The sequence below is a fragment of the Martes martes genome (genome assembly GCF_963455335.1).
Source record: "Martes martes genome assembly, chromosome: 10".
In the NCBI taxonomy this organism is placed as follows: Eukaryota; Metazoa; Chordata; class Mammalia; order Carnivora; family Mustelidae; genus Martes; species Martes martes.
In genome coordinates this window covers 2,684,886-3,181,700 of record NC_137898.1, presented here as the reverse complement: position 1 = coordinate 3,181,700, position 496,815 = coordinate 2,684,886, and the positions used below count along the sequence as shown (strand labels likewise).

General features: G+C 59.0%; 1 protein-coding gene across 2 annotated transcripts; it reads right to left on the bottom strand.

The window, feature by feature from the left end:
* Positions 1–17,039: 17,039 nt before the first annotated feature.
* Positions 17,040–488,116, bottom strand: SHANK2 (SH3 and multiple ankyrin repeat domains 2). 2 transcript variants are annotated; one of them, XM_080817139.1, is made up of 23 exons: positions 488,058–488,116; positions 460,936–461,036; positions 422,728–422,947; positions 407,571–407,774; positions 404,000–404,071; positions 401,704–401,812; positions 389,626–389,777; positions 388,455–388,622; positions 380,039–380,155; positions 371,982–372,059; positions 340,305–340,371; positions 288,585–288,900; positions 276,425–276,594; positions 270,559–270,672; positions 197,139–197,214; positions 163,183–163,265; positions 161,414–161,538; positions 46,351–46,486; positions 45,705–45,785; positions 37,833–37,963; positions 36,504–36,615; positions 31,862–34,271; positions 17,040–22,439 (listed from the first exon to the last, which is right to left on the bottom strand). In XM_080817139.1, exons 3-23 carry the CDS (start codon positions 422,932–422,934, stop codon positions 21,869–21,871), a joined length of 5,499 nt encoding a protein of 1,832 aa, XP_080673265.1. In that variant the 5' UTR covers positions 422,935–422,947; positions 460,936–461,036; positions 488,058–488,116; the 3' UTR covers positions 17,040–21,868. The 2 variants fall into 2 exon arrangements, with proteins under 2 accessions (XP_080673265.1, XP_080673264.1); XM_080817138.1 differs by lacking the exon at positions 488,058–488,116 and adding an exon at positions 487,916–488,052.
* Positions 488,117–496,815: the final 8,699 nt, after the last annotated feature.

The following is a 496,815-nucleotide window of genomic DNA, read 5'->3' as shown; positions in this document are numbered from 1 at the left end:
CGGTTCTCGCGGTATATCCCGAGGTGGTGACAGTGGGGCCGAAGGGCCTGCTCTCCGGGCTGCAGGTCGCAAGGTTCACAGCAGCAGGTTTGCGGGCAGAGGCGCCGGCGGGCGTGGGGGTCAGGGACCGGCCGACTCTGTGGGCAGATGGGGGCCGCCCGGCGGGGTGCTCGTCTGCTCCTGCTCATGTGGGCTCTGCATCGGGGTCCCCCCAGCGTGGCGGTGGAGGGGCCGTGGGCACAGACCTGGCTCCCCAGACACCATGGCACTCGGCGGGCTTCTCCTTGTGGGCATGTGGTGTGGCAGGACAGGGCTTGGAGGCTTCCGGAAGTGCCGCCCTTGCCGCCCCGGGAGATGTGGGGGACAGTGCGGGTCAGGGACAGTCCAGAGTCGTGCCGTCCTCCATGTGCAGGAGCTGGGGGTCGCCCACCGCTGCCACAGCCCTGCGGGGACCTCACGTGGGCGGAGCCCTGCAGGAGCTTTCCTTTGGTGGCTGCCTTGTCACTCCATGTCACGTCCTGCTGGTCTGTCCCCGCTGTTGCAGGTTTCCGTGTGTCCTTGGGGTTTATGGCTGTGACGGTCCCGTTGTGTGGACAGACCCCTTACCCCTCTGTGGACGGTCGGCTTGCCTCCGCCTCCCGGCGGTCGGGTCACCCACTTCCCCTCACGCCTGCTGTGTGCAGCCGCCCACCCCCACCGCCCCACTGCCGCCCCCTCGGACCACGGTGGACTGGAGCTGTCCTCCTCGCGCCCCCACCCTTCCACCACACGCGTCCGGAGGGCGTCTCCGCGGCCGCCCCGGGGCCTTCGTGGTCTTCATGTTCTCTCCCGATCTCCAAACGTCAGGACGTCCCCGGGCTTTGTCCTCGAGCGTGCTTCTGTCCTGTCGGACCGACGCTTGGGGACGGCCCTGCAGACCAGGCCTCCCCCAGCACGTCGAACTGGCTTCTTGGCTTAGCTCGTGCCGGCTGGACTCTGATCTCGCCCCAAGGCGGCACTTCCTGCAGACCTTCGGCTCAGCCAAAAAGTGCCTGCATCCTTCCCTCGCGGATGCCCACGGCCTTAGAGTCGCCCGACTCCTTCCTTCTCTCCTCTGTCCCATGTGCTAGCAAGACCTGTTGGCTACATCGTGATGCATGGCCCACCTTCCTGCTGTCACCCTGAGGACCTTACCCCTCGCCTAGGTTATCCGATAGCTCCCACCTGGGTTTCCTACCTCCTCTGCCCTTTAAGGATGTTCCCTCCTGGGCTATGAACTCTGGAGCTGCTCCCATGTCCCTGGGAGTCAGACTGCGGTCTTCCTGCAGTCCATCTTGCGTGATGGGCAAGCACCTGCCCCTGCCTCAGGGCCTTTGCACTTGTGCTTCCTTCTGCCCAGAGCCCCACAGACTTACTCCCTCACTTCCAGCTGGTGCTTTCTCAGGGGCTACCCTGATCCCTCCTAATAAAACAGTGGGTCTCCCCTGCACCCAGCCCCCATGCCCTTTATCTTGTTCTCTTTCCTGTAACAGGTATCGCTTATGTTACATTGTATGATTTTTATTTGATTATTTTTTACTTTTTATTTTATTTTTTTAAAGATTTTATTTATTTATTTGACAGAGATCACAAGTAGGCAGAGAGGCAGGCAGAGAGAGGGGAAACAGGCTCCCCGCTGAGCAGAGAGCCCAATGCGGGGCTCGATCCCAGGACCCTGAGATCATGACCCGAGGCGAAGGCAGAGGCTTTAACCCACTGAGCCACCCAGGTGCCCCACATTGTATGATTTTTAAAACTGCTTTATTGAGATACAATTCAGAAATCACACAAGTGACCCTTTTGATTTAGCATGTAACCCAGTGGTATTCAGTGTGTTTGGAGTTGTGCACCGTGAGCACATCTTAGAATGCTCCCGTCTCCCTGGAGATGAAGCCCTGTGCCCAGTGGCGGTCAGTCCCTGTCCCCCTGCCGCCAGCCCCAGGCACCCCCTCACCCCCTCACCTGCTCTCCGATCTGTCTACTCAGGACGTCCCGCATACGTCCAGGACATACGGGCTGTGTTTTCTGGAAGGGCTCCGCGCGCTGTCTCCTCTTTGGACCGCCGGCCGTGAGGACGCAGGGTCTGTGTTGTAAGCAGATGTGTTTCCAGCTGCTGGAACAGCGGCTGCACCCACGGGGTCCTCGTTAGATCGCTGCGGGCGAGTTATTTGTGGAGCGGGTTCTGCATGGGGGCTGTTGATGGAGGACCGTTGGCTGCTGCCCGTGGAGCGGCGACCCTTACCTGGAAAGGGCAGCACGCGCTTCCCGAACCTCAGTGGGGCTCGGGTCACCGTCCCTCAGAAGCCACATCTGGAGAGGGGCTCGGTTTCCAGCCCGACTCACTGCGTCCTGTTCAGTTCACTGTTCAGGACAAACACCGTACACGCTTCATCCAAAATATTTGTAAAATGCCTCTTTCAACCATGCCCCGCCCTGGCAGGTCGGAAGTCACCTTTATCTTGGGTGCTGTTGCCTGAGAGGCGGGTTCCTGTAGACCAGGGGTGGGAGGACGGGGAGGTGGAGGGTCGAGGAGGCCCGCACACACATGCTGGCCCTTGTCTTTACTGCGTATTTGACCGCTAACTCGGTCTGGCTAACGTACTTCGTATCATCAAAGCATCATGAGCGCGTGTTGAAAATAGCGCAGCGTCACGAGGTCTGGTGTGAAAAGGGAAACCTCTTCCCCCACTGTTCTCTCCTTCACTCCCTGAAGGTGATTTTGTGAGTGATTTATGGGATTTTTAAGGAAAAATTTATATATACAAGCACATGCATTTATAACAACTTTTCTTTTTAATACACAGGTCCGTACTGTGCGTCGGTGTTTGTGGCTTGCTTTTTTAACAAAAGGTAGATTTTGTCCATCTTGATCACATCCCTTTTTGTATCCTCTGCGTAGAATTTCACTTAGGAATGTGACGATTAGTTGAGCCCCACGGGTAGACACTTTGCCGTCGCGGACGGCGCCTCTCGGTCTCACTGCACGTTTGGGCACAAGTGTGCAGAGGAGGAACATTCACAAGTGGCCTGGCTGAGAGGTTGCCTCTCCCCACCTCCCTGTTAGTCACCGACCTCCATTGTCTTCAGAGTTGCAGCCCATGATGTATTTTCCATCACTTGCAACTAGCTGCGGTCGTGTGACTGGCTTGGAAGTGGACTTCATTGGGGAGGATTTCTGGGAAGGTCCTTACGAAGAGGACTGACAGCGGGAGTATCTTTTGACCTCCTCCTTCCCTCCGTTTCTCCTTTCTATTGTCTGGAATATGGGTGTGATGGCTGGAGCTCTGCCAGCTCTTTTGGGCTCTGAGGCACTTTGAAGGTACTTTCTGAGGGTAGTGGAACAGAAAGAGCGAGCCTGGGTTTGTGACAACATCAAGGAACTGCCACGCTAGTCTTGCATGCTTCGGTACTTTCTTTTTTTCCTCCAATGAGGCAGAGACATAAATTCTTTTTTTTTTTTAAGATTTTATTTATTTATTTGACAGACAGAGATCATAAGTAGGCAGAGGCAGGCAGAGAGAGTGGGGGAAGCAGGCTCCCTGCTCAGCAGAGAGCCCGATGAAGGGCTCGATCCCAGGACCCTGGGATCATGACCTGAGCCGAAGGCAGAGGCTTTAATCCACTGAGCCACCCAGACGCCCATCGTTATTTCCAGTATCTGCTATAAGTGCACACAGTTTCCAACTAATTTGCTGGGTCAGTGAGGATGAAATTTCCCTTGTGAAAGGTTTGCACGTGACGGCACGTTTCTTCACTTTGACCAAATTCGAGTATTATAAAAATTGCAGGTCTCTGACCATCTAATACATGAAAACGCATATTCTTGTTGCTCGTGTTTCATTTTACTTCCAGGGATGGCCCCTTCCTTTCCTGCCCTCTCCTCTGTCGCCTTCTCGTGCTTGCTTACGCACACACAGGCACCTCACGACAGGCTCCCAGTGACCATTCAGACCAGGACTTTCAGTTCTGGAAATACTTGGAACTGGACATTACGACAACCCTCTTGCCATAAACGCCAAAAATGTGAGACAAATGCTAACCGACATCTTTTAAATGTAGAGCTGAGGCTGTAGGAAGGTTAAGGACACCCTCGGGGCAGAACAGCAGGGGAGGCGGGAGCCCGTGGGAAAGCTCAGCTCCCAGTGCTGACGAGCGCGCGGGCCCGGTGCACGGCAGGTCGAGGGGTTTGCCCGCACACAGGGCAGGAGGCACGGCTTGAGGCCCGGCGGGGGGGAGCCCTGCTGGAACAGAGGACCCCAACCAAGCCGGGGCCCTTCACGGGACACGGCCTCGAGGCAAGAGTGGCAGGGTAAGCGTCTGCCCGTTGGCAAGGCCAGTGACCCCCATGACGTGTCTGTCTCGCCCGCGGGTCTGGGGAGGGAAAAGGAAGTTGTGATGTTTGGTCAAGATTTTGCTTAAAGGAGATTAACTGAAACTGAGGAAGTGGGAAAGGTGAGCTTGGCAGAAGCCCCAAGCGGCCCAGAAAGAATGGAGGAGGACGTTAGGCCGGATGTTTTCCCGAACTAGCTCGAGGGGTGACCTGAACTCAGGACCGCCTGGTTGCCCGCTCACTGAGCAAATAGCGATTTCCTACTATTTCCCCACCTCTTTGCTTAGGAATTGGGGACCCCGAGGATGCCTGGGTGGCTCAGTCGGTTAAGCCCCTGCTGTTGGCTCAGATCATGACCCCGGAGCCCCGCATCAAGCTCCCTGCTCAGCGGGGAGTCTGTGTCTCCCCTGCCCCTTCCCCCCTACTCGTGCTTGCGCGCTCTCAAATAAATAAATAAATAAATAAACCTTAAGGGAAAAAAAAAAAAAAGAATTGGGGATGCAGAGATGAGGAGACTGTCTCTGTACATCTCTAGAAAGCAAAACAGTGGTTACCGGGGGCTGGATGTCGGGGGAAGCAGGGAGTGACTGCTCGTGGCTCTGAGGTTTCTTTGCGGGGCCATGATGTTCGGCATTAGAGACAGGTGCTGCCTGCACAACATTGTGAACGCATGAAATGTCACTGACTCGTATGCCGGAATGATAAATGGTTTAAAGGAAAGGAGAGAGATGGTCCCCATCCTGTACTTTGTGGGTGTGGGGACAGATGTCTGATACCAGACGAAAAGCAGGAGTGCCACAGGCATCAGAGGAGGGCAGCTGGGCGGAGTCAGGGACAGGTTCTGGGAGGAGGCTGGGCTTGAGCTGGGGCGTGGTGGGCACGTACAAGACGGCCGAGGGGGCGGGGAGCAGGGTGGTCTGAGCAGAAGGACAGACTGTGGCGGCAGGGCCTTGCTGTTGCTGGGCGCTCGGGCACAGGTGGGTGCAAGCCAGTGAAGGGGCTCGGGCTTCACTCCGAGTGCGCACAGCGGTTGCTGCAGACTTTCAAGCCCTGAAGTGATCCCGCCTGTTTTCTGGAAGGTTCAGTTTAGGCGTCTGAGCTGTCAGCGCCATGCTTCAGTTCTCAGCACCAAAGTCCTTAAAGACGGATGTCAGAAAGCAAACTAAAGTTTCAGAATTGAACCCTTTGTATTTCAAGGGTCATTATTCCCTTTTGCCCTTGTGTATCTCGAAGGAGGAGAAAAGCCTCATTTCATTTACTGAAAACAAAGAAAACACAGTATTACTTATGCTTGTTTAAAAAAATTTTTTTTCAGGGTACCAAGGGGGCTCAGTCGTTGGGTGTCTGCCATCGGCTCAGGTCATGATCCCAGGGTTCTGGGATCGACCCCCCACATCAGGCTCTCTGCTCAGCGGGAAGCCTGCTTCTCCCTCTCCCACTCCCCCTGCTTGTGTCCTCTCTTTCCTTGTCACTCTCTCTGTCAAGTAAATAGATAAAATCCTTAAAAATAAATAATTAATTTCAAAAACCTTTTTTTTAACTGGTAGGAATATGGGATTGGAGTTGATCCTGGGTTCTCTATTCTGTTCTGTTGATCTGTTTATCTTTCTGCCAATACCAGCAGTCTTGGTTACCCCGGCCATGCTGGGAGTCTTGAAACTGGGTAGACAATTCAGAATTGTCTTAGCTTTTACAGGTCTTTGCTTTTCCACATACGTTTAGAATAGTCTTGTTTATGTCTGCTACAGATCTTGCTGGGGTTTTGATGGGATTACACTACGCGCACATCACCTTCGCCATGTAGCGAGCCTTCAGTATAGAAACGTGGAATTTCCCTCCGTTGATTTGCATCTTGTTTTGTCCATTGCATCAGCGGTTTGTAGTTTTCAGCATCTGAGTCTTACGTGGATTTTATCAGATCTACATCTAAGCATTTAATTTACTTTGGGCAGTTACAAACTCTGTTTCTGTTTTCAGGGTACACACATCCACTGCTGGTCTGTAGAAGAAACACAATTGATTTTTGTCTGTTTATCTTATATCTTGTAACCCTGCTGCGCTCCTTTAAAAATTCTAGAAAGTTTTGTTGTTTTTGTAGATACGGGGGGATTTTCTGTGCACAATCATATCACCTGCAGAGTGAGACCGTCTTATCTCTTCCTTTCCAACCTATATGCCTTTTCTTGTCATATTGTCTTGGCTACAACATCCAGCAGTATGTCGACAGTGGTGACAGCAGACTTCCTGGTTCCCGGTCTTCAGAGGAAACCCTCGGTGTTTCCCCATTTACTGGAGTGTTACGTGTGGGTTTCTGATAGATGCTCCTTACCCCTTTATAACAGTACTAACTAGGCATGTCTTCTGGGCCTCCCTTCATCTGTAACCTGCAGCGATACTGTCCTAGCCGGCCTCCGAGGGGACCCCAGTGCTCCAGGATTGTGCCCCTGTGCAGCCCCTCGCCAAAGAACAGGGCAGCCCGGGTCGTGATCAGATGCCGGGAAAATGGGGGGGCGTCACCTCCAGTTGTGAGTCCTAGGAGACACCGCGGTTTCTGCCTTGCTCTCTTAGGTCGTGGGCTTTCAGAGAAGCTGGCTCTGTCACGAGGACGCTCAGACAGCCCCCTGGAGAGGTCAGGGTGGTGCGGAGCTGAGGCCTCCTGCCAACAGCCGTGCGAGTGCACCACCTTGGAAACGAAAGGTGTCTGTCCCCAGAAAGCCTCCATCAGCATCTCAGCCGAAGCCTCACGAGAGGGGCTGAGCCCCCTTCGCCTCGCTGAGCAGCTCCCGAGTTCCTGGCCTGAATAAACAGGATGAGAAAATCCGCGTTTCCTGCGGCGTTAGGCCGCTCAGTTTTGGGGTAACTTACAAGGTAGCAACGTGTCACGGGGGAGACGTTTGAGTTTCTTGTTTGAATCCGGCAAAGAGCGGGCACGGGCTCCCCCTCAGAAAACATTGCTGTACTGACGGGCATAGCCTGGTGCCCTCTGTGAGGGGACGACAGTCAGGCCCTGCAAGGACTTAAGAAAATGCAGAGAACGCCCTTTAATCCCCACAGTTCTACTGGTAAGGATTCATCCTGCTTGTACGTGCACCTGTGCATATTGGCGACACCCTCCGTGCCCGTCGCGGGGGCCTGTCGGAGAGTGTGGAACCTCCACGTGGAGGGGCTGCGGCCAGCCGAGGAAGAGCAGCCCCCCCGGCTCTGCCTGGGAACCATTACCAGGATGCGTGGGGCCTGACAGAGGCGAGCAGTCCCGGGGGCAGCGGTTGGGCGATTTCCAGGAGCTTGGAGAGGGCGGCAGTCCCGTCCCAAGGGAGTGCCCAAGAGACGCCTTCACACACGCACACGGGAATGTTCATGGTCGTGCTGCTGCTTTGGGTTTGTTTTCTCATTATGTTTAAAAATTATTTATTTAACTGGAGGGGAGGCAGGGAGGGAGAGGGAGTCTTCGAAGCAGACCCCCCCGCTGAACGTGGAGCCTCCTGTGGGGCTCGACCCCACGGCCCCGAGACCACGACCCGAGCTGAAACCAAGAGTTGGACGCTCAGCTGCCTGCACCACCCGGGCGCCCCTTGGTCGGTTGGTTGATGTCCAGGGTTTGTAACACGAGGGCCAGAGCTCTGTCCCCAACTGAAGTTTGTACATTTCCGACTGGCTCGTGAGGTCCCTGGGGACACTTCTTGTTCAGGTTGGTTTCCGGGAAGACTTCATTCTTGTCTTCACTTCATTCAAGTCAAGTCTTGGCTTCATTCATTCGGGTCCTCGGGTCATCCGAGCCCACGGACTTCTGTTCTTCATCTTCTCTGGCTGCCGTTCACGCTCCTCGGTCCTGGCCTTTGAGAGGGACGGAGACTCAGCACAGCGTTTCACATCGTTCTCTTCAGCACCCGCCCGAACGGCGTGTCTGTCCTCCGGCGCGGGAGCCTTCAGGCCGTTAAACTTCTCGAAGGCGTCTACCCCGCCGGCCTTGGCCGCACCGGCCTGGGGTAAGCCCGGCCGAAAGCAGGTGGTTTCCCGGGGAGAGTAGCCAGCCCGCAAGTAAGCATCTGCGTCCAGGATTTCGGGGGGGCTAGCAACGGCCTTCCTCCGGTTTTGGGCTGTGAGCTCCCCAGAAGCTCCCCAGTCAGCGGCTCTTAGAGCGCGCCTTCACCGGCCATCTTGAGATCCTTTGCCGACCCCGGCGGCCCACGTCCGCAGCAGCAAGGAACGGAACGGGGTCCCCCCCCCCCCAGGTTTGTTTCTTAAAGAAACTTTGAATTTTGGAATAATTTTAGATTTTTAGGGAAGTTGTAAATTTAATACAGGGAAATTCTTACATACTCCCTACCAGTTTCCCTTACGATGAACCTCTTGTTCAACCACGGTCCGTCCACTCACTCAAACTAGGAAATGAACGTTGGTATGACACCGTTAACTAAATGACAGACTTTATTTGGATTTAAATTTTGTCCACAAAGGCCCTTTTTCTCTTCCAAGATCCAGTGCGGGATCCCACGTTCCATTTAGAAAAGCATTTTTTTCCCTTAAAAAGGAGATTTATTGAGATGTAACTTGCTTCCTGTATAGTTCACCTAGCTCATGTACAGTTTAACGGGTTAAGCGTATTCACAGAGTTACAGATACACTGCCGCTGTCTAATTCTAGAACATTTTCAGCACCCAAAAAGCAACCCCGTGCTGGGCGGCGGTCACTCCGCATCCCCTCCCCCACCCCTGGCCCCCCACTCACCTGCTGGCTGTGTCTGCGAATCTCCGCGTTCCAGACGTTTCACGGAAACGGAATCACACGCTATGTCGTAATTTGTGGCAGCCTTCTTCCGCTTGGCATGATGTTGGAAAGCTTTGTTTTTATAGCCAAAAAAAAACCCCCAAGACTAAAAATTGACAGATGAATGGATGTATCAGTTTTGGTATATTCATACAGTGAAGTGTGTTCCACTGGGAACATGAATGATTTAGAGCCACATCTGTCCTCTTTGATGAGTCTCGAAAGTCATATTGAAATCAGCCAGCTGCAGGATTCACGACTGCCGATGATTATCACGCCGGTGACCGTGACGGCCGCCACCTGACTGAGCGGAGCTAAGTGCCGGGCGCTGTTCTCTTTGAGGATTGCTAATTGATCATGCGTGAAGTAGAGATCATTTTTATAAGGTTTTAAACTGTGCAATATAGGGGCGCCTGGGTGGCTCAGTCGGTTAAGCCTCTGCCTTTGGCTCAGGTCATGATCCCGGGGTCCCCGGATCGAGCCCCGCATCATGCTCCCTGCTCGGGGAACCTGCTTCTCCCTCTCCCTCTGCCCCTCTGTTCTCTCTCTCTCTCTCTGTCAAATAAATAAATAAAATCTTTAAAAATACACTCCATAGGGGCAGCTGGGTGGTGCAGTCAGTTGAGTGTCTGACTCTTGGTTTCAGCTCAGGTCGTGATCTCGGGGTCCCAGGATCGATCTCCAAGTCAGGCTCCTCCCACAGTGTGGAGTCTGCTTGGATTCTCTCTCCTCCCTCTGCCCCTCCTGCTCGTGCTCGCTTGCTCGCTCGCTCTCTCTCTCAAATAAATTAAGTAAATCTTAATAAAAATAAAATGTGCGTAACACTATGTATTGTTTATGGACACACACATGAGCGGTGCACATACCAGCATGTGTAGAGATGAGAAACACTGTGTCCGGGGCAGTGGTTTCCTCTGAGGTGGGGGGAGGGGGGTGGAATTAGGAGGGGACCCAAGGGGCTTCGAGTGTCCCTGTAATGTCTGATGTCTTCAAGCTGGGTGCTGGCTATGGGTGTCCATCATTCCCCGCCCTTTCAGGGTGCCCGGCATGCTTGATAATTTCAACAAGAGCAAGACTAGCACAGAGCAGTGTGTCGAGTGAGCTGTATTTGGGTTTTAAATGGGATTCACACACATATGCTTACAGATGTATGCACCAGGCCAGGAAAAGAATCGCGGGGAATCCTTAATAGGTACAAGCTCTGGGGAGGTGCCCTCGGGTCTGGGGAGCCAGGGGGGAAAGGACACACACTTTTTCCTGATCGTTCTGGATTTCATACCACGTGCATTTTTACCACTCCATTAAAAAGATGACCCAGCCTGTCTGTGCTTATTCCTTTCGGCATGGGCAAGCCGGCATGCACAAGCCATTTCCCCGTGAGACCTCATTTGCCCCCATGAGTTCCTGGGGCCACTGGGATTGTCCATATTTCAGATGAGGACGCTAAGGGGACCAGAGGTTGCACTCCTTGTGGACTAGTGGCTGGTGCCCAGGCGAGGTCCCACCTTGGACAGTGAAGCGTGATGGGTGGGTCGTTCAGGGCTAGTCTGCCGGCTCCGTGGCACTGGGAGGAAGCGCCTCGGGCCCACGGTGCCCTCCCTCTGGGCATTCGGCATGGCTAGATAGGCTGTTCTCCGAGGTGTCCCCACGGAGATCTCAGTGACCTGAGGGCCACGGCCCCTGGGAGGGTGGGGTGCGACACGCTCGTGGGGGAGTGTCAGCTGTCCCCTGATGCTGTGTCGCTGGAGGCTTGGGGCAGGTTTGTCTTGTAGGGGTTGCTTTGGAGAAGGCATGGGGGTCACCCGGAGGACCCTGCCCCAGAGCTGCTGATTCTACAGATGGGGGAAGAGGCAAGAATCTGCATTTCTAACCCGGTCCCTGGTGAGCCCACTGCTGCTGGTTCGGGGACCGGACGTTGACTGAGGACCCCGCCTTAGAGCTGCTTGTCTGTGTGCTGTAGACGGATGGAGCCACAGGGGTGAGCCCGGACAGCAGAGGTACAAACTACCCCCTACAAAGGTCGCCCGTGTGTCAAGCTGGACCCCCAAGAGTGGCAGCGTCAGCACCGCAGTCTGTCACCCATCCCTCACCCGCTCCCGTCGAATGGGGATGGTGGATGCACGGCGCGGTTTCTCTGACTTCCCTTAAGACCTGCCCAAGGAGGGCGTCGACCACACAGATTTGGGGTTTCCTCTGTTTTAAAATAAAATAAAAAAGATCCTGAGCAGACAGACCCAGTTCGTCTTATGTGGGCAAACCTTTATCGAACTCATCTCGTGAACAAGAAAGCAGGTTATTTATTGTGAGTGCCTCTGATCGTCATAAATGAAACCCAACTCGTGTCTCCCAAATGATGTTAAGATACGCCATTTGCCCAGTCAGTCCCCTGCCATCTGGAAACCCCCACCTAGTAACCATTCTTGCTTTATAAGCCCGTCCGTAACGCCACATGCCTGAGCTTCCTACCACTTTCAAATTGGAAATCACCCGGTTGTTTCTCCCTCCATAAAGCATTCATAGAGTAGAGCTCTCGGAACGTTGACGCGTCCTACCGAAACCGGATGCCGGGGAGGAGGCCGGGCAATGTGCTGGCAGACACTCCTGGGAGCCGCAGCGGGGTGACGTGAGCAGCCCAGACCCGTCTCCCCAGCAGTGCCCGGGGCTTGCTGGAAAGGCGGTGTCTTCGTGCCCAACCTGTTCCAGGGGCCTGGGCTGTACATGGAACCCGGAGATGGAGCTCCGTTCCCTGAAGGATTGCAGCCGACGGAAGCGGGACCTCAGAAGGCTCCAGGGAGTGTAAATGGTCCCGCCTTTGCAGGAAACAGTCTGGCAGTTCCTTGACAGTTTCAGCGTGGAGTGACCACACGACCCAGCGATTCCACTCCCAGGACACATGCCCCGAAGAACGGAAAACAGGGACTCAGGTGTACACGCATGTTCGCAGCAGCAGTACTCACAGCAGCCAGAAGGTGGAGACAGCCCCCATGTCCGTCAACCGACAAAGGGAAAACTCAAGTGTGGTTGGGTTTTCCGCCCAAAAGAATATTCTTCAGCCATGAGAGGTGTCACCCGCTACCCCATGGATGACCCCTGAAAACAATCATGCACGGTGGGAGAGACCAGACCCAAAAGTCCACATACTGTGTGATTCCATTCATGTGAAATGTCCAGAATGGGCAGCTCCACAGACAGATTCCCGGCGCCTGGGGCCCAGGACAGTGGTGGAGACGGGATCACGGACAGAGGGCTTCTCTTTGGCAGGATGGAATGGGACGGTGCTGATGGCCATACGGTGTTGCGAATGTGTTTAATGCCACTGGACTATGTACTTTCTTTCCTTTCCTATTTTTTTTAAGTGGGCTCCATGCCCAGTGTGGAGCCCAACACGGGGCTTGAACTCACCACCCTGAGATCAAGACCTGAGCTGACATCAAGAGTCGGATGCTCAATTGACTGGGCCACCCAGGTGCCCCTGGATTGTGTACTTTGAAATGCTCGGTGAGGAAAATCTAGCTGGACACTCTGGTGACCCCTCTGTCCCCTGTCCATACGTTCTCTTTCACCTTCTGCCTTTTAGCACAGCCGCAGCTTTGTTCCCGGCAGTGCTGTGCCAACCTGACTGCTCCGTTTCCCGGTCTGCCCTGCTTCTAGGGATGGCTTTAGAAAGCACCGTGGCTCATGACATGTTGGTAGACACTTCTGGAACGCGTTGGCTTTCCTGGTAAGGCGAAGCAGACACAGCGGACATGGTCTTCCCCTCTTCTTCCTGGCTTGGATCATAATGAGACGTGTAGGGTGGCAGCAGCCTTTCGTGGCTGTGAGGCTGAGAAGTTGGAGGGGGAGGCTGATCTCAGACTCGACCATGCTGAGCTTTTGGACCAAAGCCAGGGACGGCGGAGGAGCCTCCAGCACACCATTATCGGGAACTTGTGTTGTAGGCGCAGGACCACGAACAGGGGGGCTAAAATTCCTGACCTCCTGGAGCTTACATTTTGGGGTCCTATGGGAAGAATAAAGCCCTTCCGGCTTAAGCCACTTTCAACGCGAGATTCCTTTATTTGCAGCCAAACGCTGTCTTTTATTAACACTGATCCGCTTCCAGGGCTGGGGTGAACGTGCTCCCAGCTGCGTCAGGTTGCCCGGCCCACGTGGCTAGCAAGCCCGGAGCAGGTGTCTTACTGGCCCGGCAGCTGCCTGCACAGTCCCACCCCCACGGTGGGCGGGGCGCCTCGTCCACAGCCCACCTCCTGGTCCCAGGGATTGGCCAAACACCGCCCCTCCTCTAGTTGGGCCAATCACGATTCCCCCTCCTTTGCCAGTTGTGATTGGTCCTTGCAGGGCACGTGCTCAGCGGTTCCCTCTGCCCGTCCTGATTGGCCCATGCGTGGACCGAGACGGGGGGCACGTGGCCGACCGGACCAGCGTCCTTTGCGGCCCAAGAGGCGTGCCGTGGCGGTGGCGGTGGCGGGAGGCGCCGCCATGGCCGCCCTTGTCCCGGGAGCGAGGGGCGTGCAGACGGCGGCCCCTCGTGCCCTGCCTGTGCCCTCGCCCAGAGCTGTGGCGAAGGCCGCGTCCTCCAGAAGCCGGGCCTGAGGTAGGCGCCCCACACCCCTGTCCTCCCGAGCTGGGCGGCGCGGCTGAGCCCCTCTCCCCGCCCGGCCGCCCCTGCCCCGTCCGCCTGGGCGCCGGCCCGTTGCTGCTCCCGCAGCGGCCCCGGGAGCTCGGGAGCTCTAGAGGGAGCAGGGCCTGGGGTCGCAGGGCGGGCGGGCGTCCCAGGGAGCTTTCCGGGCAGGGCGGGGAGGGTCGCACGGCCGCGGCCCGGGGGCGTCGCGGGGGCGTCTTCCTCCGCAGGGGTGCGAGCGCGGGGGGCTGGACGGGAGCCGCCGCGGGACGCCGGGGCCGCGAGGGCAGGACTGGCCTCGCAGGAGCTCGCGCGGGACGGCGCCGTCCTCCCGGGGCGTCCCTGCCGGAGGGGCGCGAGCGTCCGGCGGGGGGGGGGGACGGCCGTGAGCGAGGGAATCGGCCGCGGGGCCCTGAGAGCCGACAGCGTGCGGGGGGGGGGACGCGCTGGGCTCCGAATGCTGTGGTCCAGGAAGCGGCGCAGACACGGGGAGGAACCTTCCAGAAGCCGGGGATGCCAGCCGCGGGGCGGTCCTGCCGTGGGAGTGTGGCCGAGCCAGGACCGGGGGGCCGGGCGGGCGGGGCGCAGGTGGCCCCGGCGAGGGGGGCCGGGGCTGGCGGCGGAGCTGGGTCCGCGTGGCTGTTTCGGTGCTGCGCCTGCGAAGACATCGCGGCCTGCACTTCACGGTCCCCTCGCGCCGGCCGGAGGAGCCATCAGGCTGTCCGCTTGCCCTCCCTGCTGCTGCCGGCAGCGGCCGCCAGGGCCTGTGTGGGAGGCGGGGGCTGGGCTTTCCTGGCCCACCGTCCCCGGCGCCGAAGGTTTCGGCCCGCGGTCCCCCCCAGAGCTTTGATGTCTGTATCAGGACCTTTGTAGTCACATTTATAAACTCTCGAGACCCAACGGAGCCCTTATTTTTAGCTTGGGCAGATGCAGGCTCCAGCCCAGGGAGGAGGCCCCGCTCTGTGTCGGGGGGCTTCACGTTGAGCTTCAAAGCCGGGTGGGCCTGCGAGGCGCGTGTTCAAACTCCTTGGTCACCGTGTTTGGACTTCTTACCTGTCGTTCCTTGGCCTTTGTCCTCCGCCCTCCAGGGCACTTATGAAGGGGCAGGAAGGGCTGCCCCAGTTCTGCCTGGCAGGAGGAGGCTGTGGGGCGTGGGAGGGAACGCACTGCTGGGGTTGGGAGTGGCACCTGCAAGCGGCTTGGGCTTGCGAACAGAAGCAGGCCTGGCGGACTTCGGCCACAAAGGATCCCGCTGGGAGGATGCTGGGTGGCTCAGGGCCATGGGAGGAAGAGTCGAGGGGGGGCGGGGCTGGGAAGGACAGACAGGGCCCAGGGCGGCTCTGCTCCCGGGGTGAGGACTGCCAGGCTTCGGGATGAACGGTCCCAGCTGCCAGTAGGCCGCGGCTGACAGCGTCCGTGTCCTCACCAGTGAAGGACATGGTCCTGTTTTCCACACTGGCCTCACAGAGTCCTGAGAGAATTTAAGCAGGTGCCACACATCTCTAAGCTGTGGGCCTCTTATAGATACCTAGTCTTTGGGAAGACCTGTGATCCCCAGGTCCTGGCTTCCCTGATCCTACTTGAGGGCGGTGGGATAAGCAGGTTACCTCTGAATTAAATCTCTCTCCACATCCCAGTGAATGAGCTGGGAGGAACCCCCACCTTGCCCAGCCTCCTGGGCCCCTGGCCCTGCACAGATGACTTCGGAGGGGCAGAGTGGTGTGTTGCTTGTCATGAGTCGTAGACCCTGACCCCACCAGCAGTTCTCAGGGCGCCTGATGGGGGTTCTCTTCCCTACCGATGGTCGTAGCCCTGGAGGTTCTACAGCAAACCCCGGTTCTGCCGTCATCGTGGACCTTGGCAAGACTTCACTTCCTGTAAAACAGGGCTGTCTGTGTCTACCGCAGGGCTGTTGGACACTCAGTGGGTGCGGTGCCAAGTGCCCCCCGGGAGATGTACTGTTATTTCTAGCCTGGGATACCTCTTGGGACCATGCACGGAAATAAACTGACTTCTGCCTTGTGCTGTGCTTTCCTCCTGCTCTCTGGGCTCTGGGGTTTGAAGAACACACGGAAGTCCACGTAAGCTCCTTGGCAAGACAGACTACGAGCAGGCAGTAGCAGGAAGGATTGATGGCTAGGAGCGCAGGACAGATGTGCTGCCACCAGGTGTAGCTGAGATCAGCTGTCTTTGCACTCAGACCTGCTCGCCTGGCTGCCCTGAAGGCCAGCCTGAGATTTCTCTGGTTCTCATCGCCTATGGGGCCCAGGACTTGCCTGCCCATCCACACTGTCTGGTGGCTACGGTTGGCACTGGGCACACCCCTGTGACTTGGGACACATACATGCTTCCAGCCAAGGCAGCAGCGCCATGTGGAATGGGGACCCCAAGAAACCCCACCATCTCTCCCAAACGACCTTGTTCAGATTCTCAGATTATCGGCTACATTTGTGGCCTGAAATGATTAAGTTTGGATCTCCAATTGACTTTAGCCTGGTACACAGCAGCACTGATGCTAGTCTTATGAGATAAACAGACACAACCTGTGGAGGTCTTTTCCCTGAGACACGTGTTTGGCAGAGAGCCCAGAGACATGGCAGTGGACACGGCCCAGGGTGCCTGTCTGCCTCTCGACGCTGAGCTGTCCCCCGCTCCCACTTGGGCTGTGATGGCTGTGGCCCCACAGGCGGGGTGGCGGCTCCTGACATGCTCTCTACACCCCAGACAGCTTCTAAAGATGACCAAGGCCCTCGCGTAACTTGTGGCACAGGGAGTGTAGCGGCGTTGGGCCAGAATTTGGATACTTCCTACGTCATTTTTCTTTTCAAAGAGAAACGGACTGTGTACTGGCATGTCTTTCATTTGTAAACGTTGCAGATAGTTCTGTGATGAGAGACCTCAGTCACTAGCAACAAGTATTTGGTTAATTTTTAACAAAATCTGAGAACGGTCAACACTGCTGACTCTGAGCAGCCGCCAACCAAGTGCCGCCGGGGCGACACGCCACCGGGGAGGCAGGCGGCTGCCCAGGACACCTGCCAGGATGCCTTTCTCCGACGTGGGGACTCACACACTCTGTGTGTTAAGTCAGCGAGAACACTGCAGGTGGTAGAGCAGAGAGCACTTCTGATGGAAAATCAACTGATAACACAGTCTTATTTCAATTTTCTTTTTATTGTTTAAGAGACTGTGTGCATTCCACAGTCTTAGGGTGGAGGCTTCAGAATCACGTGTACGTCTTCTCAACATTTCAGTTCTTGAATCGGTTTTTACGTTACGTTGTGCATTGATATGGGCTTCTCAGTTCAGAAAACAAGGCACTAGAACTATTTTATCAGCTACATTAATACAGTGAAGGTATATTTATCCTTTCATTAAATATACAGCATTTGAATACAATATGGTTTTATGCAGATTAGGTTCAAAACACCCAAGGCACACACTTTATTTTTTTTCCTTTTTTTTCATTTCTGTATTTATTTGAAGGCTCATATTAAAGTTTCAGAATTGCTATAAACAGAGAGTTCCAGAGTAGAAGCCATGGACAGTGATTGTTGTCATTTTAAACACAGAACAATAAAGACCGAAATGCAGAGACATGTTACAGGAACAGTAAAGAAAGAAAGTCATGGATACAGCGCGGATTGGAAACTGAAGCGGTCGGGCCTGCTGGCGTCGGAGGGCCAGATTGGGGAATGACCCGGGTCCCCGTGAAGCACGGCTGCCCCCGGTGCAGTCGCGGCTGTGCTCCTCCAGGTGCCGTGGGTTTTCCACCTACTCACTGGGTACACGGGCAGCGACAAGCACAGACAGACGCTCCAGTGCCCTGGCTGGTAACACGCCTCAGAGAAAGTACAAGTCAAAAAACAGTCTTCCATCTTTTTCCTTAGGACAAACTGGTACATTTACCCAGAAGCGGTCTAGAAGAAACCGCCGGAGGCGATGGAGGTGGTTAAGGTCTGGGAGAGACCACTGGACAGTGAGGCGGGAGGCCTAAGGGAGGGTGAACTAGGCCGGATAGGAGGATTCAGACTTTTCACGGACACAGAAACACAGTGGCTGCTGTTCGAATGGAGCGTGTGCCAACATAGAGGACACTGGCCAGGAACTAAGGACATCAGGTATTCACTGATGAGACCAGAGATGAGGTTCAGTGTTTGAAACATACTTCCCTACAGACAAAGGGATGGCCCACGTCTTCCTGGCTCAGTTCTCGGCCAAAAGACACAAATTCTCTTGCCCCAAGGCTCAGTGCCTGCTTGCTGACCAAAATGTGGCTGGCTGCACGTTACCCAGAGGGGCAGCCCGGCTCTGCAGCCCCACAGCCTGGCGGGAAGATGACGAGCAGGTGGGGGCGCAGGGGACCCCCTCGGTGCCACCCCCACTTCCATCCCAAACCAAAGGAAGGCCAGGCCTCAGCTGGGCTCTTCCAGGAGAGCTCGCAGACGCATGCGCTGACACGCACACGGCTCTGAAACTGTGCGTGTCTCCGTCCGTGCCCTGAGGGGAGGGAGCCCAGGCAGCCGAGCTCCGCGAAGGGAGGGCTCTTACTCTTTGAAGAAAGGAGGTACCGGTCAGCCTCACGGAGGTACGGACGTGATGACGTTCAAAGAGCCTGCGTCAGATCGCAAGTTGGCAGCTCCGGGCTCGCCCAGGCGGCTTTCACTGTGCGCAATCAGAGCCACACCCTTCGTGCAATCGCATGTTTATTTTTCTTACAGTAATTTTGGTTGCCGTACAAGAGGTCGAAGGATCGGGAGGAAGTGCACGTTACAGGAGCTTGGTTTTTGTTTCGTTTCGTTTCGTTTTTTAAAATAAAGTTTAAAAGGAATAAAAGCACAAAAGTAACAGCAACACAGGTAATGCGAACACAAGTTACACAAACCATAGTGTGAAACATATTAGTTTCCAAAAAAACAAAAAAAACTTGTTAATGGGAAAAAAAAAATCAGTATTTGTGGCCCACACACACAAAGTCATTGCCAGATCACCTGGGTAATGCTTGCTTGTTCAGTTAACTCAGAAAAAAAAAAAAATCCCCATTTTACTAACTGAAGTACCACAAGTAACCCACTTTGTGATATGTAGAGTTCAGCAGGTCAACAGTCACACTGCGTCAGTCTAGTACGTGAGCTGACCGAGAATGTGGCGGAGCCCCTGCAGCAGGTGTCTCCGCGGGGGGTACAGGGCGTACAGCTGGAGAGTTTGGTTTCGCATACACAATGTTACAGACACTAGGCATGTAAATGCAATTTATTTAAATTACAGTAGATAACAAAAGTTGATCTTAAAACCCGGAAGAGTATTAACATGATCTTTATATGAGCAGTTTGACTCGTGTCCCACCATTGAGGGGGTCATAGAATAGGGCCTGGTCCTAACGTGTCCGAGGGGGGTGGGGAGGGGGAGCCCCGGGCGGCGGTCTCGGGAGGAACTATTGCTTTCTGTAGCAACACCATCGAATAGGGCTAGAGATGGGTTCATCTTGGCAACATGTGTTACTCTGTTGGTCAGTGCAGGTTCTGCGGGGTCCTGTGACTTTTCTAGAATAAGACAAGGCAAAAATAAATGACTGCCCGGCTCTTTTTTTTTTTTTTTTGGTGCAGTCTGCTTGCTTCAGGTAAGTTGCCCGTGGCTGGACGGCTCTCTAAGAAAGGGCGCGGCAGCCAAAGTCCAGTGAACCTGAAGCCACCAGGTGGCGTCCTAGCAGCGCCTTCCCTTCCTGCGCTCGCTCTCGTTCTGGGTGTCGCCCGGCACTGAGCGCGGAGGTAATGCCGAACAGTAGACAGAGGAGGGAAGAGCCAGGGTGAGCGGTGCACTGACTGAATTTTGCTCTATCACCAAATGGAAGACAAATAATGGCCCAACCACCACCTTTTCGTTTTCTGAACACTCGCAGGCGGCCTCAGCAGGCCACCCGTAGCGTCCTCAGCGCACCCCACGACCGCGGGACCGCGGGTGCGTGGGACAGAAGCGCCTTGTGTTCAATTGATTTCACGTTGGATCGGGGCATTCTCAGATACGGATTGCCCTGAAGAAGGGTGTGGAACAGAGGAAGGTCCAAAACTCAGTTTCCAATTCAGGGGCGTGTGGCTGGAAAAAGTTTGCGCGCGCGTGTGTGTTGTGTGTGGGTGGTGCGTGTTTGTTTTTGGAGAAACTGCTGCATTGTGAATTGTAACCACTTTTGAAGAAGTAATTGTCCTTCGATGACGAAGTTCTAGCAAAGATAGAAAATATAACACAGCTCTGCTGGTTCAGACGCATCCAAATAAGGTTGATTTAAAAAGGTCATACTTTTATAATCCCACAGAAATAGTATTATTAAATCACAAAAGTTTTTTTTTTTCTTTAACTTTCTAGCACTGAAGTGGCACAAAGGCTGCCGAGTAGACCAGCCACTTTTTTTTTCTTAAAATATTGTGCTTATAAACTATCTGTACAACTATTTAAACTTGCAGTAAAGAAAGAGATTTTAAATTGCTAAATTTTATGTGTTCATTCTAGAGCTGTTCCAGACCTAATCAGACACTTGATTGTGAGCATAAAGAAAAGAAAGGAAAAAAAAATCATGTTTTTATAATTAGAGATGGGCTAGGCTAGTTCTGAAATCATAATAAAAGCCAAAACCTGCGGTTCGAGTTCCTTCCAAGTGTGGGAGAATGTGCTAGAAGCCTGGCTGGATGTCTGGTGGCCCCTGGGCAGGCGGCAACCTCCCTTGGAAGCTGGAGGTAATGTTACGGGGGAGGGGACTCCAGGGAGGAGAACGGGCACAGCCCAGAAAAGCCTCGCGAGAGGGGCCTGGCGCAGCCCGGGGAAGCCTCCCTGGCTGGCCTTTCTTCATTTGTCTGCCTGCCCCCTCGCCCTGCAGCCCACCATGTGTTCTAAACCCTGAGTCCGGTCTAGACGCCATACCCTCCGGGTGCTCAAGAAGCCTGATGTAGGACAAACTGGTGGGCTGTGCGGACAGTTGGAGACAAAGGGGGAGAGCCCCCAAGTACCATCTTCCCTGGCCTCAGAGAGCAGAGGGGCTGTCTCGGCAGAGATGCTCACCTGGGCCGGGCTAGGAACTGATGTCGCGGCGCCCCACCAGCTCCCGGGGAAGACGCGGTCTCCTCTGCCGTGGCACGCGCCCACCGTTCACCTCGTGTCCCGCCCTCGTGTTAAAGTGGACGCTCACCTGCTCTGATCTTTGCAGAATGCAGCACACTTGCAGTTAAAAAAAAAATGTCGTGAAAGGCAGAGAATCCCCTTCTGACCGTCCTGGAGACACTCCTGGCAGATGACTGACTGCTCTTCCCCTCGAGGAGACTTGGGCCCCGGGCAGCTGCACACTGGCTGCTTCCCATGGCCGGGTCTCCCCTCCTCCTTGGAATCGTGACTTTGTGCTTTGACTAACTCCGTGTGACATCTGTTTGGCCACTTTGGAATTATGCTAATAGATTTGCAGAAAGAAAGAAAGCTACGCAAAGCTGGGCACGATCCCATCAGACTCCCCACCACGGCCAAGAGCTTCATGGCCGAAGAACCACAGACGCACCTCGCAGGAGGAGATGGGGTCATGAATCCAGAGGAAAAAAAGATTCTCTACCTTTCGGGCCCAAGAAGGGGCACCAGACAGACTACTCTGGGGTGTTTTACCGCAAGCGAAGTAGAGGAAAGAAAGGAGCAAGTGAGCATTGAGAACCCTCCCGGAGGCCACAGACTGCGGCGGGCCTGGGGTGGTGACAGCTGCCCGGAAAGCAGAGGGAGGTCTCAGGAGGCATCTAGAGGACACTGGTGTCTGCAAGAGCGAGGGTCCCGTGCTAAGTCGACGGGGGCGTCCCCGGGGCCTGGCAACGTGAGGTCACCTGCATGCTGGGAGGCAAGCCGGGCCTCTCTCTCGCGGTGCAGAGCTCCCTCCCCGTGTCCCCTGCTGCACAGAAACAGCCCGTGAAGCCCACATGGAGATTGGGGGCATTTCAAGGCCTTCGCTCAGCCACACCTGGACACACTTGGCATTTCTTTGGGTACCAGGAGACACACCCGTTGAGTGGGGTTGGTGCTCACAGACCATGCTTGGCCGCCCAAATATTTCAGTAGAAGCCCATCTCTACTTATAACAAGGAGTCTGTGAAGGTACAGAGCAGCCACCCTTATCTGTCCAGCAGCTGTTTCAAAGCCCTTTCTATGTTCATCCTGTGCCCGACCCGAGTCACCCCGAGATCTATTAGGTCTTCCTTCTGAAGATTTGGTAGGTGACTGCCATCAATCTCATTGTCCATGAAGGTCTCTTTATGCTCACCCAAGTTTAGACTTTCCAGCCAATCCGCCACGTCTGGTTTAGTCCACAGGTGCACAGGCTTAGTCGTAAAAGGCTTATTTGAGATTGGCTGTTGCAGTATCGAGGGGGATGGCGACCTGCTGCGGCCCGCCGGGTTCAAGCCAAACAGGTCCCCAGATGGGGGCTGGCTTGGAAGGCTAAAGACCTCTGAGAGAGTGGGAGAAGGAGTGGCAGCAGCAGCGGAGAGGGGGGCAGGCAGGATCTCTTTGCTCAGCTCTGTTGGCGACACCACAGGGCTCGGGGCACGTCTTGTTCCTGAGGTCCTGCTCTCAAAGTCTGTGGGCCGGCTCTGCAGAGTGATGGGCTGCGAGGTCCCTGGGCGAACCGTGAAGGTCACCGTCGTGCTCCGCGTCCCTGAGACGGTGCTCATGACCTCTGGACTTCTGAAACAGCAAGAACAGAGACAACTATCACAAGCCGGGTCACGGTCCAGGTCAGCGGGATGCCGACCACCAGGGGCGCGGGGGCGGGGGGTGGGGGACACTCTAAAGGCAGCTGCGCTGGCAGTGAGCAGACGACTTGCCATGCCAGGACCAGGGCAGTGAGGAGGGGAGCAGGAGCCAGAGTTCTGAGAAGACACCACAGCACACCAAGGCCACCCACTCACCTGGCCCCACGCAAGGGCCTCCACCGGGCCGGGTGGGGGGGGGGGTGCCTGCGCCTGCGCCGTGTGAGCGGGGCGGGCCAGACCGACGAGGCCAGGGAGGCACTGTTGAGGGCTCCCTCGAAGACATGAGGACGGGGCCTGCATGAGGTTCTGCTCCCTGGGTGAGCCGTGGCCGGGGATGTCACAGTACATCACCCGTATGAGGAAAGGACAACTTTTGTCTCCATTTCGGCGCGGAGAAGGCAGAGCAGCCTTGGGGAGAGGCCCTCCTCCTTAACTGCCTGTCAGGCCTTGGGCTTTTCGGCTTGAAAGGCCGAATGCAGGGAAGGGCCCCTTGCAGCTGGCCCAGTTGCCGTGAGTGGGGAGGCCCATACCTACTTGGGGCCACTCAGGATTTGATGAAGCTTTCCATCCACGGACCCCGAGAACGAGGAGTGATTTGCCAGAGTGCAGTCTCTACTGACCCAAAGGGCTAACCCGGCACTGCGGTGGATTTGTCCGGTGTCGGCGGGGCCGTGTGGTTGCGGAATGGAATGGGCGCGCTAATGTGTTTTCTCTCCCCGCACGAAGGCAGTGTGGGAAGCTGTCGGTATGTACTGTCCTCACCAGAAGGCAGGAATCTGAAAGGAACGCCGTTCTCCCAAGCGGCCGGGGGAGATCTTGGAGGCCCCCATGTCCTTCCTGCTCCAGCCGGGCAGGTGAAGCCCGAGCGGTCGGAGTGGGGGTACACTCGTGCCTCTGAGGTTTGGCCTTTACTGGCCCCCGGGAGAAGGCTGAGTGACCTGAAGGGAGGAGACTGCGTCTTGGTGCCAGGGACGTCTCTGGTCTTTGTACTCCCTGCACAGGGGTCCCTCCCTGGTTCTGGCCAAGGCCCACGGCAGGCTTTCCCACCCAGACGGAACAGCCACACCTCTGGGCTCTGGTTCGTGCTCTTCTCTGCTGTCCCCCACGCTGAAAGCGCGTCCACGCCACAGCCCAAGAAGCCACAGCCAGTCGGGGGGTGGCAGGAGTAGGAGTTGTGTTTTCCTTTTGGGCTCATTCACGTGAATGTGGACAGACCACCTACCCCCTTCTGGAAGGATCTCTCCTACCATGGTTCCTCCCCGGTCTCTGGACTTGAGGAATGTGAAGTCTGGCTCTGGGCAGTACCAGCGTAGGCACTTTCTAGCCTGTGAGTCTCCTTGTCTTCACAGTTGGTATGGGCTTGTCTCCCTCCCAGGTGGTGAGGGTGGGGCAGGCTGTGCTCGGGAGCACGTGAAGAGCCACACGGGTGCTGCCCTGGTGGGCGCGACAGGGACTGGGGGTCTCTGTACGCGGAGGGCTGAGCTGGGCACGAGGCCCGGTTGGCCCGTCCTCTGCCCTAGCTTTTCTTTGGCGCCCTTTGTTTCCTCCGCCACTGACAGATAAGTGGGTACAACCCCCAGCCGGCTACCTGGCTGTCTCCAAGCTTGGACACTCCTGCACCCAACGGCACGCCTGGCCGCTTCAAGGATGGGACGCGCAAGCATGGATCAAGGGACTTGGGCGGACTCGCGCTTTGTCCTGACACAGGCACTTCCAGGGGCAGGTGGGTGTGACTGGACCAGGGACAGCCACCCCCAGGGTGTCCTCATGCAGCTTCCCGGAGGGCCGCATGCCCCAGGCGGGATCTGGTACAGACAGGAGACCTCCGTCAAGAACCTCCGGGGCTGTGGGTGCTGGTTGCTGGTGTACTGGTTATACCGGCCGGAAAAGGCAGCCCCTCGACCACTGCCAGGGTCCGCTACTTGGAATCTAGAAGTAGGAGCCCCAGTGGTGCCAGCTGTAGGGGCGGGGAGCCAGCACCTCTGGGACCTCGGTCAGGTTCTTGAGAGAGGGGTGGACGCAGCAAAGGTTTAAGGAGAAACCTGCGCATTCTGCTGCTCAAGTAGGATGGGAAGCCCCACTCCACTTCCAGCTTGGGCCAAAGTGCAGGCCGGCAGGGAGTGCTGCGGGACGCCCGGCAAGGTGGCCTGTGCCTGCTCTGTCCGCTCCACAGCACTCAGGCACCTCTGTTTTGGGAAGACTCATTGGTTCTGCTTTGATACAACAATTAAGCTAAGATGGTTGAAACGAAACCATGAGTAGGCACAAAGCTACTCCATCTGGAGGCGATCTGAGCTGTTAATTAGGGACCGGAAGCTCTGGGGAAGAGACGAGTTTTGTAAAGCGTGTAAATTACAAGAGCACCTTTGCTCAGGTCTTGCTTTGTTGTAAGAGTCCAGATGTGCTTTTTCCGGAGGTGATACTGCATGGTGCCAGTGCCCATGCCCTTGACTCTGGGTGGACCCACTGGGGCAGCACAGTTGGGGAGGGCCCCCAAGCCCGGGCCACACTGAACAGTGGGCACCTTTGAGCCAGAGCACGGCTGTCAGCACCGTCCTCCCCCTGCAAACATCCCAACCATCCCCAGGTAGCTGGGATGGTTTGTTTATTTATTTATTTAGAAAGGAAGGTCTTGCAGGTAGCTGTGTTTGTTGTTGGAAAAAAGAGAAGGCTCTCCAAACACACTGGTGGGCAGCAGGGGGGGACAGCAGCACACACCAGAGATCGAGGCGGCACTTACTTCTGTTCAGCATGACCCTCTTCTGTGAACGCCCATCACGAGAGCACATGAAAATGACAGAATGGAATGGCTTGAGACAACACTGCAAAATTAATTAAAATTTAAGAAGAAGCTTTTTTCGATGGATGAAATGAAATCGGGGATACAGACATCAGCCGAGAACCTACGAGGCTGGTCCCTTTGTGGCCGAGGAGGCAGGTAGAGGGCAGTCCGCCTCGCTGGCCAGACTGGAAGATGAATACGGGGGTCCTGCTCATGTTTAGAATGGGAAATTCCCGACACCGCCTTCCCTGGCTTGGGAGAATGTGAACGTAAAGAAGAAAATTACCCAGGGAAAGCCTGGTGCAAACGTGAGGACCGCAGTCCTCAGAGGACGAGCTCGAGCTCGTCGCTGAGACCCTGCTGAGGGTTCCCGAGTCGTCCTTTGTCTTCTGCAGCCTGGCAAGTCTAAGTCAGCATTCCTGGTGGGGGAAGGGGCCCCGCAGGTACCTGTGCTCTGCTTCAGGTCTACACCTGAACGCCTGGCAGCTAATCACGGGGCAGGGTGGGGAGGGGACACCCCGGATCTGGCCACGCCCTTGGGGCTGGTGGGGAGTCAGGGTGGAAAAGAGTCACCAGGGAGCCTGAGAAGCAGAGCAAAGGCGCTCTCTGGGCTGGCCCACCCTGCCCTCCCTCTCAGCAGTTTGGTCCTCTTGGTTCATCACACTGGCACTATTCACTGGATCCTCCTGGCTCCAGAGATCGGACGTTGCTAAGCAGCCACTGGGTCCCCGGGTGGAACGTGCGGGAACGTGTCGCTCTGATGTAGACACAGACACACGCACGCGCACACACGCTCTCTTGGCTCAGCACTCTCCGTGCTGCCTTTTCAATCTAATCCATATGGAAACAGAATTAAAGCAAGAATTGAGAGCTGACTGACTCTCAGAGACGCCTGTTATTTCATTAGCCAGAAGCAGTTAACTGGGGTGGGGGCAGGCAGATTCCAGTGGCTTTTTCACTGTGTTTACAGATCCCGTCTGGCTCTCGGATGGCCACTGAATGTGGGCCAGTGGCTGCTGGGTGATGCCGCCTGGATGTGTCTGTTGTCCTGCACCCGCACTGGGCAGCAGCTCTGAACCCGTCTGGCGTGAGACTGCCCCAGCGCGCCCAGTCCCGCTTCTGCGGTTTAGTTACCAGGGGCTTCTTGTGTGGACATGGCCCTTCCTGCTCAAGTGCTCTTATGAAGTGGCCCTGGGACGGGGGGGTGGGAGGGCAACCGAGTCATTCCCACACCGGCCTAAGGCCCGAGCACTGCCACCATCGTGTTCTCCCTGGCTCCTCGCCTGGGTGGTGTCGGTGCCTCTGCTGCCCAGTCCTCACGGCCGCCACGGGCCCTGAGCACCGCCGGGGGCCTCGGCCCACAGATGTGTGCGGCGTCAGTGTTGCGTCATTGGGGGGGTGGGTACGGTTTAGCTTGTGGCCCGATTGGCACCTTAAGGGACTGGGAGTGCGGTGGGTGTCTTGGGTCCATCGGGAGCCCGAAGCCTCCTGTCAGAACGTCCACATCCAAGCCGGTCAGGAAGGCACCCCGTTTTCAGGGAGCTGCACCCTGACGTGCTCCCGCTGACTGATCTTAAAATCCGGACAGGAAAGTGAGAACCTAAGAGCCACACTTGCGATCGGCCGCGGGGTGAGCACGGGGAAAGGCTGTGGCTGGACTGGAATGACCCTCGTCCAGCACCGTCTACAAGACAACACACCTAGAGCCCATTTCACGATGCCCTGCGTGCAGCACTCGCCCAGTTAGCCCAGTTATCTACACTTCTATTCACTGACGTTCCCTTCCCGTATCGGTTGGGGGCCGTGAAATGGTAAAAACCCCATGACGGCGTCGAGGTTAAGGGAATGCGCTTCGGCAGCTTCTATTACTGAGTTAGCTTTGAAGTCCGTGCTTTGGGACCAGCTGGGCGGAGATAATTTTTTAACAACCCAAATTGATTGATTTTAAAGCCAAGAGGCTCTCATGATAATTCTGCAGAGCTGGGGAGGCGCTGGGGGCACCAGCCAGGCGAGGGCGGATGCAGGGTCTGGCCGTGTGGGGCCGAGGAGGAGGGCTTTCCTCCCCCGAGCCCATCTGGGCCCCCAGGAGGGGGAGGCCAGGCCGAGAGGAGCTGGAGGGGCCTTGGAACCCGGCGGATGCTGTGCCCTCTGGACGGAAGCTGAAGGGGGACCCCCACAAGCTTACGTCCACTGCTCGCTCCCCCCCGCACACACAGGATGAAAACGAGACTGACTCTGTGTGGCCACGGAAGCGCTAGACACAGAGCAGCGCGTCTGTCTTGCTCTGGAAATGATGTCTGGGTTGTCTGGGCCTCCAGGCAAAACGCAGAAGTCAGGCAAATGGAGTTACCAATCTGGGTTCCTGAGGCCCTTGGCCTTTGAATCTGCCTCTTGGTCTACGGAGCGCAGGGCCCCCGGCCTTGCACATGGACCCCGCCCCAGCCGGCGAGGGGCACCTGTGCCACTGTGAGAGCTGCTGTGCTGGGTGGCTGCCGGTAACTGACACGGTCAGGTCACACAAAGCCTGGGACGGCCACCTTCTCGCAGAAAGCACACAATCCCGCTCTCCCTCCTCCGAGGCCTGCCAGGCCTCCCTCAGCAGGGCAGGCACTTTCTGGCCTCCAGGCTTTGTGCCCCTGTCCCTGTGCCTGGGATGCTCCACTCCTGGCTGTCCACACACCTGCCTCCTTTCTGTATTTCAGATCATTCCAAGGTCACTTCCTTAAGGACTGTCACCTTCTTCCTGCCCATGTTCCTCGGACTTGGGAGTCAGCCCCATTCCTTCGTCGCACTGGTGTGCTTGGGTTTCTCCTGTTTCTTACTTCCTGTCCGTCTTCCCCCTTAAAGAGTGCAGCTGCCCACGGAGGAGAGGCCTGGAATGTTTTCCGGAGCGGGGACGAGCCCCAAGGCTCAGCACGGCCCCCGGTGCAAGAGAGGTCCTTGCCAACTTCACGTCCGCTGCCCGGCTTCCGAGGGCCCAGGCCTCTGTGGGGGTGTATCCCTGCCGCTACTCTCCTCCCTCAGGACTGGCCCCGGGTCCCTACAAAACAGCAACTCGGGGACTCCTGGCCGGGGACTCAGGAGGCCCTGGGCTGGGCCAGGCTTCCAGGCTCAGGAACGGAGTGTCCTGTAGGCTTTCCAGCTCTGCCCCTGGGGCGCGGCCGGGGCTGCACGGGGCCCCATGACTTCAAGCAAAACACCAAGTGTTCCAGAACCGGGAGGAGGCCGGTGATGCAGAGCCCTCCACCATCACCACGAAATCCTCGGGGGACGGAGATCACCGAAGCGCTTTGAAGAGGAGCAAGCGTGTGCGGGAAGGACCTCCTTGCAGCCGTGGGTAGCACGTTCGCCAGCGCCTGTTCTAAGGGGAGCTCGGCCAGCCACCCTCCTGACTCAGAGCTTCCCGGGAAGGGCTAGGGCTCACACACTGCTTGCAGACGCCCTCAAACCACTGCTGTCTTTGCTTTGATCCAAGCTGGTCTTCTCTTCCAAGACGAGGCCACTTCCTGGAAAGGTCGGGCTGGGCGGCGGAAGGACCGCTTTCCCCCGAGCTGCCAGGCCGCTCCCCGCTCAGTGGGGCGTCTCCAGCCTCGGTGCTCAGGAAACTTCTCGATCACGCTCTCGCCAGCCCAGCGGTAGCCAGGGCGTCTCCAGATCCCGTGTCCTCTCTGGTCTTGGGGACAGACAGGAGCTGTGTGGCTCAGGTCGAGCCTCACGTCCTCAGGTAGGCAAGGGTCCGGTCCCACCCTGGGCTCTTCCGAGAAGTGAAGAGTTTCGCCTCAGTAGCTAGAGGCAGCCAAGCAGTGAGCCGCAAAACTCGAGCTCTCGGGCGAGGGAAAGTTTCTGTGGAGAGAAGGTTTGTGCGCGTGCTTGCTTCTCGCTCTCCCTGGAGAACCACCTTCTCAGGAGGCTGCCCCGCGCGTCGGTCTGCGCCCTTGCCACCGGGGCCACTCCCAGCCCGAGGTCCTAGACGTGACCGCAAGTAGCGGTGAGCCACCCTGGCAGGTGGCCTCCAAATGGGCAAACACCCAGGTCTGTCAATCAAGGCTTGCCCCCGGCCCAGCAGCTGTCACCCACCTCACTCTTGTCAGCAGCTTCACGGCCACACCTCACGGTTGCTTAGGGCTTTGCCCAGTGAGGCTGTGCGACAGTTAGGCCACGGTAGCAGGTGGAAGGCCCCGTGTAGCGCCTGAAGGTGACGACCTTCCTCTTTGTCCTTGGGGCTCAAGGCCATCAGATGCCCAGGCCAGCTCAGTGCCACCCTTGGCTGAGAGCCGAGAATAAGATGCCGCCCCTGGTGCTCAGCAGTGCTGGGGGCTGCCTGGTGACGGCCTGGTCTGCCGTCAGCCACCGGGTCACCAAAGAGAAGGGCTCTGGCAAGCAGGCAGTCTCAGGTGGCCCGCAAAGGCCTGGGGATGGCCTGCCCTCAGGGATCTCAGCCCTGCAGACAGCTCGGGCAGCCGCCCCTTCCTTCGAGGCTGATCCCTGGCTCCCACAACAGCTCACGAGTGGAACCCTGAGATGCTCCCTGGGTGGGAGGTCAGGTCTCTGCCCTGGCCATGCGCTCCGCTTCTCTGACCTTCAGTCTGCTCGTGTGCGCCCAGGAGATCACGGCAGGCCCCGCGTCAGCAGTGCCCATGCGGCGTGATGCCCAGCATTTGGGGAGGCCTGGATCGATGTCGGCTGATGTTCTCGTTGTAAGGGAACGGGGTTATAAATAACAGAGCAGACCGGAGGTGGCTGCTCTTGGCATCTGAGCATCGCTTGGAGGGGTCCTACAGCTGTTCTCGAGAAATCCAACAGGATTCTGCCAGGTGACGTCGGCTCTGAGGCCCCTCCCACCGAGGGAAACGCAGGTGGGGAAGCCCTCGGGACTCTGCCTCCTGCCCCTGGGGGCTCACACAGTTGGGAAGGTAGTGGAGGTGGTGAGCAATCCAGAGGCCCCTGGATCGGGATGGGAGGGCTCGGGGCAGGGGGGGCTAAAGGCCCTGAGCAGCCCTTGGGTCACCCCTTCAGACTCTTCCGAGCTCAGACACTGGCCACGAGGGGAAGCGCCAGGCCAGGCCCTCGGCCCGAGTCCTGGTTCAGTCTCCCGCCGTGCATGGGGCCTGGCTGCCCCGCGCCCCACTTTCCACTTCTGGAGAATGGGTACAATCAGTACCCGCTCCCCTGCACTCGCAGGCCAGCGTTCTGTAAGAATGGGAAGCACTCGAGAGAGAGCGTGCTCATCCTTGTGCCTCACGTGATGTAGCAGCCAAGCGCTGTATTCTCACGCACAGGGAAAGGGCAAAACCGGCCAGTACTAAGACTTTCCTTTCAAACTTCCAGGTATTTGGTATTTGTAGGTACGTGTGTGCAGATGTCCGCCAGAAACGGGGACTTTCTGCGGACTGCCTCTTCCGCTGGCGGGGTTACTCCGTGTCACAGTGAGCGGTAGAGTGTCCATTAAAAGACGGAGTGTCGCCCTGCTTCTCTCTACCAAGGCCGGCCCATCAGTATTTCTCCGAGCGTAATGGGAGCCATTTGAGTCATTTATTACATCATGCTAAAGGGTAACTGGGGAAACTATGGCCCTCGGCCCAACCGCAGGGGGTGTCGCTGGTTAATGGGTGAGACGTTTGAGGCAAACGCCTGTCCGGAGGGAGCATGAAGAAAGACTCGGTAGTCAAATCGAGGAGACCTGGGAACGGACAGAGGCGTGGGGCAGGGAACGGAGTGCGTCCCGGGAGGAACGCCCAGCATGGGGAGGGTCTGCGGGTCTGAGCGAGCGAACAGCTCTGGTGAGAATCACCCCCCGAGCTCTAGGCAGAGCGCGAGGGGCCTGCTGTAGGGCACGGCGTGCCTCCTCAGAGCCTTCTGGCTCCGTTTAGATGTGACCCCTCACCCCCAACCCCCAGCTGCGGTAGCAGCACCTTGAACGCTGCGTGAATCATGAATGGTGGCCCAGGGGAGACATGGACGCCCTCTTCCGTGATGCCTGCTTGAGGGCTGGTCTGGTGGGGGTGGAGGGGGGCATTCTCCTCTGAGCCCATTTGGGAAGCCACCACCTGGCACCTTCCCTAGCTCTCCAGCCCGTCTGATGGGAGGAAGCGAGAAGGATCCACGCACACTTAACCACACGCGCAGGCCGCCGCCCCACTCACTCTCCTTTGGCAAGGCTATTCCCTGCTGCCAGCTGGCGGAGCTCGGTTTTAGCATCTGCGAGGCTCCAGAATGACCTCGGGGGGGGGGGTCCTGGCAGAGTTCTGGAGGACATGGGACGACAGGGACCAGAGCTCCTCTTGGGAAGCCGTGGTGGGGCTGGCCCTGTGTGGCTGCGTTTGAATACAGGTCTTGACTCGGGGAGGGCCGTGTCCTGCCGGGATGGCCGAGGTGTGCGCTCTGCCGTGCTGGACTCCAGGAGGGTGGGGTGGACGGTGAGTAACAGGTGCGGCCTGCACAAGGCCTGATGGATTCCCCGCTTCACGTCCACTCTGGCTGCTCCCCGAGGGCCTTTCCTGGTCGGCCCTGACTGGACGAGATGGGAAAGCCGGCACGGGGCAGTCTGCGTCTAAGCCGATTGTGGGACTTACCTTGGAGCGAGGCTGGCAGGCTTGGTTCCTGTGGGCGAATCCAATCCTTCCCCCGGCTTTGCCGATTTCTCTCGGTTCATTTGCTGCAGGATTGAGTTCAATTCACTGATCACGTTTGCCTTTGGGCCTGAGCGAATCGGGCTTCTGACCTCAGACACGTCCCCCCACAACTTGGAGGTCCTTGGTGGCGTGACCTTCGTGGCCCCAGGCTGGGCGCTGCCCGGCGGCGGCGGGGGTGCCGGGGGAGGGATGACGAAGCTGTCCACGTCCTCCTCCACCAGCGCGTCCTGATAAAGTGCGTTGCTTTTGGGAATTACGGGCTTCACTTTTGGCTTCGGAGGTACTGGGGGCTTGTCCACCGTAAATGCTTGCCCATCTGCATAGACTGTGCAGGTGTCCACGTTCTCCCCGCCTTCGGAGGACAGGGTGGACATGCTGGACACCGTGGAGATGGTGCTGGTTGTCTCGAGATGGTGGTCACTGCTACTCCGGCTGTCCACCTCCTCGATCCCAGAGTCCGTGACCACGTCAAAGTTCTCGGGGGGCGGCAGGAAGGAGGCAGGCAGGCAGTTGGAAAGGCCAGCCGGCTTCTTACTGTCTGCACAGTTGGCTGGTTGGCTGGGGTTCAACGAAGGGGACGGGGAGGTGTCCTGTTTCTTCTGCTTGACCAGGTCCGTGAGAGCAGGGACAGAAGCGATGCGGTCATCGGGGATATCAAAACTATTTGCGAATTCCAGGGGGGGAGGCAATGGCTCTGTAAAAATAAAATCCTCATCCAGATCCACGGATGCCAGAGGGGGAGGAGGGATGCGGAATGGCAAGATCACCGCCTCTTCCACGGAGCCCGCTGCCACTATGGTCCTGCCAGGCACGGCGGCGGCGGGCTCGGGGCTGGCGGAGATCTGTAAAGCACCTTCGGTTTCGGGAGCGCCTTCTGGCCCCTCGGACAGCGAGTGGTCTGGCTTGGCCTCCACGTCGGCTTTCTCGTCCTCTTCCTGCAGCAGGTGGTCGGTGGTGGCCGCGTCCACAGTGTGGACCATCAGCAGGCCGGCCGACCTCTGCTGGGACGTGTCCACGATGTTGATGAGCATGTGCTTCTTGTCCTCGCCCTTGCGGTCCTTGCCCAGCTCTGCCTCGTACTTGTTCTCGGTCTCCTGCCGCCTCAGGGGTCCCCGTGTGTTCTGCCTGGTGACCGGAGGGAAGCCTGCTTCCACGCTGGGCCGCATTTTGGTATCGATGTAGAGAGGTTTGTGGAGGTCGGCCTTGGGGGCCTCCCCCTTGGGGCCCTGTTGGGACTCCTTCATGGCTCGGTCCCTTGCAGACAGCGCCAGGGCCAGCGGGGAGCTGGGGTCCAGCAGCCGGCCTGTGAGCGGGTGGACGTAATTCTCGGGGCTGGCCGCGCTGCTGCTCTTGGGGGGCACTGCGGGGCTGCCCTCGGGACCCTTGGCTTTGGATGTGGAATTCAGCGGCCTGCCGGCCTCCCCCTGAGCTGCGGCCTCGCCACCACCCACGAAGTGGTTCTCGGGCTCCCTGGGCGGTGCCACCGGCGTGGGCAACGACAGCGGCTCGGCGCCATCCTCCTCGCCGAAGCCGACATCTTCGGGGAAGTTGGAGGGGTGTGCCCGGGCAGCGGGCGGCCCCAGTCCGACGTCCTCATCCCCCAGGTCTGTGGAGAGGAAGGCCGGGGAGTTCCTCCTGGCTTCCAGCCGCTTCTCCCGGTCGCGGACGGCCCCAGCGATGGCGGCAGCGAAGGGGCTGCTGACGGTCAGGCTGTCGTCAGGCCGCAGCTGGCCCGGCGGCTCGGGGGCCTGCGGGTCGATCTCCGTGCTGCTGCCCTGGCTGCTCTTCCCGCTGCTGCTGGTGGAGGGCTCCTTCACGATGATGGTCGGGATGGGGATGGAGCACGTCTTCTCAGGGCTGTCCTCCACATTGGACTGCTTCACCAGCATGCCCTTCCGCCGAGCGGGCTTGGCGGGGACGTACACGGCTTTGCTCGCGATCCTCCCCACCTCCGAGTACGGGTTTTCTGGCATCTGGCCTCTCTTGGCGCGGAAGTTGGCCTGGGCAGCGGCGCTGCGGCTGTAGAGGTCGTCGGAGTCCAGGGAGTAGCGGTCCAGCTCCCGCCGGTAATACATCCCCTTGTCTCTCATCACCGTGGCCACCGTGTCCGAGCGAGCCGCGGGGGGCACCTTGGCAGCGGGGTTCTGATTGAACGCTGGCTTGATGGTCCCGTAGACTCTTGGGGTTGGGGACTTGGGGCAGTTGTAGGTGGTGGGGGATGGGGGTGGGGGGGATGGGGGCACAGACTGCGGTGGGGGCGGGATGTCCTCGGAGGTGTCCGGCATGGACAGGCTTCTGGTGAACTTCAGCATCGGAGGGGCCAGAAACTGCCGCTCTTCCTCCGTTATTCCTGCAAGGAGAAGGCAGGCTTAGTTTGCAACCATGACCGGGACTCCCCACCAAGCTCCTAGGTTTGTGCTACGCGTATGTCTGCACACCACAACGAACCACGGTGCACACGTGTTCACGGAGCACAGCACAAGCCACACGCCAAGAGCTTACGTGGCCCAGCCGAGCCCCCCAAGGAAAAGACAGGAAACCGGGAAAGAAAAGAAAACAAGAGAAAGGTGCTGGGAGGCACTGAGTGCGTGCTGTTGAGGTGTTCCGTGTGCGGCGCCCAGAGTAGCAGTGGGGAGGGATGCGTGGGGTGGGGCAGGTGCCCAGGGCCACAAGCCGCGTGCCAGCACGTGGGTGCGCGTGAACACCCTGGGGCTGGGCTGGGGCAGGACGCATCTGTCCCGTGGGGCTTGGCCAGGCCCGTGTGACGTGGATGGTGCTGCTGCTGGGGGGCCCAAAAGCTGGCCTTGCCCAAGTGACGGGAGCCCGGTTTGTCACCTGCGGCCTGGAGGGCATTGGGGGTCCCTCAGGAGGACAGCTGTGAGGCAGAGAAGGTCTTTCTGGCTCTTTGACACACCTGTGAGGGGAGGGGGTCCAGAGTCCTCTCTAACTCAAGACCCCAGCCCCAGCCAGGAGCCGCTTCGGGAGCAAACCCTGGGTCACTGGCCTCAGGAGCCCCCCTGGGTCATCCTAAGACCCTCTGCACTGGGCTGGGGGGCCAGGAACTTTCCACCGTCACTGCTAAGCTGGGTCAGCATTCAGCAGACGTGGCAGCAAGTCAGGGCGTGCCCCCAGGACCTGACATAGTGGAGCAGCCCCTGTTGCGTACGAATGTGCCGCGGGGCCTGGTGTGGTGACGGTGGGCATCTGGCCTCACTGGGTCTGGCTTCTCTGTGCGGGTCAACTGGGCAGGGCTTACAGTCTAGACTCTTTCCCACGGTCCGAGACAGTGAAACATCAACAGAACGCACTCCCGGAGACGGGAAGGGACACACACACACACACAGATGGGAGGGACTCAGGTCTCACGCTGGCGGCATGCAGGTGTTCAAAGAGGTAACGGAATGAATTACTTCAAATAAAAAAAAAAAAACCTTCTAGGACAAACTACAATAATTTATTCCAATGAAAATTTCCATTCGATAAGGGTATTCCCAATTTAACGTACTCCTGTGGGAGGGTGTTTTGGTATCGAACAGACGGATTGCTGAAAGGCCTTCTTGACCGTTCGCTACACATGGGTTGCCTGACAGTGATGTTCCCAAGGAGTAATAATTTAAGAATACGCCTTATAGAGTAAGTGTAGGGGTTGCATTCAGATCACAGATTCCAAACTGTAAGGTTCACTGACCTGATAGAAAGATTCTGCTGTCTGACAGGAGGAAATCAATTGTTATTAACCAGGTACAGAGCCGGGGACACAACACGGCGTCTATGCTACTCTGCGGTGGCCCTGTGCACCTGGGAGGGCGAGTTTTAGGAGCCAGATGCCACCATGGTCACTACTGGATCACTGCCTGTGAGCCACCGCACACTGGTGACAAAGGAACCAGGCCCCCACACAACAGCACAGGGGGTGCTCCCAGAAACCACCCCATGGCGTCCCCAAGGGCTGGCCTGGGATGGCTGCGTCCACTGGTGTCCAGCAGTGGCGGCTCCTTTGAGAATTTACGTGGTACAGACAGTGCTGGACTGTCTCACAAAGGGGCTGCCTGGCAGGGTCACAGTCACCTCGCCCGGAAGCATCAGTAGGTGTCATTGGGACATTAACAAGGAGGTAGGTGGCTTTCTATGACACAAGGACACTGGTTTATCCGAGTTCTAGAACCTGGCCCCCCACCCCCGGAAGTGTTCCACCGAGCTCGCCCTGAGAAACATGGCAGTTTCGTTCCAGGCAACGCAGGGAACGCGGGGATTGCACCGAGCAGGGGTCCCCCCTCCACCTGCCACTCTGATCCCGGTGGGATGAGGGAGGGGGCTTCCCAGACCACCCCGGTCTGCCCCCTGCCTCCCTCCTGACATGGGCCCCTTCACCCTGCTGGTGTTAGCACAGATAATGCGTTTGCAAGGCTGGACTTTGTTGCAGCAGGTAGAAGGGTTCCAGTCTGCTGGGGCGTTCGGAGGCCCCTGGTGAGTGGCCCCGGGGGTGGCTAGGGCAGGCCTGGGGGTCGGCTCTGCCCTGGGGCTCTGAGGGCTTCTCTGAGAGCCAGGGGGAACCTCTGTGGGTGTAGGCCATGCTTCTTACCTATTGATTTCTGCCTTCGCATCGTACCTCGGGGGAGGCCCAGAAACGGGCCTTTTGGGCTCCCGGGAACCGTGGGCGTCATTACAGCAATCCCCTGTCGTTCGTACACGGACTGCAAACCAGAGAACCCAGAGTGAGATGGGCCCCTACCAGCCCCGCCCATGGCAGCCAGGCCCAGAGGGTGTCACGGCAGCCCTGGGCGGTAGACGCCTGTCATCTGGCTTCATGTGCCGCCCCCAGCAGCAAGCTGCGTCCAGCTGCGGTTGATGAGATGCACCCGCTTCAAGGACCCCGGAGAGGCTCTCCCTGAACACTGCCCACCGGCTCCTGCTCTCTAAGCACTAGCATGCTAGGTGGAGCCGTGGTCTGGCCAACCAGCCCGAGAGAAGGGGCCCGGGCTGGTGCGTAGGAGAACAGAACGCACACAGTGGCGGCCGGTGCGGGAGCCTCGGTCTTCCTCCACTGCACGGGAGGGGCGGGCCGGGGGCTGGTGGGAGCGAGCCCGCTGCTGGGCTGCCCTGGCGCTCCGGGGCCGCACGGGCACAGAGGCTGCAGCAGGTGGGCTGGCGCAGCGGGAGGCTACGGCTTACCTCCTTCACATGGAAGCAGGTTCCTGAGCAGCCCCCAGCCGAGCTGCCCCTTACCCATCTGCACGGGGCTGCCGGCTGCCCCCTCCAGCCCACGGCGTCGGAGGGCGACTCTGAGCCTGGGGTGACGCTGTGGGCTCTTGCACATCTTGTGCTCAGGGCCCCACACGGTCTTCCTACCCACCGCGTCCCCCCCGGGCTCAGGGCATCTGCCTGGCTTTCTGGAGCCCAAGACCGGGCTGGAGAACATCGGGGCCGGGGGAGGGGGATGGGGGGGCGGCACTGGAGACAGCCAAGGCTGCAAACAAGGTAGGCAGCAAGGATGGGGGCACGTCCTGCGGGATGGCTGGCCCTGCATGGAGAGGTTGCCTGGAGCTCCTGGGAGTCCCCCCGTGGGGTTCTGGAGATGACGGGGGTCCCGGGGTGAGCACGTCCACTGTCATCACTAGCAGTTGCTGCTGTTTGTGCACCATGCAAGGCTGTCCTATTCGGTGAGTGATGTTTGCGGGTGACGGTCTAAGACGAGACTAGGGGAAAGCGAGTGACTCATTGTGAGGTGGGTTCTGAGAAGGCACTAAGGAACTGTGACTGGGACACTCAGACCTGCCACGAGGTATGGAGACCGAGTACAGGTGGCCGAGTCGGGGAGACAGCGAGGAGCACCCTGCCCACACAGCCCAGAGTGCATGAGCTCCCCCTGCCGGGACCCCCCCCCACCATCCCCCGGGGCATGGCCACTCACGTTCATGTCCGAGACGGACGGGAAGCACCGGCTGGTGGGCCGCTGCTTGATGGTGGCCACCCTGGACTCCATGGCCACGTTATCAGCAGCGCGGGATGGCTTCGAGGCCGGGACTATCTCCTCGGGTTTATCTGCAGTGGAACATGGTGGTGGGAACGGGAGTCAGTGGGGGAGCCCCTGAAACAACCAGGCCTGCCTCTGGCAAGGTGCCCTGCACATGTGCGCAGCCGTTTCCCTGCTCCGGCCTTGACCATGCAAGCAGGCGCACGGCGCCCCGGCATGGGGCACGCATGTGTCGGTCTGCCTCATGCACGCACACCGTCACCCCGGGGAGGCGCACGCAGACCAGACGCAGCCTCAGTCCCTGGGGCCCCACACTCCCCGAAAGTCACATCTTCACGGGAGCCGCTTGGATTCGTGCCGACGGGACTTACTCGTGACCGTGTGAACTAAACCAGTGTCAGGAATCTTGTTAAGAGCTCGGAGGCACGGCTGCTTTGTAACGAGATGCAGTTGCTGGGGTGTAAGCCCTACGGCCCAGGGCTGGAGGCAGTGGGTGCGGCCAGGCGGAGGCGGGCCACGCCGGTGGGCTTGGGGGGCCGGCTTTGGGGGCGGCTCTGGGGCCGCTTGGGGGGCCAGCTTGGGGGCTGCTCGGGGGCCCGGCTCCGGAGGCCGAGCCCTTGCTGCTTGGGCAAGACCTGATTTCCCAACAGTACCACATGCTCATTTCTTTGTGAAAAAGAAAGTAAAGCGTTAGTTATAACTGATTTTTACAAATTAAAAACTTAAGAAAATTATAAACTAAAAAAACTTATAGTTTTTTTGGTTAAACTTGTAAGCTTCACACTTGAAAACATTCCAGAATTGCCCTGACACCCAGTTTTATCTGGAGGATGCCCGAGATGCGCAGAGCAAGTGTCCTCAGTGGGGTGCGCCCCAGCCACCCTTCCAGGAAGATTGTGGCCACGTCAGCACGAAGCCAGTGTGAGGGGTGCCTGGTGGGAATAACCTGTGTTGAACCTGGTTAGGCACAGCACTCTCCTTGCTCCCCCAAGGCTATCTAGGCCACAGTCTGAGGCCTCCTAGCATCCTCAACCTTTTTGGGGGTCTCACGATGCCCCACAAAGTGCATGCCGTCGCAAAGACCCAGGCCCCTGGGGCCTTGCCCCCGCCTTGAGCTGTGAGGTCAGCACATGAGTATTGGAGCAGACAGGATCTCTGGGGGTCAAGTCATTCCCATTGGGTGGGACAGCCACTTGTAATGGGGACTTCCCAAGAGGAGCTAGCCCCCTGGAAACCCCCCCCCCCAGAGCCCCAGCATTTTCAGAGCCCCAGACCAGGGAGGGGGTATGTGGGGTAGGGGTACCTGGGGGCCTGGCAGGCAGCCAGCAGTGCCACCCCAGGCTCCCAGAGCACCCAGAGCACGCATGGGTAAGACTCAGACATCTGCGGGTAGCTGCTCACAAGGCTCCTGACTCCAGAGCTGTGTCCTGGGCCAGGGGTCAGCACTCTACTGCCCTGGGGTCAAACCCTGCCGGCCCTTCTTGATGCATGCAGGCTGTTTACATTTGTAAGAGGCTGTGAAAAGGAGGGGCAGGAGAACGTGCCAGAGAGTCTGGGGCCTGCAAAGCACGAAACTCTCACTGTCTGGAAGACGCCTGTGCCTGGCCGGGACCCTGCCCCAGGTCACCTGCCGCTGAGCCACAGGCCCAGGGTTCAGGCAGAGGGGCCTCAGGGAGGCCCTCCCCCACGACACACACAGACTCGCGCCTGCGTCTCCCACGTGAAGACCCGCTCCTTCCCTTTGTCCTGCCCTGTGTTCTGGGCGGGCCTGCCGAGGGCATTTCATGCTCCTCGTGGGTGCTGCGGGCGCTGGTAAGCCTTGGTCCTTTAGGGAGTTGGTCAGAGACACCCACATCTCTGGGTCACTCTGTCCCCAGCCCACCTTCCTCCTCATAGCTCCTGGAGCTGTCCTGTCTTCCTCACCAGTGCTCAGGGCCACAGAAACGCCACTCATCCCCTGCCCCCCTCAGCTGCTGCCCCTTCTTTCTCTCCTGCCCTCTTCCCTCCGCTGTGCTGTGTGCACCCCACGATCTTGGGAAGCTGTCTGCTCTCTGGTCTGGGGCAGGACTCCTTCTGCGGCTGGGCTCTAACTCGCTTCTGCGGCCTGCCAGCCGGGCCGCGTGCTCTTGACCATGGCTCGGGCCGCTCATGGTCGGTGGTCCGGTGGTGCTTGGTTAGCCTCCTTGATCCTCGTGGCCTGTGCCTGGAAGCCGGCCCCTCGTGACGGCTCTCGGTTTGCTTCCGTTCAGGTGCAGGGATTCGGGCGTCCTCGGAGCTGCGAGCCCGTCTGTGGGTCCGGCCTTCACCGCAGCCCACACAGCTCCCTGAGGCTCCCTCTTGGACCTCTGGAACCTGGAGCCCCACAGTCCTCCTTTGGGCGGCCCCTCAGGTGGGGCACTGGCGGTGCCTCTGGCCGCGTCGAGCAGGGAGCCCGGGGCAGGACGCTGTCCTGGGATGCCGAGCTAACCAGCAGAACCTTGGCGGGCCTCCTGTTTGCAGCACTCGCTTTGGTTTGCACCCCCTTCCCCCCACATGCTGCGGGTCCGCTGCGCGGTATCGGGGTGCCGCCTGGGATCTTCACGTGCCCCAAATATGCAGGTGGCAGACCGTGATCGTGAAGCTTCTGGGCACGTGGCAGTCACCCTAAAAAATAAGCCTTGGATGCTGGGTGTGTCGAGGTGAGGCCAGGCCCATGTTAAGAATCATCCCTGGTGGAAATTCTGAATGCCTCACTTCTAACCCTAATGAGAACCTGGAACAATCCAGATCTGCGGACCTGAAGGTCATGCAGGTAAAAGCCAGGGACCAGGTGGTGGGAGCTGGAGCTCCAGCTGGGTTCATCCAGCCTCTGTGCCCCCCACCTTCGGCCAGGGGTGCCGAGCCCTGGTGGGCAGTGGACATCTAGGATCGCTATCAGAATGGTCTGCCTGGTCGAGCTGCTGGCGGTCAGGGCCCTGTCCACACCACACTCACCCGCGATGAGGGTCACCTTGGGCAGATAGCCTTGTCTGTGTTGCATGCCCGGTCCTCTGGCCTCCACCCAGGTGTCCCTTGGAGCCAGAATAGCAGAGCACGTGGGCTTGTCGGGGGCAAGGGTGGGAGTCACTGCTGCTTCGGCGAGAGCCACTTAGTGTGGTTCGCACAGACATGCTTCCCCGGGGGGCCTGGCTCCCCTCCTGGCTCCGGCCTCAGAGGGAGCTGCCCGCCTGGCTCAGGACCCGACTTGGGACCACTTGGCCTGCGTCTCTGCAGGCTTGTCTACCAGGCCACGAGCCAGGGCTGTGAGGCTCTCAGGATTATGTTTCAGTGACAAAAGCTGGGGTTTGGGTCTCTATTCAGGGGCTCCGGATGAAAAGGATTAGTGAATCCAGCCCCCTGAAGTCCTAAAATGAGACACTCTGTGGCCGAAAACAGTCCTGCAGACACATCTGAAAACCAGAAGATCTTGGAAAACTGGCTGGGGGAGTGCCGATGAGGGAGCTGTATGTAATTTTCTAAGCACGTTTGTGGTCTGTTTGGAGGACGGGGTGATGCTCACCGTCCATCAAGGGCAAGCTTCCTGGCGAGGGGACTAGCGCTCTGGGGGGAGGGGGTGGGTTTGGCAGCACAGTGACAAGGGCGCCGTGGGAAACGGAGCAGGGAGGGCCAGAGCATCAGCAGTCCCTGCCACCCGGCCCGGGAGCACACCCTTGACCGCAGGCAGGCTTCAACACGAGTCACCCCGTGGGCCCTGAGCCCTCCCACTGCAGAAACCCATGCCCCACGAGCCAGACCTCGGGGGGAGACCCTGGGCAGGAGTTCCTCTGCAAGAGGAAAGCACAGACCCCACCAGCCCCAGAGGCTGACACCAGCCGCGGCCAGCCGGACCCCCTCTGGCTCAGTTTCCTCAGGAGGCGTAGAGGCGTGGGGAGGGCCGCTCTGACCCCAGCCAGGCTGTTCCTGGCCCGAGGGCCCCCAGGCATCTCCCGCCTACCATGGGATGGGTCTGTGGGTGCAGCCAGAGGTGCGGGTAGGTTGGGAGGCCACGGTGAGGCCGGTCCCACCATCCAGCCTGGCTCTCACCCTGAGCTGCCTGGGGCTGGGGACTCTCCTGGTGGCCCGTTCACCCTTGTTCCCACAAGCATGCTGTCTGGGGACTAGGGCAGGTGCTGGAAACACTGGAGGACAAAAGCAAGGGGTTCTTGAGACGAGGAGCTGGAAACTCACAGCCAGAGCAGGCGTCAGCCCGGAGGGGCTGGGGATGGGGGCTTCTCACAGCTGCGATAGTTTCTTAGAACTGCTGTGGCCAGTTGAGGACACAAGGAGTTTATTCTCCATCAGTCTGGAAGCCAGAATCCCCAAATCAAAGTGTCGGCAGGATGGTTCCTCCTGGAGGCTCCGGGGAGGATCCTTCTCTCCTCTTCCAGGTCCCGGGGCTCCGAGCGTTCATTCCTGGCCCCTCCGAGCTCTGCCTCTGCGGCCTCCTGTGTGCGTCTCTCTGCCTCTCCTGTGAGGTCACGGTCACAGTCCAGTATGGCCTCATCATGACTACATCTGCAAAGGGCCTGCTTCCAGATAGGGTCCCTTTCCTAGGTTCTAGCTGGATGTGGATTTGGGGGGACACTATTCAACCAGTGTGATGTAAAGGCCTGGCTTTCCCCTGATGCACGCGGCTCCTCTGGAGGCTGGAGAGTGCTTCTCAGGAGGTGAGCCCAATCCCCCAGAAGAGTGTTGTGGGGCAGGAGCTTCTCTACACGCCCACCGTTGCCTGATGCTCCCCGCTGCGTGAGGCTGGACTGTCAGCCGGCATGGGCCCCCAGAGCTCTGCACGGCACCCCACAGTGCCCTGGGAGCCGGGTGGGCCATGGCCGCTGGGCCCATTGGGGTCTTGTGCGCACACCTGCCTCCTGCTTTGGCCAGGGTCAGGAAATGGGGGCAGGGGCACTCAGTCTCGAATTGCATCCAGTCTTCTCTGCTCTGGAAAGCAAGGTGGGTCCCTTGGCTGTCCTCTGTGTTGATTCTCCTCTGGACCATGCTGGCCGTAGGACTGTGACTTGTCTTTTCGCACAGTGTGGAGTGTCTGGCTGCTGGAGGCGCCCTTAAGGGAGGAGAGCAAAGCGGACGGGGCCTGGAGGGTGCAGAGGACTTCCTCAGCCGGCTCTGCCACGCGGTGTGGCTCCTGGGAGCTGGGGGGCCTCCTTCAGGGTGGCACGGCAGACAGCAAGTGATGGCTGGACTGAAGAGGCGCGCGGGGACAGATGTGGTCCCGGGAAGTTTTGTGTGTCCTGGGCACCCACCGCACGGCTGACACGGTGACCCTGGGAGTTTCCAGGGCAGCCTCTGGGGGCGGGGGGTGGAGGCCAGAGAGGGGAGAAAGGAGGCGCTCTGTCTTGGCACTCCACAACCTGCGATCCTGCCCCCAGATGCTGCCCTGTTGGATTCTCAGACCTACCCCTCGATTCCAGCCTTCACAATACTGCCTTGTGCCTTTGCCTCAGGCCTAGGGCCACGGGACGGGGTCCACTCTGCGCCCTCCCCCACCCCCAAAAGCAGTTTTGAAATTACTCTGCTTTCAGCTGTTGGGGTGGTTGTCTCTAGCAGCCACGTTAGAAGCACCCCAGAATGTGGATGCTGGGGAAGGAGGGGCCCGCGGCCATCGGGGCCCTCGTGGGGCAGGTGTCTCTGCTGTTCACAGCACGGTGACCGTGCCCCACCCCACCCCACGCCTGTGGGCTCCCTCCTGGTGCCAGCTCAAGCACAGCACGGCGTGGGCCTCTGGGAGAGCCGGGGGCTCTGCTGGCCTGCTGCTGGCCGTTAGGGCAGGCCCCGCCATGACAGCCTGAGGGTCCCACGGCCTTCCCAGTCACGATGGTGAGGACACAGCTCTGGGGGGACGCACAACACGCGGAGGGGCGAGGAGCCACAATGGGAGAAGCAAAGCAGACGGGACAGACTGCAACGGGACGTGGTCCGGAGCTGGGCCCCTCCGCGGCCCCGGCACAAGGAGGACACAACGCGAGTTCACGGCAGTCTAAACGCCACGCCGACAGCCACAGAGGGGTTCTTGTCCACAGGGTGTGCGGGTGGGGGCTGGGGACAGACACCGGGCTCGCCCCTTACCCTTCTTCTTCCGGATGGAGGCTTGCAAACAGAAAGGGGAGCGTGAGTCTGGAGATGGCGGCGCTCCCCCCGGGCCTGGCTCGGGGGCGCCTGACCCTCACCCGCAGCTCACTGGGGTTAGGCTTGGCAGGCCGGGGTTTCTAGAGAGCTCGATTTATGGCTTCCCCAGGACCCCGGGATGGGGTAACCTTCCCCGCCTGACACGTCCAGCTGGTACACCTGCTTCCTAGCCACGGATGAGGCTCTGTCTCGGGGCGTCCTTCCCGCTGAGCTCGCTGCCCCCTGCCAGCACCGTGCCAGTGTGGCATGTGAGAGCGGAAGCCGACCTCAGGAGCCCCACGACCCCGCATGGGGGAGACATGGGCCACGAGACGCTGAGGCCCCTTGGAGGAGGCGGGGCGGCACGTGCTGTCTGGCTGTAACGGACAGGCAGCGGTTCTGTGGGCATCCCTGCCAGGGGCAGGCCGGGTGTGTGGGGATAGTCAGGCTTTCCTGGCCAGTCTGGCTTGGAAGGACAGGATGTGGTCAGGAAGGGGGCCAGGAGAAGAGGGGCTTGTGGGGGTGACCCGTTCTTGGCAGGGGGTGGGCAGCACCATGGCAGGGGTGCTCGTTTCTAGAAGGCTAGGCCTCAGTGACCGGTGAGGGGTGATGGCTGGGAGACAGCCAGGGCTGGGGAAGGACCGTCTGGCTGCAGCACTGCACCCACTATGGACGGAGGAGACCCCCCCACCCCGAGAATGCTGCAAAGAAGGGTTGCTCTGTCCTTCCTGGGAGGGAGGGTCCCGAATGTCCCCCGTGAAGGCTGGGATCAGGTGGGAGTGCTGTCCGGTTCAACACCAGTGAGGGGTGCTCAGATGTCACCCCGCTGGGTCAGCCGGGCCTGAGGGGCGGGTCCCGTGTGCAGATGCTCACTCTAGCACCTAGCGAGGCCCTCTCCGCATTCTCTGCAGAGTGAGCCTGTCAGCCCACTCGCCACTTCCGTGTGGTCAGAGCCAGCCTCCTTCCAAATGTGTCCCTGGGCTCCATGGTGACGCCCAAGCATGACATTTAGTCAGCATCCAGGCAGCCCACACCGGCTCCAGGGTCCTCCCTCCCCCAGCAGCCACCAGTGCCACTGGACCCAGGGCCTACGAGGTTCTGCATGCCCTTCCCTGTCTATCAGGTGGGGACAATGGCTACAGCCTTCCTGTTCTTTGCAGACCTTCTAGAAGACGCCAGGAACTCCCTACCCCTGGTGTGCAGCTCGCCAAGCCTGTCCACCCCACCGCTGTCTACGTCAAACCCCAGGGACAGAGCTTTCTGGTCGAGCCGTGCACAGAGCACCAGCGTGGCAGAGTTCGGTTGGGGCTGGGGCAGGGGGAAGCCTAGATAGCAGGGGAGCTGTTTAGGGAACACTGTGGGGCAGCTTACCTTTGTCCACTAGTGAGAGGCCCAAAAATTCAAAACAAAACAATGTTAGATGAGCCGAAAAGAGGAAAAGGCGGAACTAGTAACCACCCCCGAAGCCAGCAGAATTCCCACGGAGATGCCAACGTGGGAGCCGCCCGCACGCAGGAACCCGATGCCATTCCTGGGTTTCAGGGGCAGAGACCAGGGCAAGCAAGCGAGCAAAGGCCATGCATGGCCTGAGGCTGCGCGGAGGCCGGTCCCACTGCGTCCCAGGTGCTGGCGACAGCGCGGGGCGGGGCGGGCCAGACGGGCGACTCTTACCGAGCTCCTCCAGCTCCGAGGTCATGGACTTGGAGCGCAGGGTGAGGGCCGTGGTTGGAGCACGCTTGGGAGGCGGGGGAGCTTGAGGGGCAGACGGGAGAGACAGAGGTGTGAGAACCCGGCCGGGATGTCACCCGCCCCACCCCCACGCTTCCCGCACAGTCTGGGAGCCGGCGGCTCTGAGCCTGCAGGGAAGGCGGGCAGGCGGGCGTCCCCCCGAGGTTGGGGAGCAGCAGCGGTCACGCAGCGAGGCTCCACTTGGGCTGGGACCAGCCTGCCCTCCCTGAGCGAGAAATCCGCGGAGGGGAGGCCGGTTCGGCTCTGTCTGCGCTGTGCCTGCCAGTGACTAACGGGACTGACAGTTCCCGCAGCCTCGCAGCCCCTCCCTGGCTGCCACCCCCTCATCACGGCAGGGGCGTGGGCTTCGTACGTGTGCGGACGCCCCCCAGGCCCCGGCTGCCGAGCACGGCCGTGCGTGCTGCCACCTGTGTCCGGTGCGCAAGCCCACAGGCACCTCTCAGCCTCCCTTCGTGGCTTCTTTCCCTCCTCTGAGAGGGCCGGCCCCCCAGCGGGAGGAGGTGTGGGGGGCACCTGAGCGTGTCCAAGCACAGGAGGCTGGAGCGCAGGGGCGGGGCGGGGCGGGCACCTTTCTTCCTGGCGGTGTCGTCCGGGTCGAGATTCCTGGTCACCGTGACCACCTTGAGGACGAGGTGGTTCCCTCCCTGGCGGATCATGTTCACCACTTGCCGGTGGCCGACCTTGACAACGTTCTCGTTGTTCACCTGCGGGAAGACAGGGGCTGTGGGTGTGGGGCCGCGTGGGCTGAAGGGAACAGGGCCCACCCCTGGGCGGCATAGCCCTGCCTCCTGACGGTTGGACGGACGGTCAGCAGACTGACGGCGTGAGACCACTGTGGCTTTGGAACCAAAGCCGTGGGGGCTGCAGGCCCCCTGACCGTGGCTTGGGCGGGGGGGGCATCGCGCCGTGCGGGGCAGTTCCTAGCTGCCGGGCGGCTGCGACCGACTCTCGTCTCACCCGAGGGCACTGAGGTGCTCACTCTGGGCAGGGCTGGGGCGAAGTTCCTGGCCGCCAGACAGATTTCCAGGGTTCGGGGTGTGGCCCTGCAGCTGTCCATTTTCACACTTAAGGGGAAATCCTAATTGTTTCTCACATATTTGGGGCGCACACATAAAATGGCCCATTTCCTCCAGGCGCTCCCTCCTTCCTCCTCACCCACCAGGGAGGCTGGAAAAGGTGTAAAAGCTTGGCCGACGAGGCACTGAGGGCTCCAGGTCCCTGCCCTGCTTATCCAGGGGTCCGAGATGAGGCCCCCATCACGGCCACTCCGGTGTTTGCTGACCTCCTGCCCGCGGCCTGGCTCTTGACCTCCATCTGTCCCTGCGGCATCAGCAGGCAGAGCCGGGACTGGGCCTCCCAGAGCTCGGTCCTGTGGCAGACCTGCTTTGTCCGCGCCCACCCACTGCCCCCGGGGCGGGCACGAAGACAGGCCGGACCTCGGGGGTGAGAGTACAGAGGGAGGCAGATCTCAGGTGTTGGGGCTGCACACTCCTGGTCTGGGAAACTGGCCGTGTCCTGAGGGGGCTCTGGCACCTGCCGTCCCCACAGCCCCCGGGGGGCCTGCCAGGCATGGAGGGGCACCACAGGGAGTGAACCCACAGGTGGTGGAGCTCATGGCCACCCCATGCACTGTCCTCCAAGAAAGAAAAGCCCCCACTGCAAAGAACAAGTGAGAAGAACCCAGTGCCCGGCCCACCCCACAACCGACAGCCCCGTGTTGTACTTGCTCCCGCTGCAGATTCCCTAAAAAACCTTAAAAGTGCAAGGTCGCCTCAGGCAGAGACGTTACCAGGCTTGGTGACTTCTCACCGTCCTCACACCGGTGCAGCCAGGTCTGCACGCCAAGGATGGGCGTACTCTTCCTGGAGCACCTCGGAGCACTCATGGGGGGGGGCATGTCGCAGCTGTTCTTGGTGACAAATGACACCCCTCCCCACCTTTCCTGTACGTGCCCCAGGGAAGTGACGTTGCTCGTTCAGTCATCCACCACTCTTGCTCAGAGCACCCACTAAAAGCCAGGACATAAGGGGTGATCCTGGCAGGCGGTCTGTCCCTGCCCTCCCTGCAGCTCACGTTCTCAGGGGGTTTGGCCACACCTGAGTCCGTGAACAAGTGTGACCCCGGCTGCGCTGAGTGCCACCCGAGACAACGGGTCCAGGCAGGAGGGGCCGGGGAGTGGGAGCCGCGTGGGGGTGGGGGGGCCCAGGCAAGGGCTGAGGGAGCCCCTCTGCAGGAGGATGGCTGCCGGCAGCGCCCCAGACCCTGCCTCTTTCCATCTGTAGGGGAGCGTCTTTGCCTTCGGCAGTCCTGTCTGGCAAGTCCCAGGTGTTCCTCCTCAGGCCGGGCCCCCCAAAACAAAACTGCACTCCCAGCCGCCTCTGCTTCCTAGCGAGGACAAGAGTGGCACCTGCTACGGGACGGAAGGACTGGCTTCTCTAGCCTGCTCTGACTGTGGGGCTTTCGTGCTCTCCTTTCCCCGCGCCCCCTCCCCTCAACCAGCCCCATCTTCCTGCCCTGCTCTGGATGGAGTTGTCCCTCCGGAGTGAGAAACATACCAGGGTCAGAGCCACGGGCTTTGTGGCTCCGGGCTTTTGTGGACATCACAGGTGCACGGGTGAGCACTCTGACAGCGAGGGCAGGGGGGTGCCAGGTGCGTGTGCTGTGATGCCCACCAATACCCTCTTGCCAGAAGAGCAGGCAAAGGTGCGAGGCAGCGCCGTTCAACCTGGAGCCCACGAGACCAGGACCAAAGGCAGGACAGGACCCTCAGCTCCGGTCTCCTCCCCAGCACAGGGTGCACCCAGGAGCAAGAGCAGAGCCTGCTTTAGAATTTCCCAGCCTTTAAACAAACTCGAAATTCAGTTTATCCCATAACGGGACTTTGGAACCAGCCACCGGCCCTAACAGATGCTGTGAACCGTGTGTGTGGGGACAGGAGCCACAGAGACTGAGAGGGTGAAATGTTCCCTGCTCCCCCAGATGCCTGGGTTGGCACATTGCGCAGAGCACCTGGCCTGCAGTGCTGGTACGCTGCCACCTGGGGGACGAGTGTGCCACAACCTCCTGCCACATTTGGAGAAGGTGAACACAAATCTGGAGGCTCCTGGGATTGTAGTCTCAAGGAAACCGATTATAAACCACAGATCCGGTTAACGGCAGGGCAGAGTAGCAGGTCTCTCCATTCACATTCTTATATACAGACATGGGGCCATCTAGAAGGTAGCACACCGCGCCCACATCCTGGTGGAGGGTAAGAACCCAAGCCTGGCGTCCACCACAGTTCAGAGAACTTCCGTGAAGAACACAACGACAAGCCTTCCTCTGCACTTCTGCGCTTTTCTAAACCATCGTTGTCTTCCGCTCAAATGGTTGTTCCGGATGGGAGACTCACACATGCACACGGCTTAAAGAGACGGGGGGTCCACAAGGCTTGCTACAAAACCCAGAGGACGCGCCACCCAGGGGCCCTTCTCACTCCCAGAGCCTTCAGCACACGCTTCCTGCTCTAGCCCTGTGTCTCTCAACACGCTTATGTAGCTGCTCCTTGGCGTTTACATTTTAGATGTCGTCTGCTGACACACCACTATGGCAAACGATGACCTTGCTCGGGGTTTCTGAACGGTGGCACCCCTGCAGTCGTGGACCAGTTAGTTCTCTGTTGTGCAAGCACACGCGAGTGTGTTGATGAGCACCCCTGGATTCCACACGCTGGCTGCCGGCCACAACCCCTTTCTCCCAAACGTGACCACTGGATGTGTTTTCAGACGTCACCAAACGTCCACGGGGAGGTCAGAATCCCCCTTGGCTGAGAATCACTCATCAGGGTCTTTTCTCCCATTGCTCCCTCTCCTCCCCCAGGACTTCCACCCCCAGGTTACAGTTTTGTCAGAACTCCAACTGGATCAACGCTCAGGACATAGCTTACGACCAGGCGGTGTATCTATTCGTAGCTAAAGCCATGTAGTGTGTTATGATTACTTTGTTTTTTCCCATACAGCATGTTTTCCCCGGAGCGAAATCATTTTCTATTGTTTGTGTGTTGGTTTAATTTTCTATGTACTTAACAGTAATTCCAATCCAAATGCTTCCTAATTATGTAAATCTCTTTTCAAGATCTTCAGATATGTTGGGTATTTTGCTAAGTTTATCTTCTTGAAGAAATCGCTCCCAAAGACTTCTGCTCTTCTCAGCACAGTGTGGGTTCGGTGTACTTTAATCCTGTGCTCCAGGATTCCTTTCCATCTGTTCTTGTGTTGGGCTCACCTGAATCCCACAACCCCTGGACATATTGATTGTTACTTGGTAAAAAGCCTCATTTTTGGTAAAGGATATTCTCTAGTTGCTTCCCAATGAAGGGAATTTGGCAGATAGATTTATTTGAGAGAGAGACTCTTAAGCGGACTCCACACCCAGCTTGGAGCCCAGTGTGGGGCTCGATCTCATGACCCTGAGATTATGACCTGAGCTGAAACCAAGAGTTAGGTGCTTAACTGGCTGAGCCACCCAGGCACCCTGGAAATGTCTTTATGTGCACATTTAACTGGGAGTCTGGGTACAAAATTGGAGGTTGGGGGTTAAGGTAAAGAAAGCTCCTGAGATCATCTCCTCTGTAGGCAACACAGTCTAGGGGAAAAAAAAAACTCACCCCAAAACTCAAACAAACAAGAATGACTCCGTGAAAGCTCTGGGATGTGAACTGAGGTAGGCAGATTTTGGATGGGAGTGGAAAATTGGAAGCTTTCGGCCAGGGACTGAGGGTAATGAGGGTCACCTGAAGCTCTGATGGAAAATGGCAGCTTTTCTGGCTTAAGAAATTAGAGGACAGGAGCACCTGGGTGGCTCAGTGGGTTAAAGCCTCTGTCTTCGGCTCAGGTCGTGATCCCAGGGTCCTAGGATCGAGCCCTGCATTGGGCTCTCTGCTCTGCGGGGAGCCTGCTTCCCTTCCTCTCTCTCTGCCTACCTGTGATATCTGTCAAATAAATAAATAAAAATCTTAAAAAATTAGAGGACAGAATGTGGGGTGGCCATAGCTGTCAAAGTGAGGGGAGAATCCCAGAAAAGAGAGAGCCAGAGAACGGCAGCTCCATGTGCTATGCGTAAACTCCAGATCTCTGATGCATGTATGAACTGTACCTGCACAGGCCTGACCAACACAGCTTGCAGATGAGGCTAAAGTGCCTGAACCTAAATTTGAGCTGCTGTTACTGCGGGCTGGACACTTTCCGGTTTGAGACTAACCAAGGTAATTACCAGTTAAAGTGCAAACATCAACACTCATCCAAGGAATGTAACAGAATCCAGATTGTCACAGTATAACGTTTACAATATTCAGGATATGGTGAAAACCTACTTGATGAACCCAGGCATGCCCAAGATGTTGGAGTTATCAGATAAGGATTTAAAGCAGCATTATAACAATACTCATCTCAGTATAGGAAAATACACTCCTATTGCATAAAAGGTAGGAAATATCCAAGAAATAAAAATGTAAAAAGAAGTGAGAATGTTAAAACTGAAAAATACAATGTCGTCAGTTAAGAAATACACTGGATGGGCTTAATAGTGAGATGGATATGGTGGAGCAAAGAGTGAACTTGAAGAAACATCAACAGAATTTATCCAATACGACAAAAGAGAGAAAAGATTTCCAAAGTGAAGAGAATCTTAAGGACTTGTGGGACAGTGTCAAAATGTCTAATATTTCGAGTCCTAGAAGGTAAGAATTTGGAATCCCAGAAGCAACAGAAAATGGGTCAGAAAGAGAATTTTTAAAAATGATGTTTGAAAACTTTCTCAATCAGGTGAAGGACATAAATTTACAGATTTAGAAACTAAGTGAAGGTGTACCTGGTGGCTTGGTAGGTTAACTGTCTGCCTTGCAGGATCCCAGGGTCCTGGGATTGAGACCCACATCAGGCTCCCTGCTCAGTTGGGAGCCTGCATCTCCCTCTGCCCCCATACCTAGTCCTGCTCACTATCTCTCAAATAAATAAAATCTTTAAAAAAACAAACAAACAAAAAAACTCGGGGCGCCTGGGTGGCTCAGTGGGTGGAGCCTCTGCCTTTGGCTCAGGTCATGATCTTGGGGTCCTGGGATCGGGCCCTGCATCGGGCTCTCCGCTCAGTGGAGAGCCTGCTTCTCCCTCTCCCTCTGCCTGCTGCTCTGCCTCCTCATGCTTTCTCTCTGTCAAATAAAATCATTAAAAAAAATTTAAAAACAGGGGCGCCTGGGTGGCTCAGTGGGTTAAAGCCTCTGCCTTCGGCTCAGGTCATGATCCCAGGGTCCTGGGATCGAGTCCCGCATCGGGCTCTCTGCTCAGCAGGGAGCCTGCTTCCTCCTCTCTCTCTGCCTGCCTCTCTGCCTACTTGTGATCTCTGTCTGTCAAATAAATAAATAAAATCTTTAAAAAAAAATTTAAAAACAAACAAAAACAAACAACTCAATGAATCCTGAACAGGGTAAATATAAAGAAAATCTCACCCAGGCACATTACAACCAATCTGCTGAAACCAAAGGTAAAACGGGGAACTCTTAAAGCAGCCAGAGAAGCATGACACATTCCTTAAAGACAACAGTGATTTTGATGACCATGAACTTCACATCAGAAACCACAGAGGCGGGGCGCCTGGGTGGCTCAGTGTGTTAAAGCCTCTGCCTTTGGCTCGGGTCATGATCTCAGGGTCCTGGGATTGAGCCCCCCATCAGGCTCTCTGCTCAGCGGGGAGCCTGCTTCCCTCTCTCTCTGCCTGCCTCTCTGCCTACTTGTGATCTGTCTGTCAAATAAATAAATAAAATCTTTAAAAAAAAATAACTGCCAACCTAGAATTCTATATCCAGTGAATATATCTTTAAAGAATGAAGGTAAAATAAAACATTTATAAATAAGTGAAAACCATGAGAATTTGTTGCCAGCAGACCTGCTGTTAAAGGCATTTCTTCAAGCTGGATGGAAATGATATTAGATCTTAGAGGCCTGAGGATATCAGAAATGATAAATACATAGGTAAAGTATTAAAGATGGTTTTCCCTCTTATTTAAAAAATAGGTGTGACTGAGGCAAAAATAATGTCTTGTGGGGTTTACAGTGACAGTAGATGTGAAGTCTGTGACACTGTAGCATACGTGAAGGCAGGAGTGAGACACACACGCCTACATGGTTGCAAGGTTGTTACATTTCCTGTGAACTATGCAGTATGAATTCTAAGTGCACTGAAAAGTGAAGGATGTATATTGTAGTCCCAGAGCCTGCCACTAAAGAGAACGTAAAGTATGGCAAGAAGGCGGTATAATACAATGGAGTTCTAAAAGTAGTCAATAGGGGTGACTGGGGGGCTCAGTAGGTTAAGCGTCTGCCTTCAGCTCAGGTCATGATCTCAGGGTCCTGGAATGGAGCCTTGCATTGGGCTCCCTCTGCCCCACCCCCTGCATGTGCAAGCACGTGCTCTCTCTCTCTCTCTCAAATAAATAAATCTTAAAACAATAAAAATAGTTGGGGCACCTGGGTGGCTCAGTAGGTTAAAGCCTCTGCCTTCGGCTCAGGTCATGGTCTCAGGGTCCTGGGATCGAGCCCCGCATCAGGCTCCCTGCTCAGCAGGGAGCCTGCTTCCTCCTCTCTCCCTGCCCGCCTCTCTGACTACTTGTAATCTCTCTGTCAAATACATAAATAAAATCTTAAAAAAAAACAATAAAAATAGTCAATCCAAGGAGAGCAGAGGAAAAGAGAACAGATGAACAGAAATAAATTGGTGGGCCTACACTGAATGGCACTAATAATTACATTAAATGTGAACGGGATAAAACTAGGTAAAAAGCAGTGATTATACAAATGGGTTACAAGGAAAGATCTAATATGCTGTGTGTACACTTTAGGTACAAAGACACAGAGGTTGAAAATAAAAGAACACAAGGTTTCCCATGGGTGGAGCGCCGATATTAATATCACACAAGGGAGACTTCAACCACTTTGAATAATAGTTTGGCAATTCCTCAGAAAGTTCAACACAGAGATATGAGATGACCCAGAAAGTCCCCTCCCAGGCATATTCCCAAGAGAACTGAAGACAGGCTCAAACAAGTTCCTGCACACAAAATTTCCTGGTGTTACTCCTAGCAGCAAAGAGAAGGGGATGGGGGGGTGAGGAATGACTGTCAATGGGTGTGAGATCTCTTTCTGTAACAAAATGTTCTAAAATTAGACTGTGCACATGGTTGCAAAATTCTGTGGATATACTAAAATCCACATTGGGTGCCTTAAACGGTTGAATTTTATGGACATGAATTATATCTGGATAAAGCTGTTATTAAAAAAGATAGACTTGAGGAAAAGAGTATTACCAGAAATAAGAGGGATGCTTCATAATGCTACGAGGGAATTCATGACAAGGACAACAGTCAAACATTTATGCACCTGTTCACAGGGCTTCAGTATACTGAAGGAAAGTTTGATGGGCATCTCTGCAAATACAGCAGGACACTGACTACGCCTTTGTATTCAGCTGGACAAGAAAATCAGTAGAGACATAGATGACCTGAACAAACATCTTGAACTAACTGATATTTATGGGATAGTAACTCCAGAACACACATTCTCTGGGCCACATAGTTCTAGTTTGGAAAGAATTTTGCTTCAGGATTTTGAAGGGTATGCTTCACTTACTTCAGTTTCCAGGTTTGTTCTGGAGGGATCTATGACCTGGTCATGTTTGTGGAACCTCCGTCTGCTCCCTGCTGCCCCACCCAGAGGCTAGAGAGCCCTGTCAGACTGCTTCTCTCCTCCAGGCTGTCTGAGGTGTGCTGACATGCACTGTGTGTGGCTCTGTCCTCACCTCCCACCCTGGGTACCTGGGTGGAGGTTGGGGTGGGGGCTTTTCCATGGGGACCCTCATGCATTACATTCTGGAATGCCTTCTTCAACTATGTCTTGGCCATTCATTCCCTTGCTTTACTTTTCTCTTTGAGGCAACCTTATTCCTTCCTCCAATTTATTTATCTTTCCTCTTTAATTTCCCATATCTTCTCTTTCTGGGAGATTCCTGTCAGTTTTATCTTACAATTCACCTGTCAGAATTTTCATATCTGCTCTGGTATTTCTAAATTCAAGAGCTCTGATTTTGTTTTGTGAATGTGACTTTAAAAAGGAATGCTTTTTCGTTCTAACTTCAAGGATGCAATATCTCCTCTTATCTCACTGAGCACACTCGTGGTACCTTTTCATACTCCTATTCTCCCTGCATGATCTGTGTCCTTCATCTCCTCCATGGCCTGTTTGTTTGGGGGTCCATCTTCCATATTCTTTTTTTTTCCATAGGAAGCAGAAAAATACTTTAGGCCAAAAGGTGGCAGAAATAAAATCATCCTGAAAATAAACTTCAGTGTAATTCTGTTGGGACAGATATTCCCTGTGATCATTCCCTCCCACTGACCGTGCCCCTGGAGTCTCACGGACCACGGTTTTTAGACACTTCCCTAACTCCTGTGTTGCAGGCAGGCCGGAGTCATCTGTCAATCCCCAGGTTCCAAGGGGGAGAGCAACGTATTTCTTGGACGAATGGCACCCTCTATATCAGAAGAGTGCACAAACATTTTGCAGAGTCAGCATACTTCAGGTTAAGCAGGCAAAGAAATCATCAAAATGTAAAAAAGGTGACAGGAACGGGTACCATGTTGTAGAATAAGATATTCACAAGTGTCGTGGACATGTAAGGCAGCTGATGGCCAGAAGAGGTGAGTCAGAGAAGGTGTGGGTTTGGAGGTGATTTTGCATCTAGAAGAATTCTCTGTGGCCCCAATGAGTGAGCACCAGGGAGCAGGGCTTCCTCCTCAAGCCACTGTTACTTGAGGTACCAGATGGTTCAAAGAGGGGGTGGAGTCAGGCCAGAACTACAATCCACCAAAAGACAGCACAGCTGCTAAGATAAATAATAAAATAAAAATTAAAAAAAATGGGGCACCTGGGTGGCTCAGTCAGTTAGGCATCTGACTTGATTTTGGCTCAGGTCATGATCTCAGAGTCGTGGGATTGAGCCCTGCGTTGGGCTCTGTGCTCAGTGCGGAGTCAGCTTGAGATTCTATCTCTCCCTCTGCCCCTCCTTGCTCTGTCTCTCACACTCTCAAATAAATAATAAAATAAATCTTAAAAAAAAAAAAAAAAGCAAAAGAGAGCATTAAACCGAACAGGTCACCAGTGTGGTGATGATAACTCCCCGGTGGGACACTTAGGGATGAACCAGGGCACCAAGAAGCCAAAGAAGCCCCAGAACACACTCATCAGGACATGGGACACTGCGAGGCCCTTCACACCACGGGTGCCGCCAGAGCTGCCGGCTCTACCCTGCCACCTCACTTTCTGAAGTGATTTCTTCATCCACGCACGAAGCTCCCTGGCAGGCAGTGTGTACTTAGGAGTGGCCCCTAAGGAGTGGACTCCCGTCCGAGTACATTGTTTTGTGATTACTGACAAGCCAGTCCTCAAGTTTCTATGGAGGCAAAAGCCCCAGAAGAGCCAACTCGATACTGAAACCGGTACTCCCAAGGACTGGAACTACCTGACTTTAGGACTTACTATAAAACTATGGAAATTGGGTACTGGTGAGGGACTAGACAAATCGATCAGCAGAACAGAAGACAGAGCCCAGAAACAGACCCACACCAGTGCAGTCATTTGATCTTTGATAGATGAGCAAAGGCCATCCGGTGGACAGGAAACAGACTTTTCAACAAAGGCTGGAACAACAGGACATGCGCCTGCAAAACAATGATGACACAAGAATCTAGACCCAGACCTTACACCCTTTCACAAAGACTTAACCTAAAATGGGTCATTGACCTAAATGTGAGATACAAAACCAAGAAAATCCTAGAAGGTAATGCGAGAGAGTGTCTGTGTGACCCAAGTCTGGCAATGACTAGCTGTTAAAGAAAAAATTGGTGAGTAGGACTTCATTAAGACGAAAATGTCTGCTCTGCAAGAGACACTGTCAAGAGAACAAGACCAGCCACTGAGTGGGAGAAATTCTTTGCAAAACACATATCAGGCAAAGGACTGGCCTCCAAAGACACAAAGAACTCTTAGAAGTCAACAATAATGAATAAGCAACCCGATTAGGAAATGGGCAAAAGATCCGAACAGACACCTCGCCAAAGAAGACACATAGATGGCAAATAAGCACGTAAAAAGGTTCTCCATGTCATATATTATTAGGGAATCGCAAATCAAAACAACATAGCAGTGCACACCTATCAGAGTGGCCCAAATCTAGAACACTGATGCCAAATGCCGGTGAGAACGCAGAGTGCCAGGAGCTCTCGCTCACTGCCAGCGGGAAGGCAAGATGGCGCAACTGCTCTGGGAGACGGGCTGGCCGTTTCTTACAAAACGAAACGTGCTCTTGCATACAATCCAGCAACTGCACACCTTCATGTTTACCCCAAATAAGCCTGAAAGCCTATGTCCACACAAAACCCTGCACATAAAAGTTTAAAGTGGCTTTATCCACAATTGCCAGAACTTGGACACAACCAAGATGTCCTGCAGGTGGATGGATGGACAAGCTGTGGGACATCCAGACCAAGAAGTATGTTTCAGTGATCAAAAGAAACAGGCTTTCAAGCCACAAAAAGACACAAAGGAAATTTACATGCATCTTATTGAAAGAAGCCGATCTGAAAAGGTTCCATACCATGTGATGCCAACTGCAGAAGATGCTGGAAAAGTTAGGAGCATGGTGACAGTCAAGACCAGGGGCTGCCAGAGGATGCAGGAGGGAGGGAGGAACAGGTGGAGCACGGACGAATTTGTCATTCTGGCAGGGCTGTCATAGCATAGCGCTGGACCCACGTCATTTGTCCAAATCCATAGATTATACAAAGCAGAGGGAACCCTAAGGTCAGGGGTGAACTTGACCTAATAATAATATATCCATGCTGGTTCGTCAGTTGTCCAGCACGCACCACACCAGAACAAGATGTTACAAGTAGGGGAAATGGTGGCTGGGGAAGGGTGAGAGAGTATATGGGAATTCTCTGTTCTTTTCACTCTCTTCTTTTCTGTGTTAAAGCTGTTAACACACAGAGTCTCCTGGCTGGAAAAGATGCTAGTTTCTTCCATTTCTATTATGGAAAAATGTCCCACAAATAGCAAAGCAGAGAGGCAGTTACACCGGACTGACCGCCGCCGTCTTGTCCGCTTAGTGACAGCAAGGAGGAGCTCGTGGTGTTCCGGCTCCTCCCTCCCCCACGCACCACTGCTCTCCGTGATCCTCGTGGGGGGAATTCCAGCTTCCTATCACCTCGCCTGAAGGCAGTCCAGCATGCTTTTTATTTAAAGACCTAGCCTTGTGGTAAAAACATAACAGCCACAATACCATGATCACCCCAAAAGGCAACTAAGGTCATCACGTAAACGCCCTCCCATGGCTGAGCCGGAGCCGGCTTAGTGGAGTCACGAGAGCGACCCGTCGCATCTGGCCGGCACGTCACTTGTCTCGTTTAATCTATGGGCTCCTCGGTCCTCTCTTGGCCCCTTGGGACTCACGTGCTGGAGGAATGAAGACGTGGCACCATCTGTTCTGCGCATCACGCTCCTGTGTCCTCTGTCTTGCCGTCGGGTGGAGGTTGGAAGGGGACCACATTCGGGTTTGATCAGGGCAAGTGGTGCCCTCTGCCCCCACACGAGGCGCCCCTAAGAGTCGGCAGGAGTTCTGTGTGATGTTGAGATTTAGTTAGAGGGGTGTTCAGGAGCGGCTGACCGGATCCACCGCCTGTCTGGAGCAGCTCCCAGAGTCTCTGCCTCCGGGGTCCGTGAAATGGTGATGCTCTTCTGCCGACCTTCTCCAGTTGTTATTTGGAATAATTTTAAAAGAGCAACTTGCCTAACAGTTTGACTGCCTCCGGGTACTAAGAAGGGAGAGATAATGCCTGCTGCTGCTGCTGCTGCTGCTGCTTTTTTTGGGGCCAGTTTTCAGATTAATATTCCTTCCGAAGCGACCCATTCCTTAAGGAGTGTCATTGTGAATTTAGGGATGTTGGAAAACCATTTTTGATATACTTGAATCCACTGCAGGGACTATCCTTTGTTTTCAAACAAGCTTTGGATTTTAGGACAGTCTCAGATAATGCACAGAACTTGGGAGGGAGGTGGCACAGAGGGCTTCCCTGGACCCCACACCCGCTGTTCCTTAGGCGCACACCCTACGTTAGTGTGGTGCATCTGGAACCAGTACTGACACGTTATCATATTAGCTGAAGCCCACGTCTATTCAGACCTCCTTAATTGTTGCCCAGTGTGCCTCTTCTGTCCAGGACCCCATCTAGGACCCCACATTACTGTCAGCCGCGTCTCCTTAGACACCTCTCCTCTGTCACAGCCGCACATCCCTGGGATGCCAGTGCGGGGCCTGGGGTTGTGTGTAGGCTCTTCTTTGGTTTTGATGACCTTGACAGTGCTGGGTACCTGTCAAGAATTTTGTAGATGATCTCTTAATCACGATTTGCCCCTCACAGTCAGACTGGGTTGTGGGTTTGGGAGAAGGACCCAGGATGAAACACCCCCTTTCCACTCTGCCTTCCACACTCCCCTTGTGCTCTGCCCCTGACTCGTCCCCATGATGCTGGCCTTGCTCACTTGGCTGGGGTGCGCTCAGGTCCTGGCCGCACTGTCCCCTATGTCACCGTGCTCAGCTGCACCTTGGGGTGGGCAGTTAAGGCCCACGTCGCCAAGAGCAGGGTAGCCTCATGAAGTTTAGGGGTTCTCCTGCAGGGGAGAACTTGTCTCTTCCTCGCCCACGTGCGGCTGTCTATTCCCATCCGCAGCACTCACGGGTCCTTCTGGTGTTACGCGTCAGGTCATAACCCAGGACCACTGTGTTTACTCTGCTGCTCATAGTGTCCCAGCGCTGGTCCCTGGAGCGGCGCTGTCCCCGGTCCTGCCTGCACGCCCGTGCTTTACCACGTCCCTCCTGGCCCCCAGCTCTTGCCTCCATGCTCCAGTTCTCTGCGTTTGCTCGGGGCGGCGTCTTTATGGGACATCGTGCAGCTTGTTGGGGAGACGGGGTGTTTGGGCTCTCGGCGCGCATCTGCTGGACCTCAGTTGCACCGAGAATAGGACTTGTATGTCTCTGATTTTACACTCTTTTTTCTCTTCGCTAAAAATCTGGGCTCCCAGTGACTGACGTGAAGGTAATGGTTTGTTCGCTGGCGCGATCTGTCTGTCTGCGTGCGTGTCGTCTGCTACTCAGCCATCCGCCATTAGGTTCGTCGGTTCCAGGATAACAACACGGCGCCAGGACCAACGGTCCAATTGCCGAGCAGAGCTGAGGACTTCCTGCCTTCTGCTTGCCGCCGTACGCAAACTGCCGCTTGGAACGATTTCTCCGTGGATGCCACTAATTTAATTAGCAGTTATGGCCACTGACATTATTTTGTTTTTGACTTTTAAGATGTTGATTGGTGTTCTGCAATTATGTGCAGTTTTCACCCAGTTTCATAATCTGATCCACAAGACAATCAGTACTCAGAATCCTTTGTCTTCCTCCCCCGGCCCCAGAGGCAGCACTAAATTGAAAAAAATGGGGCGTGTGAAGGATCTTTCCATGAAGGAGACACGAGCGGATCGCTGTGTGCGTGTGCATGCTCGTGTGATCTGTTCCCACCCTGCGGAGAGGGGAGCGTGCTGCTCCCACTTTTCCGACCTTGCCTCTTCCACTTCATGGTTCATCCTGGAGACAGTGTAGGGCAGCACCCGGAGGTGTCTGTCTCTCCTGACAATACCCCCGTCTTCCACCGTAAGGCGCCTCCGCGGTGTGGGCAACCGTGTGCTGTAGCCGCGGTCCCCGGGACGCCTGTGCGGGGCCTGGGGTTGTGTACAGGCTCTCAGGGCTCCTTGGGCAGGTGTCCGGTCGGCCCGTGTGCTGGGCCCCGGCTTGCTGTGTGGGGTGCTCCCCCTCCCACAGCCAAGGGTCCAACTTGACCCCAGGCTTCCAGAAACCACGTTGCTGCTGTCTCCCGCTGTTTATGTGCGGTGGCTGTCCCCTGGCTTCAGTCAGCAGGCTCCGGGGGGAAAGCCGGCCCCCAGGCGTGGCTGCAGACCCGCCTTACTGGACATTTCTCCAGTCAGATATGCGGGCTCTTTCATATGGGAAATGGTGCCCATGGGATGTAATTCAAATGGTGCCGAATGGGGAGACTTCCACCCTCCCGGGGCAGTCTCTGTGAGTGCGATCTCGTGTGCTTTGGGACTTGCGCAAACAAGACGCAGGAGTTCACACTGTTGATTCTCAGCTGGTCTGCAAGCCTGGTTCATTCCAACCCCGATCTTGTCTCCTCTGCTCTCTGTCTGCCTGCCTGTGCCGGCTCACATCCTTCCCAGGGACCTGCGTCCCTCTGGACACACGGGTTTTCGACAGCCTAGGCCCCTCACCCAGCCTCAGACACCGGCTGGCCAGCCACCTGCTCCCATGAAGTCCTTCAAGGATGCCCTCGGCCTGCCCTGCCCCCCGCTGAGCACGTTATTCCCTCAGCTCCGACAGCACTGGAGGACAGAAAGTCACCACCCCCTTTTCCGAAGTAGCCCTCTGCCTGAGCCTCGCCGGGTGGCCTCCTCCTGCCTTGTGCGGGCAGAGGAAGCGAAGCCGCCCCAGGGTTGGCCAGGCGCTTTGGCCCCAAATGGCACCCTCCTCTCCGGGCAGCCGGTGTGCCGCAGTAGGAGGGCGGCCTTGCTCGGACTTCCTCCGGCCTGGAGCTCCACTCCACACACCCTCAAGGAAGCTTGCGTGCTCCAGCCAGCCGTGGGCACACCCCCTGGTGTGGGCTCAGAGCGTGGCCGCTTTCTTCCTGCGCCGCCTGACCTGAGGGGCCCGTGCAGGCACTGTGGGGCGTGTTTCTGCACTCACTTGTGTTGGCCGTGGAGCCGCGTGCACGCGTGGGTGGCGTGTCCTGTGCTGAGCACAGGGGCACTGGCCTCACGCGTCAGCGTGCATCACGATGCCCAGAGCAGATCCGGAACTGCAGCAGGTGCTCAGTAAATATCTGGGAATGTGCAGACACGCTGGGGGGTCCAGTGCCTGGGTTCCGGTCCCAGCTCCCCATTTCCTAAGGGAGTGAGTGACCGGGGAGTAAGGCTTCGAGCCCCAGCCCTGGGAGAGGGAGCCCCCGCCGGTCTCTGCCAGTGCCACAGGCAGGGGTGAAAATGGGTGTGTGACACCCAGGGACAAAGGCGAAGCTAGAGGCTCTGCTCTGCTGGGGAGGGGCCACTGCACCCCCAGCCCCGCTTTCCCCCAAGCTCTTCCCTTCGCCAAGTTCGGGCTTATAAATTGGCCTTTCTGACCTGATTTGAGCAGCCTTTGTCTCTGTCCTGCCGGCGGTGGGTCTTGTGAGGACAGACATCTGTCACTTCCCTGCTCCTGCTGGGGCTCATCTGGGCACGAACTGGGGGGCTCGGGGGCTCTCAGCCCATTACCTTGTCATTGCCCTGGTGAGTGGCTGTCATTTCAGTTCAAGACCAGCTGCTTAGGAGTATTGCGTGGAAGCCGCCTGGCCGGGCTGGGAAGCCAGGGTGACTTCATGACCGCGTCCCCCTCCCATCCCCAGCTGCATCTCACAGCGCTGCCCTCCCTCCCCATCACTCTGCCTCAGCATGGCCCCACGGGAGATCTTCGGGTCCAGGGTCCCAGGCTTACCACTGGAATAACGGGAGGGGGCCCAGCCGAGTCCGCAGCGTGATTAGCGAAGCAAGATCAAGAGGGAACGTCACGCGAGCGCCTCCAATGTGTCCCCATGCAGAGGACTCGATGTAGTTATGGCATCAGTGCTACGAACGGCGCACAGACTTCTGCACGGCCTGGCCTCGGTGCTGCGGCTGTCAAGCTCTGTCGGCACATGCAGCTGAGCCCCTGGCCAGCCCCATCTCCCACAGAAAGCCCCGTCGCTGCGCAACCTGGTGGCTGTCCGGTGCGTGTGCCCGATGGCCAGGAAGCACGTGTGTCCCGGCCCCTTCTATGGGAGGGAGGGAGCTAAACGCCAGTTCAGGGAGGCTTCTGGGGGCTCGGCGGTCTGGAACGTGGTAGAAGGTCCCCTCCAACCTGGAGACAAGCTGCCGCCCTCACCGCAGCCCACCGCACGGCACGCGTGGGCGTACACAGGCGTGCTCCGCCTGCTGGGAGTGTGGAGCTCTGGACACACGGAGGCCTGGACACGAGGCCAGAGAACCTGGCGTTTGGTGACATGAAGGAGCAAAAGCCAACAAGCTCCCAGGGCGAGGTGCGGCCGGGGAGGGAGTCAGGACAAGGCTCGGACTTCTCTGCTCCCCAGCACCCCTTCCCCGGCCCCAGGGCGGCCCCTTCGGTTGGCGGAGGTGCTGCCCGGGACGCCATTGTCCCAGCACCCCCCCCCCGCCCCCGCCCAAAGAGCTTCTTGTCCCTCTGACGGAGCCCCCGTCCCACCTCGTGGCCGGGGCAGTGGGCCGACTGGTCCCTCTCAGGGAGGGGCCTCAGCTGCCCTGGTTCTGGTGCCCAGTGGGTCCCTGTCTGTCCAACTTGAGGGCATCAGGAAATCCACATCCACGCCGGGAGCCTGGTGCCTGCAGGCCCTGGGGTGGGGCACTGCGGTGGGGTCGGGGGGACGGACGAGACCATCTCCTCCGCTGTGGGAGAGCGGACAGGCTGCTGCCCCACGTGCCGGCTGCGGTCCCCGGGGAGGCAGACCCTCCGAGAGCAGTGGGTGGGCTCCAGGGCTGGCTCCCCGCTCCAGGGAAACCAAGTAGGACCTGAAGGTGTGGAGGGCAGGGGGGTGGGGGAGCTGGTGGAGCCTGGGGTGGGCATGGGGGCAGGGCACCGGTGTGTGTGTGGCACAATGGCCCCCCAGGTCCTGGGGGGTCACGGTCCTCACAGAGCAGGGGCTGGGGCCAAGCTGGGGGAACTGCCTTCCCTTGGATGGCGGAGATGACTCAGTGGGGAGCCCGCAGTCAGGGCTGATACTTGTGGGGTGAGGGGCGCCATTCCGACCGAGACGTGGGGGAAGTCCGTGATGAAAGGAACCGCGTGTTTAGGACCGGGGCCCTGCGGTAAGCCCACAGCTGAGGTGGCCCTTCCTGTCTGGTGCGTGATTAGGGGCCCGGCGTCTGGACCGGGCTCGGCTGTGGGCTGGGCTCAGACGGGGGAAAGCAGATTACCCACGGGTGGGAGACCGGCCCCACTCGCCGTAGCCCCTCCTGAGGCTCACCGGGCGTCGGGCCCCCTCCCCAAGGAAGACTCACCCGGCAGTGCTTCCTAACACTCCCCTGCTCTAACAGCAGCAAGGCCCCTTCCGCCTTCCCTCCGGGCGGCCCTGCTCATGGGGCTTTGCCCCTTCCCTGAGGCACGGCGTCCGTGGGACCCCAGCTGGACCCAGCTCACCTTTGTGCTGGTTCTGCCCTCCACCCCGGGAGCACCCCGACCCCTTCCCAGGGACGTGCCGGCCACCCAGTCTCCTCACTGCAGACAAGATGCCCCCAGTGCTTCTCTGAGTGACGTTCTGGACCCTTCCCTTCCACCCATCTGCCCTGGCTCCTCCAACACGGCCTTGAACTCTGCAGCCTTGGTCTGGGCAGGCCCCCTGCAGGGTGAAGGGGCACTGAGGCCTGGTCCTCGACACAAGCATTGCCTTTCCTGGACCGCATTCTCCAGAAAGTTCTGCCACTGCTCCCAGGACCCCTTGACTTTGGCCCTCCCGAGAGGGTGGTGGTTGGCCTGAGGGCAGACGCAGGCTGCCCAGAGCCTGGACGTCATTCTGGAACAGCCCCCGTGGGCCTGGGGAACAGCGTGGGCTCAGGTGGGCCTGATTCCGGCCGGGGAATCCTAAAGTGGTTATTTCCTGGTGTGTTTAAAATAGTCGTTTTGCTCCTAACTCAGAAAGCCCGTCGCTAAAACAGGATTCCAGCAGCTTTGCCCAACAGCACTAATGTGTATAATTAAAGTCAGCTTGGGCTTGTGAGGGGGTGTCTCCTTGTTGGAGACCCTGCATGGCCCCCCTGGCCCAGGACTCCACGGCCTCCTGCGTCCCCGCTGCCACCCAGGCTGCCTCATCAGGGAGGGACAGCCCTGTCCCGGGCACTCGGTGACTCAGACCCAGACACCACAGGGAAGGGGAGCCCGGCACAGCATGGACGTGCACGGCCTCTCCTGCCGGAGCCACCCAGGGACTGTGGCTGCAGCTGGGGGGAGGGCAGGGAGGAGGCTGTGGGGGTCAGGCCGGGCGGCGGGTCCCGGGGTCCTGCCCCACTCCACCCCGAGCATGGAGCTTGCCAGAGCTTCCCCGAGCCGCAGGCTCCTCGTCGGCCGTGGACTGGGAAGAGGGAAAGCCACGGACTGCCGAGGGCCTGGAGGTTCCAGCCTGGGGCTGAACGTGGCGCAAAGAAACACTCCAGAAACGCACGTCGTGACTGTCCCTTCTCAGCAGACTAGCTGGACAGTGAGACATGGGTGGGGACGGACACACAGACACGGTCAGGACACTGTTGCTGCCAACCTGAGCAGCTGCCGCCTCCAGAACCGCCTCCCAGGGGGTCCCCAGGCCCCGGCACAGCGGGGAGGAGCACGGCGGGGTGGCCCGGGCGCTGCAGGAAGAGGGGTGCCCTGGCTGGGACCACTGCCTGGGACCCTCCGGCCACACGGAGCACCAAGCCATGCTTCCTGCTCTTCCAGAAAGTGGGGCTGGGGGTGGAAATCATTCACTCGGGGTTTCATTCCCTCCTTACTAGGAAGCAGCCGAGATCAGACCATCCCACCTCTGCCGTCCCTCCCCTCTGGGTGGTCATTGTGGGGGGGGGAGTCGCTGGCAGGGGCTCGGAGCCAGCCCAGGGCCAGTGTGTCATGTGCAGAATCTCCCATCTCCCATCTCCACATCCCCAGGGGAAGCAGCTGTCAGGGCTCGAGTGGGACCCGCTGGATCAGACCCCGACTCTGAGTTTAAGTCCTGAGCACCCGCCGAGTTCTCCCCGTTAGCCCCACCGGCCGCGCACGAGGCTCGCATTTCTCTGCGTCCGCCGCAGCCCTCCTCACTGTCTTCTGACCAGAGCCATCCTGTTGGGCGTGAGCGGGCGTCTCCTTGTGTCGGTTTCTGTTTCCCTAAGGACCACGGACGTGGGGCGGATACGAGCCTTCACGTTCCTAGTCGTATCAGGAGCGCTGGAGTTTGGGGGTTAAAGTTCACGATTTCCAGGTGCGGGGCCAGAGATGCATCTTTGGGGCCCATCACCCCGTCCACTGATGACGCGCCCCGCGCCCAGTCTCCCGTACACGTGGGACCTCGGCACCACACAGAAAAGTCTCGGTGGGAACACAGAATGGTGTGCCCAGAATGACCACGTGATGCGCTGGTCCCACTCCAGGGCGCCTCGCTCCCAGACCCGAAGGCGGACACTCGAATGGGCTCTTGCACTGCTGTGGTCCCAACAATGTGGAAACTGTCCGTGTTTGTGGACGAGATGTGGTCCACCCATGATGGGCTACTCTCCAGTCTCAAGAAGGAAAGACATCTGACACCTGCTGTGACACAGCATCACACTGAGAGAAGGACACTGGTCACAGGACAAATCCTACAGCATTCTACTTCTGGAAGGGCCCTGGAGTCATCAGATCCACGGTCATGGTTGCCGGGGGCTGGGGGAGAGAAAGGCGCCGAGTTTAGATCTGGGAAGGCGAAGCCGTTCTAGATACGGATGGTGGGCACGGCCTCAGAACACCGTGGGTGAGGTCAATGACCCAAACTGTGCGGTGACACATGGCTGAGACGGTAAATTTCATTTGGGTGTTTTCATCATAATTACAAATATTTTGAAAAAGGGGGCAGGTGTGGCTTGAGGCCCATGGACCCGCGCTGGCTCCGTGTGCGCCCGCTGGGTGGTGGTGAGGTCAGGCACGCGGTGTGGCTCCAGCCTGGGGTGGGGACACCGTCCGTGGGCGGCCCTGGGGCTGCCTCCTCCCCCTATGGAGCCCACCCCGGGAGGGGCAGCTGCCCCCCTGCCACGGCGGGAGGGCCCAGAGGGGGTGCGTGGTTGCCCAGCACCCCACTGAATTGTTCACTTTAAAATGGTTAATTTTACGCCACAAGGATGTCACCTCAACTTATGAAGCAAGTATCCTCGCAAACGGAGGGACACCCTGTCTTCGGAGAGGCCCCGTCGTGGCAGACGCGGCTTCCGGCCTAGTGAAGGCGCCCCCAGAAGCCGCCAGGAAGACGCAGGCCCGTTGGCGGGCGGTTGCCATAGCTACCTCCAAATCCCATATCAGTGTGACTTCACGCTTTGGGTGTGGATGGGGGGGGGCTCGGCTCTGGCGGGAGGGCCCAGGGATGCCCCCCAGTGGGTCCATCTGTGAAGCCCGGGGAAGCCAGAGCCTGGTGGCCTGGGGTGGTCAGGGGTCCCTGGGCCGGACACAGCAGCTCTGCTGGCCTCCTTTGTGGGACTAGCGTCAGAAGTTGGGGTTCAGGGTCTGTGTGTGAGTCAGTGCTTGTGGCCATGGCACAGTCCCACACATGGGGCTCACACACCAGACACTCACTGTCCCCTGGGTCCTGGAGGCCAGAGCCCTGGGTGTAGACGAGAGCAGGGCGGGTCCTCCCGAGGCCTCTCTCCTGGTGTGTGGACGGCTGTGCTCCCTGCGTCCCCACGGGGTCATCCCTCCATGCATGTCTGTGTCCTGATCCCCTCTTCTCGTAAGGACCCCAGTCACATGGGATCAGGACCGCCCGGGTGACCCCATGTTACCTTAATCACCCACTGAGAGACCCTAGCTCTCAATCAGCCACATTCTGGGGGTCGGGCCTTCAACAGCTTTTCTGGGGACACAGCTCAGCCTGGAAGCACCTGGTTCTGCCCCTTTCTCGCTCGGTCTCTGAAGATGCCGGCCGGGCGGGGGTCTGCGCGACGCCCTGCACCTGGCAGTACCATGACCCCTTCACATGGCGTCGGCCAAATGCTCTGCAGCTGAGAAGGCCCCGTGGGCGTGTGCAGCGGCGGTGCCCCTGCTGTGGCCCGGTCCCTCCTCAGACAGCACGTGGCGGGCCTCCGAGGGTCCCCGAGGGGTTTCCAGGGGAAGGACAACGAAGGAGAGCGCTGCATGGACGCGAGCAAGCTCTCTGGAGCTCTGCTTTCTTGGGCTTTAAAAAAAAAAATAAAACGTGTGCTTCCAACACCCCCAGATCTGGTCGCTTCCATCAGGTGGTAGGAGGGGGCGTCCTTGGCCCCCAGAGCGGCAGCGGCTGGCCACCTGCTCTCACCGGCTGGACCCCATGGGGCAGCCACCGCCAACCCAGACACCTTTCCCCACCGGCACGTGGCCCTGGGCGGCCCGTCGGGAGACGGCGCAGCTCGGAGAGCAGCCTGCTGGGGACGGGCCATGTGCGGACGTCACATATGGCACGGGCTGCCCGGGGGAGACCTGGAGAAAAGCCACATTCTCGCGTGGCCTGCCTTCTCCCCCGAAGCCGACGTGAGCTGGAGAGACAGCCCGCGGCAGACTGCCCCCCCCCACCCCCCGCCTGGGCCTGAGGCCCACAGGATCCGGTCCCATGTCCCCGCCACCCACCCTGTCTCCCGGCATTCTCTGCCTCAGCCGTGCCGGTGCCTCCCCGTTCCCCAACGACCTGCTCCCACGAGCTTTTTTTTTTTTTATTGTTGTTTATGTGTACTTTTTAAAAAATCGAGGTGAAATTCATATAATGAACAATGTATCCTCTCCAAGTGCACAACCAGTGGCATTTAATGCCTTGCCGTGCGGAGCAACAACCACCTCCATCTAGTTCCAGAACATTCTCAGTGGCCCGAAGGAACTCCTGTACCCACGGGCTACCATGGCCCGCCCCCTCCCCCTCCCCCCAGCCCTGGCAACTACTTTCTGTCTCCGTGGATCTGCCTGCTCTGGGCAAAGAAGTCATGCAACACGGGGGTCTCTGTGTCTGGCTCGTTTCCATTCGGTGTCGTGTTTTCGAGGCTCGTCCGCGTGGTGGCGAAGGTCAGCGCTTCGCTCCTCTCCGGGCCACTGCAGGTCCCTTGCACGGCTCCCCACGGGCTCTCTGCTCCGCCTCTCCAGGCTCACGCCAGGCTCTGTCTCTTTGGAAAGGGGAGCAGGAGCGGCATTTGCTGGGCGCCGCAGCAGGAGCGCAGGAGTTCACCGAATCCTTGCTGGACCGGGAGGCGGGTCCTGTCACTGTCCCCCCTCACCATACGGGAGCCGCAGGGAGGGGGGGTGGGGCAGGACGTGGCCTGGCCCTGGGATCTGTGCTCCTGCTTCTGTGCCAGCTGGATGAGGGAAGGACTGGACCGCATCCTGGGGCTGCTGGGGGCCCCGGATGCGTGACGGCCACTTTAGCGTGTCACCCCTGGCCCCGGGTTTTAGCAACGTGTGGCTCAGCGGTTGGCTGATGCTCTGACTGCTCCCCTGAGCCCAGGCCGTCGCATGCTCTGGGGGCTGGTGCTCCCCAGCCACTCTGAGCCGACCGGGCCGGGCTTCCAGCTTCACACCTGCCCAGGGGGTGCCGGGGATTAGGGCAGCAGGCAGATGTGTGCCTTGGCTGGGAGACACCGACTCCAGTGCCCTGAACAGCTCACCCGCCCCCGGTGAATGGGGGAAGGGCTGACCCTGGGGGCGATGCTCACTGCCAGAGGAAGTTCCTACAGATATGCTTCCTCTCTCCCTCCTTCCTTCTGTCCTCCCATCCATCTTCTATCAGTTGAGCTGTGCCTCTGTCCACTCGACCCATTGTCCATCCCCGTCCCTTTCTCCTAGCTCCCCCTGTTCATCAGTCTCAGCTCTCGTCCATCCACCCGTCCATCCACCTGTCTACCTGAAGTCTGCGAGACCATCTCGTTAAATCAGGCACTGTGTAACGTCAGCGCCCTGCCTTGGAGGGACACACGGTTCGGCATGAGGATGGCCAATGCGGGGAGGCTGGTCCAGCACGGCAGCGCAATGGCCCACCAGCAGGGAGCAGGGCTTGGCCCTTGGGAGCCTAAGGAGCACGGCAGGGACCTCAGGCCCTGGAGAGCAGGTGAGGGCGTGGATACTGGCGGGGAACCCGGGGCAGGGTGGGGGGGAAAGGGGTGTGGCCCTGCATGACTGGGATGGGCAGGGTGGGGCCCGGGCCACGGGGACACGCCTGGCACCCCCAGGTTCAGGCCATCCCACGTTGCCATACCTGCCCTCCCAGGGCTGGTCGCCTGGGCTGGATCCTGCCCACACCAGCTGCGGGACAGTGGCCTGGGAGACCCCAGTCATCACCCCCCTTCTGCCCTGTGCCTCTGCCCGGCTCCCTGCAGAGATGTCCCCACGTGGCCGGAAGCCGGGGGGCTGGGCCAGCTGTAAATGACAGGGTGCGGCTGGGCTTGTCATGCTTCTTCTTTTTTTGTTAAAGTTCAAGTCTGTTGGACTGTGCTGAGCATGAGGTTTGGTCTAAAATAAACCCGGAGGTGCGTCAGTGTGTGGGCTGGCTCTGCAGGCTGGAGGCCGGCTCCACAGCGGGTGGGGGTGGGGGCCGGGGGCCACCTGCTGCCGTGCGGTCCCAGGACTGTCCCCTCCTGGGAGCCCAAGGGCAGAGAAACCAGCGCTGGCTCGGAGGTGCCATGCTGGGGGGCTCGAGGACCCACCCTGCCTAGCGCTGGGTGGCCATGCTCCATTTCTGCCGTGAGCACTGGGGGTTCTCAGCTCGGCTGGGGAGGCGGGCACCCCCAATTTGGCTCTGACTTCTGCCAGGGAGCTGTGGGGGCAGAACAAAGCAGAGGCGCTTTCTCCCCCAAGGAGACGAGCGCAGCATTTCCTGAGCGCCTGTGAGTGGCTGGCAGGCTCGTACTGCACCCCAGCTAGAAGAGGCACTCCCCAGGATGGGGGGGGCTGGAGCATGTCCTGCTCCTTCTCTTCTCTCCTCCATCCCTGGGGGCTCCCAAGCACTGGGGTTCCAGGTTCTGACTTGACAATGTCTGGCCAGCAGGGGCCTGGTGGGGCAGGGACGGCCAGGACCCCCGCCGATAGCTAGCCTCCCATTCTTCTGTCCTGGTGTAAGCCTGATACTGTTTGGGGCAGCAACACCCCCAGGTTCTAAAATGAATAAATTCCTGGCTTCTCCTGAAATTGTGGGGAGATGCATCACATCATTCTAGCCAATGAGATGTAGGTGCAAATCTGCTGGGAATTTCCAGGAAAGTTGGGCTTTTCTAATATAGGTGCCAATCTGTCACTTCCTTTGGCCTTCTGGCCTGGAATGTGGACGTTACGGCTGGACCTTCAGCAGCCGTCTTGTGACAGTGAGGTAACGGCCCAGAGAACTTAAGCTACTGTATCCTTAACCTGTTGAATGAATACTTTTAGCTACTGACCTTCAGATTTAAAGACCGAATAGCCTCCAATTTGTTTTAAAGCATCTGTTTACTTTGGTCATCTTTACTCCATAATTGATAGACTTGGCAAAGTATTGTCCGACTCAGAGGTTCATGCCCCTATGCCCTTGGGTGCTATTTTCTTGCAGCATGATGCTCAGAGCCCTCATAAGAACCCAGAAAATCAATCATTAATAGACCTCAGCTCTTCGGGAAGGCTGGGCCCTCTCCCCTCCTCAGCCAAGGGAAGAAACCAGCCTCCGAGACAGGACCGGCCGCTCTCCACATGTCTTTCCTATTGGCTCTGTGTGGGCACACTTCCCGTTTCTGCAGCCCCTAGATGTGGCCGGCGCAGCTAGGCCTGAGGACGTCACCCTGAATGTGTTTGCTGCGTGGGTTGTAGCTGGCCCAGGGACCGGGGGGTCCCGCTTGCAGCGCGGTACAGGGGCATGCAGACAAGATGTGTGCCCAGGTAGTCCAGGGCCAGGGGAAGGTGAGGAAGACCCAGAGGGCCAGAGGGTGGCTGGGCATCAGGGAGTGGGCTCTGGAGGGGTGTGTGCTCGGGAAGGTGGGGAAGCAAGGCCAGGGGCGTGGACGGCCTGAGGGAGGCCAGAAATAGCAGGAGGGGCCGGGGAGGGCTGTGGGAGGCTGGTGGGCGGACTGGGAGGGCTCCAGGGCGGACAGTGCAGAAGAAGGGCCCTGGGAGGGAGAAGGAAGCTAGGACGGTTGCAGTAGTCCAGGGGAGGAAAGCGGTGCCAGCTTCTCTGTCTGAATCTCTCCCACGCCAGCAAGTGGTGGAGCCTGTCCCTCACGTTCCCCTCCCTGGAGCCCCTGTAGGGGTCTCCCCAGTGACACCAGAACCTAGGCCTGATGGACCGAGGAGGGCTTCATGTCCCCCCAGAATCCACGTCCTTGCCCTAACCCTAGAACATGTGACCTATGACCTGGGACCTAGAAAAACAGTCTTTGCAGATGTAACTCGGTAAGGATCTCAAGACGAGACGACCCCGGGTTCAGTGAGGGCGCGCTGTGACTCCAAAGGCAGGTGCCCTTAGGAGAAACAGAAGAGGAGAGGACGCACAGCGTGGGAGGCCACGCAAAGGCGGAGGCAGAGACTGGAGGGATGAGGGACGCGGCGGCCGGCCAGGGATGAACGCTCGGAGCCGGAAGCCGGAAGAGGCAGGTAGAGCCTCTGGGGGAAGCGCGGCCCTGCTCACACCCTGGTTTCAGCCCGCGATGCCGGGTTTGGACTTCCGGCTTCTGGAACCACGCAGGAATAAATTGGGCTTGTTCTAAGCTCCCTGGTCTGTGGTGTTTCGTCGTGGCCGCGCAGGAACTCACACACTCCTACTGCTCAAGGCAGTGAAGCATCAGGCACGTGGCTGGCCTGGCTTCCGTCCCCAGGGGCCCCTTGACGGCAGGGACTGGGTGGGTGCAGAGCTGGGACAGTCATCCTCAGCCCTGCCTCTAGGAGCCATTGCACGGGGCACCCAGGTCAGTCACCTGCCCGGCTGGACTGTGCATTTACAGGCATCTGGGGACCCCCAAGGGGGGCTCAAAGTGGCCAACTCACCTTGGATTGCGCTGAACCCAACCCCCACTCAGCCACCCGGTCCTGGTCCAGCACACCCGCGTCAGGGGAGCAGGGGCCCTGAATGTGGGCGAGTGGGGGGGAGGTCAGTGTGCCACCCCCCCCCCCCCAGCCAGCAGACCCCACAGGGCCCCTGGGGACATGCATCCTCTAGATGGCCTCTCACTCCTTCCCTGGGCAGCTTGGCTGCTCCCTGAGCCTTTGTCCCGGAGCAGAGCTGCCCACCCAGGCCCCTTCTGGATGGCTCGCAAGGCCTCTGTCCCACGCTCAGGATGGGGCAAGGTCAGAGCCGACAGCTCATGCAGCGTTCTGGGGGAGCTGTCCTAGCCTTGAGCTGACACTAGGGAAGTAGCCCCTTTACTGTTCCACGGAATGATCAGTCAGGGTCTTGGCCTCGCTTAGCACGGAGTCAGGACCGAAGGAGGAAGCTGGGGTGACATTTCTAAGGCAAGAAACAAATGGGGGAGCGGGAAGCCAGGTCACTTGTGCTCCGGTGATGGAGAGGCCCCTCGTGGACGAGACCCAACAGCCCCTCGTCGGAACATCTCCAGGGATGAGCCAGGCAGAGCCAGCCTCCAGGGAAAAGCCCAACTCTGGAGCAGAAGGGCGGAGCTCCCGATGGCAGTGACCGTCTGTCCAAGAGCGGGGGACCACCCTGGGCGCCGTCTGCGGCCCCTCCTCCTGCCACGAATCACCGGTCCCTCAGTGGAGAAGACCCGTCAGGGAGGAGGTTCCTGAGCCGTCGGCCGGCGACACAGCCGGCGACACAGCCCCGTCGCTCCCGCGGAGCCCACGCGCCCTTGCTCCACACGCGGTGCTACCCGTGGGCTCGCCGGGGCGCTGCTCCCGGGGCTGAGAGGCAGGAAGTCAAGCAGCAGGAACGGCGGCACGGGCCAGCACACGGGTGGCGGGCAGGAGGGCAGAGGACAGCGGAGCCGACCTGAGAACACGGAGCCCAGAAGGTGGGAGCCACAGAGGGCTCGGCCGCTACCGCGCCCACAGCCGGAACCGCCAGCCTGGGGCCAAGGCAGGCCCTGCTCCGGCTCCAGAAGTCGGAGCCCCGGCCCAGAAGGCCCGTTTCCAGGGACGGTACGCGTCCCCTGGGGCCACCGGAGCAAAACACACTGACCGGAGCGTGAAACGGGGCTGAGCGGTCTCAGTCTGGAGGCCAGACGTCCAGCATCAAGGTGTGGGCGCGGGACGGAGGGAGCTTCCGTTCCAGGCCCTCCCCTGGCCTCGGGTGCTTTGCTGGTGAACTGTGGGGTCCTCTGGTGTGTGGACGACTCCCCTACCGCTGCGTCCATGTTCACACGGCCTCACCCTGCCTGCACGCCTGTGTCCAGACTCCCCATTTCACGGGAACACCGACCCCCGCTCCAGTATGACCTCAGCAGGTCACGTCACATCCGCAGAGACCAAGTTCCAAATAAGGCGACATTCTGAGGCCCTGGGCGGGGGGGGGGGGTTGGGACTTGGATGGACGAATTGGGGGACAGAGTTGCAGCTCCCGATGGCTACTCTCCTCCCCCTCTGCCCTTGGGGAAGGGCTGTGCTGGGTCGCACCAGGGCACGACGGGGCTTGGGCTCCAGGGGAACCGACTCAGATCCCGCCCTGCTGCGTTCAGACCGTGTGCCCCCCTCTCGCTGGGGAAGTCGGGGTGAGGAGACCGCTGACCTTACGGGGCTGCACGCGCCCGCGTGAGGTTCCGTGTACCGCGCTCACCGTGGCGTCCGGCACGTGGCTGACGGCCGGGAGCCGTGGCTTTATGCTCGGTAACGGAGAAAAGCAAATGCCGCTGACACCTCCAGGTGTTCTCGGTCACCCCTCTGGAAACACCTGGGGGCCGGCCCTTCGACTTTTTATGTTTAATGATGGTAAAATGCAGGCAACGTGAAATGGACCACTTTAGCCATTTGTAAATGTATCGTTCCTTAAAGTTAAAGTACATTTGCGTCGTGGTGACGGGGGTCTCCAGAATGCTCCCTCCTCCCAAACCAACACAAGAAACACGAGCGCCCACCCCTCCCCCGGCCCTGGTGCCCTCTGTCTGGACCTCTGTCTAAGGTCCGGCCCCTCCTGGGACCTCAGGAAAGTGGAGTCATGCAGGATCGGTCCACGCGGCAGCAGGTGTCCACATGCTCTTCCTGTTCAAGGCTGAGTAATAGTCCACGGTGTGGAGGGACCGCATTTCGTTTAGTCCCCCCCACCCTCCTCCAGGGCTCCGTATCTGCGAGCATCTCCTTCCATCCTACCAGACCTCAGCCTCTGCGTCTCCTGGACTCCATCGGCCGAGGGTGAAAGACCAGATTCAGTATCCACTTGTCCCAGATGCCCTGTCCTCAGCTTCGTCAACAACAAAACCCCAAAACAGGGGTGGCCGCTGTGCTCAGCCTGGTGACTCCCCGGGGCGCCCCCCTGTCCCGGCTGCCTCTGCACTGGGGGTGGGGGACTGGGCAGGTGGGCCAGGCATGATGGACTTCCCCGGGGAGCAGGCATGAGCTCAGCAGGCTGGTCTTGGGAGGTGGCGGGTGCTGATGGCTGGCGCGGGTCTCTGGGTTTGCCATGCAAAGTGGCTCTGAGAGCCCAGTGCCCAGTCCAGGGGAGTGGTTTTCACCTGGGGTTTGATGGCGCCTCTGTCCCCCGAGCCGTCGAGTGACGAGCGACCTCTGGAGACAATTCAGTTGTCCCAGCTGGAGGGGAACTCCTGGACCCAGTGGGCAGTGACTAGGCTGCTAACAGCCCACCGCACACAGGAGGATCCATCCAGCCCGTCTGCGCAAGGCCACTGAGTCCGTGGCAGCGTCACGGCAGCCTGCTGGGCGATTCTGAGCACCTACTGTGTGCCTTGTCTGGGGTGAGCGGCGGAGGCCGGGAGGTTACGAATGGACCGGGCGGGCAGTGAGCTGAACAGTGGTCTCTGAAAAGATCCTACCCACTGTGATCTGCGGATGTGACCTTATGTGGAAACGGGGTCTTTGCAGATGTGATTCTGTTCAAAATCTCAAGAAGAGGTCATCCTGGCTGGTCTTCGGGGGTGGGGGGCGCCTATTCCAACGGCAGGTGTTGTTGGGGGGGACACGGCGAGGAGGCCATGTGAGAACAGGGGGGCCCTGGGGAGTCCAAGGGAGTGAGGCTCGGACGAGGGAGCGATGCCTTTGCCTCAGACTTCCGGCCCCAGGACTGGGAGAGAAGACATTCCTGTTGTCCGAAGCTGTCCAGCTGGTGGGCCCTGGTCGCAGAAGCCACAGGAGACTCCTGCAGACCACTCAGCCCTGCCTCCGGGTGAGGCCGTTGGCCTCCTGACTCTCCCTGCTCCGCCAGCGTCTGGACGGCTCTCTGATGCCGGGACGAGCTGGAGCTGCTCTTGGGGGCTTCTCCGGGATGGCCCCAGGAGAGCTGACCAATCCATTCTTGGGCACTGGAGCCATGCGGGGGGACGGGGCAGGCGGAAGGCAGGGCACCTGGTGCCGGGCAACCCAGGGAAAGCTCCCAGAGCCCACGACCGTCCCAGGAGGGGCTCCAGCCAGGCCGCGGTGAGTTCAGGGGTGGTCCTGTTTGGGAAACACACGGAGAGCTGCACGCCCAGCTTGGTGTCAGCGGGAGGGGACGAGCAGATGGGTCTCTGCTTGGCAGGACCGCTCCCTGGGAGGGGCCGAGAAGCCAGCCCGCCGGGAGGGCAGCCTTGTCACCCACACCCGCTCCGCATGTCTTCCAGGCGGGGCGCCCCGGCTGGGGACGACAGGACGGTTCAGACCCCTGCTCTCCACGTCCTGGGGCCACCGTACAGTTCCATGCCTCAGTGTCCTCATCTGTAAAGTGGGGTGCCCCGTGCCCAGCTCAGAGCTGTGCAAGGCTAAACAGGTCCCCAAAGGTGGCGTCCTCCTGTGTGGGGCCTCCCGGTGCCAGCCCGTAGCAACGGCCGTGTGTTATGCACGGAATGGCTGTGATCCCCCAAATTCCGATGCTGAAGCCTAACGCCCCAATGGGATGGTCTCCGGGGCGAGGCTGTGGGAAGTGGAGGAGGTTGGATGAAGTCATGGGGGCGGTGGCCGTCCTTGGAAGAAGAGACTTCCGGAGAGCGCGCCCTCACGCAGCCAGAGGCAGGCATCTGCAAGCCAGGAAGGGGCTCTCAGCCGCGCGAGGGCGGGAGGGGGCCGTGTGCTCAGGAGGGTCCTGGGGGCAGGAGCCAGGCCACTGGCCACAGCGACCTGGGGATCCACTCAAGGGGAAACAAAAGGTGGTAGGAAGGCCCCTCACCTGCCCCGGTGACCGGAAGCCCGTCTCACCGCCATGGGAGGGACAATCCCCACCTGCCCTCAGCGTGTCCAGCCACAAAGTAGTGAATGGGACAGGGGCCACCCCAACACCCTGCCCAGATTCTGAGTTGAGAAGGGACCCTACAAGGTGCACGGTGGGGGAGCTCGTGGTGGCCGCCAGGGGTGAGACACCAGCTTCGGCGCCTGCCCGTGTCCCAGCCTGGGAGCCTTTCGGGGACGGTGTCCTTCGCAGCCAGTGGACACCAAGGGGCAAAGTCACGGGGCTGCAGGGCTGTGGGGCCTTGGTGCGGAGCTGCCGTGTCTCCCTTCTGAGTGTGGCTGCGCCCCGGGGAAGGGGACCCCTGGCCTGGGGAGGCGTCTCCCGCGCACGCCCCCTGCAAGCAGAGCCTGCCCGCGACAGGTGTCACCGCGCCTGCAGCCCCGTGCTCGGTTCCGGCCCCTGCCTGGGCTGCCACGGAGCCCTCTGCCCCGAGACGTGGCTGCGAGCGGCTTCCGAAGCCCCTGAGCTCGCTGTCTGACCCCCGAGTCTGGCCGATCTGGGTCCGCCGGGGCGGCTGACCTGCCTCTGTGTGTGCGTCTCACCTTCACGCGCTCGTGCTCCCGCGGCCCGGCCCGCCTCACCTCTGCTCCTGCAGCCTCTGCGGGCCGCCCCTCTCCTGGGACGCCATCCACCTCGAAGCCCGGCGCAGGCACAAGAGTCCGACCCCCATGCCTCAGTTTCCTGACCTGAGCGCGGCCTCATGACTGGGCTGTCGGTGGGATTAGCTGCGGCCGTCCCCACCTCCGCTGGCATGGTGCCTGGCACGCTGGTTGTTTTACGTGGTTTCTTCCGGCACCAAATGGGTCATCCCAGCACTGGTGCTCCCGGTCAGTGTGGACCTGTGGCGCCGGGGCTCGGTCCCCGCTTCTGCCATCCGAGGTCCAGGCCAGCCGTAGTTCTGACCCACCCGGCCGGCTGTGAGTCCCGGGTCCCCATGATCCCTTTCTCCGGTAGGGTAAGTTGCTGCAAGGGTTCCCGAAACGCAGCAAGGTGCTTTCCTTATGCTTATCAGTTTATTATCAAGGGTACAACTCAGGAGCAGCCGACGGAACCGACGCGTGGGGCAAAGTATGGGGGCGCGGCCTCCCTGCCTCTGCAGCTTCACCCCTCCCCGCACCTGTGCGGGGTCACCGCCCCCATCTCCCCCTGCTCTGGTGTTTCAGATGTAGAGGGACTCCCGTAGGTGGGCTCGGCGAACGGGATCCCCGGACTCAGCCTCCAGTTCCGCTGCCCCCACCGCAGAGGGAGCTGGGGGCGGGGCCAGGGCGGGGCTGAAAGGTCCCTCACTCGGGTGACCGGCCCCATCCCGGAGCTGTCTCGGGCCCCCACAAGCCAGCTCGTCAGCAAACAAGAGACAGTACCTTCCAAGGGGTTTAGGGGCTCTGTGCCAGGAACTGAGCACAAAGGCCAAATACTTACTGATAACATATGTATTTATACTTATTTATTTTTAAAGGTTTTATTTGTTCATTTAAAATTTTTTTATTTTTCTAAAGATTTGGCTTATTTATTTGGCAGAGAGAGAGAGAGAGAGATCACAAGTAGGCAGAAGTAGGCAGAGAGAGGGGGGAGGAAGCAGGCTCCCTGCGGAGCAGAGAGCCCGATGTGGGGCTCGATCCCAGGACCCTGGGACCATGACCTGAGCCGAAGGCAGAGGCTTTAACCCACTGAGCCGCCCAGGCGCCCCATTTGTTCATTTATTTTAGAGTGAGAGAGCGAGCGAGCGCACGCAGGGCAGGGAGAGACCTGAAGCAGACTCAGCACGAAGCCCACAGCCGGATCCTGGGCTCGATCTCACGCCTGCGAGGTCAGGACCTGAGCCCAAACCAAGAGCTGGACGCTTAACCCACTGAGCCACCCAGGGGCCCTCTGTTTATACTGATCGCATCATGCCTGTCATCTGCCCAGATGCCCTGCCTCACTCGCCTTTCCCCTGAACCCCTCCCTTCACTCCCGTGGGCACCGGGTGGCCCCCTGTGGGATCCGGGCCTTGGGGCAGGGGGTGGGGGGCGTGCACCCTCCCGCCGGCCCTGGGATGCTCCCTGCGCTCCTCCAGCTCTCGCTCCTCCGTTCTCGCACGGCCCCTCCTGCGGCAGGTGCCCGAGTATGACCCTCATTCTCCGCCTTCAGGAGGGGACGGAGCCGCTGGGGAAGAAGTAACTGCCCGTGACCCCCGTCTGCGTAACTGACTTGAAGGACTGAGCGCTGGCTCCAGGCGGCTGGTTCCAGCCCAGTTGCCTCTGCTGACGGGACGGGTCCTTGCTCCCCTTGATGCTGTCGGGAGCTAAGCCAACGAAGACCGTGCAGAAGGGACAGCCCTACGACTGGCGTCCATATGAAACGAGGGGCCATGTGAAGACAAGCAGAGGCGCGAGGGCCTGGGGCCAGAAGCCGGAGGAGGCAGGAAGGACCCCCCACCCATGCAGCACCTTCAAGGGAGCACGGCCCTGCCCACGGCTTCATTTTGGACTTCGGGCCCCAGACGGTGGGAGGAAAACTTCCCCTGTTAGCGGTCCAGTGGGCGGGGCTTGGTCGTGGTGGCCCAGGAGGCACTGAGGGCTCTGCTGGGGCTGGCGCTGCTTCCCCAGGCCGGGGGGCGGGGAGCAGGCTGGACTCCCAGCATGGACGGGGGCCCCCCTAGAAAACCACGCCCTCAGAAGGCCACCCTTCTCTGCAGGTACGTTACACCAGCACGTCGGGGCCGAGGAAGGAGGGCTGCGCACCCTGCTTCGTCCTCGGGGCCTGCTGACATCCAGGCTTTCCAGCAGGGACAGGTTTGCAGACACGGGCCCCGGTCTGCCCCTCATCTGCTGGCGCCTGAAAGCACAGCCGGCCACCTCCCAGGGGCGCCTGCAGACCGGACCCACAGCCTGGCGGTCTGGCCATCAAGGCCCCGGGACACCAGATCGGGAAATCGTCCGCGATCCCGGCCAGGGAGGCAGCAGGATCGATGCCTGGCGGAGGTCATGCCGCCCCCCCACCGGCCGGATGCCCACACAGACGGGCGGTTACAGCAGCAGAAACACAGATGGTCCTTAGCAGAAAGCCCGCAGCGAGGCGTGGAGAAACGGGCATCGCTGATGGGAAGTGCATTTTGCCCAAGGCTGAGGCTCTCCTGGGCCACCTGCCCCAGCCCGCCCTCCCCGCGCCAGACGGTCTCAGGCCACGCCGCGTCTCTGGGCCTTCTTTAGTCTAAACGGCGCGGGCTGGGGCTTCTAGGAGGGGCCCACGTGTTCCCAGCGGCGCTGCTCCGAGAGGCCCCACGGCAGAGCAGCCTGGCTGCAGGGTGGTGGGGGCTGGGCCGGCTCCTACACTCCCACCCTGTCCCTCACCGAGAGGGACCCCAGACAGCAAGGAGGTCGCTGTGCAGCTGGTCCGGGGCCCAGGGGGCTGCAGGACAGAGCTGAGCCTTTAAGGAGACCTTGCTGGTGAGGCAGAGACTCCGGCGGCCCTGGGGAGTCCCAGGGAAACAGAGCCCGCAAAGGAGACCATGCCCTACCTCAGGGGCTCTGGGGAGGTCTCCGGGGAAGGCCGACAGGTGCGGTGGGCAGGACCTGGCCATCCGGCGGCGCCCAGGGAGCCTCTGTGTAGCGGACGGTGAATGAGAGACGGGTCAGTCACTTAGTCCGATGAGGACATGCAGGCGGACACAAGTCAGTGCACCGTGGGACCATGGGAGGGTGACATGGCCCAGGAGGGTCCCAGAGGGCTTGAGGCCCCAGGACGAGCTGACCGAGGTACCAAGCTCCCCCTCCTGCCACCAGCCTCCCAGACCTTGGCCTCCAAGGCCATCTCAGTGTCTCCAAGTGCCTGGTTTGCTGGAGCCTCAGGCTCGGACCGGGGAAGCAGCTAGTGGCACTTTGTAGTTGTACTGACTCTGGTGTTGGCGGCAGCAACGCTTCCCACGGGGGAACAGCAAACGAAACCTTCCCTCCTGAGGCCGCCGGCCTCTTCCTCGGCTGGTGTCTCAGGTGCACGAGCCACCCCCCCGCCCCGGCTCCCTAAGTCCAGCGTCTGGTTCACGCCCAACCCTGAGTCCATCTGCAATGTCCTCCTCAATCCCTCCCTGCCCCCTCGATGGCCAGTGTGACCCCCCACCAGGAGCACAGATGGGGTGAGGAGGCATGGCCCCTTATTTTAAAATTGTGGACAGAATGTTTTAAATTTGTGGACATCCAGACATTTGTATGTGAATTTTTGCCCCAAACACCACCAGGGTTTTGACGGTAATCGTGTCTCCACAGTGTAATTTCCGCAGCCTTTCTCATTTGGTACCTCGACCTCAGTTCTGACCCCATCACTTAGGTGCCCTAGATGGGGTTGTTTTTCTAGACTGACTCAGGGTTTCTGTACTCGATGCCCTCCCCCGAGCCCCGGCAGGAGGAGAGCCACACCCGTGCTGTACACCTTCCCAGCACAAGACCCGGTGGGGGCTGCAGGTGCGTGGCCTCCTTCCTCCCCAGGCTCTGCGGGCTTTCCTGGAGGGGCCTGCACAACCTGAGGAGCCCTGACCGTTCCCATGTCCCTTCTGAGGTCACAGTGAGCGGCTCGAAGCCCCAGGACAGCGAGATGGCAGGGGGTCCTCCGGAGGTGTGCATTGACTTTGGTTTTGAAGGATACCTTGACCCAGCTGTGTCGCCGTGGAGAGGGGAGGGGGCAGGGGGCGGGGGACAGAGGGCCTCTCCAGGATGCAGCCCTCGGGCTGGGAAAGACGCAGAGACGAGCGAGAAGCGGGTTGGCCTTTCTGGGAGGAGGGAATGTACTAGAAACCGCTGTGAGAGTCTCCGGCCCAGACCGGGCCTCAGGAGATCTGCCCCTGGTTCGGGCCCGGGGAGCCCTGAGAAGGCGTCCCGGAGGGGCCGGTCTCCCAGCCGAGCTCATGCGTGAGCCCCTCCTGGAGGGAGCGCGGACAGAGGCTCAGGCTTTGACACGAAGCTGGGGAGATTTATAGCTCAAAGCCAACAACTGACAAGTTAACCCCCAAAGCAAACGATTAACTCTCAGAGGGGATAAGATGCCTCTTTTCTGAGGCACCAGCCCCCGGGCTCTCCTCCTGGAAGGCAGTTTCAACCTTCCACCTGGGCCCCTGTGGGTGGACTCTGCCCTGGGGTGGACAGTGCGTCAGCTTGGATGGCTACCAGGGCACATCCTGGACGTCAGCCAAACCTGAGCCCGGAGAGCGGACACAGCCCACAGTGCCGTGGGAGCAGGGGCCAGCCACGTCCGGCGGGACCACGGAGTTCTCTCTTTCGGGAGGGGTCAGTGCAGACGGTGATCTGGGAATTACCCAACCTCTCCTTGGACCCAGGTCCCACGACGTCTGGAGGTCTGCTCCGGCTGTCCTAATGCAGTCCCTCATGTGGGGCTCACACGACAGACACTCGCTATCCCCTGGTCCCAGATGCTGACGCCCAGGATGCTGGCGTGGGCAGGGCGGGGTCCTCCTGAGGCCTCTCTCCTCGTGTGCGGATAGCCCTGCTCCCCCTGGGTCCTCACAGGGTCGTTCCAGCATGCATGTCTGTGTCCTGATCCCCTCTTCTTAAAAGGACCCAAGTCACACTGGATCAGGGCCACCCCGGAGACCTCCTCAAAGGCCCCATGTCCAGATACAGTGATGTCCTGAGGTGCTGGGGGGTCAGGACTCCAGTGTATGAATTCTGGGGGCCCAGCTCAGCCTGTAAGAGATTCCAGCACTTTCCCTTCCTGGCTGCGTGCCCAGATTCCCCTTCTGACTCTGCCGCTTGATGGGACGCGTGGGGAGGCCCAGTGAACCAGGCTCAGGACCCCCGATGCCTCAGTCCTTTAACAGATGGCTTTGTGATCTTTGGCAAAATACGTCCCCTCTCTGGGCTGACCCGGGCACTGTCCAAGGTCCCTTCGGCCTGTACACTCTTGGGTTTCATGCAATCGGGTGACTCACACGAGGTCCAAACTCAGCACCCGTGATGTGTCCTTGTATCCGTGAAACCGACTGCTGGAACCGATGCCCCTACAACTGCGAGCTTCCCCTGGGAGGCTATTTCTCACCCCGGCGAGATACTGAGAAGTGGCCACTCGCTTCCACGGGGCGATTCAGGGTCCCAGGCGCTGCCGTTTCCAACACGGAGCTTTCGGGTTTGGGCTCCTCTGCATCCGCGCACTGGATGGATGGCGGGTGCGGAGGTGGCTCGCGGAGGTTTGGAATGGGCCACGCTCCTATTCCGTGGCCAGAGCTCAGGCGCCCGGGCCACGGTGTCTCGCTGTGTGTTTGTGAAGAAGAGGCCGCAGGCTTGGTGGATGGCAAGACACGGTTTGTGTGGGGAAGTTGCAATTGGAGTAAAGGGCGGGACGACCTGAAACAGCCCGGGGCGGCCACGGAGAGGCTGAGGACCACGGGCTGGGGAAGTGTCCGGTGTGGGACTCCGGGTGCACCAGGAGGAGAAAAGGCCATGTCCACAACCATCTCCTGATCCCCGGGCTGAGCAGCACACCTCCCTAACCTGCCAGCGGCTTCTGGGAGCGCCCCGGTCCCCCCGGGCCCTCAGGACTGATGGCGTCCCGGGGGAGTCCTCCTCACGCAGCCTCGAAGGTCCGCAGCTCACCCTGATAACGGCTTCTGTGCAGACTGGCAGAAGGGTCTGGAACTGCCTCTCTTCTGATCCCCTGGGGGACGGGTTCCCTAAGACGGCCATGCTCGGCAGTCAGTGAGAACTTCGTTTTAATTAAGACTTCATGCTTCGGAACAACTTTAGGTTTTCAGGAAGAACGTCTGGGCACACAGTACAGCGATTGCCCACACAGCCCCTTCCCGACGATGGATGCTCGCACGGGGACGCTCCGCTGGCCAGCGTGGACGACCCCACGGATACGTGGTTACGAATGGAAGTCCACACTCTGCTCGCACTTTGGGCCGGACACTCAGGGTTTCATCAGATGCATGACGACACACACCCACCACTACAGTGACATGGAGTAATTTCCCTGCCCCTGGATTGCCTCCGGGCTCCCCCTGGCCTTCCCTCCCTCCCCTCCCTGCCTCTGGAGAGCCTCCGTGCTCCCCTGGTCATCCCTCCTTTTCCTCCCTGCCCTGGCAGCCCCTATCTCTTTACCGTCTCCATGGTTTTGCCTTTTCCAGAATGTCATCCAGTTGGAATCATACAGCTTTTCCAGATTGAGTTTTTTCACAAAGCAATACGCAGTTAGGGTTCCTTCATGTCTTTCTGGGGCTTGCTAGCTCATGTCCTTTTATAGCCAAATAATATTCTGTTGAATGGATGTACCACGGTTTGCTCGAGGGACAGCTTGGTTGTGTCCACATTTCGGCCGTGATGCAGAAAGCCGCTACACGCACGCATGGGCTACCTGGTTGTGTCTTCACAAAGCCACGATGAGAACCAGCCTGGCACCACCGTTAGGGCTCACCGGGACCTCACGGCTTCCGCAGCTCAAGGGCTCATTATGCACAGGCGGGGCCCCAGATGCTTGACTCATTCACTCTACATTTGCCGAGCACCTCCTGCATGCAGGTCTGTCCCGGGGCTGCAGACGGAGCCGGCCACCGGTCGCAGGCTTGCAGGCACTACGGCCGGAACGCGGACCGGCATGCTGCAGAGCGAGTCCCCGGGCCAGGGTTCAACGCAGGCCCGTCTGCCCGAAAGTCCCCGCTATTGACCCTGAAAGGAGAGACCGACGGTGGAGGGGTTCCACGTGGAAACTTCTGGAAGCATGTCCCATGGTGGAGCAGGGATGAGGCAACCCTGGCTTCGAGGCCTGACATGGCGCCGGAGGCTCCTAAGCTCTGTCCGGAGAGGGCAGGACACTAGCGCTGAGGGGGAGGGCAGGGTGGCAATGGGGGGGCCCTTGCTTTCACGGTCATGCGCCCGAGACCCCATGTGCTTGGCCACCCCACGCTCATCACCCCAGAAGACAAGAACATGCCACTCGGCCTGGCCGTCCTGGAGCGGGGCACCCCCACCCCGGTCCTGAGCCCCCCAGAGCCCCCAGGGGCTGAGCCTTGGGTCGGAGTCACTGCTGCCACCTGGACATCTTCCCTCTTCAAAGCGACAGTCTTGGCAAATGTATTAAAGGCCAATTGAGAATAAATGCCACCGGGAAGCCTGACCATCCTTCATCTCTCTAGCAAAGAAATGCCACAGGAAACTAGGAACAAGCTGAAAGCGGTGGGGGGAGGGGAGGAGCTGTGTCCACTCCTGCTGGCACCTGGGACCGTGGGGCACAGGTGGCCACCGAGGCGGCCTGCGTCTGTCCGGGGTTGTGGAGAGGCAGCGTCCATCCAGAGACCTGCTCACGAGGGCGGCTCCCTACTGCACACCTGCGCCTGCCGGCTCGGAGCCACGGGGTTGTGCCCACCTGCCCCACGGACAACGGCACGGGGGCTCCTGGCGGGCGCCCCCCGCGAACCCGCACCAGGCTCAGGCTTGAGCCGGACTGTCTGGGTTCAAATCCCAGCCCCGCCACCCTCCACTGGGCGACCTTCAACAAATGCCTCACCCTCTCTGGGCCTCCGGACCCTCATCTGTACCAGGTGGACGGGCTCTGTGTCCCCTGAGGGGACTCGAGGAGGGTCCCAGGAAGAACGTAGCCCAGGGCTGGGCACCGGGGGTGTCTCGGTCCGCGGCCTCCCTCCTGGGGTCCCTGCGGCCCTTCAGAGAGACGGGCTCTACGCTGGGCACGGACCAGACGCGGCCTGTCCACCCGTCCCGAGCATGAGACAAACGGCGAGACACGAGGTCAACAAGGAGGTGGCTGATGTCGCGTAGGACGTGACAGAAACAGTAACGGGCACACAGCCTCCCCCCGAAACGCGGCACCCGCCCGTCTCGGGACAGGGGAGCCGACGCGCACGAGCACGCCCCTTGCGTATTTTCCTTACGTTTCACGGGCTGCTTCTCAAATCGGTTTTTAAGTTCCCAGCAAAGTGGAGCATGATGCAGAGTTCCCGGCTCGGCCCGTCCCTTTCTTAATGCGATCGGCCTGCTGCTCTGCGCAGGGCTTCTTCCCCTCGGAGCCACTTCCGTGGCGGCCGTCCCCTAGCAGGACGCCAGGGCCACCTCGCCTGTGCGACGGCACCACCGCACACGCCGCTCAGATGCTCCGTGTTCGGTTTGACTAACGCCCTCCCGGGGGTGCATGCGGTGTTCCCACGAGCTCGACCCTGGGCAAGCAAAGCCGGGTGCGGTCCCCGCCGGGTGGAAGGTTCTGGCATTTATGGTGTTAGCAGGAAGTGAGGGGCTGTCCGCCACAGAAGACGCGCCAGCACAGCCTCTCCCCGACACGGATCGGAGCGCCCACTGCCCACCTCGTTTCTGCCCAAAGGACAGACTGTCGGGCGTGAGAAAGGAGAGCGCCTCCCGTCCTCGTGGGGAGTTACACACCAGGTAGTGGACTGAGCATACGGCATCCTCGTGGAGACCACTGGGCCACCTCCCCTGTCGTTCTGGGCAACAGCAACAGACGATCGCGTGCAGAAGATGTGAAACATGTCCGCGACCCCGTCAGAGAGGGAGAAACAGTTAGGGATGAATTTGGCCAAAGACCGGCAAGGCCTGTACACGAGAAACATGCGAACCCTGCTGAGTCGAGTGGCCGAGCCACCGCAACAGCGGTTCCCCTGGACTTTGAGGAGGACAGCTCCACCCTGGCTGGGGACGATGTCCACGCTCCGTGTCATCACGGACCCGGCGGGACCCCAGCAGGCTCCCTACAGAAAACGACAAGCTGGCTGTTAAGTTCAGACGGAAAGGTAAGCTATCCGGAATAGCCAAAACCTTTTTTTAGAAAAACAAGACTGAAGTTGGGGGACCAACTCGATCTTCCTCTAGACCTATCACGGAGACGCAGTCATCAAGTCAGTGGGTCAGGGACAGGAGAGCGAGCTCAGGACTACAGCCCCAAGCATCTGTGAAGAGCTGGTTTTCCACACGGTGCAAAGACACCTGGATGGAGAAGGGCTGGTAGTGACATCTGGGCTCTCATTTCCGGTGGGGCTGGTTGTCCCCCCCCGCCCCCCCCCCGCTTCTTACTCCTCGATAAGCCTGGCTAGAAGTTTACCAATTTTATTGGTGTTCTCAAAACACCAGCTTCAGATGTCATCATGTCCCTATTATTTTTCTACCTTCTATTTCATCGATCGCTGTGATCTTCATTATTTCTGTTCCTCTGCCTATGCTGGGTTTAATTGGCTCTTTTTCCTCCCACTTCTCAGAGTAGAAGCTGAGGCCACTGATTTGAGCACGTTGTCTTCTAGGCAAGGCACGGAGGGCTATAAATCTCCCTTAAGGACTACTTTTGTGGTGTCCCACACGTGTGGGTGGGTAGTGTTTTCATGTTCATTCAGCTCAAATACTACCTAGTTTCCCATTTGATTTTTAGTTGGACCCATGAAAAATTTAGAGCGGTATAATTTCGTTTCTAACTATTTGGGGGATTTCCCAGAGAGCTTTCTCTTATTGGTTCCTAATACGATTCTACATGTACATGTACGACTTGCATAATTTTGAGTTTACAGACACTTGTTTTATGACTCAGAATATGGTTTATCTTGATAACCGCCAAGTGCACTTGAAAAGAAAGCACAGAGTTCTATAAATGTCAGCTAGGTCAGACTGTTGGACGGTGCTGTTCGAGTCCCCCATATCCGGACTGATTTTCTGTGTACTTGCTCTATGGGTTCTTGAGAGAGGGATGCTGGAATCGCCGATTACAGTTGTGGATCTGTTTCTCCTTACAGCTCTACCAATTCTTGCTTCGTGTATTTTGAAGCTCTTTTATTAGTCGCATACATGTTTATGGTTCTCAGGCTTTTCTAACAACTCTTATCATTATGAAATTACCTTAACTCTGTTAACATTCTTTATTCTGAAACCCACTTTAATACTAATATGCCCATTGCAATTTTTTTTCGACTAGTGTTAATATGGTATAGCATTTCCACACTCTTGCTTCTAACATATCAATGTCTTTATAATTAAGGTGTGTTCCTTGGAGGCAAGCATCCTGCTTTTTCATCCAACCTGATAATTCTGCCTTTTAGTGCATGTGTGTTTATACCCCATACATTTAATGTGATTACTGATATGGTTAGGTTTCACTCTGTCTTCTATTTATTTTTTATTTGTCCTATATATATTTTGCCTCCCCTTCTTTCCTTTTTTTTCTGCCTTCTTTTGGGCTAAATATTTTTCATGATTCCATTTTATCTCCTCTGTCACCTTATTAGCTATAATTTTTTTTAAAAAGATTTATTTATTTACTTGAGAGAGAGAGAGAGAGAGAGAGAGAGAGAAAGAGCACACAAGTCTGTTGGGGAGCAGAAAGGGGAGAGAATCTCAAGCAGACTCCCTACTCAGTGTGGAGCCAGAAGCGGGATTTGATCCCCAGGACCCTGAGATCACAACCTGAGCCAAACCAAGAGTGGGATGCTCAACCGACTGAGCCACCAAGGTGCCCCACTAGCTATATTTTTTTTTTTGTTATTTTAGTAGTTGCTCTAGGATTTACAGTGTATGTCCTCAACTTACAATCAAGGGATGGTCTATTGCCTCACATGTAGTGTGAGGACCTTGCAGGAGGATATGTCCATCCCTCTCCTCCCCGCCTTTGTGCTGCGGTTAGCAGGCACATTAACTTCCCGTTATAATCCCCAAACTACACTGTTGTTCTTTCTCTTTAAAGTCAATGACTTTTAAAGAGATTTAAATAATAAGAAAATGTCTTTGCATCGTCTTGTAGTTACTGTCTCTGGTGCCTTCCTTCCTGGGTATTTCTGTCTGCTTTACTTTCCTTTTACCTGAAGGAAGTCTTTTTTTTTTTTTTTTAAAGATTTTATTTATTTATTTGACAGACAGATCACAAGTAGGCAGAGAGGTAGGCAGAGAGAGAAGAGGAAGCAGGCTCCCTGCTGAGCAGAGAGCCAGATGCGGGGCTCGATCCCAGGACCCTGGGATCATGACCTGAGCCGAAGGCAGAGGCTTTAACCCACCGAGCCACCCAGGCGCCCCTGAAAGAAGTCTTTCAACGTTCTTTATAGCGTGGCCTGCCAGGGATAAAGTCTTCCAGTTTTGCACTTCGAAGAAGTCTTTATTTTATCTTTGTTTTTGAAGTAGTTCTGTTTTCCTTCCCTGTTAGTAGTTTAAAGACACGTCTCTGTGCCTTCCCACTTGCACTGTTTCTAACACTGGATCTGCTGTCATCCTTGTCTTTGTTCTTCGTATGGAATGTGTCTTTTCTCCCTCTGGTGGCTTTTAAGATTTTTATCTTTATCATGAGTTCTGAGCAACTTGAAAACAGCGTGTCTTGGTGTACTTTCCCCCCTTAATGTGTCTTGAGCTTTTTGCATCTGTGAGTTCATAGTTCACTCACAGTTTGGAAACATTTTCATCATTATTTCTTTAAGTATTTTTTCTGTCTTTCTCCCCACACAATTACCTTTAGGGACGTATATGTTACGCTGCCTAAAGTTGTCCCACAGCTCGCTGATGTTCTTTTTTTATTTTCTTAAGAAAATGTGTCTCCCTTGGGATAGTTTCTTCCTCCCCTCCCCTCTTCTTCCTCCCTTCCTTCCTTCCTCTCTCTCTTTCAAGATTTATTTGAAAGAGAGTGTGCACGGGCAGGGTGAGGAGGTGTGGAGGAACAGAGGGGGAGCAAGAAAAAGAATCCTCAAGCAGATTCCCCACTAAGTGTGGAGCCCGACATGGGCTTGATCTCATGACCCTGAGATCACGACCTGAGCTGAAACCAGGAGTTGGACTCCAAGCGACTAAGCCACCTAGGCGCCCCTTCCTTGAGATAGTTTCTAATGTTACTTCTTCAAGTTCACTGGTCTTTTCTTTTGCAATGTCCGATCTGCCGTTAATCCCATAGTATGTATTTTTTCATTTCACTGCAGTTTTCATCTCTGAGAGTTTGAGTTTTAAAATTAAAAAATTTAAAATTGTGGTCAAATACCCAAAACATAACATAAAATTAGTCATCTTAACCATTTTTAAGTGTATAGTTTAGTGAGTTAAAATTTTTTTTCCCCATGTCTCTACTCACCTGTGGAATACAGGTACAATGATTCTTTGATATCCTTATCTGCTAACTCTAATGTCTGTGTCAATCCCTGGCCAATGCTGATTAATGATTAATGATTTTTCTCCTGCCTATGGATTGTGTTTTCTGCTTCTCTGCAGTCCTGGGAAGTTCTGAATGGACACCAGACATTGCAAATTCCACTTTGCTGGGTGCTGGATGACTTTGTATTCTCGTAATATTGCTCGGCTTTGTTTTGGGTGCAGCTAAGTTTCCTGGAAAGGATTTGAGGTTTCAGGTCTTGGTGTTAAGATCTGTAAGGTCAGATGAGAGCCACGGATTAGTCTAGAGCTGATGACTCTCCCATGGGAAGGCGAGACCCTCTGGAGTACCCTTCCCAATACTCTATGAATTACAAGGTTTTTTGGGTTTTATGAATTACAAGGTTTTTACTTAGTCTGGCTGGGTAGGAAGAGGCACGACCTCTCCATCTCATGTGAGTTCCACACACTGTTCTCTATCCCTTTGGGGGACACTTTCTCTAGCTTCTTGCTGTTGAACATACTGGTCTGGGCTATGCTGCCCCTTTCTGTGCAGCAACTTCCTGTCTGGCATGATGTCCTGCGAACTGTCTGGGGCTCGGGGCTCTGGGCTCCATTTCTTCCACCCGAGCATCCTCCCAGCCTCTGCTTGTGTTCTCTCTCCTGTGCTGCAGCCTGGACGCTCTGAGCATGGGAGGCTGGGGCAATCAGAGGGCTTGTCTCCTCTGTCCCGTCACTGTCATTTGTCACCCAATGCCTAGTCTTCGTACTTTTTTTCTTTTAAGATTTATTTATTTTAGAGGGAGAGAGAGAGAGAGTGAGCAAGCGAGCAGGGGTAGGAGAAGACGAGGGAGAGAGAGAATCCTGAAGCGGACTCCACGCCTAGCGCGGAGCCCAATGTGGGGCTCGATTTCACAACCTTGAGATCACGACCTGGGCCGAAATCAACAGCTGGATGCTTGACTGAGCTACCCAGGGACCACTAGTCTTCACATCTGGTTTCACACATTTTGTCTGAGTTTTGGTTGCTTCCTGTGGAAAGGCAAAGGCAGCCTCTGTTTTCCCATCATGGCCCCAAATTTGAGTAGGCATCCTTTTCATTTTTAAGTCTCTTTTTAATGGGAAATCTCAAAAATAAACAGAAGTAAAGAGAAGCACCGCAATAAGCCCCACGGCCCTTTCCTGAAATTTCCAGAATCGTCCATTTTGTGGCATTATTCCTTCTGAGACAAAAAAATCACACTTCCCTGCTTTTAATCCACACTACCTTGCTTCTCGTGGTGCTGACCCCAAGTGCAAGAGGAAAAGCAACACTATCCTGGGACAGTGACTACTCACTCCTGCATGCCCCCCGCCCTGCCCTCAGGCTCATGGGGGCGAGGTGGTCCCCACAGCCTGAATGTGAAGTCTGTTATCACAATTGACAAAGACACAGGTGATCACTGATCTTGAAAAAGGAAGAAACGACTGGTGTTTCCAAGAGACGGAGCCTCACCCCACCCTGTTCTCCGGCTCCCACGTTCACGGACAGTATGTCCCTGGCAAGACACCAGCTCACACGGACACTGGGAGATCCGATGCAGGCCACTAACAAGTAATTCATTTACTCTCCGTCACGCCCACTTAGCAATCTCTTCTCTATTTCCTGTTCACAGACCTCTGGACGCATCAGTCTGAATAATTGATTGGAGCAGAAAGCCTCACGCTTCCAGAGCGTCTGAAGCCCGTCATTAATGATCTGGGCAGAAAGAAGGGAGAATCTCTACCTGGCCACACAGCTGCTAAACACCATCAAAGAAATACAGTCAAGATGTGGCTTGGTTCCCCGGTCAGCCGGGTGCACCATTTTCCTTCCGTGATGGCAGGGTGTTTCTGGAACGTTCTCAGGAGCCACTGAGTACTGCTACCACTTTCAAGGGGGGTGCCGCCCTTCCACCCAACACCCAGCACACGTGGCTCCAACTGGTGGAAAGTGGTCGGCAGAGCGTCCTTGACCGGGACGCTGTTCCGGGCTGGGTGGTGCGCCTCCCCCTTGCCCCCTGGGAATCGCTGACACCCCACCCTCAGCCCCTCCGAACGTGACCGCGCTTGGACCAAAGCCGTTCAAGACGTGGCGAAGCTGCCCTGAGGCTGCGGCAGAGACGGCAGGGGCGCGCGGGTGCAGGGGGGCGGCCATCTGTGAGCCTGGGAGCGAGGACTCCGCGGAAAGCAGCCCTTCCAGCCTCCAGGACTGTGAGGAAGGACTTGAGGCCGTTGCTAGGGCAGCTGGAGCTGACAGGGCTGGGGTGGAGCCCATGCCCTTGTGGGGTGGCACAGAGGCTCCAGAGGCGGAGTAGTATTTTCCTGTCAAGCATTTTATTTTATTTCTTAAAAAGATCTTATTTATTTGAGAGAGCGAGTGTGAGAGAGCACGAGAGGGGAGAAGGTCAGAGGGAGAAGCAGACTCCCCGTGGTGCCGGGAGCCCCACGCGGGACTCCATCCCGGGACTCTGGGATCACGACCTGAGCCGAAGGCAGTCGCCCAACCAACTGACCCCCCAGGCGTCCCTCCTGCCCAGCATTTTAAAACGGACCCCACGGTTCGAACCGAAGCACCGTGAGGAGACAGGGCACCGAAGAGTGAGCCCTGAGTCCGGATCCACGAGGCGGGCTCCCGGGGCCCGAGGGCTGGGGCCACGGCGTGAGGGGCTGTGAGGCCAGGGACCGGTGGCGGAGGAGGAGACCCGTCCTGGCTGGGATGGCTGCGGCTCGGCGGTCCAAGGAGACCGCCCCACAGGAGGAGCCCCGAAGTCAGCCTCCCCCAGCCCCGCGGCCGCCTCTCCCCGCAGGCTGCACCGCGAGCGGCCGGGGCTGGCGATGCTCGGGGAGAAGCCGAGCCGTCCGGGGAAGGCCAGCTCACCCCCTCCCCGCTGCCTCCGGCCGGACGGCTCCGTGCGGGGAGCCCTCGGCGGGGAGACGCGGTGAAGGTGGCTCCGAACAAGGCATCCCGTGCGCGCCCGGGAACGGCCGGGCCCCTGACCCCGTGGGTCGGAGAACCTCCGGCTGCAGGGGAAGCGCGCGCGTTCCGCCCGGCCAGCTCGCTGCGGCCCGGCCACTGCTCCTCCAGGACGGGGACGCTCGCGGCGCCGCCTCCGGGCCTGCCCCGCCGCAGGTGGGACGGCCTCGCTTCCTCCGGGGCGCAGTGGGGAGGGCAGCGGGGGGCCGGCCGCTGCGGCCTCCACGGCTTGCTCCCGGGGCCCCCCCCGCCCGGGAGAAGCCCTCCCTCCCTCCCTCATTTTCTCCCCGGTGGGGACACGGCCGGGTGCCCACCCCAGCTGGTGGCCGGTGGCCCCGAGTCACGGCCGGCGCTGGCCCCGACGCCCCACGACGTGCTACGCCCCGGCGGGCCCTTCCTCCAGGCTCGGGGGCGGTGCTTGCGGGGTCCCTGCTCCTGGCCTTGGGGGGCCGGTGGGGATGACCCGCGGAGAGGCCCCCAGGAGGGACAGCGGGGCCCCGTGCCCAGCGGCGCAGCACCTCCCACGCTCCCTCCTTGCGGCAGCCTCGCCACGTGGTCCCTGACGCTGTCCACGGAGGACACGCCCTCCCTGGTCACATGATCTCCACAAGCCCCAGCCCGCACAGTCCCAACTTAACATTTCCCAGGCTACAAGGACACGCCTCCCCTGGTCACGGGAACACCCACGTGACACAGCCCGGGCCAGTCCGAGCTTCCCGTTTCCCGGGCCACAGTGATTGGTTTATGGTTGGTCATGTGACCCAAGCCAGGCCAATCCGGACGCTGCCTGGGTTTTCTCGCTAGCTCCGGGGCAGGAGGTCCGCCATCTTGGGGGAGCTGCGGTGTGGGAGTCGGCGCGGGCGGCAGGCGGGCTCCCGGCTCCCGACGGGCAGAGGGAGACCCGCACCGCGGGAGCCCTGCCTGCCGCCCGCGCCCGGGGCCCGGCCCTAACGGTGGCGCCCGGCACGCGCTGTCGGGGCGGCCCTGACGGCCGCTGCTGCCCGGCCGCGTCCCCGGAGGGTCACCGGCGCGGAGAGGCCTGACCGGAAACGGGGGCCGCGGTCGCTGCGCCGAGCCCCGCCCTTCGGAGCCTCCCGTCCTTAGAACTGGGGGGGCTCGCGCTGGCCCGGCTGGCTGCAGGCCCTGCGCCGCCCTGGGCCGTGACCGCGAGGCGGGCGCCGGGCCCTCCGGGGCGCTCAGGGGCAGCGGGCTCTGCCTCCGCGGCCGGGCCCCCGGGCGGGGTCCGCAGCGGCCTGAGCTCTGCGCAGAGCCGCGGCCGGCGGGTCTCCGTGCGGTCCCCGCAGCGCCGGCTTCTCAGGGGCGGCCCCGACAGGCCTCCCGCCGCGGCCGGAGACGGCCCGGACGGCGCTCGCTCGCCCGCGGTCTCGGCGCAGGCGCTTCTGGAGCTCCCCGTGCGGCTCCGGGGACACAGACCGTGTCGCGGCACGACCGAGGACAGGCCCGCGAGTGCAGCCCACGCCGGCGGCGGGCGACGGGACCGAGAGGGCAGAGACCACCCCAGCCGTGCCCCGCGCGGCTTTCCGGTTGTGCGCACGGGGACGCGCCCGGCGGACGCTCACGGCCAGGCCGGGAGAAGCCCAGGAGACGCGACTGCCCGCCCGTCAGCCCGTCTGTCCACCGTGCGGCCGGGAAGGCCGAGGGGAGCCGGAGCCACGGGCGCTGCTGTGGACGACACGTTCGCGTTTATCCGCAGGCGACCCCCGTTTCCCCAAGGGACGACAGCGCGTCCGCAGGAAGACCCGACCACGAGCGTTCACAGCCCCTTTCCGCAGCGCCCGGAGCCCACGCAGTCCAGTGCCCATCAGCCCGGGACTGATTGGCCAAACCGCGGCAGGTCCGGCGAGGGAACGTCCCTCCAACCCCAGGAAGGATCTGGACGCTCCAATCCCAAAATAACGACTCTGAGCGAAGAAACCACAAGAGCCCAGACCGTGTGACTCTGCTCCTGGGAAATTCTTGAACACGCGGACCACCGTCGCAGAAAGCTGAGGAGTGGTTGTGCGCTCCAGGAGCCATGCCCAAGTCCAGGCCCCCTGCCAGCCCCCTGCTGCTGCGGGGACAGGAACCAGAGCGTGGCCCCTCCTGCCTACACCCATCACCCGAGAAAGACCATCCCGGGTTCTGTCTTAGCGTCTGCGAAGTAGTTCTTACTCCGGGGATCTGGGGGCACACCCCCACCCTGGTGGCAGTGGGGACCCCCCCCCCGGCAGCACTTCCCACCCCTCTAGTGCCTGGGCTGACATCTAAGGGCACCCGGTTAGTGCCCTGCTCTCTGCATCCTCCCTGGGGCCGACCCTGCTCCTCCAGGCTCTCCCACACCACCGGCTTTGACGTGTCTCCCGGCTCCAAGCTCTGCCCTGTCTTGTACCTACCCCCCAGCCCAGATCTCCAAATCCACACAGGTCTGGTCTCCTCGGGCCCAAGCACAGTTGCAGCCACGGCCCGGCAGCTTAGCGCTGATGGAGACCTTGGGCCTTGCCTTTTTGTCCGTGACCCCACAGCCCACCGTGCTCACAGGTGCTCCCTGCTCAATCCTGCTAGATCCTGCCTCAGTTTACCCCAGCTGCCCCATCTCCACCGTAAGTTTCGTCTGGGGCCTTTCTGCCGGGGCCCTGTCACTGGGCTGCTCCGGCCCTTGGGAATGACCTGGTGTACGCGGTTGGGCGCTCCGTGCACATCATGATGAGGGGCGAGGGTCAGAGGCTGTGAATCTCTTTCTCCACGTTGGGAGGCAGGAGAACAGGCCCACTTGATGCCCACCTCCACCCCATTCCCAAAACTGCAACTTGCATTCTCGGCCCCTGGCCCCTCCCCCATTCACACGTTTGCACTCCGACGGGATTTCCAGCCATCGTCCCTCAGCTCACGAGGGGGGCCTGGCTTGAAGGGTCTCTGTGTCCTCTCCCAACTCAGTAGGCAGACCTGCCGCGCCAGGCGGGGCGTGTGGGTTTATAATGCCGTGTTTTATAGTGTGAGCACGTGTTACAGAATATACATAAGCGGACACACAGATGTTGGGAGGGGTGTGAGGCCAGAAGGGCCGAGATTCTGGGGGGCTGCACAGCATTTCCTGACCCGCGCTCTGGGGCACTGTGGCGGGTGGAGCGGTCTGGGGAGGTGGTCTGGGCGGCATGGGGGAAGGGCAGTTCCCGTGGGCTCCTCGGAGCTGGGCCTGAGGCTGCTGCTCAGCATCGACTGTGAGTCCCGGGGGCTCTGCCGCACGCAGCCAGGCGGTGTCTGTGCTCGGTCACTGCTGACCGAGTCAGCGGAGCACTGAGCCGAGAGCAGATGAGGGACACTGTGCTCCCCGGGCTCATGAAAGCAGCCGGGTGGCCGAGTGTCCTGTGGGCGGTTCTGGAAAAGATGCTGGAGTCGTGCACCTGAGAGAGCCTGTCTACTCCCGGCACCCCGGGGACCGTTCGTTATTCTAAGTGCTTTGACCACATGGGGCGGGCAGGATGACCCAGCCAAGGGACAAGGGTGGCGAGCGAGCCGGGAACCCGCACTCCCAGCCCCAAGTCCACCCCTAGACCTAGCAAGTGGGTGCCTGAGACACGTGGTGGGACACACTGGGTGCCCGTGGACGCTGGCCTTGCACCTGCCACACAGAGGCCTCGGACCTGAGCTCCACCTCCCTCCTTCCTGCAGGGGCTTGTGTGAGCGGTGAGTGTCCCCGACCTCCATCCACCCCGTCCCCATACCATGTCCCCAAGAACCCTCTTCCCTTGGTTTGGGAAGCCAAGACACTGACGTGACCCCACAGAGCCCAGAAGCCTCCAGGGGACTCACAGTCCCCACCGTGTTGGTCAGGAGAGTGACAGGAAACCATGCCTTTGGAGAATGCCGGCACCTTGAAGCAGAATGAGAGTGTTGTCACTGTCCCAGACCCCCGAGCTCCGGGCTGGAATGGTAAAGGTTCTAGCACACTGGGGGTTACGGGAAGGAGAAATCTGAATGCGCCCAGTGAGGGGACCTTGGTGGCCTGTGTTGCTGGCAGGACAGTCCACAGTGGCCTGCTGCAGGCAGGAGTCCCCAGGCTCCCAGGGCAGCAATGCTGGGGCCTGGTGCAGGGGAGGGGTGTCCCACACCTTTCCAGAGCCTCAGTTTCACCATAGATGGGGCTCATAAGCGCACAGGCTGATAAAGGCGTGGGGCACCCGGGGGTGGTGCTCAGTGAGCATAGACCAACAGACCCGGGTGGCCACTGCTCCCCCACAGGGCGGCACTGATCCCGCGCTCCTCACCCTGCCGTGATCCTCCTGCAGTCCAGCGGGTCCCCGGCCCTGGCCGCTTGCGGCCTCCAAGGGGTCTTGACCAATGTCCACAGTGTGTAGCCATAGCCCGTGAGGACAGTGACGTGGCTCCGGGGCCCAGCTCCCCTCGGCAGCCTGCCCGCGTCCACGAGCCGCTTACTCACCACCCCTCTGCTCTGGAACATTCCACTTCCCAGAATGCTCTCTTCACAACCCATACCCCAAAGCTCTGTAGGACCCGCTGCTTGGGCAGCCTCCCGAGACACAGCTGAGGCTGCCACATGGCCTGTGTCACCAGGGTCCTCTCCCCAAAGCCCCCAAAGATCCGGGCCAAAGGGAAGAGAACTGCAGGGCACCGCAGGCAGCGAAGCCCTCACGGTGGGGCCTGTTCTCTCCGCCACCGGGACTGAGCCTCGAGCGGATCCAGGCCCTCAGGGCACTGGGGGTGGACGGCACACGGACCAGGGACCCACAGTGGGGGCTGAAGGCACACGCTGCCAGTGGACTGGGATTCCGAGCTCCGGCTGGGGTCGTGACTGTTCCTGCGGCTCGTAAGGCCAGCAGGGGTAACCTCGCTGCAGGGTCCAGTCGGAGCGGGGAAGGCATGGGGGCGGGGCACGGGGCCGAGGTCGTCAGGATGGCGCATGTGCCCAGGAAGCTGTGGGAAAGGCCGGGGCAGGTGAGCTCAGGACCGGCCCCTGCAGGTGGGAGGACAGCAAACAGGTGCGAAGGTGTGGTCAGAGGGGGTCAGCTGTCCAGGGCCTTCGCTACGGCAACAGGGCCACCCTGCCAGGGCTGGGTGGGGGGGGGCGCGGAGGTTCAAGGCCAGGACGGGAAGGGCCTGAACGGTGCCCAGGACACAGCCGTGAGCTGCGTCGTGCTCCCTGAAGGTTGTACGTTGACCCCGGCCCCCCACACCTCAGAACCTGACGGTATCTGGAGCCTTTACAACAGAGGGGATCAAAGTGAAACGGGGTCACCGGGTGGCCCTGATCCAGTGCGAGCGTGGCCCTAGTAAGAAGAGAGGATCAGGACACAGACACCCACGGAAGGATGACCCCATGAGGACACGGACAGCACGGCCGTCCACACATGAGGAGAGGCCTCGGGGGGCCCCCGTCCTACCCGTGCCTGCATCCTAAGCGTCAGCCTCCAGGACTGGGAAAGGATAACTAATGGCAGCCTGAGCAAACAGACAGACAGACAGACAGACACACAGTGAGCACAGGGCTCTGCCTCCCTCTGCCCGCAGGGCGCCTCTCTGCTTCTCAGAACCGCGACAGGCTGAAGCAGCCAGGACCCCTCCCTCCGGAAGGAAGCAGGAATCGATCCTGCCTTCGACTGTCCTCGCAGCACACGGAAGGGGTTTCAGGAAGGACACGGCCCGCGCCCCTGAGGACGCTGCCGTCTCTGGTGGGACCCCCACCCCCTGCAGCGGGCAGGGCCGGTGCCCAGCCTGGACGCTCCCACGTGGAGTACAGAGACCGTTCACAGGGCTGGTGACGGCGGGGGCTGTGTGGTGGCCACAGCCAGGGACCCGGGATGGGTCGGGGAGGGACCTTCACTCCACGCACTGTCCCACAGCAGCCAGCCAAGGGGCGGCCTTGTGCTCCAAGGCAAGCGAGGCGGTCACAGACGTCCAGCTGCTCATTTACAGAACACGGAGCGATCACCTGAGCCGGCGGGACGGTTCCAGCTCAGGGATAACCTCGAGGATGCTTCTCACGTGTGACGGTTTAGAGTCCGGGACGCCGTGAGCTCGGATGACATTCCGCCCTTTTCTTGCCTCAGCATGGGGCGGGTGATGTCTGCCCTTGGGCACAACGGAGTGTGAACACGAGGCTCCGCTTCCCTCTTACTCGGATTTATTAAAGTTAGGTTCCTCTCACACTTCCGCACCCACCCCACTCCCGGTGCGTGAGGACCCCAAGGGCCTTCGGTCACCCCAGCTGCCCGACCCCGCCGTGTGCTGGCCGTGGGGACTCCTCACACTCTGAGCATCGTTTCCAGCAGGTGAGCTCATCGGCTGGGGCGGAGCGTCTCAACGAGGGGGGAGGTCCACCAGGAGACGCGAACGTGGGCTTCTTGCCAGGGTGGAGCGAGGGTCCCTGGGACGGGGCAGGGGCTGGGGCCTGGCCTTGGGGTGGCCCCCATCAGTGTCTACGGCTGTTGGGGTGGGCCTGGAGAGGACGGGGGTGGGACCCACTGCCTTGTGTGTCCAAGGCTGGGATCAGGGTGGCAGGAACTCTTAAAGGAAGCACCGAGACATCCAGGCCCATGCAGGACAGTAAACCACCCGGGAGCACAGTCCTGTGTGTACGGAGCACCTGCGGGGTGCGGCCTCGGCGCTGGGCACGCGGCTGTAAACTCAAACGTGACTGGTCCTGCTCACCGCCTGGAGGTCGGCCGCCTGTCGGTGCAGACCCATCACCGCTGCGGGTCGGCCTGGGCCAGCCCTTAGCCGGGGCTGTGACCGGACATCAGCTGCTTAGCCAACGGCCCTGTGTGGAGGGAAGGGTCTGGGGCACCCCTGGTATTCTAGAGGCAAAGGCTTGTATCTGGGAGCCCCAGACCATGCCAGGCAGAGGAGACCCCAAGGGTTGTCTGAAGTGCATCCTGGTCTCCCTAGTTTCCCCATCCTGTCCTGTGGCCCAGGACACGTGGACATCTCTGTGCACCCCACACATTTTCCAGGAGCCCCTCTGTGCCAGCCTCATGCCCAAGCTGGAGGAGACAGACCACCATGGCCACAGGCCCTTGGTGATAAGTGCTGGGCATGGGGGGAGGGACACAGATTACTGAGGACAGAGCACATCAGATCGGAGGAAAAGCACAGGCAAAGGCCCAGAGGTGGGTGGGAGCCAGAGCCAAGGGGAGGGCGGACATCCAAGTTTCTGTGTGCAGCTTCCGGAGATGGAAGAGCAGTCACTGGGGAAACTGGGTGCGGGCTGTGCTGCTGGTCCCCTCCACATGTTACCTGTCCCGAGACCAGCAATCCCAACATGAAGGCTTCCCAGGACCCTGAAGCCCAGAGAGGCAAAATGCCTCATGGAGGTCTGACTTGGCTGCTGGGAGTGTTCCAGCCCCAACAGCATCTCCAGGGCCTGCGCAGGATCCCAGGACCACAAGGACCCCCCGATCCTGCCGTCCACAGGTCAGAACAACCAAGGTCCCCCAAGAGGCCCAGATGCTAACCCCTGGGACCCGTGACTGTGTGACCTTACAGAGCAGGTGTGACTGAGTCAAGAGAGTGAGTGGCTGGCGATCCTGGACGATCCAGGGCTCACTATGACCGCAGAGTGCTTTGGAGGAGACGGGGTGGGTCAGGGTCAGAGAGGTAGACGCGACAGGGGATGTGGCCGTGGGGGCCACAAGCCAGGCAGTGTAGGAACCTCTAGAAGGTGAAGGGCAGGAATGACTCCTCCCTGGAGCCTCCAGAAGGAACGCAGCCCTACTGACGCCTTGACTGTGGTCCCTTGAGCGAGTCCATTCTGGACTCGTGGCCTCAGAACTCCAAGGTAACAGACAGGGGCTGTTTTAAGCCACGACGCATGTGGCCGTCTGTCACAGCAGAACTTACAAGAGCCACGAGGAGAGCCAGCATGGAGGATACGGACGAGGGCTGATAGACGGGGTCTCTGCAGACCAGCCGTCCCCTTGGTTGTTAAAATAGTGGGGGAATAAATAGGCTCCCCTTTTTGCTTGAATATGGCTCAAGGCACAAGGCAGCCCAGAGCCCTGCACTTGGGGGCCGGGGCCCCCGCAGCCACCAGCACCTCATCTCCAGCGCCCCCTAATTTTCACAGAGCCTGTGGACTCTGGAACATTCCACTGCATCCATTGTCCACCTGCAAAATAAAGTCGAGCCACTGGTGTGCCCCCGGGTCAGCAGGGTGGGTGCCGAGGGGCTCCTGAGTCCTGCCAGGACCGAGGACAGCTCCCTGGTGGCCGACCTGCTGGGCTTGACCGAGAGCACTTCCCCACCCTTCAGGCCTCTTTTTTTTGGAGGGCGTGAGAAGAAAAGCTTTTGTGGTCACTGAAACAAAACCACAAACACGGCGGTTACTCCACTAAATTAAGAAAGAGCATATTCTGCATTACATTAAGGTCGTTTGGGGAATTCGTTTTATGGTCATTTCTCACCTCTAACCAATACCATAACTTCAATGTGTTTTTTACACGAACTGAGGGCAAAGCTGGAAACTGGTGCCCAGGGCAGCAGGTGGGGTATTAAAGGAGGGTCCATGGAAGGAACCTGTCTCTATGCCCACTCACCCATCTCCAAGCTGTGTGACGCTGGGAGGCCACTCGACCTCTCTGGGCTTCTTTCTATTTAACCTCCCGTACAGAGAAGGCCTGAAAGCCATCTCTCAGGTGAAGGCAGGGAAAGCTGGAATTACCGCCCCAGAGCCCACAGACGTCAGCCCCGCCTCTCTCCCTGGGAGCCGCTGGTCGGGAGTGGGGACAGCTCCCTGGCCAGCCCCGGCCTCTCCTTCCAGCCACAGAGCCAGGACTGGGGGAGGGCTCAGCCCAAGTGAGAGAGGATAGAGACAAGACGTGGGGTCAAGGGCGGCCCGTGCCTGCTTTGTGAGATGTCTGGAGAGCTGGAGCAGAGCAGGAAGAAGGAAAACCCGCCAGAGGGTGTGGGAACGGGCCCCGCGGAGAGGTCAGTGGGGAGGAGCGTCTACATTCCCAAGTGGCATTGTCAACTTCCTGTCCCTCCAAGGCCCCTTAACTCCATTAGCGCTGACCGAGCGTGCTGGAGTCCGCCAAGTCCGGACCCAGATCCAATTAGCTTAGGAACACATGTCTGACCATGACCACGAGCGTTGGGTGGGACCGCGTCTGCTCAGAACGTTCCGCACAGGGGACGCGCTCAGCTTCTCATTGTCCTTGTCTTGGATCCCCATGTGCCCGGGAGGTTAGCCTCGGATGATGCAGAGACAACATATACAGGAACTCACTTGGGTCTGGGGTACAGGGTGGTTGGAGGCTGAGCAGTTGCCTTCCCGAGCTCCCGGTTAAGACACTGGTCCCAGTAGACACCCAGCCTGGCGCTGGATGCCGTGTGGGTCCCTCGAGGACTCTGCGTACACCTGCCACTGCGTTTGCCGGGCCTCTCCCCAGTTAAGCTGCCTGGGTAGGCATGGGCTGGGTGAGTGGGGTCTGCATGTTGAAGGAGCAGGAGATGTCCCAGGAACCACTTCTGGAGCTCGCCCACAGGACAGCTCTCTTCCCCGCCTCGGTGGCAGTCCCATGAGGCTCAAGGTGCTGCCACGTTGATGGAGGGACACTGAGTGCCGAGAAATGACCCGCTCGTGGGGTGAGTCCGAATGCTGCGTGGTCCTGGGGGAAGGGTGTGTGGGAGGTGAGGAGGCTCCAGGAGGAAGGGCTCCCCAGCTGGACTCCGGGCGGCCTGAGGGTCCGCAGAGATGTGGGGGTTGGAGGGCTGGAGGACGAGCCCCGAGCCCTGCTGCCAGGACCCCGAGGGGCAGCATCAGAGACTTGAGCTGGGGCTGGAAGAGCTGGTACCGGATTCTGTAGGGGAGGCACGGCGAATGCCGCCTCCCAGCCCCTCCACACTGGAACTGCCCGGGCCACGGCCAGCCCCCTCCCAGCATGCTTCGTGCTCTGGCAGCCCGACTGACCCATGAGCGGCCACGTGATCCAGGGGCAGGTCATCCATTGGCTGGTCAGTGGCTAATGCCAAGATCTGATGCAGAGGGCACTGCCCAATGGGCAGGGATGATTGGCAGAGCCAGACAGGCTGGCTGCTTCCAGAAGCAGAGAACCAGAGACCAGTGATAACAGAGCGATTAACAGAGAGGAGCCGGGACAGCATTAGGGAGGGACAGGGACAGCAGCCAGTCTGTAGAGCTGCTCTGATTCTCAGGCTGCACTGTCTCACAATAATCCCCAACTCCAACTGTCATTTTTAACAAATGGGCTAGAATTTGTCCTTGTTGTTTGTTTCTCGTAAGTGCAGGCTTGCTTTCACTCATCCGTCTCTCTATCCTTCCGCTTACCTACCCGTTCATCAACCCTCCATCTTGCCATCCATGGATACAGCCCTCCACCCCTCCACCCATCCACCCATCCAGCCATCCATCCATCCACCCACCCAACCATCCATCCATCATCCATCCATCCATCCATCTATCCATCCATCCCTCCATCCACCCATCCACCCATCCAACCATCCATCCACCCATCCACCCACCCATCCATCCACCATCCATCCACCCATCCATCAATCCCTGTCTCTCCACCCACCCCGCCATGCATCTTTCATTCATCCCTCCCTCCTTCCCTCCTCCATTCATCCATCTGTCCATCTATCCGCCCACCCAGCCACCGATCCTTCTCTCTATCCATGGATGCATCCATCCATTCTTCTATCCATCTAGTGGTGATCCCAACGATCGAGTGAGCACCTCCCCTGGGGAGACAGCAGGGAACAAGACAGACTGGCCCCTGGCTCCACAGAATTCCCAGCCTGTGGAAACAATGGCTACACCCGCCCCCGGTGCAGTGACGATCCCTGGAGGATTGCATGGGGGCCTTCCCTGCGGGTAAGGCAGTGGGGGCTATTCTGGTTAAGGGGGTTCAGGGAAGGCTTCTTTGAACACATGACTGTAAGGCTTGGCTAGTGCCTAAGTCACCCAGGAAGGGGCAGGACCCCAAAGGCAAGAGAGCGAAGAGGAGGTGGTATGGCTCGTCCTCAGGGTGAGTCTCCAGGTATATGTGAAAGCCAGGATCCTACAAACTTCGCATCTCAGAGAGATCCCTACAGGTGTGGGGACCCTGGAGGTCACTGTGTTCATCTAGGGGTTTTGCTTCTCTTAAGGTGGAGCTGAAACCGATGACACGGGTGGTCCTGGGGCTCAGCTGGTTACTCCAAGCCGGGCAGGGTGGGCACACAGATCTCCAAGGGGGATCTTGGTGGCAATAATTCTGGGGCAGCACCTGTGTGGCTGACCAGGCAGCAAGGGGGACATGCATCTCCCCAGAAACCCAGGGGCAAGAAATTTACTTCTCTGGACCCTTTTCCCACCGCTGGCAGCCAGCACCGAGTATGGGGAGGGATCCTGCTGCGGCTGCTCCCTGGGACAGGTGAGACCCTTGCCTTCCAGAGCGGGGGATGCTCACAGAGCATCGTCCCGGAACGCACTGCTGCGGAACCCATCAATAATGCAGGAAAGTCGGAGTCCCCTTTCCCTCCTCCAACGTCACCCTCCTTTGCAGGGGCGACTGCAAACATCAGTTTGAGTGGTATTATTCCAGACTTTTCTGTATGCATCTCCGGGCCGATGGGTGAACTCAGAAACACGTAGGTGTTCTTTCTAATGAAATGAGGCCACTTGAGTCTGTGACCCCTTCTGCCACTTGCCCGTGTCACTTAGGGCCCACCCTGGCTGTCTTGGCCAGGACACCTGGATTTCTAGCATCTTTTCCAACGGCTGCACAGTATTCCGTGGAGAGTCGTGCTAGGGTTTCCGAAGGCTGTTCTGCCCAGGGACACGCTGCCACACAAGTCACCGAGAAAGTGACCGGACAGGGTCCCCACTCCCTCCTCTCCACTCTCTCTCTGGAGGTACACTGGCCCCCAAGAGCCCCACGTAGGCAGGCCCAGCCAAGCCAGAGCCGCAGAGCGAGGAGGGGGCCCCAGGGCAGGAGCCATCACGGCGGGGTCCCTGCGGAATCATGGGTGAGGGTGAGCCAGGGAGAGACAAACTCCGTTCGGGGCATCCTGGGCGCCATCAGATCACGGACGACAGCACTTACTGATGTGGAAAATGGTCTCCACGTGCTGGTCTCCACGTGCTGCTTAAAAAAAGCAGGTTACAAAAAGCACATGGCAAGGGGTCCAGTTTCCAGGGAGAAGAGGCACTTGCGGGAAACATCTCCAGAAAACACGGTTTCCGGGGTGCCCAGGGGCTGCTGGGCCCCTCATCCCGAGGCAAGACCGGCGCCCTCTGCGGCCTCGTGTCCTTGGGAAGTTGGGCGCCTGCCCCTGACTTGTGCTGGTGTTTGAAAAGGGAAAGAGAAAGAGACGAGGGAGGGAGGACGTCTAGAGCTTGGCAGGGACGGAAGACAGAGAGCAGAGAGGACGAAGCCAGGACGGGCAAAGGGCCCCAAGCCCCCAGGGCAGCCTGGCGCGGGCGAGTCCGAGGGACGCGCTCCCGAGCACTGTCCCCGGTTCCGGAGGCGCATCTGCTTTTCTTTCCCCGAAACAGAGAATCTCAGAGCCCCGCCCTCGTCTTCTCGGAGGAAGGCCCCGTTTCCTGTGAAATCTCAGATATTCTCAAAGTATTATCTGTTGAGGGACAGTGTGCTGCCTCAGTTTCCCTTGTGGTCCCACCACGGGGCCCCACCCTGAGGACCTCAGCAGACCTCGGTTCCTTCCCAAAGGCCCACGGCCACTGGCCATCCCGCTGCGACAGCTTCCACACTGGAGTCTCCGGGACACAGTTCAGCTCACGGAGACCTCAGAGCTCATCTTAGGACACATCACACGCTCTGGTCCAAAGACACTGTCCTGTGCTCATCGGCGTGTCTCTGTCCCCTGCTGGGAGTGAGCTGCAGCCCGAACCCCAGCTCTGAGCCCTGGCCCAGCCACGGGGACACCAGTCAACACCTGTTAAGAAGTCAAGGGCCAACCTCCCCCGCTGTCCACCTACCACCCGCTCTGCAGCTGCCTCGGAAGAGCTGGGCTGTGGGGCCCTCAGGCTCTGCCAGGCCTCAAAACGGAGGCAAGGCCTGAGCTGGACGACGAAGCAAGGGGCCTGTGTTCGGTGGAGGGCGAACAGGTCCGTGGGCACAGCCCGGATCCTCCGAGGGCTGGACAGCCGCGGTGGCTGGGGATCGAGTCTCTGCAGTGCATGGGTCTCTCCTGTCTGGCTGAGCTCCTCACGCCGTTTCTCCGGCCCCGCAGCTCCCTCCACGACCCCCCAACATGAGCGCCCAGCGGCTGACGTGTGCGCGGTGCTCCCGCCCAGCAGGCATCATGCATGTGATTGCTCGGTCCTGCAGCCGCGCTCGTCTGCCACGAGGACCTTCTGGGGTCCCCGCGCCCCCCTGGGGAAAGCACTGGTGTCTTTTGCCTTGTGTGTGCTGACGAGCGAGGCTCCCGGCCGCTGTCCCACCCCAGGTCTGCCAACAGCAGGTGCTCGGTAAACCCTCACGGCCGCAGAGGAGAGACCTCAGGCCAGAAGCCGGGGTGTTCCTGGGCAGTGGACGTGCGTGGGGCTGGGGGCTCTCGCCCCCGTCGCAGACCGTGTGATGCCGAGGCCACCTGTGCTGACCCCTGAGGGCCCTCCCTGTGCCTCTTCCACACAGCGTGCGTGTCCCAGAAGACGTACTTTTTGGCGGCAGGATCCGGAAGACATCTGTACGCTCCTGCTTCCGCAACTGCTGGCCGGTGTGGCCCCTTTTCCGGGGATGGACTCTACCTTCCCGGGGCTCGGCGTGCAGCCAAGTGGGGAAACGTAACCTCTGAATGGTTTGTGTGTTTTTAAAGATTTTATTTATTTCTTTATTTTAGGGAGAGAGCGACCCAGAGCGGGCGGAGGGGCAGAAGGCAAGGGGGAGAGAATCCCAAGCAGATTCCCCGATGCGGGGCTCAATCCCAGGACCCCGAGATCATGACCTGAGCCGAAACCAAGAGACGGACGCTTGACCGACGGAGCCCCCCAGGCTCCCCAAACCAACCTGTCAATGGTTTTAAAATGAACGCTCGGTTGAGCAGCGGGTGAAACTGGCACTTGGTAATTAAACATTTACTAATGTAAATGGTCCCGTTACCTCTCCTTACTTTGGACCCTTGATAGGGGCGTTCTAGTCTCTCTGGCTCTTGGGAAGCTAACGAGCTCTTTGCCCAAAAGGGTCCTGGAAGGCGGGGGGGGGGGTGTCGTTTTGATGACCTGAGCCTGTTTCCCTGGGGGCGTAGTGGTGGGTGTCCCCTCTGCCTGCCCCACAGGACTTCCTCGGAGGGAAGTCGCCAAAGACCCACGTGCCCCAGGACCCTAGGAGGTACTCTGCAGTCTCACAGACCCGACGAAGTCAGGCGGGACCGGAGTCTGAGACTGATGCTGAGGGGGCTGTCGTGATTACCGTTCCTGTCGCTCATTCACTGATTCACGTACATGCCACACCCCCCTCTGATAGCATGACAAGCAGCACACGCACAAGGCCTGTGGCTCGTGTGAGGCTGGCGTGGACCCACGTGGTGGGCAGTGAGGGACTGCGGTCACCTGGCCCAGGGCCGCCGGGCAAGGAGAGGTCAGGCACCACGGGGGACACCCCCCAGAGCTCCCAGGTGGGGAGGACAGAGGCCACACCCTGGCCTTCCCGGGCCACCCTGGCCACATCCCCAGGCCCCTGCCACGAAGCCACACCCAGCCCCAGCTGTCCGCAGGTCAAGACCAGGGAGGGCCGTGAGGCGCTGCCCCACCCGAATCCACTTGTCCTCACAGTCCTGGTCCTGCCTCCCTTTCCACCAAGACAGGAGGAAGCCCTTAGGGCCATGGGAAATCAGTCCTTTTACCAAGTGAGTGTGAGGCCTACCCGATGGCCGGCGACGGACACGTGGATGCACGTGGACTCCGTCTGCACGTAGATTATCGCTGGGCCACGAACAGGAGCAAGGCAGGGACCCCGGCAGTGGCGAGGCTGGCCCCCGACCTGCTGCCCAGTGAAGGAAGCTGGACTGAACAGAGCGTATGTCATGTGACCCTGTCTACATCACGTGTCCAGGGGAGGTGACTCCATGGGAACAGAGAGCAGACAGGTGGTCGCCAGGCGGGGGGAGCGGGGAATGGGAGCCACTGCTGACTGGCACAGGGTTCCTTGAGGGGAGGCAAGAATGTTCTACAACCAGACAGAGGCCGTGGTGGGAACGTTCTACAACCAGACAGAGGCCGTGGTGGGAATGTTCTAGAACCAGACAGTGGCTGTAGTGAGAATGTTCTAGAACTAGACCACAGACACATGAAACACCACTGCATTGTCCTTAAAATGGTTACTTTTCGCCTCACTAGAATTTTACAAAGTCAATCGAACACATGATAAACTGGGAGGGTTTCAGGCCTGGGGGGGTGGGCTGTCATTCTGGAACCCACCCCTGGGGGGCATACACGTGGAGACACTCGTGTCACCCTTCTCATCTCCCGGGGACTGGGCAAGGGGCCGGTGGCCCCACAGCCCCTCCCTCCGTCCTCCCACGCCCCCCACAGGCCACACCGCCGGCCAAGCCTCCCTCCCTGGGCCCCGGGGGCAGGGTGGGCGCCCGTGGCCCGCCACCCTGAAGCCCTCCCTGCTGTCAGCTCCCCCTCCCCGCGCTCCCTTGCCGCCAGCTCAGCCTGCCCGTGTTTGTTAAAAATACACAGCACCATCTGCAGCAACATGTAATTTAATAAATTTATTTATAATGTGACTGAGCTTGTTTTAAAGGCGAGCTTTTCTCTCCAAGCTGGGGCATCGGGGGCCGCGGCTCACCTGGCACGGGGCGCTCTCCGCCCGGGACCACTCGCCCTGCAGACACGGCTGCCCCGGATGACCCCTCTGGGAAGGTGCAGGAGAACCACCCTGGCCCTGGGCGCAGCCTGCACCCCGTCCCAGGACAGATGGGGCCCACGGGCCCATCCAGGACAAAGACTTTGCTGTGCTGGGTCGTGCCCCCCAGAACCTCAGAATGTGACTTTTTGCAAGGAGGTCTCTGCAGAAGTGACAGTTAAGATGAGGTCACAGCGCCGTCTGGGGGGCCCCGATCCCATGACTGGCATCCCCATAAGGGGGGGCAGCCATGGGAGTGGAGGCTGGAGGGGCTCAGCCACAGCCCAGGGGTGCCCGGGGTCACCAGAACCTGGAAGTGGCAGGACAGACCCTCCCCCGACACCTGGAGTTTGGAATTCTGGCCTCCAGAGACACGAGAGCATAAATGTGTCTTGTTTTTGGCTGCCCAGTCCGCGGTCCTTAGGTCCGGCTGCCCCAGGCCCACCCGCTCCGTGAGCTCCCGTCCCGCTAGCTCTGAGAAGCGCCTGGCGTGTAGTACGTGCTCGCACAAGCGTGCGGGGGGCCCGGGCGGTGCCTGGCTGTGTCCGGACCCCTTGCTGTCACGTGTCTGGTCACCCATCGCAGCCCCCTCCGGCCCACCCGGGGTCTGGGAATCCATGGGAAGGGGCGTGTCTGGGTGGTGGTTCCGGAAGAAACCACGGGCCACAGAGGGGGACACTGCGGTGCTTTTGAGGGATGGGCTGGGGCCGGGCGGCCTGAGGGGCTCTAGGGTTCGGGGGCAGGAGCGACGCTGATCCAGGGACCTGGCCTCGTCCTGTCCAGGACCCTGGGCCCTGCTCTGCCCACACGACTGTGGGACTTCATGGAAATGAAAATGCCAGGAGCAGAATCTGAATGTGGGTCCGGGGGGGTCCAGCAGGTGCTGCCTGGGACAGACAGCGGGGGCCGGGTTGCCCGAGGGCTGGCCACCTGCGGCTTCTCCGCCGCTCCCTCACCCAGGGTTTGTTGAACACCTGCGGGGTGGGGGATGGGCTGTGAACCAGAGAGACGTGGCACCCTGCCCACACCCTAAGGTTGCTTCCCCCAGGGTGGTGGGCGCTCTGATGGGGCACGCATGGGGACTGGGGAGTCCGGAGCTGGGGCCTTACGGGAGTTCAGGGAATCAGGGAGGCTTCTTGGAGGAGGCATGCATGCTGCAACCTGAAGGGTGTAGGAAGGAGGTCGGAGGTGCCCAGGGCTGTGTGTCAGGTTGCACGTGCCACATGGACAAAGGCCCGAGGTGGAGGGCAGGGGGGCTGAGAGCAGACCGGGGGATAGACGTGAGGCCTCCGCAGGCACGGGCTCACCCGGGGCAGTGGACCGGGCATGTCTCCTCCCTCCAAGGTGGGCAGAGTGAGCGGCTTGTGCCTGTGTCCGGCTGTGTCCGTCCACAACTGACACCTGACCGCTGCCCTCTGCTGTTTGCTGAGCCTGCCATGGACGGACGGCGTGACTCATGCGCGAGTGATAAGAGGTCTGACAGGGACGAGGGGGATGAGAAGTCACCACCACCCTGCAGTGAGCAGTCCGGCTGCCCCAGCAACCGCCGCGGTCAGCCTGCCTCGGGTTCAAGTCCCCGACCTGCCACAGCCTTGCCACGACTCTGCTCACCTGAAAGTGCTCTGAGCCTCAGTCGCCCCACCCGTAAAATGGGAAAGCATGCCCTCATGGACAGGAACCCAAGTCACAGAATCCCAGCACCAGAGACCATCCCTGCACTTCAGGGTCCCGGGGCAGCCGTAACAAATTACCCTAGTCGGGTGGCTTACAGCAGGAAGTCCAAAGTCAAGCTGTCTGCAGAGCTGACAGTCGCTGAAGTCGCTGGGGGAGGGCCCTTCCTGCCTCTTCTCATTCCGGGGTTCCAGGCACCCCCTCCGGCCACCGCGGCCACACACTTTGCCCCTCCGTGTCTGCACGTCTGTCTCGGGTCTCATACAAGGACGCCGATGACTGAATGAGGACCGATCCCGGGGAAGCCAGGATGGTCTCAACCTGAGACCTCGACGTAATGGCAAAGACACTTGTTCCAAATAAGGTCCCGTTCACAGGTTCTGGGTGGGCGTTAATTTTTAGGGATGTGGCTTTTCAGCCACGACATGCAGCGAACGTTTTGGCTGACTTCTCTTCTGTCTGTCTGTGGCCACGTGTGGATACGAGCTCTTCCCCCCCATGACTGAGATCTGTCTGTACTTGTATTTTGTATCGGTTTGGGAAACTCTGGACACCCCACAGGCCCACTGAGGAAAGCTGATGACAAAGGCACCCAGGGTCCATGTCCAGGTGCAGGCGGACAGTGGCAGGGGTGGGACATGCCGAGCATGAGGTCACCGGCCCTGCCCCGTGTCCCGTCCCGTTAATACTATCTGACCTTGCTGCCCCCACAGCGCAGACACCCACCACGTCCCCAGGACTCCAAAGACTCCAGCCCAAGAAATGAGAGTTGCAGACCCTTAGTGGACACAGAAAGCAGGAGCCCAAGGACCAGTTTTTTCTCGACTACACAGTGCATTCAGAGCTTACCGGAAAAGGCCCGTGAGTGGTAGCCTGCAACATGTGGGACTAGTGATTTCCCTTGACCTGGCAAGGTCCCCCCTGAGATGCTGCCTTCTGAGAGAGGACCTCCTAGTACCCCATCCAGCAGCTCTCCCCGAAGCCCACCCTTTCTGTCTGCACAGCGCACAGCTCGGGGATGCCCCTCTGGACGCCCTGGGGTGGCCCTCCAGGACCCCGGCCATGTCCCGGACACAGGTGTGGAACCGGTTCCTATCCCCTGCTGGTGGAGATGTGCTGTGGACGGGGTCCCCGGGAGGGGCCGCAGAGCCCGTTTCCAGCTCCGGGTGACGGTACGCCTAGGGTGTGTCAGGCATCCGCGTGGCCGGGTAGGTTGAGTGAGGGGCCCGTGTGCACAACTCTGTGCAGTTCTGTGCGGCCGGGGCGTAGGGTGTGTGACAGAGGAGAAGACACAGGCAGAGTCCGGAAATGCCACAGGGCCTTAAACGCCCAGGGAAGGGGCCTAGGACGGATCCAAGGTTAGCACGAATGACTCAAGGAGAAGTAAAAACCTAAACAGGTCCCATAACCACGAGAGAAACTGCACCAGAAGGTACGAATCGTTGCAGAAGGCCACCATGAGGTCCGTGATGGCTTTCCGAGTGGGGTCGACCCATCACGGAAGGAATAGAAAATTCTAACCTGAACGACGTTCTCCAAAGGAAAGAGAACGAGGAACACTTCCCAGTTTTTGTGAGATTGGCATGAGCTCGATTCTCCAATCAAGAAAAGGAAAGTATCTGGGGCGCCTGGTGGCTCAGTTGTTAAGCGTCTGCCTTCGGCTTGAGTCATGATCCCAGCCTCCCGGGATCGAGCCCCGCATCAGGCTCCCTGACCAGAGGGAAGACTGCTTCTCCCTCTCCCACTCCCCCTGCTTGTGTTCCCTCTCTCGCTGTTTCTCTCTGTCAAATAAATAAAATCTTTAAAAAAAGGAAAAAGAAAAGGAAAGTATAGATGGGGAACTTGAAGCAAATCCTATTCAAGACCATGGACGCAAAACCCCTAACTGGAACAGTAGCAAATGGGAGTTAGCCTTAGTACTAATAAGGTTCCTACGTCGTGACACATGGGGTTGTCCTAGGAACCCGAGGCTCATCTACTAGACAATCAGTTGATGTAATTAATTAGCAAAGGAGAAAAGCCACACAGTTTTTTTAAAGTGACGTACAAAAGCCCTCGATAAAATTCAATATTCATTTGCAATTAAACCGAAATCTCTTGGCACACTAGGAAGGGAATGAAATGCTTTAACTTGATAAACTTCGTGCCAAAAAAATCTAGAGTCAACCGAAATTCTGAAAGCATTTCTCTTAAGATCAGGAACGAGACAAGTATCCTCACCTTTGTCACTTCCAGTGAACATTTTATTAGCGGGTCCCACCCAGTGCAGAGAGAAAGAAAGAAGAGATGCGACCAACAGATAAGAGACGGGAATTAATAAGAGAATTTCGCAAGCTGGCGGGATAAAAAAATCGATATGCCGAAGTCAGCTGCATTTCCAGCCATGATCAGCAGATGTAATGTTGAAAAATATACCCCAAAACGATGAAAATTCAACCACCTAGGAATGCATCTAAAAACGTCGCAGAAGCTCTTTATGGAGACAATTATAAAATCTGTTTGAAAGACATTAAAGATGACCCAAATAAGTGGAGAGATAGATCACGTTCTTGGGTGGGAAGATGATACGGTAAAGAAGTCAGATCGCTTCAGATGGGTCTATTCTGGGTCAAAGCAATTCTGATAAAAATCCCAACGTGTGTGTGTGTGTGTGTGTGTGTGTGTGTGTGTGTGTGTGTGTAACTTGGTAAACTGAATGAAAAATGTACACGGAATAGGAAAGAACCGAGAACAGCTAAAACAACCTTGAGGGGGCATGGGGGATGGGGTGGTGGGACTCATTCAGATGACAATGAGACCACGCAAGACAGCCCAGAAGCAGGCTGCACCCTGGGGACCCTTCGCTCATGACGGGGCCACCAGCCTTGTGGGTCTTGGAGAAATGCCTCTTATCTCACAAACCACGCTGGGAGAATGGGTTCTCCACATGTGGGCAGAACAAGACCGGATCCTGACCTCACACCATACACATACATAAAAATAAATTCCTGGATGAAGGACTAACACACGAGGAAGGTGAACCTATGATTAAGTCTCAGAAAGCAAGGTCGGAAAATAACTATGAACTCTCAGGAGAAAACAATTTCTTTTTTTCTTTTTAAAGATTTATTTATTTGAGAGAGCAAGAAAGCACAGAAGAAGGGGGAGGGGCAGAGGGAGAGAGACCCTGGAGCAGACTCCCCACTGAGCACAGAGCCTGATGCAGGGCTCGATCCCACAACCCTACGATCATGAGCTGAGCTGAAGCCAAGGGTTGGATGCTCAACCAACGGAGCCATCCAGGTGCCCCAATATAATTTCTTAAACAAGGTACAAAAGGATACGCTTGTCCCCTAGACAAGAAATCGACAGACTTACCTATGTCACATTAAAGACTTGTCACGAGCAGAGCGCAGAGGCGAGCGAGACACAGTCGAGAGAACATACAATGAGCACGAAACTCTGAGAACGATAATCGACCTCACCAAAAACCCAGCAAAACGTGACAGCGAGCCCGGCGAGGAAGACGAGCTCAGAATGATCCACCCACGTCTGCAACAACGCTCAGTCCACGAATCACCAGGCAACGCGAACCACAGCATCCATGGCTGACCACGTGGCACCCCGGACTGCCACCACTCGAAGCATCACGGCAGCTGGACGCACGGGCCCCTGTGGACCCACGCAGGAGCGCTTGGAGCTGCCCTAGTGTGTGGCCACAATGCCCAGGAGGCCACCAACCGTCCATCCACAGGGGACTGGACACTGGCAGTGGTAGCCAGCCATGGCACCATGCCCCAAACTCCCACATCAAAACACTCTGAAAATCGAACCCATTTTTGTTTAGTTGGGGTTTTTTTTGTTTTTCGACGGGTGGCAAAGCCTGGTGTGAACAGATCATCTGTGTTTGTCCCCAGGTGGCAGGAACATCCCCGTGGCTGACGTGGAAGACACAAGAGGCTGGGCTCCGTGGGACCCGCATGGCCGGGACTGCACACACACAGAGCCTCTTGCATTTCCTCCCTAGTGCGAAACGAACTTCCCTCCCTAGTGCGAAACGAACACGCGCACGGTGTGTCAGCTGTCCTGCAGTGTGCCGGCCCCCGGCTCTGGGGAAGGGCCGGAGGACCAGTCTTGCCCACCGCGCAGTCCACTCCGGCTGGGAAAATGAACACAGGGAGGCTACCCGCTCTCAGAGAGGAACCCTCGGAGGAACGCCGGGCAGCCCGGGAGCAAGGCACCTCGGACTCCAGACGGCCAAGCTGCACTTGTGGGACGTCGGGAGGCTCTGTTGGCTGCTGTGGACACAGGGAGCAAAGCCACAAGGAAGGTGTCGGGAAATGACTCGCAGGCAAGGGCCCTCCTCTTCCCCAGTGTGTCCCCTGGCTCCAGCCTGCGCCGCCCCAGTGCCTCTGGACATGGGACCTTGGGACGCAACCTGTCACCGAGGGGCTCTGGGCACTCCATTCGGCCAGGCCTGGTCAGCCAGTGAACCCCAACTTCCTGGTACGAGCAGGCAGGGGTCGCTGCTGAGCCCCCCCCACCAGACACGCCCCCCCCCACCCCGGCTGCCCCTTGCACACATCCAGACCCCCAGATCCACCCTGGTGCCTGGTTGGGCCCCCATCCACGGCTGCGGTGGCCTCCGGACCCAACGCCTTCCCTCTGTCGCCTCTCCCCGTGGCAGCTGCCTGATCTCTGAGGACCGAGGACAGCCCAGAGTGCAGGGGCCAGGCCCCTCCCTCGTCCCTGCCTGCTCCTCTCCTGGTGCTCCTGCCTTCTCAGGCCTTACCCAGGTTATGGAGGGAGTGTCACCTCCTCCAGAAAGCCCCCCCAGGCTCACCTACCCAATTGTCCCAGGGCCCCCATCACTGTCTCCACGCCCCGTCTGACAACGCGCTCCTTTCCTTCCTTGTTGGTGTTCTGCGTCTTTAGCGATGAGCTAACTGACTGAGAAATATTTCTCAACATATTTTGTCACTGCTGTGAACCCAGAGTCCACCAAAGCCGTCGCTTCGTAGGAATACAAATCACTCTTGAGCAGAAGAGCCACTGGTAATGATAATGACCCCCAAAGCACAGAGCGGTTGAGTAAGTTGCCTGAGGTCACACAGCTCGTCAGGTCCTAGAACCGGGATCCAGGGATGGAGCTTCCTGCGTCCTGTGCCGCGCGGACCGGGCCTGTCCTGCCCCACTTGCACCCCCAAGCCTTGTGTTTCACAAATCCAAGAGGTGCTAGGAAAACAGGGCTGACGGTGGGTCCCCGGAACGTCCACCCCCCCCCCCCACCTCCATCCTTCCTCGCAGCCTGCCTGCAGGTGAGGACACGTGCTCGGAGCCCTGTGCCCACAGTGAGCCTCACTCTATCCCCGGGGACACTCAGCACCCCTCCCCGCCGACCCTGGTGGCCATGGAAATGCTGAGCAGATGGTGGTCAGTGCCCCATGGAGAGGGTCAGAGAAGCAGATGAGCCCAGTAAATGACTTATGCAAATATTGAACCTGAGAATGCCGTAGAAACGCACAAGGAGCCTCGAGGGGCACGGTGGGGGTATGGGAGGGGGAGAAGGTGACCAGCGGGGAGGCTGCCCCAGCAGCTGCCAGCCCAGCTGGACAGACCTCCTGCCCTCTGCCCGCGTCCGGCCCGGCTCTTCCCTCAGCCCCGCTGCTGTGAACGCCATGGAGCACAGTCCCGCCCTCGTCGGTGGTGAGGGAATGCGGCCGCACCGCAGTGATGCCGGCGAGCATGTGCCCGTGGCCTTGGCTGACCTAGGGAAGGCGGGTGCTCTGAACGCTCACAACAGGGCTGTCCGGCCCGACCCCAGCAGCAGGCGCCTCCAAAAAAGGGACGGGGCTGAGAGACACACAGGGGGAGGGGATGGTGCTCCGGGACGGAGAGCGGGTGGCCTGACGTGGCCTGGTGAGCATGGTCCATAGGCTGGTGTCAGCCCCCCAGACCCCCCAGTGGCCCCCTCGGCTCCGGGGGTCTTCCCCCACCTCTGTCCTGTCTGCACAGAGAGACTGGGGATCCCTGACGTGCACCCAGGGGACCGTCTGCCCTCTGAATGGTTTGGACAGGTTGCCCAGGAGGGCCTTGGCCCCGGGATGGCCTGGGAGAGGGGTCGCTGGCATTCCGGGCTGGGTGGGCACCGAGCTCACACCTGCTTTGTGGACACGGACATTCAGCTCGAGACGGAGGGGATGGCTGGAGGGCCCGGGCACGGTGTAGGGTGACGACGATGGTGCCGGAAGCAGTAACAGAGCTTCTCCCATACTGCAGGTGACACGGTAACTATCACACGTGCGCATGTCCACATAGACGCTGAGTATCTTCACATCCATGTGCCTCTGTCAACGGACCCCCTGAGTTCTCACAACAGCCGCCAGCTGGGTCATCATCCCCATTTCACAGATGACAAACCGAGGTAGAGGGGCTAAGGGATGTGCCGGCAGAGGTCGAGGAGGGATTCAAAGCCAGTCGGTTTGGCTCTGGCCGGCCGAGGGAGGCACGTGTGTGTCCGTGTGCACACGTGTGTGGGAGGCACGAGACCGACGGGGCAGGCTCAGCAGTTTGGGCTCCGAGCTTTTGGCTGGAGTGCGGACAGGCCAGGTGGGAGGCCACAGCAGGTCCCCAAGGACGACGTGCTGGAGCGCCCCTGTATTCCCGCTCTGGAGGCTCCTTTCAACCAGCCACATCTTTGTCCGTAAAAATGCCCTCCTAGACACACCAGCTCTCCAAGTAAGAGCCATTCCTCGGGGAGATGTTCTCGCCCCGAGAGGCTGGGTCACACGACCGCGTGCCGTGGGGTGGGGACAGCCCAGAGGGTGAGTCTGTGCACCACGCTCGGACGAAGCCTGAACACACGCCTGCTTGGGGTACCCCCCCCACACCCCAAGGCTGCTCAGTTTTAGGTCAGACACTGGACACCTGAGTTTTCCTAACGCTGCCAGCCTGTCACCTAGTGACCAGCGAGCACGCTGGGACCAGAGTGGGGCCGGGCGGAGTGGGAAGCGGAGATCTTCGTGGCCGGCAGCCGCCGGTGACCTTATTTTTAGCAATTTTCACTCCAGTTACCACTCGGTGAAAACACAGACGTATTGAGAACTCTTCCATATCACGCTTTCTTCCACAGAGGCAGACGGAGGCACGGAATATGGAGTGAGTCCACGGTCCCCGGATTTGGGGTGCAAAGATGAGGTACAGACGCAGACTTCTAACCCGTTTTGTGACGTTTCTCCTCCTGGAGCCGGAGCAGAGGGAGCCCCGCAAAACCGGATGGCAGGCAGCCCCGGGACGGCAGGCAGGCTGGCTCTGGCCCGCGGTCTCCGGGGTGGCCAGCCGATGAGCCTGGCACACGGTGCTCCTGTCTGGAACCGCATTCTAGGGACACGGGGCACCTGCTCTGGTGACTTCAGCCCAGCCCCTTCCTCTGCCGGAAGCACAGAGCCCTGAGGAGGAAATGCAAGACGGAAACCCTCCCTCTGAAATGATCTACTGTTTTCTCCCGCCCTGGCAGAAAGGACGCTGTGAAATATCCTCATTTAGGAAGTCTGGGAAAAACCCGCCGGAGGCCTGGCTGGCCTGGGGAGCCTGGAAGACTGTCTGAGCCACCCCGCCCGCCCCATCAGACATCCAGTGCAAAATCGTCCCATCCCGAACTGGAAACCGCCTCCTTCTCCTCACTCAGCGCTGGATGGAGGGGCTCGTAGCACAGCCTCAGAAGACCAGTGACATGCTGCCACAGTGCCTTTGCAGGTGCTGTCCTAACTCCTCCGAACATCCTTCCCCTGCTGGTCCCGTGCACGACACTCTTACCCACTCTCTACAAATCCCAGCTTGCGTTTACAGCCTTCGAGGGCAAGCTGCCTCTCGGGATCCTATAAGAACCGGAGTCTGACTCAGGAGGCGGAGTCCCTCCTGCACTTCTAACAGGTGCCTGGGCCGTGCTGAGGCTGCGGGGCCTGGGCCACATCTGGATTCCAAGGCTCTAGAGCCCGGGCTACTCCATTCCTGCAGCCACCTGCTCGCAGACACCCGCACGCATTCCAGGCCACATCGCACCATCCTGACCCCTGGCCACGTGGGACCCTCCTCCAGGACTCCCGTGCCCTTGGGGGCCAGGCCTGAGTCCTGGTCATTGCCATGGCCCCCAGGACCCAGCCCAGGGCTGGGGGGGGTGCCTGGGGCAGAGCCAGGAGGAGCAGACCTCATCTGTTCCCAGCACCCAGAGTGGCTGCCTCTCCCTGCTCCCCCCGCCCTGGCCCTGTCCCCATTACTGGGTCAGGCAGCAGCAGGAAGATGCTGGGAGGGAGGAGGGATGGGTAGCATCTCGCAGCGGCTTTGTTCCTGGAATATTCTCGTCCCTGGACTGGGCCCTGGAAAGGGGGGGGGGCTCTGCCTCTGGCTCGCTGCATCTCATGCCAGGTGCTACCTGCCCTGCCGTGCACAGGTGAGGTATCCAGGTTGGGCCGGGGTCCACAGGGGCACGAGCTCCTGCTCCGGCCAGAGTCAGTGAGAACCTCTGACCCACACGAGGATCTGAGGTGTCTCCGAGGAAGGCCACCTGCCAGGAAGTACTCAGTCTTATCTCGCAGCACCACTGGGGACATGCGTCTGCTTGGAACCAGGAAAGGAGCAACCCCAGCCTCCGGGTGTTGATGACGCTGGGTCCTAAAGAAGTTTTATTGAATGAATTTGTTTCCAGGCTAAAGTCGGGCTGGGTCTCCCTGGAAGGTCTAAGAGAGCCGAGAGCCCGACCGCTGGGGGTGGTCCTCTGGGGCCCGGCCCCCCAGCACACCCTGGTTCTAGCCCCTGCTGGCGGTGCTGGCTCCCTGCACCCACTAGTCTAAGGACGTCTCAGAAGAAGCCTGCGGCCACCAGGGGACCCAGTAGATTGGCCTGGAGGCGGGGCTGGTGTCCTCGCACACTCCTGGCCTGTCCAAGGGGAACGTGGCAGCCAGGACCCCTGCCCCACGGGCCCACAGGGGTGTGCCACGACCCCCTGCAAGCAGGTGCTGGCCAGTCTGCTCTGCTTTGAAGCGGCAGCGTTGTCTGGCTCCAGGCCGGCCTGCCCCTGATGGACGTCGCGTTGTGGTCTTGGAGAGCGAGGGTCAGGATGAGGGGAGAGAGGCCCCGGCTGTGCTCGGTGGCCAGGAGAGCTCACGGAGTGTTCTTTGTGCCGGACAGCATTTTAAAGTCTTCCGTCCCAACCCCTCTTAGACAGAAGAGTGGGTTCCTAGTTCCGTCCTTGTGCGGTGGGGAGCGGGGAGGGGCAGCTGCTTGACTCTGAACCAGAGAGGCTGAGTGACCAGCTCCGGGTCCCACAGGAAAGGCGGGGCCGGTCTCCCGACCACTCCCCGCCGCGGGGTCTGCAGAAACGGAGGAGCGGCTCCTCGCCCGCCCGCGCTGGGAGCGACGCCCCCACGGGCAGGTCATCGTCTTGCTCCTCTTCGGGGAAGGGGCCAGTCTTCCAGCCTCTGGCGGGGCTACGCCGAGCGCTCCCCGGCTGGACAGCAGGGGCCTCTGGGGAAGCTGAGCTCCTGGGGAGGGGTCCCCGGGCCTGGGCTCCATCACAGTTCCGCGCTCTTAGCCCCGGAAGGTCAGACAAGCCGCCCAGCCTCTCTCAGAGCCCCGTTTCCTCATCTGCACAAGGGGGTAACATAGGGCCCCTCGTGATGGGCACCCAGCCCATGTCTGGCGGTGGCGAGCCCCTGTGGGCTGCCCTGTCCCTCCCTCTCGGCCGCATCTCCACGAGTCCGGATGGGGCATCTGCCCGGGCGTGCTCTGCAGGCCTCGGCTCCCGGCACCACGCACCTGGCCCCGGACCCCGGCTCGCAGACGCCCACTGACCACGGAAGGTCGAGCCCACTGCGACGCATCTATTAACAGATGATAAAACCCGATCTCAAATTACAAACCTCTCAGCCCAAAGCAGCCTATTACCCCAAACCTCACTCGGATGGCTACAAATGACCCTCACGGCGCAGTCCCCAGGAATTCTCTGGAAGGGCGCTGCATGGTTTTGAATAACAAGGTAATGGAAGTGCACGCAGATGCGGGTTAATCTCTCTGCCAGAGGCAGCACCGGCCTTGCTGGCCGGGTCGGGGGGCTCGGCTGTATGGGGGCAGGCCCGTCCGGAGTAACGGAGCCCGTTGGTGTGAGTGTGCTTGTACTGTCCACTCGGGAGAGGGGCCTGGCACTCCCGTCTCAGCCCTCCTGCCCAGACAGGCTCGGAGAGCCTGGACCAAACCCGAAAGCAATGCAGGGACACCTGGTCTACTTGTGAAGGCAGGTGTCTTCCCTTTTCCAAAGGAAAGAGGGATCTGGGGGCTCTGGGGCAGAGGGGCAAGGGGCCCCGAAGGCTGCTTCATCCCCTCGAGTCCCGCCCCACGTGGTGTGGATAGCTCCACTCTCGGCCATGGAATCAGCTTGTGGGGCCCTCGGTGAGGCAGTCAGAGTGACCCGGCGATCCCACTCCCAGAGGACAGGCCCCAAAGAACGGAAAATGGACATCCAAAACCTGGACTTTGGGGATGCACTGTTCACAACAGCCCAAAGCAGGAGACGACCCCAATGCCTGTCCGCAGAAGGGACAGCGTGGTCTACCGCAGAGCCGTCTACCGTCTACCGAGAGCGTCCGGCTCAGGGCAAGAAGCCAGATGCGAGGGGGCACACGCCGTGTGAGCCGGTGCATGGGGAACGTGCAGAACAGGGCCGCCCACAGAGACGAAGCAGATCGGTGATGCCTGTGGTTGGAGAAGGGGGCCGGTGTGAAAGCTCAGTGGGCACGGGGCTCCCTTCTGGGGGACGAACAGTTATGGGACCGACAGAGGCCTCAGAGGGGAACTGGGGGGTCCCCGCAGTCTGGAGCACAGCCTGTGCTCGGATCTGGACGCCGTGCTCGTGTGCCTCTTCCATAGACAGTCTCATACCTTCCGACCGCAAGGAACACATGCTCCTGCCCCATCTGAGAGCGCGATGTCCCTCTGCACGTGGCTGTGGCGGGGGGAGGGGGGCTGCCGGTGGCAGAAGCCGTGCCCCGTGCTCTCTGGCCATCCCCGGCCCGGTCTGGAGCCCTGGGCTTCTCACAAACATGAGCTGAGGCTTGGACGGGGTCCTCCTTCATGCACCTTCCATTTCTGAGGACGGTGGTTTTCCGAGCAGGCTGCGTTTCTGAAGGATAGTGAACGTTTCCCACTTTCTATTAATTGAAGACAGGTGTCCGCGCCAGCCGGCGCCGCCGACAGGCACCTGTGGAGGGAACCGGCCCAGGAGAGTCGAGTTGGCCCACGCGACTGTAGCTCAGCGCATGCGCAGGGAACCCAGGGGACCCCTCGGGCCCTGTTCTCCCCGGGGACAGTGAGGCCAGCCAGGGCAGAGTGACACGGGAAAGGGCCGGAGGGCCTGGGGCCCGAGAGCCATTCGGCATCAGCGCATCTTCTTGAGCTTCCCTTTGGGACCCCATCCAGCTACCGTTTTGGAAGGGGAAGGGACCTGTTGGCCAGGGGCAATCCAGGAGGGTATCCTGGGGTAGGTGTCATCTGAGAATCCTTCATTCCTTTAGCCATTTAGGGAGAATTTCTAGGTAGCCAGGCTCTTGCGGGGGGCCTTCCAGGACAGACAGGGGAGCTGAGAAAGTTGTCTTCGTTTCGACTGAAAATGGGAGGGAAAAAAAAAAAGGCAATTTTCAGTTCTTCCCCCTGGGGATTTAAGGAGCGTGAAACCGGGCTGTTGCTAACAGGTGATCAAAAGCTTTGCTCCAAAGTGACCTGCGTGCTGCCAACGACGGCAGCCCGCGGGAGCTCTGAGAGGGTGCTGGGGAAGGAGGGCACCCTGCTCGGGCTCCGAGGGGGAGGCCGCTGGGCGGGGCCTGGGCGTGGGTGGCCTACAGCATCACCTGTTGGAGGTGTGCGATTTCCCGGCGAGTCCGCAGATCAGGGCCATGGAGGTCCCGCTCCTGGCAGAGTGTGGGAATGAGCGAGTCTGGGCAGACGGGGAGACGACGACTTTCATGGCCGAGGATGACTGGGACGGTGTCTCCCCGAGGGCAGGGAGGCCTGGGAGATGCACCTTCTCGTTGACCAAGGACCGGGGCACCGCAGAGGCAGCCCAGGGCAGCGGGTCTCGGGGCATCCGAACGCAGAGCGCCAGGACGCCCTCCCTTCACGCCTCGCGCCTGAGCCCCACCTCCTGGGCCGTGAGGAGCCCAGACGGCAGGACGGGGGTCCCTGTGGATGGTACAAGGTAATCGTACCGAGTGGGCTCAGGGCCCCGGCTCCGGGGACCTGCCCGCTTCCCCGCTCCGGGGACACGGCCATCCACCCCGTTTCCCAGGCAGGGAGAGGCCAGCCTGGCCTTCATTCGGAGCCCGGAGACCCTGGATTTTCTTCAACGGCCAATGCACACAGGCGTCCGGGTCCCGGCAGACCTTCCCCCTCGAGGGACGGCGCGCGTCTTCAGACCAACGCATACTTTGCACGTGGCACTGCTCCCGGGGCCTACAGGACGCGCCCGAGCTTCCCTGGGTGTCTGCGGAAGGGACCTCATGGGGACCATGGGACCCCGGCCGCCCCTCCGCCCCTCTGCCCGGGATGCCGGGAGTCCGGATTCGTCCCTTTCCTGCTCTGGCTCTTCTTTCTGGCGTCAGCCCCTGTTCGCTTCCCGAAACCGTAACTGGGCTCGTCCGCCTTCTTTTCCGGGTGCGGGGGGTGCCCTCCTGCTCTCGGCCTTGCTCCACGGCTCGCGGTGCCCCCCGCCGACTCCGGAGATCTCCGCGCTGCCGCGGGCCGCGTCCGCTCATTCATCTTCCCGCGGCCGGTGCTCCTCGTGTGAACGCGCCGCGGTCTCCCCGTCATTTCTCTTGTTCACAGACACCCGCACGGCTTCCAATTTCCTGCTCACACGAGCAGGGTGGCCCGGAACCTTCCTGCGCGTGTCTCCTGGTGCACGTGGGTGACAGCCCGTCTGCGGGGCACGTGTGTCTGTTTTTGCAAACAGGGACTGCTGCGTTCCACAGAGGTGGCAATTTGGGGTCCTTTTTTTCTGTCTTGAAACACAGGGTACAACCCCAAGGAGGCTCTGGCGGGCCTGGCTCTGCGTGGGCGTGTTAGGGGTTGAAATGTGTCCCCCGGGAGGTTTGTGGAAGTCCTACGCCCAGGACCCGTGAACGTGACCTTGTTTGGAAACAGGGTCACTGCGGATGTATTTAAGGTGTGAGTTAAAAGGAAGTCATGCTGGTTTTGGGGGGGGCCCATCACCCAAAGTGCCCGTGTTCGTAGAAGAAGGAAATGTGGACAGGGACACAGAGGGGGAGAATGTCCCGTGACGAGGACAGAGACTGTAGGGACGCGGGTAAGCCAAGGACTGCCTACAACCGTCAGAACCTGGAGAGGCAAAGAGGGATCCCCTTTCCCTAGAGCCTCGGGGGTTGGACGGCCCTGAGACACCGTGATCTCGGGCCCCCCAGCCTCCACAACAAGGAGACCATTAATCTTTGCTGCTTCAAGGCCCCTGGCATGCGGTCCTTTGTCAGGGCTGCCTGAGCAATGAAGGCGGCAGCATCCTGGGCCCTCCCCCCGGCCTGCCCCCGCCCCCCGCACGTGCTTTGTCTTGGTGACCAAACAGGCCTTTGGTCAGTTGCCATGAGAGCAAGGATGGCCAAACCCTTCCACGGGCCCCCAAGGATCTGCACGTCCCCCCAGCACAGAAAGACAGGCTTCCTACGCTCCTCATTCAACGTGAGTGGGAGAGGCTGCGCTGCGCACCCCTGCGGCGTGGGCTGGGAGGGAGGAGGCAGAAGGGGCAGCTGTTCTGCCCCCAGCCGGGCCCTGGGCTCCGGAGGCAGAGGAGGGAAGGAAGAAGCGAGCTGCTTCCCTTCACCCGGGCATGGCGCCCGCTCTCGGACCTGCCACGGGCGATGCGTCACGGCAGAGGTCTTCAGCCGGCGGGGTGGACGGCGCACCACGAGCTGGCCGTGGAAGAATAAAGGCGGGGGCAGGGGGGCACCGGGTCCCTCTGCTCCCCTCCCTGGATGGCCAGCCCCCAGCCCTCCAGCTTCTCACTGGGGAAAGCTCTGTGTTTGCAGGTCTCGGTGGGTCAGGATTGGCAGACGGCTGAGGTTCAAACTAACAGACGACTTGATCGTTACTGCCGCTCCGGTCAGTGTTTCCTGGGGTCCTGGGAGCCCACACCCTGCCCACATTGGCAGGACGGCCCTCAGTGACCCCACATTTGGGCCAAGTGCGGCCAGGGGCTCGGGGACCAGCTTGGGGAGCCTGAGAGAGCTTTCCCGAGCCAGGGCGGTGGCTGCTGGTAATAGTGTGTCTAGCGCAGAGGCCAGGAGAGGCCTGGGAGGCCCAGAGCTGGCCACGAGAGGAACCCACAGGTGGGCGCCTCCTAACGGGGCCTCCCGAGTGCCCTTGTGCAAGGAAACTTGAGGCCACAGCCACGAAAGAGGGCTGGCAGGTGGCACCGGCCCGAGGGGAACCACGAGGCCCGCGGCTCACGAACGCAGCCTCCCAGCCCCATTAACGCGACCCGAGAGCAACACCAGACTGTCGGCTTCCGTGAGCCCGCGTCGCCGCGCTCTCGCCGCAAGGGACGCTCTTCCCTGCTCAGGTGGAAATAAACCCGGAAAAGCAGCGGGCGACCCTCGGAAAGGCTCAAGGCCCCGAGGCCGGCTTGCGGGGCTTCCAGGGAAAACGGACAAGAACCCAATCTCGAGAGTTACGCCAGGACCGGTGGGCTTCGTGGGGACCGGAGACCCCCCCGCGGACAGCCAGGAGATGGGCGGGGCGCAGCACTTCCGCCAGGAGATGGGCGGGGCACAGCACTTCCGCCAGGAGATGGGCGGGGCGCAGCACTTCCGGCCCCCTGTTGCTCCGCCTTCCTGCCCGGGGCCCGGATTCCCCCGATCTCCGCCGTGCACCCGGCCTGGCCCCCGGGGCTCTTGTGCTCCCCCACGTTGGCCGTTTACGTCTCGCAATCCCAACAGGAGGAAGACAGACCTCGATCATGGCTACAACACGTTATCGTGAACGCAGTGGCTTAGAACGACGCAGTTATTCCCTCGTGGTTCTCGCTGGGTTGAGATCGAGGCGGGTGGGCCTGCCTCCTTCCGCTCTTCCCACGTCCGGGGGCTCCAGTGACCCTGGGCTGGTGGCTACACCACCCCAACGGCTGCCTTCTCCTCGAACCCATTCGAGTCCCCCTCTCCTCCCGCCTACGGCGTCACCTGGGACGACACTGGGCACGCGGGTGGCCCTGGATAACGTCCCTGCTGTGAGGCCCTCAACTTTCTCCTACCTGCTAGGTACCTCCCACCACGCAGGCCACCTTGTCAGAGGTCTGGGGGGACCCAGGAGGGCATGGGAGATCGTGATTCAGCTGACCATGGGGAGGCATGGGGCTTGTGGGGGGCACAGCCCAGGGACCCACCCCACAGGCTGGCACAGCCAGGCCTCGGGGCCTCACCATGGCCTCACCCCCTTCATCTCTCGGACACTCTGCTTCTGTCCGGCACAGCCCCAAATGCCCTCACTGTACGTTTTGGGTCATTTCTGTGCTCCTTTGTTTTTATTTATTGTTTTTTAGGGGGGCAGAGAGACAGAGAACTCAAGTGCACCCCTGGCTCTGCATGGACCGAGCCCCGTGGGCCAGTCCATCTTCTGACCCTGAGACCGTGACCTGAGCTGAAATCGACAGTCTGGAGCCAAACCGACTGAGCCTCCCGGCGCCCTTGTGGCTCTTTTAAAATTTTCCCCTCTCATGCCCTCGGCCTCAGTTGGCAGAGCTAAACACCGGGCACAGCCCGAACAAGGGCTTGGCCCAGCACTGCAGCAGCCGGGACCAGCTCTGGGCCAGCATGCCTGGGCCGGCCGCCGTCACCACGGGGCCTGGCCTCGTTGCTCTCACAGGAAGTCTGCGCTCCCTGAGGATGTGGGGACTCATTCATACTCAAGTGTGAGTGACTGACGGCAGACGGGACAGACTGCAGTGCTTGCCTGGGTCTTGCTGACCGGGATGGGCCGTCTGTGTATCTGCTCTCAAGCCAGAGCGGTCACCTGGTTTGTCCCCTGGTAAAGCCCCTCTGGGTGCTGCTTGACCTCCGGGCCCCTGTAAGTCTCAGGGGTGATGGGACACCGTGGTGAACATGGAGATGGCTGGGGGCCGGGGGCAGCAGGAACCCCCTGGTCAGGGACCGGGGTCTGCAGGCTTGGCTGTGGGCTCCAGGACCCCGCGGCCCCACCTCTGTCATCACTCCCCTGTGTGGCAGGGGAGGGGGACGCTGAAACCCTCTGGACCACAAGGGGCTTTTGTGCTGACACCTCGATCAGCACAGCGGGGGGTCCGTGGGCACCGAGGCGCCCCACCACGAAGACCTGCCCCCCTGTGTTCCAAACACGTGTGGCCTCACTGCCTCATGCTCTGGTTTCCAGGTGGGGATGGGCCACAGCTCTGGCATTTATGAGCCACGGGGTCACGGGGGCACCCAGTCTGCAGGTGCCTTGCTGTGCCTCAGTTTCCCCATATGTAACATGGGGGTGTTCGTGGGGTTTCAGGATGAGAGGCAAGCTAATCTCTTCGCATGGAGCTCTTCACGGGTCCGATCCTACTGGTCAGTGTCCTTTTCAGAAGAGCCACCAGAGACCCTGATCTGTCTCCTCTCCGTGGGGACACAGTGAGAAAGAAGCAGTGTCTGCCAGCAGGAGGAGGGCCCTCGGCGGGGGCCAAGTCACCCAGCATCCGACCTCGGACCTCCAGCCCGCAGCCCCCGGAGGACAGACATCTGTGGCTTAAACCTCTGCGTGCGGCATTGTGTTAGGACAGCTATGCTGACTGAGACATTTGTGGGTGCCAACTTGATGCCCGCCAGGCCCCAGAGTCCCCACCTGTAACTGGGGGGTCACACCAGCACCTGCCCTGAAGGCCATGGGGGATTAGACATCTGATTTCCCCTCTGAGTGGTCCTAGCATTTACCGAGGTGGGTGGGGCGCTCGCCCCACAATCTGCCTGTGACCACCCAGGACGGCCCCCTTTCTGGTGAGGTGTCTATCCTCGCCACTGCCCTCTGTCCCAGTCCCCGCTTTACGGACGAGGAAACTGAGGCAGGAGCTTGCCCAGGGTGGCAACAGGAAGGAGGAGGAATGGGATTTGAACTCGGGTCCACTGGCTCCAGACTGCCCCCCACTGCGATCTGGGCCATCTCAGGGCTCGATGTCCCGGAATGACCCGGGCCGCGACCGGCGCAGGGGGAGAAGACTGTGCTAGAGCCCACGGGGGACGGGGATGTAAGAGGCACGATGGGGTTGCGTGGGGACCACTGCCATGAACCTTTCCAGGCGGCACCCGGAAAATACCGGGAGACACCTGATTTATGCCGGCATAGCGGAACTGGGGCGACGACAGGCATCACCCCTGGAGACTCACCCGTCCCCCCGCTGAGCCCTTCTGCCTGGCGAGAGGCTGCGGGTCCCCTGGGGAGGGAAGACAGAGTTCAAGGGGTGGGAGGCTCTACCCGAGGCCACCTGTTGTCCCTCCCTCAATGCCAGACAACAGTGACTTTGAGCTCTGGGCCGCGACGGATGTCCTGGTTCTGTCCACACGTGCTAGGAGCTTCCAGTGCCGAGCCTCGGGCCTTGGGCCACCCTGCTGGGCTGCCCCGAGGTGAGTGAGGGTCAAGGTGCATCACTGGGGCAGGGGGGAGCCCGACAAGCAGGGATGGCCCCTCCTGGCACCATCCAGACCCAGCGCCATGTCTAACGGGCACCGCAACCTGGAGGGCACAAGGGGCTCTCCCCACCGCCCGCTGCCGGCCCCAGCTCCCCTCGCTGGGTGTCGCTACAGGACTGTGTGGGAGGAAAACCAGCAACCCCCCTCCTGTGGGTTCTATACTCAGAATGGACCCCCAGTCAGATTTCTCTCCATCTCAGTGTGGGGGGTGGAAACAGCCTCCTAGTGGGCCTCCTGGCCGTGAGGGAGCCTCCGTCCCCTGCCTGTCCCCCAGCCGATGGCCGTGTCTCCTCCTGTCCCGTGCAGGGCTCCTCTTCTTATAAGGACCCCAGCCCCTGCATTTGGGCTCACCCTCCTCCAGGATGATTTCATCCCAAGATTCTTAACTGGACATCTGTAATACCCTATTTCCAAACAAGGTTCCTGGGGGACATGAATTCTGGGGGGATGCTCTCAAACCCACGCTCCAATCCATCTCCCCTGGGAAGCCAGCGCTGAGCCCTGCACACTCACCCCTGTCCGACCACCGACCCCACGGCCTCCTCACCCTGGAAGGAGAGCCAGCTTCCTCCACACAGCCCGGCCCGCGGGGTCTGGGCCCGCCTCTCCCTCCATGCCTGGACCTTCTGCCCCTTGCCCACCCCCCCTGCACTAGTCTCTGCCCTGAGCCCCTGCCCAGGGGTGCTGGCTGGAAGGGCTGCCGGCCCCTCCAGGCACCCCCCCCCCACGGGCCTCTGCCTCTCCTCCGGCCCTCCGAGAACTGACTCTACCACCTGCTGCCCAGAGGCCCTGCCATGGCCAGTCCAGGTGGGCTCCCGGGAGCCACAGGGGGCCGGCTGCCCGGAAGGAAGGAAAAGCGCCTGGAATTCTTCCCAGCACCTCTGTTCCCAGAGTGGAAGGGGACCTCCCCGAGCGGGACACCCAGGATGGCAGCCCGGGCCACCTGTGGCCACGGAAATTTAGATAACCCACAATTAAATAAAATGGAAGTTCAGGACCTAGGTCACACTGGTGACATTTTAAGGGCCAATAGCTACATGTGGCCAGGGATGCCAGAAGGGGCAAATGGGACATTTCCAGAAATTTCTACTGGACAGTGTTACTCTGGCCAACAAACCAGAGGGGACTAGAGGCTGTCAGTGTGGCCAGGGGCCCAGGCCTGACGTGAGGGAGACAGCCCTGGGTGTGCTGGGGCTGTCCCCTGCCTCAGCCCTAAGGGGGTTTGCAGCAGAACCCGCCAGCAAGACGGAGCAAGCCATCCCCATAAGTAGGGACCCCTGGGGCCTTTGCCCCCACTCGGGGAGGGGCAGTTTTGAGTGTGGTCACCTCAGAGCAGGAGGCCCAGTGTGCCCTTGCGGGGAGGCAGACAGGAGGGCCAGCCCTGTTTGCCCAGAGCCTCCTGGGACCATCCATCCCCAGGATCAGCAGGTGCCATGGGCAAGGCCCTTCCCGACCTCGGCCGGGGGTGTTTGCAGGGGGGCGGGGCGGGCGGTGGCGGAGGTGGGCACGCCGCCCCGTTCCCAGGAGTCTCAGGGAGGCAGGCACAGGTCCTATTGGCCTCCCAGTGGATGTCTCCAGATGGGGGCGGAGCCCCATGGCGGCCAGCCATGTCCCCAGCCCGAGGACACACCCCCACAGAGGGCGACAGTGGTCCCTCCCAGCTCTGCAAGGACTCACTCCCCGTGCTGCCTGCTCTGCCATCCATTCCTGTCTTTCATATAAACACTCCTACAGCCAGCAAAGAAAACAATACGGAGCCACCTCTCCTCTAACGCAGTGAGCCCCCACCGGGCGTGATCTCCCAGCCCCTGCCCCGGGGGGACATTTGGCACTATGTGGGGACCTGTAGGGCCAGCAGGACTGGGAGGGGCTCCTGGCCACAGGCGGGCGGTGGCCCCACATGGTGGGAGATGCCGCCTCGACGGTGCCCCTTCCCAGCAGCTGACCTTGTCTCCCGTTTTCCCCGCAGAGGAAAGCGAGAGCGGGCGGTCACCCCATATCCCCCCCGTCCACTGGCAGGCTGGGTTAGCTCCGTGAGCCGCCCTGCCTGCCCAGCAGCTCCAGGCCAAACCCCCGCAGCCCAGTCACCGGCAAATGCTGTGCTCTCCCTCCCAGCGCTTTCCCACCTGCCTCCCTGCCCACCAGCACCCCTGCTTGGTCCTTCCATTCGGGGTGACTCTCCACCCACAGCTAGCGTGACTTCCCAGGAAGTGGGGCCCCGGGCCGCTCCTTCACCCGGGCCACCGCCTCGCCCCGGCACGACACGCTGGCTTCCTGGAGTTCCCTCGGCTCCCACGTGTCCGGGGCCTCCGTGCCTCGGGGCCTCTGCGCTGGCTGCTCCTTGTGCCTGGACGCCTTTGCTGGGCTGGAGGGGCTGCCCCTTTCCGGCCGCAGAGGCTCCCTTCTGGAGAGACCCCTCCTGCCCCCAGGCCTGGCGCCCACACCTGCTGGGTCAGTTCTAGAAAATCCCACGACCCGGGGTGACCTCTGTTGTGGCCTCATGGTCTGCAGGTCGCTGTCTCTCGATGGGGAGACAGAATCAGTCCTGGCGGGACTTCAGCTACTCGCGGCTGCAATGGCACCTCACTTCGGACACCAGCAACACGTCCGAGGGCTCCCAGGACTCCCTGAACGTGGACACGCGTGGTTGCGTTATTCCAGGGGAAGGACACGGATTCCAACCACCAAGGGCACAGGCGGACGGGCAGGAGGGCCCACCCGCGGAGCGCCCATGGTCTCCGTGGCGTCGGGATGGGTGGCCCCGGCACTGGTGCGTGACAGTACACAAGAGTCCCCCAACTGGGAAGCCCCAAGCCCTGTGTTCGTGGTTTCTCCTGGGGCCCCATCACACCCTGCCTGGGGGCTGGCCTCTAGTCTCTAGCCCCGCCCGGAGTTTTGGGCGACTACGTCTACTCTCCAGGCTCTCCGGGAGGCCAAACCCGGCATGGCCAGTCCCTAACCCCAGGCAAACAGAGACACCACCTTGAGGCGGGACCTTCCGGGACCCACAGATCCGGAGGCAAAGCACGGGCCTCTCCTGGGGTCAGGTTAGCTCCTCCCTGCGCCGGCTGCCTCCGCTCTGCAGACGAGCAAACGAGCAAATGGGGGCCTTCCCCTCAGGGGACCTGCTGGGGGACCTGGGCTGGGGTGGGCTCAGCCCCTCTGCTCCTTTTCCCGGGGCCCCCCACCTTCCAGAGGTCAGTCCCGCCTGTGCTGGGAGAAAGAGCCCAGCCGCTTGCCAACAGATCCAGGAAGCGGAATAAAAGGTCTCTGTACAAAAAGGTAGAAGTAGGGCATGCTCGCGTATAAATGCACACGATGTGGGGGGTGAGGCATGGCGATAAGAGGCATCTGTACCCACTCTCCCCCATGGAGACCACTGGGGCAGGGGGGCCTGGGTCTTAGCGGACCCTGCCCGCTCACAGAGCTGAGGCCTTCTGGCCTCTGGCTCCCCATCGGCCTCCTTCCCAGCCTCCCATCCAGGACGAGCTTGGTACCCCGCACCCACGGTTGCTAGGAGACGGTTGCCGAGAGTCACAACGCAGCACAACGGGAAACACCCCCAGCAAGTTTGCCAGGGCCCAGTTAGAGAGACGGGCTCCGGTCCACTCGGTGCCTTGGCCCACTTGCAAACATGTCCAGCATTCTCTTCCCCGCGGTTTCTGGAGAGCACTAAGCAGCCCTCTGTGTCCAGCGGCGGTTACAAAGCAAACCCATCGGCCCCTCTATCCGCATGGGATGTGGCATGAAGCCTGGGACTGAGAGGCCGGGAGAGCCCCGGGCTGAACACCCCGCTTCCCAGCACGGGCAAGCTGAACGCTGAATCAGGGCCAAACCCCACGACCTCCGGGCAGCTGGCTGCACCCCGCCAAGCCCAATGCCCCCAAGATTCGCGCACATGCAGAAGAGGGTGGCAGCCCTCGCCTCGGAGCAGAGACCACACCCAGACCACGTCGTGGCTGCCACAGGCCCCGAGCGGCAGGCGACAGAGGGAGTGAGATGCTGGTCCCTAGCACGCCGGCCCCCCCACACCACGTGCCTTGGGGGCCCCAGGACCCATCGTCCTGCCTTCACCAGCCCTCCTCCTGCTCAGCACTTCTCGCACTAAAAGCTCTTGCTCTGGGGTTCTACAGTAAGTGTCAGGGCTGTTCAGTTGAACCCCAACTTTCCTGTCTGGACGTACACAGGGTCACTCTCCCCACCCTCCTGGGGCTGGCAGTGGCCCGTGACAGGGGATTGAGGTGATGTGTGGCACTCCGGGTAGAGTTAAGGGCACTACACATGTCCGCCACACCCCCCTTCAGCCTGCCTTGGCCGCTGGCGCCTGCTGAAGGGCAGGGAGGGGCCCCTCCGCCCAGCTTTGTGAGCGAGCACCACGTGAGACAGAGCACAGCAGAGCCGTGGGGTGGTGGCAGCCAGCGGCGACTCCACCACCGACACCGGGGGACTGCGTGTCCCTGCACCTGACACAGGCTGCTGACGGCCACAGGCCAGGCGGGTGGCTCGCTCCGAGGCAGCCCTTCCGGTGCAAGTGGGAGACCCCTCGAGGCTGAAGGTCTCATCAGGCCACGTTCATGGGGTGTGGGCTCCGCAGGCCGGGCTGGCCGAATGGAGCTCGGATCCCAATGCAGAGGGGGTCACCGGGTGCCCCTCAGAGGCAGGGGCTGTGCAGTGAACCCAGGCTCCAGGGCGCGAGGCTGCAGTCAGGGGTGCTTGTTCTGCGACGGGAGGAGGAAGGAGGGGGCGCGGCAGCAAACGCACACCCCCTCCTCCTCTTTCCTCGCTAGGCCCATCCCTGCCGGATTTGTCTGGGCCCGTTTCCCTGTCTGCCAAGCCATTCCTGCTCGGGGCACCGTGGCCACAGTGGCACGGAGCATTGCCGCGGACACGCAGAAGTCCGCGTGGTCCCTGGAGCAGCCCCCAGGGCGGGCGTCCATCTCCGGAACGAATCAGGAGACTCGCCCGGTACTGGCAGAGCTCCGTCCGCCCAGCCTCATGCTGGGGGCCCTGCGCTGCCTTCCCGAGCCGCGGGCTGCTGCACGGCCCCCGCGTGGGGAGAGGCCGCAGCCCCTCTTCAGTCCCTGCGCCCCCAGCACGGGCTCTGGGGGAGCCACTCAACCGGCCGAGTGAGCGGCTGTGGACGGTCCACTCGGGGCTCGGGCTAGGGGAAGAGTCCCAGTTCGGGGACTCTGGGCCGGGCCTAACAAGGAGCGTGTGTCCTGCACAATCACAGACAGGCTGTTCTCGAGAGAGGCTGCAGCCCCATTGTGGGCAAGTGGCAGAGAAATTAATTTCATTCCTGCCCTCGACTCCAGCCTGGGTGGGAAGTGCCAGTGCTCCGGGAGGGCTGGAGGCTGGCAGGCGCAGGTGCCCATGTGCCCTGTGCAGCAGCCCCACGGGCCTGCCTGGGGACACGCCCGCATCCGCATTCCAAGCTCACCTCTACCTTCTGGAACAGCCAGAACCCTGGCCCTGCTCCCGCCCCGGAGGTCTTGGATGGTTTTCCACGAGTCATTTTCCCTCCCTGGACCCCACCCCCTCACCACCCCAGGCTCTGTCCACACCTGCAGAGGGGCCCGGAGAGAGGCAGCAGCCACACAGAAACCCCCTCTTGCCAATGTGCAGACACTTTGATCTGTCGTTATACACTGAATGTGGGAACAGGCTGCAGCACTGGGCGACCACCTGGACGGAAGGCCCCGCCCTATCTCTGGGCCTCAGCTTCCCCAGACGGACCACAAGGGGCCTGGTGGTCAGCTCCATGTGCCGACACCCACTCTGTTCTCCTCCTGTGGGGCTCAGCCTTGCTGCGAGATGGTTCACGGCTAATCAGAGCAGAGAGAAGCTCCGCGGGGTCCCTGGAAAGCCGTCCACGAGGGCCCCAGCCTGCACCCCCCTTGCTCCTGGCCCTTCTGCTTCTTGCTGCCCGGCACTCCCATGACCTGTTGGGGTGGCACGGGCCTCTCAGAACCCCGAGGTGACCCCACCCTGACAGCTAGAAAGCCTGGTTCTTGATGGCTTCACAGGGCCATGGTATCGCCCCTTGATTTCTGGGTCCACAAAATTGCACGCCCCCTTCTAGATGAAGCCTCTGAGTTTGCTCCCAGTGCAGACTCGGAATGGGAACAACACAACTGTGTCCCCAGTCGTAGGCACACCTGTCCTTACCCACCACCTCACCAGGGGCCGGGCTAACTACTGTGTCCGTGTCATTAGCAGGCTCAGCGACAGCGAACGAGGCGCCCCGATTTGGTGAGGGGGCTTCGTGTGAGGGCAAAAGGCGACAGCTCTATGGGGAAGGAGCTAAACCCCAAAGACCACAGATTGTATGATTCCGTTTATACGAAATGGGCACAAAAAGGCAAGTCCACAAAGAGGGGAAAATGTCCAGGACAGTGGGGCAGGGGACCCGAGTGAATGCTAATGGGTAAGGAATTTTTTTCTGGAGTCATGGTTGCACTGTAAGGTGTTTTAAGAATAGGGCCTCCTGGTCCTTCCTCCGGGGGCGGGAAGGACATCTCGTCCTGGCTCTGTCGTCCCCGTCCTCAGGAGCATCGCAGACAGTAAGGGGACCCTGGCCACCTCTCCAGGGAACAGGGTGATTGGGGGTGTGGGGGAGGACGCAGCTGAGACCTCACGGTGGAGCCCTAGGACGAGGAAGAGGTACTCGTTAGCAGTAAAAGTCAATAAAAACTTCATCGGTGCCTCAGGGAAAAAAGGGGAAGTTGCGTGTCATTTCAAGCAAAGTGGGAGTAGGTGGCTGAATGGTGCCCCCCTAAAACTTGGGTACACCCTGAACTTCAGAATATCACCTTATTTGGAAATGGGGTCTTTGGAGAGGCACTTAATGAAGATGAGGTCACAGTGGAGGGGGCTGGGCCCTGCTCCAGGCACCGGTGTCCCCGTAAGAAGCAGGGAGACACAGGGGGGAAGGTTGTGTGACCATGAAGGCGGGGGGGGAGGGGGGTGCCGCCACAGCCCAGGGACACCTGGGGACCCAGCAGCTGCAGGAGCAGGAAGGACCCACCCCTAGCGCTGCTGGAGGGAGCAGGGCCCTACCCACACCTGGATTTGGGGCTCCCAGCCTCCGGGCTGTGAGCGAACAAGCCTCTGTCCTTGGAGCCCCCCCAGTGTGGCGTTTGGAAGCAGCAGTCCCTCAAGCTAACACCTGGGGACGCACCTTGGTGGGGCACCCCGAGGCTCCCCAGAACCGGCTGTGCGCGGGGGCTGGAGGAGGTGGGCGTGGCTGCAGATGGACACGGGAGGCCTCCACTCCCCAACCAGATGCCCCAGGACCCTGGTTGTCGTGGGAGGGGCAGCTGAGGACGCCCAGGGCTGGATTTCGGAGCTGCATTGGCCGCGAGGGACCCAACCTCAGGGGCGGGTGGGTCCACCTCCGTGGGGCCTTTGGAAAGGGGAGTTGATCTTTCTAGGCTAAATTAAGGTGCAGCTGCTCACAAGGGAAGCGACAGTCTAAAGCCTGATTCAGGGGAGACCCGAGAAGCGCTTGCTGGCGCTGTGCCCTGAACCATCCCCAGGGCACGTGCGCGCGCACCTTCCCCCCACCGACAAAACCCCATCCCGGTCCACCCCTCACTGCTGACTTCTTCGTCAGGCCTCAGCTCCTGACCCAACTCAGCAAGGTCGTCGCATGGACCCTGACTCATGCGGGCCGAGAGCCAGGCGCGCAGGCCGAGGTCTGTGCAAGGGTGGGGACACAGGGGCACGGGTGCCCCTTGCAGTGGGCGTGTCCTGGGGGGGGACAAGCTACCTGCAGTGGGCGTGTCCTGACCTGGGGGCGGGGCGCTTCCCGCAGTGGGCGTGTCCTTAACGGGTGGGGCAGGGCGCTTCTGGCGCGGGCAGGGGAGCAGGCGGGGCAGTGTCCGCTGACCTGACCTGGCGGCTGGGACGCCGTCCCAAATGCCGGGCCTCGCAGCTGCGGGGTAACTCGATCGCCCTCCGCCCGTTCTGTCCCCCTGTTGCCCGCGGCCCTGCTTGGCAAACACGTCCCGGGAAAGGAGAACATTTTCCAAAGGTTTCTCGGAACCACATGGGGAGATGAACTAATTACGTTTCACTTATTTTTGAAAATAAATTTATGACTTTGAAGGCTTAATGTTTTCCAAGTACGACGGCCGTGAGAAATGCTGCACAGAGATGCTGGGCGTCCTAATGCAGTGCGTCCTTCCAGCCGAGCGAGCGGCCGCACCGATCCCAGCAGCCGCACCGATCCCAGCAGCCGCACCGATCCCAGCGGCCGCACCCGATCCCAGCGGGCGGCACCCGATCCCAGTGGCCGCACCCGATCCCAGCGGGCGGCACCCGATCCCAGCGGCCGCACCCGATCCCAGTGGCCGTACCTGATCCCAGGGGCCGCACCCGATCCCAGTGGCCGGCGCCCGATCCCAGCGGGCGGCACGGCACCCAATGCCAGCAGCCGGACCCGATCCTAGTGGGCGGCACCTGATCCCAGTGGCCGTACCCGATCCCAGCGGCAGCACCCACGCTGAGTCCTGGGTCCCAACAGACACAGGTGCCTGAAGGCGGTGTAGACAGCACCTCTAAGCCAGACTCGGTCCTTCCTTGACTCGATAGAAATCTAAATTTTTACTATTTTATAGAATCTCTTTTTACAACAAAATACCCCCTCCCCCCACTTAGAGCTGACGCTGCCTGGAGACCCTGTGTCCCGAGGGGTGGTGAGTGCTGGCCAAGTGTCTGGGGTCATTCTAGTGCACGGCAGGTGCTCAATAAAGAGAGAAGGTGTGATGATCGTTTACAAAAAGGGAAAAAAAGAAAGTGAAAGGAAGCTATTCAAAGTCCTCCCCCCACCTCCGCCAGCCAAGCTTACAGATAAAACTCACAGGTGTCTGCACTTGGCCCTAACTCTTTGTTTTTCTAGGTCATGGTGCCCTACATTCTTAGAAAGTAGACCCCAATTACAAGAGATAATCTCTAGTTTGACCACAACCCACATCGCAGACAGAACCCCTTGAGAAACCTGCCACCTCCTGCTCTACCTGGCCAAATGGGCCCCTCCCCCACACACTCCATGGGCTCAGCTGCAGCTCTTGGCCACTCTAATAGAAGGGAAGGAAGAAAGGAAGGAGGAAAGGAGGGAGAGAGGGAAGGATAGGAGGGAGGAGGGAGGAAGGGAGGGAGGGAGGGAGGGAGAAAGGAAGAGGGAGGGGAAAAGGAGGGAGGAAGGCGGAAGGAAAGAGGGCAAGAGTACAGCAGAGCTTCAGAAAAAAAATGACTCATTTTTAAATTTCTTGAAATAAGGTACTGTTGATTTGGAAAGCAGCCGGGAGAGGCCAAGAGGACCAAAGAGAGGACAGAGGCAAAGGACACTGTTGAGCCACATGGGTCTCGGGAGGGAGTCACTGGTGTGTGCGGAGGACAGAGGTCCTGCAGTCCCCAGGCCCGGGCACCTGCACCGTGAAACAATCTGGACATCAAAGAGAGTAACGTCTACAGCTGATTTAGACACATTGAATATATAAAATCCCCTGAGCTCGCTGTGATGTTGAGAGAGACAGACAAATGGAGAGATGGAAACAGAGGAAGATATACCAGCTGCCACCCCACCCCCGCCCAAGAGCCATACCAAACCAATCCCCAGCACACGAATGGAGTTCATGGAGCACCAGTTCCTTGCAGAGAAATTTGATAATGAAGAGGAAAGCATTCAGCCTTTATTTTGCCTTCTTGTACAAATAGTGTTTCAGCCAAATAATTGTATTTGATAAGGGAACGTTCTTTGTGATCGCAGAACCCCTGCTAAGAGCTGTGGAGGGAGCATCAGGATGAGGAGAGCACGGTTTGCCAGCCCTGCTGAACTCATCAGTGCCTGCAGAGCCCACCCTGGAGAGAGCCCCCCACTCCCCTCCAGGTGGAAGACCGGAGAGGCTTCCCAGTGGAGGAGCCAGCCACTGCTGCCCGGTCTCTGGGCCCCCAATGGAGTGAGGCATGGAGCACCTGGTCCCCCTGCCCCCGTGCTGCTGGACCCAGCATAATGAGGCTGCTGGGCTCACCTCCTTTTCCCAGAAGTAGGAGGGACTGAAAAACAGGTGAGTGGCACACGAGGAGGCAGAGACCCATCCAGGGTGTGGGCAACCTTGTCCAGTCCCCTAATGAGCCAATGGCAGGAGACAGAGGGGTGATGAAAGAGGCTGAAGGAGAGCAGGAGGGACAGAGCTAGCAAGAGCCACACTGGGTCCAGAGTAGAGTCACCACTGTGACAGGACATTGCTGAGGGACCATGCTGGATGCTTAGGTGGCATGGGGTCTCATGAGAAAGAGGGAAGTGATGTGACATCTGGGATTTGCTGAGAAAAAGGAGAAAAGCAATAGCTAGATGGTCATGGTTTCTTGGCTATGACACCAAAGGCACAGGCAACAAAAGAAAAAGTAGATAAATTGTATTTCATCAAAATGAAAAATCAAAGGACAAGGTTACATCCAAAGACAAGGTCAACAGAGTCAAAGCAACCCAGGTGAAAATGCTTACAAATTATGTATCTGAGATGGGATTAATATCGAACATACATAAAGAACTCCTACAACTCAACAACAAAAATAAGACAATTCAATTAAAAAATAGAGGGCTTGGATAGATGTTTCTCCAAAGCTGACATACAAACATCCAATAAGCACGTGGAAAGCTGCCCAACATCGCTAGTCACTGTGCCAATCAACACCCTAATGAGATACCACCTCACGCCCATTAGGAGGGCCACTCTCAGAATAACAACACGGCAAGAGTTGGCAAGGATGTGGAAAAATTGGAACCTTGTGCACCGCTGGCGGGCATGTAAATGGTACAGCTGCTGCAGAAATCAGTATGGCAGCCCCTCAAAAAATGAAACAGAATTACCATTTGATCCAGCAGTCCCAATTCTGGGTCTGCCTCCAAAAGAACTGAAAGCGGGGACTCCGACAGATATCTGCCCACCCACATTCACAGCAGCCTTGCTCGCCATGGCCAACGGGAGGAAAGCCCAGGCGTCCACGGATGATAACTAGATCCAAGTGTCAATGGATAAAAAAAATGTGGCGCGTCCCCACAACGAGGTCTTACTCAGCCTCACAGAGGAGGAAAACCACGGCACCTGCCATGGCAGGGAAGAGCTCTGAGAACGTGATGCTCAGTGAAACAAGGCGACGCTCAAGGACGCGGGCTGGACGCGGGCTGGAAGAGCCCAGGGACACGGAGGACTTGGCCTGGTTGGACTCACAGAGACAGAAGGTAGATGGCGGGCACCAGGGCTGGGGGTCAGTGTCCTGTGGGGACAGAGTTTCATCATCATTTGGGACGATGGAAAGTTCTGGAGATGGGTGGTGGGGATAGCCGCACAACAGCGTGGATGTGCATAGTGCCCTGAGCCATGCACCTAAGAATGGTTAAAATGGTCAATTTTGTCCTATGTATCTTTTTAAAAGATTTTATTTATTTATTTGACAGACAGAGATCGCAAGTAGGCGGAGAGGCAGGCAGAGAGAGAGGGTGGGGGGAAGCAGGCTCCCCGCTGAGCAGAGAGCCCGATGCGGGGCTCGATCCCAGGACCCTGGGATCATGACCCGAGCTGAAGGCAGAGGCTCAACCCACTGAGCCACCCAGGCGCCCTGTCCTATGTATTTTATCCCAATTTAAAAAACAATTAAAACGATGTAATCGCAAAGAAAAGGGGATACATGGAAGGAACGCGGGCTGACTTCCGGAAGGCCAGCTCTCCACGTGGGTCTTCCTAAATCCTGAAACTTTGCCCAGCTTTGCTCAAAAACCCCCATGGCCCCCCATTGCCCTAGGTCTTCCTGCGGTTTCAAAGACCTGGCCCCACCCAGTCCCCCCAACCTCCTCTGTCTCCCCCTGCCCCAGGTATTCTAGAACACGTGGAATCCTTTCCTGGTCTGGGCAGGGCCTCGCACTCACTGCCCAGTCTGCTGGGCCCACTCTTCCCCACGCCCTCCCTGCATGCAGGTTTTAGCCCCGATCTCACCCCTCTCGGGCCTTCTCCCGAGCCCCGGGGACACAGGCTCTGTCCCGCTGTCACTCTCGTAGCACTGTGGCACACACGTGTGAAAGTGTCCTGGGGTGGCCCTAACAAATGACCACAGACTGGCCGGCTGAAAACAGCCATTTCTTCTTTCCCAGGGTTGGAGACCAGAAGTCAGAGATCAAGGTGTCAGCAGGTGCACAACCCAGAAGGCTCGAGGGGAGACCCTTTGGCCTCTTCCAGCCTCCGGTAGCTGCTAGCGTCCCTCCACACTTTGCCCCTGCCTTCCGTGGCCTCTCCACCCTGTCTGTGTGTGTCACGCCTCCCTCCCGCCCCGTCTCTGACGAGGACGCATGTGATGGCAGGTAGGATCTTCCTGGAGAGTCCCGGGTCGTCCCCCGCCACAACCTTTAAGTTCATCATGTCTGCACAGACCCTTTTTCCAAATAAGGTGACAGACAGAGGTCCCAGGGATTAGGATCTTTGGATGGCTGTCGTTGGACCTTGTACAGTCTGCGCACGCCCGTATGCATGTGTGTGTGCACATGTGCGTGCCTGTGTGCACCCGTTTCCCTCTGCAGGGTCCCACCACGGTTCTCTGCCGGCTGGCTTACAGCACACAGGTTCCAGGGGGCGCCTCCGTTCCTAACCAGGCCCCTCCACGGCTCAGAATTTGATGTTCAATATAGGTTTTCCAAATGAACACATTTCCCTTGAACCTGGTAGCAAGAACCCTGCCCTTTCAGATTAACAAGAACACCTCCAGTGAGTTAGACGGGGCGCCCATATGCCTGTCGGGGGACAGACCCCCTGCGCCCAGCACGTCAAGCCTCCCTCCTGGCCAGCAAACACCGCACAGAGGGCAGGGGCTCCTACGGATGCCGTCTGGCCCTCCCAGGGTCAGGACAGGGAGGAAACCACGGCTCTGGAACCCTAGGAAGGAGAATCTGCCACCCCAGGATGCTGGGAGCCCTGCAACCCCAGACCCTCTCAACCCCATGCCCCCAAACTCCAGGCAGCCCAGGGAAAGCCCAAGGAATGGCTGCCTTGGCACCCGGGACAGCACGGCGTGTGTGAGAGGCCCAGCCCTGGGCGGGGTCCGAGAGCCGCCAGTCTACTGCAGCCGCGGAGCCTGGCCTGCGGAGCCCGGGGCTCTCGGGGCTTCGCCCGGGAGGCCTGTGTGGGCAGGTTCATTGGCAGCAGCGCCTCCCAGCCCGCGAGAGGGAGCCGGAAGGCCACGCCCGGTGAGCGGCGAGGCACGCAGCAATTTGGGGGCGAATTTTCTCCCGTAAAGAGGTTGATCCAGTCGTCTGGTTTGTACACTGCCCAGCTGGGCCTGTGTGCCCCGAGGCCAAGGGGGGTGGACGCCACGGGGCGGGCTAGCGGGCGGGCTGCGGGAGGGAAGAGCGCACGGCTGGGAAGGGAAGCAGGTCCAGGCAGAGGCCGGAGGGGAGGCCGCCCGATCCCCGCGGACCCGCCGAGGCCTGGGCCCTGCCCTGGATGGGCGACTCACGTGGTCACCAGGTCCGCACCCGCACACGCGCCTGACCCCACTTGAGAGGAGGACACAGCGGTGGAGGGGCCGCGGCTGACCCTCCCCTCCCCTGTCCTGCCTCCGTTCTACCGAAGTGAAGAGGGGTGTCGGGTGGCTCTGGGCAGAGGACCACGTGCCGGGCTGGCGGAGGCTCCATGGGATCAGGGGGGCCAAGGCGGCCCATTTTGTTACGTCTGCTTAGAGTTTCTTGTACAAGAACAACAATAACAATAGAACTGGAATAATCACCAACATACACAATGGGAACATTTCCTGGAAAAATTCTGATCTCTGGCTACTGACTATAGGTGGTGCCCCCCCAAGTGATTGTATTGGGGGGTCCCCGGGAGGTGATTAGGTCCTGAGAGTGGAGCCCCATGAATGGGATTAGTGGCCTTGTTAGGACCCCTTCGGCCGCATGTGGACTGCACAGACAGGGGCCTGAGCCCTGACTTGGGGGCACAGCAGGACGCAGCTGGGCCCCTGCAGGCAATGGGGGGGCAGAGGGGTGCCCCTGGGTCATGCCCACTTGCACTCTCCTCAGACAACCTCTCAGCCCCGCCTCAACCCTCCAACCTCCCCGAGCTGCCCCTCCAGCTGGAGGCTGGGGACGAAGTCAGAGGGGTCCAGGCAGGAGACGCCCCGTCCTGCTCCTGCACAGCATCATCAAGCCTGGACCCCGTGATGCCTGCGCCAGCCCCGAGGGCCACAGCATCGTCACCTCGAACACAGGGATAAGAATGGTAGGCAGAGCATACAAGGGACCAGTGTCATTACCGTGGCCTCCTGGGGCACAGAGGGACGGACTGAACCTCTTTGCTCCCCTTAGCCTGCTAAAACCACACACCGGCTGCCGCCGGGCATCTCTCCCTAATGAACTGTAACTGCAGACAAGGTCCGGGAGTCACGGTACATTTTCTACGGTTTGTTTCTCCTAGAAGCCTCTAACGTTGTCGACCGGGATGAGGACAAGGCCTTTCTAGGTTGGCAGTGGGGATAAGCCATTTGCTCTCCTTCTGGACACCCGGTGAGCCAGCAGCCCGGGCACCCACTTCCCCATGGCGAGGAGCAGCTCTTGGAACGCGAATGCAGGTGATGTGCCCCCTTCCCTGTGCCCCTTTCTGCCAGTGAGATGCGGGGGAGCCTGGTGGCCTGGGCCTCCCCAAGTGCAGCGTGCAGGAGCCAGGGGAGGGGACAAGCCTGGTGCTCAGAACTGTGGCATGGAGGAGAGCTGGCTGCCCGCTGCGGACGCCCATTTGGGACTTGTAGCCGAGTGGGCAGGAGCCCCTGCCTTGGCTTGTGGCTTGGCTGGCCAGAGAAGGCAGGTGGTCCTGGGGGAGGGTCTGGCACCTGGGATTGTCATTGGTCTGCCTCTTCTGGGTGACCTTTTCTTGGGAGTTCCTGGGCTGGGGAGAAAGTCACAGGGGACTGGGCGCCAGGATGGGGAGGGCCAGAGGGCCAGAGGCGGGGGCGGCCTCATGTCATCAGTATTCCTTGGAGAGGCTTTTCCAGCTGGGCGAGTTCTCAATGCTTTGGCATCAGGGTCTCTTGAACAGGCATCCAGACCAAGCCATCCCAATGCCTTCCGCTTTGTTCTGGATCCGCAAACCACTCTGGGCAGCAGCGGGCAATTGGTCTGGCTTCCAGGGAGATTTTCAGGGCTGAAAATGCCACAGGCCTTAAAACGTTGATTTTTCCATTGGCTTCAAACTGAAATCCCTAACTGTAGGGCTGGGGGGAGTGTTCGGGACACACGCAGTCAATAAGGCATTGAGGGAGAGACAAAGGGGACTGGGCAGTCACTCAGTGAGCATGGTGGCACACGGGATCCTCGCCCAGCTGTGCGACTTATGGGGACAGAGCTCTAATGGCAACTGAGGTGAAGCCGAGCCGTGCCCCCTCGTACCCACGCCGGCTCTCGTCCTGTCCTCTGTGCCTCCCTGTGCTTTCTGGGAAATAGCAGGGGACACAAGCAGGACATGCATTTCCTGGAGATCTGTAGCGGGCTCGTGAGTCTCCCGCTGGCCGTGGAAGAGTGACACGGGTCCTTCCAGAGCCCAGGAATAATGCGGCTGCAGCTCCCGTCTGAGAGCCATAACCTTGCCGTTTATTCCCTTTTAATGAGGCAACAAACACCAAACGTTAAAAAAAAGTTACATTCCAAGAGAGCCGAGTCCCCTCTGACTCCCCGTCCTCCTGCTGGGTCACCCCACTCTCCTGGCGGTAGGCAGCCCTCCGGTGCTTCTGCACGCATCGGCGTTCCCGGAGAAAATTCAGAGTGTGGAGAGGAAAGAGCGTCTTGCCTGCTTCTAGAAAAGGCACATGTGTGATCGACGGCAGCGACGCTCTGCATCCCGTGTTCGTCACTTAGAAACACGCTCTGGGGACAGCTCTGGGTCTGCGCAGACGCGCTTTCCTCTTTCTAACGCCCGTGGAGTTTTGTTCCTGTGCAGGGACTTACTGGGCACCTGCCTGGACAGGTGCCTCCAGCTGCAGGGGAGCGTGGGGTCCCGTGGGGGAGGGGGGCGCCGACCCACAATGACTCAATGGGAATGGGACCCCTGCGTGCGAGAGAGCCCTGAGTAAACAGAAGACAGGCTAAGGGATGGGGGGTGGGGAGGGGAGGTGCACAGAGGGCCAGGGCGTTGTCCAGCCTGTTGTGTAGCTAAGGAAACCGGCGGGGACAAGCCCAAGCTCGGAGGGCAAAGCCTTACTGTTCAAAGAGTTTATTTTTTTTAAAGTCAAGAACATTGCTTTCCTTTAAAATTTTTTTTTCAATAATGGTAAAGGTACAAAGGACACAAATTTTGCATTTTTACCGTCTTTAAGCATACAGCTCCGTGTCATTAAGTATGTTCAAACTGTTGTGCAGTCGTCCCCTACCATGCACGTCCTGTCTCCTGAGACACCAGCCCCCATCCCTCCCCCAGTCCCGGTACCCACTGCCACCCTCTGTCCCCCGAGACACCGACTCCCATCCTTCTCCCGGCCCCAGTGCCCACCATCCACTCTCTGTCCCCCTGAGACACTGACCCCCATCCCTCCCCAGGCCTTGGCGCTCTCTGTCCCTGTGAGACACCGACCCCCATCCCTCCCCTGGCCCCGGCGCCCACTGCCACCCTCTGTCCCCCTGAGACACCGACCCCCATCCCTTCCCAGGCCCTGGCGCTCTCTGTCCCCGTGAGACACCGACCCCCACCCCTCCCCCAGCCCCAGTGCCCACTGTTCACTCTCTGTCCCCCTGAGACACCGGCCCTCATCCCTTCCCCGGCCCCGGTGCCCACCGTCCACTCTCTGTCCCCCTGAGACACCGGCCCCCATCCCTCCCCCTGGCTCCAGCCCCCCCCCCCCAGTCTCTGGGAGTCTGATGCCTCCAGGGACCTCATGTGGGTGGAATCACAGTGTCCTTTTTTCCCAGTGCTTCCCGGCCCGGACACCTTGGGGGCAGCAGTGAGAACTGAGAGGGGACCCCATCCCAGGGAAGCACCTGCCGTGGGCGGGGCAGCCGTGTTCCCATTCCTGCTGGAAGTAAAAGAGGAGAGAGGATCTTTGAGGGCGCCCTTCGTAAGGGGGTTCTCCGGACAGGCTTAACGTGGGCAAAGCTGGAGAGAGGAGGGCACCGGAGTCCAGGCCCAGACCCCCTGGCCAGAACTCCCCGAACCCCTCTGTCCAGGAACAACAGCCTGTTCTCAAACAAAAACAAAAACTGGACCAAACCGGAAAACAAAACAAAACAACAACAAAAAACAACCCGCCAAACCCAATCAGGCCATTCCGTCCAGAAGGCTCATTAAAAAGCACTCCCGGAAAATTAACTGACAGCAGCAAACACAATTTTTCCCTGGAACAGATGAGGCCGGGCCAGACCCACGGATAGCAAATGATCACCACAGTCCCCACGCGGGTGCCGCAGGGGCCGGACCGCTGCCACCAGGCCCCGGGCTGCGTCACCTCCTGCTCAGTGACCGCCACATCCCAGGAAGAGATGACAGAGCCCTGGGGCGGGGTGGGGGGGCGGTGCTGGAGCCCAGTGCCAGGCGGCCGCCTGTCCTGCCCCCACAGGACAGCACGCAGCGTTTAAGAGTTAGCTGCCCCGTGCTGGCCCCGGGTTTGAGTCCTGCCCTGTCTCTCCCTCCCGTGGCCATCATGCTGGCCACACCTCGATTGGCTGGTGTGCAAGAGGGCACGACTGCCACCTCCCTCAGGAGGCTGCTGGGTGTGGAAGGAGGTCCTGGTGCACACCAGGCACTCAGCGAAGTTCCCAGCGCTGTGTGGCCCCCCAGCATTACGGGTGGGGGTCCGACTGCTGAGATGGTGGTTTTCTGGTCCCCCGTGCTGCTTTGTCTCCCGAAACCAGACCATTTGGTGCAACCGACCGAGGCTCTCAGGCAGGACAGACTGTCCCCTCACCGGCTGCGGACACACCCTCGCCCCGCACCGCAGGTCAGAGGCCCGGGGGGCTCATTTTCCCAGCATGCCCCTCCATGGACACTAAATGCCGGAGCCCCCCCATTCCTACGTCAGAGCCCCAAATCCCGGTGTGATGGCATGTGGGAGGCACTTAGAGTCAGATGAGGTCAGGAGGGTGGGGGCTCCATGACGGGATTAGTGCCCTGGTAAGAGAGACACCAGAGAGATGATCTCTTGTCCTCTCCGCTATGTGGGGACGGCAAGGAGGTGGCCGTCCGCAACCCCGGAGGTCAGGACTCAGAGACCGTGCTCTGAGCTGCCATGCCATGCCACGGCTTCCGGGGGAAGAGGAGGAGAGTGCAAGGTCCTGGACCCTGGGACCCCGCTTAGCCAAGCCCGGCGGGGCGGGAGGGACCCGGAGGTCCTTACAAGGCACCAGATGGTCACGCAGCCTTTCCTGTGCTTGGGACCAGGTCTAGATATGCCGCAGAGCGGGAAATTCTGGGCCCCTTTGCCTCGGCTTGCCACGGGGTCCGTGTCCCCGGCCAGGGGTATCAGAGAGAACCCACGTGCCCACACAGAACACAGAGTCCCACCTGAGGGTCAGGGCTGGGCCTGACAGCTCAGCACGCAGGGTGAGCTCAGAGAGGCAGAAACCCATCCCCGGAGCCCCGTACACCGGGCACAGGGCGGCCGGCTGCTGGATTCCCCCGTCCAGACGTTCGTCTCCCTCCTTCTTATACCTGGGACTCAAGCTTCCTTTGGGAGCCGGCCCACCCCACTGGGGAGGGCACGTGACCCCGCCTGGCCACACAGCATTTCCCATTGGTCCAGCGGGTCACTGGCTCAGTGATGGTGACCTGAGGCAGGCCAACGAGGTGCTCTTTTCTACTGGGGCTCCTCCCCTGGTGGGACCGAGTCTGCCACCTTCCTGGGGAGAAGCTGCTTGGGCATGAAGCCGAGAGGAACCCAGAGCTGAGAGAGGGAGCAAGATCCTGGGGGACACTGCTGAGCACCTGGATCCAGCTGGGCCTGAAGCCAAATACCTCCGGAATCTCCAGCTCCTCAAACCAGTCAGTTCCCTCCACATGCTGAGCTAGTCTGAACTGAGTTCCGCCCATTGTACAGAAAGTTCTAGCATGACACACCTGGGGGGCATTGAGGAGATGGGGTGCTCTTGCTTTGTGTCCATCCTTAACCAATTCCCCTTGACGCTGAAAGACTCTGCTCCCCTCACCTCCTCCAGGAAGGCTCCCGGGGATTTTCCAGTCAGTTACGACCTCCCCCTTCAAGAACTTCCCATCTGCTTAGTTGGCATCTCCCTGAACTACTTTGCTGTCTCCAGGTGGGCCTCCAGCCTGGGCAACAAGACCCACCCGGGAAAGACGTGGCAGGGCCAGCAGCCCTCTAGCCCTGGGCCTGCCCCGAGAGCTGTGAGGGCCGGGGCAGGGCCCGTGGCCTTCCCGAGCCTCGGCTTCCTCGCTGGTGCATGGGAACGTCCCAGACCCGCCCTCTCGGGGACGCAGGGCTGTGATGGGAGGCATCCGCACAGAGCAAGGGCAGCAGCGGACGGGGCGGCTCCCATGATGACCGTGACATTGACTCTCACAGCACATACAACTCTGCCCAGCTGGCTGTGGGTCCCGGGGCCCGAGGGACTGTCCTTCCCTCGGAGCTGCCGCTCCCGGGTGCCGTGACTCACTTCAGCGGAGCTGTCCTTCCCAGGCTTCCCCATTCCTCCCACCTCTGGCCCTCTAGGCGGCCCCCCCCGCCAATGGTCTCCACGATGATCAGCCACCGAGATCCACGTGTCTGCCCGCCTGCACATCCCGTCCTATAGCTCTCCTCGCCACGCCCCCAGCAGTCACCTGGCTCTTCTGACCCTGCCCTCCTTGGCCCTCCTCCTGCCTCAGCCTCTGCAAACCCAGGGTCAACGGGCCCAAGTTCCTCCTTAGCAAAAACCACCCCCTTGCAAAAAAGCATTTCAAAGCGTGCCCTGCCTCCTCCAGGCCAGGGCAGGTGACACCACAGCCTGGGAGATGTCCCCACCCCACCGAGTCCCCACCGCACCTCTCAGCCCTGCCCCTCGGTCAGGTGCACACTGGACCCTAGGCCAGATGCTTTATGAGGATGTCTCATTTCATGCTCACCCCAGCACTGGCTCTGTTCCTGTGCCCCTCCCCAGGAAGACCTCCCCACCCTCTGGCCCACCACGCTCCTTCCCTGGCCAACCCTTCCCTCGGTTCCTGTTCCAGGCCCCACGGTGGAGAAGCTCACAGCAGGGCCTCCGGAGCGGTCACCCGTCTGGAGCGCAGCCTGGCTCTGCCACGCGCTTGCTGTGTGTCTATGGGCAAGTGACTTCCCCTCTCTGTGCCCCAGGCTCCTCTAGCAGAATAAAGACCTGGTGGGACTATTCAAATGAAACTGAGCACTAAGGGAGTTCCATGCGCGTGAAACCCCCAGCGGAGCCCGGCGCGCAGGGAGTGCTGGAGAATCAGGAGCATCTCCCACCGCCACCGTCGTCGCCGGGGTGACGTCACCTGCGGCCCCGGCACACGTGGTCCAGCAGTGAAGTCGCTGGTGGCATTGAGTTCTGTCTCTGTGGGCCACCTCCCCGCCTTCTGCTCTCCCGTGTCTCCTGCCAGGATGGGCCCGGAGATGGCCACTTACGAGGGCCTCGCTGGACACCTGCTGCTCCCACCCCAGGCCGGGTTGGTGGTTTCCATAAACACAGAATTACTGTGCGACCCAGCAGTTCCACTCGGAGGCACCCCAAAGCACGGAAAGCAGGGACTGCATCCGCGTCCCGTACATGCACGGTCATGGCTGTGTCGTGCACGAGAGCCGGAGGTGGAAACGACCGGAATGCCCATCAGTGGACAAATGGGTACATGAAATGTGGCTTTCTGCACACGACGGGGCGTCACTCGGCCGTAGAGGGAATGCAGCTCCGACACGTGCTCCCCTGTGGGCGAACCTTGAAAACATTCGCAGCGGCAGGAGCCAGGCACAAAAGGCCACGTGCTGCAGGATTCCACGCCTCGGGCGTGTCCAGACAAGCAAACCCACTGAGACAGAACGTGGACCAGCGGCTGCTCGAGGCAGAGGGTGGGGGAGGGGCTGGGAAGTCGCTGCTAATGGGGATGGGGTAGCTCTCCGGGGCATGAAAACACTCCGGAGCGGGAAAGAGATGACAGATACACGACACCGGATACACGAAACGCTGCTAGAACGCACGCGGTCAGCGGCTGGACTGGTGAATTTCATGGTAAGTGTATTTCATCATGATGACAAAGATATGCACGATGGGGAAGGCACGTGTGTATGTACACGTGACCGAATGTATCTGTAACAGGCACGTGGAAAGAAATAAAAACCCGAGAAGACAAACATTACAACGACCGTGTCTCCTGGCAGCATCACCTGACTTTTCTCTGGTTTGTCTGTATCCTCAGTTTTACCCGGGCGAGTGTGACTTACACCAACCCTAAAGAAAGAACACTCGTGGAAAAACCCATCACCAGGCTCACACGGGAGGAAGTTTACTCCCAGTCCCTAATATTTTCTGAAAGCAGAGGCACACATCCCCCTGGAAAGTCCGTGGGATTCAGGTGGGCACGGGGGGAGAGTTCTGGAACTTTAGGGGAGGGACAGGCTTAGTGCGGTTCTCTCTGATGTTGTCGGTCAGCCGGCCCCTGCGTCTCTGTCCACTTTTCAAGGTGCAGACTGTGGGGTCTGAGGGAGGTGGTCCAGGACAGACAAGCCGCCCCCCAACATGGACGTTTCCAGCATGTGCTCTCAGCGCGTCCTGCCGTCCTCAGGGAGCCAGCTAGCCTCTGGGCCCGACCCCGAGCTCACCAGGAGCTCACCCATTCCACCAACAAATTAGGCTCCTGCTTTGCAACTGACTCTGTTCTCCTGGGTGCTGGGATGAGCCCAGGCCCTCGAGGAGGGCTCTGCCCTCGGAGGGGACTCAGGCTCCGGAGGGGAGCTGTTCCGCCAACACATCCCGTGTCACGTAAACTCCATGTGTGGTGAAGCCAAGAAGAGAAACATCCCTCAATAGGGGCGAGCAGGCTGTGGAGGTTTGTGCCATTCAGAGGAGGTTGGTCAGGCAAGGTCTGAAAGAGGCGACATGGGCAAAGATGTGGCGTGAGGGAACAGAGCAAGCAGGCGGGGGCGGGGCGGGGGAGAGGAGGGCAAGGAGGAGGCGTTGTGGGGGGTTGCTGTAGGGCCTTGTAGCCATGGAAAGAACCGGATTTTACTGAACAGTGATGATGGGAGTCCCCCTAGAGCTGGGAATGGAGGGCAGAGGGGGCAGTGGGGGTGAGGTGGGGGGCTGCCCAGTGCGCAGGACAGGACCTGGGACAGCGGCCCAGGCAGGGACCGGACTCTCATGTGACTTCTCACCTGATCGTGTGAGCAGAAAGGCGCTGGGTGGCACTGGGCCATGAGGGGGCTTTGTGACTCTGAGCTGCTATTTTGACCTCTCTGGGCTTCACCTTTTCCACCTGAGAACCAAGGCCGGTGTCAGAAGCCGCCTCCCGGGGTTCTGGTGAGGCTCCGGGGAGGCAGCATGCTCAGAGCACATGGCGGTGTGGGTTTAGCAGTGGGAGGACGAAGCACAGCAGGAATGGCGTTGCTGGGGAGGGGCAGGCATGTCGGCCTGATGCCCTTGCCTAGGAGAAATCCAGAAACTCCAGTCCCATAGCAGGAGCCACAGGGTGCTGGCCTGTCCCAGCACCGCCCTGTTCGGGCCCAGGGGTAACTGTGAATGGCGCTGGTTCCTGAGGGTCATCACTCTCCTGCCTTCCCTCACTTACCAACCCCCTCTCTCCAAAGCCCATGCTGGGCCCCAGGGTCCTCCTGGGGCTCAAACCTGACTTCAGCATGGCAGGTCCCATGGAGGAGAGATTCCTGGGCGGTGGGACCCTGCCCTGGTCGGGAGGGAGGTCTGTCCCGGTCGGGAAGGCTTGTGTCCCTCCCAGGGCAAACAAGAGCAGAGTAACGGTAACGGCCCCTCTCGCATGTGCACCTTAGCTCCTGCCCTGCTCTTTCTATGCACCTCAGACTTACAAGCTCACTTAACCCTCAGGAGACTCTGTGAGATAGATGCCCTTGTTCCCACTTTGCAGGGAAGGAAATTGAGGCACAGAGGGGTTGTGTAACTTACTCAAGGCCACACAGTGCACAGGTGGGGCAGCTGGAGTTGGACCCAGGAGGGCTGTCTCCTAGGGCCACGCCTTGAATGCCTGCTCTGACCGGCTTCTCGAGGACCGTGGGCTCTAGTCTGCCTCCACCTTCCTTCTTCAGCCACAGAAGTCCCTGCTAAAGGGCTCGAGTGAGCTTGCCTCCACTGACACAGTGAGGTCCCCATGAGTCAGCTCTGCATTTAAGGCCCTCCCTGACATGGAGACCCTGTCCCCTTCATCCTTCCTGGGCCTCCAGACATTTCTCACACACTTATCGGTGCTCCTGCCTCTGAGCTTTCCTCCTGGCTGTGCCCTCCCCCCGGCACCTTCCATCATTTCACAGATCCTGACTGTGTACCTGCCCTGAGCTGGGCTCTGGCTGGCCCCTTAAGTCGGTTCAGGCAGGGACAGTGACATGCATTGTGAATGGGTGTCTCGGGGACTGTCAGGGAGGCTTCCCCGAGGAGGGGCCGCCATGCAGAGATCTGAGGGTAAGCCAGTCACGCAGGTGGAGGGGGTAGAGGTGGGAGACGGGTAACGGAGAGCATGAATGAGAAGTGTGAGCAAGTGCTGGGCGTGAAAGGAAGTGTGGCACCTTTGGGTGACCAGGGAGAGAGGGCCAGGGTCAAGGCCCATCTGTCTTTCCAGGCTGGATGTGTGTGCCACCTCCCCAACCCACCCCTTCTTCTCTGTCCTAGCCCTGAGGCCCAACAGAAATTTCTGGGCTTCTCTCCCCACTCCACTTTGCCTCTCAAGGGCAAAGATGGCCTCCACTCATCTCCGTGACTGGGGACCAAGCACAGAGGAGGTGCACTGAAAAGTCTGTTATATGAAACCCAAGGTCCCAGCCAAAGGGAATTGGAAGTTTCGCCTGAGGGTGATTGGTCTCATAGCACCAAAGAAAGGACACCACTCAAGACTTCACAGCATCAGAGGCTAACCATGGCTTCCCACTCCCTTCCCCTTCCCCAGCCCTTCTCTTTTTAACTCTTCTTATCATTGGCATGCACGCACCCTATTTCCAGCATTGACAAACTCCATCAATTAGAAGATCCGACAGGGCATTTAGCGTGAGGCCTTCCTTCAGTTCATTTGCCAACCTAACCGCTTGTATCATGAAATGCCCCACAAAAGGGCACTGCAGTCAGAGACAAATCAATGCTAACGAGAGCCTGCTGAGCATACTGGGAGGTGAGTGAGTGGGAGGGAGGGAGGGAAGGAGGGAGGGCAGGTAGAGAGGACCCAGGAGGGCTCCTTTCAGGGGAGCCGAGAGGCACATCAGAGAACCCCGCACCAGAAGCTCTCAGCTCACCATGCCTCCTGCAGACCTCACCGCATGTGGACTGGGGCTGGGTCTACAGCATCCTCCTCAGATTGAGGAAGACGGTTGTAAGATTATGTCTCCGGGACTTGAGACTTGCCCAGAGCATCAGAAAGATGCAAGGCTGGGAATCAGCTCTCCCTGTGGGGCCCTTAGCATCCATGTAATCTCCATCACCTGCATAATGGGCATAAATGCCTGCTTCCCAGGAATGTCCATCACTGAACACAGATTTTGGGGCCTCTGTCAAGCATCAGGCATACACTGGGTTCTGGACACACAGTAGGGACCAGATCGGCAAGCCCTCCAGTCTTCAGGGAGGAGGCGTCCTCTTGAGGGAGACAGTTGATCGCTCAACACAAATGACGATTCTTGTGGTGAAAGAAGCACAGAGTGGAGTGGCAGAGTCGGGGCAAGCACAGGGGGCCCAGGGAGGCCCTCTGGGAAGGTGACATTTAAACCCAGACCTCAGTGATGATGTGAAGCTGCCTTAGAGCACAGGATCCTGCAGCACTCAACCCATATTGGTCCCTTCACCCCTCTTTACAGGAGAGATTTCCCCACCAAGCAGACACAGACAGGCACACTCACTGAATAAGAAGCTGTGGTACCCAGAAAGGCCAAGGAAATAGGATACAGGGGTGTGAGGAGAAGGGAACAAGAGAGGAAGCACCAAGAACTCCCACCAGGCTGCTTCTCCTTGGGGGGAGGGCATCCTCCCAGCCCTCAAGTTCAGCACCCTGGAGAGGCCCCACAGAGCAAAGGGTTTCAGCACCACGGAGAGATCCCTGGAGAGGTTCAGCACCGCGGAGAGCTCCTGCCAACGCTGTCCTACCGCTCCCTGCCGCAGACCAGCCATACAGAGATGCCGGAACTTAAACTGACATTCCAGGCCCTCCCTGGACTGGACCCAGTCACCCCCAGCTCCATAACATTCAACCACTCCCAAATTCACCTTGAGCCTTCCTGACACCCTAAGCTCTCCCTGGGACCCTCCCGAGTTCTGCCTATAGAAACCCCACGTACCACAACTAAGCATGATGCCAACACCATCTCGTTCACAAAGTCCTCTTTCAGATTTATCTTGGGGCCTTCACCATACCCTGCCTTTGCCCCCTTCCAGACTGTGTGTTCCCAGAGGAACTGAGTCGGATTGATGCCTTTTTCCCCCACAGCACATACTAGCCCGGCGCCTGAATGAAGTTGCAGAAATGACTTGTACGATTGCTAACAATTGCTGAGATCTCACTCTGCCAGGAACCACGCTATGTGCTTCAAACACATTTTTATTTACAGTATAAGAAACTGAGGCCAAAGGATGAGAGATGGGCCCAAGTTCACATTCAAATAGTCCAGTGACAGAGGCTGGATTCAAACCCAGGTCACACGGCACAGCCAGTGCCCTTGACCGTGGCTCCTTTTTGTCTCTATCCAACCCAGTGCACTGCCATCTGCCAGGCCTACGGAGCCTTGAGCACAGCAGCCACGGTCCCCTGAAGTGATTCTGAATCTTTTTTTAGCCTGAAATTGAAATCACTGATGCTTCAAATTAGAACCCCAAAATGAATGAGCCAAGACTTCAGATTTGCAATAGCTAAGATGCCCGCATCTACCTTCTCAGCAGGATTCTGGGCTCCTCCTCAGCCGGGACCACCTGTTCCCAGTCAATATGGAGGACAAAGTGAACGATTCTCTAGGCACAGAAGGGGCTATGGCTGGCTATGTGCTGGAAAGGGGTCCAGGATCCTAAGCTCTGCCCAGAGTAGGGCCTCTTTAGAGCCCTGGAGAGCAAAGACCCCAGTGCTAAGAGACCCAGATAGCAAAGACCCCAAGGCTACGAGCCTTGGAAGGGCACAATCATTTGCCATCGGTCCTGGCATTGTCAGAAGGCAAGAAACAAACACAGCTGCGCTCCTCTGTGCTGACTTTTATTTGCTACTAAAGAATGTTTTCCAGTCATCACTGAGACGTGGACTGGAAGCTTAGAGCCCAGCAAGGCTGGGCAGGGGGATGGAGAGGCAGGTCAAGATGGCCACACTTACCCCCGCATTAACCCACCTGCCGGCAGCCCAGGAGCAGGGGTGCTAGAGTGGGAGGCTGGTTGGCAAGCCCCCGGCCTTTTTCAAAATGTGTACAGCAAGAAGCCACAGAGCTTCAGAACAGAAGTCCTCCACACTTGGAGAGACCCCAGACGGCCACTGGGCGTGGCTTGTCTTTCACATGAAACCAACAGACCTTCACGACTGAAGTATCAATGACTGACTCAAAGTCGGGAATTCATGGGCCGCCCTCGCTTCCTGCTAATATCAGCTGGCGTTGGGTCTTAACTTACTGCATTAAAAACTCATTTAAAAGTATGTAAACAAGATATTAAGAATTTGGGGGGTGGGGAGGCTAGAGTTCCCAGCTTGGCCATGCAGGCACCAGGTTACCCCGAAAGGCAAGGCAGAGAAGCGTGAGCTGGGTGTTGTGGCTGGACAGCTGGATGGAAGGGAAGCCGGCACCGCGGGAGCCACAGCAGGGCTCCGGCCTCAGCCCTGGAATTTGTGGCTGGAGGGCAGAATGGGAAGCGTGGGGAGAAATTCCAAGATTACCCAAAAGCCAGACTCATGCCAGAACAGAACTGAGCGAGGCCGTGAGGGAGTGCCCTGGGAGCAGAGGTTCAAGCCAAGTCTGGAGGTGTGCTTGCCAGGGGTACTTGGGGCTTGGGGGTGGGGCAGGGCAGGCCCCTGTACCAGCTGCTCTGTTGTCCGCAGAGGCACAGAGACGCTCTGGCCAAGGCCCTCTTGGCTGGAATGTACTTGGCACATGATGACTCTATGTGCCTGGCCCAAGGCAGACGTGCTCTGTAACGGCTCCATGCTTGAGACGGTCCTGGTAATGGTGCACCTGCCGTGATTGTAACTTATGACAACTTGCTCTTATTACTTTTTCAACTCCCAGTCACTGGTTCCCTCCGCTCAGTCAGGCATCGGGAACGGCGATCAAGGACGTGATGATCCTCAACAGTAAATGCTGATGAGAACGTCAACCCTGTGCCCAGCACGGCTGGCCCTCGGCCTTCTCTAAACCAACAAGACCAATACTCACGGCAGCCCACGTGCCCAGAACTCATCTTGGTGACTGAATCCTCACAACCACCCATCTTGTGGATGGGGACCCTGGGACGCAGTAAGCACGCGCTGACCAATAACGTGCAGAGCGAGTGACTGTTCGGCCGTAACCTGAACTTTGTCTCCCCTCCTTTGCACAAATTAATCTCAAAGCTGGGGGACATTACCACCAGGCTTTCACACCTGTTTGTAGCTCCAGCCTGGTTACAAGTAACGGTTCAGGCAAGCGTGTGCTAGAACCCATGTTGCGTTTCTCAAGCCCCGTTCTCAAGAGAATGTTTCCGGAGTAACATTTTATAAGATACTCAGACGGTCTCTCAGGAAAACACCGGGGCACCCCTCTTAGCGGCCTCACTTCAGTGCAAACTGAGATTATAAAACAGTTGTAGGCCATCACTAGTGCAAGCATTTAATACGAGGAAAAGTAATTAGCAAACTCAAGCATCGCTTTTCAAGGATGAAAGATATTGCCGCCTGCTTTAATTGCAAGGGAAAACCTATTTAGGGAATTAACACAAAAACGAGATTGGCCACTTCAGGGCTAAGAAAACAATCACAAAAACCATAGGGGCCTCCGGCACGGTATCAGGTTGGTGAGCAATGGCCCCAGGAAAATAATTAACACCCAGGAAAGTGTTCTCGTCCCGAAAGCAAACAGCAACACCTTGGCCACGGAGGCTGAGACACCACTCAGCTGCGTGCGACAGCTTCTCCGAGGGAATAACTTTCTATTTATGAAATTAATACCTGTCAGAAAAGAGAATGCTGTCACTCTGGAAAATCTGAGAAACAGACAAAGGTCTGAAAAAGGAGATGATGATCACACATGATCCCATCGCCCAGAGGTTAATGGTTCCTTTCCTATTCCCCCCACCCCGAGGCCTATTTTGGGGAGAGGTGGTATGAATTAGATGGTATTGTGCAGATAATTTTGGGTCTGCCCTTTTCACCTGATAGAAGGTGATCAGTTCTCATTAGTATCGAGAACTCCTTGCAAGCCTCATTGTGAAATGCTTTCTCAGGAATCCGTGACAGACACCCGAGGTCCCCTTCACCATTTCCCTGTGGCCCCATCCCGTGATTCTCTCTGTTACACTGTGGTCTCCGCTCTGCCTGTTTTTAGATCGTTCCCTCAGAATGGATTCCTAGAGGTAAAAATCCCTGATGTGGCTTTACAGCTCTCACTACATACTGTCACATCGATTTCTAAAAAGTTGATGGCGATTTATTCTTTCACGTAGCGACCTATGAGCACTGTCACCGGCGATGGGTATAGTAATAAAAAAAAAAAAAAGCATTTGCTAATTTGAAAATAAGAACTGGCAGCTCATCATCTGTTTTTCTCCTTCCCCTCTGCCCATTTAGACATCGACCACATCAAAGTGTCGCTCGTGAATCTCTGGGCTCTGGCATCGTGGAGTCAGGGGGGCCCGGTCAGAAACCCCGCATCTCCACTCGCCCCGTCCACAATGCCGGGCAAGTTGATTTCACGGCTCCGTGCCCTGTTTCCTCATCGGTAACACGGGGAGGGCAACAGATACCACTTTCCAGGCTTATGCAGTGGGTCAGATGGGACTGTGGGGTACCCGGGCAGAGAGACCCTCAGTCATTATCAACGAGGACATGGGCCTTGGTTGTGTTTGTCGCGGATGTCGTTTGCCCTTTTGAGGTTTACTGTTTAGTTCAATTAGGAGTCGTTCTGGAGATAAAGGACATTTTTAAGAAAGCGATGCAAGCAGTAAAACTAGGGTTTCCGGAGGGGAAGCTTGGGGAAGGAAGACAGCCCCGTGTCACGAAAAGGAAACAAGGGCAGGACCTGCTTCTGTCCTTCGGCCAGAATGCCAGTTAAGAGGTTCAGAAAGCCAACACGATCAGGCCAGCCGGTCGTCACCCTGCCTGATGCGAGAACCCTGGGCGGTGTCACCCAAGTGCCCTAAAGACATCACACCCAAGTTCCTGCCTCGAGACTCTGACTCCGAAGGTGTGGGCTGGCCACCGAGTCTCTCTATAAATAAGGACAGGTGGCTCTGATGCCCAGCCACGTGTCACTGGGTGAGCCCAACCTACAGGACACCAAAGAGACATCCCCAAACCTCCGTGTCTCCTTAATTACTGGATGCAAAACTGTCATCTCTGAGCCATCCAGCTCCTCCTTGTGACTGCTCACGAGTGGCCTCTCCTGCCCCATCTCATGGGGGTGGGGAGACCTAACCAAGAAGATCTCCAGGAAGAAGCAGAGGACGTCTTCAACAATCTGGCTGATTCTCCCCCTAAACTCTATGCTTTCAATTCTCTGACAAGCTTCTATCATTATTAAACTCAGTTCGAACTGGGTTTCCTGCTCTAACCAAAAGGGATGCGGGCCTTTAGCATTCCTGGCTGGTGGAGTCCCCGCGCTTACACGTGTTGTACAGGGAAAGGAAACCTTGCTCCGACTCCCCTGCTCACTTCTCCCCCTGGCCTGTCACTGCCACTAGGACCCACTTCTCTTTAAGTATCGCTCTCCCTGGAAGGACTCTGCCCCTACTTCCCTGCCCACTCCCCTGCCTCCTAACACTCTCTGGGAAAGCCCCAGTGGCCCCAACCATCCAGAGGATTCCAGCAAATCAGGCTGATCTGAAAGTGGTAAATATACATGGCCTACGGGGCCCCCAAGTTCAAGTGCCCACTCCTCCTTCTCCGCTTCTAAAATGAGTTTTAATGGCACGTCACTGGCGCACTAGGACCCATTGATCTCACTGTAATTCCTGGTTTCATGAGAACCTTTTACAAGGGACTCTACTTGAAACTTTTGCATTGCGGCAGAAGCAGGGTGTGGTCGGCAAAGAGACAGTCCCAATGGTCAGCATGGTCAGCAAAGAGACAGTCCCAACGACAAAGTCCTCCCCAGTGCTAAGGCAGGAGGGACATAAATTCCGGAGGGTAAGCACCCAAGAAAAGCACACACAACAGGAGACCCTTCACGACAGACGCCGGTGATGCCAGCAAGACGACCAAGTCCGAGAAGGGAGAGGAGAGTTCAGGACTCTGAAGAGGGAACGTCCCCATCAAAAGTTGCCCCTTGGTCTCCACATTCAAGCTGCAGCACGTGTTTTTATACTGACATGTTTTGAGTTTCCTTCCAAGAGCAGCGAGAGACGGAGGCCGGCCCAGAGGGATACGGGACGACGAGGACAATCTGCCCGCCCTGGTGACCTCTGCCCACGGGACCCCGTGCTTCACCAAGGCTCGGAAACCCCGTCGACTCCAGGGACGGCCAAAATGCAGATTCACCCGAGACCCATGCGTTCATGGAGAACCACCCCTCCCGAGGTTGAAGCTTTTCAACGGAAAATGTGGAAAACGTCTGCTGGGAAACGACGCATCTCTAAGGCTGTGAGTGATTTCGCTTCTCTGGGGGTGAAGTCCGGCAGCGAGGAGAAGGCATCCACAGAGTCTCATCAAGCACGCGAGGGAGACTTTCTGAGTCCCCTGAGTCGCCTTGGAAATGCACTGGGTGGGGCAGGCTTCCAAGGGTCCAACCTCCTGGCCCCCCGTTCACATATGGGCCCCAGTAAGCAGCCCGGGGTGGCTGTGGAGGGCTCCCCCCTCCTGCGGGTCTTTGGGACACAGTCACGCCCACACGGCATTACCACATCTCAGGGCCCGCCACTCCTAGAAGCCCGGAATTCGGAGGTTATCTCGAACGTAAACCTGACCCTAAATGGCAAATGCATTTGCACATCAGAAGTTAAAAGCAACGTCCAAGGAGGTGCTTTGGCAGCAGAAGCGCAGGTACCCTTCATGCCCCAACTGCCACGGGGGCGTCCATCGGAGCGGGTGGCCGGCCTCCTCCGCCCAGGTCAGGCGCGCGCCGCAGACACGTCCACGAACCCCGGGCAGCTCAGCTTCCCCGCGAAAGGGGTGGGCCCAGCGCACGCTCCGAAGCGCTCCCTCGTTTCCCTTACTGACTAGTTCATCGAGGAAGCACTCCACTGAGCCCAACAGTGGGTCGCACGCTTGCACGTGCAGCCTTCGTTTATTATTTAAAACCAAGAACCAGCCTTGCCTGTGTCAACCTATCAGAGCCTCTGTCCCTGGGTCTGTCTGTCACACACACACACACACACACACACACACACGCACACGCACGCGCACACGGTGAGGAGACTTACATCACAACTGCGTCCCACAGAAGATGATTCAACGAGTCTCTGCATTTTCGTGAGGTTACAAATCAAGTTAACCCACGAGAGCACTGCAGGTTCCGGTCTCCACCGTTCCGGGTAACGTACCCAAGGTGTCAGCCGAACCAGGCTCCGATGGGTCAGGAAGAATTTAAATGTAGCTTTCAGAAAATAAAAGAGAGACCAACACAAGACACCTGGAAGAAGGTAAAGCACCTTCTCCGTTTTCCTTGGCTCGCTCTCCCTCCAACGTATCTCTCCTGGATTTCCTTCAGTCCACCAGGCTGGAGAGGCCCTAAGGAGATCCTGAGCCAACCTGAGCTCAGCAGCGCCCCAGGAAGCTCAGGCAGAACGGGGAGACCGGCCCCCAGTGCCCGGCTCACCAGGGTCTGGGTCTGCTCTGCAGAATGAGCAAGTGTCCAGCTGGCCCAGTGGCGGGGCCTCCCCGTCCCCACCCCCTTCCACCCGTATGTGCATTTCCAGAGCAGATGAGACACAGCTCAGGGTTAGCGTCAAGGGATGCTTTCCCAAGAAACGTGAACTCCCCAGGAGGGCCCCGGAGCGAACCAAACCCTTTACGAATAATTTTTCCAGGGTACGACGTGCTCTTTCACGCTTAATGTTTCCAAAGAGTAACACGTTCCTTTGCACAACAAGATTGAAAGTAACACCTCAACCTGCAAAAGGCAGGGAGCTCAGACGTGCTGGGAGCTCGGACACCTGCACACACCATACTACTAACCCCAGCCGAGCTCAAGAAACACGGGCACTTGCGTCTCGCGGGGTTCCTTCAAGGAAGAGAACGCTCCCTCCCTTCACCTCAAGCGAAAGCCAGTTTTCAAAGCATCTGGGTTTCGTAACTTCCTTTGTGTGCCCTCTCGCACGTGGCTCCTTGGTCCTTGAAGGCCAGCATCTGCCGGGCCAGGCACTGCAACTTGCAAACCAACGGTCTCTCAGCCACCAAGGTTACAGACCTCAAGCAAACAAGAGACACAGCACAGCGCTCTCCGTCCGGCCCTTAAGGCATGAGAAGGGCAACGGCCCCAACCGGTGTCTATTCCTACAGCTACCAGTGAACCCCACGCAACATCGTGGCAATCCCGTGTCTCTTCCTTCTTCTACCTTCTACTTCAAGACCGACGGCCACTTCCATGAACATCTCCACCTCCCAAGAGTTACAGCCAAGGCCTTAAGACAGTCCAAACGCACAAGTCCACCGGAAATGGCATCCCCAATGGATGGACCAGGAAGTGACCCATGAACGTGGGTCCACGGCAGCCTCCGTGAGTCCCCCTAGATCTGGCTCCACAGCGGCGAGCCAAGACCACGGACCTTAACCCTAAGAGAGGCGGCGCTCTCCCCAAGCGGAAAGATACAAACACCCGTGTCCCTACCTCAATCAGGAAGTCCCCGGTCCTCAGTCCGGCTTGCCACGCCACCCCTCCGTCATCCACGGACTCCAGGTACTGCAGGGCTGGGAACGCCGGCGTCGGCGTGAATTCTTCAATGGGCGTATCGGCTGGGAAGACAAGGGATACCTCAGTTCAAGCCTGGGTGACATCTCCAGGTGGGGAGCCCCGGCCCCTCACGGGCCCCTGAGAGAAAGGGGGCGTGTGTGTCTCCCGTTGGAAGTGGGTGCTCCGGGCCTGCTCCCCCCTGGGAAGACCTTGCCACTCACAGTCATGGGCCGGCACCAACTCGAGCCACGAAGCCCGGTGGAGTTTGGTGCTACCATGTCTCTTGGCCTTTTCGAAACCACGAGTAATGTACTGTGCGTGTCTATACGTACACGCCTGTCATTTTCTTTAAAAGCATCAGTGACTAAACATTTTCAGTTCTAAAAATGGAAAAGTTCCCCCCCATAACCACACAGAGCTCCAGAAACACCACACTGAACCACTTGCCAAATTTATAGCTACGTAGACTCGCAACCAAGGGAATTCAACTTGGAGCACGGACAGATCACAACGCTGACCCAGTGGGTGGCTGCGGATTTGGAACCTGCTTGTGAATTCTGTCTACAGGGAGCCCGGCTCCCGGCGACCACTTTGCGGCCAGCACCCACAAGAAGGCTGGGCCCCCCGCTCCTCGGCCGAGAGAGCCGTGGCTTGTGGGCCCCACACAGCTGCTGAGCAAAAGTCCAGGGCAAGAGATGGGCTGGCCTGGGTAGTTCGGAGTGGCCGGGGCTGGGTGGGTGGGAAAAGGAGCATGACCCCAGCAGGGGGAGGGGATAGAACATCCCTCAGACAGTCACGGACATGGACACACACACACACACACACACACACACACACACACGGGGACAGATTCGTCTTTCCTTTCTCTCTCTGGACAGATGGCTCCTGGCCAGCCTGAGTTTCGGGCAGGTGGGGCTCCCACCCAGGGCAGGAGGCCCTTCCTAGCTCCAGGGCAGGACCCCCACACAGCACAGAGCATCTGACATGAAACTTACACATGGCGTACCCGCACACGCGATGGACAGATGTCTCCTCTCCCGGGGAGCTGATGCCATTTTGTTTTCTTTTGGAAGGGAAGCCCCCAAGTGAAGGGCCGGTGGGGGGGGGGGGTGCACGGCCACGGAATGCGTCCCCGGAGCCCCCCACCCCAGGCCACATGACGTGTACGCTGCCGGCTCAGTCCACGGCAGAGGGGACCATCTTGCCACATTTCCTTTGCAAAGTCACCTTAGAGGCGGGCACACAGAGACGCCTGCTGCACTTGAAGCCAAAGCCCACTCCCAGAATGGGGCAGTCTCCAGACAGCCAGAACTCAGCACCGGGTCATTGTGGGTATCCGAGACCAGGAGCTCCAAATCTGGCTACAGTTGCACTGAACTAAACCACAAAAGATACATTAAACCCACAATATATTTTTTTAAAGGGTGGGGGGAGGGAGAGAGAGCGAGAGCGAGAGCTCGCTTGGAGCAACACTGTGTACAGAAAATTGAAAATATTCCTCAAGGAAGCCCCGATGTTTTCTGAGTAAGGCAAAATATGTTAAAGAACATGGTTGTCTAGCAACCAAGTGCCCCCAGGAAGAAGGCTTCCTTCTGAGCCGGGGAGCGTTTCCATACGGCGTGCACACGCACACACACACTCACACTCACACACACTCACACGCGCACAACAGGGGGTGCTCCCGGGCTGACAGCAGCCGCTCTTACCTTTCGCCCCTCGGAGCACGAATCCGAAACCCTCATTGTCCTTCTTCTGCAGGACCACTGTCTTCTCCTCGATAATGCAGTCACTGTAGAGAGAATTCCGGGGATAGCGACCATTACTGTAGCCCGTCATCATCACCGTGGCCGGTGCTCCGCCGGGAACGTTCATCATCCTGGCCGTTAATCACCCGGCTCGCCGGATCCAGGCAGCATGGAGGAAACTAAGCAGCACAGGGAGCAGGAGGCGCGGAGGCAGCTGGGGGGGCCGGCGAACGGGATAGGCGGGCTCGGCACAATGGGGCTCGGGGGGGGGGCAGGCAGCGCCGGAGCCGAGCGAGCGAGCGAGCGAGCGGGAGGAAGGAGTCAGGCGTGGTGGGGAGGCCGCCGAGCCATGGCCGCACGGGCTGGCTCTGGGCACCCAAAGGCAAAGAAAGTAAGTGGCCCAGAGCCACGGGGGGGCAGGGCCGCCAGGGCGCCCGGGCCGACGCGTCTTCCAGGGGGGCCCACTGAAAGCAGCCAGAGGAGAAATGAGGCAGCAGGTTTTTCTTCTTCTTCTTCTTCCTGAAGGGGTTTTCAAAAATCAGATTCTATTTGCTCTCCGCACGAGCCGGAGCCAAGACGCAGCGACCCCTCCCTCTCGGTCCGAATGAATGTGGTGTCCCCACCATCACCACGGAGCCCACAATGCCACGGCTGTTGCTCGGCGTCATCCCGCACAGAGAAACCGCAGGCTGGCGGAGGGGGCGGCCGGGGCGCTGCCGGGGGGTGGGGGCTCCCAGCAGGAGGAGGCAGGTCACTCCGGCGACACCCAAGCCACCAACGGCACGGCCTCCTGTAGGGGACGACGAGCCGTGGGGACAGGGAGAAGGGGGCTCAGGGGTTACCCTCCTTGAGAGACCACCTAAAGCCACACCGCCTGCCTCTTGGCACAGCATTTTTTTTTTTAAAGGAAAGAAACGCGAAAGCTCCAACTTTGCTTCAGCTGCCAAAGCCTCCCATCACGCACAGTAAGGGCGCTTTGCCACATGACTGTCCATCCGCAGAGGCACCCGGGGGCGCGGGACGGAAGTGGACTTCCTGGCGGGCCACATGGCCGGGGCTGCACGGTGGCCCTCCCCACCTCCCAGGGGCGGCATCCCCTCCCCCCGCCCCCAGGACTCGCTGCTGCCCCGGAAGTAAGTCGGCAGCTGGAAGGCCAGGCCACTGCGCAGGGGAGGAGGAGGGGCGGGAGGAGGGGCGGGAGGGGGGGCGGGAGGGGACGTGGACAGGCTTCCTCCAGGGTCCTAAGGGGCTGGTCACACACGGGAGGGCTGCGCGCCAGAGGTCCTGAGGAATTCAGCAGCCCCAGTCTCAGAGGGGAAAGGCCGGGGGATGCAGCTGGCAAACAGTGGGAGCGACGGGCAGACAGGCTGGAAGTGACAGACAACTGAAGGTCAGCTTTGTCCAGCACTGGACTCACAGCCCGCAGGGAGCACGGGCCGCAGCGTGCAGCCCACCGGGAGCAGCTCAGCCAACCCAGATCGGGCCCCAGGAGGACAAGGGACAGGGGTGCTTGGACAGAGCGATGGGCTGCCAAGAGCTCTTCAGGGCCCAGATGGGGCAGGGGAGCCTCGGAGAGCTCGGGGGGCGCAGCCGGAGAATGCACCGTGTCCTGACCCGCTCCTGAGCGCCCGGCCTTGTGGCGGACACGCGTGCGACGGCGGACACGCGTGCGGCGGCGGACGAGCGTGCGACGGGACTTGTTGGGGTGACCCTGTCTTCCAGCAAAGGGCAGGCTGAGTGCAGACACTCACTTTCACAGTCAACAGCCCGTACGCTTTGGGATGACGGGTTTAGGGTGCTCTAGGACTCAAGGAGGGTTTCGTCCCTGTCTTGCTCAGCCTGCCAGCCCGGGCACAGGGAGCCCGGGCTCCGGGAGCTGGGCCGTGAGCATGAGCCCCCTGAACCCATCAGAAAGGGGGCTCAAGCAGGATCAGGAGTCAAGGGCTCTGGGAGCCTCTGGGCAGGCTCACACGGCTGGCCTGGCCTTTCACAGGTGACGGGGATCCCTAAACCTCGAAGCCTCGTCCTCACATTACAAGGCAGCAAGAAGCCACGGGCCTCCCTGGGGATCTGTGAGGTCCGATGGGGCAATTCCCAGGGCGGTGCGGTGGGCCGGGGGAGCCCCGGGGAGCCGTCGGCGGCCCTCAGAAATGGCAGCAGGCTGGTGCTTCGCCAGGATCTGGGGAACCACAAAGCAGGAGGAACTGGGGGCAGCTGGAGGCTCTGTGGTGAGCGGACCCTCTGCCCGGCTGACCACCTTCCTGTCTCCACAGCCTCGCCCAGCCAGGACGCAGACCTGGACTCCTGCCCACGTGCCTCGCTTCCGGCTGGACTCCTCAAGGGGGCCCTGGCCCTGGCCTGGTGGCTCCCTGGGGCCCCGGCCGCTGTGTCCCACTTTCACCCTGCACTGTCCTCTGCATGCGTAGCTGCTGGCAAGCGGCCCCTGAAGCTGATGCCTGCCCTGCGGGTCCTGGGCCCCATCTCCCCCTGGGCGCATAAGCAGCCCCCCGCCCCACCCCTTATCTTGTATTCCAGGTGGCGGCCCTACTATGGGCCAACTCTTGGGGGGACCAAATGGTGCCTCGGGCTATGTGTGGCTTGCAGGCGACCGTATGTTTTGTGCACGCTGTGCCCCCACAAAGGGGAGCCTGCCGGGGCCGTGCAGCGCCACTACCTCACTGACCGCACGGGGGTGGTCTGCTGGGCTGGGCGAGGCTCACACAGAACTCAGCTCAGATCCCAGCTCTGCTCGGACCCAAGGTCACTCTGACCTTCACAGCCTCAGCGTCCTGCTCTGCACAATGGGGTGAAGGGCAAACCACGCCTTGCGGGCTGAGAGGAGTTAGCGACAGAACCCCCCGCAGCCCAGGCACGCAGCATGGGTTAGTGACGGCGACCCTACTTGGAGAGGGTTTGCTCATGCCAACCCCTCTCTCTTCTCCTTCCCCGGACCTCCCGAGCCCACAGTGACCCCCACCAGTTAAGTGGAGACGGTGGTATTTGTCTGGGAGACACTTTGGGGAACAACTGGGACAAGACCCCGTAATGGGGAAACAGCCCTCTTGTGCCCCATCCCCCAGGAGATGTGGGTCCTGGACGGCACGACCCTGGACGCCCACAGCGCCCAGCACAGGGCGCACCCATCGCGACTGTGGGCTGCTGCAGGACAGGTGTGAATACAAGGTGGGCGTCAGGCTTGGGTGTGTCTGGGGAGGTGGCAGAGGAACACCACTGGCCCGTGAAGGGTCTCCACGCACACGCCTCCCACCGGGACAATCCCGGGATGCTGGGTCGCACCCAGAGGGCAGGAGCAGCTCAGCACGGTGGGGCGCCTCCCGCACGGGGCGGGCTGGGCCGGGGCAGCCTGAGGCACAAGCGGGAGGGAAGTCCCAGGCCGTCAGAAGCCTCCGGCCTTTGTTGCAAACCGTGGAAAGCAGCAGGAGCTCCGAACGCAAGCATCGCTCCCTTGAAACAGGAGCTCACGTCTAGTTTCACGGACACCAGCGCGCAGCATTCCCTCTACCCCCACGAATCAGACTGGGCATTCCCACCCCCGGGCCTCCGGGAGGAACCTGCCCGAGACGAGAAACTGCCAGGAGGCTCCTGAATCTGGTTTATGAATCTAAGAGCTGTCTCAGGCCGACAGCCACGGCCACAGCCCCAGAAACCAGGGGCCACGCGGCCTCCTCCCGGCCGTGCGCCGCCAGCCCTGCTCCCCAGATGCACCCCAAATGCCCTGGGAGCTGCCCGCATGGGGACACTGCCTCGGCGCCCACGCGGGTCCCACGCTGCTGACCTTGGGGCCACCCGGTCCCTGGGGACACAGCCTGGCGAAAGCAGAAGCCCAGCCCCAGTGATCACCCCACACCCCACTTTGCATCTGCCCCCACCCCAGACCCCAGTCACCGCCTTCCTGCAGCCCCCCCTCCCCCGCCCCAGCTCGTTTTCACTCCCTGAAACGCTCTGCTGCCGGCCTGGCCGTTTACCACGTGCTCCCACGTGGGCCCTTCATGCCTCGCTGCCTTGTGCTCCGTGTTCCCTTGGCCTGCCACGCCCTCCCCAACACTGGTCAACTCGCAGGCTCTCTGCCCTGGGCTGAAGCCATCCCAAACCCTCCCAACCACGGTCAAGGTCACACCTTCTCTCCCTGGGGGTGTCTTCGAGCCAGGCCCAAGCCTCTGAGGGGACCCTTCTTACCCACTAACCCATCAACCACGGGCTCCTTGGGAGCCAACACCAGTGCTTGTTCCTCTCTGAATCTCCCTAAGGGCACAGTGTTCCTTCTTGGTGAGATTCTACCTGGGTTGCTGACTACACACACACACACACACACACACACACACACACACACACACGCAATCCAGCTGTGCTGTCTTCAGACGTGTTTTCTGAGTGGGGTGGAAAGGCACGTTAATGAACACAAAATGTACCCTTTGCCGGTTTCCCGTAGCAGGAGCCATAGAAGGCAAAGCGTACAGGCATCGAGCCCCACCAAGTACAGTTGGGCAGGCTGTGCACAGTGCAACTATAAAGGCTACCATCTACATGATGACCATCAAAGATTCCCATATTTATTATGGTTATTTTGGCACAGACAGAAGGAAAGCACCTTGAGGAAGGGGCAGGCAACCTTTACTAGTTCATACAAAGATGGAAGGTAGGCCACTGGCTGCCTTGAACAATGTGAGAGGTAGCCACTGAGAACCACATCTACACTGGGAGACGGCTCCGTGTCGAAGTTCTCCGAGGAGCCACATGGTAGAGACCATGAAAGGTTTCCATGTTCTCACTCACCCAGCAGTCCCACTGCCCACCACAGTCAAGAGTTTACTGAATGCTCCTGGAACAAGACGAGAGGATGATGGCAATCAGGGCTGGCCACACAGTGGGCCCCAGCATCCCCAGCCCACCAGCGGGACTGAACACACTCCCAGCGTCTGCTTCTCGGGACCACAGGTGTGCAGGCACCCGTGGTTTTAACTACGGCCCGAGGTCTACTTTCTCCCGGCAGCCCCCCCACCGGCCTACAGGGAAGGCGGCTGTTCTCCTGGTCCGGGAGGCAGCAGGTACCAGGCAGGAATGCTGGCATTTAGGGTTTGTCAGCCCCGAACAAGCTCCCTTGGCAGTGGTGCCTGGTCCCGGAGGAACCAGGCAGGAGAGCCACAGGAAGCCAGGCCTGGGGTGGCCGAGATGTGTGAGCACACAGGGCCCCGGGCCGGCTCTGCCTGTCTTGCCTCTCATGGGAAGGGTCACGACGGGCGTCTGAACCTTGAGCACGGGGACTGTTGGGGGAGACCAGATGGCTTCCCACGGAGCTGTCCGGATCTGGACATCACGTCAGACAGCTACGTTTCTCCCCTGCTCCACGGGGACGGGGTTTTGGTGCAGGACCGAAGGTCGGAAGCAGTCGGGACCGGGGGCCGAGCTACGCTCATTAGTATGAGAACCCAGCCACAACTCACTGAGTACCCACTACGTGCCAGGGGGTGGACTGGATGCTTGGCACTTAGCAGAGCCCAAACCAGGCCCAGTCTGGGACTCATGGAGACGCACGGTGTGTTGAAGCCTGCAAAAGATGGGCTCAAGTCCCGACTCCCCGGACAAACAGGGTCTTTGCAAATGTGCTTTAGTTAAGGATCCGAAGATGAGGTCCCCCTTGGATCTGGCGAGGGTCCTAAAACCAACGACTGGTCCTTATAAGGGAAAAGAGAGGGAGATCCGGGGCACAGAGGCACCTCGGTCAGAGAAGCCAGGTGAGGACAGACAGCGGCAAGGACCGGGGGATGCGGCCGCAGACCAACAAACAGCAAGGATTTCTGGCAAACGCTGGGAGCCCGAAGAGCTGGGGAAGGACCCTCCCCCGGAGCCCTCGGAGGGTCACAGCCCTGCCGACAGCACGCGCTCAGACTGGCAGCCTCCAGAACGGGGAGAATGCATTTCTGTATCCTCAGCCCACAGCCATTTGTCACAGAGGCCTCGGGGAACTCTCACAGCGGGCAAGCAGGAAGGCAGTCCCAGGAGTGAGCGGGATACGGCGCTGTGAGAACCAGGCTGGGGACTTCCTGGAGGAGGAGGGCTGATGCAGGAGCAGGAGTGAATGGGTCAGGAGGCTGGAGAGGTAAGAGGGAGAGGAGAACATTCCAGAAGGAGGAGGAACCACAAGATAAAGGTTCTGAGGCACATCAGGAGAGGCCAGAGAAGACAGTCACATGGGGCCGTGGGTACCTGCCCACTCGAGGCCAGGTCTGAGGGACGCAGCTAGGCAGTGAGAGGCCAGGGTGCAGGCCCAGGGCAGCCCCTGCTGCTCCCCAGTGTCACCCAGGATGGCTAAAACGAGACAACACCACAGTCCCACTGTCTTCCACTAGCCCTTTGTGGCCAGGCCTGCGCCTCGTTGCAGCGACCCAGAGGTGCCCAGCAATGGCCAGCACACATGGCAGGAATGACCACGTCCCACGGAAACAATTCACAGCCAACGTCTGTGGCTGCTGCTGGTGACACCTGTCCTAAGCCACCAGCATGAACCGGATGTCAGACGAGGCACCAAGGTAGGAGGGTGCTGTGCCCAGAGTCAGCAGGAGCGGACGCACGCAGACACGGGGACGTGCCGGGAGCCGGGCGTGTTGACCTCTTTGGGGTCATGGGAGCGGGGGGAGGGGTGCAGAGCTGCCGGCTGGGAGGCAGCAGGGATGTTTCAGCAAGGAGGTCCTACAGCCCAGCCCCCGGCGGCCTCAACACTTCGTGGGGCCCCAGGGACATGCCTGTGACCTTGGAAGACAAAATCCACCAGCTGTGGGATCCGAGGAGCGGACGGCCATGTGCAAATCGGCCCGCGCTTAATTGTCTCGGAAACCTAACCTGGGGTCCGCCTCACGGCTCACCAAGTTTTGTATCCACAAACATATCGCCGCGTGCAAAAACCAGGGGCAAGTCCGATCTTCTCAGCTGGAACGACTTTTTGGGTAACCGGCTGCGGCAAAGAACCCGCAGGACCCTCGGGGGACTTACCGCAGGGAGCCACTCACAGTCTTTGTTCAAAGACAAAATTCCCCAGATCGTGGCAGAGCTTGTCCCTGGCGAGGTCCACCACACGCGGGCCGTGCAAACAGGTGGCGGGTCCGGGCTGGGGCCGCTGGAGCAGCGGTGGGGGTGGGGCGGCGGAGCCTGGGGCCCCCCCCCGGGGGGCACTCCTGTTAGGGAGGCTGGTGCACGTATCTTAAGAAGTGGCTGTGGAGGCGGGGGTCCCCGCCCTCTGCAGGGCAGCGCCACGGAAGCCAGAGAGAAGCCTCGTCTTGGTCACTCCCCCAGTGAACGCATTTCGGTGACAGCCTGATGCAGGCAGGAACTGGGACACTATTAGAAAGAGGGACCTCCAGGGATCAGGAATGACAGTGGCTGTCCTAGAAATTTCCGGGCTCTGCCAATCAGGAAGGATGAGGCGACACACAGAGCCTGTCAGCTCCTCTGAGGGGGGTGTCGGTGGCCTCAACAGGTGTCCCAGCTGGGCAGAGATGCCAGGCATGGGCAGGTGGCCCAGATCACTGCGGCGGCTCTGGCTGTAGGGCAGCACAGAGGGCCGCTCCACGGGCGGGCAGGGGCAGAGCCGGGGCTCATCCTTGGGAAGGCCTGGCAGTCGCGAGCGAGCGGCGGGGGCGGGGGGGGCAGTGTTCCCCGAGTCATCTGTCACTTGCTGCTGAGCGAGTGCCTCTCAGCCCTTGTCCACACGCGCTGACACTCCCTGCGGCCTGCTTCCTGCTTCCTAGCCGGGAAGTGCTTGGTGCTGCCGTCTTGCTGCCCCCCTCCCCCAGCCCACACCCCCACACGAGCAGGAGGCTGCCACGGTTCCCCGGCGAGATGAAGCCGTGCGTGCGATGCCATCTTGGTGTTCTGTGGCCCGAGCTGTGCACGGCGTCACATGCAGGAAGTTAGGAGTGGGGACAGGTCCCTCACAAATGACGCTGCCCCTGGCTCCCGGGAGCCCATCCTGCTCCCCGGCCGGGGAGGCGGCGTCCTTTCCTGGGGCACCGGTGAGGACACGGGCTCCGTCCCCACGGAGCTCACACACCCACTCAGCAGAGACGGGGGATCCGCGTCTCCAGATCGGCAATTATGAAAACGCCCTGCCTGGCGTGTCTCCTCGTCGCTAACGTGATAAGCAATACAAGTTTTTCCTAATAGAAGCAATAATGTGCAAAGAACTTGATTCAAATTAAATTGTCTCATTACTTTGTAATAAATCACCCCAAAGCATTTCCTGAGCACTGCCAGGCGTGTTACCTGCCAGCGGCGGCAGCTGGAGAAGACAAAGATGCGGCCGAAATGCGTTCGAAATCATGACGGGAGGCGATCGTCGCTGCCCGAGGAGGAAAGGAGACGGGGTCTAAAATGGGAGACGGCTGCCTTGGCTGGAAAGACTTGGCTGGAGGTGGGGACCCCAGACGGAAGTGGGACTTTGGACGGGACCCTCACCGACACCGGGCTTCGGTTTTCCCGTAAGATGCAAAATTGGAACATCCCAGTAGGTGCTGACCTGATGCTGGTGGGATCATTCACGGTGGAGGGTCCGTGAAGCTGGAGGGGGAAGATCCGGCCAGGGCCTCACGGCTCAGCCAGTCGCATGTCTGACTTGTAATCCTTTGCCTTTGGTCCTAAACTGAGTATTCTTTAAAAAAAAAAAAAACAAAACAAACCCAAGAATCAGGGAAACAGTACAACCGCCTGACATTTTGCGAGGCGTGCGGAAAGTGGCCGTTTGTGACTTTTCTTCCTGCGGGAAGACAGTGGGAGGCCAGGCCTGCCCCATCTGTTGGTCTTGAAACTTGCCCAGAAAGACCACGCCAAGTAGCTGTGGGGCAGGCCGTCCCCAAGTCCCTCAGGGAGCAGCGGACAGATATCGCCCACAGCTCTAACTGGAAGCCGTGTCTTTTCGTGGGAGCCAGACCGAACGTAGGTACCACTTGGTGCTCCTGGCTTTGGAGAGGGCGCTGATCTGGGGCTGGGTGAGGGGCTTGGGGGCCCAGCTGGCCAGCCAGATAGCACTGACCCCTAAGGTGAGGGAGTGAGACACCCAGGCCAGGCCCCGGCTAGAGAGTAGGGCCTGGCCGTTGCTACCATTCAGCCTCTTCCCATAGAACATCTCGTTTCTCTTCCCAGGGCTCGTGCTTATAGGAGAGGTTGCCTTCACCAAAGGGCTGGTTCCAAAAGTGGCTCAGAGTATGAAGTAAACACATTTTCACGTGGAGCACATGCATACGTCCTTCGAAAGGGGCTCTGCAAATATTCTAGAACAGGGGTTGGCCAACTCTTTCTGTAAAGGGCCAGAGAGTAAATATTTCCAGCTTTGCAGGCTCTGTGGTTCCCGGGGGGGCAGCGACCCACTCTGCTACTGGTGGCTCAAAGGCAGCCATGACACTATGTAAACAATCTGGTGGGCCTGTGTTCCAATAAAGCTTTATTGACACAAAGGGGCAGGGGCAGGATTGGGTCCTTGGGCCACAGGTTTTGAAATCATGGTCTAAATGTTCTAAAGACACCCGACACTAATGATGCGTGTATGTGAGTGACACGTAACTCCCCTGTGCCCACGCGTCATAAAAGCCGGGAGAAGTCTTCGTCCCACACAAGCCATATGTGCATCACTGTCCACAGGTACCGAGTTTGACACAACATCTGAGCTTCAGAAAAGACCCAAGGAAAATGCTTTTGAGAAATGAGGTCATCTATCAGATGCCCTAGAAAGATTCAGGAAGGTGGAGTGGAGAGTCCTTCCCGAAACACAGAGACACGCCGGTCCTGATAAGCAGAGCCAACGCTAAGGAGGCCCAGCTTCTAAACATTGGGGCTTGAACGCGTGTGTGAATATTCTACCGCTGAAACAGCGAGCTCAGCTAGGTAGGTGCTTTCCAGTTTGCATCTCCATTAACAGGCCATCTGCCCCAGGAGAGGGTCTTCTGGGGCGCGGCCGAGGTGCGCTGTTCTTGGAACACACCCCATGTGCTTGCCGTATGCCGAACTCCTATTCATTCCTCAAAGCCCACTTCAGTAGCCACCACCTCCAGAGAGCCCTGTCCCCCCCACCCCCCGCACGCCCGGCTCCTGGTGCTCCCCTCCGTCGCTTCCCACGACAGAGGCGGGAAGAGCCAGAGACTTGCTCTCAGCCTCCCCTGCCGTTATGAATGGTCACTGGACATGGTTTAGGGCTGTGAGACTCGAGGGCAAGTCTCCAGGGCCGTCGGGGAAAGATTTTACTCGTGGGAGAGATTTAGAGTGGGGGCTTCCTAGTGCCTTTTCTTCCCCTCAACCTTTGCTCGGGATCTGCTCTGAGGGCATGACCCTCGGAGCCGCGGCCGCCGTCTTGCAGCCATGAGGGAGAGGCTCATGGAGATGCGGCTGAGCCTCGCGGCGGACCCTAGACATGTCCTCCTTCAGGCCTGCCATGGACGCCCCAGCCACCGTGAGCGGGCTCCTGTCCTTTGCAGCCAGAAGCTTCCTGATGGGCATCTGGGGGCTGGAGCAGGGAGGGCGGGGAGGCTGTCTGTCAACGAGATTTGAGCAAATGACCAGAATCCGGATGCTGAGACTTTCCGGTAAATCAAGCCTCCTTCAAGCTCTGCTCTGGGCGGGAGAGACGCATCCAGACCCTTTCTTCTCCAAGGGCTGCTCATTAGTCGCAAGGGCTCAGGATGCCCTGGTGACATGGACCCGAGGCCTCGTGCCGCCTTCCACTTCCCTGGGGAAGATTTAATTACGGCCCCGCATCGCCGATGGACTCGGTCTGCAAAGTGGAGGCCACAGCTGGGTGGTCGTCTTGATCTCGGCCACGACTGGCGTGCCGTCGACCATGCAAGGAGTCCAGAAACACCCCAGCGGCTCCTCGGTCCCGAGGCTAAGCTCGTGCGCCGTATTCCGGGGACAGACAGACACAGCACATGTGGGAAATTTCTGAAGCTCCAGCCAAAGTCAAGGATGTTAGACGGAGGGGAACTTCGCCACGGTGTGGACTGGCCTCTGGCCCGACAGAAGGAAAACGGAGGTCTGAGGCCTGCACCCAACCAAGTCGAACGTGGTCGGCCAATGGAGTGTCGGTTCTGGAAAGCGACCAAAATGGGAAGTGCTCGCAGTACGGCTTATCTAGCCAAGCCCCGAGCGTCTTCCTCTTGAAACCAGCAAGTGCCACGGAGCCTTCCCCCTCCTTCGAGTCCCAGGACACATGGTGCATCCCCCTCGACCGCCGCACACGACCATGGGCGTCCCCCGGGCTGCAATCCAGCCCCACATGCCCTTGACCTCCAGGGCCGGCCGGGGGAGGGCTCAGACGTCAGGCTGCTCCCGGGCGGACAGACACTCCGTGCTCCGGTCCCTAGAGGCCGCTGGCACTCACTTCCGCCCGCGGGCGGCTCCCCGAGGAAGATGCCGTCGAGCAGAGCAGGCGCTTGTCCCCAGTTGTGTCCGTCTTCCGTGCAGGACGTCCCCCTCCATCTGCCCTCTGCCACGTCTGTGCCTGCGTTCTGGGGGCCATTTCCCACGGCACCCGGACAGCGCTGTCCGAGCCTCGCGCTGGCAGATCCTCCGGGGACGAAGTCAGTCGGCCGCCAGGCTGCAGATGGTCTGCGTTTCCGGGGGGCTTCCCGGGGTCTCCCCGGAACTCCCCCGGTCTTTGGGATTTCCTGATTGCCCCACCCCCTGCCATGTGCCTCATTATTCTTTATTAAAGCTGGAGTCCCAGCACATGGCCGGCCATTCCAGGCCATCCGTCTCGTCCTCCTCTGCGCTGCGGCTGCCGACCTGCTCCTCGCCCCTCCGGCGACGGTCTGGTGGTTCCCAGCCTGCCCCGAACAGAACCCTTCTCGACCACGACCTGGCGTCCAGGGGCTTCTCTCCAGGGCCGGGCTACATCTGCATCTGTCTTCCTCCCTCCCTCCCTGTTTTTAGATAGCCAGCCTGGCTTCTGCTCCCCATTTCCCCAAACGCCCCAACACTGACCCTCCTCAGCCAGAGGATCTCGGGATGTCTGAGTTTATCAAAGCAGATCCCAGCCGAACGACCCTCACGAGAACGTCCCTCCCTCCTCCCCTCCCCCGCCCCACTCCTGAGAAGACCACCACCGTCCAGGAGCAGGTGCCGGGACGTGGGGCTCATCGCGAGGTAGACAGTGCAAGAGTCCCGTCTTCACAACACGCCGAGCACCGTGTGAAGCCCCCACAGCCATTCCCTCACGTAGCAAACTTAGGAGGGAGGCACTGTGTCCTTCCCCACTTTACAGACAAGGAAGCTGTGGCTCAGAGAGGTTTGGGGATGAGCTGAAGGTCACACAGCTGGCATGGGGCAGAGCGGGGTCTCTTGAGTCCTGCTTTCGCCTGAAAGGAGCCAAGTCCTGCCTGAGCACAGGGGAGGCCTGTCCTTTGCCCTTGGAGGGAGGACATGGGGCTCCTCCCTGGGCCTCCTGGGACATCTACTGAAATGTGCACGGTCCGGGGCGACCCTTCCACGCCCAGCAGGACTTGGAGACTGAGGCCTACCTCCTGTCTCTCCCCTGTGCCTGGTGAGACGTGGGACCAGAGCCTTACTCCCGGAGCAGAGAGGGAGTCGGTCAGGATGGGACGTTGACTCCCCTGAAATGCCTCCCTGCCTGTTACAGCCCCCGCCACGCAGCCAGCAGTCTGATCCGTTCACCCCACAGCACGGATGAGCGGCTGAAATGATGTCCTCGTTTTCCCACATGTCCCTGGAGCCACCCGCTCCCCCCGCACTAGAACGGGAACGCCGGGAGGGCAGGGTGCTGTCTGTCCCGCTGGCCATGCACCCCCGGGGCCTGGAAAGGCGCTGGCACTGTGGGCACACTGTGGGCACACTGTGTCTTCCGTTGGTGACCTTGGGGAGGCCCCTGTCAGAGCCTCGGTCTGGCCCCAGAGCTTCCCTCCGCTGTGGACATAGGGGCCACCGCTGCCGGCCACCTACCCCAGAGCCTTGTGCAAGTCAGAGCAGGGGCCCCTCCCTCAGGCCCTGACTTCCGTGTGCGAACACGTGTGAGATCCATTTCCAAATCCACAGGGCCCAGGGCGTGAGTTTCACCCGTGGGGGCTGAACAACCCCCTCCACCCCCCGCCCCTCCCCTGGGAGCCTTTCTCTTCAGGCCTTCAGGCTCGAGGCCCGCAGGCGAAGGGGCTGGGAGTGCGAGCGGGAGCAGAGTGCAGGTCAGGTCTCGGTCCCGGTGCCGGTCTGGGTGCTCGTCTGGGGACCCGGGTGGCCGAGGGAGGATACGTGCGTGGGGTGCAGTGGCGGGACAGCAGGCCTGCCCCAAACGTGGGATGAGACTTCTTTGGAAATAGGACTTTCCAGATGTAATTAAGGCAAGGATGGAGGACGGGTCATCCTGGATTTGGGGGGGGGCCCTAAGCTCAGTGATCATATCCTTGTAAGAGACAGAAGGGGAGAGACAGGAGAAGAAAGCGTGATGTGAAGTCGGGGGCGGCCGCTGGAGGGACGGGGCCATAGCCCCGGACGCTGGAGCTCCGGAGGCTGAAAGACGCAGAAAGTGTCCTCCCCGGGGCCTCCAGAGGGAGCGCAGCCCACCAGCACCTTGAATGAGGACTTCCGGGGTCCGGAACCGGGCGAGGACAAGTTTGCATTGTCTAAGCTGCCCAGTGTGCGGGCGTCTGCAGGGCGGCCCGGGACCCTGCTCAGGGAGGAAGCGGCGGGAGGAAGGCTCTGCACCCGCGCAGGCCGCCCAGAGAGGACCCACGGGCGCTGGAGGCCGACGCCAGGCCCCCGAGCTCTGTCTGCACACACCTCTCCGCAGGTGCCGGGGCCCTGTCCACAGAGAACCATGGCCAAGGCCGTGAGGGTTCCCCCACGTCTTAAACGGTTCCCGGCATGGCCAGCTTCGTGGCCTGCTGTCTGCGGCCCGTCGTGGCGGCTCGGCAGCAGGACCGTGGTGAGGAGGGGCACCCTCCTGCGTGAGCAGCAGGCGGGGCATCACCCGGACCTTCCCGGGCGTCAGCACTGACCTGGCTCCTTGTGCCGTCTGGGTCCAGCCTCGGCGGGCCCAGCACCACCCCGTGTGTCCCAGATGCAGGGCGAGCTCTGGGCTGGGGCCTCCGTGGCAGCAAATCCTTGCCCTCCTCCCAGGTGGCCCCTGCAGAGCCTCCCAGCTGTGGGGTGTCACGGGCTTTCCGGGTGGGCACACAAGCGTAGGCCCCATCCCCTATCCCACCGGCCTCTGGAAATGACTTGGGGTCTCACGGAGGCCAATATGTGGGGCTGGGAGCGGAGCTGGAGGCCTCAGGCTGGGGCAAAGGAGACCGGAAGTCCCGAAGCCTCAGCTTCTCCGTCTGTGAAGTGGGCTGTCACTCCGGACTGGGGGGTGGTGTACTCGAGGCCGACACTGATGAAAACCACCTGTCCCAGTGTCCGTGCTCACGGCTCCAAGTCGCAGTGTGTGGAGTGCTCAGAACGCCCCGTATCAGCGTTTGCTACGGGAGCAAATGAGCACGAGCCAGGCGCCTCCAGAACGCTTGTGCTGCCGGGCGGGAGTGGGCAGCCTCTCCGGCTGAAGCAGGGCATGGCAGGGAGGCCCCGGGGCCAGGTGGGGCCCCTGCCTCTTGACCTTCCAGGTTTCTGGAGGCGGCCTGCGCTCCTCGGCTCGCGGCCCCTCCTCCACCGTCCCTCATCAGGTCTCCCCTCCCTCTGCCTCCAGCCCTCCTTCGTCCTAGCGAGGACCCCTGCGATCACACCGGGCCCACCCCATACGCCAGGATCATTTTCCAATCTTAAGGTCAGCTGACTCCCTACAAGGTCCTCCGGGCAACCCGAACCCCTCGGGCAGCCACATGTTCACATCCGGGATGAGGATGTGGGGGTGGGGAGTGGGGTCACTACTCGGCAGCCACGCCCCCTCCCCGCCCCTCCGCCCCGCCCCCGGGAGACAGAGAGAGACCAGGCGGGGAGTACAGGCTGGGGGTGTTTTCACCAAACCTCCCTGATGAAGGGATGACTCATCCCATCCCGGGCGCTGCCCCGGTGGTGACGCCGAGGGCGGAGGAGCCCGTTGGCATGGGGACCACGCAGGGAGCAGACAGGTAGGGCGGTGGCCCCCTCTGCGCGCTCCCCGCGGTGCAGGAGAGCAGAGGCTGGTGGGCAGTGACTGCGTGACAAGCACCGCCAGGTGGGGGGCTCTGAATCTCAGGTGCGCGGAGAAGCAGGAGTCAGGAAAGGCTGGAACCTGCGACGTGACACATCCAGCCGGGGCTGGCAAAGCCTCTGGCCTGCAAGGGCAGAGTCCGTCAGCCTCTCGGGGCAGGAACTAGGGAGATGCAGCAGGGCTGAGACGGGGGCCTCCCGCAGACCTCGTCCTGCAGACCTGCCTGTCGCGCGGCCTGGGACACGCGGGGCTACGAGGTGTCAGGTCCCCACTGCCCTCCCACCGTGTCTCTCTGGGAGATACAGTCCTCGACCTGGGAGCAGTGAAGGGGTTTTCCGGATCGTTCTACTCCCCCCCCCACCTGCCCCGCGTGGCCCTCTTTGGTTTAAGAAGTGGTCCCTAACACAGTGACCAGAGGTGGGGGGGAGGAGAGCAGGTGTGTGCCCCGCAGAGGAAACACACCCTTTCTTGGTCTGTGCCTCAGGGCTCTTGGTTTTCTTACAGAAACCCCCTCTCCGTGCTGCACACACAGGGCTTGGCTCACTGCAGGGTGTGGGTGCTGACGGCCACACGCCACCCGGATTTATAAGAACAGGTTCTGGGCATGCTTAGGCTGAAATGGACGGGGAGCACACCTGGGACATGGCAGGCACTGTCCCTCATCCCTCGTCCCTCATCCCACATGAGGGGTGGTTGCTTTTCTGTGCGGCAGACAGGAAACACAACCTTGGGACAGTGTGAGCCGAACCTCTCCAAGGGCGATGGGTGAGGGCACGGGGCCCGGCAGCTGCGGCTGGAGGACCCCATCTGATGGACGGACGCCCTCGGGAGCACTGCGAGGTCGGGGGGATGGCAGTGCAGCACCCAGCCGCCTCCTGGGAGGAGACCAGCCAGGGAAGAGGGAGGAGGAGGTCATCCTCATACACCGATGGGGGCTGGACACCACGCGGCAAGTGTGGGAGCAGGACCGCACGTGGGGTGCCCGCTGCGGCCTCATATTGGCAGGAAAGGCCACCTGGGCATTACAGGAAGGCTGGCAGGCACAGGCAGTCCCAAGAGTGGCCGCTCTGGGGCAGCGGGATGGGGGGACATATGTATTTCCCATGGTCCCACGTTCTCTCAAGGTCTCCAGACGGACAAGCGGGCATGGACAGTTTTCTAAAAAGCCACTGAAGGTGGAAGGAAGAGGGCCCAGGAGGGAGGAAGCCTGGAGTCCTCGTCCCGCAGGTGGGTGGTGGCGCAGGAGAGGCGGAGGACAGAGCAAGAAGGAAGGACGGAAGGAGAGCCCTCCTGTCTCGGGAGAGGTCACCGGGAGGATGTGAACCTGCCTAAGGGCGGGGCCAGTCTGGGGACTTTGCGTCCTCGCCCGGCTACGGGTCGGGGGTCGGGGGTCACAGCACAGGAAAAAACTGCAGAGGGGGCGAGGCCGGACCTCAGAGGCAGAGGCAACAGGGCAACCTCAGGCTTGGTCCTGCCCCTCCACCCCGGCACCCCTGCCTCCCTCCTGAGCTCCCCAGGTCTTTGGTGAACCTTCCCAGTGGGGTCCACTTGATACAGCATCCCGCCCTCCCCCCGTCCACCTACCCCTACGTTTCTGTATCTGCCACCGAATGTGTCACCCCCCTTCCCTGGTGTGTCTTGGCGTGTGCGTGGGGCCTTTCCTGCTCGTTTGCACCTGCGCCCACGTGCTGCAGGAGGGCCCCGGGGAGTCTCCAAACTGCAGAAATGATTGTCTCACGGTCCCGGAGGCCAGAAGTCCGATATCCACTGTCCCCGGACCCAAATCAAGGCGATGGCAGGGTGCTGCCTCCAGGGACCCTAGGGGAGGCTCCTTCCGGCCTCTTCTAGCTTCTGCGGCTCCAGGCGTCCCTCCCGTCTTCTCCGCCTCCACGATCACGTGGCCGCTCCCGTTCACATAATCTCCCTCCCTCTGTCTAAGGACAGCTGGGCTGGTGTGCAGGGCCCACCTGGATAAGCCAAGATAATCTCCCTATCTCAAGATCTCTAACTTAATCATGTCTGCACAGACTTCCCCACGGTTCCCCCCCCCCCATATAAGCTGATGCTCACGGGTTCCGGGGCATCGTGGGGGGCCATTATTCAGCCGACGGGACACGCCAATCACTTAGAACAGAATCTTCTAACACTTGACACATAGTTTCTCAATGAATGCTTCAGAAGAGAGGCACCAATTCCCTCCATGCTCCTCCCTCTGGGTACCGATGTCCCCCTCTCCCGGGGTCGTTACATTACCCCTGAAGTGTGGGAAGCAGCTCTCAGAACCCGATGTCACGTGTGGTCAATGACCCATGCCCCAGTTTTCTGAGATGGTCTGACTCATTATGTCACGCGTCCCCTACCAGGGAGGTGCAGGCCGTGCGGAGAAGGGGGGTGGCGGGAGACGGGCGCAGCCCAGCGCCCAGAACCTCAGGGTCCTTCTAGGAGGAGGCCCCGAGCCTCCCTGCTTCAGTGTCCCCGTCAAGAACCAGCAGCTCTAACTGCATGTAAGGGACGAGGGTGGGGAGACGTAAGGCATGTGTGATTTCACGAGTGGTGACACTGTGTGTGGGAAGTTGACATTAAGGACCCCAACCCTTTCTCAGTATACAACTCCCACCCCTGTCCTCAATCCTGGCCATGCCCCCACGGGGTGCTTCCAGACGACCCCTGCCTTCCCACGCATGAGACCCAGACATCCGGCAAAAAAAAGTGATTCATGCATGGAAAGAGGCCCCACTTACAAAACACGGAGCAAGAAAAGCTCCAGACCTCCCGCGGGACCCCAGCTGCGCAGGCCCTCCACCGACCTTCGGCGCTCACTTCCCCTGCCTCCCGGCCCCGTTCCGGAACAGAGCTCTGCCCACCCCAGCGGCTCCCCTTCGCATGTCCCCGAGCCCCTGCTCATCCTTCCTCCACAGCCCAACTGCAGGCCAGGAACCTGGGAACACGACGGCGCCATCTGCCATGCCAGGCTTCCGGCCGCCTTGCCAGCCTCCACTTTCACCTTGACTCGTGGAGTCGGGCTGGAATGAGCACATGCCCTGAGGAGCAGAGACCCCGCGTGCTGGCTGGCAGCCACCCAGGGGGGCATCCAGGGCTTCTGGAGCCGCTGGAACAACCCCCCGAGGCAGGAAGGGCAGGCAGCAGGTCCCTCTAAGCTGCCCCCCCCCGGAAGCCCCGACAGGCTGTGTGTGAAGCCCCCGACGGGTGCCTGGCCTTGCCTTCTGTCCCTGCCCTCCCTGCCCTGTGCCGCTGCACCCAGCTGCCCGTGGCCGGCTCCTCAGGCCAGACAGACCTTTAGCAAATGGTGTCTTATTTTCTTTTTCAAAAAATTGAGGTGTAGTTCACAAAACATAAAGTTAACCATTTTTCAGGTGAACACTTCAGGGGCGTGTACTGCTTTCTTAGCACTGTGCCACTACCATCCCTATGTAGTTCTGGAACATTCTTACCACCCTCGGAGGAGACCTCACCTCTGCCTCACCCCTGCCAAACAAGCATTCCCCAGTGGGATTATTCCTGAAGATGCAAAGGAAGATCGGGCCCTCACTGAACATAGTATGTAAAATGTGGTCATAACATGCGTCTACGTTAGGAAAGTCCCTTCAATCCCAGGGAGATGGACACTGCGAGCACTTGGCCTGGGCTCGAATATCAACCCTCCCCTCTCTGTGCAGCTTCCTCTGTGAAGTGGAGGGCATGAACGCGCCCCTACTTGTAGGGCTGGGATGAAAAACGGGGGCTGAGAAGAGCGAGCGGAATGAGTCGTGGTGCACGAGGAAGTGCCAGGCCTCAGTTTCCCTATCTGCGAACGGAGACAACAGTGCCCTCCTAGGAAGTGTGAGGTCCAGAAGCAAGAACCCCTAGGAAGTGTGCTGTGTGTAGTAGGTGCTCAATGTGCTGGCCCTGGGTTGGGGGAGGGGCTCAGACAGATGTTGCCCAGGTGCCCTAGGGACCACTCGGGGGAGGGAGGACTTGAAGGAGAGAGCCTCCCCTGTGGGCCTACTATGTGCGGGGCTCCATGGGTGCTTTGTGGGCAGTGATCACAGTATCCCCAGGCAGGTGTGGATGAGGAGACTGAGGTCAGAACGGGGAGGTTGCCTGCCCACATCTCCCGGCCCGGAGAGCCAGCGGCACCAGAGCCCGGACCCGGCAGCGCTCTGGGGCCACATGGCCGGCTCTCCACCGCGCTCTCGAGTCCACGCCTGGGACTGGCTCACAGTGCGACTCAGGGGAGGCTGGACAAGCCCCCGAGATGGGCCTCCTGACTTCCTGCCTGGGACTCCCCAGGCAGCCTGGCTCTTGCCATGGGACGCAGCTGGGGTGGGGAGCTAGGTTGTGTGTACAGGGGCTCCACTCAAGACACTTGGCTCCCGTGAACTGCTGTCTTTCTGTGCATTCCTGTGCTGGAGCTCTGGTAAGCCTGGTGGGGGCCGGGGGTCCCCATGGAGGATGGTGTAGGACAGGGGCTGGCGCAGGGGTGAATGTGGAAAGAGTGTGCCAGCAGGCGGGCCCCCTGTGGGCAAGGGCACAGGGCATGGTCACAGTGACAGGGAGGACAGAGGGGCCTGGGACCAGGAGGTGGGGGTGAGGGGAGGTTCGTGCACCGCACATCAAGGCCTGAACTGTTCTGTGTCCAGGGTAAGTTGCGAGCACGAGAAATTCATATTCAGAAATGTCACTCAGGTGGGTGGACTGGGAGGGGATGAAGCTGCTCCGCCGGGATGAGTCAGAGGGCCAAGCCCGCTTCAGGGGAGAAATACAGGGAGCATCTGAACACGGCTGCAACAACAGGGGACGTGTAACCAAGAGGAAGGGCCAGGGGAACTGATGGCACGTGGGGATGGCTGGCTGCTGGGAGAGGCTGGTGGCTGGCATTTAACAGCTGGCTGGGTCTGCTTTGGGAAAGCCTATGATCCACCTGAGGAGGTCAAAGTGCTGGCCTGCCTTCCTCCTCCCTTCTTCCCTCTTTTCCTCCCTCACTCCCTCCCTTCCTTTCCTTTTTCCTTCCATCATCCATCCATCTATCCACCCACTCACCCAGCAACCACCCATCCACCCATCCACCCACCCACCATCCATCATCCATCCATCCATCTACCAATCCATCCATCCATCCATCCATCCACCGTCCATCATCCATCCATCCATCCGTCCGTCCATCATCCATCTATCCATCCATCCATCTACCCATCCATCCACCATCCATCATCCATCCATCCATCTACCCATCCATCCACCATCCATCATCCATCCATCTATCCACCCACTCACCCAGCAACCACCCATCCACCCATCCACCCACCCACCATCCATCATCCATCCATCCATCCATCCATCCACCGTCCATCATCCATCCATCCATCCGTCCGTCCATCATCCATCTATCCATCCATCCATCTACCCATCCATCCACCATCCATCATCCATCCATCCATCTACCCATCCATCCACCATCCATCATCCATCCATCCATCCATCCACCATTCATCCATCCGTCCATCATCCATCCATCCATCCATCCATCCACCATCCATCATCCATCCATCCATCCATCCATCCATCTATCCATCCATCCATCTACCCATCCATCCACCATTCATCCATCCGTCCATCATCCATCTATCCATCCATCCACCATCCATCATCCATCCATCCATCCGTCCGTCCATCATCCATCTATCCATCCATCCATCTACCCATCCATCCACCATCCATCATCCATCCATCCATCCATCTACCCATCCATCCACCATCCATCATCCATCCATCCATCCATCCATCCATCCACCATTCATCCATCCGTCCATCATCCATCTATCCATCCATCCACCATCCATCATCCATCCATCCATCCATCCATCCACCATTCATCCATCCGTCCATCATCCATCTATCCATCCATCCACCATCCATCATCCATCCATCCATCCGTCCGTCCATCATCCATCTATCCATCCATCCATCTACCCATCCATCCACCATCCATCATCCATCCATCCATCCATCTACCCATCCATCCACCATCCATCATCCATCCATGCATCCATCCATCCATCCACCATTCATCCATCCGTCCATCATCCATCTATCCATCCATCCACCATCCATCATCCATCCATGCATCCATCCATCCATCCACCATTCATCCATCCGTCCATCATCCATCTATCCATCCATCCACCATCCATCATCCATCCATCCATCCATCCATCCACCATTCATCCATCCGTCCATCATCCATCTATCCATCCATCCACCATCCATCATCCATCCATCCATCCATCCGTCCATCATCCATCTATCCATCCATCCATCTACCCATCCATCCACCATCCATCTATCCATCCATCCATCCATCCATCCACCATCCATCATCCATCCATCCATCCATCCATCCGTCCATCATCCATCTATCCATCCATCCATCCATCCATCCATTCCCCTATCCATGACTCCCCCAACCCTGCATTCTCTGATGCTTAAGCACTTGCCAGGCCCCATGCCAGGTGCCAGGGAAGAGGAGATAAGTCAGAGTCAGCTCTGTTCTACCCTGGAGGAGACAGACATAGGAAGTAGGAGGTGGAGGGAGCAAAGACACAGCCACTTCCTGGCCACGCCCTCCTCGGGCCAGGTGACATTGAGTTGGGGGTTCCACTTGCTTCTTGCTTTGGCTTCTCCCAAGTTAGGCACCAAAGGCCCTCCTACCTCCTGGAGGAGGAGGGCTCAGAAGACCATGTCTTTGGCCAGAGGTGGGGAATCAACATGAAAATCTCCTGAAAGCCCACTGACTGCCAGGCACAGCCTTGGGAACACTTCCAGAACTGGCGTCCCCATATTCTCCTGGAATAGCACCCCCTTGGCATCCTGTGCCTGAACTCTGAATTTCAGGGTCTACAGTTTTGCTGAAAGTATGTTCATTCTCAGGTGACCACAGGCTGGTCCTTTGGGTGGTTGCAAGCAGAAGGTATAGAATTCTGTAACCAGAGTAAACCTTGGGGATGATATAGCCATTTTCCAGGTGGGGAAACTGAGGCTCATGCAGGCAGCTAGTGTCAGAACTGGGACTGGGACCCTGGCATCTGAAATTGGGTCTCATCAGGCTCAAAGCTAGTCCCTAGGACACCAGATTAGTCCACCTAATTACATATTTGAGGACCGGCCCAAGCAGACTCTGAACCAGGGTTATGGGGTTGGGGAGGGTAGGAGGAAGGAGACATGGATCTTGGCTCGGAGGGTGCTGGGGCTGGCTCGGGGTATCTCTTCCTGCCTCTGTGTTTCAAGGCTCATGCTGGCAGCCTGGACTCAGACGTGGTGGGAGTATTCACACTGTGGACACCAGCAACTGGTATACACACCAGGGTGGAGAGAAGCAGGGGATCGAGAGAGGCCAGACACAGCGTGGGGTGCATGGGGGCAGAGGTAGCTTTTGGCAGCTAGCATTGTGGAAAACTTCACAGAGCCCTGTAAGCCCTGTGCTTTGGCTGCTGAGTAGCTTGGGCATTTGGGGAGGCAGCAGACCCATGTGCAGGCTCCGGTGGGGAACGAGTCCTGGGGGCCGCGTGGGGGCTTGTCTGGCCCCGACCTGGAGGACTGCCTGGAATGCCAGCTTCCTCCTGCTGCTTTGCCACCATCCCCCCCCCCATCCGCCTGTGCTCCCCCCCACCCACACACCCACTCGCCACCTGGGAATGTACTAAATGTGGTCCGAGGGGGCTCTGAACCAGGAGGCTCCCTGTGGTAGGGGACTCTGCTTCTAGCCTCCACGTAGGGGCCGCTGGATCCAGAATAAAGGTGCCAGGGCCTCCTGCCTAGTCCTGCCAAAAAGGGTGAGATGAGAACGAGTGCCCTCCGTGACCCTCGGCTTCTGCTTAGAGCCACGCGTGTCCCTGGGACCAGCAAGGTCCAAAGCCTCCCATTCAATCGCTTTACACTACTTAAGTGTGGGGGACAATGGCTGTGGTGAAGCCAGGCTACAGTTAAGTCCTGGAGAAGGAGGCGCCCTCCCTTGGGCCAGCCAAGCCAGCAGCCCCTGTGTCAGAACCAGGGTATACCCACGACATATACAAAGTGCCAGGAGTCTGCAACATCATCTATTAAATCTGATTCTCAAAGCTCCGTGTTGGGGGCTGAATCACAGATTTCGATTTTCAGACGCCAGGAGTAGAGTGAATGGTCTTTTCTATAAACCTCCTCCCCCACCAGTCAGCATCTTCCACCCAGCCTGGCCCCGGCATTCCTCGGACCCGTTCCTCTCACCGCTGCTTCCTCACCTGGGCATCTGTGCACACGGACTACAAAATAAACAAATGAATAAAATACCCCAACCCCTCGAGTTTCAATTTGGATCCTACTGCATGCCCCATGATTTGAACAAGAGCTGCATCTGTCTGCTTTGGAGTTCCTGGGGTAAGAGGGGCAAGGGACAAGGGACAGGACTCCGGGCTTCTAACTTTTTGGCGTTTGACCTGAAGGAACACCCAGTCAGCTTGGACTCTGCTTTGAGAGCAGCTCTTGGCAGAGAACCGTCCATTCATAGCTGCCTGCTTGTTACCAAAGATATCCTGAAACCACTTCTCTCAGCTTTAGAAGCTCACCCATCGTTGAAAGGAAAGGCTCTTGGAACATAACAATGTGACTGTCAAAATAATAACTTACACGGACAGGTTGAAAGTGGAGGGAATCTCCCAGAATACAGAGCAAAAAGGTAAAGGGACAGGAAATATGAGAAAGAATGAGGGGCAGGTGGAATGGACTCAAATGGGCTGATGAGAAATCTAGAAAGATGAAACCGAGACAGGAAGTGAGGGCATTTTCAAGGAAATAATTTTCAAGCACATTCTTGAAGTTGAAACTGCTTCAGTTCGAAGGAGCCCCCAGGAAAGTGAACATGATGAATAAAGAAGAGGCTTATACCCAGACCCATCGTCATGACATTTCAGAATATTCAAGAAAAGTAGATACACTGAAGTTCTTACAAAGTTTTGGACACGAAAACAAATGATCACGTACGCCACAGTGAGGATCAGACAGCGCCATAACCTCTCGCCAGCAGTGAGCAGGAGCAAGATGACAGTGAGGTGGTGCCTCACCAGTTTAGATGGGAAACTATTTTGAATTTTGAATCGAGAATTCTACAATGCTGAGCACATTTGAAAACCAGAGATCTTTCAGACATGGAGGTCTCCTACTGAGGTTGTTACTTGAGTGTGTGTCGCAGGAGAACAAGGCTAAAGAAGAACCTCACTTGCTCAGTAGCTCAGTGAAGGGAAGTATCGGAACGATGACTGTGCCCTGGGAACTCGGGGAGGGGCCCAAATGGGAGGAGAGAGCCCCAGCAAGAATGAGAGGGGTGCTGGTGGTAGAGAAGAAGCAGGAAGATATTTTAGTGGCACACTGAAGAAATAATTTCACTTCCACAAAAAAAAAAAAAAAAAAAAAAAAAAAAAAAAAAAAAGGCAATCAGAAACTCAAGGAAAAAACAAGAGCTTCAAGTGAAAATCATGATCCTAATATTAAGCTAAACTTTGGCATTACTTTGAACAGCTGATGGAGGTGAATGAAGAATCCAATGGGTTCTCATATTAGAAAGCCCCTTCCCCTGGGTCTATAAAGAGGAACTACAGTCCTAGCCTTATACTTGGAAATGATGTAAACAGTTATGGTATCATGATAATATAATGCTTTCCGCTGTTTTTTTTTTTTTTTTAACTTTTGACTCCAGCTTATAGACAGAACCTCAAAGACTTTTACAGCAAAGAATTAATGATGCCTTATGTTGTTAAATTAAGAAATAAAGGGCTGGGCGCCTGGGTGGCTCAGTGGGTTAAAGCCTCTGCCTTCAGCTCAGGTCATGATCCCAGCGTCCTGGGACCGAGCCCCGCATTGGGCTCTCTGCTCAGCGGGGAGCCTGCTTCTCCCTCTCTCTCTGCCTGCCTCTCTGTCTACTTGTGATTTCTCTCTCTGCCAAATAAATAAATAAAATCTTTAAAAAAAGAAGAAATAAAGGGATAAGTCACAGAGTTAGGGAGGTAATCCTCAGAAGACCAAAGCAAAACAAGTGAAAAGATGTCAGCTCACACCTGAATGGGTGTGAATGGCTACTGTCAAAACACACAAGAGATGATCTAACTAATCTAACAATAGATAATCCAGCTAGAGGTAATTCTAACTATATAACTAGTCAGAAAGGCTACTGTCTAGAAGACAAGAGATAACTCGCGTTGATAAGGACATGAAGAAATTGGAACCCTGGCGCACGGTTGGTGGGAATGTAAACAGGTACAGCCGCTATGGAGAACAGTACGGAGAGGCACCAAGAAAATAAAAACAGAACTAGCAGAGGGTCCAACAACACTACTTCTGGGTATGTAACCAAAGATAAATGAAAACACTAACTCAAAAAGATTTCTGCTCCCCACGTTCAATGCAGCATTACTCACAACAGCCAGGATGCGGAAACCAGCTAGGTGTGCGCTGATAGAAGAATGGATAAAGAAGCGGTGTATGTACGCCTGGAATACTATTCAGCCATAAAAGGAAATGAAATCCCACCATTTCCAACAACAGAATAAACTCTGAAGGCATTATGTTAGGCGAGATAAGTCAGAGTACGACCAATACCGTATGATTTCACTTATACATAGAAGAAAGCAAAACAAACGAACGAGTGAAAAAAACTCATCGACATAGAGAACATACACAGAGGGTCTAGTGGTTGCCGGGGCGGGGGATGGGGGTGTGGATGAAACGGATGAAACTCTCAGCCATAAGGGAATAAAATCAATCCCAGGGATGTCATGGACAGCAGGGGAACCAGGGTTAATAATCCCATGTCATATACTTGAAATTTGCCGGGATACTACCTCTGAAAGTTCTCGTCGTAAGAGACAAAATTTGTAACTACGTGAGGTGACAGATGTTAACTAGACTCGTCACGGTGGTCGCTTTGCAATTTGAACAAATATCAAATCATTATGCTCAATACCTGAAAGTAATGGGCATGTTGACTGTATCTCAATAAAAAAAAAAGAAAAAAGAAATAAAAAAAAAAGAAAAAGAGAATAACGGGTAATCACAGAGGCAGGAAGGTAGTCCTCAGAAGAAGGAAGCAAAATGAGTACAAAGTGGTCCCTCCGCCAAGCAGACGGCAGGGGTGGGAGACGTGGTTTCTTTGCATTCCTAGCAGCGTCTGTGTGGTTGGTTAAATTAATAACTAATCTTCCTACGTAATGAATGTCCTATTTGTATCAAAATTTGTGGAAGGGGGAGAAGTGTTACCGTGACAATGATGAGGGTGGGTGTCCTGGTGCAGTCAGGGGGTGTGGACAAAATGCTGAGGGCCGACCTTGGAAAGCAGAGGACGGATGGGGAGAAGGGCAGGATTCCCCAGATCCGCGTGATGCACTGAACGCGGGAGGGGACAGGACCCGGGTCTCGCACTCTGGGCACAGGCGGGCTGTTCATCACGACGGTGACGGCAGAGGACAGCATTTTTTAGGGGAAACCAGTGGGACGCGTTCTCCAGGGCCATGGCTCACCTGGCTGGTGATCTGGCTCTCGCTGTCATATGCGTGCCCATGGTTCCCCTGGGACACCCTGACGGCGGGGCTGGCATGCACGGGTGTGCTGACTTCTTACATTGCCTGTGCCAGGGGATTCATCCCTCTCTTTCTGGTTCTCCAAAAATTTACAAATTGGTATATACTTGCAAAAAAAATAAAAATACAGAGATGTAGGGAAGAAACAGCAAAATCGCCTTGGTCCCTATCCCAAAGGAGATGTCCTGAGGGCTTCATTACTAATCACCAGGCCCAGCCATCGCTTAACAGGAGAGAGAGAGGGAAAAAAAACCCCAAAACCAAAAAAACAGAGTATGTTGTCTTACGAATCCAGCCAGTGAACATGCTCAGGGGACTGATGCCTTTTTTTCTCAAGTCTAAGGAATCATAAAGAACCACAGAAATATAAAATAATGATGGAGGAAGAGTGGGGGGAAATCAGTGTTTCTTGCCATTCAGTCCTTACTACCTACACGCTGAGGCAGTCTTGTGCAACACAAAGTTAGGGCTTCAAAGGAAAGCCAGCTACCCACACATGCCGTCCGCAATTCAGCTTCCCTCTGGGTTTACACGGCGCATGCCTCTAGGCTGCGAGCATGAGACGAACATCTCCCCCATTCATCCTGTCATGACCGCCACCGGGCACGTGGCCGGAGCTGCTCGTAGGGGCACCCCTTCGCAAACCGGGTTTGGGGTTTCAGGGACTGAGGCACGGAGAGGGATGGCGAGTTGCCTAAGGTCACGCATGGTGTTCGCCGGAAAGTCAGAGGAAAAACCCCAGGACGCTCTATTTTCAGGAGCCTTACAAGGCTTCAGAATATATGCACGTACTCTCCCATTTTTAGAGTCTGTCTCTGGAAAGAGCCTCAGGAGACGGGCAGGGGGGTTCTGTCTGGGGAGGAGTGGGGGCCGCGAGGTGAGGATGAGAGGAGGGACCTACTCTGGTGCTGAACCTGCACATTCTGCATTTCTTATGCATGCAAATATATTTCCAGCTGCCAATTTAAAAATGCACACAATTGGACGGTGATGTCAAAGCCACGAAAGCAAGCGGCTATGGCGCGCAGATGTCCGACTGGCCAACAGGCACGATTTGCCATGCTTCTAATCCCATGGGTCTCCCTAAGTTAGAGGAATGACAGCCCATCCCATTCTTAGATGCCTTCCCCGCGTGGTGCTTCTGAACGCAGTCCTCCTGGGCAGGGCCGAAGCGGCAGGTGCAGTGAGAGGTTCTGAGAGGAATTTGCTGACAACAGGGAACGGGTCCAGCGCCCACTCACCTCTGGTGTGCCTCCCTGGGAAACCCCAGAGATGGACAGCCCTCCTCACTCCCCACTCACCCCATAAGCAGTGCCTTGGTGGGTCTTGTCCCTTCTAACTACACTTTATACCTGGAAGCCATCCACCTGCCTACCCCTACCTCTCCCCCGGCCCAGACCGTTACCACCGCCTGGCCAGGAAGATGGCAATGGTGTCACAACCGGGCTCCATTCTTCCTTCTGTCTGTTTTCCTCCAGCAAGGTTACCCAAATCATGTCACCCTTCTGCGTCAAGCCTCTAGTATCCCCACTGCACGAATGGGAGTAAATCCACTTGCCTTCCACAGAACACAAAGTCCTTCTGTGGCATCATCCCTTCTACTCCCTTCCAAGCCACTGTTGCTTCTGTGTGGTAGTTTCTCTTTTGACCTCAGGGCCTTTGCATACGCTGGGCTTTCTGAAGATGGCTGATTCTCCCCAACTGTCAGGTTTCAAATCAAAAGTCACTTTGTCACAGAGACTTCCCTTGGCTCCCTATATAAAGCTGGCCTGCCCCCACCCTGCCCAAGAGACTATATGGCGGGACTGCTGATTTGGTCCGTAGCATTAATCACTAAGTGGGACTCTCTAGTTTATTTATTTATAAACTTTGCTATTTTCACGATTTAGGTTTTAACCTACATGAGGTCAGAGACTGTGCTGGTCTTGTTTACCTCCACATCCACAGCTTCCTGAATATTTAAGTTTTGACGAATATTGGTTAAATGGATGGACAGATAAGAGGAATAGATGGGTGGATGGCTGGGTGGATGGGTCGATGGCTGGCCGGCTGGCTGGCTGGATGGTTGGTTGGTAGAGTTGGTAGATGGCTGAATGGGTTGTTGATGGATGAGTTGGCAGATAATTGGATAGCTGGATGGATGGGTAGATGGTTGGTTGGTTGGATGAGGTGGTAGACGGCTGGATGGCTGGTTGATGGATGAGTGGGCAGGTAATTGGGTGGCTGGATGGATGGGTAGATGGTTGGTTGGCTGGATGAGTTGGTAGACGGCTGGATGGCTGGTGGATGGATGAGTGGGCAGGTAATTGGGTGGCTGGATGGATGGGTAGATGGTTGGTTGGCTGGATGAGTTGGTAGACGGCTGGATGGCTGGTGGATGGATGAGTGGGCAGGTAATTGGGTGGCTGGATGGATGGGTAGATGGTTGGTTGGCTGGATGAGTTGGTAGACGGCTGGATGGCTGGTGGATGGATGAGTGGGCAGGTAATTGGGTGGCTGGATGGATGGGTAGATGGTTGGTTGGCTGGATGAGTTGGTAGACGGCTGGATGGCTGGTGGATGGATGAGTGGGCAGGTAATTGGGTGGCTGGATGGATGGGTAGATGGTTGGTTGGCTGGATGAGTTGGTAGACGGCTGGATGGCTGGTGGATGGATGAGTGGGCAGGTAATTGGGTGGCTGGATGGATGGGTAGATGGTTGGTTGGCTGGATGAGTTGGTAGACGGCTGGATGGCTGGTGGATGGATGAGTGGGCAGGTAATTGGGTGGCTGGATGGATGGGTAGATGGTTGGTTGGCTGGATGAGTTGGTAGACGGCTGGATGGCTGGTGGATGGATGAGTGGGCAGGTAATTGGGTGGCTGGCTGGATGGGCAGATAGATGGATGGGGTGTATTCATCCTAGAGTGAGAGCCTGAGGTCTCCCCTTCCTCTCCCAGGTAGACCTTTTCTGGACGCCCTATGCTAATGAAGTTGGAGATCTGATTTAAAGCTAGTGGAAACTCGATTCTCCCAGACGCTGTGTTGAGGAATGTTTTTAAAAACAACACGGAGATATTTGTAAGCTCCTCTGTAGAAACGGCCCCAGGTCCTTTGCTTTCGGATCTTGGTCGTGTGCCCACGTTTCTAGACCCTTCCGTCGTGTGCGCACTGGGTGGGCGGAGGGGAATCCTGAGGGGAGACTCGGCCAGAGTATCCGGACACATTCAACAATCCATGGGTGTGTTTTGGTCAGACCACGGGCAGTGGTTCGGTCTCTGCCATTTCCCCCCAAACTCAGCCCTGTTCCATGGCTGGCCCTGGGCAGCCACACCTCCACTGTGGGACAGAGGGGCTGCGGGCACGGGTCCCGTACTCCAGGCGACCAGGCCTCACATGCTGGCACAGGCACCCTTGTGGCCGAGGAGTGGGTCCTTAGTGTCGCCTTCCTTCCTCCAATGAAGCGGGTAATGACATTGACTTCCAAGGTCACCGGAGGGTGGGCAGGCAGCCGTGATCAAAGCAAGGCGTGTTGGGCACACGGCGGGAGGCTCATAAATGGTGCTGTGATTCCTCCCATCTCCTTCTGGGCAGTGGGAGCCCGCAGCACGTCTGACTCCCCTGCCCTGGGAAAGTTGGGGGGGGCGGGAATCCTGAGCCACGGTCAAGGCCAGAGCTTTTCTCATTTACTTAGAAGCTGCCCCTTGACCTGGGTGTGGCTGGAGGTCCCTCTTCTCTATGGTCTCACGCCCTGGTACCAAGCCAGTGGTCAGGAACCTATGAAACCGAAGTCTTCATCTGGGCACCAAATCACAGGGAGGCAGAGCCGGCAGAGATCGCTCAGGTCACCCCAACTTTTTAAGACGTTCTGGCAAAAGAACGCCCAGAATGCTTGGCTCCCTGCACTGACAGGGAACTCATCCCCTCCCGAGAGAAGTCTGTTCTATCTCTGAAGAGCAACAATGGGCCCAAACAGCAGTGCATGGCCCTGGTGCGTCCTGGTCATGCTGTCGCCACATGACAGGCGACCTGGCCAGCTCGGCCCCGCGGTCTTCTCTTCCCCTGGCTCCTGGTCAGCTCAGGCCCTCCCACAGCTCCTGTGTGTGGAAGCCGCCTGTTTCCAATGCTGAGGGTTCGTGCAACACCCAGCTTCATGCACACGGATGGACCCTGGGCGGCCTGGGGCGGCTCGAGCGCTGCCTAAAGCCACAGCCTGCGGACGCGCCGCGCTGTCACGGGCTCTTCCCCAGAAGCCCCCCTCCCGGGCTGGATGGCCCTCCACGTAACCATGGCGACAGCTCTGGGCCTCCTCGGGGCCGCGGGCACACCCTCCTTCTTAGAACGGAAGCAAAGCACGACAGGCCCACTGGCGGTGACCACGTGGTGCGGGTCCACTCTGCCAGGCAGCCTCTTGCTGCTGCAGAAACCCCGCATCTGACCCTGACGGAGACGCGTCAGGAGAAGCCCGGGTCAGGCATGGCTCCCCGGAAGCCCCTGGGCGTTCTCTCTTGGCCCTCCTGGCGCCAGGCCAAGATCGCCGCTTGAGCGTTCAAAGTCAGAAAGCGGGCAACGTTCGTAAGATCTGGAAAGTCGGCCACGCCCCTTAGGAGGGGACAGCCCAGCCCCTCTGCTGGGCATGGGATTCCTGTCCTAACACCTCTTGTGGGTGACAGAGGGGTGGCAGGGAGGAGGCAGCACTAATAGCCATTCCACGGCTACACAAACACCCCAGAGAGCGGGAACCCAGCCCCCGTGGGAGAATGTCCACAGCAGCACCATTCGCAGGAGCCAAAAGGTAGAAGCCGCCCCGACGCCCACCCACAGAGGAATGGCGAGCAGAACATGGCTGACACAGACGACGGAATATTCTCCCTCCTTAAAAAGGCAGGACACTCTGACACCTGCTACCACATGTTTGGACCCAGACGCTATGCCGAGTGAGACACACTCATCACAGAAAACACCAGTGCTATGTAATTCCACTTTTCTGAGGGCCCCGGGATCACCAGATTCAGAGAGAGAGTGGACGGTGGGCACCGGGGTTGGGGGAGGGACGGGGGTCGGTGTCTCAGGGGAACAGAGAGTGCGCAGGGGGTGCTGGGGCCAGGGGAGGGCTGGGGGTTGGTGTCTCAGGGGGACAGAGAGTGGACGGTGGGCACCAAGCTGCGGGAGAGACGGGGGTTGGCGTCTCAGGGGGACAGAGTATGGACGGTGGGCACTGGGGCCGGGGGAGGGCTGGGGTCAGTGTCTCAGGGGGACAGAGAGTGGTTGGGGGGCTCTGGGGCTGGGGGAACGATGGGAATTAGTGTCTCGGGGGACAGAGGGTGGCAGTGGGTACCGGGGCTGGGGGAGGGATGAGGGTCGGTGTCTCAGGGGGACAGAGGGTGGCAGTGGGTACCGGGGCTGGGGGAGGGCTGGGAATCGGTGTCTCAGGGGGACAGAGGGTGGCAGTGGGTACCGGGGCTGGGGGAGGGCTGGGAATCGGTGTCTCAGGGGGACAGAGGGTGGCAGTGGGTACCGGGGCTGGGGGAGGGATGGGAATCGGTGTCTCGGGGGACAGAGGGTGGCAGTGGGTACCGGGGCTGGGGGAGGGATGGGGGTCGGTGTCTCAGGGGGACAGAGATTCAGTCTGAGAAGATAAAAAGTTCTGGAGACAGATGGTGGGGACAGCCACACGGCTATGTGAATGTACCTAATGGCACTGAGATGTGTACCTAATAATGGTCGAGATGGTAAATTGTATGTATATATTTTATTACAATAAAAAGTTGAGATACTTTTACCTGCTAAAAATGGATGAACCTTGCACCCATGATTCTAAGTAAAAAGGTACACATGAAGGGTCTCGTGTTGCGTGACTCTGTTTCCATGAAACACGCAGGGAGCCGGCTGGTGGTTTGGGGCTGGGGGCAGTGAGCATGGGGCAGGCCTGCCGAACAGCTGGGAGCTCTGGGAGCTCCCTTTCGGGCGGATGGAAACGATCTGGAACTAGACCGGGGCTGGTTCCCCAGTACGTGAATGCACCAGCATCACCACCGCGCAGTTGGAAATGGCAGTTAGGTGACGTGAATTTTAACTCAGGAGAAGCAGAGACGAAGGAGGGCAGGTTGGGTCCCTCACAGGCAGCCGAGAGTGAGGAGCACAGCGTGGGCTGCTCACCACGGACTGGGGGGGCCCGGGGCCGGGGGGCAGAGGGTCCAGACCCTTCCCCAGCCCCAGACTAACGGAGGAGATGGTTTGGTGGGCTTCTCAGAAGGGGCCCCAGGGACGGCCGCCAGCAGGGCCGGGAGCGGGACCTTCCCTTCCCGTTGGGTCACACAGCCGGCATCTCCTCCCTTTCCCTGTGTCGCAAACTAACTCTCACTGAGGCCACCATCCACTAAGGTTCCTTCTCCACCCCATTCTGGCCCCCGGAGGGGGACCTGTGTTTGTGACAGAAACGGGGGGTAGAGAAACTCGGCGCGCGAGGACATTAAGGGCCTGAAAAGCGGAAGTGGCAGCAGGGACACTGGCTGGAAAGGCAGCTCGTTTCTGAGCTGTCCGTCCCCTCGCCCTACGGGCCCCCGGCCTGCCTCGGGCTCTCCCGGAGTTACAAGGAGGAGGCGTGAGAGACCTGAGCACGACGTGTGCGTCTGTAGCTTCTGCGGGGAAGCCGGAGCCCGTGCCCCGTGTCGCATCACCGAAGGTACACGGCTCTCCGCGTGCACCGGACAAGCCCCCTTTGGAGCGGCAGCCCACAGGCAAGCCCGCCATGCTCAAAGGCGCCGCCGGCTTGGTGCCACGCCTTTGCCGGGCGAGGAGCCTTTCCGTCCGCGGACTTCAACTCGGAGGCAGAAGAAAGAGGGAAACGCGGATGACGGGGAGCCCCAGAGCCCCGCGTCCTCAAGATTCGCACGGCCAGAAGCTGTCATCAATGACGTCCGCGCTGCTCCCCGCCCCCACACGAGGCCCGGGCTTCCCGCTCCGGGGCACCCCACAGGGACGCTCCAGCCCGACCCCAAACCCCGGGCAGTGCAGAGACCGCACCTCGGGCAGGTTCTCTGGAAGACGGTGGCTTCGGTAATGTGGCCCACGTGCAGGGGGTCACAGTGGCCACAGCGAGCGAAACAGTCCGGGGGGTCCGAGGGCTCCACGCAAGGGGGCCCAGCGCTTTCGCGGTGCATCTGAGCCCCTCTGACCAGAGAAAGAGCCTTGTCTTACCTGGTGGCATCGAAGCTGTCGTAGGACCCGACCGTGTAGTGCCGGAAGAGCTTCTTGCTGCGGTCCGCGCGGGTTTCTGTCCAGAGAGGGAAGAGAAACACCGTTTAGAAAAGTCACAGTCCCCAGACGCAGAAACCAAGCGAGGCCGGCCGGGCCTCTCATTGCTCGACCTACGAAGCGCGAGACCCGGTCTCCGGGGGAAAGACCTCGGGGGAAGCGACGGCTCGTCTGGGAGCTCTGACTTTGCCAAATCGAAGGAACGCCCGTGAACCTCAGGACCAGCTTCCGAAGGGTCGGGAGCTCCACTCCGAAATGGAGGCAGAGTCCGGGGCCTGGGAGGGAGAGGGAGGGGGCTCTCTGCAAGGAAGACAGCCCCGTGCTGTAAGCCGGAAGGGCAGCGAGACTTTGACACAGGGACCTTTCCAGAAAGGTATTTTCAAGTGCTGCCGGGCCTCCCAGCAAACCCAAAGACGGCTGCTTTCGGGAGGAGAAGGCTGATTGCTCCTTTTCCGGTCAGACCTGCTCTTTTCCTAGAGAACAAACAAACAAACAAAGCCCAGAACGTGATTCACGTTCCTAATGAAGCCCCCGCCGGCTTCTCTCACTCCGCGGGGCTGGACGTGAACTTGACGGGACGAGACACGAGCGCTGCAATCGGACGGAGCGGACGGCTCGGGGCTGGAGGGAGAAACCCACCGCCACGCGAATACAAGGAATTCGGAGGCTCCTTGATTCACTGCCCAGGTGTGTCCAGGACAGCCTGCTTCCTAAACCCTAGAGAAAACTCGGAGGGACCATGCGACTGGCTTCAGGAATACAGCTCAAAACCTCACGGAACCTCTTTGACCCTTTCTGTGCTCAATCCACATACCCAGGTCACCATGCTTGTATCCAAACCCCCAAACACACAATTTTGGCTCAAAAGTGAGCACACATAAGCATACTGAGAAGGTCAGCACAGTCTTTCTAGGCTCCTTTTATGCCCGGAGGCAGCTAGTTCAGCAAAAAACGCAGGCTCGCTTTCTATGCTAGTATGGAGTTGCCTTTGGGGGATGGGAGGCGTGGATTCCAATCCAGGACTACATTTCCCAGCTCCCCTTGCACACTGGCAGGGTCACATGGCCGCTTCCCACCAATGGAATGTGAGCCATGGAATGGAAGATTCCATTGCGAGGATGGGGGGGGTCTCGGTGCGCTTCCCTACCCTCTCTGCAGCTTTGCCCAGCTCAGAGCGAGGATTCCCGGGCCTGACTGGTTGGCGGAACCCTCTAGGGTTCCCACAAGATGCCCTGGTCTCCGTATGTGGAACTGTTGAAGTGAGCAACAGTTCTATTCCTCAGGTGACACTTGAAGGACTCATTGGTACGGCAGCTAACACTGTCTGCACGGATGGGCAGGCCAGGTGCTCTGGGACCTGACTCCCCCCTGGCTCCCCACCCCTTTCCCATCCCTAACCCTGACGCTCCAACAATACAAAGTGTCTGATTCTGTGAACAGAAGCATCATCGTCACCATTGTCATTGCGAACACTAATTGAGCGCTTACTGTATACTAGGCCCTGTTCCAAGTGCCGTTCCTGTATTCCCTTCCTGGAACTTCAGGACCCCCACAGTGGGGTGTGCACGGCTTTGCAGGCTCAATCACATCCAGCCACCGCTCCAGTCCTGCTCAGGACCTTGGGGGTCCCCCCCCCCAACCCACCAATGGACTTGGCCTCCCTCTCTCTGCGCTCTATGTGTCTCTGTCATATCATCATAAACATTTACAGAGTCGTTCCCCTGTGCTACGGTCTGGTCATCTGGGCTCAGCCACTCACTGGTCACACCAGCCCAGCGAGTGAGGTGGCACTGTGCCTGTTTTAAGGATGGAGATGGTAACGCGGCCAAGGCAAAGTCACACATTCATTATGTGGCAGGGTCAGGATGAGTGCCCCGACTGGCGGAGGGGCTCCAGGCCCAAGCCCAGAGCACCAGACCCCACCAGCTGACCCCTGGAGGGGCTCCAAGTCCCCATGCTCTTCACAGTGCCCAGGAGCGGAGGCTGGCCTCTCCATACCACACCACACCCCCATGCCTAACCCCTGGTAGATGCTCAGTGCCAGCGCTTGTCCACTTAATCCAAGTGGCCTACTGTATAATTAGCAAAGAAAACACACTACACACCATCGGAGTAGCCCGAGTACATGGGACCCTTGCTGTGCTGGGCACTGGTCCAGCCAAGCTGCACACACCCCATCTGTGTTTGGCACCTGGACAAAACGGGCCAAGATGTTTTGTGCACTCCTGCCCTCCTCCCTGGCTTCTGTAGCGCGCCTACGTGCCATTCGAGTCGTTTCTTAAGCCCACGGGGAGACAGGTCCTGTTCCCCACAGGCAGGAACTAGGAGACTCATAGGGGGTGGGACCTCTGCTCTGCTCTCTGGAGCTCAGAATCCTGGGCATGGGGTGAAGATGGGGCCTGCAGATGGGGACCTTCTGTGGTCTGGGCTAAGGACGTCAGCAGTCAGGTGACCGTGGAGGAAGAACATGGGCCAGGCCATGCATCTGGCCAGCTCTGCCCTGTGACTTCTGCATGGGGGCCCCATATGTGCCAGGCCCTGAAGGGATATGTGGGATTTGAACCTCACTGCATTATGCAGAGTAGCTCATGAAGCCATTGAGCCACTGTGGGGACTGGCTGGAAGCTGCTCTTAGTACCCTTAATTACCTCACTTGCTTAAGCCCTATGTAGGCAGCTCTGTGCGGGTTGTCTGGGCAAGGGCTGGACACTGAGACCTGACTGGCGCAGGCCTCTGGCTAGAGTCAGAAGCTGTGGGTTCCAGCAGCAGAGAGAGCGTGCAGCGAATGTGTGTGCGTGTGTGTACATGTATGTGCGTGTTTCAGAAAGGGAATCATTTCTAGGCAAGGTCAGTTAGCCAGTGGTTCCCAGACTTTGAGATTTCATGGACCAATAAAATTTAAATAAAAGAGGGCAGAATGTAGACTGACATAAGATTTACCAAGTATTTCTTTTGGCCCAGTAAAAACACTGAAAACAGGAAGATTCCCTTCTGTCCCCTCAATGATCTTATTAGACAAAGGAGACCCATAGAAGGACCTGCTTTATGAAAACCTCCCACTGCACAGGTCTTTCCTATCCTCAGGCTACTGGACACAGTCACACCTCTGCTCTCAGATATAGCCCCAAAGATCAGGGAAGAGGGACTCAGGGACATATCATAGCCACCATCACCACGATCATCACCATCTCCTTCATCATCATCATCATCACTTTTATCACCACCATCACCTCATCATCACCAACACGATCACCATCATCATCACCATCATCACCTTCACCATCACAATCACCATCATCATCACCGCCATCACCATTGTCATCATCATCATCACTATCACTATCATCACCACCATCACCACCATCACCATCACCATCATCACCGCCATCGCCACCATCACCATCATCACCACCATCACCATCACCACCATCCTCACCATCACCATCATCACCGCCATCACCATCATCATTACCATCACCACCATCATCACCACCACCATCCTCACCATCATCACCATCACTACTGCATCACCATTGTCATCATCATCACCATCACCATCATCATCACCATCACCATCATCACCACCATCAGCATCATCACCATCCTCACCATTCTCACCATCACCATCATCACCGCCATCACCATCGTCAACATCATCATCACCATCACTATGATCACCACCATCACCATCATCATCATCACCATTGCCACCATGACCACCCTAATCATTATTATCATTACAGCAGCTCTGCTAAGTCATCTCTTCACTCTGTTAAAATGAAGTCGGCCACCTTATCTGGTCTTCACACAGAACCTAGTGGTAAGCGGAATCTTGCTCCCGATTTACAGAAGTACCAGAGTAAGTGATGAGGGACGTGGATTCAGTGTCTACTCTGAGGGTAGACACTGAATCCTGTGGCCCTGCCCTTGCCTGGCCTCAGTTTCTACCTGGAAAGAGAGAAGGTGGGCTAGACTGCTCTCAGGACGCTTCCCCACTGTCACAGTGTGCAACTCATGTCACTGCCAGGCCTGGTCTTTGCTGGCAAGCTGGGACCGGCTGTTACTGTGCAAGGAGATGGGGGCTGCCAGCTGCCTGGGCTAACCCCTTCTCGTGACTCACTGATGCAAACGTGAGTCATAGATATAAACTGTGGACTGGGCAAAGGGGAGGAGAAGCCGGAAGTTCGAGGCCAGCCCAGCATTGAGGGGGGCTGTGCCCCTTTCCCAGGCCTGTAGTGTGAACAAACCCCCACCCCCTCCACTGTGTGCCTCTGGGTCTGCCCTGCAGGGCCCCAGCACTGGGGGCAGGAAAGGAGGCGCCACATGCCACGCCGGGGGCCAAGGGGCCTGTGGTCAAGTGAGGTCTACAGGCCACTGTTCAGGGCAGGCCTTGGGGGGCTCCTGTGCCCATCTCAAATTGAATAAAGGAACAGGTGTCTCCCGTGGGACAGACCTGGGGCTTACAGCGGACCTGAGGAGGGAAGGGGCACAGACCCTGTCCATCGTTCTGATGTGGACATGGACACACATGTTCAAAGACTGTGGGCTGGGCGACCCTGTCACGTACACGCCCATCATGGCCCACTCCAGGCTCGCAAGGGCGGCCCGAAGTCCACGAGACCTCCAGAGGGCCACAACAAGAGCCCTCAGGGCCCCCACATCTGCCTCTACCCTCCCTCCTGCACCGTCACCCTCTGCCTTCCCCTTACACTGAAACGACTGGCCAGCCACACCCTTCCCAGTCCATGTGCAAAGACATTCCTCTTCTCTTGGGCTGTGCCTCCCTGTTCTTTGGGGTCAGCCCTTCCAAGTCCAGCCACGTGGCCAAGGGAGGCTGCCCAGGCCCCCCATACCACCACTGCCCGGCCCTGGACCCCGGCGTTTGGCAAGGGAGCCTGGACCGGCTGTTCCTTTGACCACAGCAGGCGCCTGGCCCAGGGGAGGCACAGGTGACCCGGGCTGGGACAGTGGAGTCCTACTCCTGCCGCTGCTATTTCTACTCTTGAGGCCACCATGGGGGACACGCCGCCTGAGAATGAGTCACACCGAGGACAGTAGAGCAGCTGGCAGGGAGGAAGTGACCGACTGCCCTGGTGACATGGTCCGGAGCCCGGCACGCAACCCGCAGCTCTTCCCAACTGTTCAGTTACAGGTGCCCGATGCATGTCCTTTTCGGTTTAAGGCAACGTCGCTTACCATCGCTAGAGCTGGGGACGCTCAGAAGGACGCGGTTACGTCCTTCACCATTTGCAACGCTGCACCCAGAAGCCAGGAACAGCCCCCCCGCAGGTGTGGTGTTTACTCCGAGTCCGTGTGCCTGGAGAGAGGGCTGCTCTCTTCTCCATGGGGGGGGGGGTCCTGGAGGCACTACCTCTCGGGGGGCCCGGCACCCTGTTCACCACAAGCACAGCTGTGCCCCAGGCTGGCCCAGGGATCGTGCTGGACTCTGCTGGACCCCATCATTAGGACTGAGGGAACCCACGGCCCACACAGGACCCACTGGCTTTTCTCAGAGATGTTCTGAGACCTGGATGCTGAGGAAGGGGATGTGGCGTGGTTGGATATCCTTGAAATTAGTTTGGGTCCGTGAGTTTCGAGAAGTGACCTGTGTCCCTTCTTGGATGGACAGAGCACTGAGTCTCCAACGAGAGACCACCCCCTGCCCCCGATGCTGACTTTTGCCCTGGGGCACGGCGACCAGAACATTTAGGATGGCGATCATTCCATCAGTCTGGGGTCCCCTGGTGAGCCCCTGGGACACATGACAGACATGTGGCACGAGAAATAAACCTCTGTGGTTTTTAGGTTATTAGGATCAGAGGCCCGTCACTGCAGCTCGCCCAGCAGACTGATGCAGACGGAGCACAGCCTCCCGCAGCAGCCTGTACATCCACGTTTTGCTCACCCCTGAAGCTTCCTAAAGCCAAGAACCAAGTCATCTGCAGCCAGGCGCACCCCCCCCCCCGCCCCACTCCAGGCAGCAAATAGTCAACATGTCTGCAGTCCCTCCGCTCTTGTCTGAGTGAACATCGGCCCTGGCCCGGACTGGTGCAGTAGCCTTTGTCTGCCTGTTTCCACGCTTACCCCTCCCCTCACCGATCTATTCCCCACAAAGCAGAGGGAGCTCTAAGAAATGTAAAACTTAGGGGGATCCCATGGTGCTATTGTTTTCCAACAACTCCCTGTGGAACAAGAGGCACATCCGAGTACCCTGGGATGACACAGGCCTGACACTGGGTGGCCTCCCCTCCCACGGCTCTCCCTCCTCCAGCACCTCCCTCCTGACACATTGGGTGCCTCACTGTTCCTTGCAAATGACGAGCGGGTCTGCACCTCAGGACCTCTGCACTTGCTGGACTCTCTCCAGGACATGCTGTCCCCAGCTCAAATCCCGCCGCCCCGCTGGAGTCCCGGCTCCCACCGCGGGGACCGCACACTCAGTGCATGACGGTCCCCAGGCCCTTGGGTCCTTTGCTCCTAGTCACTCTTGGCAGTTTCACATCCTCAGGTCGGACTGTGGAGGATCGAGGCTGGAGCACAGTGTGCTGGCCCCTTGCTCCTCCTGGGGATGGCTGGGGCAGAAGCAGCCCACCCTGCGCACAGGCACACAGGAGTTCTAGTCCCGACCTTGACGGTGACAACATGACCCTCCTCGCTCCGCCTCTCCGGCCGCAGCTTCTCAGCTACAAAGCCGACCACTGGACAGAGTGACCGCTGAGTCTCTGCCATCTCAACGAGACACCTCCCCTCCACCAACCATGTGGCTGGGGGCCAACCCTTTCCCAGGAGAGGGATGTGCCCCCAGGCGCCCCACAGAGGTGCGGTTTGGGGGGACACACCCCGGAAGCATCTTTCTGAGCGTGGCCTAGAAAAATCTACACCGAAAGAAAAAACTCTAGAAATCCCGATCCATATACCTCTCGCGACTCATGAAAGGGAGCGACAGATGGCATGACAAGCCTTGGAGTGTCTGCATTGAAAATGGCCCTTTACGCCGAGCTGCTGGGAAGAGGATCCCGTATAGCTTGGCAGGGAAGCCAGGAGGGGCATCTGGGGAGAATCTAGTGGCCTCGGCTCCTAGAGGGTGACGGGTGCTGGAAACAGGAACCAGGAAAGCGATGTTCTCAAAAACCCTGCGGAGATTCTGAAGGGCCAGCAGTAGTTCAGAGGCCAGTGTGGCAGGGACAAGGGCTCCCGGGTCAGGAGATGCCTTCGCGGGGAGGGCGAGCAGGCTGGGTGGGGCCCCTCCCGCCCAGCCAGGTCCGTGGGGACGGCACCCCCTGCTCACGGGCGCCCGTGTACGGGAGAGGCACGCAAGGAAGGGCACAGATGTCTGCATCTAACAGGGCAATTGTGAGCCTAGCCCCTTGCTGGCTGTGCAGCCGGGCTGGAAAGCGCTTCTCCAGGCCTCGGTTTCCTCATCTGTGAAAGGGGCCGGCAGCAGGGAGTGACAGCCCTGCAGGGACCCGTGCACTTGTCAACGGACCCAGTGCAGGCCGTCGGGGACTCTGGTTACGTTGCGCTACCAGAGTCCGGCCCCCAGGACGGAGGAAAACCCCAACTGTATCCGTGTGTGTGACCTCAGGAGCTGCCTGTCCCCTCCCCCCCCAGAACTGATGTGGGGCGGTCTCCACGTCCCGTTCGAAGTGAGCACCAAGGCCGTCACCATAGGGAATGGAGGGGGACGCAGCTGAGTCCACGCGACCCTGCAGAGAGCCAGCTGAGCTGGCCCGGCTCCTGGCCAGGGCTGTTCTACCTCCAGACCCTGCTTTCTGAACCAGGGGAGGCTGGGCCACGCCTTCTGCCCTCGGGTCCAGGAAAGGCCCCGCACGCTTACAATCCGGGATGTTTTTTCATGTGACCCTGTTCATATAGGCTTTAGGGTTCTTGCAACCAAAAGAGCATGGTCTTCTGGTTACCCTATCCCCCTGCAGAGAAACTGTGACCACGGGGACAGTGATAGTGTCCCAGGTTTCATCCCGAGGCCTGGCTTGGCGGCCCGTCCCCCACGGGGCTTGGAGCACCCTGGCCTCCCGTTTGGGACGCCGGCCTTTACAGTGACGATCCCCCCTCCGCGGCTCCAAAGACCCCTCTCAGCCCTCGCCGCACACCCCTGTCCCCGATCACCTGCGGTCACAGAGCAGTTAAAGTGACCGGACGAGGGACACCAGACCCACAAGGGGTTCCGTCTCCCCTGCCCGTGAGGAAGAAAGAGCCTGGGGTCAGCCGCAGGCCCGAGACGAAGCACAGGGTCAGGAAGCGCTTCTGGGCCCGCTGCCCCGGTCCACCCGTCACGCCGTGGGGGTCACGCAGGTAACGCTGCCCCGGTCCACCCGTCACGCCGTGGGGGTCACGCAGGTAACGCTGCCCCGGTCCACCCGTCACGCCGTGGGGGTCACGCAGGTAACACGCCGAGCTTCCCGTCCTGCTCTCCACGTGCCGTTTCCCGAATTTACTCGGTTTACAGACGACCGGCCCGGATGCTGCTGCGGGAGCGCGCACGTGTCTTCAGGACGAGGGGCAGAGGGAGCCCTGGCTCACGGCAGCTTTGCGGCAGGCCGGACGAGGTTCTCAAAACGAGGACGAAGAACTCCGGTTCGTGCGAGCCCTGGACAGGCCAGTCCCGAGGGGGACGTGAAGAACTCAGTTCCGTCAGGATTGCGGCTCACACCAGAAAAGGGCCCAGGATCCCGGGCAGGTTGGCGCCGGCTGACTTCCTAGACCAGGCTCGAGAGGCAGGGCTGAGCCACGGCCACTGGCCAAGGGGAACCAGGGAGGGTCACTCTAGAGGCGGCACACAGGTGTCCCCTCCGGGCCGCGGGACGGAGGCGGAGAGGAGGCCGTTCTCTCCAGACGCTGCAGAGAGCACTGCTTGGAGGGAGCTCCTGCTGGGACGCAGGCGGTGGCTGCGGTCCATGACCTTCGCCACGGCCTCCCTCCCTGGACACCAGGTTCCACGGCACAGGGACGCCATCCAGGGCTGGGATGAATCTAATTCCAGGATAAAACCGTTTCTCCGCTGTGGGTTTAGGGGCAGCAGGGGATTTGAGCCCTGGCTGGTGTGGGGTTGGAGGGACAACAGGAACCGGACTATGGGTGACCCCCTGGGGGGTGGTCCGCAAGGACACGGGGTCCCCTGTCCTGCGGCTCCCGGGGACAAAGTCCTACTGCCAACTCAGCACGTGGGGAGTGGATTCTCCCCAGAGCACCCAGCTAAAAGCCCGCCCATCTGACACCCGGCCATGGGCCCCAAGACTGAGCACAGACACCGGGTGAGCCTGCCTGCGCTGTGACCCTGAGCCCCATGACCCCATCAACAGGCAGTATCAGGAGCGCCAAGCCTGCAGCCACGCACGTCAGCACAGAAAACGGACAGGGCTGGGGCTTTACTTGTCCAGAGTCCTGTTTCCTATTTCTCTGAAGAGTGAGCTTCAATCCTACCAAAAGGAGAGACAGAGACAGAGACAACAAGGAGGGACCGGAGGCCTGTGCTGCTCCCCGTGTCCCTCTTCCCCTGGAATCCCGGTCCTTGCTGGCCCTCCTCCTTGGCCCCTCACCCAAAAAGGGCAAAAACTGCAGTGGGGGACACCTGAGTAGGGAGCAGCTCCGAGCCCAGCCCCCACCGTGGTTCTGGGCATTGGGTGTTTCCTCTGGGCCGGCACCGAGTCAGACGCGGCCCGGCAGCCTCCTGTCACGTCACAGGGCTCCGGACCGTACCAGTCCAGGCCCCCTGATGCTGTGCGTCCACAGGCCGCCCTCCCACAGGCTCCTCTGATCTCCAGTGGGTTGTAAATCACACACCACGCAGGCTACACCCCAGGCTGGTGAGCCAAATGCAGAATCGGAACCACAAGGAGGAAAGAGATTACCGATGGGGATGAAGACAGAAATAACTTTTCTTTTTTAAAACCAAAGATGCCGACGGGCTCATTGCAAAGCAGAGAAACAGGCAGACAGGAACGCAGGGAGATACCAGGAGTGGGCACGAAGGCGGGCGGGCTGGGCACTGGCATGTGGGGTCGGGTCGCCAGGGCCAGCGGGGGTCACCTCCCACCCTCAGCTGACCCCAGAGGGAGTGCGAGGGGCTGGCTGGGGCAGCGGGCGGGGCGGGGGAGGCGCAGCCCGCTCGTTCCCCGGGCCCAGCTCCACTGCATCCCCGGCCCATGGGGCTCTGCTGACGGGTCAGTCCCACCACCGCCGGAGCTGGAGGTCAGGCCGCGCCGGTGAGACACTCGCTGGGGCACAGAACCGCAACGTGGACGTTCGCTAGTCCTACCCAGATCAGTGGCTAGCACAGCGCAGGGCTTATCCATGACCCCAGCCGCAGAATATTTACGCAGCACCTTGTGGTCCGCGGCGTTGGCCCAGCAGGCGAGGCAGGAGAAGGCAAGGACACTGTTGTTACGGCGGACCACGTGCCACATGGACCCTTTCCTGTGGCTGTTGTAATGAACGGCCACAAACCTCGTGGCCTACCACGACAGATGCGTTTTCTCATAGAGGTTTGGTGGTTGGAAATCCAGCCCGGATCTGACCGGGCTAGGCTACAAGTGTGGGCAGGGCTGTGCTCCCTGCAGGGGTGGGGGCGGGGGCGCCGGGGAGAATCCGTCCCTTTGCCTCTTCCAGCTTCTGGAGGCGCCGGCACTCCTTGGCTCCGGGCCCCGTCCTCCATCTGCAAAGCTCTGGGCCAAGTCCTCAAATGCCATCGCTCTCATTTGAACCGAGTGCCTCCCTCCCCCACTTGGAGACGGCTGGGATTCCGCGGGCCCTCCTGGACGCTCCCAGATAATCTCCCCGTCTTAAAGTCAGCAACCAGCAACCTTCACTCCATCTGTGACCTCCCCTCCCCTCGGCCACGCATCCGAGCATAGTCCCAGGATCCAGGGCTCAGGACGTGGACGTCGTTGGGGGCCACGACTCTGCCCCCCACAACTGCAAAGAGACCACACCTAGAGGGAGCCCAGCTGGGCCAGTTGTGCTCAGATTCCGCGCTCGTGAGGGAACTCAGAATCCTGCGTCCAGGTCAGAGATTCTGAGTGAAAGAGAAGTGGTTTGCCAGCAAATGCCTTTCCCTGTTTGCAGGGGCGAGACAGCGTGCGTCCGAGTTCCAACCGAGTGACGGCGAGAGCCAAGGTGACCGCTCAGCTCCTCGGACACTCCACCCGCTCTGTGCGAGCTGGGGACGTGGGCCTTATCTCAGGGGCGCGGTGGTTCTCTGCGTGCTCGGCAGCCCCCTGCACGATGCCCCCTTCAGCAGACAGAGCTGGGCTCTGCACCGTGACTTGGTTTCCAGGAGCTGGAGCCGCTCACGTGTGGGGTCACGGTCAACAAGCACCTGAGTCACTGGGGTCTCTTTACCCCCAGTGCCCCGAGCACGGCTCCCCCTGTCTCCGGCCCGTGCACACGCGTGTGCTGGCTGTGTCCTCTCCAATCTCCCTTCCTGTCCGGGTCTGGGCACACCAGCCCAGCGCACACACAGCTGGGCAAGGACCTAGTGGCAAGGTTTTCTGCAATAACCACATGCCTTGGGTTCCCCTAAAGTTGGCACAAGTGTGCCCGCCCCTACCCACCCTCTAGGGCACACGTCATGGGTCCCAAACACTCAGCCACCATGTGCTCACTGAACCTGTGAACTCCAAGTGCTAGAGGCAAAGGCAGGCGGTGTGGCGCGGGGCTGATTGTCCTTCCCTGATAAACAGCAGTCACGTGTGAGAGCTGGACCCCCTCCCCGGACCGCTCTGTCTTCTCAGCCATCCCTGGGCGACTGCTGGTCACACTGTAAGCTCCCCGAAGACAGCTCAGGAACTACGTGGTGGCTGTGTTACTGGGTGAGTGGAAAACCACTGCAATTATACCTTCACGAAGCAGTCTTTTTGCCTCATGGGGCCCCTTGAGGCCACGGGGCATGTGCCCCCACACGCGAGGCCTGCCGGCCCCGGCTTCAGCCACCGGTCCACAGGAGAGGTGAGTCCCCGCGCCAGGAGGCCGAGGGCGCCCAGGTGCAAGGGCCGTGGCTCAGCTGGGAGGCTCAGCAAACAGAACGCGGGACCACCCGATGGAGGCAGGGGCCAGCCTCTGAGGCGGGGCTCAAGGGAGGGGACTCGAGGGAGGTGACCCCAGGCACGGGGCACATCCCGCTGCCATCACCGTCCCCCTGCATTGATAGTCATCACCTGTCATCCTGCTGTAGGGGACGTTTCCTTGGCCCTTCCCATGCACCCTGTGCTGTTCCAAACGCAAAATGCCTGAGCTCCTTCCGGCAGAGCCAGCTCGCCCGACCTCTACTGCACAGGTGAGGAAGTGACAAACATCAAGGTGGAGCGGGACGGGGGCTCCAGGCCCGGTGACCCAGCTCCAGAGCCGGGGGTCCTGCCCCGCCCTGCCCTGCACACCTGGGGGCGCAACACTCCCCCGCCCTGTGCTGAGCACCTTCCTCCCCGGAGCGTCGCCCGCGGACTCCCTCGCCAGCACCTCCAGGGAGACCAGAGGCCAACAGCACCAGCTTCCCAGCCTCCTTCCCAAACCGGCCCCTCCCTAGGGCACGTCCCCCTTTCCCTTCTGGACCGTGGAACGTCACAGCCACACTGCCACCTGGGGGTGGCAAAGATGTGGGGCAGCGTCGATGGGTCTGCGTGGTTAGGCAACGGAAGCCGACCCAGCACCATCCCAGCTGCAAAGCCTCGTCTTATGGTCACCCACTGCCCCTATCTGCCCCCCTCCCCGCCCCGAGGCAGAACACAGAGGAGGAAACCGAGGCCTGGGAGGGAGAATGGCTTCCCCTAGTGCACAGCTGCTGAGCGAGGAGCTGGTTTTAGGCGTTCCGTTAGTGACTCCACTACAACCACCCAGCAACACCACGGAGCGAGTCTGTTCTGCTCAAGACAGAGTCAGGTGCAACCAGATGCTCTCCAAGGTCACCCGGCTCTCGGGTAGCAGAGCTGGTCCAAGCCCCGGCTCCATGACTCAAGGTCAGCGCTGCGCACCTGGCCACACCACCCCTGCAGCCGTTTTTAAAGGACAAATCTCAGGGATGAAGAGTTCCCTGTGGGCGATGCCTTTTACAGCGCTAGAGCTGAGAATCGTTCGGGGTTGCAGGAAGCGCCTGGAATCACAGGCTTTTGGGCTAAGGACCTCCATGGGGGAAGGGGTGGGGGCTTGCCCGAGGTCACACCATAGGGAGCCACCTCCCTACCCTCTGCTCCCCTGCCCTGCTGCCCTGCGCTCGCGAGCTCGGGGGACGCCCCCTGCCCCCCGGCACCGGGCACTCACGCTGGGGGGTCTGCAGTCCGACCTCACCCACCTGTCTCGTTCTTGCAGTTTCTGGGCCCGACACTGCTGGACGAGAAGCTAAGCCCGGTTCCTGGCACTGTCGACCGATCCCCACCCCCCCAATTTGGCTGTCAATGAGCTGGTTTCTACTCTGTAGTAATTAGAATGTTTTTTTAAAAAAAAAAATCGGCCCAGGCGGCTGAGTGGAAGTGTTTATACTGCTACACAGAGCCGAGTGGGGCTTTTTTCAGTGGAAATTAAAGTCAATGAAGGACCGGGTGCCCGTGGGGTGTGCTGTCGCCAAGCTCAGCCGGTGTGTCCGTGCCAAGGACGCCCCGTCTCCCTCTCTTTCCACTCAGACAAGCCCTTGCTGGCCGGGGGGGCTGGGGGAGGTTGCCGTGCCTCTGGCCCCAGGGCTGTGAGGACCTTGGTGGGGGCAGGGTGTTTGAACGCGGGCAAGGATCTGAAAAGGACTTTTCTGGCCCTGGATCCAGCAGCCAGGCCCGGAGGGAGCAGACAGGCCTGGTCTCTCCATCGGGCCAGGATATCTGGACGGATGCTGGGCTCCCACGCCGCCTCCGCCCAGGACCTGACCCCGCAGAACGCCTGGTCCCGGGCCCTGACCCGGCACGGCAGCTGGCACCAAGCCCACGAGTCAGAGCCACCGCTTGTGGAAGGGGGACACAGAGCAGGTTAGGACACCCCTCCCCCCGAGGCAGGGCCGTCCCTTCCCCTGCCCCCCTCCCCCACAGGCCCAGGAAGCTGAAGTACAAGGGCCAAGGGCACCAGGAGCCCGAGCAGCAGAGCTGGATTTAAACCCAGGAACGGACTGGGGGCGGGAGGGTTCCTTTTAGTTCCTTACAATCTTTTTTAGGGATGTTGGCAGCTGAGGTTTAGGAACTAGGACACGGAGAAGAAAGACCTGTGGAGCTCAAGGAAGCCGCCCTGTCGTGCGGGAGGGCAGCCGGGGCCCTTCGAGCTTGGTGCCGGCCGACCCAGCGGGCAGACCACGGTCCAAGGTCCCAGGAATCAGTGGATTCACCCCTGCAAGGGTTGGGGTGCAGGGGGACGGCGACCCTGATGGTGCTGATAGATCACACGGAGGACCCCCCGCCAAGACCCACTCCCTGCAACCCACCGACCTGCTGAGAGGTCAGGCGCCCCCCAGAGAGGCTACAGGTCCCTGACCCACGCCAGGACTGGGAGGGGGTCCTGGCTCGACGGTCACGGCTCGGTTTCCCTCGGCGCAGGGGGGGGGCTCTGTCAAGGAGCGGCGGCTTCCTTGAGCAGGGGGCCGAGCCCCCCGGCCGGACTCTCGCCCACTAGCAGTCTCCCGTCCGCTCTGCTTCCCTGAGGAGGAGGGAGCGGCTGGCGACAGCCCTCTGCGGAAGTTGAAGGAAGGAGGAAGGAGTGCGGGACCTGAAAACGCATATGGTGTCTTGCCCCCAGTGTTACGGTGCCGAAGGAGCACACCGTCCATTTGATGTAAGAAAAAACAAACCAAACAAAACCCCTCCAAACTGAACCCCAAAGACCCATGCTTCCTAGAACGAGGCGCACTGCCCTGTAGCTGTATGCAGGGGCACTTCCCCAGACATTTGTCCGGTCGGAGACGACACAGGGATCCCAGACCACCTATGCCTTCAGACGGAACCGATCCCAGGGCAGATGCCCTCCCCTGGAGTTCACGCCCTGCCTCCCACGGAAGAGACACCCGAATTGGTCCGAAAAGCCCACCGACCTCTCCACGGGGCTCTTGAGAACACGGAAAAGCCACGGGGGCTCTAAGAGCGGCCGCGACCGAGCCCTCTGGCACGATCTGACAGCCCCTTTGATTTCCCCTTCTGCACCGGGAGCCGCGGAGAGCCGTTCCGGAAACAATAGCCTTCTGCAGGGAAGCACAGCCACAGAGACGCAGAAATTCTAACCACACGCCAAGTGCAGAGCGATCGCCTACACAGCCAGCCGCCCCGTCTGAGCCGGCGCCCGCGGGACTGCCGGGACCGCGATGCTGGCAGAGAACAAAGACAGCACACCACCCCGAAGCGGCTTCGGGGGGCCGCACCGTACCTCCGAAATGAACTTTCTTCTTGAACCGTGAATTCTCAGCCATCATCTGCAGCCTGGGTGTGACCATCTCAGGCGGGTCCCACAGCCGCGCTGGGTCCACGCGGGGACCGCGTCCCCGAGGCCGGCCTCATCTACTATTGTCTGTTAATCCAAGACGGGGTGGGGAGGGGGAGGGGGATAAAAAAAAAGTTGCAGCCCTCCGGGGTCGAAATTGCGGAAGAAAAAGGAAAAAGGGCTCAGAAGGAGAAGGAAGATGGCTCCGGAGTGCTCAATCCACAGGGAGGCTCACCAAATTGACTTTTTGAGACCGCACATTGGATCGGCGGAAAATTCAGTTCTTTGACACAAGTTGTAAGCTCCAGATTGGAGCCTGCATCCTTCCACTTCCCACTGTACCGGGGACGGTTCTCTCTCCTAGTGCCAGTTTCCATGGCGACGCATCAGTCACTAGTCTAAATGCGTTCGGGTGAAGGACGCCAGGAAAGCCAGCACAGTTGTGCATGCCATTAGCGGGAAGAGGAAAATGGTTCAACCCGGCTATTAGCACGGGGCCGAGGTAACACTTAGCGGCTTTGTCATCCTCGTTCCGGGTAATTGCTTTCTCATTTATAACACTCCGTGTGTCCTCTGTCTCGGCACTCCCAGAGCCCCGCGGGCCGTGGGGGGACAGCGGGCAGCCAAGTCGTCTTGGCCCCGCGACCCGCGTTGAGCCCAGCGGCAGAGGGAAGGGAGCGCATCATAGCCAAGTGGGTCCTGGGGACGCGTGCCCCCGACCCTGCATCCCCGGGGGAGGGGGTGGCTCGGAGTCTCAGGAGGCACGGAGGGATTTGGGGACAAGATCCAGGGACACACAGGAGGGGAGCCAAGGCCATGGTCTGGCGCTGGGGGCTGGACCCGCCTCCCTCCCAGCGAGGCCCTCCTCCTCCTTGCTTAGGAAGGAGGTATCCGTGGAGAGGACAGAGGCTCTCCCTCCTTGTGGCCATTTGTCCCATTTGTCCTTGCTTTCTTCTTTTCAGTGGCCACCATGGGCTCGGTGCTCGGCCTCAGACGAGATGAGACCCCTCGCCCTTCTGGGCTGTAGGCTTCCGGTCAGTTAGAAAATGGGTGGGAAGGGTGTTCATTCTTCATGAATGTTCTCTGGATCCCCGGGGACTGGCAGGAGCCAGATCCCCACTTTGCTACTCACGGGCCTCCTGACCCGGGACACGGTCTGGTTCTCCTTGTCAGATGGAGCGAAGGGCTTCTCTGTAAAATACGTGCTGTGCTCACCGCTCCGGGGAGGAGCACAAGCACCCTGTTACCCGTACACTTGGCCTGGCGTGGCCGGGAGGCTCGGCCAACGCCACTCACGGTCACCCCTGACTCGTGGTACGATTTTGTCTTCACATCCCGTTCACCCGACCTTGCCAGAGAAAATGCGCCGCAAAGAATCGGAGGAGAACTCTGGGCCGGGAGACGTCAAGACGTCACCCGGTGGGGGTGAACCTGGACCTCGACCCCAGGTCTCTCGACCCAACTCTGGACCAGCATCCCACATCTCCCGCCTCGGGGGCACTCCTGGGGGGTGAGGGGCATTCGGTGCCCTGCGCTCAGCTCTCAGCTGACGTGGGGAGGAGCACCCAGGGGGGCCGTGCCTGTGAACGGGTTTCACACCCAGGACGTCTGACGTGCGTCTCTACTTGCGCGCCCCAGCAAATCTCAACCCATCCCCTCGTCCTGGTGGCTGGCAGCTCAGTGGGAGGCCACGTGCCCTTGGACCGATGCGGGTTCCGGCCTCCCTGGAGTCCTTCCTTCCACCCTGGGTCTGACTGATCTCTGGGCAAATCAGGGGTCACGAAAATAGCCTGTGCCTGGCACGCGAGAGGCACGGGGGGCTGCCGCTGCCGCTCCCCGGGAGGGATTTCAGTGGGAGGCAGAAGCGCAGAGACAGAGACGGAGGGTAAAAATAGCGCGGGCGGGTTTTCCACAACAGCACTGGCCCCCTTTCCCCAGCGCTCGGCACCGCGGCACACGTCCCTCTGCACTTGGCATCTCAAAGGCTCGTGTCCTTGGAGGCACCCTGTCTCCCCGGGACGGTGAGCAGCTCACGGCTACACACGGAAGGGAGCCTCCGCCCTCCCCGTCGTGTTCTCAGCCGGCTGCGGGCGAGCCCGGAGCGCTGGGCGGAGGGCTTGCCCATCCTGACCCGTGACCTGCGCCCTGTGTCTCTCGCTATGTGAGATGTGGCTTCGCCATCAGGAGCACTGCGTGGGCAAATGCGTGTCCTCTCGTGAGGACTAACCCAAGCAACAGAACGCTGGGCGGTGGGTCCGCTGGCAGAGGTGCGAGGGACCCACGGACGCCCTCACGTGCCCGCTGGGTGCACCCAGGCGCCGTGTGAGCTGTGAAGGACCGTGCAAACGCCACTGCATGGGGGCTGCCGCCTGCCCGCCCGGCCCAGCGCAGAGGTGGATGTGAAGTCACATGCGTGCGTGGACATCCTCCTTCCTGGGCCGCCTGGAGAGACAGCAAGGCATCAGCTCTGTGTCGTGGGGTCACGGGGCCCTGCGTCTGCGCCCCTCCCCGATGCCCACGGGTGACGGGGCTTGAGGATGCGCAGAAACCCTGTGCTGTGTTAGGGACGGAACCGTGTCTGCTCCGTGCCCCAATCTGTACCCCAAAGCCCGCGCCCGTCACCGGACGGTGTTCAGAGGCAGGGACTTGGGGACGCGGTCAGGGTTAGATGAGGTCATGCGGGGGTAGGGGTCTGTGCCGGGATTACTGCCCCTGCAGGGAGCAGAGCACATCGGAGTTCACTCTCCGCAAACCAGGAGGCCTGCCCTCACCGGGCACTGACCCTGGACTCCCGGCCTCCAGAGCTGCGAGGACCCACGTCGTCTGAGCCCCTGGTCCGTGGTGCTCTGTTACCCGGCCCGTGAGGACGGCGGCAGGGGAGGGGATGGAGAAAGGACCGTCTCCTGGGGGTTGGGGAATGATGCAGGGGCGCGGGGCAGCACCCAGGGCACCTGAGCTGGGAACAGCCCTCCCGCCTACCACGCACGGACAGCCTGGGGGCCCATGGCGCTCCCTGGGCGGGAGCAGTGAAGGCCACGCAGCTGCGTCTAGTAACTAGGACACCGGCAGGACGGGCGAGGGTGCTCTCGAGGCCTGTAGGCACACCCGTGCACGCACGCTGTGGGGAGGGATGGAGGCCAGGCTGGGGTTTGGAATCGTTCTCTTTGGAGGAAAACATTTCAGACCCAAAGCTTTTTCCAACCAGAGCCCGCAGGAGCCTCATCCTCTCCACGACACCCCAGGCCCAGGCTTCTGCCGGGGGGCTGTGCTCGCACTCCGCGCTGAGTCTCGCCCGCGGTAGCTTCTCTCAGGCACCCCGTGCGCCAGGACCCCGGGTTCCTCTCCCCGGGTGCACGGAGACGGCTGCAGTGACAAAGGTCCCAGCGTGCGCTCCTCTTCCTCCTCGGGCCGGCCCGTCTCCAGCTCCGCTCCCCTCAATGGCTGTGGCCCCTCCCAGCCACGCTCCCTCTCCTGCCTTGGGTGCGAACACCCGGGGCCCAGCACGGGCGTCTGGAGGGCAGTTCTCAGGGCCCGTCCTCTGGATTTCATAGATGACCCAGAGTTCCACGCAGAAGTCACAGGCTGACAGGGCCCCGGAGGCTGTGAGCAAGGCAGCAGGCACACGGTGGGGGCAGGGGCGAGCTCAGGCCCAGGGGGTCTGACATGCCACGCGAACCCCACTCTGCAGGAGGCTTCGCTCCCTCCGAGCGCAGCCGCAGGCGGAGTTGGGCATCACTCTGGGAGCCGCAGGCCTCGGGCGGGGGCTCCTGGGGTTCCTGAAGGGCACGGGGCTCAGCGCGGTCGGCCCGGGCTGGGAAGGCAGCACCCACCCGCTGAGGGCAGTCACCCGGCACCACGCGCCTCCAGAGGCCCTCGCCCAGCTCCAGGGTGTGGACGGCCTTTCCATAGCGCTCCAAGCATGAGCCTACATCCTTGCCACTTAAGGCACCGAGCGCGTTTGGCGTGGACTGAATCCACGCCGGGTTCTTCGGGAAGGCCAGCGGCGCCCACATGGAGGGACAGTGCCCTGCTTGTCTGGAGTTTTGGCACAACTGTGCGCAGGTTCCTGAGACAGCACCTGTGGGGGTGGGGCTTCTCGAGGGGTCTGGGCATCTTCGTGGGCGCTGGGGCCACCACGGGGATTCTCGGTGCCAAATGTGGACACGCGGACACGAAATTCCTGCACCATCCCGGGCTGCTTCCTCCAGACCCGGGCAGCAGGGTCGTCGGCCATCCGGGGCACTGGCTGCCCTGTCCCCGGCCTTCCAGGCTGTCCGGGGCCAGTGTGAGCACCGCGTTCCCCGACTCCCTGCCAGGGGCAGCAGGCGAGGTCTGGCGCGGGGCACAGCCGTGTCTGAGCCGATCTGCATGTCTCTGGCGGGGACGCTGTATCTGACGGTATCCACGGAAAGTTCCCGCACACTGGGGAACGCCTCTTTGTTCTTAACGCACCTGTAACACGAGGCCGCCGTGCCCTCCTGCAGTGGCCGAGCTGTGGGTGACACCGCCTACCTTTCCGTTCCTCCAGCCCGTCCAGTGCGTGAGGCTGATTTCACGTATCCCGTCCCCTCTGTTGGAAGCGCCAACAGGGGTGTTTGTTTTCTTTGACTGGGCAGGATTGACAGGGCGTGACACTGAATTTTTAGATTTAAGTGTATGGTGCATTTTTTACCGTAAGGTTTTCACTTAAGATCATCAAAGGATCCTCACACATAACGCTTTCAAAAATGGGTGCGTCGTGTCTCTCAGAGCTGAGACAGGCAGGGCTGCTGCCCGGGGGCTGAGAATGACCGAGCCGTACGCACGGGTCAACGCCTCTGTCCCCACCCGCAGCACGTGGCGGCGCTCATGGCCCTGAAAGCTGGAGCGTCCCGGAAGCATCTCTCTGCTGAAACGCAGGACTTGGGATGTCCGCAAAGTGTCAGCAGGACCCGGTGGGCTCAGGGGGTCTAAGCCTGCAGACACAGGTTTGGGATCACGAAGGCTTTCTGAAGGAAGCTCGAGGAAGCTCGCCACGGCCGACCATGAGCAAGCTCCAGGCTTCACTGTTCTGCCTGGTCCCTACTTTCCTTCCCCTTTGGGGGACTTTTTCCGAAGGGCCATCAGACCCCATTCTGAGTTAAAACACATGCCAGTGGCCCCTGTGGAGGACAGACCTGGGAGCCCACCTCCCTGGGAGAGTCCCCCCACGTGAGCATGACTCGCTTTTACCAGCAGAACACGGCAGAGGGTGTCTGCGGGGACACGGTTGTGTCATACGCGAGGTCTTAGTGTCCTCTCTCGCCGGAGGCTCTCACTCGCTCGCAGGTAAGCGTCTCGGGGAATCCTGCCCGGGAGCCGCTGTGGGCCACTGTGGGGGGCCTGCAGCCTCCAGCAAGACACGCAAGCCCTCGGCCCTGCCAAGGCGGAGGACCGAGTTCTGCTGAAAACCCGACACGGCTTCGACGTGACCCCTGCCCGGGCAAGCTTCCAGATGAGCACGCAGCCCCGTGGCCACACCGGGGGGGGGGGGGGCCTTGCCGAGGACCCAGCCAAACCACGCCCCACTCCTAAGTGGAGAAACTGAGGTCATGAGCACACGCTCATGCGGCTGTTTGCGGTGATGCCGTTCTACAGCAGGAGGGGGCTGAGGGCCCATTTGGTTTCAGCCTAAGAGATACAGCAAGTGTCCCTGCTTGCTGTGACAGGCTTCACGTAGCCCGTGGTCAGATGCGCTCCCCCAGGCTCCGGTAGGTGCAGAGACAGAGTGTGGAGAGACGGCGTGAGGCGCAAATCGAGGGAGACACAGAGGACAGGCTCACCACCCTGAGATTTGCTGAGCCGGCATTCCCCTAGACACTCCCGTGAGCACCCCGGGGGTGGACGCAGGACACGGTGCCTCCTCACAGCTCTTCACAGCTTAGCCTCTAGCCCCGCCGGTGCGTGAAAGGGGAAAAAACAAGCCCACGAACCCAACCAAACCACGACTCCTTGTGAGAGCTGTATCTGGGAGCCCCCGAGTTCATGCTTACATTTGATCAGGAAAGAACCAATGGAGGAGCAGTTTTCGCTGTGCATGTGCGTGTGTGTGTGTGTGTGTGTGTGTCTGTGCATGCATGTGCATGCACTGGAAAATGTGTGCATGGGCTCACATGCGCATGTGTGTGCACTAGAAGATGTGTGTGCATGGGATCACGTGCACACATGTGTGTGCTAGAAGATGTGTGTGTGCACTGGCACATGTGCACATGTGTGCGCTAGAAGATGCATGTGTGCATGGGCTCACATGCACGTGTGTGTGCTAGAAGATGTGTGTGCGCATGGGCTCACGTGCATGTGCATGTGCTAGAAAGCATGTGCGTGGGCTCACATGCACATGTGTGTGCTAGAAGATGTGTGTGTGTGCGTGGGCTCACATGCATGTGCATGCACTAGAAAATGTGTGTACATGGGCTCATGTGAACATGCATGTGTGCTAGAAGATGTGTACACTGGCTCATGTGCACATACGTGTGCTACAAGATGCATGTGCATGGACTCACATGCACGTGTGTGCTAGAAGATGTGTGTGCATGTGCTCACATGCATGTGCGTATGATAGAAAATGCGTGTACATGGGCTCACGTGCACACGTATGCATGCTAGAAGATGCATGTACGTGGGCTCACATGCATGTGCGTGCACTTGAAAATACATGTACATGGGTTTATGTGCACACGTGTGTGCTAGAAAACATGCATGAGCACATGTGTGCAGACACCTGTGCGGGAATTACTGCTCAAGGGGACTGGCGTGGCCGAGCACCTTCTCAGACTCCTGTGGGGTGTGTGCGGGGCTTCTCCTTTGATCTCACGTCGTGTCATGCTTTCAAAATAGCAGTGAGGGAGCCAGGCAGAGGGTGCAGGAGGCCGTGAGCTCCCTGAGCGACCCTGGCAACCGCACCTGCACAGAGCTGTGTGGGCACACCTGGGCTCAGGGCGAGTCCAGGCACCTCAGGGCAGGAATCCGAGCCACCCCTGTGCCCAGAAAGCCCCACCACTCAGTGCTCGGGAACAGAGACGTCTCTCAAGACCTAAGGAGCCCATGGGGCAGCGAACACCTGTCGGGAGGTGGCCAGTGCGTTTTTGCCCACGGGGGACGGGCAGGCATCTGAAGATGAGTTAACAGAGACAAAGAAAAATCTTCAAGATCGTAAACACCCAACCAGACCCGGATTTCAGACCACAAGGAAGGAAACCGAGACTTGCCGAGCGCCTGCTGCGTGCCACGCGCTCGCCTGGGTTAGAAAACGTAGGAAAAAAGATCGGTATAGCTGGAAAACGGTGCTCCAAAGCTCGATTCTTCAGGGGAAAATCCCGACACGAAGATCGTTACAAGACTGTCATTAGCCTAAGTAACAGAGGCAAAAACAAGTGTACTGCGGCGCGTGCTAAAGGAGCTGGTGGGTTTTTCTTTTAACTGCGAGGAATTTTAGTGAGTAAATGTTTCCCTACAATATTCATAAATGCCACTAACGCCCTAAACCAGCACCGTTTAACTCATTTGCAGCTGGTTCTGTGTCATATTTAAAGTGAATCACTCTGCGGCGTTCAGGGGCTATTACAAGCGGAGTGTGCTGGGAAGCGCGTCCCAGGATGCTAGGGCGGGGACACAAGACAGACTGCCAGGGACCCAGATGGTCCCCTCCAGGCCGGCCGCCTCTTCTCCGCGCTGGCTGGCGCGCCGGGCCAGCGGGGTCCTCAGGGACCCATTGCTCAGCCCCGTGGGTCTCACTCGCACAACCTCGCCCTGAAGTGGTCCCTGCCCCCGAGGGCAGAGCGAGAGAAGCAGGGACATTGGCGGGGAAACGCCAGCAGCAGTAACACTGGTGCAGCCGACCACAGGCTCTCTTCGTGCCAGCGCACAGTGGTGCCCTCGTTCCCAGTCTTCACGGACCCCCACTGCCGTCCTCAGACAGCCGACAGCCGTGCAGGACGGATGGAAGCGAACCTCGGGAAGGGAAACCTTGGCAGCACCGCCTGTCCATCTTCACAAGCGCTGGAGGCAGCCGATCTTGTAATGGGTCCTGTCCCACCTGAGAGGCCGCCGCCAGGGGCCGCCTGTCCCGGCGTGCGAGCGTGTTGTCACTCAGCGGTGGCCCACGGGGCAGAGCCTTCCGCAGTCCGGCAGTGCTGGCCCAACCCAGCAGGACCGTCTCTGCTCCACGCCCAGCCAGCTCCTCGCACCTGGGCTTCTTTCGAGTCATATGGGGGGCAGGGAGTGGGGTGGGGGCTCTGGAATCCCTTTGCCACTTACAGGGATGGTCCGTCTGCTCCAGTGACATCTTGGGTCTTGTCCAGAGTCCAGTCCAAAAGGCAGGTGAGAGCGGGAGCCCCTCCCTCTCAGGCCCTCCTCCCAGCAGGTTGGAGGGGCGCTGGCTCCCAGGGGCTGGAGACACGGGTTCTTAGCCCCGAAGCGGCTCCCACCTGGGCAGCCGTGGTGGACAGTCCACAACAGCAACTTCGTCCACTGCCGTCCGGCATCCACGTCTGTACCCCCTCCCCTCCTCCCCACCCTGTCCCCCACTGTCCACCACGTGGCCTGAACTCTGCCCGCCCCGCCAGAGAGCCTGGACGGTCCTAGAGATGCTGACCCACAGGTACGGCATCAACCACCCTGAGCCAGCCCCCATCGGGATTTCAGGAGGCCTTGTTCTTGAACGGCGCACGGCTGCCCGGTCCCCAGTCTCCGGCTGGGCTGCTGGACACGTGCGGCCCGGGCATCAGCGCCAACCGCCACTGGAGGCCACAGATGGAGCCTGGCCGGGAAGAGCAGCGCCTCCCAGCGGAGCCCGGCCCCGCCCGCTCCTCCACGCAATCCTGTGACAGGGGGTTGTGGGGCCCGCGGCGGAGAGTTGGGGTTGATCGACACGCAGGGAACGTCCTGCGAGTTCCATCGGTTTCCTGACTCTGGGGAGGTCGGCTGACCCCGCAGCAGCGGTTTCACTGTCTGTGAGATGCCTGGGACGGTCCCTGCCCTTTCTCCCGCGGCTGCTGGAAGGGTCCCACCGGTAACCACTGTTCGTGCGCGGACCTCACAGCGCAAGGCAACGGCGTGGACGCATCAGCCTTGGAAGGAGGTCTGGGAAGTGGAGCATCTCTTCCCAGGGGAGCGCACAGCTTCCTGTGAGGTTTGCCGTGGGCAGGTGGGGTCTCCCCGTTTGCCGTGGGCAGGTGGGGTCTCCCCGTTTGCCGTGGGCAGGTGGGGTCTCCCCGTTTGCCGTGGGCAGGTGGGGTCTCCCCGTTTGCCGTGGGCAGGTGGGGTCTCCCCGTTTGCTGTGGGGAGGTGGGGTCTCCCCGACTGACCTCGGTGCACTTCCCGAGGTTTCTTACCGCTGAGGTGGGAGTCGCTCGCTTTCGGACACGAGAGGCACCGCCGTCCGGCAGCGAGCATCCTGGGAGCCGGCGCCCTAGAGAAGGGGCTGGAACCCTCACTCTACAGCCTGGCCCAGGCCGCGGCCACGACCCAGTTCGTGCCCTCAGGCAAGACTTCCATCCTTGTTTGTAAAGTGGGTGCTGTACCCCAGCTCTGCACCCCTTGAGGCAGGCGAGAAGGGGAGAGGAGACAGAGCCGGTTAAACTCGGGGAATGCCCTGAGTTACGGCTCCAGATAAAGCACCCCTTTCCTCCTGGGGGGGTCGGCTGTGCCCAGAAACGTTCAGCTGCCGGCTGGGCACAAAGACATCTTTCCACCATGACAGCCCATGGGGGCCGGGGTCCCTCCGTGCACCAACACCCATGATAAAAGGGAATTTACGAAGCAACCGACACGGGAACGGAGGCAGAGGCGTCTCCTGACCATTCTGTTAGCTAACATTCTTCAAGAGTCACTCCCAGGGCCTGACAAAGGCACTTCTGTGTCTACCGTGCTGTAAATGCTTTAAATGAGGAGAATAAAGGAACACGCAAGCATCCTGTGTCGGGCGGGGCACGAAGACACAGGTGCAGCCCGCCCCTCCCTCCCGCTCCGTTTACTATCACCATAGAGACTGAGTCACGGGGAAAACCAGCCGCCAGGGAGGGCAGAGCCTGGTTCCTAACACAGGGCGGTGGCACCACCCCTGCTTGCTGAGGACATGGTGGGGGGGGGCGCGTCCCACTCCTGCACGGATGCACTGGGGCTCTGCTGGGACCAGAAGCAGCACAAAGCCTTCTTCTGTGATGAGTGGGGAGGGGCGGCAATCGCTTCTCAGGCAGTGGGGGGCCCCAGGTGCTGTGGTCTGGGACCATCACACTCAGCTCATCGGGGGGACCGCAGCCCTCCAATGGCCACTTAGCTCACGACACCCTGGCAGCTGGCCCCTTGCCCATTTGCCAGGCACGCCTGGGACACGTTGTTAGAAGTAGGGCCAAATCCTAGGGCTCCAAGAAACCCAAAATGAAAACCACCGCCCCAGGGCGTCTGGGAGGAACGGGGCCAGGCTCGTTAGCTGGGCCATACAGGTAGAGAACATCTATTTCCACCCAATCAACACACCTGCCTAGAAAGAAACACGGTCCCAGCAACCGCATTCATGCGGCATAGACGACGCACGGTCTTTCCGTCCTTCGAGGGCCGTGCTGCAATGACCAGGTCACCCCAAACTCAACTTTCTTTAAAGAACAAAAAAAGCGAGTTCCCAACAACTTTTCGTTACACTCAGACCCCTGTGCGTACCCTCTGCCCAGATAAGGGGCAGCAGCCCACGTCCACCAGGGGCTCGGGGCATGGCTGGACCAGCAGGGCTGCCGAAACACTCTGCTCTGTGAAGAAGCCGGACACACGTCACCGCGTGACGTTACTTAGACACGATGTCCACAACAGGTCGCTCCACGGAGGCAGAAAGCGGCGGTTGCCGGGGCCGGGCAGGGGGCGGGGTCGCTCCCGGGGACGGGGTTTGCGTGATGAGCACGCCGCGGAACCAGACGGCGGTGGTGGTCGCACAACTCTGGAAGGAGCCAGATGCCGGGGACCGTGCGCTTTCAGCGTTAGGATAGTCAAATGACGTCTCAGTGCAGCGTCAGCAGAAGCAATGAGGCGCGTGGGTGGGCCCGTGCCCGATGTCCCCGTCCCGATCCCGCTGCACCATGCATGGCTTGAAGACTCGGGGCGAGCCACCAGCCTCTCTGTGCCCCGGTTTCCTCGCCTGCCACAGTCCCCACCCCGGGCACAGGTGCGGGGCCGCAGACGAGCAGGGAGAACCTCCCACCAGCTGCTACTGCCCCCGAGGCCCCGGACCCGAGGCGGAACAGACTCCCGTCCGAGGAGGCTCCTGAACACGTCGGAGCCTGCATGCCCGGCGTGCACCTGGTCAAATCCCCACGCTGTGCCTTTCTAGGCTCACAGTCGCCCCTTCCCCGCGCCTCCCTGTGCCCTCCCCACTCACATCTCCCATGTCACCAACTCTCCTTCCAAGAATGGCCTCTCCTCCAACCGCTGAGCCCGGGACCTCCCTTCTCGACCCTTCCTACTCCTGGTTGTTGTTCTACAGAGGTGGGGTTCACGTAATACATAAAGCGAGACATTTGGGAGTACAGGTCACAGAGTGCACCCAGAGTCATGCAGCCGCCATGTCCAGAATGTTCTCATCACCCCAAAAGGAGACCCCAGGGCCCACGAGCGGTGGCTGCCTGCTATGGACTGAATGGTGTCTCCCCCCCACAGTCATGTCAAGTCCCCACTCCCAGTGTGACTGCCCAGATGGGCCTTCACGGTGGTAATTAAGGTTCAGCGAGTCATGGGGGGTGGGGTTCTGGTCAGCTAGGTCCTTGTGGGGGAGGAAGGGACACAGAGCTCTCTCCACGCGCCCACAGAGGAAAGGCCACGTTAAGACCCAGTGCGGGCGGCTGGTCGACCACAGCAAGAGGACCGTCCCCAGGAGCTGAGTTTGCTGCTCCCTCGATCTTGAGTTCCAGTCTCCGGATGAGTGATTAACGTTCCCCAATGGCCCATCCCTGAAATGACCCCAATCTGCGGGATTTTGTTAGGCAGCGAGGGCTGACCGTGATGCTCCCGCCCCTCCCCCAGCCCCGGCCCCCCGCAGCCGCTCGGCTGTTTTCCATCTCTGTGGAGGGGTCTCCTCTGGGTGTTTCACATCCGTGGGGCCACATGGCACGTGGCCTCCTGCACCCGGCTCTTCGCCCCGTGGGATGATTTCGAGGGTCGCTCACACCACAGCAGGCGTCGGTGCTCCGTCCCCCCCCACAGCCGGCTGGTACCCCGAGGTCTGCGTGCATGGCTGCGTTTGTGTGTCCATCCCCTGGTGGCGGACACGCGGGTTGTTTCTGCCCGTGGGCTGCTGCTGGCCCAGCAGCCTGTGCGGGCACCTCTTTGCCAAACGAATGAACCCGAGTGAGTGTCTTCTGCATGCCGGATGCTGCCGACGGAGGCATGACTAAGCCCAGATGAGGGCACGGGCTGCTGGAGAGACAGACGTGGAACAGATCATCACAACAGAGTGGGCTCGGCTGTGACAGAGAGACGTGTCATGTGCTACGGGAGCAGCCGACGGGGCTGGCGGTGACGAGGGCTGTGCCGGAAGTGCAGACGGGAGGGGCAGTCCCCGCTGGGCCTTGTAGGATGAGTAGGAGTTTGGCAGCCGGGCAGGTAAAGGAAGGGCGTCCCAGGCAGGAGGAACAGCACGGAGACCCAGAGGTATGGAAGAAGGGGGCATTTTTCCCACAGCAGCAAGGAGCTGAAGGGCTGGTATTATTGACAGTAACGATTCTTATTAACAGTTAACCTTCACGTGGATCGTCTTGTCAAGAACTCACTCCGAGCCTGTGTGCTGTGGGTCTAACGATCATCTTCATTTTAAGGATGAGGACAGTGAGACCTTGGGAGGATCTCCCCTCTTTCCAGAAGCTTCACAACTATTCGAAGCAGAGCTAGGATTGGACTGGGGGCTCGGAAGGGCCACCACGGGCTCTTGGGGGTGGGCAGATGCGTGGGCCTGGGGTAGGAGTCAGCAAACCAGGCCTGCTTTTGTGCTACAATGCAGCAGGGGGAGCTGTGCAGACGGCGCGTGTCCCCAAGAGACCGGTATTTGCTCTCTGGCCCACCAAGGCACTGTCTGCGGAGCCCTGGCCCCGGGGAAGGGCACTGAGACTGGCCAGGTGGCCGGGAGCAGGAGGTGCCCTCTGGGGCTGGGGCTCAGGCAAGGGGACTGGTGTGGGGCCGGGGAAGAGGGAGATGCGGAAGGAGGGTCGGGCCCGGCCAGGCTGGGCTGCCCCGCAGGAAATGACGGGGAGGAGATACAGAGGTGGGGAGGGCGACCGCCCCACCCATCGCTACCCCAGGCACCTCTGCTGAGTCCAGCCTGCGCCAGGCCAAGGGGGCACCAGGAAACAGAGCGGGGCTGTGTCTCACTGTTGACACGCTCCTGGGAGAAGGCAGGAGTGCAGGGACGGGAGACGGAGGAAGACCGGCAGAACCGGGAGGTCATTCCGTGGGAGGAGGGCAGGGGAGGCCAGGCGCCATCCAAGCCATGTGGCAGGGAGGAACGCTAGGCGGGAGGCACGGCCCAGGCGAAGGTATGAAGGCCTGAGCCCTACCGGCCCCGGGAATGCAGCCTTTTCTAAGTTAGGAGGTAGCAGAGCCGGTCGGCTTGGGAATGTTGTGCCTGATGATTCTGAGCAGGTGTTGAAGAATCAGAAAAACAAAAATGTGAGAGATGCTGAAGGAGCGTGTGGAGGCCACACTTGGAAGACATGTCGAGAGGCCCATCTCGCGATGGGGACAGGGAGCAAGGAAGGTCAGCCCTTTTCCTCGCCCAGTGCGGCCGCACCTGCGCTGGGTTGGCCAGATCTGGTCGAGCTGACGTCCAAGCTCCCCAGGGACGGGGTGTCCTTTAGCCACGTCCTTGCTAAGGATCCAGGGGGCCAGCACGGGCGGGGCTGGGGAGTGAGTGGACACAGCCTGTGCCCCTGCCAGCCGGAGGGCCTGGGACTGGGGCCTGCGTCCCAGAGCCTGAAGGGGCTGCTGCCAGCCCCGCCTCCTGGAGGCCAGAGGGCAGCCCAGGGACCGCCGTGTCCGCCCCTGTGACCGCCCTGGAGAGGAGGACCCCGAGGGAAGGACTTCCTGCCACCACGCTCCTCAGGGCTCCCTCCCTCCCCAGGGGGCGGCCCTTCCGCGAACAGAGCGCATGCCCGCCGTGGCGCTGGGAATGGCAGGGTATTTTAAGCAGCGCATGGGGAGTTCTGCGTTACCCTGGAGATGGGGTGGCTGCAGGCTTTGGCGGCCGCAGCGCATCTGTGCTCAGCAGGAGGCCCGCGCAGGGTCTGGGCTGGAGGGGCCACCACTCCCTTCTATCATGGAGGCCGGCGTGGGAAGGCAGAGGTGGCTGGGGACCTCTGCTGGTTTTAGTCCATGCGGTCCTTACTCAAGCCTCAGGGAGGGAGGCGAGACCCAAGCCTTTGCCCAGGGCTGAGGCTCGGGGGAGGGTAAAGGACCCGCTGAACCCAGCAGCAGAGGAACGGCGGCGGCCCCTGGCCGGGATGGAGGAGCTCCCGGGCCCGGCACGACCCGCTGGTGGCTGCAGGCAGGCGGGGAGGCTCACCCACTCCTCCGGGAAATAGTGACCGGGGGCTTCTCCCTGAGTCACGAACGTGACCTTACTTGGAAAAGGGGTCTTTGCAGGGTTACCCAGTTGGGCCCTAAATCTAATGAAAGTGTCCTCGTAAGAGACAGAAGAGACATAAACTGGGAGAGGCCAAAGGGCCACGGAGACAGAGGTTGGAGGGACAGGGCCCCAAGCCCAGGGCCGCCTGGGGCCGCCCTGGGATGCTGACTGGGAGCAACGTTCATTAAGGACATCCTTGGGGCCAGGCACACCCTGAACACTGTACGGGAGGCCCACCGACTGCCACAAAGCCCTCTGGGCTCAGGGCAGCCTTTCTGCCATCCAGCCCATTGTTCAGACGAAGACCCGAGGCCTCGGGGCTCCAGGGACCAGGACACGCCCCTAGGAAGAAGGGGACCTGGGGCGTGAAGCCTGATTTCAAACTGTGTCCGCGGGAGAGGCGCATGCCTGACACCGGGAGGCCGTGACCCCCCGCACACAGGGCTCTGGGGAGAGGGGTGTGGCCCAGCGATGGAAGGTGTCACCGTGGCTGGTGTGGCAAGAGCCGGCACGGGGGGGCATCCCAGTGCGGGTCTCGCAGAGGAGCGGTATGGGCTGCTACACGGCCTCACCTTCTGGAAGGGCCCAGAACCCTCCGCTGGCTTTCGTCCATGCTGTCCTTACTCAAGCCTCAGTGACCGCAGCCACGGAAGCAGCCACTCGGCCCCCGGCCTCTGCCCTCCCTCCCTCCTCCGCATCTCCTCAGAGCTCTGGCTCTTCTGCTCTCACTGCAATTCCTGCTTCCGCGCTCAGCTCCGAGGCTCATCCTTGGTGACAGTGGCCCTGGGCAGAGACCCGTGACGCCCACGGTCCTCCCAACTCCTCCCAACCCATTTGGACACGGCCCCTGCCCCACTCTGACCCCAGTATTTTGTCACTGACTTCTAAGGCGGGGTCCCCCAAATTTCTATGTTGAATAGCCCTCGGGGGGCCCCCTGGGAGGTGGTCAGGGTCAGATGAGGTCATGGGAGGAGCATGATGGGATCAGTGCCCTTGGAAGAAGAGCTCTCACCCTCTGCCCCGTGGAGGCACCGCGAGACTCGGCCTCCCAGACAGCGGGGTGTCGGCCTGCTCTGTGTCCCCCGAGCACCTGCCTCACACTGGGGGCTGCACCGCGGGCTCCACAGGGAGCCCTTCTGAGCCTCCCAGCAGCCTCGTGAAGGAGGTGGCACACAGATGGGGGAACTGACTCGTGCGGGTGATTCTGACATGGGTGGTGACCCGCTGTCACTGACCCTCAGCACCGACGTCCTTGTGGCTACCACATGGTATGTGTGGGGCAGGACGAGCCCAAGGGAACCCCGGAAAGTGATCGGGAGGACTAGGGCCCCCAAACCATGGCACAGACACCTACCAGTCCTGGGGGCTTGGGGACAGAGCGAACTTCCCATGGCACCTTTCCCCCTAGGCCACACCCGCGGGGCATGGCTGCTCAGAGTGGCGGCCGCCGGTGCTGACTGGCCAGGGAGGCGGCCGGGCCCCAGATGGCGGGCCTGTGAGGGACAGCCAGCCCGGGCGGGGCTGCGGCCACTCCTCCCACAGACTCTCCCATCTCGAACGTTCAGAGGACGGATGCTTCTAGAATACAGGCTCTGTGGGGCCAGTTCTCCTGCACACAGATGGCGAGAAGGCCTATCATTTGCTCCTTGTCAGTAACAAAAGTTGGCACATGAACGAAAAAACAGAAAAACTCCATTTGCTAATCCAGCTCCAAAGCAGAAGTGTGCAACAGAGGCGGCACGGGACACAGAGTGAGGGCTCGGCTCTGGACCAAGCGAGGAAGGCCCCTCGGGGCCCCGCGCCACGGGCCAGAGGCACGGCTCGCCGTGATACCAACACCCACTCACGTCCCCATTACGAGGTCCTGGGAGGACGGCGTGGCCCACCTGGCAGGACAGGACCCCGGGGCCCAGCGAGGGGGACTGAGTTGTCCGAGGTCACACGAGGAGTGAGCTCCCACTCCCCCAGGACCAGAGCCACTGGTCTGGCTCCCTTCTGCACATTATGGCCAGATGGACAAGGAGGGACCATCTGGGGCCACCCCGAACCTGGGGCTGGGGCTGGAGAAGTGGCCCGGTCTCCCTAGGAAGCTCCCGTCTTGGGTTCCCCTCATGGTCTCACTCCTCCCACCCACACAGAGGAGCGCTTTCTTCTTGCAAAATGAAGCCATGTGCTCTGGAGGGTGCATGACAAAACAAAAGGTTCCTGGTCAGGACGGATAAAGGAATTTGGTCAAGAGCCACGAATGTCCTGTTGGAACTCAATTCTAGAAAGTGCTGGGGCCAGACCCCCAGTGCCCTGGTTCTTAGCGATCATGGCAAACCCTCCCCTGCGGTCCTGTGCCGTGACCAGTGGCATCCGAGAGCCCATGACGGGAACCTTCTGGAAGGGTCTCCGATTTGGGTCTAGAGAGAAATCCATGCAGAAGGGCTCGGGGCACCGTGGCCTGTGGTGTCCACGGCTGAGGGTACCTCACCCGGCCATAGGAGCCTCGATGGCAAGAGGCATCACACATCACGTGGCTGGACAAAAGCCTGCAAGCGTGTCGTCCAGACTTCAAAGCGGCCACGGCACAGTGTTCTAGGAGGGGCCTGGCAGAAGCGCCGTGGGTTTCAGAAGTGCCGGGAGGTGCGGCGGATCCCCGAGGCACAGAACCACCGGAGCTTCAGGGGTCATGGGAAACTCCTGAGCCTGCCCTAAGTACAAACACGTGACCCGCTTAGTCTACCAGGGAGGGCTGTTCTTTCGTGCAGGTTAAAGGGAGGGTGAGTACGCAGAGTGGCCCTGGGGCCCAGAGAGAGGCGGCCGCGTGCGGACCGGGATCGAGAGGAGCACAGGCCTTCCGGGGACTCTCCACGGGGACGCCAGGCTCCTCCTGGAAGCCCCTGCAGTCCACAGACGTGCCTCTTCCGGTCAGCTCGGTTTAGTCCCAAATGCATCCTACTACGCTAGGAGCCGGGGGCGCACGGAGGGGCACAGCCACCAGACGTGCCGCCCCATCTTCCCCCAGCGGGCTGCTCACGAGCCCCCCAGTCGCACACACAGACCACCTCAAGACTGCGTGCAGGGCGGAGGGAGCCGACGAACCAAATGCCTGCCTTGCCAGAAAACACAGGGCTCACAGGAGGTCGCGGTAAATTATGGCCAAAGGTGTGAAATCGGCACTCAGTGCCCTCTGGTGAAGTCCAAGGTCACGCAGCTGACGGAAGGCTCCCAGGTCCAAGCACTCTATGCCTAGCAGCCTCTCCCCGGTCCTCAAAAGGGCCCTGCTGCCGCTCCAGTGGTGAGGAGGACCAGGGAGAAATAGATGGGACTCTGCTTTCCAAGGAAGGGGTCTGTGGCCTGACAGAAGGGCTTCTGGAGCAAACCCGGAGACAGACCCGTGACTGAGCAGCCCTTAGGATTCCGCTGGGCAAGGTGGTTGGGCTGCTCCAGCCAAAGCAGTGGCTTCTCCACCATCTTGGTTCTGATGCCAGGTGGCGGGCCACGTCCTGCTTGGCTTGTTAGCCAATGACCTAGTGTCGCAGGTGGGTTCACGACCATCAAGGGACCCAGCCAACCAATGGCTAAGCCTCAGGGCATGCGCTGTTGGGGTGCACATGAACCCCAGATCCACACCCGGCATGTCCTTCTCCCACCCTCCTCTCGCCCCTTCCCAGAGGAAGGCACCTCTCCTCACTTGCTCGTCGCGAGGGCAGCAGCACAAACACAAGCTTAATCCCAGACCGCCCCCGGCACGCACTCCCGCAGCCCGTTAGCCTCTGTGCCCGCATGGAGAATGGTGTGTTCTGTTTTGGTTCCACGTTCTAAGCTTGTAAGGGTGACGTCAGCCAGGGCCAAGTGGGTCCCCTAGAGGCTGCGAGAGGATGAACTGTGTCTCCAAGAGTCCTACGCTGAAGCTCCAAGCTCCAGTGTCCCAGAACGTGACCGTATCTGCAGAGATAGCCTTTACAGAGGTGACAAAGGTAACATGAGGTCACCAGGGTGGGTCCTGATCCCATGTGACTGGGGTCCTTATAAGAAGAGGGGATTGACCCCATGAGGACACAGGGGGAGGATGGCCGTCCACACATGAAGAGAGGCGTCGGGGAACCCTGCCCTGCCTTCTCCCGCATGTCAGACTTCCAGCCTCCAGGATGGGGGGACAGTGAGCATCTGTCATCGAAGGCCACCCTTTGTGATGTTTCTTAAAGGAGTCCAAGCCAACAGACACAGAGCCCACTCGCATGCCCCCACTCCCAGTAAAGCTGCACTCTGCCTCAAAGTCCATTTACTCATTTCAATTTTTAATTGTTTAGCTGCGGTTCTAATGGTTTCTCTGCCCCTACCACGTAGCAAGCACGTTACCTCCATTCCTTCACGCCTTCTGATAATCTTTCAAAGGAGCTCGATCACCTGCATTTTACAGACAAAGAACACAGCCCTCAGAGACACGGAATGATGGAACCAGGGCAGGAGGCCAGGTGAGTCATGTCCTACGACGGCTGTGACCTCGAGGCTTTCCCCTAGTGGTTCCCCGGCGTCCAAGGAAAGTCCCCCTTTGATCTTGTGCGCGGTCGGGGGGAATGCAAACAGGTGCGGCCCCTCTGGAAAACAGTATGGAGGTTCCTCCAGAAGTTAAAAATAGAGCTGCCATATGATCCAGCAATCCCACTTCTGGGAATACATCCAAAGGAAACGGAATCGTTCTGTCGTGGAGAATATCCGCGCTGCCCTGTTCGCCGCAGCATTGTCCACAACAGCCGAGGTACAGAAACGACGGCAGCGTCGATGGACGGAGAAAGAAGACTTGGCATTGACACACACAGCGGATACTACCCAGCCTTTGCAACAACACTGATGGACCTGGGGTGCCGTGTGGAATCAGACAGACCGAGACCGAGAAAAACAAATACCAAATGGTATCATTTATATGTGGAATCTAGGAAAAAAAAAGAGGAGCTCATAGAAACAGTAGAGAAGTCGTTTAGAAGTGGTTGCTGGGGGCTTGGGGGTGGGTAGAGGAAAGAGGGAGAGGCGGGAGGAAGGAGGGAGAGGCGGGCTGAAGGATACAAACCTTCAGTTATAAGATGAATATGGCCTGAAGGTCTAACTGTGACAAGGTGACTACAGTTGATAACATTGTATTGAAATTCACTAAGTAGAGCTTAAATGTTCTCACCAAAAAAACCCCAACAACAACAACAAAAAAATCAGGACCCGGAAGTGCATATGTGAAGGGACGGGCTGCTCACTGATTCAGTGGGGGGACGCCCACAACGCGTTTGTATACCCAATCGTCACATCGTACACTTTAAACACCGGACAGCTTTATTTTTTAGTGGAAAAACAAGCCCTCTTTCACTCAGCACAAGACACAGGGTGTCTGGAATGCCGTCCGAGCCCCAAGTGGCCGCACCTTACGACGGACCGGCTACCTTGTGCACGAGAGAGGATGGTCTCTTCCCCGGTTAGGTCAGGAGGTCTGGAAATACTTTTAGAAGAAGTGCTCCCGAGGGAACGAGGGGTGTGTAGGTCAGAAAACAAAAAGTTGGGAAGGAAATATGCCAAAATGTCAACTGTGTGTTTCTGAAAGGGGAAGTAACAGGTGCTTTTTATTTTCTAAAGATGATCATATTATTTCTTTTTTTGACCCAAAGATTTAATTCATCTATTTGACAGAGAGAGAGAGGGAGGGAGGGAGACAGCACACAAGTAGGGGGAGCAGCAGTGAGAGGGAGAAGCGGGCTAAGGACGGAGGTCCTGCTGAGCAGGGAGCCTGACGTGGTCTCGATTCCAGGACCCCAAAGTCATGACCTGGGCCGAGGGCAGGTGCTTAACTGACTGAGCCACCCAGGTGCCCCAACATATTATTTGTAAAATAAGAAAAAAACACCTCATCTGAGTTAAAAAGAAAATCTCAGTATTCTAGCCCCAGCACCTTGGACAGTGCCCGACACATAGTAGGTGCTCAATGAATAGAAAGAAAGACTGGGCTTCCCTGAACCGCCCCCTGGCATTCACACAAACAAAAACTCTAAAAACCTACTGCATTGGGTTCTGTTGATGACGCACCAGGGGCAGGACCACACAGTAGGTGCTCAATAAATGCATCATCCTGATCTCTGCTATGTTGCCGTGGCCTGAGATTTCGCTGGTGCTAGGACCACTCACTCTTTATCTCCAGCCCCTGAAGTACTGGTGCTCTTTTCCGGGTCTCCTGTGTCCTGCAGTTGTAAACAGGGAGTAGTAGAAGCCCCCCCCTCCCCTAGGGTGATGGCGTCAGAGAGCCTGGTATTGAAGTCCTCCTTCTCCTCCCCCTCACCCCTGCCCTGTTTGATAGGCTTGGGCAACAGCATCAGCCAGCCCAAGTTATTTTTAATCACATGATTACCCAGGGTCTTTTGTCACTTAAACAGTTTAATTGGAGCTGCAGCACTCCTACAGCAGAGCTGCTAGAGGAAACGTCAGCTGGCGCAGCCTGGCAGCAGCCGATGGAGAGAGCTTGTGTCTGAAGCCAGCCCCTTCCCCTGGGGTGGTCCAGGGATCCAAAGCCAGTCCAGGCCCATTCGGCAGATGGGAGAGAGTGGAGACCCTCCACTGAGGGGAAGCTCCTGGAAGACCCATGGGTGAGGGCAAGGGAGTTGGCCATGGAGACAAGACACAGCCAGACTATTTGGATGGGCAGTAAAGTAGAAGGGAGGAAGTTTATCTGTTTGGCCAATCATCTATCCTGTCCGTCTGCCCATCCATCCACCCATCCATCCAATCATCCACCCATCATTCATCCATCCAATCAGCTATCTACTCAACCACCCATCCACTCATCCCATATACTCAACCGTTGTTCACTGTGCACCTACCAGGTACTTTCTTCCACCTTCAGACCCACTCGGTTCCCCAGAGGTGTTGCCTGCTGACCCATCCATTCCATCATTCCATCTATCTCATCCATCACCAACCCATCCAGCTACCATCTGTCTGTCTGTCCATCCATCCATCCGTCCATCCTTTCATCTATATGTTCATCCTTTGATCCATCTACCATCTACGCATCTGTCCATCTATCCGTCCATCCATGAATCCATCTACCTACCATCTATCCATCCAAACAACCACCCACCCATCCTCCCACCCACCCAGCCACCTAACCACCCATCCATCCATCCCATACATCCACCTGTTGTGGACTGTGCACCTTCCAGGCGCCTTTGTCCACCTTCAGACCCACCCAACTTCCCAGAGGTGTTGCCTACTCATCCGTCTACTTCATCATCCATCCATCCATCCATCCACTGTCTATCCATCAATCCACTCATTCATTCACCATTTACTCATCTAAACATCCATTTATCCATCCATATGTCCCTCTATCCACCACTGATCCATCTAAACACCTGCCCACCCATCCACCACCAGTCACGTGACAGCCACCTATCCCCATCCCATACATTCCTTTGTTGCTCACTAAGCAACCATCAACTACACTTACCTTTAAACCCGCTCACTTTATAAAAAATGGTGCTTACTCATTGATCTCAGCTGCTGGGAGTACTCTCTGCCCTCCCCACTCCCTTTTCTGGTCCCCTACCAGACCTCTGACCTCCTCTTCATCGCACTCCTTGCCATAACTTCAGTGTCTGACGCTCACCCCCTCGGAGAAGGAAGGAAACTGACAAGGACACCTACCACGTGCTGGGCACAGTCACAGCTGTTTTCTCACTCACTGGTTTTCAAAGCCCATGAGGTATCATTTCCCAGGAGATGACCATCAAGGAGAACGAGGCTCAAGTGCTTGTTGGACTCTGGACCCAGGATTCCTTCTCCTACCTCTAGAGGCCCCCTGGGAAGAGGCCCTCATGGTGGTGGACTCCGGAAGTCTCAAGGACAGACACAGTGCCCAAAGTTCCAGACCCGACCCTGTCCCAGCTGAGGGACGGACCTCACTAATGTAAGATGGGATAAGGACACTCATCTCTTAGGATCAAATGTTGCCTGCTGCTACTCCCGCTGTCCACTCAGGCAACTGTAAGTTCTGACCACTTCTAGCCAGCCACTGGGGGCAACTGCTCCACCCCTAAGCCGTACCCTCCGTGGCCTGTCCGGCTGGGCAAGTAGACAGTTTCAATTCTCTCTGCAACAGAGCTGACAGTCAGCCCCAAGAGAGGTCACAGATATCCAGGCTCTCTTCTCTCCTGGGGTCCACTGTCTGGCCTTGAGCCCACAAGGCTGGAGGAGAGGGCTGGGGGGGAGGCGTCCCTCCCCCTCAGGTCACTACCCAAAGTAGAAGCTTTGGATGCTTTTCAAAAGGAGGAATATGGGTTCTCTGCCCAAATCTGGGACTATTTTTGGCAGATTTCTTTCACTAGGAACAACCTAAGACCAAGTGTGAACAGAGCCTGGGGTCCCAATTTCAGAAACCTCGCTCCATTCCAGGCCACCCACGGGCTTTGTCATCCCATGTTGCAGAACTCCCAGCATGACACAGAGGCAGGCCTGGCCTGGGGAATGAATATTACCACTCATCTCTTTTGGCTCAAAAGGACACAAACTTGGAACGGTCCAACCACGGCCACCCCACTGGGCAGCACTGCTCTCTGGCCACTGGAGATACGGAGTGGAAGGGGGGCCGGCCTGGAGGAAGCTCGGCTCGTGGCCGTGCTCTGTCTCCCTGCACAGGGGGGACCAGCACTGATCTGAGCAAAGAAGTCTGCCTTGGGCCGGAAGGGGACAATTGCGCCTCTGTGACTCGCATGTATTTTCTGAGCCCCGTTCCCAGCCTGGATGGAGTCCCTGGCTTCTGGCATCTGTGATTCTCCAGACGCTTCAGGCACATTTCAATGTGGCTGCAGAGCCGGCCAGATCCGAGAGGGAATCAGACGCTGGGAGAGGGAGGAGGGACCCCGGGGAAGCTGTGTGGACCGGCCAGGCGCTGAAGCGTGTGGAGGTAAAGGGTGAGGGGGGCAGGGATGAGAGGGGCCCCGGGGCGACTGGTCACTGCACAAGACCAGGGACAAGAGCTGCGGGAGGGGACAGACTGCAGAATGTTCTTGGGACGTGCAAGTCTGTGCCCCTTGAATACTCATCCGTGGAGGCTGTAGTCCCCAGTGGGATGGTGTCAGGAGGTGATAAGGTCATGAGAGTAAGGCCCCTGTGATGGGATTGGTGCCCTCGTAAGAAAGACACGGAAGGGCTTTCTCTCTCTCTCTTTAACCTGTGATGACACAGAGAGAAGGCGGCTGTCGACAAGCCGGGAACGAACCGGGAAGCCGCATCTCCCCAGGAACCACCACAGCCAGAATTTTGATTTTGGACCTCGGGCCTCCAGGACCGTGAGAATGAATGTCTGTTGTTGGAGCCCCCAGTCTGGCGTCGGGGGCTGACTGATACAGAGGAGATGTGATCAGCGGCTCCGGTCCAGACCCGCCTAGCTCCCCATCCCCCGGGCACCAAGCCCAGTGGCTTCAGGCTCTGGAACGTCTCTACATCATGCCTCCTGCCCTCCTTTCCAACAGGGCCACAGAGTGTTCTCCGTGGTTCCCCGAGGCCCGACAAAAGCCCTTGTTCTCTTCCTAAAACGCCCATCAGACCGTGTGCCACCCCTTTCTGCTAGGAGAGTCTTTGCCGAGCCCCCCTGCCCCCTGGGGCGCACAGCGCCCGCAGTAGCCATACCGAACACCACCACAGAAGGGGGAAGAGACTGGGGGATGGAGAGGCAAGACCCGGCCAGCCTCATTCAGCAGCTGCCCATTGCCCATCCTCCCACGGGGCTTGGGACCCGGGCCCAGTGGGGATGGCCACCATGCCACAGGAAGGCCCTGCCCGCATGGGTACTGCCCACCCAGAGCTTTCCCGGACAACAGCGCAATCCTGCCCTCATCCAGGTGGTCTTCGTCTGTCCCCACACTAGCACTGGCTACCCGAACTCCTACGTCACCTGCCCCCTCCCGAGGCACCCGTTTTCTGCTGCCCGATGGAATCTTGGCTGATGGCTGGCCCAGACGCTGGCAAATAAGTCACCCCAACTGGGGGAGGAAGAGGGGTGGGCAGAGAGAGTGACCTACAGGATGGGCTGAGGACACTGGGCAGGTCAGGACAGGGGGCTCCCTACACAGGGCCAGGCCCTCATCCTTCTGGGCCTGTTTGTGTAGTGGGCTGAATGGTCGTCCCCAAGACTGGCAGTGATATGTGTGCCTTAGAGGGGAAAGCGACCTGCACATCATTTCACCCACCAGCCCATGGTGCAGTCAGGAAAATCAGAGGCTAAATGACTTGCCCCAGATGGCATGGCAGACAGAAGGGTCCTAGACACTGGGTACCCAGCTTGCTGCCCAGCTCAGCGCCCAGCCTGCCGTACCACACTGCCTGGGATGCCCTTCCTGCTCCCTCTGGGTGGCTCCCAGGATGCCCACAGCAGATGTAGCTACGCTCGGAGCTGCAAGGGCACAGCCCAAAAGCGGGGTCTCACTCCAGATAAAAGTCTCCATGGGACAACACGGTTCTCCGGTTGCTAGTGAAGCACGTCCCCTGTGGAGGGAACCCTTGGCGCAGGAGGTCTTTGTGCTGAGTGTGAGCAAATCAAGAGTAAGCATCTCTCCTCCAGCACACCTGGTTGCTCTGGTCCTGCCCTGTGGCCATGGGTAGACGCCTTGCCAATCTCAGATGTTGCCTAGATGGGGGCCCCTGGAAGGGGGTGGGAGGACACAATGCAGAATCAGGGGGACCCGTGCTTGGAGTGGGTCTTTTGGGCACCTGCTTCAATGGCCAGACCTGAGAGACAACCTTAAGGTGAGTGTTGGGTAACGCTACCCCACCCTCTCCTGAAATGAAACTCCCAGGTCATATACCCTTCCCGTACACATAATCCTAATATGACATCTTCCAACTATAAGATGCCTGCAGACTAGAAAGAAGTAGTTCACAGTAAAATCATCTGCATATCAACACGAGATGCTTATATCTACACACAGAGTCCCCATGAATGAGAAAGCCACAAATGCAGACTAAGCAGGTGACTCCCACCCAGCCAGCACTGGAAAGCTCTTGGGGAAGTTCCAAATCAAAGTCCCACACAGGAAAGTTCTGCCCTCAGCTCAACAGTGTCAAAAGTCACAAAGCTGTCATCACCCTGGTGACAATCACAGCCCTCTGCACAGTAAGGACAATATCCAGTTCCCTAGCAACCATCACCTTGGGATTACTCTGAAGACAAAATGGGAGCAGTCAGGTTGGCATGGGGGTTAAGTTTCCACCTTGTGGGGCTTTGCCTCAAGGGCACGGGGCAGGCAGAAAGCAGGGCAGCACAGCAGTCAGAACCCCACGGAAGCAGCCCCTCTTCTGGATGGAGAAATCTGGGACTGTAGCTCAGACTAGGCATGGCTGGTACTGGAAAGTGCAAGGAGAATATAGAGGGAAGACAGCCAGAGAGAGGAAGTCCCTAATTCTGGGTATAACTGTAGGAGTTTTGGGCTGACCCTGAACCACGCGTGTGTGCCACACTTGGGTAAGTGAATCAAGAGGTTATTAACCTTGGCATGGGTCCACTGAAGGTGAGATGCAGCTTACAGGTCAAATCCAACCAGAGTAACTGTCTGCTGAAACAACACGCGAAGATTCTTCGGAGGAATATAACAGAACCTAGACTCTACATAGCGGCAGCATATTCACAATGTCAAGCAAGTAATCCAAGGTGTCCGGGAAAGTTCTCAAGAGAAAAAAACCCATAGGCACCAAACTTGAGGTGATGCAGGTGTCAGAATTAGTAGGCAATGGCTTTGATGATGGTATTATTACTACTTCACGGAGGTAAGGGAGATGAAGTTGCCATGTTCATAAGAAAGAACCAAGTGGAAGTTTTAGAAATAAAAAAACACATATCTGAAAAAAATTCAATGGATAGTCTGAATAGTAAGATGCCGATGACACAGATGAGTCCGTGAACTTGCAGACAGATCAATGAATTTATCCAACCTGAAGAAGAGAGGTGGAAAAAGATTGAGGGGGAAAAAGCATCAGAGTTTCAAAGGACAATATAGAGAGATATATGAAAATTGGGTAATCGGAGTCCCAGGGAATGAGGCTAAATAAGTAAATAAATACGTTAAGGGACCAATGTCCTCATCACACATGGAATGTTTTTACCCACGTGAGGTGATGGATATGAGCTAGATTCATTTTGGTGATCATTTCATGATATACATAAAGACCAAATCATCCTGTTGTACCCTTGAAACCAACATAATGTTATAGGTCAATTAAACCTCAGTACAAGAAAATAAAAAAAAAAAAAAAAGGATGCAAACTTCCCAGATTTGATGAAAGAAATAAGCGCACAGCTTCAGGAAGGCCAGGGAGAGGTGCTGGTTCCTGGAAGCTATGCACGCTCCACCACGTCTCCTCCAGTGGCTGTGGTTCTACGGCTCGGACAGATGCCGGAGCAACTGTCTGGGACTAAAGGAAACAGCAGAAGGCAGACTGGGGAAGGAGAAGACTTCAAAGCGCCACTGAGCAAGTGTGAGCTTCCCACCTATTTCACTCTGGGGACAACTTGGCTGGACTCAAAGGTGGCTGGAAGACCAGGATCACATGCCAAGTACAGATAAAAAGAGCTTCAAGAAGAGCCTTTGTTTTTCAACCCAAGGAGTAGAACAAGGGAATTCACATGTTCAGAGTGTGTGGGGGAAGTCCTCCCTTTTATTCTTTATTGTCTTTCCTCCCCACTGTGGCCCCAGGACACCCTGCAGTGGTGTGGGGGCAATGGACGATGGGTGAGCATTGAAGTTCTGAGTGAGAGGAAACGTCTCTCTGGTCATAGGAGCTGTGGTCCCAAGGACACAGGATGAACCCCCACTGCTTCCTTCCCCTCAGTTAACTTGTCACTTGGGTGCAGGCGAAGACATGTGTGCTGTATGTCACGTAGGGCAGGGAAGTTAAGGCCCCAGCTCATTGTCTGGAGGACTGCAGCAGAGGTCCAGGGGACTGGACGGTGGCAGGAGACTGTGGTGAGGAGGACCAGGGAGTGTTCATATAAAGAGGCACATGTACTTCTGGGCTCATCTCTAAGTGGTATGTGTGATCAGAACATACACGGCACACCAAGGATCCTGAGAATGGCCACCCACCTCCAGGGCTGACCACGGTGGGGGCCTAAGTGGGGCATACCTGAGGAGCAAGTGAAGCCTTTGGAAACCAAACTGACCTTGGAACCACAATCCATGGAAGGCTGGTTGGAACTTGGGGCCTCGTCCTCAACAAGCCAACCTTTTCCCCAGGATTTAAACAAGACCCAGAGTACTGTAACGAACTATTCAAAATGCCCAGGATACCAGCTGGCTTTATGTGGCATATGAAGGACTACTGAGATGCACACTCTCGAAGGAAATGACAGAAATAAAAAGAACGACAGGGCTGACTCAAGAGAGGAGACCCAGGGAGGACCCAGGGAGCTTGAAATGACATCAACAGAAGGTTTTCAGTCTAACAGAGAATCACACAAACTTGCAGATTCAAGAAGCTCCGTGTGTCCCAACCGGAATGATAAGAAATCCATGCCAAGATATGCCGAGCTCAGACTGCCGAAAAGGAAAAACAAAGAAAACACCCTACAGACAGTGAGGGGAACAGGACTCGTTTCACAGAAAGAACAACTGTTTGAACGACTGCAGACTTCTCATGGAAAGCGTGGCACTGAGGAGGAAGTGGAACGATGTTTTAGAAGTGCTGCTAACCCAGCGTTCCGGATCCAGGGAATCCAAGCTCTTCCAGAACAAAGCTTCGATCCAGACAATCTCAGGTGAAGGAAAACCAAGAGGATCTGCCAGCAGCGACCAGCTCTGGGAGAAGTGCGAAGGAAATTCTCACAGTGGGACAGAGGTGACGCCGGACAGACACTCTGAAAATCAGAAACCAAAAAGGGGGAGCGGAAGGGGTAAACATGTGACACACCGTCCTTCACTTCCCAGGTTCTTTAGGCATTCATGACTGTTGAAAGTGGACATGATCACATTGTACGAAGGGGCGTTTAAGACATGCAGACTTACTGCACGGGACAACCGAGAGGAGAAAGAGAGGACCCAACCACGGCCAGGGTCTCACCTTCCACGTGCAGAGAAATGTTAACTGCCCGTGATCTGGGGAAGCTGATCATGTGTGCTGCCACCCAGACCAGCCGTACATGCACGAAACACTACACAAGGAGAGGGGCAACTCCAATAAGTAAATTAGAAATGGAGAAGCAAAAAATATTGAAATCATTAAAAAGAATCAGGAGAGAAAAAAAGAGAGTAAGAGAGAACAAATATCAAACAAGAAGTAAAACGGCGGCTACAAGTACGTACGCGTTCATAATCGTGTTAAGTCGTCCGGGCACCAACAGAGGGGGCGCCTGGGATGGGTGTATGGAACAGCACTGTGCCGGCTGCACGGCATCAGCTTCGAGGGTGGTGATGCAGGCAGGTGAGAAGCAAAGGGATAAAGACTTATTGAGCCAACACTAGTGACTGGGGGAAACCAGGAGCGTTAAATCCTCCAATAATGACAAGAAGACCAGTTCGCTGAGAAGACACGGTGTCTGGGGCGAGTGCCCACCCAACACCAAAGGTCCAAACCATGTCCTGCTCGACCGAATGGGACAGAAAGAGGAAAACAGACAGAAGAGTTACACGGGAAATGCCGGCACCCCCCCTCAGCAATCGGCAGGGACGGCTAGAACGCAAGTTAGCAAAGCTCTAAGTGCCCCAGGAACACCACCGGGAGGCCCAAACCGACACCCAACAGAGCGGACGCTGCTCTCGATGCAAAAGGAACAGCACCAAGGTGGACCGTAGCCTGAGCCACGGAAGTCGAAAAGAGCGAAGTAGATCCGAAGCGCGCAGACGGAGGCAAGAACGGAAACAAGAGGACTCAGAATCGGTAAAATTTTAGCAGGACTGACAAAGGGAAGAAGAGACAGGACCCAAATTACTGACCTCAGGAACGGAAGAAGTGCTTCTGCTGCAGAACAGGCCATAAAGAGATAACAGGGCCCGAAGGACGGCGCTCCCCAGGTACGGCTGACAGTGGAAAACGGACCGAATCTCTGAGTGTCACAAACTACCCAAACTCACCCACGAACAAATACATCATCCAACGTGTATCTCTTAATGATACTGAGTTTGTAGTTCTTTAAAAAAGAACCAAAAGAGCCATCTTCAGACCCAAACAGTTTTGCTGGTGAATGTCACCAACTATTCCAAGAAGAAACAATACGAATTCTGCATAATCTTCCGGAAACATGTTCTATGTTCATTTACGAGGGCGGCATCACCCTGAAGCCCAGACCAGGCAGAGACGGCGTGGGAACACGAGGCCAGCATCACTCACGACGTCCGCAGCAGAACGGCAGGAACTGGAGTCCAGAAATGCAGGAAGAGGAGAGCGCGCCATGACCCCGGAATGCAAGTCTGGCTCGACAGCCAGAAAGCAGCGGCGCCAGCGACCATATCAACAAGCCAGAGAGGAAACCCATAATCCAGATGCAGAAAAAGCACCTGACAAAACTCGGCGTGTGCCCAGGGAGAGGTGTGCCCCGCTTCAGGCTTCGTGGTGGGACGCAGGGGCAGGTGGAGCGGGCCCACATCTGGGTTCCTGCAGCGCGGGCAAGGAAGGGGCAGGATGCAGAAATGTGGCCTCCCTGGCTCCCCGTGGCCTACGCTTGTGGCTTGATCAGCGTGGACCGAGGAGGCTCCGTGGAGGCCTCACTGGCAAGACAGGAAGACAGAGAAAACGAGGTGCATCAGGCAACGTTGAACACCTCGGAGACACAGCACATTCCCTGTAAATGCGGACTGAACTGAGGGGCTGGCAAGGGAAGCCTCGAACACTAGCGTTTACGAGGGCCGGGGGCATCGAGAGACGCCAGTGAAGGCAGCCGGCCCCAAGAGGGTGTTAACAATGGCTACTACGAAATATTAATAGCGCTGAGCAGTACACCTGAGGCACTTGGAAATGTCCTACGCCACCCCCTGTAGTGAAACCCCAGAGTCCAACCCCTTCACGTACAAACAATAGAGTTGGGTGCCTGGGTGGCTCAGTGGGTTTTTAGCCTCTGCTTTCGGCTCAGGTCATGATCTCTGGGTCCTGGGATCGAGCCCCGCATCGGGCTCTCTGCTCCGTGGGGAGCCTGCTTCCCCCCCGCCCCCGCCTGCCTCTCTGCCTGCTTGTGATCTCGGTCTGTCAAGTAAATAAATAAAATCTTAAAAAAAATAAACAATAGAGTCAAGAGAGTTAATATAGGCAGTGGGGTTCAGAACAGCAGTAACAACATTCCCCTGCCTGCACGCACCACACGGACCTGCCAGCCGAACGGGGCAAGAGGCTGCGGAAGTCACAGGCCCCTACCAGGAAACTGAGGCCCAGAGGGGCTGCAGAACTGGCCTGCGTGACACTGTGCGGCCGGGAGGGCTGAGGCTGGCATTGGAGCGCTGGCCCTGGGCTCGCCCACCCACGACGCCCGTCTAGGATGAAAACCCGAGGCCGCCGTGCTCCTGCCTTTACTGGCCCCAGATCACCCCGTTGTCTAGAAGAAAGGGCACACCCACGTGCAGCCTTCCTCATGCGATGTCCACCCTCCTGCCGCTTCCCCGAGGAGGAGCGTGTGCACAGGGCTGTCCTGCTGTCCCTCCCCGTCGGGTCTCCGTGCTGCGGCACTGCACAGTGACTGTCCCTCTGCCTGTCGGCCTCCTGGACCCCACTGTGGGCCCCGAGGACATGCGGTGACTCCAGGCCTCCGATCATCTGACAGGGCCAGGCGGGCTCTGCTCAGAATGTCAGCGGTGAGAACACGTCCCCAGCTGGGGTTGCAAGCGGAGGGACAGCCGCCTGTCTAGAGGACCTTCCCCCCCAAGATCCAGGCTGGAGACAAAACTCTGATCTGACCCAGGCCCCTCGCCGCGGCTTCTGTGCCCAGTGACTGCCATCTAGCGGCCAAGACAGGGAACATGAGGCCGGAACCACCCCTGGAAAGGCCCAGCAAATTCAGGGACGAGGAGGCACCGTGCGGGGGGCCTCCTGACGGGGTTGGGGGAGTGGAGAGGGCATTACGGCCGCACAATTTCTGCACTGGGCTCCAATTCTTGGAAACTGGACGTTTGTGTCCACTACAAAACGCCTTTTGGTTATCCAGTTTTGAATAGCCCCCCAACCCATCACCGTGGGGCACATTCTCTGTCCCTAGCTGACCTCGTGGGGGCCAAGGGTCTGTGTGATCTTGGGGAAGTGGCCTAACCTCTCTGAGGTCATTGGTCATTGGTCACACCCGTGCTGCTCCTGGTTCGGGGAAGAGCTCACAGTCTTCCAGACCCCAGGCTGCAGGGCTCCCCTCCCTCCGCAGGCGGGCTAACTCCCTTCTGGGCAGCCCCAGTCTGGAGGTCCCCCCCACCCAAGGTGCTCAGAAAGGCTGCCTTCGGTTCTGAGCCGCTGAAGCCCCCTGGGTAAAATCAGGGACAATGAGGCTGCCGAAAGTGCCTGTGGGCCATTCTGCAAACACACCCTGAGCCCTCCCAGGGGCCAGGGGTCTTGCAAGGCCTAGGGAGAGAGAGGGTAAGGTGAAGTTCTTCCTGGCTCCCCTGTGCCGTAGGCCCGCAGTCCGGGGCCTCTTGACCTCTTTGTGAGCCTGTCCCAGCAGACGGCGGTCCCTCCCACACATGGGCCAGTGGCCATGGCTGCTTCTCAACTTGTCTGCCACCACTGTGGCCCTCTTTGGGGTCTGGAGAAAGCTCTTGGGGCAGCTGGGGCCCACTTCCTCCCCCCTAGGAGAGGAGGGGGTACAGCTCGGAGCTGACGCGGGCAGGGCCAGGCTGCACACTGTCACGTGGATCAGCGTGGCAGGCACGTGGGAGACACCGCAGACCCCGATCCAGGCTCCTGACCTCCGCACCGCGTGTCCTGGGTGACGCTCAGCCCCCAGCCTCCACGTCCTCATCTGCAGAATGGGACCCTCGCGCTAGCTGGCTTATGGGATGCCGGTGAGGCCTGAGAGTCTCTGTGTGCAACTGCTAAGGCTGGTAAAGATAGTTTACCATCCTCATCTTTACCCCCGTCCAGCAGTGAACGGGCCCCCACGCTGCATGGGACAGGCATGGGATGGGCGGGAACGGGCAGGGAGCGGGTGGGGACGGGCAGGGGACAGGCAGGGGCCACCGGGGTTAAGAGCAGAGTGCAGAACCCTCCTCCCCAGCTTCCAAGCTGCGTGATCTTGAGCAAGTCCCTTTCTCTCCCCAGCGTCAGTTTCCTTACCTGTGGGAAGGGAGTAACCACCCTGTCCCCCCATGCATGAACACCTCCCAAGGGCGGCAGCATTGTTGCTGGTGGGGGGCGAGCGTGATGTGTGTCTGCTGTGCATGGAGCTGCCCCCTGGCTGTGTCCCCGTGACACCCACAGATGGGAGGACAACTTTACCCTCCCGGAGGGTCGCCGGATGTGTGGCTGGTGCTGGGGACCCGCCACGCTGCCTCATGGGGCACGAGTGTCTTGTGGCCGTCATTGCAAACAGCCATCCAGGGAGGGGCTTACAGTGACAGGAACAGATTCCCTCCCAGTCCAGAGGCTGGAGCTCTGCCATGAGGTTGGTGGCACGGCCGTGTTCCCTCTGAAGGTGCTCAGGGAGGACCCTTCTGTGGCTATGCCCTTATGTGGCTTCAGCCGATGGGCCGGTGTACAACCCTGAGAGTGGAGCAGGGCTCTCAGGAAGGCCCCTGCCACCACGGTCCCGTGAACATCGTCACCTGTTGCAGGGAAGCTGGGATGACCTCTTGGGAGCACGGGGTCTGGGGGGAATGGGAGCACATGAGGGTTTCATCTGGATGGGTGGGAGTGGCGTCAGGGAGGAGCTGGCTGGGAGCAGCCACGGGAGGGTGGGCGGGGTCGGCCTTGAGAGGGAAGTCGACCAGGTGGCTGGTCTCCTGGGGCCATCCTGGGGCCCCTCTGTCTCCCTGCCATTCAGGAGAAGATGCTTGACCCCTCCCGAGTGCTCACAGTTCACCAGGACCCTGTCAGCGTGGAGATGCTCCCTCACTATGTCCCGGGCAGCCTGAGATTCTGCATTCCTATCAGGCAAGGTGCCCAGGTGGCCATGCGCGTGGGGCCGGTCCACAGATCACATCTAGAGCAACAAGACCTTCACAGATGGCCTTTGACTGCGGATGCCGAGAGCAAGTTTCTCCAACTCTGACCATACCCACCTCCCCGGATGTCTGGTGAGAATACAGACTTTCTGATTCCAGAGCCCGAGCATGTTCCCAGGTGACACTGACACAGCTCTGCCATCTCGGGGCACGCATCTGGAGAGCGAGGCTGACTGCGAGACGACCCGGGAGCTCCCAGCAGTTTGAACACTTCACCCAGGCCGACTCAGTCTGAATCCAGGAGTGCAGCCCCCAGGGGATATGGAACACCCAGACTCGCTCCTGCTTTCTCGTCCTCCGCCTGCCCATACCCGTTCCCGTGAACGCCTCATCTCCGAAGCAGAGAGAACAGAGCAAAACTCCAACAGAGTGAGATCCAAGCCGTCAAAGCCGTCACATCCCTTATCAGAATGCTGACTTTACAAACACAGCCTGACACTGGGTCCTTCTAAGAAGACGGAGGGAATGCCCATAGGAGTCCCTGTCTTCCCAAGTGCCCGGGATGAGGGGGCAGTTCTTCCCACGCTGTTACTGCTAGGGTCCCAGGTGAGCTGAGGGCCCACGAATGTGCAACATTAGATCTAGGGCACAGTGAGGGGCACATGCAGACCACCTCAGGGTGCCTCCACTCTGGTCCAAGAAGTCACTGTATGGTAAGGCTGGTGGTCTACCATGACCCCCGGCCCAGTCCACGGGCCCACAGAAGGCAGAGGGCATGACTTCTTCATGGCACATGCCATTCTGGATGGCCTGGGACTCTGTCCGTCTTGGGGGCAGGTGCCCCCATGTCCTCCAGGTAGGCCTCACTAGCTGGGAGAAGCAGGAGGTGAGGGCACTTGAGGTCACCCTGGCCCTCTGCATGGGTCACCTGAGTGTCATGCGCCCTCATTTTTGCCTGGAAGGAGGAAGAAAGGACAGACAGGTGGTGGCCTTGTTCAAGAAACGCAGAAGGAGGCGGGAAAAACGGTGTCTTTCCAAAGATGGGGCCATGGCCAGGCCATGTGACTGCCACCTGCATTCCACCAGGAGGCTCGGCCAGGCCACGTTTCCTCAGGTCACGGAAGCCTCCGCCCCCTGCCACTCAGGTCAGGCATGAGGCCCCAGGGCACATCCTGTCCCCGTGAGAATGAAGGCATACCAGACCGTGGCGAAACACCTCTGTCCCAGCCACCAAGGTTCCCCGCGTCCCCACTCTGCCAGGACACAAGGGGCTGGTGCGGTGACCTGGGAACTCGGCACTCATGCCCTGCCTGGGCCATGCCCTGGCTGTGTGACCCGGAGCACAGCACCTAACCTCTCTGAGCCTTGGTTTCTTTCTGCAGAAAATAGAAAACCGATGACCTCTGAGGGTGGGTCTAAGTTACCATCATTGCAACCAAAATAACAAATCTGACGTGGTTTCTCAAGCATCTCTACGTGCAGGGGCTGTTAGAGTTTTATAGTATGGGGGCATTTAATCATCCTTGAAACAAGGCTGTGTGATGGGACTGCTGCTGTCCACATGGTACAGAAGGAGACACTGAGGCAGAGGTGCTCAGGATGGAGGGGTGGGGCTGGCATAGAGCCCAGTGGGCTGGAGGGGCTGCAGCAAGGGCTGGGGGAGGGGACGTGGGCAAGCCCCCCACCCCAACCCCGGGAGAAGCCACACCTTCCCATGACTCCACCTGCCTCCCTGGGCCCTGGGGTTGTTCAGCACCGGGTTAGGTGGACAGCGGTCAGAGAACGGGCACCTGCCCCACCCGGGGCTCCTGGACTGTGTCCTGGTGGCCAGCCACATGGGTCGGGGGGGCAGATGCCTTCGGGTCAGTACATTCCGCATCCACGGCTTGCAGAGAGTGCCCTGTGACCCGGATGGTACGCTGTGACCCCCACAGGGCAGCACCCCTGGCTCTGAGCATCCCACCTGCTTGGTCACACATATGCATAACGGACGTAAGCTCCATGAATAAAGATCGCACAAACAGAGCGGCCCCACAGAAGACAGTGTGTTTCTCACCAGAATCACACCCCAGGAGGTGGGAGAGGCTCAGTCAAGGCTGGGGGGACCTGAGTCAGGCCAAAGGACCAGAAAAAGCACAGCCCCAGTACATGCTTACTCAGGACGGATGCTTGTCTGGCCTGGACTCCTGCCGCTCTCCCCGAATGGGTGTGGCTTAGTGTCACCCACACACACTACTAAACTGCTTTTGAAAAGGGTTGGATGTGTAAAAGTCCAACGTTGGCAGGAAATGGTATCACCACATTAAACTGCGCATAGTTAATCAGGGCTGTGTGACCCATAAGCACATTTTTCCATTACTCAGCTAGCCATCTGGTTATTAAGTCATGCATTAATCTATCCATCCATCCATCCATCCATCCATCCACTCAACCATCCATCCATCCAACCACCCACTCACCTACCTGCCCACCTACCCGCTCGTGCGTTTATCTACCCCAACACACACCCATCCACCCGCCCACCCTTCTTCCATCCATCACTCTGACCATCCATCCTTCCTTCCACCCAACTGGCCACCGGACATCTCTGTGTTAGCACTGTTGTCGGCCAGGTTTTGTGCAGGTAGGTACTGAGGACTCACCTCTCCTGCTTCGCAATAGATCCTCAAGTGCTGGGAGAAAGAGATTTAATCTAAACAAGGCTCCCAGGGAATGAGACCAGGGCGGCTCTGTCTGGGCGGTGGGGTGGGGGGTGGGGGAGGAGAGTCAGGGGAAGAATCTGGGGGCGTAGGAGCAGGGGTGGAAGGTAATTGTGTAGCCCACCAGTGTCCACTTCCTCCTTCTGGGGACCACCCTGGGCCACGCTGGTGTATGTTCTGTAACCCACTCCCTCTGAGGATGGGTGTGTGATCCAGGTCTGGTCAGTGGGTCCATCCTGCTATCCTTGGTCACTACAACTAGGTCAAGAATGGGCTTATGATGAAAATCAGCCTAGTGAAACTCAGTCCTGAGCCTTCTCTTATAAAGTTGTAAAAAGGCACTCTCGCCTTTTTACAACTGCTGAGCCTGGTGCTTAACCTGGTGCTGTTCTCAGCCTTCTTCCTGTGGGATGGGGGGAACCTGCCTGAGAACGGAGTTCTCACCGATGAAACCAGAGAAAAGAGACGGAAAGAGAATCTCCTAATGCTCTCAGAGCACCTGGATCCAGCCAGGCCCGAAGCTGTCATTCCTGAACTTTAAAGCCATTAAATTCCCTTTGGCTTCAGCCAAGCTGACCTTGAATCGTATCATTTGTAACCAAGAGGCTTGGCTGATATAAAAGTAATGTTCCTTGCTTCGGGACACAGTCTCTGACCCAGTGAGGGGTCCAGGAGCTCAGAAGAGGGTGCAGCTCTGATGGGACTCTGCAACTCCCTGCCTGGGAACCCCAGGATGACTGGTATAACCAAGCACAGGCACTGACTCTCCTCAGGCAAGCCCCTCCCCCTCTACAGGCCTCAGTCTCCCCAAGTGTGAAATAAATGGTGTATTCTTGCTCAAAGCGTCCCAGTCCTGCTGCTGAAGGACACCTTATACCGTACCTCCCGAGCTGTCCTGCATGAGGTGAGGGCTGGGGGGAAGGCTGTGCAGACGGGGTGGGCACTATGGAAATGGGAAGATGGTGCTGTGGCGGAGTGGCTAGCTGCCCACAGCTGCGTCTGCTCCCCACCCTCGCCTCAACAGCAGGTTGTCTGAAAAGAAGGTTATAGGCTTCCTTGAGATGACACGATAGCCAAGTGTCGGGAGTACACCAGACACTTTGCAGTCCCTAAAATGAGGGAGTGTGGTTTGTCTTCTTTCCCCCTTTTGCTACTGGGATGTGGATCTGATGGGTGGAATCTAAGCAGCTACCTTGAACCAGGAGGCACCTGTCGAGGATGCTGGAGCAGCAAGAAAGGCAAAACCCAGATCCCCCGTGTGCCCGGGGCCCCCATCCCAGCTCCGGCCCGCCCTCCTCTGCCTCCAACATGACACGGAAACAAACCCTGGTCTCATCTAAACCACAGCTCTTTTGTGTTTTTCGTGTCACGTGTGGCTGAGACGAGCCTGAGAAGGCACTGGTGTTTTGGAGAAACCCAGGAGCAGCATGACTGAGGTGCTCCAGCGGAGGTGAAGGGAGACGGCAAAGCAGGGGGACGGGTCTCTCCTCTCAAGACGGAACGCCTGGATTTTTACGCTAACGCAAAGGCATCTGATTTTCAGCATATTCCAATCAGGGTTTCCTTGCGCCCGGCAGGCCATGGCTTCGATCCCTACCCCAGTGAGCACCACTCAGCCCCCGTCAGAGGACGGGGCTGGTCCTGGGTTTAACCGACAGGTGGAGCGGCACGTGGCCGTGGATGCCCCGGACAAGGGCAGCACCGCCAGGCGCAGCTCCCACAGGTGGGGGCCGTCCTTGCTCGTTAACAGGCACCTGCCGGTTTCCCTTTGGTTCCGTAACAACTCCATTTTGTCACACTTATTTTAGTGGCAATGTTTTTGTTCCAATCAGCAATCATTTTGGAAAAGTAGGCTGCTGGAAGAGTTCTTGGCATACAAAATGACAAGCAATTTTTAAACGGCATAAGACTGATGATTTTTAACCACACTGAATTCTAAATCTGTTTCGGGCTGGTTAACGCTTGTTACAAAATAACGAGCTGTCTCAAAGCCACGGCCGTGCCCCTAGCTCCAACACAGCAAGCGTCCCTCCATGGCCGGGCCCACGGTGTTGCAGGCCGGGTCCTGGGGAGGGGGCAGGCTGGCAGGCTCTCTGCCCTGGGAAGCGCGTGGTCAGGGGAAGGGGACACAGATGCGGGGAAGCACAGGGGGTCGATGCCCACCCAGGAGCTGAGCTTTGTGCATGGAAGGCTGGTTGCAGGGAAGATGCAGAGAGCTGCCCCCTGCTCCTGCCCCTGCTCCCCAAGGCACCGGCCAGTGACCGCCCAGCGTAGCATCGGGATGCTCGAACGGGGAAAAGCTCGGCAGTTGCTCATGCGCTGAAACACAGAATTGCACGTGACCCAGCAATCCCTCTCCTGGTGTGTACCCTGGAGAACAGGATGCAGGTCAGCGGACCCTCACCCGGGACTACGGACCGCAGCACCCCCTGTAGCAGCCGACAGAACGGAAAACAACTGAAGTGCGTGGACGGACCAGCGGACTCACAAAATGTGGCCCAACCACTCGGCGGGGTAGGGGCCGCTGTAAAAGGGCACGAAGCGCGGACACTACATGGCGTCCTGCTCCGGGAAAGAAGCCACCTGTTACCTCATCCCATTTACGTGAAATAGGGAAGAGGGAGGGGAATCTACAGAGGCAGAGGGTAAAGGCTGAGTGTTGGGGGAAAGGGAGGAGGCCAGTGGGGACAGGGATGCTTTCTGGGGCAACGAAAATGGTCTCAAGTTCAGACCACGGGGACGGCCCCACGACCGAGTATTCTAAATTGTAGAGCGAATGATCAAATGATTAATTCAATGTTATACGAATTTTACCGCAATTAAAAAATTTTTCAAAAAAAAAAAAAGATTCCAGAACATTCTGCCGGGGGCTCCGATTGGCCACCACTGCCTTCCCGCCAGGCCTCCACTCCTGGGGTCATTGCTAGTCATCTGGGCCTCTCCTGCCCAACTCCGCAGGGCTGACACCCAGGGTGGGCCGCTGGCTAGCGGGGCTCCTGGGAAAGCCGCCGAGTGTGTGCCTCGGTATCGTCTGCAGTAAAATGCAGACATGTGCCCATGCGGTGGCCTGCTGTGTCTATAAGGCAGGGGACGCCTTATCAGGGGCATTCAGTAAGCCGGCCCTGCCCCGAAGTCTGTTTCCGTGGAGGGCCCAGGGAACAGCCGGTGCGAGGCCCCGAGTATCTCCCAAGTCTATGCTCCTGATTTAATCCACATGCAAAGGGAAGGAGTAGCCACAATTGGGGGCAGTTTCCCGGTCAGGCCTCTGGGGTCAGGAGAAACGAGGCAGAGGAGCTCGGAGGGCGAGGGAGAGGAGCCCGGGGCGGCTGCAGAGGCAGACCGCCGGCAAGGCGGTGGGCTGGTGCGCACACCTGCTTTCCCAGGTTCTCGTCTTCTATGGGGCAGTGCACGTTCCTGAGCCTCCCCCGGGGCATCTCTCGGCCCTGGAGGGGCTTCCCTTTGGCCTCCTTAGGCTTCTGTGACTCGCACAGCCTCTGTGCCTGTCCCCTGCACGTGGAGCTCCCGAACTGCAAACAGCAGGCAGCAGCCACACTGCGAGTGTTGCCACGACAGTCACACATCCAGGGGGTGCCAGGGAGGGGCAGGGAGAGCTTCTGGGAGGTGATGGCCCCCCAGCCGATGCTTGATGGAGGAGCAGAGTTTGCCCCGGGAAGGGCACGTGCAGAGGAGCGGAGTCCCGGACACCGGGCCCCCAGTGCTGGCGTGCAGTTCTGCAGGGAGAACCGTCGAGCTCCCGCGTTGCACGTGGTGCCAGCCTGGCTGCTGGGCCTTGGGCCTTCCTCTGCCTGTGGCTTCAGGTGCCCTGCCCCGTGTGTGCCCTGCGAGCCCCTGTCCTCACTGTGGGGAATGCAGCGGGCTACCCGCCACTCAGCAGGTCACTCTGGGCCCAGGAGGCCATGCTATGCAGTTGGGACTGGGACCGTTCTCACCGCAGGGCATACCGGGGCCACGGGCTGCACAAGGAGATGCTGGCTGCCTCTGTGGGTGTCCTCTGCCCAGCACAGTGGCCATGAGGGCTGCGGGCAGCTGAGAGGACCAAGTATGGAGAGGGCAGGAACTTCTCCTGGCCACCGTCCAAGCCTGGATCCCTGTCAGTGCAGAGGCACCAATGGCCGAGCGGCTCTGCCCCCGCGAGGAGCCCTGCAAGGGGGCCTTGGGGGAGGGGTGTCACGAGGGTGACCCTCAGGCACGGCCCTACCTGCTCAGCTGAGGGAGGCCCTGGGACCCGAGGTGCTGGGTCCGCTCGGCACCAAGGGCCTGGCCGGGCTCAGACCCCCACTGGCCTTCTCTGCGTATGCAGGTGGCATCTCTGGGGGGGTTTCAGTCCTGCTGCCAGCGTGGGAACTGAGCGCCCCGTGCTATGTGCCCGCAGAGTGTGCCAAGGCACTGCCAGGAGCAGCCGGAAACTCCTCTCACAGCCGGTCATCAGCCCCTGGGGCCCGCTGCCCTGGGGTTCCGTGTGCACCAAGAGAACCCCTTTCTCTGTCCTCACCCGTAACCTGGGGACTGGCTCACCTCCAGGGCACCCGGGGCCCGGCGCCACTCTTCTGCCAGGGCGTCGGGGGTAGGAAGGAGCGGGGGAATGGCTGGCCGAGACGCCCCTGCCCTGGCCTCCTGCCCAGGGAGCACATCCCCAGCCCGGCCGGCAGGACCACCAGGCCCCGGCTCCCGGCGGTAAGTGGGGCGGCTGAGGGGAGAGGCCGGCCGGCTGCCCTTGTTTGCTCTCAGGACTGTCCCCTTTTGCGTGACAGGTGAGCCGGTCACCCTGGCAATCAGACTCCTTCTAGGACTGTCCACGAGAAAAGCTGGGAGCTTCAGGACCTAGAAATAGGTCAGATCGTCACTGGGGTTTTGTATCTGCGCCAGGGCTGGAGAACAGCACAGCCCCAGAGCAACGCTGGGGCCGCACGTTCACCTGAGCGGGGGTTCGGCGGACACGCTGCACTCAGGGCACGCGGCAGGGGCCCCCAAGCCTTCCCAGCAGTACCTGGAATAGCGTGTGCACACGCATATGCAAGCATGCACGGGTGTGCGTGTGCAGGCATGTGAGCACTGCCCGTGCCTCTGTACATGCACACACACGTGTGTAGGTTTATGTCTATACATGCGAATGTGTGCATACCACAAGCACACAAGTGCACATGCATGTAAGTATGTGTGCACACGGAACCACACACATGTGTACACACGTACAGGCGCGTGCATGTCCACGTACATGTGCGCACACCGCAAGCACACACGTGTAAGCGTGTACATGCACACAGCGTAGGCGTGTGCGCATACATGTGCAAGTGCACATGTACTGCAAGCACACGTGTGCGTGTCCATGTGTATAAGGATGTGTGCGTGTGCAGCTTTCGCTTGACCCTCACTGGGGTCTGGGACCCCCTCACTGCTCTGACTCTGTGCCAGTGGGAGAGGCCAACACGCAGGGGGTTGTGCGGACACCGGAGCTCGCTTGACCTCCTCCCCCTCCGCCGTCCTGATCGGGCCCAGGACTGGCCAGCTGTGGAGAGGGCGTGGCCTCTGCTCCCCCTCCTTGGCGGTGCAGCTGCCAGAGGGCGGGCCCAGCCGTCGCCCCTTCCGGTGCTGGCTCCCAGGGAAGGCGCATTGCAGAGGAGGTGGGAACACCTCTCTGCCAGGTCAGACAAAGCTCTGGTCAAGGGGAGAGAGAAAGCGCTAGTCTCTGCCCCAGGGCGCTGGACGCAGACCCGGAGCCGGTGCTCTCTCCTTCTCTGCTCCTCGGGTGTCCCTCCAGGAGATGGAACCACCAGCCCAGCCCCATCCCTGATAACTTAAGTCTTATAGCACGTGCCAGGGGCTCAGGGAGGCTGTCGGGGCATCTGCTGACACCGCTAGGAACCCGTGTTCCATAGGAACTTCTGTAGCCCGTCAAGGTCACATTTAGGCATGCCTGAAGTGAGCCGTCCAGCTGTACGACCTCTGAGGCCCCTGCTGGCCCTAAAAGACCCACTGGGACAGACATCACTGTGCACGAGAGGCCACGAGCCTGGGCCCCAGTGTGACAGCCTCCAGAGTCCCGATCTGTGAAATGGGCCCACGAGGGTGGGGTGCTCGCCCTGTCTCCTGGGGAAGACGCTGGGAAGACAACCCGATGCTTGGAGATGTTGCAGTCACTTGCAAACCAGCAGCTCTGCAGTGATGACGAGGGGCCCCGATTTCAGTTTCCATAGAACCCACCAGAACGTGGGCTCCTCTCCTCAGACAAAGACTCGGCACTGTTCTCCCCATTGGGACTCAGCCCCTTCTCCCCACACAGCGAGCCATGGTTAGCAGGCTTGTTCCCTCCCGTCGTGTGACCCTCCACGGGTCTGGGAAGGACAGGAGAGGGGCGCCTGCTCAGAGATGCGGAGGCCGAGAGCACTCGGGGCACCCGATGAAGGAGGCGCCCGGCCCGGGAAACGCGGGCTCCGTGGAGAAGCCCAGCGGAGGCTCGTCGGCACACACGCGGCGTGCGGTCTCCATCATTGGGCGAAGGGCACTTCTGCATCTCGGCTGAATAGGCAGGGGCGGCTGGGGTGACCCCCGCAGCCCTTCGCGGCCGTGCCAGCAAGGACCATGCTCCTGGGCGCCTGGCTGCATCCGGCAATTACTTCTCAAACAAATCTGATCTAGACAAGCCGGAGGAAGGGAGGGGGCACAGGGGCTGCTGCCGAGGCCCTGACAGGGAGCGGGCGCTACAGGGAAGGGGCAGCGGGTGGCCTGGGGTGCCGGGCAGCGAGCCACTGCCGTGTAGACCCCATCCTTGGGGCGCAGAGGCTGCAGGAACAAGACATCCCCCGGCCCCCGGAGCCCGCCCTCCGCTCCCCGCGGAGCTGCAGCAGGACACCTGAATCCACCCGTCTGGGCCACAGGGGAGCCTGTGGAGCTGGGCCTGGGGGAGCCAGAGGAATTCGCAGAACGAACCAAGTGCCTCTGATTAAAGATGGTGTATCTAGAGGTGAAGGTCTCCAGGAAGGAGCACAGAACGCACGGCTTCCAGTGCAGGTCGGCGACCCGTGGGCGCATTCCCCAGTCCGCAAGGTGCGCCACGCGAGCTGCGGGATCCAGAGTGAAAAGAAAGCGGAGAATTCCAGGACGGCGGCTTCAGAGCGGAAGGAAGCGTGGGGCCCCGTGCAGTGGCGGGCTCGGCGGCCCACGAAGCGAATCCCTGCTGACTTGAGAAAGACCATAGTCCGCGTGCCCGAGGCCCGTCCCCAGGGACCGTGGCCGCCCTCTCTTCAGGAGGCCGTAGGCAGCCGGACGCTGAGGGGGTGGGGGGGCTGGACAACTCTTGGAAAAAGACAGAAAGGAGGCAGTCAAGCCGCTGGGCCGGACCTCTGTGCATTTCGGGGGCTGAGGACAGACAGGAGGCGGCCTCGTGCTGGGCAGAGTATCTGGGCGGCTGGATTCCAGGACAAGCTCCCGAAGGAGATGCACGTAGCACTTTCACAGCAAGGCTGCTCGCGGTAGCGCCTCCTGCAGTAGCACAACTTGGGGGCCATGTCACGAGTCTGAAGAGGGCTGAACTGACGGCCACTGTCATGGCCAGGACAGCAGGGTGGACAAGGACTCGTCAGTGCCTTTCCAATGAGAGCGCGGAGAGCCCCTGGGAACAGCATTTGGGAAGGGTGTTTTCAACCCATGACGTGATGCCCTTCGCCGCTCGGGGAAGAAGGAAAGCAGGACCCGCGGTCTAAAAGGATGAGCTCAACTTTGTTTCATGCACGTTTAGACTCACAGAAGGACCAGCACCTCGGTGGTGATTATCAACACGGTGTAGGGTGACGAGTGACTCATTCTCTCCCTTTGCATGTCTCTGTATTTTCCAGACTCGCTACAGAACCAGACGTGACACGGGTCACAGTGTGTTGCCCATCAAAGTGAAAGGCTCCCCGGAGAAGTTATGTAAATGGCTAGTAAGTGTGCAGAAGGGAGCCCTGTATCCCAGGTATCGGGGAAACACGGACGAAACCCGCAGGGAGACACCAGCTCACACCCACTCGGATGGCTGCCATCCAGAAATGAAAAGGAGGAGCCAGCGAGGGTGGGGGGAGTGACAGCTCTGTCACGGTGCTGGGGGGAATGGGACAGACAAAACCATCTGGGGGGTCCTCGAAAGGTAATCCGTGGCGTTACCATGTGACCCCACGACTCCTCCCCAGGTACGTGCCCAGGAGAAGCGAAAGCAGGTGCTCAAAGACTTGCACGGAAATGCTCACAGCAGCACTCTTGACGAAAGCCCGTGCATGGAAACCCAAATGGCCATGCGATGAGCCCGTAAACAAAGTGTGGTCTATACAAGGGAATATTATGCAGCCTTAGGAAGAAATGACATTCTGATACGTGCTACCCCTTGGATGAAGCCCCAGATCCCATTCTGCTAAAGCGAGTGGGGCACCAGAGAGCGCACGCCGTAAGGCTGCGTGCGCGTGAGCGTCCAGGACGGGCAGACCCCTGCAGATGGAGGGTGGGGCACGCTCGCCCAGGCTGGGGTGTGGGGTGGAGGTGACAGGCTTTTTCTGGGCTGAGTCAGCGGTGATGTCTGCACTGCCTTGGGAATAGACTAAAAACCACGGAACCACCCGCCCTCGCGGGGGAGATCTCATGGTATGGGAATTCTATTTCGGTTTAAGAAAACAGAAAGACGGGCGCCATGTCTAAAAGGCCTTCGGATTTCGGAGTGATGCAAAGCGAGGCAAGAGAGGGGTCGCCCTCGAGGACTGCTCTGAGGACCCGACGGGGTTGACCACGCCGAAGGTTCAGGAAGCTGAGACTGCCCAGCGTGAATGTGGATTCTTGATCCGCACCTGGGTGGCCCCAGGCAGCCACTTCCTGTCCCGTCGTCTAGGGGCCCAGGCTCCTCCCCACCACGGTCCTCCCCGACCCTGACTGGCTGGGGACGGCGGACATACACAGCGTCCTCCCAGATGCTCTTCTTGGCTACACGATTTGTTGGAGCGGGAGCCTGGGCCTTACTTATCTCCTTTGCATATGCATGTCTTAAATTTCATCTGCCAGTGTGAGATTTCATGCAGCCCCCATAAGCCAATGTTTATTCATTATCCCCGGATCTGTTTCCTATCGTCTATTTCAGAGGAGCCAAAAACAACATCTTAACTCAATACAGAGCCCCATATGACGGCTTTCATTTTCCAAAATGAGCCACGGTGCACTCTGGGGTGGGGGGGACGGCCCTTGGTTCCCGCTGAGCCCTGGCAGAGGGGGGCTCCCGGCTCTGGTGAGCCATCCTCAAACTGGGTGCCCAGGTGTCAAGGGAGAGGCCGCAGGGCTGTCCTCGTAGGTCTGACAGATGGACGGTCAGCAGCCACCTGCATGTACTGGGAGCAGCTCATTCACTCGACCATTTATAGGGCATGACGTCTGTCTTCCCGGGCCCCCAAGAGCCCATACTGCTCAGGGCATGGGCGAGGAGGACGCCCAGAGAGGCCCCCCTGCTGAACTCAGGGAACAGAGAGAGGCAGGCGGAGTCTGAGGTCACTACACGTCCCGTTGGCTGAAGGGAACTTTCTCTCTCAACTGGCCTGAGATGCCGACAATGCTGGCGTTTCCTGGGTCTCATAACAGCCCCTACCTTCCCTGGTGTTTACACTCCACTGTGTTGAAGAGACCTCCGTGTCGGGGAGGTTTAACGGTGGGAGGGCTACGCGACTGGACTGAGGGTGAGCTGCGAATGAGATAGAATGGGTGTCTGCAATCACCCCATGCAAAGTACAACCGCGCCCCCACCCACCCACCCTCTATCCATCCATCTACCCACCCGCCCACGCATCCGTCCATCGTCCGTCATCCGCCCTTCCCCCCCCCGGTCCACCCACCCACCATCCCTCATCTGTCCTTCCGTCCACCCACCCAGGAAGCAGCCTCTCGGCACCTCTTCCAATCCAGGTGCCACGCGAGGTGTGGGGACACCGGGGGGGAGCCGCTGTATCCTTTCTTTCCCTCGCAGAGGGCACCACACAGCGGTCGACTCGCCTCACGCACACGTGTGCACACACCAACTCACCAGCCTTCTCCTCCCGGCCCCTTGGCTCACACCGTTTGCACCAATTAAACCTGTTCTGTCTCAGGGCTCAGATCCCAGCTCATCTAACACCCCACGTGGAAAGCCTGGAAAGCCGCTGAAACACACAGGTCCCACCCACACATCCCGGCTTCAGGGGGCAGGGCTGGAGCCACGTTCCGCGGGCACCCGCGGACGTGTTATGCAGGATGACGGCAACCCAAGAGCCAGTGTCTAGTGAGCACGCCTGCGAGCCAGACTGTGCCCAGAGCTTTCCACCACAGGCTCACCGCCCCCTCCGGCCACGCTGCGGTAAAAACACTGTGGCCACCGCCGTCTCACAGAGCAGGAACTAGAGGTCAGAGAGGCCAAGCAAGCTGCCCAAGGCCACACAGCAGCAAGCTGATGGGGACGCTCTGGCTCTAGGCTCACGGCCTTAAGTCAGAGCCATGGACTCTGACATCGGTCTATCCCGTGGACCTGGCTCCGGGCCCTGTCTCCAGAACAGAGGACCCTAAGAGACCTCTGGGTGCTGGGGGATCCACGTGCAGCCTGGTCAGACGGGAGCCTCGGGACAGAGGAAACAGCCAATGTGCTTAACTCAGACAGTGCGGTGGTCCCCGCGGGGGCTGGGGCTGTGCGGTGGGAAGGGTACGCCAGGCAGCACCAGAAGGGACAGGCCTTTGGTTCACGGCTGTCACCCTTCATCATGCCGTGAACCGAATTCCGTCCCCCTCCTCCAAACCCCTGTGTTGGAGCCCTAACCCCAAGGTGACTGCACACGTGGGCCTTCCAGAACGCAGTTAAGGTTAAGTGGGGTTACACGAGGTCACAAGAGTGGGGCCCTAATGCCACAGGACCAGTGCCCTTCTGAGAAGGGAAAGGGGTAGGGAGAGGTTCACAGCGGGAAGCCACGTGCGCACACGTGGCACCTGCAAGCCAGGAAGAGTCCTCGCCGGAAACCCACCCCGGGGACACCTGGACCGAGGACGTCCAGGACCCAGAACCAGGAGAAAGAAATGTCTCGCTGTTCAAGCTCCCCCCTCACAGTTTGCCGCGGCCGACCTGGCGGAAACCTCCTTCCGGCCCGGCACCGTCCAGACAGGGATGGCCCCGCCCAGAGCAACGGCTGTGCCAGGCGACTTTTTGCAAGGAGCCGCAGACCCACATCCTGCAGCGGCAGGAGGCACGTGGGGAAGGAGGGCGGGGCTGGTGCGGCGTCACTGGGTTGCCACGGTAACCTAGGCAGGCAGCCACCACAGCCACTGCTGGGAGGGGAGGGGGCGCCCGGGATGCGGCGCGACGCCAGCGACCGAAGCCACAGACAGACCCGGCAGAACTCTATTTCGGGGGCGAGGCTGAACGTGGAAATTGGTATTTGAAACACAGGGCGGCTGCTCAGAGACCACAGCACGCCCCGAAAAGGCGAGGCTCCAAGTGTCTTTTAATAAAATGGCGTAAAAGCAAGACGAAGGGGGAAGCCTGCGTGGTTCGGCCATGGTTGTTTAGCAAACACATAATCATCAGCAGAGGACCACGAGTCCTTGTATTTGTTTCATGTTCCGTTAGGGAACAGCCCGTGACTCCTCTGGAGGCCGGCTCTTTCGTGGCTTATTAATATTTTAGATTACAACTATGTTAATAAGCCACTTGCCTGTATTTTTAAATGTTCTAAAGATAACCAGACACGTTCTATTTTGGAAGAACCAACCGTGCCTGCGGTGATGTCTTGCAGAGGCTTCCTAGGACTGTGACAAATGGGGCTTCTGTTTAATACCGGGACTCCACTAGCTCCTGTCCCGCTGGCCCTAACCGGGAGCCGCCAGAGCCCTGGGGGGCAGCCCCCGCCCCTTCTGTGTCTCCCGGGGAAGTGTTCCCGACGCGGGGAGAGCAGGTCATGGCAGTGGCCTCCTCTTCTGGTCCAAGAGCCCAGATGTTTGGGCCTCCCTGCTGGAGGGGTGTCCCTAGACGTCCAGAGGCTCCGCGGCCCCCTCCTTCTGCTGGTCACAGCACCCCACCTGTCCTTGGCAGATCGTCTGCCCATACTCGCCTGTCCCAGGGGCAGCCAGTCGTACTTCCCAAGCACACTCATCCCCCAGTTCTAGCAACGGGTTCTGAGGGGCACCTATCCATGACCCAGGTCACCCAATCGCGGCCAATCCCTGATGCCCGTCAAACAGGCAGGAAAGACATATTCTCTCTGTGCTGTACTTGGACTCAGAAGGACTAAATCCAGAGCTCTCAGGGACCACGCTGACAGGAGAGCTGCCCGAAGGATACAGCTGTCGGAGAGGAAGGAGTCAGTGCCTGAAGACCGAGAGAAAGCTCCTGGGGGACATCATTTGAACACCTGGATTTAGCCATGCCTGAAGCCAGAACCCTGGGCTTTTCAATTATGTTGAGATATTAATTCCCTTTTTGGGGGAAGACGGTATTGGAGGGAGCTCTGGGGTTTTGTCACCTCCGATTAAAATAGTGATAAAGAACAGAGCATCCCCTGAGCTGGGATGGGACAAGGAGAAGCCCTGGGAAAGTTCAAAATCGGGTTTCCACAACAGCTCTGCCTCAAGCCAGGTACGGGATTCTCAGCAACCAGGAGCCTAGACTTTCTTCTCCAACAGAAAGACGCCTGAACCCTAAATCTGGACTTTCTCAAACTGAGACTAGAGACCCCAAGTTTTCCTGGGGGGCACCTCAAGTCTTAGAGGAACTTTTTACTCTGTGCTTCCATTTTGGTGATGCCCTAAAAATGACACTTGCTTCTTTTTAAGAACAAAACTGTTCTGCCCTAATGGTCCGCGTTCTCATAGACAATTTCAGTTTTCATAATTGGGTGTTTTTTTAAAATGTGGGAATGTTCCCTCCTCCAAGTGACCCACAGGTGGCTAAAGCGGAGAGATCCTGCTCCGAAACCCGTGGCTACAACTCATAGGCTGGGTGACTCTGGACACATTGCTCAATGTCTCTGGGCCCATGTTCCCCTTTGTGCAAAATAGGAACGGGGACACTTGGCCTGGGGGACTACTTTGGAGATGAGAAATGTCCCATCCAGGGCCTGGTGCAGGACCGGTGTCACAGTGTTCAGTGATGGACCTTCGGCAGGGCCCAAGCCCAGACAGTCCATGATACCCAACCCCAGCATGCATGTGTGAAAACTGTCCAACCAGTCACCTGAAGTCCTTTGTGTGGCCTGGGCTTTTTAACTAGGTTAAGTTAGGTTAACGGAGTTAAGGGAATTGTATGGGCAAAGGGTCACAGCTAAGCTACCCCAAAGTAGCAGGGCTAGGTTTTCCAAAGATGGTCGTCCCTATACATTTATTTCTATAAGAAGCTCTTCTAGTCACCATTTTATTTTTTTATTTTATTTTTTAAAGAATTTATTCATTTATTTGACAGACAGAGGTCACAAGTAGGCAGAGAGGCAGGCACAGAGAGAGAGAGAGAGGAGGAAGCAGGCTCCCTGCCGAGCAGAGAGCCCAATGCGGGGCTCGATCCCAGGACCCTGAGATCATGACCCGAGCCGAGGGCAGAGGCTTAACCCACTGAGCCACCCCGGCGCCCCTCTAGTCACCATTTTAAATGGGAAGCCAGCACCCCTTCCCAGAGACAGAAGATGTGTTCCCATTAAATAAGGCGGGAAGGGGGTTATGGGTCACAGTCGAATTGGCGTGCTATCTGCAGGCTGCCCTGAGCCCATGCCTGCTTCTTCCATGGTAAGGAGAAGACTGGTGACCACAAGAGCCATGTGCAAGTGTCTCTGACCTCCCAGGGAAAAGCCTGGCCACAGTCTGGGAACAGATGTGGTGAATGTATATTGCTGAAAATGGCTTTCTTATGTAATACATAAAGAGTGACCACAAATCAATAAGAAACAAACGATGCTACAGAAAAATGGGCAAAAGACCTAAACTGACACTTGACCAAAAAATGAAAATAAACAGCCATTAAACACACAAAAAAGTTCTCACACTCGGGAGTAATGGAGGGAACACAAACTAAAGTCCTGTGTTGGTGTAGCATGGGCACGAGACTCACAGTGGAAATGGTCTGCCAGTAGCGTGTGCTGGCGAGATGTGGACATAGCACTGCCAGGGACTAACAGTCCGTGCTCCCCAATGCATTTGTCAAAGCCCTATCCCCAGTGGATGGTACCTGGAGGAGGGGCATTTGGGAGGTAGTTTGGGTCCATGGAGGTCACGAGGGTGGGGACCCCATGATGGGATTAATGCCCTTATGAGGAAAGACACCGGAGAACTTGACCACGTGTCAGTACGGTGAGCAGATGGCTTGTCTGCAAGCCAGGAGGCCAACAATGCTGGTACCTCGACCTCAGACTTCCAGCCTCCGGCACCGGGAGAAATAAACGTCTGCTGGTTGAGCTGCCCTCTCTGTGGTACTTGTCACAGCAGCACGCACAGACTGATACGCACACTTAGGACATAGCTGAAGGAACCAGGAGGACGGAGGATACACCCAGACCTGACCGCCACCCATCCTGGGGTATGAGGAAAAGCAGAGCAAGTATGTTTACACCAAGGGACAGGGACCGCAGCAACGCTGCCCATGACAGCCCTGGGCTGTAGGCAACCCAGGTGGCTCCCCATGGTAGGACAGATTGACAAAACCCAATGAACGACCTAAGAGTGAAATGGGTACCCCGAGCCATTTACACAATCCAGACATCTAAGACAGATGTTAGGAGAGAAGCCAAACGCAATACACCACACACACAGTCTGATTCCACTTATACGTGGTTCAAAATTGGCCCAAGCTACGTTACATTGTTTAGGGATGAGAAGCGAGCGAGCAGAGTGATCACAAAGGAAGTGAATGACGTGCAAGCACGGTGGGCTCAGTCGTGGGGAGAGACGGTTCTGTTGCCACAGGGTGCGTGGGGGCTCGGGGATGAGTCGCGCGGGGTGGGGCTGCTGTTTTATAGCCATTTGCTAAGCGACACATCATGGTTTGTGAGCTCCTCTCTGTGTTTACTGTATTTCATGCAAAAAAATTAGAAACACAAAGATCATGCAAGCACCAGACTGAGGACGGAGACAGACAGGGGCGAAGTGATTCTTCTCAGTGGCACCCAGTGTTGATGTGTCTGCACAAAGAGGAGAACTTGAGGAAAGAAGTGAGATTTTAGGAATTGGAAGAAGCAATCCAGGAGCTTCCCAGTAAGGAAGGTGAGGCTGGGCAGGCTGGGATAAGTAAGCACATTCCATGTGTGGCCAGAGCAGCAGAATTCATCAAGCTGGACCATCAGATCTGATGACCATCATCTGCCTCACCATTATCCTCATTGCTACCACCATCAGCAACATCGCCAACACCACCAACAGCCATATCCACCATCACCACCAACACCAACGCCAACACCACCGTCAGCAACATCACCAATACCACCAACACCACCGTCAGCAACATCACCAACACTACCAACACCCATATCCACCATCACCACCAACACCAACGCCAACACCACTGGCAGCAACATCACCAATACCACCAACACCACCATCAGCAACATCACCAACACTACCAACACCCATATCCACCATCACCACCAACACCAACACCACTGGCAGCAACATCACCAATACCACCAACACCAACGCCAACACCACCGTCAGCAACATCACCAACACTACCAACACCCGTATCCACCATCACCACCACTACCACCGTCGGCAACATTACCACCATCACTCATAACACCAACACCCATATCACCACCATCAATACCACCACCATAACCAACATCAGCCCAACTGGCATCACCACCATGACCATCACAACCACCAGCTTTACCACCACCCACAACCACTAGGTCTCAACATCTCAGAGATGGCAGATCCTCTGGGGACACCCCAGCCTGGTGGATGAAGGTCAGCTTGGACAGACCTACGCTGATGTCCTGGCGTGGCCACTTAGTCAATGTGCTGCTCTGAGCAGGTCACTTACAATCTCTGATCCTCACCCAGAAACGCGACCATGTCCCCACCTCCTGTGTACTGTGAAGGTCACACGCATCTTCTGCGAAAGCTAAGCGGAGAGGAAAGGTTGAGGGGATGCTCCAGGGGACAGGGGTCAGGACGTGTGCTCTGGAAAGGCTGGAGTAGTGCCGCCTGGCCCTGCAGTGTCTGGCTGTGACGGGCATCAGCACAGCCTCAAGAGATGCTGGGTGAGGGGAACGCAGCCACCCAGAGAGCGCACAGGGATCCCAGCAGCAGACCAGCTCGGGCCACAAGGACGCACTGGGAGTTAAGAGTGTGCTGTCTTGCACATGAGGTCTGGGCCACCCAGCTCTGTGGCCTTCAGGTGACCAGAGTCTGGCTGTCTCTGGATGCTGGGGACAGTGGTTGTTCACGCACCTTGTCATCTTATGCTAAGCAGACGGGGATCTTCAGGCCGTCCGGGCCTCTGTTTCGGCAGCTAAGAAACCATGTGTTTGGTAGTGACTTGGTTTGGTCATTTTCTCAAAGGGGGGACCCCCGAGGCACAGCTTCTGCTTACACATGAGTGGTCACCGAAAACTGCACGCACCTGCGTTCGCTCTCTGTGAACTGACTCATTGAAGGGCTCCGGGTGACGAGTCTGGATGTATTTTATCTGTTTCTTACCCGAGATCTGCCTTTGGGGACATGCCCTGTCATGGCTGGTGTGAGGAATCCTACAGAGAAAGGACCAAGCCACTGTCTAACCTGGCAGCCTGGATGGGGACACGGGAAGCCGAGGCGGCCACCGTCCCTCTCTCCATCCGTGGTGTGGGTCGGTCTTGATGACGGCCCATTTTAGGTGTCAACCTGACCAGACCAGGCACCCAGCTACCGTCGGGCACCCGTCCAGGCGTTGCCATGAAGGTGTTCAGCAGACACGGCCTGCGGCCCCGACAAACCAGCTGACTGAGCAGAGCTTCTCCTGGACGGTGTGGGTGGGCCTCCCCCAATCAGTTAACGCTTCTCGAAGAAGTTCTGCCTCACGACTGCAGCCTGAGCCTGTCCTGCGTGTCTCAGACTTGCCAGCCCCCCACAATCGCCTGAGCCATTTCCTTCACAAGGATCTCCCCAAACGCACATGGATCTGTGCCCAAGTCCACGTCCCTCTGCCCCTATTCTGCCGAGGGGTCAGTCGCCAGTGGTGGCTCCTAGCCAGGAACCACGAGGCCGAGGCCTGTGGTGTCCATGTCCCACGACAGGTCCTTGACACTGGGGACAGAGAGGCAGCGGGGTGTGTCCCTTCTGAGCCAGAGGCCCCGGAAGCCCTTGAGAACGGGGAGGACACAACAGGATGGAAGCCGCCGAAGTTACGGGCTCATGTGTTATAGCGGCTGACCTCACCCCACCCGATACATCCGCTGGAGAGCCCCAGCCAGAAGAAGCCTGCGTGCCAGGAGCGCAGGGGAGGGACACGCACATGATCCCAGGACCACCCTGCCTGCTCTCTGCCAGGGTGACGCAGTGCACGGCGCTAGGATTCCAAAGAACGGGTCACAGCCCAGCCTGGTGCGCTCCTGGGTGCCGAGACGCGGGTGTCTGTGTAGATCGGGGAGGATGGTCCCCGCCCTCCCTACGCCCCAGGAGGACGGGTGGCCAGGAAGGAAAGCCTGTTGGAAACTGTGAGGTCCCCAGAAACACACGGTCCTAAGAGATGAGACCAAGGGCAGCTCCCGGCCTTTCCGCGCCACTGAGCCCAACGTGTATCCGTGAACCGGCCGGCGACCGGGCCCCACACGTCATTCTGCAGGGGCTGCCCGTGGTCCCCGACGTTCGTCATCGAGTGACAGGAAATCGGTTGTGCTCAGACACAGGGTGCCCTGAGTTGCCCCCTGTGTGCTGGGGGTTCCTCGAATAGGCTACCTCTTTCAATGCACGAGACTGGCATGTGCCGGCTAAACACTCACTTTACAACCAGAGACGTGGGGCTCCCCAAAGAGGGAACGTGAGCAGCCCACACCGGGCCGACCTTGTGCAGACCGAGCGCGCTGGACGGAAACACATGGCATATCCGTACCATCTCCAGATTCTATGCATATTCCAGGTTTGCTTAAAAACGGAGGGGGGCTCTACCAAAAAAATGCTGGTCGTGAAAAAAAATAAGGGAGTGGGACTTGGTTTAAAATTTTAGAAAACTCCCTACTCCTTTAAGACGCCGTTGGAAAAAAAAGGTCAAGTCTCAGGCTCCGGGACGCACCTGTCACACGTATCCAGCGCGACAGCAGAGCACACGAGAAAACCCCAAATCCAGGAGTGGCAAGAGAAGCGGCCCAACTAAAGGTGGACGGAGACGTGCCCAGATTCTTTGAGAGACGCTGACCTCGGGGAGCAGCGCACGGAAGCCGTGTGCCACAACCCCCCTCCGGGTGGAGGACATCCTCAGTACGATGCCGACCACACCCACTGGGTGGCCGCCCCTTAAGGACGGGGGTGTCCTTAAGCAGACGTGGGCCAGGACGTGAGGCCACGGGAGCCCCAGGAGACCCAGCAGCTGGGACAGCTGTCTGGATGTTTCCTCTAAAGTGAGACGCACTCCTGTCCTGCGACCTCGCAACGTGCTCCTGGCCACTTCTCTGCGACAGATGAGACCATGTCCACGGACAGGCTTGTACAGAAACCTTCCTATGATCCCAAATCAAGGAGCGACCCCAACGCCGTCGGCGGGAGGAGTCGACAGTCTGTTGGGCATACACATGTGACAGAACACTCCTCGGGGACAAATACGGACAGATCGCTGGCACCTACGGCAGCGTGGCTGGTGATGGGCGCTTGCGGCCCAGGAGTGCGGGCTGCAGGGGTGCATGTCTGGGTGAGTCAGCCAGTCGCACCGGCCTCCCCAGCCAGAGCCCCGGGAAGGCGGCGTGGCCAGGAAGCACCCTGACAGAACTTGCGGGGTCAGGACACCCGCCCGAGTGTGCTTGGAGACACGGGGGTGTACGTCTGCCAAAATGCCCTGACCTGTGCTCTCGTGCAGGTATGTCACACGGCGACAAAAGCGATCTGTAAGCCCAGCCCCTCTAAGAAACTCCAGGGAAGCGAGCCTGGTGGGAGCCGCTCCAGAACCTTCCCTATCCTGAAATCCAGGTCCGAATCCGCTCCCCGCCACGCCACTGCCCTCCATCCCAGGATCGCGGGATGCCGCCTCCTCTCTCCTCTGACCCGTGCCTACCTCCTAGCAGGGCTCATAATTTACCCTCCCTGGCGGACAGAGGATCCCCCCCCCACCCAAGGATACGTCTTAATGCCCGGCACCTGGGAACAGTGACCTCACATGGAGAAAGGGAATGAGGCTGCAAATCAGCTTGCCTTCCGCTGGCCTATCCAGGTGGGCCCAGGCTGACCACACGTGTCCTAACCCGCAGGGAAGAAGCGAGAGGGGGTCAGAGATGTGCAATGTAAGGGACCTGGCCCCATTCTCAAGTTAGCGGGAGGGACCACGAGCCAAGCACGTCGCAGCGTCCAGAGCCCGGAGACAACAAGGACACGCGTTCTCCCCCAGAGCTTCCAGAAAGGACCACAGCCCGGCTGACACGGGGACCTATGAGACCCACACCAGACTTCTGACCTTAGAACCACAAGATAACGCGTTTGGGATGCCGAAGCCACTCTGTAGCCACTTGGGACAGCACGAGGAGCTCCAGCTCCTACGATCCTTATGGGCAGCACAAAGCTATGCTGCCCGGGCCCAGAGGCACTCGGGAAATGTGCGTGGGGTGGCGGCAGCGGGTGCCACATTCCAGAAGGGTCTGGCATGGTCGTTTGGGGTCACGGACCAGCCTACATGTTCTCAAGTCCCCCAGACACACAGCCAGCCCTCAGAATTGGCTGGAGTCCCACGATGTTGAACAGCAGCCTGGGTGGCGAGTGCCAGGTTATCAAAAGGACGACATTCTGCAGAGGGTTGCAAGGAGCATCCTTCTAGGAACGTCACACCCGACAGCTTTCCCAGGATGGACACACACACGCCACTGCCCCCCGGGAGCCCCTCCGGAGGGGACCGTCAGCCTGGACGAGCAGCACCGTGTCCACCCGCCCGGCGGACGTCGTGCCCGCGTCGGGGGTAGATGGGCGGAGAAGGCTCATGGCAGGAGAGGGTAGGAGGGGGCGCCGTGGGCCCTGGCCTTCTGCTGCCTCTCTACAGGAAGCTGTGATTTCCGGGAGGATGCCAGGAGCAGAAGGGCCCGGGTGACCCGCACATGTGGCCATCCTGGGCTGCCCCGGCCAGCAGTACCTGGCGCCCACGTACCTGAGTCTTTCCAAGGAAGGAATGTGTGCTGGGAGACCAGCGGTACTGAAGCTGTGGGGCAGGAGAAGACGGAAAGGGGTGCTCAGCGGCCTGGACGGGGCGTCGCGCTCACAGCTCTGGTCTTACCCTTCGCAGACCAGTGGGGCCGGGCATGCCGCCTGCCCAAGAGGACACGGGTGGGCCAGGGGCAGCAGGCCCTGGAGGGCCAGGAGATCTGGCTCGTCCTGGGGCTCAGGATGTGCACCACCACGCCCGGGAAAGCACGCTCCCATCCACCTGCTGCCCGCGGACCCGCCCAGCCGCCTTCCCCAGAGGAGCACATCCCAGCCTTTCCTTTCAACCTACGTTTAGGACGCCTCTTACCTCGACACCCCCCACCACGCAGGGAGCGTCACGGGTTCCCTTTCCTGAACAGTGGGGAGCCTGGCACACGTGGACACCCCCTCTGAGATCAAGTTCTCGGAGAGGGACCCAACTGAGCACCCCCGAGGGAGAGTCTGCCAAGCCAGCCACGTGCGGGGCGCCCACCGTGCTTTCCCGGGCATGTGTCCTCAGAACACCTGGTCTCCCAGCGGTGCGGGCCCACGAGGCAGGGACCACGAGCCGGCACAAGCAGCCACAGCAAAGCCACCAGTCACAGAGTGAGGATGGCCACCACCGACACGTGCTCTGGGGGTCTGGGACACAGAGTGCCCACACGGAGCCACTCTCCCTGCAAGACAGTCGGCGCTTAACGTCCCCGATTGCCCCGTTTCCTCCCCAGCCTGCTGTATATGAATGATCTTAACATTTTAGTCAACCCAATCTTTTGGCAATCAATTTCAAAGCGGTTTTCCGCAAAGGCTACATTTGGAGTTCCGGGAGACGCGGAATCGGTTTTCCTTCGCGAATGCCAACCGCTCTGGGGCGGCGTTCAGGGACGCGTCAGGGCGTGTGGTTTTAACGGAGGGCACGGCCGGGGGCCTTCCGGTGCCCACGAGCTGCCCACATGCGACCTCGGTATGAGAGACCGAGAACCGGCCTTCCAGGTTCCATCGACCCGCGAGAGCCCTTCCCCGATGGCTACGGCGAACGATCCAAGTTTTCTGGAACGGGTACTGAGCAGCCCCGTAACTAAAAGCTTCTGCACCGTCTTGCAACCTATTTCTGGTTTGGACAAAGCCCAGAGGAATCGAATCAACCCGTTTTGACGACAGAGAGAAGTCCTTGCTTTGAACCGCGGCCTCTCTCTGGCGGCAGGCCACGCGGGCCAGAGGGCCGTGGAGACGCGCCGCGCGCCGAGCCACCTTACCTGCCTGGCTGTCCCTGGGCCTGCACATCACCTCCTCCACGCACTCGGCCGGGAACCACCCGATGTGGCCACGGGCGCTGCCTTCCCAGAAGCCTCCTTCGCCGATGCTCAGAACTGGAAACAAGAAGGGGAAACTGTTAGCGGGCGGGCTCGAGGGGTCTGGGGGTGAGCGTGAAGAGGGGACGGAGAGAGGACAGGGCCAGTGCCGTCCCTCCAGCCTGCACAGCTGGTGGCTCTTGTCCACCTGCTGGCCGTCCACACCTCCCTCAGCTGTGGACAAGGGGACCCATACAGTGTCCCTCAGAGAGGACGGGGCCGAGGGCGTGGACGCTGGGGTCCCCAGGTGTCTCTTCCCCTAAGCTTGTGAGTGTTGGTCTCCCGGCATCATCATCTGACCCCACGAGTCCTGCAACTACTCGTCCCCCCCTCGGTGTCCCGGCTAAGACGGCGGAGGGGACTGCAAGTTGCCAGCGTCAATCCTGTCCTGTGTCAAAGCGGCGGGACAGGTCACGACCTCCAAGGATGGGAGGAACGATGAGGTCTCGCGTGTGCCCCTGCCCAGCTGGGGAAGGGGTCCAAGGTCTGCCTGATCTTTGAAACCAGTTTGGGAAAAGACAGTTCCCAGCAGGAGACGGAAGAGCAGAGAGAGGCTGCGTGCTGACCCCGTGTTCTGTCTGGCCTCGAGGCAGGAGCGCGGGAGAGAGGGGGGCATTCGGAGCCCTGCACCTGTGACGAGCTGACCCGCCACTGAGGGCCTCTGACGGTGCAGACGGGGAGCATCGGAGACCCCTCCCCTCGGAGACGGGGGTAGAGGGCCCGTCCACGGGGCCGCTCTGCACGGTGGAAACAGGAAGGCATCTCTCGCACTTCCTCCAAAAACCGATGCTGCCCCTTATGCCCCAAGCAGCCCAGGTCGGGGATGCACACAGGCTCCCCAGAGAATCCGGACCGGAGAGGGTCACCGCGGACGGAGCGCTGTCTGGCACCAATGGGAGGCCAGGCACCCGCCCATGTGCTGGACGCGCCAAAGCCACACGTCTGTGTCCGTGACACGCAGGGAAGCTTCTCGGACCCCCTGCCTCGGCTCCCTCGCGGGTCAGAGCGGGTCCTGTTCGCGGTGCTACCATGCGTGAGGCAGAGCCCTGTAACCCCGTGCAGCGCTCCGTCCCCGCTCACGGCTCCTCCCCGGACTGCCCGTCCGCCGGGGAGGCAGGTAAGACAGCGCGCGCCCGTGTCTGACGGGCACCGACGCACGCTTCTGAGTGTGTCCTCGGTATGCCGATGCCGGCGGGAGAGGGGGAGGCTGAGGGGCCCTGCCCGCCGGGCCGGTGTCAGCGCCGTTAGGAGAGGGGGACACAGCGGGCTGTGGGCTGCATGCGAGGAGAGGCCGGGGGAGGGCCCGGGGCATCCCGTGTGCCCGGGGGGCGAGCGCTCATTGGCGGCTCTCCTGGAGGAGGAGGGGGGAGCAGGTCACACATGAGAGGCCGCGGGCACGACTCGATCCTGCTGCAACATGGGACTATGTTTTAGGCCGTCGGCAGGATGGGCCTCCGCCCTTAGGGAGCTGCGACCCCCGGCCACACAGCGGGCTCGCACACCGGGGTTACTGTCTACCCACCGTGTCCAGGTGGGAGCGTGTTCCCTGTAAGCGCAGGGCAGGTGGGCTGGGCTCACCCATAAACTGGCTGAAGGCACTGAAACGCAGACATTTCGTTCCCCGAGTACAAACAGTCCACGGGCTCTGAGGCCACAGCTGAAGCCACGGGGTCGGAGGAGATGCCCGTCTCGCTGTCCACTAACTGGCCACTACGCAGGGCCCCTCCGCTCCAGAGACACAGGGCCCTGCCTCGGATATTGGCGATCTAGCCCCAGGCTTGGGAGGGGCCATCCCAGCACCAGCCCCGTCCCCTCTGCCAAGCCCCGCCCTGCCCCTGCCTGGGTCACTGAGGAGGGACCTCCCTGTGGGCCTGGACAGCCTTGGTTCCCCATTCTGTGCCAAGCCCCCCAAGGGCCATTTGAATTTGAAGCCATCCTGGGCTTTCCTCCACATGAGTGTCACAAGGGGGATCAGAACAGGCACACCCCTGTGCCCGGGAACCCGCCTGTGGGGAGAGGGGTGTCGAGATATGCTCTCCCGGGTCACGGGCTCAGTGGATCCCTGGGACTGTGAAGTCCTCCCCTCCACAGCTGAGCCACAACCACAGGAATACAGGGAGAGTCAGGGCCCGGCCAGGGGCTCGGGGTCCTCAGTAGGACTGCACTGCCCTGGAAGGGGGCAGCTGGTTTCTCCGGAAATCCTCCCAGATCTCCTGCCCCTGCCAGCCAGGCCTCCCGCCTCCGCTGGGCACCCTTTGAGGTCCGGGGAAACGACACCCTCGGCTCACCTCCAGCTACCTGTCTCCGAGAGCTGCCAGCCAGGACGCCAGGGGCCGCACAGCGGGGCCGGGAGGGAGGGAGATGCACCAGGCTACGTCTCAGTATCGACACGGAGACGACCCTTCCCACCTCCTGGATGCTTCCTTGTGCAAGTCACACCTGCAGGGCACCTAATGCTCCTTGGTCAGCAGCTCCCACAGGACAAGTCAGCTGAGGGGGGGCACTGAGCACAGCCTTGAAGGACCCCACTCTTGGGAGTCTGAGTGCCAGCAATGAGGAGCTGCGGGACTGGGCCCTCACTCATCTGTCCCTTTCCCATGGCCCCTGTGCTGTGGACACTGTTGGTGCCCTACTTGAGATGCCTTCCCCGGGAGAGGCACTGTCTCTCAGCTCCTGTGAAAAAGGCTGCCAAAGGCTCATCACGGACCCCCCTCTACTGAGTCTCCTTCGGATATGGGAGACTTCCAGCCCAGGAGATGGTGCCCCACTTCCCAGGGACCGGAGGCAGGACGTGGGGCACCCTCGCGTCACCCCTGGGGCCAAGCTCCTGCTCCCTAACGTGGCTCCAGCACCAACTTGGGGCACACCCAATACCCCGGAGAGGGAGCTGGGGGAACGCACGACCTCCTCCTCCCAGAACAGAGTGCGCGGCTGACCGTCACCAGCTGTCCAGGCAGGAACACACTGTGGGGACAGTAAGTCTGCCTCTTGTCCCTCTGAGACATGTTGAGACCACAAACACGGGCACCGCCGGCTAAGGCTGGCAGAGGGCGGCCTGCAGAGCGAGTGGCCGCGACAGACAAGGTGGGGGTGGGGGGACTTTGTGGGCTCGGGGTCCAGACGAGCTCGATCTGGAGCCTCAGCCCCCAAGTCACCTGCTGTGGGAGCCTGGGAGGTCACCCCCAGATTTACCTTGTCTGCAGAAGATGGGGTTTGGGCTGAACCATGCCCCAAATTCCTAGGGTGGCGCCCGGCCCTGAGGCCCTCAGAATAGGGCTCTATTTGCAGCTGGGGTCATTAAAGAGGTGAGGTCACATGAGGTCACCGGGGGGGCCCTGTCCCATAGGACCAGGGTCCTTACAGGAAGAGGGGATCGGGACACAGACCCACACGGAGGGATGACCCCGTGAAGACCCAGGGAGAGCACGTCCGTGAAGCCTGTACCTCGGGCCTCGGCCTCCAGGACCGGCGGACAGAGAATCCCATGGTTCAAGTCGCCCAGACTGAGGGGACTCCGTGACGACCCCCGAGCAAACCAGCAACTTTGGCCCGCAGGAGCCACGAGGTTCACGGAAAACTCTACGTGAGTATCAGCTGCATGCGTGGTAGACAGCAGGCGCTCACAGACGGGAGCCTCCACCTTCGTCCGCTCCTGTTACCATCTCCGACGAGTGGAGCCCCCGGGTGCGCACGGCCGCCGGTGTCCCTGGGCAGGCTCCACAGGCATCTACCAGCCCAGCCCGGAGCCCCGCGAGGGACCACGGAGCCGCCAGCCACCAGGCCCGCACACGCCGCGTCCTTGTGGATGGGACAACCGAAACTGCCCACACGCAAGGGAGAAAGTCTACCCTGCGATGCGTTCTGGGACTAAAATGTAAAATGGCAGGTGGTGTGACTCTCTGCGTGTACACCTTGAACGTTGATAACGCGACGGGTGATAAGAATATCGCAGAGACGTCCACAGGATGGTGCGGGCACTCGTACTTACAGGTGTGGTGCGGAAGGTGCCGGAAGGTGAGCAGAGGCAGCCCAGCCTGGTGGGACAGCTGGGGGCCAGCGGGAGGGGAGCCGGATCAGTAAGTCCCTCTCCGTGGCCGGGAGTCTGCACCCCGTCCACAAGGCAGGGCTGCAGGGGTAGCGAGGGGCCCGCGGGGAAAACCCTCAGTGTGAGCTGCCTGAAAACCAGAAATACGAAGCCAGGAAAGCACGTACCCCAGAGACTGGGGGGTGTCCCCACATGGGAAGGAGCCCGAGAGGGGCCGCAGACAGCCTTGCCCATCCCCGACTGACCATGCGCAGAGCAGACACGGAGCAGCTCGGCTGAGCTCCCGATCTGGGCTGGCCCGGAGCGGTCACCCAGGGAACCCGCCGAAACAGAAGAAATGCCCATGACTTGACCTGCCTAACGTCCACGACACCATAGAAGATCACCAGACACACGGAAACCTGGCCTGAGGGAGCCCGTTCTCAGGAGCGGGGAGGACACCAAGCAAACCCAGCCCAAGGTGACCCTGACCTTGGACTGTAGACGGGGACCTCGGCCGAGCCAGGGACCTAACACAGCACGTGCTTTCAGCGAGCGAGAAACCCCGACAGAGTAACTGGAAATCTACGTAAAACGAAATGAGTGGGAAAAAGATGCGTGGAAACTCTGGGGTTTGAACGTGTGACTTCTGGAATTAACACGTGCACGAGGTGGACTTAACGGGGAAGAGAACGTTTCAGAGAAAAGGGTCTGGAACTAGACCAGCGGAGGTCACCGGAGGCGAACGAGAATGCCGGGAGAACACGATCGGAGCCCCTGGGCCTCGACCCCGCTCCCAGCCGGCCAGCCTTGTGCGCAGCCGCACGGACAGCCAGGAGGAGCCGCGACAGAACAGGGCTCCCCGTCCTCGGAAACTTGCAAACCCCAGCCGAGCGCAGCCGCATTCGTGCAGGGCACAGAGGAGGATGCTGGGTTATGGGCCAGCTCGGGCCCGGGGTGACAAGGAGGGGCAGCCAGGATTTGGCCCTGGCCTGCCGACCTCTAAGGGGTGCACTGTGATCACCTGCCGTGCGTCTTCGGAAAGCCTGTTCTCCGACGGCAGGGCCCACGCACGGCTGGGCACGCGTGGTGTACCCCTCCTTGCTCTCCCCGGAGAGTTCAGCTGCACCCACGTGGTCTGCGGCCCGCACCTGCTGCCCTGGCCAACCTCCAGCCCACGCCCTAATTACACCCATCTTGCTGAACGGCCTCACCTACCTGATCGCCCTGCTTAGAAGCCATCGCTGGCTCCCCAGTGCCCTGGGAACAAAGCCCAACTCCTTGGCCTGGCACCCATGGAGACCTCAACCACTTTCCAGGATTCTGTTTTGGGAATCTTACCCCCGGCCTGGTGGATTCCCCTCCCAGGAACAGCAGAGGCCTCCAGGCTGTGGCGGACCATCCCCCCAGACAACCCTCCCCGACTCCTGAGAAGACATGTCCAAATCCAACCCGTAATAGGCCCTGGCCCCGTGCCATGTCTTCCCAGGGCCCTCAGGGGTTTCCTAGGTGGAAAGGAGCCCTCCCCGCCCCTGTACTCCCTGCAATGGAATCTCATTCCCGACACGTATGTGACACCAGAATGGCCGGTGAGCCCTGTCTGCTCCCCGTTCTGCCCTCCCAGGCTCCGGACGTCCCGTAGGGGCCCCGGGAAGTAAGGCCTCTGACGCCGACGCCCCAACAGGGGGTCAGCCGAGGCGGCGGGGACCTGGCCTCACCCTGCCCGGAAGCGGAGTGGACACTGACCTTTGACCCTGTCGCCGCGGTGGAGGGGGATCTCGCCGTCGACCTGAGGGTGGTATGGCTTGACGACGACGAAGAGCCTCCCCGGGACCGCACTGTACAGCTTCCGCTTGGGCTCCGGGTACTCGAAGGCAGACAGCGCATCCTTGCTGGCACCGGGCAGGAAAGCCGGCCTGAGAAGGGGGGCGGAGAGAGAGCGAGAGGGTCACGGCCTGAGACAGGGTACATCACGCTGCGGGCCCACAGCCCAGCGGTTCATGGCCAGAGCCGTGCTGCGAGCTATCCTGTGGGAGCGAAGACGTGAAAATGCCCGGGGGTCCGCGACTAAGAGACTCAGGCGGGTCCAGCAGCTGCACGTTGGGTCACACCCGTGCCCACCAGCCTGCCCACAGCGGCCCTGCTCGCAACAGCCCCGAGACGGACACGAGCCGAGCACCTGCCCAAGAACGAACGGATAAACACAGTGCGGTCCACCCACATCATGGACTACAATCCAGCCTGGAAAAGGAAGGACATTCTGACACCTGCTAAAGCTGGACGGACCCTGAGGACATGACACTCAGTGAAAGAAGCTGGAAAGGAAACGCAGGCGTTCCTGGTATGATTCGATTGACAGGAGGTGCCTGGAGTTGTCACGTTCCTGACAGTGGGCGCCGGAGCTGGGGGAGGGACGGGGGTCAGTGTCTCAGGGGGACAGAGAGTGGACGGTGGGTGCTGGAGCCGGGGAGGGATGGGGGTCGGTGTCTCAGGGGGAAAAGAGTGGACGGTGGGTGCTGGAGCCAGGGAGGGATGGGGGTCGGTGTCTCAGGGGGACAGAGAGTGGACAGTGGGTGCTGGGAATGGGGAAGGGACAGGGGTCAGTGTTTCACGGGACAGAGAGTGAACGGTAGGCGCCTGGGGATGGATGGGAGTTGACGTCTCACAGGGACAGAATTTCCATTCGGGAAGACGTTCTGGAGACAGTGGGGATGGCCACATAACAGTGTGAACGAGCCTAATGCCACAGAACACTAACGCCCCGAAGACAGTTAAGGTAGTAAACTGTATGTCTTGTGTCCTTTAACACAGTTCTTAGAAAAATAAAAACCAGGGGGCACCTGGGTGGCTCATTTGGTGAAGCGTGCGAGTCTTGATTTTGACTCAGGTCATGATCTTGGTGTCAGGAGACGAAGCCCGGCGTTGGGCTCTGCGCTCAGCGGGGAGTCTGACTCTCTCCCGCGGCCCCTCCCCCTGCCTGCACCCACGCGCACACACACCCGCGTGTACTCTCTCTCTCTCAGTAAATAAATCTTTAAAGAAAGGGAAATCAAAGACCCTTGCGATGCGGAAATCGGGGAGACCCCTGGTATCTGACATTTTTTCCGCTCCGCTGTGCAGGACAGCCACTCCGGGTGAGGGAACGCCCCTGTCCCCGGAGAGCTTTGATGATCACACGCGCCGCTGCCCCAGCCCTGCGGACTCCTCACCAGACGCGGGGCCGCCTTCCTGCTTTATGTTTTTTCACAACGAGCCACTGTTCCCAAGCCCACGTCCCGCCGGCGGGAGGGTGAGACATGCCCCTGCCGGCTCGGCAGGGGACTATGCAAGGCCAAGGGGCAGCTTCACAGAGAACAGGCCACACAGTTTCCGTCACAACATCCCTGCACTATAGCGATGGGTGGCCAGAGCCGGCCACGTCCACGAGGGGGGGCAGAGGGCACGCCCACCCCCGTTCTAACCATGGAGAGTCCCAGGAGTCATGCTGGCTCGTTGTCCCAGGATGGGGGCTTTCGAGAAGGCAGGTGGACGAACGCGGGCAGAGATTCCAACCTGGGAAACCACCCTGGGTCTCAGAAAGGGGCCCATTCGTGTCAGAAACTCGCGGCCACGATGGGCAGGGTCTAGAGCGTTCTGTGAGGAAGGTCTCCCCTCTGGGCAGGGGCTGCTGGGGGCAGGCTAGCAGGGAGAATTCCAGAAGCTGATGGGACCACTCCCTCATGGGAGCTGATGTGACCCCTCCGTGTTCCTTTGGTCCCGTGCTTTTCCCAGATCTGTACCCTTGATAAACGACCCACGTCGTTTATCACAGAGTATGGCCGTGCTGTGTTCTATATCCTGACTTTGTCACTCGCCATCACGACTCGGGGAGCTGGCCAGGGGAGCCCATGTCCACACGTGCAAAGCCGGAGGCTGGGACGTGCTCAGTGTCTACCCTCGTGATTAGCACACGGGGAAGGACTGACGGCTGGGTCTGTCTACCTGACCCCAGTAGCCAGAGCCCGCCTGAACCCACATGGGGCAGAGCTGTCCTGAGTGCCCACCAGGGCTCCGAGGTCCTCCGTCCTCACGTTCTCCTCTCCCGAGAGACATCATTCCCCTCCCAGAGCCTTCTTTAATCAAGTTCCAGCCACAGATGGAGGTCACAGAATCCCGGTGGCCCAGGTGGCCTTGCCCAGTGGCTCCATACCACCTCCTTCCTTAACCTCTCCTAGCCCAGCCAGCTAAAGCTTGGTGGACAGGAAAACCCAGACGTTCCCAGTGATGGTTAGCCCGTATCCTAGGCACGCCAGGGGCTCCTGGAGCAGGTGACTTTGGCAAGAGGCATGCTGTGTGACCCCCTCCGGTCCAAGGAAACAGCACGGCAGGCCAGCGGGAGGCAGGGAGGAAGGGCAGTCTGGGTCTCGTGCCTGTCACATGAGAGAAGGCGGGAAAGCCAGAACGGCTCTGCCAAGTTCCCACTTGCCAGGACGCTGCCAGTACCCTGCCTGGGGACATGAGTCATTCATTCGATCGGCCTCATCCCAGCCTGACTCAGGGTTCCCTTGGCCCAGGTCTGAGAGCTGAGAGGAGAGCAGGGACCCAGGTACGTGGGGGCTCCTCCTTGGCTTACAGATGGGGGAAGTGGGTCTTGGTGACCAAGGGGACCCAGCTTCTCTGCAACAGGCAACCTGGCCCCCGGGGCCACTCCACCTGGACCCAAACAGCTGGGAAGAGGCCTGGGGCAGGCAGGCTTCGGGAGAAAACCACACACCAGGGTCCCTGGGCCTCTGGACGTGTGCAGTGGCTGAATTATCCTTGCTGCGCTGGCCACGTCCGCACTCAGCGGGGGCAGGGCAAGCCCCAGCACTGGGGCTGCAGGAGGACACATGAGGGAACAGAGATGGGCAGCTCCGCTCCCGGCGGCTTTGACAGCAGTTGTGCTCTCGGTCCTGCCCTCCCCCCCACAGGGAGCCCCCCGCCACCCCGCCGGCATTTTCCACCTGTTCTGGATTCTTCCAGAAAGCAGGTCCCTGCGCTCTGCCCCTCCCCCTCCCAGGGTCCCTTCCTGTCCGGGCAGCACTGGGACACTGACTGGGGCCCGACGTCAGCCACCACGTCTCCTGCAGGGTCTGGGAGCGTCCAGGTGGGGAGCCCCTTCCCCGTGCCCGCACCTCCCATTGAGCACACGTGGTCAGGTTCTGGTCCCTCGGGGCCACACGCTCCCGATTCCCCTCGGGGGGTCCCAGAGGCCGTTACCATGTGGCCTCTGGCTTCCCTGAGAGCCAGGTCCCAGCGCCTGCATCTCTGGGAGGAGCCAGGGCGAGGGCACAAGAGGGCACCCCGGCGAGGCCGCCAACAGGCCCTCCTCCCCGACCTAGAGACACCCCCGGGCTGTCCTCCCGCAGAACCTCTTCCCCAGGGCAGGTGGGGCCTGTCGCCTGCATGGTCATCCCCCTGTGCAGCAGGAGGCCGCAGTCCCTCGGATCTCTGGGGACGTGCTATGGGGTCCTGGCCTGAATGGTGCCGGGCCCCACACCGGGGCTGGCATCAAAGCAGACTCCTGGCCTGCGTGACCAGCTCTGACCCGGCTCCCCCATCATCTCGTGCTCTCCCCCGATGCTCTGAGTCTCAGCTCTATCCCTGTCCCTTTGCTCCTGGACCACCGCATCCAAACTGGACTCGAACCCGGTCTTCGTGACCACGGCTGCCCGGGGAGCATACGGTTTCCCTCTGGGTCACATCGTTCATGTATCCACGGACTGATTTATCATCTGATTCTAAGGGCGGGGAGCACCTCGGGCTCGTTCCCCGCCCGGGACCCTGTGCCCAGCGCACAGCGGGCCCTCCGCTGAGTGGACCTCGTCGCCACTCGCACACCTATTGGCCTGGGGTCTTCACCCACCGGGTGACCACGGGGCATGGGCCCTGCCTTCTGGACCCCCGACGGCGGGAGGCGGGTCTGCACCTGGCGGCGGGCGGCCACGGCTTGAACCCGGCTCGGGGCGACGCGGCTCAGCGGACGGCGCAGAAGAGGCGCCTCGGGGCAGAGGCTCCCGGAACGGGCTCTCGCCGCGGCCGCTTCACCTCCCGTCGTCGGAAGGGCCTGCTCTCTGCCAACCAGCCGGCTGACGGGACCCGGGCTGGAACCCCCGTGTTGTGCTGCGAGTTCAGGCGCGGGTGGGGCTGGGGCGGTCGTCAGAAGGCACGGCCATCCCACCTCTCCTTCCGGAGCCCGTGTCAGCGCTGCAGGCGACGGAGGAGAAACGTCGCTTTCCGTCTCAGTACACCGTGGAGGCCTCGGGGTCCTGCCGGGTCTTGTTTTACGGTGTCTGTAAAGCACCTGTCCTTCGCGACCCATTTTGAAAGGACGGTTGGAGGCGTAAAACCGCTAGTAGGTCTGGGGCCTGTTCATTCTCACGTGGAAACAGAGGCACGCCCGCCGAGCTCGCGTCCGACGGGACACTCCTGCCGCGGGCCTGACACGTTACAGCGCGGAGCGGCGGGTTTATTAGCCCGGGCCCGACCAGAACGCGCGCAGCACTCAGCCCGTCAGCCCGTCAGCCTCGCGGGGCCCGTGGACGCCCCCACGCGCGGCGGGACCGAGGGGGCCGGCACGTCCCCCCGCGCAGCCAGCGGGCTGAGGGACCGTGACGGGTCATCGCCCCGGGTGCTGGGGAGAGAGCGTCGTCCGAGCCACACCTGGGGCTCCCGCAGGAAAGGGAGTTGGGAAGCAGGGAATTTAGGGTATGACGCGTAGATGCACAGACCCTTCTCCTTCCGCGGTCCTGCCTGCTCCCCCGCCTTGAACGCAAGCTCCCCGAAGGCTGGTTGCTCATGACTTCATCCCAGGTGCCTGACGGTGCTTGGCACGAACCAGGTGCTCGTTCACTGTGTGTTGGACCCAGGAAGGGAAGGATGGGTGGGCGGGTGTGGGATGGGCCGGTGGGTGGAGAGCAGCAGGGGCGGGTGAAGACGGGGTCGATGGATGGAGGGAGCGAGGGGGAGGAGGAGGGAGCGTGCCGGTGTTTGAACCGGTCGAGCTGGGTTAGAGCCCAGCTGCTTCTACCCAAAGTTACGACAACGAGAGGAAGGGGAGGAATGAGGTAGGAAGACAGAGCAGTTACAGCACCTGGCACGGCCCCTCCCCCACACGTGCTCGCACGCACACCACACACCACAGACCACACGTGCTTGTCATTGTCACGGAACAGGGTTGTGCACCCATGATCTCGTCTCTATGTTAGCAACCTCGTATGGCTCCCTAAAAATGTAACGTGGTTGCACGTCCATTTTCTATTTTTAGCTTGCCTGCACTGGGGGGTGTGGGTACCCATCCGTCTGCTTCTCCATCCGCCCCACCCTCCATTCCCTAACCCACCCACCCACCCACCCATCCACTCATCCATCCATCCATCCATCCATCCACTCATCCATCCGTCCATCTGTCCGTCCATCCACCCATCCACTCACCCATCCATCTGTCCATCCACTCAACCATCCACCTTCCCACTTACCCAAACATCATATCCATTCGTCCACCCAAATTTCACAAGGCCCTGCCCGATGCCCAGCTGACTGATTACTCCAGGTGTTAGACAAGTGAGCTAACCTCTCGAAGCCTAGTTTCCAGTCTTCTAAGAGGGGATGATCCCCCATGCCTGGAGAATGAGTCGACAGGAACTACTCTTTGCAGGTGGGACGTGAACATTAGAAGAATTCCCACTCCCTGCTTCTCCTGGAAAGGGGGTCACAATTGCCTGTGGGCGCCAGCTGCCTCCAGCAGGCACCAGAGTGTGGGTCACTGGGCAGAGAAGTCCAAGTGAACCCAGCTCCCGTCTGGGCAGCTCTGTGTCTTGAGCCACTCTGCAGACGGTCAGGTCCCTAACTATCAATCCATGCCGGGAAAGGCTTTGTCAAACAGGGAGGAATTAGTTCCTCTAGACCAGAGGGCAGCCACGGTTCTAGGCACCAGCACTGGTGTGTGATTCCCCATGGAAGCTAAAGCATCTTCTCATTCCAGGTTAATCTGAGCCTCACAAAGCCCCATTTTACAGATGGGAAAATGGAGGTTCCACATATAGTGACCTAGACACAGAGGTACAGAGCTGAGCGCACATCCTGCTCCTCGACGCCAGCCCAGGGCTCCCAGGAGGGTCCCTGCTCCACGAAGTCATGAGCCCAGGGGACCATGACCTCTTCTGCACGGGAAGGTGTCCGGTTTTAGGCACTGTGTCTGTGGCAGCAGGAGCCAGAGCCCCGCGGTGGCTCAGGGCTGGGAGTGCCATCCCCGCTCGGGAAAGGAGGCCCCGGGGGCCCGACGGAGGCCACTCCCTCCTGCCTGCACAGTGAGGATGGTCTGAAATTGCCTACCCCAAACTGTCAACATTTCCCTTGTCATCCATCCAAGAACAGCCAGACAGAATTGCGACCACGCTGTTTGGTATGAGGTAAGTCACTGAATTCTGAGTATCAGAAAATTGGTGGCTGGCTGTGGGTGACGTGGATGAGTGAACTGAGCCATTTCCCAGCTAGCCCGGGTGACCAGGGACCTGTTGGGGTTGGGGCCCACTAAAATTGGGGTGTCCCCAGGTTTCCGGCTCGCTCAGGGTGAGTGGAAGGCGAGTGTTGCCAGCTTGGTGGTTTGGTGCCACGTTCAGGGTGCCACGTCCAGCCCCAAAGGTCCCAAGATCTTATCTGGTGACTGTTGTCTCTTCGGGGGAAAGCGCAGACCCTCTGTCTCCCCTGTATCATCGGCACCAGCTCCGCTCTGCGTTGGAGCCAGGAAGACACAGAGGAATCCTCGGTGCCCACCACCCTGTGCCCTGTGGTCCCAGCATGGGCTCTGGGCTCTGGCCTGCCTCTGGGGCTCCGGTCACAGCACCCTCCACTCCACAGCCTCCCCATGAGGCCCTAAGAAGGGACCTGGGGAGGGATGGTCATCAAGGTGTCCCATCCCACTGGCCGCAGGGACACTGGCTGGGGCAGCAGCACGAGCCAGGACTTCTGTGGCCCTGAGAAGTGAGATCCACCAGGCACCAGCTTTGTGCGGCTCTGCCAACACTCTCTGTGGTGACCCAGGCCACTGGAGTGGGGTTTCTGCCCGTTTGCAAGCCCCAGGCCACCCCTGGCTCCAGCAAAAAGAGGGCGGGGGTGGGGGGAAGATGACATGTCAGGAGTCCCCGAGGGACAGGGAACAGTTCTGAATGTCCACCCTTCCTCATACATCCCACTCTCTGTCCCTGTCACAGCGGACCCCTCACCAACCCCCACCCTGACGCCCAGAGGGCCCACTGCTTTCCCCGCTTTGGGATCTCCCTTTCTCTAGGGAGCCCCCCACCTCTCCCAAGGAGCTCTGAGCCCTGAGGGGCTCTGCCAGGGGCTCCTGTGTCCCCAGGCCCTCAACTCCATAACCTCTGGTGGGGGGACACGGCAATTCATGAGTTCACGCAAGCGACCGAGAGAGCGATCTCTGAATGTCCCCGAACACGGAAGGAGAGCAAGAGGCTGAGGAGAGGCGGTCTGCCCGGTGCCCGGACACTGACTCCGCAGCAGCCGAGATGTGCCTGCTCCCCCGGGGGGCCGCTGGCCTGCCCTGCCTCACCTCTAGGTGACAGACGTAAGCCCAGGGAGCCCCACTCTCCATGGACCCCTCCTCCTGACCTCGTGGTGACGTGCCATTAGCGCCCCGGGACGGGCAGCCCCCGCCGCACCTGGCCCGTGGCCCGCCCTCTCCCTACCCTGCTGGTGGGCGTGCACCTCCGCTCCCTCTCTGGGTCAGGACGGGCACAGGAGAGGAGCAGCTGTCGCACTGAGTTCTCATGGAGGAAACTGGCTCTCTGCTCCCGTGGGAGAGCCAAGCTTTGGTCCCCGTGGCCCCAGGAAGCAGGGAGAGGGCTCGCAGGGATGAACGGTGACCCGAGCCAGAGGGGCACCACTGTGCCCTTTCACACCCAGAAGCCTGACAAGATGGGAGCTTCATCTCCTGGCAGGGGGGTGCAGGGATAGGTGCACTCCCCTGACCCCAGAACCTTCCAGGACCCCCCAGAAGGGGGTGCGGTCTCTGATTCCTGACCTGGGGCTCTACCCTGTGAGCAAAGCTGCTCTGGGATCCGAGGCCCCGTGTCGGGCTGGCCTGCCTTCCCGGGAGCTCGCGGATGCACAGGCACCACTCACGGAGCACAGACTGCTAATGACGACGTCACCCTCCCCCAGAGGGACCCTGGGCCCAGGCCTGCGGCTGGCCCGGCTGCCCCACACCGGGGCCCTCCTCGGACGGCCAGCTCCCCGCCCTCTGCAGGCTCCTGGCCCCTCTGCCGTCTTATCCACCCCAAACCCCACACACCTGCGTGTTCCCAGCGTCCCGCGGCCGGGCTAGGGAGACGAGGGGGACTTGCGCAAACGTGCTGAGCCCCTGCCCGTCCCGCCCAAAGGCTCCAGCTCGGAGGAAGGCCACCAGCCGGCCACGGGCCGCATGAAGCTCTCCTGCTCTCAAAAGCCCTCCCCTGTGCTGAACTATACCGACCCCGGAGATGTGCTCTCGGTAGGACGGTGCCCAGGATGCCTCCTCGTGCTGGTGAGGCCGGGGCAGCCTGCCGGGTCACTGGAGGGGTCCCGCTGGGACCCAGGTCCTCCCATCCATGAGGACTCAGCGGGAGGGCCCTGGGGCCATGGTTCTTAGGGACGCGGACGCGCCACGCTGTGAGCCACTAGAGGGCGCCATCGCAGGCACCCGACGCCGGCTTGGAAAGCGCGGCAGGTCCCTGGGTTCTGACCTCTGTGGGCCTCGGCCTCCCTCCCTCGCACTCAGGTCAGCGGGCGAGGGAAGGCCAGCTCCGTGGGGGACGCTCACCCGGACCCTAGCACGCAGGCCAGCCAGGGAGGAAGCTGGGCAGGGACTCGGGCAGCTGGGGAGACCCCGGGGTCCCTCCCCCGGGCATCGTCTGCACCTGAGCGGGGGCCGCACCGATGTGCCCATCATCTCCCGGCTGGGGCTCCCGGGGCCTCGCTCGGCATGCAGGCAGACGGGCTCTGCCCGACCGCGGGCGGAGTGCCTGGCGTGCCCACCAGCCGCGAGGCAGAAAGTGGGGGGCAAGGTGGGAGTGCGGACCAGAGGCCAGGAGGCTGAGTTTCCCTCTACGGGGCTGAGTGACCTTCTTCACCTGGACAGTGACCCCAGGGCCGGCCCGACGGGCCAGAGGGTCTTTCTAAGTGGTGCCAACAGCCCAGAGCAGCAAACGCATCTGGGGAGCCCCCCGTGAGGCTGATTGGCCTCAGAACGCGCGGTGGACGGTCACCAAACTCTACTTATTGGTCCCAGAGCACCCGCCCCCTCGCAGGGGGAAACCTGGAGCAGAACGGTCAGTGGTCCGTGCGGGCACACGGTGGTGCGGAGCACAGCTGGGACGGCGACCCGTGGAGACCCGCGGACGGAGGGGTGTGCCGGGCCGGGCCTGCCCCTCCACCGCCTGCGGCCTTAGCCCCACCCCGGCCTCCGCGAGAACCGGTGAGGGCTCTCAGGGCACCCAGGCCACCCCGAGTCTGGCAGCTGGTTTCTTCCTCGCAAGAGCCCCATGTGCTGTGCGCAGCCAGCACCCGTCTGCCCCGGGAAGGGGTCAGGCTCTCTGCTACGAAGACAAGGACAGAGTGGAGGGATTCAGCCCCTGCCCCAAGCCCCCACCAGGCCCAGGGGCGATGCTGTGGGGTCCCGTATCTGGCGTCCCCCATTACCCGGGCTGGTCTGTATGGCTGGTTCTGCACCTAGACATGGCTTGAAAGGCCAGATCGTGGTCTCCCAGTCGGGAGGCAGAGCGCCTGCCGTGTGGCTCAAACGCCCACCGTTCCCTCACATCCCAGCGGGAAGCAGGTGTACCCCACAGGCCCCTGGTAGGACAGGGGAGGGTTGCGGGAAGGACCCCAGCAGCGCACGGCTCCCGTCGCCAGCAGGGGAGCTGGATCCTGAGGGACATGGGACAGGAGGGCTTGTGTGCTGGGGCGTGGAGGAGGGGCAGAAGGCAGGGCTCCTGTCGGTGTCACGGCAGGACAGACAACAGCCCCGAAGTGGGGGGCAAGCCTGGACGGCCAGTCCCCCTGCCCACAGCTCTAGGTGACAAAGGCAACAAAACCCGCCAAGTGCCTTTTTTGGGGGCTGGATGCGGATCTGAGCTTCGCCTAAGGGCCAGCGTGGACTGAGCACGTCCTGTGTGCAAGGTGCGGGCACAAACTCACTCACAGCATCTTAAAAACAACCCCCAGGGGGCCGGTCTTCTCAGGATCCCACTTCGCAGGCGAGGCTCACGGTGTTAAGCAGCTGGCCCGGGGCAGGGTCTAGAACACGTGCCTAGAGATCCCGGTAGCAAGCGCTCAGGACAGACGCCGTGAGGACCTCCCACGCACCTGCACAGGACCCGGGGGACGGCCAGGCGGGGCCCCAGCAAGGCACCCCAGGGCGCTGCTCCCTCACACGCACTCATTTGCCGTGTTGTGGTTCCTGGCCCCGCCGCCTTCCGTGTCTTATTAGATTTCGTGCTGGAAGAAGGAGACGCGCTTCTCAAAACTATAGTCATAATTCCAGTGAACGGTGCAAAGTGGAATTTGCCACCCCGGGGGGAAGCCTTTAATTTAGTTTTAAACTGTTCTTAGCACCTGGGACGTCTCCCTTGGGGTGACTCCGAGTGAGAATCTAGACCAGAGCCAGAAACTGGATCTCACTGTTCAGAGCACGAGGCGGGTGGGCAGTGGCCGGGATGGGGGGCGGATGTGGGCCTGGGGTGGGCCGGCAGCCCGAGCCTCAGGCCCAAGACCCCTACCCGGGGGTGGGGGCGGGAGACGTGGTTCCCGCAGGCACGTTCTCCTGATCCGGACACCTGACCCACTGCTGCTCAGGGTCATGGCCGTCAGCCTCCTGCAGGGACCGCGTGAGGCGCTAACGCCCCCTCCCACCCGGGCTCCCAGCCTGCACCCTGCTCCGGAGACCCGGAACCTAGGGGACGGAGCCCCCAGGAAGCATCACAGACGTTAGCCGAGGCGTCAGCAACCCTCACTCGGCAGGTGCACCCGGTGCCTTCAGAGGCCTGGGTGGGGACGGGAACAAGCCGGATGGAAAGGAGAATCTGGGGACACGCTGGACTTACGGGGACACGTGGGTCTCACCAGAGCCCTGTGCCAGCCGGGAAAACACTGGTCTGTGAGCCTTCCCGGGCCACCATGGCTGAGGGCAGAGTCAAGCGCACCAACACCCGAGACCCTCACGGCGCAGGAACCGGGAGGGAAGGGCCCAGCGCTCGGCAGCACGAGCACCGGGGCCTGGGCCCGAAACGGAGCACAGTGGGCCTGGCGGGGCGGGAGGCCGGGGCTGCTCCCCCAGCAGCGGCCGGCCCCAAGCCTGGTCCCCGGGGGCCCCAGCCAAGAGCCCCCCCCGCCGCCAGAAGTCCCTTCCTCATGTGACCGATTCTGAAGGGGCTTGGCCAGGGGAGAGCATGCCGGGAGACTGCCGGGGGGAGGGCCCAGAGCCCAGTGTGAGCCTTCATTCTGGATCACGAGTTTGCGGTCAACGGGGTCCCTGGGAGAGCTCGGCAACGGGCAGGCTGCTGGCCTCGGCTCCCACTCGGCGCACGGTTCACTGTCAGAGCCAGAAGCCGATGCGCATGGAAGGAAAATGAGGCCTCCGACCCAGCCCCAGCCCCGAGCCGCCCCCGGAAGCTCAGCCTCGCCCCCTACACCTGCCCTGGGCGGTCACCATGGGCACGTGCTCACGCAGTGACCCAACGTCCAGGCTGGAACAAAGCAGGCATTCTGGCCAACCTTTAGGCGTGCCCCGCACCCTAGAAACAAGGAGCCATGGCGCGGAGAGAGCTTCCTCTCCCGGTCCCCTCGGGAGACCCCCGGCTCCTCGCCAGCACCCCTCCCATCCCCGGCCACTCCTTACCCGACGTGCCAGGACGGCTGGGGCCTCTTGCCATCCTCGCCGGCACCGCCCAGCCTGTTGAGCGACGGGGACCGGCTGCGGGGCCCGGGGGCGTAGCTCCCAAGGGTCCTGGCGGCCCCCTCGGGCTTGCCGGGCGTCTGCTGCAGCAGCTGGGGTGAGAGACTGCGGTGGGAGGTGGCGGAGCAGACGGCCCAGTCGGGCGTGCTGGCGTTGAGGTTGTTGTCACTGTTGGAGCGCAGCAGGACCCGGGGGGCGGCCAGCGTGTTGGGGGGCCGCCGCCGGCGGTTGGAGTACGCCGGGGCCTCTCGGAAGGGCACTGGGTCAGAGAGAACAAGAAGAGGTGGGTAAGTGCGTGTGTGGCGCGGTCGGTGCAGGGCAGGGGTGCAGAGAGACCCTGCTGGCCCCTGGGTGTGCAGAGCCTGCCGCGTGTGCAGAGCCCCGACTGTGTGTGCAGAGCCTGCCGCGTGTGCAGAGCCCACCCCGACACAGAAGCAGAGACGAGATGGACACTGAAAATGTCTCCATTCCATGGAGGCTCAAGCTAAGGCTTGAGATGGAAGGGGCTCGGGGTCCGCCTTCCATCCGGGCCAGCGCCTGCTCCTTCAGCGGCCAAGACATGTGTGAAGACCTCACGATGTGGCTGGGACACAGAGTTCCTCCTCGCCACCACCTGAACTTGGCTCCTGGGAGGGGATGAACCAGGTCCCCCTGAAACTCATGTGCCGGAGCGCGCACCCTCGATGCCTGAAACCGTATCTGGACGTGGGCCTTCACAGACACGATCAAGGTAACCCAGGGTCACTGGGCTCTGATCCCGTGTGACCGGGGTCCTTATATGAGGAGGGCACCAGAACACAGACACACACGGAGGGACGACCCCATGAGGACACAGAGAGAGGACAGCCATCCGCACACGAGGGGAGAGGCCGCAGGGGGACCCCGCCCTGCCCGTGCATCTCAGGCTTTGGTCTCCAGGACGGGGGGACAGTGAGTCCCACTGTGTGAACCCCTCCACCTCTGGGGCTTTGTCGCGGCCACCCCCGCACACGCACGTGGCCCTCTGCGTACTGTTCGGGGGGGTCTGCTTCGGGACCAAGCACACTGCTTTCTCCACCCACCAAGCCAGGGCCCAGCAGTGCACAACGGGAAGGCGCGAGCACGCCTCATCCGTCTTCTACAAAGTTCTGGACCACAGGCGAGGCCCTCCCTCTGCCGAGTGCAGCGTGCCCAGGGAGTCAGAATGAGGACACTGCCCGCAGGGACCATGAGGACAGACATCCACTCCAGCTACTCCGAGGGCTGGAGCCAGAAATAGAAAGCGTCCTTTCTTAGAAGCCTCATGTCAAGAAAAGTCGCCCTCCAGGCCCCTGGAGAAGACGCCGATGCCCCTGGAAGCAAGGGACGCGGGCTTCCTTCAAGCACCTGCCCCTGGCGGCATCCCGTGCACTGTGGGATCTCAATGCTCCACAACGAGGCCAGGCGAGCGAGCCCTCGAATCTGTGCCGCCCTCGGCCAGACCAGCGGTGCAGGGCCGCAGAAGGCACGCGCCCTCCTGGGGAACACCCCCGGTAGCCCACGGTCCCCACCGCCCCAGGTCAGAGGCTGCGGTGATGGACTCCATGAAAGTGAAGGACAGGTGCGCCCCTCCGAGCCTGGGCACCCCCATCAACCCCCTGCCACCGGCCCACGGCCACGCGGGGCAGCAGAGCACACAGGGTAGTGTGGGCAGAGATCCCCAGGGCAGAGGTGGGCCTACGGGAGCCCTGGGGAAGAGGCGGCGCCAGCACACGGCGCTGGGCTCCCCTGAGGCAGCTGCGACCCAGCGCACCCCTTCACCACCTCGCCGGCGGGGGGACAGGGCGGTCCCAGGAAGGCAGAGGAGCCAAGCCGGAGAAGCCGCGCGGAGGGGGCACTGGGAATCCACGTTCCGAGCAGCTGGTGAGATTCTGGAACGGACGTGCTGCGAGGTCCTAGTTCTCGACCTTGGCAGCCTGCGCCCGCTCCCACCTGCTCCCTCTGGGAAGCCTCTCTGGGCGCAGCTACGGCTCTTCAGCTGGGGCTGGCGTCCGGTTCTGAATTCCTCAAAGGACACGAACTCACCAGGGCCAGCCCAGCTGGGAGAGAAGCAGGTGACGGGAGAGGCTGGCGTCGTCCTCGATGGATCCCTGGCTCTAGAACCCAAGAGGCGGCCCCCTCAAGGGGCTCAGCGCCCCAGGGAACCGGCAAGGTCTGGCCGCACCTGCTAGAGAAACCTCATGTGGGGGAGCATCCCTGAGTCTGCTGCTGCCGGTCGCGAGGGACAACCGCATCGGTCCTTCCCTCCGAGCAGACGGAGGCCGGAATGACCCCCACAAGGACTGAGCGCTCATCCTTCAGGGTTGGAAAAATTCACCTGCTGGTGGGTGCTTTGGGGTGACCCGACACCTGCCCGACGACGGGGTGGGGGGATGGAGAGACCTCGCAGAGGGCGAACGGCCACACAGCCCGAGAGGGTGAAAAGCTCCCATGCACAGAGACAGTCGGCTAGAGGACTGGATCCCGGCGAGAAAGCCGACCCCTCCAGCAGACACATCAAGCAGAAAGGGTGAGGGGCCCTGGGGGGCCTCCCGGACCAACCTCCCTGCCCCCACATCCGAGAAGTCAAGGCTCATGCAACCCACTGGGGAGGGGACACCCCAGCTCCACAGGGACGCTCCCAGACCAGGAAACGCGTGCATTTGGGGACATGAACTGCTGAGCCTTGGGTCTCCGTGACCATCCAGCCGGGTCCTTTTCTGACCAACAGAACCGTGAAGGACTAATGCCCTTAACGGAAACTGGGGCGGGGGGTGGGGAGGCTGTCCTGCCGATGCCTGAGACAGACCCGTAAGAGGACAAAGGTCTCTGAAAAACCGTATGAACCCCAGCTAACGTTTCCCTGCGTGTGCACGGGTTCCAGAAACTGAAGTAGCAGGAGAGGAATCTGGGTTAATCACGCCTGCAGATGAGCACAGACAAAGGCTGCTCTTTATATAAATTCCCAAGACGCGGGCTGAAGCCGGCTTTTGGAGCGGGGGCTTGGGCGGCGGTGGGAATTCAGGACTGCTGCCCCGGGGAAGATCGAGGGACGGGGGAGCCAGGGGGTTTTCAAATACTTCCTGCCCTGAGGATCAGGTCGGGTGGGAACCAGGAACAGAGGTGTCATTAGGGCGAGCATTCAAATGACAATTAGCTCGCTTAATTACCAAGACGGGCATTAAATGAGCTCCCCGTGAAAGGTCATTGGACATTTTTTCTGTTTATTCTACGGCGTGGGCTCCCAAGCACCTTCCTGATTCCTCCAAAGTCACGTCTCCATAAACCCAAATTCATAAAACGAGAGTTCTCTGTCTGAGAAAGTCGCCGGAGCCCATCCGTGGAAATGTTGATTTTTTTTGGTGAAAAGGATAAAAATAACTCTTTTCCTGTCTGAAAATGATTAATATTCCACCCAACTGTTTCCTTCTTTCAGGCAATCTGCAAACTCTAAGTGGGCGGGTATTTTCTGAGCTGTCTTTCATGTATTTATTTATACATTTTTTTTTTCCCACAACAGAAATCACACAAGGTATGACAAAAATCCCATGCACTCTTGGAGTCAGCCACGCCGTGTCTGCATCCGCTCCAGGAAAATGCCACCCAGGGACGGCCAACGAGAGCCGAGGGGTGGTTCGGAGCGCGCCCGCCCTGAGCCCGCACGGCCGGCGGCGCGCCCTGACCTCCCCTGCGTCCGAGCAGGTGCTCCGGCGCGCTCCGGGGAGCGGGCAGACGCGTCCAAACTTCCTTTATTCTCCATATGACTTAGTTCCCGACGTGCCCTCCGGCACGGTCACCATGGAGGCACGTTCCGGAATGCAATTGTGCAAGGGGCTGGGGGCTTGGGGGCACGCACCTTCCCACGGGTCAGGATCCCAGACCGACTACAACAAAGCCCAATCGCACACCCGAAGAGATCATTCCCTTCCGCGATGAGAGGGGACAACCAGCAATTCTGGGAGAGACCGGAGTCCTCCCGCTCCCCTCGGAGAATCAGTCAGAAACTGCTCGTTCCCATGCACCGCGCTCCCGACAGCTCTCCCTTACCTTCCTTCTTGGTGAAGGCATTTAACAAAGACTTCATTTTCCCTCCGACCTTGGCAGCGGTCCGCTCATTATATAACCTTCTCGGATGGGAGGAAGGAGAGGAGGGCTGCCCGGCCCCTCGGCGCTGGAGCGGCTCGGACCCGGGGAGCGGTGGCGGGCGTCTGGGCACTGCGTGCTTCCGAGCATAGCTGGGCACGCCAGACCCAGCGTGCTGGCGACAAAGCCCACCCCATATTCTGTCTGTCAGCTGGGAGCCAACCGTGCGTAGACTGGGGCTGCTCTCAAACCTTGCTGCCTCTGCAGGCGTCCGTCATGTGAGCAGGGCTACTCAGCTTTTGTGATCAGTGCATCTGGGAGGAGGGCGAGCGCGAGTCAGGCATCCTCCAGCCCGCGGCCGGGGAACCCCGGAGGCAGCCACGAGCCCGCGCCCCGACCATCCGAGCCGACACGGGCTGCTGCTCCGGCCGCTTTGGCTCTCACGCGCCGGGTGCTAGAGAGAACGCCCCGTGCTTTCCGAATTTTATTTTTAAAGAAAAAGCCAAGTTTTTCTCTGGTGCCGTTTGTCTGTCCGCTGGCAGATGCGGCGAGCGAGTCAGGACGAAACACCCAGGTCCAGAGCCTCACACCAGACCCACATGGACCGGGCAGCCCTCGCCGGCATTCTGGAATTGCTGAGCGTGACCCAGATTTCCGTTGGAAGGAATCAGACACAAGTACCTATCCCTTCTCCGGCTCACCCCATCGTGGTAATTACCCTGGAGAAAACAGGATTTCCTCCCCCCCTTCTCTCTCTCTCTCTCTCTCTCTCTTTTTTTTTTTTAAAGAGAGAGAGCACAGAGTGCCACCGAGCCCTGGCTCGCCCTGATTCCAGGCGGCTGATCTGAGCGAGTGTCTTCAGAGCCCCCTTGCACGTGTCCTGAGCATTTCCACCCCGAGAGAGAGGTCTGGGAGACTCCGGGAGAGTCCTATGTGAGGAGCGCCCAGAGAAGGGGCCGCAGGCTCGCGTGCCCGGCAGCAGGTGCACGGGGCTGTCTCTGGACAAGGACAGAGGGCTTCCCGAAAATGAAATGGAGCATCCCGGGGAGCCGGTTCCGTCGCCCAACGCACCTGCTGCTTGGCTGTAATTAAGTGTGCGTTTTCTCCGTTGCCAAGAGAACTGCTTCCGAAATTAAAAAGAGAGAGAGCGAGCGAGCGAGCGCGCGAGATGAGACGGGATGAGGAGAAAGCAACGGGAGCACGTCCGTGGAATTCCATGTGGTCGACATACTTTGGGTCGACAGAGATGGCAGCGTTCGGAGATGCAGGCATCTGCCTCAGAAGGACGGCCCGAGGGGTCGGACACCTGACCCAGTGGCCTCTCCGTGTGGCAGGAAAGGATGGCCAGTGCCGGCCGTCAAGTAGCTGCTCATTTAGGCATTGTCTCCCACTTAACACCCACAGTGTCCCAAACCGCTCAGCTGCACCCAAACTCGGCCCTAGGTGACCCCTCGTCCCACCATGCTGGGTCGTAAAGCCACACGACAGAGCATGAGCCGTTTCCGAGCTGTGCCCTAAGAAACGCGTCTGCTCCTGGTACATTACAGCACCGACCTGCTCTCATGATTCATGTCCTTGGGGGGGCCGAGGCGGCACTGGCAGACCTCAGTGTCTGTGCACACGTGGGGCAAGGCTGAATAGTTAACAGTTTCCGGATGCTTCTCCCTTAGGTGCAGGGTGCCATCAACAAGGACACAGCTGCTCCCCCTCGGGGAGACCAGTGCCGTGCCCCGATTTCTGGGGCTGGGCTGGCCACAGGCCAGGTGCCCACCCCGGCCAGGACGGGAGGCCACAGAGACGGCCCACGAGGGAGCCCCTCTGCAGAGGCTGGGGCCCTGCCACGTGAGCCCCGAGAGCTCGCCAGAGCTCAGGGAACCCTCTGGGAGAGTGGGAGGCCCGGCGCTGCTCAACCTCCTCCATCTGTCTCTGGTCGATACCGTCCCCAAAGCACGGAGCCTCATCCCGAGCCAAGTTCCCTCGCCAGTCCTCACTGCCAGCCGCACCGTGGAGGGGGGCACGCGCCAGGGCTGGTGGGGGTGGCACTTTGCCAGAGGCCAGTGTTGCCTCTGGACATGTCTCTGTGCCCCTGCTGCTGACCTTGGATGAAGGGCATGGGGAAGAAGTGGCTTCCCGGGGCACGGACTGGGAAAAACCAGCCCCTTTTCTACCTTGAGAAGCAGGGAACGAGACGGAGCCCGGCCCCTGTGCTGGGGAGCAGGGGATCCCCAAACAGCAGGGCCACGTGGCCCAGACAGGGAAACCCCAGCTGCCCCTGTTGCTGACATGTGGAGCCGCGGCTCCTCGTAGCACCCTTGCCCGCAAGCCAGAGCCAAGTCAGGAACGGCGGGGCCCTGGGGCTGGTGCCGAGAAGGGAGCCCCACCGAGACAAGGCCCGGAGGCCTGGGACCGGGACACAGGTGGCCAGTTGGAGGCAGGGGCAGCCGGGGTCTCCATGCCAGGTTGCTGCCCGACCCCACCCGGGCCGGCGAATCGCAGGCCACGGGCAGGCCACGGGCAGACGCGGCAGTAAACGGCACAAAAAAGATTCCCAGTCCTCCTCTTGGGCAGTGCAGGTGGCTGGTTAGGGGAATAAGGGTTTGAGGACCTGCAGGAGACACCCCTTCGCCACAGGATTCCTTTCTACACCCTCCCATTCCTCCGATGCGCTGCTGGGATGCGGAGGAAAACATTCACACCAACTAGGAAGGGTCGCTCTGTCGGACTCACGTGCAGGCCGGCCGCACAGCCTGGGCTCTGCCCCATGGAAATCTCACCTCCTGATCCCACCCACCCGGACCATCTGAGGCCTCTTCCCCACCGGCAGGCATGTTCTCCTTGAATACTTCCAGTGACGGGGAGCTCACTATCTGCACACAGTGGTTCTCGCTCTCAGACACAGGCCGGGGCCTCCCCACCACGGAGGTGAATGCCGGCGCTGGGCTCACGTGTGCGAGTCTCCTGTCCCTTCGCATAGAAACAGGCTTGTGCCTGCCACGTACTAACTGGAGGGGAGAGGCGTGGCACTAAAAGCACAGATTCTGCCCCGACACACACACAGCCAAATGTCTCCTCGGTGGCATTTTCCACCCTGTGCTCTGGGCCACGCTTTTCCGTGCAAACTGTTACTGGAGCTCGATGGGCTAGGGCTGCCCGCGAGGTCCCTGTCGACGTGCCTGAGCCGTCTGTCATGAGCCCGCGCAGCTGAAGCCCGCCTGCCCGAGAGGCTGGGATGGGCGGCGTCCTGCGCAATCGCGCCCGGTGGTCGTGCTTTAGGTCTGGACCATCCCACGGTGACCCAGGGTTGCGTGAGGACAGAGAGCACGGCCCTGCATGTCACACACGCGGAGCAATCCTGCTGCCTGTGCATGCTTATCCACGTCAGCCTGTCCTCAGGAAAGACAGACAGACATCCTGCCCTTCACGCTCAAACCACGAGGGCCCAGGCCCCAGCGCCGACTCGGGCCTCTCTAGAAAGCTGGGGCAGCAGGGGCGGAGGGAGGTGCACATGCCCGGGGATCGGTGCGCACCGTCTCCACCTCCTGGACGCGCCGCTGGAGGACGCCGGGCTGCTGGGCCAGATAAACGCGCAGACGAAGCCACAGGACGAGATTTGAACACTCGTTTCTCCCTGAGGCTTCCAGAGACCCCGGGCTGGGTCCCAGACAGTGGGAACCCTCTTGTGGAGACCCCATCAGGCTCCCCTGCCCCATAGCTGTAGGCTTGCAGGTGTCACAGTCCAGATACCCCGAGACGGCTGGGGTGAAGCAGCTGACAGGCAGAGGGAGTCAGGACGCTCTGCGGTGACTCTGTCCACCTGCTCGTTCAGCTGCCCCGAAGGGCAAGTGAGCGTCTTTCGAGTGAGGCATGTTCGATGTCCACGGACAGATGGAAAAGCATGAGCAGATCAGACGGAGGTCCTCCCGTACCCCTCCAGGAGGACAAGGGTCACCCCAAAAGGAACCCCCAACTGTCAGCCTCCTGCCGGGCCCTACGGGCACCAGCTTGTCCCACCCTGCCCAGCTCCAGGGCTAGCCCCTCGGTAAGAAACACAAAATAATAAATATGCAAATTAACAATAAACAATAGAGCCCCCCAAAGCCAGTCCCCGGCCCCTCCAGCCCCCGGCCCCCCCCCCAGCCCCACGGCCCCATCGGCTGCAGCCTCGGCGCCCGAGCAGCCTGCCTCGAGCTCTGATCCGCCTTCCCAAACCCTCCCGCTCAAAGCCCTTTATTTGCCACGTCTTTTGACAACTGCCTGACAACAGGCTGAAAATAATTTCATTTCTCATATAAAAAAAGGCTCTTCGCACATCAGAACATTTCAAGGCGCTCTGAAGTCCTGGCAGGGAGGACGCACCAGGTGTGACAAACGCGCCTCACGAGGATTCTGGTGCGCGGTGGGTCTTGGGAACGGCGCCCGTCTGGGGCCCACAGCCAGCCCACCCCCTGGCTGTGGTCTGACGCCCGGTGCAGGGACAGAGCCGGACGTGGGACCCCAGCCGTCTGAGGTAGGGGCTAGCTCTGCACTTGCTCCCTCGGTGGCTGGGGGCTGGCTAGGCACCCCGGCCTCAGTTTCCCCATCTGTAGGTGGGAAGAACCGAGCTCGCTCCCGGCACCGGCCACGGTCCGCTGAGCTCACATCTGAAGTGCGAGGCTGACTTGGGGACGAGGCCCCGCCTGACCACTTCCCAGCTCTGCGACCCCGGGGAAGTCACCTCTCGCCCATCAAACGGGCTGCGAACCCTGCTGCCTCCCAGGACAGTCGTGAGGATCAAGCCACGTGATCTTTGTGACGGTGCCTGGATGTCACGACTGTCAGCGGTCACTAAATAAATGCATTTAACTTCAGCCCCGTGTCTGTCTGTCTGTAAGGGGCCGGGATGCAGCCACGGACAGACGCCTCCTCGAGACTTCAAGCCCCCCGGATACAGGCTCGATGCCCAGCTCCCCCATCACCCCACAAACTGGAGGTGAAGGGACAGACGCGTGAACGAACCAGCGCGAGAGGTGGCAACTCCCGGCGTCTACTCTGTTCTGAGCGTCCCGAGGTGGTTTCCCAGGCTCAGCAGGCCGGCCTCCTCGGCTGTGTTGGAGCCACCTGGGGCCTGAAGCCGCCTCACTTCCCTGTCCCGTCCTGCCACACGCAGGACGCCCTCACCCCTCGGAGGGCCCTGGGCCCCGGAGGAGGCCTGCCCTGCTGAGCTCCAGGACTGCGTTTGCCTGTGCCCCAAGGACAGGTGCACTGGACGTCAGTCAGACCAGTGTCCTCGACGTCCTTGCTGGGTCTGCCCGTCTCCACCCGGAGTCCTGCCTGCCTGGTGGGTTATGGGGAGCCCTGGCTCTTTCCTCCAGCTTCCCTGAAGCCAGGGCTGGAGGCCACCACGCGCACGGCCCAGAGCTCTGACTCAGGAGGATGGAACCGGCGATGTGGACGAGCATCCCTTCGGCGAGGTGCTCGCTCCCCAGGGCAGCCAGGGGCAGCCGGCGCCAGGCTGGCCTCCTGGGTGAGCTGTGACCTTCGTTTCCTGCATGAGTAAGTCAGATGGGTCCCTTGCTTGCCGCTGAGACCCCGGCCCGCAGAGCCGACGAGCCCGGGGCTTGGGCGTGAATCCTTCGAGACCCTGAAATTCCAGAGGGTGGCTGTTTCCCTTCTCTCGGTGGCCTGGCCTCACCGCCTATCTGTGCGGTAGGAAGCAGGGAGACCAGGCTGGCACGGAGACGGGGCGGGATAAACAGAGGGAGGAACTGAGTCTACTTCTCCTTAATACAAACGCACGGAGGAGACTGGAGCCTTTTCTCAGAGAGGGGGCCCGTGGGGGGCTACGAGGAGGAAACAGGACTCCAGAGGGTCTCGGTAGCCCGGCAGCCACGCCCGGCACTTTATCTCATAGAACCTGAAGACCAAATGCCGAGAGCGAGAGCGCGCGGCCGAGCCCAGAGCAGGGAGGAGGCAGGCCTGGGCAGGGGCGGGCCGGACCCCAGTCTTCCTGCCCACCCCCTTCTCAGCCCAGGCAGCAGACCCCGCGTCCTTCCCGCGTAGCTTTAGATAACCGCAACCTTTCTCCATCTCACAATAATTGTTAAATGAATCATACTTTTATAAATAACGCAAGATATAAAAGGCATCCCGGCAATAATGCGGGGTTATCTTTGAACAAAGACGTAGGTGTCGGCAGCATTTGTAGCGCTCCCGGCAGCCGGGGCCGCTGAGGGAAGCTGGGCTCCTGGAGGCTCCATGGAGCCCCGTGGATAATCGGGGTGAAAGGCGCCCACAAGGGGGTCCCCTGAAGCCCCGAACGGCCCGCGTCTCCTCCCGGGGACAGATCAGGCTCTGTGCCGGCGGTGGCTCGGGTCGGACACCCCGTAGGTGGTACTCACCGGTTTCCTGACACACTGACCCGGGCGAGGTACCGGGGGTGAGGAGAAGGGCTGGGGGTGTTGAACTGGGGGCTGACCACAGAGACGGGTGGACTCCAAGGAGCACTGTAGAAGGAGCAGCCGGCCACCCTTCCCTCTACACAGCTCGCCCTCACCTCCACGCTCGCCACCGAGGCCTACAGACACCACGTGCCCAGCAAGCTGCCCTTGACCAGGAGGCACAAGGGCCCGAGGAGCCCCTTAGGCGGCCTCTCTGATGGCCTCTTACAGGGGAAACAGAGCCCTGAGGCGAGCCACCTGTGCCCACTTGGGCCTGTCCGCTCCGCAGACTGGCCCTCGGTCCCCACCTGTTCCCGGAGGCAGCGCAGTGTCCCCTGTGCCCATGCCCACCGGGCGAGCTCTTGGGGCTGAGCCAGGCCCTGCTGCACTGCGGGGCCTCCCTCCTCCTCTGCGGGGCTTCCTGGGGGAGACCTCGAGTCTCCCCGAGGAGACTCGCACACCTCCGAGTCCGCGTGGCAGCTCGGGGAGGCTGCAGACGGACTGGATGGCGAGCTCTGTGCTGGAACCCGGTATTCCCGCCTCCGCCTGCGGAGACCCAGGCATCGTGGCTGCCCTGCCCCCATCCCTCACACCCAGCCCTGATCCCCAAGAATGACCCTAGGACCCCTCCCCATCCCCAGGAAGGGCTGGTGTCCGGAGGCTCTGGTGCACACCTCAAAGTCTGCAGGGACTATGCCGATCACCATCAGCACCAGTCAGAAACACCACTGTCACCCGTGTCACGGGGCGGGGCCACCCCCTCTCTGCAGGAGCTGACTCTGACTGGTGCCCTTTTCCTGGGGGGTTACCAAATGATGGAGTCTGAGCTGAGTCCTGGCTCAGCCTCTGACTCAAGGTGGGACTCAGTTTCTCTTCTGTGCCGTGGGGAGGCTAGCCCCCACCATGCTGGGCTCGTGAGGTGTCTGAGAGGGCCCCACAGATGTGGGCTGCCTGCCAACCTCCCTCCCCTCCAGGAGGGCGTCCCCGAGACTCAGGTGGGAGCTCCGCTTGGTTTCCCACCGTGGAGTAAGGTCCCCCACGTTCCGGAGACCGGAGGCAAGACCTCGAGGCAGGAGGCCGGCACGTTCACAGATGGCCGGCTCGCCCACGGGGGCCCACCGGAAACCTGGCTCTCGGTTCCCAAGGGGGAGACGCAGGGAACGCGCCTGCCAGGAGCATCAAAGCGTGAGTCTGGGGAGTCAGGACCTCGTCCCGCGTCTGCCCCCTGCCTCCTGTGACCTCAGGCACAGCACCGCGGCTCTTGGGGCTGAGCAGCCAACCTGAAGAGCGTCTGAGCTCAGACCCAGGGTCGCTCCAGCAGCTGCGGAGTCCCAGGTGCGGGGGAAACACGTCCCACGGAGGTCCCCGCGGGTTTGCGCCGCGGGAGCCCATGGACCGGACGCATCCCCGGTGTGTGCTGGCTTCCCTACCAGCCACCGACCAGGGCAGGTGCCATCTGCAAGGGCCCTGCCTCTATCCCACCCGACTGCTCTGGACATGAGGGACCGGACCGCAGAGGCCAGGTCCACACAGAGAGAGCCACCGGAACCACAGAGAGAGAGAGCCCCCATGTCCCGGCGTGTGCCGGAGAGCCGACCGCACCCAGTCGTCCCCCACACAGCGGCATCCGTGTAAAGGCAGCTCCTGAGACGGCCCAAGGTTGGCCCAAGTGACCCCATGCCACAGACAGAGCAACTGTGTCCCCGCCAAGTCCCTATGAGAAGCCCTCACCCCCGAGGGGAAGGTGTTGGGAGGTGGGCCTTAGGCCGTGAGGGAGGAGCCCCCCAGCTGGGGTCAGGACCCCGCAGGAAGAGCCTCGGGGAGACGTTGTCTCTCTGCCATGTGGGGACACTGAGAGCAAGGGGCCGTCTGCAAACCAGGAGCTGAACTGGCCAGCACGGTCATCTCTAGGACCATGAGGATAGACACCTGTTGTCGAAGCCACTGGCCTCTGGTGGCTTGGTAGAGCAGCCTGAGCAGACAGAGACACCACACAGGCAGACCATGTCACTCCACCCCTGCGGGCCTCCTGGGGACCCGAGGACAAGATGGCCGCTGCCCCTGGCCCTCCACACTGTCCCTCACCCGCACAGGCCCCTGCCAGCCCCTCCTGACACCCCAAACACACATCTGACTCTTCCCTTGCTGGGCTCTCCACTGGATGGGGCCCCCTGTCCTTCCCGTGCTGGCTCTGTCCAAACCCCAGCCCTCACTCTCACGGCCACCTTGTCAGAGGCGAGTCGGCCACCTCCCTCTCGTCTTCCATCATCGCCCCTCATGTTCCTTTCACTGCACAGATCAAAACTCGAAATCACGCTATTTATGAGTTTGCTTGTACTGGCTTTTTCCCTCCAGGAAAACGTTGGCAGGGGCTGAGTCTCTCCTGTCTGCCCTTCCTCACTGGCACAGAGCTCAGATCCTCCCACGTAAGTTTATTTCCTATCTTCATTCAGCAGAGGAGTAAAGAAATGGGGGGCACCTTCCCGCCTCCCGTCCTGGACCTGGTGGTTGAGTCGTTCGCTTGGCCTCACTGATTGAGAGGTCTGCTTCTGGAATCCTTCCTGCCACCAACACCGTCTCTGCACAGCTAGATCTTTCTGGACGGCATGGGCCAGGAGAGGGGGTTCGCACACCTTTCTGTCTTCAGGCTACAGCGCACGACCCAGCACAAAGTGGGGACCCATAAATCCACATGCTGGTTATGTTCGGTCCCTGACTGGCCATGTCAATGCCTGGCTTGTCTGCTTCTGTTAACTGTGGTTTTCTCTGCACGTCGCATTTTCCCCTGACTTCTTTGTGTGTCTAGTCATCTTTGATTCCGTGTCAGCCATTGTCTTTGACATGTTACAGAAATTCTGGATTCCGTTACTTTTCTCTGAAGACTAGTGAATTTTTCTAGCAGGGAATAGAATTATTGGCAGAACATGCCATTCTGTGAAGATGTGGTTTGAGGTTTGTGTGTGTGTTTGGGTGGGGGGAGAGGAGATCTGCTGACTTGGTCCTGGGATAAGATTCTGCCATCACGGGCCCTTCTGAGTTCCCAAGCTCCTGGAATGAGGCAGGGCTCAACTTAACACTCGTCCCTCTCACGGGGGAAAGACAGAAGCCTCCCTCAGCTGTCTAAGATTTAAGCTGCTGTGTTTCCCTAGGACACTTGGACTCTCCTCCTGCACATGTTAGTTCAGAAACCAGCCCAGAACTGGAGGAGGAGTCTAGGGGCAGAGTTTGGGCTCATCACTTTGGAGGACTTCTCGCCTCTACTTCCGGCCACTCAGGGAGCCCTGACCCCGACCCGTAACCACTGAGGTCTCAGTTCAACTCACTTTCTGTCAGGGGGATCCCTCATTAACGCACATCTCCTCCGGCAGACTCCCCTTCCGTCGAGGGTCCCAAGTTCTGTCTGCCTTTGGTTTCCCGCCAAAGCCTATAACCCGCAGTTGCTATTCTTGTCCAGAATTTAACGCTGGTACCAGCAGGAGGGCACATGGGATGCGAGCCGCTCTGCCATTATTGGAAGGCAGGAGTCAGGGGCTCATAAATACATATTAAGCAAAGAAGTGCTCTGTCCCAGTTGCGCGCGCACGCACACACAGACACACACAGTATCTAGCAGCGAGTGCCCGATCTCCATGTCTGGAGGCAGGATGCGTGCCTAGCGGGGAGACAGTGTGTGTCAAAGCAGAGCGAGGCCCAGGGTGAGGAGGCCTGGGGGCCTTGGCCACCGACCATGTCAGCAGAGAAGCCCGGGGCAAACATCAGCTTCTGGCACCCCGATGTCCTTGCCGCCCACCTGGGCAGCCTCGCAGACCCGGAGACGGTGGACTTCAACACCCCTGAGTCTGATTGCCATGAATTTTGAGCACCTCTGTTGGCTGGAGGGATGAGCAGGTGCCAAGGCAGGGCCCCGCCTCTCAGATCAAGGTGTCACCTGGTCGGCACCTGTGCATGTGCCAGGATGCCCTGGAACGGGAGGCGTTGGCAACAGTGCTGAGTGAGCGGCGGGTCGGTCCCCACCTGGCTCATCACTCGAGCAGATCCTGCTGCAGGATCATATTTTAGAAACTAATTAAGCCTCGGTGACCGATCTAACCTTCAGATGAATTCCTTCCAGGGCTGAGCTGGCAGCAGAGTTCCTATTAGGCACCATGGCCAGGAAAACCCCCAATCCAGGAAGAACCCAGCCCCACAGGGTGGGGGCGGCAGGAGGGGATGGCAGACCTGGTGTGGGCTGGCCAGCGGGAGAGGAGCCATGGACACTGGGTGCAGAGGGCGCGGACCCCTGGCGGTTTCCCCACATGGGCGGCGGCGGCGGGAGCGATCCGGGATGAACAGAGTGAGGGGTTCGGAGGACAGGAGCAGCGTGGCTGTTGCTCGGATGAGAACCCTAGCGCCATCGCCGTGGCTTCCCTGGCCAAGCGCCACCCACCGCCGGGCCTGTGACACGTATCCTTCTCTCCACGCCAGCTTACAGACATGGAGACTGAGACCCGGAGAAGTCCCGGAGCTCGCTCCCCGGGCCCGTCACTCCAGGGCGGTGCCGGCCTCACTGTCCTGTGCCCTCAGGGTCCCAGCCCTCCGGAGGTGCCCTGACCCACGGACGCTCACCCGGGAACCCAGGGGCAGGGGATACTGAATGAACAGGCTGACTCGGGTGTCTGTGTGTCTCCACCCCACCTCGGCTCGGCTGTGGGCCCTTGCCTCCCTGGGCCTCAGTTTCCCCGTATGCCAAGTACATAGCCAAGTGGAAAGCCCTCTAATGCTTGCCCAGCTGAAAACTCCAAGGACCTTGTCTGCATGAGGAACATCCTTGTCTGAGAGGGACAGAGGGTCCCCAGGGCTGACCAGCAGGATTTCACGGGCCACCCGGGGAGGCTGGAGCCTGCCGACGCAGGGCCTCCTGGGCAGGCTGAGGACAGGACCCCAGGGTCTCAGCCTCCCAGGCACCGGGGCACTTCTGAGACTCAGATCAGCTCAGTGCAGGCCGACAGACTTGAGTGAGCTTCCTGGGGGCCTCACCAACAGCCCAGCTCTCTCTGCTCTTGCTCAGGGTGCAGAAAAGACACGGGGTCTAGGAATAAGCGTAGAATGACCACAGCAGCAAGGGACACAGTGGGTAACGTCTGTCTGTCTCCTGCCCAGAGCACAGCGGGGACCGACTCCCGCCCTCGCCACGCACCGGAGCACCCTGGGGCCCAGAGCGCATCAGAACCTTTCCTGAGGTCACGCACCAGCCAGACATGGGCTGGATCTGAAGCCGTGGCGTCCGCCCTCGTGCCATCCCCAACCTGGCAGCTGACCCCACACTCCGAGCCCTGCACGAGAGCCTGGAATTCCAGGCCTGCCCCCCTGGGCGTCTGCCCCAGCTCCCACAGAATCGGGGTCTGCGTGGCCCCCAGTGTCTGCCCCCCTTTCCCTCGTCCTCCATGGTATGCTGCCCATGCATGTGGCAGCTTCTCGTAGGCATGTCCACGGGTCAGCCCGACCCAGCCAGTCGGGGCAGGTCTCAGCTGCTGTCCCAGCCCAGAGAGCCATCCTCGAGCCTGCACGGGCCCAAACCCTGCTTCAACCCCAGAGGTGATGGCCGTCTGCCCTCGGCAGTGGCCCTCGGGTGCGTCCTATGCCCTTCCTGGCGTGGCCCTGTCCCTGTGGCACGGCAGTACAGTCTGCGTCCCCACCCGCCTCTCTGTGCTCCGCTCAGCAGCCCACCTGCGTGGGAGCCATGGCGGGCCACGCATGGCGGCAGGAACGGGCAGGTCACCCTGGAGGGCTCCCATGGCACTGGCCCGTCTCCGGCAGCAGCTTCTATCAGGAAAAGACTTGAAACTCTCTCTCACTCCTTTTAAAGGACATTAGAAGTCAGTCTTGCCTTCGCTGGACCTGGGGCCAAAATACAAGCTGGAAAGACAAAGCCACTGTGCGGGAAATAGAGCTGTCCTGCGTGGGGGCGGCCGGGGCCATCCACGAGACCTTCCAGAGTCACCGTGGGGGACCCTGAGGCGGCCGAAGTACAAGCCATGGGGCCCTGAGGCCACAGGGTCACCAGGAGGACCCTGCAACCCGCCAATCCTCGTTGAGCCCGTGCCGAGGTCTGGCTGTGCGACCTCAGACAGGCTGTGTGACCTCTCTGAGCCTGTTCGCGAGGCGCCAGTGGCGCCCTTCACACTCGGTCCTCTCAGGGGCCCCTTTAGCTGGAGAAGCGGGCCGGGGAGCGTGGTCTACAGCCTGGCACCGGCGAGCGCCTGCCCTGGAGAGAGTGTGAGCCCCTGGGCACCCCGTGCACTTGCTGAGCAGAGTCCCAGGTTCCGGGGCACACGGGCCTCGGTGTTGTTAGAACCCGGCTCCTCCGCACAGCTCGGGGCTCATGCTCAGGGACGAAGTCGTCCTGTCTGCAGCCTGAGGGAGGGCTGCCGTGAGACTCCCGGGGACAGCAAGCAGGGCTCCTGCTGGCCAGCGGTGTATGAAGGCCCAGGGCCCTCCCTGCAGCCCTTGCCCGAGCCTCTGCCTTCAGGCCCTGGCCTGGGAACCAGCCCCCCAGCCAGGACCAGGGCGCCGGACGTGAGGACGGGAGGAAGGCCCCAGGTCATCAGCAGTCAGCTCAGGAGTTCATGGTCTCCCCCTCAGGGGACATCTTCAGAGGAGTCCCTGGTCTGGGCGTGCAGGCCTAGGAGGGGCCCCAGCGGGAGGGTCAGTGACTCACACCTGAACCCTGGGACCAGATCTGCCTGCAGAGTCTTGTCTGTCTGCATCTGGGGTGCTGAGAGGTGGGGAGAGCCCCAGGTCGGAGGGGGACAGTCATCATGCACTTACCCACACGGTCACTTGGTATGCTTCCCACCGAGCAATTATGCAAAAGCCACAGAGGTGAGTGGAGGGGCAGGTGTGGTTCCAGAAGGTTCCCGCCAGCCAGCACGATGCTCTCTGCTGCGCAGGCTCGGGGGTGGGGGGCAGCCAGGCCGGCGACCTTTCCCTGATGTCCTAGGATGGCTCAGAGGGGCAGCGTCTCTTCCGCACAGGTGGCTGCATTCAGCCCGGGTGCCCTGGGGCTCTGTGCGTCCAGCCTCGGCAACCGGGAGACGGTGAGTCTCTGCTGTGCGAGCCCCGTCCGTGGCGTTCATTCCCGTACCCCGGCCTACAAGCTCCGGCAGCTTGGGTGAACAGCTGGTCCCCCTTCCTCCTCCCTGTCGCCTCCCCAAAGACCCCCGAGCCATCCCGGGAAGGGGCCGCGGCACAGCACATCGAGTCGGCCTGGGGAACAGCCCCGAGCCAGCCCACTGCCGGCCCCACTCACGATTCTGCACAGACAGAACCTTCTCGCACCATCGTCCCGATCACGGGGGGTCCCTGCACAACACTGGCTCCGCTCAGGAAGGCTCAGCTTAAAGAAACCCAGCCGCGTCCTCTTTCCTAACTGGGTCAGCCGAGTATCCCGTGAATCAAACTTGAGCCATTCGTACCGACACGGTCGTGCACTTTTCGGTCTGGGAGACGGACGTGGCTCTCCCCAAACCCTCAGCGTCATCCCCGTGGCCCACCTTCCCGACGAGGAGACCATTGCGGAGGCCACACATGCTTCCCAGCCTGGCCCGCCGTCCCCCGTGTCATGGGACTCGGACACCCTCAGGCATCGATGACACGATGAGTGTCTCGGGCTTTGCCTTGCAAGGCGTTCCCGCCACCGTCCGGCTTTCCGAGCGCTCAGGCTCCACACGCGTGGGCAGAGCTGGCGTGGTCCTGACGGGGACGCGTCCCTTAGAGCCGGCGGGGGCGGGGTCTGCCGTCTCTCGGCACACGGGGTGCCCTCCTCGTCCCGGATCGTCCCCGGCTTCTGTTCCTGGGAGTGGACCTGCCGGGCCGCACGCTGTGCACGTGTCTCGGCTCTGAACACACATTTCGCAAATGTGCTTTCCCCCCGAAGAGTGACACCCATTTACATGACCAGGCGGTGGCAACTAAGTTGTTTTTTTTTTTTTTTCTCCTTTAAAGAAAAAAAATTCTCTTCTGGAGCGAGAAATTAGAAAATGTGTTTCAACCAGAGAACAATACGTTCAGGAAAGTGAGAATGTCAGCAGTCGGGGGATTATGGGAGGGGACAGCGTTCCGCTCGCTTCGGCGACGGCAGCCCCTGCAGACCTCCGAGCCGGTGAGGGGACGCTCTTTCCCCCACCCACCCCCGCACCGGCCTCCCACGAGGACAGAGGCAGGGTATCCCCTGTCACCCGCAAGACCGTCCCTGGGGCGCTGCGGCGGGGCTGTGGGGGGGACCCCTGAAACGCAATCCCCACTAGAAATGGGAGACGAAAGAGAGAGAAGCCCCATGAAACGAGGAATCAGACGGGGGTTCAGTGAATGAACAGGCACCTGCTGTAATTAGAGAGACGACGCGTGTCCCAGGAAGGTGACACTGTGGGAGGAGACGCTTGACACAACCCGCCTGCGTTCGTCCCTGGTTCCCTGAAGTCAGACAACACACAGCGCACGGTCGGGCAGGAAGTGGGGCCGCTGTGGCTGGTCCTCGTCTCCCTGGGGAAACGTGTGGCCAAGGGCCGCCCGGGGCCTCAGGACGCTCCTCTGTGTACGGTGGACACGGCGAGAGGACACCGGCCAACACGGACTGGTGGGCAGGAGGCCCCCGCCCTCCTCCAGCAAGCCCACACGAGTGGGGGCGTGTCTGACCGCCACGCCAGCCCCGCGAGGAGTAGTATTCCCACCCCGCCAGACCACGGAGGCAACTTCAGCTCAGAGAGGTTCAGTAACCCACCCGAGGCCTCACAGCCTGGATGCAGGCCAAGGGCCCGGGGTCTGTTCTAATTTGAAGCAGCGCTCTCCCGCCCCGGCAGACCTGCCCCCACCGTCAGTGCCGTGAGCACGGAGCGGGGTCACCCAGACGGAGACCCTGGCACAGAGCACACGTTCAGGGTGGGAGATGCTTTTCTGGGATTTACCTGTGTTCACGTGAGAACACCTGCCTCGGGCCAGGCCTCCCTTCTCTGCAAACGAGGGAGAACAAGAGGGCTGCAGCCTTCACTTTATGGATGGGGGTAGAGGCCCAGGCAGGAGGAAGGGGCCCCACCAGCACAGGATCCTGGAAGGGTCTCAGGGAGACCGAGGCACAGGCCTCTGCCCTAGGCCTCAACTGACTGACCCAGCAGAGTCGGGGCCGCCGTGGGCAGCTGTCCCTCCTGTCAACCTGGTATGGCAATGTCCGCGCCTTTGTGAGCACCATTCTGGCGACGGGGACCCCCAGATGTGGCCTGGTCACACAGGACAAGAAAGCAATGCCAGGAATCACAGCGCCCATCCCAGGAGCTGCTCTCGGTGTTAAAAATGGGGGGGGGGCATGCTTGGGTTCTAAATCACCCACCCAGGAGGAAACCACCCCTGCCCCACCAAGGGCCCTAGAACGGGGACTGGCCCTGAAGCCTGCCTGGGCGTCTTGGAGCATAGAGCAGACCCCAGGGCCCACCCCCAAGCCCCAAACCCCAGTTCAACTGCTCATGGCCCCGGGGTCACGAATGGAGCTTTGATGCCACGCAAACACACCGGTAGCCTGCAGAGGGACGGGCTGACTCGGCTCTGCCTGGGAGGGAGCCCCGACCCCTGAAACCCGGGGGCCAGCCCAGCGCCCACCAGAAGGCTCGGACCAAAGCTGGGGTCAGGGTGGGTGGGGCCAGATTCGGGGACTGGGAGGCTGGGTGGGCTAGGGGACCTGGCCAGCGTGGGACTGGGCTCCTCGTGGCGCTGGGAGGCCTGTAGGGCCTGGGGTGGGGCGGCTGCTGCCCAATTCCAGCTGCTGGAAAGCGTGAGGCTCCCTGCTCCTGCTTATGGCCCATGAACCCGAAGGACGGCGACTCTCCCAGGACTTCCTCCCCGAGGCTGTTAGCTGCAGCAGTATTATTACTACTTCCTAAAAAAGAAGCCAGAACCCTGGATTTCTACATGAAATCTACTGATTTTAAATGCCGACTCGTTGCTATTTTATCAAAATGTGTCTTACAGGATGGGTAAGAGCATCTGCCCGGGAGCCGTGGGGAACTTGGGGGCTGGGGTGTGAAAGCGGCTCCCTCTCCGAGCACCCCTGCAGGGGAAAGCGGCCCCCGCCCCGGGGTTGATTCAGCTTCGCTTTCCCGAAGCGTGTCCCACGGGGCTCTGGCGATAGATGGTACGGCGGAGTCTGGGAAATGCCAGATCGTGCAAACTCACCAGGCTCCTTTATTGCAGGACTTGCCAGGACCTTTAAGGTTCTAAAATGCATCCCCAGGGTCCAACAGGGGACTAAAGGAGACAGCGTTTTGAATGGGATTCGCCCCCAGAACTGAGTTTTGTGGAGCTGCTGTGGAACTCACTAGAATGCAGCGTGTGTGTGTGTGTGTGTGCGCGCGCGCCCAGCGCCGAAAGGGACGTGATGGGACGTGATGTGGGCGCGCAGGCCATCGTGATGCAGGCCACCCGTGGTAACACTCTGGGTCCGGCCTTGTGTTCAGAATCACAGCCCCGGTCTCATCCCCGACGGCACAGGACGGCGAGGCCGCTCTCCCCGCGGGGCCCGGAGGGGCCCTGGCTCGGGCTGACCGCAGGTCTACCGCAGCAGACCTGGGTGAGCCACCGCACCTCCGGGCTCGGGGCCGCCCTCCCTCGATGGACACCCCGAGCACCCGCTGCGTGAGGGTGAGCAGTAGGACGCACGTCCGCTGTTCCAGGCTGTTCCTGGGGCCGGGCTGTTCCCACCAGGAGAAGGGGCCCCGGCGAGCAAAGCCAAACAGAACCGTCGCTCCAAACGCACAGACAGCTGTCACCCCTCACGTCTTCCGGCTGTGGACAGGGTAGATAGGCCCCTAGGTCATCCTCTTTTTTAAAGAAATTATTTTCAATTGTGGTAAAATGCACATAACGTAGAATTTGCTGTTTCAGCTCAATGCACAGCTCAGGGCACTAAGCACATTCATCCTGTGCAGCCGTCCCCGCATCCGACTCCAGAACTTTCCACCGTCCCAAATGGAACCTCTGTCCCTATGAGACACTGACCCCATCCCTCCCCCAGCACCCTCTGTCCCCCTGAGATGTCCACTCTCTGTCCCCCTGAGATGCCAACCCCCATCTCTCCCCCCGCCCTGGCACCCACCGTCTACTCTCTGTCCCCCTGAGACACTGACCCCGACCCTCCCCCGGCCCCAGCGCCCACCGTCCACTCTCTGTCCCCGACACACTGATCCCAGCCCTCCCCTACCCCCAGTGCCCAACGTCCACTCTCTGTCCCCCTGAGACACCGACCCCATCCCTCGCCCGGCCCCGGCGCGCATCACCCTGCTCTCTCGCCTCCGTGGATGTGGCGACTCCGGGGACCTCGTGGCAGCGTTACACAGTATCCGTCATTTATTCAGCGTCTGCTTATTTCACTCAGCATCACGTCCCTAAACTCCATGTGCGTTACCACAGTGTCAGAATGGCCTTCCTATCTCCTTGAATCTCCACGAGAGCGTCAAGAGATGGATCCTCAGACAGCCTGATGGGCTCAGAGAAGTCAAGCAACTTAACCAAGGTCACACAGCTCTAGCTGGGACTTGACCCTGGAGCCTCCCAAGCCCCCACCCCAGGCTCTCTACAGCCCCAGGGACCCCCAAGCAGAAGGCGGGAGCATGTCCTCTCTGGAGGAGTGATCTCTGAATTAGCTTTGGGGGCGGCCATGCAAATCCCTACACCCTGGGCCTCCCTGAACAGCAGAAACCCATTCTCTGACAATGTCGAGGCCAGAAGAGCCAACCGGGGCCTCACAGAGCTGTGCTCCCACCAGGGCCTTGGGAGGACCATCCTTCCTGCCTTTTCGAACTGCCAGGGCCTCAGTGTCCCTGGGCTGGGGCCGGGCCCACCAGCCCTGTCTTCCCTCTGCATATCTGTGGGTCTCTGTGCCTGCAGCTCCCCCCGCCCCCCGCTTTTCTATAAAGACACCAGCCATTGGATTTAGGGCCCGTCCTAATCCAGTATGACCTAATTTCAACTGAACTAATTAAATTGCAAAGTTCTTATTTCCAAATAAGGTCATGTTCGGCGGTTCTCGGTAGACGTGAATTTGGGGGGTGGGGGTGGGGGGGACACGACTGAACCCAGTGAAATCCCCCAGGAAGGGGACATCTCAGTAGGGTTACCGGTGGTGGGTTACCTCGGAGGGACGGGGGTTTGGGCGATTTTTGTCGGCGTGTGCATTGCCAACTGCTGTGTCATTTCTGTGAAGATCAAACATTACCTCTCTGTTAGGAAAGATCAGATAGATAATAAATGCATCATATAGTTTGATAAAGAGTGAGATTGTATAAATGCCCAAAGGCACCTGTTCCCACCCCGCAAAATGCTGACATTAATCCTGGTGAGTCCACCCCAGAGAAAGTGACCGGTTCGTGGTTCGAGAATGCTTGGTGGCTTTTTACTGTGGCCACCACAGCTACCCAGACGAGCCCCCGGTGAGTGCCAAGTAAGCTCAGGGGACTAAGCGGGCTCTCAGGGCCCCGAATCCAGCCTTGCACCCCCAGTGGGCACACCCCTGGCCGGCTGGAGGGAAGGGGGCTGCAGAACTGTGTCGAACAGACCCTCACGCACCCCAGAGGGCTCAACCACAGACCGGTAACCAGACAGGTCAAGATGGGAAAGCTTCCACAGAGGAATGCCCTTGGCCAGGAGCAGGTGCACCGGCAGCAAAGATGTGCATCCCCGAGAGCCGCGCCCCTGGCCCATCCTTCCTGAGAAGGGAAACGACCCCTGCCTCCTGCACGGGTGTCCTGCCTCGTGTCGGGGGGTGCTCCAGAAGGGGACAGCAGCACAGGCCACTCAGTTTTGCTTTGGCAGAACCCAGCCCTAACTGTCCTGCTGTCCCAGAAATCTGGATGCTTTTGGTGACCCATCACAGAGACAGAGGGGCCATCCAGCTAGACACCGGCAGGAGCCCCTGTGGCCCTGGCGGTCTGCACCGCGGGCTCAACTGCTTGCCGCCAGCTGCATCGTGAGGCGTTGGCAAAACCGGCTCGCCCCGCACAGCCCTCCTCTATGATCTGAACCGCAGGCACACGGACAGCCCGGAGGAAAAAGGCAGGTACTGGGAGCCCACAGGACCATGTCTCGTGGCTGGGCTGTGGGGGGCAAGGTTTCTGGATGCTGCCAAGTGTGGGGGCTGGGACAACAGAAGGTCCTGAGCAGCCCACCCTGGCCACGGAGGACTGCACAGCCCTCCCGTCTGGCTCCCACACCCCTCTCTCCGCTCCAGTCCTCCCAACCACTCCAACAATCTCTGCGCACCTCCTCCTTCAGCCAGCCTCTCTTCCCCTCTTCCCCTTCCTACGGAGGCAAGACAGATTCCCTGGAAATGAAGGCTTCCCGAAGGGCATCTGTTGTAAATCTCCCATGACTCCCTCTGGAGGGACCCCAAGCCTGGCCCTGCCCACCATGCCATGCCCACGCTCAACTGTCCTACTGGATCCCCAGACCAGCCAGGACCAAGAGAGGCCCACCCCCTAGGGCCTCTCTCCGACTCCTCCGGCTGCCGACAACCCCAGACCCCACGGGAGTGATGATGGCAAGAGGGCGATAGCGTGTGCCGAGCCCTGAGGTGGGACAGGTGCGTTTCTAACAACCCAGCGTGCACGGACCTTCATGAGGATCCGTGAGATCGGGGGTGCACCTTACCACCCCACGAGGCAGTCCCAGGGAGGTGGAGCCCACCAGAGCAGAATTCCTCCCCACCTCCCTCCCCACGGCCCCTCCGTGTACACGGGCCCCATGGGCCTTTAGCCGGGGACCCCTGAGAGGCCCAGGACGGGGCTGCATCGGGTCCAACTCCGGGGCAGCAGGCAGTGCCTGGCCAGCCCTCAGAACACACAGCCGTGGGCCTGGCCAAGAAACCCCGATTGCCCTCACCCCACAGGCTCCTCATTCTGCCTCCCCGTAAGCCCCACACATGTGCCACGCGGATTTCCTGGCAGGATGAACAGAACATTCTGATCACCAGGCGTATTTCGGTCTGGGAAATCATCTATTTGACATCTCATTTGTGGATCCAAGCAAAGGCTGGCCAGAGGATGCAGAACGCAGCGGCGGCGGGTCGGGCGCTCCGAGCAGCTAGAAGACCCAGGGCTTCTCATGACACTCCCCGGGTGTGGGCGCAGCGGCGACAAAAGCAAGAGTGAAAGAACTCCCAGGGCTCAAGCGCAGCCCGCATCCTCATGGGAGACAGTGCGGGAAGAAGACCTCGCAGGAAGTCTGCCATCTGGGTTCGGGGCACATCCTCAGTATTGCGCACAGGGCCTGGCATGTGATAGGCCTGCTGCGAGTGCGGAATGAACCCACAGATGGATGGATGGGTGGATGAGAGGAGGAAAGAGGGAAAGAAGGAAGGGAGGGAAGGAAAAAGGAAGAACTGGGGGATGGGTGGATGGTGGATGGCGGCTGGATGACAGATGGATGGGTGGATGGATGGATGGGTGGATGGATGGATGGGTGGATGGATGGATGGGTGGATGGATAGATGGTGGCCAACTGGCGGGCTGGATGATGGATGGATGGCTGACAGATGAACCCCGGAGCCGGGGTTCGATGGATGGATGGATGGATGGGTGAGTGGATAAATGATGGGTGACGGCTGGGTGGATGACGTATGATTGGATGGGTGGGAGGACGGATGGATGATGGACAGATCGACGGGCAGATGAATGAGGAGGCCAGTACATCGGGGTGTGTACATGAGAGGAAGGACGGGTGAAACGGGGAGGCCGCCGGGTAGGTGGCCAGACGAGCACTTGAAAATTTCAGTATTACTTATGTCAGGCTCTATGTTCATTTCCCTAAAAGAGGCTGCCAGTGGGTGGCCTGAGGCCAAATCAAACAGCATTTTTTAATTAGTCACTAACATATACAAGTTTAAATATTTCATATACAAAGCCTGTACCTTTGGCCACACTCGCACAACTGAGAATGTGATGGCACCATGCCCACACTCCCGCCTGGTGCTTGCCGGCCACAGCCAAGCCCACGTCCCCCCCAAAAAGAGTGAGCTCTCCAGGTCCTCACGGCTCCCCTATAGTTTGTCGGGTTAGGAAAAAAGGGAAAGATTCTTTTTTCCCATGTCTCTTTCAGAAGAGTAAAAAGACAGACCCGGTGTGTTTTTAAAGATAACACCACCCTCCGCTTGGCAGGCTTCACCCATTTCCCTGCCTCTGCACCGTGTATCTGTGACCCTTCTTGATGTATTATTTACTTTAAAGCCACCGTACAAGGAGGAATCTGATTCCCGCGTTGTTGTACCACAGAGCTTCAAAGAGCTTACAACATCCCACCCAGTAAGCCAGCGGTGGTGCCGGGATTCACACACTCACGTGCGTCTGTGTGTGTGGGAGCCCTTTGCCCAGCATCGTTCTGCCTGGCCCCCAGGGCCCCTTTCCCCACTCCAGCCTCACAGGGACTTCTGGACACCCTGTTTCACGAGTGGTGGACTAATGAGTTCCGTGGCCCACTCCGTCATCCCCACCGGAGCCCTGCGCTCGCTGCTTAGGCTGCCAAGGAGCAGGACGGGGAGAGGAGTCCCAGAGGTTCGGGACCTGCTGGGGGGACTCCCGAGAGCCTGTGGCTCACAACAGCCTTAGCACGTGGCAGGAGAGATGAATTTCGATCATTGTGCTTTCCCAAAAAGACACCAGGGCATAACTTCACTGCAAGCTCAGAGGTCCCGTCCGTTCTGCTAAAGGTGGGACAAAGGGTACAACGGCAGGAATCGGGGCCTCGGCGCGTGCGGGGCCAGTGTGTGTGTCACGCGCCGTCTCGCAGAGCGGACCCCCCGGGAGCCCCGGCGGACCGAAGCCGCCGGCTGTGGGGCTTCCCCGCGGCCCCCCGTGACCCCACCCTGGAGTCACGGCACCGCAGCTGGCGTTCCCGGGGCCCGTGGTACGTCGCCAGACACCACGCGGAGACGGAATTATTCCAATCCCAGCACACCCGTGACCTGTGCTTCTCAGCTTTCCTCCCAGCCCGAATGTGCTGGGAGCTAAAATTAGGGGAAGCCTTGTACCCCGGCTGTGCTCCTTCAAGGAGGAGCAGAGCTCCGCTCAGAAGCCTCCCTGAGCATCTGCTTCCTCTCGTGATGCATTTTAAATGGAGCCGTCAAAATTCATGGCCACGTTCAGAGAAAACAACAGCAGCGATGGCCGCGACGTTTGCATATGCTGTGTGGTCGCTGCTTCTTCCTTTAGTCCTTAACTCTACCACGACTGGTTGGCGGGGCGAGCCAGTATCGCACCTAAAACCACACGCAGGACCGCGGCCTGCTTCGGCCCTCCCCGGCCCCCCCAGCTGCTCTCGGCAGAGATGCAGGCATCACCCTGCACGCCCAGCCCAAGCAGCAAGGTGGGTTCCGGGCCAGGCTCCGGCTCTCCATCCCCAGGCCCTCCGCCGGGTCTCCCTGGATGCCTCCATGTGCTTCCAGGCTTCCCCTGCCTTTCGCAAGGCAGCTGTTTGCACGGCGTGAAGGGGCTCCTCTTGAAAATATAAATCATGGTGACGCCTCTGCTAAAAACCTCAGAGGGTTTTTTTTGTTTTTACCATGTTTAGAACAAAATCCAGACTGCTGATTTTGGACTGTGAGGCCCTGGGGACCCAGCTCCTGTCTCCAGACCAACATTCCCTCCACTTCCCTAGGACTATGCACTTGCCATCCTGCTCACACCCCCGTAAGGACCAGCCTGGGAGCCCAGGATTTCCCGAACAAACCTCTCCCCACCCACGGGCTGCCGGCAGAGCTCGTGATCAGGCATATCCCCCCACACCTCTGCAGAGCTGACCCTTCCACCGCACACGTTTCAGCACAAGTGCCACCCGCGGCAAAGCTTGCCTAGAGATCTCACCGGGGTGGGGGGGGGGTGGGGGGGCTGTCCATCTCCCCTGGGATTTCAGCCGTCTTTCCCCCCAGGGCAGCACCAGTACCTAGCAACAGCGTCAGGAAAAACTCAGTACATGCTGCGATGGATGGACGGATGGATGAGTGCATGGATGGATGGATGGTGGGATGGAGGGAGGGGTGGGCGGGTGGGTTAGGGACTGGAGGGTGGGGCGGATGGAGAAGCAGACGGATGGGTACCCACACGCCCCAGTGCAGGCGAGCTAAAAATAGAAAATGGACGTGCAACCATAGGTTACATTTTTAGGGAGCCATACGAGGTTGCTAACATAGAGACGAGATCATGGGTGCACAACCCTGTTCCGTGACAATGACAAGCACGTGTGGTCTGTGGTGTGTGGTGTGCGTGCGAGCACGTGTGGGGGAGGGGCCGTGCCAGGTGCTGTAACTGCTCTATCTTCCTACCTCATTCCTCCCCTTCCTCTCGTTGTCGTAACTTTGGGTAGAAGCAGCTGGGCTCTAACCCAGCTCGACCGGTTCAAACACCGGCACGCTCCCTCCTCCTCCCCCTCGCTCCCTCCATCCATCGACCCCGTCTTCACCCGCCCCTGCTGCTCTCCACCCACCGGCCCATCCCACACCCGCCCACCCATCCTTCCCTTCCTGGGTCCAACACACAGTGAACGAGCACCTGGTTCGTGCCAAGCACCGTCAGGCACCTGGGATGAAGTCATGAGCAACCAGCCTTCGGGGAGCTTGCGTTCAAGGCGGGGGAGCAGGCAGGACCGCGGAAGGAGAAGGGTCTGTGCATCTACGCGTCATACCCTAAATTCCCTGCTTCCCAACTCCCTTTCCTGCGGGAGCCCCAGGTGTGGCTTGGACGACGCTCTCTCCCCAGCACCCGGGGCGATGACCCGTCACGGTCCCTCAGCCCGCTGGCTGCGCGGGGGGACGTGCCGGCCCCCTCGGTCCCGCCGCGCGTGGGGGCGTCCACGGGCCCCGCGAGGCTGACGGGCTGACGGGCTGAGTGCTGCGCGCGTTCTGGTCGGGCCCGGGCTAATAAACCCGCCGCTCCGCGCTGTAACGTGTCGGCCCCGCGGCAGGAGTGTCCCGTCGGACGCGAGCTCGGCGGGCGTGCCTCTGTTTCCACGTGAGAATGAACAGGCCCCAGACCTACTAGCGGTTTTACGCCTCCAACCGTCCTTTCAAAATGGGTCGCGAAGGACAGGTGCTTTACAGACACCGTAAAACAAGACCCGACAGGACCCCGAGGCCTCCACGGTGTACTGAGACGGAAAGCGACGTTTCTCCTCCGTCGCCTGCAGCGCTGACACGGGCTCTGGAAGGAGAGGTGGGACGGCCGTGCCTTCTGACGACCGTCCCAGCCCCACCCGCGCCTGAACTCGCAGCACAACACGGGGGTTCCAGCCCGGGTCCCGTCAGCCGGCTGGTTGGCGGAGAGCAGGCCCTTCCGACGACGGGAGGTGAAGCGGCCGCGGCGAGAGCCCGTTCCTCGCCCGTTCCGGGAGCCTCTGCCCCGAGGCGCCTCTTCTGCGCCGTCCGCTGAGCCGCGTCGCCCCGAGCCGGGTTCAAGCCGTGGCCGCCCGCCGCCGGGTGCGAACCCGCCTCCCGCCGTCGGGGGTCCAGAAGGCAGGGGCCGCACCCCATGGTCACCCGGTGGGTGAAGACCCCAGGCCAATAGGTGTGCGAGTGGCGACGAGGTCCACTCAGCGGAGGGCCCGCTGTGCGCTGGGCACAGGGTCCCGGGCGGGGAACGAGCCCGAGGTGCTCCCCATCCTTAGAATCAGACGATAAATCAGCCCGTGGATACATGAACGATGTGACCCGGAGGGAAACCCTAGGCTCCCCGGGCAGCCGTGGTCACGAAGACCGGGTCCGAGTCCAGTTTGGATGCGGTGGTCCAGGAGCAAAGGGACAGGGATAGAGCTGAGACTCAGAGCATCGGGGGAGAGCACGAGATGATGGGGGAGCCGGGTCAGAGCTGGTCACGCAGGGCCTCGCAGGCCGGTAGTCTGGTATTGATCCCAGCCCCGTGTGAGGCCAGGCATTGTTCCAGGCAGAGGTGGGGTAGGCAGTGGGGCAGCAGGATCTGACTCACGGTTCTCTTGCAAGACGCCTCTCCTAGCTGCGGGGGTGGAAACTGCACTGAGGATGGAAACAGTGGAGGCAAAGACCCTCGCTGGGAGGCTACTGCACTAGTCTGTGTATAGGATGACAGAATATGAGCCTGAATGTAGACAGGAGCAATGGAGAAAAGTGAGGTCGATGTAACCGTTGGATTTTAGAGACTGGGCGTAGGACAGGACTGGCCGATGGGCTGGACGTGGGGTAAAAGAAGAGGGAGAAGTGTAGGTGACACTTGGTTTTCCTGCTTGGGACACTGGAACGAGAGAGAAATCCTGTGCTTGGGACGCTGGGGACTTTGGTATTAGTCACACAGCATAAGAGGCCTGTGGGACCCTGGGGGCGGGGCCGGGTGGGCAGCTGGGTGCAGCGGCTGGCGTCTGACGCACCAGAGGTCAGGTTCCGGAAGTGAGTGCGCACAGCTTCAGGGTCCAAGAACAACAGTGCTGGGGGCCGGTCCCCGCGCAGGGCTCAGGTGAGGGACAGGGCTGACTGTGCTAAGACCCCACCCTCGGGACCCCAGATGCAGCAGGAGACAAGCCACTGGCTCGTGATCATGACAGGCGGGTAGAGGCCGCTCCCCAGGACTCCCAGAACACCGGGTGGAGATCCTTGAGTGCGGCTTTTTCAGCCCGAGGAAATCCCAGAACTCTGAATGCGGTCACACCCCAGGGATAAATCCGACAGGAACACGCAAGGTAGATGCGAAAAGCGACATTTTCAACCCAAAAGCAAACAGATCTTCTGGGGATCGGCATACGTGATGGAGGTCTGGGTCAGCAGGGGATGGCCTGGGGTCAGCTGCCCACTGGGACACAGTCCATAGGTGATGCCCTTCCCGGTCCCTGCCTCAGCTGATCCAGGCCCTGGGTCCACCGGTGCCGCTTGCCCAGGTGCCCCTGCACACAGTGTGGCCTCAGGCTGACCCACCGAGCACTGTGAGCATCCTCCGTCCTGTCCCCCGACCTGCCAGAGAACCCCCACCCCCAACACACACACGTGCTATCAAAGCGCAAGTTCCTGGGGTTTTCCTTTCCTCCGGGGCTCATCCACCTGCTCCAACGTCACGGCCTCACTTTCAGGGTCCCGGTGAGTCTTCAGGGCGTCGGGCAGGTGGAAACACAGTGACCTGACCCAAGAGCTCCCTTCAGACACCCGCCTGTTCCGGCTCTGGCCCCTCGGGCAGGGGCCACGGGGAAGAGACATCAAACACCCCGTTTTAGCCTCTCAGTCCTAATCATCAGGAGCTCTACGCACTGAACTGTGTCCTTCCCCAAATTCATATGTCGGCACCCTACCCCCGGCACCTCAGGATGCGACCCTGTTTGGACACAGGATCCTGCAGGAAGGTGGCCAAGTTAAAACGTGGTCACAAAAGTGGGCCTTCGTCTAGTACGACAAATGTCCTGGCAAGGAGAGGAGATCCGGACATGGACAGATACACAGAGAGAGGACGACCTTGCAAGCCAAGGACCAGCGTGGGATCGGCCCGTCCCCACCAGCCTCAGGAGGACCCGGCCCTGCGGACACCACACCACGGACCTCCAGCCTCCAGGACTGCGGACGGTACGTGTGTGCTGTATCCGTCTGTGGGACTTGGCGCGGGCAGCCCTCACAAGTAACACAAGGAACCACAGGGAGAGGCACCGCCTCCCACCCCCGCCCCGTCCCGGCACCCCGGCAAGGCCCACATCACGTCCAGACGTCACCACGACCCTCCGGCTTTCGTCCCAGAGAGGCCCAGGGGACAGGTGCCTCCAAGGGGCCCGCTGCGCTGGGAAAGTAAAAGCCAGCTCCGTTGCTGTGGTAACCCTGCCGGGGCTCCTGCTACGTGCACCGCGGAACTGGGGATGCAGGGAGGGTGGGGGGAGGAGAACGGGGAGGAAGACGAGGCAGACGGGCCCCGTCGGGGCAAAAGCCCGAAGAGCAGACGACGGTAAGAGAACCAGATGCAGAATGTCTTGAGTGTGCGCATGTTTGCAGACTTTGGGGACGGCCACTGTGTGCTCGGCAAGGTCCATGGGGAGGGGACAGCGGCCCCGGCCCCCCGTCCTCGCCATCCGGTGAGCGAGCTGAGCCCGACGAGAAGTGCCCTGAGCAAGGCCGCCCAGTGACCTGGGGCATCCTCAAGTGCAGCCAGCTGCTCAGAGGAGGGTCTCTGGCCCTGCAAGGAACTGCGTTCCCCCAAATCCCTGCCTTGAAACCCCAGTCCCATTAGGATGGTCTCTGGAGATGGGGCTTCTGAAGGTGATGCGGCCCTCAGGGTCCAGCACTCATGAATGGACGTGGCCCCCTTATAAGGAGGTCAGTCGTGTGCACGTCGGGAAGACAGCCAGACCGCGACGGCACCCCGAGCTCGGGCCCCCGGCCTCCGGAGCGGAGAGGAGGAGGCTTCTGGTTGTAAGCCGCCCCGTCCAGGCTTCTCTGCTACGGCAGCTGAGTGAGGACAACCCCCTGCGGGGCCCCCGAGATGCCGGGGATGGCTGGGGGAGTCTGACCACAGACCCACCTCGGGCGCCCCAGGAGATTTAATTCTAACCCCAGGGCGGGCTTGCAGGGAGCCAAGAAACGATTAAACAGGAAGGAGGGTGCCGAACTGGACGTCTCAATGATGAAGACGCTACAGTGCAGGCGTACGGACGTCCCTGTTCCAAAGGGACACAGGGAGAGCGCCGCCGGCCTGTGTGACTACTTTATCTGCAAGTAAGTGAACTCGGGCGGCGGCCGAGCGGGCTGGGGCGGCCCTCCCTGAGGAAGCACAGAGGTGGTCCGTGGGCCGCCTGCGTCTCGCCCAGCTCTGAGGAGGGCTCCCTCGCTCCTGACGGCCCTGCAGAGTTTGTATTCCCGACACTTAGCGACCGCGCCAGGCCACCCAGCACAGGAGAGGTCTGGAGTGGGAGCCCTACCTTTCCCAAAGTCTGGCATTTCTACCCGCCAGCGGCTTTCCCTGTCCACGTGTTCCCGTAACAATGTAGCAAGTGCCCCAGTTCACTCATCTGCAAATGTTTTGCTTTTTATTTTTTATTTCGATGAGAATAACTTATTAAAATAATTTAAACGAACTGAATGGAAAGGACTCGTATTAAATGCAGTAAACAGAAGGGAATAAACGCGTTACAATTAATTTGCTACTTTATCATCCCCCAAAAAGCAACCGGTAAGACAATTAAAAGCCCACTGAAAAAGAGAAGGACATCCCAGCCACACGGGGAGCCGTGAGCCCGGAGAGCGCGGCTGGAAGTTGCTAGAGCAGAAAGCCCCGGGGCTTGCACTCCTCCTGAGCCCCCCTTCCGCTCAGCTTCACGGCTTGTGGAACTCGGGGCGCTCCCACACGACCCGCCGTGCCCCATCCTGTGCCTGGCCGGCCGCCCGCTCCCTAGGGGGGGCTGTTGCTCCCGCACAGCTCTGCCTGCCTCAGCCACAGGTGGGGACACCGGGGAGGACAGGACCCATCTATAGGTGTGCCCCTGAGCCCCCTGGAGACGGCAGGCACAGCCTCCCAACGCAGCTGGACGAGAAGGGATTTTCTTCCAGCTCAGAACTGGATCACGGTCTCTCCCAACGAGCCCCAGAGTACGCCGAGGTTCACTCCCTTGCTCATTCATTCATAGAACCTGAGCAGCTGTCCCGGGCCAGGTGCCTGGAGATCTGGCCAGAGGATCCCTGTCCCCGAGGACCCGTGGTCCCCGTCTCAGCGTGGCTCCCCCAGCAGCAGCCGCTTCACCCCGGCTCTGTCTCTGCAGTTACGGGGGTGCGGGAGGCGGGTTCCCCATGGTCCCTGGGCTCCTGCAGCCGTCAGCATGCTTGACAAAAATCTTGGGCCCTGTCGGAAGGGCCTGGGTGGCCCCCGTCTCCCGGATTCGCCTCTGCTGCACACATCACAAGGGCGTGGTCTGGGCACCGGACGCCTCCGGTCTACGCCGTCCTGGTGAAACCCTGGCACGGACCCCAGACAGCAGAGCCACTGCTTCCTGCTAACGGGAAAGCAGGAGCAGAAGACAACCTGGGAATACATCCCGTGGCTTCCTTCCGGCACCAGTTGGGGAGAGAAGGCTTTGGAGGAGCAGAGACACAGAGGAGGGGGGCAGGAGCCCCAGCCCTCAGTTTGGGAACTGCATAATTTGCATTCCAAGGTGGAGGCTGCCACAGAGCCAGACCCGCGGCCGGACCAAGGCAGGCAACCAGACCGGGAACCATTCAGGAAGTGAATTTGGCTACAAAGCGATTGGAAGCGTCCTGTCTGCTGATTTCCCTAACGGCACCGTGCTGCACTCGTCCGTAGGGCACACACCCAGGTCCGCCGTTGCCCGACAGATCTGGGGGGCGCAGCGGCCGTGCAGGGATGGTGGGGTGGGGGAGCGCCGCGGGCACACGGGGGACCACAAAATCACAAGTGGCGTTCCAGCAAGAAGGACTTGTCTTATGGTTCCTGCAAGGACCCAGAGCCTACCAACGCCACAGACAAACGGGAAAATGAGACCGTTACTCAAGACCCGTTTCTGCCGGAGATTTTCTGTGTCTCGCGGGCGGAGTGTCAGCGAACCACAACTCAGCGCACAGCTCCCACCCAAAGGACAGTGTGCCCCCTGGGAGGGGAGAACGGAGCCCCCAAGTTGCTCCCACTAGCCGGGGTCGGCACTCTGGGCCAAGGCGGTGAGGCACGAGGCCCCCCACCACCCGTCCCTTCCACCTCCGCCTCGTGTCCTCTTTTCCCACAAAATGACCCTCTGATTCCTTCCTTGGGGACAGCCAACCCCAGGCGGGCAGCCTGCACCTCCGCCCCGTGCCAGAAACTCGCTCACAGGGCGAGGGCTGAGTTCTGTGCTGCTGGGGAGACCACGACGCCTGCGCAGCCGGGGACTCGCGCTCCAGCAGGCAGGACCGTTGACCTCGGGGACCCCAGGGCGCGTCCTCAGGGAAACCTTCTCAGAGGTGCTCCCAGGGACTGCGGCCTCCCGCTGCACAGGGGGATGACCACGCAGGCGACAGGCCCCACCTGCCCTGGGGAAGAGGTGCTGCGGGAGGACAGCCCGGGGGCGTCTCTAGGTCAGGGAGAAGGGCCTGTCGGCGGCCCCGCCGGGGTGCCCTCTCCCGCTCTTGCCCTGGCTCCTCCCAGAGATGCAGGTGCTGGGACCTGGCTCTCAGGGAAGCCAGAGGCCACGTGAGTAATGGCCTCTGGGACCCCCCCAGGGGAAGCGGGAGCGTGTGGCCCCGAGGGACCTGAACCTGACCACGTGTGCTCGATGGGAGGTGCGGGCACGGGGAAGGGGCTCCCCACCTGGACGCTCCCAGACCCTGCAGGAGACGAGGTGGCTGACTTCGGGCCCCAGTCAGTGTCCCAGTGCTGCCCGGACGGGAAGGGACCCTGGGAGGGGGAGGGGCAGAGCGCAGGGACCTGCTTTCTCGGAAGAATCCAGAACAGGTGGAGAATGCCGGGGTGGGGGGCGGGGGGCTCCATGTGGGGGGCAGAGCCGAGAGCAGGTTCTGGGCACTGGGCCAGGATTCCAGCCGCGGAGGGACAGGAGGGCAGCCGTGAGCGCTCAGCCACTGGAGGGGCACAAGCAGGCCAGCGGAGGCCAGAGCGGGACACAGAGCCACCCAGGCTGCTCGTTCATAGCCCACGGGTCATAAATGCCACCCGGGCCGCTTGGAGGACAGTCCGAGCCACCCAGCGCAGGGCCAGCCGGACACCCACGGCTGATGTCCGCTCAGCAGCAGGGTCACTATTCCGTGACGACATTCTGCGGCTCGGACCTCATCGCCTACACCTCCGTGACATCTCCTGGGAGGGGCACCGAGTGCAGAGCACCAGGGCCCCAGGGACCTGGCCAGCGGGCTTCGGGGGTTAGACAGCTGGTCACCCGTCTGAGTTTCCCACACCCGCAGGTTTGTCAGCACTGAGTTCTCCCAGCCACCGCGGCCTCCCTGGAAGCCGATCCGTGTTTCTTCTGGGCGATCGGCTGAGTGGAAAGCAGCCGGCCCCCCTGGAGTGTGCCCCGGGACCACCCAGGCCGTGTCCACTCCCTCACATCTGGAAACCTCACCAATGACACCAAGAGGAAGCAGAACAGGAGGAGCACCCCCCGCTCCCCCGTTGAAGACTGGTTTTTCACTTTCAACGGACAGGCTGCGGCCTTGCAGGGGAGTGGCGGGAGGGGGTGGGGCTCATGGGAGGATCCCACCTGCTCGGCCCGGGACGTCGTGCACGCGTGACTCACATCATTACACTCTGCTCTCGGACAAACCTGGGCCCCGCCCTGCACCCTCCAGGACAAGTCAGCCATGTCATGTAAACTCCCCAAACAGTTTCTCCATCTGTGAAGCCGGGATAAAACTCGAACAATGTCGAGTCCCTCCGGCACCACGGCATCAAGCCAGGCAGGTAATCCCCACCACGGCCACAAGCAGCTGAAAGACTGACATTTATCCCTGTGATACAAAGAAGGCAACTACAGCACAGAGAGGTTAAGTGACTTGTCTAGAGTCACACGCCCATAAACAGCAGAGCCAAGATGCAAACCGAGAAAATGGGCTCCAGGGTCCGTGCATGGAGCCTATGTGGTGAGCTGCATGCTGTGGCCGCCCCTGGTTGTGTGGGTGCCATCAACACACCCGGAGGACATGGGAAACCTCACGGCAATGACCTGTGCCAGCTCTGGGTCAGGTCTGGATCGTCACATCAGGATGGGGGCCCCTTCCGCAAAGCTGCCTGACTTGGATCCTAAGGGCCGGCACCCCGGGACTGCCAGCCGGGGTGGGGGCCTCCCAAAGGCAGAGGCCGAGGCCAGGTGGGCATCAAGCATTACTGGCTGAACTGTGTCCCCCTGGAGTTTATCCGTTGAACCCCTAATCCCTAGAAGCTACAGATGTGGCCATATTTGGAGATGGGGCCTTTATGGAGGTGATTAAGGTAACATGAGGTCACCGGAGGGACCCTGATGCCATGTGACTGGGGTCCTTACAAGAAGAGGACATCAGGACACAGATACGCACGGAGGGACGACCCTGTGAGCACACGGGGGAAGGAACTCGCCCTGCCCACGCCTACATCCCGGGTTTCGGCCTCCAGGACCACACAGAGAATAAACGCCTGTGGTTTAGGTCCCCCCAAGCACCAAGCAAAGGAGCCCCAGGACTCCTTAGTGCGTGGGATGGCAGTCCAAGCTGCCCCACACAGTGCAGAACCCCACAGCCTAGCCCCGGCCTCCAGACCAGCAGGAACCCCTGGGACCTGCGCCCGCAGGTCGGGGGTCAGGGGAAGCACTGGCCTGCGGTTATCTGCCCCCATCAGGCTGCGGAGGTCAGGCGGCTCAGCCCGGACACGGTCAGTGCGCTGTGAAGACGGAGATCTGGGTGGACCTCCTGGCCCGGCCCGGCCAGCCTCCGCCACCTCGCCGTCCAGCCAGGCCGTAGGACGTGGGGTTCCTTGGGGGCGTCCCACCTGCCCTGCCCCCGGGGCTCGACACGTGCTTGTGAGCAGAGGCCTTCCTTAGGGTGGGAAGCGGGTCTGAGGTCCGAGGCTCCAAGCAGGGCTGAGGGGAGAGTTCTGCAAGCAGGGGTGTGGAGGAGGGGGCCGGACAGAGAGCAGCACAAGGACACGGCAGGCCCCTGGACAGCCACGCCGCCCCTCGCTGAGATGCCACGGTCTGACTCTCCGGGGGCGCCCTTCTCACACTGAGTCCATGTCTATCTCTCACGAAGGCTGTGAGTCCCGGCAGCCTCACCCCTGTGCCCCCCAGCCTCACCCTGCTGCGCCCCCCAGCCTCACCCCGCTGCGCCCCCAACATGCTTGCCGGGTAAGTGAGGCAGGAAGAGACAGACAAAGGGACGTAGGAGTAAATACGACGCGCGCCTGCTCGGAAGAAAAGAGTCCCCAAAGAAGGCAAAGCCGGGTCACTCCGGCCACTCCCGGGGCCCTGCGGGGTTGAGCGGGAATGGGGGCGGCGTGGGGGCAGGACAGGGCTGGGGACGCGCCCTCAGAGAGGTAAGTCCTTGCCTGAACTTGACTGGGAGATGCTCTGAAGGCATCTGCAATTCCGCGTAAGATTCCCATGAACGTTCACAGCGAAGATGCTTCCATCCCGAACGGCAGCACCGCCTTGAAAGGACCCCTGGCAACACGGAAGAGGTAGACCCGGGGTGATTTTCAGATGGAGAACGAACGCAGAGCCCGGCACCGTCTTGGAAAGCCAGGGGGCCAGGGCTGTGCCGGCGCTCTCGAGTGGCCCGGCTTTGCAGCGGGAACACGGGGCCGGGCTGCGCGGGGACTCACGAGGTCGGTGGGCCCCGTGGGGTCCTGGAACCAGTCCCAGGAGGATTCCCGCAGGGGACATGGGCTTGACTGCACTAAGTAGGATAAATAAAGACTATAAATAGATTCAAATCGGTTCAGGTCACGTCTGACGGCCCATGAATTATGAAAAAGCTTTTGCTTTTGAAATTCTTTTTTGAATCGAGGGTATGGATCCCGCATCTGTCTATAGGCCGTCAGGTCAGCTGTCGGGCTCTGTGCGTGGGGAGGGGAGGGGAGCACGGACGCTGTGACAGTTTGCAGCGGGGACGGGCACGGGGGTGGGGGAGGGGAGAACAGATATGAGTTTGGTGAGGAAGGACATGGGAGAGGCTGTGGGGGGGTGTGCGGAGGAGGAGAGGGGACCAGGGTCCTTCCTGGAAGGGCACACAGGGCACTGCATGCCACATGGCCGCACAGAGAGAGGAGAGACCCCTGCCCACGTGGTGCCCTGCATAGACCACGACCATGGTGCATGGGGCCACAAGCCACGAGGAACGGTGACCTGTCCCTGGGGCATGTTGACAACTCTTGGGCGAGTCCCCTCCAAGTCCGACACCCACAGATGACCCCTTCCATTCCCAGTTTGGCCAGCTAAAGGTGGGTTGGGAGCAACTGTCACCTCCTGCCCGCTAACAGTCACGGGGCTCCTCTGCTCGGTGCTGACAGCTGGGGCCACGCCTGGGGCTGGCAAAGAGCTTGGGACCTCCTGATTTACCGAACAGGAGGAGCCCATGAGACCCTGAAGACCCCGCTCCTCGGGGCGGGGCGGGCACAGCCCCATTGTTGGTCCCCTCTGCATACGCCTTAACTCCACACACCTCGTTCAGCCCAAGCCGTTAGGAAGGTTGGAGGGGGTCACCGGCGCCTACAGAAAGGAGAGAAGCGGGGACCACCCCCACGTCCACTGAATGGGGAGCCCCCGAGTCAGGTGAAACCTGCGGTCTGGACCGACCCACTTCACAGGAGAATGCCTGGCTCTCCAGACAAAGAGCGGTTGCCATGACAACGGCGGCATCCCACCCGTCAGCCACTATTCTGAGACACGAAGCCACGAGCTTACTTTTAAATGAGTTTGATAAAATTTGCCTCGAACGCGTTCACATTCTCTGACAAAAGTGGTGAGCACCAGAAGGAGGAACGCGTGCCAACAGCTGACACAAGGCTCCCGGGGACGGTGTCTGCTCAGAGACAGGAGGACGCCACGGCAGGGGCCACTGCTAATGGGAGCAAAACACGGAGGCGGACAAGCAGGGTTCAGGGCCGGAGGCGGACAGGGTCCCCAGCCCTTCAGCCAGCGGCTCAGGGCAGGTGTCCGGGGCTGCCAGCATCCGCGGCTGGTCCCCGAGAGCCGCCGGGCAGAGCCGCCTGGGGCATCTCTCTTCTCCAGATGGAGGGCAGAGCCGGCAGCAGCCTCGCTTTCTGTAAAGGAGCAAACCCAATGCAGAGACGCTCCCGATTTCCCCACCTCCGCTGGCTCATGAACGGCTCTGCCGCTGCTCATCAGTATCGCATGGGACTAGGATTCTACATGGCGACCCTGGGGAGAAGACAGAAGAGGGTAGTTCCCAGCACCGCGGCCTGCGCCAGCGCGCTCGCACACGGTCCTCCGCGACACGGGCCGGCCAGCAGAGAGGCGGCACAGTCCACGGGGGGTGGGGAGGCGCGGCTTCAACACGAAGCTTGCTTTTGGCAGAAGGAGGAATACATACGCCTGGAGGTCTCGCTCACCGCCCACGGGATGCCCGCCCCGCGCCAGGCTCTGCTAGGCGGTTCACCCGTGACCTTGTTTCCGGCCACAGCCAGGCCCAAGTCTGCGCGACCGCGGGGACATCTAAGACAAACGAGTGAAGACCGCACATAGAGGCGGGTCACCCCGTTCTGGTGGCCACCCTCACACCCTGACTGCCTCTTAGCTTGGTGCGTCTAGACACTGACCAAGGCCGTCGCTCCCCAGGCCTTGGAGAAACCCAGAAGGACTCGGACCCTCCCCGCTCCCAGTAGCAGCTCTTGGTGCAAGAAGGAAGGTCGTCTGTCTGCAAGCCGTCCGGAAGGCTGAGCGGCTCAGAACCCAGCGCGATCCTAACAGCCGGAACCAGCGTGGCCCCCGGTGGGAAATGACCAAATACCGCGTGCCTGCCCCCGGCCGCAAAATGTTATCTCCTCCTCAGCAATATTTCAATTTCTGTAACGCACACCGAAGAGAATACTGGTAATTCCTAACAAAAGGAGCAAAACGCGGTGTTCTTAAAATGTTTCCCCCGTGGAGCACATCCCCGTCAAATCGGTCTTCCGTTAGCGGGACGGCTGTGCGCAAAAGCAGAGGACGGGACGCACGGGGCAGGGGCAGGACACCTGTGCCCGAACCCCGACCTCACACCCACGAGCAGGGCGTGACCCTGGGTAAGCCGCCGAGATGCCCGAGCGCAATTCCTAGAGCAGCCGTCTACCGCGTCTGCCAGCCTTTGTCACCTGTCCTTGTGCTCCCTCGCACCGGCCGCAGGATGACTGCACGGCCCTGCTCTGCAGGGGAGGGTCCGGGCTCCTCGCCCCAGCTCTGGTGGGATGCCGCCCCTTCGGGTCACGAGCTTTGCCCTCCGTCGCCTTCCCAGCTTCACCTCAAGGAGACCCCGATGCACCTCCCCAGGGTCTGGGGCTCTTTCCTGTGCATTTTCTGGAGATACCCCCTTCTTGGTGGCCTCGCCGTTCAGCCAGTGGCCTCAGGGACAGGAGTGTCTATCCGTGTCTACGTTTTGTGCCTGGACCCAGCTGGGGAGGACCTGAGCCGCATCCCTGGGCGAACCTGGACCAGAGGGTTCCATCTTCTCCCGCCTCCCTTCCGTCACCCGCTGCCGCTACATAAGCTCCTCGATGGGTCCCTTCCGGCTCGGCTAAAATCGGCAGCACTGGTGCACACACGTGTACGAATCCTCCTTTCTCTGACTAAAACCCTCCGCAAAGTCTTTCCACTTATGCTTATTGGAAACCAGAATAGAAACCTCTGCTGCATTCAGCCGAGTGCCACCCGCGACGTCGTCCCAGGGCTCAGCTCACTGATGGGGCTCAGACACTCGAGTCCCGTGAAGCCTTCGGGAGGGAACGCCGACTTCCCTCTGGGCTCAGCCCTCACCAAACCAGAGCCCTGAATGCAGCCGTGGCTCACGTCTGAAGGGGCTGGTGAGATCCGGACAGAAGCCAGGCTGGGAGAGAGGAACTCGGGTCCTTCTGGTGCGTGGCTAAACGCTTTATTCTGAGGCTCCACGACCCAGCTGCCCTGGTGTGTTAGCGAAAATTAAGATTTCTACGACTATTTCCAGACTCTGCTTGCTGCTGTCACTCTACGCAACGAAGACCAGAACTCCTTGGGGTGTGTGCCCTTCCCTAAGGGCCAGGCTCCCCGAGAGCTAACGGGGTCCTCGGCCGGACGCCAGGTAGGGACACTGCCTCCTGGCTTCGGGACACTGGCCTAACTCAGGCCTCATTGAAGGGTCCTGCCGCCGTTCAGAGATGCCGCCGCCGAAGGTCATAGGGGAGGGGACGCCATGGGGCCCAAACGCGTCCCAGCACTCTCGCTGGGAGGGTAAAGGATGTTCTGGCATCCGGGGGTAGCCAGACGTTGGTGACGCTGCCGCCCACTGGAGTTTCACGGCAGGGGTTTCTGCCTGTCCCATCCTTCCTTACTAAGTACCCAATGTGTGGCCCTCCAGTAAAACCCACGGTCCCAGAGCGGGAAGCGCCGGGAGGACACAGAGCCTGGGGTCCAGAGTGCCCCATGCAGCCCAGGGGATACACAGGGCACCCCAATTTCTGGGAAACAAGCCACTACTCTGATTGAGGAAAGGAACAGGGATGACCCAGGCACCTGGTGGGGTTGGGGGCGGGTAAGGAAAGCCAGTGGAAGAACCGCACGGGTCTTTAAGGAAAGGTGGGGAGTCGGGGGCAAAGGTGCTCTGGGAAGGGCGCAGCGTGGACACAGGACCAGGAAGCAGGTGGGATGGCAGCTGTCCGGCCTGCAGGGAAGGGGCTGGGAGAAGAGAAGGCTGGAGAACCAAGACATTTGTGGGGCTCCACACCCGTCACCTGAAGTGGACGCGATCTCAGCGGGGCCTGGGCGCTCTGGGTTTTAGGTTCTTTGTCCCCTCGAGGTGGGGAGGGCAGCCCTGTGAGAGCCCCGCCCCTCTGATCCGGTGCCTCCCCACCAGGCCAGCGTGGGGACGTGATGACCAGTGCCTGGCCGAGGGGCACGTGCCCCGGCGCTGCTAGGCTCAGGGGAGCTGCAGAATCCATGGGGCGGCCTGGGTTTCCGGTGGGTCTGACAGGCAATGCTGGACTCCTTCACACTGAGTCCGGGTTCCCCTGGGGTCACCAACTGTCACCCCAGAACGCAATTCCTTCTAACAACACCTTCGGGATTCTAGAGCTTTCACCAAGAAGGCTGGGGTGGGGACACATCTTACAACAGTGGCTAACGTCCAAGGAGCCAACTGTCCTCTCTTCGGGAAACCCCACCAGACTCTCTGCGAGCAGCAAGGTGACGGGCACGCGGAGTTCCGGAACTCTAGACCTCGTTCAGCCACACCGGCTCCTTCGTCAAAATGCACTGAATTCCTCATTGCAAAGCAGAATTTTGAAAACTTCAAACTAGCCCCCCCCCGCCCCCCGCAGAGGGACATGCCAAGGATGGGAGCTCAGGGACAGGCCGGGGGTGTGCAAGAGGATGAGGAGGGGGAGGAAAGGCGAGTCCCCGTGTGCAGGGGAGCAGGGGGGCCTCTGTGGGCAGAGGTGGGAAGCCCAGGGGATGTGCGGGCCTGTGGAGGGGGAGCGGGGGAGCCCCCTATTCTGCATCCTATAAGCGACAGGTGACTGCTCCTCTCGGAGCACGGGGACACTGGTCTTCCTGGACAAAATGGCTCAGAGAGAAAGATCACCGCGGCAGTGGCCCCGGGCGGCTCCCCTTGGAAGGTCTTGGAACCACTGCCACAGACTCCCGTAGGAGCTGGACACTGAGCTTCTACAGGACGCACAGCGGGGCTGGGGCGACTGGGCTCGGCTGTGTGGGGGTGGGTCTGGGCCGGGTGGGCAGAACCCAGAACCTGCCGGTAACGTCAGCCAAGGGCACTGGGGCGGAAGGCAGGACAGGCATCCCCAGGGTCCTGCTCGAGGCGGTGGCGGCTCACCCACGGGAGGGCCTCCTCTGGGCTGCGTGCCGATGGCCCAGCACTGGGGCGCATGGGAGGGGAGCTGCCTGCCACCCCCGATGCCTGGAGAACTGTACTCCAACAGGGACGAGAGCAGGTGTGCTGGGGGACAGGCTTGTCTGACGCCTCGGGGGGACCCGGGCACAAGAGGTGGCTACAAGAGGCTCAGGGGCTCAGGACAGTATCACACAGAAAGGGTGGCTCTGTGACCAGGGGCCTCAGTCCAAACCCCAGCTCCTCGTTACTGCCCTCTGCCCCAACATGGGACCCGTTCCAGGGTACTGGAAACCTTGTTCTCCTCATCTGTGAACTGGGGACATTGTCAGTGTCCCCTTCCAGCAGGGCCGTCTCTGTTGTCCCATAACAGGCACAGAGGGCGATCTGGGCACCAGCGGCCCCTGAAACTGCATTAGCTGTTTTTGTCGCCTCCTCCTCCAGGAAGTCATCCAGACTCTCATCCAGACACTACAGTCTGCTGGGATTTAGTGTCCCCTCATAGGAACTTCAGCCCCACCCCAGCCCCCCCACAGGCATAGACCTTCTCCATCAGCAGGGAACCTAGGACACAGAGTCCTGTTCCCGCTGACCCTGGGAGTCTTGCCTGGGGCCTCCATCAGGAGCATGGTCTTGGTGGGAGGAGAGCGGCATGGTGTGGCAAAAGCCAAACCCAGACCAAGAGGCTAAGGGGTCAGGGAAGGCGGGAGGATGCCACGCGGGGCTTCGGGAAGCAGGACGGAGCGGCAAAGCCAGGGGCTCCAGGGCACGGCTCACGTCTCTAGGGCCCACACCGGGGGCACAGCTGCAGATGAAAGAAAGGGTGGGCAGGGTCGGGGGGAAGTCTGGGGACCCCGGAGGGAGGAGCAGGCCAGCAGGGACGGGCACCCCAGCCCACGGCAGAAGGGGCACACCTCCCATGCAGCACGTCTCTGCACACAGACATGGCAGAGGGCCCGGTGGGAGTCAGAGGGGCACGGGTCAGAGCCGAGCCGTCGGAAACAACCCTCGGGGCCCGGAGCCCTTGTTTAGTGCCCAGCGAGAACCGGGGAGCACGGGAGGAGCCCAGCAGTGGGCACTTGGGGTCGGGGAGGAGCTTCCCGCTTAGGGCCAGGCACAGGCCCGCTTCCTGCAGGATGGGGCTCCTCCTAGGAGTCTCCGGGGACTCGTCCAGTCCACCAGACGCTCTCGCGGATGTAAGGCCTGTTCATAAGGGCGCATCAGGTCCTCTGAGGGGGCTCCCACATGCGAACACTTGGGTGTGGTTTTCACACTTGCTGGGCTTAGTGGGAGCGCGGCCTCACCCGCGAGAGGAAGCACGCCTCGCGTGTTCTCCGCAACGTCGCCCAGACGTCTCCCCACCTCAGGAAACCCAGTCGCCGATGGAGGAGCACCCTTCGTGCCCCCGCTGCCCACGGGGCTCCGGGATGTGCTGGGACCCCCCCCGGCAGGACGCCCACTCGCGGGAGCACAGACCACGGGGCCGCCCCCTCCGCTCTGCCTCGCGCCCCTCTTGCAGGACGTCGGAGCGTCACGCCGATTTCTACAAGTGATGGGGCGTGTTAGATCGCGTCATCTACAAATGTCCTGCGAGGAGACATGACACTTGCTACCACAGGGGCTGGGGGCCTGATGTGGTCGGGAACCAGGGGAGGAGGCTGTGCTGACACGGAGAGGGTTTTTTCAGCAGATCTGTGGCTGAGGGCCTGGGGCTCTCACCCTCCTGCTGGGGTGGATGGGGGAGGGGCTGTGCCCTAGGGACCCAAGCTGCCCCAGGCTGGGCGGTGAAGAACGAGGACAGGCTCAGCTTTGGGGAACAGTTCAACCAGGGGACGGGAAGGAGCGGAGGCACGGGCAGGTGGGAGGAACTGCTGGGGACCTCTCGTGGGACCCACTCTCCTGCAGCCGCCCCTGTCCACTGTATGTGGGGCAGCACAGCCAGGGCCTCTGCGGGCAGCGACCATGGCAGGACCCAGCCCCGGGCCCGGCCTCCCACGGGCACCATTCCGAGGCCCGCAGCATGCCTGAGCCGGCCAAGAACCTGCTGGGGGCGGGGCGATGCAGGTGAGCCCCAGGACGGCCCACGGGCCACACAGACAGCACACGGGGAAACAAGCGGGCCACAGGATGTCAAGGCTTTGCATCACTGCGGCACCTCTCCAGGACAAAGACAAGTGTCCCTGGGCTCCAGGAGAATACAGCCTTTGGGACAGACCAGAGGCCAGTGGATGCCCACGTCCACTTCCCCGGACAGCGGTGCCAAAAGTTGGCCACAGGAGAAACCCCATCCCAGCAGAACCCACAGGCAACTTGTGGCTGTCCCCAACAGGGTGTCTCCTTAGCGCGTGTCCCGGCCCGTCCGCTCCGTGTCTGGATCTGGGGATAACACTTCTCGGGGGAGAGGCGCACAGCGGAGCGGGGCGGGGGCGGGGAGAGTACCGCAGCGGCAAGCCCAGCACCGGCAGGAAGGGAGGGACAGCCATCAGCCCGGGGCAGGACCCATGTGGCCCGCAGCTCCGGCGCCAGGAGGGAGTCCTGATGACACATGCCGCGTGGCTGCTCCCTCGGCCCCACGGAGGCCGGAGACCCAGGAACAGAGTCAGCGTGGCGGGTGGCGGCAGCCGGGAGCTCACGTCCGATTAGGCCACAATCTGCTTCACCATGTCTCCCTCCCTCCGCAGCTTGCTCCGGGGATCCAGACAACTGTGGGGTCGCCCCCCAATTCTAGCTCACACAGCAGCCTGGCTTCCCGGAGAAGGCTCTCCCTGCAGCCTGTAACAGGGAGACTCGGCATGGCCAACCCCAGCCTACCCGATCTGGGGTTTTCCCCAGGACCTGCCGGCCCCACGGGCAAACACAGAGAGGCCCCTGTGTCTCATTCATGGTAAGTGGCACATTTTACAGTCACGATGCTTCTTTCGAATCAGATCTGGTTTATTTCACAGCAGGTGAGATCTGCCAAAGGGGCTATTATTATTATTTTTTTAAATAAAAGATCAGCGTGGGTTTTACATCCTCTCTCACAACACCCCCCCAACTAATATTACATTCAGAAATCTGTTTGAAAACACCCCCCCAGCCGCCCATCACCTATACATGTCAGCAGCGCAAGCACAGGCACGCGGTCTCGAAACCTAGCAACGGTAACCAAGTCGTCCTGCGTCGGCTCGCCAGACACCCAGACGCACACACCAGCTCACTGTGCCTGCTCTCGAAAAACAGAACCCCCTCGCCTCTCTCTCCGTAGCTGCGGAAGGACAAGATGAATGAAAACAAACCTTGTTCAGCAGAAGAGGAACAACCCATGCCATTCAGCGCACTGAACAGAGCCTCTCCCCGCAAAGCCGGACAGAACACAAAATCACCAACACTGGGAAAGATAGGTTGTCCCAGTGCAAAGCTTCTCAGCTGCCACACGCTTAATGCCGGCACGACCGTTTCGGACACCAGCTCCCCGGCTCCCCGGCAGCCCTGCCGCGGGCACCGCCGTCCCACAGAAGCCATCGCGCACGCCGCGCTGGCCCAGCCTGGAAGATCCCCCGGGCTCGCGGGCTCAGTGGCAGGGATTAACTCTGCCGCTTGCGGTGGCTGGGAAACCCTCACTTTCTCGGCGCCGGCAAAGAAAACCACCAAATGGAGGTCGCATTTAATTTTTTTAAAAGAGGAAGGGAGTTCAGAAAGAAAGGAAAAATAAAAAAGCCACAGCCATCCGCTGAGAGCAGCGTGCACGCCGGCCGGGCCGTGAGCAGGAGGTTTCCCGACAAGACGCAATCTCCCCTTTAAAGGGACAGACTTGCACCCATAGGCATTCTGGATCCATTTCCGGATGCTACCGACCTCGGAGGGCCCGCTGGTCACCTCACTGCTTTTCGACCTGTTTCCGGTCTTCCCCGAAAGCCGCAGCGGCGTGTCCCAAGTGCCCTGATATCTTGGTGGCATCCGGAACACAAAGGATCTGCCGCTCTCAGTCCGGGGGCTACGTGATGGTTTAAAGGGGCTTTTTGAGGAAGGCCTCCCAACCAGGCAAGTCAGGAAAATGTTTTGTGCTGAGCTTGCTCTCTCCGCGGCATCGAAGGCGACCCTACACCCTCCCCTCCACCCCGACCCTAGCTTGGAATCTGGGGATCCTTCCGCCATATTCCCCTCCTGACAATCAGCCCAGCGCGGAGCACACAAAGGGGAGGCTTACCCTCATCTCCTCCGTCCGGAGTCCTGGCCCGTGGGGCTGGTGCTCCCCAGTGGTGTCCCAGTCCCACGAAATGTCTGATCAACAAAACTCTGCGCGTTAGTGTCGCCGGCGGGTCCTGACCCCGAGGTGCGCGCCACCGGCCTCACGTTTAGGACACATATCCCCGTCTTCCAATGTCTCTCTCCCACCATGGGGCAACTTTTAAATCAAGATTTAATGCAGATCACAAAGGGGAAACACAGCCCCGTCCTGTTCTCTCCAGGACCCCCGCCATGTTTCTGGAGGCGGATAGGAATAAACGAAGGGCATGTGGGGACGGGCTGAAGCCCTCAGACATGGGACATCCGCCACCGCAGAGACCAGGAGCAGACAGAAGAGTGGCCTTGGTCTGGACAAACTGACAGCACCCTCCCAGGTGTTGAGGACGGGAGTCAGGGAGCCGAGCCACGGAAGCTGCAACCGGAGACCACGCGGCCACAGGGCCTCACCAACAGCACACCAGGGACCCCCAGCCCAGCGTGGCTCTAGAACAACCCAGTGAAAGGACCGAGAACACTGCGCCGGGCAAGCCGCTGCCCACGCCTCCTCTGCCCGTGCCCTGCGGGCTCTGCCATGCACGGGAGGGAGCAAACGTTACAACACGCAGGCAAACACATCCAGTCCAGGCGCTCGTGGGCCCGTACCATGCGCTCTGCTCCCAGACACCTGTGACCAGCTGCCGGGAAAGCAGGTTTTTATTTCAAGAAGAGACACGGAGAAGAGGAGCTTGGAACGGGGACACAGGCAGTGTGGGGCCATTCCCTCAACAGGCACTTACTGAAGCCCTACTACGTGCCGGCGCCGTGGGGAAGGCCGACGCCACCCGGCTTTGCAGAGGACACAGCCTCAAGAGACTGTCACGTGGCCACGTTGAGTGCCCTTGATGGCAGTTGACGTGGTCCCAAAGACACGTCTTCATCCTAATCCCTGGATCGATCTGAGGATCTCAAGTCGAGAGCATCCTGGATTTAGGGCAGGCTCTTGAGGCTAGGGTAGCCTGGTGCCTTCTCTGAGAAAGGAGAGGGGGTCTGAGACGCAGACAGCGGGCCACGTGCAGCCGCCCCAGGACGGGAACCACGCCAGCAAGGCCAGGCTACCACCAGAGCCAGCGGGAGGCAAGGACGGGCCAACCCTGCCGACACCTCGACTCCGCACATCTGGCCTCTGGAGCGGAGGCAGAACACGCCTTGTTTCTGCGGCACCCAGTGGGGGCGCGCATCTCTTGATGGTGGCCCCAGGACACTAGCATGTGGCCTATCCTCACGTTCTGAATCAGCCCGCCGGGGATGAGGGGTCCTGGGAAGCAGAGGTGGGCGGTGCTTGGATGCCCAGCCTCAACAGGTGCAGGGATATGAGACGGTGCCCGCAGAGGCCACCCTGCGTCCCGGAGTCAGGCTCCCTGAGGGGAGACTCTGGACCTCTGCCCTCTGCAAGGCTGGGCATGTGCAGCTGGACACCGGGGAACCCGGAAGCTTTGGCAGATGACTCGTCAGGAACAGGAATGGGTGGTCCTAAGCTCTGTCCTGGGGATGGGCGGCCAGCAGCCCGGAAGATGCACTGGGGGGGTGGGGGACGAGGAAGCAGCCAGGGTGCCACGGGGCTGGGATACAGAGAAGCGGGCGGAGGCGACAATCCCGGAGGGAAAGTGCGGGAGGGTCTGCTCTTCTGAAGTCCCGTGCCTTCTCCCCCGAGGAGGCCACTGGCTGGTGGCCTGTCCCATCCTGGAGGGGGCCACGGGGTCTGGAGGGGACGTTCGCTTGGGAACCCGGGGCGGGGAAGCAAGGAGGGCACTGGGCCGGGGCTCCACACCTCCTAACGGGCCAGCCTCCGATAGAACAAGATCTCTCCATCCCCAGACTGGCACAGGGAGAAGGTGTCCGATGGACGCGTCATGGGAAGAAGTGACCGAGGGGTGACGGGGGTGGCATCTCGGGGACCGGCTGGTTCAGGCACCGCAGGGTCATTCTCAGGAGGCTCGAGCACAGCACAGCGTGTGAAACCGCAAAGGGAAGGGGATGCCCCTCCCGCAGCAGGAAGCAGATGGCTTTCTTCAGGACACAGGACTGTCCCCAGCCGGGAAGGCACCGGGGCCCCTCTCGGGTCTCAGAGCCTGGCCTCCCCCAGGGCGACCTCGTGGAGGTGACTCTGCACCCCGCATGCCCTCTGTCCCCCCTGCTCTGGGTCCCTGCCCCCGAGAGCTGCTACCCGAGCTCTCCCCACAATCCTGGGGCTCGGGAGCTCTGGCAGTGGACAGAGCGAGGTGTCGGGCAGACTGTGGACATCGAGGAGGGGTCAGGACGTGGGAGGAAACCACCAGGTCCTCAGGTGGGCGCTTGTTCTGGGCGGTAGGTGAGGACGGGGGCCTGCAGGGGCTCCGCCTGAAACAGGACGTCTGTCCTCTGAGTGGGGGGGAGCAGCTCGCATACCCTGAGCTGCAGGCCTTCCCGGCACGTCCCTTCCGCACAGAGCAGGGCGCTGTCCCTCCTAGACCCCAGCACACACTGCATCTACCCTCCCACACGGGATCCGCCCTCCAACAGGGCATAAGGTTCTGTCCTTCCCAGACTCCCCCACACACGGCATCTGCTCCCCTCCAGCCCCAGGACAGAGGGTCAGTGAACACAAGGCTGAATCGGGGCTAGAGGATGGACGGACAGGTTCCAGGAATCAGTGCGTGAGGGTGTCTGTGTGCACATCCGTGTGTTCTGGGGCCAGTCTGCTGGGTCAGCGAGACCCTTGGTCAGGAGACTCAGAGGACCAGAGCCTCCTTCTTTCCCTCCCTGGAGGGATCCTGCAAATCACACACCTCTTTGGGCCACACAGCAGAAAGGCCCACAAGGCAGGTCGAGGGGTGCCCAGTCCTGCCTCAGTGGACCATAGAAGCTGGTCCCACATATTCACGGGCCTTTGAAGTGGTCTTGGGAAGGTACAGAGCTCGGTCCTGGCCCCATGAGACACGGAAGCCGCGCTGCGGCCAGTGCCCCCACGACTCAGGAGGCGCTGCCCTTTGTAGTTAAAGTCACGGGTCCGAACGGCTGAGTAGCGATCAAAACGTGTTCACTCGACCAACAGGTACTCCGTTGGTGATGGAGAGAAAAAACCCTCAGTTGGTACAGAGCCGCCCGCATCCCGTACGGGAAAGCTCAGGGTACCTCAGACCGGACGAGACAGTCAGCAACCTCCCTACTCTTTGTACAAGCAGCTTGGTCTCTCTGGCCACCTCCCCACGCCCCCGTCCACCGTGCAGCCCCATCAAGGCCCGTGCTCGGAGCAGCAAGGAAGGCAGCCCTGGGCTCACTACCACCCCAACCGCTCAGCTCTGGAGGCTGGCAGGGGCCCCTGAAATCCCTGTGTTGGTGGCGTGGGGCCCGCACATGCTCCCTGCCCCTCCTGGGCCGCGGGCCCAGCAGCCGAAACTCTCAGATCTCAAGCCGATCCCACTGCACCGCACTGGCCTCTTGCGGTGGGGACACGGCGGGAAGGGAGCCTCGGGCACCGTGTGGGCTTGGCCCTGTCCCTACAGGGCGTGGCAGACATGACAGCGTCAGTCTTTACGATGTGCTCGCAAAGCAGCTGGTGTGGCCAGGGTGGAGGCCTGGGTCTCAGGGCAACGCCGCGGTTTGCCCTGGCTCATGGGAGGGACCGCGTCGGCATGGGGTGGGCCGTCGGGAGGCCCGGGTGCCCCGCTCAGGGCGCTGGAGGACGCAAGCGAAGCATCTGGTTCCACGCCCTCGTGCAGGTCTCAGACTCTGGGCGGGAACCAGCCACACACCGAACACGGCAAAGACTCGACAGCCAGACACGTGGTCGCCCTCGCCGCCAGCAGCCAACACGGGGTGAGGGGCACAGGCGTAAGACACAGATGCCATCGGCCGCCTCTCCGATGGGTGGATTGGCGCCGAGTCCGAAAGCTCACCGCTGCTGGTCCACTGGGACTGCTCCCCGCTGCGGGTCCTGTGCAAGCCCGGCGCCGGCGGAAACAGGCCGGCGGGCTCTTCGGAGATGCAGGGCCGCGCCCAGCCGCCGGGCGGGCGATGGGGCAGAGGCGGAGCCCCAGACATAGCCCTCCTGGTTGGCACAAGGGGTACTAGAAAGGGGAAGGGTCATGAGCACCACCGCGGGGCAGAAGAAAGGCTCAGAGATGGGGGTGTCTCCGCTGCGCCTCGTTTAGCTCCCGTCTCTTAGCTTAAGTGGGACAGAACCTTCCAGCCAACCCACGGACACAAGCCGCAGATTGGTCTGACAGAGCAGGTGCACGGCAGTGCCCTGCGTGGGCTGCGTGCCGGGAGTGACGGCTACGTGAGAACGGACATGGCCGAGTGGCCAGGGCCACGCTCTCGGTCGGGTTCTGCTAACCGCGGACCCCGAGCCAGCCGCGTGAGGATTACAGAAGGCGGGGAGCGTCTCCCTTCCAGGCGGAGCCCGTTCTCCCCAAGCCCACTCACCGATGTCGGTCTCCTTATGGTTCTTGATGTACTCCGCCAGCTCGAAGTTGCCCGCGATGATCGCCACCTGCAAGAGAGGACATGGCGTTCACATGTCAGGGGCAGAGACAGGCTGTTCGCGCGTCCCCACCACCGACGGCCTCGCCGCACGCGCACACACAGCCCCCACCCCCCCGGTTTTAAAGCGGGAGGCGTCTGTCTCCCTTCAGCTGTATTCGGCTCTAACAGACACACAACCCTGTGGGAGTTTAAGGGGCTCGACAGAATAACGACTCGACGTACGCAGACGGTGGGAAGGTCACCATGAGGTCAGTCAGCATCTGTCACCTCGGATGGTGACAAAAATCTTCTTTCCCCGTGATGAGAGCTTTTGGGATCTCCTCTTGTGGCAACTTGCCAGCGCACCGTACGACAGGCACCGGGCCGAACGCCACGCCGCATCTGCCTCGGCCCCCCGACCCTGGGAACCACAAGACTGATCTCTCTTCCTGCGGGTTTGGGCTTCTAGATTCCGCACGTGGGTGCGATCACACGGCTTGTCTCCCTGTGCGACTTCCTCTGCTTAGCTAGATGTCCTCCGGCCCCCCGCCCCCGTGGCCACAAATGAGATCAGTCACGACTCTTAAAACAGCAGCCCCAGCACCCATGGGCCCCCAGACCCTCAGAATCAAGCACCACGCTCGCCCCCAGAGCCCCTGGCCATGTCACGAGATGAGGCTCTTGTCCTGGGAGAACCCACAGGAGAGCGTGCCTCGGCCCAGAAGGCCCTGCAGGGACCACCAGCACAGCCGCGGGGTGCTCGGCGAGCTGGCGCCTGGAGCCCCCCCAGCCGTGTGTCCTGTGTTCCCATCAGGCATGCCCGGGAGCCCCGTCCTTCTGATTAGACACGAGCCGCACCCAGAAGCAAGGGGAAGTGACACCTCCAGAAAGTGCGTGAAGCTCTTCACCAGACTTCGGGTGTGCAGAGCACCAGGATCGACACCTACGGGGGATGGTCCCAGTGTAGGCCCTACAGATCAGCGGGCTCAAGCGAAAAAGCCAGGCAGGAGGTCCCCGGGAAGACCTGGGTCAGAACCCAGGTGGGCAGGGCTGCCAGCACCCCACATGGGAGGCCTGGGGCTCAGAGGCGACGGTCCACACCCCCAGGGGCAGCCCGCCCCCCAGCATCTGCAGAGACAGACATAGGGCTGGAACCTTCAGGGAGGACGATGCTCTTCCAGGGACCACCCATCCGGGACCCCGGCTTCCGAGCGTGGACCGAGGACAAGGACAGGGACAGAGGGGCGGAGCCCAGGTGGGAGGTCCACACGGCGCCCTGAGGAGCTGGGGCCCAAGCCTGCTGGCTCTGAGGGGTGCAGACAGAAGGGTCTGCCGGGCAACATGGAGCCTATGACCCAGTGTCACTTAGATGACAGCTGGGCACGCTCATTCCATGGGTTCCAGCCCAACCCTCAGGGCACACTGCTGTCACGCCCGTCTGCGGGCCTGGCATCGGCAACCAGAGACGAGTAAGAGCTGGCGGGACGTGGGGACCACGGCAGGCCGAGTGCTGCTGCCAGGAGTGTCCGCTGGCACAGCCACGGTGGGAGAAGGTTCCAAGGGCCTCAGGACAGAGCTACCATCCTATCCAAGAGTCCACTTCTGGCTCTAGACCCAGAGGGCCTAAAAGCAGGTTAATTTTATGATGGTTACTTTTAATGATGGTTAATTTTAGGTGTCATCTGGATGGAGCCACAAGGGCCCACACATCTGCCCCCAAAACTACTTGGGGGTGTCTGTGAGGGTGTTTCTGCGTGATCTGTGGACTCTCGGTCATGCAGCTCGGGTGGGCCTCATCTAATCAGTCGAAGACCGCATGGCCCAAAGAAGCTGATTGGGAGGGACAACTCCTGCCCGCCCGCTGAGCCGGCACAGAGTGGGTCTTCCGACCTCTAGACCTCGGGCCTGCTGGGTCCCAGACCGAGACCTATACCCTCGCTGTCCGCGGGTTCAACGTCCATAAGTCTGTGATCCAATCAGTAGGAAAAGTCAGACTGCGATGATCCAGCTGGCCTACCTCCATCTGCATTGCTGAGCCCCGCCGTGGATTCCCCAGCCAGGTGAACAACCTCCTGGCTCCGTGGGGGGGCGGCACGACCCTCCCCCGGCCCCCGCCCCAACCCCTCTTACGCAGAAGAATCTTCTGCACAGCATTACGCAGCCCAATATGTATAAAATATTTACGGTTGTCAAGGCGAGAAGAAGCCATTAAAAAAACATCTGAGAGAGGCATAAAAGTTTAGCGTTGCACACAAAAGAACGGGAGGTAATTATTTCACATCAACCGAATGCATCCTCCCCCCTCCCAGATGGATTTGCCAATAAAATGCAAATTTCTCCTCTGAAATAGCACCGGCTTTGAAGGACACTATTTGCTCCCGGAAATCTTGATAAAGAGCAAACGGTTTTTCTATGTTTGCAGAGAACCAGCCTTCGAGAGAGCAGCTCGAGTCAGGACCCTCAGGTGGAGAAGCGATGAGCATACAGGGGCCGGGAGAGGCTTCTCCACGCCCCTCAGTCCCGCTCGCCCGGGACGGAGACTCCGTCACAGGGATTACGGACACTGGGAGGCTGGCTTCCACCATGGGGTAATAAAAATGCCCATCGTGCTCGAGCTCACAGCTAGGACAGCTCCTGGCTCAGCACCCAGGCTCCCCAGGCATCGAGACGCAGCATCTGATGGCGTCCTCGTGGCACAGTTGTGTAGCGCCGCCGTGATTCCTGCCTCCCAGACGAGGAGGCGGGCGGTAAGAGCTCAAGGGCGTGGTATTTCTACCTTACATGCAGGCAGGCCCCAGACCTGGGAACCCAAAGCCTCGGGGCTCGCAGCCAGGTGCCACATGTGGCCTCCCGTGACTCTGACCACAGGCGATCCCTGGCATCCCGGTGTAGGCACAGCCCCCTTGCTTGCAAAGAGGAATGTGAGGGAGAGTAATAATGAGATGCGATTTGGAAGCAGAAATTCAGCACCATCTTCTGCAGGACAGCGACCGGAGAGGGGACGGCTGGGGCCACCGCACACTCCTGTAGGAGCCAACTCAGGTCACCACAGCAAACACTGCGGATGGGGCAGCGTGGATTGTATGAGTGTATGGTCTCGGGGTCCCAGAGGCTGGAAGTCAGCAGGGCAGCCCCCCGCCCCAAGGCCTCTGTCCTCATGTGCGGATGGCCGTGCTCTCCCTGTGTCCCCACGGGGTCGTCCCTCAGTGTATGTCTGTGTCCTGATCCCCTCTTCTCGTAAGGACCCCTGTCACCCCGGGTCAGGGCCACCCCGGTGACCCGATTTCACCTTAATCACCTCTTTAAAGCCCCATCTCCAGATGCAGACCCATCGTGAGGTGTGGGGGTCGGAGCTCCAACGCAGGGATTCTGGGGACACAGCTCAGCCCAGGAGACCTTGAGCAGAGAGTGTGTCTTCACCTTCCTCATGGACACGTGCCATCTTCCAGCAAACATCCAGACACGCACGATGACTTGAGAACCTGTCCTGCCCACGTGGCCTGGCTACCGAGCTCACAAGGTGCGGGCCGGGGGCCTCGGGGACGTAATCGTCAGGGACGGAGCTGTAGGAACTGCTTCCCGAGTCTTGTTCACACACGGAACCTTCATCTCCTCCACCCCCAAGACTTTGTTATGAACATTCGCAAGCACGACCCTGAAACCGAAAGGCCAGAGCAACGACCTTGACCTTGATTGCACGGTCGTTTCCGTGCCACTTGGGGCGGTGTACGGCCGTGCACCTGCTCCTGCTAGACCCTCGTGCCGCTTTCCTGAGTATCAGCATCCGGAGGAAAGAAGGACTTGCTCCCATATGCCGGGACAAGGCCAGAGCCGTGTTTGTCCCCACACAGCCTCTCGTCCCCCCCAGGTGCCTCTCCTGCCCTCTGAGTTGTTGCACTGTTTTTGTCTAAGTGACAGTACGTACAGTGACATGCACAGACTAGACGTTCTCTGGCTTATGAGCGTGCGGTCTACACCCATGATGCGTCACTCCAACCAGGAACCGGAGCCTCGCCCCCGCCCCTGCTGGACGGTGTCCTCCTCCTGCCCTCCTCCCAGCCTCGAGAAGGCCCAGGCTCCTCTCACCGTAAACTCATCGTGTCTGTTTGTGCACTGTCCTGCCTGGAATCACAAGCCACGTGCGCAGCTGGGCCCGGCATCTCTTGCTCAGGGCCGTGCTCTGCAGGCTCGTCCGCACCCCTGCAGGGCCCAGAGCTTCCTTGTCTCTACAGTTGAGGACGACCTGCTGCTTGGACGTGCCCCACGGACGCATCTGCTCACCGGGACCTGGGGCTGCAGGGCACGCAGCTGCCGTGAACACTCCCTCACGTGTATCTGGCTTCTCTTGGCCACTCCTGCCGTGTGCGGTGGCTGGGCAACATGGAGTGCGGGACTCACTTACGAGAAACTGACTTCCCTGCGGACGGGGGCCGTGGTGCGCTCCCGCCGGCCACGAGCCGGGGTCCAGGAGCTCCGTGTCCCCACCCGCACTTCTTAATTCCGGGATGTGTGTGAAACAGGCAGGGTTTTTTTGTTTTTTAAAGATTTTATTTATTTATTTTATTTTGGAGAGAAAGAGAGCAGGGGCAGAGGGAGAGAATCCTGAGCAAACTCTCAGCAGAGCAGAGCCCAGTGGGGCTCGATCCCATGACCCTGAGAGCGCAACCTGAGCCAAAATCAAGAGTTAGATGCCTAACTGACCAAGCCACAGGTGCCCCAAAATGGGCTTTTTTTTTTTTCTTTTTTTAAGATTTTATTTATTTGAGAGGGAGAGAGAACGAGTGGGGAGGAGCAGAGAAGCAGGCTCCTCGCCGAGCAGGGACCCGCTGATTCCGGGATCCTGGGATTGTGACCTGAGCCGAAGGCAGATGCCTAACCGACTGAGCCCCCCAGGTACCCCCCAAAGTGGGCAGTTTTAAGTTACATTTGCCCCCAGACACACTTTTTTTTTTAACCTCATCATTGCTCTGTATAAAATATCATCAACTCTCCATTTTCCCAGAAGTCTGAAAGAGCAAAGATTGCAAGACACGGACCCCCAGGGGCGGCTTCCGCAGGGCACGAGGAGACAGCATTTACCCAGAAGCACCATGTCTTACCCCAAAAGAACCAGAGCGAGAACGGCGGTGGCGGTGATCGGGCTGGGAAGGCGGCCCGGGCAGCTCCAGGCTTACCCCACGCCCACAACACCTCGCCGTACTCAGAGATGGGAAGACAACGTAGCAAATTGAATGACGTGTGTGAAAACTTGTGTGGGGCCATAAAACCGGGAGCCGGCTGCGTGTTCCTATGGAACTTTCTCGGATGAGCTTCCACGAGGAACCAAGTCGCACTGTCATTAAAACCGCCGGGGAACGACTTCTGAGCGACAGGAGCTGTCTCGTCAAAAAGCAAGGTCCCCTGCAGACCCAGTCCCACGGGGTTCCCGGCCACCCAGCATCGCCTCCCAGGGTGGGGATGAGCCACAGACCCGCCTGAGCCCGGTGCGGACGCCGCCCACGGTCCCTGCTTTCCTCTGGGAGGAAAAAGGAAGAGAAAATGCAGAACCCTCTCTCCCCCGCCCCTCCTGTCCTAGCACCAGCCTCCTAGTGTGCTTATAAATAAATTCAGGCTAGGTCATGTCCTTTAGAAGAAAAAAGACATCCAGCTTGTAATTAATCCCAGTGTTGCAGAAGAAACTTATTACATAAAGAGAATTTTCTTCCTTCTCTTTCCTTTATGCACATTAAATCACAGACCCTATTGTGGGAACGGTGACCACTCAGGAAACATGCTGAACACCCAGCGGGTTCCAGCTGCGAAAATGGCGGGGAGGTATGTGAATTACATTCAACACAATGAAATAACATAAAATTGCATTTTGATACCTTGAGAAATTAAAAAAAAATCCAAAGACATTTACTTTCTTAGGAAAAACCCAGGGAGAGGGACTTTGGCTCTCTGTATAGGCCTTGGCACCAAGAGGGGCCCCTTAAAAACCAAGGAGCGTTTTTAAGATCCTGGTAAATAATTCAAAACCACTAAAAGTCTAAGCCAAGAGCTCAGAGTTCCCTCTCTGGGGCCTGGGGGCTGAAAGAGAGCATCTGGCACTTAGATACCAGCTCTAAAACCCGCCCCAGACCCCACGCTGAACAGAACGGGTGGCAGAGTGCTCTAGTCCCGGAAAAGGGGAATTTTCCGCGCGGGACCTCGGCCCAGCCGCCACATCTACGTGCCGACCGAGCGGCTCCCTTCCCTCCCGTCCCGCAAACGCGGCTCCGTGTAACTACAATCACCCGACCGCTCAGGGGACGCTTACCGCGCCCCGCCAGGGAAAACAGCTTCCGTCGTGATGCGGTCATTAGAGCAACCACGGCTCTTAAATTAATCCACTCTTTGATTTCATGCATTTACCCTGGCACAGCCCACGGGGGGCGGGGAGCCCTGGCCGTGGAGGGTTTATGCCGGGGGCCGTGAGACCTCCGAGGGAGTGACCGCACGTGCTCGGAAGTCCCCTTTTCCAGGACCCTGAGAAGGCGCAGGTGTGTGTCAGACGGCAGCCCTGGGTCGGGGGTGGGGGGGGCCCGCTGGGAGCCACAGGAACCAGGCTCCCTGCTTCCGCTCAGACTCTGCTCCCCACCGCCCGCCACTTTTCTCCTTCGTCACCTGGAGGAAGAGCAGCTCTCGGGCTTGGAGGGCCTGGCGCTCCCCACGCCCGGGGGCCAGGGCAACACCAGCCCCTGTGCACCTGCCAGTCCAGGTACAGTCGAGGGAAGGGCTCCAGGGAAGCCCTCAGACGAGGACTGAGAACTCCAAGCTGGCAGACAGAGGCCTTTCAGAGAAACCGACATCTTGGAAGCACGTGTGAGATGCCGAGTTCACCAAGAGCGAGACAACTGCCTCGTCGCAAGCCTCTGACTGTGACCCTGAGGAACCTTCTGGGCAATGGCAACGTTCACTCTGGAGACGCCCTCTCTTCGCTGCATTTCGGCTTCTGTCACCCCCCACCCCGGTCTCGGCAGTGCCCCTCGAGGGTTAAACGGACCGGGCTCGGCGACCGGCTTGTGGTCATTAGCTTTCAGATGATTTCTGGGTATTGCCTGCTTGCATGACAAGTTTGTCCTTGGTCCTGATATTAGAGATCAAAACACCAATGTCTTCTTTTAAGCCCAGAACGTGGTCCCTCGGAGACGCCCACGGCCCCCGGGACTCTCGTCTCGGCTGTGAGTGGTGGCTGTTCCGAGATCTGCCAGCACGCGCTAGCGCACGGGACACACCCCCAGAATCCCTTAGCAACTGTGCCCTGGTGCCGAGCATTTTAATTCTTCCGGTTAGGATTCACGGGGCCGTCTGTGGACAGATAATGAGAGACAATCATCCCCAAATAACCGTGCTCAGCAGAGCCTGGCTGTGTCCCACTTACAGGATGGCCCTCAGCCCTGCCAGGAAACCCTCTGGGACCTCGCATGGGGGACAAAGAGAGAATGCACAGGGAGATGTCCCCCTCGGCAGGGCATCTGCCATGGCAGATGTGAGTGGTGGCAGCCTGCTTCTGGGGGCAGCCCCAGAGGCAGGCTGCCACCACTGTCCTCTTGGGGAAGGAGGCAGGGGTGTGGCCCCAGAAAGGAAGATGCGTCTTTCGGTTATAAAATCAAGGTCATGCTTTGTAGCCGTCTGGGCTCTTGGACTAAAATACAATTAAGTAAACACTGATTTCTACAAATGCACTCCATTGACACACATGGACACCTGAGTGTGTGTCTGTATGTTTCATGGGCCTCACTGCCACTCTCTCCCCCAGGCAGTGCCACCCTCTCCCCTGCACCCGGGGGGCCCCCGTTCTCTGCAGCAGAGGGTCAAAGAGAAAGCAACACTGCCCGCGTCCTCCGTCCATGTTGGCCCGAAGCCACAGTGAGCGGGGTCAGGGACCTCCGGGAGCCCTGCAGGTGAGGGCAGGTGAGCCTGCGGGCAGCCGCTGCACCTTGGGCGGGGGGAAGACCAGAGCTGGGTAAGCCTGGGGGTTGGTACTCAGGGGTGCTGCTCGGGGTCAGGTCAGGGGGCGTGGAAACAACCCAGAAAGGGCGGTGGGAGCCTGAGCCGAGGAACCCTGCTGGCCCATCACATGGTCAGAGTGGACGGAGGAAGAAAATCCCCGGTGCTTCCGGAATGCAAAGCTGGCAAAGACCAGGACTGCTAAATCCTGCCTCAGCTGCTCGCACACGCGCACATACACACACAGACACACACGCGCGCACGCACACAAACACACATGCACACACCCTGCTGCTCGGCCCCTCCCAAGCCAGCATTTCCGAGGCGGCACAGCAGGCCGCAGACACAACCTACGGAATTCTAAGCGGCTGATGATACAGTGTCGCTGACACGGCTCACGGTCCCCCACCCTTCCTGTGACGGCCGCCCCGTCCAGCAGCTCCTGCTGTGGGAGTAGCAGTGCAGCCGTGCTGCCCTCCAAGCCCACCTGGGCACCGGCTCGGGGAAAGCAGCGGGGGCGAGGTATGCGGGACCCGCGGGGAGGGGGGCCCGCCGAGCAGGGGGGCGTACGGCCGCACACTGGCTCCCTCAGCAGCAGACGTTCCACGTCCACGGCAAAAGCTCACGGCCCCTGGTGGGCCCAGGGCCGAGGGCGGGAGCGGCGTGCGAGCCTGGGGCAGCCACGGTCCGGATGTCGGGTCTGAGTTACTTTGGGTCGCTTTGCTTCATTTTTGTTAGGAAACAGAAACTGGGAAATTGAGGGGAGGGCGGTGACTGAGAAAGGCTGCTACGCAGCTGTGTCCAGGGCAAGGGAGCAGGCCACCTCTCTGCCCCACACAGGCTCCACTGACCCCCTGTGCTGCCAACGACACGGGTGCTCAGGCGGCCCAGGTATCAGAAAGCAGCCCGGGAGCGTCTCCAAGCATCCGGCGTCCGGCACCGTCTCGGTGTCAACGAGGAGAGAAAGGCAGCTGCTGACAACACAGGCTCCCACTCACCCGCAGTGACAAGGGCCGAGTCAACACAGCTTCAGCCACTGCTCTGGGCGGGGGGAGGGCTCCAGGTCAGAAGGGCGCCAGCACCTCCCCTCCCCGCAGGGGCCCCCAAACTGGCTCTGGGGACGAGCGTCAGACGCTGCTCCTAATGTGCGCTCTGCCCTGTGCCGAGGGGCCGGTCCCACGGAGACCGTCGCGCCCCGAGTCACGAGGCCACCGCCCACGTCTCGTGCAAGCCACGGGCAGACCGGGCGGCTCCACCAGCTCAGGAGGGAGCCGTGAAGACGTGCGAGGTCTATGTGGGTGTTGTTAAACATGTCCACTGGAGCAGCCGGCCAGCACTCGGTGCCCGACAGAGTGCAAAGCTACAGAGACCGTCGCGCGGCCAAGCTCCGCGTGCGTCCGTGCTGGGCGGCTTCGGCTCTGTGCCTTCCCATCTCTGAGCCTCGGCGTCCTCACGGCAGCCGCGCTCACAGACCCTTCCTCATGGGGGACCTGGCAGTACAGTGAGCTCGTGTGTGCGGAGTCATCACAGCCCTCGAGGGATGGAGGGCAGGTCTAGGAGGAAAGTGGGTGTTTTGAGAAGCACTTTCTCTATAAACAAGGGGAGAGGGTGTTTAAAAACATTAGTACCTAAGGGGAGGAAAGAGGAGACTAAGGGGGCACCTGGGTGGGCTGGTCGGTTCAGCATTTGACTCCTGGTGTTGGTTCAGGTCATGATCTCGGGGTCATGGGGTCGAGCCTGCATCGGGCTCCACACCCAGTGGGGAGTCTGCTTGGGTTTCTCTCTCCCTCTGCCCCTCCCCTGGCTCACTCACATGCTCTCTCTCTCTCTCAAAACAAAAAACAAAAAAACCTTTAAAAGAAAAAAAAAGAAAGAAGAGACCGGGAAGGAGAGGGAGAAATGGTGACTTCTTCCTGTTTCCCTCGTCTTACGGATGTGCCTCTAGCATGATGTGGATCTTTTATATATTCATAAATATGTCAAAAATGTTAACGTTAAAAATCAGAAGTAACGTTAAGCAAAATGAACATAGATGCACACAGAGCTAATGGCATAAGTAGGGAAAAGCGATTCCAAATGACCTTCAAGCACAGACTTCACTGCGTGTCCCAAAGGGATCCGCTCCGGTGAGAAACACCACCCGATCGTCTGAGCGCCGCTGGTGGAGGGGTTGGCACGATTACAGGAGAATTTCTCACGTGTGCAAGAGAATAAGCCAGGAGAACCGCAGCACGGCTGACAGAGACCGGAGGGTTCAGCGTGTTTGGAAGGAGACACAGATGCGGGGTCAAGGATGGGCAGAAACCTTGTCCTGAATGAGTCCAGGCAACGCCGAGATGACTTACAGTGCACATTATCTTTAAAATAAGCCTCCTTCCACTTAGAACATGGACCTTAAACACTACTTCGTACTAGAGGGAATGAGGCTTCTCTGGAAAAATGGTGGCTTCCAAGTCTGAGCAAGAAATTTGCTCCAGGAGCATGCAAACTCTTGTCATGCCAGAAAATATGGAAGAAATCAATGATGATGAGGTCATGCTCAAAAGGCTTATTAGGAAATGATCTAAAAAAGCCTCCACTGAGGGGCGCCTGGGTAGCTCAGTGGATTAAGCCGCTGCCTTCGGCTCGGGTCATGATCTCAGGGTCCTGGGATCGAGCCCCGCATCTGCCTCAGCATCCCTGCTGAGCAGAGAGCCTGCTTCCCCCTCTCTCTCTGCCTGACTCTCTGCCTACTTGTGATCTCTCTCTCTCTGTCAAGTAAATAAATAAAATCTTAAATAAAATAAAAAAGCCTCCACTGAGCACAGATAGGTGTGAGGAAGTGGCTAGAGGCAAGTGGTCGCGTCCCCAAGAAGAACAGAGTAGGATGAACAAAGACGACGCAACAGGCACCTCTGTTGAGCTTAGCTGCCACTAAGACCCACTGTGTGGGGCCACAGCGAAGACAGCGGCTCGCATCCCACTGCTGCTTTCCCCTAGAAGCACGAACACATCTCTGGCTCAGGGAAAGGGCTGGGAACCCGTGGCTGATCTCTGCCAGGTGCAGAGAAATCAGCGGGAGTGTTTAGCATCAGGCAGGGCTGGTGAACAGCCAGAGTCTAGGTGAGTCTGGGGGGGAAGGAAGAGTGGACGCTGAATGAGACACTGAGCTGCTTTTCCCTTCAAGACAAACATTCTTAGGGGACTCTGAGCCCGGGAGGGATGGAAGGTGAAGGAGCAAGCCATGAGGACTGGGGTGTGGGGCCCACCGGGCAGAGGGCGCAGTGAGCACTGCAGGGGCCCAGCTGAGAGCACCTCAGGGCCGCACGACGGGAGAAAGAGCGAGCTGGGCTCAAATGAATCCTTGCAAAATCAACCCAGCCTTGGCTCAGCCCCGACTGCGACCGAATGAGGGTGAGAAGCCCCCGCGCCGTCTACCTCGTGCGAGACAGGGTGACCCTCTCTGAAAGCAAAGAACATTACCTGGAGTGTCTGTAGTTTTGTAAATCCATGCCATGCCCGGCATTCTATGAACAATCACTCATCATCCCCAGCGACAGTGCCCGGTGTTGGAAAACAAAGAGAAAACCCAGTCAACAGAAGCAGACCCGTGGCTGGTGCAGACACATGCGTAAGTGGCTGAGAACTCGATGATAATTAATATCTTCCAGAAAATAAAGGAAAAACAAGAGAAAATATCTGAAAAGATGAATAATTCCATCAGAGAATTAGAACCCCTAAAAAAGAATCAATTCAAGACCACATGTGAGGCCTGAAACCACAAAAATCCTAAGAGAAAATGTCTGTAATCTCTTGGATGTCAGGCTTAGCAACACATTTATGGATCTGTCCCCCAAGGCAAGGGAAAAAAAGCAAAAAATAAAGTGTTGGGACCACAGCGAAACGAGAAGCTCCTCACAGAGAAGGAACTCATCAACCAAAAAAAATACAAGGTACAGAATGGGTGAAGATATTTGCGAGGATATAATTGATAAGGGGCTGATATTCTAAAGATATGAAGAACTTAAACAAATGAACACCAACCCCTTCCCCCCAAATAATAGGGTCAAAATGGGCAGAGGACCCAGAGAGCCATTTCTCTAGAGAAGACATCCAGATGGCCAGCAGACACAGGAGAAGATGCTCATATCAAGGAAGTAGAAATCGAAGCCACAATGAGATTCTACTTGACGCTGTCAGAATGGCTGGAGTCAGAGAGATAAGAAACTAAAGGTGTTGGCGAGGATGCAGAGGAAGGGGAACCTCGTGCACCGCTGTTGGGAGTGCGACTGGGGCAGCCACCCTGGAGAACAGTATGGAGGTTCCTCAAAAATTTTAAAAAAGAAATATCCTATGATCCAGTCATCGCACTACTGGGCACTTAGCCAAAGAAAATGAAAACACTAATCTGAAAGGATCTATGCACGTCTATGTTTATTGGAACATTATTTTAAATAGCCCAGACGTGGAAGCAACTCTGCGTCCACTGATGGATAAATGGACACACACACACACACACACACACACAGGACTATTACTCAGCCATAAAAAAGGATGCGATCTCACCATTTGCAAGGGGGAACCAGAGGAGGCAGTGATGGAGGGCACTGATACATGTGGGTATAAATTTCTAGATGTGTCACTGGAGCCAGGAGACGAAGAGGAGAAAGTTGAGCTCGTGACGTAAAAATAAGCAAATTACAATAAAATCTTCCTAGGCTCTCAGAATTATAAGCCAAAGTAAAAGAAAGGATGAATTCAAAAAAGAAATCTGTACGCTACGGCTGCTAAGAGCGACGATACGTATCATAGTCGTATAAACTGATCATAAGGGGACCCAGTCCACAAGACAGGCAAAACGCAACAGGCAATCTTCAAACTAACGGGTCAACAGGTGCCAACGGGTGGTAAGAGCCATCAGATGTCGGAGGAGAAAGGCGGCAGGAGGGGCCGAGGGCTGAGAGTCCCCCAAGCTCCCGGGAAAAGGTTGTGGGTTTGACAGTGAGGACATATCAGGTTTTGGTGTGTCTCTCCCACTCGGGTGAATGCCCGGATCCTCAACGTCCACCCCCATCCTTGAGCTCCTGGATCATCGTGTTTGAACCCTGACTGGCTCCTCTCAGTGGTTCTTCTTTCCTTCCAGCCTTGGGCACCCAGCCTACGAGGAGGCAGACCCATCTGTCACTGGCCGGTGGGCCTTCAGCAGGGCCCCGAGATGCAGCCGTGAACCCCGTGTCCACCCGCAGCGGGGCTGCTGGCTACTTAGATGCCGCCGTCACCAAGGGGAAGGAACACCAGGTCCGGGGTGCTGCTGGGAAGTGCTTGCTTCCAGGGGTGCTCAGCTCAGCACCCCTCCCATCCCCACCCCTGACTTCACAGCTGAAGCATTTTCTAACCACCCAGAGGCCTCAGTGGGCAGCCAGGCCAGGAAGCTCCATGAGTCGGCACCGATGCAGACCAGCTCTTCTTGGGATTCTGCTGAGGACACCAGACATCATTGCGTCTCTTCCATGGTTTTCTCTCCTTCCGGATGGAGCCTTCAGGCGGGACTGCCTTACAAGGAGGCCACGGTCTCCTTTGAAACATGGCACCAGTCACTAGCAACCCTGGAGCCTGGCTTACGTCTCCCCCCAAAATTCAGGGCTTTGAGGACACAGAGACAGTGTCTTCTGTGGTTTCAGGGTATCGCCCGCCCCCAATCCTACAAGGTCAGCTGGACATTCCGCCTCCCCCTGCCCCACCCCCCGCCATCCTGGCATGCAGGAGGCCAGCTGCTCGGCACAGGGAACCGAATACCCCGCCCACTTCAGCGGTTCCTCTCAGCTCCGCGCCGCCAGCCGGTAAGGAAGTGGGCAAAGCCCGCTCCAGGATGACGGTCTGCACCACAGAGGGAAGGTGTGTGGGGTTTCGCAGTGGGCCACTATTTTTATCTGCATGAATCAGCAGCCTTAAGCTGTTTCTGTCAAAGAAGCCAATGGGCAAATACCATGACACATTTCATCAGTGACTTTATGGATAAATATTTCAAAGGTATCCTGCGACACGGACGCCGAGCTGAGAAACACACGCGCTTTGTCAAAGACCGCCCACCCGACGGAAGAACAGCCTTCTAGAGCTTGTAGACGAGATGCCTGACGGCTGTGGGAACGCCCTGGAGAGCTTCGGGGTGCCCGCTAAGAAATATGCAGGTTCATAAAACATGTCTTTGGGTCTCTTCTGGGGTCCGAGCCCCACCCCGTGCCCCTGCTGTCAACACCAGCAGAAACCTTGAAATGTCCTTTGCTAGGGCCAGAGACTTAAAACCTGGTCAGAAAAAAAACCCCGAGGCAGGTCATTTCTCCCTCAGAGCGTCGTGCCCGTGTTAGGGTTCAAGGAGAAAAGCAAACCCATCATCTGAGGGGCGCCTGGGCGGCTCCGTCGGTTCAGCGTCCGACTCTGGGTTTTGGCTCAGATCGTGATCTCGAGGTCGTGAGACTGAGCCCTGCGTTGGGCTCTGTGTTCAGCACAGAGTCTGCTTGGGACTCTCCCTCTCCCTCTGCCCTCCCCGCTTGTGCGCTCACTCACTCCCTCTCTCCTCTCCTTGTTGCAGGAGCTTTGTCCTATAAAGTCACGGTGATTTAGAGAATACTGAACAGGTGTTCCCAGGGGCCGCACAGGGCTAGGTCCCGGCAAGCCTCTGTTCACAGTTCATGTCACAGGACTGGCTTGACGGGTGTTTCTGTGTAAGGACACCCGGTTTGATGCACACGGCTTGCTCACCGACACGGACCTCACAGAAGCAGGCTGCAGCTCGGGCCTGCAGGGAGCTTAGGGGACACGCGCGTTTCCACCGTAAGCACGTTCCTGTGCTCAGCATCACTACACGGCTCGGGGAGCACAACACCCTGGGGCTGTTTTATGCAATTAAACATCAACAAAGAACACAGAAATGCAAAAAAAAAAAAAAAAAGAAAGAAAGAAAGAAAAGAAAAGAAAGAAAGAAGGAAAGGAAAGAAACATGCTGCAGGATTTTATTTTGGGGTTACAAATAAATCTGAGCAGGCAAACTCAGAAGTGCGGCACCTACAAATAAGGAGACGGGCGGGAGGGGTTGGCAGCATCCCCTTCTCAAGCCTCACTGACAAGACAGGGGGAACCTCCCTTCCTACCCCTCATCACCCGTCCCTGGTCTGTCTCCTAGGGGGTCCGTCCCCACCTGCAGGAGACAGAAAGGCGGACCAGTGGCTGGCATCTTCCGTGGCTGGGTGCGGAGGGAGGGAGGCCGGCACACATCACGTGCTTCTTAAGACATCTCAGTATGTTAGCTTCTCCGTTTAAAAAAAAAAAAAAAAAAAAAGAGCCCAGAATCCAAAAAGACTCAGGAGAAACACATGGGGACAAAAGAGTCTTTGTGCCGATTTCATCAACTGTGATACTTCCCACAGCGTTAAAACGAGTAAGAATCCCGGAGCACTGACTCTGAGTCCCACTGAAATATTCGTGAAGACCCCGAACTCCGTCTTCAGAAGAGATCGCACCATTACACGCCCTGTGGAGCCCGTGCCGGCCTCCCTCCTGTCCTGTGCCCTGGGTCATTTCACTGCCCAGCTTGAGAGCGGTCAGGCCGCAGGGAGTGGGCCTGTCCCGTGGGACGGATGGAACCGGGCCGGAATGGGAGGCCTGAGGCCGCCAGAGGGGAAGCAGGTGGGCCAGCGCGGACGGGAGCACCTGAGACAGCACAGTACCTCGGGGAGTGATGAGTTCCCCATCCCCGAAGGGCTTCAAACAAGGGAAGCCGAGGTCGTGAGCACATGATAATCGTCGCAGGCAGGGGCCAGGCGGCCTTTGAGAACCTACAACACCATGAGTCACGTGTCCAGTTTCCCAGACGTCACAAAACCCGCTCTACCCTCTGAGGACGGCTCGGGCTCCACAATCCCTTCGTCCCTTAGGAGAGACTCCAGGAATCCCTGAACTCTCCCCTCCGCCCTGGGGCCCAAAGATGCTAGAAGGCGAGGCCGGTCTCTTCGAAGGGAGACGTCTGAGACAGCTGGGCCACCCGCCGGAAGCCCACTCCGTGAAGCAGCAGCTCTCGGGGCTGACCGGGCCCGGGTCGCGGGCTTGAGCTCGGTACATTTGCCGAGGTGGGAAACGGAGTGTGGTCGTCAGGGCGACGTCACCCCGAAAAGGGCCTTCCTGCAGAACGATCCCGCACGCTCTCCTGCTGGCTTCCATCCGGACCGTGAGTTCGGGTCCCAGAGCTTGGAACGGAGAAGATGGTACACGGTGTACAGGGAGGGCTTCGGTTTTGAGGCCGATCGCCGTGACGGCGGGGCATCTGAGGCGCTCTTTTCTCCAGGAGGAACCAGGTGCCCCCAGCAAGCCCTCACGGGGCAGAATCGGGACCAAAGAAGGAGCACGTCACAGGACTGGTAAGATTGGTGCATGCCCAAGGTGGGCAGTGCTGGGGGGCGTGACGCAGCCTGAGCCCAGACGGGCGGTGCAGGTAACCGAGAGTGACAGCCCGTACCTCCCAGGTGGGCGGGCGGGTGTGCGCACAGATGGAGTCTAACAGGACTCCGGGGCTGACACAGACCTGCAGAGTGAGAGCGCCGATGAAGCTTCTAGAACAGCAGGGTACGAGGGACACCCACGAGAATGCAGGGTGCCCACGACCCGCCATTTCTTTCATCTCTGTGTGCCTTCCCGCATTTGCACCACGGCAGTGGTTCGTTAGCGTGTACCGTAATAAGCAAGCATGTTTCTGTGGAAAAGTCTGAGAGCATCACGGGGGGCAGGACGCCGGCACTCACGCTGGGCTCGGCCCCCAGGAGGGTGCTCAGCGTCGCTGTGACACAGTATAGACAGGCTTTGTCTCAGGGCTCCCGTGAGGACTCGGCGGTGGGGACGGGAATACGACGGTCCCGGGACTGCTGCAATGAGGGACAGACACAGCAGCTTATGATGCACGTTTCGTATCTGGTGGTTCCAGAGCCAGGAGTCCCCACGTCAAGGCGACATTAGGGCTGGTTTCCCGTGAAGCCGGGAGAATCCGTTTCCCGGCCTTGTCCAACCTCCCACGGCCCGGCGCTCCGGAGCGCACCTCCTCGGCCCACGAGCGCAGCAGCCCCGCAGCTCCCCTCGGCCCCGCTGGCCTGCGCTCCCGCCCACGCTTCCTCTTACTCTGCCCCTCCTGCCTTCTCTTCCGGGGCCGCTCGATGACACGAGACCACCTAAGGAGCCCAGGACCGTCTCCCATGTCAAGACCCTCCGCTGAATCACCCCTGAGAAGGGCCTCCTGCCGCAACAGGAAACACATTCCCGGGCTTGGGCGAGCAGGACGTAGACATCGTTGGTGGGGGGCTCTCCTTGGCCTCCCGACACAAAGAAGGCGGCGGCCCCTGCTCGCTACAGAGAAGCTGTCTGTGCCACCCGACAGGCACTGGGATGAGGACGGTGACGAGGACGCCGGTGGGGAGGGGGCGCGGAGGCGAGCACCAGAGTCAGGATCTCCGGCGTCACGGGCCACACGGTCTGTACGGCGCCAACCCCGCTGCTGTCTCGCGAGAGCGACCATGGAGAAAACACAAAGAAGTGGGTGCAGCCGTGTTCCAATAAAACTTTATTTACAGAGAGAAGGCGAGGGGCCAGATGTGGTCCAGATCTGCCGGCCCCGACGTCGTGTCTTCCAGGCTGCAGCCATTCCTCCGCCGCCCGGACGAGGCTTAGACAGCCCTGCCCACCCCCGTGAGCAGTAGAGCCTCCAGGGGCAGGGGGAGCGGGTCCTTCCTCGCCCCGCGGACTCTGGCTCTGCCTCCTCTCGGCCATCTCGGCCAAAAGAAGAGCCCGGGCCCCGCAGCAGAGACGGAACCGGGGCCCATTTTTCTGGTGTTGCCACGGGACGGCGGGAAGGGAAGCCACGGAATGGGTGGGGACGTTTGTTACCACCCATAACCGAGTCTGAGCTGACTAACGCACACACCGAGGGCCAGTCATGGTTATTGGGTGTTATTCTCGCTCTTTCTCAGGTACCCGCTCGGGCTAGTGCGGGATGCCCAAGAGGAACCCCCACATCACCGCCACGCCTGGGAAGAGACGACCGGCCGCGGGGGCTGATTCTGCGATTCTCAGCGCATCAGAAACGGCCAGAACGCGCAGAAGCCGTCCACCGACCCCACACGGTGAAGTCATCCTCCACCACGGAAAGGCACGAAGCGCGGACACCTGCCACTGTGTAGACAAGTTCCGAGCGCAGTATGCTGGGCGAGAGAAGCCAGTCCCAGAAGGCCACATAGTGTAGACTCCACAGATGAGAGAGAGACCCACGGAGACAGGAAGCAGGTCCGTGGACACCAGGCCCTGGGGTGAGGGGAGGATGGCGGGAAGGGTTTCTTTCGGGGGATGCAAGTGTTCTAACGTGGCTGGCGGCAGTAGTGGCTTGTATCCGTGACTAACACCCCACACCAGCCAACCGTACACGTTCCACGGCAGGTGGGGTCGCATAGCCGGTGAATCGGTCCCAGTAAGGCTGTTTCAAAGAGACACGTAAGCACCGAGCCCTGGGAAATCGAGGCCCGGGGCCACTGCCACTCCCCTCCCGCTGCTCAGAGGGACAGCGTATGGGCTGCCTGGGCCTCAGCCAGAGCTGGGTAGCTTGGCCACGGCAAGTCAGGACAAGGGGACTGAGATGCAGAATGATTATCTGGTTGGTGGGTTTTTTCCAGGTGGTGACATCGTCACCAGAGACCCGGGGCAGTGTTCTCTGGGCCGTCTTTAACCTCACCCAGCCCTGTCGAAGGAGAATAAGAAGGTGTCCTGACACGCCCCCATGTTAGGGGTCAGCTGCTGGCCCATGGGGGCTATCGGAGTGTCGCTGCGCGGGTCCCTGATTTTGAGAACCACTGTCTGATCCAGCCCCGCATCGGGCTCTCTGCTCCGCGGGGAGCCTGCTTCTCCCTCTCTCACTCCCCCTGCTTGTGTTCCCTCTCTCGCTGTCTCTGTCCAATAAATAAAATCTTTAAAAAAATAATAAAATAAAGGATGAAAAACCTCATCCATTTTCCTTTGAGTATAAATCCTGGTGAGTCAAATTTAGCATAACAAATATTGCTTTTTTAAAAACTTTTGAGTCTTTCCGAGGGCAATATTTATTCGCCATTTCCATAAGCCCACTCGAAACTTCTTAGAATTACCATAATCTGTCTGACTCCATATCTTCCACTGAAAACGTCTTCTTCCAGCGGAAACTGCGATGTTCTCAGAAGAAAAGAAACCACTTTGGGGACATCCGGTTCTGGGCAAACGCGTTGGTGCCGGCTTGCCGATGGATATCTTCCCGACGAGGACTAAGTTTCTTTGAGGAAACGGAGTCGTTGTCTCTGGCGAGGGTCACAGGAAAACCTCATTTCCAGACGTACCAGTTCTCTCAAACCGTGGCCTATAGGACACGAGGCCTCATCTCAGACTCTCCAGAAATGGGACGAATAAGGACTCTTCCAACTCAACTAGCGACAGAGCGACAGAAGCAACAGGGGCCTGCTGGGTCTCACGGCTGTGCTGTCCCGGCCAGGGGGCCGCGGAGGTAGAGAATGTACCCCATGGCAGGCGGGACCCCCGTCGCTGACTCTGGGCCCATGTCCAGGAAACCAGTTCTATTTCCCACTAATTAGAGCCATTTTCCCCAGCCAGACCCTCCTCGACCCCACATGGAGGCCACCCGCTACAGAGGTGGAGTGCCCGTGCTCCCCTTACGTGCTGTCCCGGCGGGTGCCACACAGAAAAAACTATCTAAAAACACAGAGGACGTCATCTCACACCCGCAAGGACGGCGACCATATAAACCAAAGAAGAAACAAGGGCTGGTGAGGACGGGGAGAGCCCCCGAGGACGGGGACGTGGCGTGGTACAGCTGCCACAGAAGAGGCCACGCGGTCCCTCAGAAAACGAACCACAGACTCGCCACGGGGCCCAGCAAGCCCACGGCCGGGGTGTCCACCGGGAGCAAAGGCAGGGCTTGGAGAACCTCCTGCTCCCCGCGTTCCCAGCAGCGTAATTCATAACAGCCAAGCGGTGGGAGCGCCTGACGGTCCGGCCTCAGACAAATGGGACAATGAGACGTGGCCCGTCCACACACTGTCACTCGGCCTTAGAAAGTACAGGCATTCGACACTTGCTCCGGCGTGGATGGACTTGGGGACACGATGCTCAGCGAATAAGGCAGATACAAAAGGACAAATATTGTAAGATTCCACTCATATGGGGTCTCTCGAGTCTCCAGAATCACGGGGACGGAGAGTGGACGGTGGGTGCCGGGGCTGGGGGAGGGATGGGGGTCAGGGTCTCAGGGTGACAGAGAGTGGACAGTGGGTGTTGGGGTGGGGGGAGGGATGGGGTCAATGTCTCAGGGGGACAGGGAGTGGACAGTGGGCGCTGGTGCCGGGGGAAGGACAGGGGTCAGGGTCTCAGGGGGACAGAGGTTCCATTTGGGACGGTGGAAAGTTCTGGAGACAGACAGGGGGACGGCCGCACCACAGTGTGAGTGCACTTAGTGCCCCTGAACTCTGCACCTAAAAATAGCTAAGGTGGTGATTTCTACATTATGTAAATTTTACATGATTGAAAGGAAATGAATATCTAAGTTCTCTTGAAAAGCAAGAGGATCTGGTGACATCATGTGTGTTTTACCACGAGTTTTAAAAAAGCACACGTGAAATAGCAAACGTACACCCCAGATACTCACTTCGTTGTGTAGATCCAGAGTCTGTCCGTGGCCCCCGCACTGCTCGTTGCAGGGGCCAAGTGCATCAGGCCCGCGTCCCCTCCCCCTGCTCGTTCTGCCCCCCTGCCCCACCCACACCTGCTCTCTGTGCCACCGCCGTCCCAGGCTTCCCAGCCTGAGAAGTGACCCTTTCCACCGACCTTCGTGCGTCGGAGTGAAGTCACTCGGCGTCCAGACGTCAGATGAGGCGTGCTCCCGGGGAAGCCTGCCGTGCCGCAGACGACAGGACCCCCAGACGGCCTCACCTGGAGCTGTGCACCCCCACCGCCACCGTATTTTATCAAACACAAGATCACACGGTGCCTGATGCTCACTTCCAACGGCGGACGAGGCCACCCATACGCCTTCCCCAGCACGATGGGTTTCAAACACCACGGATGACACAGTGACAGGGGAGCAGGGAGCCCCTGAGGACAGGTGAGACACAGCCGTCACCAAGTGGTTGGCGGCACGACCTTCCGAGGGAGCCGCTGGGGGCACATCCTGTGGCGCGTCCTTGGGGCTCACAGACACACGGGAGGCTTCGGCTAAGTATTTGCTGAGCCTGAGATGAACATGGAACCTCCGGTGAGTGTCAGGGGCCGGAAGGGGCCCTCGTAGGTCCGACCCACATGAAAGCCGGTCCCGCAGGAAGAACCAAGGTGGGGCCCCTGCCAGGGGACACACGGCATTTGCAGGAAGTCTCTGTCGCACAGGTGGGCACCAAGCGATCTCCTGTGCTTCCCAGAGAGCCCTGGGGGTCCCACGAGAGCCCGCCGGCTCTAGAGAGCCAGGGGCGGAGACGGGTCTCCGCTCCCGGCAAAGCTGATTATATGGTAATCTACCCGAAATGCCGAAGGGTAAGTATCTGCAGGGACACTGGACATCCCCATGATGGGCAGAGCCGTCCCCAGATGAGCAGTGAGGTTTGGAGAGGTGAGGTCACTCAGGAGACAAGGACCAGTCATTTGAACCCGTAGGCTTAACTTCTAGAACTTTCCGTTCTTAAGCTGCCTGCATCTTGCCGGGGACTGGGCTGTAGAACAGAGCAGCAGAGCCCCTCCTGAGCCCGGGAGAGGCTTGCGGCAGCCTGCGCCGGTCACCCTATTACCTTCCCCCGTGTCCTCCCAGCCCGACAGCTGGGCTTATGATCCCATGTCACAGATGGAGGAACGGAGTCTCAAGTGAGGGTGCGGCCCCACGAACGCGGTCAGCCGGGAGCTAGACCAAGAACCTCCGCCGGTCCCCCGGGCTCGGAGCCCCACGGGGCCATCCAGAGTGCATCCCAGAAGGTCGCCCATGTTTCCAACACCCTAAAATCCACGGCCACGACCGGCTCTGTTCCGCCCGGCCGTGAGGATGCAAACTTAGTCTTTAGTCTTTCACATCAGCGACGAGCACATGTCTCTGCCTGAGCTGAGACTTCAACGGGGAGACGAGTCACAGACGCTGCCCCAGACAGCGCTTGTCCGAGACGAGAACGCCCGCAGAGAGGCAGCTCGAGAACGCCGGGAAGCCCGAATCCTGGAGCGCACGGCAACCTCGTCCTGAGGTCTTTCTTTGGGACGCCAGCGGGCATCTCAAGCCGGACCCCGCATCGTGCGCTGCTCTCAGTAAAGCTCGGACTGGGAGCCCCCACCTTGCAAAGCCTGGGGTGTCCCACTGGGGCCCGCACCCCATCCCAGCGGCACCGGCGGACCCACACGTGGGCCCCGCTCCAGGACCCCGAGGGGTGACGTCTTGCACTCAGCGAGCCCAGTGTGGCCTTACTAACGTCAGCGCAGGTGGGGACAGCTCCCTCGTGCGTGAACGGCATTCCTGAAATGCCAGGTCTCTGGAGCTTATTCCTAAATGCTACACAAACAAACAAACAAAAAACCCGATGGAGAAGAATCCCCGTCCTAACACCACCCTGAGGGCCTCCACCTGCCATTTAAGCCGCGGACGACAGGAGTAGGACCGCTGCACGCTTCGCTGCTGATTTCTCTACGTTGTTGGCAATGCCGGGGCCTCCGGGGACCACGCCGGCAGGTGCAAGCCCCGGGGGAAACCGTTCTCAGCAAGAGAGGGAGACGGCGAGAGCCGGCCAGGTCAGCGATGGCCGGGCATCGCCCCCCCAGGGACCTACCTGCCCCCCACACGCTCCCCTACAGAAGAGGGGGCAGACACTGTGAGCAAGTGAACTCCGTGAAGACCCCGAATGGCCGGGAAATCACAGTGGCGCCCCGGGCGGTCCCCGACAGGACCCAGCCGGCGCGGAACCTCGAGGAACCTCGTGGAAGGAAACGTCATTCCTCATTTGCAAGCACCTCCTCGGGCTCCCTTCCCCTCCCTGGGATTTCTCAACTGGCCTGGCCTTTCTGGAAATGCTGCCGGTAGCTACAGTGTTTCAGTCTGTAGCAGGAGACGAGCACCCCATGCCGCCCAAACCCCGGTTCTCCGCTCGGCGCTGGGCCGTGACCACAGGTAGCCCCGGACAGGCTGCGACACTGTGCGGAGGGACTCTGGGCTTCATCAAGGTCATGGGATCGATGTGGCTCATGCCCGGAAGGAAAGCTGAAAATAACTCAATAGCAGACCCCCGGAGGCATCCACACCGAGAGGAGAACCAGGGATGGAGAGCGCAGACGTCGCCTACAAGTCCCTAAGCTGAGTGGCAACGAGAAAACATGCCCCGAAACCAGAACCGGGAACCCCCAGTCTTTCACGAGATCTGCGGACTGGCTCTACAGAGGACCCACCTGGCCAACCCTCAGGGCCCGAATGAGGCCCACCTCCCACCCAGAGGGGCTTCAGATGGGGGATGGGAGGCCACGTTATCATCAGTCCCCTGCTGTGTCCCCAACCCTATAATGTCCTCAGGGCCCAGGGAGCTGGGGCGGCCGGCTGCCGTGGACGACCCAGGCACCAGCACGTTCTCGTAAACAGCTTTCTTCTGGGCACATGGACTCGGTCCTGGGACTGGGTGTGACTGTGACCCTGGCCTGTGACCCAAGTTCTGTGCCCGGGCCGTGCATGGGGACAGTAGGGACCCTCGGCCACGGCGAGCCTGGTGCTGGGAGCTGCTTGGAGGACGCCCGTGGCTCTCCCATGGGCCCCAAAGAGGCGGGCGAGCGTGACGCGGAAGGCAGGGCTTGGGGAACCACGTCTGGGCCGAGACACAGGGACACAGGGTTGTCCCTCTTTGACTCAGGAGCTAGCTATTTCAGGAACACAAAACCACTTGTTGGGTCAACCAAAAACGCAGTTTTGGGGAGACAATCTCACGAAAACCTCATGCAGGGTGTATGGCCAGGGGCCTGTGGGAGCCACACTTTATGTTGACGTACGCACGCATGTGTGTGTGTGCGTGTATGTGTGTGCACACACACATGTGAGCGCATGTCTGTCCCTCTGTGTCCTGGTGCACATCACCTCCTCGCTCCTCCATTCAACGTGCACCGCCCTGGCTCCCTTGTGCTCCCCCAAGGTCCACTTTGCTAGAAGGTTCTTTCTGACCCCGCTGGAAGGCCCTGGCTCAGGACCAGAAAGAGGGACTCAGGGGGTGTGAGGTCGGCAGGGTCCCCACAAGCGGGGTCACACGGGCTGGCAGGTCACGGAACATTAAACCAGTGCTCCCAGTTCCAGCCCCATCTGCATCCACAACACAGTGGAGCCTGGCCTCCACGAGACCTCGCTGGCCCCCACGAGACCTCGCTGGCCCCCAGCGCTTCCCACTGAAGGCAGGTAGGGGGGAGTTTCCCCACGCTGTCAGGACAGTTGTCGTGGGCCCACCTGCTTCTGGGTTCCCTAATTCTCTGGACCTGTCTTCTCCCTTCCCGGTGCTGAGGACTGCCGGCCATGACTCCTGCGGGTTCACAAACCGGCAGAAGGTGCTCACGATCCTTCCGGACCCTCACGGGAGCGAGCGTGCTTTGCTCAGCTCAGGGAGAGCAGCGGCGGCAGACAGACCCTTCTGGGCCCCACCCCGGCCCTGCCCCCTTCTCCTTCCGCCTGGCGCCCGTAGTGCATTCTCAGGGGCACCCTTGGGGCTCCAGGAGTCTGACCTCAAGCAGCTCCTTCCCAGCCTTGCTCCCCATCATCACGATCCCTTCCACCATCTTGCTCAATTAATCAGTTAATCAGGAAACTCCGTCCCGGCCCCAAACAGGTCCCAGTCACGGAGAACCCTTCCCCCACACTCCCACTCGCGCCACCGCACCCCGTGGTGCAGACGTTAAAGAAACAAGGCCGACCGGCCGGGCTGACCAACCATCACTTCCAGAACAGCGCGGTCCAATATGGTGGGCGCCGAGCCCCTGGAGAACAAGGGACCAAACCTAAATTTTATTTGATTGTAATTAAATTTAAGGAGCCGCATGCATCATACGGGTCAGCGCAGCTCTGGAATATTTTGCTGAATCCAGAACCCTCGCTACCACTCTGTGGGATTCCCTCTACGTGGCTCACCTCCCGATGGCAACATCAGATTGTCACGTGACATGGTGACTTGTTGGACAGGTTAGTGTGCACGTTACAGTCTCCTTCCACGGTTGCCTCTGCACATCTGACTCAGTTAAACCCCAGGTCCGTGCATGTCACGTGCCCGCTCTTGAGTCTGACTTCCTGGCTTGGGAGCCGGTCTCTGCCCAGCCCTGACTCCCGGCTCACTGGCTTCCTTCCTGCTCATAAATACACCAGGTGCACTGTGACCCCAGGGCCTTTGCATGTGCTGGTTCCAGACCCTGGAAGGCTCCACCACAGGGACGTGAATGGCCCACTTTCCGCCTGCCTTTTCCTCGGTCTCTGCTCACTGTCCAAGGCCACGTGAGGTTCCCGTCATGAAAGACCCTCCCCCATGTCTCTCCTTACTTCAATGTTCTTCACGTTATTCACCAACCCGGACGTGTTAGCGTTTCTCTCTTTCCTTGTAAATCACCAGTCCGGTCGGTGTGTACTTCTGACAATAGGAGTGTGGTTCTGCTCACCGGCGTGTTTCCCCAGCACCCAGAACAAAGTGTGGCTCTTGCTGGGAACTCTGTGCTGCCTGAAATAATGAGCTGGAAACCCGATTATTCTCGTCACAGAGATGCCGTGTTCCAGCCCAAACATTTCCACTCACCCAGGTCTCCAGACCCGAATCTAGAAATACAATTCCCACGTGCTTATTTCTATGGAACACAGACTCTGAATCCCAGATAAAATTTCCAGAAAAACTTGAAAGAAAGTGTGTAACAATGAACGGCCTGCCCAACTGCTCGCCCTATGCAGGAGTGACGGGCTGCAGGGTGCGGAGGGGGACCAGCCAGGCCACAGGGTAGACGAGGTGGGCCGCAATGAGCAGGGAGGGGTGGGGGAGCGCCGTGGCAGCTGGAGGGCCCACACCTTCCCCAAGGGGCAGGGGTCCCCAGCCCCAGACAGATGCCAACTCACGCAAAGGCTGCCTTCCCTAATTTTTCAAGAGAAGCTGGAAGTCTGAATTTTTATACAAAATTCCTGGATATTTAAATGTTGTCAAAGGATTTCATTCTTTTTAAAAACCCTGAGCAGGCCAGAGTCAAACGCTCTGGGGTGAGATTCACCCTCTGGACGCCACGTGGTTAACAGTCCAAGAACAGCTGATTCCAGCCACAGGGTAAGTGAGAGCAGGTGCCATGTGGCCTCCAGAGGGCCAGCGGGTCCCAAGGTGTAAGGCACGCACCCATGGAGCCCAGGTCCCGCCTCGGTGAGCTGCTGCTGAACAGCCCAGACAAACACACCACCAGAAGAAAAGAGAAATGAAAACGGTGTTTGGTTGGACAGAAAAAATAGCTTTTCGTCGTTCACCATGGCCAGGGCCGAGCTGAAACCAACAAAACCTCCGTCATCTGCAAGGGTCCTGGGGCCACTTCTCCCAGAACACGCGTGGTGGGGAGTGAGGAATGAGGGGGAAGCCTCCAGCCTCTGACGTCCCCAGGCGTGGCCTCCCCTGGCATGTCTCCTGGGACCCTCGGCTGTGGCTCCAGCCCTGCTCCCCGCCCCAGGGGCCAGCCTGCTCCCTACAGGGTACTGCTGAAGACAGCAGGCCACACCCATAGCACCCTCAGATCTCCCCCTGCGGAGTGCCACTCCCCACCCCTACCCCCTTAACTGGTGTACTTATCCCAGGCAAGTGGCTCACAACAGCGGGAACTGGTCCTCACCCCACCTGGAGGCCAGAAGTCTAAAACCCAGGTGTGGGCAGGGCCGAGCTCCCTCCAGAGGTGCTGGGGGAGGCTCCTTCCTGCTCCTCCAGCAGCTGAGGCTCCAGGCATGCCTGGCTGTGTCCGGGTCCCCTCAGCATGGCCTCTATGGTCTCGTGGCCCCTCCGTGCGTCTGTGTGTCTAAGCGTTTAATGCTGCCTTCTCCTAACTGGGTAATTTCCCAGTGTCCACTCCCATCACCTGTGGCATAAAAGACGGCACGACGGGGGAGGTCCTGTGCTCACGACGTCAGTGTGGAGCGTGACGTCACAGGGAGACGAAACTGTCCTCACCGTGCTCTGAAACCCACGCGGATTTCCACGACACGAGCCACTCGCGAGCAGTTTGGGCTCTGAGTCATTAAACAAAGAAACAGATCAGAAATGCGCCCGGAGGGAGTCAGGAAGAAATGCCCACGGAGTGCATTTACTCGGCTTCCCAGAAAACGTGCAACAGCGGACCAGACGTCCCTACGGTGTCAGACTGCCTTTGTCACGGGCCTGGCCTCCCGCCCGGGGCAGCTGCTTCATGAGAGCACGATTAGCACAGAGAGCACGCGGTCCCCGGCAGGGCGCCCATCGCACCGGCTCGGATCGTGTGCGACTGGGAGGAGGGGTCCTCCCTTCCGTCTACACCACGGAACGAGTGAGTGCAACGTGAGCTCCGTGCCGAGTGCACGAGACGCGGGGCCCGAAGGGCGACAGCCTCGGCTTCAGAAGAGACACAGGTCACTCTCGTGAGCTCAGGGCTCCCCTGGGGGACGTGTAAGGCCCCAGGCCGGGAACCATCGGGTGAATCACAGAGTGAAGAGCTGGAAGACACAGAACCATCACGAGACAGAATTTGCAGGCGTCTGCACGCGGGGCAGCCACACCCTGGGGTCTAAAACTCAGTTCCTCGTTTCCTGCTTTGGCCTCTCTCCGGCTTGTATGTCTAGTGCGGTGGTCGAGGACGATCACAGGGTCTGGTGGGAGCATGAGCCGAGGGAGGAGCCCCAGGAGGAAGGCTCCGTGGCAGGCGGAGCAGAGACCTGTGCCCACTGGAAGGCAGGCCACGCCACGGCCACTGTGCTCCCTGCACCAAAGGGCTCCATGCCACGGCCTCTGTCCTTCTCGCCCGCCTGCCCTCACGCTCCCCGCCTGCGTGAGCACCGGACGCCGGACCTCCGAAGGCCTCGCCGTCCATGTCCCCAGCTCGCCATTCCCCGCACTTCTCTGCAGCTGGATGTCCGAGTGGCAGCTGCTGAGCGCAGCTGGGGGACAAGAGAACCGCGACGCACACCAGGGAGAAAGGCCGCCCCTCCCCGTACGCACGCCGGGTGCCGGGAGCAAAGCTGGGGAACAGCCCGGGAGCCCCTTTCGGGAGGGAGGGAGGATTCATCCGTCCACCCCCCGTGTGTCAGCCCGAGTCCTGCGGGGAACAGACCAGGAGGACGTGTGTGTGTGTGTGTGTGTGTGTGCGTGCGCACGTGTGTATGTGCGTGTATACACACAATTAAGAGATTATTTTAAGGAACTGGACTGTGTGAATGTGGAGGCAGGAAGTCCACGGTTTGTAGGACAGGCCAGCAAGCTGGGAACTCAGGCAGGCTTTCGTTACATCTTGAGGCCGAGTTTTGTCTTCTCTGGGAAACCCGTTTGTTGTTCCCGTGAAGGCTTCCCGCCGATTAGAGGCCGCCCACGCACACGACGGAGGGTTCATCTCCTTTACTCTAACTCCGCTGGCTGCAGACGTTAACCGCAGCGACAAAACACCGTCACGGCCACAACCGAACCAGGGTTTGATCGGACGGCTGGGGGCGCCGCGCCGAGCTCGCCCCGCACACCGGCCACCGTGGCTGCCCGGCTCTCCCTGGCTGCCCGCACTCCCCCCTCACGCGGACCTTCTCCGTCCTCAGACTTCTTTCCATTCTGTTTTCAGAATCAAGATCCGTTTGGTTTTATGCTTTGTTCCCTTGGACTAAGGATCCAAAGCACAAAGGATCCCTGGTGTTCACTCCATGCCGGGACACAAGATGCGCCACACGCAGAGGGAGGGGCCCCCTTCACCCCGGACACCGGAGCACCGGACTGGAGGTCGGGGGGCCCGGAGACCACAGACTTGGCCGCTAACTTCATTTGCATTCCCGTACCTCCATCCCTGCAGAATTCCATTTTGCCTATAAATTAGGAATAAACATTCCTACCCCATCGGGTTGTTGAATATCAAATGAGAACATGCAGAAGAGCATCTGTGAGCTTTAAACCTCTGGGCGGCAGGAAGGACTCAACACCACTGCTGCCGTCATCACCGCCATCACCATCACCGCCATCACCGCCATTGTCATCACCATGACCATCATCAACATCATCACTTTACAGGTTGACTTTTCTCCCCACGAAATTCAATTTGTGAAATCTTAACCCCCCAGTATGTTGGTATTTGGAGATACGGCTTTTTGGGCGGTGATTAAGGTTAAGTGTGGTCATAAGGGTGGAGCCCCGACAGACGGAATTATTTCCACAAGGAGAGGATGAGACGGCAGGAAGCCCCCCGCCCCTCACACGCATGGAGGAAAGAAAGGCCAGAGGTAGTTCGCCATCTGTTAGCCACGACGAGAGGCCTCATCAGAAGCTACATTTGTTGGCACCTGGACCTTGGACTTCTGGCCTCCAAAACTGCGAGAAATAAATGTCCGTCACTTACGCCGCACAGCCTGTGTTCTGCTGTGGCCGCTCGAGCTGGCCAAGGCACCCCTCGCCATCGGCTTCATTGCCTAATACATACCCAAGGAACAGTGTAGGAGGCTCTCCTCTCCTCTTCCTTCTCCCTACAAAATCATCTCTCTTGGGATTCTCCAACCCCCGCAGGCACCAGGATTCCTAGAGGGCTTCTCAGAACCCAGAGCACAAAGGCCTGCCCTTGACTTTCCGACTCGGCTAGGCTGGGAGGCTGGGGCTGCATACCGGCATTTCCTCTCCGGTCCTCGAGTGCTGTTGATGCTGCTGCTTCAGCGTTTGGATGAAACCATCAAGCAAACGCTTGGCCAGATGAACTCGTGAAATGGTCCCAGATTTCTTAGAACAGGAGCCAAGGAGCCCGAGCATTTTGCACGGAGCCTTCTGACCCTCTTCAACAACGCGGTGAGCCATCATTCCCGCACACTCGACAGGGAGGGACTCCTCTTCTGTATCTGGGAGGCGGGTGCCGTGAATGGGGAGAGCCGGGCACGACGCAGGCGGGGATCTGCGGGCTGGATCCCATCTCCCGATCACTGTAGCACGGGAAGGCAGGAGACACAGGTGACGGAACCAGCCCCCACATCCGAGCGGGCAGCCAGGCTCGGACGCCGCCTGTGACATGAGCACACCTTACGGGCCACAAGGTCCCATCGTTCAGCCACACTGTGTGTCACTGCCTTCCAGAACCATTTGGGCGCTTGAGCGATGATCCAAATACAGACTGATGGTCTCGCACTGGAGCAGGTGCGGCACCCCTGCTGGGAGCGTGTATCGAGCATCCTGCCAGGACTCCCACAGAAGGGGGCCCCCGGCCAGGCGGTCACTGCCTGGGTGATGGTTTAGCAGAGGCACCAACGGGGAAGGCCACCTATGTGCCATCTGTCCCAGAAGCCCTGAGTGGCTGCTTCCGTGGAGTGCCACGTGGGGGCCACAGGGCATTGCCCCAGAGGGTCAGAAACAGCCCTTCTGTATGACCCAAGGGCTTCCCATGGGTCAAAGGGCAATAGCTGTCCTTTTTAAGCAATTTCAACAATGTTTTCACTTAAAAATAAAAGAGGACCAAAGAAATGTATGATTTAGTGGCAAAAAAATTATTTAAACCAAGACTGCCATTGAGCCACAGCAAAGCCCGGAGAGGTAGATGTGGTCATAAAGAAGCAGCAGGCACCTCTACTCACCGCTGGCCCAGAAGACATGTCCCTGGAGAGTAACTGCAGACTTTCCAGACCCACGAACAAACCAGAAAGTCACGTCTGTGAGCCATTTTGCTCTAACTGCCTGAAACTCATGAGATTCGAAACCACAGTCCAGGCCACCGTGACGGTGAACCAACGAAACACTGAACGGCGGTTATGAGACGTTCGGCCCATTCTCAAGACATTGTCAGTAATGCCTCGGAAGCGTATTAGGAAAACCATCCACGCGTGTCATCTCCAAATTAAAGACCCCCCTTGGCTCAAGAAGATGCAAAAATTACTTCCAAATAGAAATGACACTTGGATTCTCAGTCAAGTGGAAATACTGGACAGTGCGGAGGGTCAGAGAGCGTTGCCGTAACTTTAACGCATTAGCCAAAGAAATTCGTTTCCACCCTAGACCATCAGGTCAGCTGCATCGAAATCAGATGAGCCCCATGTCCCCATGATGGGACCCGGACTCCACCGTAATTCAAACACAACTAGGACGGCAGCTTCGCGCCGGACCCATGGGGCGCCGTGCCGACGCTGGGCCGGAGCTGCTCCCCTGCACTCGGGGACCGCAGGCTCCGTGGGGTGCCAGGTGACCACAGGCCGCCTTCCCAAGACAGAGTCACGAAGGCCTTCCCGGAGCCGCCTCCTCCAAGCCCCTACCAAGACGAAACGTTGCAGCAAACAGCAGACCAAGACGTGTCCACAGCTCCAGTGCGAAGAAGGGACAACAGCGCCACGGGCGCAGGCGCCGTCCGCAGCGAGCCAGGCCCCCCTTGCGCCGAGCACCCGGTCCGTGTGGAACCCTGCAGCCCCGGGGGCACCGGCTCCGAGAGTCCCCTTACCTGGAATGGGGTCTGGCTGTTGTAGTTCTTCTGCTCTTTGTTCCCGCCCCGGAAGAGCAGCACTCTGGCACAGCTGTCCTGCGGACGGAAGAGAGAAACCTGTTTGCGGGTCGGGGCACAGAAAGGCTCCACACGGATCGGCTCAGAGGCTCAGCACCCAGGGAACCGGGGACGTGCCCGTGTGAGGTCCCCAGGGGCACCTCTGGTCATCGGGGCGGCAAGGAGGAGGGCAAAGGGCCCTGCTCCCTACTGGGTGAGGTTTAACTCTCGCAAACTCTCTGGACTACCTGGCGGAATCCATGTGCATGTCTAACCCAGGCATCCAGCTCTGTAAGACCGTGGGCCACAGAACGACGTCTTGTGTATGTGAGAAAATATGCAACGGGAAATACCGGAAGGAAAACCCAACAAGAAAGAGAAAACCTGGAGGCAGCATGAAAGTTCTGACAGAAGGGACAGTGGGAATGCGTTCTAGAACATTCTTTGTCTAGAAGGCTGTAGGGAAAAACAAGGGAGATCCACAAACCTACAAAGAAATACAAGAACTTCCAAGCACGGAACACAGACTTTCCAAGTAGAAAGTCTCAGAACAATAATATGGCATAACTTCACTTACGTTTGAAAAGCCTCACGGGGGTGAGTGAGCAGCCACTAAGCCCCCCAGCTGCCATTCTGAGCGGGAGTGGCCCGGCCACTTAGAACCAGGGCCCCAGAGCCCCGCAGGACCCCGCGTCTGCAAGCCCTTACCAACGTTCTGTACAGCCCAGCGATGACGCTCGCTGGAAAGTCCCATCAGAAACGCAAGAATAAATCCTTGCCAGGCGCCGCCATTCCTGCCCTCCCAGGTGGGTCCCAGGCCAGGGCCCTCCCCACGGGGGAAGACGGTCCACAAGCCTGGGACACGGTCCATCACTCTCAGAATTACCAGACTCCACGTGCGATCACGTCCCAGAGCTATCTCAAAATTAAAGAGCAGATGGTTTGCTTGGCTTGGTAACAATTATACCTTGTGGGTGCACACATGTGTGTGCAAGTGTGTGTGTGTGCATGTGCATGCATGTGTGCATGCCAAAGTGTGTATAGGCCCTTGTGTGTAGGAACGTGTGTACACACGTGTGCGGGTGTGTGTGTAGCCCTGTGAGTATGTATGTTTGGGGGCGGGTGTGGGTAGGCATGTGTGGGTGCACATGTGTTTAGGTGTGTATGTACACACTGTGTATGCAGGCATGTGTGTATGCACATGTGTGGGGGTGGGCATGTGTGTATCCACATGTATAGGGTGGGTGGGCGTGGGTGCACATATATGCAGGGATAGGTGTACAGTGTGCGTGTGCATGTGTCTGTGGGCATGTATAGGCACGTGTGTGCAGGCATGTTTGTCTATGGGCGTGTGTGTAGCCACGTGAGTGCAGGCATGTGTGTCTGTGGGCGCGTGTGTAGGCACATGTGCACACGTGTGTATGTGAGTGCAGGCACGTGTGCGCTGCCATCCAGCATTCCCGCCAGGGGCGGACAGGAGGCCCATTCTGCAGACAAGGCAGCGGAGCTCCAGAAAGGTCACATGGAAAACCACGGCTTCGGAAAGGGAGCATGAGACAACACCGTGACCCCAGAGCAGTGGCCGCGGGGGCCCTGGCTGTGTCCCACACGGCTGCCGGCCACCGAGATGCTCCCGGAGGAGCCTCGTCTGTGACGCGCCGAGCTGCGTCTCCACCGGCTTACACAAGCCAGTCGAGTATAGATGGAGAAGAGTCTGCATTTTCCGTTTCGAGAGCCAAAGCGTCAGGAAGGATACCGTTCCCGCTGCCAATTATCTTCTTGGCAACATTTCCAGAGACATTAAGAGAACTACCCCAGCCTTCCCGCTCCACGAGGATCTCCAGGCTTGCCCCGTCCCCAGCCAGGCGGCCGTGCCTCTGGGTCACCACCTCCTGCAGGAGCCCAGACGCACCACGTTCACTGTGCACGCGAAGACGCAGACCAGAAAGCACGTTCATTCATGCCCATGGCTGGTCGGTACGCAGCGACAGCCAGGCCGGGTACCACTCTAGCCCCAGGGACGCAGCGCGCCAAGCCAACATGTGCCAGAGAGTGAGGGCAGGTGGTCAGGGAGCCCCCACGCCCCCAGGAGCAGGTCCAGAAGCCTGCCCGAGGCAAGAGAACAGCCGGGTGACAACGGGAGGACGTGTTCCTAGCAGAGGGAACAGCGAGGGCCCTGGTGCAGGCTGCGGGCAGCAGGGGCCCGCGGAGCAGTGTGAGGGGCGCTCCCATCTGCAGGGTGCAGCGTCACTCTGGGGTCTGCAGAAGACGCATCAGAGAGAGGCAAGCCGGGAGGGACGGCCAGTCGGGGGTGAGGGTGGCCGTGTGTGGCCCTGGCAAGGGCGGAAGGGGCAGGGGGAGCCGGGATCCCTGGGACGGGAGGGACTGTGAGGAGCAGGACGGGAGCCCGGACTCCAGGAAGCCACGGAGGGAAGGGGGCTACTCACCCGGTGGGGGGGGAGCCACCTACGTGGTTTCTACAAGGCCTGTTGGCCGGGCAGGGGCCCCACGGGCAAAGCTCAGGGCAGAGGTGTTTTCTAGAAGGTGCCAAGGCCACAGACAGACCTGCCTGAAGTCACCGTGGGAGAGAATGTGGGCCACAGGGTTGGCTGGTTGCCCCAAGGAGGAGGGATGGAAGCCTGGTGGGGTGACAGGTGGGGAAAGCTTACGGGAGGCCCCGGGGAGTCAGTGGGGTCTGGACACAAGCAAATGGGCAGACAGAGGAGGAGGCGGGAGATGCGGGTGAACAGACGCGGGCTATGGGCTTGCCCCGAGCGGCCCCATCGCGGACAGAGCCTGGGTTTTCATGCTGGATTTTCACGTCCCACCTGGGGCTTTCATCTCCGTGGCACGGAGGTGACGCCCCAACGCGATTCACCAAATACTCCCGATTAGTTGGGAGCTCGTTTCCAGTTTGCACTGTCCTGACACGCACCTGTGTGGTAGACGGAAATCTGCAGAGAGGTGAGATGCCACCGTCGGTGAGGAGGCAAGGCAGGGGCGGGAAGACGGATGTCACCAGAGCGGCTGGAAGCCGGCACGTGCAGGAGCTGCCCCTGAAGGCCACACCTGACGGGGCTGCGGACCACGGCGCCTGTGCCTAACCTGCACCCATGGGAGCCCCGTCCCCGCCCCAGCCAAGGGTCATGGAATGTGTCCCCACAGCCTTGGGGGCAAAGATACAGGGCAGGTTGGAAACCCGGCCTCCACCACCTGACCCACAGGAGAGAATGTCAACCAACAGCAACCACTTTAGGCTCCCCCGGGATCTACAGGGAAAGACCATGAGGATGCCCTCCTTCCACGAGACACACCCCCCCAGTGCTCCCCAGGATGACGACCCCCGATGGCCCTGGGGAGGCAGCCCCCGTGCTGATGGGTGCTCGGCCGACACCCGAAGGGCCACAGCGACGCGGCCTGTCTCTTCTTACCTTGGGCCTCGCTGGAATGGGGAGCAGGGTTTGTTTCTCATCCTCCCCACAAGCGGGCCAGGCCCACTAACCTTTGAGATGTAAGACTCCCTCCCTTCCTTCATTATCCAAGCCAGAAAAACAAACACCGGGCTGCCTCCCTCCCTCTGGGCCTCCAGAAAAGCCAGCAAGAGGATGAGGGGCCTGGCAGATTAGACACAATTTGCTGCTTACAATCAAAGCCCTAATTAGCGGGTTTCATAAGAGGAGAGAATATTCTGGTCTGTGTATTTTATTAGAAATGTGCAGACGAGGCCTGCCTAAAACTAATAAAACACACACGCATCAAATCCATAAACATGGCTGTTTTTCGATTTAACAAGGAGAGGCGCGGCAAGGCAAATTAGCAGAAGCAGGACCATCATCACCATCATCATCATCATCATCACCACCATCATCATCACCAACATCATCACCATCATCATCATCATCATCACCATGACCATTACCACCAACACCATCAGCACCAGCACCATCATCACCGTCATCATCACTACCATCACCAACATCAGCACCGCCACCATCATCATTATCATCACCACCACCATGACCATCATCATCATCACCAACATCATTATCACCATCATCACCATCACCAACATCCCCAACATCATCATCATCACCATGACCATTACCACCAACACCATCAGCACCAGCACCATCATCACCGTCATCATCACTACCATCACCAACATCAGCACCGCCACCATCATCATTATCATCACCACCACCATGACCATCATCATCATCACCAACATCATTATCACCATCATCACCATCACCAACATCCCCAACATCATCATCATCACCATGACCATTACCACCAACACCATCAGCACCAGCACCATCATCACCGTCATCATCACTACCATCACCAACATCAGCACCGCCACCATCATCATTATCATCAACACCACCATGACCATCACTACCATGACCATCAACACCATCACCAACATCACCATCATCACTACCACCACCATCATCACCATAACCATCATCACCACCACCATCGTCATCACCATCACCACCATCATCACTACCACCATGACCACCATTACTGCTACCCTTTACAAGCATGCACTGTGTGGCAGACACACCATATGCTTGTTTTCTATTTTAAGCCTCTTAGCAACCCTGGCAGTTAGGTAGAATTATGCCTACAGGACAGATGGGAGAATTCACTGTCCCAGAGGGACAGGAGTTTGCCCCCGACGACACAGCAAGGTCACGGTCTCAGCCACGTGGACCCGGACTGGCACGCATCCCCGCGCTGCAAGCCCACCTCCCTGCTGCTGCTTCTCCGTTCCTTCCCCCGAATCCTGTTCTGATGTCACCGCACTGCATCCCCACCGCTGGAGCAGCGCCTTTCTCACGAGGATTTCCCAGAGTGCCCTGTAGGTGTGCCTTCGGACACCCCTTCCTGTGGAAGGGATTCCTCCGGTCGGCGCCGAGCCTGGCCTGCTGCCGCCGCGTGACACACACATGCACAAAGGAGGAGCTCCGCCCATGCGTGACGGGGGAGGACAGGGCTCTGGCTAGGGACAATGGGCAGTGTGTGCTGGACGTGGAGAGGACAGGGCTCCCTGTGGCCTAGACCCTGACCTTGCTGTGTTGTTCACCATGCTACGGAGGACGGTCACACAGCCCAGAGAAGCAGCAGGCAGATCCCGGGACCCTGGAGAGAGAGGACAGCTCTGCCCTGCCTACCCGGGCTCGCTGACACACGGGGAGCAAGTTGCCCAGCCGTGGAGCGGGGAGTCTGTCCCGACGTGTCCAGGGTGGATGCAGACGCAGTCTTCCCCACCCAGGCTCGGCCAAGTATGGCCCGCAGCCTAACTCAGCTCGCTGCCTGTTTTACAAATACAGTCCGGTTGGCACACGGCCACCCTCACTCACCTTGGTGCTGTCTGTGGCTGAGCTGACGCTGCAGCGGCAGAGCGGCGTGGCCCCGACAAGCCCACGTGGCCCACAAAGTCAAAAATAATAAGCGGCCCTTTACAGGAAATATCTGCTCCTAAAAGAAAATACCTAGGAGAAAAGTACTCCTAAGGCACATGGGGAGGGTGTTCCCGAAGCCGCCAGCCGAGGGCGGGGGACAGGGCGGGCGACAGGCGGCGCCCTGCCCGTCACACCGGCCGTGACCAAGCCAGAATGTGGACTACTGGGGGGTCTGAACCTTTCTTAACAAAATAATCCCACCAACGCTCACAAAGACCGTTTTGTCCACAATTATTTCAAGTGACAGAAAACATTCTTTCCTGTTTTTTCTTTCATTCATGATAAATTATGCTTGAAATCTACTGGGGAAAATTAAGGAACGTTCTTCTCTCTAAGGCAGCAATTAAGAAGCGCATGTCGGCACAGATGTTTTACCAGCCAAAGCCAAGTCTCACGATGCGTGTTTTCTGAACGGAGCCCGGCTAGGTCTCTCCAAGCTCACAAAACCACCCCAAACCCCCAAAATGCCATGCAGTTCCCACTGCCCCGGCTGCACGCAAACTCCACCGATACACGCGCATTAAGGAGGAAGCCAGTAGCTCTGCTGAAACGCTCCCCCAACCTCCTCGGGCTGAGCGGCTCTGCCGTGCCGGCCCCAGAAGAGACCCTAGGAGATGGCAATCTATGCCTCTGAGAAGCCGGGTCTGGGGGACAGGGTGCCCGCAGGGAAAACAGACACGGCCTAATAACGGCAGTTCGCCCTGGTTATCTCGCCGAGGGCTGCAGAGCTAACGATACAGCTAATGCTCTCGGGAGCTCATCGAGAGAAGGCTTGACTAAGGGTGGGATATCCAAGTTGGGTCTTGAAGGATGCACAGGAGTTTTCTACGGCAAAGAATTTACAGCAAGGAGGGTTTCATGGCTGGAAGGATCCAGTCTGGGAAGGGCCAGGGAAAGGACTCAGGTGTAGACAAAGGCTAAAGATTTCACCCAAAAAGATACCATCAGCGCTTTGTTCTGGGAAGAGGATGCCGACTGCAGAGAAGACAGGCAAAGTGCACGTGGCTTGGGGACCCCCGGGAAGATCCCCTCTGTTCCTCCAGTTAGGGGAGCCCCCCACCCTCTGCTCAGCTGCTCAGTATAGTGTTCATATCCGGCCACCCTCCAGACTCCTTGAAATCAGAGAGACAAGAAGAAAAGAAAGTTGGAGCAGAGAACACCTTTGATGTTGGCATCCGGGAGTTATCTTGACCTGGAGCCTCAAGGACATTGACCCTCCCTTCTCCCCGCCCCCGCCCCAAGCGGATCCTGAAACCCACCACCTCCAGGGAGGCCCCCGGCCCTTCCCACAGCCTCCATGAGCCTCCCCACTGTATTCTGCCCCAACGCTGTGCCTCTGGGCGGGACCAGCCCGGTGCTTACGCCGAGCTCCCCAGCCATTGGGGATTCACACTCCTGGAGGCGGGGGGGTCATATCCCACCCCTCAGGGGACACCAAACAAGCTCATCTCCAGCTTGCCTTGGCACAAAAGGACAAATGCCACAGGAACCCACTCAGATGTGGTCCCTAGAGGGGGACAGAAGGTGGACAGCAGGAACTAGGGGCTGCGAGGGGGCGAGGAGTCCCTGTTTCTCAGGACAGGGTCCGCTGGGAAGATGGAAAGTCCTAGAAGGAAAGCACAGCTGGTCGCAAAGCAACACAAATGTGCTTCATGGCAGTGAACTATGTTGTGAAAGTCGTTAAAATCATTTGTGTTTCTGTCGTGTGTGTCACTGCAGCTAAGCAGAAAAGCCCGTCGGGAGCGTGTTTGCACACGCAACGGTGGCAATGTGCCTCTGCCGCACGCTGGTCCCGGGCAAGGCTGGCGGGGTGCTGGAACCCTCCCAGGGGCTCGTCGGCCACGCCTGTGCCCCTCTGCCCTGCACGTCCCTGCACACACCCACTCTGGGGCGGACAGAGTTTGCAGGTGCCGCTGGGGATGGTGGGAACAAGGGGATTCCCGGCTCCCCAGCTTGCTTCTGGGGGTGGACAGCGTGGTGGGGTGGCCCGGGAGGGGAGCAGGCCGGGGTTTCCAGCCCAGCTCTGGCTCTGGGACGGCTCCCTTCTCTTTTCCAAGACTCGGCTTCCCCTCGGCTGCATCGGGGTAACCATTCCCGAGGAAGCAGCTGAAGACGGCAGCTCACTAGGGGCTGGAGGTGGCCCCCCGATTCCTGTGGGAAGCCTGAACCCCCAAGGCAAGCGATTCTGGAAATGGGCCTTGAGGAGGGGTTGAGGGTCCAGTGAGGTCGTGAGGGTGGGGCCCTCCCCTGACGGGACAGCGCCCTTGTCAGAAGAGACCGCAGGGTGCTGTTGGTCTCACCACGGCGTGCAAGGACACAGACAGATGGTGCCGCCCGCAGCCGGGAAAGAGCTTTCCCTGGGAGCAGAACCTGCCTGCACCCTGACCTTGACCTCCAGCCTCCGGGACCATCTGCAGGGCTCCGTGAGGGCACCTGTGCTGACCCGGACAGCACCCTGTAGGGCCCTCGGCACAGTCCAAGCCCCGGCGCCCACGCGGCCAGGAAGGGTGTTGGGGGAGCGCGCCCCACCCGCGTGCCCCCACTGACCTGGTTGTAGAGGGCGCAGATGTGCAGGGCTGTGTTCCCCGAGGCGTTCTGGGCCGCCATGTCCGCCCCGTAGAAGAGCAGGTGCTCCAGGTGCTGCACGTGGCCGTACCTGCAGGCCTGGAACGAGAGTCCACACGGTCAGCGGGAGCACACTCGAGTCTCCAAGCTCCACGTGCACTCGGCCGCTTCCCCAGAAACCACAGGCCGAGCCCAGCCCACCCCCGTGTCGGACCAGGGCCCCAACAGTGGGGTGCCCACAGCGTCCTGGGCCTCGGGGGGCTGCCAGGGCGGGACTGAGGACTTAGTCTGGGCTCCCGGACAGCAGATTAGGAGGGCCCCCGTGCTCCTTTCGTTTGCATCTGGGGACCCGATGCCCGGGGACACACGCGGTGGCTTCCCCCTGGTCTCCGGGGCCAACCCCACCAAATGCAAACCAGGATGCTCCCTCCCTGGCCCTGCTTATCAAAACTCCTCCCCCCCCCGGGGTGGGGGGGCATGAAAACATCCAGAAGGGGTATGTACGGCGTCTGCGGTGCCCAGGGAAGGGAGCCCGAGCGCGGCCTCCAGGCGAGGGCCAGGCCCCACTGTTGCTACGAAAGGTAAACCGGCCCCTCAGGAGCGCTCAGGAGGTGGGGGGCAGGCAGCCCCACAGTGAGAGCTCTCCCTCCCCGAGGCCCTCAAGGGGGTCACGTGTGCTGTTCCTGAACGAGCAGGGCTCTGGGATCAAGTAGACATCTGCACCCAAGTCGTGGACCTTCCGTTTTTCCAGAACGTTCCCCCGTGAGCCCATGTCTTCACGTGTAGACACAAACCCCACATTAGTGTGAGAGTCACGTAGAACAAGGGACCCCAAAAGGCCCACGTGATGCCCGGCACCAGGCCAGCCCCGCCGACGGCAGCTCTCCGGGAGCCAGGAGGCCCCGTGCTGTGACCGCTCCGGCCGGGGTCCAAGCACGCTGTGCGGTTACCAGAGCAGCCCAGGACCTGGGGCAGGCGGTCAGTTCCAAGCAGCACCCCACCTCGGGGAAGGCCAGCATGTGGCCAGCGATGGGCAGCACTGACGGCGGGAGGGCCACGGTCCCCGGGAGCGGTGACAACATGGATGGGAGACGCGCAGGCCAGGAAGCGGGTCGTGACCCACAGGCCGAGGCTGACCGCTGAGGCCCATGGCGGCCACTGAGGCCCACGGCAGGAAGGGAACGAGCCAGCTGGGGCGGGCGGGCAGCGCTCACGACCGCGCCTTCTGGACAGCGGGGCGGACCGCGGCGCTTCACCAAGGGAAGACGGCCGGGGAGATGCCAGAACCGTCACGGGGACGAGCTTGAACAGAAAACCCGAAACCCCCGTCACCGCGCCCCGTCTCCGTGGAGCAGGTTCACTGGATCTCGAAGCCAGTGGTTACCCGGATACGGTCGCTTTCACCCGCCCGCCCTCCGCCCCCCCCCCCCGTGGCAGCAGGGCCTGCGCTTCCTGTGGGGCCCCCAACCCACTCTCAGAGGTCGGGGGGCTGCCCCGCCCCCCTGCTTCCGCGGGCACAGCCCACGGGCCTCTGCCTCCGGCGCCAGGACACAGGCTGGGGGCCCACGGGGGTTCCCACAAGGCCCCGAGGCTGTAACACCGGTCGGAACGGCTAACAGCTCCCTCTCTTCGAGGACAGCCGGTGGGAACCCCGCAGAACCCCAGAGCGGCTAGGAGCAAGCGAGCGGAGGCACAGGGATGAGAAAGGGAGGGAGGGAGGACAGACACAGAGCCAAGGACAGACGCACACAGCCCATGACAGGGCTCCCTGCGCTCCCACCATGCCTGGAGTCCTCGGGACACGAAGCCTGCGCAGGACTTCTATGTCCCCTTGTGCCGGTTTGAGCTGAGGTTTCTGCTCCTGGAATCAAAGGAGCCTGGGCTCATCGGCTCTCCCCAGAGGACGGGGGCGGGAGGAACCCCCCACTTCTGCAGGCAAAAAACACCAGTGGGTGCCAGGCCCACCCATGAACGGGCAATGGGAAAAGGGACTTAACAGCCTCGGAGACCCCACAGAATCCCAATTACAGAAGGAGAGACAGAAGCCTGGCGGACTCTACCTGGCCAGGCCGTCGGAGTGAACATCACTCAGGCAGGGGTCACCACGTGCCCCCCAGCAGGATGCCAGGAATGTAATATTCCCACCAAAACGCACACTCCGGACCTCGTCAGGAAGAAATACTGACCCAACCCAAGTTGAGACAATCTCTAAGCTCACTGCCCCGTAGTCTTTGCAGGGGTCCCCCGCGGAAGGCTTCCGTGTACGGTCCCGGAGGGGATCCTTTCAGTATAAGGGACGTTACTGGGACGAGGGACAAAACTTGAACGTGGTCTCTGAGTGAAGGTCTGTGGGGTTCTCTGGTGTTCCAGCAAATTCCTGAGTTTGAAACTGATAGAGTCCTTTACAACACAGAGAAACTAGTCCTCGTCTGACACAAAGACCTCAAAGCTCACCAAAGTAAGAAATTTGTCCGGCCCCAAGATGGCTAACCGTTTCCCCTTGAAATGGGCGCTGGGGCTCCTGGCCTTCGAGAGACAGCTCGGAAGGGCTGCCAGAGGCCGGAGAGCCGAGACCTGACACACAGCACCCCTTACACTCCTGTCTCTTAACCATCTCGATGAGGGGCTTCTGGGGACGTGCATGAGTCGGGGGGCTCCGCTCCACACCTACTGCCTGCAAATTTCCTGGGCGTACGTGTTTTGGAGAAGTTTCCCAGTGAGACCTGGGGCTCATCCCAGCGATGCTAAACACCGGCCCATCAGAAGCCAACCCAGTAATTTGGTGGAAATGAGGGAAAAGCAAGCGCTTTCCTTCCAGCGCGTTACTGCCACCTGCTGGACACCTGCTGGGACACATGTACTACCCTAAGGGCGCGGCAAGCCCAGAGGTGCCCCAGGTTGTGCAAGGCACTTGGGACGACGCGGAGTGCACAGCACGGCAGACAGCGGCACATGCTTCTGCTTGGCTCCGTGCCACCAACAAATTATTTAAATCCGCACCACGCTCGGGCAGGTCTCCTGAAGCATGCACTGATAATGAGAGCGGGAGACAACGACGTCGTTTCAGCCCCTCCTGGTCAGGAAGTGAGGTGCCCAGCAGCACAGAGACACTCTCGCCCAAACACACGCACACATGGCTTGCTTGACTCGAGCCACCAGCCGCCCCACGCCCCTGGGTTCAACGGTTTTCAAAGGTCAGTCGTGGTCTTGCTGCCAGCTCAAAGGGGAGTCGGGGAAATGTGCGAGTCAGTGTGCAGAGGACAGGTCAACCGGGAAGTGGCCAGTTCTGTGCTGGCCAGGGTTGGGAGCTGCATGATGTCCTCCCAAATTCCCGTGTTGGAGCCCTGACTCCAAACCCCTCCCCAGGATGGGGGACTGGGGATATCTGGAAATGGGGGCCTTGAAAAGATGATTAAGATAACATGAGGTCACCAGGGTGGCCCTGATCCAGGGTGAGCGGTGTCCTTACAGGAAGAGGACATCAGGACACAGACACACACGGGAGGACGACCCCATGGGGACACAGGGAGAGCACGACCGTCCGCACACGAGGAGAGAGGCCTCGGGAGGACGCGCCCTGCCCGCCCCTACATCTCAGACTTCAGCCTCCAGGACGGAGGGACAGTTCTTATCTGCTGTGTGAGCCCCGTGACTGTGGGATTTGGTCAAAACTGCCCAAAGAGACCAATATGATCAGTTCTGATCAACCAGACTGTACGTTTCCACCTGAAATGACACATAAAATGTGTCATGCTATGAATTCCAAAAGGAGAGATGTCTTTGGACATCAATGACAGCTGCCGCTTACCCCACGGAGCCCACTGCTTTTATAACCTGACTTCTGCACCTACGATGTCTCCTGTAGACTTCACCGGCACTGCTGGGGTACAACACAGGCTCCGACCATGGGGAGAAGGTGGTATGACCACCATCCCAGCCTGGGGTCTTCACCCCTCGCCTCCCCTCCTGGAGCCTCCTCTCCTCTCAACCCCGAGAATCAGGGCCGCTTGGAAAGATGATGGCTCGGTGGGCCTCGATCCCACTGCAGGCCCCTGGCAAAAGGATACACGGATTACTTCCCTGAAGGACTCCTGGCTCATCTGGGCGGGGCAGGGGCATGGGGTATGGATCTGCCGCCCCACGTCAGTATGGAGTGGGAGCTGGAGGCAGGTGTGCCGGCAAGCTCTGACCCCTCCACCTGGCGGCTGGGGGACCCCAGACTCTCCGACCCGGGGGAGGGGGACTCATCTGTAAAGATGCAGTAACCGTGGCTTCTGCATCCAGGGACAGGCTCAGCCAAGGTTCTGCGGTCCCCACAGCGATAACCGCAGACCGTGCTGTGCCTCGTCCAAGCGTCATGGGCATGCCGTCCCCAGGTGCACATGTGACGGCCCCGCCCCACGAGGCCAGCGATACCACCATCCCTGACCCGAGACAGCACGTGCCTCTCGCGGCAGCCGGGCCTCGATGCCCCACTCCGCATGAAGCTTTCCCTGCTCTGGTTAGAACTGCCCCTCCCTGCGGAGGCTCCCCCTTCACACCTGTGCTCACAGGAGTCCCAGGCTCCCCTGGACAGGGTGGGTGTCCCAGGGCACTGGGGAGACCCTGACTTTGAGGAAGCCTGGGGTCCACGCCATCTAATGGCTGAGTCCTTCAGCCAACCGTGTTCAGGAGCACGTATGACGTGTGGGCTCCCTGCTCGGCGGGGAGTCTGCTTCTCCTTCTACCCATCACCTGTGCTTGTGATCTCTCGCCTAAAATAAATAAACCAAACCTTAAAAAAAAAAAGAAAGAAAGAAAGAAAAGGAATTCTTGTGGAAATTAGATGAGATCTATAGGAAAGTGGTGAAGGGCTGACTGTCACGTATTATTTTTCTGTGACGATGACGGCCACGACTAAGTAGACGAGGACTAAGACAGTGATTGGGGCAGGCTGGGTGAGGATGACTGTGACCGGGGTGTGGCCAGGAGAGGAGGGGGCAGAAGTGTGGCCAGGGGAGGGGGAGGGCCGCAGGGGCGTGGCTCACTCACAGGCCAAGAACACTGCACTGACGACAGGAGGAGGGAACCCTCCCCCCCACCCCAAACACAGTCAGAGGAACTCAGAGAGGGAGGGGAGGAGGGCGGGAGGGATGGAGATGCCCCAGAGCTGGTCACACGGCACGGCCTGCGTGAGGGCGCGTGGGGCCCCAGGGCCGTTCCTCCACGGAGCAGCTGTCCCCAGACTGGGGACAGCCACCCTCTCCAGAGCGCTCAGCCTCCCATAACCGAACACAGCCAAATCCGCAGTCTGCAGGCCGTGCCAGGGTGCACGCAGGACGCACAGGAGAGCATGAGCCACCCCCCCCTTCCCTCGATGTTCTCGGGTTGTGGGACTGTGCCGGCGTGTTTGTCACTCTCTTCCCTTTCCTCAAATTGCCGAACAGTTCGGGTCACAGTCTGCCCGCGAGCTGCCTACAAAAACACGCGCTTCCAGAGTCGGCCTGCAGGGGGCGGGCGTCCCCAGGCGCCGTGGGGCAGGTGCGGGATCAGAGCAGCCTCCCTTCACCGTTCAGCACCTGGCCCTGGCCTTGGCGGGGAAGCAGACTAAACTACGGCGGGACCGGCGGGACCCGTGAGCAGGCCTGGCTGCGGGTGCGCAGGACCCCTCCAAGGGCGCGGAGCCAGGCGGCTGGGAAGGAGCCGTGCCCACGCCAGGGCATGAGGCTGAGGGACAGACCTGAGGCGGAGAACCGCACACCCTAGAACTCCGCGGTGCTTCTCCTGCTCGCTCTGGCAAAACCTGCCTGTTTCCTCCGCCACCAACGCGTGTCCCATCAGGGGCGGCTTCCGCTCACAAGCTGGGAGGCGGTGGCGAGGGAGGGGCGGGGGTGGACTCCGCTGCGGTCTTGGGCATGTTACCCCCCCTCTCTGGGCCCATCACCTGGTCCGAATCATGGAGGCCAGCAGGCGTCCACTGCGGAGGCTCCGGGTGTGAAAGATGGAGTGCATAAGGCCGATCAGGACAGCAGGGGACCGACCGGGTGGCAAGAATCTCGGAGGAAGACGGTCTGGTCTGCTGACCTCTGTGTAGCGCCTGCCTCCACCACCTCACAGCCAGTCTCAGCCGCAGCAGACCAGGCAGCGGGGCTGGGGGGCAGAGACCACCCAGATCATCGAGACCCTCTGGTAGGGAGGGAAACAGCCTCCCAGGACGTGGTGGAAAAGAAACCACCAAGGGGCAGGGCACCACCCTGATGGGCGCCACCGTTAGAGGATGCTCAGCCCTGGGAGCCCGCCCCGCCACGGCCTCCAAGCTGAAACTCCGCACCAGGGGTTTGGGGCCCTGGGATCAAGAGGTCTGGAGGCTTCAGTTGCCCACATGCTCAGAAGCCGCGCTCGGGGTCTCAGGCATGGAAGGGGCTCACGCGGGAACCAGAAATCACGGCTGGAGCCCACGTTGTGGGCAGTGACCCCCAGGATCCCCCCAACCCCCAGCACACTGATGCTTCATCTCACGGCGGCCAGGGGCCAGACGTCGCAGGCACCAGACAGGAAAGGGACTCTGGCAGGCGGCCTCCGCTGGTGGAGGGCAAACCCAGCTCGGAGAACTCTCCAAAGCTGGGCCCTGACGCGGGGTTCAACCTCTAGCAAGCCGCATTCCTATCTTCTGTATTTCTGACACCCTGGAGTCTGGGGCCTTGCCCACACCTGGACGTCTGCCCCTCCCTGGGCAAGTCAATTCTGACAGCACAGGACTGGCCCAGAGGACAACTCTCAGATGAAAACCAGCCCACACAGAGCCCTGACCCCCGCCTGCCTTCCCGGGCTGTCACTCTCCGGTCGTGACCCACCTGCCCTGGCCAGCCCAGGGAGAGCCCCGGCGCCCCAGTGTCCCTGATATTATCCAGACTAGCCACGCCTCGGCTGGTCCCGTCCCACAAAAATCACAGGGAAGGCTCTTGGCCCCATTTCCCCCTGGGGGGCTGCTGCCTCCCTACCCAGCCCGGGGCTTCCCCCATGGCCCGTGTGTCCACCTCCCAGGATCTGTGAGTAACACACCCTCTTTCCAGTGGCCGCCGCCTCCACTGTCCCTGCACCGTATTAAAACTACATTTTAAAACAGGGTTTGGGACAGGCCAGGAAACAACCCTGGAAGGACCCGGACACACAGAGGTGCGGCCGCGGGGGGCAGAGTGAGAAGCGAGGACACACAGAGGCGTCTCAGCCCTGCACTTACAGGAGGTCCTTCCCAGGGCCCGAGGGCGCCGCAGGCCCACTGACACCCACTTCAGGGGGGAGCGAATGGAGACCCCCAGGGCACTGGTCGCTCCTCACTCCTCCGAGGGTCCCACCGCGGCCGGGGGCCGCCAGGAGCTCACCCAGCGGAAGCGGTCGCCCCTCCAGGCCGCAGGGCCGCTGACGAGTCAGCGCGGACCCAGCATGCAGAAGGCCACGCGGGGAGGGCCTGCCCGCACCCCACGGCCGCCTGCGACCCTCCCCTCCGCGCGGCTGGGCCCGCCGACCCCAGCGGGTGGGGGCCGACCCCTCCCAGACCAGGTGAGTGCGGAAGGCCACGGTGGCCGAGGGAAGAGGACAGGCGGCCGGACAGCCGGGAGAGTCACTGCCCACGCGGAGAACAGTCAAGGCCTCCGCCTGTTCCAGCCCTTTCCCCTTCGCCTTCCGGGACCCACACCCCCGTCCGCTGGCCCACCCGCCACCCTCTGCCCGGAGACCCTGGCCTGGTCTCCCGCACCACCGGGCTCCCTGGTTGGCTGGCTCCCGCACGGCTCAGCCAATAGGACGGCAGGACAGGAGAGAGGCGGGGCACTTCCTGCCCGAGGCCCCGCCCACCGCAGCTGTGCCGGCTTCTGGAACCACAAGGGCCTCCCCTGCTGGGGGTGCATTAAGGACGCTTCACCTGAGCCCGCAGGTGGGTCCTGTTTCTTTACGGGACAGCAGCTGACACTCCCCCGACCCCACCGGTACCAGGTGGGATCAGGGAAACCTGTGTCCTGTGCGTGGAAATCGGGCACCACACTGAGCCACGTTTCAGAAATCACCTGGGCTCAGAAGTCAGGCATCACCCCGGGTCACCTGTGTGCAGAAAGCACCCAGCGCCAAGCTCTGCTGGCCCCCGAGGTGCTGGACGCGCGGTGAGCGCCCAGGTCCCACGAAGGGCACACCCACCCCACAACTCCAGATGACTACTACCCTACAGAAATGCGACAGGATGCCTGACTTTCCGATGTCTCCACAGAGGTCAGAAACGTGTATTTCTAGGTAAATAACCCTGCTTTTAAATGCTGGCGGCGAATCCCAGCGTTTCAGAAGCCCCGTGGGCAGAACAGAAGGCTGGGCGGGTGGGTGTGGGCTGCGGGGAAGGGTGAAGGGAGGCGGGCGTCGGCCTCCTGCGCACCTGGTGGATCTCGTGCCAGCCGTTCTCGTCCCTGCAGCACACGGTGGCGTGCTCGCGGAGCAGCAGCTCGCAGCAGTAGGGGTCCCCGCCCACGATCGCGGTGTGGTACAACGGTGTGAGGCCGTAGCTGTCTTTGTAATCGGGGGATGCTCCCAGCTCCAAAAGGGTCTGGAAAACAAGAGCACCGGACATGGGTCTCATGACCCCTTTTGCAAAGTGCGGCAAGAATGAAGCGTGGGGGGTCGGGGTCACGCTCCCGCAGGCCGAGGTTGAGCAGGCCCTTGCTGCCGCAGGCTTCCTGGGCCTCCTGGAGGGAAGCAGGCGCCAGTTTCCGGTGGTGAGGTTTCTGGCCCTGAAGGAGGACTTGGCGCCTAGGCGAGCGGGATGCGCGTGCATCGGGGGGTCCGGAGACGGTCTGCAGACACGCGCCGGGGCATGTGGGGACCTGCGGTGCCCTGCTGACACCCCACCCCCGTACTGGTGGAGAGCTAAAAGGGAGGGCGGCCTTTGCAGAAAAGGAAAAGGTGTACTACCCAAGCTGAAAACAGCATGAACCACCTCAGCGCGCATCCTGAGGGCAGCACGACGGGAACGCTGTCACCAGCGCTGGATTTCGGACCGAACCAGCGGACAGGGGGCAGCTGATGGGAACTCGAGAAATCCAAGAGTTCTGAGAGCAGCATCGCCTCGGGGATTAGCCCCCAACAGCAGGTTCCCCTCCCTCCCTGCCAGGGCTCTTGGGGGCCCCCCACACGTGGGGCCAGGACAGGTGAAGTATGCAGAGGGGTCGTGGGGAGGATGAGGGGTGAAAGCACCCCCCGGATGGGCTTCCAGAGACCCGGCGAGGGGGTTGCTGGTGGCAGTGAGGCTGACTCTGGGTTCACAGCCTCCTCCCGGGGAAGTGGGGCAGTGCCTTACAACGCTGCCCTTCCTGGCCCAAAACACAAGCCTCTGACGAAGCCAGATGGGCAGACGACCTTTTATAAACATCAAATTCAAGATTCCCAGGAAGAGAGGGTTGGGGGCCCCCAATGGACGTCCAAACCCCAGTGGGAACACAATTTAGGATCAGCTCGGATGGCCATCATGGGACGGGGGCAGGGAACAGGCATGGATGCCGGGGATCGGACAGGGAGGGGGCCCCCCCGGGCGTCGGGGCTGCAGAATGTACCTTCAGGGCTACTTGGTTCCTGGCTCGGGCGGCTTTGTGCAGGGAGGTCATCCCGTCTCTGGCGCGGAAGTCCAGGTGGGCCCCGCCATTTCTGAGAGCTTTGATCACCTCCGAAGTCTCGTCCAGCTGAGCGGCTAAGGTCAGCGGGGTCTCTGTGGGACCCAAACACACGCAAGATGAGGACGTGCACTGGGGAAGACGGCCAAGGCACACGGCTCACGAGGTCAAGTGCAAAGTCTGAGTGAGATTGAAGAACCGACCCCAGTATCCATGCGGGTAGCACGGCCTCAACGGGGATAGTGGTGTTGACCCTCGGGGTCACGTGCAAATCAAAACGGGGGCAGAGACTGAGTTTCCACATTATTGCCTTGTCGGCAGGGCGTCTGAGAAGCTGTCCTCACTGCCCTCATCCCAAAGACACAGAATCCCACAGTGCCATCCAGAGGCTTCCTGGCGGGAGCAGTGACCACTAGGGCTGCAGTTAAAGGTCTGAAAGGCAGATGCCCGCCTTTCCATATCTCAGTGTCACAACATTAATGGGCATCTTGGAGGACGGCCAGACTCAGGCTGCAGGCACACGGAGTAAGGGAGGCGTGAGTCTGTGCCCCGTGGAGGTTGGGGTCTGGGTGGGTGGACCTGAATGGGGTCAGCACAGTAAAGGACCGGCAGAGGGCTGGGCCAGAAGCCCTAGAGACAGAACGATGGAGCCCGCCCCCATGGGGACAAGGTTACGAGTCACAAAGGGTACCCCGCCACCCTGGGCAGCCGAATCGCGACCAGTCTGTCGCTGGCCATGACGGGGAGGGCGGTATTTGGTTAAACCACCTTCTCTTCTGCTCATTCTCCCTACCATCACCACTGCCGAGCAAGGCGCATGGCCCCGACATGCTCAATCGGAGAGGCTTTTACCTGCTAGAGGAGTGCCGTGAGCGCCAGGACAACATGCATGTTCCCAGGACCCAGAGACACTCCTGGCTGATGATGAGTCGTTCTGACTTTAAGCACATTTTGAGAATAGAAGAACTGGGGCATCTGATCTGGGGTTGGAATTCCCTTGTGACCTCACCTCGGTCATGTCCCCGGCTGTCCCCCGGAAGGGCAGCCGCATCCTGAGTTCAGCTCTGCCACCCCTGTCTAGCCCTAATCCCCAGCCGTATTTACCCACAAACAAGCACTGTTCTGAGGGCTCTCTAAACTCATGGGGGGAATCACCCCGCACCTGAATGTGTCACGGGGGGTGCGGGGGTGTTGGGGGTTGAGACGGCATAGAGCAGGGCGGGAGCCCCACGTGGGGCAGACGTGCAGAGAGATGCAAACTCAGGGAGAGACCCCTGCCCAGTAGAGTGGGGAGAGGGAGCTGTCCGGGCTTCACTGCCTCAGCCCCAGCGGCGTCCCAGCCACAGGTGTGGGACGGCATCAGCGTGGGCTTGGTCCCTTGGGGGGCAGCGGACGTGCATGGAAGGCCCCGTCCTCTGGAGCCACCGGCATGTCCACCTCAAAGTCAAACTTCTTACAGCGACTCGGGGAAGCTGGTCCCTCAGTATGAGGTCAGCTCGGGCCTGAGGCACATGTGGGGCGAAGTCAGCCCTCAAAACTATTAGGATTCTTCTTTTTTATTTGGCTGTCCATCCACGGCCAGTGCAAGTGGGACCCAGGCTGGAGTCCTACCTCTGACTCCAGACCACAGACCCCTTCGGCAGAGCCAGGCCCTGGGATGGTGCTGGGCACCTAAGAGCCGCGGAATAGAGAACTAGGCACCCTGTTAACGGTAGGGGATCTTACATACTTGAGGGGGACCTCCAGCCCTCGGACAACACCCACGACAAGAGGTAGCTTCCTCCAACAGCCCTGCCCGAATGATGCACTGCAGACTCGCCACGTTCAAACCTGACCAGGACCCACCCCGGCGAGGCCGGGAGAACCCCCCAGCTGGCACCCCGGCGAGGTCGGGAGAGCCCTCAGCTGGCACACCCTTCGGGAAGAGCGTCCAATGAGACCTAGTATGGTGCTGACGGACCCACCCCCACAAGATGCCATCCCACCTGCCAACGTGTGGCCATCAGGGGCTTGCATGGTCTGCGTGACTGATGGCCACGTGCCCGCGCCACCTACACCACAGTTCCCTGAAAATGTTCCATTTTGAAGTTACTTCAGTTATAGTAAATGCACTAGAACCTCAACAAGGGCCTCGTGTCTCTCAGTGGGACCACCCAATGGGGCAGAAACCGCTCTCCTCTTCCCAGACGGTCGTGAACACCTACTACGCTCTTGCCTAGACCGGCCCGGCTGCGAGAGGCACCAGCAGGAGGGTCTGCAGGGGTGAGAGGTGCGAGGGAGCTGGAGGCATGGCATAAGGGCGCAAGCTGCTGGCTTCCAACCCGTCCAGACTCAGAGGCAAGGGGAGGGGCGGGGGCCCTGTGCATTGCAGGCTGCAGTGTGCACCCCGGGCCCAGGGGTGCTCCTGGGAGCATCGAAGTGCCAGACAAAGACCTTGGAAGCCAAGCGTGTTGGAGAGCGGCTCCTCCTGGAGGAACAGGGCTGGGCGGCAGCAAAACCCAGCTCCGCTCCTGGAAGGCTGGATGGCCTGAGCGGATGCCCCAGACCCTCTGGGTGTCTCCTCCCCTGCAAATCAGGGCAAAAGCCCGACCCCCACCTCACAGGGACCGGTGAGGCCAGAATGCATGTGTCCCCCGCTGGATGGTGCCCAACCCCGGGTGCGCCCTCCGAGACGGCCAGCCAGAGCAGTTAGTCTCTCAAAGAGACACAAATCTTGCTCTTTGTTACGGCTTTTTTTCCGTATTTTTCCAAGCCTGTGCAAGGACTTCATGGTTTTACATAATGAAAACGGTAATTTCTCAAATGAACCGTGAAGCTAATGCTTGGTAGCGTTCCCACCCCACCACAGCTTGGTCACAGTCGCACATGACTTTCTCAGCAAGGGACAGTCCCGATGCTCCCAGAATGTGGAGCAGAGGAAACAAACATTCCCACACCTACACAGTGCTGTGTGGCCACCCCAGGAGAAGAGTAAGTACAGTATCCCCGAGCTTCTGTAGGGTGGGTGAATAAATAGGTAAAGGATCGCTGGATGAGGGGCTGGGTAGATGCTTGGATAAGCAGATGGATGGATAGACGGTCAGATGAGTGCACGGACACATGGGTGGGTGGGTGGGTGGATGGATGGATGGGTGCATAGACAAATGGATGGATGGATGGGCGGGATGGGCAGGTAGATGGACGGATGGATGGACAGACAGAGGAACAGATGGGTGGGAAGATGGATGGGTGGATGGACAAGTTGATGGATAACTGGGAGGATGGATGAGTGGGTGGGTAGATATAGGGAAGGAGAGAGGGAGGGAGAAAGGGAGAGGAAGAAAGAGACGGGTGAGTGAGAAGATGGGCAGGAGGGGATGTAGATGAGATCACACATATGCACAGGCAGTTAAAAAGGAGTAAATCAGAAGATTAGTATTTGGGCTCACAAGCGACCGAGGGCGTACAACCTGTGCATTCAATTATCTTTGTGTTGCTTTCTAATATAAAACTCATTATTAAATTATCCACGGTTGAGAGATCACACACCCCCTTCCCTATGCCCGCACGCCTCCTGCAGAATGTCCCAAGCAGGAAACACCAGGCTTTGCATCTGGACCCTTTGTGCTCCAGGCTCGGCTCAGCTGTGATGTGGATGGACACCTCGAACCCCACAGGGCCTGGTTCCCCTTCTGCGCTGCAGAGACCACCCTGGCCCACCCACAGTGCGGGACGACAGGGAGTCACAGCTTGGAAAGTGCCTCATAATGAAAAAGCTCCCAGCAGCGCGAAGAGAACAGATCTACGGAAACAGCCCAGGTAAGACGCGCCACACCTGCTTGACACGGAGACAGACCCCCCCACAAGACGTCAGAGGCACAACGTCCCGGTGGAGTCAGGCTTCTGCCTTCGCTCACATTCATCCTCCCTTTCCTAAAGCCATCCGTTTTAGGAAAACGTGTCTCTCTAAAACAGGACACGCCCCTTCTGCGTCAGACAGACGTTTTGCCATCCAAAATGCGACCCTGGGGATGATGACCAGGAAACACTCCTGACCAGGAGTTTTCAGAAAAAGCCATGTGCGGCTGTGCTTGCTAACCCTCTAGGGGAGAAGCGGCCTCCCGCTAGAATGTTCCAGAAGTCCACGCAAGGGGGGTGTCTCCTTTCCAGGGGACACCCAAGAAGTGGAAACAAAGCCAGAGAAGTGGCGCTACGCACCTGCCCGTCCTCGGCCCTTCTCTCCTCTGGGTCAGCAGAATCTGACATGTCCCCGGATGTCACAGCCTCGACAGCGAGAAGCCTTCCTACAGCACCGATGTGGGCTCATCTCCATCTCTGTGACAAATCCAGGGGCCTGAGGCCACGCCTCAAAGCTCCCAAGGACCAGAGAGGAGACTGAGGGGTTCCCTCCTCGTTACCCGGACCTGTGGTTCTCGGATGTGGGCATGAATTAAGGACCCTCCAAAGAGCTCGTTAATACAAAGAATGCGGACCTGCACCTCTGACCGGCCAGTGGTCCCAGGCTGTGCTCGGCGGGAGAATGCGGGCTCGCAAACCTGACTGCGCAGTGACACCACCTGGGCCCACACCCGGATACTGCTCTAATCGGTGTGGCTATGAACCCAAGATTAGGACTGGGAAAACCTCCTTGCGTGGTTTTCAACATGAGAACCACTGCTCTGAACACCTGTGAACTCCAGTGAGTTCCACGGGCACAGCCTAGGAGCCGATTAGACACGCAAAATCTCAGGGTGCCTGGCGGGGGCTCAGTCGGTGAAGCATCTGCCTTGGGCTCAGGTCATGATCCTGGGGTCCTGGGATTGAGTCCCACATCGGGCTCCCTGCTCAGCGGGGAGCCTGCTTGTCCCTCTGCCCCCCTGCTTGTGTGCTCTCGCTTGCTGTCTCTCTCTCTCTCTCTCATGCTCAGTCTCTCAAATAAATAAATAAAATCTTTAAAAAAAAAAAAAAAGTGATGACTGGGTGGCTCCGTTGGTTAAGCCTCTGCCTTTGGTTTGGGTCATGATCCCAAGGTCCTGGGATCGAGTCCCACATTGGTCTCCTCGCTCAACGGGGCACCTGCTTTTCTCTCTCTCTCTCTCATCCTGTCTGCCTCTCTGCCTGCTTGTCCTCTCTCCCTCTGTGTCAAATAAATAAATAAAATCTTTAAAAAAAAGAAAAAGAAAAAGGAATGTAAAATCTCATTAAAAGAAAAGGAAAAGGAAGAAAAAGAAAGGAAAAATAAAAAATCTCCGGCCCCACTCAGATCTTCAGAATGAAAATTGACATTTTAGCAAGATTCCCAGATCACAGACATCAAGTCTGCACGGGCCTGCAGCACCATTCTCCCACCTGATCAGGCATTTGTTGAGAAAATAAGCAAACCCAGAAAAACGGTGCTGTCCCTCACACGGCTTTACCCCTTTATTTACAAATACACGTGACCACGGGGAAAGTCATCGGCTGCTTAACAAATGGTCTGGGACAGCTGGATTTCCACGTGGGAGCCCTACGTCATGCCAGATGCACACCACTCAGAATGGCTCACAAATGGAAGAGCTACAGCTCTGAAATTGTAGGAAAGACCACAGGAGTAAATCTTCGTAACCCTGAGGTAGGCATGATTTCTATTTTAATTGAAAAAAAAATAGGATACTGAAAGCACAAACAACAAAAGAAAAAAGAAACACACTGGACTTTATAAAATTAAAGACTTTTGTGCATCAAAGGACAGCACCACAGAGGTGAAAAGACGACCCACAGACTGCGAGAAGGTATTTGCAACCACATATCTGATTAGGGATTTGTATCCAGAATATATAAAGAACTTCCACCACTCAACAAGAGCACACAACCCAATCGAAATGGGGGCAAAGGATCCAGACAGACACTTCCCCAAAGATATGCAAATGGTCAGTAAGCACGGGGAAAGATGCTCGGCATCATGGGTCATCAGGGAAATGCAAATAAAACCATGGGGACATGGGACGTCCACTACAACGGCTGTAATGAACGAGACAGGTGGTGGAGCGTCGGCAAGGCTGCGGGGACTGGAACCTCCCATGTACCGGGGCTGGGATGCCAGAGGGTGTGGTCACATCGGAAACCAATCCGGCAGCTTCTCAAAAGGTTCCACACAGAGCTACCGCGTGGCCTGGTGGTCCCCCGGGTCCGTGCATGAGATGGATAAAAACACGTCCACACACTCCACACAAGAGTGTCCACGGCAGCCGAGAAGTGTGAATGACCCCAACAGCCCCAACTGATGAGTGGGCGAACAAAAGTGGCCCATCCAACAGAATGTCACTTGGGACCTCGTAGTGTGCAACTCTGTCTCCCGCAGAGACGGGAAGCAGACAAGTGGCTGCCAGGGGCCGGGGAGTACGTGTGGTGTGACCTCACACGGGCACGAGGTCTCCTGCCTGGGTATCCTAAAGGCAGCGGCGATGGTGCGACTCTGAGCGTATATTTAAAAACCACTGAACTGTACACTTCTGATGGCTAAATCCAGTGGCACGCGAAATGCATCTCAATAAAGCCTTACAAAACACAAAGACCGAATCACATGTAAGTTATATCTTAATAATGTTTTTAATACCAAAAATTATACACACCTTATGGTACGAACATATTGAATATATTACACAATAGACACAGACGAATGTTTTTAGAAGGGAGACAAGGTTTGGGGTTTCCGCCCCGCCCAGGGGACCACCGGCACAATCTCCATGTGATAAAAGGACTGGCGTATCTTCCAGGTTAAGGGACTATTCACGCATTCTGGGATTGAACAACGAGACAAACAGATGGCAGAGAGTGGCCGCCAGGCCTCTCACTATCGGTGGGGAGGTGACGGCGGCACTGGTCTGCGTGGCCGTGGATCGGATTGGAGACCTCGGTGTGCACTCATGCTGACTGAATACAGATACAGATGGTTACACACAGAAGCATTCGTAGACACGCACACATTCATGAGTACACACACACACAGGTTGTTGCACCGGGAGCAAGTGTCGTCCAGCAGCAATGAGCACACACAGCACCCAGATCCTGGTTCCTATGAGCATTCTCCATCCACTCTCCTGGATGACTGGCGGGCTCCGGGTCTGGGCAGGAAATGCACAGGATGAGCCTGGGGCGTCTTCTAGTACCAGATAGTAAGCAAGGGGCCAAAAACTAAGGACCCACATTGATGGGGTCTGTCCAAGGGCCTCGGGAGCTGGCTGAAAGAGCTCCCAAGGGGCAGAGCTAGAGCACTGGGTCCTGACCTACAGGATGAATTCAACACCCAGCCGTCCACACTGATAGGGATAACCGAGGGTGAATGAATGAATGCGGGAGAAAAGACACACCTGCGTGCAGAATTCCATCACACGTGTGGACACTCTGTCCTCAAGGACGGGGCACATAACTCCCCACACTTAGCTGTGGGCCGTGCCGAGTGGCTTCCTTCCAAAGAGGACAGTCCGTAAAGGGGAAGAGAGAGGGAGAGTACAGCCAAGACCTGGCGCGCACCCCTGCCGGGTGAGCAGGGCCAGCATCACGGGGACGAGTCAGGTGTGGAGCACGAGCCCGGATGTGACAGGAAAGGGCGCTTCACCCTGGGGGCCTCCTCCCAAACCCACAGCCCGTCTCACTGTGACACACACACTAGACAACCCCGACAAGGGGGACATTCCACAAAATGCCCAACCGGTTCCCAAAGTGGCTGAGGTCAGCAAAACCAAGGAGAGCCCTAGAAACTGTCACAACGAGGAGGGTCCCACGCGACAAGACAGCCACGTGCCATGAGGCTCCTGGGGCAGAAAAGGGACATTAACCAACTGGGGATAGAGAATGAACCAGGAAGAAAACACACACTTTGGTTAACAGCAACCTATCCGGATTGGCTCGTTGTTATAAAATGCGCCCTACTCTGGTAAGACAGGAGCAGGGTGGCTGGGCTACGGTGCAGCTGGAACATTCTGGAATATCTTCATAACTCTGTAAACCTCACACTGCTCTAACAGAGTCGCTGCCCTGTGTAGGCAATGAAGGGACAGCCCCAAGGCTCATGCTGCAGGTGACGGTTTGATGGGACGAAGCTGCTGCTGACCCGACCCCAGCTGGCCCTCTGAGAAAACGCTCCTGACCACAGGGCCTTTGCTCATGACCGTGTGTGCACATCGTGACATGGGTTGCTGTGAGAAGCACCAGACTGACCTCCTCTCCCCCTGGCCAGCAGCCCTGCAGATGTCTCAATGCCAACGGCCCCTCCTGCGGACCCCTGTGCCTATGCCCACCCCAATCCCTTGCTCGCCTGACAGGGGTCCACCCTCCCCGGCCCCATGCACCTTAGGAGTCACCTACGACCCTTGCTAAAACATGACCCTGAACTAACTAGATGTCCCACCCGAGCTCCCGTTTCCAGACGGGTCTCTTGGGACCAGGAAGCGCATCTGACCAGCCCAGTGCACCCCGGACCCCCAGCCCGCCGGGGGCACAGTCTTCCTGTGGACATCCGGGCGCCTCCCACCCTCTGCATGCTGACATTTACGAGGTTCCAGAACCGCGTCTGCTCGGGCTGCCCCCCTCCCATTTACCCAATGCAGTGATTTCTGGAGAATTTCATTCCGGGGTTTGCGCAGGGGCTATGGGAGCCGGGCTGCGGTGACATGCGGCGGGGCCGGGCACCTCTCGGCACAGGTGACGAACAGGAGCCCGCCCAGGGGATGAGCCGTCACCACCCTGGAAACGAACCTCGCAGCTGGCTCTCCCGGGTGCGGTCCGGACCCATCGCAGGTGCCCGGCGAAATGCACCCCGTCCACGAAAATTCCACTGTTTTCTCCTCCACACGTTTCAGGAGTTGGAAGACGGCGGCTCCCGGCTATGCGAATACCCCGCGGCTGTCATGCCCGGGCCTCCTGCAGGTTCGGGACCTCGGCGGGACGTGAAAGCTCTGCGCGAAGTTTTGCTCACATGATTACTGTGGTTTCCTCCTCAGGGCTCAGAACACCACGCGCCTTGTCCCAGAGGTTCCAACCGAAGCAGCCGATGCGCCCAGGACCCTGACGGGCGAGGCTTTATGTCTTCACGGGACCGTTGCCGTGACTTAGGAACATTTCTATGAGGCGAGGCACCCAAAGGTTGGCTGTAATCCCAGCTGCTGTTCTCATGAGCGGGTCACTGCATGGAGATTTCGTCCTTTCCCGTGCGTCTCTCCAGCCAGAGGGGGGCTTCCCCAACCTCCGGCCCCCGCGTGCAGCCCAGAAGCGTCCAAGAACTACGGGTGGCCCGTGTCCGAACATGGGGTTTCCTGCACGTGGGAAGCAAGCTGCTTTCCACTCTCTGCACAGGGGAGGGTGAGGAAGCCTCCTCTCTCGCCAGGTGGCTTTCAAAGTCACCCAGCTCAGCGTGGAGTTGCTGGCACACCAGAAGAGGCCGCAGGAGTCAGAGCCGACGAGGACAACAGTGCGGCGTCTAGAGTAAGAAGGGACGTGAGGCAGCTCTTCCCTCCCACTGGGACTGCCTGGGGCTGCCGCTCGTGCTTCCATCCCGGGACGGGGAGGTGACCCGCTCGGAGGCCACAGACCCCCTCCACCAGCCAGGGTCCCAGCCGTGTCCCACCAGGCACGCAGGTGAGAAGAGAGACCCACCTCCTTTCCCCCCACCCGGGGGTAAGAGTGCGGACCCTGTGATCCCAGGGCGAAGGAGTCAGGCTCTGCCTCCCCTGCGCTCAGAGGACACTGGCCGCACAGAGAGGGTCAGCATCACCGGACGCACGAGGATTGAGGGAAACGAGGCTCCCCGTGCCCTTGCCACCTCACTCGCCTGTCATCACGTGGTCACACTTGGGGTGACCTACTGTGCCGGTTTGTCTGGGACCAAGGGGTTCCCGAACGTGAGCCATCCCAAGAAAATTGGGACAGGTCAGTCACACGACCTTTTGTCTGGAGGCAGCCCAAGACAGCCGACCCGAGTCGTCCTGTGGCTCCCAGACAAGGAGAAGAGAACACCCGGAGTTTTCGCTGTACCGCTAACATGACGGGACCTTTCTGGAGACCCCACTGTGGACGACACACCACCCGTGAGACAGGAAACACTGCCGTGGGCGCTCCGATGTCCCTGCCCCATAGGTACCGTCATCGATGGAACACCTCAGGCCGCCGTGTCTCCCCGACGCTCCGCGGCCAGGGCACCTCCCTGGGCGGCCCCCTGGCAGCACTGGCCTCCCACGATCACTGTCGCACACAGACAGCTCTCTCACGTGGGTCATGGCTTCTCGGCATGTTGGCTTCGGGCGGGAGGACAAGTGGTCCCCGATGCTCCATGTTGTCCACAAAAAACCCGCCCACAGATGTTTGTAGCAGCTTTTCTGACAACTGCTGAGACCTGGAAACAGCCCGGATGTCCTGCGGCAGGTGGACGGATAAATACACCGGGGTCCATCCAGACAATGGGACACGGCTCAGCACTACCGAGAAGGGAGCTCGCGAGCCGAAAAGTCATGGAGGAAACACAGACAGCACCTTCCTCAGGGAAAGAAGCCGATTTGAAAAGGCCACACACTATATGGTTTCGATGCTACAATGTTTTGGACAAAAGCCCAAAGCTGTGGTCAGAAGTTTAACTGAGGAGACAGACGAGTCAGCGGCGATCACGGATCGCAGCACCGCAGCCTGTGCTGGGCGGGGACGGGCACCGCCGGATGGGCCCAGGTGGGGTCCTGCCCCAGCCGCAGGGGTCAGAGGGGCCCCGAGCGATGATGAGAAGTCTCCATCCTTGAGCTGACAGCTGCACCTGCTGTGGGCTCGGTACCTGAGCCACAGGGCAGGACACATGTAGGTAACAGTGGCCCAGGTGGAGGGCTGGCCGGGCCCAGCAGTGGGGAAAGGGACCCCGCAGACTCATCCAGGAGGAACACTACCTACCGACGGGGACGAACACCCCCAGATGACACGAAGTATGCCTGGGCCCTGTCTCGGCCAGCCCTGCTCAGCGTGTCCCACTGCACAGGCTCTCACCCGGTGACTGTGCTCTGCTCCAGGGGACACAGGGCAGCGACTGCACACAGCCTGGTTGTCACAGCTCGGACTGCAACTGGGGCCTGGGGTAGAGGCCGGCGAGGCTGCAAACATCCCACAGCCCAGGACACAACCCCCCCCACCCCCAAATAGCCGTCCGGGCCCACAAAGGAGTTGGATCCACTACAAAAAGGAAGGCGATGCAGGAGGACACCATGCAGGATGGACCTTGAGGGCATCGTGCTAAGCGAACGACGTCGGGTACCGTAGGATGCCGCTTCTGTGCCAAATCTGAAAGTCCCCACCCCAAACAGAGCAGAGTGCCAGCTGCCAGAGGCGGGTGGGGACGGCACAGGTGGCCAACAGTACGAATCCGCAGTTACGAATTGTAGGAGTCCTGGTAGAACGCGGGACTACAGCTCACGAGTTCTGTGTACTTGGAACAGTAACATGTTCCCTGTACCCCGTAACAAGTTAACCAGACCTGTGGTCCTCAGGACACAACGTATCCAAGAATCAAATCCAGAGCCTAGCCTGAAACTAACACGGTTAGGGATCTGCCGCATCTCAATAGTAGGGGGGCGGGGCAGAGAGATGAACTAGAGGTCAATGCTCATTTGCAATTGTTTAAAGGAGAAACTGTCCAACCCCACAGCCACAGCGCAGAATCTGGGAACCCCCAGACTATTCGGACCCACGAACTATGAGCAGCCCACACGCCAGCAGGGGGAGCAAGGCGTGCCCGTGAGTGTGTCTCCCACAGCGGGCACACAACGGGGCCACGTGCCTCACCATCCTTCCTTCATTCGCTCTCCCAACAGCTGTGCACAAGCGCCTACTATGTGCCGGGCTCTGTGCTCGCTGCACAGCTCAGCCAGCCCTTCTCATCTGGAACTTAAGCGGGAGCGAGAAAGTACTTTCGAAAACCACGTATAGCGTAACTGTCGCCCGTGCGTGTGGGATCTGATAACCGAGGCACGTTCTTGGACTGAGTCTGCGCTTCCGTGAGGCTTACCGATGTCCTCTCCACCCGGGACCTACCTCCCGTGTCCAGGTCATGGAAATTCGGATCCAGGCCTCGTTCCAGCATTTTGACGATCTTCTCCACCGAACGGTGCTGAACGTGGTCCATGAATTTTTTCAGATTGGTCTAAGGGGAAAAATCAACAAACAGAAATGTCCTCAGGGCCCCAGAAGGGTCCCTCTAGGGTGCGTTCCGGACTCCTCCGTGGAGAGGGAGCCGCCCCTGCATGGGACGCTACAGACCCACCCGGCAGAGGCTCGCGGTGTCTGGAACCCCAGCGCCAAGCATGGAGCCCAGCGTGGGGCAGATGCGACCAGCCTGCCGGGATGAAGGTTCTAGAAATCTCTCGCCTTTCACGTCCATGCCAAGAGCCACAGGACATTCCTTCACGGATGAGAGGATGAGCCACCTAGAACTAGCTTCTAGGGTCCACCCCCGAGCTTCGGAATCCCTCTCCTGGGAGCGAGGCCCGAGCACCGACATTCGTGCTTTCTAATCTGAGAAGCCACAGCCGCAGTGGAGGGCAGAGAGGGCAGCCCCTCGCCTGGCTAATCCACTTTTCGGTGAACCTGTGACTACGTGGACAGACACAGCCTGTGACTACGTGGACAGACACAGCGATATCTCGCCATAAAGCAATTCAAGGTGAAAAGAGAGAATCCCTTCTCATGGGGTCAGAATGACCTGGGGGGTCAAGCCTGGTGGGGAGGGATGTTTCCCCAGCTCAGCCCCGTCTCATCTGTAACAGAAACCGTGATTTTCTGCCACGGAGCAGACAGCCCCCGCCACCCGAGGATAAGCCCAGTATCCAATCTGCCTCCACCTGAACAGGTGATCTCCTGTCGCTGGCCCGAGTCTGCAGCCCCCTGCACATGGCTCCCACGACACGGGGCAGCCGCGGGGGCTCTGGGACCAGGCTGGATCTCCACCCGCACACTCTACCTACATTCTGGAGCCAAAATTAAATGTCCAAAGACAGATACACTTGTGTTCACTTAACGTTTTCACTGTTATGTAGTAATTGTTTTTTTTTTTTTTAAATCCAAAAAGCATATTTTTATGTACGCATCAGAAGGTCATCCAAAAAACTAGAAGTTTGCAGACCCTGGGGCTGAAAGGCCACCGTCCCAGCGGATTCCAGGGCTGGGCAGGGAGGTGCGTGAGGATCCGGACCATTAGCTGGGCCACAAAGCTGTCAGGGCTCAGAGGATGGTGGGGACACATCAGGGGGCGAGCCAGGTAGAAGGGCCACCAGCCATGTCCGGACACCGTGAGCACATCAGTAAGTAATGGTGGGCCACAACCGGTTGAGCACAGTATAAATCCCTGTGTCTGTTGTGCTACAAATGGGGGACAGAACAAGAGCCAGGGGAGCCCACCGGCTGCGAATGCCCACGGAGCTCCCAGCACCACGTAAGCTCGCCTGGGTGGCACCAGGGTGGACCACAGGCAGCGTCCAGGCACGTCCCGGCGCTTCTCTCCCTGTGCGCCCCACCCTCGAGCACCCCCAGACACCGGGCATCCTCCTCGCCACGAAGGTGGGTGCGGTCACGCTCGAGCCCCTGCACCCCGCGGACGCACACAGCAGCCCCGACGGAAGGGGCAGGGGTCCCCGCTGCGAGCCCAGCCAGGCTCCTGACCTCAGCCCCCTCCTCCATGCCCCTGCCGGCCACGGGCCAGTCTCACCTCCATGTGGTTGGTGTCAAGCCCTTTAATTGGCTCTGTGGTCACGGCGTTCTCTTCGTCGGCAGTGGGGACTCAAGAGAGAAGGGCTCCCTCCTCCCAGAAACACCCAGGGGGGACGTGCATGGAATGGCGGCCCGCCTGACGCTGTCCCCGTGCAAGCTGTCACCCAGCACGGTTTCGTCACACAGGACAGGACGGCTGTGTTCGGGGACCCTGGTGGATGCCCTTCTGGGCACGCAGGAGGGCGTGTTCACTCACGTGGTTTAGTCAGGCCCACATGGGCCACAGGCCCCTGGGCAAGGCGGGACCTTCGCCACCATGCCCATGTCTGAACCCAGCCTGGTCCAGAGCCCCACCCTTGAGGAAATTTCATGCTCTCCTGCCCGAGCTCCCACCAGCTTTGTGGAGCACCCCTGTCCCCTACCAGCCGGGCGGGCCTCGGCGTGTGAGCAGGAGAAGCCCCCCGGGGCACCTGCACATCCCGGCCCCGCCCACTGGCAGGTGCAGTGGTGGGAGACTTCCCAGGAAGAGGAACCCGCTGCCCAAGGAGCGCCCCAATCTGCAGAGACGGTAATGCCAAGTGTGAGACGCGAGGCCACCGTGCGCGTGCCAGCCACCCCCGCCTACCTTCGTGTGCAGCTTGGCCAACTGCTTCTCATCCAGATTGGATTGCTTATACACGCGCTTCTTGTATCGGAACTGCACAGAAACGGAAACAGGAGAAGAAGGGGCACGTGAATACGTCACAAGGTGTTCCAAGGAAACACAGCCTCGTGCGGAGCGGCGGAGCGGGAGGCTGGGGCCCCCGGCAGCAAACTCCTCCCGTGTCGGGTGAACCGACCACCTTCCTACCACAGACCCCTGACGTCACAGGAATTGCACCTGCGAAGGTCCGTGGACACGTGGCTGAAAAGCCATGGAAAGACACGAGAGCAACCGGGGGCACGGAGGCATCCTAGCCTCCCATGGAGAAGCCACGGCCGGTGCGCCTCTCGTGGGCAGCGATCGTCATCCTCACGGCCATGCACGTGGTGCCGTCAACAAACCAGGACGCGTCTTCCACACCCAGCCTTCTGAAGCCCGGCCTGGCAAAGCCGGTGTCCCCGCGGCCATCCCGGGACTCTGGGTGATGTTCGTTCCCTCAAATCCAGCACCTCCTCGGAGCCGGACACGAAGAATTTCGCTCTGACGCGATCAGTGCCCAAGAGGAACGTCCGGGTGTCAGTGTGCCCGGAAGCCCAGCACCGCCACCTCGTGCCCGGCCCAGGGGCCCCCACCCCTTTGAGGGCCGATGTGTGGGAGCCGCGACTGAAGGCTGGGGAGGGCGCCGGCAGCTGGCACACGCTAGGATTCCCAGGGGAGGCACCTGATCCGAGCCCAGCCCCACCACCGTCCCACCAGCTGTGGCCGGACACCTTCCCCCTCTGGGACCGGCCTCCTGATCTGTGGGCGCAGAGGCCTGAGGATGGCCCGGGGCGTCCTGATGGACACCAGCTGCAGGCAGATGAGACTGGACCCCTCCCTCCACGTCCCTCAGCCCCAAGAGTCTGAACGAGCCCAGAGTGAGGGACATGAGGGTGCAGGGCAGCGGGGGACCTAATCCTGGCACCGTCTCATCTCACATCCAGGTCCCAAAGCCGCCACCTTACTCTCCTCCTCTCCCCTGCACATAAAAACAGCAGGTGCACCACACACAAAATCCCCTGGTCACACAGACTGAAACGTGGTCTTTTTTTCTTTTTTAAGGACCAACGGAAGCCTGTGGCGGAATCGGTAAGTTCCGTGACACTCAGGCGGCTCCCAGTTTCAGGACAACGTGTGCTGACCACAGCCTGCAGGTGTCCCTGGTCCTGAACAGAACTGGCAGGTGGGGGACCGAGACCCGTTTTAGGATTTCTGTCACCGGTTCTAGATTCCAACAGGACAGCGTGTTCTGTGTGCCTGGAGCCCGGGGCTGCGGCAAGCCCCTGCCGCCCCCCAGCAGACCTCTGAGATTTCAGGAGCCACTGAGAGATGTCGGGAGAGGCGGGCGCTCGCTAGCTGACAAGGTTAACGGAACTCAAGTCACGGGGACTTCTGGTTATAAAATACACTCGGGCTGGGGCACCGGGGTGGCTCATGGGCTAAGCGGCTGCCTTCGGCTCAGGTTGTGATCCCAGGGTCCTGGGGTCGAGTCCCGTGTCAGGCTCCTTGCTCAGCGGGAACCCTACTTCTCCCTCTCCCTCTGCCTCTGCCTCTGCCTCTCCCTCTCTCTGTCTCTCATGAATAACTAAATAAAATCTTTAAAAAAATAAAACAAAACAAAAAAAACTAGGGCTGCTACGGTCTCTTGGCAGGACAGGAAGTGCTCAGAGGAGCATGTCCATTTCCAGAGTCACCAGCACTTCCAGCTCATGGCCAAAGAGGGACGCAGGCTCCGGACGGCAAAGCCCTTCGTGCTGTTTCCTCCACATCTCCTAAGCAGCCAAGCTTACGCCCCAGAAATCCTCGGCGACAAAGAGCTCACAGCCACGCCCGCCCGACGTGGGGAGCGCCAGCACCGTCTCACTCGGCACCGAGGATGCCCCGGCGGGACTGAGGCTGCAGAAGACGGAAACGCGGAGGCAGGACAACTCTCTCACGGCAAGGAGACCACCGGCTCGTGCAAGGAGTGCTCGCTGGAGCCTCGAGCCCCCTGGGCAGGCACGACCCATGTTCCCCCACTTTGAAAGCTGGGAGCCGGAGGTCCAGAGAGGTTGGGTGGCGGCTTGGGCTGCACAGCTCCCAGGAATGGACCGAGCCCCCCATGGGGCGATGCGCACGCAGGAGCAGAGACGCTCCCCCGAAGGCCTCTTAGTTCAACTTCCGTGACACGAGTCCCGGCCGGGACATGGGGGAGGGGGAGTGTATGTGTCTGCCGTTCTAGAAACAGCACAACACCCTGCCCAGGTTACCCTGCATCCCCACACCCTCTCATTCGGTTCTCGGGAGTGAGCGGGGGACCAGCCAGATTCGCTGCCCCCAACAGCCTCTTGGATCAAGAGTGGACCCTGGACGTCCCGGTCTTCTCGCTGGGTTTTCCTGGAAATCATCAGTCCCCGAAATGGGGCTGACACCCGGGTTCATTCACTGCTCCTGGTCTGTCACCTCCCACTCGGGTGTCAGCCCCATCAGACCAGACCCTGACGGTCTCGTGAACACGGTGAACATGCCTAGAAAGCGTCTGGTACTTAGTAGGCCCCCAGTAAGGGATTTTTTTTCCCAATGGATACCCATTGTACAGATGAGCAAACTGAGGTCAGAACAGGGAACCACAGGAATCCAAGTGGTGCCCCAAATTTCCCTCCACCAAAATGCCCCCTACGGTCTGACACAGGCTCTGTCTAAATGGGGTCTCCATAACCTCACACTCGAAGTCACTCTCGGGCTTTGAACCGTGCAGATGAGGTCCGGCCTTGGTCCATGACCTCTCTGACTTCAGGACAGTCTCATCACTGTGAATGTGATCGAACACATTCGGGCTGCTGGAGGGCCGGCTACGCTTTCACACGTGCAGCCTCTCCCTGGCTGACGGGGCTAAGAGGAGCGTCATCACCCGCCGTGCCCAGTCCCACCGCGCAACAGGAAGAATGCCGCTTGCCTCAGTGTCTCACTCATCACGTGGAGAGACCATGTATAAACCTGGGGATGCAGCTGGCCGGGGGTCAGAGCGGCAGCGGCTGGCGTCACACCGCGCACGGGAGGCATCCGGGTGCCCAGCTCGCGCACTGCTGTGTCACGCGGCAGGCCCATGGGTGCGGCAGCTCCGGGCCCCCCGGTCATTCCCCGGCAAGAGGCTGGACGTCATGCTTCGGGTCACCGCTGGACGGTCCCTGGCCACTGCGCTCCGCAGGCAGGAAGACCGAGTCAGGGAGACGGAAGCCAGCCCCATCCTGCACCCCCGGCCCCGCCGGTCCTGGCAACATGAGCCTGAGTCAGACCCCTCGTGTGTGCGCCCCAAGATCTCTCACCGACAGATTCATCCAGTCCACAGTAAGGAAGCAGAGGGCTCGAAAACGGCGCCGGTGTCTAAAATTCCCCAAATTAGGGGCCCCCGTAAGACCCCAAGCTCACTTTTCACGTGAGGGTCATTTCCCAATCCAAATCAAATTTGGAGCTTCGTGACAGTCCTCCCCGCACCCCCAGCCCCGTGCCTGGGCCGCGAGGCAGCAGCCGGTACCTCCAGGGAGGGGACGCCCTTGTCCACGGGCTGCGGGTACTCGCACAGCAGCCGCTCCTCGTCCAGGAACTTCCCGTCGCGCCCGTTGCTGGCCGGCTGGAACAGCCCGTAGTTCAGCACGTCCTTCAGGCTCTGGGTCAGGGAGCACAGAATCCGCTGCTTGGCGACCCACACGGTGGCGTCCGGGTTAAAACGGATGCACTTCTGCGGGGAGGGACACGGACACTGGTCAGTGGCGCAGCCCACCCCCACCCGGCCACAGACACCCAGGTGTTGCCGTCTAGGTCCTCTGACCGGCAGACCCCCCGGCGTTCCAGGATGTCGCTTGGACGGAGACCTTGAGTAAACACAAAAGGACGAGGGCGAGGATGGAACCCTGGGCTTCGGGGGCCTTGGCTCAGGTCCCCGTGGCCCCTGTGGAATTTTTCTGGTCACCAACACCGCCTACTGCCTTGGGCCACTCCTGTCCCCGCGTGGAGCTTCTCCAATCCCAGGCCTTGCGGCCACAGTGCTAGCCCCTGGCCCCTGCAGCAGGTCTGGGTTGCGACACCAACCCACACTTCTCCAACGCCGACCCCACCCCTCCCAAAGCAGAGAGGAAGGCAACAGTGAAACACAGTGTGATTTTAAAATCCTATTTTTTTAAAACTTCGGTAGCGTAGACGGTGCCTGCAAATCCGTTGCAAACACTTTCCCAAAAAACTTGCCGGGTGGCTGAGAACCCAAAGGCCTCGCCCTGGCTCCACTCCCAGGTCCCTTCTGGGAGATCCCCCCAATAAGCCACCAAATACCAAGGCCAGGTCTCATCTGCTTCAAACAGAGACTTCGCAATTTCTATTGAATTAAAATGACGTTCTACTGAACGGCCACCAGCAGGAGCTCAAGAACTCACTTTATCACTGCGGAAACCTTCAGAAAGGACCGGAGGCTGGGACCCACCGTCTCCCGGGGGTCTTGCGTGCCCAGGATGCAGAGGCCCTTCTCCGTGGGTCTGGAGTCTGGGCCCCTGGGGAGACCCGCCGAGCCAGCTGCTCCCAACAATGAGGAACGTTCAGCAGGCAGCCCCGAATCCCACGGTCCGGGAAACCTGACCCAGGAGGCATGAATGCTCCGTCTGTCCCTTGCCAGTGTCAAAGGCTGAATTCAAGGGTAACCTTGGAGCTCCTCCTGGGGCTACCAGGCCGGGGGGGCCCAGCTGCTCACATCAGAGACACTGCAGGACGCCCGCAGCCCCGCCCAGCCTTGGCTGAGTGAAGAAAGTATCTGGAAACTTCAGCACGACAAACTGTATCTGTCCGATGTGACCAGGTGGGACTGTGGATAACTCGCCACTTCCTGTCCCCGCTGGCCTCGGGTTCCAACCACACACACCCCCAGCTCAAGCTCCCTTGAGCTCAAGCTCCAGCACCCTAGGAAGGCCTGGGGCCCCACACGGCAGCCACAGCCAAGGGGTTTCCAGCGGGTGAGGGCAGAGCGGAGCACGGGCTGGGACCTGCTCCCACAGGACCCCTGTGATCGCAGGTGATCATGGGTGATCCCAGAGTGCCCACCCCACTGTGGGCAGAGCCGGGGATGTGGAGTCTGTGCCCTGGGTGGGCTCGCCCTGCACAACGAGTGGTCCTGCTCTAAGAAAGGTCAAGAAGGCACGGTGGCGGGTGGGACACTGACCGTTTCTACCACAAGTGACCTTCCTGCAGCCCACTCCGACCTGATGCAGTCAGGAGAACCGTACCGTGTTCCTGTCTCCCTACGGCGCATGAGATGGGTATTCCGCATAGTCTGTTACAGGTGTTCCCAGGTAAGCGATGTGCGAGAGCACTCACGGAGTACCAGGAGCACTGCAGGGACGGCCTGGGTGGCAGGAACCCCAGAACCCAGCCACCACCGCAGGACCGCTTGAGAGAACACCTTACTCCTCTAGCTTCTGCATAAAGGGTCCTCTACCAGCACCGGGGCAGGCATGGGTGGGGACACAGGAGATGAGAGACAGGGTCTTGCCCCTTAAGGAGCTCAGAGCCTGGTAGGAGAAAACAATAATGGTGATGGCGGTGATGATGGAGATGATGATGACAGTGATGGTGGTGGATGATGATGGTGATGGCGGTAATGATGGCACACTGGTGATGGTAACAATGGTGATGATGACAATGATGACAGTGATAATGGTGGTGAGGATGGCGGTGATGGTGATGGTGGCGATGGTGATGATGATACAGCTGTGGCTAAGGTTTACTGAATCCTCATATGCCAAGAACTACGCTAACTGTATTTAACTTCACCACAACCATGAGTGAACACTATTATCATGACTACTGTTGCTGTAGATGCAATTACAATTATACAATTATGTATTTGTATGTAATCAATACAATGCATGTCATCGATATTTACATTGAACAAATATGATTATTACGATCAATATAAAAACAATCACTATTATTATTATTCCCAGATGGGGAAGCGGAGCCTCAGACTCTCACGTAATGACCCCAAAGCCACATGTCCGGAAAGTGGTCCAGGTTCAGTGTGAACCCAAGTCGAGTCGGCTCCTCAGTCCTTGTGGTTTAACGGATGCACTACTTCCTCTCCATACACACCTGGCCACTCTCAGGCTATAAAACACTTGACCGTCCCTGAGAAGACCGAGGAGGGAACTTAATGTCCAGCTCTCTGTGGATCAGGGAGACACCACCTTTGTTCTGAGTTTCCAATTACCTGTTAATCTGCGCCAGCGCTGAGCACTGACAATACAAGGGAGAAACAGTTTAATCTCCATAACAAAGGACAAAATTTGGGAGATTCTAAATAACCGTTTTCAAAGAAGTAAAATTGAGCCTCGGACGCGCCAGCAGCTTTAAAAAATAGACAAAGCGACAAGGTGCGGGGCACGCCGGTGTCGGGGAAGATGCCGGGCGCGTGCGCCACGGACGTAAACCACGGCGGCACCTCTGGAAAAAGCAGAGGACGGCTTCGGTCTCCGTCCGGCGATGGCCGGGCCACGGGGGCCCTCGGAGGAGCAACAGAGCACACGCGACAAAGATTTTCACCCCGTATGAATTCACGACTGACATGACAACCGGAACCAGCTCCTCAGCCCGACGATGGTGGAACGGTCACTCTGACGGGGCATTTAATACAAAGGAACCCGCTGACTGTGAACTTGGGCACACAGGTCAGGTTAACACATGGGGCATTAGACACCAATGGACAAATCAGTCACTCAGGTGTCAGCTGCTGCTGACACCCAACCCATCCCCACCTGACCCCCACCCACACCTCTACCCCTGCCCTAGTCCCCCACTCTTTCTATCCTCACCCTCCTTCTGAATGCCAGTGGTGGGACCACCTCCTATTCCAGAAACCCGGGAGATGCTCTTGACTCCTCTCTGGTCTGCACCTTCCAGATCAGCCTAGGTTAATCTATGGCCTCAAATGCTTGAGTCCCCATCTGTGTCCCCACCACCACCCAGCAGACCCCCATCCTTTCTCACCTGGCTTACTCCAGCAGCCTCTGCATTGAGCTCATCTGCATGTCTCTTAGACCCAAGCAACGTCACTCCCGTCCCATCACCTGTGTCCCCTCCTGACCCAGTTACTCAAATGCCTGGGGCTCAGGGCCTGCCTCTCCCTCAAGGGACACAGAGGAAAAGTGGCTCTGGTCTGGACCCTACCTCCTTGTCAGGACACATCCTGCCTATCAAGTCCGCCCTCGGCCCTTGCCCCAACCCCATACACACGGGTACCTGCACGCACACACAGACACATTCTGGCAATGCCAAACCCCTCTCAGCAACTGTCTGGCATGTCAGGCTGTGGACGTCCCTGTGCTCCTGTGACTCCAGCTAACCATCCCTTCCCTTCCTCACTTGCCAGCTGCAACCGCACTCGCCCTTCCCAACGGGGTCCAGGATTCACCTATTCTGGCCTCCCTCCAGGTCGAGCTGACCGCTGAGTATCCTAAACTGAACTCAGGGAGCTGGTGTGACTGCCCATGGAGCATAGCCCATGCTAATCGGCCGACCCCTGCTCCCTCCTGTCCAGCCTGTGTGTTGGCTGACCCCTGTTCCCTCCTGTCCAGCCTGTGGGTTGACTGATCCCTGTTCCCTCCTGCCCAGCCTGTGGGTTGACTGACCCCTGCTCCCTCCTGCCCAGCCTATGAGTCGACTGACCCCTGTTCCTTCCTGTCTAACCTGTGGGTCAGCTGATCCCTGTTACCTCCTGCCCGGGCTGTGGGTCGACTGACCCCTGCTCCCTCCTGCTCAGGTTGTGGGTCGGCTGAGCCCTGCTTCTTCCTGTCTACCCTGTGGGTCGACTGACCCCTGCTCCCTCCTGCCTGGGCTGTGGGTTGACTGACCCTTGCTCCCTCCTACCCGGGCTGTGGTCACAGCCTCTCCATCTTGCACTGCTTTCCTATAGGAGGGACAGACCAGCATGTACTTTACCTTATGACATTTCAGTAACTATCACTTTTTGATCTCCTGGTGTGACACCCTAAACACTGAGATGTCCAGATTCCTCTGAAAACTTCCCTGAGTGTCTGGGCTGAGCCGGGCAGCTTAAAATACAGAAATCTTGCAGGTGGACATAACGACATCTCCGAGACCCCAATCAGAGTGGCCTGTCCCTCAGCTCCTGACAAGCAGTACATACGTTCATGGGGGGTCGGGCAGGGTGTGGGATCTACAAAATCCCACAGTGGGAGCAGGCCTCTGCATACAACATCAGCCTCAGTTCAAGCATCTGTCCAGGAAGCTCCTAGGGTTCCTTCAGGCCAACGCCAGCTCTCCTCAGGTTTTCTCAGCCCCCAGAGGTCCTGACCCCCTAGCGGGAGGCACGTTCAAGCCCAGGGAAACCACACACATCTTCTTCCAAGATGCCTGCCCAACCCCACGCATGTGGCCCCATCCCAAGACCCAGCTGATTGGCTCCCAGCTCCACAGTATGTATGAGCTGCAACATGAGAACAAGGACATGTGTCTAGTTCTTACCTGAAGCTCCGTAAATATTGGTAGAACTGCACTGAACAGAATGTTCCAGAAACAGAACGCTCCTGATGACGTAATCCAACATACGTAGGGTTGGGTTTGAACCTCGGGGAGAATGGTGGCAGCTGCCATGACCGAGGGCTTCCTTTGCGCCCAGGGCACTGTGAACACGCTGCCTTGTTAGAACACAGCCAAGACCCGGAGAGGGCGGACGGCACCCCCATCCGCAGGGTTGTAAGCAGCACACCTCTGGTCGGCTGGGGACCGACCTGGATGAAACACCACCCTTCACTGGGAAGGCTCACGGCCAAGCTCAAATCTAAAAGGAAGACAGTGAGCGAAGTCTACACCCCTGCCTGGTCAAGGAGTTGTGGTCTTTCCGCACGATGTGGGACTAACAACCGGGAATACCAGGACACCAGGGAAAGAACACGGTCTTGGAGACAGGCGGAGGCGGACCCCCAGGGCGGGTCTGCCACATACGCAGTGCACATCGTTTTCCAGAGCTGTGTTAACAAAAGAGCACGGATGGGGGCTTAAAACACGGGCATTCGTTGTCTCCCAGTCCTGGAGGCTGGAAGTCCAAGATGCCTCCGTGGGCAGAGCTGGTTCCTCCTGAGGCCTCTCTCCTTGGTGTGCAGATGGTTGTCCTTTCCCTGTGTCCTCATGGGGTCATCCCTCTGTGTCTGTCTGTGTCTGGATCTCCTTTTAAGACAGCATTCCTGGGGCGCATGGGTGGCTCAGTCGGTTAAACAGCTGCCTTTGGCTCGGGTCATAATTCCAGGACCAGCCCTGGGATCAAGTCCCACATGGGGCTCTCTGCTCGGTCGGGGAGTCTGCTTCTCCTCCTGCCCCTCTCCCGACTCATGCTTTCTCTCTCAAAAATAAATTTAAAATCTTAAAAAAAGAAAAAAAGATACCATTCCCATTGGATGAGGTCCTGCCCGAGCAACCTCATTTCACCTTAATCAGCTCTTTAAAGAACCCCCCCCCCGCCACTATACTCACATCTTGAGGTGCCAGGAGTTAGAACTTCTACACAGGGATTGCAGTGGAGGGACAACAGAGCCCATAACACGGTGACCCTGGCCCAGTCTCTACCTCCTGTTAAGCACCACGTGCTCTGGGTGGGCCACACTAGTGTTGTCAACTAACTCACACGATCCACAGATGATCAAAACCTTTGCGCTCTGGGGTCGTGTGCCCACCGGTGCCTGAGTGGTAGGCCTATGGGGGCAGAAAGAGGCAGAAGCTGGACAAGACTGTTCCCTGATTTGCAACAACAGGTTATGATAATTTTTGTGGGAGAGAGTCAACGGCTCTCCAGATCTGTTCCAGGTCCTGTACAATGGGGGTGATGGCAGGGGTCATTCTGTGAGATCGTACAAGGATCCAGGAGTGTCTAGACAGAGCTTGAAAGACTGTAAACATCCTACTGTGTAGCATATGCATTGTTACAGTGCTGTGTCAGGGGGCCAAGGAAAGGACCGTCCACAACGCAAGGTTGGACCACAGGGACTTACACCCAGAAAAAGTTAAAAAAAAAAAAATGAGAGGAAGAGCTGCCGAGGCATCTGTGGGGGATGGTGCCAAGGGGACCCTCCCTGCAGAGCTGGAGAGGGACCCCAGGGAGAATAAATATCCCAGCAGCGTTCAGCAAGAACTCAGGATACTCGGAAAGAAGCCCAAGCTTCCGAGGGCATCACCTGTTGCGGACAAGTGCGTTTCGCATGGAAAATTTCCTCCAGGTCCCACTTCATGTCATTATCAGTCCTTTAAGGGTGCGTTTTAAAAGAACCGTCATAAACAGAACTGCCAGGAGCCATCTGAAGGTGAAGTCAGGCGTGTTCGAGCCCTTCGGGGCTGCTCATGCACCACGCGCAGATGTGCACGCCTCCGAGAATTAGCCAGCACCAAAGCGACCCAAACCAGGACCGGGCAGCTTCCAAAGGCAGCCGTGCAAATGCAACAGTGCTTTTTACTGTGGACAAAGACCCCTCAGGCGGGAACCTGGGCCAGCAAACAGGGAAACGTTCTCCCGGCTGACACATGAAGCTTCAAATAAGGGATTTCTAGGGAAGAGGCAATGCTGGGCGACCTTGACTGAGGAGGACAGCCTGATCTGAGGATGCTGAGGTCTCGGGGCCACCCTGGTGGCTGTGGACGTTTAAACACTAACGAAGGACAGGAAGTAGGTGTGGACTCGTTTTTCCAATCAGAGTAAGAGTCTTCAAACATTAAGAGCCTCATCACCGTCTGGTGCTCTGTTGAAGTAGTGGGAAAACCACGTGTTGGGGCTCATTTTTAAGAGGCTAACTGGCGGTCCTCGGCCATTGTCAAGGGGACGGGACACAGAGGCACTGGCTTGGAGTCTGTCCGTGACTCGTGCCCTCCTTGGAAGCGAGTGAATTCTCCCCTTCTGCGAGCCATCGTGGGGGAGGAGGGGGGGCTCCAGAAGTAGAGTGGAGGAAAGGACATTCGGGTTCGGGGGAGGACGGGGGAGGGGATCACGTGCTCCTGTCTCCCCCCCCACACACACACATCTCATGTGCTCCTGGAAGTTAGGGTTAGCACTCCTGAGCCCAAAGAGGAACAAGGAGAGCTCAGAAGGGCTCCCCCACGGCCGTGAGAGGCGGGGCTGCCGATCCCTGCATCCCAGCAGCGCACACGGAGCCACGGGTGAGCAGGCAGGGGCCGAGAAGTGGACGGGAGGCGGTGGGAGACACAGCGCGGACACTGTGGGGTACGACCCCCTGTGCATGCAGAGAGGGAGTGCGGGAAGAGCAAAGTCAAAACTGGGCGGGCAGGAGGCGGACCCAGCAGGAGTCACAGAGATCCGACCACAGAAGGTGTGGGAAGAGAAGCGCCGCGGCCTTGGGTTTAACCCAGAAAATTAAATATTGATGGTTCGGGCCCTGGCACTGCCGCCTTCTGGGTAATTCTTATCAGCCTGGGACGTCGGGAGGGCAGGCAAGCTCTGCTTCTCCCCAGCGCGGCCTTTGAACCGCAACGTTCTCCACACAATGTGGGATTTACAAAGCTTTTTTTTACAGAATGTGTGATCATTCCAGGCCAAAGCCACTTCCCCAAATGTTATTTTCTCAAGAGAGATTTAAGTAGGTATTAAGGCGAAGCTGAAGCAGAAGGACACGGCAACTCAGACACTCGTCACCGGGGCTACGGAGACCCCAGCGAGCCACGCCGGCCTCGCTCACGTGGAAAACATGAACCTAAAACCAACGGAGACGCAGCGTGGAAGGCTTACACCACACAAAACCGATGCTGGTTAAACAGGGGTTTGGGGCTTTTGTTTTGTTTTGTTTTTTTTAATGATGCAAATGAAAATAAAGCCCCTCTCGGCCTCCAGCCAGCTGCCATGTGAGATGGATGATAACCGGCAGGATCGCGGCCTCCCCCAGCGCGGCCCTCCCCTGTGTTTTAAACCACTTACAACCCGCTAGTTTCCTGATTAAAACTGTGAGGTGCAAACCACTCCGTTTAAGGATACGAGCTTGACTATCACCACCACGTCGTGGAGAAAATGGAGGCAGAGGGAAGTCGGGGGCCAGGCAAGAGGGACTCTCTTTGGCCTCAGCAACCCATTAATGAAGCCACAAAGAGAACCAGAGTTCATGCCCTCCATCCCCTGAAAAGTGATCCAAACGTGCACTGCAAAGAGAGCAGGTCACCGAAGGGAGAGGTCAAAGACCCAGACCATCTGTTTCTGTCATGCAAAAGGGATGGCAGGAGGGAGGGAGGAAGGGACAGACGGAGAGAGGAACGGAGGGGTGGATGGGGGGATGGCTGGGGGGATGGGGGGGGAGGGGGGACGGAAGGATAAATGGGTGACTGGTGAACGAATAATATCAAAGACAAGACGTCTCACAATATACTGCCAGATGTTAAAAGTTATGAATGACACCCCCAGTACAATGCCAAGTGTGCATGTTCTTTCTTACACAACCCCACACTCCAGTGATCACTAATACATACGAACAGAGAACGAGACACAAGAGGGAGTCACACTGAAATCGTGACAGTGTTTGCCGGAGGAGAGGGGCTGGGCATGAGTACAGAGGAGACTCTGACATTATCAGGAACGCTCTAAGCCTAGAATTAAAAAGTGACAAAATGCAGGGCACCTGGGTGGCTCTGTCAGGTAAGCGTCTCTGGATTTCTGCTCAGGTCATGATCTCAGGGTCGTGAGATCCGCCCCGCACCGGGCTCTGCACTGGGTGTGGAGGCTGCTTAACATTCTCTCTCTCCCTCTCCCTCTGCCTCTGCCCCCCACCCCTGCTCATGCACACACACTCTCTAAGAAAAAAAAGAAGAGTGACAAAATGCTAACCACTGTCAATTATTCATGATAGACACACTGGTATTTATGGTATTATACTTTGACTTGACCTGTATTAATTTTCTTATATTAAAAAAATAAGAAGCGTCAAACCAAGATGTAAGGTGATTCTCAGCGTCTGAGGGGCCTCCGTGGTGGGACAGCCGTCAGCCCCGGGCCACACCACAGCGACTCGAAGTTCTTGAAGGAGGAGCATTATCACCAACACCTCCTTCAGCCACTGGGTCCTCTTGACTTCACTTTCAGGGCAGAAAATGTGCTCGAGTCGGGGTCACGTATAAATAATTCTCTAATTAAGCCTAAAATCCCAAACCAATTTCCTTTTGGTAGCCAACAGCCAGGCCGGACAGAGAACATTCCCAGATGGGGAGACCTAGAAGCAAAATGGCAGCCCCAAAGACCGTAACCATCCCTCCCTCCAGTGATCCTTCCATCCACCCACCCAAAACTCTTAATGCAAGAGCTTTTCACGTCTGTGCCGGCCGGGCTGCTGGATCACGTGTGAGGCTGTGTAATGATGGCATTCAAGGCGCCAATGAGGGAAGTGTCGGTCTCAGGGGAAGCAGTCAACGGAGGAAAACGTGGCTCTGTCTCCCGGCCCACACGGTGCATGAGTCCACTGGTGGGGAATGTCCAGAGAAAGGAAAGCCACAGGGACAGAAGGCAGGTGAGTGGCTGCCGGGGGCTGGGGGCTGGGGGCGGGGCTGACTGCTGATGAGCAGGGCGTCCCTTCTGGGGTGATGACAATGTGCTAAGATTGTGGTGATGGACATACTCACCTGGGAATTCACTAAAACTCATTGAATCGTACACTTGTAATGGGCAAATTGTACAGAAAGGGAATTAGATCTCAATTTCTGAAAGAAATCTTTTTTCTCCTCTGCCGAGAAACTATCAAGATGCGGGCATCACACTGTAGAACCTGATGATGCAGGCGCGCCTGGGGGGGCGCAGGCGGTTAAGCCTCTGCCTTCAGCTCAGGTCATGATCTCGGGGTCCTGGGATCGACCCCCCCTCAGTGGGGGGTCCGCTTCTCCCTCTCCCTCTGCCTGCTGCTCCCCCTGCTTGTGCTCTCTCACTCTCTCTCTCAAATAAATAAATAAAATCTTTTAAAAAATAACGAAAGAAAAGAAAAGAAAACATTTGAACCAGGGTGCCTGGGTGGCTCAGTCAGTTAAGCGTCTGACTCTTGGGTTCATGATCTCAGGTCAGGACCTCAGGGTCCACGGGGGGCTCCTGCTCAGGGGGCATCTGCTTCTTCCTCTCCCTCTCCCCACAACCCCACAGTGTGCGTGCGCTGTCTCTCTCAAAGAAAGAAAGAAATCTTAAAAAGAAAATGAAACAAGACAAAAAACAACTTGCCGACACCAGTCACAAGCAAGGACCCTTCGAACAGCCAGGGCTCACTCCCGTCTTCACGGCACGACCCTGGTCATCTAGGGAGCCGCTCTAATGTCCCCCCCCACCCGCCTGCAGCGAGGGTGCAGATGACTGACTTCATTCACTCCCTCAGGGGACACTGGCGCACCAGCCACAGGGGCACAAGGGTGGACAGGACAGAGCGCTGGTGGACGGAGACGCTGGCCACACAGTCACCGAGCGCGCACCTGCGGGATCACGGCCGTGCGGGGTCGCCGGGAAGCGCGGGCCGTGAGGACACCCGCGGGGATCAGTGGGGCGGGGGCGGGGTGCCGTGTCAGTATCTGATCTTTAACCTTGAAACAGTAGGAACGCCTAGGGGAGGTTGAGGGACGTGGTGGGACTGTGTTCACATAGCAAGCCGTCGTCTGGGGCGCTGTGTGGGCTCTGCCTGTCCAGGGACAAGACGGCAGCGTGGAGAACACGGTCACAGAGATGGACAGGAGAGCCGGGGTGAACTCTATGGCTTGTAAATTAGACCTCAATAAAGTTGCTGGTTTTTTGTTTTTTTTTTTTTTAAGTTAACCACTAGCTGAGAGAGGAAACAATGGTGGGACCAGATGTGCAGGTCAGAGAGAGGGAGGGAGGGTCCTGGCATCCCTTCCAGGCAATGTGAGTTTTCACTGAGCAGGTGTCAAGGGAGAGTGAGCCCCGCCCCTGGGACGGGAGGTCAGAGCTGAATGCGAGATGGGGCCCTGGCCATGGCCATGGCCGTCCTTCACTCGGGCGTGGTACAGAAGCCCTGGGTGTGGGAAGGGTACGGAGTGAGCCCTGGAACCCTGGAGCTTCCCGTGAGAGGTGAGTAGAAGGTGGCAAGGTTGCGGGGGAGAGGAGTGATTCCAGGAAAAGGACTCCGGTTTGATGGGAGACAAGTCCCTGGTGGAGAGGGGCAAGGGAGCCAGGCCCAGCCCACCCATGCCTCCCCCAGCCCAGCCCCTACGCTGCTCAGCCACCCGGGGCCAGGATGCTGAGGAGAGCAAGGCAGGGGGATACCCGACCCGCAGACCCTCTGGAAAGACGGTCCTAAGACAAACCTCCGGGGAGGGGAGCTGGGAGGTGACTCGTTCCCAGATGCCTGGACCCGGTGAACTCCTACAAGAAGACAGACAGCGCTCGCTGCCTGGGGGCCAGAGTCAACAGCAGTGTGTGTCCAGCAACGTGCTCCAGCGGAGCTCTTCAAGGCAGCCAGTCATTCCTGCCCAGGCCTTCCGGAACCTTCTCTCACGATGGATGGTCTCTGTACAATGAGAGGCCAAGGGGGAGCAACAGGGGCTTGATTCTCAGCTACCAAACAAGGAGGGGCTCAGAGATCGCCAAGACGGGTGAAGGAGTCCCAACACTCAGGGTCGCAGAAGACCTCGCGTAGGGCCAGATACAGCGACGTCTGCGACCGAAGGCGAGGGCAGGGGGAGCTCTCTGCCTGGTTCTACTGTGATCCTCAGTGATAGCAGAAGGCCAAGGTCACCTGGAAACCAAGTATATCCGACAGTCCACGTGAAAGCAAATGATAGAAGGTGAAGCGTCCCCGTCCGCTGACGTGTGCGGCCGGGAGGTGGGCCCCGTGTGCACGTGGCAGGCACGTTTGAGAGCGTGTGCGACAGAGAGAGAGAGGGAGGGAGAGAGAGGACGGAGGAACGGCAATGCGCTGTCTTTAAGGGGGTCAGGATCGCGGCTCAGACGCTTCCTCCTAAGTCAAATACCAAAGTTGAAGACGTGTAATAAACAGGAGCATCGGTAACGGGAAGGAGGAGAGACTCGTTCTCCCAGAGCTCCTGCCAGGAGGCGGCCTGTCCCTGCACCTCTGCGGCCTTGTTCGCACGGGTCACGGCGGGCCCGACGGACACGGGGCCGACCGCTGCCGCCGAGCGACTCGGGGCGAGCCCTGGGCGGGGGTGGGCACAGGGGCCGGCGCTGTGCGCCCAAGGAGGCCCCGTCACGGGTTCCACCCACTTTCTCCGTGATGGGCCACGCGAGGCGCGTGAGAAACCGGATTGCCGGGCGCCCGGGGCCAGCTCGCTTCCCGCGTCTCTCAGAACTACGGATAACAGAAGAACTGCGGTTTGTCCTGACTTCCACACGCGCCACTCGCTAGCAAGGCCCGGTTTGCTGGCCCGTCCCGTGCTCGGCCCCACACCGAGCCCTCCCTGTGTGTGTGGCACGGGCGTGTGCTGTCCCCGCATGGCCCTGTGAACCCCGCCGGGGGAGGACCCGGTTCTGCAGGCTTCGAGGAGGCCTCCCGGACGCTCCCGCTCAGAGATGCAAAACTCCTCCCACTGGAGGGCTGAGGCTCAAAACAGGAGTCACTTAAAGAAGAGACAGGTCCAGACGGCACCTGGGGGTCGGGGGGTGGGGGGACGCACCAGGGACAGGAGAGGGACAGCCTCCCAGCTCCTCAAGACACCATCTCCCCTTGGGCGGGCAGACACGGGGGTGAGAAACCGGCCCCGGGCGAGATTCCAGGGTCCGTCTCACGTCCCTGGCTCCAGGACTCACCCTGGCAAGGGCCCACACGCGGGAACAACGGCTACTTTGTTGCCGGGGTTCATGCCCGTGGGAGTGCTGGCCTCAGCCTCCAGGGGCTTTGTTTGTCTTAACAAAGTGAAGAGAGGTGATCTTTAGAAGGTTCCGGAAACAATTACGCTCCCGGGAGCAGAGACAAAACCCCTGGCAGGCCTTCGTAGCTGTGGGCCTGGGGAACAGGTGTCTCTCCATCAGTAATTCCCGACAGGTTCCCGAAGCTTCTGGCACAGTGGACAGAATCCACCGCACCACCTGCCAGGAAGAGGTCACGACAGGCCAGGGTGGGACACAGGCTTCCAGGCCGGCTCCCGTGATCCTGTACTCATGAGACCCCACATCGGGGTGACTTCTCCAACGTCCCACATTCTTACTCACTACCCGTGGGGCAACTCAACAGCCACAATGGCAAAACGGTCTCTCTGTCCATTGTCAGTGTGCGTGCCCCCCGGGTGTGGGCAGCGCCGGCTCGGAGCGAGGACCCTGACGGAGATAACAGATGCTCACGGGCCCCTGCTGTCCCCTGGCCTTGGCTGCACAACCAGTCTGCACCGGCTCACTTCACGCCCGCAGGTGGGCCCCAGGCTCGAGAACTTTCCGTGCCGTTCCCCAAAACACAGGGCGGACAGCAGGGGGGTTGACTCTGATCCATCTCGGACGCACCGGCCACGGTGCCATCCCTTCTGCGAGGCTGCCCATGGGCCACCTTCCCCGGTGACAACAAGCTACAGGAGCCAAAGCGGCAGCGAGTGACCATGTCCAACACCAGCCAGTGGCAGGTTCGGAGGCTCCGGGCAGAGCGTCCCAGGCTGCCTGATCTTCCCCATCTGCTGGCACCAGGAGGGCGTCGGTGGGGGTGTGGGGGTGTGGGGTGGGTGACGTCCCGCCTCCTCGTCCATGCTGGTTACAGGCTCGCTCACTCTGTGTGACACCACGCCCAGAAGGACGGCTCACCAGGGCTGCCTGGCTCGGGATGTTTCACGGACTCAGGGAAGTGACACACGCGCGGACCTTAATTCAACATCCGGCCCGCGGGCAGCATGCAGGGCGTTCCCAAAGGATGCACGGGCGCCGACCCGGGACCCAGGTTTCCCACAGAGGGACTGTGTCTGCAGGACACTCGGCATCGGGGCGGGAGGGAGCTGAGGAGAGCTCGCCCCCACACAGTCAGAGCGACAGAGGGACAGCACGCGGCAGGCAGCTGCCCAAGCCGAGCCGGAACAGCCCGGAAATGATGAAGGTGAGCGGGAGGAGAGGAGGGAGGCGGAAACCAGACGCGCGTCCAGCCGGAAAGGATGCGACCCAGGTAAAAGAAGGAAGATCTACAAGAGGAGAAGAAACCACAAAACCTGGTAAAAAGAAAAAGAGAGACAAGGAACCAGTGGCTCAAAAGAATAATTGCCGAGATGAGGACGGAGAAGCCGGAACCTCCGCCACGGTCCGTCAGGAGTTCCGAGGGACAGGACAGAACGGGTCCGAAAGGTCACACCATGAGGGAACGCTCGAGAACATCACGAGGACGACAAGGAGAGCACCGGGGATGAAGGCAGGTACGGAGAAGCCCACGGGCACATGGCTGCTGTCCCTGAAACAGGGAACCCGGCCCGCAAGCCAGAAGGAGCAGCGTGGGAGAAAATCCCGCATCTCCTCCCCGAGGCTAGTCCCTGAGCCCTCGAGGTCTGGCCTCTGCCCGGCCGTAACCCTCAGTAAGTGGGCCGAGGCGCCACAGCACGCTAGGAGGCAGGCAAAGGCGCAGGTGACGGGAAGGAGGGGAGGGCGGGGCAGGTGCACGACGTGCGGGACGCCGCCAGGACAGGCCGGGCAGAAGGTGACCCCGGTGCCCTCGAGCTCGCGCCGCACCGGGACGAACGGAGCCTACCGTCTGCTGCAGGTCCCGGATGAGGATGCGGATGACCAGCACGTTGCCCTGGCTCTCCTCCGTCCTGGCGGCGCTGGGCTTCTCGGCCGTGGCCCGGATGGTGTCATAGATGGTTTCTTCTTTGGAGCTGTCCGACTCTGACCCCACGGAGTAGTCGGAGAAGCTCTGGGCCATCTCGTCCTCGCTGGAGGTCGGGCTGCGCGGCATGGCTGCCCAGCGTCTGTGAGGAGGGGGAGAAGAAAGAGCCGGGGCGTGGGAAACCGCACACAGAAACCCCAGGGCCAGGTGGAGACCGGCGTCTCAGGCTCACGGTCCTGCACCTGCGGGCGCGACAGCCGGCAGACTTGCCAAGCGTGACGCGTGGGCCTCTAGGGGCGGCGAGGACCCAGCAAGCCCCGCCCCTGAGCTGCCCCCCGGAGCCCGGACCTGGAGGCAGCCATGGCCGGGCCGGGCACCTGCAGGCTCTGTCCCCCGAGCTGGGCACCCCCGCATGCACGAGGAGCCCGAACCAGCCGTGGCCACGACCGTAGCCTACGGGGATCCACCAAAGGGCCACAGGGGCAGTCTGAAACCTTCCAAGGCAAGAAAAGAAGCTCCCTTCTGTTTTTCTTTGAAGGCAGGGCAGCAGGAGAGGAAGAAATGCAAGCTTCGGGTCAGAACAGCACCAGTTCATGGCTCCGTAGCCCCCCTGCCTCAGACAGAGTAACGATGGGTAACGTGTAAACACAGAAGAGAAAGACGAAAGACAGGGCCAGACTCCGAAGGGCCCGGGAGTCCGGCAGGGCCTGAAGCCATGAGCAGGCTGACTTGGGGGAGACTTGGGGAGTCCCCAAGAGTCTGTGGCGGCTGGGAATGCAGCTTCCCCACCATCAAGTCTAGTTCCCCAGCAAAGACCAGCTCAGGGCACCGACCACGGCTGATGGGAAGGATGAAGGAGGACGTGGGCATAACTCCGGGAGCACGCTGCCCGGTGACACCCCCGTCTCTGTGGGCAGGGGTCAGGAGAGGTTAGGATACGAGCTGGTGTGAGCCCGGGATGCTGGGGGCCTGGCAGAGAGCATGCCGCCCCAAAGCAGCAAGTCCCCGTCTTTGCGAACTCTGTAAAGGAGGTCAAGACCCTGTTCACATGGAAAGTGGGCAGGGGTGTCCCTGCAAGGAAGGGGCTCTCCTGAGCAACCAGGGACGGAGGCCGTCCCAATCGCTGACGGACTGCCTGGTCACGGCATCCTCCCACAGAAGGCACAGCTGCGAGGGATGAGTCCCGTACACAGGGAGGACCCCCCAAACAGAATATCCAGCCATTTACGGGGGGGAGGGGGACGGAGGAGCTCACCTGTGCACCTGCCCCAGGCTCCAGGCCCAGCAGGTGCTTAGGTGAGTGCCCCCCACTCCCGTGTTTCGTGACCGGGGAAGGCTCAGAAAAGTCCCAGGTGGGGCATGGTTCACCCAGCGACAATTCTGTGTTCGTCGTGGAAAAATGGACACCCACTGTTTTATTTCCAGAGTTCTATTTAAGGATAGCAAGCACCCACCAGAGCTGGAAGCATCCCGCGCTCTGCCCACGGGGTCAGTCCGGGGAGGCTGGCAGCCACGGGGGGGCGCTCCCATCTGCACCCCAAACTCTCCTGGGCTCACCAGACACCCAGGTGCACACAAAGCCTAACAAAGCAAAGGGCAAGACCATGACTGGGGTCAGGGGCTCCCTTGCTGCCAAGAGTATCTGCACCGTCTTTGGAGAAAGGACCAAGATCGTGGAACCCACAGACAGTTTTTTTGGCCTGTACAAGGTTTTAAATATCTATGCAAACCCAGATTTCCGGTTTATGGTGACCATCAGAAAGCTCTGACAATGCTGGGGACGGCTCCGTAACACCCAGGGGCAGGGATGAACGCCAGCAGCCACCCCTCCCCCAGCATGCCCTCTCCAGGTCCACCTCAGGCTCCCCTCCTTGGTATCAGTCCCCTTCCCAGTCCTCCCACCGTGTGTGAGAGCCTGACAACAGACGCATCCGTTCACTCATACCTCTGCCTCCTTCGAGACCCCCTGCGAGGGGTCACCGGGCCAGTCATACCTCAAAGAGCAGATCCTCCAAGTCACCCGGGAAGATTTTCTTTTTTTCCAATTAAAATCTCCAAAGCTAACCCCCGCGTGAGTCCGAATTAAAATTTCAGAGCCAGGGGTCTTTTCTGTATTCATAGCCAGCCGCCTTTGTGAGCTCAACTTCATGCTTTCTCAATCAGAGGAATGCAGACTCTGGCGAGGGACAAGACAGCGGGGGCTGGGGAGAGGGTCTGGGCGCTCCTGGCTCCGTCCAAGCAGGGTCCCCATCTGCCTGGCTGCAGTGGCTAGCCACGTGCTCCTTGTATGCTATGCACAGACTTTGTAACATATGACACAGTAACAGTGACCACATAGAGCTACTGTAACAATGAATAATTAGTTCTGTATCGTGTCTAATTGCAATGTTACAATAAATAACAAACGTTATATGTAAATATGTTACAAAACTGCATACGTGTAATTATTTGCAACTACCTCCCAGGTTCCAAGGAGGCGTACCCTCTAGAACCCTGGGTCTTCATCCTGGCCGCCGAAGTTACTTGGAGAGGCTTTAAGAAAACACCAGCATGAGAATTTCTGAAAGAACTGGGCTGGGATGCTGCCCCTGGAAACCCCCCTCGGGACGGTAAGGAGAAGCACCTGCCGCCAAGCCCAGGCAGCCCCTTCAAGAGGGAGCACAGGCTGCAGCCCGGGGGCGTGGAGACACAAACCTGCCCTCTCCTGGGCGTGAGGGACAGCGGGAGAGGCGCGCCGCTCACTGCCTCAGCCGTCAGCAGGGACACAGTGCGGTCCCCCACGCGGGGGCTCCAGTGGCTTCTTCCCGTCCCAACGCGGGTAAGTTGGCCCAGAGCACCCTCTGCTGCAATAAAGAACTGCATCTTCCCTCCTCATCACCTGTCTGTGCCTCTTCTGAACCCAGCAGGGACCAGGGGACGCAGAGGAGTGACCCGTCAGGGGACGCCAGGCACAGGCGGAGGCTAACGAGGCCATGCTGGGCACACTGGGTCCGCCAGCTCTTCCCACGGAGGACGGGCACTGGCTCCGGAAAGCTCCAGGTCAGGGAGGCGCAGGCCTCGGTGATTGCATCTGGAAGATGGGCAGGTGGCCAGCTCCCAGCAGAACGTGGCACAGCACGGGCCCCACCACACCGTGGCCTTGCACGTCTGAGACAATCCAAGAGCAAATGGGATGCTCCGAGCCCCCCAGTTACTTCCCAGAGGACACACAGGCCCCCCTCCATGTACTCCACCCCACTTTGAAATAGCACCTCCGGCCTGAAACCTAAGAAACCCATTGCTTGCCGTGTCTGCCCGCCCTGGCTCTTTTTCTCGAAAACCCCCCCAGCCTCGATGTGCTCCGTTTCCTGGGTCCTCTCGCTCAGGCAGCATTTTGGGGTCTGTGTGCACTGGGTCTGTTTATTCACCGCTACTGCCCACGTCCCCAGCATTGGGGGCACCGCGGGCGCTCAGTGGACAGGGAGACGTGGGCAGAGGAGCCAAAGCACAGGCCCCGAGATGGCCGGACAGCGCGGCAGACTCAGCCACAGCCGGCGTGGGAGTGCCCGCCGTGTGCCCGGAGCCGCGGGCAGCTTCCCGGGGGGCAGGTTCCAGGCAGACGCTTGGAGAGGACGATCGTCAGGAATTCGTTGTCCTTAATGGTCACATCACTAACCACATGACACATCTACAGCTGGACTCGTGGGACTGGCGACCCATGGTGGACACACAGGTCTGAACTGTGAAGGGCGCATAACCCCCAGGAGGGTTTCATTTCCAGAAAACTAAAGGGGGCGGGATAGGATTGGAGGATGGTCATGCCCAGCTAAACTCAAACTCAGCTCCAGAAACAGACCTGACAACCCAGAAAGGAAGGGCCACCGCGTCCTAGCTGCTCGTGCGACCCACGGATCTCCGCAGGTGGCCCCCGCCACCACACCCCACCGCAGCCCCTCCCAGCGGCCGGGGGGTGATGGTCATGAAGGGACGCGTCTGCCACCAAAGTGCGGGGCAAAAGGCCCCACTGTACGAGTCCAAGGAGGAAAAGGAGGCCACATGCAAGCTGGTCCTTTGCAGGACAGCCTGGGAGCCTAGGCAGAGACCTGAGCAGAAGGTCCTGACCTTAATCAGGGGCTTGAGCAATGAGACCAGCAGACCCATGGGAACAGCGAAGCCCTGGGAAAACATTTAATTATTAACTCCAGGGCAGGACTGCCAGGCCCAGGGTCACCAGGGCCACGTGAGAGAGAGGGCACCGGCCACATCTGCGTTTCAGATAAACCATGAATACATTTTATCGTAAGTATTTCCCGAATATTGGATGGGACATACTTACACTAAAAAAATCATTCATTGTTCATCGGAAGTTCAAACAGGACTAGGTGTCCTGCATTTTGTCGGGGGTGGGGGACAGGCGGGCTCTGAAGACAGCTGCGTCACGAAACCCAGCCCCCCTCGGAAAAGTCAGTGCCAGGTCAGAGGAGGGAAGGTTACCCGCTGCCGCTGGCAAACATTTTGGCATCACCGGCCTCTGGGTGGGGCGGGGGGAGCTACAAACACAGAGGTCGGTGAAGTACAACGACCCCCCAGAGCCTGTTTTGCTCACCCGCCCACCCGGGGCGCCTGCGACCGAGGAAGAACAGAGGGGACGCCAGTAAAGGCCGTTTCCACGAGGCTCCGTATTTTATGGCTGTTGCGTTCCAGGGAAACGTGAGGTCTTGAACTGGCTGTCGAGCCCCCTCGCACCTCGGCTGGTGGGGACAGCGGCGGGCAGCTAGATTTCCCACTCACCGCTTCTACCGTCACGGCGAACACCAGAGATGACCTGGGACATGAGACGCACAGAAAAACAAAACCAAACCAAGTACCCCGGCTGCAGCGGACTTCATCAGGCTAGCGCCGCAGGCCCGGGAAGATCGCAGACAACAATGAGGAGGTCCCACTGGCTCTGTTTTAATAAACACACACACACACACACACACACACACACACACACACACACACACACACACACACACACACGTATGGGGGCAGAACGCACCAGTGGACTCTCCCAACAGCACCCGCATCTGTGCCACCCTGGCCCCAGGACTCGGTGACTACTTGCCCATGTCGTGCCATCAAATATCTATGATTCACTCATCCTCAAGGCAGTGAGACGCCCCCGCAGGGGGCTGCACAGGGTCCACGCACAGACACTGCAACTCGGGGCTGGGGGCGGCCCCTACTGGACCTGGAGGAACTGGTGCTGAACCCCGGAGGCAACCGGGCTGTCACACGCACGGCCTGCGCCATGGCCAAGGGCACGGGGCTGCAGCGAGTGGGGGGTGGGGGGATAGAGAAGGGCAGCCCAGGAAGGCGAGGGGAATCGCTGTCTAGCCAGGTTGTGTCTGTAACCACCGTCCTGAAAAAGCTTCCCGCTTCTGTGCCCGCCGCACCTGTGGATAAACGAGGGCTGTCGTCTACCTCCCGCCACCTGCGGGCAGCAGCCTCTCCAGCTGACCATCTCCCCCTGGTCCCCCAAGGTCCTTCCTCAAGCCTGGGACCCCAGCCCCGGTGAGGCCTGATGCCCCCAGCTACACAGACCCTCCTTCCTCTTGACTCAGAGCCGGAGCTGCACCCACCCGTGAACCCCCCGTCCTCTGCCGCCACGGCCCAGCTAGTGCGCTGAGAACTAATCCCCCGCACGCACTCGCGCCCCGGAGCAGACGAGATGCTGATGCGAAACTTCTCGTGCACAGCGCGGAAACCCGGATGACTGCGGCCGTAGCGACCCATGGATCCGGGTGCGGAACCGCAGCTCGCGCCGGGGGACGGTGACAGGACGCTGCTGGCAGCCAGGCTGAACACCCCCGGAGAGACAGCATTTCAGTAGAGAAAAATGGAAGCCGAATGTGAAAACACGGCAAACTCGGAAAATGTCTCATTCTGATGGTGGACATAGAGTTGTTGTTATGTTTTCCTATCTTTCTATAGGGTGATAATGCTTTTAATTAAAAGTAACTTTCTAAAACTCCAATGACGATGACCTAAGGTCTGCAACGGTCTTTCCAACACAAGCCCCTGATGAACCAAGTCTACTCCAAACTCTGAAAGGAGACGGGCAGGGAAGGCCGAGGGGCGCCCAGTGGGGTCCCGGGCATGGTGGATGTTTCTGGAAGGGCCAATGCTCTCACAGAACATGGGCAGAGGGGGTCAAGTCACCCCCCATCTGGGCGCCAAGCACACCCGTCTTCAACAGGAAGGCTGAGGACGGCAGCAGAAGGCAAACCATGTGCATCGATGGATATGTTTGTACATATATTTTTAATGCACTGACCTTAATTTTGGCAACAGTCATAGGTGCACAGGAAGCCGAAATGGCAGGACAGAGTCCCACGCGCTCCCTCTGCCCCCGCTCAGTGAACAACTGTATTACTGTTCAACTCCTTCTCCACGCAAGCTTCCTGCCTTTTCTCCCTTGGACCCTGACCCACCAGGGGCAAGTTCAGCTAGCGCTTAGTCTCTGGCTCTCAGCGACCGGTTCTACTCAGGATCGGAGATGAAATGTAAAACCCCAACAGGGTTCCATGGCCCAGAGGGATAGGGCGGCCTGGGGAGCCAGGAGCTTGTCCCAGGTCCAGCCCCTAACGGGGCTCCCTGCCGTGACCTCTGGCCGGCAGGTGCACTGGGGATGCCCTGAGAAGGCGGCGTGGCCCGGGTCCTCTGGCCGGGAGCACGCTGACCTGCCCCCCTGGAAAGCCGGCGGCGAGGCTGGCTCCCCCGGCGGCTCCGGCTCGGGCAGCGTGGTCTGTGGGGCCCTGCATGGGGCGGACACACCTGCTAGACAACGGGTTACCAGCAGCCAAGTTCAATTACGGAGTCTGGGAACTGGGTACATCATACAAAATTACAGAGCTCTGAGAGTTCTAGGGGGAAATGGAATGTCACAGAGATCTGAAAACCAGCAGGTGTCTGGTTATGAAAATGCTTTTACAGTCTTCAAACCCGCGCTGGGCTCTGGCCAGCTTTTGGGGCCCCGGCCCAGCATCGGACACTCCAGGCAGGGTGGGCCTCCCCCCACATGCCACGTTACTGGCTCAGGACACCTGCCGCCCTGTGGGGTGGGGCTACAGCTTCCCCCGTCCCGCCGCCCCCTGTAATGACAGTGTTTGGACTCAGGACGGGTTTTCTTTAATTCCTATTCTTGCCGCGGCTGCGGGAAGCCGGGTGTCCTCTGCACCCGTGATTTTGATTTTCCTAAGAGAAGATCTGGAGGGGAGTTTAAAGTTGCTGTGCCGACCTCCTGGTGGAGATGCCTCTGCGGGCTCCCTGGGAGACGCCCTTCCTGCCCTCCGCGCCCAGGACGCCGCACGGCCCCACGCCCCAGCTCCATCGCCTGGGATGGCCCTTCCCTGTGTGGACAACGGTGTCAAACACCAAGCGTGACAGCCAGTTCTCAGCGGCCTGGTCAAACCCCACAGCACCATCCACGGGCCCAGAGATGTCCAACCTCGGGACTCCTAAGCTCAGCCTGTCCCGGGGCTCCCAGCCCCACCTGGGACCCGGAGCAGGAGGCTGTCTTTCACGTGCCGTAGGAGGTGCAGGTGCCCAGCCAGGGCTGGGAATGGGTGACAGCTCTGACACTGTCGTCCGGCTTCTCCTAGGAGCAGAGACTTCTTAACTGTGAGCAGTGCTCCTGGAATGGCCTCCCCTGGCTGCCCCAACACCCAGCCCCTCCCACCCCCCCCACCCCAGCCCTCGGGGCCCAGTGCAGGCCACAAGCATGAGCCACCTTCCTAGTCACACCTGCTGCCACCCGTCTCCTCCATCTCCTCCCACACCGTAGGGACGGATGGACAGACGGATGGACCAGAGGAAAAGCAGGACAGTGGGAGCCAGGGAAGTGCTCAGATAAGAGACCGGCCAACCAAGGTCCACAACACCCCCCTGCCACGAGGACGGTTCCGACTTCCCTTCAGAGCCCCCGGTTCCGGAAGCTGATACAGGCGTACCTCCTGTCGCCACGCTTTGCTTCGTGGCACTACGTGGACACTCTGTACCTTACGCACGGTGGGTCTGCAGGTCTGCATCCAGCAAGCCTACCAGCGCCGTTTTTCCAACCACATTTGCTCGTTTTGTGTCTCTGTGTCACATTGTGGTTAATTCTCGCAACATTTCCAAATGTTCATTACGATTCTGTCTGTCTGACCTGTGATCACTGATTCAGGATCACCGAGAGCTCAGACGATGCTCAGCATTTCTGAGCAACAAAGTAATTTTTCACTAAGGCTTGCACATTGTTTCTTAGACACATGCTCTACTGTACACTTGCTAGACCACAGTGGTCGTGTTTGTACCCACTGGGAGACGAACCGGTCACCTGCCTCGCCCTATCGAGGTGTGGGTTCCCTGGCAGTGGTCAGGGCTGCAGCACCTCCCAGGTGGGCCTGGGTCCACCCCAGCTGTCTCAGGAACGTCTGACGGCACCAAACCATCCACGTGCCTCCGGTGTCTACCGAACTCTAAGCAGAACACGTGGGCAGGGAGACACCGATTCTCCGCACGGACGGCTGAGCGGCCGAATCGTGTGGCTTGTTTTAAGCCCATAGAAAGAGTCAATGAAACTAATTTTTCAGAAAACTGAATTTAAGTGTTTCTGTTTTAAAGGACTGTGATTTGAAATTATAACATTCATGAATTGTAATTTGTGTTTTGACTATTAATGGGTAATTTGCGATCTTTCAGGGGCTGTCCTTGTTGGAATCTTTTGAACGACACAGATTTATTTTGATTGCCATTTGTATGAAAACCCGCCCACACACGTTAATATAGCACGTTTTTAACTATTTAGATTACGTTCTCAATGGAACATAAATTACGAGAAAACCCCCATTAGAATAACGTGCATAGTCACTTTGCTAAACAAAAGGCAAGACAAATACATTTCCCAGAATAGGTAATAACTAACAAAACGGTCTTTCTCTCATTATTTCCCAGAGACTGTTGGGTCTCAACCCAGTACCCAAGTGTGTGATATTTTAATAATAATTCAGGCATATCTGGAATAACGCCAGCTGTCGGTCACCTGAAATAGTCCATCTCCACACTTTCAAAATTTTGTCTTTATGAGGGTGTATCTGTGAAAGCAGGTGAAAACATTTTCTCTAAGAGCTTGTTGTATCATTTTAGACAGAAAGCACGTGGCTCAGGGGGGCCTCAGAACAGACCAGCCGGGGAGGGGCCCTGAACGTCCCCCACACCAAGCACTCAGGGCAGGCCACGGCCTGGACCCTGACCGTGCGTACAGTCATGGGGAAACTGCAGGAGAGAAGGAGCCCAGTAACACCCGGGGGTTCCACTGGACCAGCCTGGGGCAAGGCTCGGGGTCTCTGCCCAGAGCCGTAACAAGATACCTCGGACTCGGGGCTCACACAACAGACACTTATCTCCCACAGCCCCTGAGGCCAGAAGTCAGAGATCTGGGGCAGGTGGCTGTGGTCTGCTCCGGGCGACAACCCCCTTCCAGGCTACGAACAGGGCACTCTCGCTGTGCCCTCTCATGGAGGGAGGGAAGCCTCCGGGGTCTCTTCTTACAAGGACGTTAACCCTCCAGCATCGGGGTCCCATCCCCATGACGGCGTCACTTGACCTTAATCACCTGCTGAAAGGCCCATCTCCTAACATCTCACTGGGGGCCACAAGGGCATTGGGGTGGGCATGAAAATTCCGTCTAGGGGCACCTGGGTGGCTCAGTGGGTTAAAGCCTTTGCCTTCGGCTCAGGTCATGATCCCAGGGTCCTGGGATCGAGCCCCGCATCGGGCTCTCTGCTCAGCAGGGAGCCTGCTTCCTCCTCTCTCTCTGCCTTCTTGTGATCTATCAAATAAATAAATAAAATCTTTAAAAAAAAAAAATTCCGTCTAGACCACCAGGGAAGTCCTACCTCCACTCTCGAGGCCCCTGCCCCTGCTGGGGGGCCGGCCCGAGGCTGTAGCAGTGGGCGTGAGGGGAGCACCCCCAGGGAGCACCCGAGGCTCCAGTAAGTGGAAGGCCATCACTGAGCCGTGACCCCAAGGAGCAGATGGTCATCGGGACGCCCACCACAGCCCTATGCCCCGGCACGCAGGCCGCTCCCGAAACACAAGCAGCCGCCACTGCCATCGTGCACGGCATCCCGCCAGCCCCCTCCCTGACCTCACCACCAGGAAGGGCGCCCAAGACAGGCCTCAACACCCAGAAGGGGGCAGGCGCTACGGGTGTGAACGGGAGCTCTCTCCCGCAACTCTGCTGGAAAGAAGCCGTCTTTTAACAAGCACCTTGCCCCACGTTTCCATCGGCTTTCTCGGTCAAAGGTCCCGGGAGTGGAAGAACCACTTCAGACGGGACATGGGCAGCCCCAGAGGCCTCAGCGGGGAGCGTGCACCTCCCGGGGCAACTGCACAGATGCACCAGACACACGCACTCTGGGGGTGCGGGGCTGGACGGTGGCACCCAATGGGGCATCACCACACACGTCTCCCAGAGCCCCGACGGCAGCCGAGCAAAGGGAGAGCTCGGTGAGTGCCACAGACTCGGGGTCCTTCCCAGGTGTTCTCAGGGCTGTCTCCCAGCACTGCTGCTTCCTGGAGAGGGAAGCTGGGAACCGAGCCACCCTGTCCACCCCTTCCCCCAAGCCACTCCCTGTCACCTCAGAGCAGAGAGAGGCAAGATCCCTTGTGGGACAGGGTTTATAATCTATTCCGGCCTTTTTCAAGCAGCTGGACTTTGGAGATTTCGGTAACAACAACAGGAAAGCCGCTCAAGCAGCATGTGGGACAACATGAAAAGGGAGCAGAAGCTGGTCCAGGAACAGGTTTTCCTCCTCACAGGGACCACCAGCTGGTGGGCCCACTGGGATGCTGCCTGCTTCTGAGCAGGTGTGAAAGACGAACCTTCGGAATGCTTCCACGCCGCCGACCCCCACGCCGCCCTCAGAGTATGCGGCCTTCCGAGCACCCGAGGACGGAGTTCACACTCTCGGAAGTACCTGTCTGCCTGTACAGAGACGCAAGGCTGTGCTGAATCCTTGTCCCTGACCAACCAGGCAAACACCCTCCAAAGACACACTCCTGCACGGCCACAAGCTAAGGGTTCCACTAAAACACGGTTCACTGCCGCCCAGAGTTTACGCTTCTCGAAACAGAAACACGCACGTGTTATTCAAGCTGCAACAGATCCACATGCCCCACTGTGCTGGGTGGGGTCCCCGAGATTCACATCCACCCAGAACCTCGGAATGGGACCTCACCTGAAAACAGGGTCCCCGCCGATGTGATTCGCTAAGTGAGGTTGCAGTGCATACGGTGGCCCTTGGGAAGCGACACGTCCTTTCAAGAAGCCACGTGAGAATGCTGACAACACCCAGGGGGAAGGCCACGTGACGCCGGAAGAGGAGGAGGCTGGAGGGAGGGGCCTGTCAGCCAAGGAATGTCGGGGGCTGCCAGCTGCTGCCAGGAGCTGAGACAGGCAGGAAGGGCCCCCCCAGGAGCCTTCAGAGGGAGCACGGCCCTGCAGACGCTCCCATTTTGGATGTTCAGCCTTCGGAAGGACGAGAGGATAAATTTCTGTTGCTTTAAGCCGCCAGCTTGTGGTAATGTGCTACGTCAGCCACAGGTGGTTAATACACCAGGAATCAATACTCCAGGGAGCACTACTTTCCACATGGTTCTTATTTCTCCATGGGCCACACGCGTACCTACAGTCCGGACCTCGTATCTTTTCAGAAGAAGGAAATAATCATCGGAGACATCATGGCCTCTGACGTTTATAAAAGGTCCTTAGTAGCATCTGGCTAACAAGGTGGCAGAGACTAGGAAAGGGAATGGAAAGATACAGGCTTTGGGGGGAAACACACAGAACTGGGGTTCAGTGCTGAGCCCCGGGAGCAGTGGACAGTGAACGTCCACACCTGTCACTCACTGTTCCCTCTGTCAACCCCTTCTCCTCCCTCTACCTACCCCACAGACGTGCCCTAGATCATGGCTTCTTTAATCACCTTCCTTAAGCTAAAAACACACACACTTGCAAAGTGCATGTTTCTTCAACTACATCTTCACGGTTTTCATTTAATTTGGGTAGTGTTTATTTTTCATATCGCTACAGGAGAGCTGGGACAAAACCCGCTGCCCGTGCTGCCTCTTCCCAAGCATCTCATGAGAGTCCACACCCGAAGAAAAGCAGGCACAGGTACTGGACCGTGGTGGGGTTGGGGGAGACCCACGTCAGCAGACTGGGGCAAGACGGTTCTCTCCAGAAAGTGCAAAACTGACAGTGCTTGGACCACGAGTCATGAATGGGAAGCTGTGGCTGCTGATGGTGGGCACAGAGACAGTGAGGCAGGGAGAAGGGATGGAGAGAAAGCAGAGGGAGGGAAGAGAGGAAGGTAAGAGCAGGTGGAAAGAGGAGGAGACGAGGATGCGCTGGGGCAGAAGACAAAAGAGAGCGAGACCTCCACACCCAGGGGAGACAGAGTAACAGTGCTGGACAAAGCCTCCTGCCTGCAGCCACCAGAATGTGCTAAAAATATACGAGAAAATGTGTTTCAAAATGCAGGACAGCCACACACAAGACAGGAAACAAATGAGGTGAGCCCTATGATTGCTCCCAGCTTACTGCCTTCATGAACTTTTAGGCCATCATGACAGAAAGGGCCACCCAGTGAAGCTGGGGGGCTCCTGGGGGAGTAATGGGGCTGGGCATGCAGGGAGGCCGTGGCAGCTATCTGCCAGACAGGGAGCAGGGGGGGAAGACTGGACACGAACGCCATGGGAGATGTGTAGAGGGTCCCTCTGCATATTCTAGAGCCTGGGATTGATGCAAGCATGTCACCTACCAGGGATCGGGGAAAGAGGCATCCCAAGGCTACGAGGTAGCAATACACATCAACCACACAGGTTCTGAAATGTGCTGTTCCCAGCAGCGACCCTGGAAAACCTCAAGGCCTTGGGAATGGTCAACAGTCATGTCAAGACTAAAAGCTGCCACAATCCCACTAAACACAACTGAAGGTAGGACATGAAAGGACCAAACTTTTTTTAAGTAACATGACTGAACCTCACAACAAAGGTCAAGAATATTTATACATATTCAAAAATAGACTCAAGATAAAAGCTCATAATTCACAGTGTTTAGCAAAAAAAAAAGTTACTAAGTTAATCAAATGATAAAATTACCGGGCATGCAAAGAAGCAGGAAAATGTGACCCATGACGAGGAATATAATCAACTGATCAAAATGAACCAAAAACGGACGCAGATGGTAGGATCAGCAAGCGAGGCACTGAAAGTTATATCAACATTATATTCTGTATGTGCATGATAGACAAAAACTCAATAAACTCACAAAGATGACAACTATCACATCTAAAATGAAAACTATACCGGATGGGATTAGTGGCAAATTAAACATCAAATTAAAAAAATCTGTGAATTGGAGCAAAATGAAATGCAGAAATGACAAGATGTTCCAATAGAAGAGATTATCAGTAAGCTATGAACCAGCTTCAAGCAGTATGATGCATAGATAATTGGAGTCCCTGACAAAAGGGGGAGGAGGTACAGAAAAACTTTGAAACTACAGCCAAGAATTTTAGCCAAACACAAATCTGAGGGAAACTATAAACCCACAGACTCAAGAAGCTCAATGAAACCCACACACAAAAATTATAAGAAAATTACACCAAACTGTGTCACAATAAATCATAACTCAAGATAAAGAGAAAAATCTTTTTTAAAAGATTTTATTTATTTATTTGGGAGAGAGCACGCACAAGCAGGGGGAGCAGTGGGCAGATAGAGACGTGGAGAAGCAGGCACCCCGCTAAGCAGGGAGCCCAGGACCCTGGGATCGTGACCCGAGTAGAAGGCAGCTGCTTAACCGAATGAGCCACCCAGATACCCCCAAAGAGAAAAATCTTAAAGGCAGGCAAAGGGGGGGTACCTGGGTGGCTCAGTCAGTTGGGCGTCTGCCTTCAGCTCCAATCATGATCCTGGAGTTCCAGGATTGAGCCCCGTGTTGGGCTCCCCCCTCAATGGGGAGTCTGCTTCTCCCTCTGCCTCTGCCCCTCCCCACTTGTGTTCTCTCTCTCACTCACTCTCTCAAATAATTAGTCTTTTTTTAAAAAGCAGACAAATTGTTAAAAACAGAGACCGTTTACATCTGAAACGCAATCTTAGGAATGACAGCAGATTTCTTACTGGAAACAATACAAGTGAGTGGGCGATGGAAAAACATCTTTCACAGGCTGAGAGGTAAAAAGGCGAAAACTGGAGTTTTATGATCAGTGAAAACATCTTTCGAAGATGAATAATTTCCAGATATGTAAAAGCCACAAGACTGCATGACCAGCGAGGCATCCCTGTAGGAAATGTTAAAGCAGAGACATCGGGGAGAAGGAAATGACAACCAGATAAAAATTTGAAATGACACATGAGAATGAAGACAGCTAGGAGTGATAATCACAGGGGTGAGTATGTGCCTTTTCTCCTTTACCCACTGATTTATTGGTGGGGGGAGGGGCAGAAGGGGAGGAAGAGAGAGGCTCTTAAGCAGGCTCCCTGCCCAGTGCAGAGCCCAATGTGGGGCTCGATTTCACGACCCTAAGATCAGGACCTGAGCCAAAAATCAAGTCAGACACTTAACCGACAGAGCCACCCAGGTGCCCCATATGCTTTTTCTTATTTAAACCTCTTTAAATGACAGCTGGCTTTTTAAAAAAAAATGTAGTGCAGGGTTTCTAAAATACGTGAAAGAAGAACACAGGACTGGATCAGAGAACTTAGCCAGACGCTGTTAGTGAGTGACTTGAAGGTTCTCAGACAGCAGCCGTGTGGGAGCACTTGAAGTCGGGCTGGAAGAAGACTGACATCTTTACTAGAAGCCCTCAAGCAGCCACCAGAAACCAAGACAGGGTTACGGCTATCAGACCAACCAAGGAGAGAAAATGAATGCAAAACTCTATTAGTCTTCACAAAGGCAGAAAAAGGTGAACAGAGACCAGAGGAGACAAGCAGAAAACCCACAGCAAGAAGACAGACTTAAACCCAACTGTCACCATTTTCCCACATTAAATAGGACCCAGCTCTGAGCTTTGTATAAGAAATGTTCATTAAAAGTAAACACAGCCAAAGGGCGCTCGGCTGGCTCTGCCAGCGCAGCGTGCAACTCTTGGTCTCGGGGGCGTGAGTTCGAGCCCCATGTTGGGAGAGGACTAAAAAATAAATAAAATGTTTTAAAAAGGACGGGAGTTAAAAAATAGCTGACAAGTGAAAGCACAGGACAAGGCACAGCACATTAATACGAATCAAATGAAAGCAGAGAAGTTACACAATTTTTATCAGAAAAGTAAAGAGGAGGAAAACTCTCAATTCATTCTATAAGGCCAATGTCCCCATTACTAAAAAACCAATAATAACAATAGTTCAGTATCTTTCAATATCTTTCATGAACACAGATGCAAAAGTTCAAAACAAAATTTTAGAAAATGAAATCTGACAGTACGTATTCCACGACCAAGGGTGATTTATATCAGGAACACAAGATTGATTTAACATTTAAAAATCAGGGGCGGGGGCACCTGGGTGGCTCAGTGGGTTAAGCCTCTGCCTTTGGCTCAGGTCATGATCCCGGGGTCCTGGGATCGAGCCCTGCATCGGGCTCTCTGCTCAGCAGGGAGCCTGCTTTCCCCTGTCTCTCTCTGCCTCTGCCTACCTATGATCTCTGTCTAATAAATAAATAAAATATTTTAAAAAATTAAAAAATAAAAAAATAAAAATCAGGGGCTCCTGGGTGGCTCAGTCATTTAAGCGTCTGCCTTTTGCTCCGGTCGTGATCCCAGGGTCCTTGGATCAAGCCCCGTGTTGGGCTCTCTGCTCAGCGGGGAGCCTCTTCTCCTGCTCCCACTCCCACTGCTGTGTTCCCTCTCTCCCTGCCTCTCTCTCTGTCAAATACATAAAATCTTAAAAAAAAAAAAAGAAAAATCAATGAAGTTCACCATATTAACAAAGTAACAATAAAACCATATGACCATTTCAATAGCTAAAAAAAAAAAAAGCTTTTGCCAAAACTTAACGCTGATCTGTGACACAAACGCTCAGCGGACAAGGACCAGAGAGAAACTTTCTCAGCCTAAGAAAGCACAGAGCCAAATTCATGCTTACAGCAAGAAGCCTGAAAACGTTCCCCGAGAACGGGGACAGGACAGGGACGGCTGTTGTCACAGGCTGTGTTCCATAAGACAGCAAACCCAAAACATCCTGATTGGAAAGGAGGAAATAAAGCTGTCTACGTTTGCAGACCACGTGACTGTCCATGTAGGAGACTCCCGGGAATCCTCGCCCAAGAATAGAACCAGGAGTGATTTTTAGCAGGATCAGAGGATACAGTGTGATAGGACACGATCCACCGTGGTTCTGTAGACCAGCAGTGAACCACTGGGAGCTGGCATTTAAAAGCGATACCATGTAGAACACCAACAAAAAAATACAGTAAGCTTAGGGGAAGTCTGATGCAGGATGTGAAATGCCTACAGGCGGAACACAGAAATGCGTAGGAGGGAAACAAAGAGGTCACTGAAGGGAGACCGCCCTCCCCAAGTTCAAGTTCACGTTCAATTCCACACAAGCCTCCACAGGCCGGAGCCAGCGGCACTTTCCCAGAGCTGAGGCCCAGCATCCAAGTGGAAGGCCTGTGCCATAGGCATGTGAAAGCATTCTGCTGACTTTCCTGGGGACAAATGTTAGGATTTCCATCTTTCACTTGCAGAAAAACAGGTGACCCGGAAGCAAGCAGCTCTGGGTGTCCCTTTTCCAGATGTACCCGGGAGCAGGCGTGTCCCCCACCCCACCCATACCTGGTCAGTTAGAAAAGAAAACTGCGGGCCCAGAAAATGTGCTTTTCCTTATTTAAACGGACTTTCCCTGCTGGTCTGCTTGGTCAGTAGGTACGGGAGGGAGGTGAAGAGGGCAGAGGAAGCCGTTTCCACGCAGAAATGTGCAGGAGGTGGTGAGCGTTGCTAATTGATGGCCTGGGCAGTTCAAAAAGCTTTTCCTAACAGGGTAGGAGCAGAAGAAATGCGAGAAAACGCCAAACCCCTTACCTAAACCCGCCTAACAATGCTTCACACAGGAAGTCCGCAGCCCAAGTCCAAGTTGCAAAAACCAACCAAAACCAAACCAAAACAAAACAAAACCAAAAAAAACACCCAGTGTCCAGCTCCTAATTAAAAGAGAACCAGGCTTCTAGAGCACCCACAATTGGCATGTTGAAAAAGCCTGTGAATCCATACCAATAACCACACCACACTGGCCTACATGCCAATAAGGACTGACTGACTCAGTATCGGCCCAGGAACATACGGCTCTAGAAAATGCTAGGACCCCAACTGGCCAGGACTGACACCTGGGCAGCCACCACCTGCAACAGTCAGCCAGAGGACTGCAGAGACACGGAAACACCGTGGCGGGGAGGGGAGGGCAGCACACGACGCAGCACCCCCTTCCCTCTGGGGGACCCGGGCATGTCCGGCTGCCTCCCGCATTCTTCACTACGAAGCAACCTCCCCATCTACACGGCAGACAGAAAACGGGGAGGGTGCGGGATTCACCCACAGGCATTGTCAGACACAACCGAGGAAGAGCACCTTGACCTTGAAGCAGCTCCTCTGCCTGCAAGTTGGCAAAGCTTCAATATGTTACTATAAAACCTGGTGCTGGTTCTTCCCGAAGTTTGCTCCCCCCTCACGGGCAACGAAGCCGCCTGCTGGCCCACGGCACATGGCCCTGAAGAGCGGCCACCGCGAGTGCAGGATGTCTGGCCCTGGACGGTGGCAGTGAGAGCCCAGGGGCGGCACGGCAGGTCGGCCCAGCCCCTGGGAAGAGCAGCCCCAGCGGGCACGGGCTCAGGAAAGCACCAGCGGCTGTCAGATGAAGGCGGCAGAGGGGCCACCCGAGGCGTCCACTAGAGGGGATGTGCCGGAATGTTCCATGTCCAGGGTAACTTCCGATGCCTCCTGAATTAATGGAGTTGGTACAAAACAGAAACCAGAGCTGTGAGGGGCACACACACCACCGGTTTCCAACCCGCCAGGGGGATGGGGACCCCCTGCTACAACCCCCCCAGGGGTCCTAGCCGCCACTCCCTCCCCCTCCCAGGGGGCGCCCGTGAAGGTAAACACGGTTTTGTCTTCATGCAATTTCCAGGTACAGAGGCTGGTTCTGCAGCCTTCTGGAGGGCTGAGGCCTTTTCCTCCCATGAGACAACCTTCTTTCAGGGGAAAGGAAACCTTCCCGCCCAGTCTGGTCTGATCACAGGCTCCCCACGTCTGCCGGGGGTCTCCCGCATCTCTGCCCATCTGGTGAGGACAGGCACTGACCCTCTCTGCCTCAGAGACGTCCCGGACCCCCGGGGCTGCTGGACACAGCAGATGAGCAGGCGGCAGAGGGCAGCAGTTGTCCCTTCTCTCACATCCCTGGGGCCAGGAGCCCAAAGTCAGGCCGCTCCCTCTGGGAGCGCTGGCAGAACACCTGTCCGGGCCTTTCTCCCGGCTTCCTGAAGGCGGCCTCCGCGGCCGGCCGGCCCGGACACAGCTGTCTTCTCCCTGTGTCTTCACACCGTCTTCTCTCTGCGTCTGTGTCTAGATTTTCTCTTAAGGACACCTGTCACACTGGGTCAGGGCCACCTTAATGACGTCATCTTGACCATCTGCAAAGACCCTACTTCCAAGTAAGGTCACATTCACAGGACTGGGGCTTAGGGCTCCCATGTGTCTTGGAGGGCCCCAGTGCAACCCAGGACAGAAGCGACGGGGGCCGGGCCGGGCCGGGCACGCTGAGTGTCCATGGTAGCAGGCCTCGCTTCCCCATGTCCACGGCTTCCCTCCCAAAACACGGTCCACCGTGTGCAGCACCTCGCCGCCCAGTCTGCACCACTACGGAGGAAACTGGCGCAGAGAACCAGGACAGAACGCTGATGTTCCGAATCCGCTGCCGCGGTGAGCGATACACGGATCGTTGTCTCTGACCTGGGCGGTTTGGGTCTTTCGCCAGCACCGTGAAACTGTGGCGGGCTGACATGTTCTGGACACCACACATGTGCCCCGGTTCCAAACCAGGGCATCATCCTTAATATTTTGAGGGCCCCGTATCCCAGCCATCCCTGAGAGCTGGACACTTGGCCTCCTTGATCGCTCTCCAAACCTGCCGGCGGCCTCTCTCCTTCCCTGCTGCCAGCACCCTGTGTGCCTCATCCTGCCAGCGTCCACCCACGCGCCTCCCCATCCGGCACCTGACAACAGCCTGGACCGCCTCAGCCAGCAGCCACGACCCCCGCAGCCTCCCAGGATCCCAGCCCAAGTCAGGGGAGCACTGACAGCCCCGCCAGGTCAGGCTCCTCTGCTCCACATCACCTGTCCGTGCGTGGCTTCCCATCAAAGCGGTGGACGCCAATCGTTGCAACCCCTGAGGACTCCATGCAGTACACGCGATACCTCGTTTAATCTGGACAATCCAGCAGGGACACCCTACAGACCTCGCGTGGAGGGAAAGGCACGGCAAGACTGAACGGCTTCCCAGGACCACAGAGCTCCAGGCAGATGGCGGCAGGGTTCAAACCCACGGGCTGACTTCAGAGACCACGAGGTTAAATCACAGCCCAGCACGGTCTCCCGCTGAGAGCCGGCATTAAGCGGATGGTCGGGTCGGGGTCCTGCCGTGGATTCAAGGGGGCCACACACTGCGCAAATGCCTCCCATTGAGGGGGAAGCCTTCCGTCCCATCTCCCTGAGCCCGGGGCGGTCCCGTGGCAGAACGTGGCAGAGACAAAGCCACGAACTCGTGCCGCTGAGCCTGCAGGGCGCTGGCTGTGGTCCCCCCTGCTCGCAGCACTCCACCCCCTGCAAGGCGGCTGCTGCGGGAGGAGACCACTGAGCCTGAGCGAATCCGGACAGCGGAACCGAACTCTGGACCGGAGTGAGTGACACCGGCTGATGCTGCCCGAGAGCCCAACCCACAGAACATTCTAGGTCTGCTTCTTGGCTAGACTGGCGTCCACTCCGAGAGAGAAGGGCAGGTCTGTCTCCACTAACCACGGAGCAGTGCTGGGCACCGAGCTCAGCTTCTAACCAACTCACGCTTGGCTCTGACGCCGGGCCCAGCGCCCCCAGGAAGCGGCCACGAGAACCCCCGGCGCGGGCACAAGGACTCCGCTGTGTGTCTCAACAAGAGGAGGAAGGCAGCCCACACCCCACACCAGGCCCCCGCACCCCCTCCCCCGTCCTGAACCAGCATGGCAGCCTAGAAGAGCCCACGCAGCTCTCCACGTGCCAGAACACGCCGTGCCTCCGCCAGCTGAGGATTTCCAACCAGGACCTGCATGGGTCCTTCCAGAAACAGAATTCTCTCCCTCTGGGGAGAGGGGACTACCGTGCAGGGTACCCAGAAAACACAACGGATATTTATAGCTGCTATCTGGGAGGGCACAGGAATGTGAAAAATTAACAGACATAACAGACCAGAGGAATTACCTGGCAAACAGGTACAGTGGTAGAGACAGTGAAATTAACTGTACTCGAAAGTCAAGACGGAACAGGTGCAGGGCGTGAGTGCACCCCGTGGGGGGACCCCGGGTCCCGTCCATCCATCCACCATCCATCCGTCCCCCCACCTCTATGGCCGAGGGCCCACCATATTCCCACGCCCTGCCTGGTCCTGGGGTCCCTGCGGTCTCCCTGGAACTTGGGCTTTCCTGCTGTTGAGGTGGGAGGTCACCCAGGGCCCAGGGACCCTGGGTGGAAAGAGGAGGACAGGCAGGACTCTCCTGGTTGCAGGATGGACGCATCCAACGTTCTGGCCTAAAACCATCAAATGCTCATTTTCTCTACCACCTCTGCTGTGGGTCCTGGTTCTCGAGGCTCCTCTGGAACACTCCTCGGCCTCCCCCAGTCTACCAGCGGGCACCCTGAGCCCTCCACGGGTTTCCTGGGTACCGTGTGGGCGCCCTACCTCCCTTGGCCCCCTGACGGTATCCCATCCCAGACAATCATCAGTGTATGTGGAAGGGGATTAACCCCATGTACCTCGGAGAGTAGCACCCCAAGTGCACACATGAGCCCACTGACACCCACAGAGGGTACGCTAGGACTCCAACGCACACAGCTGGTGAGTCTCAGAGGGACACTCTGAATCCAGATGTCCCTTTCGCAGCCTGGACTGCTGGGCCCGCTGCTTCTCTGGGGAGACCCACGAGGCCGGAGCCTCGAAGCTGGAGCCGGGGCTCCTCCACCGCGCAGATCTCAAAGCCCCGAGGCTGGGGAGGGGCCGGCCGCCTGGTTACAGGGAGAGGAGAGCTGAGCAGTCGGGCCGACTCCAGAGGGGACAGCGCATCAGAGCGGCGCCCACCAGGAGGGCCCCACTTTCTCTCCCCAGCCTGGTGCAGACCATGTTTTCAAAGATGCTGCAGGAGGGCAAGACGTCAGGCCAACAGCCTCGGGGGCGTCCGGGTGCAGCCCAGCCAGAGGGCCTCCTGCACACGATTAAAAGCCCAGCCACCTGGACGCCCCTTGCCCCGGGGGCCCAGCTGCTGTCCCTCTAGCACACGCTCTCGTCCCAGCTGGAGAGAGATGCTTTACCGATGCCCAGGAGGGCATCGGGCGCGGCTTCAGGAGGCTGTGCTCTCCCTGCATTTAGTCAAAACCCGGGCCCTGGAGATGTGGGGTCGGTGCTCGGCTGCCGAGGTCCCAGGGGCCAGGAAGCCCACAGGGACGTCTGTGGGACTTCTCAGAGAGAGGGACCCTGGGTCGCTGCTGCCGACAAGCTGAAGTGTTGGGACCGGTTGGGGTCCACTTGTACAAGACAAAGTGCTGATCGGGGGATCGGGACCACCCCACGGACCTCATTTCAACTGAATCAAAGCCCAGCTCCACATATAGCCACATTCTGGGACCACACGCACGAGGGGAACACGGCTCAGCCTGCACCGATGCTCCTCCCCGGTGTTTCACGCTGGGCCCGCGCGGACGGCGCCCCAGGGTACACCGCAGAGCTCGTGCCAACACGTCCAACAGAAGAGGCTTTCGCGCCGTAACTCACACACACGGTCCTGCAGCCCCGTCGCTGGCGGGAATCCAGTCTCCCTGAACAGAACAAGATGATGCTGGGACCTCCCAAGCTGTCCCCACGGTCAGCACCGGGACCAGAACCCGAACCTGCTCGAAGATACCTTCACGGATGAGAATCGCAAAGCACGGCCTTAAGAACACAGCGTGCCCCACCCTCTGTGGAAATATCAGGAAAATTACTTAATCAACCCAATTTTATACTTTCTGCCTTCAGTCATTACTAGAATGCTCACTTCCAAATGCAAAGTGCAAGGAAATCTGTATTCATTAAGGCTTTCTTTTTCCTGCAGTTTCTATCAAGCCATCAGGAGGCTATCGCCTCGCGAAGGGGACGGGAAAACGCAGGACCCGGAGAAGGCAATCAAGCCTGCTTAATTAATTAATTAAGCCTCACGCGGGGCGCCCGCAGAAATCACCCAGTGCCTTGTGTGAAAATCACAGCGTTCCTGAGGGAACGTTCTGTATCAAACGTGAACACCCGGTTCGAACAGAAGCCCGCGCTCCTCCCTACCTTGGGGAAGACCGCAGATCCGCTCCAGGTCACCTGGGGGATCCTGGGGGGGAAATGGGGGGATAAAATCCTTCCTCTCGCCGACGCCGCCCAGGCTCTCGGAGAGACCGACGCTCCCAGAGACAGCACTGGCTGTCCGAGCCGACCGCACGGCTCGGAGCCCCTGTCCGCAGGCCTCCACCTGTTCTGACCCCGTGCTGCCTGGTTCCTTTGCAGGAGGAACGTGCTTCCTCGAAGAGGGGACCACACGTTCTGACCAGCTCTGGGCGTCGGGAGCCGGAAGTCCCCGATGGACGCGCTCACGGGGCAGGTTCCCCGGTGGACCTGCTCCGGCCTCTTTCCTTGCCTTGTAGACGACCACCCTCAACTTCACACGGCCTTCCTCCCGTGGCCTGTCTGCCTCCAAGCGTCCCCTTTTATATGGACCCCAATCATGCCTGGTCGGGGCCCACCCAGTGACCTCAGCTTACCTGAATCACCTCCGTAAAGGCCCCAGCTCCGAATATGGTCATGTTCTACGGCCCGAGGGATGCTGACGCATAAATTCTGGGGGCCACACCTCGGCCCACAACAGCAGTGCTGGCCGAGAGCGGTGCTCACGCCGCCTTCCAGCGGAGGAACCCCAGGCCTTGCCAACACCGAGCGCGCCACCGCCAACCGCACGGCCGGGTGAACGGCAACGGGCAGGTATCCAGACGGCTCAGGGGAAAAGCTTTTCTTCCAGGGGGTCATCAGGACTGCGTCGGCGGTGGGGGGGGGGGGGGGTCCTCAGGTGCTGAGCCTCAGGCCCGACGAAGCAGCAGGTACCTGTCGAGTCAACGCGGCCTCGGCACCAGGTTGGGAGGGGGGGACTAGGGCAGACGCAGGGCCCTGCAGGGGTGCGGGGGGGCGAGCAGCATGCCCCCTGTGCTCTGGCCCCACCCTCCACCTCCAGCCATCCACAGGCCGCCTTAACCAAACACACCTCCTACTTCGAGGTTACGCACCTGCTGCCCTCCCTAAATCACCCGACCTGTTTAAACTTCAGTTTTATTTACAGGGGAAAACCAGGAGCTCATCAGACCGCCATGGGACATAGGTGATTTCAAGGCAGAATGCAGGATCGCAGGGGCAGCGAGGCCTGAAGAAGTTACCCTCCCGGGGCGCCTGGGTGGTTCAGTGGGTTAAAGCCTCTGCCTTCAGCTCAGGTCATGATCTCAGGGTCCTGGGATCGAGCCCCACATCAGGCTCTCTGCTCAGCAGGGAGCCTGCTTCCCCCTCTCTCTCTCTGCCTGCCTCTCTGCCTACTTGTGATCTCTCTCTCTCTGTCAAATAAAGAAATAAAATCTTAAAAAAAAAAAAAAAAAAGAAGTCACCCTCCCGCACGTGACAGATCGCACAGCACGGCCCGTATCTTCAGGGCCAACACGGGCGCCACTTAAAAGCCTCAGGAGAACCGATAAACCAGAATCGAACCAGGCCATGGAGGAGCCGAGCTTCCAAGTCCGCCACCCACTCTGAGAGCAGGTTCAAAGCAGCAGGACAATCTGGGCTCCTGGGAAGTCGGCCGACCGCGGGCACCACGTGGAGGTGGGAACCCAGGAGAACCCCAATCCCGACCGCAGGCAGGGCCGGTCTGCGGCCTTCATGGGTCAATGTTCTGTGACCCCCAAGAAGGCATAAGCCCAAGGAGAAGCGTGAAGCAAAGAGCCAGAGACACCCCCTGCTTCATCCGTGAAACCCAGAAAGGAGGTTCCGTTTCACGCGCCGCACCCGTTTCCGCTTGGTACTGAGGAGCACCTGACGGCGTCGCCGTGTTTCCCCATCAACGATGCAAGGCAACAGCAAGAGGGTAGTAAGGTCTCCCTCGGGAGGCGGGAGGTCGTTCTGAGAAGGTTGAAGACATTTCCAGAACGTTCCAGAGAACCTCAGATTGCCCCTGTTTTCGGCGTAATTAGGTTGGTAAGAAGTGCTCACCCATTTGAAAGGGGATTTGGGTGAGAATGTAGGGGAATTCGAGTTTGTGAGATCCCACGAGTCTCAAAGCCTCAGGCTTCGGGGCCATGAAGTCAACGAGGTCCATAAACAGAAAAACGGGAGCAAATTAAATTCTCGAGCTTTACGAGAGCCAAGTTCCTGCGCACCTCTAATCCAGAAGCACCACTTCCAACGTCGTACGTGCCAGACGCTCTCGTTGCCGGGTGGGAACCTCCACGCCGGGACGGGTTAGACCCCGGCGCCAGCACTTAAGACAAGACGGGCGACAGGGCGCCTGGGGGTGCAGTCGGTTAAGTGTCGGGCTCTTGAATTCGGCTCAGGTCACGATCTCAGGATCACGGGACCGAGCCCCGCGCTCTGCACGGAGTCTGCTTGGGATTCTCCCCGTCCCTCTGGCCCTCCCCCTGCCTGCACATGCTCTAAATACATAAATAACATCTTCAGGGAAAAAAAAGGCAGCCATAAAGAGAGACGAAGTTCTGTAAACCCCAGCTCAGTACGCGTGTCTATCCCGGAAGGAGGCGTGTCACTGACCCTCGGGGCATGGCCACTTGCTGTGTGTCTTTGAGAAGGTCCCTAGACCTCTCTGAACCTTAGCCCCTTCGCCCGTCATGCGGAGTTTTGGTTCTTCTCCCTTTGAGGCATCAGGACGGTTAAATCAGATGACGGCCGCGCCCCATGTTTCCAGCTAGAACGCAAACACCACCCTAGAAGTCAGATGAAAACAACCCGTGGGTCAGAAATCACAAGACTCGGCAGCGGCTCGGGGTCACTGAGCAAAAGGAGGGCTCAGGGCCCCCCACACCCGGGCAGAGCCTGGAGGCCAGACCCCCAGATGCGACAGGACCACAAGGACAGACAGCAGCGGGCCTGCGGACATCCCCCCACAGGGCACAGAAGGTCACGGCCAGGTCCCTCCTCAGCCATGCCCCAGGCGAGGCACTTCATGGAGGGGGGGAGACACCGGGGGAGACACAGGCAGCAAGAGGTGACCCGGCTGTCAAGGCCTTTTCTAGAAAATTCCATGTAGCTGCCTGCAAAAGGCAGCCTCAGCGGGAGAGGACAGATGTGACCATCAGCCCCCGTCCTGAGTGCCAGCCCACCGGGCCTGTGAAGCAAGTCGGGCACCGGGGGCTCTGGAAGGAAAGATGAATGTCACCTGTGGCTGGCAGAGACAGCCGTGCCCTGCCCGGGATGAGCAGACCCCATGGCCGTGGGCCAGTGACAGTGTCACTGACATTAAGGACACGAGAAGACAGCAGAGCATCAGGCAGGACAGCCGCTGGCAGAGGCTGGCATTTCACTTCGAGACACATCATTCTTCCTAAAGGCAGGCACGGCTTTGCCTTCTTGGAAGCTGGTCTGTGTTTTTTTTTTTTTTTTTTTAAAGATTTTATTTATTTATTTGACAGACAGAGATCACAAGCAGGCAGAGAAGCAGGCAGGGGGGGGGGGGGAAGCAGGCTCCCAGAGCCCGATGTGGGGCTCGATCCCAGGACCCCGAGATCATGACCCGAGCCGAAGGCAGAGGCCTAACCCACTGAGCCACCCAGGCGCCCAGGTCTGTGTTTTTAAGACGATTTTTTCTAAGCAGTTTAAGATTCACAGTAAAATCGAGGGGACGGCACGGGATGGCTGACGTCCCCCGTGTGCACGGCCACCCCGCTCTCAGCGCCCCCCCCGGAAGAGGTTGTCTGTTGACATCTGGTGAGCCTACATGACACGTCATCACCACCCAGAGTCCACAGTGGACACCAGGGGTCACTCTCGGGGGTGTGCGTCCTGCGGGTTCAGACAGACGCGTGATGACACGTGTCCACCACCACAGTGTCACACGGGGTGGGGCCCCTGCCCTGTTCTTCTCTGCCCGCCTCCAACCCCGGCAACCACTGCCTGCCTTTCCCACAACATCACAGAGTTGAAGTCACACAGAGCGTGGCCCTTCCGGGTTGGCGTCTCTCACGGAGTAGGACTCGTCCACGTTTCCTCCATGACTCTTCATGGCCTCGCGGCTCCTTCTGTTTTAGCGCCGAGCTCTGTCCCCCTGTGTGCGTGTCCGGCAGCTTACCCACCCACCTGCTGAAGGACATCGCGACACCCTCCAAACTTGGGCAACTATGAAGAAAGCGCCTGTAATCACCCACGTGCAGGTTTTTACATGGGCATAGGTTTTCAGCTCCTGTGGGCAAATCCCATGGAGCGTGCCTGCGGGATCGTGCCTAAGACACTGTCCCTGTCCTGCAGAGCAGCCGGCTGCCCCGTCCTGCACTTCCCCCGTGGGGAGTGAGAGTTCCTGCGGCTGCCCAGCCTGTCACACCGGTGGCCCGGATTTGGGCCGTTCTCATAGGAGTGCAGCGGCATTGGGTTCTTATGGGGTTCTGTAACGTGGAGTTCAGTGGTTACGAGCTGTCTTGTGCAACAGCACCCCCTAATTCCAGACCACTACTGTCACCTCAAAAGGAAACCCCACGCCTGTTTACCAGTCACGGCCCATTCTGGCCTCCTCCCAGAGCCCCTGCCTCCCCCAGCCCCTCCTGCCCACGGCAGCCCCTCCCACCCTCGGCAGCCCCTGCCGGCTGTCTGACTCTGTGGGCCCGCTGATCTCGTGTCCTCCGTGTAATGTGTGCGTTTCATTTCACGCAATGCCCGACCTTCTGTGTCTGGCCTCCCTCGCTTCGAGACCGCTCCATGTTGCAGCAGGTGACAGCCGCTCCTGCGTCCCTGCTAATGTGTGGATGACATTCCTTCGCATGGATGGACCACATCTGTCCATCCGTTCATCTCTTTCTCTTTTTTTTTTACAGATTTATTTACCTGGAGGGGGAGGGGCAGAGGGAGAGGGAGAGAATCCCAAGCAGAAACCCGCAGAGCCCAGAGCCCAACGTGGGGCTCGATCTCAGGACCCCAAGATCATGACCTGAGCTGAATCCAGAGTCGGACACCCCACCGACCGAGTGCCCAGGCGGCCCAACCCATTTGTCTCTTGATGCCCATCTGGGTTATTTCCACCTCGGGGCTACTGGGAATAATGCTTCCATGAGCATCCACGTACGTGTCTTTTTAATTCTGGACGTACCTACGGGAACGTATTTTCATTCTCGCGGCTGCATGGCGGGCAGTGGGCCTGCCGGGTCCCGTGGTGATTCTGCCCTGACCCCCGAGGGCGGCCACGCCTCGGCCACCAGTGTCCACGGGGCTGGACGGGTGTCCCTCCTCTGCTGTCACGCACGCGCACCCAGGACACCCACGCTGCACTCAGATGCGCCCACCCTTAGCCAGACCACAGAGGGGCATCGCGGCTCAACCACTCTATTTTTTTTTTTTTTTAGATCTTTGTTTTAGGGATTATGATATAGAAAAAAATCTGTGCTCAACGTTTTGACCACCCCTCACTTAACAAGTGTTTACCAAGCACCTCAGCCTGTAAGTGGACAGACCCCACAGGTACTGAGGACACATCATCGGTGGACGAAACGAAGATCCCCGCCCGAGGCCACCTCACCGAAAACAGCAACAGTGGCCGCTTAAGAAAATGAACGGTCCTTCACCACTTCTTCCCAGATTCAGTCCGCTCCCTGCTCTCTCCGAGGACAGCCTGCGGCCGCGCGGACCCTCCCTGGGGCAGTGGCCCCAGGACACCCACGGAACCGCGGCAGCCTCAGGCACCCCACAGAAGGAAGCACCCCAGAAGGACAGCGTCCCCGTGGAGTTCCAAGCAGGCACCCCTCGCGGCGACGGCTCTGCTGGAAGTCCAGCGACCATCCCCGCTCCACAGAGAGGAAACAGCCCGGGATCCGGGGGTGAACTCAGCAGGCCTGAGCCGCCCAAACCCGGCCCATTGCAACGACGGGCTGGGCCCCCTCTGGCTCCCGGGAGTGATCCGCCTGATACAGCGTCTCTGCCCACCAAGGCCTTGGGCCACATCCCGTCGCTGAAGCCAGCAGTGTGATGTGTGGTTGCGGGGAGCTGAGCCCACTTGGCATCAGCTTAACCTCTGGAGGGGCTGGACACCAGGGTCGGCCATGCCTGGGGGACCAACCCCAGTAAAATCCCAGGATTCCGGGCTCGAGTGAGCCCCCACGGTTGGCCAGAGTTCACCCGTGCTGTCCCTCGTGCTGCCGGCAGAATTCCACGCCGCTGGGGAGACCCCCCTGGGGGAACGGCCGGGCGCCGGCGCCTGCCCTCTCCGGGACGGCCGTGTGCCCTGCTGGTGTTTACCCGGATCCTTCCACCGTGAGGACTGAGACAGCTTCACGGAGGCCCGTGCCTCCCTCTAGAGAAGCGCGGTCTCGGGGACCCTGAACCTAAGTGTCCTGTCCGTCCGCAGCTGTAATCCTAGGGAGCAGACTTCATGTCAAAGGTGGGGAGACGGGGCTGGATTAATTTATAAGAATGCAGGCTGCTTTTTGATAACTATCAAAGACGCAGGTGCCAACGGACAGCAGAGAGACGACCCAGGAACGGCTGCTGCCACGGGGACCGGAGGACCGGGGCCAAGCGCAGGCGGCTTCTCCGTAACGGGGCCGCTCCTGCAGGAGGACCCCAGCGGCAGGTAACCGAACCCAGCACGTGTCCCATCTGGGTGGCCCGGACAGCTGTGAGGCGAGGCTGTGCGGGGAGGAACCGAGTCCCCACAGACAAACACCGGGTGATGAGGCACAGAGTTCTCTCCCCCCACGGCGGAAGCAGGTGCAGCGGGACGGCTCGGGCAGGGGCTCTTCGCACGATCCCCCAGGGCATCTGTCCCGTGCCAGCCAGCCCTGCGCCGCTCGGGGACAGCAGGACTCCTGCTCACCTGAGCCTCTGTCTCCTTTCGAGACGGCTCCCGTGTAAGCCAGCTCAGACTCACAGAGGAGAGGCTGGGGGCGAGTTTCGCGTCCCCACAAATAGCCCTTTGTCCATCCACGCGGCCTGCAGAGTCACGCAGCCCAGGGTCCTGCGGAGGGGGCTGGAGGCACACGCCCCAGAGCCACCCCCACCACACTGGCCCGTCCACGGGAAGCTGCCGGGGATGCCAGGCGGAGGAAGGAGGGTCTGGACCCCGGGCTGGGGGCGTGGGACCCCGTCCCTCTGAGCACAGAGCTGAGGGCAGGCAGGAGACCGCCAGCCTTAGTGAAGTCAGCCTGGCGTCTGTACCCCGCTCTGCTCCCCTTTCCCGCGAAGGGAGCCCCCGGGAGGAGCAGGAGGAAGAAGCCAGAGGAGGGAAGACCTTGGGTCCCAGGGCTCCCGGTGATCCCACTGCAGAGGCCACAGGCCCACTGGGAACCCGGAGTCTGTGCCGAGTGTGGCCAGAAGCATGCTGGCTTCTCGCAGACGCTACCCAGCCCGCCGGGCTCCCGCCTCCTCTGCCCCCACGCCGGCCTGGACCACAGCCGTCGTGCTCGCCAGCTCTGGGCCGTCTGGGATCTGCAGTCACGGCCGCTCAGTCAGAGGATGCTGACCCAGGCAGCTCCGGGCCAGCCTCCCTGGCCCCAAGAGGGGACAAGCCGGCCACAGCCCATGCTCCTGCCAGGGCCTCCAACTTCCAGCCTCTGCTCCCTCCTGGGACCCAGCAAAGGTGGCACAGTCCTGAGGGAGGCAGGCGGGAGAGCTCGGCCACAGCATCCCTGGAGCGCCACCGGCCCCCTGGGCGACCGTCCCACTGGTGAGAGCCTGGCCTGCACCCCTCAAAAAAAAGTCTCCCACCAGCTCCTCTCACACCTGCTTGCTGGGATGCACATCTGGAGGCCCATGTCCGATGTCCAAGGTTCCTGAAATCGGGGTGGGGAACCCCGGGATTATCTCTACATCCCAGCAGGAGGAAAGTTCTGGAGGGGCAGGTCTGCCAGCGCTGGCTCCCCTGACCTGCTGGGTCACCCCTGCACGTGCCTGGAATTCTGGACGGGGGACGGCCATCTGTTAGCTGGGCGGGGCCTGGGGAGCGGCAGAGTCTATAGGGGCGTCCACAGGGGGAGACGAGAGGCCCAGCAGGGCTGCCCCTGGACTGCGGCAGGGAAAAGGGCTCCGGCCAGCATGAGGGTCTCACCAGCCCTGGGCCCCCTCCTGGGGGACCCACATCTGACTTCTGTCCCTGTGTCCCTGTGACCCATGCTGGGCTCTCCCTGTCCCTCGTGTGATGGCTTCACGAAGAGAAGAGGGACAACGACCTGGGGGCTCCCAAATCAGCACAGGCCCCGTGTGGCCAGGTGTTTGCTCCTGCGCAGGGGGGAGGTGCGGAGGGACCGTCCACGCCAAGGCTTCCGTGCTTTCCTGAACTCCCCACGGGTCCGTTCACAGACGCGGCTCCCCGTCTCCGAGCCGGTCTGAGAGACGCCGCTGCAGACAGGTGCGCTCCCGAGAAACGCGGGGGGCCTGAGCGACATCGCCACGGGGCGCCGGCCGGATTCTCCCGCCTTCCGTTCCACGTGACCGCGAATCCATTCCGTGAGCTGAACCGCCCCCTCCACCCAGGGAGGATTCGCACGAAGGCGAACAGACGCGTGAGCCGGTGGAGGGGCCCCACGGGCGGGAGCCGCCGGCGCAGGAGAGGACGGGAGCACAGACATGAAGAGGAAGTGGAGCCCACGGCCCGTCCTCCCAGCCCGGCCCACGCCTCCGACCTACAGGCCAACCACCGTCCTCCCGTGTGCACAGCTGTGGGGACACAGCGACATCTCGCGGCTCCCCTCCCCCCGCTTCCCGAAGACGAGGGTGCTAGCGAGGCAGGTGGTACGTTTGTCATAGGACAGAGACGTCGCTGGGAGGAATGGAAGGAGGGAGGGACAGGACAACGCGGATTCCACCAAACAGAACACTGCAGAAAAGGAGCATCCCAGGGGCCCGGACCCGCTGCGCTGGACCCCGAGAGCCTGATTCCTCCCCAGCCAGGTCTGCTTGTTCTCGGCCTGCAAGTCCGACAGCAAATCTGACAGCTCGGACCTCAAGGTGGCGTTTCCCCAGAAGCCAGCCCTAAGCTGGCTTTCTGGGAGGCCGGCCCTGAGAGGGGGCTCAGGGTGGGCACTGCTCATCTCAACAATGAGTCAGGAATTCTTCTCTATCCCTTCCGGTAGGCGTTGAGTTGCCCTTCCCTGAATTTCAGTTAATTCCATTAACAAATCAGAGACAGACGAGATTAGAGCCCTGGGGAATGCTGGCTTCGGCTGTCTGCAGGTTCCCCAGAAAAACTTCCGAAGGTCTTAAAAAGTCTGAAATCCAACTAAAGAAAGCTGCCGTGCCGTTCCCACTGTCCCAATATCGCCGTGTTTTATCCCAAGATGGGCACCGAAAGCAAAAACAGCCGGGAGGGCACCTGGAGGGGCCCAGACTCCAAGCGGGCGCCGCCGGGGCGGGGAACGTGCCAGGGCAGGGGGCGGCGGTCAGGGAAGGCGGGAGCCCCAGCAGAGGCAGAGCAGAGAGGACGTGGCGCTGGCCCGGGACGAGGCTCAAGCCCAAAGGCGGGAGTGGGATCCCCGCCCCATAAACCTACTCCTCTGGGGCTTCCTCCCGAATTCCAGGGCGCGGCCGGCTGCCTGAGCAGGGTCTGCACACAAGCAACCCTCCCCCGCCCCGGGGAGCAGGCGCGTGGAGCCCGGCAGGTGCTCCAGACACCACCGCCCGCCGCGAAGGAGCTCGCGGGACAGCGGGTGGCGAAGCTGAGGGGCCAAACGGCATCTGGTGGGAGGCCTGTGAGACACTGGCAGGAACCCCAGATGTGAGTGCGCGACACAGTGTCGCGCAACAGCCAGACCCCGAGCGTGCACACTCATCCGTGCACACGCACACCCTTAGGGCTCAGACAAGAGTCTACTACATTTAGGCGTATCATGGGCCAGGGGGATTAAGGAAAAGAAATCTCGTAACGCAGTCGGGAGGCCGAACGTGTTATTTCCCCAGGAAAAGACATTTTAGGAAGCGAGATGGACCGTCAGCACTGGCCCCAACAGGAAGGACGCGCATCCCCGCGTCCAGGAGGAAGTCAACGCAAGACACGGCCTGTCCTGCAAATGAAATGCACGGGGCTTCACGGAGAGCTCGGCAGCAGGGGCCAAGTGTCTGCCCTTCACCCAGGACCCGGGGGAAGCTGGTCAGGAATCAGTGGCCCCAGGGGGAGCCTGGGCACTGGAGGCCCAGCCCATCCCCGGGGCACGAGGGCGCGCTCCACAGGGTGTGGGTAAAGTGCACCGAGCTCGGGGCTGGGGGGCCGCCAAGGGATTGTCCTAATCCAGAAGCCACAGGGCGGTGCAGGGAGGGGGCGCCCCCAGCCAGCCCAATCAGGACGCACACCTCCCTTCAGCCCCCAGAAGAGCACAGCTGTCCGCGCTGCGTGCGCGCCTGACTCAGACACTGATCTGCTTTGGAATGACCCCGGGGTGGGGGGTGCCGTGGCTCAGGGACCCAGCCAGACGTAGCACGGGTCAGGCCTTCTGCATCGCGTGGCCCTCCAGCGTGCCCAGCCTTCCCTGGGTCACGGAGCCCCCGTCACGAGAGCGTGTTCACAGGACCACGGCATGTGGCGCCGCACACACACGTGCACACACACAGATGCGGTGCCTAAACCCTGGACACGGACTCCCGGAACTCCTGACCTCCTCGCAGGGCTACAAAGCCCCGCAGCATCTCATCCAACACCGTCTCCGCTGGGTGTGTCCCCGAGCCCCTGGACAGCAAGTGCCCTGGACGCGAGTCTCTTACGTGGGGCCCCCAACACGGCCCCTGCCTGCAGCGGCTCGGGGACACAGCCCGGGGGGCACCCCGCCCGGCACCAGATCCCATGTGTGGGCTCTGTGGGGGAACGGCGGAGGCGCAGGAACTGGCCAGAGACTGTCCGCTGTGGAGACCCACACCCACACCAAGACTCAGCGGATTCTCAAAGTAGTCTGTGACCCCCACGTGTGAACACGGCCGGCTTCGGTAACGTCCACGGGCCCTTCCGACGGCGAGCCTCAGTCTGAGGGGGACCCCGGGCCTGTTCCGTCAATCTGCCTGGGTTGTCTGCACTTAAGGCCCAGGGTCACCCCAGGGAGACAATCCCTGGTTTGGCCACATGGTTCTTCTTGTTCCAAAGAGACGCGTGTAGACGTGAGTGGTCACGTGAAGGGAACTTTATTTGCATCCGGCCTCACCTGACGTCTCTCCCACCGGCGGGCTGTGTCCCTGAGCTCCGTGAGTACAGCCGCGCGCGGAGGAGACGGGCTTGGAGCTCAGTCCACCCAGTTACTGCCACCCACTGGGCGCGGCTTCCGGAGAAACCACATTGCACCCCAGCCACCCCCCCCCCCCCCGGGCCCTCCCTGCTCTGGAGAACTCGCTCTGCAGCCCCGGGGCTGCAGGTCAAAGATCTCGGGAACAGAGACAGGACGCGTGGCTGGTGCCCTGTCCTGCCCCGCCCCAGGATCCTGTGACCTCTGACCCTGGGAGCCGGCTGGCAGGCTGCCCTCACTCCTCGGGGTCACCGAAGCCCTAGAAGCTTCCCGACCCTGCTCAGGGTAACAGTTCAAGACTTCGCAGGCCAGGTGGCCTTGCCGGGACCCCCTGGCTCTCCCCTCCAGGGACCCGCCTGCTGGGGTGTTTCACGGACTCGGGGTCCCAGGGGGCGCGCTCGGCTGGTTCTCCCTCTTCTTCCTCTGCCGTCGTCTTCTGGGGAAAGCTCCATCCCCGCCCAAAGTCACGCCCTTGATTCTGAATCACTTCAAAATACAAGAAGGCAACACACCTGAGCCACCCCAGCTCGGCGATCACCCAAAGCCGCCTCTGTTGGTTCTCAGCTTGTGCTAAGGTCAGACGGTATCTGAAAACCACATGGTTTTTGTTTTGCAAAACCCCAACTGAAAACGCCACGTCATGAGAAAAACGTTCCTTAGAGCGCCAAGGAAAGTCTGCTCTCCAGACGAAGGACTATCAGACAACTGACCTTTGTTATCCCGTCTTTCCCTTTTCACCCTGGCTACCAGGAAGCTCAGGGGTAAGGCCCACACGTACTATAAAGATGCTCTCTTGCCCCAGTGTTCGGTCTTAGAGACTCCCTAAGGGTTAGAGCGGAGTCCTGCCAGGGAGGCCTGGCTCAGAATCATCCGGGTGGCCAGCTAAGAAGACAGACGCCTAATGGACCGGCGTCTTGTGGACGCGGTCTTAGAATCTGCAAGATGCCCAGAATTTCTTGGTCATCAGGTCAGGCTCTGCGGTCAGAGTGAAGTGACGCAGCCCATTTCCCAGGATGACGTGGGCCTTTCTGGAGAGACTGATCTACCTGTCATCTCCATCCCTGGGAAGGGGCACGCGTGCAGCCCAGGTGCTCTCGGCAGGGGTCGCGGTGAACGCAGCAGACACGCAGACTGGGCACGAGGAGCCGGCACTGCTGAGAGATGCTGGAGCCGCCAGTCCTTGGCTGGGGTGTGCGGGAGGAGTCATGGGATGAGTTCCAAAAGAACTGAAGGGAACTCTCCTTGCACAGGGGAACCGTAGGGCGTGTGAAGGACATCTCAATAAAGCTATTTCTGAAATTTCTTAGACTGCATCCGTGGTGCCCAGAGATGGGTAGGGGGCCGCAGTGTCCAGCACGTTTGCCTATCCTGCCCCCGTCAGGAAGCACTGCCCTGCTCAGCACAGGACACCATGACCCCTGCTCTCCCTGACCTTTTGGGGACCAAGAGTCTCGTGCAGAGCCAATGACCCTGCGGACCAGCCTGGAACCAGCACTGCTTTACTGCCAACCCAGCTGCACATCACGAGCCTACCTCTTCCCGTGTCAGTGGACACGAGCCTAAATGCCCCCCTGCCCGGCATCCCAGGAGGAAGGAGCCCCCCATCCAGGATCAGTGCCTAACACGGATGAAAGCAAGCCACATCACTTAACCACGAATCTGTGGGCTTCAGACCCTGAGGCCACCGGACATCACCACGCTGGGCGTGTCCCTGGGATCTGGGGAGAATGAGCTGGTCACAGCCTCCCATCAGCATCACGAAGCCCAGATCACGTAGAATGGGGCTGGCAAGGGTTTCTGTAAAGACCCAGCTAGGATATATTTTCAGCTCTGCAAACTACACGGTCTGTCACACCCAGGATGCTACTGGGGCATGAGAACAGCCCAGGATGACTTGTAAAGGACCAGATGTGGCTGTGTGACAATAAACTTTATTTACAAAAGGCAACCTGATGACTGGTGGAAACGATGTGTAAATCACATGTCCGGCAAGGGATTCGTATGCCTAGTACATGAAGACCTCCTGTAACGTAATAACAGAAATCAAACAACCCCACTGGAAAACGGACAAAGGACTGGAATGGGTATTTCTCTGAAGAAAATACAGGGATGGAGACTATGCCCACGAAGGGATGCTCAGCGTCCTTCGTCATCAGGGAAACACAAATCTAAACCACAGTGAGATACCACTTCGCACCCATGAGGACCGCTAGGAGCAAAAAGACGACAAAAAAAACCACACTGGAGAGGATGTGGATAAATCAGGACCCTTGTGCATGGCTCCTGGGAAGATAAAATGGGGTGGCTGCCCTGGACAGCGGTTGGCATGCCTCTAAAGCGAGGCCAAGTACACATGTGACCCAGCAGGCCCACTTCCTGGTGCATTTCCAAAGAATGGAAAGCAGGGACCCGGGCAGGTATCTGGACATCCGTTCCACTAGCAGCATTCTTCACAACAGCGCAAAGGTGGGAGAAAGCGACCCGAGTATCCACAGACAGACAGATGAGCAGACAGGCAAGATGTGGTCCATCCACACACCGGACTGTCCCTTGTCCCAAACACGGAGAGACATGCTGACACCTGCCCCAGCGTGGACAGATTTTGGGGACGTGATGCTGAGTGAAATAAGCCAGACACAAAGGGACAAATACTGCAGGATTCCACACTCACATGAGCTCCCTAGAGTCTCCAGATCCATGGGGACAGAGAATGAATGAGGGGTCCTGGGGCCAGCGGTGGGGCGGGGCGCCTAGTGTCTCATGGGGACAGAGTTTCTGTTTGGGAAGATGGAAAGTTCTGGAGACGCACAGTGGGGACTGCTGCACAACGTCTGAATCCACTAAATGCCCCTGAGCGGGGCATTTAAACACGGCTAAGCGGTCCAGCTTATGTCATGGGTAATTTACCACCATAAAAAAAAACCACACGGACAAAAGCAGACGATGGGCTGGGTTGGGTGTGGGATCTAGGGTTTGCTGAGCCCTGACTCGGACCCCACGCCCAGGCCCCTGATCCTGGAGCGAACGTTGGAGCATCGAGCATCACTAGCAATGCCTGTCCGCCGTCCCGCTTCACCACCCAGGACGGCTGCCAGGAGCGCCAGAGCCCCCCTCTACCCCATAGGACATCGGGAGGACACTGAGGAGCAGGGGTCCCTCTGTGGCTTCCCAGTGAGGCAGAACCGGGGCACACAAGGATGCAGGACGGGCAGCTGACAGGGAAGAAAAATTGCCCCGAGGAACCTTGGCCTGACTGATGACTCTGTCCCCGCTCAGGCACCAGCCTGGGGCACAGTACTGCCTGGCCCACAGCATCCCAGGGAGGGAAAGCCCCCTCCATCCACACCCACCAGGGCCTCCATCCACCCTGGTCCCAGTCAAGAGGCCCTGGGACGCTCTTTTTGGGCCAGTCTCTCTGTGACAGGTTGCCCTGTATCCTGGACATGGCCAACTATCCCTGGGGATTCACCTCTAGCCTTCATGAGGGGCCCAGACCAGCTCTTTCCTCCTTCCTTCCCCTTGTGTGGCAGTGACCACCATCGCAGGGGTGGGGACTCTAAAATCCAGGCTGGAGAAACGCTGCCCAGAGGGCTTTGGACCTCGCACACCTTCCCTGATGGGCCCCAGCTGCCCCAGGCAGAGGACCCCGTGTGTGCTTAACATGGCTAGCTTCAGCCACTCCGTGCCCACCACGCCTGTGAGCAAGGTGTGTACCTGCCGGGCAACCACCTCCTCCCAAGAGTGGCAAAGAACTCGCTATCTTTGTGCAGCGGGTCAAAGTAAGATCTGCATGCGGGCAGCATTCAGCAAATGCCCATCTTTAACCACAGGGTGCACATGAGACAATGTGGCAGGACGCACAGCAGGTGCTCAGTAAAGTGGGCGCTGGGCACTAGACAGTGAGCTTATGGCATGCCTCAACTGCAGAAACACAATGCATGGGCTCCCTTCCATCGTTCCCTGCCCCCGGGCACAAAAAGGTGTCCCCCTGGTCCATGCAAAAATGGGGTAGGGACATTCAGAGCAGCCCCTGACCCACCATCGACCCTTAGCCGCACTGGCCGGCTCCAGCACGAGCACGGCAACAGGAAAAGGCAGGGCTGGGGCCTCGAGCTATGGTCCTGTTAAGTCCCCTTGAGGTCACATCAGCTGGTGACCGGGGACAGCTTTGTTTCCCCAGCCTTGAGGACAACTCCATCCACCCTCTCCGCATCCTAACAAAAAACCAGGGGCCCAACTGCAAGGAACTGACCATCCTCCAGCCCTCGTGCAGAAGGGGTGAGAGGCGGACCACACCATGAAGGGGTGACTGGCTTGCGGGAGAAAAGGACGAGGAGGAAATGCTCGAACTCACCAGAGGTGTTGGCAGACCAGGCCTGGCAGGAAACCTTCTTAGACCAGGAGCTGTGTGTGCTCCAGCAGGCCGAGGTGCAGAGACTGGAGGGGCTTGCAGAGCTGGGTGAGACAAGAAGACCAGGACGTGGTCAGACAGAAGCCATCAAGAGGCAGAATGTTAAAATGCCAAGTGCATCCTGATATCTCTGAGCCAAAAACCAGGGGCTGTACTTATGCTTCCAGAAAGGGAGTGTGGACGTACTTCTCCCAATTCCTCCCACAAAGTGCAATTAAAACACTGGGATATTGTAGAAGAAAACAAACATGAGACTCTGAAGGGGCAAGAGAAGGAGGAAGCCTGGCAAGGCACTGGGGGCCCTGAGGGGGTCTGGTCTCTGGGGTGGGGTTTTGTCTCATCCATCCCAAATGTGGAGCTGGAGAGCTGGAAACCCACACACACCAGGAGAAGTGGACGGAACGCCACCACAAGCAACTCTTCTAGCCAAGGGACCAGGAGAGTGGCAGCATAATGAGACAATGGGTTTAGACAATGACCACTCAACAGGCACCCCAGGAAAACTGGTGCCCACCTGGACCCACAGCAGCAAAGGCTGGGGGGAGCCCAGACTTGCAACTTGTGTGGCTGTAACAGGCACCCCCAACCCCCACTGAGGTGGTGTCCAAGAAGCCAAAAAAGGAGCTGGGACTTTCTTCCCTACCGGTGGTAACAAATCCTCCTCGCATTTGACTGTAGGGTGCAGACAATGCGGGGAGCCTGGGTTTCCACACCCACAGGGCAGGAACAAGGCACCCCTCCACCACCCCACTGCACTAGTGTCAGGGAAGAGCTCACAGAACGTCAGGACTTTCTGCATCACCAACAGAAATGAGGCCACCCCACCACGGTATTGGTGGGGACCACGTAGAGACCAGGAGCCCCCAACTCCACTGGCAACAAGGAGCCTTCCCATTGGAGTAACTACATAGGCCCCCTGGGGAACCAGACCTGTGTCCACCTGACAGTGGCGGGGGAGCACCCCTCCTCCCCCGCGAGAGCCGTGGCAGAGTGCCAGCTGAAGTGGAGGCTTACGAAGACTCACAGTCGCACATCATCATAGGAGACTGTACACACTTCCACTGAAAATCATTCATCACCCCAAGAACCAGGAAGATCTCAAATGGGACAGGGACAACCAATGGCTGCTGACACTGAGGTGACAGAGATGTTACAATTACCCAGTGAAGAGTTTGAAGCAGTCACGATAAGAAAGCTTCAATAAGCAATTATGGAGACACTGGGTGGCTCAGTCAGTTAAGCATCTGCCTTCAGCGTGGGTCGGGATCCTGGGATTGAGTCCTACATTGGGCTCCCTGCTCAACAGGGAGTCTGCTTCTCCTTTTGCCCCTCCCCCTCTGCTCCTGCTGGCACATGCTCCCACTCTCCCTCTCTCTCTCTCTCAAAAAAATAAGTAAAATCTTTTTTAAATAAAAAGCAATTATGGACATGCTGGAAACATATGAAAAAGAAAGTTTCATTAAAAACAACAACATCAAGTCTCAGCAAAGAAGTGGAGATAAGTAAGAACCAGGTAGAAATGTTAGGTGTGAAAAATGTGATAACTCAAAAAGCATCTCAGTGGATGGACTCAACAGCAGGGAGGGAACAGAAATAACCCATGAACTGGAAGACAGATCAACAGATATTACCTAAACTGCACAAGAGAGAAAACAGACTAAGAATTAAAAACAAACAGAGCCTCAGGGACCAGCACACCTATAACCTCATCAGAGTCCCGGAAAAAGAGAAGGGTGGGGAGGTCTGAAAAAGTACTCCAAACTATAATATTTGAAAATATCCCAAATTTGGCAAAAGACATAGCCTACAGATTCAAGAAAGTTTAACAAGTCCCAAACAGAGTAAGTCCAAGGAAAGTCACACCAAGAGGCACCAAGATAATTAAACTCCTGAAAACTAATAACAAAGAAAAATCTTGAAAGTAGGCAGAAAAAAAATACCTTTTGTACAGTGGGGAATTAACTGGAGTAATCGTGTATTTCTCATCAGAAACTATCGAGGCCACATGTAATGTATTTGGAGTAATGAAAGAAAAGAACTGTCAGTCTAGAATTCTATATCCAGCAAAAATATCTTGTAAGACTAAACAAAAAATCAAGATATTCTTGGACGAAAGGAAACCAAGAGAATTTGCCATCAGTAGATCTATACCAAAAAAAAAAAAAAAAAAAAAAAAAAATTGGCTAAAGAAAGCTCCTTAAACAGAAAGGAAACAATAAAAGAAGGAATCTTAGAACACAGGGAAGGAAAAAAGAACATGGGAAGCAAAAATATGAATAAATACAACAGGCTCTCCTTCTCCTCTCAAATTTTCTAAATTATGGTTAACAGTTGAAGCAAAAATTACAATGCACTAGGATTTGGTTCTAAATGCATGTAGAGAAAATATTTAAGACAATTATGCCATAAGTGGGGGGAAGGTAAAAAGACATCAAAGGAAGTAAGGTTTGTATATTTCACTCAAACTGGTATCCCAGTCAATGGTGGTAAAATTCTATGTACAGAATATAATGCTTAGAGCAATCATTTAGAAAGCCATGGAAAGCTCAAAAACAATTACAGGGAAATCCCGGTGGAATTCTTAAAATACACAAATGACCCACAAAAAATGCAGAAAAAAGATAATGGATATGAAAAACAGAGAGAACAAACATAAAACAAAAAATAAAATGACACACATAAGCCTTAACACATCAATAATTACATGAAACCTAAATGGTCAAAATATACCTATTAAGTGACAGAGACTGGCCAACTGGACTAAAGAGATTTTCAAAGACCCAATTATATTAGGTCTACAAAAATTCACTTCAAATAGTTATCTAGTCGGGATGAAACACGATATGTAAACATTAACCACAGGAAGGTAGGCACGGCTATATTAATGTTAGATAAAGCAGACTTCAGAACAAAGAAAAGTACCACAGGAAGGAACATTATATAGAGACAAAAGGTCAATCCACTAAGAAGAATAACAACCTTAAATGTACATGCACCAAACAACAGAGATGGAAAACGTGTAAGGCAAAAATGGATAGAAACCGAAAGGAAAGAGACAAATCCACAATTACAGCTGAACACTTCAACACTCCCATCTCAACAATGGATAGATAACTAGACAGCAAAGTCAGCAAGGATGTGGAAGAGTTCCACCAACAGATTCTAAGTGATATTCATAGAACCTTCCACTCATTAACAGCAGAATATACACTCTTTCCAAAGTGCTCACGGAACATATAGCAAGACAGACCATGCCCAGGGCCACAGAACAATCTCAACGCATTCAAAAGTGAAATCATACATAATGTGTTCTTTGACAACAGCTGATTCAAATTAGAAATCCATAACCGAAAGGGGGCAGAAATCTCCAAATACTTTAAAACTATAAAAACACACTTCTAAATAATTCATGCATTAAAGAAAAAATTTAAAAGGAAAATTTTGTAAATACATGGAACCGAATGAAAACAAAAAAGTAAAGTATACCGAACTTTGTGGGATGCAGCTAAAGCAGTAATAAGACAAATATTTATAGCACTAAATGCACACGTCAGGAAAAAAAGGAATTATCTCAAAGTCTAGGTTCCTATCTCAAGAAGTGAGCAAAAGGAGAGGAAAATAAATCCAAAGCAAGCAAAAGGAAGGATATAATAATCATAAGAATGGACAAAACTGAAAACAGAAAAATAGAGAAAAATAATGAAACAATGAGCTAGTTCTTTGTAAAAAGTCCATAAGGTTGATAAAACTCTAGCAAGACGGACAAACAAAAGAACAGAGACACGAGTTACCAATACAAGAAATGAAGATACCATTACAGACCCTGCAGATAGTCCTTATGATCAAAAAAGATAGCAAAGGAGTACTGTGAAATACAAACTATCTGAACTCATTCAAAATGAAATAGGTAATTTGAATAGCCCTTAGAGGTATTAAGAAGATAGAATCCATAACTTTAAAGCTCCCAGATTTGGAATAAAAAATAAACCTCCAAATGGTTTCACTGGAGAATTCAGTTGCAAGAACTCATACCAATTCTATACACTCTCTTGCAGGAAACAGAATAGGAAGAAATACTTCCCAATATATTTTATGGAACAAGTATTACCCTGATATGAGAACCATAATAAGAGAATACACAAGAAAACCACAGGTTAGTATCTCTTCTGAAAATAGGTATAAAAATATTAAAATTTTATCAAACAGAATTTAGCAATATAGTAAGAGAATTATAAACCATGACCACTTGGGGGTTTATTCCAGGAATGCAAGGTTGGCTCAATGCAAGGCTGGTTCAATATTTTTTTTTAAGAATCACTCTATGGGATGCCTGGATAGCTGTCAGTTGACCATCCAAGTCTTGATTTCGGCTCAGGTCATGATCTCAGGGTCCTGAGAACAACCCTACATTGGGCTCCATGCTCAGCAGGGAATCTGCTTGAATATTCTCTCCTTTTGTCCCTCCCCCAACTCATACACACACAAACACACACACTCTCTCTCTCACTTACTCATTCTAAAATAAATAAATACCTCCTTTTAAAAAATCAATCTATATAATATACTAAAGAAGAAAACCACACAATCATATCGATCAACATAGAATAAGAATATGCAAAATCCAACATCCATCTATGACAAAAACTCTCTCCAAAACAGGAGGAAGAGAACCTCCTTAATTTGATAAAGTGCTATCTGCAAAAGCAAAGAAGTCTGTGCTCATCACTCATTAAACTTAGTGGGAGATGTTCTAGCAAATGCAATAAGACAAGAAAAAGAAATAAAAAGCAAACAGATTGGGAAGAAAGAAACAAAACTGTCCCCATTTTCATATGACATGATTGTAGAAAATCCCCAGAAACCTATGAAGAAAATCTTCTTAGAAAGAATAAGTGAGTTATATGAAGTCCCAAGGTACAAGGTCAAATATAAATGTCAACTGTATTCCCATATGCCAGTCATGGACACCAAAATATAAAATACAACACCACCTATAATTGCTCAAAACTAATGAAACCCTGAGGTGTAAATCTAAGAAAACCTGTACAATACTTGTCTGCTGAAATCTACACAACACCAGGGAAAGATGTCAGAAAGATTTGAAGAAGAGACATCCCACATTGATTGGTCTGGACAACTCAACGTAGTCAAGACGTCACACCTCCCAAATCGACAAACAGGTAGAATGCAATTCCACATGAACGCTCGGCAAGCTTTTTGCAGATATAGGCAGTATTATTCTAAAACATATGGAAAGGCAACGGAACAAGAAGGAGTACAATAAACTCAGAAAGGAATAAAGTGAGAGGAGTCCATCTGCCTAATTTCAAGACTTACTATGTGGTGACAGTGACTGCACTGTGGTTCTCGTGGAGGGACAGGCAAGCAGACCAGTGGACCTCAACGGAGAGCCCAGAGACAGGCCCACAAACAGCCCAGCGGATTCTGGACAAAGGTCTAGCAGCAATTCAGCAGAGGAAGGACAGCCTTTGCACAGAGAGTGGTCAAGCAAATGGACATCAGTAGGCAAAATGATGACCATCACCTTAGTTATACAGAAATGTACTCAAAATGGATCAGAGATGTAAGTGTAAAATGTGAAACTATCAAGCTTTCAGGAAAACAACATTTTCTCAGAGGAGGACAATCTTCAGGGTCTAGGACAAGGCAAGCAGTTCTCTGGCTGGATGTCAGAAGCACAAAGCACACACAGAATAATTGGATAAACCGGACAGAGCTCTTGTTGGTTACAAGGAGAAAAATACAAACCGCCGACCCGGAGAAAATGCTTGCAAACCGTGTAGCTGACCAAGGGCTAGAGGCTATAGGGAGAAGAACTCCCAAAACTAACGGTTCGGTTAAAGCATGAACAGACGATGGAAAGAGACGCTTCACGAAGGACAACGGCCAGACGGCTGATCGCCACGGGAAAGACGCTCAAGCCCACCACCAGTATCGGAATGTCCAAGCAGCGAGGCATCACCCCACACCTGCCCAAACGGCTAAACACACACCAGACGCTGGTGGAAGAACGCAGAAACCAGACTGCTGCTGGGGCTAGCAGACGGCACGGGCTTTCAGGGGAAAATGCAGCGGTTTCTTAAAATCCAACAGTGCCACAATCACACGACCCAGCGTTTGCACGCAGGGCATTTGCCCTAGAGAAATGAAGGTGTGTGCTCACCCAAAAACCTACACACCAACATTTGCAGCAGCTTTATTCACGACAGCCAAAAACTGCCAACAACCCAGACGCCCCCACCAAGGGCTGAGCGGTTACAGGCGCTGATGCGTCCGGACCATGAAACACACACACTCAGCAGGGGAGGACGGGGACATGCACGGCATGTCTGCGGCGACGCCCAGGGAGGACAGCCGGTCCCGAAAGGTTGTGTGCCACGGGATTCCATGCTGCACAACTGTCTCGACGACAAAATGGCAGAGATGGAAAACAGATCAGCGGCCGCCCGGGCAGGGAGCTGGGGGCAGAGGGAGGTCTGCGGCTAAGAAGGCGCCACACAAGGGATGCTCCAGTGTGGATGGAAACACACTGTCTCCGCCTCACAGTTGCCTGCACCCGGGTCACAGGAAGGCAGTGAGGTTTTGCAGGATTTGGCTGCTGGGGATAAACGGGGTTACAGGTACAGGGGGCTACAGGGGGTTAACTACCTCTGTGTTAGTTCTCAAGAGCTGCAGTTCTTTAAAACGGAAAAGATTTATTATTTTTAAAATCACACGTGGAAAACAGAACAGAAAGCAGTCAAAGAGAGTTACCACGTGACCCAGGACATGAAATCCCACTCCTGCGCTATGCCGGAACCTGACAAAAACCACACGTCCACACCCGCGTTCACAGCGGCGCTGTTTATAATAAGCAAAAAGTAGCACAGATGTGCACTGGCTGATGAAGGATGCATAAAGGGTTGTCCAGGCGTGCAGCGGAGCACCGCTCAGCCGTTGAGAGGGCACGAAGCCTGGGCACACGCTGCAGCGCTCACGGGCACACGACGCCCAGAGAAAGCAGTAGCGAGTCAGAAAGGACCCTGTGTTGCAAGCGCTGGGGGGAGGACGGGGAGGCGAATGGGGAGCAGCGGCTAACAGGCACGGGGTTTGTTTTGGGGGGACGAAAATGTTCCTAAGTTGATTGTGGTTATATTGGCGCCATCCTGAGACTATAAAAGGGACGGTGTGTCGTACGCTGAAAGCGGGAATTGTACGGTCCAACGGAATGCATCCCGGTACGTTGCTGGAAACATGAAAGCATGCACCGGGCTCTAGGAAATTTTAAAAGCATCCATTTTCGAGTGATCCTCTCTGTGCCCCGCAGAGAATAAGTAAATTATTGAACTATTTAAAAATGTTAGCCTTCTGCCGTCTGCGTCTATTTTTAGAAGTGCTAATCATTTCCAGGGAGATTGAAATCGTAATTGGGCAGCGTTCTGAAGGAGCTCTGCGGCCCTAAGGAAATGTCCCGGACAGAGAGCGGCCCCTGTGTCCCAGGCCAGGGGTGGGGGGTCGGGGGGCAGCCTGGGGTCCCCAGGAAGCCGACACTGCCCGCGCACCCTGGGCCGACCCGGCCTGGCACAGCCTGGCGGGCCTCTTCTGGAAGGCACAGTAAGGTCACAGTTTCTGCAGTCAGTCCACCTGATGGCACCGCCCGCCGCTGCCCGTGCTCCTGCTAATGCTGGAATGGCAGCAAACGTCAATGCCACGCCGGGAGTGGTGGGAGCGAGCCCCGGGGCCCCACATGGGCCCCCCACAAAACGGGGAAATGTCAACGCCCTCCTGTTGGCTCAAAACGCAGCAAGAAGAGCCCATGCGGCAGCTCCTTCCGGAGTGGGGAGTCTGCGGGGCCCCCCGTGGAAGCAGGTGTTTGAACAAAAGCCCGTGCCCGCAGGCTCACAGCAGCGCGTCCACGGCAGCCACGAGGTCGAAGCCACCAAAGGCCCATCAGCAGACGAATGGAAAGCAAAGTGTGGGCCATCGGCGCAAGGCAACGGGGTGCGGCCCAGACGCACGCTGCGGCAGGGGACGCTCGCCCACCTGCCGCCACCAGAGAAGCCGGACACATGATCTCGCGTCACACACGCTGCAGACACGGATGTTCCTAACAGGCGCGGCCACACGGGTGGAAAGCTGAACGGGGGCTGGCAGGGGCCGGGGGAGGAGACACAACGCGGGACAGCGGACGGGCACGTGCCGTGGGTAACTGGTCACAGGACGTTTCCCTCCACGACCGCCGATTCCCAACAGCTCACAAAGGTCCAGAATCCACTTCTTGGAGTCGGGGCCTGGGGCGGCTGGAACCAGGGCAGAACGCCAACCTTTCGGGGGTGGGGACAGAGGAGAAAAATCTCCCAACTTCCAACCCCACTGGCCTCCCGAAGGAGACTTCCCACCACCTGCAGGAAGTGGCCAGGGTGGGCGGACATCTCCTTGCGGTCGACACCGTAGCCGTAGGACAGCTGGCAGAAACGTGACTTTACCTGACTGCCTGCTCCTCTGACAAGCAAACAGAGGCTGGGGTCACAGCCAGGACCCGAGTGAGGGCCCCTGAATGTCCCTTCTGCCTCCTCCTGCCCTGCCTCCTCGTCTGCCCCCAAGGGAAATCCCTTCTCGGGAAAGCAGGACGGAGCAAGAGGGTGGCCGTGGGCCGGGGACCACGCACGCCTCCAGCGCGTTCACAAAGTGCTCTTGAATCTCCCGTGCCTCCAGCCCTCACCAGACGACAGGGTGGTCACGTCCGCTTACTCACGGTTACCGTGTAAAATTACTCAGGAGCCACGATGAAATATTAATCGTGCCTGCACCGTGACCAGTCAAAGCCGGAAACCCGACCTGGCAACGCTGCGGGGTGCGCGGGAGCCGTCTGTGATCCGAGGGCAGGAACAAAGGAGCCGCTGGGAGGGACAGGGCAGGCTCATGGACCCGCACCGGGGTTCCCTCCCGGCTAACCCGCTCCTCCTCCCTGGCCCTTCCATCCGCCACAGTCCTCTCCCAGGCACCCCGGGCTTGGTCATTCCGCTCGCTTTGGCCAAGTCAGCAAGAGCAAAGCACCACAGAAATGTGACGTGGGAGGGCTTGGCTCCTGGCCTCTCCCGGTGCCCTGGGGAACCCCACGGCCGCCGGGAGATCCAGCGGGGCTAGGCTGCCGGAAGAGACCAACAGTCAGTCGACCCCCAGACACGGAGGGAGGCCTGACCACAGGTGGACTCGGCAGATCCCAGGAACGGTCCAGCTGAGCCCTGCTCAGGTGACCAACCTGCAGACTCGAGAGATAAATCAGGGGCCAACAAATGACTGCCTGGCCCACGGCTTGTTTTTGTAAATAAAGTTTTATGGGAGCACTGTCATGCACATTCACGTACCTACTGCCTTTGACTGTTTTTTTGTTACAAAGGCAAAGTGGGAGAGAGGCTCAATGGCGTACAAGTGTCAAATATTTACCATCTGGCCCTGAAACAGTTTTACCCCAAGGCTTACAGGGGCTGGTTATACAGCAAAGGTTAGGTACCGACACAGCCCTGGATCGAATCGGTCCTTCCTAGGTGGGTGTTGCTTTGTCTAGTCTCAGGTCAGGAAACTCGTCTAGCTCACCTGAGCGATCTAAACAAAACACCAAACCTAACTCACAGACCCAGACAGCAGCCTGACAGTTGCCAGGAGCAGGGCGTGGGCGGTGGGCAAACTGTGGGAAGGGGGTCCAGAGGCACAAACGTCCACGTATACGGTTAATAAGCCTTGGGGACATAATGCACAGCAAGAAATAAAATGAACTGATTAGTGAAGCCGCTACAAACACAGAGTTTATTCAACGGGACGGCTCTGTTCATAGAAAATGCTTAACGAGGCTTTATTTATTAGGATGTCACGAGGTAAACCTCGTAAAGGATCATTTTTGCCTTAAAAGGTGGATCACCACGTACCCGTCCAGATGGCCCGTTAGCTCAGAGGCATTTCCTTTCTCCAGGGAAAGCACGAACCCCTCCCCGGGCCACGGACCATGCAGCCGGGGAGTTCAGGTGGCCGCCCGTCCCGACGGCCGCAGGGCAGCGAGGACACCCAGCTTGGGTACCCCAGCGCGGGGCAGAAAGCTGTCTGGAATTCTAGGGCCAGCAATGAGTGTTAAATACAACAACCACTATTCCTGGACTTGGGGTAAGAACCTAATTCTTTAGGAGAGTAAAAGCCCCGAAACTGTTTCAGTTGGGGGGCAAGCCACCGGGCTGCGGGGACCTGGGGTCCGGCGTGAGACCCACTAGGACGCCAGCCGGGGCTCTGGGCCTTCCTGAGGCCCAGCACCGCCCAGCCTTCCGAGCCTCTGGGCACCAACTTTCCGGAACCCCTGCCCTCTCGGGGTTGGGGCAGCGCTGAGCCGCACCCTGGGGTGAAGGCTGCGGGGAGGGAGGTTCTCACGCCTCCCCCTTCTCGCCTCCACCGAAGACCCTTGGCTGCTAAAACCACAGGAAAGTCGTCTGCAGGAAAGGGGGCTCTACCTGAGAACCAGACGGGGGGCTGGGGGGCACACGAGGCGGGGAGGCCTGGCGGGCAGGGGACAAGAAACAAGGAAGCCGATTTCACCCCCATTAAGGAATGCTACGAACCACCGCTGTCCAACAGCCGTGTAACTCGGGCCCCAAATGTCACTTTAAAGGGTGGCGACGTTTCTAAAATCAAAGTGAAAGAAGCTGTTGAAATCAACCTTCATAATATATTTTGTTTAAGCCCATACACGCGAAATGTTATTATTTCCACGTGTGGCACCGGCCACGTTTCACGTGCTTGGTGGCCATGCCAGGCTAGCGGCTGCCACACTCCACGGCACAGAGACGGGACTGCTGGGTGTGGGGGAGACGCGTGTCCCAGACGCTGAAGATCAGAAAGCACCCCACACGGACTGCAGGGCAGGCCCACTCCGCTGCACGCTGCCGAGGACCCCGTGCCGAGCATGACCGACCCCCCCCGCGCAGCTGCGCCCTTCTCTTGACCACAAAATGACTGCTTTGCCACGTGGTTACGGGTCCTGAAGGAGGGCATGCCACCAAGGATCCAAGCTGCTTTGAAGGCAACCGTGAACACAGCGCGCAACTTCGAGCCGGGGTCAAGACACCAACGGGAGAGAAGGGGGAGCCCGAAACCAGTCCCCAAACGATCTTGGGAGCGGCACCCATGACGAGGGGGCGGGGGACAACGCCATCAGGGGCTGGGGCAGATCACACCTGGGGAAAGACACGGAGGGGATCAAAACAAGAAAAACAAATGAAAAGCAAAACGTGGCGACGGGAGAAGAGATTGTAGGAGGTGGGAGGGGCTGGAGGAGAGAATACACTCGAGAAAGGAAGAGGACCTTGGCCACACCCAAGGGTAAAGCCGTCTGCACCGAGGGAACGCGCAGGCCAAACCGGACGGAAGGTGTATCCGGTATACGTAAAGAGTGTCCACAAATCAGCAAAAAGCAGACGAATGACCCAAGGTGAAGGAAACGGAACTGGGGAAATTAGGGACAGGGACTCGGTGGATCCAAGGAAAGGCAAACGGACGGAAAGCCCAGTCCCGCCCATCAGGTCCAGCCCGGCGGCTGGCCGTGACCTCCGTGAGGACCTGAGCTCTCACACCACGAGGGTGGGACCGCAGCGTGGCCCAGCCCCTTGGACAGTAAGTCGGGGGGATATCCGTGAAAGTGGGACCCCCATCCCCCAGGCCGCAGACCCTGGGAGAGCTGCCCTGGATGAGCCCGTCCCTGCAGCATGGGCTGAAAAGAAACAGAAAACAGCCTCGGACTCGTGGGGTTTGGCATTCCGTGGAATATTACACAGCAGCGAAAATGCACGTGCAGAGAGCTCAGGAGGAGACGGGACCTATGATAGCTATTAGGAGCTACTAATCCCAGTGCCACTGAGGCAGGGCTTCTGGGGAGCAGGCGTGCCCTCGCCCGCCTGCCATCCCCCATCCCCTTTCCCCTGCCCGGGCCGCCTTGGGTCTCGCTGGACCAGCAAACAGGCCCGGACGTCGGCAGCTCATCAGACGGGCAAACAGCACACGGCTCAGCTGGCCCACGTCTCGGGTCCTGAGGCAGTCAGGCAGAAAGCACCCGGTTAGTTAACGCGCTCCGGTCTGCGGGAAACATCCCGTCCTCAGTCCAGCCCTAAACCCGAGCTGAACCCACACAGGTGAGGCACCAGTTTCCCAGGAAGAAGCGCCTGTCCTCCTGGGGGATGGGAACACTGGCCAGGAGAGGAGTCAGAGGCCACAATTTCTCTGACCTACGGGGGTCACCCCTACTTGGTCCCCAGACCTCGTTCTTTCCACTAGGTAAAGCAAGTGGGCAGGACGGTCTCAGTTTTGGAATCCCAAGACCAGATGGGCCTTGCATCGGTCTTTGCTTTAAAATGTGTCTTTTTAAAGTACTTTTTATTTAAATTCACTTAGTTGACATACGGTGTATGACTAGTTTCAGAGGCAGAGCTCAAGGATTCATCAGTTACACATCACACGCCCTGCCCGTGACGTCACGTGCCCTCCTTCATGCCGGTCCCCTGCCACCCCAACCCCCACCAGCAGCCCTCAGTTTGTTCCCTGTGATTAAGAGTCTCTTAGGGTTTGTCTCCCTCTCTGGTTTCGTCTCACTTTATTTTTCCCTCTCTTCTGCTGTGGCCCTCTATTTTGTTTCTTAAATTCCACTTGTCAGGGAGATCATACGGTAATTGTCTTTGTCTGATTGAGTTATTTCACTGACCGTAACACCCTCTAGTTCCATCCACATTGTTGCAAATGGCAAGATTTCATTCTTTTGATGGCTGTGTAATATTCCATTGCATAATATAGACCTCATCTTCTTTATCTGTTCACCCGTCAATGGACATTTGGGCTCTCTCCATAGTTAATCTGTTGAGGCCATCGCTACTGTGAACATCCGGGTGCACGTGCCCCTTCGGAGCACTACATCTGTATCTTTAGGGTAAATACCCAGTAGTGTGATTGCTGGGTCGTAGGGTAGCTCTTTTTTCAACTTTCTGAGGAACCTCCATGCTGTTTTCCAGAGTGGCTGCCCCAGCCTGGGTTCCCACCAGCAGCGGAGGAGGCGCCTTTCTCCGCATCCTCGCCAACGCTTGTCGTCTCCCAACTTGTTCGTGCCCCTTGTTCTAACCGGTGTGAGGGGGTATCTCATTGTGGTTTTGAGTTGTAGTTCCCTGAGTAAAAAGCGCTTTTTGAAAGCAGGGACTTGAACTGGAATCTGCACACCACGCACGCGGCAACAGTATTCACAGCACCTGCGTGTCCGTCCCCAGAGAAGCAGACACACAGGACACAATCCGTCCACATGGTGGACTGTTACTCAGCCTCAAAAAGGAAGGACATTCTGACACGACAACACGCATGGACCTGGAGGACACAATGCTGAGCGAAATAAGCCAGACACGAGGACAAATGTTGCAGGATTCCACTCACACGAGGTCCCTAGAGGAGTCAGACGCTCAGAGACAGACAGCACTACGGGGGCCGCCAGGGCTGGGGGGAGGGAGTTAATGTTTAACTCCCGGGACAGAGCTTCAGTTTGGGAAGACGGAAAGTTCTGGAGACAGATGGGGGGTGGACTGCACAACAATGTAAATGCGCTTAAAACCATTGAACAGTACAGCTTTAAAAAATGGTTAAGATGGCAAATTTTGGGTTATGCATATTTTATCACAACTTAAAGTATTAAGTGCAAAATATTGTTTTCACAGCAATTTCCATTAAACTCCCTACTTATCATGTGCTGCTTCCTTCATGTCCCTCAAGTCTTTGCTCAGGAGGCCACCTCCCCCAGGAGGCCCACCCTGACCACCCTACTGAAAAGTGCGACCGTCCCTCCCACCAGGTCCCCAGAAGCAAGCACTCCTTCTCTCCTGGACGGCACAGGGGTTCCTGTATCATCTCCCTCACTCGGTGTTTGTTTCCCCTGGCTCGAATGTTGGCCCTCCAGGCAGGAATATGTGTGTCTCTGATTTACTGTTGGATGCTAAGAGTCTAGGGCAACCAAACAGACCCCTGCAGGATGCTTCACCCCAGGACAGCAGAATACATATTCTTCTCAAGTGCACGTGGAACATTCTCGAGGATGGACCGCATGTTAAGCCATCAAAAAAGCCTCCGTGAATGTAAAAAGGATTGAAATCACACAAAGAACATTCTCAAGCCAAAACAGACTGAAATGACAAGTCAAAAAGAGAAGAAAAAATTTAGAAATGTACAAATATGTGGAAATTGAACAACACACATCTAAATGACCAATGGGTCAGAGACCACATCCCAGGGAAACTGGAAAATACTAAGAAGAAAAAAAGAAAGAAAGAAAGAAACTAGAAAATATCCGAAATGTGTGGAAAAAGAAAACAAAATATAGCAGAACTTACGAGATACAGCAAAAACAGTCCTTAGAAGATTTTCAGTTGTAAATGTTTATAATCAAAAGAGCAAAGAGCTCATGTCCATGATGATGAAACTCGACAAGGAATAATGAACTAAAACGAGCGACAGAGGAAGGAATAAAAGGGTGAAATGAAAGTAAGAGAAGAGAAAACCAACAAAGCCACAATCAGGTTCTTTGAAAAGCTGATGAAATTGGTAAACTATCAGCTAGATGGATCAAGGAGAAAAAAGGGGGGAAATAGTCAAACTGCCAGACTCAGAAATTAGAAGGAGGACATTTCCACCAAATGCACAGAAACAAAAAGGAGGATAAGACAACCCTGTGGACAACGGCACACAGAAATGGACAGATTTCAGGGAGACACAAAGTAGCAAATGTGACTTAGGAAGAAACATACCTATAACGAGCAAAGACTGAATTAAAACCACACACACACACACACACACACACACACACACACACACAGAAAGCACCAGGCCCCAATGGTTTTACTGGTGAATTCTACCAAACCTTTAAGAAAGAATTAAATACCAGTTTATCACAAACATTCCCAAAAAGTTGAAGAGAACACTTTCCAGTTCATTTTATGAGGCCAATATTACCACAACACCATCAGAAGAATGCTACAGATCAATATCTCTCATGCATATGAATGCAAAACACTGAACAAAATACTAGCTAACTGAATCCAGAAGTAGATGAAAAGCATTATAAGTCATGACTAAGTGGGATTGATCCCAAGAATCCAAAATTGGTGTGACATCCAAAACTCAATTAATGCAACTCCCCATATTAACAGAATAAGGGGCAGAAGGGAGCTGAGCATCCCAACAGATGTAGGAAAAGCAGACGGCAAAATCCAGCCCTGCTTCATGATAAAATGCTCAACAAACTAACAACACAAGTGACTTTCCCCAACCTGATCATCAGCATCTACAAGACACCCACAGCTGATGTCATAAGTAATGTTGAAAGACTAGACGCTTCGCCCTCAGACCAGGAACAAGACACTGATGTCCTTTCTCACCACCTGTACTCAACATTGTGCTGGAGTTTCCAGGCGAGGCAATTAAGCACCACAATGAAAGAAAAGTACCCAGGTTAGAGAGAAAGAAATAAAAATTTCGCTATTTGTAGATGACATAATCTTGTACATAGAAAATCCTAAAGAATCCACTAAAAAATTATAACAAACATGATCAGCAAGATTATAGAATATATGATCAATATATAAAAAATGAATTGTATATCAACACACTAATAATGGAACTATTTGAAAATGAAATTAAGAAAATAATTTCAGGGGTGCCTTGGTGGCTCAGTCAGTTAAGTGTCTGCCTTCGGCTCAGGTCATGATCTCAGGGTCCTAGGATCGAGCCCCGCATTGGGCTCCCTGCTCAGCGGGGAGTCTGCTTCTCCCTCTGCCCCTCACCCTGCTCATGTTCTCTCTTACCCTCTCTGCCTCTCTCTCTCAAATAAATAAAATCTTTTTTTAAAAAGGCAAAATGCATCATACGCCTAAATATAGGCGTTAATAGCATAAAACTCTTAGGAGAAAATGCAGGCATAAATCATCAGAACCTCAGGTTAGACAAATCCTTCTTAGACGTGACACTAAAACAATAAGTAACAAAGAACAGATGCTTTCTTTCAAATGCTTTCTGTCAAAATGTAAAATTCCCATCCTGTAAGAACACTATCAACAAAATGAAGAAAACGACCCAGAGAATGGGACAAATTATCATCAAACCTAAAGAATTATGAGAACTAAATAATAAAAAGAGCCCCCCCCCAAAAACAATTAAAAGTGAGCAAAAGATCTGAAAAGACCTTTCACAAGCGAGGTATACAAATGGCCGACAAGCCTATGAGAAGGTGCTCGGAACATTCATCAGGGAAGAAATGCAAATTACACAAGCAGGGAGATGCCACCTCACACCCTCCAGGATTACCACACTGGATAAGACAGATAACAGCACGCACTGGTGAGGAGGTGTGGGAAGGGGAACCCCAGAAGGTGCAGTGGCCCACGCACTGTGGGAAACAGTCTGGCAGGTCCTCAGAAGGTAGAATACCAGGTCACCCCGTGACCCGGCACTCCCACTTCTAGGTAAACACCCAAGGTCCATGAACACATATGCCCACGTGAAAACTCATACGCTGATTCGAAAAACCCGAAAAGCAGAAAGAACCGATACGCCCGCCCACGGGGGCAGGGATGAACACAGAGGATGGACCCATACGACAGAGAATCGTTCTGCCGCGGAAAGGCAACGGGGCGCTGCTACGCGTCAGGACACAGAGCACAGATGCACCTTGGCAACAGCACGCTGAGTGAACGGCACAGTGACCGAAGACGGACACTGCGCGATTTCGCGTCTGTGAGATGTCCGGGCCGCGAAAGTCCACGGGGGCAGAAAGGGGATGAGTGGCTGCCGGGGCCGGGGAACGCACGCAGGAAGCGGGGAGCGAAGACGAACGGGATTGAGGTCTGCAAGGAGGCTGGAGGAGGAAAGCGTTCTAGAAGCCTGCGTACCGACTGGGGCCGCACCACTCCACGCACACACCGAAGACCGCGGAAGTGCCTGCTTTAGAGGGGTGGTCCGTAAGACGTATTTATTATAGCTTGATAAAAATACTGTTCTTTTTAAGATTTCATGAATTTATTTCTTTGAGAGAGAGACGGAGAGGCAGGGAGAGGGGCAGAGGCAGAGGGAGAGAATCTCAAGCAGACTCTGTGCCGAGCGCAGAGCCCGACATGGGACTTGATCTTGAACCAAAGTCTAGAGTCAGATCTTTAACCAACTGAGCCACTCGAGCTCCCCGACACTTTACTTTTTTAAACAAGTCGAGGACAGTGCCTGGCACGGTGCACTCATCAGCCATGCGTGCCCCAGGCCCTAGGACACACGGACACACAGGACAGACTTTCTTCCAGGGGAGGGAGGAGAGTGACGTGCATGGAAACCAACTCACAAAACCATGAGTTTCGGCCTCGGTGCAGGAGAGAGAACCAAGGTGGGGACATTTGTCCGCTTCTGCATGGGGTCTCCTACCCTCCAGTGCCTCCTACAAGCCCTGGGACCTCTTCCCACGGAGGCAGGAGGAAAGAGGTCTGCTGGAGGGTCAGCAACACATCCTCTCCCTGCAGAAGGCGGCCCCCTCCCGCTGAAGCCTGGGGAACCGCGACTCTCCCCAGGGCGGGGCAGGGGGGGGGACCACAGGTGTGACGACCTCGACCCTTGGCCTGGGGGCCTTGCGCATTAATGCTATACAAGAACCAATGCCCCACAACACTCATCATCAGCCATCCTGAGGGACAGTCTCCTCCCAGGGCCTCCCACCCCCACCCCCGCGGGGAGGGCATAAGCCCGAGACGCTGGTCTAGAGATGTTCCGACACCATGACGAGTTCAGCCGAGGTCTACCTGTTACCCACAGTGTAAAGCAGCTACTGAACTTTGCAAAGACGGCGCAGCCTGGCCAAGGGCCATTAGGGTTTAAATGGGAACGAACCAAAAACTGAAACCAGAACTTAAACCACCCTTAACCCCAGGGCCCAGTCCCCAGTTCTGCCTCCTCCAATGGCTTAAATATGGGCAGGGAACTCCGACTGTCCCTTCTGCAATGAGTGACAAACATCTCTCCGAGCTTGGGAGGGGGCGGGACGGGACAGACAGCGGCGGGGCCCTCTGCCTGCAGGAGGGTGTCAGCTCCTTTGTAAAAGCTGCGTTTGCTGCCCTCACCTCACTCTGCCAGAGACGACTTGGAGGTTAGCAGGGAAGCCAAGTGCTGGACCCTCCCCAGGGCCCAGAGAAAGCACCTCTATCCCCCAATGCCCGCAGGGAGCCCTCGCCCCTCCCCCGCCCCACCCCCCCAGCCCAGGCCTCCCCTGAAAACCTGAGCAGCTGGTCCACAGGACAATGGATTCTGTGATCCCCGGGGCTCAGGCGGCCCACTGGCTCCTCCTCTAGCGAGGGCCCCAGAGGGAGCACAGGGAAGGGAGAGGCCAGGCCAGGGCCAGCTGCCCCGCCCACACAGGGGGTGACAGGAGCTGCTCCTCCAAGGTCCCAGGGACAATCTTCACCCCAAAACCCAAAACAGCCGTCGGGGCTGCCGTGGCCCCTGCCTTGGCTAAGGCCCGGGCGGACTGAGGATCAAGCCAGCGGGCTGGGCAGGCAGCAGGATGCCTGGTTGGCCGTGTGCTCCGGGTCTGCTCTCCGACCTCCCTGTCTGTTCCCCGTGCTCCCCATCTGCCGCCCGGGAGGTCACACGGTGGGGGGCACGTCCGCGGCCCCCACGCTGCCTCCTCCCAGCGGCTCTGTCCGCTGGTTCCCTGCACACGTGGACACCCTCACAGGGATCCGAAAACAGCCTTCTGGCTTGACCAGTGTCGGCAAAGGAGCCACCTGGGTCCCCAGCTGCCATCCCCACAGAGATGAGCTTTTGGTGACCTCAGACACCTTCAACCAGGTACACCTTTCATAGCAAAGAACCCTGCCCCTATCAGACCCCAGTGATGGACCGAGCCAGCTGCCTGCTTCCCCTGAGCCTGGATCCCACTGCCCTAAACTCTGTGGGGATCCCCCTCCCGATGACCCCCTGCAGCCCCCAATGAAACTTCACGGATACATCCTAAACGACAAGAAAAAGGACAAGCGTTGCTGGAAACATCCAGATGACCGGGCAAAGCCAGCTTTCAAACTCACACCTGGTCCAAGTGCTGGTCCCAGGCCTCTTCGGGGGTCCTCAGTGTGGGGCCCAGGGAACCCTGGGGGTTCCCCAGAGCTCTTTCAGGCCTCTGTGACGTCAAACCGTCCTCCCAGAAACACTGAGACACAGCGTCTTCCCACTCACAGCCCTCCCAAGTGAGGGGGGTTTCAGGAGCTGCACTCAAGGGCCGTGGCTTCAGGCTAAGTGCGGAGGCAGGCCCAGGAACCCAGCCGTCTTCTGCGAGGCCACACTCTCAAGGGACTCTGCAAAAATGTAAGTCGTGCCATGGATCTCACCGAAGTTCTTCTCGTTCTGGAATACAGCTGTTCTCCATAAGGATATTATTGACATGAACACGTATGGGTTTATCGCCATCATTTTTGAAGGCATGACTATTTAAATATTTTTACTTCTCTTAAGTTTCTAAAAGGACACATACCGGAAGAGACGATGCGCACGAACCGAAAGCTCTCTGGGGTCCCTAGAGAGGGTAGAGGGGTCCTTAGACCAAAAGTTTGAGAACCCCTCTGCACCCCCGGCCCGTGGGGGAGGGCAGGGGCAGGTGCAATTCTGTGTGGCAGAGCGAGCAGCCGCACAACCTTCAGCTCTTAGGTAAATGCCCTGGGCCTTGGGCACCTGCCCTGGAGTTTGGGGGTAATGTCCCGAGGGCCCATGCCCCAGGGCATCTGCATCTGGAATGCACTTAGGGACCAAGGAACCCCATGCTCTCACTACTGCCAATACTTTGATGATTTAACCACTCAGGTGGGCCACTGACAAAGAAACAGAGGGTCCAGGGGGACCCCAGTGTCCCCACAATATACCCCCTTAACCTGGTCCGAGTGCGTGTCTATCCCCCACAACCCAAAGACGCAGGCAGACGGAGGAAGACAGGAGCAGCCGTCCAGCGTGAGTCCCGCCAGACTCAGCCCAGAAAGCCCCGCGGGTCACTCGGCTGGGAACCCGACGGATCCCTGAGGCCAGGCCTGAGAGCAGCCAGCAGGCTGGCCCACGTCTGAAAACCTCAGAGTGAGGCCAAGAAAGAACAGGCCAGGGCCTGACCGGCTCGGGGCTTCGTGGAGCTGACCTTGCGTGCAGGAGGGAGGGTCTGGAGCCACCGGGCCTGGCCGGTTCCGCACGGGTGATGCTGTCCGGTCAACGCGACCTTTCCAACCACCCCCCCCACCGTGACTCCACATCCGGAGCCCCCTCAGGACACCGAGACCCAGGTCCTCTCCTGGGGCTTGGTCTGCCTGGGACCCTGCTGGAAGCAGGGACAAATGCGTGCAGCTGGCCAGGCCCCTGCATAGACCACCACGGAAACCAGGAAGGAGAAAGATTGGGACGGAAGGCACAGAAAAGGTCTGAGCGGTGGCAGCCGTGCTGTTCTTAGGGAAGCAAGTGAGAGCATCGGAGGCCCCTCTGCCCCCACAGGGCATTCCTGCTCCCCAGGGTCCCAGGCTGGCCTCCAGCTCTGCTCAGGATGTGGGACCCTCTCCCTGGGCCCAGGCCCTCCAGGACCACCCCCCCACCCCCCCACCCCCCCCCACCCCCCCACCCCCCCCCCCCCGCAGCTGCATCCCGCCCTTCTGGAAGCGCACTCGGAAAGCACCTGGCCCTCCGTCCAGACTCCCTGCCCCTCCCTGCCCCACCCAGGAATCTGGGTGCGGTTTTGGGATTTCTCAACCCGGGGAGCAAGGGGCCAGAACCCCAAGGAGGGACACTCTGGAGCAGGCCACCCAGTGTGCAGGACTTGGAGCATTCAGGTGGCAGGCATCATTTGTCCCTGCGGCCACCTAGGTAACCCCACTGACCCCAGGATGGGACTCGCCAGCAGGAACCCTGAAGGTGGGGCAATATCCAGCCCATTTCTCGTCCCCCCCCCAAAGTAGACCCACCACAAGGGGCCAGTCTGAACGGAACCTGTTTCCAGATGCTGCTCAGGGTACAAAGGCCTCCGGGTCCCCCTTCCCCAGCGGCCCCTCCCACCTTCGGTCCCCTGCAAACCACAGGGGGTGGGGTGGGAGGGGAGCCGCTGGGGAAGGGCTCCCCATACCAAACACAGGAAGGTGGCTCAACCAAGTCTCTAATGAAAACACCAGAAACACACACCGCCGGCTGTGGAGATGTGCACTCCAGGGGGACATTTACAGTGTTCAAGCTTATGGCTTTCTGGATCCACACCTGATTTGGGGGGACACCTAGTGACTTGAGGTCCCAGGAACATTTTTTGAAAGCCAATGTATGTAACTTTCCCTTGCACAGAAACATGCTAGGTCGATGAGTGAAAGACCGAGCGGCATGAAAGTCTCTTCCATTAGGATGACTCTCTTGGGGGCAGCCTCGGCAGACCTTTACGGAGGCACAGGGACTGTGAAGGGTCCCGGGAGCTTCCCCACCTGTTTGCCAGGGCACAGAGGCTGCCCCATCCCCGGAGCTTCCGACAGCAGAGGACAGCCCCAGCGGGCCCGGTTACTTCCGAAGGGCCAGTATTTACCTCCCAGAGGAGGTTGTCCAGCCTCTGCAAATATTGAAACCTATGAAGGATAATTTTAGATGTTGACTTCAGAATGCGTGAGAAGGCTCGCTGGACTGGCGCGGCCAGAATTGGGGGCAGCATGAGGGCGTCGAGGGCGAGAGTCCAGATCCGCTCAGCTTTGCGGAACTTGTGGAACGTTCGGATTTTTCACAGAGAGAATGGCACAGGAAACAGAGACAGGGACACAAAAACAATGCTTTCAGCGAGCTGAGAGGCAAAAAAAAAAAAAAAACAAAACAAAACTCTTTGAAGAAATGTGTCCGTCTCCCCCCCCCCACTGCCCCCACTGCTGCCCCAGGGCCTTTGCAGGTCTGCAATGATTAGCCGCCTAATGGATGCCTCCTGCTGAGTCTCCTCAGCCACCAGCTCAGGGCTTGCCAGCCACCGGGCCGTCAAAACCTGCAGCACTGCTCCAAGTGTGCTCCCGGGACTCCTGGGGGACTCCGAACCTGCCTCTCTAGCCTCAGCTGGGATTTCCAGGGAGTCAGCCAGGAGCCCCCTGCCCCAAGGTCCAGCATTTGAAATCTGCAGCTTTCACATTGGGAGTTCATGGCCTCATTCAACACGCACACCCCTCACCGAGCCACCCTGAGAGTCCTTGGCAAACCCCACAAGGACAATTTCCCAACACTGTCCCCGCGGTCACCGGGCGCAGGCCCCACCCCCTCCCTGCACTGACATCTGGCAGCCAATCACCGGCAGCTCTGCTCTCCACTGCGGCTGAACGCAAGCTCCCAGCAGCCCCACGGGCTCTCATGGGCTCTGATGCCCAGAAAGAGACACGGGTCTCGGCGGCACACACAGGGTCCCGACCCCAAGCTCTGCACAGGCGCTCAGATCTGCCCCAGTACGGGGCTCACCTTCCCCTTCCCCCATTAAGACTGGAAACCCCTTGAGGGGTAGGAAGGCTCAGAGCAGAGGCTAACTCATCCCCTGAACACTGACTTGGGGCACTGACAGTCACATGCCCCAGTCACTCCAAAACAGTCCTTGAATCTGCTTCCAAGGAAAATAAAGGGGCCTATCACATCAAGAAGTCTGAGCAGAAACTCCGCTTTTCATTCTCCGACTGCAGCTCTCTTCCGCAAGCAGTTACGAGAAGAGTAATTGTCTAACCGGATCAATTTTCCCGCTGGGTCATCTGCTTGTTTGCCCATGTGGCGGGCATGGGGCAGGGCAGGGGGACCGAAGGCTGGGCTCGCAGTCCCTGCTGCCTCACTCCCTAGCTGTGCGGCCTGGGGCCAGACTTCCCTGCTCTGAGCTCGGGGTCCCGGGTCTACGAAAGGAGAAGACGGCACAGCTCTCTCTCGGGAGCTCTCTGAGGCCTGACTGAGGTCATCGATAGCAAGACACAACGGCTGTCCCCGCCGTGGCTGCTGGCACTTAGGGGTTCCCTACCTTTGGGACAAGAACGAGACCATTCTCAGTTGCAGGGCAGGCGAAGAAATTATTGGATGATCCAGACCTCCTACAGGTGTTTCTATATCCCTCGTCCCCTTCCTCCCCCAGATCGGGCTGGGGTCCCTCTCTGCGCCCTACAGCACCCAAAGGTCACCTCTGTCACAACCCCTGTTCCCCTGTGCATGACCTGGCCCGCCCCTTCCCTTCCCCCACTGGCCTGGAAGTTCCTTGGGGGGGAGGGCGCGGGGGGTAGCAGCCCCTGTGCCCAGCTCCGGGCCTCGTGCTCCGGGCAGGCTCTCCGATGGGACCCACGGAGACAATCTGATTAGACCCCAGATCACCTCAGACTGTCGGAGAAGAGCAGGCCCCTTCCTGGGCGGCAGGGTCAGGTGCACCGGGTCACAAGAGTCACAAACCCCGGGGCCCTTCACCCAATCGCCCCACCCCCCTTCAATCAGCGCGTGGGGGAAGGGCTGGGGATTCCAGAGATGTTTTAACTGGATTTGGTTTGGGGCTTTCCTCCCCACCTCCCTGGTCAAAGCAGAGAATTCAGCAGCCAGTGGAGATCACTTTGAGGAAAGGTCATAAATGTCCCCGTCCTTCCCCCTCCTCCCGCCCCTGCCCTTGGGGCTCAGGACAATTGGAGGCTTCGGGGAGGCTATCAGGGACCATCTCTTTGGGGCTTTTCCAGCCACACCCCTCCCTGCCGGCACACAGCAGGAGCGGGGACTTCCTGAGAAATGAGAGTTCAGGGGTCATGGGGCTAGGATGCAGGGGTGGGGGGGAGCGGCTTCGCCCCCAATCTTCCTTTGGAGCAGAAGGCAGGTCTTGGCCTCCTTAGCAACTCAACTCCCAAAACCGACCCCCCTGGAAAGCCCCCCTTCCTCACCCGAGATGACAAGGTCACCAGAACTCCATAAATCAGGGCTCCGACAGACTCACGAATAATGACACTAAAGAATTACTTTTCTATAAAAATCCGTTTTTCCTTGGGGCACCTGGGTGGCTCAGTGGGTGAAGCCTCTGCCTTCGGCTCAGGTCATGATCTCAGGGTCCTGGGATCGAGCCCCGCATCGGGCTCTCTGCCCAGCAGGGAGCCTGCTTCCCCCTCTCTCTCTGCCTGCCTCTCTGCCTACTTGTGATCTCTGTCCGTCAAATAAATAAATAAATAAATCTTTTTTAAAAATCCATTTTTTCTCGGGTTTTCCTGCATACTGGTGGACTCTCATGTTTTTCTTAGGGTCAAGCTTTTTCTTCCAACTTGCTCCCCCACCACGGATGGAATAAACTGCGATGCTATCTGTCTGCGGCTTTACCTCCTGCTGGCGGCAAGCCTCGAATGTGACCCTTGACCCTGGATGGCCAGGGCTCCCTCCAGATGGGGCCCAAGAGGCCTGGGCCCTACAAGTCAGCAGGGGGTGCCCCCAGCACACAAGCCCGAGAACGGGGCTAAAGAACTGAACCCAAGCCCCTAGGAAACTCTCCTGAATGTGAAAAGGGCTTTCTCTAGCAAATTACACCGGTGCAGGGTAGGCGGGAAGATCCCCGCCCCCTTCCCCAACGTGAAGGGATTTGCTCAAAGCAGCCCGGGGCAGGCACCCCGACCGCTGGGAGCTGCCTTTATAAGCAAAATCTCCTGGTTCAAGCATGCCTGTTGATACTTGAACGGTTGGGGCTCGTTCCTTGCAGCCCAGAGGAGCCCCTGGCTTTCCACCCAATTCCTCCTTCTTGGAAAACCAGAAATTTCTCAGCAGGACGAGGGCACCAACTTCCCAAGACTTACACCCAACCACTAATTCCTATTCAGACAAGGGTCTCCGCCCCCCCCGGGGGGGGCCTCCTTAAGGATACAGCACCTGGAGGGCTCATTAACAGTCCCCAGCAAGGCCACCTCGACTCCCCATGACCTGACCGTAGGATCCCCAGTGAGAACCGATCGGTGTCAAAACTGAGCTCTCAAACGCAGCCGCCCCCCCGGGGGGTGGGGTTCTGGACGCGCCGAAACCCCCAGATCCAGCAGGTCCTCCCAGGACACCTGGGTCGAGGCTGAATCCAGGGGAGACAGCCCCTCCCGGAGGCGCGGGCAGCAGGGTCGCTGGGCGAGTCCCAGGGAGCGATCAAAGCGCCGCCCCCAACGGAGAGCTTCCGAAATTACCTCTCTAATTCTTGGAGCTTAATTTAATTAGAGGGCTGACCTCATTAATTCCAACTTGAGTTTCGAACAAAAAAGAGGTCACAAACCATCCAGTCTACTGCCTCCAACCCGCAGGCGGAAGGCGCTTCGTTTCTGGAAGGCCTCTGGGGACTCCCCGGGCCGTGCCCACAGCTGCCGGCCCACCAGGCCCCTAAGCACCGCGACCTAAGCGGCCCAGGCCCTTCCTTCCAGCGGCTCGGGGTCGCTTTAAAAGCTCCTCCACAAACCCCACGGCCAAGAGCACCGGCCGAGCCCCCCTTGGGCGCCCCCAGCCCTATGGAAACACAAACTCGCCGGCGTGCCCGCCCTCGAATCCCGCGCCGAGCGGTGGAACCCGCGCACCCTCCGAGCCCGGACGGGAGGGTCCACCCCGGCCCCCGCGCTCTCCGAACCCAGGCGGCGAGGTCTACCGCGGAGCCGCCCCCTCCGAACCCGGGCGGCGAGGGCCACCCCGATCCCCGCCCCCTCCGATCCCGGGCGGCGAGGGCCACCCCGGCCCCTACGCCCTCCGAACCCGGGCGGCGAGGTCTACCGCGGAGCCGCCCCCTCCGAACCCGGGCGGCGAGGGCCACCCCGATCCCCGCCCCCTCCGAACCCGGGCGGCGAGGGCCACCCCGGCCCCTACGCTCTCCGAGCCCGGACGGGAGGGTCCACCCCGGCCCCCGCGCCCTCCGAACCCAGGCGGCGAGGTCTACCGCGGAGCCGCCCCCTCCGAACCCGGGCGGCGAGGGCCACCCCGATCCCCGCCCCCTCCGATCCCGGGCGAGGTCCTCCACGGGGGTCGCACCTGCTTGCGCAGTCCAGCCGCCCCAGCTCCGGTGGCGAGTGCGCGGTCGGTGTCTCCGGGCGCGCCTCGCTCCGCGGCAGCCCTGCGGGGGCGCCCGGGCCGCCGGCTGTGCGGGCGGAGCTGCCGGCCGCGGGGAGGAGGGACGCCCGGGCGAAAGTTGCCGGGGAAACTTGAGCAACTCGAGCGCGCCGGGGCCGGCCTCCTGCATAATTCACGGGCGGCGGCGGCGGGCGGCCGCGGCCCCCTCACCTGCCCTAGCCCGGCCCCCCCACCCACCCGACGCCGGCCGGGGCGCGCAGCGGACAGAGGCCCGGCATCAGGCGCCGGCACTGCGCGACCCCCGGGACCCGGGGGCCCGACTCGCGACCCCCCGGGCCTGCGCCGAGTGCGCCGGCTCCGGCCTCCCGGAGCCCGCTGCTCCAGCCGCGCGCACCTGCGTGGGGGCTCTGTGAGCCGGCTCGAGGCTGGGTGACCGCTGCAGGGTCTCCGGGGACCCTGCGACCGCGGCTTGGGTCCCCGCCCCCCGCGCGCCCCCTGGCGGCCCCGAGCCCGCTCCTTCCCAAGCCTGCAGACCCAAGTCCCCAGGCCGGCGGGGGGCGACCGAGGGCGACCAGACCCCGGGCAGGCGGCGGAGGTGGGTCCGCGCTGCCCCAGCGGCAGGGGTGAGGGGGTGCGTGCGCCAGGAGGACAAACACGGGGCTCCTGCGCTCTGCGCCCACGCCTCTTCCAGAGCCTTTTAAACCGGCCCCTACTGCAAAGGAAGCCGGGGACGTGTCCTCACACAGAAGCGACCCCCGCGCGGGCGCGCGGAGCCCTCTTCCCAACCCCCCACCCCGCACCCCTACCCCGGCTCCGACGGGTTCAGTTCTGCGCTTACCCGGTCGTGGGTGCTCCCGTAATCCAGACGCACCCAAAAGGCAGCGGGCGGACAGGGCCGGGCGCCCGGGGGCCACCCACTGTCGTTCGGGCCGCCCCCGCCCCGCGCCCGCGGCTCCCCGTGCCCCCCGCCGCCGCCTCACCTTGCCCGGGCGGCCGCTCGGGAGTCAGGCGGGGTGGGAGCCCCCGGGGAGGGCCGACGTCCGCGCGCACCTGGCTCCGCCGCGGGGACCCGAGCGGCGCCGCGCCCAAGCCGGCCGGAGCGCGGGAGCAGCTGGGGCCGCGGCCGCTCAGGTGTCGGGGGTGGGGTGGGGGCGCCGCGGCCCCGCCCCGCGCTGCGGCCCGGGCGGGGGGCTCCTCGCGGGGCTGCCGGGCGGTCCCTCCCCTCGGCCGGGCGCGGGCGGCTGGTGAGCCGGAGAGCGTGGGGGAGGGGCCGTCTCGCGGCCAAAGGGCGCGCGCGGCCCGGGACCCGCGTGCGCGGCCCGCCCCGGACCCCTCCCGCGCCGGGGTCCCGCGCGCCTCCGCACCTGCCCCGGCCGCTCCGGCCCCGGCGGCGACTCGGGCGCGGCGCGCGGGGTCTGTTGTGGCAACCCCGGGAGACGGCGGGCGCCCGGGGCCGCCTCCGCGCGCCGCCCCGCCCCGCCCCGGGCTGCGTGGCTCGCCGCCCCTCTTCCCCGAGCAAGCCCGGGGACCAGAAAGTCCTTTAATTTTGCACAGCCCGGTCCGCGCGGCGCGATTACCCCGAACGCAGCCGCCTCCCGCCCCGGCGTGCTTTATGTTAACAGGATTCAGAAATACAGAGGCCGACGGCGCGGCACGGCGTTTGCAGAGCCCGGAAAACTTTGCGCCTGGGAGACGCCGCCGCCATCTGCCTCCCAGGCCACCTTCCACCCGGGCCCACCGCCCTCCCAGCCTGGGAAGGATTCGGGGTGGGGGGTGGGGTGGGGGAGTAAAAGCCCACCGCTCAGATGAATTCGAGAGGCGAAGGCAGCCTCCGGGGACGCCCAGGAACCCTGTTACTATCTAGGGCTTGGGGATCGCCAGGTTTGCCAAAACCCAGAGCGGGGAGGTTGTCTTGAGCCCCGGCACAGCTGCCGGCTGTGGTCGTGGATTTACTCCTCCCAACCTGGTAGGAGCCACTGGCTAGTAACTTCTCAAGCCTCTACGAATTCATTGCTAGTTACACCAGCTATGGAGGTTTCGGTGGCCTGCGTTTTGCCATGTTCTGGAAGAAGGGAAAGCGATTCCTTTCCAAGATCTGCAGAGTGCGTTGGGGGTGGGGGGGCAGGATGGGGGTAGGGGGGACAAACACCACCCTCCGGGCTGGGATGTAGAACATGCTTCCATTTTACAAAACCCACTCTGTGTCTCCCCAGGAAAAACAGAGAGATTCTATAAATGCATTTTTATTTTTATATATTTATAAGGTATTAGGGTAGACATACTTTTTACAATCAATCTTACAGAACACGCCTGAGAGATTTGCATGGGCCACTGACTTCAACACACCAAAGGCAAAGTTAAATATTTGCTCTAGATACTTTTTTTTCCCCCTGCTTGCATAATTGTCCCACATTTCAAAGAAGTCTTTAAAAGCACTTAGGCTAAAAAAAAAAAAAAAAAAAAAAAAGTTGGTTTGGGCCCTAACTATTTCAGGGCACACGTGGGGCAAATGCTGGAAGTCCTCAAGGGCAGCTGCCAGGTGCAGGCTTCTTTCTGTCCTCTGCTGCCTTAAGCTTGAGACTTCCTATAATGTTTGTTGAGTGAATAAAGGAGGCAATCAATCAAATAATAACAATCCCTAAGTGGGAAGAACGAGGCCCTGGCAGGATCCAACGGGCATAATTTTTTGACGTAGAAATGGGGAATCCTGCAGAGGGGGGAAGAGGGTCGGTCAGCAGAATGTTCCCATGTTTTTTGGGTTTGTCATTGGCAGATCCAAGACATGGCTTATGGTGGGGCCGGGGGGGGGGGGGTGGTGAGGGACGGCTTTATCGCCACACATCTTACATCAGACCTCGTGGCCCCAAACAAAGCGTGTCATCTAAATAAAGCCATGTGTTTGCCTACAATTCCAACTCAAAGAGAAATCCTCAACGTGTCACCACCTCCAACCAGATTGCCACCCCAGATTTCTAGGACCGAGGACAGCAGAGGAGACCGCTGGCCCTAATGCAGCTGTGAAGACATTTCTGGGGTCCCCACAGAGAGCTCCAGTGCCAGAAGCATTGTGCTATCTTCAAGAAACACTTCCCCAGGGATCCAGGCCTCTGCCAGCCTGTCCACCCAAGGGAACGTCCCTCGGCCACCCCTCCAGTCCCTCGGATCTGTTTGTTGCCTGGCGACAGCCCTCCGTGGGAGCCCCATCTTCTGGCACGTTAAGGACACACATCCTGCCACATCCCAGTTTCTTTGTGTCCCTTTAGGGACACCCAGTCCAGCCTTGTGCTTTGAGACATCCCTTGAGTCAAGAGCGTCTTGTGAAAGGCTCGGGACCGAGGACCCTGCAACAGCGCCTTGTCAAACCCCAGCACGCAATTGCGGATTTGGGGGCGCACCTTCACCCTTGACAGCCTGTCCCTGCTGCGGTCTGGGCCTTCACGCAGCACAGGGCCTGTCAGTCGTCTTGCCAGCGGTGGACCCAGGGTGGCCCATGTCATAAGGGCACCTTGCTTTAGTTTCGGTGTAGGAAAAGGGCAATCATCTTTTTTTGCTTCTCAATTTCAGACCTCCCGTTTTTGTTTCTGTAAACTGCCTTTTCCTGGGCCCCCGCCCCCCAAGCACATATGACGATGTTGGAATGAGGTATCTGGTTTTGCATTTGAGGAGCTCTTCTTTCTGGTCAAACCTGAAGCAATCATCCATCGGTCACAGCCTTTAGGGGCTGCCCACTGAGCACAGAGCGCCCCAGGACTTCCCAGAAAGAGGAGCTAATCTACGGAGTCCTAGAAACTGGGACACCGTACCGTTAAGAGAGGCAAAACAGAACCAACTCCTCTGTCCTGGGAAAAACATAAATATTTTGTGGCTTAGATTAACCCGGACGCTTGTCGCTTGCAGCAGCAGGCGTGGCTCTCTCCAGAGCGGCTCCTGGGTCTGGGGCCCAGAGGCCCGCACGATTCCAGAGCCGTGTGCCCGGGCTGCCCAAGGGGATGTCCCCCAACTCTACCCTCCAGCTTCCAGGTGGGAATGGTGTGCAGGGAGAGATGAGGCTTGCGCAAGGACGTGGGTTCAGAGCCGGGTGAAGGCAGGTGTGCCCAGGCGAAATCAGGTGAAGGCAGGTGAAGGTACGTACTCCAGCAAGTCGGCCTCATTTCCCCATCGCTGCCAGAGCCCCGTGTTTTTGCAATGTTTTCCACTCCACCAAGAGGTCTACTGCCCTCATGTTACCCCCGCGTAGCAGATCGTGGGCAAGTCACTCATTTCTCCGTAATTTTATAACAAGTCCTAGCTCAGACACAAACTTGGTGCTATCGATACACAAATCCCTCAACGACTCTGCAGGTGCCTCCCACCTTGCCCTCCGTATCTCCGCGAGGAGTCTGACGACTCTCCGTTAATTTGCATGAATTTATTTTCCACGGATGTGTTTCGAAAACTTCCCGAGGACGGCCGTCTGGTTGTAGGGCATGGAGCTGCTAACACCGGAGAGCAGAAGGCGAGTTTGCCCTCCCGGAATCTGAGACCACGAGAGGGGCCGGTCGGGTTAGGGTTCTTGCTGGGAGCAGGGGGCAGGAGGAGAGGGGCTGGAGCTCTGCCCTTGAGGCCGGCTTCCAAGTTTCCTGCTTGGGGACTTCTCCAGGCCTCCTGCCCCTGCCGGTGCAGCCAGAGGAGGGGAGGAGTCAGTTCCAGGGGCCACTCTCAGTCCCCGTGGAAGCCAGGTGGGAGGCCGGGAGGGGCACCGCTCAGTTCCACCAGCCAGCCTTGCCCCACCCCTCCCCCCGCCGGTCTGGTGCCTCCCTTGCTTACAGCAGAGACCTTAACCAAACACTTCTTTGGGGGCTCCCCTACCCTCCTCCCTTAATTCTGCTTCCAGGGTCACCTCTCTAATTTGGCAAGCAGTCTGTCCCCAAGTCCAGGTTTCAGGCACAGCTTTCGGGGGAAACCCCAATGACATGTGGTTCTGTGTGACGTCCATGAGGCCCCGCCCAGTGAGGGACGGCCGGGACTGCCCTGGAGATGGGGGGAACTGAGGCCAGCGTGAAGTCACGCTGAGGAGGGAGAGGGTTTGCGGACGCAAAGCTGCGCTAGCAACTTGACGCGATTGTTGCACAACCAACCCTGCCAGAAGGCCCCATTCCGGTGAGCTCAGAGACTCGTGGGGTTTCCTTGGCAAGCAAACAAATAAGGAAACTTGTAAGATCACCAGCATAGAGAACAGAGCAGAGCTATAAAAAACAAGAACAAAAACAGGGGCGCCTGGGTGGCTCAGTGGGTTAAGCCTCTGCCTTCGGCTCAGGTCATGAGCTCAGGGTCCTGGGATCGAGCCCTGCATCGGGCTCTCTGCTCAGCAGGGAGCCTGCTTCCCCCCGTCTCTGCCTGCCTCTCTGCCTACTTGTGATCTCTCTCTCTCTCTCTGTCAAATAAATAAATGAAATCTTTAAAAAAATCAAAAACAAAAACAAAACAACAATATGCATGAGGGAGTGAGGGTTAGCCCAACAACGCCGCCATGCTTCTATGTTAATTCATCCATTAGGAGATACGTCTGATCCAAAGAACCTTCTAGTTAAAAGGCAAGAAAAGAAAAAAAAAAGAAAGGATTATATGAAAAACCCAAGCCAGCATCGTGTTCCATACAAAATGTGAAACCCTTCTCATTCCATCCAGGAACAAGATACAAGAGCTAGCTAACATCACCATTTCCAAATATTTCTCTGGAAGTGCCAGCCCATGCAATTGAGCAAGAAAATTCAATGGGGAAGGTTGAGTATTTTTAAAAAGAAGGCAAACGTATCATTAGGGGAGGCGCTGTGATTGTCTAACTGGCTGAAATGAAGCCTGTCATTTTTGTCTGTCTCTTTACCCATTTCCACTCCTGTAATTCCCGCTCCTGTGACAGTGGAGAGAAGCGGCAGAGCTGCTGAAAAGGTGACGGTGGTAAATGTGTGTAACGTGCTCAGAAGCACGGCTCACACGGCTTGCGCTCCGGGGGCCGCGGCCTCTGCTGCTCTCACACAGGGCCTGTTGGTGCCGTGAAGCCGCAGTTCTTCCTCTAAACCACATTAAATTCAAGCCCCCTGTTGGCATGCAGTTTATCTGAAGGAATAAGCATGCAAAAAAAAATATATATATATGTGTATATATAAAGCCACTTATATCTAAAACATAGAAAATATTAAGTTAAAAAGGCAGTCCCAACAAAAGCATAGGCAAAAGATTCGAGCAGCCCTCACCCAAGAGGCCATCGACATGGTGGGCAAGCGTACGGAAAGGTGCCCGATTTTTTAGTGCACAGAGAGAAAAGAGGCCCACTGTGAGATCACTCCCAATTTGCCAACCTGAGAAAGCAGGACGTACTGGATGCCGGAGAGGACGCGGGTCCTCGCACAGTGGGCACCGCTGGTGGCTGCGGGTACAGCCGCCTTGGGAAGGGGATCTGCGGTGTGTGCTGGGGCCACACTGCTCTGCGCAGAGGTGGTCACCTGGGAGCCACGAGCGCATCTGTGCACAGGAATGCGTGGGCAAGAGGGCTGCCGGTGCTCAGCAGAGATGGGAAGGAACAGTGGCCCCACGTTCCTGCAAGCCGATCCCATCCACAGCGATGACGGATGAGCCCTGGCCGCACGCAGAGCAGGACTAATCTCGTAATTGGCACGTTACGTGAAAGACGCACGTACTGTGTAATTCCATCTGTATAAGGCTGGAAAACAGTCAGGAATGGTCTGTGGTGTTGCACGCTGGCACGCAGAGGGAGACAAGGGGACTTTCTGGGTGCTGGGAACACGCCGTCCCTGGGTCTGGGAGCTGCACACGTGGGTGGGTTCGCGCTGGGAAAATTCCTCGGGCTGCGAAGTTATGATTTATGCTTTTTCCATCGAGCTGCTAGTCTGGGATAAAAATCGACTTCGGGGGGCGCCTGGGTGGCTCAGTGGGTTAAAGCCTCTGTCTTTGGCTCGGGTCATGATCTCAGGGTCCTGGGATCGAGCCCTGCATCGGGCTCTCTGCTCAGCAGGGAGCCTGCTTCCTCCTCTCCCTCTGCCTGCCTCTCTGTCTACTTGTGATCTCTCTGTCTATCAAATAAATAAAAATATTTTTTAAAAAAATCGACTTCAGCGTAACAAGAAAAACCTCCAGAAAGAACACAAGCGAAGGAGGCCCGACGTTAAACATACTGAAAAGCTACCGTAATTACCAGGTGGTCGCTGACGACGTGGTCGCAGACACAGAAATGAAAGCAGCCTCGCCAGGGCCTGCGTCTCCCTTTCCTCCGGATTTCATTGCCACCAAGCCTCCTTGACCGCCTGCTCACGTGGGAGCTCGAGGGTGGTCTGGGCATCGGCGCTGTGTGCTTCCAGAGGGCCTGGGGTCTCCTTGCTCACCTGGACCTGGGGCTCCCACGTACAGCCTGGTGCCCCGCACATGCCCAGCACACGCCCAGCTCGATTTCAGAGAAGAGAGGGAGGGACCGCATGCGGGGGAGCCCAGGATGGAATTCAGTCTGTCATAAACGTGTTTTAAAAATGTATAAAAAGGGGCTGCCTGAGCGGCTCAGTCAGCTAAGTGTCTGTCTTCAGCTCAGATCGCGATCCTGGGGTCCTGGGATCGAGTCCTGCATCGGACTCCCTGCTCAGCCGGGAGTCTGCTTCTCCCTCTCTCCGCCTGCCACTCCCCCTGCTTGTTCTCTCTCTCTCTCTCTCTGTCAAATAAATAAATAAAAATTTTAAAAGACGTATAAAAAGAAGAAGTAGGCAATAATTGGTGTTTATTGGCCCAGCAATTTTTGAGAAATACAGCTAAACCCCTTACCCACTCCTCCTGACAAAGATAAATGACAGATGAAAGGTGTTGCCACTAGGAGTGCCTGGGGGCTCCGTTGGTTAAGGGTCCGACTCTTGGTTTCCGCTTAGGTCATGATCTCAGGGTCGTACGGTCGGGCCCGGTCACAGGCTCCACGCTCAAGGGAGAACCTGCTGGAGATTCTCCGTCTTCCTCTGCCCCTCCCCCGCTTAAATAAATACGTAAATAAATAAATAAAATCTTGTTTTTCAAAAAAAGATGTAGCCATTAAATGCAAAATAATAAAACATCAGAGAACACCGCTGGTGATGGTTCTCAGAATTTCAAGGTAGAGAGAGCTTGGAAGGCCTTTCCAAACATGTCAGATATTCCAAGGGGGAAAGTTGAAATCAGGCCACACGGGAGTGAGGGCCTCTCACGGGACGACAGCCCGGGAAACAAAACCAAGCTAAAGGAAGGATGAACGGCCAGAGAACAAATGTAAACCTACGCGTTAAAAAGTTAACACAGATCCTAAGTATATAAAGATCTTTCCAAAGTAGTCATCCATTTAGATCTAAAGTAATAGAAATCATCAAAAAGCCTACTTGAAGAATGGATAAATGACAGAAAAGGAAAAGTTACTTTAAAATAATAAAAAGTGGTGACATCTTTTCAGCCAATGGTGACTAGAATGGTTGATCATCCGTGTGGGAAACAAATGCAGCTCATACTCTATAAAAAATTGTGTCCACATGATCAGAGATCATCATAACAGATCAGAGCTACACGACCCCTAGAGCAAAAGCAGGAGAAAGCCCGTCCGGTTTGGGGTCAGGCTCCAAGGTCTTCGCGACCACAGCAGAAGTGTGCGAAAGAAAAGAAAATGGGCAAACATGAAAGTTTAGACCTCCTGCTCTCTCAAGGACATCCTGCCAAGAGAATGAAAAGTCATGTCGCAGACGGGGAGAAAATCCTTGCAGATCGCGGGTCTGACAAAGGACCCGCACCCGGACGGAATTCTCCGAGCGCCGTCTTGGAACTCAGCACCCATCGACCGGGCAGCTCAGCACAGACGTGGCAGGGGACTCGGGCAGCCCTTCCCCCACAGCAGAGGCGCAGGTGGCCCGCAGCACAGGAGAAGGCGCTCCGTGTCGTTAATCATCGGAGAAAGCACAGGCCTCTGAGAGCGACTTCAAGAAAAACAGTGCCGGCCGGGATTGGAGCATGGGACCCTCCTCTGTGGCTGGTGGTCCTGTGCGGGCTGTGCGGGCACACCGCCACCCTGGAAAGCAGCTTGGCAATGCCTCGCGAAATTAGCCTACACGGAATATAGGCTCTCGTGCGTATGCGTGTTTATCCGAAAGAAATCATGCGCTTGTGTTCGCACCAAAGTCTGTGTGACTGCTTGTGGCTCTATGTCGGGGACCCGGGGGCGTCCAGAACCTGCCCCTCACCCCCCCTTCACGAATCTTGTGTCCAGCCTATCGCCATCCCCAGCAGGTGCATGAACCCCGTCCTCCATCCACCCCCGCGCCCAGTCAGTCTCCTGCCTCTCGGGCCCTGCTGCCCACGGTCCTGGGGCCGGGCCTCCCCTGTAGCAACTCGTGGGCTCCCAGACCCCCTGGGCCAGGTCCCAGCGCCTCCTGAGGCCCTCAGGTGTTCCCACCTTCTCACCCCGCCCACCCCCGTCCTCACCTCTCTCGGGTGTGGACCCCCATCCCCTCCCTTCAGGGAAACTTCCTGCTCTGCTCCCATCTCCATTCCTGTCCCACCCCGCTTGGCGGGACGGGCGTCCAGTCCTCACTGACCCCGGGCCCTGCTCTCCCTCTACCGGCTGGAAATCCTGGAGTGGGAGGGAGGCTGTCTCGAGCGGCTTGGGTGCCCGTTCCCAGTGGATGTTGGAGCGAAGGGCAGGTGTTGGAGGCCCAAGGTGGGTGGCAGGCAGGGATCTGGCACAGA

Bases quoted from the DNA above. Each gene is read 5' to 3' on its own strand.
- SHANK2 (XM_080817139.1), bottom strand. From the start codon at position 422,934: ATGCCGCGCAGCCCGACCTCCAGCGAGGACGAGATGGCCCAGAGCTTC. The intron at 276,595-288,584 runs GTAAGGAGTGGC...CCCCCTTCTCAG, and splicing joins CAGCCGTCCTGGCACGTCGG to GCCGGCTTTCCTGCCCGGTG. The intron at 36,616-37,832 runs GTGAGTGGCCAT...TCTGGTTTGCAG, and splicing joins CGTCCGTCTCGGACATGAAC to TCCGTGTACGAACGACAGGG.